At 41.8% G+C, this 576,716-nt stretch overlaps 10 protein-coding genes and 5 long non-coding RNA genes across 33 annotated transcripts; 7 read left to right on the top strand and 8 right to left on the bottom strand.

The window, feature by feature from the left end:
• Nucleotides 1-32,318: 32,318 nt before the first annotated feature.
• On the top strand, nucleotides 32,319-38,822 carry LOC144988552 (uncharacterized). The gene is made up of 4 exons (XM_078939013.1): nucleotides 32,319-32,368; nucleotides 34,517-35,982; nucleotides 37,053-37,258; nucleotides 37,538-38,822. The coding sequence occupies exons 1-2, from the start codon at nucleotides 32,319-32,321 to the stop codon at nucleotides 35,223-35,225; spliced, it is 759 nt and encodes a 252-aa protein (XP_078795139.1). The 3' UTR covers nucleotides 35,226-35,982; nucleotides 37,053-37,258; nucleotides 37,538-38,822.
• A 1,597-nt stretch (nucleotides 38,823-40,419) lies between these two features.
• Nucleotides 40,420-45,889, top strand: LOC144988759 (uncharacterized). Its single transcript, XR_013652746.1, has 3 exons — nucleotides 40,420-41,255; nucleotides 41,527-41,578; nucleotides 45,031-45,889. It is a non-coding gene; the product is annotated as an uncharacterized LOC144988759 (long non-coding RNA).
• Nucleotides 45,890-99,363: 53,474 nt separating this feature from the next.
• Nucleotides 99,364-101,563, bottom strand: LOC144988737 (uncharacterized). The gene is made up of 4 exons (XR_013652720.1): nucleotides 101,347-101,563; nucleotides 100,439-100,617; nucleotides 100,230-100,359; nucleotides 99,364-100,054 (listed from the first exon to the last, which is right to left on the bottom strand). It is a non-coding gene; the product is annotated as an uncharacterized LOC144988737 (long non-coding RNA).
• A 1,474-nt stretch (nucleotides 101,564-103,037) lies between these two features.
• Nucleotides 103,038-104,894, bottom strand: LOC111946755 (uncharacterized). Its single transcript, XR_002872512.2, has 3 exons — nucleotides 104,290-104,894; nucleotides 103,502-103,613; nucleotides 103,038-103,091 (listed from the first exon to the last, which is right to left on the bottom strand). It is a non-coding gene; the product is annotated as an uncharacterized LOC111946755 (long non-coding RNA).
• An 11,564-nt stretch (nucleotides 104,895-116,458) lies between these two features.
• Nucleotides 116,459-118,784, bottom strand: LOC101169325 (putative 2-ketogluconate reductase). 2 transcript variants are annotated; one of them, XM_011489978.4, is made up of 6 exons: nucleotides 118,378-118,784; nucleotides 117,795-118,211; nucleotides 117,272-117,443; nucleotides 117,016-117,194; nucleotides 116,852-116,948; nucleotides 116,459-116,777 (listed from the first exon to the last, which is right to left on the bottom strand). In XM_011489978.4, the coding sequence occupies exons 2-6, from the start codon at nucleotides 118,171-118,173 to the stop codon at nucleotides 116,621-116,623; spliced, it is 984 nt and encodes a 327-aa protein (XP_011488280.1). In that variant the 5' UTR covers nucleotides 118,174-118,211; nucleotides 118,378-118,784; the 3' UTR covers nucleotides 116,459-116,620. The 2 variants fall into 2 exon arrangements, with proteins under 2 accessions (XP_011488280.1, XP_078795796.1); XM_078939670.1 differs by having other exon boundaries at nucleotides 117,795-118,176.
• Nucleotides 118,785-154,105: 35,321 nt separating this feature from the next.
• On the bottom strand, nucleotides 154,106-154,581 carry LOC144988895 (uncharacterized). Its single transcript, XR_013652970.1, has 3 exons — nucleotides 154,446-154,581; nucleotides 154,249-154,354; nucleotides 154,106-154,127 (listed from the first exon to the last, which is right to left on the bottom strand). It is a non-coding gene; the product is annotated as an uncharacterized LOC144988895 (long non-coding RNA).
• A 492-nt stretch (nucleotides 154,582-155,073) lies between these two features.
• On the top strand, nucleotides 155,074-197,733 carry parp4 (poly (ADP-ribose) polymerase family, member 4). Of its 11 annotated transcripts, none has more exons than XM_011489972.4 (48): nucleotides 155,074-155,201; nucleotides 156,214-156,340; nucleotides 156,411-156,615; nucleotides 157,292-157,355; nucleotides 157,730-157,808; nucleotides 159,168-159,266; nucleotides 159,856-160,011; nucleotides 161,771-161,908; nucleotides 161,983-162,153; nucleotides 162,226-162,377; nucleotides 162,454-162,585; nucleotides 164,672-164,770; nucleotides 164,892-165,075; nucleotides 165,147-165,285; nucleotides 166,017-166,159; nucleotides 166,236-166,367; nucleotides 166,450-166,536; nucleotides 166,616-166,780; nucleotides 168,498-168,544; nucleotides 170,527-170,608; nucleotides 171,656-171,793; nucleotides 172,134-172,323; nucleotides 172,434-172,504; nucleotides 173,155-173,342; nucleotides 173,672-173,771; nucleotides 174,508-174,678; nucleotides 176,081-176,161; nucleotides 176,239-176,319; nucleotides 176,385-176,480; nucleotides 176,553-176,666; nucleotides 178,335-178,385; nucleotides 179,786-179,809; nucleotides 180,380-180,415; nucleotides 180,526-180,576; nucleotides 182,726-182,761; nucleotides 182,897-182,929; nucleotides 184,448-184,489; nucleotides 186,160-186,213; nucleotides 188,593-188,691; nucleotides 189,399-189,488; nucleotides 191,040-191,081; nucleotides 192,463-192,690; nucleotides 192,962-193,015; nucleotides 194,201-194,442; nucleotides 194,538-194,592; nucleotides 196,342-196,444; nucleotides 196,543-196,672; nucleotides 196,753-197,733. In XM_011489972.4, the coding sequence occupies exons 2-48, from the start codon at nucleotides 156,215-156,217 to the stop codon at nucleotides 196,958-196,960; spliced, it is 5,208 nt and encodes a 1,735-aa protein (XP_011488274.1). In that variant the 5' UTR covers nucleotides 155,074-155,201; nucleotide 156,214; the 3' UTR covers nucleotides 196,961-197,733. The 11 variants fall into 11 exon arrangements, with proteins under 11 accessions (XP_011488274.1, XP_011488273.1, XP_078796331.1 ...); XM_011489971.4 differs by having other exon boundaries at nucleotides 159,853-160,011; XM_078940205.1 differs by lacking the exon at nucleotides 178,335-178,385 and having other exon boundaries at nucleotides 159,853-160,011.
• An 11,067-nt stretch (nucleotides 197,734-208,800) lies between these two features.
• Nucleotides 208,801-247,476, top strand: LOC101168584 (complement C3-like). The gene is made up of 37 exons (XM_011489970.4): nucleotides 208,801-208,880; nucleotides 208,954-209,056; nucleotides 209,151-209,271; nucleotides 209,367-209,482; nucleotides 209,609-209,755; nucleotides 214,552-214,651; nucleotides 215,794-215,888; nucleotides 215,973-216,164; nucleotides 216,269-216,424; nucleotides 216,558-216,687; nucleotides 218,371-218,439; nucleotides 218,570-218,767; nucleotides 219,020-219,137; nucleotides 219,246-219,334; nucleotides 219,426-219,565; nucleotides 219,804-220,016; nucleotides 220,238-220,301; nucleotides 220,412-220,501; nucleotides 220,580-220,786; nucleotides 220,878-220,953; nucleotides 228,724-228,883; nucleotides 228,974-229,069; nucleotides 233,188-233,338; nucleotides 233,456-233,541; nucleotides 233,753-233,830; nucleotides 233,925-234,080; nucleotides 234,165-234,227; nucleotides 241,022-241,103; nucleotides 241,172-241,220; nucleotides 241,295-241,385; nucleotides 241,462-241,551; nucleotides 241,779-241,881; nucleotides 241,969-242,058; nucleotides 243,420-243,512; nucleotides 243,598-243,681; nucleotides 246,993-247,137; nucleotides 247,265-247,476. Exons 2-37 carry the CDS (start codon nucleotides 209,006-209,008, stop codon nucleotides 247,404-247,406), a joined length of 4,131 nt encoding a protein of 1,376 aa, XP_011488272.3. The 5' UTR covers nucleotides 208,801-208,880; nucleotides 208,954-209,005; the 3' UTR covers nucleotides 247,407-247,476.
• Nucleotides 247,477-255,198: 7,722 nt separating this feature from the next.
• On the bottom strand, nucleotides 255,199-453,612 carry ttn.2 (titin, tandem duplicate 2). Its single transcript, XM_078939704.1, has 226 exons — nucleotides 453,289-453,612; nucleotides 448,070-448,173; nucleotides 447,782-447,985; nucleotides 445,981-446,268; nucleotides 445,817-445,899; nucleotides 445,352-445,566; nucleotides 445,196-445,271; nucleotides 444,353-444,508; nucleotides 441,765-441,989; nucleotides 441,562-441,669; nucleotides 440,961-441,200; nucleotides 440,644-440,703; nucleotides 438,958-439,216; nucleotides 438,496-438,562; nucleotides 438,216-438,407; nucleotides 437,103-437,245; nucleotides 436,840-436,988; nucleotides 436,522-436,749; nucleotides 435,722-435,963; nucleotides 435,261-435,493; nucleotides 435,017-435,181; nucleotides 434,772-434,940; nucleotides 432,978-434,674; nucleotides 432,618-432,899; nucleotides 432,266-432,532; nucleotides 431,834-432,106; nucleotides 431,491-431,754; nucleotides 431,160-431,420; nucleotides 430,518-430,778; nucleotides 429,843-430,106; nucleotides 429,505-429,765; nucleotides 428,351-428,611; nucleotides 424,577-424,837; nucleotides 424,321-424,465; nucleotides 424,049-424,217; nucleotides 423,684-423,915; nucleotides 422,605-422,889; nucleotides 422,394-422,519; nucleotides 421,637-421,825; nucleotides 419,830-420,213; nucleotides 418,372-418,422; nucleotides 402,553-402,831; nucleotides 390,711-390,992; nucleotides 387,565-387,843; nucleotides 387,171-387,452; nucleotides 386,788-387,066; nucleotides 386,386-386,673; nucleotides 385,983-386,261; nucleotides 384,372-384,653; nucleotides 383,982-384,260; nucleotides 383,133-383,420; nucleotides 380,457-380,744; nucleotides 380,042-380,332; nucleotides 379,512-379,799; nucleotides 379,299-379,409; nucleotides 378,930-379,215; nucleotides 378,671-378,854; nucleotides 378,502-378,585; nucleotides 377,318-377,585; nucleotides 376,808-377,068; nucleotides 376,238-376,447; nucleotides 376,077-376,154; nucleotides 375,956-375,982; nucleotides 374,596-374,652; nucleotides 374,443-374,487; nucleotides 373,482-373,520; nucleotides 373,069-373,140; nucleotides 372,773-372,820; nucleotides 372,613-372,702; nucleotides 372,465-372,521; nucleotides 372,152-372,271; nucleotides 371,871-372,032; nucleotides 364,008-364,052; nucleotides 360,491-362,104; nucleotides 359,970-360,020; nucleotides 359,476-359,871; nucleotides 359,110-359,388; nucleotides 358,700-358,969; nucleotides 358,469-358,608; nucleotides 358,232-358,358; nucleotides 357,170-357,436; nucleotides 356,798-357,064; nucleotides 356,311-356,574; nucleotides 355,738-355,877; nucleotides 355,430-355,556; nucleotides 354,847-355,113; nucleotides 354,255-354,521; nucleotides 353,806-354,072; nucleotides 353,323-353,462; nucleotides 353,094-353,220; nucleotides 350,429-350,571; nucleotides 349,038-349,161; nucleotides 348,677-348,943; nucleotides 347,407-347,504; nucleotides 347,157-347,325; nucleotides 346,438-346,707; nucleotides 346,039-346,305; nucleotides 345,635-345,913; nucleotides 345,102-345,510; nucleotides 344,816-344,940; nucleotides 344,456-344,722; nucleotides 344,076-344,345; nucleotides 342,672-342,971; nucleotides 342,128-342,430; nucleotides 341,702-341,889; nucleotides 341,484-341,598; nucleotides 341,056-341,343; nucleotides 340,824-340,975; nucleotides 339,859-340,006; nucleotides 339,343-339,642; nucleotides 338,912-339,199; nucleotides 338,531-338,827; nucleotides 338,173-338,359; nucleotides 337,973-338,088; nucleotides 337,587-337,886; nucleotides 336,692-336,991; nucleotides 336,502-336,607; nucleotides 335,501-335,697; nucleotides 335,114-335,419; nucleotides 334,849-335,002; nucleotides 334,456-334,580; nucleotides 334,258-334,376; nucleotides 333,062-333,242; nucleotides 332,002-332,304; nucleotides 331,342-331,893; nucleotides 330,718-331,020; nucleotides 330,392-330,548; nucleotides 330,159-330,301; nucleotides 329,916-330,034; nucleotides 329,584-329,761; nucleotides 329,181-329,465; nucleotides 328,761-329,054; nucleotides 328,385-328,684; nucleotides 327,984-328,292; nucleotides 327,677-327,903; nucleotides 327,276-327,590; nucleotides 326,627-326,741; nucleotides 326,234-326,542; nucleotides 325,965-326,146; nucleotides 325,664-325,793; nucleotides 325,370-325,521; nucleotides 325,020-325,167; nucleotides 324,719-324,939; nucleotides 324,338-324,434; nucleotides 323,920-324,216; nucleotides 323,427-323,726; nucleotides 322,953-323,267; nucleotides 322,397-322,623; nucleotides 322,166-322,316; nucleotides 321,802-322,083; nucleotides 321,387-321,689; nucleotides 320,906-321,211; nucleotides 320,366-320,647; nucleotides 320,044-320,231; nucleotides 319,603-319,714; nucleotides 319,378-319,516; nucleotides 319,078-319,241; nucleotides 318,851-319,002; nucleotides 318,502-318,658; nucleotides 318,126-318,407; nucleotides 317,492-317,791; nucleotides 316,986-317,279; nucleotides 314,829-316,833; nucleotides 314,029-314,716; nucleotides 313,681-313,945; nucleotides 313,223-313,549; nucleotides 312,849-313,133; nucleotides 312,449-312,748; nucleotides 312,053-312,355; nucleotides 311,621-311,896; nucleotides 311,246-311,545; nucleotides 310,869-311,171; nucleotides 310,145-310,444; nucleotides 309,772-310,059; nucleotides 309,387-309,689; nucleotides 308,924-309,226; nucleotides 308,536-308,841; nucleotides 307,997-308,284; nucleotides 307,573-307,863; nucleotides 306,937-307,224; nucleotides 306,034-306,621; nucleotides 305,742-305,846; nucleotides 304,821-305,018; nucleotides 304,385-304,681; nucleotides 303,711-304,298; nucleotides 303,299-303,601; nucleotides 286,059-303,152; nucleotides 285,660-285,956; nucleotides 284,886-285,473; nucleotides 284,476-284,778; nucleotides 284,089-284,385; nucleotides 283,622-283,909; nucleotides 283,224-283,523; nucleotides 282,969-283,120; nucleotides 282,737-282,887; nucleotides 282,319-282,618; nucleotides 280,405-282,171; nucleotides 279,987-280,280; nucleotides 279,566-279,853; nucleotides 279,136-279,435; nucleotides 278,704-279,038; nucleotides 276,724-278,455; nucleotides 276,332-276,634; nucleotides 275,943-276,254; nucleotides 275,556-275,846; nucleotides 275,176-275,475; nucleotides 274,182-274,323; nucleotides 273,924-274,087; nucleotides 273,536-273,838; nucleotides 272,397-272,678; nucleotides 271,720-272,313; nucleotides 271,312-271,602; nucleotides 270,874-271,173; nucleotides 269,887-270,189; nucleotides 269,471-269,773; nucleotides 269,104-269,372; nucleotides 268,676-268,991; nucleotides 268,244-268,549; nucleotides 267,777-268,076; nucleotides 267,079-267,654; nucleotides 266,632-266,937; nucleotides 266,161-266,543; nucleotides 265,864-266,074; nucleotides 259,844-265,753; nucleotides 259,461-259,754; nucleotides 255,199-256,529 (listed from the first exon to the last, which is right to left on the bottom strand). The coding sequence occupies exons 2-226, from the start codon at nucleotides 448,158-448,160 to the stop codon at nucleotides 256,237-256,239; spliced, it is 83,748 nt and encodes a 27,915-aa protein (XP_078795830.1). The 5' UTR covers nucleotides 448,161-448,173; nucleotides 453,289-453,612; the 3' UTR covers nucleotides 255,199-256,236.
• LOC144988781 (uncharacterized) lies at nucleotides 283,005-326,871 on the top strand. Of its 2 annotated transcripts, XR_013652808.1 has the most exons (6): nucleotides 283,005-283,138; nucleotides 321,525-321,622; nucleotides 321,853-321,971; nucleotides 326,015-326,140; nucleotides 326,253-326,361; nucleotides 326,510-326,871. It is a non-coding gene; the product is annotated as an uncharacterized LOC144988781 (long non-coding RNA). The 2 variants fall into 2 exon arrangements; XR_013652809.1 differs by lacking the exon at nucleotides 321,525-321,622 and having other exon boundaries at nucleotides 283,008-283,138.
• LOC144988780 (titin-like) lies at nucleotides 394,944-400,485 on the bottom strand. The gene is made up of 9 exons (XM_078939710.1): nucleotides 400,150-400,485; nucleotides 399,259-399,546; nucleotides 398,883-399,161; nucleotides 398,497-398,778; nucleotides 398,112-398,390; nucleotides 397,482-397,760; nucleotides 395,869-396,147; nucleotides 395,491-395,778; nucleotides 394,944-395,392 (listed from the first exon to the last, which is right to left on the bottom strand). Exons 1-9 carry the CDS (start codon nucleotides 400,301-400,303, stop codon nucleotides 395,043-395,045), a joined length of 2,478 nt encoding a protein of 825 aa, XP_078795836.1. The 5' UTR covers nucleotides 400,304-400,485; the 3' UTR covers nucleotides 394,944-395,042.
• Nucleotides 447,850-472,039, top strand: map3k19 (mitogen-activated protein kinase kinase kinase 19). 7 transcript variants are annotated; one of them, XM_078939709.1, is made up of 14 exons: nucleotides 447,850-447,989; nucleotides 458,414-458,472; nucleotides 458,534-458,646; nucleotides 462,608-462,686; nucleotides 463,981-464,094; nucleotides 465,152-465,297; nucleotides 465,392-465,426; nucleotides 465,734-467,467; nucleotides 468,488-468,580; nucleotides 469,790-470,028; nucleotides 470,129-470,381; nucleotides 470,452-470,660; nucleotides 470,913-471,046; nucleotides 471,829-472,039. In XM_078939709.1, the coding sequence occupies exons 4-13, from the start codon at nucleotides 462,640-462,642 to the stop codon at nucleotides 471,037-471,039; spliced, it is 2,997 nt and encodes a 998-aa protein (XP_078795835.1). In that variant the 5' UTR covers nucleotides 447,850-447,989; nucleotides 458,414-458,472; nucleotides 458,534-458,646; nucleotides 462,608-462,639; the 3' UTR covers nucleotides 471,040-471,046; nucleotides 471,829-472,039. The 7 variants fall into 7 exon arrangements, with proteins under 7 accessions (XP_078795835.1, XP_078795831.1, XP_078795834.1 ...); XM_078939705.1 differs by having other exon boundaries at nucleotides 463,978-464,094; nucleotides 470,913-471,035; XM_078939708.1 differs by having other exon boundaries at nucleotides 463,978-464,094.
• Nucleotides 472,040-474,592: 2,553 nt separating this feature from the next.
• On the bottom strand, nucleotides 474,593-487,637 carry ccnt2a (cyclin T2a). Its single transcript, XM_011489967.4, has 10 exons — nucleotides 487,391-487,637; nucleotides 485,967-486,048; nucleotides 485,729-485,857; nucleotides 485,369-485,429; nucleotides 484,784-484,846; nucleotides 484,159-484,204; nucleotides 480,813-480,976; nucleotides 477,484-477,554; nucleotides 476,135-477,362; nucleotides 474,593-475,972 (listed from the first exon to the last, which is right to left on the bottom strand). The coding sequence occupies exons 1-10, from the start codon at nucleotides 487,546-487,548 to the stop codon at nucleotides 475,905-475,907; spliced, it is 2,070 nt and encodes a 689-aa protein (XP_011488269.1). The 5' UTR covers nucleotides 487,549-487,637; the 3' UTR covers nucleotides 474,593-475,904.
• A 78-nt stretch (nucleotides 487,638-487,715) lies between these two features.
• acmsd (aminocarboxymuconate semialdehyde decarboxylase) lies at nucleotides 487,716-496,368 on the bottom strand. The gene is made up of 10 exons (XM_004082024.4): nucleotides 496,216-496,368; nucleotides 494,518-494,562; nucleotides 493,183-493,279; nucleotides 493,058-493,107; nucleotides 492,695-492,931; nucleotides 492,450-492,543; nucleotides 490,932-491,027; nucleotides 490,634-490,806; nucleotides 490,357-490,455; nucleotides 487,716-488,975 (listed from the first exon to the last, which is right to left on the bottom strand). The coding sequence occupies exons 1-10, from the start codon at nucleotides 496,270-496,272 to the stop codon at nucleotides 488,913-488,915; spliced, it is 1,011 nt and encodes a 336-aa protein (XP_004082072.1). The 5' UTR covers nucleotides 496,273-496,368; the 3' UTR covers nucleotides 487,716-488,912.
• Nucleotides 496,369-502,232: 5,864 nt separating this feature from the next.
• tmem163a (transmembrane protein 163a) lies at nucleotides 502,233-572,879 on the top strand. Its single transcript, XM_004082023.5, has 8 exons — nucleotides 502,233-502,817; nucleotides 513,452-513,571; nucleotides 560,315-560,358; nucleotides 560,942-561,033; nucleotides 563,065-563,161; nucleotides 566,984-567,095; nucleotides 568,880-569,021; nucleotides 569,170-572,879. The coding sequence occupies exons 1-8, from the start codon at nucleotides 502,607-502,609 to the stop codon at nucleotides 569,228-569,230; spliced, it is 879 nt and encodes a 292-aa protein (XP_004082071.3). The 5' UTR covers nucleotides 502,233-502,606; the 3' UTR covers nucleotides 569,231-572,879.
• Nucleotides 572,880-576,716: the final 3,837 nt, after the last annotated feature.

Here is a 576,716-nt window from a genome sequence, read left to right as displayed (position 1 = left end):
TCGGCTTCCCAGAGAGAAGAGCAAACTCATTTAGCAGGAATATTGCTGACTGCAGGAGCGGCGGAGGCGCGGCGGATTTTGGCGAGCCACCCCCCCGGAGTATCACTTTCTGCTGTTTTTTAGGCCTTTTCTCTCTCTGTCAGATAAACGTGCCAAACATGAATTAGCTCCACAAATGACTGGATAATTACACCTCATTCAGAAGTGCGGCTGCTTTTTTTAGCTGCTGAGAGGTTCGATAATCTTTGCGGTGACATTCTAATATGTGATTTATCAATTAAAGTCACTCAGTCCTCGCTGCCAGAAAAAGCTTTTATATCCGCTTGAGGTAAGAAGTAGGGATAAGAAAAGAAAAAAAAACACCCCCGGTTTTCAGAAGAGACCTTTGACCTCACGTGTTTCCTGCTGAGTCAGCAGAGCTGAAGTCAACTGAACAATAAAACAGATGAGAACATTAGTGCTCTGAAGTGGAGAGGATTTTGCACTTCTGGATGATTTCACTGTTTGTAACTTGGGGGAGGCTGCACAATGGTGTAGTGGACGTCTCATAGTGAAAAGGCCCCGGTTTGAATCCCAGCGGGGTCCTTTCTTGGTGAAGTTTGTGTGTTTCCTCCTACAGTCCTAGAACAGGCTTCATAGCGCCGCCATGTTGGAAACAGACATCGATAAGCAGTGACTAATCCAGATGAGTTTCTATGGCAACCACTCTCGCCTATCAGGAGTGAGTTTGTTGGAAATCCAGACCACTTGAAAGCGGGCTACGTCTGTCAAACGGATTAAACGTTGGACCAGCTACTTTTATCGAGGCGACTGATTGGTCAGTTTATGACCTAAATAACTTGAACTACAGAAAAATAAGAATTTCTGAGGAATACCTTTCTATGTCTGGCTTCTTGGAACCAGCGGGCACTTCCTCTGGCATGTGACGTCACGGCGCCAGCATGAACAGCGCCTCCGCCATCGTGGGAGTCAAACAGAGAGCGTCGCTGCTGTGGCTCTTTGGTCGAGTCCGCTCCACTGTCCGCCTTTGATCCGTTCCTCTGTGGTGTCGTCAGGACAAAATAAAGGGCTGCCACGGTTCCGAACCAGTGTGTCTGGTGTATTATCTTACTAAGCCCCGCCCCAACACACAAATACCTCCCCCAGAGGGGGAGGTGCAGAATGCGCATTGAAAGACTGGATTACAAATTATTATTACAAATTAATTAATGTTTTTTAATATATTGACAAATATCAAAGAAGCGTTCCTATTACAACGATGCAGTGAGCATCAGCAGTGGTGGTGCGAGAAAGGATAATGGAGACTGACAGCGAGAATCAAGCAGCATCACAGGCTCTCACATTTACATGTTTTGGGGAAAAGTTGTTGCATTTGCATTTTTTGATCACCAGGTTCTAGCCCCGTTTAAGCACCGCCACCCCTTCAAAAGTGGATTGGCACCAGCGCTGGATGTAACTCAAACAGTACACGTCCCCTAAACATGAATCACTCTGACGACTCTTACGACAGGTCGGCCTACCAAAGTGTTGACTCCAGAGTCTGCTGGTATCTGTAGGCTGACAGCCTTCCTGTTTGACGGCGACAATCCATCCTTTTCCATCTTTATCCATCGGAAATTGGAAAGAGTTGCTTGACTTAGGATATGTAACATGAGGAGGTTTGGGGGCCGTTTCTCTACACCAAAGTCGCCGACTTCACCTGTCGGATGTATCAAAAAAGAAAAAGGGGGCTTGACTCCCAAATTGGCGGACAACTGTCATTGCAAGTGGTCTTTGCCGTCAATGCTTCGAGGGTTTATTGGTGTCTCTAAATTGCCCCCCCGGTGTGTTAGTATGTGGCCCTGCAACAGACTGGAAACCTGTTCAGGGGGACTCCGCCTTCAACCAACAGTAGCTGGGTGGGCTCCAACAACCGGGTGACCCCAAAGGGATTCAGCGAGTTCTAAAGATGGACAGACAGACGATTGTTTACAAGTTAGAACCACATTTTATCCTCAATTCATTTTCAAAATACACTATTCTTCTGTGGCAGCTCGTTTTTATCCAGCAGAGCCTTCAAATATCAAATTCACTTTTGCAAAACTAATTCAAAATGATGGAAATGACATTCATTGTAAAACTGTATTCTTAAACAAATTTTTCCATTGTTAATTGTTCAAAATGTTGGTCCTCAAACATTTTCACTTCATCTGTAGATTTCTTTCAAAATAAATGTGCGATACCTGTTCTTACCTCGGAGAAGCCATGGGGTTGTTTCTTTCTGATTCATTTTTTTTGCCTGCTATTAAATCCGGAAACCCAAAATGAACAAACAAATAAACAAAAAAAGTGTCAAATTGACTTTAAAGAAGAAGTTTTTCTCTTGGGTTCTCCAGGGTTAAACAAAAAGGTTTTTCACAATAAAATGTCTATATTGGGGCAGAAAAACCGTGCTGCTGCGGGTTTGCATGGATTGCATCACCTGATGGTTTCACCCAGCTTCATTTGAGGTGAAACTGACAAAGATGTTTCCTCAACCACCAGGAAAGTCACATCAACTCTGTAATGAGGACACAAATGGAAGAATCTGCTCCTGTTGGCATTTTAGCGGCTGATTCTGACCTTTGTCCTACATCTGCAGAAAAAAAAAAAAAACAATTATTTATCATTCAGTTTGTTTTTCCTGCCGTTTAGTTTGGCCTCGTTAAGCTTTCTTCTCCATGAGCATCAGGGGTTATAATGACCATCAGCAGGTTTCCTGCTCCGTGTTCTTGTTTTCTTCCTGGTTGGAAGTTGTTCTGGGTGAAAATAAGCAGCTGTCGGGCGTCATTTGCTGCGTCTGCCGCCTGTGAAACTGAACCCAACTGCAGAGTTTGACAGAATCTCCAGGTGTGACATCAGAACTTCAGATACTGAGGCGCTTTGAGGATTTTGGGAGATCCACACCGAAACCACGAAACATGCTGTGATCTTAAGAGCAGAGCTAGCCAAAAGGTTAACCGCTCCGTGGCTCTGAGGACGGCTGGTTAAGCCCCGCAGTCCAGAGTTCTGACCCGTCTGCTGATCCGGCTCAGAAATGTCAACATCCTTCACAAACGTATTGTTCAAAGAGGTTTAGCTGCTACGGAAACAGAAAAAAAGTTCTCTCATATAGAAAGTGGAAACTGTCGCCATGGCAACAAGCCAGGAGCCGGGCTTTTTTGCAGCTGGGTCGATCCTTTTACTTCTTGGCGGGACGGGTCTGGATTTGATGGCTTGCGGCGGTGAGGAGCAGCGAAGGCCTCCGGGTCAGAGCTGCAGCTGAAGAAGCCCGGCACGGTGGGGATCTCTGTTCGATCGTCTCGCCGTTCCCGTGGCGACCGCTGCAGTCTGTTGTTCACCTTTGCCGTTTCCTGTTTTTTAAAAGCGACACCGATCTTCCATTTCTATGTCTGCGGTCCTGCGGGAATAATAAATGTAGGACTTTTCTGCCTCTTAGTCTGAGTGGTTTCAGATTGCTCCTCTATATAAAGATCTTTGAAAGGAAAATATTTCAGTGTAAACTATGCTTGAATGCTTTATGGACACGACCGCCGAAGCCAAATGGGAGCGCCGGATGGGAACAGGAGTTTGAGGTTTGATTTGCTAGCTGTGATACAGAACTCCGATTCGTCGCCGTTTCTTCCTGTTGGACGACTGGAACAAGCTGGCGGCACACATGTATCACTCAGCATGAAATAACTCCTCCAGAGGCCCTGCCCTCTATTAAAAGAGCTGCAGACCAGTTTGGAGAAATCCACTTACCTGTACTCTGATGGCTTTTCCAGGACGGCTCAGAAAACGAAAAAGCGCCACTGCACTTTTAATTCCAGGGTTCTACGTGTCCGAAGGTCCTAAACAATCAGTCCATTCTCGACAGGTCTGGAAATTTAGAAACTACAACCTCAGGAAAGCTCAGAAAAGTGACTAAAGCAGCAAAGAAAATCAAAACCAAAATGACCGCATGGAGCAAAAAAGATCTCATTTGGAATTCCCATTTAAACCATAAAGCAGCTGTTTGACTAAATTAAATGAAACTTTTCTGAAGAGCACTTTCTGACAAAAGTAATTCACAAAAAAATCTATTTTCAAATTTAAAAACCAGAAAGCTAGACACAAAAGACGTTCATATATGCAAGTAAAAAGATTCCAACAGGTTTTGATGCAGAGAATCAGCTGCTCATGTTAATTTCAAGTGTTGCACGATGGCAGAAAAGCCGCTTTTCTCCGCATAAGAATTTGCTCGTTACGTTGATTTCATAAAAACATTATTCGGGTGAAAACTTCTTCTTTTTGGCGGAAAGCCGCTTTTTCCCATATGAGAGTCAGCTGATTTACGTTAATTTCGTCACAGTTCTAGAATCTTAAAGTTTTGCATGTTGGAACAAAGCTGCCTCTCTTCGCGTCAGAATTAGCTAAATGTTAATTTCGTAAATATTTGACTCTTGTAAAAGGTTGCACAATGGCAGAAACGCAACTACTTTGCAAATGAATCGGCTGATTTACATTATTTTCGTAAATACGTCACTAGCGTAAAGTGTTGCATATCAGCACAAAGCTGCTTTCTCCACTTTAAAATCTGCTGGAATTACTTTAATTTTGTCAATGGTTGAAGGGTTACGGTAATTTAAAGAACGTCGCTCCGGTGCTGAAAGGTTCCTGCAGATTTAAATCGGTCAAACAGGTGGTGCCAGAACAGGAGCAAGTCATTCCTCAATTGAATGTTATATGCATTTTCTTCACCGAGATTCTCTACAAAAAGAGAAGAAGAAAAAATCCCAGCTGCCTGCGAGTATCGATGGGAATTTATTCAGTGGAGATGAAAGTGTTTCAGAGTTATCTCAACCTCGAGCCACGTTCAAGGTCTAATCAATTTGAAACTTGAGACAGGGTCAGACTCAGCAGTCTGTGAGGGAACTTGGAGTTTAACACAAAGCCAGTTTTTTCTCCTTCAGTCACTGAAAAGATGCCAACAGAAGCTTTTTTCGGCTTCGACTTTGTGTATCTACACTAACATGAAGGTCTCTGGTCCTGGGTCCTCATACTCGAGATACTGGAAGGACTTGGATCTGCAGTCACGTCTCCATAAACTAAAGGACAGATAGAAGTGTTAAACTTTTTTTTTCTCGACTGAACATCCACCTTTCTGAAAACAGTCAACGGCTGTTTGAAAACGCTGAGGCTGCAGCGGCACAATAACAATCCACAAGAGATTTTAGTTTTATCACAGCGCATCATAAAAACATGCTGTATACAAAGAAACCTGAAAACTGAATTCACTATATTTCACTTCAGCTACTCTAGTTAAAGCTATTATAGGTGTAACATCAGAAATGCCACAGAGCAGCACAGAAAGGTAAATCGAAATGGTCAGAAATAAAGAAAGAAATGTTTTTACAATATTTTTGAACAGACATAAATGTGTACATAAGATCCTAAGATCTTTTTTTCCAATTGTGCAAAAAAAGTCTTCAGTCTCATAAATAACAACAAAGAATGTCCCATCTGGTGGATTTCTACAAACATGGCAACCTCCAGAGATTGACTGACACAGTTGAGTTAATGACCATCTGAGAAGTGGACCAAAGCAAATGTGACGTCACCCATAGAAAACAGCTTACGCGTTTGTCAACCAAATGAAGTCAATTTAGTTGCTATTTTGTCACGATATGGACGCCGCCTTGTCGGAGCTAGTTGTTAGAAAGCAGAAATTAGTCCAAGTTGGTCTAAGTTTCTATGACAACCATTCCTACCAATTAGAAGTGAGCTTGCTGGAAGTCCACATCCCTACTATTTGAAAGCAAAATCTGTCAATCAAACATCTGAATGTTGGACAAAGGGGACAGCAGGCTCCACCCTACTTTTACACCTTGTTTCCATTGAGCAGTATGGTACGGTCCGGTTTAGAATGGCCCAGGCAATTGTTTCCAGTTAAAGTCATACGGTGCATGTGGGGTGTTGACGATTGCGTAGCTCTGCGTCATAGGAGTGCGACTACAACTAAACCAACGTTATCAACAATGAGGGTCATCCAGCAGCTCAGTTTTTCCACTTGGCTTTTGCCACTTCAAGTCATTTAATGTTGTTTGAGAGAAGATTGCAGGTGGTGAAGAGAAATACGCTGGCACTGGTTTAGCAATTATTTTGTCATAATGACCTTGTGTGAATTTGAGAGTGCGTGGGTGTGTGATTGTGGACACTCTACCCTGAGACAGACTGGCGACCTGTCCAGGGTGTCCCTTGCTATCCCCCCCATAAGTGGCTGGGATAGGCTCCCCGTGACCCCGAAAGTGAATAAACGGAAGAAGATGAATGAATGACCCCGCAATGATCAACAGGTCTCATCGTGTGACAAAAGTAGCTCCTCCCCAATTGGTCAGTTCAATTTTTCCATGGACCTACAACCAAAGGCGGCCCAAACATACTAGGGTTTGGTCTGGCTTAATTGGTCCATTTCACAATAGAAACGCTCAAAATACTGGATCATACCGTGCCGCTGGAAATGAGACTTTATTGAGCAGTTACCATGCGTCCGACTTACGTTATCCAGGGCACTGGATAGTGATGCTTGGGTGGGACTGTTTTTATTTGAGATTTGCATCGATTCAATACTTTGCACCAAGCCTTTTCCAATTGTAGGCGGTGACATGACACTATTAAACAGTAGAAGAAGAAGAAGCCCATGGTGTTCACACTGCCCTGCTTGTCCAGTGTGAACACCATGGGCTAAACAGGCGTTTAATAATAATACAGTCAATGGTTCTAACTGAGACTGAGTCACCAGACTCCAGGCCACTGATTGGCTAAACAGTCATCAGATGTCTGTAGTTTATTGTCAGAATAAAGGACAAAAAGGACAACACCCACCTGGAGCCTTCCGTCATCTGTTTTTCTTTTATTGGCTTTAAAACAAAATCCAAAAATGGAGCAGCAGCATTTTGGAGTCTTGGGCTGCATAACTGCCAAAGTCCACTTTGAGGCTGGATTCAGAGGCAATCAAAATTCAGCTCAAACACAGTCGGGTTGTGGTTCCTAACGGCGTCCAACAGAAATGGGGCTTTACCTGCTCTGCAGACAAATCTGTATGGGAATGAAAAGCAAGGCCACTCGTGCGAGGCGTCAAACACAACTCGCAGCTCAATAAATCAGCCGTTAGCCCACCAGTCAGGTGAAAGCTGGAGGAGAATCCAAAATTGACCCAGCTGATGGCTGAGTCCAAAAAACCCGGTTGAGCACTGAAGGATTACTCCAACGAAGAGCGACCGCAAACGCACAAGAGAAGGACGGTGTTTGGAAAACACCAAATAACCAAAAACAGAAGTCAGAGCTCGGTAGAATCACATATTCCTGATACTCGACTCTACAGTGGAAATAACATCAGTTATTACATCCTCTGAAACCTAAACTTGTCTCTTAGACCCAATCCACACTGAGCTTTTTAAGAAACCTTCCACCTAATTAATGAATTCATGTTAACGATAATAAAGACCTCCCTAGAAACAGGTTATGTGCCACAGTCTTTTAAACATGCAGTTGTTAAACCCCTTCTGAAAAAGCCCAGTTTAGATCCTAGCAACCTTAACTATAGACCAATATCAAACCTCCCCTTTATTTAAAAAAATCCTAGAAAGAGTTGTAGTTAAGCAGCTTTACTGCCACCCACAGGACAATAGCCACTTTGAAGATTTTCAATCAGGATTCAGACCACACCACAGTACGGAAAATGCACTAGTTAGAGCAGTGCTTCTCAAATAGTGGGGCACGCCCCCCAGATGTGATGGCAGGGGGGGCGCGCCCCACTATTTGAGAAGCACTGCTCTAACTAGTGCAGTAGTAGCGGTTTTAGGTACAGATAATACGGACAATTGCTCGGGGCACAAAAGGGGGGCTGTGACAGCGGATCAGTGCTTGGAAAAGAACCTGGCCCCTATTGGTTTCCTATTATCTGTTCTATCACAGAGTTTGTCACAGCCTGAAACTGAACTGCCGTCCCTGCAGCTGCTCCTATCACACGCGTGTGCAAGAAGAAGAGGGGAGGGATAGTGGGCTCAGGAACGCGGAGCGCTGCCTCTGTTGCGCAAAACCAGGATCATCGTGTGCCTTTAGATGATTCAGCTCATGCTAATAATGTCATTCTTAACTATTGTAGACATTTTGATGATGTGTCTTTATTTTTCATAAATGTATTCTTTGTCTGCTTGCCGTTTAGTTGGTGTCAGTATTTGACATAAAGACAGCAGGTAATGTAGGAAAACAGCTGCACTTTATGAAATCATAAATAAACAATCCATCATTTAGAAAATAAATCAGCACAATGTTTTTGCTTATTTCTTCAGACTAAAAACGTTAAATATATTGGTGCCGCTGTGTTAATGTTTCAGATCACTTTAATATTATTTATTGACAATTATTTTTCTCAGCATCAAATGGTTCAGTTGGTCAAAATGTTTCTAGTTTAAATAAGGACTGACAGATTTTTTTTACGTCAGGCACTTTAGGCTTCTTTTCTGTTTTAGACTATGTGGTAAAATAAATTTAATATTTGTTGAACGTGGATTTATATTGCTTTTTTTCTTAAGTTAATATTAAAAGATGCAATTTTAGGGTTTAATTACGCAATTTCTATAGATACTAAACTAATATATTGTCACTGCGGTGAGTGTGTGTGGGGGGTTAGGGGGGGCGCAAAACATTTTCTTTTTCCTAGGGGGGGCCTTGCAAAAACTAATTGAGAAGCACTGAGTTAGAGGGACTAAAGGGACTACTCTCTATGCAGGTCCTTTGCCCCCATCAACCACAGTATTTTACTCCAAAGGTTAGAGCATGACATAAGGATCAGATGATCTGCCCTCCAGTGGTTTGAATCCTAATTATCCGATAGGTACCAGTTTGTTGATGTAATTGGACAGTCCTCTCATTGCACTCGAGTTAACTACGGAGTCCCACAGGGCTCAGTTTTAGGACCCATCCTGTTTATGCTTTACATGCCATCCTTAAGAAACATTTCAGGAAACACAGCCCTAGTTTTCACTGTTACGCGGATGATACACAGTTGTATTTATCCATTAAACCTGACCACCATGACGATATAGAGAAACCTAATACCTACATTAGGGACATCAAGACCTGGATGACAATTAATGACCTCCTCTTAAACCCAGAAAAACTGAGGTCATTATAGTAGGTCCTAAAAATCTGAGAGATGCTCTGTCTGAACCACACAGGTGGCTCCAGAGTGGCAGATCCATCCGATCCTTACTTTGCATTTGGATCAAAGCTACTGAATTGATGCACAACAATACAACTAACATGTATGTGGAACCATACTGTTTCAATAGGTGTCAAGTAACACTTGTTTAAGTGTTGGTGTCCCATAATGGTTACTTGCTGAGTTGACCTTTCTTCACTTATCTTAATTTACAAAAATGCTATTACTGAGAATTCAATGTGCTGGCCCTTAGCTCCTCCCACATATCTCTTTGATATCATTTTGCAATGGTTCATGGAAATATTGCAGCTTTACAGCCAGCCTCTAACTCCCATTTCATCCATTTTCTTTCATTTTCTTTGTAGCCTCATTCAACATTTTAACAATTCCTTGGTGGCATTTTTCACACTGCAAGCAGCGCAACAGGCCAGAACACCCTGAACATCTGAGAGGTATTTTGTTAAAACGCTCTGCATTGATCCATCAATTTACAGGGGAGGTTCCTATTGTCTGTGGCGTCCACAGCTGCTTCATGAAGTGAGGGAAGCTCCATTAAAATCCCTGCAGCCCTCAGAGTGCAGCGGGACACAGATGCTGATAAATCTGCCGCATCAGAGCGCAGTGCCATTACACACAGCCGCCCACTGCGTTTACTGCCATTAAATCATGTGCAAATCACACCAGGCTGCTACAAAGTAACCCCAATCAATACTACACACATCAGCTGGTGCTCTTTTTATTCTGTCGGCTGCTGTTTGTATAAAAATGTAAGATTACAGCAGTTCATCAGTCCTCCGTGTCACTGCCTCTCCAAGTAACAGCACATTTGCTGGTGGAGGCTTTCCAATGCTGAAAAAAAGATCCTTTGATCAAAATTTTACAGAGTTTTAGGGTCTGCTTTATATGCTTGTATGCAGGGCGGAGAGTCATGCCTCAAATTTAGCATTTCATAAAAGGACTAAAGCAGGAATTAGATTTTTTTTTAATCCTAGTTTTAAACATTAAGAAGTCTTGTACTAATGACCTACAGTGGGGGTCAAAGGGTTTGATGCTTCTTTCCATGTGACAATGGTAGTGATAACTTACGATATCTAAAAACTGAATTGAATTACTCTAAATGGTTAGACAGTCTCTGTCCTCACTGCAAGGAGCCCTGTTTTGAATTATGGCTGGGACCTTTGTGACGTTTACATGTTTCCAGGAGAACTCTGGCTTTCTCTCCCTATCCAAATATAAGCATTGTAGGTCAAGACATGGCACAAGACAGGGGTGGCCACTGTCCTCTTCTCTCTTTACCTTATTTATTGAACCTTTAATTGCAGCCATAAGACGGAATGAGGACATTAAAACAAAAACCATTCATCATAAAATTGGTCTTTACGCAGATGATGTATTACTCTTTCTCCAAAACTCAGAATCTTCAATCTCCATAGCGATGACAGTTATTGACACTTTTTCATAAATCCAAGTACTCCATCAACTAGAGAACGGTGGATCTTTTTTTTAGATCTGTCAAATATGCAAATCCCATTAGTGCCTGCCTGTTTGCACGAGGAAATACCAGTCAGTGCGGTTTGTGACGAATCGCCTTAAATACTGTAAATTTGTTTAGATTTACAGTACAGACCAAAGGTTTGGACACACATTCTCATTCAAATGAATGGGAAGGTGTGTCCAAACCTTTGGTCTGTACTGTACTTAATACTTGTAAGTATTCAGGGTTTACCAGCCTAACAGTGGCTGGGATAGGCTCCAGCATCCTCATGACCAGTGTTGAGAATCTTACCTTAAAAGTAAGATTATAATTAATTATAGTTACTTGTCACATCAATACAAAAAGTAACTGAGTTAGTAACTCAGTTACTTCATCATAACAGTAATTAGATACTCAGCAAAGTAACTCCAGTTATAACATTTTGTTAAAATATGGCAATAACTTTTATATTTTTTCCTGAGCTGCCCACAAACATAAATAATTTAAGTGCAATATTTTGATGAAAGTGACACCACTAGTATGCAGGTACAGCTCTACCAATTAAATTATGTTGTTTATTTATCATAGAAAAAGAGGTTTGAAGTGTAGAAATTTAAATATTTAGTTGTCAGAATTATGACACAAAAACACATCAATAAATAATATATAAATGCCGATAAGAATACCTTCATATAAAGAAAAAAAAACTTTGCCAAAAAAATGAAAATGTTTCAACATGATGTCTAGCTGTGTTTTCATGTTTGTGTTCTCATCATTTCTGTAGTCTATGAAAGTTTTACAGCATGGGGGCGATATCCCAGCTCTGGGTGGATCCTTGTTACAAGAGCTCTGAATGACCCTGACTCTACAGTGGACAGCGGGGGCAGGTTTTCCACAACATAACTTGCAGAAAATATGTTTATCTCTGAATGAGGTACCGGGTCGTAAAATCCATTTTGTTTTGTTTCGGTGGTGTTGCTTCATCACTTCATAGCTCAGGTGGCTAATGAGAAAAAAGAGGTTTGGGGTCTCTGTGCTTAATTAGATTTGAATAGCTTCAGACAAACGTCAATGACATAAACATTTGTTCCTTTTGGTCAAAAAGTGTCCATATTTCCAGGCTGAAAACACTACCTTCATTGTCAGATTCACCTATGCTGACACTTTGTTGCTTTAATCTAGGCGTCTGAACAGAGCATACCCCCGCCCGCTGACTCCTTGACTCCTTAGCCCCATGATCTCCAATGGGACTGTTGTACACATCTCCCAGCTCTGTTTGACAACTGTGAAATATCTTTGACATTTGAAACAGCTTGATAGTTAAGGAATCTAATTGAAAAGGGGGAACACTTCAAATAGTGTTCCTACACAGAAGACTATTAAAAACAGACAAAATTTGATCAGGCTGTCTAACAGCTTGCTAATCAGCAAATACAGTGATACAGAACAACGGTCTTTCTTTGGTCCTGTTTTACAGGCTATGGGTGGAGCGTTGTCAGGTGGAACTCCAAAGAAATGACTAACCCCCATCTGACCGGCCGCATGATCGTGTGCCAGAAACCAGCAGCTGTGACTGGAAGATTTATTGTTGCTCCTTCACACTTGACCTTCCTTACGTCACGGCTGGACGCAGTTCAGTTTCTGTGTCCTCCTGAGTCATCCTCTGTGTCCTCTCACAGCTCTGCAGAAGTCCTGTGGTGCAAAAATAAGGCTGTTGCTACTACCTTTATTCTGTGTCGACGTTATCGATCTGTAAAATTGAGACGTCTACAACTGATCCACATCTACCGTACAAGATAAAAATGCTCAACTGCCAAAGACCAATCAGGATATGAACCATGTCGAGCATTGCAGTCCATCCCCATTTTACCTCTTCTTACAAAGCTATGCGACTATTAATTGGTATTCAGCTAGTTTGAAGCCAGTTTTTGTAAAGTCTTCACTGAACCCAAAAGAGAAAAGCCAAACAACCATGCCATGTTTAAATTGCTGCACTCAGCTAAAACAAATGTTTTTATTAATCTTTTATTTTAGCATATTTTTCTTTACAAAGCAAAACATCCTTTAAAGCCCCTAAATTCAAATTGTAGTAAATAATTTGACGTTTTTTCAGATAACATTTTAAAACTGTAGCTAATGTTAGCCATTCAACAGGTTAGCTTAGTATGTTCTAAACAAACATGAAAGTGATAAGCATGTCTTTGTAACGGTTGACTGTTTAACTCTACGATAACATTTATTTAGGAAGATAAACCTGTTACATTTACATTTTTCAGCTTTAACAATCAGTTACTTTGGAATTTTGGGTAACATTAGCAAGCTAGCAGGCTGCACGGTGGCACAGTGGTTGGCCGTCTTGCATCACAGCAAGAAGGCCCCCGGCTGGGGGACCAGAACCAGAACACCAATGAGGGACCTTTCTGTGTGGAGTTTGCATGTTCTCCCCGTGCATGCGTGGGTTTTCTCCTCCCACCATCCAAAAAACATGCTTCATGGATTAATTGGTCAGTCTAAATTGTCCACAGGTGTGAATGTGAGTGTTTCATGGGTGTGTGATTGCGGCCCTGCGACAGAATGGCGGCCCGTCCCCTGCCTTCGCCCGCAAGGGGCCGGGATAGGCTCCGGCAGCCCCGTGACCCATAAAGGGAATAAAGGGATTAGAAGATGAATGAAAGAATGAATAGCAAGCTAGTGTGTTAGCCTGAAGTTCTCAGGAAAAAAATCATAGCAGGTGAAGCTAAAAGAAGATTGTAAATCCCTTACTTAAATGTGAAGATAAGCCATTAAAATCTACTCATTGGTTTTAAGTAGTTTATGAAAGACATCACATTGATAATGTCAAGATATTACTTAAGCTAATAATGGGTTGAATAAAGCATTCAACCCATTGTTTTCCTCTTTCTTTCTTTCTTATAGTATCTTCTGCCATTTTTAAGTCCCACAATTTTTCAGCTCTTTTAACCAATTAAGTATTAAAATGTTCAGCTTTTTCCAGTTATGACTTTTGGTCCTTCAAATCATTAAACATTTGAAGATAATCCAGGATTTACAGGATTTCTGCCTCCATTGAAATACATGGGAAATCCCTGGTGTTTCGCTGGTTCGATACCCGGCGCCGGCATTTTTCCCCAAAAAATATTTTTTTTGTTATTACGTTGTTTTCACTTTATTTATAGGTCAACTTTGATAATTTCTTTCTGTATTTATCCTTTTTTGCCAATTATTACCCTTAAAGTGTCATTTCCATTCAGCGATATATCATTCAACCCTGTGTTTTCTTCTGGAAACGCAGCTCCTTCTAGTTAAAATGTTGTTTAACGTTTTGGGACATTCTTTCAAACTCTTAAAATGACAAGATAACTCTGTTTTGGACAAAACATATTTTTATCGTGTCATCCTAAAAAAAGAATATTTATTTTCTTTTAGAACTGGATAAACAGCCAAAGTGCTAATGTATAGATTAGTAGGCCGACAACTCTGGATGTTCATTCTAAATAAAGAAATAAATAGGGAAAAACAAGGTGGAAGAAAGCACTCAGAGTCAGTCATGATCAGCACAAGGCATCAACAACATTAACACTTCAGATGGGCTGAACGTAAAGCTGAAGTGCATGCAGCGCTCACATGGCGAGGTTAATAATGTATGTACTCAAGCCGGGGTTCATTTGTAAAGCAGTTAAAAGCAATCAGTTCTCTGAGAGATCTGTATGATCTTTTTTTTTTGGTGCTTCTTGGAAACTGGTAACATAATTAAGAGTGATGTTAATTAACTTTTGTGGGGGCGAAGGAGCTGGAAGCTGCTGTTGTTTCAACTGGTGTGAACTGGCGTCTCTCAGCAGTGATTAATCATGTGAGGCTCTCTGTAAACAGCCAGAAGGACACCTTGGGTCTGCTCTGATATGGTGAAGGTACAGTGGCGGGAAAAAAAATAAAAAAAAGCTACTGTGAGCCTGCAGGAAAAAAAAAAATGAAATTAGCTTTGGGCCTGTTCTGCCCCATGGGGTTTTTCAAAAGTGAGAGCCTGATTGGGTTCCAGCTTCCTCACAGAAATGTCAAGCAGAGGGCATTTGAAGAATTAATTTAAACACAAGGCTAGGGTGTTTCCCCGGGGACAGAGGTGATGTAATTACATGTTTTCCCATTATTCATATGCAGACATGAGCTTTTCCTCTCATTTAGGCTTAAAAGTGCATGAAAAACTCGGACACGTCACAGGCTGTTTGCCATGCAAAAATAATGGAAAAGGGGCTCAGTTTCAGAACATCATTCTGGGTTGATCTCTGTCTCACCAGCACACATCGCTCCAGTGTCTCCAGAGATGATGACTCAGCATTTGGTCCTGGACAGGCAGTAAATAAAGCTCCACGGTCGTCTGCTTGATGTGGGTTTCTCCAGAGAACATTCTAGAGTTCTAACAGTTACAAATGTCAATAAGTGTTAGGACTTCAACTGGATAATGTCAGCTGTCACATGCACTCGTATGGACGGACGGACGGGGGCGTCGACCAGTACGGGTGCTGCAGGATTTTGGGTTTTTTTGGGCTTGTGGCGGGTTGTACGAGGTGCATCTAAGTGGGGGCACAGGTGTGCCTTACGGTTCCCTTAAAGTTGTTAAAAATTGAACAAATTATTGTTTTGGAAGTATTCATAGGGATAATATAAACACTTAGGACGTATGGGTGACCAACCGACCAACCAACCAACCAACCAACCAACCAACCAACCAACCAACCAACCAACCAACCAACCGACCAACCAACCAACCAACCAACCAACCAACCAACCAACCAACCAACCAACCAGTGCAGCCCCAGAACAAATTCGTAAACATTTATAAAAACTGTATTTTTTAAATATAATAACAAGCATTAATCCACTTTGTATGGAACTTTATTAGTAGCACCTTTGTAACATTACATAGGGAGTATGAAGCGCTGGATCTTTACTGTCAATGGCAAGAATCCCGGCTGTGTTTGTTATGATTTCATGTAGAAATGAATCAACTGGAGACAGAATCAGGAAAAAAGGGTATTTTCTGTCAATCTTCTCCCCTTTAGTGATTCTGTCCTTGTTTTCTCAGCAGGTTAGAATCTGACGTTACATTTGGTTCAGACTACAGGTGACGGACTGATTAAAACGCTCTTCTTCTCATCAGGAGTATTTCAGGAAGAAAACAGCAGCAGCTCATTTATGACTAAAAATCAGACGTTTTATAGACGGCGTGAAAATGCTAAAAGCTGAGAGGAAAGATTGATTAGAAATCAATACAGAACACTTATCAATACAGTGTCTGATGTTTTTATTATGTTGTGACTTCCTCTCCGTTTGCATTTAACCTAATATTTTTAAAAAGAACATCTATAGTTTTTCTTTGTAAAATAATGGAATCATTTGGTGGGTAGATTTTTTAAATCTACTTTTAATCTCCCTTTTTTAATCCTTTTTTGTGAAATGTATTCCATCATTTGTCATTTTTGTTAAAGAAAGTAAAGCAGAGAAAAAAAAAATCGATTCAAATTGAATTTGAGATTTTTTTTTCCGGCCACATTACTCAGCTCTGCATTTTACCTTTTTTCAGCAAAAATATTGTTTTTATGGTTGAATTTTAAGATATTCATAGACTTTATAAAATGCCTTTGCAGAAACTATAAAGTCAGTCTTTTTGTTTCACTCACACAACCAGTGATGGTTTGTTTCTGGGCTCTCATTTGTTCTTTTATATTCAATACTGTCTTTAAAAACGTCGTAGTCAAATAAAGAGTTTGTGGTTTTAAATCTCAGCTCTTTCTGTTAATAGGAAACATATAAGTCGTTCTATTTTTAGTTTTTGGTTGAGGTGCATTTGTAACATTTTTGCCCCTAGTGCATCAGACAAAGTCCTCCTAACCTGATCAGGGAGGTCCCAAAAGAACTTTCCCAGCATGCTTAGAGCGAGGAGACATAAGAACCGGTGCTGCAATGCTGTTCTCAGATGGACAGACTGCTTTGTGGAGCCATAGATTTGCATTATTGTGGCTCCTCACCCAAAAAAAAAAAAGGATCTCAGACGTAAAGAAGTCTTTTGCCTTCAGCTTTTCACAGCAAGGGGGGTCGGTTAGTTTCATCTCCCCCAATGGTTTCCCTGCTAATTTTAATGTTCACTTCATTGCGGATTCATTTCCGATAAAGAAAGAAAGATTGAAGAGTCGACCGGCTGTGAATTTGTGATGGATTTTCCAATCTTCTTTAAATTTTTGGTTAAATATTTGCCAAATCCCACGGCTGCTCTTACAGTTTTCTCCACCTTCATTACATTTCTGCGATGTTTACATTTTATCATCATTTAGGAGGTTGAACTTGCAGGTGGAGATCTGCGTTCAGCGTTAACTTCTTGCAAACGCGCCTCTTTGTTTACCTTCAGAGCTTGATTGATGTTATCCCCTGATAATTTCTCCCGTTTTCGCTGTAATTCCACTCTGTGCAGATGCACAAATAGCTCTAACAGGATTCGGGCCTGTGTAATATACAACAAGCCTGCAAACTAAATGGTGTGTGCAGACTCCAGGAGCCTGGGACCATCAGAGGCCCTCCAGCACAATCTCATTATAAACACCCCTCTGTTTATTCCCCGAGCTGAGGGAGCCATTATCAAGCATGTGGCATGCTGTCATCCTTATCCACACCAGAGATGAGCTTGTTTTTTCCGGTCTGAAGCCGTCCCCGAGTCATATACTAAGAACCGGCGTGACAGGCCATCAGTCTTCATCTCCAGCGACCCAGAGCCAGACAGGAGTTTGGAATGGGTGTCGCTGTTACCACTTTTGTCAATCTTGACAGCCTCTGCAGCGATGTAATGCAGCACAGACGGCGTGCCGATGCGTGTCCCTGCTCGCCACGCAGAAAGGAGAGTGACGGGGTCCTCGCCCGCTGCAGGCGACGCTTTTAGCTCGTTAAAAAAAACAACCTCTGCAAGGCGGCACGCTCAGGCCACTCCAGTCCTGCAGACTGAGAGCCAATCAGCCACCAAGGAACACCAACAGAAATAATGAGTCGCTTTCTATCTTAATCAGAATCCATTAAACACTTGGAGCAAGCTACTTCCTTTTTTCATTTTGTTCTTTTGTCCATAAAAATGCAACTTTACTCCAAACGGTTTGTTAAAATCCCACTTTGAACATCTGTTGATCTACTTTACAATCCTACCCAGTGGTCTTTGAAATATGTGTTTGTTGTTGCATATTTAGCCATAAAAAGAACCTCTGTCCTTTTCTATGCAGTTTCTGCAGAGCGGCTGTAGTATCACTCCATAGAAAATGGTGTTTTTGGTGTTTTTAACATCTTCCTGTGGCTGTTTTCTCATGATGAAGGACATGTGTGAAGAAAATTAGACTCAAAATGACATTTCTGAGTTTTTCTTTATTCGAATCATTGTGAATCAGGGGCAAACGATAAAACGCTGTTTGAAGAAGACAGTAATTGTGACGTAGAAAATAGGCTGGGCTTGTCACGTGCTCTATGCTCCGCTCTATTTTGATGCATCCATTTATAGACGAACAGACAAACAGATCCATGATGGTCTTTGTTTTCCTCGTCTGTGCTGGAATCTGACTCAAAGCTGTCTGGATAGACAGTTCTGATACTGTCACCAACTCTGTAATGTTTGAGCGGCTGTAGGCTAGCGAGAATGGGTGTAAACAGAGAGCTCTCATCAACAGGGATGAGAAGGGAAAGGGTTGCTCTACACTAATGGTCTCCCCAAAAGTGCAGAAACTAGGTCGTAGAAAACAACCCATTTTTTTTGGGGCTTTTGGCTAAAAAAAGCTTCATCATAACTAAAAGACAGCTGGGAAGATTTTTACAATAGATCAAAAGATGATCAGGATGGGTCTGAATTTGGCAGCTGTAAAACTAAATTTTGTTTTAGTCGTTGAAGCTTTGTTACATTAGTTTGACAACGTGATCCCAAAATTGGATTAAGTTTTATTTTTTGAAGACAGGAAGTACTCTATAAAAGGTTCTCAGACCAAGTGGTCTTCTTCTGTGGAGTCCCTCATGGATCCATCCCGGGACGTCTGTTTATTCAGACAAACTCAAGAAGAAATCCTGATGCATCCACCCTTGTTTCGGACTGTTCACCGCATGGCCTTCTGGGTAAAGGCAGACCAATACAAATGAGAACAGCAAAACAGCTTTTACCCGCAAGCAGTTTAATCCATCCCATCCCTTCCTTTCCCACTGCCACCACTTGAGTGCAACTAAATGCTGTTTCTTGTCCCAACATTGTCACTACCTTAATAGACGAGGTAATGGATGCACATGCACACATTTTTACAAACATGGCTTAGCGGAGGGGTGTCAGAATTCAGGCCTCGAGGGTCGTTGTCCAACACGTTTTTCAACCGTCCTGCCATTGAAGCTCCTTATGTCATAATGTGCATGACGTGACAGACCCAGATGCTGGAACCCGGAAGTAAACTCAAACTAGGAAGTCTTTTAAAAGATTTATTTCTCTTCCAGATGTGACGTAAGAGAAGGATGGTAGCAAGGATGGTAGCTTCTTGAATTCTTGCCGCTGAGGTTGGCGTCGAAGCTGGATGTTGGCGTAGATGTTCGTGGCGAGGTGGGTACTAGGCAGGAGTCTTGGCCTGACTGACATGAGCGAGACCGGAGCTTGGCGTGGCTGGATTGTCGTGGCAGGAACAGGATGTATAGAGAAGCCCTTGGTGAGGAGGAACCAGGCGGATACTCGTGGAGTAGAACCTGAGAGCGAGTGATAAGGCGTGGTAAGTAAAAGTAAAACTAGGAACACTTAGCTTAACTTGGCGACCAGACATAAGCACCGTAGTGAGTAACAAACTGGCGATGAATGCTGGGGTTGGATCTCCTTTAGTTGGCTGGAGCGTGATGAGGTGAGTATCCGCAGCTGGTTCCAATAAGCAGGGCAGAGGAGAGAGGGGAGGGGAGAGTAGACTGCCAGAGGCACCATGACACCTTATTGGCTAAACACACCTGATCCAGGTAATCAGCAGCAGAAAAAGAAGGATTTCTAAAGAACCAACATAAGTTTGGCCTTCTAGGCCTGGAGTTTGACACCCTGCTTGGCGTTTGTTATGTCTGAAATTGCTTATTCATTGTTTTTTCTTCATCAAGCTGTTTGTATCATTATCACAAAGAAAAACTGGTGTCTGTGTTTCATTGTTCTGAACTCACCGACAATAAACTACTATTCTATTCTAATGTATTCCATGTATACACACATACATGGGTCCTCTAGGTCCAATAAAACGGAGCAGTAATGTATTCTTCAAATATGCAGATGACCTCCCGATTTGCATTAACAGGAGGGGATTTTTGGACAAGTGGGCTCACTGAGTGCACACAGAAGACCGAAACAATCAACTTTGACAAAATGAAACAAACAAGAAGTGTCAACACATGTTTGACGTTATTTTGCTCTGCTCGAAAAGCATTTTCTTGCTCGTTACCGAACCTTTGAGACATGAGCGCTGTGCATTCGGCCTCCTCTCCTGCTGCTTCAGCACTAAGCATCGCTCAGGAGGGGAGGAACACACAATCAGCCCTTCAGATCTTTCTATATGTAGCAGTCTATACTTTCCCTCCTGCAGCCTGTAAATCGCAAGATCCATTAATAAAAGTACCTGAACGGTGACATTGCCGAACGCTTTGTGCTGGAGGAATTAGAAGACATTAGACTGAACAATCATCACACCAACGTGGGCTCAGCTGAAGCCTACCAGCTGCTTAAAGACGGAGCATAACCGCGCTTCGGGTTCACACTTGAGAGATGCTTATAACAATAAGGACCCGAGCGCTGATGTGATTTAGATCAGGCAGCAGCCCACCACGGCGGCGGCGTTTGACTGCAGACTGTAAGATGAAAAAGAAACCCGACAGGCAGCTCCTGATTTTCCTTTGTTCTTTTTATTTAGTAAATTAAACACCAGCAATCGGTAGAATAATATATTCAGCTCATTACACGCGCAGAGCAGTGAAATGTCAAGATGCAAAAACACAAACAAAACCAGAGGAGATATGCTTTAGAAGCCTGAAGACGGAGTTTGCTGGTTTCAGGTTTGAATACCGACATATCAGATGCTTTGTGTCAGTTATGGAAAATTTAAACCATAAAGGGGGAAAAAAGATATGAGTTATTTCTTAATACACATTTTTAGACAAAAAATGATGAACACTGAATGTGGAAATGCAGTAAGACGGGGAAAATACAAAAACCTCAAAAACGTGCACAGAGACGGCGACAAAAAAGCGCATAAGAACTGAGGTTACTCATGATTCTTTAAAGTCTTTCTAGTTGTTTATTTACAAATCAACATTTAAAACCTTATAATTTATTTAAAATAGTCTACAACTAAATATAAACCTGTTGCTTTATTGCACACCATTTAGTTTGGCGAATTCAGTCTCTGAATACTCCAACATCTACAATCTGTTCCAGAAAAGTCCAGAATGAATTGATTTAATGTCTGTGATCGCTGATTCATGAACTTTATAAATATAGTAGTAAAAATAGGTAATAATGCTATACAATTACAGTGAAATGTTGGACTTTTAGAATATAACCTAAACAAATTAAATGTGCTACCGTCAAAGAAATTAAATCCAGAATCAGTTAACGGAAACAAGTTTAAAAGAACAATTTTGTTTTGTACACATTCAAAATTTGAATTAAAAGAATAAATATGAAGTTAAGAAAATGAGAGAAATTTGGTAATCAGGCCAGTGTGACGTCATGTGACCCTCTGCTGGCGTGGCGGAGAAGCCGTACTAGAACGTGTCTGTAAAATGTTTAACCATATTGAGGGAGTTTTTTTTTGGTGTTTCTACTAAAGAAGAGCAAAAATGAGTTTATAAAACATGTCTGTTGGAAACACTGTTGTCAGTTTAGATGAAAGGACTGGGAGGGTTTTCTATGCCACTTTTATCGAGCCGCGTCTTCATTCACCGTCTTGTTGTCATCGATCTACTGGAACTGCGGTCGGCTAAACAGTAAGGATGAAAAGCTAAAGATGTTTATGTTTTGTTTACTGTTGAAGTTAACCAGGAAGTTTAAAAAACCAAAAACATAAGTATGAGTTTGTCTAAAGTAATAAATACAATTTCTTTCTTTCTTTCTAAATCTGTTATGTTAATATTTTCATACATCCAGTAGGAAAACATACATCTAGCAACTATTCTCCAGTATGCATTAAATAGTGTATTTTATGCACTAAGCCACTCTGGAGTTTGGCCGAATCCAAAGTCTTCCCCTCACCCTACGACTTCTCCTTACCCCTCAAATGGTAGGGGCATTTTGAGGGGTAGGGTTGTCCAAAATAGTTTAAGGGCTAACGCTCGCGTTGGAGGGCTGGCCATCCCTCCAAGACGAGAGTGTACCGCGTGGCACTGTTCTTCCCTATGCCCGTGTTCAGATGCACGGAAGTTTACATTTAAAAGTTAGTAATGACTTTTTGTTTTAGCATGACGTTTTTAAAGTTATAAAACTGATGTCATGTATTTTCCGAGCGCTAGCAGCTCCGCTCTAACGTAACTGACTGGCGACTGTTGATGACATCATCGAGTGGGAGTGACATCTGATTTCAAAGACACTATTTTTCCTGTTTGGAGGGCTAGATGTAGGGGTAGGGGGAGAAGCCACAAGGCTGGGGAAAGAATTCAGATTCTGCCTTTATGTTACAGTAAAAAATAAATAAAAAAACATAAGAAAAAAAAAACAATAAGCTGCACTTTTGGGAGAAATTTTTCACAACGCTTCTGAAAAACTTCGCCAAGTCTGGTGTAATGCTGCAATCACACCGATTGGCATGTCAAATTCCCGACCATTGCTGGACTCTTGTCCAAAAATAAGTTCATAGAATAGCTGCTTCCGCCACATGTGGGAGGAGCTACCGTCAACATTTTTTAGACTTATCGCTACATGGGAGCTTTGTCTGCACATCTCATTTAAAATGCACGAAAGACACGGATGAAGTTGACAGATCAGGTTTTTTTTTTACATTAACAGTCGGTAATCGCATGTCCATGTCTCGGTTCATGAGATCATCCAGAGACTCTCTGTGCGGCGAGCTTCGCCATCTACTGCAGGAGCTTTCAGCGGTACTGCCGTCTGTCTTTGACAGGAGACACGGTAGATATTTTCATGTCGCAGAATGCAATACACTGTAAAAAAAAGATGTTTAAAAGAACAAAAATGCTCAAAATAAATTTGTGAACCGTGATTTAATGAGGGAACACTTCATTACCACATAAAATACTGCGATATTTCACAGAATCAATGTTTTTTTCTGCCCCCTATATGACACGGATAAATTCTCTGATCCTTTTTTTTGTTTTAAACTGTCTTCATCCAAATCCTTGATTCTTCTTGGACCTTTTTTTTCCTCAGAACCGTTTTTTTAGACTTCATTCTGCAAAATAACCCTCAAAGTCTCTCAGCAGAACTTCCTTTCCCACACAAGCTTTCAAACCTAAACGCTGATTTTCTCATGCTAAAAATACTTCAAGAATTTAATTAGTTAAGGAAAACCGAGGCCGCAAGGACGACTTCAGCATCATCCCCGTGGATGTAAACTTGGTAATTGATTTACCCTTGAGTCTGGACCTTGTAGTTATTAAAGGATTTCTCGGTTTGTTTTCTGATAGAAGCTCGTCGATGTTTTTAGCTCATGAAATGTAATTAGTTTTACTCACAGGGGGATGTAAATGCGGCGCGCCCCCGTGAGCGTGCACGCGCCAAATCAATAGCCTGCCCGTTGGCGGGCTGCAAGGGGCGGATGGAGCCCCAGCGCCTTCAGTCATCCTGACTCTGCTGACACCACTCCTCAGACGTTCTCGTCATCCAGGACGGCAGATTAAATCATGTCTGGGTTACCATGGCAATCCCTGCATAAGATCACATTTCGATCTGCTGGAGATGTAAGCAAACGGAGATAACAGCGCGAGCATCTCAGCGGGTCGGCTGCCTGAAAATCTAAATGTGGAACGCCATCATTAATTTATTGGTGTTAATTATTCATGGATTTACTGTAACAAGCAAAGGCACAGCGTGTCAAAAGGAATGGAACTAAATTATTAAGATTTAGAGCAAAAGAATAAAATATGAAGTAAAAAAAAAAAGAGTTTAGTCTGTGGGGAGAAACAAAGCTTTCCCCCGCCGCTCCTATTATCTGCTGACTTTGACTCACTCAGGGAGTGTAAACAGTGAGGTGTGATAGCTGCAGCAGCAGGACCTGATAACCTCTGCAGGCCGGTGATTACACCAAAGATGTGTTTGACTGGGTCCAATCTCCATTCACATTAACACATTTCCAGCCCTGTAAACACAAGCTGACACTGACTTTGTTTAGTGAGCAACATTTCTGCTTGATGGATCACTTTGAAAAGTCATTTTTTGGGGGTGGGTGGGTAAAAAACACTCACAATGGATGAGAGGACCGGTGTTTTATTAAACTATGTGTGAAATAAGAAGCAGCAGGGACAGAAAAAAAATATATAACAACTAACAGGGAATACAGCTGCAGCAACGGCTGAAAATTCAACTACACAAGCCCATTTCCCACGACTGTAGGTTTCAATTTCAGAGGTAAACAGAACAAAGACGGCTGGAAAGTAATTTCTTTGTTAGAATAACAACCTTATTGGAGGTGATAAGCCCATAGCAACCATGTTTGTCCATCTGGAGCTTCTTCTTCTTCTTCACAACCCCTGGGACAACCTGAGACATTATTACTTCAAGTGACTATTATGCAGCCTTCATAGAGTCCAATTCTGTCACACATCATGTCCAATAAGAAGGAGAACTCTACTAACAGGCTGTCATCAGCACAGTTATTCCTACAAAAGACTAGAGAGCAATAGTTCCAGTATGCAAACTTACTGAAAGAGCAGCTACAGGGCTATTTTTGCACCCCAACAACTGTGAAGATGACTGTGGACGTCGGGAAGAACCACCTCCACCCCTTCCACGATAACCTCACACAGGTTTCTAGGGTCCGCGACACCCAGAAGAGGTTGTACTTCCTGTGTCAACTTTAAGACCCAGTCCAATGAAAATTGTGTTTTTGATCTGTTCTTAGAGCATTTGTGTCACAATGGAGGACAGATATAAAGAAAATCAAGATCAAAGCTGTGATTTTGAGTATCTTTACATTAATTGTAGTGAATCAGGAGCTGACGGAAAAAAACCTGTTGTGAAAAGCTTGTAGCTGTTACGTGAAATCTATAATCTGCTCTATTCTGATGCATCCACTTTTGGACAAATAGATCCGTGTACGTCTTCGTTTTCCTGGTCTGAGCTGGAATCTGGATCAAAACTGTACGGCTGGATACCTCCAATATCGCTCGCCATTTTTGTAGCACCGCTAATGTTAGCGTAGGGTTGTGAGGGGCTGTAAGCTAGCGGGAGAATGTAAACAAATGAGACATGAGTTTAAGCTTACAGTAGACCCTGCCTCCAATTTTTGGTGATTTTGGCTAACAATGGCATAAAGCTTTGAAAAAATAAATCAAAAGATGATCGGAATGGAACTTTAAGAAGTTCAACCTGCCCCGGGGGCTGCTGGCCGTCTTCTACCCTGCAGTTATCCAGCCTGTCCTGACCACAACCATCACAATCTGGATCAGCAACCAGACACGGCAGGGACAGAGTGCAGAGAACCATCAGGTCTGCAAAGAGGATAATGGGGACCAACCTGCCCTCCATTCATCCAGGACCTGTACCGGACCAAGGTTTGGAAGTAAGCTGGTAAAATGGCAATCTGTTTAGACTCCTCCGCTCTTTGCCCCAAAACTAAACAACTCTTGACCAGTCACAGAGAGTGAAACCACAAACACGAGATCATTTCCTTAACTTGCTCTTCATATTTTTATTCTTCACACTTTTTCTTTCTACATGAGAGCAGAAGTTACCAAAGTCAAATTCCTTGTAGGGGCACCAATACTCGATCAATAAAGCCGATTCTGATGATGTGATGCTAAAGAACCACACATGGTCTGAACTGAAAGACAATAAAAAGTTCCAAATATACATGAATTCCTGTTATGAGCAAAGAAAAACAAAGAAACAATGTGCATGTGTGTGTGCATGTGTATGTGCATGTGTGTGTGTGTGTGTGGGGGGGGGGGGGGGGGGGGCATTATTAATGCAAAAGCAGTAGACTTAAGTCCAAATATATTTAACATCTAAAAATGTTAGGAAGAACAATAAGGTAAAGTCATACAGTATTTATCCTTAAAAAACAGTAGTGGGGATGTGTATTTAATCTTTAGAGTAAATTCAGAGACAACCTCAGATTAAATATCAGCAGGTTAACATTTAGATTCTTTGAATAGAGAAGCTAACGCTAAAATCCGCACAGAAAGCGCTGGTTCCCCCTGACGGAAGCAGATGCAACAGCGCTGGAGTTAGTTGGGATTGTCTTCTGTTTGTAAAGTCAATCCTTTCTTGCCTTAAGTACTAATTTAAAGATAGCAGGAGGGGCAGTAATCAGAAGAGGCATGAAGCCACGTCTCACATCATGTAGTAGAAGAGGGGCTTTCAGCCCTAAACGAAGGACTGAAGATGAAGGTTAGATCCCGCTAAGCTGGACGGTCTTTAGGCTGCAGGGTGTCTATAATTACCAAAGTCAATCGATTTAACTCATTCTGGTTTTGATAATAGCTTTTCATTTCACGTAGTTCCTCTTGTAAGCCTTAGTTGCTCCGGTTGGGGGGTTGATCTCTGCAGTAGGAGTTTGGGTTGTCCGGGCCTGTGGAGGAGCGGCTGCACCTAAAGGGGAACTCACATGTGTCTTGCAGTTCTTTAGTCACATGCTTTTGTTAAGAAGCTTTGGTTGGAAACAGAATAGTTTAGTTGAAAACAATCTAAATACAAACCAATTAGCAGATTAAGCCAACTTGGTCCGGTCTCGTCTTTTTTTTTTTTTTTTTAACTTGTCCTGTCCAACAGCTGGGCAGGCAGATGAGAACTGAGGGCCTCTTGTGTTGGACATATTTTACTTTAACAACAGGGGTTATTAATCTTCAGACAAACCAGAGGTAGTCTGAATAAACCCCTTTTGTAATTGAGGCCAAACTTTATTAATTTCAATCATGTTTGAAAATCTTTGGTGTTGGACCGGGCGGAAAAGGAAAGAAGGAAAGAAGAGAGAGGGTTGTTAGAGAGAGGGAGGGCTAGGAGGTTGATAATAGGAGGGGGGGGGGGGGTAAGACCATGAAGCAGCATAAAGCAACAAGTTTACTGGTTGTATATCATTACAGTAAAGGCCCGTACACACCGGGACGAATGTTCGCCAGGCGTTATTCGCCAGCGTTTTTCGCCACGTTTTTTGTGTTCACACCCAGGCGATTTTCGCTGACGGTGAGCCGAGCGAACATGCAATTTCATTCCCTGACATTAGATGGCGCTTAATGTAAACAGAAATACTCCTGTACACAAGGTGGCGCTGCGCAACTTTACGCTTCTTAAAGTCGCTTTTCACTCAGAAGAAGAGAGCAAGTATTTACGCGCTTGTCCGAATAATACAAAGAAAACATGAATATTTCAAACATCAGTAGCTCTAACTGGTGCTTGGTTCGGGGATATTTAAGAATGTCCGTCATTATTTCTTCGCGGCAGTGTAGACGCTACTTGGCGTCTATCTTCTTCGCTGGTATGTGTGCTCAGCAAGGCAGTTTTGTGTTTGAGCGCCCCCAAGTTGTGTTTTACTGTAACTTCAGAAGTTCCAGACACGTGTGCAAAAGCGCAATTCTCATTGGTCGAATAGATTTCGACGCGACGCGTCGAAAAAAAAAAACGAACCCGAGGCGTTTCTTTTTTTTGACGCTTTGGCGCGTGGCGTTTTTTCGCGTTGGTGTGCACACTCACATTGGTGCCCTTTGTTTAGTCACGAGGCGTTAAACGTCGGCGAAAATCGCTGGCGAAATTCGTCCCGGTGTGAACAGGCCTTAAGGTTCAAATGTAGTACAAAAAGGGCGGGGCCTGTCCACACACACACTCAAATGTTATAAACACACCTGCTGGCTGCAAAAATGTCCATATGTCAACATGTACACAAAACAGATAGTGTTCACAAACGCATACCTATGCCTTTAAACCAACTAGTGTGAAATATTTCATTTATTCAATCATGTAAACTATTAGTGCAAAGTGAGCTAACACCTGTGCTCAGGTGAGTGTTCATGGTCTTCTAAAATGGATGGAGGAATGTGAAAAGAAGGAAGGAGAGTGCCCATCCACCCCCACACCAAGACCCCCGCCGCAGCAGCAGCGGCAGTCGGAAACCCCCAACGCCACACGGCAGCAGGCAGGGAACAACCGCCCCCCGGGCGACCAAATCCGCCACCCAGGCCAGGGCCAGCAGGACCGCCGCAAGGCCCCCAGAGCCAGTGAGCAGGGAGGCATGGGGGGAAAGACAGCGCCGCCCCAGCCCAACCAGGAGAGCAGCCCCCCCGCCGCACCGGGAGAGCCCAACGCAGGGCCCCACCCGAGAAGAGCGCCCACAGCCCCAGACGAGCACCCCATCACCACCCAGGAGTTCTGGGCATCCCCCCGCCCCAACCCCAGGTACGAGCCAGGACCCGCCAAGGGAGACCCACTCTGCACTCCAGGCAGCCACCCACCCGGCCCAGGGTTGGTCCAGGGAGGAGCAAAGCAGGGGCCCGCCGCCCCCGCCCAGGAGGGGGGCACCCCGGGGAAAAAGGGGGCCCACAAGGGGTGTTGTAAACATGGCCCGACCAGGCTCGGCCACAGTTGGAAATTTGGCGGGGCCCAGCGCTCAGGGGCAAGGACCAGAACCCACCCCCCAGGGACACGGACACCCCCGGCTCAGGTGTAATGTGAACCCCCTCTCGGCGCGGAGAGAGCACCGCCGGGCCCAGGAAACCGGCACCCAGGGGACACAGCCGCCGTTGCCAAGGGCCCCGTAACCCCCACCAGGGAAAGGGTAGGGGACAGATGGTCCTAGGTCCCACCTGCCTTGCAAAATGTGTGTGCGTGTCTGTGTGTTTGAGAGGGTGTGTGTGTGCATGTGTGTGTGTTTATGTTGGAATGTATATATTGAAGGGGGAGGGGTGTGTGTAATAAGGGGGGTGCAGTTAAAATTGGCGTGTAGGGCACTAAGGGGACATTTCCTGATTACTCACAGTGATGTTCCCTCACCCTCCCCACCAAGGGGCCCCAAATGTCTAAGGTGTAGTTAAAATTGCCGGGTAGGGTGCTAGGAGGACATCTGCTGCTTGCTGGTAGTGATGTCCAAGCACCCCCCCACCAAGGGCCCTACATGTCTAAGGTGCAAATGAAACCGCCCTATGGTTGCTGTATGGCAACCATAGGGCGGCAACATTTCTAGTCTGAACACAGCCGAAAGCTTTGACTGTCTCTGTTTTTTTTAAATAGATATTGTAAGCTACTTTAGTTGTGGACGTTTCTGGATATTTCTCCATAAGTGATTCTCTTCCTGAAAATAAATGAAGTTCCACGTTCTTACAGGGGATCTTTAAAAGTGAACGTTTTGAACAGTTTTTCTGTTGGATTATTGTCAACTTTTACTGTTTTCTAAATGGAACACGTCTGGTAGTTTGATACGAGAAATGGACAGAGTGACCCCCCTGGAGTTCCAAACAGGAAGTAGCCTGTGGCTCCAACAATCCCAAAGACTTCTACAAAGAAATAAACCGCTACAGTCATGTCACCTGTCCGTCACGGTAGAGGATTCTTCTTCTTCTTGTGAACATCCCTTCTTGTGAACATCCCTGAGGTGTCCCCCCCCCCCCCCCCCCCCCCCCCCCCCCCCCCCGTAATCTGATTTTATTAGGAGTTTTTCCTCATCGAGAAGGAGGGTCTAAGGTCAGGGAGGTCCAAGGTCTGTCTAGTTTAGTTCAGGGATTAGCTATTGTCCATATTTCATGACTGATTCTATATATTTGTCCAATTATTGGAGTGAAACCCGTTGAGACAGCTATTAAAAATAAAATTAAATTGAATGTTACTCGGTATTTGTCAGAATAATAATTCTTGCTCTGACACATTTATAACATATTCTTGATAATTCTATTTTTTTCACAATGTTTTTCTCTTTAAACGGGCTGATCCGATGCCTCAATAAAAGTAGGTGGTCCCTCGTCAAACATTGAAAAATTTGATTGATTGATCTCGTTTAGCCCATTTTCATGTATGGACTTTCAACACTCCTGACTGAGGAGAATCGTTGTCATAGAAACGTCGGATCATAACATTTCGGACTGCTTACCGTGGTCGTCTGGCTCCAACTTTGCAGCGTTGGCATCGTAAAAAAAAAAAGGCGACTGAAATCATTTGGTGGAGCTGGAAGTAAAGCATCGTCTACGTCACACTGGCTCGCTTCAGGTCTCACATACAGTCAACACAGTAGAGCGGCTACTTTCCACAGCGTGTTCCCAAATCCAGAAAATATGAATTGAAAACATTAACACAGCAAATAAATAAAAGAGCTTTTGTTTCTGTAACTTTGATGCTTTAAAAAGAAGAAAAAACTATTATTGTGACCCTGAAATGTGCCCACTGATTTTCTTTTTGTTTAAATTTGATTTGTTTTTATTGAATTTTTATTAATTTTTTTTTTAATGGTACTACCCGAAAAGAACAAATAAACAAAAGAAATTTTGGCAAATTAAATTAAGAAGATGTTGCTTGTTTTTTTTTCTATATTAAAATCATAGAAAAAAATGACTTTGTCACAAACTTTTAGTTTTTTAACAACTCACTGTTTCATTACACACATGACTTTTTTTTTAAAAAGCCAAACTTTCTACAACTTACTACAGATTTGACATAAAATTACCGTGATAAAGTGAATTCCTACAGCAGAAAATCCCAAAAGGTTCATTTTTTTAGGCCTCTTCCACTCGTTCTGCAGTGGCGTCACTACTGTTCAGTCCCAAATGAAACTCTGGCGATTGTTTCCTCACAAAAGTAGAGCTGAAAGGCGGCCACACACAGCAAACCTTTGGCGCCGACGCTTCTTTTCTTCTGCGAGCAGAAAAGCCGGCCAATAAACCAAACCGACCAGCTCTGATGTACCTTCAGATGTGTATTTTCCTTTTTAAAAAAATAATGTTGCACTGAAAGCTCCCACTGTCTGATTCTGGAGCCAATCTAAAGCTTTCAAAGCGCCTCATTCGTGACTCCTCTGCAGTCAGAGCGGCGGCGGCGCTCCGGCAGCTGCGACACGAACAGACGCAGAGAGAAGCCACAGGCTGCACGCTTGTGAATTTTTCATCAGAACATCCAATCCAACTCTTTGAAACGTCTCTGTAATTTGAACAAACGCAGCCCAGCATCGCTCTGTCGGCTTCCTCCATTTGAAATGTTTTTTTTCCAATTCTCAGTTACTATTTCAGCTGCTCTCAGTATGCAATATGCATGACAGCAGGCCTCTGATGGACTGCCATTTTGGTTAATATTAAATACATAAATAAATAAGGCTAAAAAAAAAAGGTGGATATAAATATATAGATGAGTTGACAGAGCAGAGAAATAAATGACTTTTCTCTTAGAAAAACCTTTTTCTCCGTCTGCGGGTAATAAAGGACGCATTGATTCAGGTCACACAAGTTTGGTGAATCGAAGGTTTTCATAACCACCGTAAACTCGGCTGCATCTGCAACCGTATCGATCGGGTGGAGGACCCGTCTGAACAAGAACAGAAAAATTCAGACACGTGAACAAATATTCAAACGCTCAAATCTCACATGCAGGTCGAAAATGAAGAAAATGTCTACAAGAAGTTTTACAAAGAAGAAGTTTGGCAGAACATGCGTCGTTTTGCCTTTTTCCATTTTTGTATCAACAGAAACTGGAAGGTTTGTGTTTCGGGTAAAGATTTGAGCAGCTTTCATGCTGATCCATCAAAACTCAGAAAGTACATTCAGGAAAGGTCAGATTCTGAACAGGTGCTGGTTGCGAATGAAGCAGTGGCGTTTTCTTTAGGACTACAAGGAAGCTTCCCTCATAATGTCACAAAATTAATGGTCAAATATATACAATTGTATTAACATTTTATTGACTAAAAATGCGTTAGAAAACGTTCATCTCAGAGACGAGTTCTGTCAGAATCAGTTACAGGTCGGCTGACTCGATTTCCTCCTCATACATTCCCACAGCGTCATTTCCCTATTGAAGCCCGGCGTCCATTGACTTCAATGGGGCTGCTTTGAACGTCTTTTTTCAGCGCTTCGAAACTAGACGGTCTTTGGATAAACGCTGCGATTGTGTCCCGCCCACGGACGCTCAGCGTGTCTGGCGGTCAATGGGGAGTGGGCTGGCCCGGACTTCGAGCTTCTGCGTGATGATTGGAGGGTCTGTCGGAGGACTGCATCTCCTCTTGACTGACAGCGATTCCGTACTGTAAGGAATCACCATCGCGGACCAGAGCGTCGGCCTCACGCTGTGGTACTACGACAGGGTCAGAGACAGGGACCATTTTCTTAAAAAAGGAGCGTAGGGCAGAATTTACTTTTAAATAAACAGACAATTTTATGATGTAGGCCGGAAATGCGCTACCCCTCTCTGACATACCAGTAGCCGCCACTGGAATGAAGATCTGGCTGCCCAATGTGGCCAATGACCATAATCACAAGTGTAGCAATATGATTGAAGCGCTAGCCAACCCCACCATCACCGGCCTCTTTGGTCGAGGGTCTGCTGCACCGCCCGCATTCTTCTGTCGTGGTCGTGGTCAGAGCTGCACGTGACAAATTCATGAGTAAACACTGTTTTTTTAAAGTGGCAACTTTTCTATTGATCCATCTCCATAGCAACCAATTCATATTTTGGTCGCCTGATGGTGACGCACAGGTCTGAGTAATTTTTAAACGAATCGGCAAATGGAAACATTGGGATCTCCTAGGCAACGAAGCTTTTATCGTAACCACAGCCACCTTCCTAATGACTTCATATTGTACATCATTTTGTTTCGTTCAGCCTGAGCCTACGATTCACATATTAAACGTTTTTCAATAATCTGGTCAATAATCTGGTCAGAAATATGAGAGCCACAGGGGTCATTATGGGGTCAAAGTTCACTTTCACAGGGTGCTAGGTGAGTTTTTGAACATGCAGCAGGGATGACATAGTGCAGTAAGAAAGAATTGCGAAGACAGTCTGGTCCTTCAGTCCTCGACTGCTGCGGGACAGAATAACACAGAGGACCTTAAAAAAAAGAGCCCCCCCCCCGGAGAGAGGGTCATGACCCTTGGAGAGTTGGATTTTTGTTTGTGTTTTCGGGCTGGAGGCCGAACAGCGGTTCTAGAGTGTTCTAGATTTCTCTCAGAGGGGTTTTGGAACGAGCCTCAACGAGGGGCTCCATTGTCTGTCCCGCATGAGCGACGGCAGTGGCACCTGGAGGGGCGCGATTGGACGAAATGCCCTAAAATGACCTGATCCAAACTCGCACCGGAGAGGGGGCAGTTTGCTTGGACTGCTGCCCGGGTGGCCCGGCCCCAGATGAGCAGAAGTGGAGTATACGTTCTGGCGCTCACATGATGTCCTTCGTGCCGTCGTCCCATTGACCTCAGTCCTGCTGTTTGCAGCTTCAGACTGAAACCCCACTTAAAGTCTGTTTTCTGCCTTTCAGACATTTCCTGGCAGGCTGTCATCACCCCCGCTTCCATTTAAAGCTCAACATTTGGTTTCTGCAAAGCCGGAGCTTTGTCATCACAAGAGGATGAGGTTTGATGAAGAGCAAGTGATGCTTGCAGTTAATGAGCTGAAAGTTTGAGGATGAGGAGAAACCCATTAATGAAAGTTTTGCTTCGGCCTCAGAATCAAAGGCGTCACACCGGCTAGCTTCCTCTTGGCACGGGACAGGTCAGGGTAGGAAGACGGCCTGAATGACTACGCTGGTGGGCGGAGTCTAAGGGAGGAGGCTGCAAATCCTTTTTAACAATTTAGATTCTCAGAAGAGGTTAAAATGGCGAAGAACCTGTGCAGCAGAACTTCTACGACTCCAGGAATGAACGACGGGAGGACACGTTCACACTGCGCTGTTTGGTCCACACCGGTTTATTTTCCATGGTTGGGCTGTTTTGTCACGTCTGGTTGAGGTAACCAAAGCAGGGGGAGGGGCGGCGACCATCCCTGCGTCAGCCAGGAGGAAGCATGAATCAATTGGTTTTGATTTGTTTCCATTCTAAGGCTTAACATCTTTCTGTTTCCACGCACCGTCTGAAGTCTGTTCTTTTAAACTCTTCTCAGTCAGAACAGATTAACCGAAAGCTTCAGGCGGGACAAACCAGCAGAGTCCTGCTCCTGAAAGTGTTTGATTGGAGGAGCGCAGACCAAATCTCCGCTGTCGGCTTCTTTCAGGTGCAGCTCTTCGGCGCCTGCAGCTCGGGGCCAAATTACAGCCTGCTTGTGTTTGTGTGTGTGTTTGTGTGTGTGTGCCGCCAGTTCGGTTGTTGTTGACCTCTGACTGTGAGAGTTGTTTTCGAGCAGGTCTGACAGATTTGATCTGTGCTTTTTTTTCAGACTGCAGGAGTTATTCCTCACAAGAAAGCAGTTCAAACTCCCTTCATGCAGACGCTCCTCTTCGCGCAGACTGACCGACTCCTACTTCTGAACTTTCTTCATCTTTGCCGCAGCTGAAGGTTAAAAATGACTCTGAGAGCATAAATAAGCTCGATCTGCAGGTTGAAACATTTCAAGAATGTTTGGAATTGGACTCATTTTCCATAAACAAGGTATTTTATCATTTGCCTTTGGTGGGTTTGAACCTGTAGAGAAGTCATCAGATACAAACTTGTTACAGAACCTACAGGAAAATATAACCCAGTTTTACTGTATGCAGAGAAACAAATAAACAGTTTTTGATTGCTTATCAAAAACTTGGAGGTTTGCTTCAGTCTGACAGTCTGACACTGTGGTCAGCAACGTGGGAGCTCCACAGGGGACTGTTCTTTCCCCTTTCCTCTTTCCTCTTCACCCTGTACACCGCGGATTGCTACAACTCGGACACGTGTCACATCCAGAAGTTCGCAGATGACACAGCCATCGTGGGGTGTATCAGTGGCGACGAGGAGGAGGAGTACAGGAGCCTGGTGGATGATTTTGTTGTCTGGAGCCACAAAAACAACTTACAGCTCAACACCTCCAAGACTAAGGAACTGGTCGTCGACTTTGGGAGGGACAGACCCAACCCCAGACCAGTTCTGATAGGAGTGGAGGAGGTGGAGGTCGTGCAGACCTATACATATCTTGGGCTGTGGCTGGACATCAAGCTGGACTGGACGAGCAACACGGGGCAGCTGTACAAGAAGGCCCAGAGCAGGATGTACTTCTTGAGGAGGTTAAGATCCTTCAACATCTGCAAGAAGCTCCTGGGGATCTTCTATCAGTCTGTGGTCGCCAGTGTACTAACCTACGCTGTGGTGTGCTGGGGGGGGAGCACCTCAAAGACAGACTTCTCCAGGCTGGAGAAGCTGATCAGGCGGGCTGGCTCTGTGGTTGGCACAAGGCTGGACCCTCTGGCTACTGTGGCAGAGAGAAGGACACTATAAAAACTAACGGGTATCCTGGACAATGCCACCCACCCTCTGCACACGAACATCAGTAGCCAGAGAAGCACCTTCAGCAAGAGGCGGCTCCTCCCAAGGTGCAGGACTAATAGACTGAGGAACTCCTTTGTCCCCCGGGCCATCAAACTCTTTAACCACCACTTAGGAGGGGGGAGTGGGACAGAAAAGGAAAGGGCCTGAATGACCTTTTTTTTTGGTATATGCTGTTTTTGCAGATATACAAATTGTTTCTTACTGTTCTTATCTTTCTAATTTTTCTAGTCACTGTGCTGCTTTTTCCTTTTTCCTATATGTATGTCAACCAGTGCTGTATGCGATGGAGATGTCAATTTCCATGCGGGAACCTCCCAAATGGATAAATAAAGTTGTCTATCTATCTATCTATCTATCTATCTATCTATCTATCTATCTATCTATCTATCTATCTATCTATCTATCTATCTATCTATCTATCTATCTATCTATCTATCTATCTATCTATCTATCTATCTATCTATCTATCTATCTATCTATCTATATATCTATCAATTTTCTTCCTTTCACTATAGTTGTATTGGTTGTTTTGTTCTTATTATAATGTTTTCTTCTTATTGTATTACTTTAGCTGTGTACCTTCATGTGAGAACAGAAGGATCTGGATGGTGTTGAGTCAGGAGGAGGAGTTCACCAACCTTCACCGCCGACGTGTCTTCCAGACGTTTTTTAACCTTGACCCTTCTGCAGGGAGTCTCTAGAAACTGTACGTGTTAATTTTTACTCTGCCTTTTTTTCTATTTTGCCTTTCTTTTGAGTTTAACTATTTCACAGATATTCCTAGGACGATCCTCTTCCTGCCTGTTTTGAGTGGATCGCCATGACACTCCACCCTCAGCCTGTTTTATGGAGGTGACTTGGCTGCTCCTCTTTCTGCTGCTCTCATGAGGGGGTAACTGGGACACTCATCTTTCCACCTATATTACAGGCATTACTAGGACCCTCCTCTTCCTACCTGTTTTGTGTGGATCACCATTACACTCTTCTTTCTGGAGGTGCTTGAGATGCCCCTCTTTCTGCTTGTTTCATTGGGGTAACTGGGCCGCTCCTCTTTCTACCTGTTTCACAGGTGTTACCAGGACGCGCCTCCTGCTTTGTATAGCATTCACTCCTCTGTTACTAGGACGCTCCTCTTTCTGTCTGTTTCGTGGGGTAACTGAGACATTTGTCTCTCTACCTGTTTAGCAGGTACTACTAGGACGCTCCTTCTGCTTGTTTCATGGAGGTGCCTGGGGGCGCTCCTCTTTCTCATTTTCTCCCTGTTATTGGAATTCCTGTAGTCTTTTCTTAACCCTTTCACAACCCAACCAAGAAAAAAAAGGTTTCTTCTGCTGCCCGCTGCCCTTTTGGGAGTAATAAATGTTTTTAATTATACGTTGAGCGTTCAGTTAGAAGGTTAAGGAGCCTCTGGAATATTCCATTTTGAGGGTTGGGGTTACCAGCAGGTCCCTCACCCCGTCTCACTATTCTTTCCCCTTTGGTGTCTGCAACTTTTTATGTGTATGTGAAAGAAAGCATTTGTATTCTGGTGAATCTGAACGACCTTTTCCATTTGTAAAACAGAGATTGCTTTTATTGATGGGACACAAAAAGTAAAATGATGCATGAGATGAACAGATCATTAGATCTACCGGCACAGAGAAGGCTGGCGTTCTTCTGTGGTCGTTTCTGATCATTGGACAGTTTTTTTAAGTTAAATATGATTCAATCTGAAGCTCTATTTAAATACAGATTAACTTTTTAAATAGTAATTCTATTTCCATTGGGTTTCCTCAGGGACTCCATCACATGCACCCTCCCTGCAGCAAGCATCCTCTCCACAAATGCATGGAATGTAAAGAGGTTTGAGGATGCGGCGTGGCGGCGGCGGCGGCGGGACGCCTGAGGCAGCGGCGCGTCTGCTGTCAGAGACAAATGGTTCCACTCCATCACTGCTGCAGGAACCACAGCTGCTCAAATGCCAATCTTTACGGCGCCTCGTGGTGGGAAATGACAAAATGCAAATGCCATCCCATCACCAAAAGACTTTATTATGTTGGATTAATTTTTTTTGGGGGTGGGGGGGGGATTGGGGGTGGGGGGGGCTCCACTTGAGAAAATAAAATCTGTTCTGGAGCGGATTGAAGTGTTTGTGGACACAGATCCGATCACGACGGTCCGAACGACGAGGCGATAATTTAATTCAGACTGAGGATAATTGAATCTAAGAGGCCGAGTGAGGCATGTCGATGAACTAATCTGCTCTTTCCTCGCTTCATTAGGGGGGTGTCCAGCCGTGTGAATGGCAGCCTCCCCGTGGACCTGCAGGATCAGCGTGAGGCCTTCAGGGACCAGCGTGAGGTGTTCAGGGACAAGCAGAGCTAATCTGCGTGGTCCTGCAGAAGTGCTCCACGTGGTGACGACCTGCTCATCTCAGCTGATGCTTTTCCACGCTGAGACCAATTTCCTTTCCTTTCCATGGACTGTAGGCGAGCACGAGCATGCACGGCTCCACGGGCGTGCACGGACGCCCTCCAGAATGTACGAATAGGAGAAGGCGCTGGGGCGATGTTATCTGAGGCTGGAAATGAATCCTGCAGTGGAGGATGAGACCTTCACACTCGCTCCTGCTACACTCTTATTGATCGTCAGTGTTACACAAGCGGTCACACTTATCAAAAATGGAGTTGAGGAGGACTCAGTGGGAGAAAAAAAAAACGGACAAAAGAGGAGATTCTACAAGGTTGAAGAAACCAAATAAACACTGAAGAGTCAGAGAAGGATCAAATGCATCAAAAAGACAGTCTTTTGCATCCTGGAGGCCCACAAACTCTGTGTGCGCTCCTGAAAACCTTCATTCCCCGCAGGAGCTCTCAGACTGGAGTCGTCAGTGTTTTGGAGCATGTTTTTAATCAAACCACATCTGCTGTTTGCGCTTGTATTTAGGAATCACCCATAAAATGATAACCTCAGTTTCAAAGTCTTTTTTTGTTCATATTAAGTTTTTATTGGGTTTTATGGTTTTTATTTTCAGGGTTTTGTGTTTTTTTTTCCACTTATAGCTTTTAACAATTTAAAGGTTTTTACGTAATTTGTTTCAATTTTTATTGTACTTTATAAAGATGATGAGACTGGCTCATTCGTCGCCTTTTACGGTACAGACCAAAAAAGTTTTCTTTATTTTCATGACTATGAAAATTGTAGATTCACCCTGAAGGCATCAAAACTGTGAATTAACATTATATACATAACAAAAAAGTGTGAAACAACTGACAATATGTCATATTGTAGGTTCTTCGTTGTAGCCACCTTTTGCTTTCATTACTGCTTTGCACACTCTTGGCTTTCTCTTGATCAGACTTTTGGTCAATACTGCATATCTATTCACTTTATCAAAAACAAGCAAGAAAGAAGTTAATTCATTTAATCTTGGAACTATTCTCAGGTAGGAATGATGGGATGAGATCTGGATCAGATTAGTGTCAAACTCAGATTTCCCACCATTTCATTTGAATTTTTCAGAAATACGAATTAAAGATTCAGCTTTCTGGTGTCCTTAGACGGCGATTTTGTCTTGGCCATAGTGGAGTTTGGAGTTTGGCTGTTTCAGGTTGTGGACCGGTGTCTTTTAGACTCATAACCAGTTCAAACTGGTGCCATTAATACTGGTAACAAGTGGAGGACAGAGGATCCTCTTGCAGAAGAAGTTACAGGTCGGAGAGAGCCGGAAATCCTGTTTGTTTGTAGGTGACCAAGCGCTTATTTTCCACCATGTTTTACAAAGAAATTCTTTAAAAAAAATCAGACAATGAAATTTTCTGGATTTTTCTTTTTTCCCTCAAAGCATAAAAACTCAAGAGAACGACTCTAGAACATCAAGGCTCCTTTCCCTCCTTCTGCAAGAGGGACTGTCAGAAACTGGAGGCGTAAGACAGAAACTGGAGGTGTAAGAGCCATTATGCAGGAGACCAGGCTTTGTGGCACTAAATGCAACATTTAACAAATAAACTGAAACCCGACTAAAACCCCCACGGTGGTAAAATAGAACAGATGAGCTGATAATGAGGACCTGACAACCAGACACTTAAATACACTGAGGGTAATTGACTAAATGAAGACAGCTGTCAATGGTTAACCTAAAGCTGGAGTGACTGACAGGGACGACTCAAAAAATGACCAAAAACACAACTTAAAAACCAAACTTAACCACAGAATCCTCACAAGGACAGGATATCATTAGACAGAAGTGAAAATTATACAATTGACCCTAATCATAACCCAAAAGAATTGTAGAATAAAGTTTTATCAAAGCTTATTACTGTAAAGTGTACATTTTAAGCTTGCAGTTCTCTTCGTCCGGTTCTGGACGTTGACGTCTGCAGCCATCAGGTACTCTTGCCTTTTTCCAAAGTTCACTGCACTCACTGCCGACTCCTACAGGACCTTATGTATTATATTTCACTGAGGTTCATGTGAATCGAGCATGCACGACCCACAAGACGTTTGCACATGAAAAGAGAAGGAAGAGCTGCTAAAATCAAACAAAACAATAATTACAATAACAGTCTTCCCTCATTTATCGCAGGAGTTACGGTCTATAAATAACCTGCAACAGACGACATTTTACTAAGTAGTATGTTCTTGGGCTGTAAGACTCCTCACTCCACACTTTATACACTTTTCTCAGACAGACATGAACATTTTCAAACTCTCCTTCTCTTTCAAAGTTTAAACTTTAATAGAAAAATAAAACCAGTCATGTAGACATCTCCCCCATTCCAACATCCCACTCTATTTCTTCTCTCTTCTTTTCTTCCGTCCGGTCCAACAAGGAATGCACACAGATTTCATGATCACAAATAAAGGTTAGCCTCAAATACAAAAGGGGTTTATACAAATATACACTCTCCATAAGCCTGTATTGCAACAGTAACATCTGTCAGACACAAGATGTCTTCAGCTCTGATCTGCTTGCTCAGCTGTTGGACAGGACAAGGAAAAAATAGAAAAACAAAATCAATCGTAAAGAATGAAGGAGGAGACTGAGTCTACAGCCCATCAGGGCACATAAGGCATTGCTTTGTAAATAAAAAAAAACACATTAAAATCGTTCAAAAAATATCTGCGAATCACTGAGACCGCAAAAGAAAGACCATACAGCTTTGAACCACTGGTTGTGTTTCCATTGAGTATGAAGTTGCACAAATTGGATTTGCAACAATAAATTCTCCTGATGGAAACGCTTTTATCGAAAAAAGGTTTTTGTGCTTTGAGGAGGTGGTTTTTGGGATGTATAAAACTGGGCAAACTTTTTAGAATTAAATGCGCTTCTTGGTAAGAACTGGCTGCCTGGACAGCGGCCGCCACAGTATGTCCCACAGTTGGATCCACAGCTCCTCTATGAAACCACCATTTCCCAAAATGGCTTCATCCGCAGCCCCTCCCACGTGTACTCCTGTGTACGCCTCTCCAAAGCCTGAATAAGACGCCGACACATGCGGACACGTTGGTATTGAATGCGGAAGCCTGAAACGCGCATTCACACATTTTTGAATAGACTTGAGCGCGAGTTCCCGAGCATCTTGAGGTTTTGTGCACAAAACAGAAGTTTTGGAAACACCATCTTTTTTCTTATTTACAACTTTCTAGGTAGGATTTGGGATCCCCAACCGCTTTCGATATGTTTCTATGGTAACAAGGTCTGCATCTGCAGACAGACAAAGCCGCAGCAGCTTCTTTTTTCCATCCGCAAAACTCCCACACAAAGGGACTCCTTTCCTTGTTGTTGTTGTTGTTGTTGTTGTTGTCAGCCCACGGATTGTTGTGGCCTCGGTAACCAGCAGAAGGAAGCTGCTTGGCACAGCAGACCTGCTGGATTCCTCATCCTCTGCAGCAGGAGAGGATTTGAAATCCATGTCTGCTGTTTGACGTCACTAATCTCCAAAATTTCACCAAACAGGAATCTCAGTGGGACATCCACGCTATTGGAAGACGGCCAAGGTAAATAAATCGGACTGCATTGGTCAAACTTTTTGGGGTCAGTGTGGTGTAGTGGTTAGCAGTGTGAAGTCCCTGGTTTGATTCCCAGCTGGTTGGGGAGTCACTTAGCTTAATATATCAGACAAACAGTGCAATTTGTTGGCACAAGCAACAAATTTGGCATGGATTTACCTTAAGAAATGCATGTTAGCCAGGAGGCCAAAATGGTGGCCATTTGTAAAAATGGCAATTATACACTCGACTGATACAAAAATGTCTTTTTCCCCCCCAGACTCAACAATATGGGCTGTTTATGTACAAAATACCGTCTTTACACTTGGGGGGTATGTACAGAATACTATTTTCTCTATATTTTTACAATCTCCTGAGAACTTGCCCATTGATTTATGACCCCTAGACTCCATTTTATGTCCCTAGGAAACCAAACATCCCATTCAAACACATAAGATATCATTGAAAAGGCCAGGATGTCCTTATTGAAGCACATCAGGTCTTAGTAGAGAACTTCAAATGAGCTAAAGGACACAACCTAAACACAAATGTCCCCTATTGATGAACTAAATAAATGGGCTGGTTTTCAGGGTAGTCTTTTTTTTTAAATCTTACATATTCTCATGGCAAAATATACATATATACACATGCATATATGTATGTACGTGTGTGTATAAATATGTGTGTGTGTGTGTGCTCAGTTAGGGTTTGTGGCATCACAAGGTCCATTTTTCAAACAAAGACTTTTTTTTTAAATCATCATTTGAGGTAATAAGAAATGGCAACTTATTTAACCAAACAAAGCAGTGGGGTAACGGGTCTCCATGGTAACAGGCCCAGGTAACAGACAGATCAAAAGCCACCTCGGTGGATCATATTTTCTTCAATACACCATCGTTTTCATTTGTGGAGACGTGGAAAAGGTCGTTTCTGGCCGGTGGAGGGAAGCGGTTTGACTTTTTTTAAAAGTAGGAAATGTTTCTGTCCGTCCAAATGAAACCTGGCTGTCCATCATCCAGCTGGATTCATTTGGGAGTCATACATTTCCACATCACTCACAGAACTTCCTGCAGACCCTGAGGGGAAGAGCAGCTGAAGTGCAGAGTGTCCCTCATCGACTGATCAAATCAATGGGAGATGTGTGAGGCCAGGTGTGCGGCACGCGCATCGAGCTTCGCCGTTGTCACGCTCTGCTGACCCGGCATCAGGAGGAGACCTTCCAAAAGTTGCCAGCATCCTCCTTTGACCTTTTTTTCCCCTTTCCTTTGATTGCTCCTGATCAGAGAGCAGCAGCAAGACGGAGCTTGAGTCCCCCAAAAACGAACTGTTGACTTCTCCATTAAGATCACTTTGTTACACCGAGCAGAAACGGGTTACCACGGCAACAAAGACAAAAGGAGGGAGAGGACGTCTGACCTATGATTTTGTCCAGATAATTACTGTAATAAAACCTTTATAGAACAGAATTCCTGCATTGAATTCAGCTCCCAGTGAAAAGGAAATATAACTGATTCCCCAAATCGGTATAAGAAGAGAGGGATGAACCGGACCAAGAAGCTTCAAGGTCAAATCCTTGAACTGCAGAACCTGAAGAACCGCATCTCCTTTTGTTTTATTTTGCAGAATCTGCCTGTAAAGTCACCTTCTGATAAATAATGCATGAGAGAGTGGGCTGCTTTTAAATGAAGGCAGGAAGTGTGTTTTTCTGCATCACTGCAGCCTGGGAAAACCATCCTTTATATCCAAACCAAAATATCCCCCAAAAAACCAGCAGAGGCTCTGGAGGAAAGGCTGACTGGGGTCTATTTGATCATTTCAGCCTCAGTTTTGGAAAAACATTTTTTTGAATCATTTTCCTTAAAAGTTTCTTTAACCATTAAGGAAACCAGAAGAACCAGGCGGGATGAGAATGTAAGCAGGTTTAGTTAAACACCCATTACAACGGATCATTCCCCTCAAACTTAATTTAAAAAAAAAAAAAAAAAACATCTTCTGCAGCGTCTGAATCTCATTTGGGGTTGCTGGAGCCTATCCTAGCTACGTCGGACAGTTCAGGCTTCCTCCATGTCCTGGCATGTCCATGCAACAGTTGTTCCCACAGACCATAATAATAATACAGAATATTCAGCAACTGGCTCTCCAATGTTATGAGGATACTGCTAATAAAGTTGTTCAAATGGTGGATTATTGTTTGTTAATATATTTAGAAAATAACATTTTTGGTGACCTATTTTTTTTATCCATTGCACCTTTAAAGTTGGACAAGACGGAAGTTGGCGTCTGACCATTGATTTAAAGGCCGTGTCACACAGCCACTGAGTCCTTTTTGCACATTTTCTACGTATTAAATTACGGTCTTTTGTGATACATGCGTGATATACATCATAAGTGTTTCTTGCGTTCGTTATTCGTTGATGTGCACAGATGTCCGTTGAGGGTTTCAGCAGACGGGTCTTTACGTGAATTCGGTTTTGGGTTGATCGAAAATTTGTGGTCGGTTGAGAATAACAAAGTTTATGTATATTTTATATAGACTGGATACAATTATTATGTAAATATTTGGCAGCTGCGCTTGATTTTTGCGAGATGCTAGCATGAATGTGTGGCTTAGCATGAATGTGTGCCTGTTCCACACATGTCTAACGGACTTTTCAGCAACTTCGATATCGCACATATCACAAACAAACTAAGTAATAGACGCACAGGTCACTAAGGAATTGCAAATAAACAGGCAATTTTCTTGCACAGTTCATGTTTTGATTTACGTATTATTTCTATGGTTATTTCGTACTTCTTCCGTGGTTTTAATGTGGTTTATTCATGATACATATGTGAAAATTTCACCACTACTTTTCTCACTTTTTCCACTTATATTTACTTATGTCCAATCTTCATCCGTGCAATATGTGCAAAATGTATATAATGGCTGTGTGACACGACCATAAACGTTGTGCTATCCTATGGGGTCCAGATGACCCCACCCTTACATTGACGTATTATCCCTACCATGATAAAGGTGGAGAGGATTTCATGTAATCCATGGACACCAGTGAAGATCACAAATCATTGAAAAAAAAAAGGTTTAGCACACTGTCTTGTGGGGTCCTGATGACCCCACTCCCAACTTAACCTGCCTTGGATAGTGCAAGGGTTAAGCATTGATGTGATGTCACTTCACTTTCTGAGAAGAAAAAAAGGATAAAGAGGAGAGCAACTAACTAAAGCGACAAAAATTATCTTTTTTTTTGTCATTCAAGCTGCTTCAACTTTGTGACGTCTGAAGACTAGTATTTGGTCAAGGACATGTTACTGGAGGCTCCTGCTTTTCAAGAAAAGTGCAAAAAAAAAAGGTTTTACATGGAAGTTGTCTTGTCTGACTCCAACTTTTCTGTTATTTTAATCCCAAATAGTTTGCTTCCAAGCTCTCTTAGTATTTTCAATTAACTTTTGTATTCCAGAAGGTTCTGTTTTTCCAGTCATGAAGGATAAATTTAAACCTGCTTTCACTCGGTCGTTATTAGAATTTAGCAGATAATAATAATTCATCTGTTCCTTTCTAACCATTCATGTTTTGTGTTGCCTGTTTAAATTAAATTTCGAGATGCATTGTGGACCCTGCAGACATCCATAAAAAACAAAACCTGTTTACGATGCTCATAGTTTTCTTTTTGTAATTGAAATAATGATCTATAATTTGCATTTTGCTGCAGTTGTTTTGGGTTTAAACGGAGGACGTCATCTGAGGATTGTTCTTCACTGATTGATGATGCCTTTCTCTTTACAGACAGTGGATTTACTGGAAGGCTGTTTGGGAAACTGCTGACTGAAATAAATTCGTCACAAAGTTCTCGGCTCAAAGACGTTCTCAGTGCTTTAACGATAAATTGCTGCTTTTTTTAATATGGCTTTGGGCTACAGATGCTCATTCTCCCAGAAATCCCCTTGCAAATAAAGGTACAGATTTTTCAAGACCCACAAAAATAGGACATGAACCTCTGCAGCACTCTCACTATTCCCCAAGACGGCGACCTGGTCGGACAGAGCGTGGGGATGTCAGAGACAGAGGTCAACGCCGTCCCACTGTATCTATCACAGCTGCCATCAGGTCGGTCTGTCAGGTCCCTGCGGCGAACTGACTTCCAGGATCAGAGGGGACGCTCCACCGCCTCTGACCCTCAGAACCTCAAGGGCGGACAGCAGGAGCTGCTTCCTGGACCAAGCAGGACTGAGTCCACGGCTTCACCTCCACGGCCACGGCCTCATCTGTCAAAGAACCACTGACTGATAAAATCTCTGGTGACCTCTGGTTTGTTTATCAGCAAAACACCTTGGCTTGCCTGTAGATCAGCTGAAGAGGGGAAGGCTTGGTCCAGAATATCCAAACAACATTTTTTTTTTATATATCTTGAGTTTCTTGACAGGTTTACAGGTAGGTCAACCTACCTCATGAGGAATAAGAAGAAGCTTATTTTGATGATTTTCCTCTATTAAATGACTGGATTTAACAAATGTTTTCATGTCTAAACATGTTTTTTGTTTCTAGTTTCAGGTTCCATCCAAGATTTTAGATATTTTACTCATTTATAAATAATTAAAAATACAGACCTGTACTTCTGATATCATGTAAGAGATAATGGCAAACCGTGGAAGCCTGAACTGTTGCGTCAGACGCTTGCGTTAATTTCTCATAATGCACACTTTAAAGACCATCATTCCACTTATACCATGGTCACTAAGAAAACGAAATAAATATTCAATCAGTTTTTAGTACTTTATTCTTGTAATTTTTTCGGTTAAGATAATTTTTTTGGCAAAAAGTGTATTTGTTTTGTTGTGCGACATGTTGACAAAGTTTGTTGCTTGTTTTTGTCCAGACGCTAAAGTTTGAAGCTAAAGTTTGTTGTAAAGAAGCCAGCGCAGTGATACAGAACATTCAAGCTATATGACCAGAACTTCTCTTTTAGATGTGCATTATCACTCTGCATTATCACTTTATAATGCACACTCAACAGCCATTTAGAAACGAGTATTCACCCAGACCTTCATCTGATGTTGAATGAAAGACATAAAAAAAGCAAAAGTTGAAAATACAAATATACAAATAAATACATATATACATAAATACATATATATATGTATATATATATATATATATATGTAGATATAGATATCTATAGATATATACATATACGTATGTGTATATACTATATATATATATATATATATACATATGTATGCACAGTACAGACAAATATACCACATTGTATGTTCTGGAACGGTTTTGGAACAGGAACAGTACTGGACAAGTAAATGTGAGAAACAGACAGCACATAACAGCAACGCCCAGTTGCTGGTCTCTCTGAGAAAAGAACATAGCAACCTCCCTGAACAGAATCCAGTAACCATAACAGTTGCAGACATCCAAGAAAGAGTTTCAGGTATGAAAAACTGGACAGCACCGGGCCCTGACATGATACATGCCTACTGGCTAAAGAAGCTTACCGCACTCCACGAGCGCCTGGCAGCACAAATGAACCAGCTGCTAAGAGATGGAACTCACCCCGAATGTCTAACGGAAGGGCGAACGATCCTGATCCAGAAGGATCCCTCAAAGGGTGCAGTCCCATCCAACTACCGGCCAATAACCTGTCTCTCCACAACATGGAAGCTCGTGTCAAGCATCATTGCAACCAAGATAAATGGGCATATGGATCAATACATGAGCAACACACAGAAGGGCATTGGTAAAGACTCCAGAGGAGCCAAACACCAACTCCTGGTCGACAGAACAGTCGCTCAAGACTGAAGGTCCCGACACACCAACCTGTGCAGAGCCTGGATTGATTACAAAAAAGCCTATGACTCAATGCCACACACATGGATCACTGAATGCTTGGAGCTGTACAACATCAACAGGACTCTAAGAGCCTTCATAGGAAACTCAATGAAGCTTCGGAAAACCACCCTTGAAGCCAATGGGAAGCCACTTGCACAAGTGTCCATCAAATGTGGGATATACCAAGGTGACGCTCTGTCCCCACAGCTGTTCTGCATAGGTCTGAACCCCCTCAGCCAAATAATCAACAAGACTGGCTATGGATACCGACTCAGAAATGGGGCCAACATCAGTCACCTCCTCTACATGGATGACATCAAACTATATGCTAAGAGCGAGCGTGACATTGACTCCCTGATCCACACCACCAGGATCTACAGTACTGACATTGGGATGTCATTCGGGCTTGAGAAATGTAGCCGGATTGTGACAAAGAGAGGCAAGGTAGTCCACACAGGAGGGGGTCTCACTCCCAGAAGGAACAATGGCAGACATTGAGGACTTACCAAAATAAATAAAAGGACTTACCAGTCTTACCAAAATTTGTTTCCAACATGTTTTGAACATAGCCAGACTGTATTGCTAGTTGGGAAGGGTATTTATTGATATATATTTAAGTATGTGTGTGTGTGTGTATACATATATATGTATGTGTGTGTGTGTATATATATACATACACACATATACGTATTCATATATATATATATATATATATATATATATATATATATATATATATATATGTATATATATATATATATATATATATATATATATATATATATATATATATATATATATATGTATGTATACATAAATATACAGTATTCGATTTTGATCAACTACTACGTCAACGTAAGGTAGAACACTTTTTACTTTGGTGCGGTGGAGGCTCGCTGGAAGGCGGTTACTGTGGAGACATGTAAGAAGGTACTGGTAAGTGTTTATGACATACAGATTTTTAGGAAAACAGTGAGAAGCAATTTGTATTAATTAATGAACCTGCATTCATCCGAACACAGGTAGCTACGCGCTAACTTAAATGACCGTCAACTATTCAGGATGTCATCAAGTTGTAATAATGTCCAAATTTTCATAACTTTGTGTTTGGAGGGCTGAATGTCAGGGTAAGAAGAAGCCGGAGAACCAGGGAATGAATTTACATTGAGCCTTAGAATTTGTTGGCAGTAGCTGCAGTTCTGTTGACTATGAAATTGCACTATGAAATTGCACAAATTGGATATGTGATAATAAATTTGCCTAATGCAAACACCACAATTTTGAAAAAAATGTGCATTTATGCGCTTGGAGGAGGTGGTTTTTGAGGAATTGACGTCATTTGCAAAACTCCAATGGAAACATTTTGTTTCCTAATTAAAAAAGTCATGTGACCAACAACCGGATGGCGATGCGTTTCTTGGTAGGAACTAGCTGCCCTGTCACTGCACAGCGGGCATCACAAGAGGTCCCACAACATCACACATATGTTTTTTACATATGTGTCATGGAAAAGCAGCTAGTGAAGCTTTATGTCGGGATCTTGATGAAGTGTCCCAGGATTCGGGTCAGTTTAGGAGAAAAGTGACCAAAGTTCTGGCTGATATATCTTCAGGCTTTAATGCAGGATCTGAACCCATTAGTGTGGTGAAAACGTCTACGGGGAGCAGCACCGGTTTGACAAGGGTCACTCCTTGCCGCTGTCCAGCTGGGCGTGCTTCCTGCTAAGCAGGCGCAGCGGGGGCCTCAATGAAGAGACGCGGGAAAAAGGCCAAAAATAGTTATGTTCCATTAACCTTGTCTGTGCTCGCCTCAACATTTCACAGGTACAAATGGACCATTACTTTAATGGAGGCAGTCAGATGAAGCACATGCTCAGCGGCCGTCTTTACCAAACTCAACGGAAGCCAATTACGGCGAACCCCTCGTCACAGGCAGAGAGGCAACGGCTGAAGCGCAATTAGAGCAACAATCTGCTTTCCCGCCGCCCAGCAGCTCGCATTCTCATGCGGAACCGACTCCAACTTTAGAGGCTTCATGGGGAAAATTCCTGATGTGAAAACAAGAGAAACATTTTCTCCTCTGTCAGTTGGCGAGGCAGCCGGCCTTATCGCCGACACTCACATGGCTCAGAAGTGGCTTTCTGATAGAGGAGTGTGCCGGCTGCTATCAGGAGTCTGCAGCTTCAATCCCAAAATTTGCTCCGAGGCTTAAAAGCTGAACCTTCACAGACCCTGAATAACATCTCATGCATAATCAGCGGGAAAGCCTGAGTGGGTTTCATCGAGTTCGCAGCAGTGTACAGTATCTGCCCCTCCCCCCACCCCGGTACATTAATCATGCGCCATTCATAAAGGTTTGTGGGACTTTATTGAGCATTACGTCCTGCAGGCGCCACGAGGAGCGGCAGCGCCACGGCCCCGCCGCCCTGGCTTGCACGGAACAAGAGGCCGTGACCGACTGATTTAGCGGGGTGTGCTTTTACCGCACGTCGCTCCATCAAAGACGCCTCGTCCGGCAGCTCCAAGACAACGGCTGATTAATGTGGAAACACTGAGAGCAGGGCCTCTTCAAATCAGTCGTCTCATCTCAGCAGCCGAGCGCCAATAAAATCCAGAATAAGTGCATGCTGAGGAGGCAGCGGCGAGCTCTGTCCATTGAGCTAATGAGAATCAATCCGTCCAATCAACAGGGAGAGATCTGAACGAGAGAAAGTCTGGAACCCATCGCTGCATGGACTGCTGCTTTGGATCATTAAATAAACTTCAAAAAGAGGCTGTTTAGTACATAAACATTGGCTTGCTTGATATTTACTTCGGGCGTTTCTGTAAACAATGCTTCTTCGTCCATCAGACCGTCTGAGATGACGGCGGAAAGTCATCTGAACTTGATACAATCTATGGAAGTACCAACATTTGAAGGAAAACCTTTCATCCTCAGAAAGAGGGTTTCCGATAAATCAACAAACGTTAAGCCGTATTGATGCCAACTTTGGGTGTCAGGTAGAGCTGTACAACCATTTCGACTCATTATTTGTAGCTGACGATACAGTTGGTTGTTTATACGTTGTAGTAAAATAAACCTGCCTCAACCAAAGTGGTATTTTTCCTATATAAAATTTACGTAATTTTATATTAGAAAAGTTCAATCTGAATAAAAACAGACGGATCGATATGTTGGATCTGAATAATTTTACTATATTAAGTCGATTATAATGAATAAATATTCGTTACACCTCTTGAGTCGGTAGTTTGACGATGAAGAAAAGGCTGTTGTTAAAATTTTCTAGGATGAACAAGCTAAAGAAAACCAAATTGCATGTTTTCTGTCTGTTACAGTCACACGCGATATGCGGGGGTGGCAGGACAAACCACTCTTCTGGTAGCCAGGGGGGAGGGGGGTGGACTGTAGACACAACGGAGACATGGTAAACTAACCATCGCAAGACGGACTCCCCACGCAACACAATGGTGATGCACCGCAATTGAAGCACTGGAGATTTTCCCTAACCCCTAACCCTAACCCTAACCCTCTGCTTGTGTTTGTGGAATTACCTGCCGGTAAGCTTCCATTAATGCTTCCTAATGTGTGTTTACATGAATATTTTCCTCTTTTTTTACATAAAAAGGTATACAAACAAACAGATAAAGACTGTTTGGGTCAAACTGTAACAGAATTTACACCACGTGTGGCCTCTGCAGGGGTTATTAAGCTCAACTGTTGGTCTGCAGCTGCTTTTTTTAAGCAAAAACTGACCAAAAAGGCGTACAAATGCCTTTACACCACCTGCACTGCTGACAAAACACAAACAAGACTTCCCTCAAGCCTCCCACCAATCAGCGCATGAATATTCAGAACGCTCTGTTGGTTTTCCCACCGCTCTGTCGGTGCGTGTTGGAGGAGACCACGTCTGTCCTGACTGCCTGCAAAGGTGTGCACAGCTTAAGCAGCCGGTGGCAGAAAAGCCGCCAACAACAAAATGAGTCCGGCTGCAGACGGCGGCACATCAGACACAGCGGGTTCATGGAGGAGCCTCGCTTTTCAGCCTCATTGGACGCCAGTATTGACTATTCATCACAGAATGCGTTTTTCAGCGTAGAAACACAGCAGGTCTTTTACATTTAGTTCAGCTGCACTCTATATCGAGGGAGTGCAGCTTTATGTGTATTCCTCTGTTTTCCTGAGGGTGAGTCATGTTTTGTGCATGAGACGACGGGGATTTCTGATTTCTCGACACAACAGCGGCCCGACTTGCTCCGGCAGGATTACAGGTTATTGTTTCTTGCTAAAATGTGATTACCTGTTGGCTGCAGCCATTTAAGTTTCCATGTTTGATATATGAGCCTCCAGCTCGACCCGGCGTGGGTCACAGCAGCTCTGATGACACACCTTTTCCTTTGTGCTGGCAGATATGCAGCCCTCCAAGATTGAAACGGAGAGCCTCTCTGTGCAGCTTCTACAATATACCAGCTTTGCAGCTTTTTAATAACATTCCCTTCTCTGCAGGAAGTGCAGGATTGGATAATGTAGCTTTCACCATAAGAAGATGATTAGACCTGCTGCCAGGAGCTGATAGCATTAGACAGTCGCCGAAGTGATAAACGACCTCCACATCCATCAGCCTTTATTGTTGAAAAATGAGAAAATGTTTAGGGATGATGTGATTAGCGGGGCTGAGTCCAGGCTAAGACAATGGAGGACATCGGAGGGCTTTATTAGCCTCATTAGCTGAAGGTCAGCTCTTCAGCATCCAAATCTACAATTCAGAACAGCCTCATTTGTTCACGTTGACCTTCCCTTCATCTTCCTCACATCAGCGGAGCGGCTTCTCGGAGAGCGGGGCGGGTTAAACAGATGATCCTGACAGATTGGACGGCGCTGACTGATCGAGAAAAAGATTCACGCTCGTTTGCCACCGATGTTTACGACGAGACGTGATGGCTTTGGTGACGGTTTCTGACTTTGGACACGTCGTTTCTCCTGCATAGGGCAGAACGGGCCCATCACATCAGTCCCGCTGAGCACGTGCCTGTGTTTGCTGATGTGCTGGTTTGACCTGCTGGTCTCAGGTTCCAATCCCAGTTAGAAAGAGTTCTGTGAGGGAATCAAAGGGAAATTATGTCATGTCGGGATTTATAGTTTGAGTGTGAAGACAAGATGCACCCGCTGACAGACCGGCTACCTGTCCAAGGTAAACTCCACCTTCGCCCAATAGTAGCCAGGACAGACCTTGACAGTCCTAGGACCCAGGAAGGGATATAGCAGGTTAAAATAAGCTGAAACAACAGAAACTAATAAATCAAAACTTAAAATCAAACATAAAATCAATCCAGGAAGTCAAGAAACCACAGAGACGAGAGAAACAAGAAGCATCTGATCAAGCAAAAGAGGACAAAGCTAGAAGCAGAACTACATTAAAAATAAGAATGTCCCGATCTGATCACGTGATCAGAAATCCGGCCCGATCACATGGCTTCCGACTTGATCTAAATCATTACATCCCATTCAGGGATCGTATATTTATTTTATGACTCTTTTTGTGATTATTATAATATATTTCAAGCTTATTTTTCCAATTTTTTTCCGTTTATTACCGTGTAGCGTAGCAGAATACGGCACTAGTTTGAGCTAGAAAACAGTTAAAGTTAGCAAGATATTTGGGCTTCTGGGCCCAATTACTCTTAAATGAATGTTATAAACTGACAGCATGGGTCTCTATCGATTTTTCTTAACTCCAACAATGACCTACAAAGGCATTTCAACAGAAAACAAATCAGTCTTTTATTGTTTTAAATAAGAATTGTTCTCTCCATGCTGCCGACAGAGAGAAGGCAGTGAGACGGCTGCTAAGGGACCGTACACAAAGTGCAAGCTCTGGGAAAAGTGAATACAAAAATCCATAATGTCTAAAAACAATGTTTACATTAATACAAGCTTCATGAATACTCAACATCTTTATGCCACAGCAATGATTTTGATTAACTTAAAGGCAAAATAAAACTAAACACAGATGAAGAGCAAAGGATTCAGATTCAGCGACCTGGTGGATAAGAAAGTCATGTGCAATACTTTGAAAAAAGACCATCGACATGGTGATGAGCGGTGAAACACATCTTTATTTCAGTGTGTCTGAAAACGGAGATGCAGCGCTGAACTGCAGACTGTGAGAAAGAAGGAAATAAAGCATCTTCGGCACATTCAAACTCTCTCCTTCACCTTATCACGATGTTTCATTGCACCAAAAAACTAACAGTTAACACGTTTGAGGCACCATTTTAAAATTAATGGTTTGACACCGGTACCAGATAAAATCCAAACAAGACCCATCCTTGTTGGTTTGTAGTAAGACGATCTGTTTTGTTTATGTTATTTTATTTGATTTTTGTGTCATTTGTACCAAACACTAAAGAAGAAATACAACTAACAGTCGTGTCATTGAACCTTTAGATGAACCAAAATAGCTCCATACTTTTATTTAGAAAGAAAAAGCTAAATAAAGGAGGAGTATATGCTTTAAAACACACTTTAGCTCCTTAATTGTCTTTAATTTCATATTCAACATATTTGGTTGTAATTTGTCGCTTTATCACACGATCCTTGTTAGAGTCATCCTGAATTTCTGTCAGATTTCATCAGTTCTGTCAATAATCAACACATATCTGTTACAGCTGGACTCTCTTTAAGGGGTTTTCATCAAAGAATGAGTCCCGTAAAGCTAGAAGAACTTTGCTGGAGATGTTTGTAAATGACTGAGTAGTTCATGCTCACGCCTTGATGGGAGTCCCTTTTGGATGGGTCCATTTCCTGTCATGTAGGCGGAGCTGTCCCAGGGCTAAGCCGTCCGCTCAGACTGAGAGGAAATTTTATTTCCCCGCACAGTGAAACGCCTCAGCTGAACTCCAAACTGCACTGGAGTTTTTTTAGTGAGAGATCTTTTCATCTAAAACATCGTCTCAGATCCAAAGTGGGAACGGTTTTGAAGGGTTTTCTAAACGGCGCCTCGCCGGGGGGCCAAACCCTTTCAAGGATCAAAGGCTGAAGAGAAAAAATTGGATATTAAACAAGTGGATGGAAAATGAGGCAAGCCACTGAAACAGAGACTTGCGTGTGAGAAAAAATGGGCAAATGATACGAGGTGTCATTTCTGTCCTCGGGGGTTTGGAGAAACCAGAGGAGGAAGACCTGTCAGCCAATACTTTTGTGGAAAACAAACTTGAAGACGATTGAAAATCAAACAGAAACAAAAGGACAGAGAGGATCATGAACACTAACAGAAACAGCTGAAAGGAAACCTGATGATTCAAGTCCACTATGGATGAATTCTAAAATAAAAAAGATCAACGAACCAGAAGAACAGATAAAAACACTGAAGCATGAAGGATTCTGTGCTGTTTTTGAAACCAAACACAACAACCAGAACCAAGAACAGCCAAGAACTCGAAAGCTTTCTCTTTGTTCTAGTATTAATGTTCTAGAAAAACTTTGCACAAAACAAAGTTCAAAACCCAATAAAGGAATAAACCACATTCTGATCCAATACTTCAGTGTGGACTGACCATAGGACATTCTCCCAATCCTCTTCTGGATCATCTAAATGCTCTCTAGCAAACTTTAGACGGGACCCGTACTGGCTGTAGCAGAGGGACACGTCTGGCACTGCAGGGTTTGAGTCTTTGGTGCATAGTGTGTTACTGATGGTAGCCTTTGTTACTTTGTTCCCAGCTCTCTGCAGGTCATATAGGTCCCTCCGTGTGGTTCTGGGATTTTTGCTCACCGTTTTTTTTGCCCCATAGGGTGAGATCTAGCGGGAAGCCGCAGATGGAGGGAGATTATCAGTGGTCCTGTATGTCTTCCATTTCCTAATAAATACTCCCACCGTTGATTTCTTCACACTAACCTGCTTACCTGTTGCAGATTCAGGCCTCCCAGCCTGGTGCAGGTCAACAATATGTTTTCTGGTGTCCTTAGACAGCTCTTTGGTCTCAGCCATAGTGGAATTTGGAGTGTGACTGTTTGAGGTTGTGAACAGGTGTCTTTTAAATAGATAACTGGTTCAAACAGGTGCCATTAATACAGGTAACGAGTGAGGACAGAGGATCCTCTTGCAGAAGAAATTGCATGTCTGTCTCTCTCTCATCTTTTTAAGTGGGAGAACTTGCAAAATTGGAGGCTGACTTAAACTTTTTTTTTAAACTAAATATAGATTTATTCTTTTTTTGACCTTATTTACTTCTCTTATTAAATTAATATAAAAGAGGCAGGAAAAAACAGTTTTCTTCATTCTGTTTTCTTTCATTTCCCTTGTTAAATCATGTAAATGTTTGGTTTTGTTGTTGTGGAAATGAAAAGAAAAAAAGAAATTGAAATGGAATAATATGTACTCGCCCCCCCTTTTTTGTTTTCTTTTCTTGTTTTGCTTTTCTCTGCATAACTTCATGTTTTTCTACAAAACTATTCATCCTTTCAAACTATTGGCTTCTGTCATTAAGACCGAAGCCAAAAAATGGCCTCTGAAATAAAAAGGAAGGAAAATAAAAAAGCAGAGGTTAGAATGTATTATGTGAAAGATTTAACATTGAATGAAAGACTGATGGGAGGTTAAATCTGCCGCCTCCGCTGCCTGGTTGGAGCGGCTTTCAGCGTTCAGGCCTTTTCCTTTCTGCCTGGTTGTTTGTGCAAACATTGACTTTATTGCTTGAGTTATCCTCGCGATACCTTGCAGGCGTGCAGCAATTACCCAGACAGCTGATGCAAATCAAAGCGTTCCCAGGGGAACCTAAAACTATGAATTTAAAAGCCCCTCTTTTACCTTTGGAGATGCACAGAACATATTTCACGTTGGTCCTCGGGAGCGCAGAGAGCGCCGCTCATATCAGGCCTCTCCTATAACCAGGGCTGGCTCGCAGTAATGGCTTCCTGAGGGACAGATAGGGAAGCGATCGTGGCGAGGCAGGCGTCCCCCCTGCTCTGGTCCCATCTTCCTGTAAATCTGCTGCGGCATCAGAGGAGCCATAAAGCAGATGCAGAATTTACAAGCTGAGGGAAAGGAACAGCACACGTTTGGGGTTATTACAGTGAGCACAAAAATGAGACTGCAGTCATGCTTTATGCCGACACCTAAAGTACTCCCTCTGAAACGCCCGGATCATTAATGAGGGGCGATACTGAGATGCATAATTGTTTCAGAGAGCAACACTGAAACTCTGAAGCCCATTATACTCACTCAAGCAGCCTAAATAAGGATGTGCTATTGATTCCAACCTGCAGTTAAGAGTGGAAACCTACGCTGCAGTGCAGGTGGGGGGGTAATATGGTCATTAAAATGAAGCAGTCACTTGCAGTGTGTGACCACGCCAGTCACATGTCTTGATGATAAAGTCTCTATGTCTGATGTTTCTTTGTTCACCGTCTTTTATCTGCATGGGGTTCGAACATCTTTGACTGATTTTAAGGTTTTTAAACTGGGCAGCAGGTCTTTTCTTGAATTGTTTGTGTCTTTATAAATATCACCATGAAACTCTTCATTTGTCTACTGGTGCACCCCAAGGATCAGCACTGTGTCCCCTTTTATTTTGCAAGGATTTCATTGATCCGTCACTGGTATGTCCAAAAGCGTACATTTAACTCTACGCTGATGATGCACTTCTATACGTAAAAAGTAAAAACCAAAACTAAAGCAGCTACAAAACTGACAATACTTTAAAGTCCCACTCCGATCATCTTTTGATCTATTTTCAAAGTGTTCCCAGTCATCTTTAAATAATGAATAACTTTTACATTGCAGTTACAAGATTTTACCAACATCCTTTTTTTTTTTTTTTTTTTTTTTTTTTTTTTTTTTTTAACTTGTCCTGTCCAACAGCTGGGCAGACAGATGAGAGCTGAGGGCCTCTTGTGTTGGACATATTTTACTTTAACAAGAGGGGTTATTAATCTTCAGACAAACCAAAGGTATGTCTGAATAAACCCCTTTTGTAATTGAGGCCAAACTTTATTAATTTCAATCATGTCTGAAAATCTTTGGGGTTGGACCGAACGGAAAAGGAAAGAGGGGAAGAAGAGAGAGGGACGCTAGAGAGAGGGGGGGGGGGAGGGGGGGATAATAGGAGGGGAAGGGGGATAAGACCATGAAGCAGCATAAAGCAACAAGTTTACTGGTTGTTAATCATTATGGTAAGGTTCAAATGTAGAAAAAAAAAAAAAAAAAAGGGGGCGGAGCCTGTCCACACACACACTCAAATGTTATAAACACACCTGCTAGCTGCAAAAATGTCCACCTGTCGACATGTACACAAAACAGATAGTGTTCACACGCATACTTATGCCTTAAAACCAACTAGTGTGAAATATTTCAGTCATTCAGTCATGCAAACTGTTAGTGCAAAGGTGAGCTAACACCAGTGCTCAGGTGAGTGTTCATGTTCTTCTAAAATGGATGGTGGAACGTGAAAAGAAGGAGGGAAAGTGCCCAGCCATCCCCACCCCAAGACCCCCACCGCAGCAGCAGCGGCAGCCGGAATCCCCCCAACGCCACACGGGAACCGGCAGGGAACAACCGCCGCCCGGGCGACCAAGCCCGCCACCCAGGCCAGGGCCAGCAGGGCCGCCGCAAGGCCCCCAGAGCCAGAGAGCAGGGAGGCACGGAGGGAAAGAGAGCGCCGCCCCAGCCCAACCAGGAGAGCAGCCCCCCCGCCGCGCCGGGAGAACCCAACGCAGGGCCCCACCGGAGAAGGACGCCCACAGCCCCAAACGAGCACCCCACCACCACCCAGGAGTTCCGGGCATCCCCCTGCCCCAACCCCAGGTACGAGCCAGGACCCCCCAAGGGAGACCCGCTCCGCACTCCAGGGAGCCACCCGCCCGGCCCACGGTTGGTCCAGGGAGGAGCGAGGCAGGGGCCCGCCGCCCCCGCCCAGGAGGGGGGAACCCCGGGGAAAAAAAGAGGGCCCACAAGGGGTGTTGTAAATATGGCCCGACCAGGCTCGGCCACAGTTGGAAATTTGGCGGGGCCCAGCACTCAGGAGCAAGGACCAGAACCCACCCCCCAGGGACCAGACACCCCCGGCTCAGATGTAATGTGAACATCCTTTTTTTTTGCCTACTTCCAAATCACAACAATTTGGATAAAGAAAAAACGAAAAATTCCATTTTAAGATTAAGTATCTTTATTTATGTCCAAATTAAAAAAATGCTACAAGATCATATTTAAAAACACAGAAACAACCATTTTCATTGGAGTGGGTCTTTAAAGAAAACAAGTATGTTGATAAATCGGTGACGTCCAGGACTGAATGCAAGACAAACCCACACCTTAGTCAAAAACCTGATATTTTAGCACAATTTGTATAAAAATGTACGTTTATAAGCATAACTACTGACTTTAAGTCACAAACTTCAGAGTTTGAAAGTAAATTTTGCAATTTTTTTGATGACTCCAAACTTTTCCATTTTACGGTTTCTGTTTTTCCCCCCACATGGAATATTGTTCGATCTTTTCAATCATCCCACATCAAAACTGTTATGCTACGTTAACACCACGTTCAGAAACAGGCTTTCGATCGGCTGCTTATGATACGCCCATATATGCGTGTTCAAAACTCTCATGTTTACGCGTATCTACGCAAGTTTTTAAGTTCGTTTTCAGGCTCTACATACAGAACACGCTGCAATTCAACACGTGCTAAAGTAAAACCACTTGAACTCTGACCGATCAGGGACCCTAGTTTGTTAGAGACGTATTAGTAGCGTCCTTTTGAAAACACAGAAGTGCCAACTGTTTGAGAATTGATCATGAAGGAGAAATTAATAATAGCTGTTTGTGCCTGGCTGGAATTCTATGACACCAAGTCTTTCATTAATCGCTGTGAAAGATGAAGCCTGGAGCCAGATTCACCAGATTTGCACCACTTTGACATTTTGCACTTAGCCTCTTTCAACGGGGAGTACATGCGCTAGTGTCAGATGGCGACATACCTGTGTGTCAGGGCCGTCTTTTCGCTCAAAGGTTCTTTGGAAAAGAACATGATCCTAATTTAACATTAGGGAGATTAAACGCTTTGGCTCTATTTCATTCTAATGTAAAACTGTGTTTTTTTTATTCATCAGAGCAATCAGCACCAAACACCTGCTGCTGCTTTCAGGCATTCATGTTGTCATTGTAATGTTCATGTGGGGTTTTTTTTATTGTATTTTTTTACTCGATTTTGCACGTTTTCCTTTGAACAACGTCTTTTTTGTGTATGAATTTTGGTTTGTTTTTACTACACAGATGGAAAAAAAAACATTTTAATAAACTCGGGTACATTTGTCATTTTCAATGCATGTTAACATGAATTTCTTCAATAATAACAACAGCTTCATTATTTTAAATGGTGGTATTCCAGCCTCTGCATGTTACGGAGTGGTTATTTTTCTGTCTCAAGTTGTCGATACTCAAAGAAACAACACAGTGACCTTTCTATGACCTTTTCTATAATCCACACAAACTGTAAGTTAATTATTTCAATTGATTTTCATTTATAAAACCGTCTTTGTTTGATTGTGAGGAATCTGTCCAACCATCAGTCCTTTACATCATTAACAGTCTGACTGGCTGTAAACCTGGATCCTGCACTGACACTACAGGGGGGTGCTTGTGGGTAGGTGAGCAAATTGGTGGGTAAATCAATGTGTTCCAAGTGTCTTATTGACTTCAAGTGATCAGAAAATGAGAGAAAGTATTCGTGCACATTTTTTATGAGGGTATCCAGCAGCGAACAAGTCGTAGAGAACACTTATACAACAGGTAATGGTAAAGTAAGTGTGAAATAGGTGAGAAAGGCCTGTCGGCGATCCTACAGACATTTATGTATCACATGCACACCCCATGCACGTGGCGTTTGTGAGCGGTCAGTAAGGAGCCAGTACTCTCACCCTACTACCAACTAGAGTGGGGCATAAGGGCAACATACGGCAAGATCACCCGTAAGTGCATCAATTATCCTTACAAAAACTCCATACAGCTACCACAAGCATAACAATGGTACGTTCCATCAAGGGAACTGCAAGACACACCTGTGCTCCCTTTAAGATGCAGACTCTCTCTGACTCTCTGTAGATCTGCAAAAAAACCTGCAACCCTCCTTTAAGTGCATGTGACTAAGGGCACATGTATACTACACAGGGACCAATCGTATCCACAATCGCTGGTCTAATTCCTACTAATGTTGACTGGTTTTGCTTGCAACTGTCTGAGATAACTGAGTGTCGTTTCTACTTTTCAAGCGACGGGATAGTCGCCAGCGTTTATTTTTTACACGACCGACTTCTTGATCAGACACTTGCTGCGTCTGCGAACGCGCAGGTGATTGGTGAGGCAGAGGAGGAAGAGGTGTGTTCGTCCACCAAACAGAGGCAGTTGATACAGAGGTGAAAAAAACAACAACGAACAAATGCAAATAACATTCTAAAGTTCTTCAAAATATGAGATATAAGACATATCAATCCAGTAACGTGCTGTATTTTCTATGTAGTTGTCTGCTGTCTCCAACTGTCTCTGTGTGCGAAGTTAGGTATTTTCCAACTTTTTCATTTCAGTTTTCATCAACTTTAGTGTTAAAAAGACATTTTTCTGGACAAAGTTTGTTTCGTCATCGTGTACTCTAACCACTCGGGATTAGATGACGCGATTGCACTACAGGCATAAAATTCCTGTCACGTTTCCAAGCAATCGGGGCAGTTCCGAACAAACCAGGCCTTTGTCAGAGGTCAGAGCTCTGTCTCCCCCTCTGGTCACCAGCGGGAACCATCTCTAGTGTTTAAATCACACTACATCTACCAGCAACCCTAGCCCACACTTACTGGAGGCTGCACACCTGACTGCAATTCACACAATCTATCACAGGAAACCTAAGCACTGCACTGAGCTGAGCTCAGAGCGAAGTATTGTTTGTGCATTGTACCTACCTTACCGAGCGTTACATCCAGACATGAACACACACGCTGTCTGCCATCTGCCCTGAACAGTGTAAACCGGGATTCATCCGTGAAGAGAACGCCTCTTCAACGTGCCAGACACCATCGCATGTGAGCATTTGACCACTCAAATCGGTTACGACGACGAACTGGAGTGAGGTTGAGACCTCGATGAGGACGACGAGCATGCAGATGAGCTTCCCTGAGACGGTTTCTGATAGTTTTTGCAGAAATTCTGTGGTTATGCAAACCGATTGTTTCAGCAGCTGTCCGAGTGGCTGGTCTCAGACCATCTTGGAGGCGGACATGCTGGATGTGGAGTTCTTGGGCTGGTGTGGTTACACGTGGTCTGCGGTTGTGAGGCCGTTTGGATGTGCTGCCAAATTCTCGGAAACGCCTTTGGAGACGGCTTATGGTGGAGAAATGGACATTCAATTCCCTAGCAACAGCTCTGGTGGACATTCCTGCTATCAGCATGCCAATTGCACGCTCCCTCAAAACTTGCGACATCTGTGGCATTGTGCTGTGTGATACAACTGAAGATTTCAGAGTGGCCTTTTCTTGTGGCCAGTCTAAGGCACACCTGTGCAATAATCATGCTGTCTAATCAGCATCTTGATATGGCACACCTGTGAAGTGGGATGGATTGTCTTGGCAAAGGAGAAGTGCTCACTATCACAGATTTAGACAGGTTTGTGAACAATATTTCAGAGAACTGGTTATTTTGTGTATGTGGAAAATGATTCACATCTTTGAGTTCATACCATAAAGAATGGGAGCAATAACAAAGGTTTTGCGTTTATATTTTTGGTTAGTGTAGCTTAGAGGACTTTTAGCTGAGCTAATAAACCTGCTACATTTAGAACCAGTCGTCTGCCTGTTCCTGTGACAGCCTTGATCTACAAAGATCCAAAGATCTACATTGACCATTCACATGGATCAATCAAGCCAACATTTCAGACGTTATACCGTCATTGTCTCCATGTTGTCTCTCTAAAGAACATTTGTATTCCACTTTATATCACGAAGGTTTCTTTATTGGAAAATCTCTACATTTAGGCATGAATTTGAAAAGCAGTTTAGGGCTAAAAGTTCAGGATCATTCAGCCCCCCCCCCCCCCCCCCCACACACACACACACACATACAGTGAGTCTGAATCGTACCTTTTTATTCAGATGTGTTGCTCTCATCAAAACATCATTGCTTTTTTAATTCACTTTTTTCCTTCTTTTTTTTTGACGGTGTTTCTCTTTTCTTCATTCCTTGTGTCTCCTTAATTACACACCTAAATAAATTATGAATAATAGATAAAATAACATCTATATTAAAAAGCTCAGTGTTTTTTGTTGTTGTTCCTTGAATATTTCAGGAGAACTAAAGATGCATTTCTGTCTGCATGATGAGAACATTTGGACTCATTTACTAGTATTGACTTCAGAGCGCACACGGACTCCTAAAGAGCAGTTAGGATTCATTTTTACACGTTTCCTCGGGTTGGTCGTTAAATCTGGGGACTCTGCTTCCACCTGTGAGACACTTAGCTCCCTCTGAGGCACAATTTGTGAGTGGTTTCAGTTGGATCTCATTCTGTAATTGGCAATTTGCACCAGTCTTCTTTACCACATGAATTATTTTAAGGGACGTTTTTTTTAATAGAAATGAAGAGCCGTCCTGCAGAGCCTGTGACTCCAGCGCCTTTCTGCTCTGTCTCATAAACTGCCCCCATGATTCATGGTTTAATAATAAAAGCCCACATCCTTCAGACTCAGACTCTGAGCAACTTGGACTTCCTGTTTCGGTTGAAACTCCTTCATCTGTGTCCGAACCTGAGCTTGAACATCGCTGATCTGAAGAAATTATGGCATTCAAATTCTACACTGTCCAACGCTTTGCTCCGCCCCCACAGTTGACACAAGCACCACAAGGGGGGATCGTTCCGGTATTCAAGCGAAAGCTCACTTGTTACCACAGAACCAAAGGGGGCGTGGCCACCAACCCTCTGAGATCAAAACGACAAAAGCAGATGAAGCACTGCTGAACAAAACGTCAGAAAACAGGTGACTGATTTTTCCACTAACGCTGAATTGATCATATCCATCCATCCATCCATCCATCCATCCAACCAACCAACCTGTTTAATCCCTTTTAGGATTACTGTCGGGTGAAGGTGGGGTACATCCATTGACTGTATCTAAGACTTCCATGGCAAAATAAACATCGATTACTTTCCATTTTTCAGTTATTTTAACACGTTCCCATTAATCTTCTTATTTTTTGATTATATTTTCAGTAGTTCGAGTTATTCAAGTTGCCAACTGACCAATCAGATTAAGAAGGTGGAGCTTGCTAGGCCCCCATGTCCAACCTAAAGCATTTGATTGACAGATTCTCCCAGGATCCCTTTCACGTTGTAGGGGGTGTGGCCTTCCAAGAAGCTCAGTCCTAATTGGTGAGATTGGTTGCCATAGAAACTCAGATTAACTTGGACCAATCACTGCTTACTGATGACTTCTGGCTTCAACATGGCGGCGTATATATTTCAAAAAAATATTGGCAACTGAAATGACTGAATTTAGTCAAATCTTGTAGTAAACCCTTTTCTATGGATGACGTCACACCCACTCAGTCCATTTGTCATGAAGGCTCAATAAAACCATCTTAGGGTTGGCTGACTCTGACCCCAAACTCCAAACTTCTGAATGTAGAAGAGAATGTTGTGACCTATCTTACAGTTTGTTAAACGTTTTTACTTCTTTCATTGTGTTTATGGATCAACACGGCTGACGTTCTGCTGCAACTGAAACAATGTGAGAACCGATGGACCAAAAGGACTTCCAAATTGTCCGAAAACTGTTAAAAACATCATAAAGAGTTTCCCACCTAAGAGAATTCCTCCAGCAATCATTTTCATTGTGTTCGGCTCTCTGCCGCCTGCCCTGATTGTTGCCATTCATCACCTGCCGGAGCCGGCGGCGCATTCATCACCTGCCCGGACTGGGCCGCAGAAGTCTCGGGCAGAAAAATCATGGTGATTGAGCGTCAGGGGAAGCTCATGTCAAAACCACGCCGGCCCGGAATGACACACAGAGCGCGCTCTGTCCTGTCACCCCAAAGGGCTGAGTGACCTTCAGGACAAAGGCGCCACACTATCACTGCAGGCCCTGAAAGCCTGCTGCTGACAGATGACGGAGGCGCAGGCGCTGTCACACCGCTCACATCATTAAGCTGGAAGGTTAGAGTTCTGCTCACCAAGACGGGTTCCCCTGGATGCCAGGAAAACCACAAAGGGTTCATTCCAGCTCAGCTCTCAGGGCCACACTGAGGACCCCTGTTGCCATGGTGACTCATGCAGGAGGCTGGGTTGGAAAAACACACGACGCAGTGTTGACTTCAGAGAAAATTAAAGGATTTTAAACGCGCCTTATGGTGGAAAAAAACATGGTAACCTGTTTTCAAGCAAACTCTACAAAGACCTGATGATAACCAATACCGCACTTCTAGGAGGGAAGAAAAATGATCTCGTCAATGTCAGCATCCCCAAAGTGCAGCTCAAGGAGGAAAAGGAGTGCAGGAGAGATAAAAGAGGGGAGCGGACAGTGCAAAAAATAAAAGATCCAGCTTGAAATGATATATGGGAACCATATAAAGACATAATCTCTCTATTATGACCAACTCTATATCCGCTCATCTAGAAGAACCGACATTGTAGTGCAGAATATGCAGAAAACGTAGGTGTCGGTCATCTGATATTCCAAAGTTTTCACATGAGCAGAACTGGTGTTTGTGTCACCTTCACTATGTTCATGTCTAAGAACATTGCAGACATTTGTGTGTCAAGTTGTGCCAGTACAAAATGTGCAAAATATACATGCAAACATGTAAAACCAATCCTGCTGTATGAGCGAGACCGAGTGGTTTTGTTGGTAGAAATATAGAAATGGCACATTCAGCAAAGGCAAACATGTGGATCGAAAGTACTATCATGGCGGTTTAACACACACAAACCTTAGTGGACTTGTGTTTCTGAGGATGCAACTGAACTGAAAGACAAGTCCACCAAGGGTTGTACTCAAGTTTTGACCTAGGGTTGTGCCTTACCAACCAAAAAGAACACTTCGTTCGCAAAATGCAGCACTGCTTGTGGTTCCTGGAAGTAGTAAAAGTACAGTTGGAGGTAGAGCGTTTAGCCCCCAAGCTCCTGTTTTATAAGTTCCCAGTTGATGGAAAAGAGGCCGACACCGTTTCTTCATTCAAAGTTAGGCTTCAAACATTCCTCTTTGGACAGACTTATTGTCAGACTAGCTAGTAATCTGAAAATATTTAGGCTATTGCACCCCCTACCTCACCTACAGTAATGAAGTTTAGGGGAAAAATTACAATCAATAATGCGGCACAAAGTTGTTAAATCACTATGATTATTTGACAAACTCAACTGCATTTAATAAAAAAGACATTATATATGTGTGTTTGTGTGTACTGTATATGTATATATATGTCATGTCTTTTTAGTGCTGTCCTACATTGTCACTACTCAGTGATTGGTACCAATCGGTCTGAGTTTCTATGGCTACCCCTTTTGCCAATCAGGAGTGAGCTTGTTGGAAGGCCACACCCCTTGCCACTTAAAAGCAGGCTACATGAAATCTGTCAATCCAGTGTTTCAAACGTTAGACACGAGGGACAGCAGGCTCCACCTACTTTCACTGAGGCATCTGATTGGTCAGTTTATGTCTTCAATGACAATAATAAAAAAAAATTATCAGGAAAAAAAGGAGGATTATCAAGAACATTAAAAAAAAAAGGTATCAGATATACGATCGATATAGACCGGTTTTGTTTGGTTTACTGGATCATCCTTGTTGGTTATCAGTGTTTTTTTGCGTAATTGAACAAACCAAATCCATATCTATGCTAAAGTTGGGTTTTTCTAGTTCAGCTGTGTCGTCATCCGCATTGTCTGATCTTTGACTGAAGGACAAACACTTGTAGAAAGTGAGACTGGAGTGTTGCTGCAGCCTTGGAGGGGAGATCTCTGTGACCAGAGGCCTTCACGCCTCCGGAGCTTTAAATCTCCGACAGAAACCCAGCGACGAGTCAGGGAACAGATGTGGGAAAATCCCCCAAACGGAGGAGGACGGCGTGCAGCGGGAGCGCAGACAGACGGGCCCATCAGTAAACACAGCAGATAGCGGCGGCGAGGCCCTCAGGCCTTCACTGATAAGCGGCGCAGACACGAGCGCTGAGCAGCCCTCGGCTTATCTCCAACAGAGGCTGATTAAAACACTAAAGCTTGTATTTGTTGACCTTATAAGATTTGCTGGTACTTAGAGTGTTGGATTATGTTTTCATATTTGTCCTCCGCCCGCTGAGAGGCTGCTGCTCACCGACGAACACCGCGAGGAAGAAACAAATTCATTTCATTGATTACACAGCCACAATTACAGTCAGATGGAATGGGCTCTGATGGCAGTAATATTGATAAGCTTATTAGCGTTTACAGTCAGTCAGCAGTTTGTTTGTCAGCTGGAGCTGCAAAATATTTATCTCAAACGGAAAAAAAGTGCTTTCAGTTTCTATTTATAGAGGAAACAGGCGTTGTTTTAGTTGCTGTTTATCTACGACAGTGTTTTGGGGTGTTTTTATGTTTGGGATTGGATTTTAATCATTTCAAACAGAGAAATATTCATCCTGAACAGAAAAAAGTTCTTTTCTAAAGAGGAAAAAAAGGTTAGAATTAAAAAAAAGAAACACTAGTTTAGGTTTATTCTTGGTTATGTATGATAAAAATTCACTCTGAATAAATTTTCATTCTTTTTAGAAAAAAGTCATTTTCTTTCTGTTTGAAGAGAAAACAGCAGATTTTTAAAAAGGGATTTGCTTTGTGTTTGTGATGTGAATTAAATTCTTTATTTATCTTGAACTAAAAAAAGTCATTTTAGTTTCTTTCTATATAAGAGATTTAAAAAAACAGCATGTGGAGTTTTTTATGTTTTAAGTAAGTGATAATGCCAAACGAGGCGCTCACCATCATAAATAAATGGACGACAGAGAACAGGGGCTTCCGTTAACTCCATTCATTTCTTATAATGAAACATCAAAGTGAATTATTAAGTTTATGTCACAGTCACTTACAGAAAAAGAATCAAATAGTAACATTCTAATTTTTTTATTTATTTTTTTACATTTAAATTGTTTTTTTACAAGAAGTGGACAATTTAAGAAGAAGAAGAAGATTTTTTAATCCTGAAGGAAATTAATAAACTCCCAGCTGCTTGAAATAAACAATTATGACAACCATAAATATTAAAATATATTAGTTAAAAAATAGGAAAATATTATTTAAAATATAGAATAAATCCATAAAACATTCAGAAATTAAAACCTAATACAATAAAACCATAAAAATGTCAAAAATCTAACTTCAATATGGTTCTCAACTTTTGATGCTCAAACATCATAAGTGATGCAAAACATAAATTTGAAAAGGAAAAGTTCACATCTTACCGCGTGTTTTTGTGCGTCCCAGATTAACTGTTAACTCTGATCATTAAATGTGTAATAATAATAATATAATTAAAATTATAATCATAATGATAATTTCACATAAAGCTGATTATGGGACACACGGTGTGGCACGTTGTCACGGTAACAGCACCGACCTGGCTCTGCAGCAGCCGATGAAAGCGGTTCATGTGCTGAACGTCATGTTTGGCACATGCATCCAAAGCCCCATTTCAGAGGGAAAGTTCACCTCCTCCCACCTGGTTTTGTCCAGGTGATGAAGCTAAAACATGTTTCAGTCTAAATCGTTCAACTCCTCCTCTTCCCCTCCTTCTTAGATTCTCTGTTCTCTTTTTCTTCTGCGACATTCCAGGCATCAAACGAATCAAATTCCTGAACAAGCTTAAAGGAAACGATAAAACCACTCGTCTTTTCCACTGTCTTACTGTTTTGATAAAGGTAGAGCAACGGAAACACGTGTTTCAAGTTCCTGTTGTTCTGGCCACAAACTGGCGTTTAGGTCGGTTCCGTAGTATAAAACATTCAGGCAGTTTTACTGGAACCTCTTTTTTTTGTCAGGGTCCTTTATCTTTTATCACCCTTGCAGCCAATCAGAATCGAGTATTTACCCAGATCATGCCACAAATAGTTTTATCTGGACAAATATTCCCACTGACTATTTATAGAGAAAAAAAAGTATCTGGGATTTATTTTATGTTTGTGGTTCGATTGAAATCATTTCATGTGGACAGATATTTCATACGTTTTGACAAATTTGGTTGAAATTCACGTGAAACCAAGGGGGGGGGCATTTCCTTTTCCTTGCGTTGATTTTTGAAGGGCTCCCTTTTCAAAAGCGGCCCACCGTTCTGCCCGTTAGCGCGGCGCAGAGGCGCCATTCCTCTCCTGAAGATCAGAGGAACCATCTGAGTGAAGAGCTTATCAAATATGGAGGACGGCTGATTCCCAAAACTCATTTCAGCTCGCCGCTGTCCGCTCCTTCTAGGAATAAAAACATTTCTTCAGCCTGATGTTTTATCTGAAGAGGCTCTCGAGGAGCAGAAAGATTCTCTAAAATCACCACTTAGACTTCAATCAGTTGGAATGGAAACAGGAAACGTTGGAGCTTTCATTTCTGTTCGAGTGTGACTCAGATTCATGATGGAGTTCAGTCTGAAAGGAAATGTTTCCGTCTGACCGTCTCCTTCACCTGTGCTTTTATTTTTACAAAATGTGTGAAGACTCTTCAGGTAAAAGCCAAGCCGGAACAGAAATGTAATACAAGCTTCACTAAAGTCCGTTCCTTTCATAAAAAAAACAAGAGATAACAGAAACAAAGTTAGAAAAATTCACACGGATTCATTGAGAATTAAACTAAAGCATGATCCAAGAACAACAAAATAAAAGGATTTCATTTTACAAAATAAAAGAATATCATTTTACAAAATAGAAGAGCAGAATGGTGATTTTACAAATTGCCTGCATCGTTCGGTAAATGTTGTGTCTGAAAGAAACCTGAGACACCAAAAGACGACTAATGATCATGTGGAGCTATTTTTAGTCTAAAAATTAAAGATGACTAAAACATAATTATACCATGGTTCATTCTTGATTCTGATTGGCTGCTGGGTGTGCATTGAAAAGTGATAACGCAAAGTGATAATACAGTAAAAAAAGTAGTTTCGGTCACATAGCTTAAATATTCTGTATCACTGCACTGGCTTCTTTAAAACAAACTTTATCTGGACCAAACAGGAAATGTCACCCATGACCCGGTCAAAATTAATAACGAATTTGAAAACTTTTATAAAAACCTGTACACACCGCAGATCAATCCGTCAGAGCAAAGTATTGACTCATTTCTTAATAATGTAAACCTACCCAGGCTAAATGAGGATCAAATCACAAACTTAGATTCTCCGCTCTTGCCGTCTGAACTTCATGAAGCTCTGTTACTTATGCCCAATGGTAAAGCACCAGGGCCTGATGGCTTTCCTGCTGAGTTTTATAAAGAATTCTGGGAACAACTGGCACCAACATTTTATAAAACTGTCACATCTATTAATGAGAGCCAATCAATGCCACCTAACATGAACTCAGCCAACATAATTCTTCTTCTAAAACCAGACAAAGATCCCACTAGTCCTTCAAGCTATCGCCCCATTTCTTTAATCAATGCAGATGTAAAAATTATCTGCAAAGCACTAGCACAGAGAATAGAAAAAATCACTCCTCACATAATTCACTTCGACCAGACTGGATTCATCAAAGGCAGACACTCGGATGATAATGTCCGTAGACTAGTTAATATAATAGACTTTGCCACCATTAAAAAACAGGAAATGACGGTACTATCGCTGGATGCTGAAAAAGCCTTTGACAGAGTTAATTGGAAGTTCCTTATTGCTGCCCTCCATAAGTTTGGTTTTGGAGAAGCATTCATCAATTGGATCAAAATATTATATCACAACCCCAATGCATCAGTTAGAACTAATAAACAGACTTCAAACAGGTTTTTTCTTGGAAGAGGAACCAGACAGGGCTGCCCACTCTCTCCTTCTCTTTTTGCTATATTCATTGAGCCTTTAGCTGCAGCAATAAGACAGAATGAGAGCATTATAGGAATAAAAACCAAACACAGCCATCATAAAATTAGTCTTTATGCGGATGACATATTACTGTTTTTAAGGAATTTACATTCTGTAAATGAAACAGCAATGATCATAAATGAATTCTCCTCCATATCAGACTATTCCATTAATTGGAATAAGTCTGTTTTATTACCACTCAACAGGAATATGGAACAAAGACTCACAATTCCAGTTAAAACAGGAAATATCAAATATCTGGGTATCTACTTTTCCCCCAAACTATCAGAACTGGTGCAGCTAAACCACACCCCATTACTGAAAAGCATACAGGACGATCTAACACGCTGGACCAACCTGCCTCTGTCCCTTATGGGCAAGGTAGCCACGGTTAAAATGAAAATCTTACCCAAGGTTAATTATCTCTTCTCAATGATTCCCACACAACCGCCATTAAAATGGTTCAAAACATTAGACTCATCCATATCAAGCTTTCTATGGAACAACAAACCTGCAAGAATTAGTCTAAAAACTTTAAAATCTGCAAAAAGCTGTGGAGGATTAGAACTACCTAATTTCCACAAATACTTTCTTGCAAATAGATTACAATATATCTTAAAATGGTTAAAAAATAATCCAGAAACCAACTCATGGTTAGACTTGGAACAGGTGTTATGTGGAAAGATCAACCTGTCACAGCTACCATTTATTAGCCAAACAGTTAAAAAACAGGATTGTTTCAAAAGCATTAATATAAATGCCACCTTAACAGCCTGGTGGGAATTTCTCAAAATATCAAAATCATCAATTCAACCGTGCAAAATGACACCCATCTGGAACAACCCGGACATCCTTATAAACAAAAAAATGATTCACTTCCCAGCTTGGCAAGCAGGGGGCATAAAACAACTAGAGCACGTAATTATTGATAGAAGATTCATAACCCCCCAGGAACTTCAAGACAAACATGGAATAAATAACTTCTTGGAATATCAGCAACTTAAATCAAGTATTACTAAAAAGTATAAAATTAAAGACGACGATTTAAAGCTACCAGATGTAGTTACCACTCTGATTAATTTTTCAATGAATAGAACTCTCTCCAAAATATACAAACTTTTATGTAATTTAGATAACAATATTGCCCTTCCAACAAAAAAATGGGATGCAGATTTGAGCATCAGCACAGATGAAAGCTTCTGGTCAGAACTTTGTCTAAACACCTTTAAACTGACAAAAAGTCCAAATCTGCAGCTAATCCATCTCAAAACTCTTCACAGAATTTACTACACTGGACAGAGGATGTTCAAGATGGGTCTCAGTAACTCAGACATTTGCGAGCACTGTGATAATAATCTACCCGACAGCTACATGCACGCACTGTGGTTCTGCACTCCTGTCAGGGCTCTCTGGCAGCAGGTATGTGCCGATTTATCAGTCTGGCTTAAGGTTTCAATCACTGCCTCACCGTCACTTTGTGTGCTTGGTGACATGAGTGCCATCGATATAGAAGAAGGATTAGCATCTATCATTTTCATAACTCTTTGTATTGCCAAAAAAACTATTTTAATAAATTGGAAAAACAAGAAAAATATAAACATAAGTCAACACAGAAATCTGCTGTTTGATCATATCAGCTTGGAAAAAATGTCAGCCCAAAGCTCAAGTAACTTTGAAAGAATTCAGTCTCTCTGGTCTCCTGTGGTTGACTCCATGACTTAGGGGGTGGAGGGCCTGGTCGTCGCTGCTCCTTGCCCTTCTGCCGTGGTTTGGGGTGGGGATCGGGGCTTCCGGTGCCTGGCGGGGGCGGTGGGGGGCTCCGTTGGTCGGGGGGTCGGGTCCGGTGCCTGGGTGGGGCGGGCTGGGGCGCTGCGTGGTCCTCTGGGCTTGGGTGTGGGGGTGCGTGGTGGGGGGGTGGGGTGGTGGTCTGGCTTGGCTTGGGGGGGTGGTCCCTTTGCCTGTGCTGGGGGGGGTTGGCGGGGGGCCCTGCTCGGGTGGGGGGGGCCCAGCGGCGCCGGATGGGCTGCCCATCTGCACCTGGGGCTGGGATCGGCCCTTCCCTGGCTCTGGGACGGGACGGGACAACCCTCTCGGGGCCCCCGGTCGCTCTGGGTGTCACCCGCTTCGGCTGCGGGGTCTGGGGTGGGGTGGGGTGGGGGGCTTGTCGGCCCTGTCCTGTGGGGGGGCGTTCTGGGGGGGAGGGGGGGCCCATTATTAGTACGGGTCGGGGGGGCTAGCGGGTCGGGGTCTCCGCTGAGGCAATCAGTGGTTGCCTCGGCCGGTTGGCCTCCTCGGTCCCGTCGAGGCCTGACCAGAGCTCTTCTAGGGCCGGCGTCTGGGGGTGGGGGCCTGGGCTTGCTCCGGGGGGGGGCGACGCTTTCTGGCTCCTCTCTCTCTGTGTGGGGTGGGTGGTGCCGGGCCTGGGGTGTCGGCGCCTCCGGGGGTGGGCCCCTGGGCTGGGTGGCCCTGGCCCCTTTGCTGGGGGTGGGCTGGGGGACGGCTGTTTGACCACCGGGGGACAGTCTACCAGCTGTCCCCAACTTACCCCCTTCCTTATATAACCTCATATTAGGGTGAGGGGGTGGGGGGTTTAGCCTGCGATGCGCCTTGGGGGGGGGCTACTTGGGAGTGGCCCCCCTCCTATGGTTGCCGTATGGAGTGGGCCCCCCCTCTTTCGGTTTTATTTGCACCTTAGACACGTAGGGTCCTTGGTAGGGGGGGTGCTTGGACATCACTGCCAGCAAGCAGCAGATGTCCTCCTGGCACCCTTCCCGCCAATTTTAACCGCACCTTAGACATTTAGGGCCCCTTGGTGAGGAGGGTGAGGGGACATCACTGTGAGTAATCAGGAGATGTCCCCTTAGTGCCCTACTCGCCAATTTTAACTGCACCCCCCTTAGTACACACACCCCTCCCCCTTCAATATATACATTCAAACATAAACACACACACATGCACACAAACACCCTCTCAAACACCCATACACGCACACACATTTTACAAGGAAGGTGGGACCTGGGTCCATCTGTCCCCTACCCCGTCCCTGGTGGGGGGTGTGGGCCCCTTGGCGATGGCGGCCGTGTCCCTTGGGTGCCGGCTCCCTGGGCCCGGCGGTGCTCTCTCCGCGCGGTGGGGGGGTTCATATTACACCTGAGCCGGGGGTGTTCGTGTCCCTGGGGGGTGGGTCCTGGTCCTTGCCCCTGGGCGCTGGGCCCCGCCAAACTTCCAACATGGCCGAGCCTGGTCGGGCCATATTTATAACATCCCTTATGGGCCGCCCTTTTTTCCCCGGGGTTCCCCCCTCCTGGGCGGGGGCGGCGGGCCCCTGCCTTGCTCCTACCTGGACCAACCGTGGGCCGGGTGGGTGGCTGCCTGGAGTGCGGAGCGGGTCTCCCTTGGGGGGTCCTGGCTCGTACCTGGGGTCGGGGCGGGGGGATGCCCGGAACTCCTGGGTGGTGGTGGGGTGCTCGTCTGGGGCTGTGGGCGTCCCTCTCCGGTGGGGCCCTGCGTTGGGCTCTTCCGGCGCGGCGGGGGGCTGCTTTCCTGGCTGGGCTGGGGCGGCGCTCTCTTTCCCTCTGCGCCTCCCTGCTCTCTGGCTCTGGGGGCCTCGCGGCGGTCCTGCTGGCCCTGGCCTGGGTGGCGGTCTTGGTCGCCCGGGGGGCGGTTGTTCCCTGCCTGTTCCCGAGTGGCGCTGGGGGAATTCCGGCTGCCGCTGCTGCTGCGGCGGGGGTATGGGTGTGGGGGTGGCTGGGCGCTCCTCCTCCTTCTTTTCACATTCCACCATCCATTTTAGAAGAACATAAACACTCACCTGAGCACAGGTGTTAGCTCACCTTTGCACTAATAGTTTGCATGATTGAATGAATGAAAGATTTCACACTAGTTGGTTTAAAGGCATAAGTATGCGTTCGTGAACACTATCTGTTTTGTGTGCATGTTGACATGTGGACATTTCTGCGGCTAGCAGGTGTGTTGATAATATTTGAGTGTGTGTGAACAGGCCCCGCCCTTTTTGTACTACATTTGAACCGTACCGTAACGATAAACAACCAGTAAACCTGCCTGCTCTATGCTGCTTCATGGTCTTACCCCCCTTCCCCTCCTATTATCACCCTCCTACCCCCCCCTCTCTCTAACGTCCCTCTCTCTTGTTCCCCTCTTTCCTTTTCCGTCCGGTCCAACACCAAAGATTTTCAAACATGATTGAAATTAATAAAGTTTGGCCTCAATTACAAAAGGGGTTTATTCAGACATACCTTTGGTTTGTCTGAAGATGAATAACCCCTCTTGTTAGAATAAAATATGTCCAACACAAGAGGCCCTCAGCTCTCATCTGTTTGCCTAGCTGTTGGACAGGACAAGTTAAAAAAAAAAAAAAAAAACAAACTTTATCTGTATCATCTGGACAAAAACCAGCTGTAAGAGGTGAACTTTCGCTCTGAACTGAGGCTTTACTTAACCCATCGTGTCGATCAGCGTATAGATCACTTTCTTTGCCGCTAAAGTCGAGATCAGAGGTCGGAGCGGCGTGTTGTCATGTTACTGTGACAACGTGCCGCTCCACCGAACAAATAGTCCAGTTTTTTGTGAAAAAAGCGATCCAAAGCGAAAAAATAACAAGAATAAATTACTAAAAACTGATCGAATATTTATCTTGGAAGTGACCGTGGCATGTGCGGCAGACGAAGTGTGCATCTTTTTTTCGTAAGCACATGTTTCATGTTGACCCCGTACCGTCTGGGATGGGCCTCGTGTCACGGCTGTTTTGGAATGACTAAGCTTTCTTTGGCGGGAAGTTCTTCAGAAATGCGTTCCGGTTTTGAGAAGTAGGCAGAGTTCGGGGTGAGAAACAGAGAAGGTGCGAGCTGCATGCTGATGGGCTGCAGCTGCTGACCTTTTGGACGCCTCACTCTGGAGGCCTCGTCTCGTTAACCGCAGATAAATAAGGACGTACCCGGACTCTCAGAGATACCACCGTTCATGTCCAATTAAACCAACGCCAATAGATGACCACGGTGAGATGGAACCTACTTTTATCAGATCCTTCACCCTTCGTTGCAGTCCCTCCTCCTCCTCGCCACCTGAATCTCATGAGTGGACTTTAATTCAGGCAGTAACTGCAGAGTCCAGCTGATCGCGGCTCCTGTGCTGTGCCCTCCTGTCACTTGCCTTCGGCCCTTCAGAGTGATGATGATGATGATTTATGGCTGCTTATGAGCTGAGTTCCAGTGAGTCGGTGAACTCTGCTCCTCCATCCCTGCCCATGCTTTTGGTTCTGAAGGACCTCGGTGCCGCGGCGGTCCAGCAGGTCAGCAGGTCTCTGGTCAACACAGCTGAGGACTGCGTCCGTCTATGTAACACATCCACGCCAAATCATTCTCTGTTGATGCCATTTTTGAAAAGTTTTGGAAATGTTTCATGTTTTTGTCACAAAAAAAGTTTTAAATTCACAATTTTTAATTGTGCCAGACTCAAATAACACTGCATACAACCACTGGAGTGAGTGACGTCACCCACAGAAAATGGTTTGCTCTAACTCCAACCGAATGAAGTCAATTCAGTCACCAGTTTTTACCAATATGGATGCCACCATGTTGAAACAGAAGTGACTGGTCCAAGCCAGTGTGAGTTGACAATTTTTATGGCAACCATGCTCACCAATCATGAGGACGTTTATTGCGTCACACCCCTATCCCTTGAAAGTGGGCTTGGGAGAACATACGAAGGGAAATGTTACTTTTTTTTCATATTTATTGGCTCTTTTCTTAAAGCGCTGTTTTGCCAGCTACTAAATTATTGTGGTGACGAATGGCCTTTTGTAATTTTTTTTAATTTATTACAAATCTGGTGTTAAAATATAGAATTGCATGGTTGTTGTTGTCATGGTTGTATGTTTACCACACGTCCACACTGACTTTCAACTTCACTGACGGCCTGGTGAAGTCTGCTGTCATTGGCTACACAAAACCTGTCAGTCAGACGTTTTGAATGTTGAACATGGGTCCAGCAGGCTCCACCTACTTTTATTGAGACGTCTAAGTGGTCAGTTTATAAACTGAATACCTTGCACTACAGAAAAAAACATGAAATAAAATCCAAGGGTTCTGAAGTGCATGTTTAAAAAAGGTGTCAGATCAAGAATGGTTATTCGGACCAATAGAATGACTGTGAACGAATAGAACACTTTCCATTTTCCTGGAAAACTCAGCACTTCACTTCAACCTTTTTTTTTTCGTTTTGACAACATTTTGGTCATTAGGGTGTCACTACTGATCATCCTTCAGTGATGAAGCTCACAGGGAACCAAACTACTGCCTACCCAGACACAGAGCTGTTAGGTTTCGTTTTTGGCACATGCAGAGTTATGTTGTTTCACCTGTTAAGCTTTTCCTTTGCTCCCCCTAGTGGTGGAATTGCGCATTTTGGTAATTTCTTTAAAAAATCATAACTCGCCACAGGAATGGACTACAAACTTGCTTTCTTTTTTAAACATCCTTGTGATTTTTACTTTTCATGTGTGGGCCAGACTAAACCACCTGGCGGGCCGGATACGGCCCGCGGACCGTATGTTTGACACCCCTGCTGTAGAGCATGGTGGTGGCAGCATCATGGTCTGAAGAGAGAGAGAAAAAAAGCTCCATCTGAAAATAAAAAAAATAAAATAAAATGTTTTGGTATAAATGGATCCTTCAAACTCAAAAGAGAAAAGTGAAGAGAAGTTGTTTTTGTCCTAAAAGGAAAAAATGTGATTTGTCCACACTCAGCTGCTTCCTTCAACTCCAGGTTTGATGTAGAAGACGTTATTTTTCTGTTTTGCAGCTCTTTCTTCCCGTATGAGCAGTCAACTCCGCCAGACATTATAATGGATAATCTGCAAACACATATAAGTGTCTGAGATGCATCAGATCCTCTAAAATTCTGCACAGCAGCATCTTTTACTGCAGGAAAATGCTCCTCTGAAGGAGCAGCCTCAGACAGAGTGCAGCTAATGGTGTTTACCAAAGTTGTTTTATTGAGCTGACATCGGAAGATGCACAAAAATGGCAGTATATCCCAAAAACAAACAGTTTTTGCATTCTATACAAAAGTAGACCTCTTTCAGAGTTATGTGTGGCTTCAGGTTTCATGACAGATTCTATCGTCCTGTAATGACCCAAAGCCTGGAGGTATGAAGCCATAAATGCCTGAGGTTGAAACAGTAACACAAAATCCTAAGGTATGTGGCACAACACAGTAATTATCCAACAACAAAGGAAGTGCTACAGAGGAAACATTTCATCTGACGGTAAAAAAAATTGAGTCAAACACAAAGAGGAAAGCATTAGCTCTCTCTTTAGACCAAAAATAATCAGCTGAAAAACTTGAAGAAAGCTGAAAAAGGAAACCACGCTAAAGAAAATAGGACACAACTGCATGAAGCAACACAATTTGAAAAATATTGGACCTGTTCCCTGTGCATGTTGGACTCTGGTAGGGCTGTCCTTTATCACCAGTTCTGTTCATAACCTTTGTGAACAGAATTCCTAGGCACAACCAGGAGCCCGAGGGGGTTTGTTGGGGACCACAGGATTTCCTCTCTATTCTTTGCAGATGACGTTGTCCTGTTGGCTTCATCGAGACAGGGAATCCAGCATACATTGGGGCGAGACTGAGGCCATGGTTCTTGACCGGAGAAAGGTAGTTTGCCCTCTTTGAGTGGGAGGAGTTTAGACATCAAACTTCAAACTTTATTGATTTGTATAGCGCCTTTCATTTTGGTTAAAAACACAAAGCGCAAGGTTTAAATATCTTGGGGTTTTGTGCAGCGGATTGGTGCAGTCTCCTCTGTTATGCGGCCGTTGTAGCGGTCCGTTGTCAGACAGAGCTGAGCCAGAAAGCAAAGCTTCGTTCAAACACTCAACCAATGGTGATGAGCTCTGGGTAATGTGTGAAAGAACGAGGTCCCGAATACAAGCGGCTGAAATGAGCTTCCTCCGTAGGGTGGCTGGGCACTCCCTTAGAGATAGGATGAGAAGCTCAGTCACCTGGAGAGTGCCAGGAGTAGAGTGGAGCCAGTTGAGGTGGCTGGGCATCTGGTCCAGAGGCCCTGGTGAGGTGTTTGGGCATAGGTTTTTTGGGTGTGCGGGAGGTCGTAGAGAGAAGTGGGAGCATCTTAAGGAGATCATAGGTGTTTTTTTTTACCATTCTCTTGCGGCAAATTGAAAACAGAACGTACAATTGTGGAGCAAATGGTGAGTGTATTGTTAAGTATTTGTAAGGACGTTGCAGGAAGTTTTGTCGTATGGGTTATGCTGTTGTATGGTGTTCTTACACAGTCAGTACTAGTCACAACTGCCTTTATGGCTAGATATTGACTGTCCGAATTTATCACATGAACAGCACTACTGGGCTCCTTGCACAGTCCGCGGGATTTAGGGAGTAGAAAACTGAACAATCTAACCAACTCCCCTGCAATTACACTTGTGAGTTGTATAAGTGTTCAAGACCTACGACCTGTCAACAGTATCATGCCCGCATGAACATTTTTGTTCTACAGGTTCACCAAGCAATCTACAACCTTGATAGGTTTTCCTGTTTTTCACCCGCAAAGCCGTTATCAGCGCATTTGTTAGAAACTTGCTGTTTGTGAACTTTCTGATTCCTGCAGATCTTCCAGGAAGTCCTCAGCACCAAGTAAAGCACCAATAGATGGAAAATGATACACATGTCTGAGTCGTGATAATATTTAGAATCATTGGGGTGTTTGTTGCTCAGACTCAGCAGCTGCTTCCTCCTACACTCCTGCTGCCTAACATCCCCCCCCCCATCCACCACCCCCCAGTCCTGGGAGGATTTACTCTCACTTACCTGGCTAATGGAGTTTTTTGAAAATGCTTACCCTTTCACCTTGGATAAAGGACTTGGAAATCTCATGTGTTTTTCTTGGAATAGAAGGACCTGAAAGGACCCCCCCCCCCCCCCCGCTCACAGAGAGAAAGACTTCATTAAACCGCCTGGTTGGAGGCGGTGGAGGATTCTGGACGTTTGAACACATCAGCACGGCGGCGGCTGATGAAGCTTCCCGGCCGAGAACCCTGTGAAGTCGCTTTGTCTGAGCTGCGGGCTTCTGGAAACAAAGTGACTGCTGAGGCTGGCTGCTGACAAACCCGGCTACAATCTCCCTCCAGCCAGGGCGGGGGGGGGAGAACTAATGTGACACTCTCCTCTGGCTGCTCTCAGGCGCCCTCAGTCATTTTCATCTGTTACTCTGAAACCAATATGGAGTCCCGCAGCCCCTTCCTGTCCTCCTCTGGCCTCGCTCCGTGGTCATTTCTCACCTCCGTCCGTCCTTCTGATCAGGAACACACGGTTCCTTTGCCTCTGTCGGCTGTCATTGTTCTTCGCGCTGACGTTCTGCTTTGTGTGTTTAGACTTCCGGGCTTTTCTGATTAATTCCTTGTTTGGTCCGTGTGGAATTCATCCGTCAGGCAGAGGCTGCAACTCTGCGACTGAGAAATTCCAATTTTTTTGTTTTAAATGATGCTCATGTGTTTGTTGAACATCAAACTGGGGGGGTTTCAACATCTCTGACATGTTTTTTGAAGAATCTCAGACTCTGAGAGGCTCAGACAGCTTCAAGTAGCAAAAATCAGAAACAGTTTTCTCCATGATGTCAGATGAACTTTAAGCTAAAAACGAAGGTTTGGATCGGTGAACGATGGGTTTTATATGTACTCCTGTTTTTAAAATGGCATGTTTACGCCTTTAAATGGTTACTTGGTCTGAATTGTTCTGCACAAATAAAACTGCACTGTCTTGTCTTGGTGTCGGTTTGGGTGAAACAAAGAGGAACGATCTGAAATCAGCTTATTCCAACCTAAAAACGACAGTTTTATTCCATTTTTGTTTTTAGAATATCCCTACAAGCTTTATTTAAGATAAAAACTTAACAGGAAGTGAAAAAAATAGTTTTTCTTTCTGAAGTCATCAGATACTTAAATGAACCTTTTGTTGACATGTTTGCTGTTTGGGTCGATTAGAAACATCGACATGATTCTATTGATCTGAGAGCCTTTGGTTTTCACAGACACAGTCGTTTGTTTTTTTCTGTGTTGACTCAGCAAGCACAAACCGACCATTGACTGCGTGTTCAATCATTTGTCTCTGTTATATTGCTTTAGAAAATGCAGTGACTGTATTTTTTTAAAGGCTGAAATCATTGGTGAAACTGTTTTTATGTCACAATAACAACATTTCTTAATCCCATAACATAAGGTCAGGCTAATGGACTAATAGGATTTATAATACTTCTAGAGGTGGGAGGGACCAAGTCGCTGTTTTGGAACTCATCTATAAGTTTCAAGTCTTTTTCCTCAAGTCCAAGTCAAGTCCTAGGTCAAAAGTCAGGCACGTCCCAAATCAAGTCACAAGTCAAGAATAACAAATCTCAAGCCAAGTCCAAGTCCTACCATTGAATGTTTCAAGTCCTTTCAACAAGTCTTTCCGAGTCAGAGGGCTTAAGTCCAAGTTGAGTCATGCGTTACTGCTTTTGAAGTCCAAGTCCAGTTTAAAGTCATCAAATTCATTACTCAAGTCTGACTCGAGTCCAAGTCGCGTGACTCGAGTACACACCTCTGAAATTTAGTCATACAGTTGCTGTGTTGATCCTATGATGAGGAGTGTTGGAAGTAGTTTCAAACACTTAAATTGACATTACTTTCTGCAAACTGGTCATTTTCATCAGGCTGACCACTAAATCACACCCTGGGGCTTCTGTGGATGATCATCTTTCTTAGTTACTTTGTCACTTGAAAGCAAACTGGTTAGCATGCTAACATTAACACAGAACATAACTTGCAAAAATGCACTAAAGAGAATCCTCGAAAAGTGAACCAGGTTATAGCAAGGCAACACTAAAATTATTAATGTAGCTCTGAAAATGTACAAAGGCCTAATTAAACAAAACATTTTTATACATGTAATAAATTATAAAATAAAATAAAATAAATATTTAGAAACTTATTTAAAGACCCACTCCAAAATAAAAATACTGTTTTGTTTGTTTTAACTTGTTCTTGTGGCATTTTTCTCATGATGGAGGACATAAATAAGAAAATAGCTTAAAATTGTGCATTTCTGAGTATTTATTTATTCAAAACATTGTGAATCAGGAGCAGACACAAAATACTGCTGGAAAAAACTCGTAGCTGTGATAAAGAACCAAAGAAAGCAAGCAACAAGTTTCCTGCTCGGCTCCATTCTGATGCATCCACTTCCAGACAAATAGATCCAAAAACGTCTTTGTTTTCCATGTCTGAGCTGGATTTTGGATCTAAACTGGATGAACGGATTGCTCCTGTTCACCATTTTTGTTGCACCGGTAATGTTAGGATGGGGTTGTGAGGGGCTGTAAGCTAACAATAGATAGTGTAAACAGATGGATGATGTGAAGCAGGGGCGGACTTACTTCGCGCCAATGGACCCAGCCAGAAACTGCCCCAGAAAACCACTCAGATTTTTTACATTTTTGGCTAAAAACGGCATATTCATAATTTCAAGACTCCTGGAAATGCATTTACTATAAATCAGATAATGATTTAGGCAACTTCAATGCCTGTTTAGCTGGCAAAAATGCATTTGTGGATGTTTGGAACAGAAGATAAAACACAAAAATTCAGAGATGAATGAAGCCTGAAGCAGTAAAAACAGACCACATCAAAAATCTCCTCTTGGGCTAAACTAAAACTTTTTACACAGTTAAACTGTTTTTGCAGACAACTGTTGGTCTTTAAAGTTTCCTGTGATCATGATGCTGGGTTTGTCTGCTGTCTGTTTATCATTGTGAGCACGTTTCTGACAAAACACAATAATTTGAGTAATTGTTTGGATCTCAATCAACAGGAGAAACATCCCTCTGCTGTACATCTAATTGAGCTTTCAATTAAATCTCGGCGGCGCGTGTCTTCCTCGCATGGTGTCATCCAGCTTCATCTTCTGCAGTCTGACTCACGGATGACACGATTCTGACTGGGATCCAGTGTTTTGAATAATGGAGCGTTTCAGTGTTTCTCTGCCAAAAAACCCTGCCTCTCGTCCTCTGATGAATAAACTGTCATCCTCCTCTTCATTACAGACATCAGGTCTCCGTTGCAGCAGAAAGCCGAGGCTCCGGTGATGTTTGGGAGCAATGGCTTTACATTTCATATATCAGACGTCCCCTTGTGGCCCACTGGTCAATTTCTGCTTTGTTGGAGAGAAATCTTGGTGAATAAAAGTGCTGGAGGAGAGTTATCGATCCGGCAGTGTGAGGAGAGGGTGAAACCAGCGCCGGGCAGTGACAGAAACACGGGGAGCTTTTTGTATAATTTCTCAGAGAGACTTGAAAATGAATACCCAGACTCCAACTGCAGGGCACATATAAATTACTAACAGTTTCCCGGTGTTTTGTATTCAGCCGGCGTTGTGCGGATTGTTGTGTTCAGTCATGTTTATTCATCCGCGGACTGTAAAATCTGTTATTCTCTCTGCCTCACGACTGTCTGGAGCTACCAAAGCCCATACGGGCTCAGAACATCTGAACTGCGTTTGTCTTTCTTCCTCTGCAGCGTCCTGATTACAGTTACTCCCTTTAGCCTGTGGGTGGGCGGGGCTTCTTTCCCGAGGGGCTCTAATGACTTAGCCCAATGTAATCGAAAGGTCACTCGTCTAAATGGAACATAATGAGACATTTGCGTTGACTACATGAAGTACATTCAGTGCTGCAGAGAAGAATTTGCCACCTTCGCTGTGTGACACATGGATTTAAACGGTTCTGATCAAACTTCAAATCAGCCTCACACCGTCCTACTTCCACCACCATGTTTTAGTCCAGATTTAACGGGGTACAAAACCTTCCAGAAAATTCCTCTTTTGTCTCATCAGTGAACAGAATGTTTAGGAATGCTGGAGATGTTCTTGTAAAATGTGAGACCTTGTGTTCTTGTTGCTCAGCAGTCTTTCTTCTTTAATTCCCCATGGATCCATGTGTGTGTAAAGGTTTCTCTCTGATTGTTGAACCGTGAACTGTCACCTGAAGTTGGTCAAAGTGACACCTGCAGGTCTTACCCTGTTATTCTTTTTCTTCTACCCCCCGGAATTTTGTGTGTCTGCCCCGCCCCTGAGGTAATCTTTGGCTGATGCCTACCATCTGTGACTGTGCTTGTACAGTATAAGAACAGCTCCTGCAACACAGCCTTTGCCCAAACATTTCAGCTCACCTGTAACGACTTACACCTTCCACTGTACCTACACCTGCACCTTCACCTGGACCTACACCTGAATCTGAATCTGAATACAAGTCCTGCAGCTTCTGGGGACTGGAGGAGTTTACTGTACTTACTTACCTGATCCTGGTTGTCCTCCAGTTCAAACATGGTCATCTGCTCCTGGGTTCTCTTCTTCTTCTCTGTTCTCTCGATGTCTGCCATTGTTGCCAACTTGGCGATATTGGTGGTGAATTTTCCAGACCCCCACTGAGACTGTTTTTCAGATGGACATGAAAGAGCATTGAAGGCGTTATGCCCCACACACCTTCCTTCTGTAATTTCAGCAGCAGCTGGAACAACAGCAGACATTCACTCCTCCATACTTAAGGCCTAAGTCCCAACTGCCACGGGCCCAGGAAACCCAACAACATGCAGTCCATGTATGGAAGGCTTAAGCTGCAAATGAATTGATGACATTTTCTGTTATTTGGTTCGGGTTTGATGGCAAAATCTTCTTTTTTTTTTTGGTGTAAATTGTCTCAAATAACTCATCATTTAAATAGAAACTTAGTAAAATTGTGTTGTTGTTCTTTTGGGTCATTTTTGCCCAAACTCCTAAAGTTGAGTGGTTGAGTTTGTTACATTCAGACTTTAGACTCACTCTCATTGGTTGTTGTAAAGCTATTAGCTTTCTTTCATCTGTGTTTCTCTCTCTCTCAGAACACAGCGTTCTTTTGCAATTACCCAAATAAGCATTTTAAATGATGATATAATGTAGTAATTTATCCAGCTAACAGCTTCCAAGAGATGTCATGGTGTGAGAAGGTTCTCTCCTGATTTCCGGTTCTCCCTATGTGTGGATCATTTCTGTTGTCTCAATTCAGTAATAACATCTTTGTATCCTGTGGCACAAGCAACAGCAGAACTGCCTTAAATTAATCAAATACTTTCCAGTTTGACCCCATTTATCCTTGATACTTCTGAACAGGACAGTTTATCTCATTTATTATCACTAGAGAAAATTGAATGTGTTAAAAAGCGCCAACATCTTGAATTGTTCACATTTTTTTCAATACGTTGTTTTAATTAAGAACAATGCAAGAAACCAGAGGAACAAAACTGATTATTAAATAAACTGAAATGCATGACTAAAAGCAATTATTTCAAATTCACCCAAAATCGAAAGATGTGATGATGAACCAAAAAACAACAACATTAGATTAAATACACTCAGAGAACTAATTAGACTCAGGAAGCAGTTGTGTTAATTGGAAACTTAACCCAGGCGTTAACAAGGCGGGAGCAGCTGGATCTGCTGTCGAGCTGTAATTCCCATCACTCTGATTTAGTCACACTCCAAGCAGAAAAAACAAGCTCTCTCTGTGTGAGGAACCCCTGTGGAAAAACTGGACATTTGAACCCTTTGATGTCAGATCTGTCGCCCGCGATCACAGAATAACACGCCTGCTTTCAAATACTGTGATGCTGCGTTCAGACTGGGCGTGTGCCGCGCGTTTAGGAGTTCTGAACGCACTTTTAGCATTTGGTGTTTACACTGGACTGTTGCAGCCCGATGCTACTGGAAGAGGTTTAATGTGAAATGTCAAAGCGGTCCAAATCTCACTCCAGATTTTCTCTTTTAAGATCTAATCTGTTTTTGAAAGACTTGGTGTCTTGGATTTCTGGCCGAGCGCAAACCGCTATCATTAATTTATCCTCCATGATCAATTTTCAAATGGTTGGAATTAAAAAGGAAGGCCATCCATACCTCACTACCAAATTCAAGTCTCTGATTGACAATCAGGGACAAGCGACAGCAGATTTTAAAACTTAAAAATCTTAAAAATCACAAAATGCGCAATTATGAGTGTTTTCATGGACTCTTTGTTGAAAGCGGCTGCTTCCAATAACTTCTGACGCGGAGAAAAGTAGCTTTGCACTGATTTCCTGAGGTCAATATTGGCCCAAAGCTACTCTTCTCCACCTTAGAACCTTTCAGATTAATGTTAATTGCGTTAACAGTCAAAGAGTTACGGTAATTTGAAGATCATCAACACTGGAACTGAAGCTCTGGTGTTAACGGCTTAAAAATCCACAGAGGCTCACGCAAAGCCGGATCCAATTTCCAGGATCGAGCTGCTTTTCCACTTTTTTCCTTTGTCAAATAAATATTTCTCATCAACTCAGGTCCAGTTAGTTTCTCGTGAGTGTCTGCTGCTGACTCAGCACTCTCTGTCTGCTGTCAGAATGCAGATAACAAACTTCACCGACTGGAATAAACCAGGATTTGACTTTAATTGACTCATTAATTTAACCCAGTGGGGGGTGGGGTGCAGCTGAGAAGCTTTTCCCCTTATGATTAAATATATTATTTGTGAACGATAATTATAACAGCTTTGTGTGTGTAAACAGAATCGATGGTGAGCTTTTTGTTCGCCGCCACAGTCTGCAATAACGCCACCGATTGGCGGTTTTAGTGTCAACAAAGAAATCATCCTCGGAGGAGTATTGGCACGGGCGCGGGTCGGGCCAGACTGCATCAATTCTGTTAATGAGTTCGCTCTCTGTGCTCTGCTGCTGAGCTTGTGCTTCTGCGCGTCTGCAGGGAAACGGCCCAGCAGCTCATCCATGAACGCGGAAAGGTCACCTCATATCTTGGCAAACAGCCACAGGACATTAACTCGCACAGAAGTACTGTAACTTTAAAGGTTGATCTGTGGAGGCGCGCCGCAGATGAAACTGTTTTAATGAGTTTTCATTGTTTGGACCATTACAGTCCCCTTCACTGGTTCTTGGCGTTCCCCACAGTTTCAGGCTTCGGACGTTCGACCCAGAGGGAAGCTGTGGACTCTTTCAGGTGGAGGAGTTCCTGGAGTTTTCTCAGTTTCATCCTCCTAATGGAAAAGATTAATTTCAGACAGAAAAGGATCTGAGGCAAAAAGGTCAGATCCAACCAGCCAGCTTGTGGCTTAGCAGAGAGTCTGTGTGCTCCGTACCAACCGCCATGCAGCCTCAACCTATTAACATGTGAGGGAAAATACCGGAACGGATTTACTTTAACAAATAAATAAAAGAATACAAACTATTTATACTGTGCCTCACCTGTCATTATGGGAAGAAAAGAGAAAAATAAATTCAGTCATTATATTTAATCAGTAATTTGTGCTTTGCAGTCATTTTCCATTTAAATGTACCATTTTTGGGTGTTTTTTCTTTTCAAAATCGCTGAATTTCCGCATTTGCCGTTCAGATACTAAGAAGTGACGTGCGATGAGGCACCAGCCCGCTGAGCCTCACCTTGGATTGAGCAATACCTATGCAGTCAGACGGTACTGCCGTCTCTCTGTATGTCGGTTCAATCACTTGTACTGTATGAGCTGAGTTTACATAATTTAACAGATGTATATGATGTACAGTGTTTGTTTTTATAAATAACTGTATGTGAGGGACGTGTTTCTTGTGCTGAGCGCTAAACGCCGGCGAAAAAGCCGCTGGGTGAGGCCAGCAGTTCTCGTGCCTCATGTTAGGGGGCGCCGGTGAGCCCTGAGATTATGACGCTAAAAAATAATAGAATAAGTGATAGCAAGCGGCAAGTCATTTTCTTCAGAAGGAGCGGCGTATGGACTTTATTTACAAGTAAAGGTAAGATGATAATAACGTTTGTGCTTTTTTTCTATGCTGCAGTTTGTATATGAAAAAAACACGTTGAATTGATATTTTAAACAAAACACGTTAACTGTTGTCAATTAAATGGTGAATAAGTTACTCAGTATGGTTCATATGTTTGTAAATCTGACTGATGACGTCAGTGCCTCACCAGCCATTAACCTCACCGCACGTCACTGTTAGGCACACCTGTCCAACTGCTTGTTCACGCAAATTCTAATCAGCCAATCACACTGCAGTAACTCAATGCATTTAGGCATGTAGACATGGTCCAGACGATCTGCTGCAGTTCCAACCGAGCATTAGAATGAGGAAGAAAGGTGGTTTAAGTGATTTTGAAGGTGGTGCCAGACAGGCTGGTCTGAGGCTTTCAGAAACTGCTGATCCACTGGGATTTTCAACCACAACCATCTATAGTGTTTACAGAGAATGGTTTGAAAAAGAGGAAACATCCAGTTATTGGCAGTTCTGTGAGTGTAAATGGTTTGTTGATGCCAGAGGTCAGAGGACAGTGGTCAGACTGGTTCCAGCTGTTGGAAAGGCAACAGGAACTCAAAGAGCCATGAGGTCTGCAAAAGAGCATCTCTGAACACACAAGACGTCCAAACTTCAGATGGACTACAGCAGCAGAAGACCACACCGGGTTCCACTCCTGTCAACTGAGAGCAGGAAACTGAGGCTACAATTCACAGACTCACCAAAACTGGACAATGGAAGATTGGAAAAATGTTGTTTGGTCTGATGAGTCTCCATTTCTGCCGCCACATTCGGATGGTAGGGTCAACAACATGAAAGCTTGGATCCATCCTTCTTTGTATCAACGGTTCAGGCTGGTGGTGGTAATGCTGTAATGGGGTGGAGGATATTTTCTTGGCACATTTTGGGCTCTTAGTAACAACAGACCTGACAGCCCAGACATACGAACCAAACAAATTATGTGGAAGTTTTTTTTTTTTTTAATGTTTTGTCATAAACAGCAGTCCTTAAGAGTTGTATCTTAAGCTGATCTACTTTGAGAGCGTGCACAGAAATAGCTGAGCTCAACAGCTTCTCTTGTCTTAAAAGTCCTATTTATGATGACCTCAACAGAATTTCAGAGTGACAGGAGAAACTTGAGCCGTCCCATCCTCCAACCACGTTTCTTCTGCTTCTGAGTCAGCTCCTGATGCAGGAGCTCCTGATGCCGGAGCTTCTTCTGCGGCCGTCTGCTCGGTGTGATGTGTGGAGCAGCACCAGCTGCCGCAAACAGCTTTTCCTGGGTGATGCACGAGCAGCAGCTCTGAGCTGTTCATCCTGGGGGGGTGAGTTTACTCAGGGGTCATCGCAGGCTCCTTGGTGGGACGCAGCTGATCCTCAAGCAGCGACTCGCTGTCAAACAATCAACACAGTGAGAAGATAAAGAACATAAGCCCCCCCCCTCCACACAGAACAGTCCACTAAAACATGTGGGTGACATCACAAAGTGAGGAACAGCCCCTTCCAGGAGGAGTCCACGTAGCCCCCAGGCTAACACACACAGCATCTGGAAACTGTGCGCTAATAATGTGTTAATAATCAGAGATATGTGCGTAAAAAAATAAATACATTTTTTTTTGTAAATGTCAATATGTAACCATGACAACCACGCAAATTTAAACAAGCAAGTTTTCTTTTCCTGAAATTTACCAAAAATGGTGTTTATTTTGATGGCCTTTCAAACTGTCTTGCTGCTCGTCGGCCTCCCCGGTTGATGTTCTCACTCTGGGCTCTCTTCCACCCAGCAGGCGTTATGTAGCCCCCGTCAGCTGGGGACCAGCACACAGGCCCTTTTTCCCGGGAGATCGGCGACCTGCTTCACCTCGCATGTTGTCGCGTCGTGACCGGCGATTCAGTCCAGAGGCCAACCCGTAAACAGCGGGGTCCCGTCCTGTTCTCAATCAATAGATGAGAGCAGTTTTCCAGAGGGGATAAGTGTGAAGGAGGCGGCGGACTCTCTGAGGAGCTTCCCTTTAAACTGCCGGCACAGGAAAACGCCACATTTATCCTGCGGAGAGCGCCTGTGTTTACCTGCTGCATCTTCAAGCTCATTTCCAAAGCTTCTTTGTGCAGAAAAATCATGAAAGGCTGCAGCTCCTCGGGCTGCTCTCCAGCCGCAGATGTTGGGAAGGATTTCGCAGCTCCAATAGTTGAGGCTCATTTTTCAGCGAGCAAAGAGCGCATACATTTAGAGGAAAAACTGGTTTCACACAGGGTAACTTAATTTCATCAAAGCAAAATCTCATTTCAATGCAGTTACCCCTGTGTGTCCTCCTTTCCTCATCATCGGAGCTCGATGCTAACCTCTTTTATGGCTCCCTTTTCTGTGTTTGCCTGTTCTCTCTGTCTAGTTAATGTTACAGGGAAAAAAAATTAAATATGGGAATTTATATGAAGGTTATGGGATTCCAGAGACATCCTTCGTTTCTCATCAGCAGCATTGGTTTAGCAGCCTTTCTAAAGTCTGCCTGTGAATTTCAGAAACTGAACTGTAGTGGAATAAAAATCATAAAAAGTGACAAAGTATGGAGGAGCCAAAGGCAGCAATGAGAGTGAGGGAAACTAAACTAAAAAAATGACAAAACAGAAACATGTCTGGGGCAAATAAAAGCAGCACAAAGACAAACTCAGTACTTTGATGGGGAAGAAATCAACAGCACAAAAAGAGACGATTCGACTGACTTCTACCAGCTGTAAAGAAGCAAAGCTAAAGCTTAGGTCACATACGTTCAGCCCCGTGGAGGGTTGTGGAAAGCATAAATAGCCACTCTGACCATCTTTTGATCTATTTTTAAACCGTTCCCAGCTGTATGCTAATTATAGCGGAGCCACTTAGGTTGATATGTCAGACAAATTTCGCTTTGTGCAGTACAATCACCAATTTTGGCATGGATGTACCTTAGGATCCCCTCTTTTAGAAAAGCATGTAAAAAAAATCCCAAATGTAAAGATGGCAGCTATACATTCAATTGTTACAAAAATATTCAGAGTCCATTTGCCCCATTCTCAACCAGGCTGTTAATGCCCAAAACGCCATCTTGAAACTTGAGGCGTACCTAAAGGATACCAGTATATGCAAAGTATATATATGTTTATTATATATATTTTAAAGGGGCTGCATGGTGGCAAAGTGGTTGGCCCCTTCACCCCACAGCAAGAAGCCCTGATCCAAATCCCAACTGGGTCCTGTTCCCCCAAGCATGTGTGGGTTTTTTCAGGTGCGCCCTGCAACGGACTGGCAGCATGTCCAGGATGTACGCTATCCCACCAGCCGTCCAGGTTTAAGCCGGATGCCAGCTTAGACGAGAAGAACAAAGACGTACATGGATCTCATTGTCTACAAGTGGATGAATTTCCTTGTATATCATCAGAACGGGTCTTTAACACAAACAGAAAGACAAAAAAACAACAACCCCAGACTGAAGCATTTTGGAATGATATTGATTTATCCTGATTTTCAATATCTGGTGAATTCTGTTGTTCATAAAGGCTGTGATTCCATTCTCTGTTTGGAGTTTTCCGGTTTATTTCTCACTGTTTTGAATTGTGATAAAACCAACATTCACAACAAGCGCTTCCTGTTTCCTGACGATAAGTTCTCCTCGGTTCTGTAGCAAACGGTCTTTTCTGAGTCCAAAGTGGTGTTTGAAAGCTCGCTGACACCTGAGCAGCATGTTTAAGAGGCTCTTATCTTTGCTCCCAAGCCTCCCTCGCACAAAGCCGGAGCGCCGTTGACTCAGTTATCCTGGCGCCACACTCGGGTCTCTGAGAAGGAGAGCTCAGGCGAAAACAAACACAAAAGAACTTTTGTGGTTTTAGCACAGAGGCTTTCTTAAAGTCAACCCAGCATCCCTTGTGTGAGTCAGATTGGTCTGCGTACCAAAATAAATGGTGCTTCTTAAAATATTGATGAAGGTGGACAGAAATTAAAGCAGCGTTACAAACGTTTTATCATGACATCTCAGTTTTGGTGAAGAAAATCCTTTTAAAACCTGGAGAACCCCAAAACAGTTCCTGTCTGGGCTTTGAAGTTTATGGACTACAGACAGAGGATGGAAGACCATTTCAGCAGAGACCCTTCGTTGCCAGAGGAGCTTAACCTCGTCTTCGCCCGTTTTGAGGTGTACCACAGTCTCCAGCCCACAGCGGCCGTTCTCTCACTGTGGCGAAGCATGAGGTTACGCTGACAGCTGTGAACCTGATGGCATCACTGGACGGGTGCTGAAGGACTGCGCAGACCAGATGATGGGGGTCTTCACCAAGATCCTCATCCAGTCCTTACCACCGTGTCTGAAGTCCTCAATCATTGTCCCTCTGCTCAAAAAGTCCACATCAGCAGGCTAAATGACTACAGACCAGTTGCACTCACCCTGGTCATCATGAAGTGCTTCAAAAAACCAGAGGGACAGGGACTGTCCACCGACGTTGGACAGTCCCCAGTTTGCATACAGAGCAAACAGATCCACAGAGAACGCCATCACCACCTGCATTACTGCAAAAGAAAAAGAAAAAAAACACAGACTAGTATAGTAATAGTAATGATAATAATAGTTATTTCAACCCTATGAATTGACTTTAATAATTATATTGAATTCTGTTGGGATCTGTGATATTTTTAAAGCATGCCTTGTGGGCGTTGGTGACCGTGCTCTAGACCTCTTGCCTGGCAGCTCTAGACTTTCTACCAATAGATTCACGGTCTCTCCTCTGGACACATCCAAACCATCTCAGTCTGGCCTCTCTGACTTTATCTCCATTACCTCTAACATGTGCTGTCCTCCTGATGTCCTCATACCGGATCCATCCTGCTCAGTCCTAAAGAGAACCTCAGCATCTTCATCTCTGCTACCTCCAGCTCTGCTTCCTGTCTTTTCCTCAGAGCCACTTTCTCTGGGCCCAACAACATGACTGCTCTCACCACAGTTTTCTTCCCTTTTTCTTTCATTCGAGCTGAAACTCTTCTACTTTTCTCAACCGGCCTGCACTCACTTCTTCTCCACACTCTCCGTTTATCTGGACTGTTGACCCGAGATACTTCAAATCTTCCACCGTCTTCATCTCGTATTAAAAAGCTAATTGACAAATTAGAAAGTTGGGTAAAAAAATGTTGTTGTTGACCCAAAATCTATACATTTCTTTTAGGTGTACCAGTTATAAAATCCAAAAGAGAAATGAGGAATAATCATAGTAAACTGAATGTTTATACATCCTGACAGTTTTCTCAGAACACTAAACCAGTTAAAAATCCGCTGCTATATTGGTTTTTGATACCTTCAACATGTTTTCAGTGATAAAAAAGAAATTGAGCTAAGATGACACTTGTTTGGACACCCCCTCTCTGTTTCAAACTTAAAACACTTAATTTTAAAAATGAAATGCTGGATGTTTTATTAAAGCTATGCCTTCACTTTGAAGATAGCCTATCTGACTCTTCAAAGTGCAGCGCTGGGGCCCCTCAGGGGTCCTATATTATTCAAGGCTTTATCCTGTTAGCTGCGTGTGACACACAGCAATGGTGCGCTAAATGTGTTTCTGAATGTCCTGCAGGCATAAAGACGTTTACCCATGATGCAAATCCAGAAGTGTTCAACAAAGTTTCTGGGGCCTGGGGCAAAACTGGCTGTGGGGGCCCCTGAATTATTGACTTCTAAATCTTTTGTTTTAAATTACACAATGAAAGATAAATATTAAAAAGGCTCTAGAGGCCTGATAACTTATCTTAGTCCTATTTTATTTAAATTTACTTTAACAAATGTATCACCTACTTTTCCTTTTCAACCACTAAAAGTGGCTTTTTTCCAATTAAGTCCTAACAGAGAATAAGTTAGTTTTTGGATTTTTGTTTTCCCTTCTAACTTAGTCAGTCGGTTTTGGACACGCGCTCAGTTAAAGGCGTGGTCGCATTTCAGGGGCGTCCAGTCCTTCTCGCATTTAGACCCCTTCATGTACTGCGGGTTTTTGGGTTGTCCGGGTGTGGCTTATAGTTCCCTTGAGGCTCGTACTGAGGGACACCTCATGGGATGTTATGAAAATGCAACGCACAATTGTCGCGTGTAATAAGTGCATTTTAAAGTATTCGCAAGGCTATTCTAAGGTGCACCTACATCTGACGTACAGGTGATGCTGTTGCGTGGTACTGCTACGCCACACTCTAGTTTATTTAGTGAAACAGGAGTCACAACTGTCCTTACCGGTAGATAAAGTTTGCAAACCTGTACGGAGCACACAGGGAGAGCACAATTATGACGTGAACAGCCATTAAGGGCCTTTATAAAGGCATAAAAAAATGAAAATTCTGTACAACACCTTCTCACCTACTTTACCCTAACTTACCCCTTGCATGTTGTGTGAGCGTTGCTCGCAGCGTGCCTGTGCAAAAAAAAGTTTTCACTTTCCAGGCTCACCAAGCCTGTCAGAAAGGTCATAAATTTGACTTTGGAAGTTATTGCACATTTGCATGCAGCTGTGAAGGAAGTTGTGGTTAAGCTATAAGGTGTTTTAACTGCATAAGGTTGCCAAGAAATGAAAACACAACTGTTTGCTGATGATCCTGTTTTAAATGTTTGTGTTCGGAAGGAACAGAATGCTGCTTTATTGGGTATTTTTTGATTGATATTATTTACACATTAACACAAAGTTGCAATGATTTTAAACATAAAAAAGTTTTTTTTTTGCGTGTCTCAGATTTAAACATCAGAAGGACGCCCCTTTTTAAGCTTCAGGGGGTGTCAGATCTGTTATTCAGAAATTAGCATTTACTCAGCAGTAGAAGGCTATTACTCAGAAACGGGGGCTTGTGGCTTATTCTGCTCATTCATCACTGATTGCTGACCGTGATGAGCATTTTGACATCTCCAATGGAAAAAGACATCAGACTGAGTGTGTGGCTCCTCATCGATTTACCACAAACAGGGTTTTCTTGAAGCTTCTGAAAGCCAATCACGCTTCATTGTTTTCGGAAGAAAAGGCCGCTGGAAGTCTCCTTTCAGCTGAAAGAAACTCTTGTCTGAGAGCTTGAACTGGAATGTGGCACCTTCATTAGCACACAGCCACCCCAACGTACCACAGAGAGCCTTATAATGAGAAAAGGCCTCCAGGACAAGTTAATTTTCTGTGTCAGTGTTGACATTTTGCTCTAATTAAAATGAACCATCAAAACGAAGACGTTTCATCAGCAATGTCACCTTTTAAAGACCTGTACCAGCAAAAGTTCCAGGTCAGATTCTGCTATGAATTCCAAGAATAATTAGTGTAAAATAGCTTTCAGTGTGATTGACAGAATTAGGAAGAGAGGTGACAATGTTATCGCTGGTTAGCTTTGGAATAATTTTCTCTGAATTCTAAAGCCAAGAATAATCAGACTTAATAACAATCCACGTATTCGACCAAAGTCATGGTCTACATAACAAACCTTTTCAGAAAAAAGAACCAGTCTTTCATTCATGTGGTTTAAAAAACAGAAAATGTGAGTTAAATTATGAATAGCATATAAATTGAAGCTGTTTTTATGGCATTTTCTATGATGAACAATAATTTATTCATATTGTTGCCAAGGCCAACGCTCGAAGCTGAGCTCGGTGGAGATGACACCTGACTCTGTATTAAATAAACTAAAACACAATTTTGAAAAACTGAACTTGGAGAATGTGGGAGTTTGCTTTGTAGGTCCAGCGATTTTAAGGATACACATTAGGAATAAAAATAAGAAGCTTAACTTGTTGTGTTAAGCTGGAAGTCAAGAACAGTTGGTGTTTAATTAAGTGCAAACCTTCTTTGTGACTGGACTGTCACAGGCAAAATGATCAGGTTAAGCCAGGGGTGGGCAATTCCAGGCCTCGAGGGCCGGTGTGTCTGCATGATTTCCAGATAGTCTTGCCCTACTCATGGCTGATTACCTGGTTCAGGTGTGTCCAGCCAATCAGAACATGCCAGAGCAGGGTATGCTGGAAAACATGCAGGAATGCGGCCCTCAGTGCCCACCTCTGGGTTAAGCCTTAGTCACATGGACCCGTACAGGTGCTGCAGGGTTTTGGGTTGTTCGAGCCATAGGGTGCTGTGGAGAGGAGCGGCTGTATCCTTAGGGCAGCGGAAGTGTGTCTTGCAGTTCTCTTGAAGCTAGTTGAAAATGGAGTGTACCACCGTTGTGCATGTGGTAAATGTGGTAAAGCATAGCGGAAGCCTGAAATGCGCCCGGTGTGAATGTAGTATTATTCAGTCAGTGTTGTTTAAGTGTCCGCTACAACCTGTCACTCGCAACATAAACATATAAAAAAAGGGCATGAATATTTTCACTCTAGCTGATGTTTATTTTTTGTGTGTGTCACCAACCATTTTTCACCGGTAGACAGCCCGTGTCCACCTGTAACCCTTGTGCTATAAGGCACGTAAACATTAGGAGTGGGGTCATCTGGACCCCACAAGACAGTGCACGGAACCTATATTTATCTTCAATGATTTATGATCTTCACTGGTGTCCATGGATTAAATGAAATCTTTCCATCTTTATCCACCTTTGTCATGGTAGGGAGAAGACGTCAGTGTAAGGATGGGGTCATCTAAGATAGCACAAGGGTTAAAGCAAAGACAAAATCCATGTGCAGTCTTGCAACCTTTGACCAAGAATGAATCGTGTGACCCGAAGCCTCAAAAGCCGCCATGAAAACTGTAACAAACACAATAAATGGCTAAGTGACTCTTTAGCAAGACGGAAAAGGAATAATGAGTAATAATTTTTAACAGTAGAGACAACTGCGATGAATGAAAACTATTAGCTGTGATGTCTTCCCAAAAGGAAGCAGAAACTGACCTAAATACCCAACAAGACACAAAGGACCCAGAAGACCTAATGCCAGTAGAACAACCCTAAAAATAAATCTAAGACACGCTTGGTCACGTCAGGCAGACAAGTTATGCTTTACGTTTAAGTCCCACCAACCAATGCAGCGCCTCTAGGAGCTGCACCCTGTCAAAAGTTGGTATTTACAAAAAATCAGCAAAGACATTAGAAGGATGTGTTTTGTATTTAGAAACACGAGTGTGTTCGCTCTGGATTGGTATCTTTAGCTTTCTCTTCTCCACAAAGGCTTTCTGTCTTCCTGATTGTGTAATGAGCTCTCTCGTCGTTACCTGGTGAACTGAGCTGGTTAATCAACTTCAAAAAGGAAATGAAAGTGTTTCCCTCAAGAAGAACACAATGGATGACATGAGAAACAAACGACTTCTCTGATGATGAGCATAACTCACACAGCTAATTCCCCCACAGCTCAAAAGCTGAGGCTGAAGCATTAGCTCTTCATCAAACTCGCTGCAAGTGGTCGTATTTCTGCTCACATGTGAAGAAACCAGTTACAAATCACATCATTAAGTAAATAATATTGGTCCATGTATCTTAAATGGCTAGGACTTTAATTAAAATACCTCATCAAGAGATCACTAGAAGAGAATAAGAAAATTAAAAGAAAAACTCATACTTCATTAAAAAAATAATTAATGTTAAGGTTTGTTTCAAGGTTTCAAAAGTTTGTTTATTTGGTTATTTATGGTTATTTATTTGCCTGTGTGTGCATGTGCATGTGCAGATCAGTGACGTCCAATCAGAGGAGGCAGGTAAGCCACATGAGTCACCTGCAAAATAAAAAAAAAAATATACATAACTTAAATAAGATGAATATACTTATTTATTATTAAAAATAAATATCAAATATTCGTATTTTTTCTGAATCTCCATAATTACTTTTTTCTGTGTGGGTTTTCAACGTTTCTTTAGTTAAAAAAAAGTAGCAAATTTACAAATATTCTGTTCAAACACACGAGAAAACACACCAGAAAGTAACTGGCGAGGCTCCGACTGCCTACATGCGTACACTTCAGTAAGTCGGTCTTTCTGTCGTGACATAAAAGACACTTTGTCTTCCATTACTTCATTTGTTTATTTCTGTCTGATTACATTGGTTCCAGTTTGTGCACATTTAGTCTTTTTTTAAACCGATAAAAATGCGCATTAGGAGTACAGTAGGTGAGGCACGCAGTCCATCTGGCTCAAGGTAGAGGGCGCTGGTGATCCTAGAGAGTATGACACTGCAGCTACAGAGTAATAGAATTAGTGATAGCAAGTCAACTGCAGCCGTCCACTTGTTCTTTAATATTGTTTAGCATCATTTTCTAAATGGAGGATTACGTGTCTAAACTCAGGAATTAGTTTGTCTCTGGCAGTGATCTCCATGGAGACAGAGAGACTTTTAAAACTACAGAAAGAAAAGGAACAACAGGTTATCTATGTGTTTCTTCAGAAGGAGCAGTGCACGGACTTCATTGATAAGTAAAAGTAAGTCGATAATAAAAATGTAATTTTTATCTCAATGCTACAGTTGTAAAAGGAAGAAAAATGTTGAATTGAAACTTTAAACAACACTAACCGTTCAATCAAATAGTGAATAAGCTTCTCTGTAGGGTTCATATGTTCATAAATATGACTGATGACATCAGTGCCTCAGCAGCCGTGGACCTCACAGCACTTCACTCACGCAGGGGTATGTGTCTGAGCTTTTGTGTTCATGTGTGTGCATGTGGGCAACTGTGCATGCATGTGAGTCTGCCTATACACCCATTTGTGTTTGTATGTGGCGCAAGGATGTGTGGGTGTAGATTCCTTTGTGCCTGAGAGTGTGTGTGTGTGTGTGCGCGTGTGTGGATGGCACGGTTGGTCATTTAGGTGGGCAGGGCCATCCCTAATTGATGTGTATGACATCAGAGGTTACACTCTAAAAAGAAAAAAGTTGATCCAACTTAAATGAATTAATTGAATTAAGTTTATCCAACTTAATTTAAATTATTTTGTTTTAACAACTCAAATTAACACATTCATCTAATGTATTTCTGGCTTTGATATATGTATATGTATGTTTTCACTCGATGGTTGTATTGAACTCACATACGCTAGTTTTTAGGTCAACTGGCCTTGTTATTTCATTATGAAGGACATGAATGTATGAGGTGCCGTGTAGGACATTATTCAGAATTAGCATTCACATACACAAGTGAAATCTCTCACACACACTAGTGAAATGCTTGTATACATACAACTGAAAATGTATTCATTCACATACACATGTGAAATCTCTCACATACACATGTGAAATCTCTCACATACACATGTGAAATGCTCTCACACACACTACTGAAAATGCTCTCACACACACTACTGAAAATGCTCTCACATACACATGTGAAATGCTCTCACACACACTACTGAAAATGCTCTCACACACACTACTGAAAATGCTCTCACATACACATGTGAAAATGCTCTCACATACACATGTGAAATGCTCTCACACACACTACTGAAAATGCTCTCACATACACATGTGAAAATGCTCTCACACACACTATCCAAAATCCTCTCACATACACATGTGAAAATTTCAATAGAAACGGAAGGCATTTCAGTAGAAACGTTTTTTTTTTTTTTACTTTATTGTTAGAAACGAAGTTGCTCGACTGAAGGCATTTCAGTGGAAATGAACTTGTGTCCGAATTCCTGCCCTGATCCCTAACTACTAAAACCCTATATAGTGCAGAACTATATAGTTCTATATAGTTCTCTGAATTTAAAAGCAATTCAGACACCCGTGCTCAGTACTTTTTTCTTTTGGGTGTTGTTCATAACGCGCTTGACACGGAAACAAAGTGGCGCATTACCGCCACCACCTGGTCTGGAGGCGAACTACTCCTATTTAACGCGGAGAATGACACTTATTTGTCAGAGTAAAAACATAATAAATATGAACATTTTACAAAGACTATTTATGAATCTGCTGTGTTCTGATCATGGAAAACGTGACTGATTTATAAATAATTAAATTACAAACACTTTGGTGTTGATTTAATGTATTTGTTCATAAATAAACCCCCAAGTTATTTTTTCATGCCAATATTTATTTTGTTTTTGTGCCGCTGAACGATTAACGGGCTCTTGCAAGGAGGCATTTTTTTCTGTAGTTTTCTTACACCTTACTGAAAATGGCTTTGAAAATGAATCTGTCCGTGTTCCTGGCAATAATTCAACCGTTTTTCGTGAGATCAAACTGAAAACGAGCAGATATGCAGCATCACAGGACGGCAAGGACAAGCAGACATCTCAGAAGATTTCCTCTGGATGCCCTGACCAGACAGAATAACTTGTGAGTTAAACTTAAAGCTTTTTTTTTAGTTAAACCTAAACTTTAACTTAAACTTTGTTACTAATCATGCTCAAGGTTACACAGTCTGCTGGGTAAGAGTTTAACATTCTTTTTCAAGTGAGTTGTGTAGTCCAATTCAATGAAACACTTGTGAGTTCAAAGTTTAGAATTTTTTATTCAGAGTCAAACCATATCACTTGTTTTAAACAAAAACAAAACAAAAACTTTCATTTTTAAAAGTTTAAATGAAAATCCAAAAACCCAGCCAAATAAAAACCACGAGATTTTCCAGAATTAATAAATACTTCATAATCTAAAATGTAAGACATCAAAATAAATAGAAACATTAAAAAAATGTGATTTAATTTCCTCAATGAAATAATTAATGTTGCATTTTCCAGGGTCTTCCACGTCTCTACTGCTTTACCAACACAAAGGTGTCTGTCCTGGCCCTTTACGCTGACGGTCAGTCCGACACAAGACTGGATTTTCGGTTGACCCGCAGGACCATCGAGCATCTGGGTCGATGGTCCTGAAGCATCAGCTTCGGGTTCCTCACACTCTGGGGGGTCACAGGAGACTGACGTCCTGGTGTTTCTTTTCTGGCTGGCGTGTGGCACATCTTACAGTGTGGTAGCCAGAGTCTTTGACATGACACGGTCCACCGTGAGCGATGTTGTCCACAGGACGGCAGACCGCATCCTCCAGCTGATGAGCAGGGTCACCCAGCTTCCCAGTGGGAATGAACTACCATAAGTCGCCTCTGGATTTTAGCAGCTCGCTTGGTCTTTCTCCTTCCAAAGGGTCACAAGGAGCATTGATGGCTGCCACATAAGAATAAAGGCCCTAAAAGATAATGCAGCTTGTTATTTTAACAGGAAGCTTTTTTATTCCATTAAAATGCATGCTGTATGTGACTCTAATGCCAAATTTATAGATATTTTTGTTGGGAATCCAGGATCAATCCATGATTCACGGGTTCTACGTAAAAGCCCAATTTATGTAAATCAAACAAACCCACCTGAAGGATCCTTTTGGGTGATGGTGGGTATCCCTGCATTGCACATCCCATCATGGTGCTGACACCCTACAGGGAACCCATGAGGAATGCCATTGAGGCAGTTACAACCAGAACCACTCCAGAACACGCTCTGTTGTGAAGAGAGCATTTGGCATGATAAAGATGAGGAGGAGAGTAATACTTCTGAGGGCACTGGAAGTAAAACCAACCTTTGCAATGAAAATCATTGCCTGCAGTTCAATTCTGCACATTCTGTGCATCAGCAAAGGCGACTGCTTAGCCACAGATGTTGAGCCACACCAGGAACATGCAGGACGAGCAGAGTCACGTCCGTCTGCAAGGACAAATCTTTGCTTTCCTTTCAGCTCCAACTGTGACACACATGACTCTAGAAGACCAGGATTATTGTTAACATGTATAAAAATAAATATTAACATATAAAACGAAATTCTAAATATGTACATCTGATATTTAAATGAAAATCCTTTTAAGATTGTTAAAAATAGCTCAGATTTAAATAATACATGTAAATTATTCATTTTTGTTCATACATTTATTAAACAAATTGGAAAAACAATGGCTGCATTACATTTTAGAACAATAATTTCAACTCAAGTAAACTTAACAGACTCTCCTGTCGCTGTTCCTCCCTTCTAGCCCTTTCCTCCTCTCTCTTCTGGGTCTTTAACATAAACCTTTAACCCAGTACGACAACGATTAACCGTTTATTAAAATGAAGTCAAATCTGATCATGATCATGTGTCTCTACCCATCTGGCACGAGCTAGCTTGAAAACAAACAGGCTATCTTTCTCCATCCGCAAATGGATCGGATTTTCCTCATCCTCGTCTGTCCCTACATATATGAACACATTTAAAACATGTGTTAATAACTTGTGACTACGGTTAGAAGTCACTGCTTTTTGATGTAATATCTAGCGTTTGTTTTTAGCCTTCGGCGCTAATTCGCGTTAGCGTTAGCTTTAGCATTAATGAAATTGATGAGCTTCAAAACAATCTAGGTTGTTGATTGAGGAATATAACATATTAAACACATCATCTTAAGTATTTACAAATATATTTTACAACAGATACTGGATATTTTTTAATATACTTACACGTTTCGGTGGTTTTCCTTGCGCAACCGGCTGCCATTTTCGAATGATTCAGACGAATGATTATCTCGCGATAATCAGCCAACTTCCGTTTCTACTGAAATGCCTTCCGTTTCTGTCGAAAATTTCAGTAGTGTGTGTGAGAGGATTTCAGTAGTGTGTGTGAGAGGATTTCAGTAGTGTGTGTGAGAGGATTTCAGTAGTGTGTGTGAGAGGATTTCAGTAGTGTGTGTGAGAGGATTTCAGTAGTGTGTGTGAGAGCATTTTCAGTAGTGTGTGTGAGAGCATTTTCAGTAGTGTGTGTGAGAGCATTTCACATGTGTATGTGAGAGCATTTTCAGTAGTGTGTGTGAGAGGATTTCAGTAGTGTGTGTGAGAGGATTTCAGTAGTGTGTGTGAGAGGATTTCAGTAGTGTGTGTGAGAGGATTTCAGTAGTGTGTGTGAGAGGATTTCAGTAGTGTGTGTGAGAGCATTTTCAGTAGTGTGTGTGAGAGCATTTCACATGTGTATGTGAGAGATTTCACATGTGTATGTGAGAGATTTCACATGTGTATGTGAATGAATACATTTTCAGTTGTATGTATACAAGCATTTCACTAGTGTGTGTGAGAGATTTCACATGTGTATGTGAATGCTAATTCTGAATAATGTCCTACACGGCACCTCATATGAATGATCCAGCAATGTTTTGCACTACATGGCAGGAGTTCAGGTATTGTGAACTCTGTCTTTAATATTAGCTAAAAAGTCTTTCAGCACAAGGGGGTTGGTCATCATCCTCTCCCTCCCTTTCACTCATGGTGCAGGAAGAAATAAACACAACACGTTAAATAACTAGTTAGAACAGAGTAAAACAGCTAGACAACAAAACACATGGACAAAAATCCACACTTAAACCCCAATCTGCCCAGACAGGCAAAGGGAATGATTTCCCACAATTCCTTGCACTGCAAAGTAAGTCCTTACGTCATGACGCATTGACAGCTTCACACCGAAGTTACACCAACTTAATTGAAATAAGTTGAATGAAAGTAAAATAACTGTCAGACAACTACATGTGATTGAACTCAAAAAATGATTTGTTTTCACCAAACCAAATAATTAAGTTAGATCAATGTAAAAAAGTTCATCTTTCCAACTACAGCCCAAATACTTTTTTTAGAGTATAAAAGTCAGTGGTTACCAACAGGGCCGGCCCTGGTCTTCTGGGGGCCCTAAGCGAAATTTAATTTGTGGGCCCTCTAACTGGTCAGCAGCACCAAAAAACGCAACTGTTGTTGTAATATAAATGAGATATCTCTATTAATACATTTGTGAATTATGGTTGCTGCCAAATAATTGAATACAGTATATTGCCTGGATGTTGGATGCACATTAAGTGGTGCCAAACAAATTTTAAATGCAAAGAAAAAAAATCAATGACAAATGTATATAGATATATATTTTTTAATGTATTATTAGGCAGTCAACAAATGACATTCACAAAACTCCAACTTATTAAAAACAGCAACTTAATAGCAAATCAAATGACAATAAAACAATCCAACATAAAGAAAACAACAGCTCAATGAGGGGGAGTTTGGAAAGTCAGAGTCTTTATCAGTCTGAAAAGGACCTCTTTGCACCAAATCCATTCTTACTGGATCAGAGAGTGTGGTTAGACATTCAGCTGGACCAACTGGATTTGAGGTAAGTGGAATTTTGGATCCAGTCGGCTCCTCTTCCATATACGCCTCTCTTGGAGCCCCTGGAACATAAAAGACAGAACTTCAATAAAAGCAAACAGTGAAAAGTCAAACAGTCAAATGTTTTCCCCTTTCAACAGTAGATGTGGTGACAGGAGTTTCTTCTGCAGCTAAAAAACAAGAATTATTATTATACAATAATCAATGATAAAGCTAATAAAATATCTTTAGCAGAATACTAATAATACTTTAGTGGCTCATTTAAAATCTGTGTGCAGGTTTTTCACAATTTCATGATCTTTTGATATATTTATGAGAGGTTTATTGTTTGATTGTATATTTGCATAAGGTCATATTTCATTAATTTAATTATGAACAGTTTGGAGCTCCATACTCTTCAGCTGCTGTTTATGAAAAAAAGGGTTTATGCAGACACTGTTTTTTTTATTACTTTACATGCTTTTAAAATTACCTGAGATGAAATCTTCAGTGAAGTCAGGAACATCTTGGGATGTGGACGCTGCACCACCTCCAATACTTTTGATGCTTTTTGAGAGCAGAAGAAACTGTCGGCTGAGACGGAACTGTGCAAAACATCATCATTATGTAAAACCAAAACTGCAAAATACAAATAAGAAATAAATGTACCTACTTATAAATAATAAAACGTGAACACTAATTTGAGAATAAGTGGAAATATAAGCCTTTTATACACTTCTTTTTGTATTATTTTGTATGTTCATAATTTTAAAATTAGTACATTTATTTTGTTTGTCATTTATAGATGAGAACCTTTATTTCCTATGTATTTGGTAGTTTTTATTCTCCATATTTCATGCCAATGCAAGATTTATGACACACTCATTGTTGTAAAACTCAGACTACCTGACCACCTGTCTATAACAGATAAACAGCAGTTTTTATGCTGTAATAAACCGGAGAATGCAGAACGCACTAAATATGTGTTAGCAAAACAATGAAACAAAACGATAACGTGAGTTAAAACATTTTTCAGCCACCATATAGTTGTCATTATTTACTTTTCTTTACTTTCCGCCGTTTTAGAAAGGTCATGTCCAACCTCATCTTGGAAACTTGGGTATCAAAATTATTTTCGAGTTTTCCATGGGAAATTACGACAAACGGGGTCGTTTATGTGCAAACTTCACCTCAGATCGCTTCGTATTTTACGTAAATTGCGCAGCTGCACAGAAATGCTGGATAATGTAAAAATAAAGCCCCAACATCCTCCAAACTTACCTTGTGATTGATGTTGAAGTTCTTTATCTTTTTTTAGCTCCTGGTGGTGGATAAAGTCTCTGAGGCATGACGTTTTCTTGTTGTCGCTTTGATCAGCGTGACAAAATGTGCTGTTTTTTTTTCTTTTCCCCAACTTTATTGAAACAAAATGCGCTCGTAAATGCACACCGTGCCAGACTCAGATGCAATTATGTTGACCAATCGTTGCTAAATGGTGTAACGTCATTATTTGGGTTGCCAAATTGGTTCATGTGTGCTGACAGGGGGGATCATTAAAGTGCAGGCAACTTTCTTTTGCACAACATTCAGAGCACACGTTGGTAAGAAAGTTCTATGAAATGGGTTGCCAGATTTGGGTCTTTTTTAATTTAATTTTTGTCGCCACTTCGGGGCCCTGCTGGTGACGGGGGCCTTACGCGGCTGCGTAATTCGCGTATAGGGAGGGCCGGCCATGGTTACCAATGGCTGACAGAAGTGGATTCAATTCAATGTTATTTGTATAGCCCAAATTCACAACAACAGTCGTCTTGATGGGCTTCGTATCGGTAATTGAAAAAGTAAAACATAAAATCAAAAGGATCATGAATACATAGAATTCAACAGGAGAATACTAAATTGAATTAACAAACTGACTATATTAAACTTAGACCGGACCCCAGCTAAGTGGATCACAGCTAAAAGAATAAAGGTAAAGGTTTTGATAACATTTTTAATTTTATGAACATTTAAATCTGTTTTTACAAACATTTTCCCCTTGGTTCACAGAACATTTTTCTTCTGTCTTTCAAACAAACGTTTGTTGTTTGGACCCCTTTAGTCATCATCTCTATACTATGATCTATGTGAGGTCTCTATAGTCTGAGATTCAGATCCTTTGATCACCTGAAACAGGTAATCAGTAATCAATGAGAAGGGCTTGGATATCTGGAAATCATACAAACAAACTGGCCCTCCAGGCCTGGAGTTGAACCATCCCAGCAGCATGAAGGTGGACTGAACTTACTGTCCATGCAGAGTTTGACTGCTCTTACTGTTTGCACTGCATGTTGGCAGAAACATTTTCCAAGTCTTTTCTGTAGATTTAATGGATGTTTTCTCAGTACAAGGACAGCAGTGTGCGCGCTTTCTCCAAGCACACTATCTCTGCAATTAGTCGTCTAAAAGCAGATAAACAGTCATGGATTGAGAATGACTGACAAGCAGAGCGTGTTTCAGTGGATAAAGGGCCTTGAAGATTGGCTCGCCGCTCTAAAAGAACCTCCAACTTCGTCAGGAGCAACAAGTGGAGAAAACTGGAAACTGTAGGAGAGACTCCGGTGATTCATGTGCCGCAGGGCTGCCATGCTCCTCAGGGACGTTGGATGATGCAGATTCAATGACGTTGGATCAATGTATATAGAAAACAAGTGTTTGTGCCAACGAGGAAGTTCAGATGAAAAAAGAAATCTTTGATGGTCTTTAAGATGAATACAGCTCTCAAACTGCATTGAAACGCAGATTCTCAAACCCTAACGACGATCTTTAATTGAACTATAAAGAACTTTAAAGAAGAAACGGTTCAATCTGATGTGTGTCAGCTTCAAAAGACCTGCGTGAACAATAGAGAGCCAAGCATTAAGGAGAAGCCTGACGGACTTGATTAATATCAGTCCATAGTGGATCATTTGTGAGGTTAGAGGTGAAGCCGCTGGATGGATGTTGCATTATGGAAATCAGTCCAGATGTAATGAAATGATGGTCTCCTGTGAATGAGCCGCCTGAAGCTCCACAGAATATGGTGAATTGCTAAAAGCACCACTAATTCAGCTGGAATTGGTCATTAAGGCCTTTTCTGCCACAGAGTCTGTCTCCCTTTTAGCGCACCAACAATGAGGCGGTCGGGAAGACGGTTTGCTTTGGATGCAAACAAAGTGGGCATTTCACAGAGGATTTCTCTGCACCTAGAAAACTGAATATAAAGACGGTGCGCTGTTGTCAAAACCAGCAGAAAAACCACCAAAGCACAGAGGCAGACAGGCTTGCAAAATGCTCCAATGACCGCACAGACTACACAAATGAGCAGGTTAGCGAGTGGTCACTGTTCCGTATTTGTTAGACTCTGTGTTCACGGTGACCGCTTTAACCGCAAACAAAAAACTTTTCTCATCTTTCTGGAAAAAAGCAACAAAAAAAAAAAACACTTGAAATTTTAGGCTGGGAGGGTTTGAAAGCTGCAAATTAGTCCTTATTTAGGTTACATGGAGTTGTATCGCACTGTGCTGGGCAGATCTTTGAGGGAGGTGTCCCCTTATTTCAGGGCCATGTCGCCCGCCACCACGACCCCAACCCTTAATCATTGCAACTTAATCTCCAAACCACAGGTCACAACAAGTTCTCAAAACAATAAAACAGCAGTATTAGTTGATCAAAAGAAGAAATTTACTAAAATCTTAAATATTTGGCAACACTGCTGCATTAAATGCATCTGACTGCATTAAATGTGACCAGCTGTAATAATGTGACCTGGTGCATTAAATGCATCATTCAGCTACTCAGCTGCATTAAACACATCCTGCTAGATGCAACATGTTGCAATACATGTTTTCAGCATTTATTCAGCTGCAATACATGGGTCTGGCTGCATTATCATTGCAGGTCTGTCTGCGTGAACCAAATAAAGATTAAACTGATTTGTCTTCATTATCTAGATTATTTCAAACCTCAAGCATTTTACGATGATCCATCTTTCGTTTCCTGAACGTTTGACATATTGGGTCTGATTTTTTATAATTCCAGCTAAAAAATGTAGAAATGGGCTAATAGATTGAGTTTTGTTAGGATTTGTGGTGGAATCACCATTAATTGTGGCATAACGTGCAAAAAACTGTGTTTAAATAAGGATTTGCATGTCAAATCGGTGCAATAATAATCAAAAATATGTCTTTTCTAGAATAAATGAAACTTATGTAGCTGTTGAGGACCTAATAAAGCTATTAGATTACAGTGTTTCGCGTAATAAAAACTGTAAACTTTATTGTTTTTTTTGCTTGCTCTTGTCACCTTCACTGTACGAGCAGTGAAGCCAACGGCTGTCAAGTTGCTGTGTAAAAAAAAAAAAAAAGAGTGGTTTTAATCGTTGCAGCTGCATTCATTTCTCCTTCCTCCCATGAAGGCTGCTCCAGCGATTCTTAAAGGAGGAACCGTTGAAGCTCCTCGGAGGATTTGACCAGCTGCCATCTTGGATGTGCCTGAAACTCTTCTGGGTTGCTTTTTCCCAGCCAGGAAGCCTCCCAAGAGTGCAGCAGCTGCTGCAGATGCCAGCAGTTTTCTCACATCTGTCAGACGTGCAGCAGCTCCCAAAACAGCTGTGAGAGCCCCTCAAGAAGAAACACACTCCCCCCTGCATGTGAGGAGGACAGAGGAGGTCCCGGATGCAGAAGCTGGAGAATCACAAAAGGCAAAAGGAGAATAAGGGCGGTGCTTGGGGGCGGGGCCTGGGGTCAGCTATTTCTTGGTTCCTTTCTCTTTATGCGGGGTGGGGGGGTATTAGGTCTGGGGGACTGGCTCTCCTTGTGATGGGACCCCTGCACTGGGGAGGGGGGTTGTTTCACCAATTGGGGATCAGTCTGCCAGTTGTCGCTTACCTACCCTCCTTCCTTTACATCCACTTATTTGGGCGTGAGAGGGGGGGGGGGTCAACCCGCCTCCATGGGTGAGCCTGGTAGGGTAATGTTTGCAACGCTCTTCATGGACCCCCACCTCTCTTGGGCGTCCTCCTCATGGGCGGAGGTAGACGGCCCCTGTTTTGCTCTCTCCCCGCGGGGTGGAAGGGTGGTTGCCCTGAGCGTGGGGCAGGTCTGCCATGGGGACCCTGGCATGTGCCTGGGATTGGGGGGGGGACCCTGGCTACAGCTTCATTGGGGGTCTTGGTGTGGGGAGGGCCGGGCACTCTCCCTCTTGTGGCATTCTATCATCCACCTCAGTAGAAAATAAACACCCGCCTGAGCACAGGTGTCAGCTCACCTTAGCACAAATTGTTTGTGAGACAGATTGACATGCTTTACATGCGTTGGTTTGTGTGCAGAAAGAAAAATAAACCAAACCGCACAGGCCCCGCCCCTTTTGACTAACATTCTCACCGGACACTGATGTTGAAAATCCACAAGCATCTTATTGCTTTAGGATTGATTCCCCCCCCCCCACACACACACACCACCACCACCACATCCATATTCATCTTACAGATTTCCTTAACTCCCCCTTTTCCCACCCTTACTTTTTCTCTTACCCCCTGTCTCCAACATCCCTCCCTTCCCTTTCCTCTTCTTCTTTTCCGTCCAGTCCAAAAGAAGAAAGATACAAAAGTAATCAATATAAATAAAGTTTATCCGAAATTACAAAAGGGGTTTATACAAATACACCCCTGGTGTGACAGAAGATTCCTAACCCCCTGTTGTAACAGTAAAATATGTGCAACACAAGAGGCCTTCAGCTCCTATCTGCAAGCTCGGCTGTTGGTCAAGTTAAAAAAAAAAAAGAAAAGAAAACAAAAGGAGAATATTTCTTTCCTTTCTGACGTGAAGTTTTTCTGCTGCAGCTCATCTGAGAGCGGCCCGCTGAGTATAAAGCAGAGTCAATACGACAGTAAATAGAGTGCACTCCTGTCCTCCTCCTCATGGTGTGACTGGACCAAAGAAGCCCCCCCTGCTCCCCACCCACACTGCCCTCTGTGGCCCGGTGCTCTCTGTCGCCGAGCTCTGACAACCACAGCTGCCACCGGTTCAGTCCCCAGGATAACAAGAGGTGTCTGACTCCTCGGCCTCTCCACTCAGCACTGACGGGCTGCGACATAATGTGGGCTGACAGAAACATGAGGCAGGGTGGCAACAGGGGGGGGGCAGGACTAATGCCATCTACCTGGAGACTTCAGCTCCTCGCAAGGAAATCTGTGCGCCGATGAGCTTTCAGTCCTGGAGCTTAAACACAGAGAAACCTGTTTTTAAGGTCAATGCTGTGACCTGATGACAGGTCAGAGTGTGTCTATTTTTGTTTTGATGCAAATGGAGAGAAAAAAATAATAAAGCTTTGACTCTTAGGGTAAACTCAAGAGAATAAAGAAAAAAAACAAGAAAAAAAGGAGGAAAATGGAGGACTACATGACTGAAACAGAAACTTGGTAGCGGTTAGAAATGCAGAGACGAGAAGGAACCAAATGTGAAAAAAGAACCAGAGTCCTGAGACAAAAACAAAAAAATATAAACAAATGCCAAAGCCTGAACGGATGCCGCCCTAATACAAGGAGCTCGCAGAATGCTTCTTCACTGTTAAAGTCCCACTCCGATCATCTTTTGATCTATTTTCAAAGCGTTCCCAGTGATCTTTTGATTATTATTATGTCATTTTTAGCCAAAATCCTAAAATCCTTCTCAATTTCTAGGATATAGTTTCTGCAGAGCAGTAGAAATGTATTAGCCCCGCCCCCATTTCTCATCATCTATTTGTTGACACTCTCTCTTGCTAGCTTACAGGATCTATTTGTCTGCAAGCGAAAGTATCACAATGCAAAGCGGAGCAGGGAGTTTGTGGTCCGCCAATTGAAGCTCCTACAACATAGTTTTCCAAACTGAATTTTTTCGTCTGCTCCTGATTCACACCAATGTGAATAAAGAAACACTTATAAACCATCGGTTCTGTATTTTACATATGAGAATTTCAACGTTTGACTTCAGAAAGTTCTTCTCGTTTTCGGAGAAATCCAAGCAAATGAGAAACCTTTGTTCCTCCTCTCTATATTTTATCAGAAAGTTAGTTTTCATCAAAGTCAGGTTGTCTTGACTTTCTTTCCCTTGGAAGTCCCAATTAACACTTGTGAAAGTGCTAACTCTGGAGGGAGAGTCGTTACCGGATTTGTGATTTCTATGAAACGAGTCTGTTCAAGCAAAAAGGGAACTAAGAGATGGGAGCGTTCTATTTTTGACCACCTAGTAATTCTACGAAACCTGCAGAAATCGTCTCTGTTACTGCAAATCTCCTGGGGATCAGTTTACATCTGTGCCGTTTGTAGTGTCTATGAGAGTCGCTGCGATGAAAGCGACTTTGTGTTGGAACACGGGGAGAAATCAATCCAGGATTTTCTAAATCTAGGTGTTTGTTTTACAACATGTAGAGCTTGTTGGAAACCAGAATTACACCTGCTTAACCCTTGTGCCATCTTGTGGGGTCCAGATGACCCCACCCTTACATTGGCGTGTTCTCCCTACCATGACAAAGGTGGAAAGATTTCATGTAATCCATGGACACCAGTGAATATCACAAATCATTGAAGAAAAAGGTTAAGCGCACTGTCTAGTGGGTCTAGATGACCCCACAATATAGCACAAGGGTTAAAAATCCCATCGATTTAAATAGTTGTGAATGAGGAACAGACAAAAATTGCATTTTAGAAAACAGCTTGTTTGTGATGTAGAAATGATGCTGACCGCTCTGCTCCATTCTGATGCATCCAATTGGGGGAAAACAGATCCATGTACATCTTTGTTCCAATATTGCTCGCTATTTTTGTTACACCTGTAATGTTAGTTTGGGGTTGTTAGTTTGTACTGCCTGAACTAAACGTTTGTCGACCATGGCAAAAATGGTGTTAAGGTGCGTTATTGCATGGGCACGGGATGTCCCCCTAAAAATAAAATAACATTTGATTCAGTTTTATTATTAAAAAAGTACAAAGGAAGTTTTTCATTTTGAAACCCGCCCTTTTTCCTGTCTCTTCAGTTTTTCACCACAGCCGTTAATCACTGCTGCTCTGCAGAAACTATGTCCTGGAAAACAACACAGGTTTTCAGGTTGAGATTTGAATTAAAACACTACTGGCTTCAGTCAAAGGAATGAAAGTTTTTTTTTTTTTCCTTCATGTAAACAACATTTGGAGCTCAGTCTGTTAGTCTTTGTGTGGTGCAAATGTTTGACACGAATCCTTTCAGCCAACGACCCACTAAGACTCTAAAGCTCACAGCAGGCAGAGGCAGTTTCCCGCCGCTGCATCGTCTGTCATTAAGTAATCCTGGAGAGTCTTCCTCAAGCGCTGCTCCTTCCAGTGGGCAGGATTGCAGCTCTCCTGAACCTGCTTGTTTGTGATGCTCCAGGTCAGAGACTTGATGAGACTTTGGAGTTTACACTCATTCTCTGCTCTTTGGTTCAATTCACAGTGGACGTTTCCTCCTCCACATGTGGAAAATAGCACCGACTTCTCACCAGTAGTAATCTGTCAGAGGAGCTTGACCTTTGAGGTGAAAAACCTCGATAAGCTTTCATTTTCTGAGGAGGCAAAAATAGAAATAAAGGAAGCAGCGACGGAGAGGCAGGAACCCATCAGTGGAGGAAGCTGGAAGAAGACACAGGACGCCTGTTCTGTGAATCACTCCCAGTTCCCATCAGAATCCCCCAGTCCTCATGTAGAGTTTCTTATTTTAATCTATTTTCCAGATTATAAAAATGAGCCGAGTTCTGTGTGGGAGGTTTGCTGTTCATTGAGTCATTCTGGGAGTTCAGCTCATTAGGCTTTCCTCCCACTCATCAGTCAGCCTTCCCCTAAACTGAGCCGCTGTGAGTGTTGGAGGCTTTCAGAGAGCAGATCCGAGTCGTCCGTCAGTTTAAATATTAAACCCTAACATTACGGGATGACAATCAACAAAAAGCTTGTAAAGTGATAACAACCTGACTCCATTTTGGATATCGCTCCTCAGCAGGAGATCTTCTTCACTGCTGTCTTTAGTAGGGATGGGTACCATTTGGATCTTATCTGGTGTATCAATGCTTGAACCGGTGCATCAAAAAGAGAACGGGTATTAGAATTGTGGTTTACTTCCAGCTCCGACCAACTGAGGTCAATACAGACGCCTCTTTTTTTTTTTATTGGTTGGAACCAGAAATTGTAAGCGGTAGCTGCGGTTCCATGTGAAATTGGATGGAGATTGGATTAGAATTGAACTGTGTTCATGGAAAACGTCATCCAATTATAACAAACGTTTACATACGCCACACTTTCCATCGGAATAAATTATTGTGACATGCGCAGAACTGTCCAAAAGACCAGAAATGGCCGTAAGAAGGAGATATAGAGCTGCAGCATAAAGCGAGATGATCTTCTGAATGTGATTTTATTATTGTTATGATTATTATTAAGTGCCTATTCAATCACAATTTTCTAAATCTGTGCAGCCAGTGCTTAAAGGCCCGTTCACACCGGGACGAATTTTCGCCGACGTTTAACGCCTCATGACTAAACAAAGGGCACCAATGTGAGTGTGCACACCGACGCGAAAAAACGCCACGCGTCAAAGCGTCAAAAAAAAAAAACGCCTCGGGTTCGTTTTTTTTTCTCGACGCGTCGCGTCGAAATCTATTCGACCAATGAGAATGGCGCTTTTGCACACGTGTCTGGAGCTTCTGAAGTTACAGTAAAACACAACTTGGGGGCGCTCAAACACAAAACTGCCTTGCTGAGCACACATACCAGCGAAGAAGATAGACGCCAAGTAGCGTCTACACAGCAGCGAAGAAATAATGACGGACATTCTAAAATATCCCCGAACCAAGCACCAGTTGGAGCTACTGGTGCTTGAAATATTCATGTTTCCTTTGTATGATTCTGACAAGCGCGTAAATACTTGCTCTCTTCTTCTGAGGGAAAAGCGACTTTAAGAAGCGTAAAGTTGCGCAGCGCCACCTTGTGTACAGGAGTATTTCTGTTTACATTAAGCGCCATCTAATGTCAGGGAATGAAATTGCATGTTCGCTCGGCTCATCGTCAGCGAAAATCGCCTGGGTGTGAACACAAAAAACGTGGCGAAAAATGCTGGCGAATAAAGCCTGGCGAATATTCGTCCCGGTGTGTACGGGCCTTTATTCTTGGCTCCACGGACCCGGAAGAAGGGTTAGGATTGGGGTAATACGTGCAAACAGCATCCAGCTTTGGATGAACCTAAAATCTGTGTGGTCAGTGCAGCACTGTATATCTTGGCCGCACGCAAACACCAGGCTTTATTTTGTCTGGACACGACTGGAAACCCATATTCACATGATTGTTTACATGGTTTCTCATGACTGTTTATCCGTATTCAAAAGCTTCCTCCGTTAGCCACTCCACTGCTCAGAGACACAGTTCTACCGGGAGACACGGTTCTCCTGAGTCCGCGGTCCAAAGACTCCTCCAGAGCGCCACACCGTGACAAAGCACCCTCCTCTACCCGCAAACACAAAGCTACGAGTCCGGCTGCTCTGCTCAGAGACACGGGTGCCTGCACAGAGCAGCCGGCCGGTCCTGTTCACGCTCCAAAGCCTCCTCTGGAGCGCCACACCGTCTATGCATGACCTAAAAGCCAGAGCAGTAAAGACCCACGACCTGAATGGATTTTTTATGTCCACCACGATCGGATCAACAATCGGCATAACCCACCTAGCTCGATCGGAAGGACATTTTGACCTGAATGAGTCTGATCGGGGAAGAGTATTCCAATCGGTGAGTTTACACGACGTATTTTATTCTGATTATTCTGATCAGGCGTTTATCACGATTACTTTAGTCCACGTAAACGCAGCTATTGATTGGACAGAGTCAGTCAATTTATAACATGAATACCTTGGACTAAAAAAAAAGTTGAATGACAAATAAAATAAGATAATCAACAACATAATAGAAAAAGGTATCAGAGTAAGAATGTTTATTCTGACCAATAGAATGAGTAACAACTGTTTATTATTTATAGAAGTCTATGGGATTTTGGCTTTATGGAGCCAGTGTGTTCTTCCTGTTTGGAACACCAGAGGGGGGGGGGGTCACTCAATCCAGTTCTCATCATACACAGTCGATAAAAGTACAGACCGAATTTTGGAAAAATTGAAAATGTAAGTGTGACGAAGCAGCGTCACAGGGTAAAGGAAAGCGTTTGAGTGTGTCTAATGCCATGTTGGCATTGGGCGTGTGACGCACTTTCTTACGCTCTTTTAGCGTGTGGTGTTCCCACTGGCCTGCCGATGCTAGCGCATGTCCACCACCCACAGTTGAGAGGCTTGATGCAAAATGTCAAAGCGGTGCAAATACCACGAATCTCTGTCGTTGGTTCCTCAGGAAAATAAAGGCAGAGGAGCCAAGGTGAGAGTTTCTTGTTCAATTCAAGAACCAGAGCACAACAACTGCTCCACATAAGGCCACATCAGCATATGACACCCTCTCTTTCATTTCCTGTAACATTTCTTCTTTTAAACCATAAGCCCCTCCTACTGGGCATTGCTCTTCATTAGTCCAACAAACAAAAGGTTTTACATTGTCTTCCAAAAACACAAATAAACATGAAAAAATAAACAATTCACTCAAAGAAACTATCTGTATTATTTACAAAGAAATCCCAATAATCTTCCTTGAAAATAAAATACAAACAACATCAGGTGAGTCACATGACCTGGTGTGTCGTCACTACTTCCGGGTCAACAAACGAAACTAATGATGATGGGGTGTGAGCTTTGTGTAAGTGTGTGCGTGACAGTCGGCAACCCCGTGTGACAGAGAAATAAAAGATAGTAAATGGATGGCGTGATTGCAGGTCTGCGTGTGCGCGTCAATGCGCACATGTGTGTGTGTGTTTGTGCGCGTGTGTTACACCGTCACAATCTTGCTCCCGGATTTCAGGGCTCCATTTGGATATATGAAAGGCTTGGTGTCATAGAAAATCAGGTGGGCACAAATCGCACTTATTCGTTTTCTAAATTAAATTTCTAGATCAACTATTAAGATGTTGGTGCTTCCAGGAATGAAAGGGGACGTAATTCATTTGTCAACCACCAAATCCAGGTTCCTGATTGGTCAGTGTTCAACTTTCAGTGCTATTTAAAATCCAGGCGTTTTTTGTACACAGAGCACAAAAACTGTAATAAAAACTTGCAAGTTTTAAACGCAATAACCCAAAACACGCACATGCATGCTTTTACATAGACTAAGTGGTTGTTTGAACGCGGAGCAGTGTGAACGTAGCTTTAGATGCTTTAGATGTTCCCTGTTAGTTTCAGCTTTTAACTTGTTAGTATTCCAAACTTTCTGCCTCCTTAGATGTGCAAAACTGTGAATATTCGTTAAGCTGTTAAAACCAAACTGACTGATGCTGCAAATGTTTAAAACAAGGTGTAAAAAGAGGAATCCCAGAGCATCACGTCTTCCTCTCAGACCTCACAGGCGTTAGATGGCGTGCTGAGGGTGGAAAGCAGCAGAGCGAGATGCTCCCATGCTCCTCTGTGGCTGATTCTGCTGCGGTGTCTGTGGTTAAAATGCCACCTGGAATGACACGTCAAGCTGCACAGGAGTGCAGTTACTGTTTTATTGCCCCGCTCCCCCTTGTAATGTTAATTTATTCTGAAGGAGGATCGAATGTTTCAAGCAGCACCGAAGCTCGGAGACTGTTGGTGAAGTCAAGGACAGCTCCAGTTTTCAGAGAGGTCACATCTGCGGAGGACTAGCTCCGACCCCCACGAGCGGGACACCTTCACAGTTTATAGGAGAAGCCCCGAGGGGAAAAGGGCCGGCTGGAGCTGGCCACTCTCTGGGCTTCGGGGATCCCAGCGCCCTTCAGGTTTGGACAGCGTGCCCTTTTTAAAAACAAGACTGCAGAGCGTGAGTGGCAGCATCGGCGCCGCCTGTCCCGCTGTGGCACCGACCCGACAGCGCCGCCTCCTCTGCGCCCGCCGAGGGCGCCAACCAGAACAAGACCTCAACCCACAGCTCAAACTAGTTGAAGTAATGACATAATTCAACAAATATATGGTAAAGTTAAAGTATTTTTGTCTAAAATGCTCTACAGGGACACTTACATACATCTGCTACACTTAAATTTCAGGTTAAACTGATAGTAAGACGAGGAATTTTAAAGAAAAAGCTACTGATTGAATCAGTATTTAATGTAGTGAGTGAGTGTCTTTGATCTAAACTCATAAATAAAATGGTTATACTGATGTGTTTTCATCTATTTACTGTAGCAAATAAAAACTACCCAAATATGAAGATGCTGTAACAAAACGATGTTTTCTGTGACATTTTTCAGGGACATTATCTACCATCAAGGATAAACAGAGCTGCGTTTGACATTTGGATTTAAGACTTGAAGTGATTTTATCTTTTATCGTCCTGCAGGAGTCTGATCTGATCTGAAAGGATAAACAAGGCTTTTATTTTCAAATCAGGATTATTACAAGTCACACCCAGATTAAAACAACAAACAAACAAGGATCTCTGAGATTTTCGGTGAAAGATGAAAGCCTGTTTTGCTGCTGAGCGTCGAGCTCCATGGATGCCACCGATGAGTCGTTTTCACTGCAGCTTGACTTCATCTGGGACAGGTGAGCCCTCCACAGCAGCCCTGGCGTTCCTCACCATCCTCTCCACCATCCGCCTCGCTGTGGTGAAGGTGTTGATCCCGATGTGGGGGGTTATGAGGACGCTGGGGAGTCCCAGGAGAGGATGATCCCTGAGCAGGAAAAACAGATGACAGCTGATCCTTCAGAGCCCCAGCATGTGATGTTTTAGTTTGCTGTGACAGACCTGGGTAAAGGTTCAGGATGAGTCACGTCTAAAGCGGCGGCTCGGATCCGTCCCGACTGAAGAGCATCAACTAAAGCGTTCTGGTCCACGACCTGCCCTGGGACGCCACAGGAGCCTGTTACTAACCCGCCGTCTCCATGGTGGATCTGTGTCACGCTTCTCACCTCTGCTGATGTTGACCAATGTCGCTGTGGGCTTCATGATTGACAGCTCTCTGTGTCCAATCAGGCCTCTGGTTTCAGCAGTCAGTTTCACCGCGACCATCACAAAGTCGGAGCGGCCGAGCAGCTCGTCCAGACTCTCGCAGAACTTCGCTCCCACCGCCCGCTCGTCCTCTGCACTCCTGGAGGCGTGAAGGAAAACTCTTCAAACTAGACTGGACTGGTGTGGGAAGATGCGTTTGTCAGAAGCTAATCTTGCCTTCTCCTCCTGTTGTGGTACACAATCTTCATGTCGAAACCTTTGGCTCTTTGGGCGATCTTGTGCCCGATCTCGCCCATTCCGATGATGCCAAGGGAGGCGTTTGTCACTTCAACTCCCATGAGCCTTTGAGGAATAAGAACCGTCTTTGGGTCGATGGCAACCTGATGACCTGAGAGAAAAGACAACACCAGGAACCAGGTGCATCTTCACCGATTATTGCTATTCGATTAAGGACCCCCAGAGGACGCTGGACCACCTTTAAGCATTTTATCAATGAGGAGAGCATAAAGTTTCACTTATCAGTCCCTCCAGGATTTTATTCTTGCCGCACAAAAAAACTGAAGTTGTGCCCTTTTTTCTAAAGAACTACAATAAAAGTTCTGATTTTGAGCAAAAGACTTTAGGAGAACGTACAAATTTTAAAGTTGTCGTCCGATGCAAGTAGTGGCTCCTTAATGACCCCACGCAAATGCCACATGGAGTTAAGATGTTGGATCTTCTGTCAATCATTTACTCTTACCCTCCAAAATCCTGCGAGCTGAAGCCAAAAGCAGCGCCATGGCTAAATCTGCCGTGGAGTCGCTAACCACTCCCGGAGTGTTCGCCACCTTCACACCAAGGCTGTTGATGAAGGGCACGTCCAGATGGTCGACGCCCACCCCACCGCTGGCCACAACCTTGAGAGAAGGAAGCAGTCTGAGCAGCTCAGGTTCCACCACAGGGCAGAACTTCCAGTTCAACAAGGCCTGGACTTTAGGACCGTAAAGCTCTGGGTTCTCCAGGAGTTCCTTGTAGCAGATGATGTGGAAGTGCTGCTTCACAATATCAGCCAGTTCTGCCAGATACCCATGGTCCCCCCCAACCTCAGAGATCAGCACCCACGGCTTTTCTTCCTCCATCAGCTGATCGATCAAACAAATGTTATCACTGTTTCCAACTGAAAAAAAGATTCAAAGCCTCAGATAACAGGAAATCCTTTCAACCAGAGAATCCTTCTCAGTCACTAATGCTTGTACCACTAGATTTTATCATCAGAGCCACCAGTTTGAATTAAAGTATTTTAAATCTGTTTTCTATTTTAAAGATCTTAAAGAAAGACTTACTTTTTGACTCGAAGAAACTTGACTTTCTCTTCTCCCGTTTGCCGGGTCTGTTAAAGAAAAAGCTTCGTCTTTAGAAGATCAAAGGATAACACGTTTGTCCAGACTGATGTTGTAATCATACATGAGGTTACACATTGGGAAGAAGCAGCTAATGTAAAAACCAGCAGCATGAATGTGGATCTAATCATTCACAAATAATGCATGAAGGGAGCGTCTGCTGGAACATCTCCCTCTCTCTGCTCGTGTGTTGTGAGATGTTAATATTTGATGGAAATGTGCTGGAGCAGAGATGGTGAAACCCTCAGACAGATCATCTGCTCTGTGTGATCCAATTATTCAGGTCGATGATCAGGAACAGGAATTATGGTGTGCCGCTCGGCTCTGTCCTCTTACCTCTACATTTTACTTTGCCACTTATTCCATTAGTCCACATAGTTCAGTGTACATTGCTCTGCTCATAAACATTTTCACAGCCTGCTTTCACCTTTGCTTTTTGACCGTCACCTTTGCAGAGTAAGTCGCGAATGAGTGTGAAGCGCAACATTTTTTAAAAAGGACATGCAAGACGCAGTAAAAACACAAACAGCTGACGTGTGCCTACAGTACAGACCAAACGTTTGGACGCACCTTCCCATTCATTTGAATGAGTAACTTTTGGTCTGTCCTGTATATGGCACTTTCTACATCACTTTAAGATCCACAGCGCTTTACTGTCACAGTCCCATTCATCCGTGCACACACACACATTCACACACTGATGCCATAGAGGGTGCTAACCTCAACCACCAGGACCAATATGGTTTTTTTATTAGATTATTTCAAGCAATCAAAATAAATCATATTCAAATAATAGATAGATAGACAGACAGACAGACAGACAGACAGACAGACAGACAGACAGACAGACAGACAGACAGACAGACAGACAGACAGACAGATAGATAGATAGATAGATAGATAGATAGATAGATAGATAGATAGATAGATAGATAGATAGATAGATAGATAGATAGATAGATAGATAGATAGATAGATAGATAGATAGATAGATAGATAGATAGATAGATAGATAGATAGATAGATAATGTTAATATTACTTGATGTTATTATCACACTGTTGCTGTGAAGATTCTGCAGTTTGGTTCAGTTTTAAAATTTGTGACACTGAATTATGGAAAATGTAAATAAGGCAATTCTAATCAGAAAATATTTAATCGAACAGATTATTTAAGTGTCAGACCCATAGGGAGGAAGCTGTGAACTTGCCGTAAAACCCCCCCGGGCTTTTATTTTGTAGGTAACTCAACGTCCTGTCCCTGCACAAGCTGCTCTGTATTGAATTGATGCACCGTTCAGACGTCTGGCAAAAGAAAAAAATGACTTCTTTACTTACAGAGAGCATTTTTCTGAAATATTAATCATACTTAAGCCAATTGAATCAGTGAACAGCAACTAGGTAGACAGCAACTCGCAGGTTCAAGTTCCTTCATTGCCACATTTCTTCATGGGGCAGCAGTTTATCTTACTGTCACTCACTCTCTCTCTAGTGACTGTGTGTCTGAGCGGAGCCGCAAAGACAGAAGCGGCAGTTTAGAAACAATTACAAACAAACGGAATACAATAGAATAACGTGAAATTTTTGTACCGCCGGTTTGATTTCTTGTACCTCTAACAGGAATTTAGTATTCTTAATAAAATAAAAACTAAAAAAACACAAGGGACAAGGGCACTTTTTAATATGAGGCAAAAAGTGCAGATGCTCAAGCACCCCTAGGGCCCTATGTGCATGTAAGACCCTACCGGGGCAAACGCCTTGGACGCCTTAGCTCCAGGGATCACTTAGGCTCCCGAACTACTCCACTATGTTATGGTGTATGGTGGCCGGTGAGCAGAAGGAGATGGATGGATGTATGGATGGATGGATGGATGGATGGATGGATGGATGGATGGATGGATGGATGGATGGATGGACGTAAGTAATATTTCTGTTCTCTGATTTTTGGGTAAAAATCTTCTTAAATAAATGAAAACCTCACTTGAATGATAAGTACTTTTCACATTGAGAACCTTTAGACAACATTTTGATTGATGTGTCAGTGCTGAAGATTGTCTAAAACTTGTCCTTTTTAAATAAAATCTTTCTACATTCTAATGCTTCCCTTCCAGACATCTTCCTGTTTAAAAGTCATTTTTTGCTGGATGCTCAGTTCAGGTATTAATAAAATATATATTATTATATACTCATCTTGCAATTCATTGGTTTATTATTCTTTTTGTAATTTGAACTAAATGGCTTCATAAATACCTGCCACTATTTTACTTTCAAAGTTTGCGGTTTAGATGTTTGTTGAGAACCGGTGTTAAAATGTGGCGTTTATTCTGCCTTTTTGTGTCATTAAAGCGGCGCCGAGCACTTGGATAACACAGACAGGAGCACACGGTCACTCTCAGTCCATGTCGCCGCTGACAAGTGCAGCCCTAATGAGGCCATGTGGAAATCCTTTGGGGTCGACCATAATATAACATCACAGCCACGTCCGGGAGCGCCAGCTCTATTTCATGCCTGATGTCCCATGTCTGGAAAAAAACGAGTGCCCTTGGCTGTGGACAAGTGTTCATAATTCCAGAGGATATGGGGAAAAAAAAGAGAGGAACTCCCCTGTAACCAGGTTTCTATGGTCCCTATTAAGGACTTAGTGACCTTCCAGAAAGGCATGACGTTAAAAATAGCAGCAACTGTGGAATTTAAGAAGGTTGGTCCTGCTGGTGAGTCCAGATGGAGCAAGAAAACTGGATCTGTGTGAACAAAAGCTGAGCTCCAACCTTCCCGTTTGGGGTCCAGGTTGAAGGTCAGGAGGATTTACTGAAGGAATTAAAGATGTTGCAGGAGGAGCCAAAGGCTCATGTTGACTTTAGTGTGTACACAAAACAGCCTTCAACGAGCATCTAGAATGCTCTGGACCACACCTCAAACAGGTTTTCTATCATTTTAACTCAACAACAAATTTGTCGAAGCTTCTCTGAAAAATATGACCATAGAAGTTGGTTTACTTCTGGCTCCATTGAAATGAAGTCACCATTTTTTCGCCATCTTGTAGCCATATGTCGTCGGTAAGCAGTCATTGGTCTGAGTCAAAGTTTCTATGGCAACCACTCTCACCAATCAGGACATTGTTGGAAGTCCACACCCCTACCACTTGAAAGTGGGCCACACAATCAATCAAACATTTCAATTGTTGGATGTGGGGTTAGCAGGCACCACCCACTTTCACCGGGGCATCTGATTGGTCAGTTTAAACTTAAAGAGCTTGCACTACAGAAAAAACATCATAACAAAATATATAAAATCATCAAAAAAGATGTTTTAAAAAAGGTAGCAGATCAAGAATGGTCACTCTGACAAATAGAATGACTAAGTAATAGCTGTTTATTTATTTTTATACTAGAAGTCTATCGGCTTCTTGGAACTAGCAGGTACTTCCTGTTCGGAATGCCAGGTGGGAGTGGCCACTCAATCCAGTTCTCATATGCAGGTAATGGAGCTTCCCTAAAAAAAATCTAAAAGTAACACATTAGAAAACTTCTTGTTGGAAGTATTAAATCTACTTCTCAACAAAAATTAAACAAGAAACTACAAAGGATATTCTTCTGGTTGTCTTGGACTGAACTACTCTGATGCTGAAGAAAACACTTTAGCATCACAGCAGCTGATGGGGGTTGAGTTCAGGAGGTTAACTTCTATGTTCACAAAGCTTTTTATGTGGAGCAATCTGCAGGAGTCAGAAGAACCTCATGGAGGGCCTTCTTATAAAGTTTTCTATTTGGGGGGAAAAAGCAGTAAAAAAAAGTTTGAAACCCTTGGTTAGGAGTCCGAAATAAAAAAATAGAAATCTGCGCTCGACAGGAATCCTTCATTCTGGATGATTCTACTGGATAAAGAATAATTGGAGTGATCATCCTTCAGAGGTGTTCTCTGACGATGAGTTGGAGCCACAGCGTTCCCAGATCGACTGTGACAGCAGCTGATTGGGCCCTTGTGTCTGACTCGACAAACATCTTACCTGGACTCTCAGCTCCTGCTGGTTTTATCAGTCCTGAGTGGAGGCCGTATTGACTGCAGCACAGAGACACTGTCAGGATCCGCTGTGATTCATTGCTTTAATATTTTTGAGCTGAAGGTAATGTGATTGCAGGTCAGACCTTGTCTTCTGCTCGAATTGATCTTCGGGCACTCATAACAGGCATGTTTCACACGTCACCGTCTATTTCTGTCCGCTCAGCAGTAAACCTGTCTCCATCCCGAACACTAGAATCCCAACCGCCTCTGCTTCCTGCTCAAATTGATCTGTGTTTCACTTTTATTAGAGAGCTTTGAGGAGCAGATGGGAAAACGTGTTGTTACTAAGTTTATTTGAGAAAAATCCCAGTGTGTTTTTCCAAATGGATTTTCTATAATGAACCTAACAGGCTGTCATGTTTGCAACAGAAGACACCTAGAGGGTACAAGTCCCATCAGGTCTGGAGACCTAACTACTTAATGAACAATATTAAAAGACAGACAAGAGAAATTAAAGCTGCATATACTATTAAAACTCCCGTGCCTCTGAGGATGTCTCTGACTCTCATCGTCTCTGCCAGCCATGCAGTCCACTGTATCAAAAATGTATTCTCCAGCTTTGACTCAAAGTTGAGCTTTCCAAGAAAGGGATAACTTCATAGCAACCATATATTATTTTTCATGTCTTGGTCTGAGAAATCCTTGGACCAATTTTCGAGTCTCTACCTCAAATAAATCTTTCCACTTTTCCATAGCAACAATATTCCAAAGCCCGCTATTTATCCCTGCCAGTCATTTTAATTACTGGAGATCTTAGGAATACAATTACAGATGTATTTGTAAAAAAAGAAAAAAGTGTAGGAAATAAATCAACAATCTTTGGCGATGAGTCATCGATGATGACGATGAAGAATCTAGACGCCGATAAGTGTTGAATAATGGCGCAAAGCCACTTTATTCTGCATTATAATCAGCTACTTTATGTTAATTGCGTAAAAATTTCTGTACTGAAAAGAAGTGACAAAGCCACAGGGGCGCAATATTATTTTCACTACTGACAAAGATCAAGAAATCCTCAATACAAGCTGCTTTAAGTACAGCAAAAATACCACAAAATTTATATTTTTGAACGAAATAAAAACAATAATAGTAAAACTGGTATAAATTTGTGTTTTTGATTCTTTTATATGCATCCAGGTCTTTTGCCACCAGTCTTCTGCCCCTCTTCCACTCTTCCACATAATAAGTTGTAGGTCATCCCCCTGCTGCAGAGTGTTGCGTATCAGTGTTTTCAGCACACTAGTGTGACCTGAGAGATAGTCAGGTGTTCCACGGGAAAGCACCTTCATCAGAATATCAGCTCTGTGTTCATCAAAAAAGGCTCAGGTTTCATGCTGACAGCTTTGTGGAGCGCTTAAGTATAAATGCACCAAATCTCCCAACATCTCACGCGTTTGTTATAAGGAGGGTGAGAAAAACTTTGGACGGTAGCTCCTCCCACACGCAGCGGGAGCGCCAGGTTTCATTTTGACGCCCAACAAAAGCAAACAGCTGATTGTAAATATTCTGGATGAAAGCAGGAACACAATTTAGTTTTTCTTCAAGTTTGTGTTGGAGAGTAAAGGAATCATTCACAGTCAGAGATTCTAGTGTTTGGTCACAGTCATCTTTAGAAAAGAAACAGCTGCTTTCTAATAATGTCTGGATTAAAGGACAAATTCAAACTGAAACTTTGTTCTCGTTTGAAAAATTTGAAGTTGATTCAAAATATAGTGTAAGAACAAAGTAAAAGAAACAGGATTAAGGTGAAGTGGCCAACAGACACACTGAACTAAAATGAAACTATTGATTACCAAGAATAAATACAACATCTTTTGACGTCGCATTTCTGATTTAGACAAAAGAAAATCTAATAAAACCTTAGCGCGTTAACATTGTTGTAAAATAAACGTATAAACACGAACATAACATTGGTCTTTTTTGTCTAAAATCTATAAACTATTCTGTGATTATAGGCCTATTTGCTCTTACACAAACATAAATATAGGCTATTTGAAAACTACATTACCGTTAAGAAAGAATATCATTTAATTTGGTTTTTGTGAGGTAACATAAAACTGCATTTGAATAAAAGGGCAAATTTTCAACTAATTTAGTTTAAAATTATGGTTAGGAACAACTTTTAGGAAAAACAGCTGCAACTTCACATTTTTTGTGCCTCAATTATTGCAAAAAATGCATGTGAGATGGTGGAAGGACTGTAGTTTCTCTTTTTTTTACATTTTTGGTTGCAGGTTATGCCACAGGAGTTTTGTTAAAAAAAAACTAAAAAAAACACTGGCATAACGTCTGTTTATTTCAGCTTCACAATCAGCCGGAATTACGGCTGAAGAGTTAACGCCAAAGAACACTGGAGCTCCGCTGTTGCAGGGTTAAAGGTCAGACCATGCCATAGCATCGCTCCAGGTGGAGAAGGGGGTGGAGGAGGGCCGAATGCAAAAAATTATGAATTTAAGGGCAAAGATTGGGATTGGCTGAGAATTAGAGGGTGGGATGCTCTGCTCTTGGCTCAAAGTGATGATAATTTAGTGATGTAATCAAGCGAACCTGAAATGGAAGGTAGATCTTCACTGTTACTGCAACCACTTCATTTAACACTTTTATGACTCCACCACAAAAGTTTTGCTACTGTTTCTGGTTTTAATGTGCCTTTTCTAACCAGGAGACCTCCACGTTGGTGATGCTGCTGATCGAAAAAGAGATTTAAGAAATGCAAATAGTTTCATTTTCAAAGCAGACCGGATGTCCTGAGATCATTGAGTTGTTTTGTATAAAATCAAGGGCTCATATTTTTTTCATCTCTTCAATGAAAGACTACAATCTGATGATCTTTTGCTTAATTATGAGATATGGTAAAAACCAAAAACATATTTTTAATATATTTATTCACATCTGGTTACAAAAAAAACTAAGGACTTAGCTTCAAGTAATTTTGGAAACTTTCCAAGTTTGAATTGAAAGGTTTTTAGAACTAAACCACAGAGGATAAACATTCACTTAACTTCTAAAAGAGAAAGTAGCAGCGAGGTCCGCCCTCGTTTGTGGCCCCCCCAGAAACATTTCTCTGTTGTTTGAACTTCTTTGTAGTTTCTTTTCTCTTTGGGGCATTTTAATGTTTGTTAAGCGGACTTCCTCAAGCTGCCTTTTTGTTGTTTCGCTGCTGCCTGTTGAAGGAAAAAAGTGCATTGATTTGACTTTTGGAGTCATCACTTTTGCCTTCACTTCTCTACCATGAACCATGAAGGAGAGGAAAGAGCTGTGCAAACGTTTGACTCTTAATCTCTTTTGTGGTTTAAAAAAAGTCTTGCGTTCGCGATGTTTCTGAGCTGTCACAGAGTCTGTGATGATTCAAAGCAAAAGTCAGCGTCCTACTGCTGATTCTGGTCAAACTGCAAAACCTCTACTGGCGTTATTGCAGAATACATGCAGTGGGAGCTTCATGATATGGGATCTTGTGGCTGAGCTGCGTAATGAAAGCTTCACATTAGCTCCACTGTGGTGAGCCAAGAGACGAACTTCTGTTGTCTGAACAGCCTGCTTCCTCTGGGTTTTGTTTCCATCTTTTATGGGATTTGTTTAGCCTTAATCACATGAACCCATACAGGGGGGGTTGACTTGTACGGGTCCTGTGGGTTTTTGGGGTGTCTGGGCCCGTGGAAGATCATGGTGAGGAACAGCTGCATCTTAAGGAGAGTGCAGGTGTGTCGTGTAGTTCTCTTGGTGCTGGGATGTCCTGAAAATGGAACGTTCCATTGTCGTGCGTGTGGTGAGTGCATCGTGAAATATTTGGAAGGCTAATGGACGTTGCACGCACTTATGACGTACAGATGATGCTTTATGGTGGTCGTATGTCACGCTCTAGTCTTTAGAGAGGTGCGAGTACCGGCCCCTTACTGACCGAGCACACGGTGTGTACAGGTGGTACATAAGACGCCTGTAGGATTCCAACACAAACTACACTCTAAGGATCTAATTTCCTTGTTTTTAACAGTCAGGCTGCACACTCTTATCACATGAACCGCATTCAGGACAGTCCACATGATGCTTTCAACAGGCCTGCATCTCACCTACTTCATTTTTGCTCACCCCGATGTGTTTTTAAGTGTTTGCTACGATCTTTTACCTGCAGGATGCTGGTGTGCGCCACCTGCCTGGCCCATACAGAATTGCCCTTTTTTTCACCCCGCAGATGACCTGTACTCACCCATAAGGGTTTCATGATGTTTGATTATGAATCCCCCCCCCCTTATCCTCACAACAAGTGTGATTTTTAAGCCTCAAAAGGAAACACACAGCTTGTATTCAACAGCAGGATGTTGTGGATTGTTTGACATTATTCCTGCAATCTTTAGTTTATGTCTGAAAACTAAACATGTTGAATCTAAAGCCTGTGTCTAATGGCTGAATGATGAAGTCTGGACCGCAAAGAGGAAGATACAAGGTTAATTAGGTTTTAAAAAGTAAAATGAAAGGGGAAAGAGTCTCATCAGACGCAGCATTTTGCTGTGATGTCCTTGCAAGGAGGAGGAGTTGGGCTGATTGCTCTTTTCTGGACGCTTGATGAGTTTAACCAAGCTCCAAGACAAAAAGAACCCGGCCAAACCAAGCATTTGAACCATAGGCCGTATAAGATGTTGATAACAAATAAAACACACTTTAAGAATGATGTCTAAAAGCGAAATCTAGTCACAAATGAGAGATATTATTTAACAAATATTAATAACGTTTGTTTGACTTGATTTTTTCCTGGGGTATATCTTTTTGTGCTGTAGTGAATGAAAATTATTAGCTCGTCTTTGAGCCCCCTAGTGGTAGCCAGGTGAACTGAAGTGGGTCCAATTTGTTTTTTTTAATCTTAAAGGACTTTGTGTGATCAGTGACAGTCCCCTTAACTTTACAGCTTTAAGAACTCTTTAAAACGTCTTGCTCGGAAAAGTCAAGCTGACCTGAACAGTGTGAAAGCCCCCCAGTCCTGCCCCAGGGCAGGGGCAAATGTTAAATCTTAGTTTTGGGCAGAAGGAGGAGGTGGGCACCCAAAAAACAACTGATTGGAAACGGACAAATGTAAAGGAACGAGAAAATATGACATTTTGGAATGACCAGAGCTAGAACTCAAAAGGAAAACAAAGAATATTTGAAGATTTAAGAAGACATTAGGCCCAACATTAGAACAACCAACATCAAAGCGGATCACTGGTTAAACCAGTTCCAGGAAAACAACCAATGAATAGATGGCTGGATGAGTTTGGTCTGAAAGACTTTAACCCAGGACAGAACAGGGATTGGTGGCTTTTTAGTTCGTTTTTCTTGGTTAATATATAATCCAACATCACCAAATGTAAGCAAACCTCCGGACAGCAGACTGCCACTGGTTTGTGGGTCACTTGATACTTTTTGTGTGGTACACGGCACTCAACAATCTCTCCAAATGTTTTAGTACAACTTTGTTAAAGTACAAAGCCACGTTGCTTGATGGGTTGTTGGAGCATTATGGGTACCGTAGTCAGGAGCCATGCGGAGCGAAAAAGCCAGAGTACTGTTTTGTACTTTGTGTTACGACTGAACAACGTTGATCAAGTTCATTCATGAAGAACAACAAAAACTTCCCATCAACCCCTCTGACCAACCGCCTGCCTTTCAGACTTCCTTCTAGGCATTCTTGATGGTGACTGTTTTGATTAACTCAATGCGCCCTACAGTCTTGTGTATGAAAAAGACGGTTTGTTCTCCATGTTTTACCCCATAATCCAGCGCTCCTTGTGATTCAAATTATATCGTAAACTGAATGGAATGTAGGAACAAACATCTGTTGTTCGGTTCATGTTGCCAGGTTCAGTTTTTTTCAAACTCCTGCCGGGTTTCTGTTGGAACTTCGGTTAATTAGACCTCAGTCTTCGTAAGTTCCTGGTTTCCTGATCGTAAGTGCTTCCTCGTCATTTTCAATTTAATCACAGTTCAGCTTTGAAATCTTTAAGTTTTTTTTTTTTGGTTTTTGTTGTGTTTATTAAGATTTATTTGAGATGAGATGTTTGAGGAGGATGTGTGGTGTGACGCGTATGGATCGTGTGAGAAAAGTGAGCAAAAGGCACTGGGATGGTTTGGACACGTTGAAAGAATGGAAAGGGAGCGTTTGGTGAAAAAGGTGTACGAATCTGATGTGAGTGGAGTGAGAATGAGAGGAAGACCGCGAATGGGATGGACAGAGGGTGTAAAAAGAGCGCTAAATGCAAGAGGGATGACTGTGGTGCAGGGGACAGAGGCTGCTCAGGACAGGGATGGGTGGAGAGAGTTTGTGTATGGATGAATGGATGGGTGTGGTAGAGGTCTGGTCTTGGGATGAAGCGGCAAGGGGAAACCAGCCTTGGCTGAGGCCCTGCTGTGGAGGTGCCCACACTGGAGTGTGCAACTGACCCTGGTGCAGTGTGGTGTGGCTTAGATCAGGCCTTAGACCAGTCACATACACACACACACGTGCACACACACACGCACACACTGAAGGAGGAGGGTTTGGGGAAGAGAAGGAGGGAGTTAAAATGGTGTGCCCTGTTTAGGCTACCCCACCTTGGTGGGACATAGCCTGGTTATGTAGATAGATAGATTAAGATTTATTTCTTAAGCACCGAAGGCACTTCATGTGTCAAATTCTTCAGGGCCGCCTCTCCTTTGCCGCGCGGTAAATTTGCTGCCCGCCGCGTGTCCAAATCTGTGTTCATGAGCCTGACGTCCCATCTCTGTGTGACAGGAGCTACCGCCAAATGTTTTTAGCCTGATCGCCACATGGAGCGGTGTCTGTGTCTCATTTACCATGCACAGAAGACACGGATAATGTTGACAGATCAGATTTATTTATTTAGTTCAGCAAAGTTCAGGAGGCCCGAGCAGGCTGCCTCCTCAAGCTGCAGCGGCTCTCCTTCTGGCCGCCAGTCAGCCTCCCGAGGTCTGGCGTAGCAAGCGAGTAAGTTACGCCGCCAAGGAGCCGGCGTGGTGGGCGCTACCGCTCCAGACCTATGGGCCCTGTGACCGACTGGCAACCTGTCCAGGATGTACCCACCTTCGCCCTACAGTAGCCAGGACAAGTCCGGCAGCCCTGTCACCCTAAAAGGGAAGGATGAAAGTACAGAAGAAGAACCCTCGCATTGATCCGCCACATTGGATTTGTACTTCCATCGCAACTTGTGTCACTGAAAACGTCACCTGCTTAAAGCTGAGTACCTGATAGGTTAAAGTGTTGCAGTGACCTTGCCAAAGTTCAGATATTTGAATTCTTGCAACGCCGCCTAAATCACATCATGATGCTTGAATTACTGCTCAGATTTACCGTTGACTTAACATTAAAACTGGTCGCCTCTGACGCGCGAATGGCGTCTGGCGTGAGCTCAGCTTCACAGTTTTAGCCTCTGAAAACAAGTTTTCTGTCTGCATTGGGGTTCTCCATCACCACCAACATTCGGAGTCAAATCCATGGCGCCCTCTGCGTCGTCCCCTGCTCGCTGAGCCTAAACGTCAACGTCTAAATTCCAAAAACCTTCAACTGTACTAGAAATGGAGGGACCGTTAGTGCTCCAGCCCCAAGAACAGTTCACAGAGGATTGAAAGAATCAGAGATGAAAGATGAACTGCCAGGTTCTGTGTATGATTAACCCGAACATCTACAGTAGAAGAACCAAAGTCGTGAACAATCATTTTCTGTGATGTTTTATTGTTAAGACTGTGTTCTTATTTGGTTTTAGAGTTTGTTTGTTTTCCTAAATGACGGTCAGATGTTCGTCAGGGTTTGGTTGGAAAGCTCAAATGAAAAACTTGTTACACAAACCGTTAAAAACCATAAAAACGTGAAATTAAAACCTGTCTTAGTTTGCTCCTACATCATTTCCACTCTTTCTCTTTTGATTTTAATTCCGTTTTCTGACACTTGAGAAGTGTCCCGTTCCACTGAACGCATCGTCGGGCAGCGGCAGAGTAACTTGTGTTTTCCTGCCGGCTGTTTTGTCAAAAAAGGGCTGGAAAACACACCTGAAGCTGCTCATCCACGAAGAGGAACTTCTGATCGACTGCCTTCGCTGATGACAGCTAATCTGTGGAAGACGCGGCGTGAATGCCGGGCGCCAAACAGTGAGAGAAAGGAACAAAAAAGCAGCGTGTAGATTATTGCAGATCAGTCATGTGAATAACCCCGCTCCTCCTGCTCCTGCTCATAATGACTGATAAGAGCGCGGCGCGCACGTGGGCGTGCACGTGAGCACACAGCTCAAACCCAAGTTGTTGTTTGTGGCTGCCAAGTGTTAGAAGACAATGAGCTTCCTTGTCAGAAAACAGAAAACGATCCAACACCCGCAGCGGTTCTGCATCAAGGAGCACTAATGGAAGCTGAGCAGATAATATTCCGGCACAGGTGCAGAATCGGGTCGAGCACATTTGTTTCGGAGATTCCCAGTTCGGCTCACATCCTGGCCGGGCCTGAAATGTGAGTCTGTCTGCCAAACGCCATTACGGCGGCTCGCTCCGTCTTGGCTCTCTCAGCACGCCGACGTCTGATAACACATTCAATATGGAGCTGGCAGCAAATTAATGGCTTCTGACATTATAAACAGAACTCAATACTGTTTCTTTTTGCTTGTGGCTTTGAAAGCAATTCACTTCATTAATGTTGGCAACAAGCGTGCAATTAATTTATAGGCTGTCAATATGTGTAGTTAACACCAAAGGCGGAGCGTCAACAGCTGCAACAAACAGTCTTTCTGAAAAAGATCATCGAGATTCAAGCGAAGGAAAAGAAACTTTCACAGACTTTAGGCTTTAATGCCAAACAGATTAAATTGAAATTTCTTTTCTCTTTGAACCACACACCATAGAAAGCATTCGTTTCTTTCCAGAAGCTTCGTTTCAGCTACAGACTCCAGATTTCCTGAATCAGGCTCTCGTGAAAGAGACATTTTCTGCTCATTTACGAGTTTTCTCTGAATAGCAGAGACAAACGAATTCAGTCTTTTCTGAGGCATCTGGATCTCAACAGCAAAGACTGTCTTCGGGTGGACAGAGGTTCTCCTCGGTTCCAATTACAGATAATTCACACCCTTCAGGGATTTGAGTCCCGCCCCGCTACAATCACCTTTCTATCTGTTTTTCAAAGTGATCCCAGTGGTGTTTTAATTAGGATTGTGCTGTTTTTAGCCAAAATAAAAAAAACCTCTGACATAGTTACTGCAGAGCAGCAAACGTTCAGAATTCTCCTCTGAGACTGTTGATGTGGAGCAATCCCATCCCCCCTTCCTCTCGCCGTTGCTGAAAGCTCTCTGTTAACATGATCTCCTGCTAGCTTACAGGCCCTTCCGAAAAGTTTTGACCCAGATTTCAGCTCAGACGAGGAAAATAAAAATGTACAGACATCTATTTGTCTTCAGAATGGTTTTCTGCTTCTGATTCCCAATAATTTGAATAAAGAAAATCAAGTCTTGATTTTCCTTTTTTATATGTCCTCCACCATCCGTAAAATGTCAAAGGAACATGTTAAAAACACCAAAACCTGAATTTTGTTGTAGTGGGTCTTTTTTTATTTTAATTTTGTTTCAAACATGTTAATAGTATTTAATATGGCACATATAGTGAATAGTAATAATGATAACAATAATAGCAACAATAACAATACGGACACGTTTGAAAGGGAGCAGCAGAAGCTGAGCTGAGCCTGACCCTCAGAAAACAAACAAACAAATGTACATTCTCAGTATAAGAAATCATGATGTTGTAATGGTTTACCATTCTTAATCATGTTACACAACTAGCACTGCAATTTATGTTCCCAGATTCAGGGGATTGTGTGTTTCTGTTTTTTTGTCTAGAACAGATCTTATCCTCAAAATAGGAATCTGATGAGGAGGAGGAAAGATTATAAAAATACGTAATATCCCATTTTCTTCCATTCATTCAGAGCCGGCTGTTGGCGGCAGCAGTCTGATGCCCAGACTTCCTCCAGCTCTTTAAGGGGGATTATGCCAGCTGGGAGACGTAGTCTCTCCAGTGCGTCCCACGTCTTCCCCAAGACTCCAGACGTGACACTCCTGTAAATGTTCTGGATCTGCCGTTTGGTTGTTCCTCTGTGATTCTGTTGAAGCCTTTGACTCGCCCATAGCTGGCTAGCATTGAAGAAAACCAAGCACTGACCAAACGGCCATCTTACAGGCGAATAAAGGAACCCTAAAGCATTGTAACGCCTGCAGAAGAGGTTAAATGAAAACTCAGCAGTTTGGACCGATCCCAGAACTTCTCATAGATATTTGGACAAAGGTTCTGGATGTTTTTGCTTGTGTATGCTTTACTTCTTTTATTGAAAAATGACAGTAATTATAACCTTTTTTCTTGACCTGAGAATAAATACAAGCAGAGTGTGAGGCTTGGTGAGGACTTTTATTCTGAAACTAATCTTTACTCCCACGTTGGCAGAATTTCTCCAGAATCTGAAACTAAAATAACAAAGCAGGCAAAGATTGTTTTTATCTTAGTTTGTGTTCAAATGTGATTTACCTGTCAGTCAGGTAAGGTCAGTGCATTGGGCATCTCTTCTACACATTTTCACCTCTTCACACTCAGGCTGACGTTGGAAACGTTCTGTACTCTTCCACGTCACCTCCTCCTACCGTGGAAACCGGCAGTCTGGGTCTTTTCTGCTTGTTACGCTGCGGTTGACATGTCCATTACAGTCCACTGCTGCTGGTTTTTCCTCCAGGTGGACCAAAAGATCCTGACAGTAAGCCGGTCCACTGAAAAAACCCTTTTTGAACGCCGCTGCCTCCTCTGAGGGACTGTTGTCTTCATCGTGTTTCAGCGACTCGCTCCAACAAGTTCAAGGCTGCTGGTTCTGTCAATAAAAGATCCTTTAAAAGTCTGAATATCTTCAAAAAGAACCTGAGAAACAAGGAAACTTTGTGTGTTTTGGAATATGTATGACATTTACTTGTTTTGATTTGATTTGTTGGTTTATTTCGAGCATTAATTGTAGACAACACAACAACAAAATTAACACAGATGATTAAAAAAAAACAAAGAAAACTTAACGTAAATATTAAAAGAAAATATCTAAAATATTTGACTCATAATCTTAAATAGAGATTTTTACAAAGATACATACAAGACACACTTAGGTCACATTCGATTAATTAAATATTAATATTAAATAAAGTCAAGTAGAGTCTGATTTATTGTTTGAAAATTAGTGAGAGAAAAAATTTACATAATCCCACCCCTACTGAGTTATTTCATTTTTTTAAACAATTGAATGATATTTTTTTTTACAATGGCTTACTTTTCATTGCTTCACATGAACCAGAAATACATCTAAGTGTGGTGAATTTCTGATTTGAAGACCAGGAATAAAATAAAGAAAAGTCTTTCTGAAAAAAAAAAAAAACTTTTGTCAACATTAAATCTAGATTTGAATTAAATTAGTGCAGCCATGAGATTCATGTTTTGTGGTATTAATCAATCATGACCTTTGACCAAGTAATCAAATTAACCAAATAATGCTGTCAAAAACCTAGTTGGACTTTTTTTAAAAGTCTAACATCTGTTAAATCCTGAACTGCATCAGTTCCACCCTGGAGGTTTGAGTCTGAATATTGAGACTTTAGCTTTGGGACTTTTGAATGTTGGTTCTTGTTTTCCACTGAGAACATTTCTGTCAGATCATCCATCTGTCAGAAGTCACAGCTCTGTCTCCCCCTTTTGGCCCCACTACATCTCCCAGCAACCCCAGCGCACAGTTCCTGGATGCCACACACCTGACACTCATTTGCAATCACTCAGTCTACTTAAGCACTGCACTGAGCACCCACTCAGTGCGAAGTATTGTTTGGGCCATTCTGCCTACATTACTGATCATCTAGATCTGATGATTCCTGACCCTGTTTTGTCTTTGATTCTGTTTGCCTGCCGCCTGCCCCGAATCTCGCCTGGATCCTGACTCCTCCTGTTTCTTCTCTGATGCTCCCATGCTCGTTATTGACCCCTGCCTGTCTGACCCTGATTTAGCTTTCTGGACTTTTAGCTGAGCTAATAAACCTTCTGAAATTGGAACCAGTTCTGCCGGTTCTTGTGACCCCTCCATCATCAGAATAGCTTTTGGGGCTGCTGGGTTGCTGGAGCTTCTGAAGATGAAGGAGCGGAACATCCTAAACAAGTTTCAGTCTGCAGGGACACATGATTACACACATACATACATATTACACCCACTTCTTTCTCTTTTGGCTTTTACCCATCAGGCGTGACCACAGCAAACAAGTCGGATGGTAAACTTGGCAATGTTTTACGCCGGATGCCCTTCCTGACACAACCCTCTCAAAGCAACCGGGCTTGGGACCGGCACAGAGGTGGAGAAGGGAACAGGGAGCAGCCCGGATTCGAACCCTGGTTTCACGGATGGAAGGCGCCGCAAACCAGCACGAGCTAAACCGGCTCCCCATACACATACTCCCACTAAAGGGACAAATTAGAGTAATCGATGAACCTATGAATCACACTTTTGGACTGTTGGAGGAAACTGAAAATGACCCAAGGAGAACATGTGAATGTTTGTTCGAACTGTTGGAATGCCGAAACAACAACTGCCCGTTTCTGCGCCGAATGGCGTTTATTTTAACCTTAGGTTCGAAGACTTGACCTGACTCTGGAGAATCTCTGCTTTACACGTTTGACCATGAAGCGTCATGAGTGAACCATCAACGTCAGACTGTTTGCCCTGCCGTCATCCACGCTGACATGTGGGAGTGACTGTCGGGCGTCTTTGGGTCCCGCGTCCCACGCAGTGATCAGTTGTCGGCCTAAAAGGCCTCCTGACATCAACGAGAAAAAGGATGTGAGCTACTGCGTGGGAAGCGTTCCAAATGGCAGAGTGGCGCTGTAAATCTAACGGCTGAGATATGGGATCAGCAGCGGAACCGGAGGACGGCGCGCGGTGAAAGCTGCATGAAATTAAATTTCAAGGAGGAGGCAGCTTCAGTGAAAGTGACTGAGAGCAAAGGAGAGGAACATCGGGAACTTCCTCCAGGAGCTGCCCTTTCAGGCACCGTGGGATTTGAAAGGCTTTTCTGATAACAGCTCGCTACTTTTTCATCTGGTTAGTCATTTCCTAATTAACCATAGAGGCATCAAAGACGAGCATTGAGATGCCTGACAAAGCTTTGTGTAGCTGAAAGTCAGTTTCTGTCCCCTCTTTCTTTGGGTTCGCTCATTTTCCTGGTTGTACTGACACCATGTGATCCGATCTTCACTGCTGGTTTTCAGGAAAAATCTAGCTTTTGGGATGGAGAGCTTCAAATTTCTGCAGTTTGGGAAAAAAAGCCTCTTCTTTGGTTTTCATGACAAACTTTCACGCCTTGAAGCCAGAACTCAGGGAATAATTGGTAATTCAAGTGAAAATGTTTGGTTGATGAAGCTCCGGATTGTCTCTTTTTGGGACTTTGCTTGTATTTCTGGTTTTTCTTACTTTTAAGATTTTATTTTTACTGTTTGGTGCTTATTGAAAATAAATAGAAAAGGTGCAAATCTTTCACAAACTTTGTGTTTCAATTTTTCTTTCACGTTTGCAACGTTTAGTTTTGAGCTTAAAGCATTTTTGAAATGTTCACTCTGGTTTTTCATTCACTTATAGCTGATCCTGATTTGACCGCCATACTTTACTGCTCCACTCTGCACCTAAAGCCACAACGGAAGTTCTAAAGATTCGCTCAAAATCATAATTACAATCACGCAAACATTGTGTGGCAACTTTCCTAAGTAAAATCCCAACACAAGCAGCTGCAGTTCCTCAAAGACACTTGAAAAAACAATTTAGAGAAACATTAAAGTAATCTGATTAGAGCGAGGCTTCTTAACTGCTTCTATTTTAGCTTCAATTTATTCAGCAAACAAAACGAGAAACTGTCCAATTAATTCCCAATAAGTGCAAGTAAAGAGAAGCTGCAGAGAAAGTAAAGTGCAATCAAAGCACAACTGTAATCCCTGAAAGCTGGCTCTCCTGAACGTCTGCTTGCATTAACCAGAGATGCTGGGAGTTTGGCGAAGTCTACAGAGAACTGCACCGATAACTAACTGCTCCTCCGCCCGTCAGCCCCAAACGGGGGCCCATCAGGGGGAGGAGGTGTTGAGAGTTGCTGATTGCTGCAAGATATTTAATCAGCGCATGCTTGAGTTGTGCTGGAGACAAACACTTAGACAGATCAAGCTCCTATTAGGAAGCTTTTCTCATTAAAAACATCCAGTTGGAAACCCAAGTCTCTGCAGACAAAGGTCCTCGATTTCCCGTCAGAAGCAGGACGACGCGTTCAGATCTGATTACAGACGATTAGCAGAGATGGTGTGGACTCGTCTCACCTTCAGGTCACGGAGATCAGGAACAAATAAGAGTTTTAAGTCAAACTCCAACTGTATTTTTTTCTATTGTAAAATCGTTTCCAGTGGTCCAATTACAACTGCAGGGTGTAAGATGCTGGCAGGGAAAGCATACATGGAGCACCACAATCAAGTGGCTGGAATAATATACAGGAACATGTGTGCAGAATATGGACTGGAAACCCCAAGATCAAAATGGGAAACACCTCCGAAGGTGGTAGAGAATGAGAGGGCAAAGATCCTGTGGTACTTCCAGATCCAGACTGATAGGATGGTAATGGAGAACCAACCAGACATTGTAGTGGTGGATAAAGAACAGAGGAAAGCCGTTGTGGTGGATGTGGCAGTGCCAAGCGATGGGAACATCAGGAAGAAGGAACATGAGAAACTGGAGAAATACCAGGGACTCAGAGAAGAACTGGATAAATCATGGAAAGTGAAGGTGACAGTGGTGCCTGTGGTAATTGGAGCACTCGGGGCAGTAACCCCCAAGCTGGAGGAGTGGCTACAACAGATCCCTGGAAAGACCTCAGACCTCTCAGTCCAGAAGAGCCCAGTGCTAGGAACAGCTAAGATACTGCGCAGGACCCTCAAGCTCCCAGGCTTTAAATTCGACTGTGTTTTTAGTGACATATTTTCAGAGAAAATGTATTTTCCAAAAAAACTTCCAGAAGAAACATTTTCTTGTTTTAGGAGAAATTTTTCTTAAAATCTCAAATCAGTCATAATTTTTAGTGGATTAAATCGGCACACTATGGCTCTGCACCAAATGTTGTGAATCTCGATGAAGGAGAATAGAAGGACACTTTGGTCTGCTGGATGTCCCAGAAAGGACGAAGTTGGTGAAAGAGGGGCTGCTGGGTATCATTTTGAACCCGGAACACTCTGATCCCAAACAGCTGGAGGTCTGCTGGGAAATGTGGTTCATATTGGAGAAACGCTGAGATCAGACAAAATCTGTGCCTATTTCCAAAGTGATGCTCTCAGAATCATGTTTGGAAGAAAATTCTCTTTAAAAGCTGAATGTATGTATATTTTTCTGTTTTTTAACTTTATTCACGTTCAACATTAGCCACGACTTTTATTCTTTCCATCCTTTCAGGTGAAATGCGTTTAATGCTTTCATTTCTGGTTTCCATGGCGACAGCAGGTCTTTTCTGGATGTAAACAGATTCTCGTCTCCTTTTTACAGATGCGATCCTGTATAGCTCTGTGGTCAACTGCCTGTCCTTGATCACAGACGTACATGTGTGGATTCAGAGTCCCGGCAGCCTTCATCTTTTCAGACTTCGAGCCACAAAAGGATGTAGAACAACAAGCTTTGTTCCTGTTTGATCGCGGCGCTGATGTGGAGGAACGGCTCCTGCATAAACCATCTCAGAGATGTGGACAAACAAAAGCTTTTCTTTAAGAAATCCTCATGTTTCAGCAGAGAATGACGAGTCTCCCATAAATCAAGAGTTCTCACACTTTCTAAAAATGAAAATGCTAAAAGAAGACTTTGTGTTTGGCCCGTTGTGACCCCTCGTCGGCAGCGTTCCTCCTCCTCCGAATCGTCCTCCCACGGACTTCCAGCCTCCTGCAGCCATGGAAGCAGCTCTGCTCTCTCTGGGAACTCTGATAGGAGCAGCAGGCTACAGAGGCTTCTGCTCCCTGCTCGCAGATATTTATGAGATGTTGGGAACCTTCCTCTGGGGCTTTGCTCCGAGTTGACTCCATCCATCAAACCATTTCTGCACACTCGACTCCTGACATGCTGCCTTCAAAGCAGACTCTGGGAGGAGGGCCTGTCGGATCGTTGGTCCTCCTTCCGTTACTCAGAGCTGCTTCAGTCCAATCCAGTCGCTATTTAAACTCATTTTTCCTCCTGTTCTTCGCTCAAGGCCCATGATGACTAGGGATGGGAACCATTTGGATTTTATCCGGTGCCAAACTGGTACTGAAAAAATAAAAAAACACGTTCACTCTTGTACATTCAAGTGTTTAACCACCAGCGTGACAAGGTGAAGCGCTCGAATGTGCCGAAGATGCCTTATTTCATTCTTTTTGACAAGCTCCATTTTCATCATCGCCATGACGACCGTTTTGTACACATCACTCTTATCTTTCCGGTCACTGAATGAGAATATTTGGCTGCGAAGTTCAACCATCAGCCGAAGTTTCGCTTTGCCTTCGACATTTTGACTCAAGCCCCGCCCACCCTACCAGCCCCACCTTTTCTTCTATGAGCCCGCCCACGACCTATGGAAAGGTAAAATGATAGGCTAGAAAACTGAATACAAGGATCAACAGAACGAAGCACTGAAACCGGCTTTTTGAACGGAACATACGTCAGTACCGGTACCAGCTTGGCACAGAATTTGGGTACCAATAGGGAACGATGACCCCACAGGCTGGAACGAGCTGCAGAATCCTTCCTTGGATCCTTCACCTGGACTTAGTTTTGGTCTTCAGGATCTGTCAGTAAATCATCATGAGTCAGAAAGATGCAAGAAATGTTTCAAGTAAAAAAAAAATAGATTGAAATGTTTAAGTTTCTTTTAAACGTTACAAAAATGGTGACAAAATATCAAGTTGATATTTAACCCTTTAAATTCCCACTCTGATCATCTTAGTATCTACTGTATTTTTAAAGTGTTCCCAGTGATCTTTTAATTATGATTTTTACCCCCCACCCCACAAAAAAAAAAAAAAAAAAACCTGTCGTTTTCTAAGACATAGTTTCTGCAGAGCGGCAGGAGTTCATTAGAAATTCTCCTCTGAGACTGCTGGTGTGGAGCAAGCCCACCCCCAGTTCCCATCACCCAGGACATGTATCCATATATTCTCTCTCCCTCTATCTTACAGCTCCTCACACCCAAGACCTAGCATAAGTGGTGCAACAAAAATGGCGATTAATATCAGTGCCATCCAGCCATCCAGTTTTAGCCAGATTCCAGCTGGAACGAGAAAGAAAAACAAAGACGTTCATGCATCTATTGGTCTACCAGTGGATGCATCAGAATGGAGCGGAGCAGGGAGCTTGTGGCACACCCAGCTTATTTTCTACATCACAAATTGCTTTTTCTTGTCTGCTCCTGATTCTAAACAGTTTGAAAAAAGGAAAAACTCAAAAACTACAAATTATAAATGTTCTCCATATTCAAAATGCCACAAGAAAAATGTTAAAAACAACAAAAACACTGTTTTTATTGTACATTACAGATGTCCCTAGCAACACCAAAACAATTAACACCTAAATAATTCACACTCTTTAAACCATTGTAATTTTTCAAACATTTACGCTGTTAACATAATTCCTAAGCATTCTGACGCAGAGAAAACTACTTTGCTGCGATTGGTAACAATCAGCTGGTTTGCCTTAAAAGGGCCTATATCATATTATGCTTTTCCTTTCCTTTCGAAGTAAACAATATCCATGTCGATGATAACATATTACCTTTGGCACACTAAAGAATACATGATTTAGGAAATATGAGTTATTTTTGCAGCCAGGAAAGGAAGAATAGATTTATTATTGTTTCTTACCAGGAAATACAACGACTCAATCTCTAAGGCTCCGCCTTTCGCTCCTTGTGGGTGCCGCCTATTTCATAAGGTCAACCTAAGGCCGGCCTCGGCAGCGAGTCTCCGTTTCGCCACCAGAAAAGAGCAGGCTGAGGGCGGTGCTGGCAGCGAAGACTCTTCCTGGAAGGGGCGGTTCCCTACGTTCATACGTGTCAACGTGTTGACCCGATCATCCGTGGATTGGGAGGGGCCGGTGCTCAAAGCACGGGGTTTTTGAGGGATACTCAGAAATGCGTGAAGGGATCAATAAAGCTCAAAAAAGTTGATTCTGCATGATATAGACCCTTTAACACTTTGTTACTGTTATGGGGTGAATATCAGGGCAAAGCTGCTTTTCTCTGCATCATCACAGTATTTTATAGAACAAAAATCCTCTGTTAAAGGGTTAAAGGGAAAATCTGTTGAGTGATGGTTTGAACTTGGAACCCGTGACTTAGTGCACCAATGTTCCTCTGCTGTCCTGGTGCGTAAAAATCCTCAATTAAGAAGTGGATGTTACTTTAAATCTAAAAAAACCATAAAAACCTTGCTTTCAGCAGCGTCTCTGGAGTGGTTTGTGAGGTGTGTCGATTAAATGTGCTACGTGAGGTTGCACCAAATGGGCTGAACGTCCTTGATCAAATACATAATGCATGTAAATGAATCCTTTCCACATTTCACTTGTTGTCTCTTTGAAGTGAATCACCCAAGGCTGAGTTTGCTGCTAAACTCGGGATGTTCTTTCATTGTTATCAAAGTGTCGGGAACCTGTTTGGGAACTGAAGATCCCAAAGGTCTCTGTGTGCGAGCGCGGTTCTGCCTGTACCTTTGATTTGCCATTACAGCAGAAATTACCTACCAGTCTCACTCCAGAGGATTTCCTCCAGTTGATTCTTTTTAATTCTTTTACAAAGGTTGACGGCAAATTGAATAGAGCGTGACTAAACCCTGCAGCTTCCTGTGGGATTTTACCTCCGCCGCTGCAGCTCAGCTTCAACAAGGCGAGGTGGAGTGCAGTGTAGCAGAGTTCTGCTGTGTTCTTCTGAAGCGTTTTTTACATTGTCCCTTGTGCTATCCTAGGCACTTTAACATTGGGAGTTGGGTCATCTAGACCCACTAGACAGTGCTCTGAACCTTTTTTCTTCAATGATTTGTGATCTTCACTGGTGTCCATGGATTACATGAAATCTTTCCACCTTTATCCACCTTTGTCATGGTAGGAATAACACGTCAATGTAAGGGTGGGGTCAACTAAGATAGCACAAGGGATAAACCATCCATGATCCATCCATCCATCCATGATCCATCCATCCATCAATGGTCCATCCATCCATCCATCAATGGTCCATCCATCCATCCATCCATCCATCCATGATCCATCCATCCATCCATCCATCCATCCATCCATCCATCCATGATCCATCCATCCATCCATCCATGATCCATCCATCCATCAATGGTCCATCCATCCATCCATCAATGGTCCATCCATCCATCCATCCATCCATCCATGATCCATCCATCCATCCATCCATCCATCCATCCATCCATCCATCCATCCATCCATCCATCCATCCATCCATCCATGATCCATCCATCCATCCATCCATGATCCATCCATGATCCATCCATCCATCCATCCATCCATCCATCCATCCATGATCCATCCATGATCCATCCATCCATCCATCCATCCATGATCCATCCATGATCCATCCATGATCCATCCATCCATCCATCCATTATCCATCCATCCATCCATCCATCCATCCATCCATCCATCCATCCATCCATCCATTTATCCATCCATCCATCCATCCATCCATCCATCCATCCATCCATGATCTATCCATCCATCAATGGTCCGTCCATCCATCCGTCCGTCCGTCCGTCCATCCATCCATCCATCCATCCATCCATCCATCCATCCATCCATCCATCCATCCATGATCCATCCATCCATCCATCCATCCATGATCCATGCATCCATCCATCCATCCATCCATCTGTCCATCCATCCATCCATCCATCTGTCCATCCATCCATCCATCCATCCATCCATCCATCCATCCATCCATGATCCATCCATCCATCCATCCATCCATGATCTATCCATCCATCCATCCATCCATCCATCCATGATCCATCCATCCATCCATCCATCCATCCATCCATCCATCCATCCATCCATCCATCCATCCATCCATCCATCCATCTATCAAGCACAGATTCCTTCAAACTGAAAGCAGCTCACACCCTCTCAAGCACCCATACACGCACACACATTTTACAAGGAAGGTGGGACCTGGGTCCATCTGTCCCCTACCCCTTCCCTGGTGGGGGGTGTGGGCCCCTTGGCGATGGCGGCCGTGTCCCTTGGGTGCCGGCTCCCTGGGCCCGGCGGTGCTCTCTCCGCGCGGTGGGGGGGTTCATATTACACCTGAGCCGGGGGTGTTCGTGTCCCTGGGGGGTGGGTCCTGGTCCTTGCCCCTGGGCGCTGGGCCCCGCCAAACTTCCAACATGGCCGAGCCTGGTCGGGCCATATTTATAACACCCCTTGTGGGCCGCCCTTTTTTCCCCGGGGTTCCCCCCTCCTGGGCGGGGGCGGCGGGCCCCTGCCTTGCTCTTACCTGGACCAACCGTGGGCCGGGTTGGTGGCTGCCTGGAGTGCGGAGCGGGTCTCCCTTGGGGGGTCCTGGCTCGTACCTGGGGTCGGGGCGGGGGGATGCCCGGAACTCCTGGGTGGTGGTGGGGTGCTCGTCTGGGGCTGTGGGCGTCCCTCTCCGGTGGGGCCCTGCGTTGGGCTCTTCCGGCGCGGCGGGGGGCTGCTTTCCTGGCTGGGCTGGGGCGGCGCTCTCTTTCCCTCTGCGCCTCCCTGCTCTCTGGCTCTGGGGGCCTCGCGGCGGTCCTGCTGGCCCTGGCCTGGGTGGCGGTCTTGGTCGCCCGGGGGGCGGTTGTTCCCTGCCTGTTCCCGTGTGGCGTTGGGGGAATTCCGGCTGCCGCTGCTGCTGCGGCGGGGGTATGGGTGTGGGGGTGGCTGGGCGCTCCTCCTCCTTCTTTTCACATTCCACCATCCATTTTAGAAGAACATAAACACTCACCTGAGCACAGGTGTTGGCTCACCTTTGCACTAATAGTTTGCATGATTGAATGAATGAAAGATTTCACACTAGTTGGTTTAAAGGCATAGGTATGCGTTCGTGAACACTATCTGTTTTGTGTGCATGTTGACATGTGGACATTTTTGCGGCTAGCAGGTGTGTTGATAATATTTGAGTGTGTGTGAACAGGCCCCGCCCTTTTTGTACTACATTTGAACCGTACCGTAACGATAAACAACCAGTAAGCCTGTCTGCTCTATGCTGCTTCATGGTCTTACCCCCCTTCCCCTCCTATTATCACCCTCCTACCCCCCCCTCTCTCTAGCATCCCTCTCTCTTCTTCCCTCCTTTCTTTTTCCGTCCGGTCCAACACCAAAGATTTTCAAACATGATTGAAATTAATAAAGTTTGGCCTCAATTACAAAAGGGGTTTATTCAGACATACCTTTGGTTTGTCTGAAGATGAATAACCCCTCTTGTTAAAATAAAATATGTCCAACACAAGAGGCCATCAGCTCTCATCTGTTTGCCTAGCTGTTGGACAGGACAAGTTAAAAAAAAAAAACTGAAAGCAGCTCTTCCCTCTTCTTGGGGATTTCTCTCTTTGTTCTTAAAGATTTACATTGAAACAGTCGAAGACGTGACTCCGCCTCCCACAGCGTCTGTCAACCAGCTGCATTGAACAAAACAGCGAGTGATCAGTCTGACTAAAGTAAAGACCATCTGCTGCAGTGCAGCAGATATTTGACTGTTTTCTCCTCACTGATCTCTGACAGCAGAAGTGTTGCCACTCAGATTCATGTCTGAGAACTTCGTAATGAATCTCACAGACAGATTAAATGAGAGCATCAGACTCATTACAGCGTTTTGCTGTGAAAACCTTCATTCAAACCATAATCAGCTTCTTCCAGTAAATGTTTTTCAAACACTTGAAGGGGTGAAATATGGAATAAGTTCATCTTAATGAGTCACTTCAATCTTCCACAGAGCTGACAACATGCATTTAAACTAAAAATTGAGAGGATTTAGAGATTGACTTTGCTGGAATCCATTTGAAGTTTTTGGTCTTTCTGAAAAATCCACAAATGATCCGCTTTTGTTTTGCGTTTCATGATATCTGTCTGTGTTAGAAGGTCTGGTATCAGAGTCAAACAGCAGGAGGAGCATCTCTTAAAAGCCCAGGGCTCCGCTTTCAGGACCGTTTTCCAGTTTTCTAGCATTTAACAGAATCGTAGTCAGAATTTTGGCCAGATTTTGACCAGAATACTCCAGACCCTTCAGTACTCTTCTGTTTTAACTTCTGTCTCCTTTAGAACTGATGTTAGTCATTCAACCCCCCAGACCATCATACTGCCACCGCCATGTTTGACTGTTTCTCTGTAGTTCAATGTCCAAAAGGCTGCTAATCTGATGCCGGAAGGCTGAAATTGCTTTCCTCGTGTATCCTGTAAAGGTAAAACAGGATGTCTGAAGTGACAAACTTTCTTTTCTGATTTCTATGACGGTTTATTACTGATCACCAGAACATAGTAATTTTCCGGAAAAGTGAGAGCTCAGGAACAGTGGGAGGAGCATCCTTCAGCTTTAGTCATTTGTAACAGTCGAAGGAGGTGGAGTTGTCCTTTTGGGACTTTCCGGTGTCCTTTAATGATGAGGTCATCAGTTCGCCTCTCTGGACTGCAGCGTGCCCTCACGGTCGACGTGTTTGCTGTGCTTATCTTTGATTTTTTTGTTATTATGATACTCGGCTTTGGTAGCTTCTGTATTATTTTGTATTTTTAAGGCAGTAGCTGTGCATCAAGGCTTTATAAGGTTGATGAACGGGATTAATAAAGCAACAAAGGCTGATGGAGCCCCATAAGCAGTGGATTAGTGTGTTGGTTTTTTACGTTTTTGTGTTTTGCTGCCACCCTCACTTTTCTCTCTGCAGCTCTCTCATAACCTCATTACACAACCGTGAATGTTACACAGTTCAGTCCATAAAAAATGAAAATACAGCTTTTATACTTAAAAAAACGAGAAAACCAAAACCAAATCTGAGGTGCGTGCTCCTCAGAAAAGCTCCAACTATGAAAGCACGCTTCACAATAGAAGCAGGTTCAAATGACTACAGCCAGCTCACAACATCACAACAGGCTCTGTTGAAAGACAAGAAAAAATGCACAAATGGAGGTAAAGTGTTTGGGTCTGTGAAAGCTAACGGGAAAGTTAGCCCGGTGATTAGAGTTCATGTGAAGGGAGAACAAACGTAAAAACAAGCAAAAAGAAAAAGGCTCTTTGAATAAAAACATTGCAGATGATTAATCTAAAATACAAAACATTACTGAATATTTGATGAGTAAAATATTCATTAGTAATACCATCAGCTGTAGTCACATCCACACGTACAAAAGCTGTGGGTTTTTGAGTTGTCCGGGGCCGCAGAGGGTTGCACAAAGGAGCTGCTGTCTCTTCAGGGCGACTCAGCTGAGTCTTTCGGTTCCCTGGAGGCTCGTACGTCCCCCACAAGAGACGTCCTGAAAAATAGAGAGTATCTGTACACTGTAGGATTCCAGTAGGATGTTTACACAAACGGCGCTACAATTGTGCAAAATTCCTCATTTCTAAAGGTCAGGCTGCACACAAGGAAAACCCACTTATCACGTGCAAAACATGAACACTTTGAGGGGTATAAAAATGTAAAAATATATTGCAACACACCTGCGCCTCACTTACTTACCATTGCGTGTTGTATAAGTGTTCACTGTGAGCTGTTTTCCTTGCAGCGTCCCTGTGGAAAAAAATGTCCATGTGGACATTTTTGCTCAATGTGTCCCATGCAGGGTTGACCTGCAGACATGCCATATCCATTTGTCACTAAGGCTTTCCAGTACTTTTACTCCAGTCCAGTCACTGTTCCTCTGACTTCCTGGATGACTCTTCATCGTGTTCTTGGACTTCATTTGGTGAGTCGTTCTTGAGGCTCTCCATTGTTAACAGTTGTCTCCATGTGTAGATGATGAGTCACACCTTTTCATTGCATATAAAGACTGAACAGAGTGACCCCTCCCCCCCATGGCATTCCAAACGGGAAGCCAAAATCCCTTCTATTGCCATTCTGTAACCATTCTGATACCTTTTTTAACCCTTGTGCTATCTTAGATGACCCCCCCCCTTACATTGACGTGTTCTCTCTACCATGACAAAGGTGGATAAAGGTGGAAAGATTTCATGTAATCCATGGACACCAGTGAAGATCACAAATCATTGAAGAAAAAAGGTTCTGCGCACTGTCTAGTGGGTCTAGATGACCCAACTCCCAATGTTAAAGTGCCTAGGATAGCACAAGGGTTACACATGTTCTTGATAATCCTTTTTTTTCTTCTTCAAGTTATTCAAGTTATAAACCAGCTAATCAGATGCGTCAATGAAGGCATGTGGTTCCAAACACTGGCCCCCACATCCAACATTCAAAACATGGGATTGACACATTTAGGGGTGTGGCCTTCCAACAAACTCGCTCCTGATCGGCCATAAAATGATGATTCAGACCAATGCACTGCAATGACGACTGAATGGACTTCATTTCCTATGGATGACATCACTCTCATTGGGTCCAGTTCTCAGATTCAGACTGCAGAAACGTCTTTGGGACATTAAAACAGGTCAGTGGCATCTCACCTGCTCATGATGTTCTTCAAAAGCTGACCCTAACCCCTCTTTAAACAGATTTGGCGGTCAGGCGGACATGTTTATGGACTCCAGATTAGGAGGACGGATGTCGAACCTGCACATTTACTCGGGCCTCAAACTCCAGTGGCTCCTCATCTGAAACTTTTGTGTTTTAAAGTCGTTCTGGTGATGAGGTGATGAAAAGCTAATCGCTCCATGAAGCGACAAACACAGAACTCCCCTTAATCACAGCTTTACGACTGCAGAAGCCGGAGTACTTTAATGAATTGCGAGCAAAACATTTGCGGCATCCTTAAAGAGTTTTTTCTTCTTTTTTTTTTTTTGATGCAGCGCTGAATTCGTGAGCGAAGGACAGAATATTGACTGACACGCCGGCATCCTTTTCTAATTCTCAGGGATTTCCACTTCAAACAGATTTCTCAGCAGAGGTCACAGACTGAACAAAATGATGCTAACTTGAAGCCGAGGAGGCGAAGCAGGAGCTTTCACTCAAATGAGCAGCAGAAACCACAGCGTTAATCTTCCACTTTCAAAAGAGTCCTGAAGTTGCTGACTTGACTTCACCTTCAGGGCGTCTGTTGGAGGAGTGCACCTAAACTCAGGCTTGGGGTTGCCACGGCGATCAGCAAGAGCAGAGAATTCACAGAATCATTAAGCTTGACTGTCGGGATCAGTGTGGCGTGCGGAGCAATCTGCTGCAGCGCCGCTCACAGCAGAAACAAACACAGGGACCGGATGTCTTTGCACGGGTCTCCTGAGCCCCGGGCCAGAGCTTGGCGGCAGAGCGGAGCTGCACTCAGTGTTCACGGAGCGTGTCCTCCTTAAAACAAGAGGCGGGACGTGCTGCTGCAGCTCCACTGCTCCCACACACATCCTCAACGAGGAGGAGGAGGTGATACTCCAGAATGATTAGCCGCTGAAAAAGAAAAAAAGAAAAGGCACCGGGAGGCGACTCTTCAGCACCAGATTTATCACTAAAATGTGCAGGAATCACAATGTGAGATGGAAGGGCAAAGAAGCTGGATCCCAGAGATGAAGACGGAGAGGTGATAAACCTTTCATCCTTTTTCTGCTCTCGGTAATCCAGATCAGAGACCTGAATAGAGGTCATGTGGAGTTGCTGCTGATGTTTGGTCTTCATTTCAAAGGTTATTTCAGTTCAATGGTTACTCTGATTTACTGAGTGTGGTCTCGTGTTGAGGTTGATGTATAAAGCTTCTGATGGATTCCTGTGTGACTTTTCCTCACACAGCAGTTGGTCGTGGTGTACCACAGGGACTTGTACTTGGTCCCCTTGTTTTGATTTCTGGCTGATTATTTACACGTATTTATGCATATTTAGCACAAAACTTATGGAAATTGATGATGGCCACACGTAATCCACGAAATGCACAGGTTACGAAACGAAAAGCCAAAATGCACTTTGCTGAATTGACCGCCCCTGTTTGAACCCTAACCCCGCCCTACTTACATGCAAAAAGTAACTTTTTGTCCAAACATTTTGCCAAAATATGACCGTATTTGAGGGGCAACCATTCAGCCTGATGTCTTTGAACTGTGATAATAACATTAAAGGCAAATGCAGTATTTCATTTTTTGGCAGTGGCTTACTTTTCATTTCTTGACAAATAATACAAATCCATCTAAATATGATTTTACCAAAATGACTGTGAATTTTGCTTTGTCCATTCCCAGTTAGCTTGTTGTAGTTGGTAAGTCTTGTCTGGTTGTGTTTTGACAACTACACTTTCTTGGCAAATTTAGAAGATGCAGTTGTTTTGAATTACACTGAAACATTTCCACTTGTCCTGGAAGCGGTCGCCCTCACGGACAACTTTTCCTTTTGCTTTTATTTCCAGTTGACATTTCAGAAGCGAACTAGAAAGTGTCACAGAAGAGTCGCACAAAAGTGTTGCCACACGTTTACAGTTAGTAAAAATGTAATTTAGCCGACTGCAATCAAAGAAAATCGTACACAGTTTGTGGAGGTGCTTGGGGGGGGACGGCTTGACATGCTTGACTTAAGTGAATCAACCAAGCTGAAGGGTGAGGGGGGGTTATGCTAAACTGACAGAGACTTTTCAGAAGAAGAATCTGGAAACACAGGTCTCTCCTGTCTTTTTATTTTTTTCAGGTTTCTGGCACCAAAGTGATTTGTGATCTGGTCATTTTTGGGGGGTAAAACACTATAAATCGACACAGTGATGAAGTGATGAAGGCTCCTTCTGCTTGATCTATTTAATACTGCTGGAGTGGGTGATGCTGATCCAAACACCTTCACTCTTTCTCCCACCTTTCCTTGTCTGTAGGTGCCGTCCCAGCTGTTTTCTGTTCCGGTGGGTTGCTTGCCTCCATCTGTCGGAGGCAGATGTTTCCTCACAGATCTGAAATGAGGATGCATCAGGCGGCAGCAGGACGGAGTTCAACTCATGGACTTTCAGTCCACTCATCTGTAATCTGGAACGTCACCGTTGCACTGATTAATAAGGAATCAGAAAACTGCAATTGCTTGTGTCTCAAAGATCTAAGATCAAATATTCAGAGCGTTCCCAGTAGACTTTTAGTCATGAAAATGCCCTTTTTAGGCCAAATCAAAAAAGCGTGTGTCGTTTTCTAGGACGTAGTTTCTGCAGAGCAGCTGGAGTTCATTAGAAATACATCTTTGAGTTGTGGGCGGAGTTGAGGAAAACAAAAGATAAATGTGGATCTTTTAGTCTACAAGTGGTGCATTGGAATGGAGCAAAGCAGGGAGTTTGTGGCCCCCGCCCAGCAACGACATTTCTATGCATCAAATACAATCTTTATCTCACAGCATTTTTTTCATCTGCTCCTGATTCACAGCTGTAAAGTGGCCAGTAAGTATATATATTTCAAGATTTTTGTTGTTTCTTTATTCATTAAATTAAATTGGATGAAGAGAAAATTCCAGCAGAGACGGAGGAGGAAATGGAAACATTTAAATCATTACATTAAAGTTTGCAACATACGTTTGTTTTCAAATTGTTTTGACTTTGTTTTGAACTTCAAGGCTTATTGTTATTCACTTATGTGTTCAAGTTATTTCTTTATTTCTAGTTAAGTCCGTTCTGGATCTTCAAGGATGTCTTCCTGACTCCCCCTATAGGTGGAGGTTGGTATTGCAAAACAAAGATATTATTTTGTCATATAAAAATGTGATTTCTTCTTGGAATTTAGCCAAATATTTCTGAATAAAGATAGTTCTTTCTGGTTCCGAACACAGTTACTACACTCACAGGTGTGATGTGACAGTGCCACCAGCAGGTGGCACCGTCACCTTAACATCATCCGCACTTTACTTTTCAGTGTTTGAGGTCTACTCCAGGCTCTGATCAACACCTAACCTCAATCAACCCCAAAGTGCCTCTCTCATGCATCCTGTGTTTTTTGGGTCTTTGAACACAACATCTGTAGAAATACAAATTCTAAAATTCAAAACTTAGCGTGTCACCCAGATATTTCCTTCTGATGAAAGCTGCCTCATTACTTCAAAGCATCATTCTTGCATCATTCTTCATGCAGTTTAGGTCATTAAAAATACACATTAACATGTTTTTTTTTTGTCTCATGTAGGTCAATAGTCTCAAAGGAAAGTGGGCCGCCCCGTGCTGAAGAAATCTGGAATTCAATTCTTGAACATTTTCCTCTAAAGTACAAACTTCAAAGATGTTTGATTTCTGATTTTTCTAATGAGAGATGGAGGGCGCCGCTGCCCAGCTCATGCGACGTCCTGAAGAGCAGGATGTGAAAAGAGGCAGAGGAAACAGATGCAGACGGAGGACAGGAGGGTGGAGGAGAGACGTGGAGGAGCTGGAGCTGTTTTGCATGAGTGGGATCAGTCAGGAGGGTAAATGTGTGGCGTTTGAGGCGATGACTGGTGTTCTGGAAAATGATGAGCATGTGTGGCTCCCAAAAGGAGGCATGTGAGCTGGATGAGATCCTCAAACTAACCACCACTTACTGGGTCACCGATCACACAGCTGATGAGCCCACAGCTGGAGCCAGAGCTCCTCCTGGTGGACAGGATGGTGTACTGCAGCAGTCAGATTGGCTTCTCTCCTGGAGAAATGAGGGTGTTGGAAATGAAAAGTAAAAAATTAGAAGTTATTTATTTTAGGATAGGAAAGATACTCCAACGCTTTGACTTCATGTGCTTCTATCTCAGATATTCTCAGTTCAATAAGAGGAAATAAAGTCAAATAACTGTAAATGGAGAGTTTTTAAGGTAGTTTTTAATTCAGTATTCCAATCCAGGTTTATACATGGATAAAATTGTCATTTTGGTTATTAAGTGAACCAACTCCAAGGTTAAACAGGTACTTTTTTATAGGTTATTTTAATTCAAGAAAAATAACCACACACCGATAAATTAGATTAAAATGAAACCATAACCCCAAAACATAATTCTCCAAAAAGTAAGCCAAAAAAATATCCCAAGATAAATAACTCAAGAATTCGGTTGAATAAATAAAAAACAAGATTCACTAATAAGAAAAAAGTGGTTTAAGAGTGTGTTTTCTGCCATGTTTAGCCTTTTCCAGCATGATTCAACCAAATCCATAAAACGTTTAGGTCCGTTTTAGTGGAACTGCTGCAGTACTGAAGTCCTCATTCCCTCTCTAGGTCAGGAGGAGATGTCAAAGGAGCAGGAAGAACGAGACATCGCTTAAATAAGTCTTAAGGATAAGGGAAACACAAAGGGAGTAATAGTCTGATTTATGACTGCCGTCTGTCTGAGGGGAAAAACAAAAGATTTGACCCCTCTAACATCAAAACCTTTTTAAGTACATTTTTTACAAATAAACCTCAAGCCTGATGAAAAGTTTATGAAATAAAATGTATTTTTTATGGTTTTTCAAAATAAGAAAAATAACAAAAGGTGCTCAATTCAGCACAAATTGAAAAAAAATGAAATGTGATTTACCCCATCGAGGAATGTTCCATCTGGAGATAAATCTCAGTGAACGAGCTTTGTCAAATCTGTCTTTTTTCTTTTGATATCAATTTTAGCATCAAAAGGATTCAAAAACAAACGCAGATGCTAAACTGATATCGTGGAAAATTGGGACCCACGTTACTTTAACGGGCAAAATTATATTTTCTTCAGTCAGTTTATTTTATTATGTATCAGTACACAGAAACACCATAAATGAGCTCCGTAAACTGAGGCTCATGCTGTCGGAGCAGCAGTTTTCACATAAGAAATCGGCCTTACAGCTCCCTCTGCTGGTGATAGGAAGCATCGTTGCAAAGTTGGGAGGTATGAGCAGTGAGTGAGGAGCAAAAGAGTGTTCTCTTGAACTTAATAAAGTTCCTGTATTCGGCTTTTTCCACAAATAGCTTTTTATTTAAAAAAACAAAATCAATCGTAATGAGTTGGATTACAGAAAAACGAGAAAATCTCATTCTGTGATTGCTTGCTTTTTTCTTAAATGCTCTGAGAGAAATTTGGCTTATTGTTTTTGCATTTTAGAATCGTTCCTAGTCATAAAAAATCAAATATTTGATTAACCTGAGAGATGTTTAATGGTTTCTTCTTATCTGGAACATCAGAATGACTCAAAGCTGTTGGCTTTATGTAAAAGATCCATCCAGGTCCAGAACACAGACATTCGCTCACTGGACTCTCAGAAATCAAGACCCTGAAAATAAAGGTTGCATTGAGACGGACTTTACTTTAACTAAAAGAATTCCAAAAAAAATGGACAAAAGGGAAACTTTAGGGTCAAGCATTCTGCCTGTAAAAAAATAAAAAAACTTGCCCTTAAATATGCCAGAATTTAATATCTAATAAAACCATAACAGTTGAATTTTAACCGCCTCCAACACTTGTCATGAAAGAATTGTTAACAAACGACGCATGATAGTTTTCTCAGATATAAATTCAAATTTTTTTAGCAAAATAAATAAGAAAATTATGCCCAAAGATGGCTTGGTACTTTTATGTCCAGGGCAAAAAGACGATTTACTCCAGACTTAATTTTTTTTGTTTTATTACATGCTGACTTCTATTAAACTAATTAAGGTCTGGATTTTTAATAAAAAAGTAGAAAAAACTCCATAAATTTTGCTCTTTTGTTCTTTAAAAACTGTTTAAGAGAAGCTTAATTTAAAACATGTAGAGGGTTGGGGGATTTTTTTTTGTCCTGTTTAATTTAAATAAAATATAGTTTAGGACTGTGAATTAGCTGCAGAAAAACCTAATTTGTATTTATAAAAAGCTTTTCTTTATAGAGGATAAAAGAAACGACCTGTGAGTGGAAACATTTATTCAAGAGACTTAGTTTGCTGCTGTGTAATTTTAATGCAACCCATAGTGTGTTTTTGTGTCTTTTTTTTTGCATGTTTACCAGTCGACTGTATTTGATTTGGTCATTCTTAACAATATTCAGAGGAAATGACTCCAGAACTTTGAAACGATTTTTCCTTGTTTTTTTCTTCTTCAAAACAATAAAAATCCAAAAATCAAAGGGAAGACAGAGAAGTCGCCCTGCAGGCAGCCGTGTTCTCACTTTGTTTCCACGACTTTGATTTCCAGCTTGCACTTCTGATCTTCCTCCGAGGCAGCGTGTTGTTCGCAACAAGCAGATGGATAAAGTGAAGAAAGACGTCTGCAGCCGGCACCAACACAGCCTCCAGTCATTCTGTTTGAACCATCGTTCAGCCGCGAGAACCATCATTAGGAAAAATCAGAAACATGTCTGATACCTGACAGTTTCACGTTTGGACCAGAGGCGTTGCTCTGAAACAGTTTGTGGACTTTTTCCTTTAAATGTTTTCAAAAACCTGATTATTTGTGCAGTTTATTAGACTTCATCTTGATACTGCAGTGTATGTGTTTAACACCTGACATATATCTGGAAAAATGTGCAAAATAAACGGTATGTCACTATAAAAGGTTTGTCTTTAATGGTCTGTAAAGACAAAGAAGAATAAGAAAATCACATTATTTGAATATTAAAGAATTTATTTGTATTATTGGTGAAGAAAAATAAGTGTAAGAGCAGTTATTAGGAACAGAAGAAATAAAAGAACCTTGACAATCTCCCTCCACCTGGACATGAATGCAAGATCCCACCTGGTGTGGTAGAAATATTCTTGAAAACGGCAAGGAAACAGTCCAGAATGACACGGGGGGAAGCTGGTCAATGACCCGGAGAGAACAGGGACCACAGTGACAAAATGAAACACTCGTGGATTCAAATCCTGCAGAACTCCAAAGCTCCCCTTACTTAAGCCAGCACACATCCAGACCCGTCTGAAGTTCTCCAGAGACCCGTCTGATTGATCCAGAGGAGGATTGAGAGAAGGTCATGTGGTCAGATGAAACCAAAATAGAACTCTTTGGTCTAAACGCCACTCGCCTTGTTAGGAGGGAGAAGAATAGTGAATAAAACTCCAAGAATACCATATCCACTGTGAAGCATGGGGGAGGAAGCATCATAGTATGGGGCTGTTTTTCTGCAAAAAGGCCAGAAAAACACCCAGCAGGGGGCTAAATTACATACGCAAAGATTCACAAATATTATTTATTTTGTGAACTTTTCTGTTAGACGAGTGTGATATAGACCATTAGGAAAATATGACATTTTATGTTTAGCTTAGTATTTATAAATATAAACATTTGCCAGTAGAATGAATAAATTAATCAGAAAAGTATCTTGGGTTTTTTAAAAATATGAAATGAACTACAACAACAACAAAATACTTTTTCGTATTTTAGGGAGAAATCTTTGAATAATAGTAACACGAATAATAATACAAATTTAACTTTGAGAGCAGCACAGATAATACACAGTCCGTCCTGTGTATTTCAAACCGGTTCGATCCTATTTTATCACCTCTTTATTTTGAAAGGACCCGCTCCGGAAATGGATGCTAACCATTAGCATTGATATTTTTTTTTTGGTCTTCGCTTCCTGCAGTCAGCTGTTGCAAGATTGCTGACTTCAAAACAGACCGAGGTTCAGGTTTTTTGTCGAAAACACGTAAGTACCACCGTGACAGTTTTTATTTTAACACGTAAACTGACACAGAAAAAGACAAAAACACTACTTCCGGGTTCTGTATTTTGTTGAGTAAAACTAAAATGTAAGAGTTGTTTTTTTTTCAACCCCGCTGCTGTTTGATGTTATAATTTGTTTTTATCTCGCAGCAACAGAAAAGTTCTCCTCCGTCAGGTGAACTTTACAGGTGCACAGGTGTTGAATTGAGTCCTGTCAGCACATTATATTAAATACGTTCACGTTTGGTGCGGGGACGCGCATTTTTCAGGAAGTAAGTGGGAATGAGTAACAGTTTCTTGTCAGTCACGCCCAAATGCACAAACACACCTGTATCTAACGATTCTCTGTCTAAACAAGCTAGGGAAAAATCAAAACCAGAGTTTTTAAATAAACAAGGAACTTTTAAGCAAACTTTGTTAATAAAGTTTTGGATTGACAACAACAATTACAGTATCATTGACTTCTATAGAGAAATAGACAGCTGTTACTCAGTTATTCTATTGTCAGGATAACTTCTTTTTCTGATACCTTTTTGTAACCTATTCTATTTTTTTTCTAATGCTATTTTTTTTCATGATAGTTTTTTCGTAGTTCAAGTTATTCAAGTTATACACTGGCCAATCACATACCTCAACAAAAGAAGGCGGTGCCCACTGGCCCCCACCTCCAGTAGTTTGATTGACAAGCACTTGTTCATGTGGTAGGGGTGTGGCACTTCCAACAAGCTCACTGCTGACTGGCGAGTGTGGTTGCCATAGAAACGTTGGCTCAGACTGACTTGGACCATTCGCTGCATACTGACAATGTTTGACTCCAACGTGGTGCAAAAACAAAAAAAAAGGCGACTGAATTGATGTCATGTGATTGGAGCCGCGAGGCTGATGTCACACTCACTCCCTCCAGGGGACATTTGCAGTCAATGCTACAAACCAGAAGGTCATGTGACCACAGGATTTGTCCATAGCTTGTGTTTACCGTTTTTGTGCTCATCCAGGATGGGCATTTTCGAGAACTGCCTGGTCGTCCTGGAGCTCAAGAACCTGCCTTACAAGGAAAAGGAAAGGTACAAGTCTGTGCTCTTGGACAATGGAGCTAAAATCTCCTTCGTGGTGAATAAACAGGTTAGGAGATTTCCCTTTCCTTGAAACATTTGCATCTTCTACCCCCATTAACACCCTAAATTTCCCACAGTGCTCTTTAGTGGTGACCACCGATGTCAGCTGCCTGAGCTCCAGTCGGCTGCGCAGCGTCCAGAAGCACAAGATTCCCGTGGTCGGCCTAGATTACGTGCTCAGGTGCTCGCAAATGGGCGCCCGTCAGCCTGTGGAGCTCTTCAGGCTGGAGATTCCTTCAAGTGTGTCCAGCCCACCCAGGCTCAAGCCGCCCACACAGAGAGGTTTGTGGAAATGCAGCTTGCAGGCTTTCCAAACCGGCTTAAGCCCCATTGGGGTCACAAGGTTGCTGGAGCCTATCCCAGCCACTGTTGGGTAAAGTCTGGGTACACCTTGGATGGGTCGCCAGTCTATCACTGGAGATTTTCCTTCTGAAGGACAGGATCCCTTTACCAGTCTGCAAAAACCTAAATATTTATTTAATTTAATTTAAAATAAACACACCTGTCTAATGGGGGGGGGGGGGGGGGGGGGATACGGGCCTGTGGGTGTAGAATGGACAAACCTGTACAAGGGCATGCAGGTGGAAGTTTTAGTTCACAGTATTCTGCTTTTACTTCACATTCTTCTAAGTCTGCCTCACATCACGCTTCCTTTCAATATTTAAAGACGGTAAATGGCGTCAAACACACAAACTGTGTATCAGTGGAAGAAAGTTAATTGTTTTAGGTTATTTAGTAACAGATATAAGCTAACATGTAATTAGTGACTTCTGACCGTTTGTCAGTGAGGGACGTTTTACTGGGAGCCCAGTCAAAGCCCTGCTTTCTTTCTATAGTTTCTTTTATTTTATGTTGGGATCTGTGCCAGCTCGGCCAGGAAGCCATAGCAAACTCCGCCCACAGAATTTCAAAGTGTTGTATACGTTTGTTGGATTAAACGCATTCTTGTGTTTTGCAGACTTTGCGCCTGATTCTCCGGCTGAGGAAAATATTCAAAGTGGGAATGTTTTGGAAAAGTTCAGGTGAATGCTCATCATCCCCACTCCTCCCTTCACTTTTTTCATCTCCCTTCACCGCCTTTAAAGTCTAGAAAAACTCTCCGTTAAGGATTCACATGTGTGCCATCACAATGCACAGAAAAATAGGACTTCAACTGCGTTGCCATGGTAACATTATGCAGCACAGCATCAGGACAAGTACAGTTCACATTCCTGAGTTTTTGGCCCCTGTACCCAGCAAATGTTTTGTTTGATGTTGCCATGGCAATCACAAATTTACATTTTTAAAGTGATAAGACATTTATGTCATATCAATTCGTTCAGCTTTAGCCAAGGATTCATGTAAAAAATGTTGGTAAAAAGTAAAAAAATGCAGATTTGTGTTTGAATTTGTACAGAATCTATGCTGGGACGGACTTTAACCTTCCCAAGTTTCCCGATCACTTTGAAGTGGCCAAGTACACCATCTTTGAGAAGGTGAGGCTGTGATTCTATGTCATTTTTATTTTTCACCAATAATTCAAATTGATTCAATTCAGTTTGCCATTGGATAATTCAAAGTGAAAATGCATTTTAGAATTTAGACTTTAATATGAAAACAGTCCAATTAGATTTGACATTTTTCAAAATAAAATCTTAAACAAAATCGCATCAATTGGATTTCAAACGTTCATTGTTTTTTGGTTTATTTGTTTATTAGTTTGGAGCCCCATTAGCTTCCACAGAGTGGTCGAAAGTCTTCCTGGGGTCCATACGCAAAAAATACATACATTTTTACCAATTTCACAAAAACCGAAAATGATTTCACTAAATACGTTGACTAATTCATCATATTTACCTTAAAAGCTTCACATGTTAGAATAAGTTAAAGCAGTTTCATTTTTGTACCAGCATATCAAAAACACATAGCAACATATCAACAACAAATACATTTCATAACAGCAAATCATGCAAATCGTTAGTTATTGTAAGTAGTCCATGTATCTTAGTTTTAAAATCTTTTTGAAATGATATTTGTTACTAATAAGCCTGGTCCTTCCAGACACTTGATTCCATGCAACAGAAGATCTAAACAGCACTGTTCTTCTCACACAGTTAGATCTTGAAAAAGGAACAATCAAATCACCAGAGCTGACCTGACGAGTTTGATATTGATGACAAAATCCACTGTACAAAACTTTATTTACCAAATATTGTGGGCATTTTTTAAAAAAAAATGATGTTGTGCATTAAGCATAGAAGACTGAGTTGTACTTTGTCTTTTACCCTCAACCAACCCAAAGTGGTATGCATCTCATTCACATTGGTCCAATAACAGCAACCAAGACCCACCCTGGCAGCTCGATTTTGGGCAAGTTGTAATTTTCTTAGATGCCCCTATGTAGCACTAGACCAGATGACTGGGCAATACACCAGATGTGACAACACCAGAGACTGTACAACTGGCTTCATGACTGAAGGTGGACAATATTGCACACACCTCCGAGCCAAGGCAATACCTCTGCCCATCTTGGATACTATATGATTAATCTGATCTGTTCAAGAGAGCTGATCATCTAATTTGATGCCCAGAAGCTTGGTTTCAGTCACTTGTTCAACCAAACTATTGTCAATACTCAAATTCAGGTAACATGGTGCATTCAATAAATATTTTGTTCCGAAAACAAAACAATTTGGTACCAAAATTCACATTCAAATGTATTTGACATTTTACAATTAAACATGGAATTTGGCAATGCATTTTAAAAATTCAGTATAAAAAAATGACTGTTTAATTCCTTGTCTGTCTTTACTCTCCTTGGTTTGATTGGAGCGCTCATGCATGTTTTTCTGCAGAACAACAGCTGGTGTGTGCTGGAGCTGCAGAGCGTCAGCGTGGATCAGAGGCGGCGCTACCGAGTGGTCAAGTACTGCATGGACCTCGCAGAAGCAAAGGTGCGATGCAGCGAACTGAGCTCCAGCTGAGTTTCTCTGTGGAACTACCAATGACTGCATATGAAAACAGGACTGAGTTGACTCCTCCCACTGGGGGATCCAAACAGGAAGTACCTGCTTGCTCCAAGAAGCCAAAACCCTATTGAGAGACATAAACAGCTATTAATCAGTCATTCTATTTGTTCAGAATAACTATTCTTGCTCTGATATCTTTGTTTACGCTAATCGCTAATGTTTCTTCTTGATATATTTTTTTAAACTTGTAAACTGGGGAATCAAAAGAACGTTCAGCGTTTGATTGGCAGAATTCGTGTAGTCCACTGTATCTGGTTCCAATATGGCGACGGCCAAAATAGCAACTGAATTTTACTTCATGTCATTGGACTAAGAAGTAAATAATTTCTTATGGGTGACATTACACTCACTAAATCCAGGTCTCATATACAGTCAATGAGATATACAAAACGCAACATATCAGAGTAGAGGTAGAGCCATTTAAGACCCTGAAGGGCCCCCTCCACTGGGGATAATGGGAGGGGTTACGTTTAAAGTTTGACCAAACCTACATTTGTGTTTGTTCTGACAGAAGGCGGCGGTGAAGGACCAGCTGGTGTTCCTGTCCACTTCAGAGGACGCTCTCGATGTGTACAAGGCTCTCAGGGACTCCATGGAGATGTCCGGTCTGCAGATCAGGCCCAGCATGTCCCCCCAAATTCAGGACTTGGGCTCTGCCCCCCTCCAGCAGGTCTGAAACTGTGACTCTGCTTACTCTCCTCACTTTCCATGTTGATGGGCAATCTTTGACGGTCCATCTTAATTGAATTCTTTTTAATTTCTGGGGGATTGGAGGTGTTTAAAGATTTTTAGGTTTTTACTTTCCAGCATATTTTAGTAGGTTCTGACCAAAATTTTACTACAAGTATATCCATGTCTGTTAAGTGGAGATACATTTAGCTCACTTAAAGTGAAGCAGAGTGGTTGTCCGTTGGTTTCCAATCTGTCTGGGCTTCGGTTCGCTCTGAGTTTGTTCTGTCCTCTGAGCGGAGCAGCTGGACCAAAACGGCCACAAATATAAAGTCTGAATAAGTGAACCAATCCGACAAGGCCTGCAAAGCGCAGGACTTCCATCATTTCTGACCAATGAGTGAAGACATCTTTAGTAACGTGGAACAGAAACGTCTGGTTTGAGGCAGTCTGAATACAGACCAAGACGCAAGCTTCAGGACTTGATATAAGTTTGCCAACAAAAAACCTACAAGAAACTAAGGCCAGCATCGCTGCAAAGAACTGAAGCACTTTGACATTCATTTATGAGTTCATAACTCAATTAGATCTGATTCTGTTGAATATCATTTGTGAAAAACAGTTTTTATGTTACTAGTGATATATGTATATATATATGTATATATATATATATATATATATATATATATATATATATATATATATATATATATATATATATATATATATATATGTATATAAAAAGGTAGGATTTTCTTAGTAAAATTTGGAATTCCTACAAAATATTTTTTTTGACTGGTAAAAGCAATATCTGCTACAAAGGAAAATTGATTTATAGCCTGGATAAATTGATTAGATTGTTCTAAATATAGTTGAATTAGTTTAATAGTTTAACAACTATTAACTGAAACCTTCCTGTCAAGGTTCACAGAAAACAGTGATGGTATTTAGACTGTGGTACATTACATAATCAGTGATATAAGTACTCAGAGTTATAGCGCCTCCAAGTGTTAAAAATCTCTAAATGATTAGAAAATGTAGTGAGGAGAGGAAGGTTTACTTCTACTTCCTGTTTACGGATGCAAACCAGCTGTTGGAACTGAGGGATCTTTGTTCTTTACAGTTTTGTTGCTCGTAGTGAAACTGAGTCTAATCTGAGGTCCTGTCCCCTAAAATACGACACAGTGCTCTGCATTTTAATACAGTTCTGTCACATGGTCACTACTGTTTCTTCATATGAGATCATCTGTTTGGCAAAGTGAAAAATCGAATAAATGTGAACATTTTACGAGAACTGTTTATGAACCCACTGTGTTCTGATGATAAAGACTTTTATAAAAAAGAAATGGACTTACTTTATTATACATAAAAAAATGTTTGAACACAATAAATACAGTTTGGTCAAAATTCACCAATCTAGTCAACATTTATGCACACCGGATTTTCCCAGAGACTTCTGGGATATTTCCAGGGCACTGGATTTTGGATTGTAAATTCAGGAACCTTAAAAAAAAAAAGGAGAGCGCGGCAAATGGTCCATTAAATAAGTAGTAGTGAGTTGGATAAAACCTGAGATTTGAGTCTGCAGAACTTTCCAGCCAAAGAACAAATCCACCTTCAGAGGTTTCTACAAACAGAAAAGTGAATAATCTGAGGAGACAAATCCAAGCAACAGAGCGAAGCTTCCACAGCTGATGAAGCCTCCGCTGCTCTGCATGTTTTCTGTTGGACCTGCGCTTCATCTGCCTGCTGATCAACAGCTGCTGCTGGAGGAGCGGCTGAACACAGCCAGCGTGTCGCAGGAGGTGGGAGCGTTTGTGGAGCTCCTGTGGACCGAGGCTCTGGGTCGCCTCTCCAACGTTCTCCTGGTTTCCATCGACAAGCTGAGCCTGAATGACGTGAGGACCTCTGCTGGGAGAAAAGGTGCAGACAGGAAGGCTCGTCTCTTTCCCTGATGCTTGTGTGTCTGCAGGTGAGCAGGGCCGAGGGCTTGCTGCTTCAGGCTCAGAGGAAGCTGAAGGACGGGGATCCCTTTGAGGCGGGGTCTCTCCTGAAGGAGGTGTACACGCTGCTACCTCACAGGGAGCCCCGCCCCCCAGTGCCCAGCGCCAGCTTGTTGTCTCAAAAGCTCGACCTCTGTCAGGTAGAAACTGATTTATGTAGATCCTAAATGTATCGGAAATTGCTGCTCTTCAAAATTCTCTATGTCCTCCAGTTAATTCGAGATGTTCTGAACGTGAGTGAGATGACGCTGAGGAGCTCCACCCCCACCAGCGTGGGGAAATACCGGGCACTGAGGTGCGGCGTGGAAGTCGTTCCCCCCAGCAGCTCAGAGTTTGAGGACGTTGCCCGTCTGCTGCAGCACAGGTAGAAAATAAAAATCTTTTCCTACGATCACCTGAGCTGTTGATGGCTAACAAAAAACCTATTTCCTTTGCTGCAGTTCACTGCAGATCCACCAGATTGTGCGTGTCAGCAGGAGGGCGGAGCTTCAGACCTTCAACGCTGAACTCGGCAACACCAGAGCCCTCCTGCATTCATCAGGCCCCAGCAACTTTGTTGGGATTTTGTCCCGGTGAGATGAGACTATTAGATATTTATGGTTTTATGATGCAAACATAAAGATTCTCAGCAGTGAAACATTTTGACTGAACTTTTTCATTTTATGCCAAAAAGGTTTTTGTGTCAGTTATGTATCAAAGTCACACTTTCTTGTGTTCCTTGCCTCTAATCCACAGATTTTTAAAGTGTTTTTTGGCTTTTTCACACAGTTTTCTCCCACATAAATGTGCATAAAATGTTTGACTTTTAGGTAAGCTCAAGCATAGAGCCCTGAGGCACCCCACAAGAGAATAGGTTAAAACTATCTGTTGGAATTTAAATAAAAAATAAACGTTGTTTAAAATCGACACCATAGATCTAAAAAAAAAAATAATTATCAAAATGTTTTTTATTCTGTAAATGTTTTTTATGGTGTATTTTTAAATATGTCTCATGTTTTCAAGTGAGGGGAAGGTTCTAATTTGGTCTCTTGGTTTATTTAATCGACGATTAAATATTCAAAGTATAAAATTTTCAATACAAACACGATAAACAAGAGAAACAAGCAAAACAACAATAACCCTCAACAACTTTTGAATATAATCAAAATAAAGTTTGTTCTGCATCCTAATAAGTTAAAACCATTGACTCTATATGAGAACTGGACCGAGTGACTCCTCCCCTTTCACGTTCCAAACAGGAAGTACTTGCTGGCTCCAAAAAACTAAAATCCCATCGACTTCTTTAAAGAAATAAACAGATGTTACTCAGTAATTCTATTTCACAGAACAACCATTCTTGCTCTGGTACCTTTTTTTTTAAATGTTCCAGCTAACCCTTATTTTTATTCATCTCATTTTTTTCTGTAAGTTATTCAAGTTATAAACGGACTAATGAGATGCCTCATTAAAAGTAGGTGGAGCCTGCTGGCCCCGACGTTCAACGCGTTTGACAGATTTGCCCGAGCTTTCTTTAAAGTGTAGGGGTGTGGACTTCAGACAAGGTCACTCCTGATTGGTGATAGTGGTTGCCATAGAAACCGACCAATCACTATATAGTGGTGTTGTCTGGCTCCAACGGGGCAATGTCTCTGTCGCGAAAGAATGGCGATTGAATTGACTTCATTTGGTTGGAGCCAGAAGTAAACCGTTTTGTTTGGGTGACTTCACACCATCAACAAACACACATTGGGTTGTTTCTGAGAGAAAGTCTCTAAGCTGTTCAAAGACAGAATCACCCACACCGATGTTACGTAGTCTGTATAGTCGTAACAGATCAACAGAGTCAAAGACCTTAGATCAACAAAGAGAGCAGCTCAATGCAGTTTTCTATCCAAGGCATGATTATGTCATCTGTGTCAGACACTATTATTGTACTGTGGCCCTGAGGCCTGATTGAGGTTCACATAAAACACAGTTGGATGTTAGAGAATGTTTTAGTTGAGAATAACATGAGAATTTTTGTGAGGACTGATGATGTGGAAATGTGTAGTTGTTCAAATCGGAATGCTCTAAAGCTCAAATTGAGAATGTGGGCAAGGCGTTCAGCTATAAAATCTGCAGCAAGCCTTAGGAGACGGGGGTCCAAGTCATCTGGACCAGGAGGGTTTTTTTGGGGTCAATTGGTTTCAGCGCCTTTTTCATTTCAGCACAGGAGATGGGCTTTATGCGAAATGCAGTTGTTACAGGATAAGATGCAGAAAAAGCATTTGAATGAAAGGATGTGAGCTGAGATAATACATTGGAAACTGAGCTGGCAGATATAAAATGTTCATTGAATTGCTTTGCAATTTCTTCTTCTGCTGTACTAAAACAGAATCAACTATGATACTTTCTGGCAGAGTTGATTCGGTCTGGGGCCCAGATAGTGATTTTATTTATCTCCAGAATTTAGCTGGGTTGCTAAGATTATCAGAGATAGATTTGAATTAAAATTCAGATTTTGCTTTCCTAGTCAGAAAGGTGCTTTTGTTTCTCTGAGAAAAGCATTTCTTATGTTCTTAGGGTTATCTTCAAGGATAAATTAAATCAGATTGCTTTTGTTAGAGGTCTGGCCTGTTCTTCTTGGACAGTTCTTTGCCTCATAGGCTTCTTCTGTGCTGCTTCATGAAATGTTTCCAGAGGTCTGCTGCTTCCTCGCGTCGGTGTGGAGCTTCATGGGATTCAAAGAACAGATGTGGGAAATCTGGGCAGCGGGATTTACTTCAGTGATTCCCTGAGGTTGGTGGAAGTCTTGATCCAGAAAGAGTTTCTTTCCTTGAACACAATTTCTGTTTTCAGACAAACAAATTGGGTTGAGCTGTGTTCTCCACCTTCACGAGTTCATGCCTTCTGTCCACAGCACCAGCTTGAAGTACTCCAAACCAAGCGAGACAGACGGATCCCGGCTGCTGCTGGTCTGTGACGTGGCCCTGGGAAACTGCAAGGATGTACGGCAGAGGGACCCCACTCTGACCCACGCGCCTTTGGGCCACCACAGCGTGCACGGCATCCGGCGCACCCAGATCAGCCAATCCGACTTTGAGGTGAGACGCAGCCACCCTGATGGGTAGAAGATCAAGCCGGCTTTTTCCGCTGCTCATGTTGTTTTCTGCAGGACGACGAGTTCGTCGTCTACAGCCCCGACCAGGTGAAGCTGAAGTACGTGGTTCGCTACAGCGTGGATGGAGAACAGCTGAAGGAGTTCAGACCCACCGTCGACACTTCTGCCACTGAGCTGGATCAGCGGAGTCAAGGTGAGCACAGGTTTACCCCTATGTTAGTGTTCATAAAAACATCCGTTATGGCAGTAATAACCCCACAAACCAGATCAAGCCAAATAGCAAACTGACCTACATTCACTTAACATTCTGTGGTGAAAACTAGGAGCCATGTAAGAGGGAAATACTTGTTTTTTCTTTTTAAATTCAACTTTTTCTTTTAACTAGTATTTTAATTATGAATATGAAATTTTTAGTCAATATAAAAATGTGCGCCATTTTCTAGGACATATTTTCTGCAGAGTGATAGAAGATCATTTGAAAATCACCTCTAAGTTGTGGGCGGAGCTGTTGACCCCACCCCCCTTTCCATCACCCATAACTGAGAGCTCTGTGTTTACACTCTCTCCCGCCACTCCAAAGAGAATTGGGTTTTTTGTGCTCTTGTGACATTTTTCTCATGATGGAGGACATGTATAAAGACATTTCAGCTTAAGATTATATTTTAGTATATTTCTTAATTTAAATTGTTGTAAATTAGCAGAAAAAAAAGTTGTTGGAAAAAGCTTTTTGGTGTGATGTAGAAACAACTCTGACCAGTTCCCGGTTCCGCCCCTTTCTGATGGATCCACCGGCAGACGACTAGATCCATGTCTTTTTTTTTCCTCGTCTGAGCTGGAATCTGGATCAAAACTTGGTGGAGAGGACACCACGTCGATAAAAAGCTCTTATGACAATAGAAAACTGTTAAATGTTTTTGTGTGTAGAGCTGGGACCGGACGAGGAGCAGGCCGAAAACGTTAAAAATCCTCGGGAAGACGTGAAAGCCGGACTGCAGGACAGCTCAGGGCTGCAGCTCCCCCTGCAGTCTATTCACGTTAAGTGCAAGCTGATAGATCTGCTCTCCCAGGTGAGATGTTGGTCTCTCATATGTGCTGTGATGTTAGAGCTCAGCTCTGAGCTTCGTCTCCTGCGTCTTCTGACAGGTCATCGTTTTCCAAAAATACACTAACCTGAGCACAGTGCCTATCGAGGCCAAGTATGTCTTCCCGCTGGGCAATTCCGCCACTGTGTGTGGCTTTGAGGCCTTCATCAACGGAAAGCATGTGGTGGGACAGGTAACCTCTTTTCACTGGTGTCTGATGGTTCTTCCTTTTCGTTCTTGATACTGATGATCATGACAGACTTTTTGGAACTCAGGTGAAGGAGAAAGAGACGGCTCGTAAGGAGTACAGACAGGCGGTAGAAAAAGGCCATGGAGCGTACTTGATGGACCAGGATGCTCCTGTACGTCTCCAGCTGTCTTCCATTGAAGAGTTGTTTCTGGTTGTACTCTGTGGAGCATCATGCTCTCCTCTCTCTGTAGGACGTGTTCACCATCAGCGTGGGCAACCTGCCTCCTGGAGCGACCGTCCTCATTAAGGTCACATATGTGTCCGAGCTGGTGGTCAGTGAAGGGCGAATTCATTTCTCTCTGCCAGGGAGTGTGGCGCCTTGGCAGGAGAGCGACGGGCTCAACCAGACCACGCAGGTGAGAGGAGGAGCAGATCTTCACAAGTCCAAGTTTTCAGTTTCAGCCCATTTACCTTTGCTGGGTTGATTATTTGCCGGTGGATTTTAGAAGTATTTGTATCGGATGCTCACTGTCAGAAACTGAACCCTGTTCTTTAAAGATAAAAGGTGAATAGGGACAAAGACGGCAGCAGAAAACCACACCGGGTGTCACTCCGGTCAGCTTAGAACAGGAAACTGAGGCTACAATTCACACAGACTCACCAAAACTGGACAATAGAAGATTGGAAAAACGTTGTCTGGTCTGATGAGTCTCCGTCTGCCATATTCGGTGTTCGATGGTAGGGTCAGAATTTGGCATCAACAACATTAAAGCATGGATCGATCCTGCCATGTATCGATGGTTCAGGTGGTGGGGAGGTGGTGGTGTCATGGTTTGGGGGATATTTTCTTAGTACCAATTCAGCGTGGTTCCAATACCCCCACCCTACCTGATTATTGTTGCTGACCATTTCCATCCCTCTCTTACCACGTTGTGATCAGTGGCCTTGTGGTAGAGTGTCCGCCCTGTGACTGGAAGGTCGTGACTTCAAAACTGGACCTGACTGACTAAAAATGGGACCGAATGCCTCCCTGCTTGACACTCAGCATTAAGGGGTTGGATTGGGGGGTTAAACCACCAAATGGTTCCTGAGCGCGGCTGTGTCTGCAGCTCAACGCTCCCCCCAGGGGAGGGGGTCAAATGCGGAAAACAAACTTCACACACCTAGGTGTGTGACAGATAATGGTACTTTAACTTTAAGAAAGCTAATTCCAGTAGGATAAGGTGCCATGTCATACAGCTAGAATCATTTCAAACTGGTTTCTTCAACAGGACAATGAGTTCACTGGACTCAAATGGCCTCCACAGTCACCAGATCTCAACCCAATAGAGAACCTTTGGGATGTGGTGAAATGGGAGATTGGCATCATGAATGTGCATTCCACAAATCTGAGTAACTGCGTGATTTTGTCAACATGGACCAAACTCTCAATGCCACCAAGGATTAAATCAGTTCTAAAGCCAAAGGGGGGTCCAAGCTGGTACCAGCAAGGTGTAACTAATGTAGTGTAGTTTGACTAGGTTGATTTAGACTGGGGCTACCAAATCCTTGTACTCTAAATCTACTATCCGACCTGTTTTCCAGCTCTACCTGAACTTCTTTCAGCTGATTTTCTCCATCAGTTTGTTAAACGGTTCGTTCAGTGAAGAACTTTTAACAGAAACGGAGTGGGAGATCTCGAGGACCAGAGTTCAAAAACTCTTCCGTATTCAGCCTTTTTCACGAAGAATACACTTCAGGAACCGAAGAAACTAGAGGTTCTGCTCAAATTCAAATCATTTTAAACTATGAAACTTCAACAATCAGCAGGGAGACTTTAACACTGATGTACTTTTTTGGTTTATTTATATCTAATAAATAAATAAATACATTTATTTATAAATTTAAATGATTCAGATCATTAAATGTCAATCAACAAAATATCACCCAGAGAAGGATGGGAACTAAAAAATGAAAGTTGACATGGTAGTTTTAATGACAAATTCTAAAAGTTTCATGATGGAAACAAGGTATAAAAACATCAAAACAATTAAAGAATTTTGGAAAAAGGTGTTTTAGATGCTAAAGTATTGGACTGGCTGGACCTTTTTCTTTTTTTCTTTTTTTTAATAACTGCGTTTTTTGTGTTTCTAGGTCTCAGTGGAGAAAGTTTGTGTGACTGACAAGTCGCAAAGTTCAAGGTGAGTTTTACTGTAAAGTTTTACTGTTTGAGCTCTTAAGTATTCAGGTCAGTGTATTGAATATACATTGAGATGCATTTCTGTGAAGTGAATCTTAAAGGGCCTATATCTTGCTTTTCTTAAGTCTTTTAGAGTAGACTTTATCCATATATGTGATAATATATTACTTTTGGCACACTCAAAAATGAAATTTTAAATGAAATATTAGTTATTTTTTGCAGCCCTTTTACCTTTTACCTGCCCGAAAGTAGGACGACGATAGTTTGACAGTGTTCAGCTGATCACCGCTACCTCTGCGGGGAAAGTGTGTGTTTATGTGTGTGTGTGTGTTAGCCTGGTAGTGGTCCTGGCAGCGCACACTCTTCCTCACTTATCTACATCACAAAGTAATAACCCACTTGTTTTAATGGATTGGGAGAAGCTGGTGCTCAGATTTTTAGAGGAATACTCAGAAATGTGTGAATGCATCAAAATACCGCTTTGGGTTGTTTATAGTGAGGAATTAACATTATTATACACTTGAAAGCTCAAAAAAGATGATTTTGCATGATATAGGCCACTTTAAGAATAAGACAAAAGCTTTTTGTAATTTCACAGATTTTTATGTGTTCAGCCTGACTGTTAGACATGTGATAATCAGAGTGTTGTTTGTAGTGTTTGTGAATTGGCAAGAGTCTGCCGATACATACCCCAACATTTTACCGGAACATATTTTCTTTCTTTTTTTTCTTTAAAAAATGACTTCGGAAAAACTCTAACTGAATTTCAATATGTCTTCCATTATAAAAAAATGGTCAAATTCAGTTTATTTAATGATCACAATGTTAAGCACTGCAACTGTATCTCATATAAGTTGCTTTTAGCCAAACAAATTAATAGTGCTTTTATTTTGGTAACTTAAAATATAGAAAGGGAACAGTCAACATTGTCTGATTTTCCACAACAAAATATTTTTCAGGATAAATAAAAAAACCAAAGAATGAATGTTCCTTAAGGTTCTAAATCGCCCTGACAGCATTTTGACTAGATACAAGTATCACCAAATAAACTATCGCGATATTTTGGCTAATCGATTTTTTTCTCACACCCCCAATTGTTTGTGTGTTTGTTTGGCCATCTTATGGGCCCCCACTGGGCATGTGCAACTAGAGTGCGTTATAAAGGCACTGTAGAATAGCATCACCGTTAAGTCATAAGTGGACGTGACCTTTATTACCCTTTTAAATACCTCACAATACGCGACATTATACGTTCCATTTTTTATGATGTCCCTTAAGATGGTAACAAGAACTTCAAGGGAACTTGAGATTCAGCCGCTCTTCTCTATGACCCTCCATAACCAAAAAAAATGCAGCACCCATGCAGGTCAACCCCCACATGGGTGCATGTGAATCAGGCTTAAGGAGACAACTGAGTTCATCACAGACTTTACCCAGAAACCTAAAACACTTTTTCATGTGTCTGTTCAGTATTTCACGTTTTTCAAGAAGACTTCCAGCTACTCCTGGAAGCTTGAAAAAGAGGTGATGACCATACAGAACATTTGTGGATGCATTCTCTGCTCCATCTGGGAGAAATCCATCATCCACACAGACTTTATTATCTTCTGTCGTCTAGGAATTGATACAGACGCCTGTATTGACGCACAAAAAGTCTACCTTCGGGATCCTAAACTGTAGTCTTCATATGGAATGGAATGGAATGGAATGGAATAACATCTCTGGTTGCCTCTTCATTTAAAAGTACTTAATTCCAATGTGGACTGGAAACCTACTTGTTGCAAACAGAAGCTTGAACCTAAGCAGAGGAGTTCTGAAAAGTTATCAACGATGCAAAACCAGAACTAACTTCATCTGGTGCAGATCAATAATTTTCTAATCAAACGTAGACTCTTTATTTCAGCTAAATCAAGAAAACACACATGGTCTTTCAGGTCCGGTTTCCATGGTAACATGCTCAGTGCTCATGTTTGCTTTTCTCAGAGAGTTCTCATTGGACATGTCAGTGGAGATGCCGAACGAGATCGTCTACCTGAAGAGCAACACTCACCAAATCAAGACAAAGGTGAGCTGCTCCTGTTTTTTTGGTTTAATGTTGACAGCATGTTATATGTCACAAAGCATCCTGTTAATTATTCAGATTTAATTATCTTTTATTGGTTAAGTTTCTGTTTGGGAAAGTTTGACAGTAAAGTGAGAAGCCATTGTGATTGCATAATGCCTTTGGGTCATTTAACCTATTCTTAAGAGTGCAGTATAAAAATACATTTTTCTTTTCTTTTTTTAAACACATAATTGAAACATACAGATGAAATACAGAAGTGCAATAAAAACAAATATACAAAAACATAAAACAAAAATAATGCATTGTGTCTCCAGGTTTTGTAACATTCTTCATGAACGAGTTCTGATGACGCTGTCGTTTTGTAGATGGTCCATTTTTCCCTCCCAAGTTCTTTTTGACTTCTTATGTTATAGTTCAGGAGTTCCATTGAATATATATTTCCTTCACAGTTTTTTTCCTATTCCTGCTGTGTTGGCGAGTCTGTCTTGTGAGTCTTGTGATTGTTTTCTTGCAGGCAGCTAGGAAGATTTTGACTAAATATTTGTCAATTTTAAACACATCTTCTGTTATCTTGGCCAGATACAGAAATAGGAAAAAGAAGCTTTTTTTTAACAGTAGCTCCACAATAAAAAATATTTAGAATATCACTTTTATGTAAAAGAACAAAAAAGTCAAATTTTTCTTTGATTGAGAAACACAAAGAAATTGCAACAGGAGAAAATTGAGGTACAAACAAATTGTTAGAAAGAAAACCCTCTTAAATACATGTCTAGAACAATATTTCAAGTTTTTCTGTATGGTTGGATGGTTGAAACAGAGAAAACCGCGAGCCGACTCCTGATTTAGCAGCGTTATCAGCATAGAAGTGGACTTTCATGGAATATTTCTTAACAATGATTGAAAATGTATTGCATGGAGCTCTACGATACTCCATGATAGATTCTGGGGGGTTCAAAAGACTCATTCCTTTTGTCGTGTAGGATTTAATGTGTTCTCTGAAGTGAGGATTTTCCCTCTTGTCTTGATATGTGTGTGTGTGTGTCTCAGAGGACTGACTGCAAGGCGGTTATCAGCGTTGTGCCGGGTCAGCCGCTGCACCCGTATGGTTTCGATCTGGACATCGGTTTTTCAGATGTGCACCTGCCCAGGATGTGGGTGGAGAACCACCCAGACAAAGACAGCCAGGTAACTCTGCTGGTTTAGAAGAAAGTGTCTGCTCCCTTTACCAAATGTCCCGAAATTAACTTTTGAGGTTGATGGGTTTACCAACAACATCAGGACATTTTAGCTAAATGCAGATTTCTTTTTTGTTTAAATAAAACTTTCATTTTAGTGTATTTTTAAAACAACATTTATTTTTCACTCTGATCTTTTATTTAATTTTGTCTTTATGACATATTAAGTCAGACGGGTTCAAACTTCAAAGGTCTGTAAGTGTATTTAGCTAAAATAAGGAAAAGTTTGGCTCTGGTTTTTTGAAGTTACTCAGGAGCTTCTTATAGTGGGGCTGGGATTTCTCCTGCAGGCCTGCATGCTGGTTTTCTACCCAGACTTTGAGGTCAGCTCTGGTTCTGCTGCCGAAGAGGTGATCCTGTTGTTGGACACATCCGAGTCCATGAGGGGGGAGTCCCTCCGCTCAGCTCAGAGGATCGCCCTGCAGCTTCTCCATCGCCTCAATCGCGACTTCAGACTCAACGTGATTCTGTTCGGTTCAGGTTGGGATCCATTCGCTGCATCTGTTTCTGTGTTCAGACAGCAGCTCAGCATTTCTTAACTTCTGTTGGAAGTTTTTATTTAATTGCTCACTTTTTCTTTTGAATTTTAGATCACAAAGAAGCCTTCCTCAAAGCTCAGCCGGTCTCTGAGGTTCTTCAGGACGCTGAGAGCTTCATCAAGGTCAGTTTGTTCCCTTAAACCCGAAATCTATTCATGGATTTTATTCTTTATTTTCCAATCATTGACATGCCTTCATTTATTTAAAGCAGTTCTTCAGGGTTCATTTAAACAGTTTTTAAGTTGTTTCTCTGCTTTAGAATCAGTTTTCTGTTTTTATTTTTTATTTTTACCAGTGACTTAACCAGTGAAAGTAAAATTGTTTATAAAAGCTGAGATTTTCCACGAGTGGAAACACTGTAATAATGTATAGGATTAAAAGCGCTTTACAACATTATTGTTTATTTTAATAAAAAGCAGTAAATAAATATTTCAAGGAAATATAATCTTGTTATGGATTAAATGAGAGAAGTATCTTTGTAGAAAAGGGTTTTTTCTGCTTCTCGATTTTTTTGTATGAGCAAACTTCATAGAATCGTAATCAAGATGAAATGTGAACTTAGCTTATACATTCCATGGTTATCTTTTTGTTATCAATGAAGATTTTTTATAAATCTGTGAGTTGCTCCCCTTTTATTTCAATGATTTCTTTTTAACTATGTACATTTTTTACATATATTCTTTTTAACCATAAAATAAAACTGCAGAAAAAAGTCTATTTATCAATATCAGTTAGTCAACATGGTCCCGTCTGCGTCTCTGCTTCCTGGTAGAGCGGCTCACTTGTCGGGGGCGGCACTGAGCTGTGGCGTCCTCTGCGAGCGCTCGGCCTGCTGCCGCCGTCGCGCGGCGTCAGGAACTTGCTGCTGCTGTCGGATGGTCACATTCAGAACCCCGAGCTCACGCTGCAGCTGCTCAGAGACGGCGCCGCCCACAGCCGCCTCTTCACCTGCGGCCTCAGGTGGGTCCTGCCCGCCGCCGTCTCTGTGTTCAGACTCAAACCGGGTCACAAAAAGAAGTGTAGAGTTTTAGAAAAGGTTTGCCAGAATTCCCATGTGGGAACAACCATCGGAGGCTTTATAGGTTCAGTTTAAGCGTTCTTGATGGTTTTGAGCAAATACATAAAGACATTTAGCTAAATCATTTTTGCTAAAGAAAATTTTACGTTTACTTCACAACAGGTCTTAAATGATCTTTTAAGTCATGAAAATTCTTGTCTTGAGAACGGCTGAGTCTGGAACCGGGCGGCTTTTCAGCTTCACCAACACGTCCGTTTCTTTGCTGTTTCAGCTCGACCGCCAACCGCCACATGCTCAGAGCCCTGGCCCAGGCAGGGGGCGGAGCTTATGAATTCTTTGATCCAAAAACCAAACACAGCTGGGAAGAGAAGGTGAGAAAGTCCATTTGGTTCTGCTGGTCTTCTCTGTTCTTTACTGCAGTGATATTCACAACGCAAAATCATTTATTAACGTTTTCTTTGAGTCAGGATGACTTTTATCTACCTTTACTTTAAGGAAACGTTCAATTTGTCAAAACAGTGTTGCATTAAGTAAAAGAAGGCTTATAAAACATGTGAGCATTAAAGAAACGGTCCAGAATTTTCTTGTCAAATAAGTACAGCTTAGCTTAAAATATTTCTAACAAATTCAACAAAAGTAAAACATTGAAATGGCTAAACTGTGCATTTAATACAACATGTAGCATCATAATAAAGTGATGAATAGGTTTCAGACAGAATCACACGATAATCTCTGCTTAGATGCAGACTAGCTTAAATAATTCTGTATTGTTTAAAAACATGATTTTTCATTGATATGAACTGTAGGTGGGCGGGGCTTTTGTGGGGACTCAGTTACGTCACTGATAAACAACAGACTTGGACTTTATTAGTAAACTTTATGCAGTGATGGACCAGGTGAGACATTCAAATGAACAGCAGCAGATTTTAAAAGTGTTTCAAGGTAGAAGAGTTTCTGCAAAGTTGGAAGCTGCATTTCAGTCAGCTTGACAGTTGAATGATAAAAAATGCAGATGAAAGAAAAGGTTTGATGAGAGCAGAAACAGACGTACGTGTCGTCTTTAATCAAACGCTGCCCTCACATTGAAAATATGTGTTTCTGCTGCAGATGCTGCGTCACGTGGACCGGATGCGGTCTCCTGGCTGCACCTCTGTGTCGGTGAAGTGGCAGCAGTTCAGCTCAGTCGTGCCCCCTCCGGTCCAGGCCCCGGTGGAGCTGAGCGCCCTGTTCAACAACTGCCACACTCTGGTTTACGGCTTTGTGGCCCACTGCACTCAGGTGGCGACACTTTAATTTTCACATGTGTTTGGTTCCTCTGATCTGCTGTAGCTCTCCAGAGTTGGTCACATTTGTGTGACATCTGGTGATGGACTGTTCCGTCAAGGTGACGGAGATCTGCCACCCTTCCAGAAAAAAAAAGAGCTTTTGCTTGCTTTGCTTTCTGCGGAGAAAGATGCACAATCACTTTGAACAATAGACTTTTTTTCTTATGAACTTAGACACATCTTTAGCCTTTGTCACAACTTTCTTTTACAGCTGGATTTGGGCTGCCTACGGACAAAAAAATGGGCAAACTTGTAAAGATCACACAGGTGGCCAATATGAAATACAGTGAAGCAAAGAAATATTTGAACACCTTTTGATTTTAGCAAGTTCTGTCACTGGAGAGGTTTAAATTTTTCCTCTTAGGTGTATGTTCACTTAATTTAGAAATTACATTGCATAATTTTTTTAAATAATTTGTTTGTATGCTGCTGCTGCAAATAAGTATTTGAACATGGGACAACATATTTGGTACAGTAGCTTTTGTTTGCGATTTCACAGGTCAAACGTTTCCTGTACTTTTTCACCAGGTTTACATAAACTGCAGGAGGGATTTTGGTTTTTTCTTCTTCCACACAGATCCTGTCCAGATCAGTCAGGTTTCTGGGCTGTCACTGAGAAATATGCCGTTTTAGCCCCCTTCAAAGATTTCTTATTGGGTTGAGATTTGAAGACTGGCTAGAACTCTCCAGAACCTTGATATGCTTCTTACGGAGCCTCTCCTTGGTTCTCCTGGCGGTTTGCTTTGGGTCATTGTCATGGTGAAAGACCCAGCTACGGCCCATCTTCAATGCTGAGGGAAGGAGGTTGTTACCCAAAATTTGGCACTTCATTGCACCTCTCCTTTATACAGGGCAGTCGTCCTGTCCCATGTGCAGAAACACCCCAATACCATGATGCTACCACCTCCATGCTTGACAGTAGGGATGGTGTTCTTGGGATGGTACTCATAGTTCTTCATCCTCCAAACACAGCAAGTGGAGTTCAGACCCAAAAGTCCTATTCGGGTCTCATCTGATCACATGACTTTCTCCCATGACTCTTTGGGTCACCCAAATGGTCATTGGCCCACTTCAGACGGGCCTGGACATGTGCTGGTTTAAGCCTTCCGTGCCATGCATGATTCCATGACGTCTAATCAGCAGCAAAGTCTAATGACGCCAACAGACCAAAGATTTTACTCATCTGTTAAGAACTGTTCCCAACCTGACCCAAAAGAGTCCAGCAGCTGCCACTTATTCAAACTGAGAGCTCTTTCTTAGGAAATGTTCAGAGGATCCCCTTTGGAGAAGGAAGAGCCCATGTAGTCCAAGAACCGCCCCCCACTTGTCTGTCTGAGACGTGATTTCTGTTGCAGGCGACTCTTCTTGGAAACTTGTGTGGTGAGGAGCTGAAGACGTTGGTGTCCACCAGCGAGCTGCAGAAAACCAGAGGCACGGTAAGAACTGGAGGCCCCTCATGAAGCCTGCCCCCCTCCCTCCAGAGCATCAAATGACCTCTGATACATGCATGCAGTTTCTTCACAAGCTCACAGCCAGAGCCATCATAAGGGATTACGAGGACGGAAACCTGGACTCCTCCGAAGCAGAACACGAGGTTTGCTGTCACAAGCAAAGCCAGGACGTTCTCGTGTCTTTGCACTGACAGTCTCTGTGTTCCAGGGTAAGAAAGAAGAGCTGAAGTCCTTCATCATCGAGTTGAGCAAAGAGTATTCCATCCTGTCGCAGTTCACCAGCTTTGTGGCCATCGAGGAGAGGGTTTGTGTTCCTCACAAAACACAGACGGATCTTCTTAGAGGATCTACGCTATAAAGGATGTTCTTGTTTCAGGACTCGGAGCAGCCGGAAGACGGCTTCACAGACATTCCCAAGCTGATCGCTGAGGAAGACGTGGACTTCCTGCCGTACGTCAGCTGGACGATTGATGCTCCAACACAATCTTGTGTAAGAGAAGTCATCACATCCTTATGCAGTCCTCATTCTTAATTTAAAACATTCAGAAGCCAGAAAACATTTCTGTGAGCTGCTTTTTCATTCATTCAGAGGCTGAAATCACAACTTTCTGAAGGATTTTTGAAAAACACAATCACCAGAAGAAAACGACTTCATAAAAAGAAAAACAAGTAAAAGTTAAAATGCTCAAAATTTAGAATTCACTTAGAAATAGTTACATTCAAAATAAATCATCAATCAGCTAAGTTAAAGTTTTCACTATTTAATTTTGGCACAAACATTTAGCAGCATAATATTTATGTTTCTCTGTTAGCAGAAGTATTTTCTTTTGAAGCAACTTTTCTATTTTCAGGGTGATGGGAAACTGAGTTAAAAGGCCACTAAAATAAGAAGAAAATAAACACACTGTTTTCTAAACCTGACAAGAAAATCTTACAAGAAAACCTTACACTTCTGCTTGAAAAAAAACAGTCTTTGCTCTGAAAATCACAGTTTTAAATCCGTCGCTGTCACCGGCGACACTAAACACACAGGCTTTTTGAATTACAGTGACTCTGTGACTGTTTACGCAATTAATGTAACTCCGACTGATTCTGACGCCTTATGAAAGACATGACTTAATTATTTTGTTCTTACTTTCCTATTTTTACTTTTGTAGGGACTACAGGCGTAAATTAGCAAAATGTGCTTTTAACCTGGTACAAAACATCTGTTCATGCTTTACATGATCAGTATTCTTTTGTAAATTGTACCTTGTTTTAAAAAAATTGTAAAACAGCACAAAGCTGCTTTTCTCTGCTTCAGAATCCATTCATTCTGAATCCGTTGATTCCTCCCCCTCCCATTCAGGGGGTTAGAAACCAGAGACACCCGCAATTCCGCAGAATCCGCAAATATGGAGACTCCTCCTCCCCCAAACATCGCGGCTGAAGAATGCTACACAGATGCAAATGAAACTGGTTCTATTTTGCTCTGAGGGAAGAGTGGCTGGACCCCAAGGTCAGCATATTCCAGCCTTCACATGAAAACTAGATTTTTACTACTCCTTATAGCCAAGAGAGTTTAAAGAGCCAAACACAGTCAGCTCTGGGAATGTCAGATCAGTTTATAATTATTCTTGGAGCCAGCAGACTAGTTTTTCTGGACGTCAGATGAGTCCTTGACTCGAACTAAAAAAGTTTTGAAGTAGTTTTTTATTTTTTTTCCAAATAATCCAAAGCAATTTGATTTAGTTTTTTCCTCCGACCTTTACCGAAAAAGTTGTCATCCATTTTTTGCACCGGTTCAAACACCTTGAGCACAACGCCCAGCATGGCAAGTTTAAGACATCGAGATTCGACTGTCAGTCAGTCTGATGCCAAATTGCCACTGGTCCGTCTGCGTTGTGTCTCTGTTGTGTTGCAGTGAAATAGAAATAATGTGTTTGGTTGTTTTCCTATTGTAGTGCAACTTATATCGTCATTGCTATATTGATTACTTTTATCGCAACTCATGAGTTTTCCTGATATCGTGCAGTCCTAACAAAGATGCTGTCTGCCTAACAAAACCCTGATAGAAACCCCTTTAGCTGCAGAAAAGACTGTGAATTCCAGCAAAAGTCTCTGTTCTGTAGTTCATTGTGACGGGTTTATGTTAACGTGTTTCATTGTGGATCCACAGGATGCTGAAAAGTCATTGCTCTGGTTAGATGAGATTGACCATATGGAACTTGTAAGTTCTGCACTGTTTTTTTTCCTTTAAAGATGTCACAGATTCACAAACACAATTATTTGGCTAACAGTCTGTGTCTAATACTACATTCACACCAGGCCTGTGATTTTCATGATCAGTTTTCAAACAGTTGAATCTGTCAAAGTTCAATTGCTTTAACTTTCAATGCGTAATCACTTGTATTTTGAATGTAAATCCTGAAAATGGAATGGCGTGCTGACTCGTGAACATGAGGGTTGTGAACGCGGAAGCCCAACGTGAAATCGGTTTTGAACTGTAAAATTTATTTAGTAGGTCAGACTCATAAAAAAGACAACTACCTTAATATTTCTTTGTACTAAACACTTATGACAACAAAACCTGCATTTTTGCTCACCTTCCTGGTTGTCCATGAGGATCCAGAAACCGTGTGTCTGTTCATAGATCAGGGCTGGTCAACCCTGGTCCTCATGACCCACAGCTCTACCCCTTTTTTCCAGTCCTGCCTGACAAGCATGCTGCTGATCAGCTGACTCAAGTAATTCCACGTCCTGATGACTGAACACACCTGATGTAGGCGGTCAGCATCAAGCAGTGCAGGCAGAGCTGGAAAACAGCGAGGCCTGAGGGTCTTGAGGACCCGGGTTGGCCAGCCCTGGTACAGCCTTTGGTTGCAGAAAGAACCTCAGGGTTCTGGCCTGGAGCAGCGTTCTTTACAGCACGGCTCTGGGTCATTGTTATGGAGTCCCAACTTGTTGACAATTAAATAAATAAATGTGGCATCGTGCAATCACACAATCAACCAATAAATCTCTCATAAATATATAGAAAGACCATGAGCACGGCTCTGGGTCAGCTTAAGCTTAACCATCTTTTTTTTAATTAAAGGTTAAACTTTTTAAAGACAAAGATGAGGCCTGCAAAATAAATGCATTGTTATTGCGATATCAAGCTGTGCAAGACGCATATTGCAAAAGACGGCGAAATAAATGTGTTTGCATTGTGAAACCACAAGATGCTGTAGAGTCGAGGTCCTATTTGGAAGAGGAGGATAATATTTGCTTTCTAAGTTCTGCACATTTTTTTCCTTTGACGATATCAATGATTCATGAACACAATTATTTGGCAAACAATTGGAAACACATTTTCAAACTGGGTGTGTCTAACACTACATTCACACCAGGCAAGTGATCTTCATAATCAGTTTTCAAACAGTTGACACTTTCAGGAATTAAACATCCTGACATCATCCATACGACAAAAATGTAGATGTCATATTGCAATTATCAAAGAAATTCTAGAGAAGTTTTTTCTGAATGTCTGCTAAGTGGCTGAGTGTAAATGTATCTCATACAGACTGACACTAAAATGTGTGTCTCTTTTGTTCAAACACACATAAACTACAGTTTTCTGCCTTACAGGCTTCAAAGAGAGCCGAACATCAGGTATGGTTCAGATTCTATGACTGAGGGCTCCTCAGGCTTTTTGGATCTTTTAGTTTACAGAACAACAGCCAGCTTTTTTTTTTAAACAAATAAAAGCCTGCAGCACGGCTCTGGGTCAGCTGAACCTTAACCATTTTTGAAATAAAGGTTCAACTTTTAAAGGAAAAGATGAGGCCTGCACAATAAATCGCAAATTTAGCGTTATCGCAATATCAAGCTGTGCAAAACGTATATCGCAGAAGATGGCGAAAATTGCACTAAATGCTAACCTTAAGTATGCTAAAACATTCTTACGGCAGCTTCATTCAAATAAATCCATTCATGCACTTAACCAATCAGATGGTCTCCTCCTATGTAGACGAGGGTCATTTGGAGTATAATGGAAATTATGTTGACTCTTATTTAAATTAATTGTTGCAGTGAAATAGAAAAACAAAGATGCTGTCTGCCTAACAAAACCCTGATAGGATCCCGTTAGCTGCAGAAAAGACTGTAAATTCCAGCAAAGGTCTTGTTTCTGTAGTTCAATGTGACGGGTTTTTGTTAAAGTGTTTCATTGTGGATCCACAGGACGAAGAGTCAAGTTCAGGAGAGGATATGGGCAATGTAAGTTCTGCACGGTTTTGGTTGTTCTGCCATTATTTCATGTAGCGCATGTTATATCGTCATCAAAATATTGATCATATCGCAAATGTGTTTGCATTTTGGATCCAAAGGGTTGGGACGAGTTTGAGTCCTGTACAGCAGATGGAGATCAAATGGAACATGTAAGTTCTTCTCGTTTTTTTTTCCTGTCACCGATCTAACAGATTCAAGAACAAAAATATTTGGCAAACAATTGGAAACACATTTTCAAACTGTGTGTGTGTGTCTAATACTGCTGCTCTTTTTATATGAATTGCACATTAACAGATTACGCACATTTATCTTCTACGTTGATTTACATGTTCTGTTCGTGGTTTAGTCGTACTTCTGTGGGTTTTAACATGGTTCACTTATGATACATCTGTGAAAATTTCACATAAAGACAACAACTCCGCGTTCTTTTTTTCCCCACATTTGTTGCAAAGTTTGTCGTCTCTGCTCCAGCCCTTCAAATGTTCCACCTCCTGCATGTAATTGAACTTGTTTCAGAACATACATGTAAGGGAAAAAAGTAACAATAATTTAGTCAACGTCACAACAACTTAAAAAAGGAAAACTTTAGCCCTCCAAACGGAGCTATAAAAATAATAGCGTCTTCAAATTCAGACCCCACCGTCACTCGATGACATCATCAATAGTCGCCCTTCATCCAGGTTAGCACTCCGAAAATGCATAACAACATCGGTTTTATAACACTGAAAAGTCATGATAAAACATAAAAAGTCTTTACTTAGATTTACTTCAGAGAACACACACATCCTCCATAGCACAGTCCGACACGGAGCAACCTTGTGGCGGAGGGATACATAGCTCTCCCCCACAAGGGTTTCCCCTTTCAAAAAACTATTGCGGACAGCCCTATCCCTCTAAATGCCCCTACAAATGGAGGGATAGGGGAGAAGCTGTAGGTGGAAGAATTCGGATTTGGCCTAATATGTTACTACTGTAAAACTTAAATGAGACCAAAATGAGACTAATCTCAGACAAAAACAGTACCATTAGATTTATGGTAGACTAATCTGATGCTACTATGAAACTAATCTGAGACTAATTGTAGACAAATTTGATACTGTTACATCCCACCCCAGGGAAGGAAGAAAATAGGTAACATAAAAAATAAAAAAGTTAAAGCCGGTAGGGTTTAGACCAGTGTTTTTCAACCAGTGTGCCGCAGTACACTAGTCAGGTGTGCCGTGGGAAATTGCACATTCACTGATCTAAAAACATTTACCATCTCCGGGAGATCAGCTCTTTGTTCATCCAAACAGGCCCTGCTAAAACACTAAGAATTTGGTGTCGTAAAAGACTTTTTTCTTTGTATTTATTTGATTCTATTAAAGACACTTTGATAAGAATGACGGTACCGTGATTTAGCTGCAGCTAAAGCTGATAAGCTGACTCAAGTAATTCCACGTCCTGATGACTGAACACACCTGATGTAGGCGGTCAGCATCAAGCAGTGCAGGCAAGCTGGAAAACAGCGAGGCCTGAGGGTCTTGAGGACCCGGGTTGGCCAGCCCTGGTACAGCCTTTGGTTGCAGAAAGAACCTCAGGGTTCTGGCCTGGAGCAGCGTTCTTTACAGCACGGCTCTGGGTCATTGTTATGGAGTCCCAACTTGTTGACAATTAAATAAATAAATGTGGCATCGTGCAATCACACAATCAACCAATAAATCTCTCATAAATATATAGAAAGACCATGAAATTGTGAAAAACTTGCACACGGATTTTAAATTGGCCATTATATTAATAAAAATTATTCATTTTGCTTTAAAAAGCAGTTCATTATTTTAAAACTGCAATTTAAAATATTCATTTTTAATGATGTTGAATATTATTCTAATTCTGCGGCTTTTTTCAGAAACTCTGATTTCAAAATCAATATTTTCAAAATGTGGCTTTGTTTTTTTGTTTTTAAAGACAAAGAGTAGGTGTTAGGTCAAACTAGAGCTTTGAGCTGTAAAAAATATTTAGTAGGTCAGACTCAAAAAAAAGAGAATTACATTAATATTTCTTTGTACTAAACACTTATGACAACAAAACCTGCATTTTTCCTCCCCTTCCTGGTCGTGGTCACAATATTGATCACTTATATCTGAAGTTGTGAGTTGCCTTTGATATCGTGCAGCCCTAACAAAGATGCTGTCTGCCTAACAAAACCCTGATAGGATCCCGTTAGCTGCAGAAAAGACTGTAAATTCCAGCAAAGTTCTCTGTTCTGTAGTTCAATATGTGGGGTTTATGTTAATGTGTTTCATTGTGGATCCACAGGACGAAGAGTCAAGTTCAGGAGAGGATATGGGCAATGTAAGTTCTGCACGGTTTTGGTTGTTCTGCCATTATTTCATGTAGCGCATGTTATATCGTCATCAAAATATTGATCATATCCCAAATTGCGAGTTTGACAGGGTTATGTTACTGTGTTTCATTGTGGATCCACAGTTTCTTTTCGAAGATGATGCTGACATATGCCATGTAAGTTCTGCTTGCTTTTTTGCTTTAAAGATATCGATGATTCATGAACAAAAATATTTGGCAAACAACTGGAAACACATTTTCAAACTCTTTTTGTGTCTTATACTACAATCAAACCAGACCTGTGACGCAGGTTCACAAATGCACTTTACGCAGGTTCTTGAACACGCTTTTAGCGTGTGGTATTCACACTGGACTCTTACCACCTGGTTCTCCAGGCTTTTTCTTTCACGGCTGTGTTCTAACATATGAAAGTCTTGGTGTCATAGAAGTCCAGCCGGGCACAAACCGCCATTTTTAAAATTCTCTTCATGATCAAACGGTTGGCACTTTCAGGAATTAAAAGGGACATCATCCATACGTCACTACAAACTCTGAGCCCCTGATTGGTCAAAGCTCAATTGGTTTAACTTTCATTGCGTAATCAGTTGCTGTGCATTTTCAATGTGAATTCTATAAAATGGAATGGCGTGCTGACTCATGGAAGCCCAACGTGAATTCAGTTTTGAGCCGTTCAAAATATTTGGTCAGGCAGACTCATAGTAAAAGAAACAGACTTACCTTAATATTTCTTTTCACGAAACACCTATGACAAAAAATGAAATCTGAAATTAAATGGGTTTTCTTCGTTTAAAGATGACCCAGAAACAGAAACAATTAAGTAACATTTCCAGGCTACGTTTAACCCTTTACCACAAGAACTTTAGCACCAGTGTCAGCGTTCTTTAAATGACAGAAACTCTGAAAGCGTCTTAGCAATAAATTATTATTAATTATCTTAGCAGCGGCTGCTTCTCTCAGCTTCACCATGCTTTGGAATTCTTTTAATTGTGTAAACTGTTGTACGGTAGTTCAAAGAGAATGTGTTACGCTGTGTTTCCTGTAGCCGGCGACATCCCCTAGTTAAAGTAGTAATTTTAAGTCTTAAGGAAAAAAAAAAAAAAAAAAATATATATATATATATATATATATATATATATATATATATATATATATATATATATATATATATTATACAGGCTGTAATCACCAACAAAGGTTTTTGCACAAAGTATTAAATAAATTTCAGTAAGCGTGTTCAATACTTATTTCCTGTGCCATTTCACTTTATTACACATAACTTAATTTATGGACATAAATGTTTGGATTTCTTTCTATGTGTGCATTACTTGGGTTGCTGCCGACATCTGGTGATAATTTCATGTCAATAGCTCGATTAGAAATATGTTTTTTGAGAGAAATGTTGACGTGTTCAATGCTTATTTTCCCCGCTGTGTATATATATATATATATATATATATATATATATATATATATATATATATATACTTAGTTTTTGCACTTAGTATTCAATAAATTTCAGTAAGCGTGTTCAATACTTATTCCCTGTGCCATTTCACTTTATTACACATAACTTCATATTGAATGTGGAGTGTAAATGTATCTCATACAGACTGACCCTAAAATCTGTGTCTCTTTTGTTCAAACACACATAAACTACAGTTCTCTGCCTTACAGGCTTTTCCACTAAGGCGAAGAGCAAAGAGAGCCCAACATCAGGTATGGTTCAGATTCTATGACTGAGGGCTCCTCAGGCTTTTTGGATCTTTTAGTTTACGGAACAACAGCCAGCCTGTTTTTTAAACCAAATAAAAACCTGCGTTCCCCCCCCCCCCCCCCCCCCCCCTCCTGGTTGTCCATGAGGATCCAGAAACCGTGTGTCTGTTCATAGATCAGCGCTGGTCAACCCTGGTCCTCATGACCCACAGCTATACATGTTTTCCAGTCCTGCCTGACCAGCTTGTTGCTGATCAGCTGACTCAAGTAATTCCACGTCCTGATGACTGAACACACCTGATGTAGGCGGTCAGCATCAAGCAGTGCCAGCAGAGCTGGAAAACAGCGAGGCCTGAGGGTCTTGAGGACCCGGGTTGGCCAGCCCTGGTACAGCCTTTCGTTGCAGAAAGAACCTCAGGGTTCTGGCCTGGAGCAGCGTTCCTCACAGCATGGCTCTGGGTCAGCTTAAGCTTAAAAATCTTTTTTTTTTTTTCATTAAAGGTTAAACTTTTTAAAGACAAAGATGAGGCCTGCACAATAAATCGCAAATTTTTGGATGCTGGTGTGCCGCGGGGTTTTTGTCAAGCTTAAAGTGTGCCGCGGCTCAAAAAAGGTTGAAAAACGCTGGCTTAGACTGCCAGGGCAGCGGCTTATTTGATTGACAGATGCAAAAGAAGTTAAATAGCAACAACTTAAATTCTTAGGCAACATAGTAATAAATAACAAATCCTAAAAGTAAAACTTAAACCAGAGGAACACTATCAAGACAAAAACCATAAATGAAATAAAAGACCACATGTAAGAAGGAAAACCAGGCCTTTTCCACTGGCCCCCAAAGCCAAGCTGACGAACTGATTCATCTCAGGGAAAACAGCTGCCACTGGAACAGGGGCTGCTGAGGCTTTTATGCTTCCTGCCTAGCCTGGTAGTTGGAGCAAGGAAGGAGGCCGCAATCATCTCCTGCAGGAGGTGAATTCAGACGGTGTGGTGGAGTAGGCCTCTGTAAAGGATAGACGCACTCACACACCCATACTCTCACAAAAATACACACAAAAGGCCTGACGCTGTAACAGATACTATTTTGAGAATCATATACGACTAATGTGATAATACCATGAAACTAATGATACTACTATTGCATAACTAAGAGACTAAGGTGAGAATGATCAGTCACTACAATGAAACTTATGATGAAACTATGAAATTACTGAGACTAATCTGACATTAATCTGAGACTAATTGAAGGACAAACATGTAGAGGATAGAAGTAACAAAGTTATTCAAAGTTAAAAGACTTTAAGATGAAGAAAGTTCATGTGAGACTAATATGAGACAAAAAAAGGTTCAGTTTGGGCAGGAAGGGTCTGCCTTCCTGTTGTTCAGCGTAGAGAAATGTTTGTGGATCAAAGTCATGGACATTAGATCCTTTATCAGAGTGGGAAAGCCAGAAGGTTAAAGTGAGAGATCCAGGCTCAGAGGGAAGAGCGGACAAAAGAAACAGGATGAGAAGAAGAAAAGTGCATCTGACTCCAGCAAGAGCAGGAAGAGAAAATTATCTTTTCATTCACTGGCAAAATAATTATTCCTTATGGTGATAGCTTAACAAATAACTGATGTTTTTCACAATTCACCAGTGTCCTTTTTTAATGTTCAGAATTTGTGTTTGGATTTAGTGTTTAATGGAACCCCCACCAGGACCTGTGTTTTTAAAAGGACCCCCACAACAGGTAAGATCGGGCCTAAAAAATCCAGCCCGACCCGACCCAGGCCCGCGGGCATTAAAGTTTAACCCGGCCTGAGCCCGACCAATTAACTTGATTTGCAGGCCCAGCTCGAAGCAAACCCGAAGTTTCAATTTATCCCATAGTATTTTTGTCAGAAAAAAAACCCACAAGATTTCTTAAGGTTAAGATAATCTACATATTTTTATGATCATGATAAATGCATTTGCACAACGAAATAACGCTGGAAAACAGAATAAGAGGCCAGACAAAGAGAGTGAAACAGAAAACTTGATGCGCACTCGCTTAATTACACGGAGAAATACTGCAGCCCACTAGGCTTTACTGCAGAGGGAAGATTACATTCACGACACGTGCGCACGTTACGGGAAATAAAGACCTGATCTCTACGGACAAATCGCTTTCCGGATGAAAAAAATGTCTGAAATCTGCGAACTTTCGCTTTATTTTCTGTATTTCTCCTTGGATCGCTTTCTCTATGGGCGCGGCTATCTTGTCTTCGTCTTCCCAGCCTAATTGACCAATGACGGGATGTTTTAGTTGCTTTCGGATGAGAAATGAACTTTCTCTCTGAACTGATGCTTTATTCAACCCATCGGCACGATCAGCATATATATATCGCTGAATCTTGACTGCAGCGGTGGTGCTGCGCGACGCACGTAACATACAGTCCGCTTTTTGTGAGTTTTTCTTGATCTGACTGCAGAATAACCGACCACATTGATCAAAACTGAAATACATGAATACATTTCTCTATCTAATTTATTTGTATTTCCTAATTACCATGATTTAGTTCAGTTTTGCTCAAAAACATTATTGACATTAATTATAATTATAAGTATTTGGTGGTTTGGACCCACACTCCCTTAGAAAAAGAATGTTTACAATGTTTAATTTTGTTTGTATGTTTGTTTTGATATTTCCCAGATTACTAAGTATTGGTGTTAAAGAATTGATCTATAATTTTATAGAAAGATAGTGTAAAGCAGATCCCATATTTTGATGTAATTTTAGTTTGAGAAAACAGTATTTCTAAAGCAGAAATGGTTCAAATAAATGAGGTACTTTCATAGAATATCATAGTTACTGGTGTTCTTTTTGCCATTTGGGGCTTTGATGTTACTATATTTTAGCAATTGTATGTTTTGCAGCTTTTAGGAAAAGCTTAGGTTGTAGGATTGTGTTACTTTTAGCAATTATCCAAATTCTTTTTTTGGACCAGCAAGTCCTTAATGGCAAGTCAAACTAGTGGTTTGAATGACAAATCATGATGCTCCAATTAGTCTTAGTTTCTTGGTTAAGAAGTGAATAACTAGCTGCCAGAATGTACCAGAATTCATCCAAGACCATGTATTTTTCAAAAATTTTGCTCCGCGCCCGCCATATCGCTCAAAGAAAAGTTCAGCGATTTTTTTCCTTGCCTGACTTTCATCACTGTTTTATAAACATATTGTAATGGCTGCAAAGAAGCTCCTTAGGCAGGCGGTCGTCAAAAAGCTCTTTATTAATCCAGTACGTCAGAACGGTTACCGCACGAACCAAAAAGCGCAGCCAGCTTTCTTCTTACTCAAAGGTAGAACGTTAACCAAACCCACACACACACAGGATGACATACACTGTGGTCCAGCAACTGGCAGACAGAGGAGGGCGCCGGCGACCCCCAGCTCTGGGTCGTTACACTAAATTTATGAAAAAGTCAGCGAGAGAGAAGCCCTGCCCGACCCGACCTGGACGTAATGATTGTCATTTTAGTTCTGACTCGGGCTCAGGCTTAAGATCTTACCTCTAATCCCCACTAGCACCTGCAGATGTGGCAGACTTCACATTTGGGAAGCCTTCTGCATCGGTTGTATTCATTTACTATTATATAATTTTTTCACAAAAAGCTCATTTGTTTTTCTGTCTTTTCTAAAGCTTTTTGTCACCTTTGTTCTGTGGTTTGCTCTGTGGTTTCCTGAGAGCATTTTAGTAAACTTTGATTCATTACTGTCGCTTAGTAATAGTAAAAGTTTTAACTCTGTTGAAAAAAGGCTTTTCCTTAGTTTATAAACTATTATTATAAAAATACTTTTTATTCTGTAAACTGTAAGTCTGCTGAATTCAGTTTTCTGTAAGGCAACAATAATAAACATTTCTGTGTTTGTCATGCGTTTCGTACAGCTGTTTGGCACCACAAGCTCACAGTCGAGTGTCCTTTTTTCAGTAAAAGTGCGTCTGACTCCAGCAAGAGCAGGAAGAGAAAATTATCTTTTCATTCACTGGCAAAATAATTATTCCTTATGGTGATAGCTTAACAAATAACTGATGTTTTTCACAATTCACCAGTGTCCTTTTTTAATGTTCAGAATTTGTGTTTGGATTTAGTGTTTAATGGAACCCCCACCAGGACCTGTGTTTTTAAAGGGACCCCCACCAGGAGCTGCACCAGCGGCAGACTTCACATTTGGGAAGGCCTCTGCATCGGTTGTATTCATTTTCTTTTCTTTTTTAAATCCTTAGCTATAGGATAAAACGTCAAATAACTCCCTCCTTATTGGTCCACTTTTAGACAACCTTAATGTCAAGAATCTAAACGTTTTTATAAGAATTTAAAAATTGAAATCAGATTTTAATGTTAAAGAAATGTATTTTATTTTTATAAATATTAATCAGTGAATAATTATCAATAATTAATGGTCCATTGTTGATTACTTCCTGATTTACTGAAATCACTGAGACTAATCTGACATTAATCTGAGACTAATTGAAGGACAAACATGTAGAGGATAGAAGTAACAAAGTTATTCAAAGTTAAAAGACTTTAAGATGAAGAAAGTTCATGTGAGACTAATATGAGACAAAAAAAGGTTCAGTTTGGGCAGGAAGGGTCTGCCTAGAGAAATGTTTGTGGATCAAAGTCATGGACATTAGATCCTTTATCAGAGTGGGAAAGCCAGAAGGTTAAAGTGAGAGATCCAGGCTCAGAGGGAAGAGCGGACAAAAGAAACAGGATGAGAAGAAGAAAAGTGCATCTGACTCCAGCAAGAGCAGGAAGAGAAAATTATCTTTTCATTCACTGGCAAAATAATTATTCCTTATGGTGATAGCTTAACAAATAACTGATGTTTTTCACAATTCACCAGTGTCCTTTTTTAATGTTCAGAATTTGTGTTTGGATTGTGTTTTCACAGGGACCCCCACCATTACCTGTGTTTTCACAGGGACCCCCACTAGCATCTGCAGCTGTGGCAGACTTCACATTTGGGAAGCCCTATGCATCGGTTGTATTCATTTCCTTTTTTTTAAATCCTTACCTATAGGATAAAAGGTCAAATAACTTCCTTACTAGGGGTGTAAGAAAAATCGATTCTGCAAAATATCGCAATAGTTCAGTTGGCGATACTGGTATCGATTCAAAATTCTGCCAGGACGATATTTATTTAATTTTTTCTGAGCATCCTTCGGTGTCTGACTCTTGTTGTCCACTTCACCCTCCGACCGCTAGTTGGCAGCAGAGAACTCAAAGCCTCTTTGAGCAGCTCCACACCACACAAGACAACAGGAAGACTGCAGCCAGAGGCAGCTTGTTCTGTTGTTATGAGACATGAACCACTTCGTTTTTACTTGGGATGGATACCAAACAGAAACTCTGTGCCATGTTGCTGCCAGTAACACATAAAACGTGGATTGTGGTGCTTTTTAGCGGATCAGATAAATACGAGTGAAGTACGGCAGCGGCTAATAGGCTAATGCGCTTAGCATCGGCTAAAATCCTATCGGCAAAGCGGGCTAAAGTTCTGCAGTACCTCCCAACAATGGATTCCAGTTTAGCGACTTGATGGATCAGAGGGATGTGTGCAACGCTCTTAAAAAAGGCAGACATCGTGGTGATCAGCGTTACTAGGTTACTTCCACGTGTAAAGCGTGGCTGCAAAAGTGTAGTAGAGCTGACTGATATGTAAACAAAGCACCTTTGTCACATTAAAGCAGCTTTCCTTCGTTCTGTCATGCTGCCTCATCATCACACCTTTATTTTTGAAGCACCATTCAGGCTCCTGAATTCAGGCTCTGTTTTTTCAAAGTTGTATTTTTTAAAAAAAGAAAGAAAACATGTTTCGGTAAAATATCTGGATACGCATCGTATCCCCAGACTCTTGCTATAACACACCCCTATTCCTTATTGGTCCACTTTTAGACAATGTTAATGTCAAGAATCCAAATGTTTTGATAAGAATTTTAAATCTAAAATCACATTTGAATGTCAAAGAAATGTAATTTATTTTATAAATATTAATCAGTGAATAATTATCAGTAATTATGTTCCATTGTTGATTACTTCCTGATTGGATTGAAAGTCCAACTTTAACCCATTTTAATGAAATGACATCCACTATCTTTGCAGTTAGAGAAAAACATCAACTAATGGACTCTTATTCAACTTTAGTAATAATTACTGATGATATTAGGAACAATAAAAAAGGAAATAACAAAATCAATAACAAAAGTGTAAATTGTTTTCGATTTTTTAATTGTCATGAATCTAAGTGAGGTCAAATAGAAGCAAATATCCTTGTGAAACATAATAAAGAGGAGCTAAATTTTTTAAAACCTGTTTATTCTAGTTTTATACTTTATCTAATTGTGTATAAAAGAAAATTTTGTGCAACACCAACAGTAAAAATACTTCCAGAAACATTTTTATGCATTCATAGTTTCTGAATTTAATATTGAAAGTAAAAATGGTTTATTCTGTAAACTGTAAGTCTGCTAAATCCAGTTATCTGTAAGGTGACAATAATACTTATTTCTGTTTTTGTCATGTGTTTTTACAGCTGTATGGCACCGTAGGCTCACCTTTGAACGTCAGTTTTTCAGTAAGTTCTTCAGTCTCACCTTCTTGTTCTTTCAATCTTCTTGTGTCCTAAAGTGGTGACTGTAATTTATTTACTGTTTAGTGTCATTTTCTTAAAAAACAGAATTTTGTGGTGACTCTTGAACATGACAGTTGTGAACATGGAAGCCCAAAACACACATGTACCGTGTTTACATAGACTCTTTATGGTAAACTATTGAAAGCCCTGTTCCTCCAAATGACCCTACAATTGGAGGAACAGGGAGAAGCCATGGAGGTTGGTGGAAGAATTTGGATTTGGCCTAATATGATACTACAATAAGACTAAAATGAGACTACCGTATTTTCACGACCATAGGCCGCTCTGGGTTAGTGGGCGCGGTCTCAGTTATGGGTGAATTTCAGTCTTTGACACATAGAAAAGGCGCACCGAGTGTTAAGTTAAGTGTTTCCTTTCAAGTCCCACTCCGATCATTTTTTGATCTATTGTAAAATCATTCCTAGGGGTCCTTTGATTAGAATTATGCCTCTTTTAAGCACGAAAGAAAACCGATTGTTTTCATCAGAAACGTACCCCTAAGTTGTGGGCGGGACTGTTGGTGCTGAAGTTAGCCTCCACTGAAATCCCATCATCCCTTTGTTTACACTCTTCCTATAATATGAGACTGCTATGACGCTACTGTGAGACTAATATGAGACCTATCCGCAAACAGAGACATCTGTTAAGTCAACTTGTGTGATCTGTTCGTTGTTTCTTTTTTGACCAGTTGAGAAAAAGGAAGGCACATTAGCAACTAAATCGCCTCTTAGGAGTCTTACGCTGAACGCTCACACCTTTATGAAGTGTAGGAAGAAGAAAACTCTTTCTGCTAGCGCAGAGGAGCTCTGCGTTTACTTGTGCAGTGATACGTTTATCCAAGGATTGGCAATTGGCTGTTCTGCATGTCCATCAGGTGACGAACCTCAAAGCGAGCATGATGATGATTGGCTGACGGCAATTAAAAAAAAAAAGGAAATGTTTTTATTTCTGTTTATGTATTTTTAATTGACCGCAATCTGCCCACACTTCCACAACTTGTTGGGCATCCCAGATCTGTATATAGTACGACTTGATGTCGTGTTAGCTGTCTGTGCGCCAACGACTCTTTTCATTTTTGATTGACAGGTGATTGTCCACTTCAAATCAGTCTTTGTGGTGTTTTAACAACTGTCAGGCTAATTTGTCCCATCGATCTGCTTGTCTCTGGAGAGATCAGGATAACCACAAAGGTGGAGCTCAGAAACTGGCTTTGGATCTACAGTTGTTAATAAAATGTATCATAAGATCCTACAGGTTCTTATCATATTGTGGATAAAATGTGAGGTTCATGAATTTGAGCCTTAAATGTTTATTCCTTCCACAGAGACGCGCTCAAGTCTCTGAAGTCGATGTTTATCCTGCACTGATGCCGGAATTCTGTCTCTCATCCTTTTCCGTTGATGCGCTTCGTCCTTATTCGGATGCTCTTCCTCCTCCTCCTCCTCCCTGCCATGAGCCTGCCTACGCTCCAACTGCTCCAGGGGCCGTATTGTTTGATGGGCCTGCAGAATTTGAGTTCAATGAAGAACTGGATGTTGGGGATTCTATTACAGTAAGTGTTCTGTCATCTTTGTTTTTTATCGTTCGTAAAGCACTTTGGTTTCCTGAGAGTGTTTTAGTAAACTTTGATTTATCAAGATCATGTAGTGACAGTAAAATCTTAAATTTTACAAAATTGATAAACATTAAATAAGGCTTTTATTTAGTTCACAAACTATTATTAAAAAACAGAATTCAGTCTGTAAACTGCAGAAATGTTGAATCCAGTTTTCTGTAAGATAACATTAATACTTATTTCTGGGTTTGTCATGTGTTTCTTACAGGAAGTGCACGGCCTGTTTGGCGCCATGAGCTCACCACGACCAGCCGCTCTTTCGGTAAGTTCTTCAGTCTCTTCTTCCTGCTCTTTCAATCTTCCTGTGGTGACTGTGATTTCTTTACTGTTTAGTGTCACTTTATCGTTTGCTTAAAAACAAAACAAAGTCTGTGTGTTCACATATAATCCAAAATCATTTCTAAAAACACGGAGTCCATAGTCCAAGATGAAATGGTAAATGGCGTAGACTTACATGGCGCTTTTCTTGCTCGAAGGCCCAAAGCGCTTTACAGTCACAGTTCCATTCACTCATTCACACCCATGAATGAGGTAAATGCTGCTGCCCAACACAAGCGCCAACCTTCCACCAGAGGTGGAGGTGGGGTTCAGCGTCTTGCACAAGGACACTTTGACTAATGGGCAAGGCGGGAGTTGAACCTGCAAACTTACGATCATGGGTCGACCGCCCTGCCGCTGCACCATTGCTGCTTGTGTTGCCGAAGACTGCCACCAACACTGGGGCAATGTGGGATTCTGTGTCTTGCCCATGGGGCGGGAATCGAACTTGCGATCTTCTGATCAGAAGTTAATCGCTCTATGGTACCACCCCAAAAGATGGATCAGTCTTGGATCCATCTTTTTCTTTATAAAACGGAAGGTATTATTTTTAGTGCAACTTTTTTTTTAATCCCCCTAAATTGACAAAAAGAATCAGCAAGAGATTAAAAAGTAGTAGTAGTAGAATATATTTTTTAATTATACCTTAATTGGTGAGAGTGGTTCCCACAGAAACGTTGACTCAGAAACGACTCGTGACCAATCGCAGCTTACTGACAACGTCTGGTTCCAACATGGCGGCGTCCGCCTCGTGAAAAGATGGCGACTGAATTGACTTCATTTGGTTACAAGCAAGTCATTTCCTACAGGTGCCGTCAAACTCACTCGGTCCAGGTCTCTGATACAGTCAATGGTCAAATTTGGAGAGCAAATTTTAAAATCGCAACTACCGGGACTTTAATTTTTAGATGTTTTTTACTACACAAGGTCTTTCTATTGCTGATGTGTTGTTGGTTACGCCCTCTGGTTGCTCAAATCTTGCTCCAAAGTGAGTTCAAGAGTCTTATTTTTAAGCTGTTTTGGTCTATTTTTAGAGTTGGCGTCTGTTACTTCCATGCTTCTCAGTATTCAACTTTTGATCTTTGTGGTGAATTTCATCTTAAAGTTTTAAATCTAACGTGATTTCCAGATTCCAGCTGAAGCGCCAACAGACGACCAGGAACCAAGAAGTTTCGGAACAGAGGCCCGTTTAATCAGGCGTTCCATGTCTCGATCAGCTCCTCGTTCTTTTCTTAGGGGAAGGCGTCCTCCAGATCATCCTTCGCTCATGCTAGCTTCCCCTGAAGCTTCCCAATTACCTGCTCACCACCAGGGCTTTGCTCTGCAGTCAGCTGATTTTTCTCCAGCTGGTCTTCGATGGCTCTCAAGCAGGTTTGTGTTTCTTTGCCTCTGTGTCCAAGTCCAGTGGAAGTTAAGAACAACAGCTGTAAGTAAAAGTCTGATCACATGTTTTTGAAAACATGCAGGTTTTCTGTTGACCCAAAACGCAAATGGACAAGGATCTTCCAGCTGCAGCAGCAGGTGAGAAGTTTTTCATTCCTTTTGGGTTTACCAGACGGAAAAAAGAAAAGTTATGTGATGTTGACATGTCACCAAATAATGAATGAATGATGAAAAATTAACACCCACCTAATTATTGCATAAAAATCTGAACTGATTCTGAATGTGATTCTAAAATTAAATGAAACATCAGTCGGTTGATGAGTCAAGATCATAAATTTAAAGTTTTTAAAAGACTTTAATAAAACAAAAATCCCCTTCTTTACATACTTTGAAACATTCACATACAAAAACAACTAACAGCACCTTAAAGTTAATAAAAAATATGCTCAGATTTTACTAATTAAAGAAAATATTTAATGTCGTGGATATTTTATGAGGACAAATGCTCTGCAAGACATTAGGTGTGATTCTGAACTTTCTTTGCTTCTTTTTAGGTCAACAATATATCAAGTTGACAAAAAATTTAAACAAAGTTTATTTACTAATTAAGGAAATCCAAAAAAAGATGACCATGTCCAAAGAAAACGCATCACCTGTTAATCCTAAAAAAGCAAAAGATCCTTAAAATACAACTGAAAGTTGGGAACTAAAGGGAAATCATATAAGTCAGACCTATCAGACTGGCAAAGGTTAAAAACCCTATTTGGAGCTTAAGGACTGTTCTGCACGGCCAATTTCTTTGATGATAACTAAGCCTGCACAATATATAGCACATTTATCGTTATCGCAATTTCAAGCTGTGCAATATGCATTTCGCAAAAGACAGCAAAAATCACAATAAATGGTTACCCTTAATATGCTAAAACAATCTTATGGCAGCTTGAAGTATTTAACAAAACAAACAAATCCCTCTATGTATTTGACCAATCAAGTGGACTCCTTTCCATCATAGACCAATCAGATGGAGTCCTTTTCTGTTAGATGTTCGTCTCCTATGTAGATGTTGGTCATTTGTAATGTCATTTTTAAACTGTTGCAGTGAAATGGAAATTATGTTTTTGGTTGTTTTGCTATATGCAGAAAATTATATCGTTATCGCAATATTAATCACTAATATGGCATATCGCAGGTTGTCCTTATATCGTGCAGCCCTAATGAAAACCATTTTTAACCAAAAATAGAACATAAAAATATGAATTTTTCTAGACGATCTTTAAAATAAAACATTTTTGGTTAAAAACAATTCAAATTGAAGATGAAAGTACTAACAGGTTTATTATTTATTTTTATAGTAAGTAATCATGGCGTAGGCTGGAAAATGCTCTTTAAGGTGTCCATTTGGTGATCAGCCCTCTACGTTACCATGAACACCACATCGGGCTTTATGCTCACATAAATGATAATAGTTGTGGCCTAACGGCATCGTTTGGACCTAATTCTGTTTAGAACTACAAAGTCGCTCATTGATGACATCACAACAGTGACGGACACGCTCTGCATACGGGACACTGAGGACGATGTAAAACACATTCTTTTTCAGTTGAGTTCAGATAAAGAATTTATCCAGGTAAACAGCTGGACTCTTGTTTTGTACTTCAGAAGGCGGCAATAGTTCTAGATTATAAATTAGATTGACAGGATTTTAAAAAAAATAATGCGCTCCTTCCAGCAGAACTCACATTTTTATTGTTGGAGTGACAAAGCTGCTAAATTTGACCCTCAGGAAGCCTGAAAACAACCTGCTGAGAAGATCAGGAGACATTTTTCTTTCCACAGGATCCACTCTTTGTTCCCACCCTGACAGACAGATTGGTGTTTGTGTTGCAGGAGGGATTCTGGGAGTTGACCAGCGAGCTGGGTCACCTGCTGAACCTCAACGTGGACGTCTTTGTGAACGTGTTCCTGAAGAGCAAAGGCATCAAGTCTCTGGGTGAGAATTCTGACCAAACTGTGCTTTCACCTTCAAAGACCTCAGGCTTCTAGACTGAGCTGTTTCTCGGCAGACGACTGACTCTCTGTGTGTTCAAGGTCCAAAAGCCCATGGAGATATCCTGAGGATGTTGGCCACTCTGCTGGTTCTGCAGCTGATGAGGGTGGAGAATGTGGAGGAAGGGAAGCTGCTGCGCAGTCTCTTCCACCTGGAAGACAGTCAGCCCAGGTCAGTTCACCACCACACAGGAACCAGCAAGTTCAGTTCAGTTTTTTTATGAAAGTAAACAGAAAATCCTTCTCCTTCAGGCTGGACCGCTGGGAAGCGGTGAAGAAGGCCGTGGACTGGGTGTGCTGGGCGGACCGGCAGTATCCCTGCATCTACAGCCGGCTGGAGTTTGGTCGGAGCTGGGAGTCCTCCACCCGCCAGCTGCTGGGATTCGACAGCCTGCCTCTGTACTCGCCTCTCATTGGTCTGAACCTGCGGGAGACGCCCACCCCCGTGCTGGTTCAGTGACATGAGAGCTCAAGCCTCAGTAGTCTCACCTGCATCGGCCTCACTCTTGCATGAAAAAAAATAATGCTTCTCTTATGCTTTTATTCCAATCAAATGTTTACATAAATTTTTAAGATCGCCCTAAAAGGATGGTTTATTGGATGTGAGCAAACTTTTGTCCATAACTAAGAAAAATGTTTATGAAGACTCTCATTCATCCAGGTTGATTCCATCATAGTAGTGGGTTTAAAGGTTGTCATCTGGACGTAGTTTTTTTAAAGTTGAAGAAATTTCACCTCTTATCCATTCTGCTGGAAAAACAGCTGGTTTATATGTGGTCATGGGGGAGGAGTCAGACCTGAAACTGGATGGTTTTTTCTACTTAGCCTACATGGTTTCGGATCGTTAGGACTCCTTTGTCCTCATATGGGGCTGGGGAGACTCTAAGAATGGTGGTCTCAGGTTTATTCTTCCATTCATCTACAGCAGTGTTCTGAAACCCGAACACACCGACCCGGTTTCACCCGGGTCTTCAACAGCTGAAAGAGATGACCAGGTTGGGGAGGGAGCAATTCTTCATGTGTGACAGACTGTGGGATCACAGCTTTTTATCTCCTTGTTTGCATTTAATAATTTCTTTTACAGCATGTCTTTGTTATGGAGTTCCGTCTTTATTTGTCATCAGTTTAAAACATTATTTTAGCATCAGATTCTACATGCTAAAAGCATTTTTGCAAATAATTCTGATATCTGTTTCTTTCACTGTTGAAAACATAATAAAAATCCTTATTCTAGTGTGTCTGGATTTATTTAAACACTTTTGATGCTTCTAAGGAAGAGAAGATAGAAGATGATTATTATTAACATGTTCACCTTTCAACACTTCCCGTCAGGAGTCGCCACACCGAATCCGTTTTCACTGATGTCCTCAAATATGTAGGCTTATTAACGGAAGACAAGAACCGTCGCGTGTGTTTTTACCTGGCTTCTTCCAGGTTTTTGTTCACCAGGAATAGTGGAATAAAATTGTTTTTTTGGGGTATTTTAGTTAAAAAAAAAAAAAAATTTAGTTGTAATCTGGAAGAAACCAATTGTTGATAGATGTCATCTGAAATGGCTAACGAGATCATCACTAATTGATTAACTTTAACTTTCAGTGATGTAGAAAATGCTCCCCACATCACCTATAAACTATAATGAGAATGGAGAAAAAGTCACTGCCATTTGTTTCAACAGATGAACAAAGATCATCTGTGGTAGTGGGCAGTCCACTCTGTCATCATTTAGGTCCAACTTGGTTAAGAAATGTACCTCCTTTGTCGTCAGAAACAACTTTTAAATGATTCATTGTCATTCAGAAGATAACCAACGTTCGGCTTGATGAAAACCTTTTTTCTCTCTCGTCGATTGACCACATTTTCCGGTATTTTTAATATCATGTTAGGTGTGTGGGGCTGGGGTTGTTGAAGACAATTTTACGAGAAGATCTTTGTTATGCTTTTGGTCGTTTAGGTCTGAACTATGCGTTTATTCTGGAAAGCACTTTTACCAAAGTTGTAAAATTCGTTATAAAGTTTTATTTAATGTCAAGCCATGATCATTTATTGTATTTTCTAAAAGGGAAAAAACAAAATCAAATTGTTAATTCAAGAAATTGAATTTCTTCGCACATTTTTTTTTTATTGAACAATAATCTCTCCGCACATGCTCATTACGATCGTGACGACGTGACGTCATTGTTAACGGACCATGTAGCCAATAATTAATAATTCTGCTTTCTTCCTCACACGTCCCGTCCCCGCAACTGCGCGCTCTTTCTCAGAGACGGGGGCGCGCAGTTTAAGGCACGGCAATTCACAGGTTTCCGGCTGGTACAAACTCTGTGAAATAGTAGATAATAGTAAACTAAGTGCTGGCGCAGATTTTTTTCTCCAAGCACCGCTACTACTGCGCCCCTCTGGCATTGCATCGCGCACGAAAAGGACTGGTCTGATGAAAAAAAAAAAAAGGATAATTAAAGATTTGTCTGCGAGCCACATGTGACCATCAAAAGAGCCATATATGGCTCGCGAGCCATAGGTTCCCGACCCCTGGTCTACGGTGTAGTTAAAATTGGCGGGTAGGGTGCTAGGAGGACATCTGCTGCTTGATGGCAGTGATGTCCAAGCACCCCCCCTACCAAGGGCCCTACATGTCTAAGGTGCAAATAAAACCGAGAGGGGGGGGGGCATTCCATAGGGCAACCATGGGAGGGGGACCACGGTCAAGTAGCTCCTGCATTACAGGCTAAACCCCCCCACCTCTTCACCCTAATAAGAGATTATATGAGGAAGGGGGTAAGTCGGGGGACAGCTGGTAGACTGTCCCCCGGTGGTCAAACAGCCATCCCCCAGCCCCCCCAGCATAGGGCCCATGTCTCCTCAGCCCAGGGGTCCCACCTCCCGAAGCGCAGACCCCCCAGGCCCCACACCACCCACCCCACAGAGAGAGAGAGGAGCCAGAAAGCGAGTTGTTACTTGGTCTGAACCAAGTTTTTTATAAACCTATATTAACAACATAACCCGTTCTGCTTACTTTCATCTCCGCAATATATATATATCTCCGCCCTTCTCTCACTCCTCATACAACTGTTGTTCTTGTTCATAGTCTTGTCACTTCTCGAATCGATTACTGTAATTCCGTCCTGTTTGGTTTGCCCAATAAATCTCTCAAGAAACTCCAGATTTTCCAAAACTCTGCATCCCGCATCATCACCAGGACCCCGTTATCCCGCCACATCACACCAGTTCTCCAAAACTTACACTGGCTTCCCATAAAAAAAAGTTTCAAGATTCTCCTCCTAACCTTCAAAGCACTCCATCACCTGGCTCCACCCTACAATTCTGATCTTCTTCATACTTCAGTTCCCTCCCGATCTCTCCGCTCCACTTCCTCTCTCCAACTCCATGTCCCACCTGTACGTATTGCCACTATGGGGGGCAGAGCTTTCAGTCGCCCCCCCCCCAATTATGGGATTTTTTCCTCCAGATTCACGCAATACTGACTTGCTGCCACTGTTCAAATCCAAACTCAAGACTCATCTCTTCAAACAATCATACAGTTAATCCATTCAGTTAACCCAACCTCATTTGACTGTTTTTCTATCCTGTTTTTATCCTGTTTATCTGTATTTTTTGTCCTGTTTTTTTATGTCTTATTGATGTTTATCTTTATGTTTACTCATGTATTACTCTGCTAAGTTGGGTGATAAAAAAGGCGGGTAGAATCGTGAAGCAGCATATAGCAACAAGTTGCTGCATGTTTACAATCATTACAGTCAGGTTTATAAGTAATATTAATCTAAAAGGGGGCGGGGCCTGTCCACACACTCTCAAATGTTATAAACATACATGTTGGCTCCAAAAATGTTCACATTCAGAATATGTCGACATGTACGACACAACTAATGTTCGCACACGCATACTTATGCCTTCAGACCAACACATAAGAAACATTTCATCAATATGCTGCTTCAGGGTTTCACCCCCCCCCCCTTCTATAATCACCCTCCTACCCCCCTCTCTCTAACATCCTTGTCTTTTCTTCCCTCCTTTTCTTTTCCGTCCAGTCCAGCAAAAATTGTAACAAATATAAGTAAGATGAATAAAGTTTAACCTAAATTACAAAAGGGATTTACTCAAATATACACCTGGTGTGTCAAAAGATGTATAACCCCTATCGTAAAAGTAAAATATGTCCAACACAAGAGGCTTTCAGCGCTCATCTGTTTGCTGAGCTATTGGACAGGGCAAAAGAATAAAAAAATAAACTGAAAGCAGAAGAAATATGTTCACTTGACATTTTCTCTGAAACGTCCCTTGTTTTTTGAGCCTAAACACTAACCTGCACATTTATCGTGCAATATTTGAAGCCAATGTGCAATATAAACAATTCCCATGTGCAATATAGAAAAGTTAAGTAGCTATGTACATATGTATATTTTTCAGTTAAACAAATTTTTTATTGTTCTTTAGAATATTACTTATTTATATTGTTTAAGCAGCTGGAGAGCACCGGAAATTTCGTCGTCACAAGTTTCCTGTGTAACAATGATAATAAAGGCTTTCTGATTTCTTATATTAAATGTCCCAAAATGGAAACAAGAGATCTTTCATCGACCTGCTTTTTGCAGAATTGTGAAATTCTGTTTATGAAATCAGGACAACTTTTAGCCGCACTATCACATGTTTGTTTGGTGATCCAAACACCATGTCAAGGTCGAGTTTTAGGACTTTCCCACCAAGGAAACAACAAAAGCTGAGACATCACCTACTCTCCCCTCCCTGTCCCCTCTCATCACCAACCTTATTCAGACCTCTCTCACCACTGGAATTGTTCCGTCTACTCTCAAAAAGGCTGCTGTCACCCCAATACTCAAAAAACCAGGATTAGACCCCTCAAACCTCAACAATTTCCGCCCCATTTCTAATCTTCCATTCATCTCTAAAATCCTTGAAAAAACCGTTGCAGAACAACTCCGCATACATCTATCACCTATATGAACAATTCCAGTCCGGCTTCCGTCCCCTTCACAGCACAGAAACGGCTCTCCTTAAAATCTCCAATGATCTCCTCCTTGCTGCTGACTCCGGACTACTTTCCATTCTCCTCCTACTTGATTTGAGCTCAGCCTTCGATACAATCTCCCACACCCTCCTCCTAGACAGACTGTCCGCCATAGGTATCAGAAACATACCTCTCAACTGGTTTCACTCTTACCTATCTGGTCGCACCCAATTTATTCAATTAAAACAGTTCACTTCCCATACAGTTCCTGTCACTACAGGTGTTCTCCAGGGCTCCGTCCTGGGACCCCTGCTATTTATCATCTACCTTCTCCCTCTTGGTCAAATCCTCCGTAAATACAAGATTCACTTCTATTGTTATGCAGACGATACTCAGCTCTACATCTCCACCAAGCCAAATTCCTCTCTACCTCCCACTTCCCTCACTGACTGCCTTCTTGCAATAAAATCCTGGTTCACTACTAATTTCTTAAAACTAAACAACGATAAAACTGAACTTCTCCTGATCGGCACCAAATTCGTTATAAACAGAGTCCAGAACTTCTCAATTCCCTTTGAATCCTCCTCCATTTCCCCTTCCCCTCAGGTTAAGAGTCTGGGTGTCATCTTCGACAGCACCCTCTCCTTCACTTCTCACATCATAAGCATCACCGGATCTGCCTATTTCCACCTTCGCAGCATCCGTCGTCTTCGCCCTTCCCTCAGTCCGCATTCCACAGCCGTTCTGGTGCACAGTCTTGTCACTTCCCGCCTGGATTATTGCAATTCCCTTTTTTTTGGCTTACCACAAAAAACTCTACGTAAACTACAGTATGTTCAGAACTCAGCTGCCAGAATTATCTCTCAAACACCTTCCTCCCAACACATCACACCTGTTCTGCAGCAGCTCCACTGGCTACCAATCACACACCGGATTACATACAAAATACTTATTCTGACTTTTAAATCCATCCACAACCTTGCTCCATCATATTTATCAGATCTTGTTCATGTGGCCACTCCCACCCGTACCCTCAGATCGGGTGGGAGTGGCAGGAAGGAAGGAATGTACTCTGGAGGCTACCAGCTGAATGACATTGAAAGGTGAGATCATTTTCAATGTGCTCACACAAGAACTTCAGCAGAACTGGTGGATACAGAGTGACGCAAATGAATACTGCAAATAACTAATTAATTAACTGATTAACTAACTGATTTCAACCTGCATGTAGACAGGGAGTCGGACTACTGAACTACTCAGTTTTTGGACTTGCTCGCTTCTCTGCGTTAAGGCGGTCGAACCCTAATAGTAAGATCGCAGGCTTAATTCCTGCCTTGCAAGCCTATGTTCGAAGTCTCCTTGGGCAAGACACTGAACCACCCCCTTGCCTCTGGTGGAAGGCTGGCGCCAGTGTTCGGAAGCTGGCATTGTGTATTTATTCACTTTAGAACAAACCACAGTACTAAGACTGCCTCGTTAAAAATAGTTAATTATGTCAGGTGTGCCTTGGATTCAGGTCAGATCTCAGTTCTAGTTATACGAGATTTAAGTGCAACTTTTGATCTGGTTGATCACCTGATCCTTGCAAACAGATTTAAAAGTCTTGGCCTCTTCTCAAGTGCTTCGAATCTTATCTCATGGAGAGAAACTTTATGGTAATCATGGACACACACTTTTTTGGAGTCCATGAAATCAATTGTGGTGTGCCTCAAGGTTCCACCCTTGGCCACTTGCTTTTTAACATTTGCATGCTTCCACGAGGGAATGTCATCAGAAGCCACAACATCAGGTTTCATAGCTATGCTGATGATACCCAGCTGTACATAGCTTATATCCTGATGACATAAGGCCAATAGAAGCACTTTTTAAACTGCACTTTAGATGTAAAATTATGGTCAGCAAAAAATTTTATGCAGATCAATCAGGAAAAAACTGACATTTTACAGTGGTGGACAAAATTGTTGGTACCCCCTCAGTTAAAGAAAGAAAGTCCACAATGCTCACTGAAATTACTTGAAATGTTCAAAAGTAACAACAAATAAAAATAGACAAACATCATAAAGGTAAAGGTTATAAAACAATCTCTAACCAGCTTGAAGTTCCTGTGACGACAGTGGCACATACACTGATCAAAAACATAAACACAACACTTTTGTTATTGCTCCCATTTTTTATGGTATGAACTCAAAGATGTGAAACATTTTCCACATACACAAAATAACCAATTCTCTGAAATATTGTTCACAAATCTGTCTAAATCTGTGATAGTTAGCACTTCTCCTTTGCCATGACAATCCATTCCAATCCATTATCTCCATTCGGCGTTTCCGAGAATTTGGCAGCACATCCAACCGGCCTCACAACCGCAGACCACGTGGAACCACACCAGCCCAAGACCTCCACATCCAGCATGTCCACCTCCAAGATCGTCTGAGACCAGCTACTCGGACAGCTGCTGAAACAATCGGTTTGCATAACCACAGAATTTCTGCAAAGACTATCAGAAACCGTCTCAGGGAAGCTCATCTGCACGCTAGTCGTCCTCATCGAGGTCTCGACCTCACTCCAGTTCGTCGTCGTAACCGATTTGAGTGGACAAATGCTCACATGTGATGGCGTCTGGCACGTTGGAGAGGTGTTCTCTTCACGGATGAATCCCGGTTTACACTGTTCAGGACAGATGGCAGACAACGTGTGTGGAATTGTGTGGGTGAGCAGTTTTTTGATGTCAATGTTGTGGATCGAGTAGCCCATGGTGGTGGTGGGGTTATGGTATGGGCAGGCATATGTTATGGGCGAAGAACACAGGTGCATTTCATTGATGGCATTTTGAATGCGCAGAGATACCGTGACGAGATCCTGGGGCCCATTGTTGTGCCGTACATCCAACATCATCACCTCATGTTGCATCATGATAATGCACGGCCCCATGTTGCAAGGATCTGTACACAATTCTTGGAAGCTGAAAACATCCCAGTTCTTGCATGGTCAGCATACTCACCGGACATGTCACCCATTGAGCATGTTTGGGATGCTCTGGATCGGCCCACACGACGCCACACATGCTGTCTGCCATCTGCCCTGAACAGTGTAAATCGGGATTCATCCGTGAAGAGAACGCCTCTCCAACGTGCCAGACGCCATCTCATGTGAGCATTTGCCCACTCAAATCGGTTACGACGACGAACTGGAGTGAGGTCGAGACCTCGATGAGGACGACGAGCATGCAGATGAGCTTCCCTGAGACGGTTTCTGATAGTTTTTGCAGAAATTCTGTGGTTATGCAAACCGATTGTTACAGCAGCTGTCCGAGTGGCTGGTCTCAGACGATCTTGGAGGCGGACATGCTGGATGTGGAGGTATTGGGCTGGTGTGATTACACGTGGTCTGCGGTTGTGAGGCCGGTTGGATGTGCTGCCAAATTCTCGGAAACGCCTTTGGAGACGGCTTATGGTGGAGAAATGGACATTCAATTCCCTAGCAACAGCTCTGGTGGACATTCCTGCTATCAGCATGCCAATTGCACGCTCCCTCAAAACTTGCGACATCTGTGGCATTGTGCTGTGTGATACAACTGAAGATTTCAGAGTGGCCTTTTCTTGTGGCCAGTCTAAGGCACACCTGTGTCTAATCAGCATCTTGATATGGCACACCTGTGAGGTGGGATGGATTGTCTTGGCAAAGGAGAAGTGCTCACTATCACAGATTTAGACAGATTTGTGAACAATATTTCAGAGAACTGGTGTTCGCACCATCCAAAGATGAAGCTAGTCCGGCGGAAGCTTCGAACTTCCGGCTGTGGACCTCGGTACGTCCTAAAGAAGCTGCAGTCTGAAGCTCCAAACTGCAGAAGGTGTAAATGCTGCTTCACAGTCCTGAGAAACTGTAACAATTAGAAGCGCACAGCGTAACAAAGCACCAACCCCTGGCGCCAACATAAAGCTACAAGCCTGGCCACAATGCTCCTAGTCTGTCTGTGTGTCTTAGCAGCCGCCCACACAAAGATAGCACTGACGTCATCGCCCCACCTCCCTCCTGGAAATGCTAACTGGAAATGAGTTAAGCGACACATTTCACATGGATGTGAAGCCAAAAAGTCAATCCTCTCTTTGAATTCTCATTTTAATTATGTCACAGAATAAGCGTTGTTGAAAGAAATGAAAAAGCATTTTGGAAGATTGATTTTTAACTTTGTTTTTAAGACGATTAATGCGGTTACATTTTGAAAATGAAAAAGCATTTCTGTTAATCCATTTTAATTATCAAATTAGATATTTCTAATTGAATTTTCCTACACATTTGCTAATGAACTTTTTAAAAACGAAATGTCAAATACCATTTTCTATATCATTTTAATTACGTGACAGAATAAGCTGTGTTGAGGAAGAAAAAGAAAAAGCATTTTGGCAGATTGATTTTTCAATTTAATTTTGAGTCAACAAACGCAGCTTCATTTTGAAAATGAAAAAGCATTTCTGGTATTGACTTTTATTTCTAATTATGCTACAGAAACGCTTCCATACAGAGAGGGAGGTTCCAATTATTATAAGCGTTTAATAACATACAATGACAAACATCTGACAAACATCTCGTTTTCGTGCTCGGCCTATTTCATATTTTTTATTGTCTTTCCTCATCAGTTAGGAGGTGAGAGGTGTGAAAGGGGTGGGTGGGGGGGGGGTTGTGTGTTGGTATGGGGAGGGGGGCTCTAGTTTAATATCTGTGATTATTTTAATTTTCGTGCTTGTTTTTATATTTTTTATTTTGCTTTGTTTTATTCTAAAGCACTTTGTGTTATGCTTTCATAGGAAAAGTGCTATATAAATATTCTTTGACTTGATTTGCTATAAAACAAACAACAACATTTAGGTCTAAGGTTGCGTTAAACTGTTGGTAACTATAAGAACAGACAAGAGCAGACAAGACTACTGAGAGAGTCAGTCCAATGAGAAAGCAGAGGGGACAAAAGTCAAACAAAGGGCATGTGAGTGTCAGAGGGGTTGAGGCTGAAGCCCCAGAACTACAACATTTAGGGATCCACTGGGCAGTTTACCAGTCGTTCCAGAGACAGCAGAAGCCTTTGTTTGTTTTGTTTCCTGCTTGTGGACCGTAGTCGTCAGCACAGGGACGAGCATCTCGTCCGGTTCTGACCCGCTCCTGATTCAGACCTGCTCACAAAAATACAACAGTTGGTTGACAGACAACCCGGAGAGGTTCTGCACGATGAAGCTTTTATTCACTGCTAATTCAACCTCATTGGACATGTACTGTCCTTTTGGAAGAACTTTCCATCTGTGACGGATGGAGCGGCCAAAGAGGACAACAGAAGTTTATCAAAACATGAAAGTTTTAATTTTTCTCAAAAAATGTAAAAAGATTAACAAACTGGGCCCTTAGAGACATAATTAATTCAGGCAACAAACGTAACTTTAACTTAACTACCTGAGCAGACCAAGTTACAGAAACAAACTGACCTAACCAAAGACACAACAGCGGAACATATATAGTGGCTGATCAGACCACCTGAGAAACACGGGGGGAACTAACACGACTACACAGACATTTAACAAAGACTATAAAGACAAGACTAAACACAAAACTTGGTCTCTTGGTGGAAAAGAAAAAACAACAAAAGTGGAACAAAATTAATCATAAACCAACAGAAGCAGAACATAAACATTAAACAGGTCCATTGGTTTCTCCCCTTAGAGGCTTCTGTTGATGGCGCCTTCCCAATTGCCTGAGTGGAGCATTTAAAGGCTGTGAAGACTTGACTTCCTCTTTTGCCAGTCCTGACAGCACAGCTACAGGAGCAGAACCTCAGCCACATCTCTAGGGACCAGTAGCACACTCAGCACTGGCAACTCAAAACAGGTGACATTAATTAAACAAACCCAAATGAGTAAACTAAACAAATGTACATGTGCTACACATATTTATTAAAAACAGATTATAAATGTATATTTTAACTCAAAGAAATGTGTGCATTTACTGAAGAATAAAGAAATCTATATCTGAAATAATAAAATTAAAAAGAAAGTGTGCAATGCTGAAAATGAGGGAGGTTACCGCCATTTTGTTGTGGGTGTGGCAGAGTCTGCTGCCATCACACCATCCCATGACATACTCTGGTCCGCGTTCACAACCTCAGACATGCCCCCTCCGTGCATTCACGCTACTCTCTTCCTTCTGAACACATCCCGACGGCGTTAAAGGCACCACGACAATCTTAGAGAATAACAGCTATTTCACAAAACCACAGAGAGGCGCAGAACATGGATGAAAGAGCTGCATGCCGCTCCGGAGCTGCAGGTTGCTGACCCCTGGCCTAGAGGAAGCACCACAGCTTATTGAAAAATAAGAAAATAAATTCTGTGCCCTGCAAGGTAAAATGAAATAATAGCTCTGCTGGATCAAACAAACACAAAAAAGGGGAAGGGATTGGAATCCTTAGTCAAAAATAAAATATCCATCCATCCATCCATCCATCCATCCATCTATCCAGTTTCTTCCACTCAATCTGAGTCTGGGTGCGGAGATATAAGTAAATATGGCCAGAGTTTCCCCTGGGTTACCCAGGGCAACTTAAAGTCATTCAAAAGCTGGGAGACAGTCTTTCCAGCCTGTCCAGGGTCTTTTCTGTGGTCTCTGCCAGTGGGTCATACGTCGAACACCACTAAAGGGGGGACGAGATATTTAGGGAGGCACTCGTTAAAAAAAAAAGGCACAGCTAGAAGTAGCAGAGCTGCAGATCTCAAGGTTCAATTTTAGGGTGATAAGAAAAGACAAAATCAGGAATAAATAATTTACAGGGACGGTTCAGAGCTTTAACCTCTTTTTAGGAGGTTAAAGCTAAAAACCTGACTGAGATGGTGTGAACAAATTCAGAGGAGGGATATTGATGATGCTGAGGTTGGAGATATAAAGAAAGAGAATGAACAAAGAAAACATTCGTGGAAGTAAAGGAGGAGGACATGAGGATGGTGGGTGTGAGTGAAGAGGATGCAGAGGAAAGGGTTAAATGGAAGCAGATGATTCTCACTGCTGCCTTCTGCAGAGCTCTGTTTTAGCTTGTGTGCTTCAAGACATACGTCCAGTCGAGGGCAGTTTTCATTTCTTGTAGGTTTTAATCTATTTGATACTGTGTGTCTGTATAGTCCTGGACTTTGGAAAATTGTGGCAAAGTTCCAGAGTAACCCACAGGAGAGCTTCTCAACCAATTTTGAGGTCAAAGAATATGGTAAGGTGTCTCTTTTAAGCATGTTTCTCTTGAAGGACCAAAACCAAAACTAAATACATCTTTCACAGTCCTCCCCAGCTTTGAGGTTAAGCTCTCCTCCTCGACACATTTCTTCTACGTGGACAGTGAGACTTTGGAGATTGACATTAAAGCCAGGTGGGTGAATCTTGTGTGCAACAACTTGTGGCATTGAATCCTATTTCCATGGTAACTTCTGTTTGGTGTGCAGGTATCTTTTTGGACAAGACGTAAATGGGAACGCCTATGTTGTGTTTGGGGTCATGGACCAAGGCCAGAAGAAGAGCCTCCCTGCCTCTCTATCTCGAGTGCCGGTGAGAACAGATTGAACACTTTTCCAATTCCGTCATGGTGATCTTTTTGCAAAGTTTCAGAAAGTCAGAACTGCATGTGTCTTTGGGTCCTTAGATTGAAAAAGGGGAAGGAAAAGTAGTGTTGAAGAGGGAACAAATCACAGAAACCTTTCAGGATGTCAATCAGCTTGTGGGAAACTCCATCTATGTTTCTGTTAGCGTGCTGACAGAGGGCGGTAAGATGAAGACAATCCATCCTCATGTCAATTGTGCTGCTTCATAAAGGGGACTAAAAGGACTTCATTGTGCAATTCTTTGAAATGTTTGACAGGGAGTGAGATGGTGGAGGCAGAGCTAAGAGGGATCCAGATCGTCACATCTCCTTACACCATCACGTTTAAAAGAACTCCAAAATATTTTAAACCTGGAATGTCCTTTGATGTGGTGGTAAAACACTGACCTACATTTGCAGCTTTTCACTGTAACGTTTGTTGCACGGAGTCTTTGAAAAATGTTGAAAGAGAAAAGTTAACCTTAACCTGATGGATTAACCTTTCTTTTATTGGATGACAGGTTGAAGTTTTATATCCTGATGGAAGCCCAGCAAACCAGATCCCAGTGGTTGTAACTCCAGGACCTGTACAGGGATCTACTGCAGCCAACGGCATGGCAAGGCTGACCATCAACACAAAAAGAAATGCTGGACCGCTGGAAATCTCTGTAAGACCAAACCTGCATCAATACAATGGAAAAACTGCTGCAAATTTCATGCAACCTCTTCAGATCATTTTGTAATAGTTCAATGCAATTTATTTAAACTTATTTCAGTTAAGGTCAGTAAAGTGTATCTAACTGAAATATAATTGCTGTTCAACAAGAATGAATTTGATTTTAATCCAGTTTATTCTAAAAAACTCAGCTCAATTCAGTGCAGCCACTGATCTGTTTAATTTTATTTATTTAAATCAGTTCAGTAAAACTTATTTTGGACAAACTACATTTAGTTCACCTCAACCCAATTCTTTTAACATCATTAACATTGAGTTTAAGCTACCTTAATTAAAAAGGGAGGCTCGCCCCCACCATCCAGGCAGCCACCCACCCAATCCACGGCTGGTCCAGGAGAGAGCAAGGCAGGGGCCAGCCACCCCCGCCCAAGAGGAGGACACCCAAGAGAAGTGGGGGTCCACAAGGAGTGTTGTAAACAATGGCCCGGACAGGCTCACCCACAGTTCAAATTTTGGAGAAGCCCCCCGCTCAAGGGTAGATTACTGTCACAGTGCTCACAATGTCTGGGTTTCTGAGACCCATCTTGAACATCCTCTGTCCAGTGTAGTAAATTCTGTGAAGAGTTTTGAAATGGATTAGCTGCAAATTTGGACTTTTAGTCAGTTTAAATGTGTTTAGACAAATTTCTGACCAGGAGCTTTCATCTGTGCTGATGCTAAAGTCTGCATCCCATTTTGTTATCAGGATTGAAAAATTATTATCAGGGTTGCATAAAAGTTTGCATATTTTGGAGGGTTTCATTCACTAGAAAATTAATCAAAGAAGTAACTAGTTCTGGTAGTTTTAGGTCGTTGTCTTTGTAAACTTTTGAGTAATTATAGATTTAAGTTGCTGATATTAAAAGAAGTTAATTATTTCATGTTTGTCTTGTAGCTCTTGGGTTGTTATGAATCTTCTATTAAAAAGTGCTAAAAGCTGTACTGTTACGCCCCCCTGCTTGCCAAGATGGGAAGTGTAACATTTTTTTTGTTTATAAAGATTTCTGGGTTGTTCCAGATGGGTGTCATTTTGCACAGTAAAAGGGAGGAGTTTGACACTTTAAGAAATTCCCACCAGGCTGTTAAAGTGGCGTTTATGTTAATATTTAGGGAACCTTCCTATTTTTTAGCTGTGTGGCTAATAAATGGTAGATCTGACAGGTTGATCTTTCCACATCACCCCTGTTCTAAATCTAACCATGAGTTGGATTCTGGATTGCTTTTTTACCATTTTAAGATGTATTGCAATCTAATGGCTGCACGGTAGCGCAGTGGTTAGCGCTCTTGCCTCACAGCAAGAAGGCCCCCAGTTCAAGTCCCGGCTGGGGGACCTGAAAAACACAACATCTGTGTGGAGTTTGCATGTTCTCCTCCTGCATGCGTGGGTTATCTCCGGGATGTCCGGCTTCCTCCCACCGTCCAAAAACATGCTTCATAGGTTAATTGGCGACTCTAAATTGTCCATAGGTGTGAGAGTGAATGGATGTGTGATTGAGGATATTCTACCCTGCGACAGACTGGCGACCAGTCCAGGGCATCCCTTGCCTATGCCCAAGTGGCCGGGATAGGCTCCGGCAACCCAGTGACCCCGAAAGGGAATAAACGGTTAAGAAGATGAATGAATGAATGAAATCTAATGGAAAGAAAGTAGTTGAGGAATTTAACGTATTTTCACAACCATAAGGCGTACTTAAAAGTCATACATTTTCTCCAAAATGTACAGAGTGCTCTATGGTGCGGTCACCTAATGTGTTGTGGGGCGGCCGGTTGGTGGTGCAGCGGAAGGGCGGTCGACCCATGACAGTAAATTTGCAGGTTCGATTCCCACCTTGCACGCCCATGAGTCGAAGTGTCCTTGGGCAAGACACTGAACCCCCCTCTGGTGGGAGGTTGGCGCCAATGTGTGAATGTGTGCGACTGGGTGAATGGGTCTGTGACTGTAAAGCGCTTTGGGCCTTGAAAAAGGTAGAAAAGCGCTGTATAAGTATACGCCATTTGTGTTACTTCGGTAAAGAGGACGAAGGAGAGGATAGAGTCAGAACGGTAAGGAGGAAAGCGAGGTCGTGAAAGAAGACCCCCCGAAGAGTACTAAAGTGCAGGTATGTGCAAGATGCAGAACAACATCGTTTTGGCGACCCTGAAAATGCAACCTGCAAAGAGACGATTATGAAGACCAGTTTAAACTGCAAGCTATCAGCTATGGGGAGGAAATGGGAATCCAGAAGCTCAGAGAGAATTCAAGATTAATGATGGTTAATGATGATCCATGGTTCAGAAGCTGGAAGACGAACTCTGACAGATCAAGAAGACGATGGAGCTAAGTTTCCGTGGAAACAAGGCGAGGTGGGCCGAGTTAGAAGACCGACTCAAGCGACCGATCTCACAGCCACTGTGAAAAAAAACTAGTGAAGCGAATGAACTCGGAGCTCGCTGTAATTCTGGGAGCCTTGATGAAGGAACCTCCAACCGCTAAAAATGGGTGTGAACAGAACGTTTAAAGAAAGGTTGCGAACGGTGCGGGAGTGATGGATGACGGACGGCAAACACACTTTTTTTTTTTTACAAAGACTGGGAGGCAGCAACGGCCGAGTTACGCCACAGTTTGTGAATGGATTGTAGATGCTTGAGCTAACAGTGCTTTCTCAATTATTTTTTGCCAGGCCCCCCCCCTTGGAAAAAGATAAAGTTTTGTGCCCCCCCTAACCCCCCACCCCTCACACACACTCGCCGCGGTGACGATATATTAGGTTAGTATCTATAAAAATTGTCTAAGTATACCTGAAATTGTATCATTTAACAATAACAAAAGCAATATAAATCCACTTTCAACAAATATTACCTTTATTTAGCCAAATAAAAACCCTGTTACAGTCTAAAACACAAAAGAAGCTTGAAGTGCCTGAAATAAAAAAAATCTGTCAGTCCTTATTTAAACTAGAAACAGTTTGACCAACTGAACTATTTGATGCTGAGAAAAATAATTCAATAAATAAATAATATTAAATGTAAATTGATCTGAAACATTAACACAGCAGCACCGATATATTTAATGTTTTTAGTCTGCAGAAACAGATTAAAAAAAAAAGTGATGATTTTTTTTCTTCTAAATGATGATTGTTTATTTATGATGTCATAAAGTGCAGCTCTTTTCCTGCATTACCTGCTGTCTTTATATCAAATACTGACACCAACTAAACCACAAGCAGACAAAGAAAACATTTATGGAAAATAAAAACACGTCATCAAAATGTCGACAATAGTTAATAAAGAATGACATTATTAGCATGAGCTGAGTCATCTAAAGGCACGTGATGATCCTGGTGTTGCGCAATCCAGTTAGCGCTTCGCATGCGTGCTCCACCTCGCAGCCTGATCCCTCAATACCCCTCCCCTCGTCCTTCTTATAGACAGCAGCAGCAGGGACGGCAGTTCACGGTTTCAGGCTGTTCCAAGCTCTGTGATAGAACAGATAATGGGCAACAAATAGTGGCGCAGATTTTTTTCCAAGCACCAAGCCGCTGTCACCACCGCGCCCCGTTAAATGTGCGCCTCGGGCAATTGGTTGTATTACCTGTGCCTCAAACTGCCACTAACCCCTAAGCGATGCCGGGGGGTACTAGTTGAGAAGCACCGGGCTAACGTGTCTGCTGCTTGTTGGAGCTTTCGCAAAAACCGACATTCATGAGGAGCCGCACGGCAACGAGACGGACTCTGACGATGACAAAAGAGAAGCTGGCGTGTTTGATAAATGTAGCCCAGCTTCATTCCAGAGACAGAAGATGAGGACTTTGATGGACTTTTGGATGCAGATTGATGAATGAAAAAATAAAACACAACCAACACAGTTTTGCTCCTGCTGCCATGCATGTTTTACCAGTATGCTTTAACGTGCCCGCGCCCTAAAACCTGGTGTGCCTTTTGTGTGTGAATACATAGAAACCACCCGTAACTGAAACTGTGCCCTTTAACCCAGTGTGCCCTATATGGTCGTGAAAATACGGCAGGTAATTCTAAGCCTCCACAGCTTTTAGAAGATTTTTAGACTAATTCTTGCAGGGTTTTTTTTTCCATAAGAAGCCTGATATGAATGAGTCTAATGCTTTGAACAACTTTAGTGGCGGCTGTGTGGGGATCATCGAGAAGAGATAATCAACTTTTGGCAACATTTTTATTTTAACCGTGGCTACGTTGCCCATGAAAGTAGAAGTAGGTTGACAGAAGTAGCTTGACCCAGCGGGTTTTATCGCCCTGTATGCTTTTTACTAAGATAGGGATTTTCTAATCTATATAAATGCAAGTGTGGTTTAAAAAGAGTAGCAACAGAATAAAAGTAAACTTTACACAGCTCAGTACTCAGTAGTGAGTTGTGCTATTTTTTGGACTGGTCAGCGAGCAACTTCTGTGGTCCTTGGGGTCGACCTGGTGCCCGTAGGCACCGTGTTGGTAACCCCTGATTTAAAACCAGTTCAACATTTTTGTTATTATGCTGCAGTTGTGCTCATGACTTTACATACCCTCACCCCCAATCGCACCGACGGGACCATTTGACCAGTCAGGGCCACCCGTAATTGCCAAACCTCTGAGGTCCCGTCCCGCAAATGGACCCCCCTCCCACAGAATCTCCCCACCTCCACCCCTGGACAGGGCCAACAGGCTCCAGCAGAGCTCTATTTTATCTTGTGCGCTTCATGAATGTTTAGCCGTTTATCTTTTTTATTTTTCAATTCCATCCCTGAATGCTCTTCCCAGGCAAAGACTGAAGATCCAGACATTTCACCTAACAGACAAGCCAAAGCCACAATGAATGCCAACGAATACTCTACTAACAGCAAGACTTACATCCATATTGGTAAGTAGGGCTGAGTTTAAAATAAAATGTAATAAAAATGTAATGAGAATCAAATCAATATTTACTTATAAAATGGAATCTTCCTTCATCAAATCTATAAATTCAATTTATTTTATGCAATTTTGTGCGTTCGTTTATAAACAAAACACTAATAGAACATAGTGTTTTCAGTAAAATTCCTAATCTGTTTAGTTAAAGCTTCAAATTCAGTTTAAACAATAAAACTATTTGAAAGCATTTTTTTAGTAGTGATAAAAGTGAGAATGTTTCAAAAATGTACAAAGTTAAATTGTGTTAAATCAAAATTATCAACTATAAACATTTCGGATAGAATCACATTGATACTTAGTTTTATTAGATTAGAATAGATTAGATTAGATTAGATTAACTTTATTCGTCCCACAATGGGGAAATTCTCTTATCTTCAGCAGCAAAAAGGACATTCAGAACCACATTATAGATAAGATCTGAAATAAAAAGCTTCTATTTTTTTTAAATGCTTTTTTATGACAAAGTAAAATTAAATTTAAAACAAAAATAAATAAGTAAATAAACAGCAAAAGCAACCGTTTAAGAACAAAAAACGACTACAACAGTTTGTAACATAAATAAATGAGTGAATGTGTAGGTGCCATGAATTAAGTATGGTCTTTCTTATGGTGAATGAATATATATTTGTTTTGATTATAGGCCATTGAGTAGGTAATCAGCTGGTGGGTCACATGTTTGTGGGCGGTGACATTAATTGACTTTAACTCACCTGTGGTTTTTCCCTGATGGAAGGGGGGGTGAGCTGGGTTGCCATATTTTTTGTTGACCGCTTTATACGCTTATATGCATTTTTCTTGATTCCTTGTTTTTTCTCTCTTTTTTGATCACAATATAATAAGTGGATTTAATTACCTTCATTTTTTATTATTAAAACTTTAAAATACAAACTTGGTTATGCTTTATGGTTTTTTGGAGCGCATCATTCAATACCCGGACTCAGCGTCAGCCTCTCAGCAACTGTTTGGTTTTGAAGTCGCTACAGAATGAAAAAAAAATAAAAGTAATGAAGTAATTTCCCTCATTAATGATCCAAGTGATAAAAAACATTATCCAGTCTAGTGCATGGCTTTCAGCACTCTTCCCACTCGCAGGTCTGGACTCGCCTGAGGCCAAATTAGGTGACAATCTGAAGATCAACCTGATTCTTAACAAGGAGCCAAGTGAAGGCAAACACATCACTTATCTGGTGAGAGCTGTTGGTTTTTGATTCTAGGTCAAAAACATGCTTGATTGGTTACTGATTGCTAGATTTGTGACTCTTTCCCCCCAGATCACAAGCAAGGGCCAGCTGATAAAATTTGGACGTCACCAAACAGCAGGCCAACAACTGATCTCCCTCATAATTCCCATTACCCAAAATATGATGCCATCTTTTCGGATCGTTGCCTTCTACCATCCCAGCGATGATGAAGTGGTATCAGATTCAGTTTGGGTGGATGTTGAAGATTCATGCATGGGCTCGGTGAGTCATGTTCCAGCAGCTGTTTATCCCTCTGTTCAGGGTGTGCATGGAAAGTGCTGCGGCTCATGTGTGCTTTGTATCTTAATGTGTGACATGAATTGCAGCTGAAATTGGAGCCGGTGAGACGCGGCATTGTCAACGAGCCCCGCACTAGTTTTGACCTAAAGGTCTCTGGAGATCCAGGTGCCAAAGTGGGACTGGTGGCCGTAGACAAAGGCGTTTATGTCCTAAACAACAAGCACCGACTCACACAGCAAAAAGTAGACACCTCCACGTTTAAAAGCTCTTGATTGTTTGATGATTAATCAGGAATTATAAAACTCAATCACCAGGTTTTCTGCCTGACTTCCAAGGGTATCTATAACCTTTAGATGTCTATTTTTTGCATATCAGATTTGGGATGAGGTGGAGAAGTATGACACTGGCTGCACTCCTGGTGGAGGGAAGGATGGCTTGAGTGTGTTCTTTGATGCTGGGCTGTTATTTGAGTCCAGTACTGCATCAGGAACAATTTACAGACAAGGTAAGCACAATTTTCCTGTGCTGGATTCAAACAAAACAAGACTGTTAATGTAAATATTCAACATACACGAGGACAGCAGTAAGTTTGAACTGTTGTGTTGCTTTCTCTTGTGAATGTATAGTCGTTACAGATAAGAGGCAGTAGGCTTTTTTAAATGCAAACAGTGGGGCAAAAAAGTACTTAGTCAGCCATCGATTGTACATTAATCCTCCTTAAAAAGATGAGAGACCCATAATTTTTATCATAGGTCTACCTCAATTATGAGAGACAGAATGAGAAGAAAATCAAGAAAATAACATTAATAGATTTTTAAATAATTTATTTGTAAATGATGGTGAAAAAAAAGTATTTGATCTCCTACAAGCAAGCACAATTTCTGGCTCTCACAGACCTGTAACTTCTTCTGTAAGAGGATCGTCTGTCTTCCACTAGTTACCTGTATTAATGGCACCTGTTTGAACTCATTATCTAAATAAAAGACACCTGTCCAGAACCTCAAACAGTCACACGCCAAATGCCAAGACCAAAGCGCTGTCTAAGAACACCAGAACAAAATTGTTGACGTGCACCAGACTGGGAAGACTGAATCTGCATGAGATAAGCAGCTTGGTGTGAAAAAAAAAATAAATCAACTGTGGGAGCAGTTCTTAGGAAATGGAAGACATACAAGACCAGTGAGAATCTCCCTCCATCTGGGGCTCCCCGCAAGATCTTACAAGGTGATCATAAGTGCGGTGAGCAAAAATCCCTGAACCAAATGGGGGTACCTAGCTAGTGACCGGCAGAAAGCTGGGACTAAAGTAAAAAAGGCTACCATCACACTACACATCACACTAACACACTACACCAATTAAATTAAATCACACCATCTGACACACACCTAGGTGTGCGAAATTTGTTCTCCGCATTTGAAACATCCCCTGGGAGAGCGGGGAGCGCTCGGGAACCATTTAACCGCTTAATGCCGAGTGTCAAGCAGGGAGGCATTGGGTCCCATTTTTAGAGTCTTTGGTATGACTCGGCTTTCCAGTCTCAGGGCGGACACTCTAACCACTAGGCCATTAGGGGCTCAAATGATGCAGTGCCAGACGTGTCCCCCTGGTAAAGCCAGTACATGTGCAGGCCCGACTAAATATTGGTAGCAAGCAATCAGTGGTCCCCAACCTTTTCAAGCCACGGCCCGGTATGATGTCACACAAACTTTCACGGACCAAACCCATTAATACTCAAAGCAAAAAAGCAGAATACAGATCGGGAGCACAGGGGTGTATCTCAACTTAACTGACCCCATTACCCCCGTAGGAACCTAAGGGGGCAATGGAGACACTGGAGCAGATTCCATCTCCACTAGCATGAAGACAGCAAAACACATTCAGTATTTAGCTGTGTCATCGATAACTTACTAAGGCCTATGGTTATAATCAAATGAAGCATGTCGACATGTGGACAGCAGTACATTGTATAAACACAAACCTGGAATGGAGGGTCTGAGCATGAAACCATAGTACCCAAAAGAAAGCAGAATTGGGGGAGGGGGTTATTTGAACATATTTAGACCACTATTTCCGTGTAAAAGAGCCTTCAAAGTATCTTTACCGTTTCCCTTCTTTGATCGTGTGCTTACACCTAAGGAGTTTTCAAGCTTCTTTTTGCCCATCCGTTTCTATTCTGTCCTTGTTTCAGAAGCAAAATGCGCAGCACCATCCAGGAGAAGACGGGCCTCAACCATTATGGATGTCAGAACCACATTATGTGAGAAGCAAAGCAAATATCAATGCATGCATTGTCATTTCAATTCTTTAAAGACAGAACACAGTTCCTCTATTTTATTCACAATATTTGTCTCCTAAATGTTCCCATCTAAACTTCTCATTGCGGTTAGTGAGTCAGTATAAGGAAGATCTACAGCGGGAATGTTGTTTGGACGGCATGAAGGACTCCCCAGTTTCGTACACATGTGAGCGTCGCTCTGAGTACATTCTGGATGGTCAGGCTTGTGTGGATGCTTTTGTCACCTGCTGCAAAGAAATGGAAAAACAACAGCTGGAAAAGAGAGAGGAGAGCCTGACGCTGGCCCGCAGTAAGATTCTGCATCAACAACACTGACTGTTCACATGGAAACAAACACCTTAAAGTTTCTTTCTGTATTACGGGGCGGCTGTGAGGCAGTGGTAGGGCAGTCAACCCCTGATTGGAAGAATGCAGATTTGAGTCCTGCCTCCTGTCTGAATGTCTGTATAAATGGGTGAATGTGATTGTGTCTGTAAAGCGCTTTGGGCTTTTGAGGAAGGTAGAAAAACACTATCCAAGCCTACGCCATTTATCCTCACAGGTGAGACAGATGACAGCTACATAGACAGCGATCAAATTGTTACTCGCAGCAAATTCCCAGAAAGCTGGCTGTGGACCGAAATTGTTTTGCCAGAATGCCCCCAAAATAAATCCAAATGGTGAGTCCACAGTAAAGGCTACCCTGCAGGAGGGACACTCCTTCGTTTACCTGTAACCGCCTTTTGCCAGCTGTCTCTAAAAGTGCCCCCCCCTTTTTTGTGCTCAAGTGACCCCACTTCATTTGTAAAAAACGTGGCTCTGCCTGATTCCATCACAACGTGGGAGGTCACCGGCATCAGCCTCTCAAGAACTCATGGTTAGTGAATGGTCAGCTCCTTTTTGCATTATATGACCCCCGCACTACGACCACTTCTGTAAACGTTTGATTCCTGTGGTATATACTGAAGGCATCTGTGTGGGAGAGCCATTGGAGGTAATTGTTCGCAAGGATTTCTTCATAGACCTCCGGCTGCCGTACTCAGCTGTCCGTGGAGAGCAGCTGGAAGTGAAAGCCATTCTGCACAACTACAGGCCAGTGATCCTAACCGTAAGAGCAGCAAAGCAGGAGCACAACTGAAACTTAGACATGAGATATATGAAAATGCTTGATCAGCCCATGACACATTTAAATATTTGTTAGTGTTTCCTTTTAATACTGAGCTGCTTGTTGCAGACTGGAGAGTAAGCAATGATTGTGAATGTTATCGCAAGAGCTCAAATGTCCCTCCATTCTACCATTAGTCTTTACTTGTTGAAAGACTCTGAATTTTCTCCACCTTTTCAAGGTTCGTATAGATCTAGCTGAGGAAAAGGACGTGTGCAGCGCAGCATATAAACGTGGGAAATATCGACAAGAGGTGAAAGTTGGCGCCATGTCCACAAGAGCTGTTCCCTTCATCATTATTCCCATGAAGGAGGGGACTATACCAATTAAGGTCAAAGCTGCTGTCAAAAACACATTCCTGGGTGATGGAGTGGAGAAAGTCCTGCGGGTGGTTGTGAGTCAATCTGTTGATTTTTTAACAGGGCCCAAGTCTCATCCTGGACACTGTGATTCACTCTGTAGTTTTGAGTAAAAAGCAACAGAATGGCATTGACCAAATCTTGAACAAAAGCATTTCCTAAAAATAACTATAGTGACAGATAAAGAGAAAATCAACTTCAAACACCAATATGCAGTGCCAGAAATAAGCTTATTGTCCAATATTTTCTTCCTCAGCCTCCAGGAGTTCTGGTTAAAGCTGCAGAAACTGTGACCTTGGATCCAGCTCACAACGGGGAAAGTGAGTCCTATGCATGGTTTTTGCAGGAATTGAAGTCGTTTTTTAACATTGCAATAAGCGTCTCTGTGGACTCCTGTATTCTATTACTGCACAACTGTGGGTTTTTTTAGACGGTGAACAAGTGGAAATTCTGAACAGCAACATTCCTAAAAGTAATTTGATTCCAAACTCACCTACAAGCACGCATATCTCAGTGACAGGTCAGTTTTCATCCTCAAACTGAGCTCTGCATGGTTGCTGGTGATAATTCCCACTTTGGTTTGCCCTTGTGCACGCAGGCCGAGAACAAGTTTCTGATCTGGTGGAAAATGCCGTCAGTGGAAAGTCTATGGGTACTCTGATTTATCAGCCCTCTGGTTGTGGAGAGCAGAACATGATCCACATGACCCTACCTGTCATTGCAACCACATATTTGGACAAAACCAACCAATGGCAAGTCGTTGGTATTCAGAAACGGGCTGAGGCCATTCAGCACATAAAAACAGGTAAGATGAAAGTTCTGGGTTCAAAAGCTTTGGTTGTAAGCAAAGGGAAGTCATAGGTCATTCTCCAACAAACATCTATTTTCCTTTACAGGCTATAACAACGAGCTAGCCTACCTAAAAAATGACGGCTCTTTTGCTGTATGGCCTAATCATGCAAGCAGCATCTGGTAAGATCATCATTATTATCCATCCATCCATCCATCCATCCATCTTAGTGCTGTCATGCGGTTAATTCTTTTGTGGGATTAATTAATCATGACCTGTATTTAATTAACCCGGGGGTCGGCAACCCGCGGCTCCGGAGCCGCATGCGGCTCTTTAACACTGCCCTAGTGGCTCCCTGGAGCATTTTCAAAAATGTTTGAAAATGTAAAAAGATGGGGGAGAGAAATATATTTTTTTGTTTTAATATGGTTTCTGTAGGAGGAAAAACAAGACACAAATATTCTTAACGTTTTCCAATGCTGTAAGAGCATGTAGAATTAAAATTGTAACGCCCAGCAGGTACGTCACTTACAGCTGGAAACGAGAGCCAACCTATTGAGCTGTCAATCAACTGGCTGCTCTGGAGAACAGTCCGTGTCCCTGACATCGCACGACTCCGCACAGTCTCAGAGAGGAGGAGGTAGAAAGTGAAGCTAAGATCATACTCTTCTTTCAGACATTACAAGCCCCATTTCTTTAGAACACGCGACACATTGAACATTGCACAGGACTCATCAACCTCTCCCCCTTCCACACTCATGGTGTAACAAAAAGAAACAAACATAACAAGAAGAATAAACTAAGGTGGAACAACAAAACTGCCATATATAAAGAAACGTGGGCAAACAGAAACGCTCATGCTGAGCCCTAATCAGATCAGGGGACTGCGACCCACAATCCCCTGCTGCTAACAGAACTAAAATGCACATGACCGCCACTACAATATTGTAGCGTCCTGGGGGTTAGCCCCGCCTTCAACCACTAAGGCTCGTGGGAAGTGGGGACTTTTGGGGTAAAACCTTGAGTGAGAGTGTTGTGAACTGAAGTGACGTCCATGCTGTTTGGGCTGTTTGTGTGCTGGTATAAACGGGCTTGTTACTTAAAAGGAGATTTTGCCTCTTTTGCTATTTATTAGTCACTGAGACTGTCCGGGGTTGTGTGGCGTGTGAGGCATGGTCAGCTCTCCAAAGAAGCCTCTGGATGAGCGGTTTGGCTGCTGTTACCCCGCTTAGGTGACGGTCTGGCTGGGTCATTACAATATTTAATTTCAACATTTCTGTCAACGGAGATTTGCGTCATAGCTTACGACTCACGTTTCTACCAGCAAGATTTATTTTTTTTTTTTTTACTTTTAGCGGACCGCTAAACAGGTGGCTGATGTAAATGGAACCGCCGTCAGTTCTGTGCATTGCTTGATGAAGTTGAAAGCGAATATTCTGATCTCCTGCACACAACAAAGTCCGATGGCTGTCCAGGGGTGACGTTTTGCGTTACTCTGTTGTCTGTTTTGAACATGCGAAAACATTCCTGAAAAGCAAAGACCTTTGTTGAACTACCTGCAACTGGAAGATGCTGAGTGGCTGGAAAAGCTGCACTTTTTGGTGAATGTGACTGTGACAAGCCACCTGAACGAGCTGAATGAAAGTCTGCAGGCGCCGCAAATGCTTGAAGCTGTTCTGTCATTCGAGCGCAGCTGACTGTCACGGGGCACGCACGTTCCATTTTATTGTTTTTTGTTCAAATCCTCAAAATAAAAATGACATAAAAATCAGATTTCTTTATTACATTTCTTTAATTTTATCAAAGCAATGAAACAGAATTCATTGATATTGTAATGAAGTTAAACTTGCACAACAGAGCAGTCACGTGACGCGTCGTTCTCTGCAGAATGCACTGCAGGGCAAATAAACATTTAATCGTTAATGCTCATTATGTATTTTTAGCAACTTAGTCATTTTGATAGCAGGCTAATATAGCTAATATAGATACATATTGCATGTGTTGCCTTCATTATAAGGCTTAAATAGGGCTTTTAATATTTTGCGGCTCCAGACATATTTGTTTTTTTCGTCCAATTTGGCTCTTTCAACATTTTGGGTTGCCGACCCCTGAACTAACCTAATAAATCTACTTTTAATCTAACCTAATAATTGCTCTGAAAAGCTACATTTTCAGATATTTTCACTTAAATTCATGATATTGTGGCACAGTAAAAGATCAAAATACAACAAAAAAACTGTTGGAATACATTAAAAAGGAAACTCCATTCAATCCTAAAACACCTGGCGTGCATCTAACAATAACATCGCTGTATCTTTAGAATTATGCTTATCATACAGTAAATTCAGAAAAAGTCTAAAGTTATGAAACCCTTGTCTACCTTTAACAAATCCATTTTGATCATTATCAACAAGATGTAGAAGGTGCAGCTTCAACCTTCTGGCCAAGGCTTTGCAAAGTATTTTAACGTCACAGCTCATCAAACTTTAGGTCTAAAAGAAGAGCATTCATCTGGTGGTTTATTCGGTTTCCAAATTAATGTTATTCATGCCAGTCTCACGATTGGAGGGAGTGTTCGCTTTATTTATTCTATAGGAAAGCCATCTAACACTAACACTTATGCTCGAATGTTATTTTCAGAATTCAGTTCTGCCTTTGACACAGTTCAGTTCTGGTTACAAAGCTGTTGGAAATGAACATAAATCTAGACATGGTTAAATGGTTTTCTTCACTGTTGACTGATAGAACACAACAAGTAGGCTAAATGGCACACTTTCAAAAGTGTTATGTTTTAATTCCGGGATACCACAAGGGGCAGTGAGGTCACCCGTGGTCTTGCCAAAGCAGCCATAGCCAAAACAAAATTATAAAGTTTTCCGATGACAAGTCTCCTAAATGCTCCAGATAACCCTTCAATTTACTTTGATGAGATCAAACATTAAAAAAAATGGTGTGAGGATCACACCTTACATAAACCTTTTGTAATTGAAAGCAGGCAGATTGAAGTTGTAAAACCTATTCAATGTTAGGGTGTCTGCATTGATAACCAACTGAAATTACCTGTTCAGACTATCTTTGTGGAAAACTTGCCCAAATACTGCACTTTTTGAGAAGGCAGAGGCTGTTTGGTGTCAGTTCTAAAATACTGATCCCCTTTTACAATGCAGTACTTGGAAAGCCTAGCGAGATATGCCATGGCAGCGTGGTTTGGGGGACTAAGTGTTAAAGCTAAAGCAAAATTTTACAAGCTACTCAACGTATCTCTCAAGATCTGCGGTTGTAGGGACCATCAAACATTGCAAGTCACATACAAGGAAACAACACTTAGGGTAGCAAAGAAAATAATAAATAAATAAACTTTCTGTTCCCTGAATTTAAGCGTTTACGTTCAGGCAGACAAATTAGAGCAGTCAAACACAAAAATAATCGTTACATATTTTCATTTATTCCAGCAGCGGTCACCCTGCTGAACAAGAACTGATTACCGTAGTTCTTTTTGCAGAAGAAAATCTTTGTAGAGCAGTTGTCCTCGATGGAAATAACAAAATCTGTGTTCTTCTTACTTTAAGGAACATAATTAAATGTATCCATTATATTGGGTACTAGTCCCCATTTTGTTTTTATTATTTTCCAGCAAACAATACAAACAGTACAATATTCAAAAAACAAAATAAAAACAACAACAAAAAAGTAACAGAAAAAAAAGAAAAAAACCCTGCTGCTTTTACTAACAAGTAGGGGTGTGTATTGGCAAGAGTCTGGCGATACAATACGTATCCCGATACGCGCCCTGCGATACGATACGTATCCCGATATTTTACCGAAACATGTTTTCTGTTTTTTTAAATATGACTTTGAAAAAAACTCAACCTGAATTTTAATTTCTTCCACTGTAATAAAATGGTCAAATTCAGTTTAATGGTCACAATGTTAAGCACTGCAATTGTATCTCATATATAAGTTGCGTTTACCAAAGCAAATTCATGGTGCTTTTATTTTGGTATGTTAAAATATAGAAAGGGAACAGTCAACATTCATCTCAATACATTTTTTTTAAGTGTAAGAAAAAACAAAGAATGAATGATCCTTAACCAATAAGTTTCTATTGGGGAAATAAAAAGCTGTTTATTTTCAGCATTAATGTAGCTTCTCTAGTGCTTTTAAACAGTTCAGGAGCCTGAATGGTGCTTTAAAAATAAACCAGTGGAATGCTCGGTCATTAGAATTTTCCCATCAGCCTTCCCTTCTAAACGTATTTCCTTCAGTGGGTGTAGCAGGGCTTAAAAAAACTTTAAAGGAAAATAAAAATTATTATCTCAGAATATGACGTTCACTTTTAAACGCTAATATATATATTAAAAGTATATTATTTTCCGAGACACCGAATTGATACAAAATGCGTAACAGGAATGACCAGTAGGGGGCACTGTTTTTTTTCTTCCGGAAAAATCAAAGGCAGTCAGACTGAGAGAGTCACGGGAAGAATGGCGGCCCATCTCGGTGGTCAGCGCCCCGAAGTAAGTAGCCTCTATGTTCAACACTAACATCTACTGTCTTCATGTATTGATTGAGTCGTTGTCTGGATACGTTTAGAAGGGAAGGTGATAGGAAAATTCTAATGACCGAGCATTCCACTGGTATTTAAACGCAGCACTTACGGACGAATTTGTGAGACGTGAAAACAGTTTCACGGTAGATCTGTGCGTAACTTTGGCTTCGTGTGTGCGTAACAAGGGATTCGTGCGTGTTGTTTAAAGATGTGTGTGTGTAAGTAGTTTCAAGATGTTGTAATCTTAATTTGTGCATACGTAAATTGAATTTTGTATTTTTTTCATTTTATATTTTTTTAACTTATACACAAAACGTATTATGTGAGTAACAAATCACGCACAAATCCAAATTTATGCACAAATCCTAATTTACGAACGCACAAAGCAAGAATATACATACGCAAATCCTAATTTACGCACAAATCAAGAATTACGCACGCACAAATCCGACTGAGTCTAATTTCTCTCCATACTGTTTGGTATCCATTCAAGTAAAAAATAATAGTTCATGTCTCATAACAACAGAACAAGCTGCCTCTGGCGGCAGCCTACCTGTTGTCTTGTGCAGAGTAGAGCTGCTCTAAGAGGCTCCGTGTGTTCTGCTGCCAACTAGTGGTCGGAGGGTGAAGTGGACAACAAGAGTCAGACGCTGAAGGACGCTCAGAAATAATTAAATAAATATTGTCCTGGCAGCATTTTGAATCGATACAAGTATTGCCAAATGACGTATTGCGATATATTGCTGAATCGATTTTTTCTTACACCCCTACAAACAAGTGTTTAAGTAGAGGTCGACTTGTCTATATACCGTTGAAATAATAAATAAATGTTTCATAAAAAAGGTTTTCTTGTTGTCTCAGTGAAAATGTATTCATTTCTAAGTTTTAGTATTGCATTATGTCTCTTACCAAATGAAGATGTGTTGGGGAAAATTTGCTTTTCCAATTAAGTAGGATTAGATGTCTAGCCAATAAGGTAACATAACTTGAGACATATTTTTATTTACTGTTTAAACAAATTCCAGCAGTTGGCACTCCAAATAATCCTGCTATAGGGTCCAATGGGAGTTTGACCTTAAATGTTAGGGACAATATTTCAAATATTTTTGTCCAATAGGGAATGATTATGTTGCAGTCCCAAAATGTGTGGGACAGTGAGGCAGGAACATGTCCACAACGTTCACATGAAGGGTCCACTCCTGAGAACATTCTTGATCATTTTTTCCTAGACAGGTGCAGTCTGTGAAGGATTTTGAACTGGATTAAACCATTTCTGCTGCACACTGATGAGGAGTGAACTTGTTGCTGAGCCTTTATCCACTTTTCTTCCATAATTGTTATTGTCAAGTCATAACTCCAGGTTTCTTTTGGATGATCCAATGTAGCGGTACATTCAATTTTTAAAAGATCATGATGTATTGTAGAAATTGAGCCCCTTTTCAATGGATCTTTGAGTAAAATCTTATCCATAACATTTTCTTCTGGTTGACTGGGAAAAAGAGGTAAAAATTGCCCAAGTAAGGTCATGAATCTGCAAATATTTGAAAAAATCTTTTTTATAAAGGTTATATTTTTATTTCAAATATGCAGGGAAAGTCCTCTTCTCCTCAGATGAAGACTGCGTGTCCACTTCTATGGTCGTCTGCGTATATTTCTTTCCTTTCCGTGTGTCCATTTTTAAGTTCCAGTCACGTAGTAGCCAGCTTACTGGATGAATGTAACTCTGGGAAGTATAATATATTTTTATCAAGCTCCAAGCTGGTCCCTCGCGCTGCTATACTCCATGCGGACTGGAAGCGGAAGCTCGTGTTATTCAATCTTTTGAGAACTATTTTGGTTCCATTTTATTTTGATATTTGTTATCAGGGAAGAGAATTGCATTACGCTTATGATCATTACTCTGTGAGAATGTTTATAATGCTCAGTTTGTGCTGAGACAACTGAGCGACCCCATGTGTGTGAACAAGGAACTGCATGTCACCGAGTTTTTATTTGTTTGATATGTACAGATCCTTCTACAGTCATCAATAAAAAAGGTCAGCAATCAACAGATTTTCCAGTCCAGACTCATCTAATTAGCAGAGCAAGAACACAACGCAGATTTCTTTGGGTCAACGGATGTGTTTCATTATATAAGTTTGCAACCAGGCAGATACCCATCCTCTGCACACCAATGAGATGAAATATTGTTCTACTTCAACTGATCAGTAGCCTTACGTTAACATCACAAGGTTTCCTGCTGCCTGCTGCTTCAAACAAGTTCACTCCATTCTCACTTGCACTCTCATTCACACCAAAAAAAAGTTTTTATTTATTTTACTTTTTTCACATTTAGGGACCCTTTTAATACAGCACTTGAACCTGTTTTTTTTTTTTTGTTTTTTTTATTCTAGGCCTTTTCAGGGACTCACACCCCTACATATGCGCTTTCTTCTTCAGGCTACAGGACTCAAACCTGTACCTTTTTTCAGAATTCTAGCCCTCTTCGAGGACTCGAACCCCTACGTGAACGCTTATACTTGCCTTGTTGTGTTCCAACTGGTTCATGGATCGTATCAATCCAGAACCAGGGATCAGACCAGTTGATTGGCCAGCGTAGAATTCACTACAACGGGCTTTCTTCTGGATCTCTATTCTCACGGGTTGTGCACAGTCTTCAATATCTATGGTCCACTCCCAGGGATGCAGAAATGTTGTATTCCGACCTCAAAGGACCAAAGAATGTCAGATAGATGTATCTAGACAAAGAAAAACACAGTAAGAGACCACACCAATAAGCAAAGTTTCTTGTGCACAAGGGAGAAAAATAAGTATGCCGGAGGACTCCCATCACCCTTTTTCTCTCAAAGAAATGCTGCTCTCCGTGCTCCTTTTTATTGAGAATACAAGTGGAAATACAACTTACAAGCAGAGAAACAAAGTTGAAAAGTTCACGAGGGGTGGGGTATAATGAACTTTTTGGTCATGTTTTTAGTTCAAACAGCGTTCTTCTTTAACTGTTAAGTGTGTTGTAAAACCCCCTCATCCTAGTTTGGGGTAAGAAGCAGGCAATAAAACACAGAAGAACTGTTGCTGGAAAGTTAAAAAGGTCATCTGTAAACTACAGCTCGAGTTAACATTTAAAACCACATTAAAAAATGATCAAAATAAAAACAATTTATTTTACAAACCAAACCTTTGATTCCTCCAGTCAGAGGTTGCTTGCTCTTCCTCTTTATCACAGCGACCCATTCAAACTATTTGCTTATCTGCAATAATTAAGTTTAAGGTAAGTTAAGTTTGTTAAATTTTCATTCTAGCAAGCCCCAAGCCTTCAGGCTTAATTAATAAAGTTTTAGAATAAGGTAGTTAGATTTTGTGTTTGGCACACTCAACCACTGCATTCTCTTCTTTATTCCACAAGGTTAACAGCGTATGTTGTCAAAGTGTTTTCCATGGCTTACAACCTGGTGGCCATCAGAAAGGAGCACATTTGTGACGCTGTGAAGTTCCTGATCCTCAAAGCTCAGCTGCCCGATGGCATGTTCAAAGAAACTGGACAAATTTACCATGGAGAGATGATTGTAAGTGAAACCGCTGATCTTCCAATGTTTCATGTGCAATTTCCTACTTAGAATAAGTTAAGACTCTGCCTTTATTTGTGTGCACTCTAGGGGGATGTTTCTGGCTCCGACTCTGATGCCTCCATGACAGCTTTCTGCCTTATTGCCATGCAGGAGTCACGCTTGATTTGCTCTGCTGACATCAGCGTGAGTTTCTGATATTAAATGAAAATATGTATATATATTTTTTACATTCTTTCTTAGCAAATTGCAGTTGTTTTTTCTTATAAGTGTTTGCATAATAGCAAATGATGGATCATCTACCCTGATTAATTATAGTAGGCTGTAGGTGAAGGTTTTCATTTATTCAAGTGGCATAGCCTTGAAGTCGAGTTATAGCAAATGGACTTACAATTCTTCTTCCTTTAAAACATTTCACCACTCATTCAAGTGGCTTCATCTGTCTGAGTGGTGCAGGATTCAGTACACATATGTATCCTCCACGTAGGGTACCTACATTTCTTCAACTAAATGGCAAAGAAGAGAAACCAGAGGTTACTCCTCTCCATCACAGTGTCATTGGATGTGGTCGCTCTGGATTTGTGGTCTTCTTTGGAACTAATGAAAGGGCAGCATGGTATAAAGAGGTTGTGTCTGAGGCCCCCTCTGTAAAGGGAAGGGTTATTATCATGTACATTTATTGCTTCTCTGGTCCTGATCTATATCAGGGGTGTCCAAACTACGGCCTGCGAGCAAACTGCGGCCCGCAGCAAATTTTGAAAATACAATTGAATATGGCCCGCAAATGGCGCTTGAGCTCAACTGTTGCACTTCTCAGGTTAAACACTAGATGGAGTCGGTCACAGAAAGGTGCTTCTCCACTGAACAAAATTAAGCAAAGAAGAATATTTACACAGAAATGGCAGCACTGAAGAAACGCAAGATAGCAAGTGAGTGTAGAACAGTGCTTCTCAAATAGTGGGGCGCGCCTGAAACAGCCTGAAACCGTGAATCCCCATTCGTGCAAGTTTTGTGTGCAACGTGGTGGCAGAAATATCACTCCATACTGCTCCTGTCTCCTGTCACACGCGGCTGCGCGAGAGAAAACGAAAGTGGAGGGGTGGTGTGGGCTCTGTCTGCCAGGTAACACGGGGCACACGGACAGAGCTGCCTGTTGCGCAACACCAGGATCCTCGCTGCCTTTAGATTCCTCAGCTCATGCTAACAAAGTCATTCTTTATGAACTATTGTAGACATTTCTATGACGTGTCTTTATTTTTCCATGAATGTTTTCCTTGTCTGTCTGTGGTTTAGTTCAGTGTTTTTTTAACCTTTTTTGAGCCACGGCACACTTTAACCTTGACAAAAATCCCGCGGCACACCAGCATCCCCAAAAAAAAGAAAAAGCAGAAACTCATAGTCTGTTTTGATCTACAGCCCCCCCCCCGGCAATCTGACGTGCATTTTTGTGATAATTGTGGCAGAAAAAGCAGGAAGTTGCAGATGTTTTTTCTAAAAGATGTAATAAAGGTTAAGTTACATACAAACTGTATGTTTGTTGTGGTTTCAATCCGTGTAACAAGGACGACTCATTGTACGCTGAGGCGCTGTCCCTTTAAGCCAATGCATCATGGGAGATGTAGTGTGAATAACGCGATAAAACGGCAGAAAGACTTGCGTCTGTGAGCTTCATGGTTTTGTTCACTTGTTCCACGGTCTGATACCGGATTCTGTGGAAAGCTCCACCGCTAAAGACGAGCTTTAGCTGGTGTTTTTGTTGGAAATGAGTGAGTTATGAGCTAAATTGGAACAAGGAAGTGAAGACTTTTAACACTTCTGATTGGTCAGACTGATGACATGTGATTAAGCCTTCAAGAATGATTGGTGGAGTTGTGGAGACAGTAAAAGCTGCGGGACTTTTCAGAAAACAGTTATAGCTGCAGGTAAATCGCGGTGCCGTCATTCTTATCAAAATGTCTTTAATAGAATCAATTAAACACAAAGAAAAAAGTATTTTATGATCTTTCATATTCCTAACTACTCAGTGTTTTATCAGGACCTGTTTGGATGAACAAAGAGCTGATTTCCTGAAGATGGCTAATGTTTTTAGATCAGTTAATGAGGGCAATTTTCCACGGCACACTTGACCATCTCCCACGGCACACTAGTGTGCCGCGGCACACTGGTTTAGTTGGTGTCAGACAGACATAAAGACAGCAGGTAATGCAGGAAAACAGCTGCACTTTATGACATCAGACATCATAAACAATCATCATTTAGAAAAAAAATCAGCAAAATTATGTTATCTGTTTCTTCAGACTAAAAAACGTTTAATATATTGGTGCTGCTGTGATAATGTTTCAGATCAATTTAGATTTAATATTTATTGATGTAATTATTTTTCTCAGCATCAAATGGTTCAGTTGGTCAAAATGTTTCTAGTTTAAATAAGGTCTTTAAGATTTTTTTTATTTCAGGCACTTTAAGTTTCTTTTCTGGTTAAGACTAAAACAGTGTTTCTGTGGCAAAATAAAGTTAATATTTGTGAAAGTGGATTTATATTGATTTTTTCTTTTGTTAATGTTAAACGATACAATTTTAGGTATACAATTTTAGACCATTTAATAGATACTAACCTAATATTGTCACCATGCGAGTGTGTGTGCATGTGTGTGTGTGTGTGTGTGTGTGGGGGGGGGGGGGTTGGGGCGCAAAATATTTTCTTATTCCTTGGGGGGGCCTGGCAAAAAATAATTGAGAAGCATTTGTGTAGAAGATTTCAAACATGGTGGGAAAAACCATTTTGAACTGTGAAAAAGTATTCCCTTTATGCAAAAAAGAACTTGTTTTGTTTTTGGAATTTTATTTTGTTCATGGCTGCATATTTTGTCACAGAGTGTAATTGTAGAATGAAGCTTTTTAAATTGTAGAATGAAGTTTTTTAAATTGTAGAATGAAGCTTTTTAAATTGTGTGCATTTAATGTGAAAATTGTCCTCGTTGGTCACCCATAAGCCATTTTTATTTGGTCTAGTTTTCTGAAAAACCGGCGACTCTTTATAAACTACAAAATCGTGCCCTCTGCCAGTCAACCACACTAACGGCTATGTATGTAAAGATCTGTTGGCTTCAGCTGCTCAATAAACCCGTTCTGAACTGCCTGGTTGGAATGAGGTTTCATTGTCTGAGTGAATGTTTCATTTTGACGTGCGCTTGTTTTATGTGGCACAGATCAGCATCACTGCTCCCACTGAGAGCAATGTTCTTCACATTGTGGGTGAGTTAGAAAAACACACTAATCATGTGTCGATATGTCACCTCTTGTGTGCGGCCCGGACCTTTGCTCATTTTTCTGTATTTGGCCCTCACCCAAAAAACTTTGGACACCCCTGATCTATATTCTCTGTCAAGACTGTGTACATCATGGTCTTCAAATAAGTGTCTCTGTTCTTTTAAATGAATAGTTGGTTCAAGTACTAGAAGACAGGAAATATTTTGTTGAAATTGGGAGTTGTGTCTCTGACTGCATGGCCTTGGACTGTGGTGTGCCCCAGGGAACAATCCTGGGACCCCTTTTTTCTAACATCTACATGCTGCCACTAGGTCAGTGAATTCACAGTAATAACCAATCTTATCACTATGCAGACAATACTCAGATCTATGCGTCTATGTGTCTATGTGTCGCTGACAGCAGGTGAATATGGGCCAGGTGATTCACTCAGTTGTTGCATCCAACAGATCAGTGCTAGGATGCAAAGCAACTTTCTCCAGCTAAACTGAGACAATACTAAAGTCATTGTCTTTGGTCCACAGAAACAAAGAGAAAGTGTCAGCAGTTAACTTCACCCTCTGTCTCGAAAAGCTTCAAATCAAGTCAGAAACCTTGGGGTAATCATGGACTCTGACCTGAACTTTAACAGCCATATCAAGTCAGTAACATCAGCAGCATTTTACCATCTAAAAAACATAGCCAAAATCAAAAACATAGTGTCAAAGCCAGAAATGGAGATACTTATTCATGTACATGTCTCCGGTAGGTTAGATAACTAACTGGCTGCTCACTGGCCTCCCCAAACGAGCTGTAAAACAGCTTCAGTACATCCAAAAAGCTGCTGCTTGAGGCCCGACTAGAACCAGGAAATACCATCACAACAGTCCTGTGCTCAGGTCTCTGCACTGGCTTCCTGTAGCTCAAAGAGTATACTTTAAAGCAGCTCTGCTTATTTAAAAGGGCAGTCCTCCCAAATCTTGTCTCCGCTCTATTGAATTCCATTGAATAATTGAATTTTATTGAATTAATCATTTGTTTCTTACCCTCATGTGTAGGCCCTGCCAGGCAGCATTAACAAGGCAGTTGCCTACCTGGATAAGCGACTGCCCAGACTTCAGAATCCTTACGCTGTTGCCATGACATCATATGCCCTGGCAAATGAGGGAAAACTAAACCGCGAGGTTCTCTACAAGTTCTATTCTCCAGGTGGTGAAACAGAAATCATCCAACAAGTATCACTCAATGCTGCTGATTCTAGGATTTATAACCTATAACATGTCCCTGATTGGGATGTGTCCTGACGGTTTTGCTCTTGTCTGCCAGAGTTGTCCCACTGGCCTGTTCCTGGGAAGGACCTCTTTACCCTTGAGGCCACAGCTTATGCTCTTTTGGCTTTGGTCAGGAACAAGGTGAGTTAATTCCTTATTTACATAAAGAATCTTGCTTGTGCTGGGTTACATATTTAGGTAAAAATAACATGCATATGCTGCTTTTTAACTAAACTTTTTAACTTTTTAACTAAAGAGGAAATGTTGTTTGCTACTGCTACAATAGGTGCTTATACAATTTCAGAAAAATGAGGTGTATATTAGTATAAGCTCTTTTTGTATTCATCTCAAGTCTTATGACGATGCCAGACCTGTTGTGAGATGGTTCAACCAGCAGCAGTTTGTTGGTGGGGGTTATGGATCCACACAGGTTAGGAAACAGTATTGGCTTCTTCGTACTTTCAGGAACATACATTCAAAATCCTTCTGCACCCCCAAATCTGTTTTTCCCCTTTCTCTTTTAGGCTACAATAATTGTGTACCAGGCTGTTGCAGAGTACTGGACCAAAGCTCAAGAACCAGAATATGAACTGAAAGTGGATGTCTTGTTGCCAGGCAGATCAAAGCCTGAAAAATATATCTTCAGCCATAACAACAGCTATGCTGCAGGAACCTCTAGAGTGAGATCCTGCTGCTGATACACATAAGCTCCATGTTTGTTCATCTTTTTGTTTGTTTATTTATGACTGAATCTGTCCCTGCAGATCAATGACATAAACAAAAATGTAACATTTAAGGCTACTGGATCAGGAGAAGCTGTTGTCAAAGTAAGGACTGCATCTGTTTTTGAAGAGTTTTAAATTTGTGGTTTAGCCTTGATGACCTACATAACAATGATGCGTGCAATTAGTTGTGAAGGCAAGACTGGTTTCCAGAGGTGGAATCTAGTCATTGCTTTGCAAGTCACAAGTAAGTCTCTAGTCTTTGTCTATAAGTCCCATGTTAAGTCCCAAGTCTAAGCAAACAAGTCCCAAGATGAGTCCCAAATCAAGACCAAAAAGTCTCAAATTTAGTCCAAGTTTTAAGTTATATTATTTTCATAGGCCATATACGTTTTTAGGAACTGTATTTGTTTATACAAATTTGCAAGCATGTGAGGAAAATTGCCTCTGAGCTTATGCATCCCCACTTCAAAAATCCAAATCAAATTTATGTATAACAAAACCCAGTTTACCGCATTTGCAATTGTGGTAACCTGGAAATGGCAAAGGAACCAGGGTAAAGTCTGGATATTAAATACCCTCACCACAGGCCAGTGATGTGCAGTTAGGTTTGTGGCCTAAAAAGCACTGGCTCTTTATTTATAAACATGTGAACTCAATATATTTACCAACTACTGACTGCATTATCTCATATCAGTATTTTTTTTATAAACATAGCAGATACATCTTGGACCGAGGAAGAATGTAAAATGTATAGTGATTCTGTTTTACTCCAAAATCTAAAAAATATGAACTCAACTCAACTCAACTTTATTTATAAAGCACTTTAAACAGAACAAGGTTCACCAAAGTGCTGAACAATACAAAAATTAATAAAAGCACATGAAAATATAAAGCATAAAACACATAAAATAGGTCCGGATTCCAACTCAGTTAAAAGCCAAAGTGAAAAAATATGTTTTAAGAGCAGATTTAAAAATACTGAGTGAGTCTATCTGTCTGAGGCACAGGGGCAATTCGTTCCAGATTTTTGGTCCGAAGACTGAGAAGGCTCGGTCACCTCTCAGTTTTCTCCTGGTCTTCGAGACGACCAGCTGTGTCTGATTTGTTGACCTAAGGGAGCGGGGGGGAGTGTACACCTGGACGTAACATATAGATTTATTTTTAACATTTCTATTGTAAATACAATTCATCTTTGTTTTGAATAGAACTTTTCTTTTCCTCCCCGCTTTTTACTTGCATATTAGACACTCTGATTCATCTAGGGCCTTGTGGAGAGGGTCTGGTGGAGGGGGGCACGGTGAAACATCCGTGCTCACCTTTCGCTGGCCCCCCCACAATTTTAACTTCCTCTGTAGACACACACACTGCATGCTAGCAGCACACACACAGCAAATACACACCACTCACAGAGGGACTCCGGAGTGGGGGGCTTTGCGGCTTGGCAGCGGTGGATCCCCCCACACTGGTGACCTCCTATTTTACCTGCAGCACACACACAGCACTCCCACACCTCCATACATGGGTGGGGTCGGGGGGGGGCGGCCGGTCTTCACCCGCCTGGTCCTCTCAGGGAGGCCGGGCTTATGGGTGTCCTGTCGGCTGCGGGAGGGGTCGGGCATGCGGCGCTGGGGGTCGGCCGGCTGGGGGGGGGGGGGGTTGCTGCTAGGCGGCGGGGGTAGGGAGGGTAACCAGATGATTGTGAGTATGTGTGTGTGAGTGCATGGGTAGGACCGACCTGGGGGCTGGCTCGTTGGACCCTCTGGGGCCTTCCCTCCCCATCACAGAGAGGGGAGGGCACTGAGAGGGTTGGGGAGGGGGGGTCAGATATTATGGCGGGGGGGGTGGTAGTGCGTAGGGTTTTAGGGGGGTGGCTGTGGCTGTGGGTGCGTGGCGATCCCTGGGTTGCTAGGGTCGCGGGCCTGGGCTGGCTTGCGGGGACGGGGCGCCGGTCGGGTGGTGGCCGGCTCTTGGGTTCCGGGGGCCCTGGCTTCGTCCCTGGCCTTTGTCTCGGTGTCCGGCGCCCGGTGGCCCCCATGGCTGCCGCCTGGTACGGCTAAGCGCTCCTGTCTTGTGGCCTGGGGGCCGGACACTGGGTTCGCTTGTGCCTCTGGGCATTGGGGGGGCCCCTGTAGGGGGGCCCTCTCTGTGCCTGGCTGGTGGGGTGGGCGGTCCCCTCCTCCTCCCCTCCCGGGCTGCCTGGGTCCGGATGCTGGGGGGGCTTCTGGCCTGGGGGGCTCTCCTCCCCTCTCCCGGTCTGGCTGGTCTGGCTGGGTAGGATCTGGCTCCCTTTATGAACACACGGTTCACGTCGGCAGCATGCATGTATCTCCACCCCCACGTGCACGTGCACACTCCACACTGCTCCCTGTCTGCTTCATCCCTCCTCCTTACCTACAGTGTATTGATGGACAGTTTTTTTTTCTCGCTCATCTTAGTGTCAGATTTTCACCTTTGATGTAACATTCGTCTTTCCAGCAGATCTGGTATAATTGTTACAGCTTAAAATAATAACTTATTCAAATCAGTGCTTGTATCCCCCACCTTTTCACCTTTCTTCATTTTACTCTCTTCCACCCTCCCCTCACATTCTTCCCCTCTCCCTCCCCACACACACTAAATGTAACAAATAAATAAAAAATAATACGACAAAAAGGGGTTTATACAAATCTACACTCTAGTTTCTTGAAGCTATATAACCTCTTTTTGTGATAGTAAAACCTGTCCAACACAAAAAGCCTTCAGCTCTAATCTGTTTGCTCAGCTGTTGGACAGAACAAGTTAAAAAGGAGAAAAAGAAAAAAAAAAAAAAAAAAAAAAAAGAACTTTTCTTTTTCGTGAATGCAAAATTTATTTGTTTTATAAGTTTTACAGGCATAAAAAAAACTTGCCCCTCTCACCCTCCGTGGGTGGTTTCTCCTCCAAGCTCGGGTCCTCTACCAGAGGCCTGGGAGCTTGAGGGTTCTGCGCAGTATCTTAGCTGTTCCTAGCACTGCGCTTTTCTGGACTGAGAGGTCTGAGGTCTTTCCGGGTATCTGTTGTAGCCACTCCTCCAGCTTGGGGGTTACTGCCCCGAGTGCTCCAATTACCACAGGCACCACTGTCACCTTCACTTTGCAGGCTTTCTCCAGTTCTTCTCTGAGTCCCTGGTATTTCTCCAGTTTCTCATGTTCCTTTTTCCTGATGTTCCCATCGCTTGGCACTGCTACATCCACCACAACGGCTTTCGTCTGTTCTTTATCCACCACTACGATGTCTGGTTGGTTTGCCATTACCATCCTATCAGTCTGGATCTGGAAGTCCCACAGGATCTTTGCCCTCTCATTCTGGCTGGGTAGCTCGGTTGGTATGGTGAAGGACTGGCAGCAGGAAAACAAGGATCGATTCCTGGGTGGGATTGAACAATCAGTGGCAAGTAATGGTAATGGTATCAATGGTGAGCAGATAACATCACCCAGTGATGGGCAAGACCCTTAACACTACTGCCTACCTCATAATATGAGAGACTATGAATCACATGTCATGCTGGCCAAACAGGTCGGTGCGTCAGGTGTTGGGGGACCAGAGCCATGTGAAAGTGACCTCTAAGTGGAGTTTCTGAGTGCCTACTTTCTTCCATGGTACAAAAAGGGGAACCGTGCTTTCGTAACAAAGTCTTCATGGAAGGTTTCCCGTTCTGCGTCACAACACGGACGCACAACGATTTTCAAGTGACTTAAAAGTTTCTCCAAAAAATAAAAGAGCTGACCATGGCCCTGAAGAAAAAGCAAGCAACAGGTGACTACAATGACCTTAAATTACTTGACGACATTGAGCGAGTTTACAACATCCAGGCTAAGCTAACTCCTCTCATAGAGCGAGTGGAAGAGTTCGGAAGACTCAGAGCTCAAAACGAGCTAAGAGATAACCGGGTCGACCCTCAGGAGAAAAGACTGGACAATGTGGAACAACAAGCAAGGATGAATAATGTCATTCTCACTGGATTACAGATCAAACCTCAGGCATACCTAACTGCAGCTGGAGCTAGCATTGCTAATGCCAGTAGAGTTATCATTGCTAGCGGTTCATCTAGGGCTGGGCGATATGGCCTAAAAATAAAATCTCAGAATTTTTTTTTTTTATTAGATTTTCCGATTTTTCCCCCCACCCTACTTAAGAAAAGCAATAATTACAAATGGCAGGCAATTTAAAGCAAATTTTGCTTTTATCAAATCAAGCGCAAGACGAATGTAACCCCCATTTCTGGGATGATTTATAAATAAATGAAAACACACTAAGTATAAGATTTTTCTTCTTCTCATTCCCTTTTGGACTTGTGTTGTTTATATAATTATGGTCTTGTTTTTGTCTTAGTTTGTTATTTTACACTTGCTTTCACTTGTCCAAAATAAAAAGCTTAATTACTTAAAGTCCCAGCTGTGGTTTTAAGGTTTTAAATAAATTAATAAAACCCCGTATTCTCCACGGAGAAGATGATGAAGCTGCAGTTGCACGGTCACCCCCCCCCCCCCCCCCCACTCCCGTGTAACAGGACTGAGCGCGTGCCACAGAGCCTTTACTGCAATGGGATTTAGGCAAATGTTGCAGCGTGGGGGGGGGTCTCTTCCTCCGCATCTGTGGCAGCAAACCCACACCAGTTCCACACAACAGAGGATTTTATTCCTTTCTTGGGAGCAAACTTCCCACTCTCACCGGGAGCCATGCTGTCGCTTGCCGTTTCATGTGTGCTATGATGTTGTTGTTTGTCTGCCAATGGAGAAATCTAAAGGGATTTGCTGTTCATCTAAATGACCATCTGATGTTAGGAATGAAATTGCAAAGAAATCGCCAAACATGCCAGGCTTCTCAGGAAGTGTAAGCAGATTGAGAACACTTTGGTAAAAAGGCTGCAGGATCTCTGTTAAGCTTCTCGGTCCACCGGACCAGTCCAAGGTTCTGGTTGTGAACACTATGAAGGACTTTGAGAAGTGTTTGATCACGGACGTCTACGCTTACAAATGCAGTAATAAATCAATGAAATATAATTTCAAGGAATAAGACACCTGTGATCTGCGCTCTCTCTAAAAGTCAACAGTGACCCTGATTTTCAGCCTAGAGTTCTGACCTGCAGACCACTTGACCTCAACTCTCAGCTGCGCTGATAACAGCAGCAGAAAGACACGGACCTTAATCGAAGTCTGCAGACATAACAGCAAATGCAAAAAGAACGTAAAAACTCAGATGAACCAGAAGGACGGCTGTTAATCAGCAGAAGATGGAATACCAGCTTTGGACAATGCTCAGAATATGGACCCTTTTATTTCATAGCATTACCTAATAAGAATAAAATTGCTTAATCAATTAATGAAGATTGTTAAAATGATTGATCTCTAATTATATCACTTCACTTGCTCCAAAAATTGATTCATGTTTTTCCTAATGAAAAACAATTTGCACATATTTTAACTTTTGATACTTGATCTGCATGTGCTACGAACATTTTTGAAACACTGTTATGTCTACTTTTTCCTGATGTAGTATTTTTTTTTATCATAGTAAAGATTTTTCAAATAAACATAATCTGCATATATTTTAGATAGCTAATCTGCATTTTCCATGTTAATTTCTAAAAAATGTCTATTTTTACACAATTGAGCAATTCATCTTTGTCATGTGATTTTTTGATACTTAAGGATTCTCAATTCTGTCTGGTTAAAGTTATGAACCGGATAATGATAAATCATGTAATAAAATGGTTACAGTAGAACAGAGATGGATTACCGTATTTTCCGGACTATAAGTCGCCCTTTTTTTCATAGTTTGGCAAGGGGTGCGACTTATACTCCGCAGCGACTTATATTAGAAATAAATTGAAATAAATACATTGTTAACCCTCCTGTTATGTTCATTTGTGAGGAACAGAGATGATGTTCCTGGGTCAATTTGATGTATGAGGTATGTTAAGTGTTAAGAGTATGTTAAGTGACTCAGAGAATCAGCAAACTTTTTTTTACAATAAGATCTTGAAAGCCATCATAATATTCTATTTTCCAATGATTTCATAGATTCAGAAATGCAATTAAAATGACTACATTCTACAAATACAGGATGAAAACAGAGTATTAGTAGTAGTTGGGCAATGATGCTTCATGAAAGGAATAAATAAATAGGTTTAAGAAAGAATTACTGTGAAATTATGAGATAAACAGTCTTCTATGATTGTGTCATATGAGGTTGTGAAACTTATTAGTTCTTGGTCTCAGATTTTGTCAAATAAATTTGCCGTCAAAATGCGACTTATAGTCCAGTGCGACTTATCTGTGTTTTTTTCTACTTTATAATGCATTTTTGGGCTGGTGCGACTTATACTCCGGAGCGACTTATAGTCCGGAAAATACATTTGCTTCCTTCCACTCCCTTTCAAGCAATCTTTAATTTAATGTCTAATTATTCTTAGTTTGATATGTCTTTGTACGAATGTATAACGAATGTATATATAATATGAATTGTAATGTTTTGTACATTATTCTTATTTGATTGCTTGAAATAAACCATTTCCAATCAAAATCAAATTATGCGAGACAGTGCAGCATCTCATACTGCAAGCATAAACTCTGCATCATTGGCTGCTATGGGCATAAAAGGAGATAAACTGATGGTGTGGCCCCCCATCCTCCCCTGACCTCAACCCTATTGAGAACCTTTGGAACATTGTCAAGCAAATTATCTATGGGGGTGAGAGGCACATCCAAACAGCAGACTGTGAGGCCATTCTGACATCCTGTAAAGAAATTTAAGCAGAACCTCCAAAAGATTGTCTGAGGGTTCTCATTTTGCCTCCTACTAAGTGCAGACAATTTCTATGACTTCTATTTGCTTTGGTTACTATGCACATTTATCCTGCTTGTACTGTTGGCCAGATGGTGTCCTTGTACTATGCTCTGCCTGAAGAAAAGGAAAGTGACTGCCAGAAGTTTAATCTGTCAGTGCGGCTGCTTCCAGGTAGCTTTATTTCTAGAGTTTTACCATTTCCCTTCTTGAGTCATATAATAAGAAGTTTCTTCCTGCAGATGAGACTATTGAAAACCAAAAGGTCTACAAGCTTCAGATAAACGTTTTGTAAGTATAATAGTCCCATTATTTTTGCTCTACTCCAATTCTATTCAGTTTCTTCATAGTGCTTTCCTTTGCAGATACAAGAACAGCAGTCGTAACGCCACCATGTCCATCATAGACATCGGTTTGCAGACAGGATTCACTCCCAACCTGGGTGACCTAAAAGCTGTAAGACTGTAAATCACTTCAAGATTAGACTCAGTGAGTGGCCAAAACCAATCTTTATTTGTACTTGTGTCTGCAGCTGTCTGGAGGACGAGCCCGCATCATTAGCAAGTTTGAAATGAACACAGCTCTGTCGGAACGAGGCTCACTCATCATCTACCTGGATAAGGTTTGACTCCAAGCTGCTTCCTATTAATGTCTGCATGTTCTGGATCATCTGATCTTTGTGTAACGTTTATATCTGACAACTGAGTTATTAACCAAGATCACAAGCAGAAGATTTGAAACTCAAAAAGAACACACCCGCTCACATGACCAATCAGCTAACAGTCTGGCTGATATGAGTATTCCCAAATGACAGCAAACTAGTGACATGTGAATGACATTTACCTGCAGGTTTCTAACACCCGACCAGAGGAGATCAGTTTCAGGGTCCAGCAGACCATGGAGGTGGGCATTCTTCAGCCAGCAGCAGTGTCTGTCTATGAATATTATGAGCGTAAGTACAGGCTGCCTCTTTTCTCATCAGGGTAAAGATGAGGTGAAGATAAAGTCAATTTTAGGAATATCCATTTTCTATTTACAGAAACACCTTGTGTTAAGTTTTACCATCCAGAGAGGGAGGGAGGACAGCTGATGCAGCTCTGCAAGGATGACGAGTGCTTATGTGCAGAAGGTAACCAAGTTACATTTGTGTCGCAGGACGTCCACTGATGACTCCAGGCAAGAATCAAATCAAATCAAACTTTATTAATAAAGAAGTATAGGTGTAGAAAAAAGTCCTTGCTTTACAAGACAAGCGCCAAAACACACTGGTACATATAAAATGGTATTATTATGTTTTTTTTTTTTTTTTTAACATGGGCCATGACTGAACTAAAGCTCTGTAATTTGCATGATTGATTGATTTGACTGAACTAAAGCTCTGTAATTTGCATGATTGATTGATTTGTTCTACATATGAAGCCACTTCCGACAAAAGTCAGCTTTTTAAAGATAGATAACTTTATTGTCTGTTCAAAAGAAAAAATATATGTCTTTGAACATGTTCATGAACCAATTTTCTTGCTTAAAAGGGATAATAAATAACTAGTAGTGGTGGGCCATCAGGGCCTTCAAGGTCTTATCTGAAGGCCTAAAAAAATATCTGAATCATGTGTTGATTATATTTTGTCCAGGCATACTCATGAAATTATCTCAAATGGTCTGTCTGTTCCATTTTATTGTGTTTATGAGTGTTATGCTGCTTCCAGACGGATGTATTTTCATATTGGAGCATTTAACCAATCGCATTTCAGCTGTCCTTTGTTGCCAGGCAGGGTCAGAGCTAAAGAGGCCTTCACTCTCCATTCTGAAGGTCTCCCTAATGCAGTGCTTCTCAATTATTTTTTGCCAGGCCCCCCTTAGAAAAAAGAAAATGTTTCGATGGCTGTAGTTGCATAAGGAGATTTGTTTGCTGTTTTGGTTTATTCAGTTTATTTAGATGCTTTTATTGTGGTGACAGGAACTTTCAATTATGCACTTCAAAAGCTCCTTTCTGCATCGTAGAAGTTTGTTGAACTGGTTGTCCACCAAAAAAATTAAACACGCCCGCAAGTGGTGGTCGGTTTACAGTTTTTCTTCCTCCTTAAAGACAGATGGTTTGAGGTCAAATGACACGACTAAAAAATGTATCGCTGTCTTTCTGCCAAGAGTCCATGTATGCAATGCAAAGCTCATTTCTGCATCCTAAAGTTGTTCATAAGGAGTTGAATGATTCAGTCGGAGCACTACTGAAGGCCCAGGTGTATAATGCACGGTCCGCCACTGGTAATAATAATTAAAACAAATACAAGAGTCATTTAAGGCAGCAATTGCTTTTTGATATTTTGTATATTGCTGGTTCTTGTGTTTAGCTGGACTTGGGACTGGAACACAAAAGCAGGGGGCTGTGCTCTTTATTGTTGTACGAGACATTCTTGCAGACTAGCAGTGAAATTTACACCAACTTTTGCTTGTGTTTCAGACAGTGCGCTCACACCGTTTGCTTGTTTTTAGAGAACTGCAGCATGCAGAAGAACGGTCGAATAAGCAACGATGAGCGAACATCAAAAATCTGTGAGAGCACAGAGAGCAGCAAGATCGAGTATGGTAAGAGCTGCGCTACATTTATAACTGAGTGTGCATCTTCCCTATGCACATTTTGAGACTGACAGCTGCTCTTGTCGCTGTATAGCGTACAAAGTTCTGGTGGAAGAGGCTGCCGAAAAACCGTCTATAGACATCTATGCCATACGGGTACTGGACTCCATCAAAGAAGGTTGGTATTAATCTGCAGTTTTTTCTCTCCAATATAAACAATGCTACCATGTGTGTAATTTATACTGTTTTTTTATTTTAAACTGTTCTCCTAGATATGTGTTGGGGTTGGCCTATTGTGTTAACACTAATGGAGTTAGATACCATTGTATGGGTTGGCTTAGCCAGACATTCACAATACGATACTCCCAAGTCTGTTTGACAAGTTTGTTGGACTGGTTGTCCACCAGTGAATTTAACTCGCCCCCAAGTGGCTGTTGGTTTACAGCTCTTCATCCTTAAAGACAGATGGTTTCAGGTCAGATGACATGACTAAAAAAAAATGTATCGCTGTCTTTCTGCCAAGAGTCCAAGTGAAGAACATCCTTCTGCTCAAACAGTAATTGTGTTTGAGCAGAAGGACTGATCGGCAGAGAAATCCAATAACAGAACACCCCTTGGGTTCAGGTCACGTGGGCTGTTCTTTCAAATGACCCCTCCAGGTATTGCTTATTGCAATTTTTTCATGACATTTGAGGTTATTCAAGTTATAAACTGACCAATCAGAAGCCTCCAAAAAAGCACATGGTCATGAATCGAACGTTCGAAACGTTTGACTAAATCTCCTGGGCCCGGTTTCAAGTGTGGCCTTTCGACAATTTCGCTCCTGATTGGCGAGAGTGGTTGCCATAGAAATGTTGACTCAGACCAACTCGGAGCAATCCCTGCTTCCTGAAGTTTTCGGGCTCAAACATCGTAAAAAAACTGACTGAATTTACTTATTATAACAAATTATCTTTGAACCTAGATAAAACCAAAGTGAGGTTTTTTGGTAACTACAATGCCAATTAAGAGCTCTCAATTAAAATAAATAATGTCTTAATTGAAAGTGTTACAGAAATCAAATTCTTAGAGGTTTTTAAATTGATGACAAACTAAGTCTGAAGCCACACATCAGACACATAAACCCTAATAAATAGACACTAAAGTCTCAAAAAGTATTTCAATCATAATTAAATCTAAACATTTATTAGAATACAATAGTAGATATTTATTGTACTGTTCTTTAATATTACCATATTTCACCTACTGTATAGAAATTTGGGGGAATAATTCTAAGAGCTCACTACGTCCTCTCTTTTTACTTAGAAAACGAGCTGTCAGAATAATTATACATAAAGCCGGATATCTTGATCAACAATTATAACAATTAAAACAATATATTTTAATCAATCTAGACTATTAAAACTGTATGACCTTGTGGATTTTTACACTGCGCAACTTTTATACAGAGCCAGTGGGAAATCGTTACCATTCAATATCCAAAAACAGTTTTTAGAAAATGAAGGAGGAACAAACTGAGGGGATGTAGGAACTTCAAGATCAAACTGATAAGAACCACAAAGAAAGGTTTCTGTGTGTCGGTGTGTGGCACTAAACTTTAGAACGGTTTAAGTAATGAGTTCAAAAAATGTTCAAATATCCAAATATTCAAGAAAATGTATAAAGAAACTCTTATTTCAGGATATGAAGAAAGGGGATTTAAGGATCAACAAGTGTTTGAATAATTCCAAATACATGCGTGAACTTGACTGTGGTGAAATAATCAAAGCTCTTAATTACAACCAATGAGTTTTACATTGTGTAATGTGTAATAATGATTACTGAAAGGTTTGAATTACAATCAATTAGCTATTGAATTTCTTTACTTGATCTGCAATGTGAAGCAATAATTATTAGTTTAATGCGATCATGTGTTCTAATGATAATTTATTACATATCGGTATCGTTACTGTTTACTGAACTCGTGCATGAATGTTTTCTGAAGATCATCAATCATTACTAGGCACTGGATTTTGTTACTTGAAGAGAATCTATTTGATCAGAACCGGATTTCAAAAACTGTAAAACTATCAAATGAATGAACTCAGTAGGGGTGGGATTATATGAGCTTGCTTCTTCCCACTCCTTTTCAAGCAATAAATCAAACTCTACTTAACTTTAGTAAATTACTTCTATATTTAATTAAGCAAATGTGATTTAAGTGACGTTTTTGTTTTGTTTCATTTTCTGTCTTTTTAATCTATGCATTTCATCATTTCTGTAATAAGTTCAACAAATGTGTAAATTCTTTATTGCTTTGACTACAACGCTTGAAATAAATAAATAAATAAATAATAATATTCTTCCTTTTGGCTGTGCTGAAATAATGTTATCCATAAAAGCGAATAAGTAGAATTGGGAATTCCTTTATACTTTCAATAATTTGACTTACTGTTGGCAACAGAAATAAAGTTGCCGCTCTTAAAAGGATGAAATGAGGGTCAATAACTGTTCATGTATCCCACTCCTCCCAATATATCCTGAGGGACACTGTTATATGCTTCCTCCATGCCAGACACATTTGGACTGGATTGTTACATTTCTGTATTGACACCTAAATTTGTGATGGGCTTTGCCTGTAATCCAAATTTTCTGTAAAAAAAGGCTTTAGGTGAGGCAAGCCTCACCAGCAGGGGCCAGGCGTGAGCTAACAGTTGCTTGGTAGCTACACTGTTGCTGTAGAAACAGATTAAGGACGTCTGTCTCCATTGAGAGGGAGAAACTCAAACTAAAAGGAAAATAAGAGACTTTCCAACTGATCATAGAGCTTTTTGTGAAGGATCGGCGCACTGACTCAAAAAGTAAGGCCAAACATACAAATACTCCCATTTTAAAATAACATGGGAGTAAGAGAAAAATAATGTATGTCAAACTAAATTTAGGCCTAAAAGAATTAAGTTTGACAGACATTTGATAACTGATTGAAACATCAGAATTTGAAGTTGGAAAAATACCAGAAATAGTTACTGAGGGTCATATGTGTGCTGAACACATCTGTACACATCTTTAGAAGCCCATGCCGCTACACTTCTGCCCTGAGGAAACACTGGATACAGCGATTATACTCTTTAATTTATATCTTTTTAATTTTTATTATGTATGCTGTATTTGTATCTTTTTTTCTATGGACCACGTCTGAGTCTGAAATAAAAATAAAAGTATCAGTGTACACTATAATTTGTTCACAGTATATATAAATTTATACACAAGAAAAGTGTTCTATATGTCTATAATGTCTATAAAATAAATATTTTCTATAGGAAAAATATGTTCTTGTGTGGATTTTATAAGCTTTTAGCTGCTATTGGATGAACTGGGAAATAATCAGTTCTTCTAATTGTAATTCTGACTCCTGAGGAGTCGGTGCCTCACCAGCCATCGACCTCACGTCACTGGTAATTGGTCTATAAGGTATCCCCCTCACACACGCATTTCCCTTTGTTATTACAGGAAGAGCAGATGTTGGCCCCACGGGAAAACTGTTGCCATTCCTAAGTTATCCCTATTGCAGGAAGGCCTTAAATTTGCAGAAAGGTAAAACATACCTGGTCATGGGATCATCCAAAGACATCCAAAGAGATGAAAAATACCAAATGTAAGTCTGGTTTCTACAAATCAGTGACCATTTCCATCCCCACACAACTCACACGACTTGGACTCGCCTGTGGTTATCACTTTATTACTGAGGTTTAATCGCTCATCCACTTCCTCTTTGCTTCTAGAAAGCAGTACATCCTTGGAGAGAGAACTTGGATCGAGTATTGGCCAACAGCAGACGAGTGTCAAGGGGAAGAACACAGAGCCACGTGTCTGGGCTTAGAAGAAATGGTAGAACAGTACACAATGTTTGCATGTCAGCAATAAAGACAAAACGTCCTGTTTCTTTTTCTTTTTCTGCTTAAGAATGTATGCAGAATAAAATGTGCCAACCTGGGCTGTGCTATTTGGGATCTTGTTTTTAATTTGCCAAATAAAATTCAGCAAAGGATAAGTTGTCAAACATAAAAAAAAAAAAAAACATGTCAAGAACCAAAAAGAATAAAAGAGAGAAACTAATTAAACCTAAACCCTTATCAATGCCTGAAAGTTTTTCAGAGGCTGCAGGTCTGTCCATTGTTCAATTTTATTGACATAAAACTCAATATATTGTCATGATTCAAGAAACATCTTACTTGACTATTGATACTGGAGCAAAAAAGATGTAGCTTTTTTCCAAAGAAAACCATGTGTCAGTATATGCTACAGTAAAACATTAATTCGGAGGATGTGTGTATATTTGAAGAGCCAAAGACACTGGAGGGCATATTCATTTTTACAACATAGAAAAGCATGATTTCTTAGCGTTTTCAAAAAAAAGCTAGTGTTTTTTGCTCTTTGTAATCCTAAAGTAACTGGGGTAACCTGCTCCCTTGAACTGTGGATCATTATTGAGAGCTCTCTGTTTACATGCTCCCCCCGCTAGCGTAATACCTCACACAACCCCAACCAAGCATTACTGTTGCAACAAAAATGGTGAGCAGTATTGAAACTATCCAGCCGTACAACTTTGAGCCCAATACAAGCTCAGAAGAGGAAAACCAAGACGGATCAAATTACTAGTGGATGCATCAGAATAGAGCGGAACAGGGAGCTTGGTGACCTTTTCTGTGAATTTTCCATAACACAAATAAGCTATATTTGTAAAAAAATGTTTTTGTCTGCCCCTGATTCACAGCAATTTGAATGAAAAAAAAAACTCAAATGCAATTCAGAGCTTAATTTTCTTTTTTTTATATCTCCATCATCAGATAAAATAATGTTAGAAACCAGAAGCATGAATCTGTTTTAAGCTCAAGTTACAACAAATTGAGGAAGATAGTTGACGACTTTTATACAGTGGTGGACAAAATTGTTGGTAGCCCTCAGTTAGAGAAAGAAGGTCCACAATGCTCACTGAAATGACTTGAAACGTTCAAAAGTAACAAATTAAAATTTACTGAAAATTAAATCGTCAAAATCAGCCATTACTTTTGAGTTGTTGATTAGCAGAATAAAAACAAACAAATGAAATGGGGCAGGACAAAAATGATGGTACCTCCATAAAAGACTGAGAACTAATTGTCCAGGGGGTCATGATGAACTCAGGTTCGTCCTTTAATTGACATCACAGCTGTTTTCAAACCCACAATCAGTCAGTCTGCCTATTTAAAGGGAGACAGATAGTCATGTTGCTGTTTGGTGAAAAGGTGTGTACCACACTGAACATGGACAACAGAAAGCCAAGGAGAGAATTGTCCCAGGACATTAGAAACAAAACTATAGACAAACATTGTAAAGGTAAAGGCTATAAAACCATCTCTAAGCAGCTTGAAGTTCCTGTGACGACAGTGGCACATATTATTCAGAAGTTTAAGACCCACGGGACAGTAGCCAACCTCCCTGGATGTGGCCGGAAGAGGAAAAATGATGACAAATTGAGGAGACGGATAGTTGGAACTGTATCCAAAGAGCCCAGAACAACCTCCAAAGACATTAAAGGTGAACTCCTAGATCAAGGTACATCAGTGTCAGATTGTTTGAGCCAGAGTGGACTTCATGGGAGACGACCAAGGAGGACACCACTGTTGAAAGGAAATCAGAAAAAAGCCTGACTGGAATTTGCAAAAAGGCAAGTTGACAAGCCACAAAGCTTCTGGGAAAATGATGAGACAAAACTGGAGCTTTTTGATAAGAAACATCAGCTCTATGTTGGTAGACTCAAAAATGAAGCATCCAACCAAAAGAACACTGTCCCAACTGTGAAACATGGAGGAGGCTCAGTTCTGTTTTGGGGCTGCTTTGCTGCATCGGCCACAGGGTGTCTCGAAGTTGTTAAGGTCAAATGAAATCTCCAGATTATCAAGGCATTCTGGATAAAAATGTGCTGCCTAGTGTCAGAAAGCTTGGTCTCAGTGGCAGGTCATGGGTCTTCCAACAGGACAACGATCCAAAAACCCCCAAGAATGGCTCAGAGAAAAGCGTTATTCTGAAGTGGCGTCTATGAGCCCAGATCTGGGGCTATAACTGATGGTGGGTACACTGGGTTTAGTAATGGATTTGGTTTAAGGCGTGAGGGTGAGAATTTAATTTATAAGGTTTTTACTGCTTCTCACTGCCCCTTTTTTTTTTTTTTTTTTTTTTTTTTATAAAAGCGTTGTCGAACTTTCCTTTAGACTTTAAGGATATGTCATTGTAAAAGACCCATTTTAATTGTTTTCTCATAGTTTTTTAACATTTCCTTTGATTGAAAATGCCTTTAAATTGAAAAAGAAGTATGTTGAAGATGTAAAAGAAAATGATAAGCAGTGTTAATGTTTGTAAAGTGTATTTTGTTTTTGAAGACTTTTATTGTGAAGGTTCCACCTACTTCCACCTTTTCTCTGAAGTGTGTCAGTTCAACAGAAACAAAAAAAAACAGTTAACAGCTGACGCTATGGCAACAAATGAAAAAGACAAAAAACGGAAGGATAACTGTGTAAAGCAGTAATTTGTTTTTGGCATCTAGCTGGAAGGCGAACAGGTATGATTTTTGGTTATGTTTACTGTACACATTCTGTGATTATTTTCAATTTGTTTTGTATAAAATAACAAAATATGTTTCTGTTCAAAGTTATCCAAAATTCTATTGCTACTAGCTGATGTAAAGAATGATTGTATATCAAAAAGGAATTATTGTAAGTTGGTTGTTATGCTTTTCTTCAGCTCTTACGGTGTGACTATGACTGTGGAGTAAATAAATGGGTTGGAAACCCCATCATAGTCCATCAGTTACTATCATTGAGTCCATCGTCTGCATCAAGTCCGGCTGGAATGCTACAGTCATAATTAAAATATCATTAGACACAGACTTTGTTCAGTGTAACCCCTTGTGCTATCCTAGGCACTTTAACATTGGGAGTTGGGTCATCTAGACCCACTAGACAGTGCTCTGAACCTTTTTTCTTCAATGATTTGTGATCTTCACTGGTGTCCATGGATTACATGAAATCTTTCCACCTTTATCCACCTTTGTCATGGTAGGGAGAACATGTCAATGTAAGGGTGGGGTCATCTAAGATAGCACAAGGGTTATTAGTGAACGTATAGACCTTTACATTTCCACTAATAACTAATACACCAGATGCATCTGCAATTTCAATTTGGGAAGCATGTAAAGCATTTCTGAGAGGGGAAATAATATCATACAGTGCCTATAAAAATAAGATTGCCTCACAAAGGAGCCGTGATCTTTATTCTGTCATATCGGAACTGCAAAATAAGTGTGCAGAATCCCCCAGTGTTGATCTATCTAAGGAATTGCTTATAAAAAAGGCAGAATTTGACTCGATGGCCACCGACGAGGCAGTGCAAATAATACTCAGGTCCCGTTATAGCTATTATGAATTTGGGAATAAGCCTAATAAAATACTCTCACACCAGATTAGACAGTCAACAGCAGCTCAAAATATTACCGAACTCTCTACCTCTGATGGACTCACACTTAATCCTCAAACTATCAATGACACATTTAGGGATTTTTATTCTGCTCTATACACCTCTGAATGTTTTCCTGATGAGAAACGTAACGAAGATTTTTTTTCACATCTTAATATTCCGACAGTTGAAGCAGATGTAGCTGCTCAATTGGATAAGCCTTTCACTGCTGAAGAACTAAAGAACGCTGTCATGTCTATGCAGAGTGGAAAAAGCCCCGGACCGGATGGGTTCCCATCTGAATTTTTTAAGGTTTTTTGGGATAAATTATCCCCTCTATTGCTAAACATGTTACAGGCTTCAGCTGAGATTGGTGGTGGTCATCTCTATGGATGCTGAAAAGGCCTTTGATCGGGTTGAGTGGCCTTACTTGTTTTATACTCTGAGACGCTTTGGCTTTAAATTCCTGTCATGGATCAAACTACTGTACACATCACCTATGGCACGTGTTCGCACTAATAACGACTACTCAGAATACTTCCCCTTGGGCCGTGGAACTAGACAGGGCTGTCCTCTTTCTCCTCTTTTATTTGCGCTAGCCATTGAACCGCTTGCGGCGGCCATTAGAACTAGCTCTATGTACGGTATCTTGAGGGGCGGTGTAGATCATAAAGTAGCCTTATATGCAGATGACCTTTTATTATTTATTTCAGACCCAACTGTCTCCATGCCACCAGTTTTAGCTCTGCTGAGGGAGTTTGGTCAGATCTCTGGCTACAAATTAAACCTAAATAAAAGTGAACTTTTTCCTATCAATCCGGAGGCCCTCAGACTTACCTCTGTCTCTCTGTCATTAAGTATCTAGGCATTCAAGTGACTAAGGAATTTTCTGATCTTTTCAAAACCAACTTTATCCCATTGCTGGATCAAGTTAATTGTGACTTACAGCGCTGGTCTATGCTGCCGTTATCTTTTGCAGGTAGAATAAGCTGCATTAAAATGAATGTGCTGCCTAAATTCCTTTATCTTTTTCAATGCCTACCAGTATTTATTCCAAATCAATTTTTCAGGTCCCTTGACAATTCTATTGCTCAATTTCTATGGGAAAAAAAGCCTCCAAGGATGAGAAAAACCATATTACAGAAAAGCAAAGACAATGGTGGCCTCTCCCTACCAACCTTTTATTTTATTATTGGGCTGCAAATATCCGAACAATATTATTTTGGTGTCATAGTCACATTGTAAAGCCAGTCTGGTTACTAATAGAGGAATCATCTTGTACTCTTGCCTCTGCTACTTTATTCTCTCTTCTGTGTCTGCCTCTTAAATTATCTCTCACATCTTATACCGATAACATCATAGTTAAGCATTGTTTAAAGATATGGACTCAACTCAAACAGCACCTTGGAATTCAAATAATCTCTCTCATGTCCCCACTCCATCTTAACCCTTTGTTTCCTCCATCATCTACTGAGAAGACTTTTGCCCTGTGGAGAAGTCGTGGCTTAGTTTCAGTAAAAGACTTTTACATAGATGGAACTTTAGCTTCGTTTGAGTTGTTAGCTAAAAACTTTAATCTGCCTAACACTCATTTCTTTAGGTATCTGCAGGCTCGTAATTTTGTCTGTCATTTCCCTGACCCTTCCAGTGCCCCAACAGCCACCATGATTGACACTCTCATGGGGATCAACCCCTCTCTGAAGGGTACAATATCAAAAATTTATAACCTTTTACTATCCACCCTTGATTCGTCATCTGACCATCTATGTGTGGCTTGGTCAGAAGAGCTTCATAAAGACATAAATGATGATCAGTGGAGATCTGCGCTTGGGCGAATTCACTCCTCATCAATATGCGCCCGGCACGGTATCATTCAATGTAAAGCGGTTCATATAGCTCATTGGTCTAGAAGCAGACTTGCCAGAGTTTTTCCAGGTACTGATCCTAACTGTGTAAAATGTAATCTAGGCCCTGCAAATCTCACTCATATGTTTTTGACATGCCCGTCGCTTTCTGACTTCTGGGACTCTGTATTTGACTCTTTATCTTCTGTCTGTAACGTCAAAGTACACCGATCCCCAATGACAGCTCTTTTTGGTATACTTCCGGACAATCACTCTCTCCCTCCTTGGTTAGAGGACCTTATTGCCTTTCTGAAACTACTTGCCCGTCGGACTATCCTGATGCACTGGAAAGATCTTCGCGTGGAGCTAAATTAAAAGTTTTACCTTCGTAACACTTGTGATTATCCTTCACTGATTATTAAAATGTTCCTCAGACAAAGCAGAGCTCCATACTGTCTTAAAAGTTTATATTTTTGCTTTAGAGAAAAAAACATTACATAGTGAAATAAAGGTTCTCAGAGTCATAAAGCTATTGAACATCATCACAACTAAAGACTCTTGAGAAAAAAAATACAATTACCTCTGAAGGTAAAGGCTGTTCAGGACAGACTTAATACATTACATCGTTACATTTTTCTAATGAATGTTTGGAAACATCAAATATTATGTCAGTAATATGATTTCCCCCTGGAAAGTTAGTTTTTAAATCTGGTTGACTGCAGACCTCAAAAGGCACGTCTGATGTAATATTTGAAGTTTTTCATTAATTACGCACTCCAAACCATAAATATTGAAGTTCCAACACCAATATTTTAAACTTTGTTTTCCTTACTTTTAGAATTTTTTTTTTGTTAAAGGGATTTCTAGACCGGTCGGGAACCTTTTTGGCCAAGAGAGCCATAAACGCCACATATTTTTAAATGTAATTTTGAAAGAGCCATACAATAATGTAGTGTCCATTTCCCACACTGAGGCACGGAGACTTAACCTCTTTTAAGGTTCTTTATTCTGGGTACTGCAGACCGCAACAAACGCCGTACAATTAATTCAGCAACTCCTGAATCTCTCCCGCTGAGACGAGAGCGCTTCTCCCAACTTTATATTTACCTGCTCCCGCTCCAGCCCTCCCATTTCCCTTATTAGGCCCATAGCTGAACCCCATTGGTCCAAATTACCTAACAACAGGCTGAGTGACAGAACTGAGGGCCAATGGGATCTCTGCTTGATGCGTTTAATGAACTCTAGAACCTTTAACGCGGCCCAACAGCCATCCAACTCAGTCCGCAACAATATGTTTAAAACTAAATATACAAGTGAATGTGTGCATTTGATTTAATTTCAACATTTTTAAAGTACAATAAGTCTGCGGATTCTTTTTAATAACATCGTTATGCTGTTGCTGATAAATGTTGAGTATTTCTCGTAGTAGTTTTGCTGATGGTCTAGTCTGGTTGATACTTGGTGAGTTTCTGCTTCACGCAGGCGTTGAGACTTTAAACGTGATCGTAGGTCTGAATGTTCTTTAGATGTGAGACAGACTGATAACATGCAGACATGGAGCCAAACACACACTCACGCTGCAGTGAGTGACGGGCAGGGGGTTTTACGTTTTTACAATCCCTGCGCGGTTCACCTTACTGGCCGTGCCCACACACACACCCCCACCCTCTGCTTTCTTCCTCACACATCCCGTCCCCGCAACTGCACACTCTTTCTCAGAGACGGGAGCGTGCAGTTTTAGGCACGTCACTTCACAGGTTTCCGGCTGGTATAAACTCTGTGAAATAATAGATAATAGTAACTGATAGTCCTGGCGCAGATTTTGTTCTCCAAGCCCCGCTACTACTGCGCGCCTCTGGCATCGCATCGCGCCAGACAAGGACTGGTCTAATAAAATAAAAAAATAAAAAAGTATAATTAAAGATTTGTCTGCGAGCCACACGTGACCATCAAAAGAGCCATATATGGCTCGCGAGCCATAGGTTCCCGACCCCTGCACTAGACAGTGCGCTAAACCTTTTTTCTTCAATGATTTGTGATCTTCACTGGTATCCATGGATTACATGAAATCCTCTCCACCTTTATTCACCTTTGTCCTGGTAGGGATAACACGTCAATGTAAGGATCGGGTCATCTGGACCCCATAATATAGCGCAAGGGTTATGATTTAACAAAAACACCACCCAGCGAGTGATAAACTTCTTCATTTGACAGTCTGTAAGTTACATTCAGTTGACAATTTTTGAACAAGGGTACTTTTGTTAATTTTTGTTTATAAAATAGCTGTTTGGAAGCAAATCATTGTACCAGAAATGAGAGTTTAAAATCAAACGATTCCAGCAGTTTAGATAGAGTGTTAAAATAATCACACAGAGTCTCCATTTAGTGCTGACAGTCATGCTTTAATAGATCAATAAGTGGAGAAAACATATGGAGGATGCAAAAAAAATGGCTACAATTCTAACTAACAAACCTGAAGTGAGAGGCGACTAACACGGTCACATTTAACTTCTTTCTCCTTCCAGGAGTTGGATTCACCTGGAGAACATTTTCTCTTGTGCGTCTACCTCACCTGACAGGTATGTTTCTACAAACTAACACACAAACACGCTGCACACCTCCAAGTTGAAGCTCTGCCTCTGCAAACAAGCACCTGCAGGACTCCTTCTATTGGCCAGGTTGATGGAAAAACTCAAGAGCCCCACATAATGGTCATTTGCCAGAAGCAGAGCACAAAACAAACAAAAAAACTTCTGCTCAGGCAGTGCAGGCCGCTCGCACTGTGAACTTGTCATCAAAATGGCAGTATGACGTAATCGGTTGCAGCATGAGGTCCAGTTGTCCTGCTTGCATGAGGGTAGATGCAAACAGCACTCAGGATCTCATGCTCCTGTTCCAACACTATTACACTGCTCTTTTCTCCCCCGGCAGTGTCATCATAGTTTCATTTCTGGTTTAGAACATCAACAGGGAGCCTCTCTACCTGTTGAGGCAATCTTAAGACTTCAACTTATCGTTGAGGCACAGAGTTTAGTTTCCCAGTTTACCAGGGTATTCGTTCATGTTAAAACTTTCTCCTGCTAAACTACACTTAGTTTCATTTGTTTCAGTTAATAATACTGTCATAAATAACAACTCATACATTTTCCCATAACCGGTCACTTCGGCTATATACATTATGTACATGTCACAGAAAAGACGTTCAAACATCTTAAGTCATAGTTATCCAATATGGCACATTTAACAAATTTATAGACTTAAGTCTAGTTTGGCATAAATGAATGTCACGTTTGTTATAAAAATAGTTCATATTTACAAGAATAATCCAGATCTTTTATCAAGTGGATGATTTTGTTTAGTTAATAAATAAAAAGGCACAGAAGACGGGAAAAAGGACATTGGCGTATTGTTTTTGTTCTTTACCCTGATCGAATGCTTATGTGAACAGTTGCTGTGTCAGATCCAAGCTCGTTGGACAGCTTGAGTGTGTACGCTCCGGCATCTTCCTCCCTCACTCCAGTGATGATAAGGGTGGTTAGGTCCTCTGTTGTTTCAATGTGGAATCGGCCTCCAGGCGTCACCTCTATGGTTTTGCCGCCACGAGACCATGTAATCTGTTTCGCGTCACCGGAAAAGGCACAAGCAACGGTGAGGACCTTGCCTGGCTCGATACTGATGTCCTCTGGAAGAGCTTCTATCCTTGGAGCACAACCTGGAATTGACAGGATACTTTCTGAGTGCACTAAAGACACTTTTTAATGATTTTAACAAAACAATCCGGTAAAGAAACAGCCGGTGGCAAAACAAATTAGTGTTCTGATGTAAAGATTTTCCAGTAGGCTGGTTACAACAAGCATAATTGAATTTGGGACACAGAATGCATTTTGGCATTCACTCAAAGGGAAAATGTACTTTAGGGTGTATTCAGACTGGAAAAGTCTGTCAAGTCAAAGTCAAACCGAGTCCGCGTAACCCTTGTGCTCTCCTAGGCACTTTAACATTGGGAGTGGGGTCATCTAAACCCACTAGACAGTGCACTGAACCTTTTTTCTTCAATGATTTGTGATCTTCACTGGTGTCCATGGATTACATGAAATCTTACCACCTTTATCCACCTTTGTCATGGTAGGGAGAACACGTCAATGTAAGGGTGGGGTCATCTAAGATAGCACAAGGGTTAATTTGGTCTGGATCAAGTCCTGGGGCCTCATTTATAAAGGTTGCGTACGCACAAAAGAAGGCGTACGCCACTCTCTACGCAATAGTTGAGATTTATAAAAAGCAAACTTGACGGGAAAATGTGCGGTCCTTCACGCAAGCTCTGACCCAGGCGTACGCACAAAAACGGATGAAATGAGAAACGGCGACACCGTTGGCAGATGGAAGAAACACGTGAAAGTGAAAATGACAATACTGCCTCTCAGAAATAACATGAAGACTTCACAAAGCAAGTCTTACAATTAACAGCTACACGAACACCCGTTTGATCGATCAGCAGCGAAACAAAAAAAAAAAATCAAACGAAAATTACAACAGAAATTTAAATGAACACTTATTTGCAAAAAGAAAAGTGAAATATGTTCTGCAATATTGGCAGATATTGGCAATTCATCCTCATAAATAATATAGTTAACAGAACGAAATAATTTACAAAACTGATTAGCCGCGTTTATAATGTGTCCGTCTGGCGGAGCAGATATAGGTGCAATTAGATAGATAGATGGATAGATAGAGAGAGATGCATTAATTGTCCACTGGGGAAAGTTGTTTTCATATTAAAACATTTCTTCATAAGGTACGGAATTATGGTATTCATGCATATGCCTTTAGTATGTTTTATTTTTGATAAAACAATGTATGGCGTATGTCTCAACCATTCAGAGAGCAACAAGAAATTACATTTGCGATGAACAATTTCCCATTTCCACGTCGATTTTTACAGACATCTGTAGCTTGTCAGATGTAATTAAATGGATTGAAATAAAATGCCCCATCACAATGCGTAATGACGCACAATGGCTGATCTTGCGCTCTTAGAAGATGTGGCAAATGGAAGAATTCGGAGTGAACGCATCTTTAGACAGCAAGAAGACGTGCTGGCAAACGAGGACGAGTGGCTTATGAGCCGGTTCCGACTTCCTCCAGCCGTCCTGTTGGAGCTTTTGGGGGGGTGTCACCCGGTGCATCTGGCGCGTCGTGTCCCCCTGCGCGTCAGTCACCACTCCACTTAAGGGATTCCCCAATTATTGCCGCCAGTCTGTCATCAAGAGGGGTCAGCTCCGGTGTCCCCCCAAGCGCCAGACGTTTTTTTGCCTCGACTTTAATGTCCGACCATTTCTTTTTTATTTCGGCCACGGTCCGAGGTTGTGAGGCTACAGCATTTACGGCGTCTGCCACCGTTTGCCACTCACGTGCCTTTTTGGCATTAGTAATGCCCACACGGTGCCCTCCAAACAACATTTTCTCCTCTTTCCCACCTCGCCAATGATAACTTCTACCTCACATTGAGTGAAGTTACGTTTTTTTTCATTTCCTCTCTGTGTTTGCCATGGTTTCGCAATCAATGAATATTCATTTGTGGGCGTTTCACGGACTATTTATGGGCAACTATGGGCGTGTCATGAAGCCGCGAAAGCTGCGCTGCATTTAGAATTGGTTGTGATTTATAAAGGGAAAGATGCGTAGGATGTGCGTGCGCACGGTTTTATAAATCCGAATATTTCTGTGCGTACGCACGTCCTATGTTTCATCCGTACGCCACTTCTGACGCAAATCCTACGCAAAGTTTTATAAATGAGGCCCCAGAACCTTACGCTTAGTTTGTATTCAGACTCCCTTCAACCGGACATTTCTATTTCGAACCAAAGCTTGTAAACAAAATCATGTGACTGAAGATGTCTTCAGTCATTGGCCAGAAATTACGAGGGTGGGGCAAAGTAATGAGAGAAAGAGTAATTGAAGTCCTACTCTTTGCGATCGTTGTCGGGATAATTCACTTATTCCAGCTTTATATTTCACCGACCAATATTGAACGTCTGTATAGATGTGAGGTACAACACTTTTTACTTGCTGCTTTGGTACGACGGTGGCATACTGCAAGGCGGTTGCTGAGTAGATGAAGACTAAAAAGGTACTGATAAGTGTTTATGACACACAGATTATCGGGAAACAGTGAGACAAGCAATGTATATCACGTTAAACGTTGTTTTATTGAGCTTGCATTCATTTGACAACATTTTTATAGGTTGCTGCCACTCATTGTTTCTCCACGTTTGCCCATGGCTTATGGTTGCTACCTTCTTACTCTGTCTACACCCGAATAGCCCGACGACGGCGGCTGTTTGGTCCAGTTTTACGCTCCGAGCATGGAGCCTATTCAGACCGAGAAAACCTCAGAACGACCTGGAACTCAGTCTGTTTGGAAACAAACTGAGACCACCTTGAAAGATGGGTCCAAGAGCGATTCCTGGTCCCGGACGAGGGTCGACTTGGGTGTTTTCAGACTGAAAATTTGTTCTGTATTATCAAGAGAAACAATTATGGTTCGCTTAAAGCGAAGCACATTTGTCTAGTCAGAATACACCCTTAGTTACCCAACTTTAAGTGACACAGAGACAGAAGATTTTTTAAATGTCCATCTTACCAACTGCTCTCAGGGAGGATCCCTCCATGTGAGTAGCCATTTCTGTTAGGCTGCTGGAACTCATGGCGTATGTTTCTGAAGTCATGGATGACATGCTAGACATGGACATGGTCTCAAACTTCATCTCAGCTGCCATGCTGCTGATAGAGCTGGACTCCATCATGGATGACATCATTGCTTGATGAGTAGAGGATGAAAAAGAGGAAGATTCCTCCACCATGTGGGTTTCTTTCTTTGCCATCATGGAAGAGCTCATTGATGACAATAATTCCGTGTGACTCACTGTTGCTGATCCTGTGAAAAATGTAAATATAAACAAGCATTTAAAAATATTTAAAAAATTAAAAACACTGATCGAATGTAATGTAAAGGAGGATTCTTACCTTTCAGGACCAATTCCTGCTCACGGTAGGCTGTGATCTTTTTGAGAACAGACTGAAACACCAGTCCAGTGAAAGAGAAGGAGGATTTGGACACCCCTCCATCTGATGTCATTTCACACATGTACTCCCCCTGATCACTCTCTGTCAGATCATGAATCAGAAGGTTACAGGTGCCCTCAGAGTAGTGCATCTCAAAATGGCTGCTCTGTGAAAGCCTTCTCCCGTTTAAATACCATGTCACCTCCCTGACACTGCTCTCACAAAGACAAGACATCTTGACATAGCCATCACAAGCCTGCGCTGAGACTTGACTCAGGACTCTGGGAGGTTTGGGGGTTGGGGATTTCACAGTGGGAGGAGACACAACTCTCTTAGGGGACATAATGGGAGGAGGAGACTTCATTCTGGGAGGTGATTTGACTCCCTCAGGATCAGGGGACTTAAGACCTCTTGGTGATTTGATACCTGATGGTTCAGGAGACTTAACCCCTCTTATTGTTTTGATTCCAACAGGCTCTGGAGACTTCAGACCTCTTGGTGTCTTGATTCCCGCTGGTTCTGGAGATTTAACACCACGAGGCGATTTTACGTCCTCAGGTTCTGGTGATTTGATTGGTGGTGGTGACTTGAGTCTGGGTTCTGGAGATTTTATTCCTCGTGGTGTCTTTATTCCCTCCGTCTCAGGGGATTTAACACCTGGAGTTGGTGATTTTAAGCTTCTTGCTGGGGAGGGTGCAGATGGCTCTGGAGATTTAGTTTTGCTGGGAGATTTAATTCCTCCTGGTTCGGGAGACTTTACACCGGGAGTTTGAGACTTCACCCCTGGAACAGGGGATGTCACACTGGGCTCTGGAGACTTCACACTTGGGACTGGAGATGTGATACTTGGTTCTGGTGATTTCACACTTGGGACTGGAGATGTGACACTTGGTTCTGGTGATTTCACACTTGGGACTGGAGATGTGACACTTGGTTCTGGTGATTTCACACTTGGGGCCGGAGATGTCACACTTGGTTCTGGAGACTTCACGCTTGGGACTGGTGATGTAATTGAGGGTTCGCGGGATTTAATGCTGGGTTCAGGTGACTTGACACTTGGAACAGGGGAAGTAACAGGAGGAGCAGGTGATGCTACTGAAGGCTCTGGTGATTTGACTGCTTTGACTTCCTCTTTGGGAGCTGGTCTGCGGATGGTCAGAGTGAAGTGAGCCTCTTGCCGGCTAGCTGAGTTTTCTACCACCACCACGTAACTTCCTTCATCAGAAGATAACACAGAGGAAATCTCCAGTGAGGATTTGTACTGACTTGTACTAATCTGGATACGATGAGATGAGATGAGGGATTTGCTTTCATGCAACCAGGTTACTGTGGGTGCAGGTTCCCCGTCAATGTCGCAGGTAAATTTGGCTGTCTCTCCTTCCGCTACTGTCACAGATTGAGGTTTGGTGAGTATTTTAGCAGGAAGGAAAGGTTTGTCTTTATGGACAGAAACCTCTTCAGAAACTGCAGCAGATAATGATTTGACTTTAGTTTCGGATGTGGTGTGAGACCCAGCTAATGAAAATTTCTCTGACGAATAGGAAGAACTAGATGATAAATATTCAGCAGAGGCATACTTGATTGATGACTCATATCTCTCAGCAGAGGAATATCTCTCAGAAGAAGCACCGAGTCTTTCACTTGTGACCACCTTACGTGTCTCCGTTAACTTTGACTTGGTTTCCTCCACCTCAAGTTTGGTCTGGGAAGTATAGCCAGTCTTAAAGTGTGTAGTGTGAAAGTGATCAGTATGAGAGATTTCAGGGACATAAGCTTTGGGAACTTCCTCATCTCTGCGACGTGAAGAAAATGTTGTGTAATCGCCAGTTGACACTTCCAGTGTGGCATAGTCTGATGCCTCTCCCTTTGCATTTGAACACATGCACCGGTATGTGCCACTGTCCTCCACCTGGCAGTCAAAAATAGTGATGGACAAGACTCCACTCATATTTGTAAAAATATATTTATCGCTGCTCTCTGAAATCTCATTTCCATTGTGAAACCACCTAATTTCAGCTTCTGGTTTGGCTTGGACATTCAGGGTGAATTTAGTGTCTTGGCCAAGTGGGATCCGATGGGAGCGCATTCTGACCGTTACACGAGGAGCATGATCAAGGCTGAAAGGTGCCTGACTCACAACCTGATACTTCCTTTCGGATTGCAAAGCAGCCTTCCTTGCCTCATAGCGGGACATGATGTCAAAACGAGCTGTACGCTCAAACCTAGAGGAGGAGCGTGAAGACCTTTCCAATGACCTGATGGGGCTAGGAGAACGAGGGCGAGTCCTCTCTGGAGTTGGGGACCTTTTTTCCACAGTCTCTACCTCTGCTTCTTCTGGAAGCCTGGCTCGTGGTCTGATCAGCTCCGAGACTGGGCGCATGAGCTCAATGTAAGTAGGAGACAGTGATCTTCTCCTCCTCATATACTGAGAAATTGTGCGTTTCTTCTTCTTCGTCTCAGTGACTTCAGCAAACTCGTGACTCACTTCCAGCCTCTTCTCCTCATGTTCAATTGCGCGCCGCCTGACACGAATGGGGCTGCCAGCAGGTGAAGCAGAAAATCCAAGCTCCAACTCATCTTCAGACATAATTTCTTCTTCCTCTGTTCTCCTGGTGAGATGTTCATCTCCAGGAACGAGGAGCTCTTCATCCTTAAGGTCTCCGAGAGATCTCCTTCTGGATCTAAAGGAGACCTCTGACTCAGGGGAAGGTGAACGGCGTGCTGGTCTAACAGTCTCTAAATCATCCAGACTTAGTTTAGGAATACGCCATCTTGGTCTGTATTGATCAGTGATCCTGGGAAGTGGCATGACATAAAACTGTTCCCATCTGGACAAACGAATACGTCTCTGCCTTTTCTGCACAATTTTGTCCATCCTCTCTGGAATTTCATACTGATCTTTCAGTTTGCGATACCACTTCATCTCTGAGAGAGGCACAAACTGTTTGATAGTTTTGTCCTCATCCAGAGCTTTGGGGTCATGAATGATAGGCTCGGGAATTTCGTAGGGCAAGAAAACCCTTCTCTCCTCCTCAAGCTTCTTTGTCTCAGTCTTTTCCTCGGTAATGTCAAATTCTCCCTCTATGTTTTTGGTGCTAACTGCAGGCTTGTAGACATCAGCAGCGAATTTTAGAGCTTCTTGGGCTGTTGGGTTTAGAGGCACAATTTCTGCTGTGGCTGCAATCTGCTGAGCCATTTTGTTGGTTTTTTCAATTTGTTTCTGTATGTGTCTATATTTCTCCTCTTCACTCTTGTACTCTCTCCTGGTGTATGTAACACGGTCTACCTTCAGTGTAGCCTGGCAGGTTGCAGAGCCTGCAGAGTTGGTTGCAGTCACTTTGTACACACCGGAGTCTTCCAGGAGAGTCTCTCTTATATGCAGGACGTGATAGTCTACATCCTCCTTTATTACAACAACTTTAGGACCAAACTGTAAGGGATAACCATCCTTTTCCCATTTTAGAGTAGGACTTGGCACTCCTAAAACTTTTAGCTCAAAGCGGACGCTTTCTCCCTCTGTGCACTCAGTATTAGCCAGAAGACGTTTGAACATTGGCCTCATGGTTTCCTCTGTAACTAGATGTTGTACCACCGTAAGACGAGCTGAGCAACTATCTTCTCCAAACTTGTTGTGGGCCATGACCATGTATTCAGCATCATCGTTGAGGTCCAGATTGTGGATCATGAGCTGATACAGGCCCTTGTCACTGGTGAATGTGTATTTTCTGTCATCATCACCAGGCTTAATTCTTTCTCCATTCTTAAGCCATATCACCTGTGGCTCTGGATGCACAGTTATAGTCACACCAAAGCGCACATCTTCGCCAATGTATGCCGTACTATTGTAGAGTGGCAAAGTGAACTCTGGTGGTCTTTGAAGAAGTTTAGTTTTGTCAATTCTTCTCTTGAGCTTCTTGATAGACCTACTGATATAGTGTTCTCTAATGCTTCTCACAGTTTCAACAAAGAGTTCACCATAGGCACTGTCCTCTCCATTATCGCTCACTACTTTGCATCTGTAGATACCGTCATCTGACTCTTCAATGTCCTTGACATAAATGCTGGCAAAACCATTGTTGTAAGAAATTTCGTATTTCGGGCTTGGATGTAGTTGACGGTTACCAAAGTACCATGCTACTTGAGTGCTCTTGTCATAGTTAAGAATACTGCAGGTAAATCTGACATGACCACCTTCTTCAGCAAAGCCATGCATGACAGGGCCAGCACGGAGACCATGATACTCTGTTCCAATTTTCACTTTACCTACAGATAGTCCTCTCTGGTTTTTAAATGCACCTCCATATGCTACACGAGCTCCTGAGACCACAGCATCAGTCCTCTTAACAAGAGACTGATAGTACCTTCTGTGTCTCAGCGTCCTTATGGCTTTGTTGCTGACATGTTCAATCTTCATTTTAAGCCAAGGATGTTCAAGAGCTTTATGAGCAGTCATACGCAGTTTTCTGTCTTTTACCAGCAGTCTGTCTATAAAGTCCATAGCCTCAAGGCTAATGTCCTTAAATGCTTCACTATCAAAGACATATTCACAGTTGGAAATGTTCTCAATGGTCTTTGTCATAGACTCTGCAGCAAATGGATTAAGACCGCTGAGAAGAACGTATGCCATAACACCCACAGACCACATGTCAGTTGCTGTTGTGACCAAGTCATGGCGATGGACTTCTGGGGCATAGTACTCCGCAGCTGAAAACGAGATTCGAATGTTTTCCCCTGGCACAAGTAGTCTAGATTGACCCATGTCAATAATCTTTATGTTGGTACTTTTCCTTGTGGTGTAAACAATGTTATCTGGTCGAATATCAAAGTGACCATAGTTTTGGCTGTGAAGAAATTTGAGGGCAGAGCAGACTTGTCTTAAGTAGCGGACAATCTCCTGCTCTGAAAGTTCAAAATTACTGGTGCCAAGGCGTTCAAAGATATCTACTCCAGACATAAACTCAAATATAAGGATGATCTCCTCCATGCTTTCAAAGTATTCATGTAGATAGATGATATTTTTGTGCCTTGCAACATTAAGAGCCTCAATTTCTCTGAGAACAAGCTCACGGTCAGTTCCTTTGACCTTAATGAACTTGGCCATGAAGGTCTTCTTTGTTGCGATCTCAGTGCAGCGATGGACCACTCCAAATTGGCTGCGAGCAAGTTCCTCAGAGATCACATACTTGGAGGACAGTTCTTTCGCTTTGTAGAACAGAGCTTCTTCTTTGGTAATCTCTCTAGCTTCATCCACCTCCTCATCATAATTTCTAAGAACAGATGTATCTTCTTTTGTGGTAATTGGCTCAGTTGGATCAGATGGAACACTTAAGCCAAATGCATTCTCTGCCATAACACGGAACTGATATTTGGTCTTTCCAAATATATTGATAATGGTCAAACTGCAGTCAGTAGTCTGACCAGCCCGAATCCACCGGTCACTGGTAGTGGGGCACTTCTCAACAATGTAGCTAATGATGTTGGTTCCACCATCATTAGCAGGGGGTTCCCAGTTTAGAGTTATGGAATCTCGTGAAATCTCGCTCACCAAAAGTCCCTTTGGAGCTTCAGGGATGTCTGCCACGTTCACTTCAATGGTTTGCTTGTCCATACCAAATCTGTTCTTTGCAGTAATTGTGTAATACCCTGAGTCCTTCCTCTGGACTCCCTTCTGGAAGACCAGAGAGGTGAAAGATCTGGTGGTGATGACTTGATGGTAAACAGAGTTGGAGAGGATCTCCTGACCCTTCTGCCATGTAATTGCTGGCTCTGGCTTTCCAGTAATAGGAATTTTTATGGTTACATTATCTCCACGTGCAGCGTGGACTGCACCCATTCCTTGGAGCTCTTTTGGCAGATGAATCTTTGCAGGGACTAAAAACAGAAACAGACAAACTTTGATGTCATCTTTTAACTTACCACCTAATGATCTTTATTGAATGATGAAAAATGGTAATTTTTTATCTTTGAGACAAGAGTATTACCTTCCACCTCCAGGTTGGCAGTGGCAGAGATGGATCCTGAGGGGTTAGTGGCTCTGAACTGGTAAACTGTGGCATCATTCTCATCAGCAGCAGTGATTACCAGCTGATAGTAGCCACCCTTAAACTCCTGGGCTTTGATTTTTGTGCCGTCTGCCAAGATCTCCTTTCCACTGCGGAACCATTTCACTGAAGGCTTTGGATGCCCCACCACCTTGTAGCAGAAAACAAAAGTTAAGGGTGAGAAAATGTTGTCAGAAAAAACTTTACAAAAAATAAATGAACAAATAAAATAGATACCTTTGTGACAAAAGTGGCATTGGCATGGTATTTGACAGTCATGTCCCTTATCTCTTCCCTGAAAACAGGAGCTTTAGGAGACTGTTCGGACTTGGGGACGATGGGCTCTGAGATCTCGCTCCATTCACTTTCACCACCCATGTTTTCACATTTGACACGGAACTCATACTCAAAGCCTTCAATCAAGCCAGTGACTTCATAGCTGGTCTCTGTGCACTTTTTAGTAGTCACAGACATCCACTTGTTCTGTTTCTTCTCGCGCTTTTCAAGATAGTAGCCAGTGATTTTAGCTCCACCATCACTACTTGGAGGCTTCCAGCAGACAACGCAGCTGTCCTTGGTGGCACTAAGGATAAACGGCTGCTGAGGCATACCAGGTTTTTCTGAGAAATACAAAAGTGCATTTCAATAACCTGTACATTTTTGTAAAATGCGATCACAAAAATGTAAAGTTAAAAAAATAAGTCATACCAAATGGACTCTTGATAATGACCACTGATGGGATCTCCAGACTCTCACTGACTCCATACTGGTTTTGGGCAGAAACTCTGAAGTAGTAGCCAGAGCTCTCTATGAGGTTGGGGACACGACAGGTTGTACCAGAGATAGAGGAGGACACCAGCTGCCACTTTTCACCTTCCTTGGCCTCGCGTTTCTCTACTATGTAGTTGGTGATTGGAGAACCGCCATCATCCTTTGGAACCTTCCAACTGATGACAACCGAACTCTTGAGCAGGGCTTCAACAATGATAGGTCCCTCAGGAATGGAAGGCTTGTCTGGAAAAACCCAAATTACAGAAATGTAGATAATAGAATACTTTGTGCTTTTTTTTTACATAATTGTACTTCTATATAAATATATTCAATTAATTTTAGATTATTATATGTAATATTGTAAGCAACTTTAGATTATTTTACCTTGGATTTCAACACGCAACACTGTGTCAATAGTTCCAAAAGAATTGCTGAGTTGCACCTTGTAACGACCAGCGTTGGTTTTTCTCTGGACGTTTCTCACCACCAGGTGGGTGTAACTTTCTGTGTTTTCAATTATTACATTTTCGGAGGAATTTAGAGGCTTCTTCCCATAGAACCACATAATTTGAGGTATGGGACGACCAATGTAAACAACATGGAGGCGAAGGCTGGTTCCAGCTCCAGCAAAGTACTTCTCCTTAAGTGGAAAGCCAGGATGAAATTGGGGTGCAGCTTGCAAGCGTAGTTTTCCACTGGTCTCAATCTCTCCGGCCTCATTGATGGCCCTGCAGGTGTACATGCCCTCATCTTCCTGCTCATCTGTCAGGATGCTAAGGGAGTGGTTGCGGCCATCTGAGCTCATTTTGTACTTGCGGCTCTGGATCAGTTCCTTACCAAACCTATACCACTTGATCTCTGGCAAAGGTCTACCAATAATGCCGCAGGTTAGTGTACCAGACTCTCCAAGCTTGGTGGTTACATCTTGAATCTCTTCCTTCAAAACTGGAGTTTCGCCAACTGTTATAAAAAAAAAAAGTTAATTAGATAAACCTTTTGTCTGTTTCAAGTCATACAACAAAGTTTCCTGTAACTAAGCCACTGATTGATGTGAATAGTTTTTCAACTTATTGACATCTTACCGCTTAGTTTGGTCTTAATGCCCATGGGTGTGCGACGAGGTCGGCTTAGTCCTGTCTCATTTTCGGCAAAGACTCTGAACTCGTACTCTGTAGCCTCCATCAAGCCTCCCATGGTAAACTGACGATCCTTAGAGCGCTCCTTATTACATTTTTTCCAGGAGCTTTCTCCAGCCTCTCTGTACTCAATCCAGTATCCCAAGATCTCTTTTCCTCCGTCCTGCTCAGGCCGGAGCCAGTGAATTGTAATAGAATCTTTGGTGACAGAAATTATATCTATCTCTCCAGGTTGACTGGGTTTGTCTATGAAGAGACAAAAAGCGAGAAGTTCAATATTAGTAAGAAACTGGAATTCTTTTTAGGTTTTAATTTGCACCTTTTTTGCCTCTATTTAAGCACTCAATAAAAATGTCAAAAGTGCATTATTCTCTTCAACATTTTAAAATGGGGATCAAGTAATAGAGACATACCAAATGGATCTTTGCAGACCACAGACTCTGATGGAGGACCAGGTTCACTTTGTCCTATATCATTCAGAGCTACTACTCTGAACATGTACTCTGCATCAGTAATGAGGCCTGTGATGTTGAACATGGTTGTAGTGATGTGAGTCTTGTTGTGTCGAACCCATTTCTCTGTTGACACCTCCCGTCTTTCAACATAGTATCCTGTGATACGTGAGCCTCCATCATCGCGGGGCCTGGCCCAGGATAATGACACTGTGGACTTGGTGACGTCCATGATCTCAGGTGGGTTGCTGGGTGGTTCAGGTGGACCTGTTTAAAAGCGCATTAAAAGCAAACTTTACCTCTGTACATGTTATCCATAGTCCACTTCTAATATTATTAAACAGAAATCTAGTTTAAAATATTTATGGGCAGTAATTGTTATATTTTACTCACAAAGTGGAGTCTTTGGTATGACAGATTCATCTGACTTGAGAGATTTGCTAACACCAAACTGGTTCTCAGCGGAAACCCTAAAGTGGTACTCAACATTTTCCTTCAGGCCTTTCACCACCAGAGCAGTTTCTGTAACTCGCGCATCTACAGTATACCAAGCCGCTTTGGGCACTTCCCGCCTTTCCACAATGTAACCCAGGATGTCTGAACCGCCGTCGTCTGCAGGTGACCTCCAGCTGACCCGTACCGATCTGGCCTGAATGTCATCAAATTCAAGAGGACCTTCTGGGGGATTAGGCTGGCCAATTACTTTAACCTTAAATTGGGATACATAGAGAGTGCAAAGTTACAAACACATTGATCTCTTAAGATGAATGATTCGCCACATACATCAGGTAGGTTTTTACTCAACCAGATATTTCACAGACCTTGATATAAACGGCTTTCCTTCCACATTTGTTCTCCAGCACCAAGTCATAAGTGCCAGTATCGTCTTTGTGCGCCTCTTTAATAACGAGCTCAGTTATGTTGTCATGGGTGGCAATCATAGCGCGATGGGAGATGTCGTGGCCATCCTTTGTCCATTTGGTGGTTGGGATTGGTTTACCCTTAATGGGTACAGACAGGTGAATGACTCCACCCTGCCGCACCACATAGCCTTCTGCGTACTTCCGATCAAGTTCATAGTCAGGATAATCTAAACAAGAAATAGTCATTTAAATGTAAAATTTACCATACATAATCTCTCACCAAAATCAAAATTTGTACTGTATTTTGGTGAAATTATTGTTTTACCAAGCATCTCTTGGACTTTAACAACTCCAGGAATCTCAGCAGGCTCTCCAGCACCACCAGCATTGCAGGCAATCACTCTGAATTTGTACTCTGCTCCCTGAGGCATGTGAGTAAGGGTGTATTCGCACATCTTTGTGGGTGTGGTGTTGCATAGTGTCCATTCTACTTGATCCACTTTCTGCATTTCTATCAAGTAGCCTGTTATTACAGAGCCACCCTCCTCCTCAGGTGGAAGCCAGGCCAGTGAGACTGAAGTCCTTGTGGCGTCGGTGACCCTGGGCTGAAGTGGAGCACCTGGAGGTTCTGTTTAGCAACAAAGCGAAACAAATGCTGATCTCACATAAAGAAATTTACCTGTTGGTCGCTACACAACAGGCTTAATGAAGCAAGTGAAAAGTTTGTTTTTAATTGCGTACCAATTGGATCCATGGCGACAGTGATGACAGAGCTTTCACTGGGCTTGCCAGCTCCTCTGGAGTTGATTGCAGTAATACGGAACTCATACTCCAGACCTTCAATCAGTCCAGAGGAACGGTACCTTGTCATTGTAACAGGGTTCTTGTTGATCCTCATCCACCTGTCAGAACGGGCCTCTTTGCGTTCTATGATGTATCCAGCAATTGTAGATCCACCATTGTCCTCAGGTGGATTCCAGGTCAAAGTCATGCCTTCATGGGTGACATCAAGCACCTCTGGTGTACTTGGAGGTCCAGGGATGGCTAAAAAAAAGAAGCAAAAATGATTTAATTATTTTTCTGTCTTTTAGTGTGTCTTCAGTTATTGTCATCTTCATTGAGAGGGTGTTTGTCCTTGGCTATAAAGACTGTGGCCAGTGCTGCTAATACTTGAAGCTCTCTTGATTAGCCTAATCTTTAGGGTAGGCCTGGATATATTGGGAGCATTTTAATTAATAAAGAAATGCAGGGTTTAAGCAAGTTAGGGGTTTCAAGTTGGGAGTCCTTTTCTTCTATTTTTTTTTAAACGTAAAGCTCCTTGTATTCCTTTTTTAATTTCTAAGAAGTGCGCAATACCTAAGGTTTTAATTAGAAAATAAAAGAGAAATCTATTTATCTTTTCTATCATTAACACCCAAAAGAATTCATTGAAAAACTAACTGTGCTTTAAAGACTAGATGCACGACATATCATTGACATTTCAGTGCAAAAGCTACACTGCAAAAAATGAATTTCAAGAAAGTAAAAAAAAACCTTGTTTCAAGAAAAAAAAAGTTTTTCAATAGCAAAATAATCTTAGTTTGAGAAACGTAATGTAAGGGTTGCCGCCTTTTTTGGTTCCTGTTTGCGTGTTCCCTCCTAGCCCTCTGGTAACCATTACAAACCTTTAAAAATAATTGTGATCCTAGAACACATCCATTATTTATACTTGATGTAAAGTGAACTTACTTTTGGCGCTCTTGCACTCCACAACTTCAGATTGCAGGAAGCCTCCAACTCCAAAGCGATTCATGGCTGCAACTCGGAAAACATACTCTGTTCCCTCGGAGAGTCGACTGAACTTATAGCAAGGTCTCGTCACTGACTCTGACACAGTGCTCCAGCCTGGACGATGGGCATCACGCTGTTCCACAACATAGCCACTAATGTTAGCACCTCCATCCTTCTCTGGAGGCTCCCAGCTGACTGTTACTGATATACCATCAACTTCTTCAATCTTTATTGGGCCCACTGGAATTCCAGGTTTGTCTGAACAGAAATTATTAGTGAGTTTCTGTATCATGACATTTGTCCAAGCATTTCAAAAGTTATATCTCTTTTATCCACATAACTTCTTTTTTTACCAGCAAAACATTAGAATATATCTTTATTTGCATATTTTCATACCTAGGATGATGACCTTGATAACCTCGGTTGCCATGCCAATGGCATTTTTCACCTCCAATGTGTAATCTCCTGTGTCGTTGATGGTCGTGTCACGGATAATGAGATGTGTGAATTTTCCATTGCTGTCAATTTTAATGCGATCCAAGCTGTCCTTTAGCTTAACCCCATTGAAGAACCAGGAGCAGACCGGCTGTGGTCTTGCTTTTATGGGGATGTTAAGGTCAATGTTTTTACCACGATGGACATGAACAATCTTTTGAGGAATACCCGTTATGTCAATCTTTGGCATCACTGAAATAAAAACAAAATATTTTTATCATATTGGAAGGATTTCTTTAAAGCTTTGCTGGAATTATTTAAAAACAAAGGGAATTAACTGCGGCAGTGTGTGGTGCTGTAACAACTCACCCTTGATTTCCTGGACAGTAACTGGTGCGACAATATCCATGGGCTCACTGGCTCCCCTGCTGTTTGTTGCACGTATCCTGAACAGGTACTGATCATTCTCAGTCAGGGACTGAATAGTGTGGTGTGAAACTGAAGCCTTGACTGAGGCCACTGTATTCCACCTATCTGAACCCACTTTGCAGGCTTCGATGATGTACCCTGTAAGCCGGTTGCCACCATCATGCAAGGGTTTCTCCCAGCGGAGAGTCACAGAAGACTTGGTGACATCACTAATCTGGAGGTCCGCCGGTACTGATGGTACTTCACACACTAGCACAGCTTCTGCCGTTTCGCAAGGTTCACCAACACCATAGATGTTCTCTGGTAGGACTCTGAAGAAGTAGTGTACACCCTCCTCCAAACCTGTAATTCTGTAGAGGGTTTTCCTGCACTCTGTGGTGACCGTTTTGTATGATTTCATGTTGGCTTCACGCTTTTCTATGATGTAATTGCTGACATGGGCACCACCATCGATGTTAGGAACATCCCAGGTGATCACAACAGATTCTTTAGTGTAGTCTTTTATTTTGACTGCACTTGGAGGACCAGGAGTATCTGAATGAAAAAAGAATTAAGTCAACAGTCAAAATCTGATTCATTTTTTAATGGTTTTTGTGAATGAATCAATCTTGACATACCATAAACTTTAACCAGTATGATGGTAGTCTTCTTGCCAGATGGATTTTCTGCTTCTACAGTGTATTTTCCCGAGTCGTAGCGGTTAACTTTCTCCACTATCAGTGAGGTGTAGCTGTCTGTAGTCTCAATGTAGCCTCGGCTCTGTAGTTCCACGCCTGTTTTCCTCCAGGCAACCACTGGAGTTGGCCTGCCAGTCACGGACACGAACAAACGCATGGTACCACCCGCGCGCAAACACACGGTTTTCTTCAGGTCTTCAGCCAACTCCAAGTCTGGCATTTCTGGATTGATAAAAGCCAGCACAAGATTTGTTTAGTAATCAAAACAAGAATTGTTAATTGGTAGAATAAATAGAGAATTGCAAGTTAAATTTTATGTAATAAGAAGATATTCATAAAATGTATCTTCTTAAAGTTGAAGAAAGTTTCTTTTATCTTGGGGGCTGTTCCAAAAGATCTTTCTTTGATCTTTATTAGTTAAAATTAGGGAACTTCTTTTCCCATTTTATTAATTTTATTTCTTTTTTTTTTGTTTATTGTGGAAAATAAGAGAACGGACAGAAATGGAAAATGTATGTTTGTCATAGCTTAGGGGGCGGCAGTTCAATGATAAAGTTAAAGTCAAAACTTTCACTTTTCTTTCGACAAGCAAACAAACCCTAGTTATTGTTATGTTTATGTTGTCTTAATATTTGAATTTGACAAAATATACCTTTTTGGATCAAGGTGTCCTCAGATTGACTATATGGACATTCAGTTGCTGTGGTTGTTAGAGCTGCTTTATGAAAAAATAAAGCTTAGCTACTTGAACTTCCTGTTAGGTCGCTAGCTATTTAGCATTGGCCAACTTTTATAAAGTCTAATGTTTTTTTTTTAATAATTATCTTATAATTACATTAGACTTTATTGAAGGCCACAAGATAAGAGGATGGCCACTTACTAAAGGAAGTGTTTTTTTGCTTAACATTTCTCTAATTCAATTAGAAATATTTTTAGTCAAATGATTTTAAGACTATAATTTTGAGGTCAGCTATAAATTGACAGTTATAAAGCTACACATTCTAGCTTAACACTTAATGAAGAATTAAAATGGATGCTTTGAACCTTGACTGACAAAGAAATGATCATCAATCACTTACCAACTCTTTCCAGTGGCTCAACCTCAGCACTTGGTTCACTAAACTCCCCAGTGCCTTTGCTGTTGATGGCAGCTACCCTGAACCTGTACTTCTTATTAGCTGCCAAGCCAGCGGCCACATACTCGTTGCTGGTTAGAGGTTTTGCAGAGGCGCGATACCACTGCTGCGTGCCCTCTTCCAGGATCTCCACAACGTAGCCAGTGACGTCTGAGCCACCGTCGTACATAGGTCTTGTCCAGGTCATGCTGATGCTGTGCTTGGTCGTGTCAGTGATGCGAGGAGTAGAGGGAGCAGCTGGGGTGTCTAAAGTGGTTGAAAACGTGTTTATTTATGGTGTATTATAATTTAAATGGATTTCATGACGTATGGAAAAATGAAAATTTCTTACATGTTGGGTCTTTACAGAGGATGTACGGTGACGCATCACTTGGCTGACTGTCTCCAGCAGCATTAACGGCTATCACCCTGAATTGATACTCGCTTCCCTCCAGCAAGCCTGTGATCTTTAGACGTGTGTCATAGATGGTATAATTTCTGTTCACTCGCGTCCATCTGAATCAGAAGAATAACAGAAAAGGTGATTTTTTTTTTTCTTTTATAATGTAAAAATCTGTGTGTATTTAAATGTAGTGGAAGATGTTCTGACCTTGTGCTGCTCATTTCTCTTTTTTCCACAACATAGGTTTTTATTTCACTGCCTCCGTCGCTCTCAGGCTTCATCCATTCAAGGATGACAAGCTCCTTACCCACCGTTGTGGCTTCCGGTGTGCCTGGCTGGGATGGTACGGCTGAGAAAAAATGTAAATTACATTTAAGTCCCATTAACAAAGACAACAGAAAATGTCTACAGTCTGAAATATGGCTTTGAAGACACCAGCAACAGTAGTGGTTACAAATTACATTGGACACAGATGGCCATGTATAACTTTAAGGACTTTAAGATTTTTGATCCCTTATTTCATGTACTTCTGCTCACATGTTTGTGGCTTGTGCAGTTCTTCTTAAAGTGCCTGTTAGAGGAGCAGCATTCAGTGATGTTGGACTTTTAAGCCCTTGTGATAGTGATAGCCACCAATCATTCACAACAATCTGCTTCTTAGAAAGATATCAAACTTTAGGAAAATGCAAGATTTGACCAGGAGAACCTTTGCGACTCATGTGACTCAGGCTGTTCTTTAAGAATGAATTCTTTATTAATGAATAGGTGATTATTGTGTAAAATTTTCTACTAAATGGTCAATTTACAAGATGGAAAATTCATTTCATCATAGAAATTTTTGTTAGCTCTGCATGGTGTCGTCTTTCATGGTTGCAGTGATTCATTAGAAAATCAAACAATCTAAATCATGATTTTACTTCAAATTTAGAAAACCTGAACTTGTCTTTCCACAGATTCCCTGATTTATGTTGAGCACAGACCATCAATTCTGTAAAAGACTTTACTGGTCACTAAAAAGTTATGACATTATTAATAACTTGAAAAATTTACTATATTGAAGTTTTTTTTAATTAAACAGTCTTTCTGAAAAAAAACTTGCAAACATTGTCACAATTTCACGTAATAATACCCTTCAAAATCTTTAAAACAAGCAACACTGATCTAATCATTTACTAAATAATTTATCAAAAAATTGACTCACTGTAAGCATTTCTGGCAATGACAGGATCAGATTCGAGAGGAACTCCTGGGCCGAACTTGTTGACTCCTCTAACCCTGAAGATGTACTCATTGTTCTTGATCAATTTGCTGCTCACACATGACAAAGACTTGCATTCAGATTCCATTATAACCCAGTTCAGACGACTAGTCTCACGACGCTCCACAATGTAGTGGGTTACTATGTCGCCACCATCTTCCAGAGGAATCTTCCAGGACACTGTGCATTTTTCTTCTGTCACTCTAGTGATCAATATCTTGTCAGCTGGAGGCCCAGGAGTGTCTGAAAGAAAATTTTCTTTCAAAAGTTAATATATTTACGAAATAATCAGAAAGCAAAAGAAGGAAACTAAATTTCCTTACCCAGAACTTTAACACTGACAGCAGCAGTTTTGATGCCACTTGCATTCTTGACTGTGAGAATGTATCTGCCAGTATCTGATCTGTCACAGTTCTTTATGACAGTCATAGCTCTGGTTGGTGTGTAGGTTAGTGAATACTTTTCTCCAAGCTCCAAAATTTTGTCCCCCTTTGACCAGTAAACTGTAGGTTCTGGTTTTCCTCCCACTGCAGCATCTAGGACTACATCAGAGCCAGCTGTGACTGTGATAGTCTCGCCTTTCAGCTTGCTGTCAAGCTCGGCTTTGGGAGGACCTGTATTGAATATGTTTTAGTTAATTGGATGAACAGAACAGACAAAAACAAACAAATCTGAAATAAATATGCAAACAAAAAGGTGTCTGAACATACTGTATTCGTCCTTGCATGTGACCGGTCCAGTCGTTTCAGAAGGTGCACTGTGGACTCCAGCAGCATTCTTGGCAATTACGCGGTATTCATAAGTTTCTCCCTCTCCAAGGTTGATGATGGTGAAGTAGTTCTCAGTGATTGTGGTATAATTGCACTTGAGCCAGCGGTTGTCATCCCACTCGTCATTGCTGTACACTTTTTTCTCCACTACATAACCAATGATCCTACTGCCGCCATCGTTAAAAGGCACAGTCCAGCATAGTGACACAGAAGACCTTGTAACATCTGTTACCTCAGGTTTACCAGGAGGATCTGAGCCAAGCAGAAGAGGGGTTTAATCACAAAGTTATTTAGCAAATTATACATTACATAAGCAAATTTTCCCTTACCAACAGGATTTAGTGCCACCACTGGTCTGGAAGCCTCGCTAGGTTTGCTAAGTCCAGCGAGGTTCATGGCATATACTCTGAATTGGTACTCGAGGCCTTCAATCAGGTTTGACACTTTGTAATGGCACTCCAGGCATGGCAGCTTGTTCTCCCTTACCCACAAAATTGTATTTCTCTCCTTCTTCTCAATCCAGTACCCTGTCACTTTGCTACCTCCATCGGCATATGGTACATCCCACTTAATGCTAATGACGTTGGCCGATACAGATACCACATCTGGACGAGTCGGAGGGCTTGGGGCAACTGTGAAAATGAGCATAATTGGATAAATATTAAAATATTAATATGCAAAAAAAGTAAATTAGGTTTTTCTCTAGTAAAGTAGGGCTTACCAAATGGATGTTCAATTACTACAGCTGCAGACTCGATGGATTTGCTTACTCCAAATTTGTTCTCAGCACAAACTCTAAATGTGTATTCCATGTATTTGGTGAGATGAGTCACTTTAATCGTAGTTCTCTTCACACTGGAGTTTACCACTTGCCAAGAAGCAGAGCCAGACTCACGCTTTTCAACAATGTAGTTGGTGATCTCAGTGCCCCCGTCATCAGTTGGTTCTGTCCACGACAAAGTGCAGGATTCGGAGCTGATTTCAGAGATCTCAACAGGCCCTGTAGGTGGGCTAGGTCTTCCAACAATCACCACAGTCACTGTAAATGTCTTCACACCAGCAGCATTTTCCAGGGTCAAGTAGTACTTGCCACTGTCACTTCTTTTGCTGTCTTTTACCACCAAGGTAGCTCTCTCCTTTGTAGTCTTGATTGAGACCCTGTCTGTCTCTTTCAGCTTAATTTCTTCCAGCTTCCATGTGACCTTAGGTGCAGGTCTACCACTAATAGGGACATCTATAGTGAAAGTGTTGGAAGCTTTACAGGTGATAAGCTGGTTGGTTATGTTGCTGAGGTCAGCAGTTGGTTCAATGCGAGGTTCCTTGATGACTACAGAGCTGAAGGTAGCCTGTGGGTCACTAATCCCAGCATCATTCTTGGCCTTGACCCTGAAGTCATATTCTTTGTTCTCAGAAAGACCCTCCACCAGCATTTTCAAAGACTTTGTTTCTCCATAAACAACCCAAACATCAGTTCCTTTAACTCTAAACTCTACAATATAGCCTCTGACACGGCTGCCCCCATCATGGTCAGGTTTCAGCCACACCAGCGATGCTGTGGAGTTGGTCGTGTCAATTACATCTAGTCTTTTAGGCGGTGCAGGTTCTTCGGTGGCGATGATAGGCTCAGTCATCTCACGAGCTTCTCCCTTACCATACTGATTAACAGCAGTCACCCTAAACAAGTACGGAACACCAATATCCAGACCAGTTATTCTGATCATCTGGCGAGAACACTTGCTGCTAACCTCTTGCCAGGCTAGCCGGCTGGCTTCACGCTTGTCCACCATGTAGTGGTGGATTCGGGATCCACCATCATTGGAGGGGGCATCCCACATTATTGTCAAAGCTCCACGGGTGACATCTTTGAAGGCAATTGCCCCTGGAGGTCCAGGGGTGTCCAGCACTTTGACAGTGAATGTTATTGACTTGCGGCCACTGTTATTTTCCAAGGACAATGTATATTTTCCAGCCTCATACCTGGTACAACCTTCAATGGTCAAAACTGATAATGAGTCTGTAGTGTTAATATCAGCCATGACAGGTAGCTCACCATCTACCTTAGACCAAGTAGCAAGGGGAGTTGGCTTCCCTCTGAAAGAAATTTGTAGAGTGACAGTGCCTCCATTCTTCACAATGTGAGTTTGCTTGAAGCTGGCATCAATTTCAATTTCTGGAGATGTTAGTCTGTCCAAGGCCTGTACAGGGCTGGGCATCACTGAAGCTTCACCCTGTCCGGATCCATTCACAGCACTGACTCTAAATTTGTAAAGCTCTCCAGGTACCAAGCCCTTGGCAGTGAATGTATTGTATATACAAATCTGGTTGTTAATTCTGTGCCACTCCTCCAAGCTGGCTTTACACATGTCGATATTGTAGCCAATAATCTCCAGGCCACCATCAAAGACTGGCTTGGTCCATTCAAGTGTGATGGAAGACTTTGTAGAGTCAGTGACCTGTTTAATTAAAACATGTTTATTGTATAACAATATAATATAATAAATGCCATAATGTTAGTCATCTTTACATTAGTTACTGTAAACTTAAATTGACATGCTAAGTAAAAGTATTTCCTGCAATACACATCTCAAACTTTACATTTATGTTTCAAAATTAAATAAGATAGAATGTAGGAACAAACATTTTTGATTTCTCTCAAATTAAAAAAAACACCTCTATGAGTGTTAACTAGTAGCAAACTTACCTTGATCACTGTTGGAGCACTGGGAGCACTGGTTGGCTCCCTGCATCTGAACAGCCTGGAAGTGCTGCTGGCCGGTCCAACACCAGCGCCATTCTCAGCCATGACACGGAACTCATACTCATTTCCTTCAGTGAGGTTGGTTACACGGTGTCTTAGTTCAGTGATGGGTCTCTTGGAGGACACTCTTACCCACCGTAGGCTCTTCTTTTCTCTCCGTTCCAGAATGTAATATTTTATCTCGTTTCCTCCATCTGACCTTGGCCGTGTCCAACATAAAGTGATGCTATCTCCAGTTATATGAGTAGCATCTGGAGTACCAGGAGCATCAGGCACGGCTGAGGAGAACAGAACAGAAACATTTGCAGTTTACAAAGGAGACTCTAAGATTGTTAATGTGAGCATACAATATAATGTTGGACTAAAATCACTTACTGTACTGCATCTGTGCAACAACTGGGTCGGAGTCTAGAGGTTTGCCAACACCAAACTTGTTGACAGCAGAAATTCTGAATTGGTACTCATTGCCTTTGATAAGGTTGGTTACATTGTAAGAACAAGCTTCACATTTAGATGTGACCAAGGCCCAGGAGATTCTTGATGTTTCTCTTTTTTCCACTGTGTAGTGTGTGATGGCAGCACATCCATCATTCTCTGGTGGGTTCCACCACACTGTGCACTTCTCCGCAGTGATACCAGTGAAACGGATAGGACCTTCAACTGGTCCAGGTGTGTCTGTATAGACATTTAAAGTAAGGGCATGAATTCAAAGACAGTGGAAATTATTCAGTATGTAGTATGGATGCAGTATCCATCATTGAACATGGATAAAGCCATTAAAATTAGGTTGACTTTCTATACTAACCTTGCACTCTAACATTGACGTCAGCTTTCTTACTACCAGAGTTATTTTTAGCTTCCACAGTGTAGATGCCACGGTGATTCCTGTCAGCATCCCGGATGAACAGACTGCTTGTCCCAATGCCAGTGGTTATCTCAATATCAATCATTGTTCTTTTATCAATTTCTTTGCCATCCTTGTACCACACCACTTGAGGAAGGGGGCGCCCGGTGATTTTGCAGCCCAGGCGAACATTCTCTCCAGCCCTTAAAGTAACAATTTGATCTGGAGACCATTCGATCTCAGGAGAAACTGGAGGTTTAGAGAAAGAAACATAAAAAAATAATAATAAATTCAGATCCCAATTATTTTAGAACTGGATTTTGTGATTTGTAAAATAGAGATTTCCTATTTTGTTTTTTAAAACTTCCCTTGGAGTACTTACCGCTCTCATCTTTAGTCATGATGTATCCAGAGGAGTTTGATGGTGGACTGACTGTGCCTATTGCATTTCTGGCCATAACTCTAAATTCAAATCTGTCTCCAGGAGATAGGCCGGACACAGTGAACTGAGTTTCACTGACATCTGTAAAGTTGCAGCGGAGCCACTTGCCACGACCTTGGCGCCTTTCTACACTGTAGGCCACAATTTTGCTGCCGCCATCTCGTTTGGGAACATCCCATTGCAACGTGACTGAGTCTCTAGTTACATCAACGCAGACAGGGGTGCCAGGTGGATCTAAATTATGGGACAGCAAAATATTATACATATTTTAACAGAGCACATGTAATACAAAATGTCTTATGAAGAAATCTCATTTAATTTAGGACAAGGCTGAAATATTTTTAAATGTGGGACTTACCAACAGGAGAGATGGCAAGAGCATGTTTGCTCTGCTCACTAACAGGGCTGAGTCCAGCATTGTTCTCAGCATAGACTCTAAACGAGTACTCCAGGCCTTCAAGAAGACTTATGATCCTATATTCTCTGTTAGAAATGATTGTGGAATTGACTTTTTCCCACAAAAGGCTGTTTCTGTCTTTTTTCTCAACATGATAACCTAGAATGGGGGAACCTCCATCAAAAGCTGGAGCATCCCACTTAATGGTCATGCCATCACTGGTGATGTTGTAGGCCACTGGCTTTCCTGGCGCACCAGGAGGCTTGTACTGGTGCTGGGCAATTATATCTGATGAGTTGAGAGGTTCACTGACACCATACTTGTTCTCTGCACGGATCCTGAATTGGTATTCAGTACCCTTGACCAGGTTGGGGATTTTAAAGGTCGTTCTGACCACACTGGAGCAGACCAATTTCCAATTTGCATGGGATGTTTCACGTTTCTCCACACTGTAGCAGGTTATCTCACCACCTCCGTTATCTTTTGGTTCATCCCAGGAGATAATAATACTTTGAGCTTTTATTTCATCAAAACGGATGGGACCAACAGGTATCGAGGGGGGTCCAAGAGTGGTCACATTTATATCAAAATAGTTTTTGATGGTTCTGTTATCCAGGACCAAAGTATACTGGCCAGCGTGTTCCTTCTTTGCTCCTCTGACTGTGACTGATGTCTTGTTGTCAGTGGTCCTGAATCTAATCTTCTCACTTTCCTTCAAAGGCAAGTTATCTTTCATCCAGCTGATTGCAGGTCTTGGTTTACCCTTAAAAGGCAGCTCAATGTGGATATTTTGGCCAATACGGACAGCAAGCTCTCCATTGGGGTAGTCTGTCAAACTGGCTTCAGGTGGAATTATAAAGTCCATGACTGTGATTGGACCAATCTGGGAAAAGTCACTCCTGCCTTTTTCATTCTTTGCAAACACTCTGAAGTCAACCATTGCATTTTCTCTGAGTCCTGCAACCTCACAAGTACAGCGTTTACATGTAGCACCTAAGGTCCAGTTGACCTCATCCTGGCTCCTTTTTTCAATGATGTACTCAGTGATGTAGCTACCACCATCATGGTCAGGTTTGGTCCACTGCAAAGTTACAGAATTCTTTGAAGAGTCCACCATTACCAAATCTTTAACAGCTCCAGGAGTTTCTGTCGCTCTGACAGGCTCTGTTGTTTCACAACAATCACCCGTACCAAACTCGTTTTCAGCAGACACACGGAAAAAGTATGCAATATCTTCCTCCAGGCCGGACACCTTGTAAGATGTGTTTAGACACTCTGCCGTGATCACCTGGTAGGCCTTCATGGTGGAGGCTTTCTTTTCAACAATATAATTAGTTACTGGAGAGCCTCCATCAATGACAGGAGCCTCCCAACTAAGGGTCAGCTTTCCTCTTGTTACATTCTTGATGATCAGTTTCTGGCAGGCAGAGGGACTATCCTGAACCTTGAGGGAAACTGTGATTATCTTGGGTTCTCCAACACCATTCTCAATCTCCAGGTAATATTTTCCACAGTCATCACGGGTGACGTTGGGTATAATGAGTGTGGTAGATCTCTCAGTGTTGTTGATTGTAAATCGATTATCACTAGCCATGTTGCGATCGCCACGTCGCCATGTGACATTGGGAGCAGGTCGACCCTTGAGTGGAATAAAAACTTCTACAGTCCGTCCAGCTCTAGCCACATATTGGGTTGTCATGGGCACATCCAAGTCTAAATCTGCTTCCTCTGTTGTAAGGAAATTAAAAAAAAAAAAAGTTGACACTATGAAGCTTAGTATGATAACAATACCTCATAACAATATTAATTGATGTTTGTTTTTATAACATCTAGCAGATTCTCTTTCCTGTATTTTTGTAAGATAAAAAGACAAACCTAAAATATCTTTGGCTTGAACAGGCTGGTACATCTTGATGTCCTCTCCTTTGCCTTTACAGTTGACAGCTGAAACTCTGAAGTAATAGTAGGTACCAGGTTTGAGGTGGGATACCACATACTCGCAAGTCTTCACTTCTGGATTGATTATCACCCATTCTTTGTCATCTGAGGTCATCTGCTCCAGAATGTAGTGTAGGATTTTACTGCCACCATCATAGACAGGCTTGTCCCAGCCCAAGGTGATGGAGGTCTTTGTGGAGTCAATAATGCTGAGTTTAGAGGGCTCGCCAGGTAGATCTAGAGAGAAAAAAAAACACTCAGCATCGCTGGCAGTTGCATCTTAATCCTATGAAACTGTCTAGAAAAAATGTCCCAGAAATATTCTGCTGGCTCCAGAAAGATTCTAAAGACATACCAATGGGGTCATAGGCCTTGTACAATTCAGAGGCTTCAGAGTAGTTTCCTGCTCCTGCCTTGTTGACAGCACAAACTCTGAATTGGTACTCATTATTTTCCACTAGGTTGTTGACTCTCTGCCTGGTGTCTCTGATGGTACCCTTCACCACCTAAAAATAAAAGTCATGAAAGTTATTAAATAGATGTGTGTGAACACCAAATTAAAATTTAAATTGATTTAGTAAACAAACCTTAAACCACTGCAGACTTTTCTTCTCTCTTTTTTCCAGGTAATAACCATCAATGTCACTGCCTCCATCCAGTGCAGGTCGTTCCCAGATCACTGTCATGGAGGACTTGGTAATCATGGTAACTTTAGGTTTGGAAGGCTCACTTGGAGGAACTGTATAAAACAAACAAGGTAAGATTAACGGCTTTCCTGTATAAAATTGGTAAAATCTGATAAAACTGTAATGAATAATAGAAATTGTAGTCTATATGGATACCGAATGCGTTCTTTGCAACAATAGGCTGAGATTCCAGCGGGTCTCCGATGCCATATTTGTTCACTCCACGTACTCTGAAGATATACTCATTGCCTTGGATGAGTCTGGGTACGTTCACAATACAGTCGACTAGTTTTTCGGACACAATGGACCACATTACCCTGCTGGTCTCCCTCTTTTCTACGATGTAATGCGTTACCATGGCACCACCCTCATCATCAGGAGGGGACCACATGATGGTGACGTTGTCAGCTGTTACTTTTTTAACTTGAATCTCTCCAGCAGGGGGACCTGGCTTATCTAATGGGTAGAAAACCACATATTCATGCCTTTCAGTTATACTTTACATTATTTACTATGTTATGCTAATTTTGCTTAATATTTTAACATTTAAATACCTTGAATAAGCAGCCTGACGACTCCACATGCACATCCCAGAGAGTTCTTGACCCTCACTTCATATGTGCCAGAGTTAATGCGTGTAGTTTCCTTCAAGAATATACTGGTAGACTGAAATTTATGTTTGAAAGAGAGTTGAGAGGTGGGCTTAAGCTCTCTACCATCCTTAAACCACTCAATGGTGGGAGCAGGTTTGGCTGTAATATTAAACTTGAGTTCAACATCAGAACCAGCCTTGTACTTGACTTCATTGAGATACTCCTGTGGTATTTCAATTTCTGGGGTGCCTAGGTAAAACAGATAAGTGATTACACCACAAAGATAAAGGAGAGAAAAAAATACCAAAGGTTTTTAAAAAAAATGACAATTAAAACTATGCCTAAACAACCGTGCATGATAAAAATAACAATATGTATACTTTTGAAGGCAAACATCAAACTAGAAGCAATAAAGCCCAAAGACTTACCATAAGTGTCCACACATGTTGCTGGTCCAGCAGTAATAGATGGACTGCTAATTGAACCAACTGCATTCCTGGCCTTAACTCTAAATTCGTATGTTTCATCCTGAGTAAGGCCAGTTACAGTAAAGTGACTATCTGTGATATTGGTGAGGTTTGCTTTGGACCACTTGGAATTTGCGCCATCTCTCTTCTCTATGAAATAACCAGTGATCGGAGATCCACCATCATAGTTTGGCTTCTCCCAAGCCAAACTTATAGTGTTCTTTGTTATGTCAGTGATCCGAAGAGTAGTGGGTGGCTCTGCAAAAAGAAATGGAGAGAATGCAAAAAATGAAAATTCCATTCAAGTTTAATTTGATATAGTTAATGGAGGAATGTCTTTTTACTAACCACATGAATCAATGGCCAACACTGCATCTGAAGGCTTGCTGAATTCACTAACACCAGCAGCATTTTCTGCTGCAACTTTAAACTCATAAATAAGTCCGGCATTTATATTTGTGACCTTAAAGTGTGTGGCCCGGATCACTGTTTTGCTAACTGTCTGCCAAAGAATGCTGTTCTTGTCTTTCATTAGGAGATGGTAGCCAAACACGTGGCTACCTCCATCTGACTTAGGCTCCTTCCAGTCCACTGTGACACTCTCCTTGGTCACAGCAGTAATTTCTGGAACTGATGGAGCCTCTGGAATTGCTGGAGAAAAAAAACAATAAATTAAAAATATGGTGGAATATTTGTTGCAATAATTTTAACTTAATCTCATAAGGAAAACATTGATCTGTATTTATAAAACTTCTTACTGTATGGGAGTTTAACTGCGACAGGAGGGGAGTCGATGTGATCGCTGATTCCATATCTATTCTCAGCTCTTATTCTGAACTGGTATTCCAGCCCAGTAGTCAATTTCATGATCCTCATGGTGCATCGAGCAACAGCAGAAGATACATCAATCCAATTGGCTGTAGTTGTCTCTCTTTTCTGGATGATGTAGTTAGTGATAGGGCTACCGCCTTCATAAGCCGGAGGGAGCCACATCAGGCTTACACTGTCTTCAGTGACATCATAAAGTTCTACAGGTCCAAGTGGGGCACTTGGACGGTCCAGAACAACAATATTAACATAGGATTTGGTGGTTCCACCGGAGTTTGAAGCAGTGACGTCATAGCGCCCAGTGTCCGCGGCAATGCTTTCACGCAGAACGATCTTGATACTGTCTGGAGTGACGTCATAGTTAAACCTCATAGTTGACTTGAGTGGCATATTATCCTTGGAAAGAGATACTTTTGGTAAAGGTCGACCCGTCAGTGGGATCTCACACTTTAGAGTAGAACCAGCTTTAACATACACTGTGTTGTGAGCAAAGTCTTTCATATTGATCTCGGGAGGTTCTAGAGCAAAAAAAAAAAGTTCTTGGTTACTAAAACAATAAAACCTGCATTGGAAATTGTTAAAAATGTAGGACACTTTCCTAATAATATGGAAACAAGTAAGGAGCTACTAATATTTCTGTGTTTCTGAGCCTTCATGAGTTACACTAAGCAATTTATTGTTCATTGTAGTTGCCTGTCACTTACCAAGTTGGTCCTTGACGATGACAGGAATGATCGTTTCCTTCACATCACTTAGTCCTGCATGGTTCTCAGCTCTGACTCTGAAGAAGTACTCAGCATTCTCCCTCAGGCCACTAACCGTTAAATGAGTGAATTTCGTTGCACCACACTTGACCCACTTTTCTTGGCCTTTTTCTAATGCTTCAACAATGTAGCCAGTAACTCTGCTGCCTCCATCTTGTTCAGGTTTTTCCCAGGCAATTGAAACACTCTCTTTGGTCACATCAGTGACTCCTAGCTTTGGTGGTGGGCTTGGCTTTTCTAGAGAAAAAAAAGTGTTTTGTTGAAAAAAAATGTGGGCAGGGCAAAAATGTTTATCTTAAATCTCTAAATCATGAAAAATGTCAATTTAAAACTCAGTACCTGTAATCTTGGTTCCTTCCTTGGTCTCTGCTGGTTCACCAACCCCAAACTCATTTTCTCCTGTCACTCGGAAATAGTAGACCTCTCCTTCTTTTAGATTGATCACCTTGTATGTAAGCCTGTGGCATGTTTCAGTCAACCTAGTCCAGCCTTTCCTACTGGCCTCACGGATATCAACAAGGTAATTCTTTACTGGTCCTCCACCCTCATTCTCAGGAGTGTCCCAGGTGACTGTGGCAGATGTTTTTGTTACTTCCTTGACCTCCACACGTGAAGGAGGTCCAGGTGAGTCCAGCACTCTGACATTTAGTGTCAATGAAGAAGTTCCAGCAACACTGGATAAGGTGACTGTATATTTTCCAGAATCACTGCGAGTTGCTTTTTCAAGGGTTATTGAGGTGAAAGTGTCTGTTGTGTCAATGACAGCCCGGACTCTAAGGTCAATGTCAGGTTTAGCCCAAGTAACATTTGGTATGGGTTTGCCTCTGAATGGCACTTTCAAGGTAAATGAGCTTCCATCTTTGACAATGAGTGTCTTCCTCATCTCGTTGCTTATGTCAAACACAGGTTCCTCCTGTCTTTCCCTAGCAATCTGTTTGTCTGTCTCAGGGCTTGGCTCACTAATACCTATTTTGTTAATGGACTTGACAACAAACACATATTCAGCCCCAGGTGTCAATCCCACAACTGTAAATTCTGTAGTCTTGGTGTTCTGCACTGCAATAAACCACTCATCATCAGATGTCTTTCTGTACTCTACTCTGTATCCAGTTACTGGTGCACCGCCATCAAATAGGGGCTTGTTCCATGACAAGGTGACTGTGGTTTTTGTAGAGTCAATGATCTTAGGTTTAGCAGGAGGAGAGGGCAGAAACTGTGGGTCTTCAGCCTTAGTTAGTGGACAGGGGGTACTAGGTTTACTTAGCCCTGCAGCATTCTCTGCAAACACTCTATACTCATATTCACAGCCCTCACGAAGGTGTGAAGCCTTGACTCTTAGGTCATAAACAGGTTTCTTGTTAACACGGCACCAACGAAGGCCTGTTTTCTCTCGCTTTTCAATTACATAACCAGAAATACTGCTGCCACCATCAGACACTGGTCTTTCCCAACATATTGTCATTGCATCACTAGTAACTGCTGTAACTTGGACATTTGTGGGAGCTGCGGGCACAGTAAATGGGTCCATGGCCTTTTCTGGCTCACTCTCCAAAGGCTCACCATCTCCATATTTGTTTACTCCCCTAACTCTAAAGATATATTCATTTCCTTTAAGCAACTTGGTCACTTTGCAAGTTGTAGCCTTCATGTCACCATAAACTAGAGTCCAAGCAAGGCGACTTGTCTCACGTTTCTCCACAATGTAGTGCATGATCTCAGCACCCCCATTCTCTTGAGGGGGTCCCCATGTTAGGGTGCATTTCTCTGCTGTTAGTCCAGACACTACCAAAGGTCCTGAGGCAGGTCCAGGTCTGTCCAGAACTTTACAGTTAACAGCCATGGATCTAGTTCCTGCAACATTGTGCAGAGTAAGAACGTATTGCCCAGAATCTTTCCTGATAGCATCAGTAACAGTGAGGGTCGTTGTGAAGTTAGTAGATGTGATTTCACACCTTGCTTTGGCCTCTATTTCCTTTCCATCCTTTGACCAGGAAATGACTGGGAGTGGACGCCCTGTAATCTCTGCATCAATTTTAATAGTCTCTCCAGCCTTAATGACCATTAGTTGTCGTAATTTGTCTTCCATTATTATGGCTGGAGGGTCTACATCATCTTTAACGGTGATGGGACCAGTGCTTTCTGAGGGAACACTGAGCTGCTCTGCAGAATTCTTAGCAATAATATGGAATTCATATTGGACATCTTCTGTTAAGCCTGTAACATCAAAGTAAGTGTCTTGCAAATTGGCAAAGTTGCACTTCAGCCACCGGCCATCAGGTAGTTCTCTATGCTCTACAATATATCCGGTGATTTTTACTCCACCATCATACTCTGGGCCATTCCAAAAGAGAGACACTGAATTCCTAGTGATATTTGTAACTCTGAGGTTACGTGGAGGCTCACATGGATCTCTAGCTGCAACTGGATCACAGGGCTTAGTACATGGACCAATGCCAGCAATATTCTCAGCATATACTCTGAAATGATAAAGTAAGCCCTCCTCAATGCCAGTCATTTTAAACTGGTTTTCAGTTAGCAGACCTCTGTTAACTTTAGTCCAAAGAATGCTACTTTGATCTTTGCATTCAATATGATAACCAATAACTGGGCTTCCGCCATCACTTGCTGGTTTGCCCCATGATACCAGCATACCAGTCTTAGTAGCATGGACAACATGGAGCTTTGTTGGAGGACCGGGAGGCTCAAATGGATATTGAGCAACAACAGGAGCAGAATCAATTGCAGAACTCTTGCCATAACGATTTTCCGCTGCAATACGGAATTGGTACTCTATTCCTTGAGTAAGCCGAGTAACCTTAATTGATGTCCTTGCTACTGTGGCTGAGACAATTTGCCATGTTGTAGTGGTGGTATCTCTTTTCTCCACCACATAATTGTTAATCTGGCATCCACCATCATATATTGGAGCATCCCAGGATAGAGAGATAAAATCAGCACTAACTTCTTCCAACTTAATGTTGCTGGGTGGACCTGGTTTTTCCAGTACTACAACCGACACTTCAGCTGTCTTTGTTCCAATTGCATTTGTTACTGAAATCTCATACTTTCCAACATCTTCTTTGTTGGCATCTTTAATAATTACTTTTGATGATGTCTTTGAGGTGACAACATTCACCCTGGTTGTCTGCTTAAGAACATGGCCATCTTTTTTCCACGAAACCTCAGGTTGGGGTCTGGCCTTAAATGGAACATCAATCTTCAAGTCATCTCCAGCTTTTACACTGTATGTGTTGAACAGCAGGTTTATGTTGGGCTCCATTGTTATGTCCTTTACTACTACAGGAACAGCCAAAGGCTTAGCATCACTCTTACCCTTATCATTTACTGCAGTGACCCTAAATGAGTATTCTTCTCCTGTTGTAAGTCCAATGATAGTGGCCTCTAGTGCTTTAGCTTGACTACACAACGTCCATTTGTCTTCTCCTTTTGGCTGCATCTCTACAATGTAGCTTGTGATTTTGCTGCCTCCATCGTGATCAGGTTTCTCCCACGAAAGGGTGACACTGTGACGAGTTATATCTTCAACAACAACTTTGCCAGGAGGCAAAGGTGCCTCAGATACCTTGACTTGGTCCGTAGAAGCAGGCAGACCCACTCCTAGCTCATTTACAGCCAACACACGGAAATAATATCTTCCTCCCTCTTGTAGGTCAGACACAATGTAAGAGTTCCTTACACAGTTGGTGCAAACACTGGTGAAAGCCATTCTCTTCTGCTCTCTCTTCTCAACAATATAGTGTGATATCTTAGCCCCGCCGTCAATAAGAGGAGGCTCCCAAGAAAGTGAAACGGAATTCCTCTTCACATCTTTAACTTCCAAGTTTGTTGGTGCACTAGGAGAGTCCAAAACTCTAACATTAATAAATGCAGATTTAGAGCCACTTAGGTTCTCAAGGGTCACCACGTATTTGCCAGTGTCAAATCTATCAACATTTTCAATTACCAGCATTGTATAAGAGCTTGTGACGTCAATTTGTGCACGTTCATTTAGAGTGCTGCCAACCTTTGACCATTTTACCTCAGGTTCCGGTTTCCCTCTAATCGTCACAAATAGACGCAGTGTTGCAGTAGCACGTACGTTCACCATCTTCCTTAGGTCAGCATCTAGTTCAATCTCAGGGGCCTCTAGCTTCTCCGCAGCAATCACAGACCCAGGTAGATCCACAGGCTCTCCTACTCCTTCACAGTTAGCAGCACATACGCGGAAGTTATACTCAGCATTTTCTTTCAGTTTCTTTACAGTGTAGTTAGTGCTTTGAACACCAGTGGGAGGACTGCAGATAATCCATTCATCATCTCCTGCCTCTTTCATTTCAATAACATATCCTGTAATAGGTGCGCCACCATCATAAATAGGCCTGGACCAGGTCAGGGAGACAGTATTACTTGAATGATTGGTGACTTTAGGGTTACTTGGAGGTCCTGGTGGATATGTGGCATCACATGCCTTAATGTATTGGCTCGGTGCACTTGGCTTTCCAGTGCCAGCAGCATTTTCAGCAGAGACTCTGAATTCATAGTAGTGACCTTCAGTGAGACCAGTGCACCTGAATCTTAGGTCATTCAGTCTCTTTTTGTTGCACTTGGTCCACCTGATACCATCCTTGTCCCGTTTTTCAAGAATGTAGCCTTCAATCTCAGCTCCTCCATTTTCTTCAGGCCTTTCCCAGGTAAGGACTATAGAGTCTCTAGTGACAGCGCTGACCTCAGGGGTTGAAGGTGCACTGGGAACAGTGAATGGGTTACGAGCAATAACAGGCTCCGATTCCAGAGGTTCACCAACTCCATATTTATTTACAGCAGTAACTCTAAAAATGTATTCATTACCAGGAAGCAGTTTGGTAACTTTGTAGCTAATTGCTTGGATCTTGGGCTCAACCACAGTCCATGACAAACGACTGGTCTCTCTTTTTTCAATGATATAGTGAGAGATACTTGCTCCACCATCATGTGAAGGATGGTTCCAGTGCAGATAACATTTCTCAGCCCTAACCCCTTTAACTTCTAATGGGCCATCTGGAGGACCAGGTCTGTCAAGAACTTTCACATTAATTGGGATCATCTTGACGCCACCAACATTAACAAGCTTGAGGACAAAGTGGCCACCATCCACTCTAATGCACTCCTTGACTGTCAGGATTGTACGTGTAAGTGTAGTTTTGATCTCCATTCTTGGTGTGGTTTTGTCAATTTCCTTACCATCCTTTAACCATATGACTTCAGGGAGAGGCTTGCCAGTATAGTCAGCATCAATCTCAAATGACTCACCAGCACTAACAACTGTCAGATCTTTAAATTTAGAATCCAAAGTAGCATCTGGTGCTTCAATTTCATCTTTGGCTGTAATTTGTCCAGTACTTTCAGATGGATGACTCAAAGTTCCTGCAGCATTCCTGGCAATGACTCTAAACTCATAAACACAGTCCTCAGTAAGTCCAGCAAGTGTAAACTGGGTATCAATAATGTTGGTGAAGCTGGCTTTCATCCAGCGGGTATCTGGGTATTTCTTTCTTTCAATTAAATAGCCAGTGATTAAACTACCTCCATCATACTGGGGTTTGGTCCACTGGAGTGTCACATGGTTTCTGGTGATTTCAATGGCCTCAGGAGTGCCTGGGGGGTCACATGGGTCTCTGGCTACTGTACCATCTGAGACTTTACTAGCTGGACTGACACCTGCAATGTTCTCAGCATAAACTCTGAATTCATATTCAATGCCTTCTTCAAGGTCTGTGGTCTTGAAGCGTGTCTCTGGAATTAAAAGCTTGTTCATTTTACTCCACAAAAGACTATTCTTTTCCTTTCTCTCCAGATGATAGCCAAGGATGGGACTACCACCATTGTTACTTGGAGGCTTCCATTCAACAACCATGTTATCTTTAGTTGCAGCTGTAGTGATTGGTGTTCCTGGGGCTGCAGGCACACTAAATGGATACTGAGCAATAACAGCTGGAGAGACAATGGGAGAACTTTTTCCATACCTATTTTCAGCACAGACTCTAAATTGATATTCAACACCAGTTTTGAGCTTGGAGACTTTAATGGTTGTCCTTGCAATTGTAGCAGATACAATCTGCCAATTTGTGGTGGTAGTGTCCCTCTTTTCAACAATGTAGTTGTTGATTTGACATCCTCCAGTATACTCTGGTGGCTCCCAGGAGAGAACAACATAATTGCAGCTAACCTCCTCGATTTTCACGGGCCCAGTGGGTGGTCCAGGCTTATCAAGTATGATAACAATAATCTCCTCTGTAACTGTTCCGATGCTGCTCGTGGCTGTGACACTGTATTTACCAGAGTCTTCCTTATTTGCATCTTTGATAACCAGTTTAGTAGATGATGATGTGCTCAAGACATTCAATCGTGTTGTCTCCTTAATTGCTTGTCCTTCTTTTTTCCATTCCACTTTCGGGATGGGGCGGCCAAACACAGGAATCTCAATCTTTAGATCCTCACCTTGCTGTAAACTGTAAGTGTTGAATCTTACTTTGAATCTTGGCTCAATGGTAATATCTTTAGCAGTCACTGGTGCAGCCAAAGCTCTAGGGTCACTTTTGCCCTTTTCATTAAAAGCAAACACTCTAAATAAGTAGTCATGTCCTGCACGGAGGCCTACAACAGTGCCTTCACAAGTTTTGGTTGTGGCAGCCAACACCCATTCCTCTGAGCCTACAGGTTGCATTTCAATATAGTAGCCAATGATTCTGCTACCTCCATCATGATCTGGTTTTTCCCAAGAGAGTGAAGTGGTAGTTTTTGTCACTTCAGTCAATGTGACCTTACCAACAGGCAGGGGTGGCTCAGAGGCTTTAACTGGTTGTTCTGTCACAGTTGGCTGTCCAACACCAAATTCATTTTCTGCCAATACTCTGAAATAGTAGATAGTTCCCTCAGTAAGGCCAGTAACACGATAACTTGTTTTTGTGCATTTGTTGTCCACATTGGAAAAAACTTTCCTTGTTGATTCACGCTTTTCAACCAGGTAATTCTTTATTCTTGAACCACCATCAATAATTGGTGGCTCCCAGTTCAGGGTAACACTCTCCCTCTTTATGTCTCTAACTACTAGCTGTAAAGGGGGGCCTGGGGTGTCCAGAACTTTAACTGAGACAAAAGCAGATTTTGTGCCAGCACTATTCTCTAAATTAAGGATGTATTTTCCAGCATCAAATTTGTCACATATGTCAATGGAAAGCTGTGTGTAGTTCTCACCCATCTCAATCTGAACTTTACTGGGGAGCTCACCATCTTCCTTAGCCCAGCCTATTTGAGGGGTGGGACGACCTTTAAAAGGAATATAGATTCTCATTGATCCTCCTGCTCTCACAACTATTCCTTTCCTAAGCTCTGAATCCAGAATCACCTCTGGAGGCTCAATCTTATCCATAGGTTTAAGAATTCCTTGAATTTCTGTGGGCTCTCCAATACCAAGCTTGTTGATGGCACAGACACGCACTTTGTATTCTTGGTGTTCCGTTAACTTTTTGATGGTAAACTTTGTATCATTTATACCAGTGGGTGGTGTGCATATTGTCCATTCCTCCTCATCAGCCTTGGTAATTTCAACAGCGTATCCTTGAATCTCACAGCCACCATCATAGATGGGCCTATGCCAAGCCACAGTGATTGAGTCTTTTGTGGTGTCAACCAAATGGACATTAGTTGGACTGCCTGGTTCAAATGTTGGGTCACAAGCTTTGAGGTAAGGTGTGGATGGGCTTGGTTGTCCCACCCCAGCTCCATTCTCAGCAGACACCCTAAATTCATAGTCATGGTCTTCAGTTAACCCTGTTACTCTGAAGCGTAAGTCTGTAACTCTGCGTTTGTTGCACTTGGTCCACCTCACTCCAGCTCTGTCCCTTTTCTCAACAATGTAACCAACAATGTCACTGCCACCTGTGGTGTCAGGACGGTTCCAACAGACAGTCATGGAGTCTCTTGTTATGTTGGTGATCTCAAGTTCCTGAGGTGAGCCTGGAGGAACAAATGGATTTTTCATGACAACAGGTGCTGATTCAAGGGGCTCTCCCTCTCCATATTTGTTGACAGCCATTACTCTGAAGATGTACTCATTTCCTTTCAATAACTTGGTAACCTTGAACATGGTTGCTTTACACTCGCTGGAGACTACTGTCCATGCCAAGCGACTGGTTTCTCTCTTTTGAATAACATAGTGAGAAATACTTGCACCTCCATCATGTCTTGGTGGAAGCCATGACAATGAACACTTCTCCTCTGTCACATTGCTTATTGTTAGGGGTCCCTCTGAAGGGCCTGGTCTATCCAAAACCTTAACACTAAATGGAACAGTTTTTGTTCCAGCCACATTGGTCAGAACCAGCGTGTACTGTCCACCATCCACTCTGATAGCATCTTTGACAACAAGTATAGCCTTACAATCAGTGTTTTTGATCTCGGCTCTTGCAGAGTTTTCAACTTCAAAACTTCCCTTGAACCACTGGGCTGTTGGGATGGGCTTTCCTTCCACACTGGCTTCCAAAGTAAATGTCTCCCCTGCATTTATGACAATAGTTTGGTTGTAAACAGGATCTGTTTCACATTTTGGTGTTTCAACTTCGTCCTTGGCCATTATAGATCCTGTGGTGTCAGACGGCTTACTCACAGCACCAGCTGCATTCCTTGCAATCACTCTAAAATCATATTTACTGTCTTCTATAAGGCCAGTAACTGTGAATTCATTCTCAATGATGTTTGCAAAGCTAGCTTTCATCCATTTACCTTCTGGAAGGTCACGTTTTTCTACTACATAGCCAGTAACAAGGCTTCCACCATCATATATTGGGGGGGTCCATCTTAGTTTTACCGAGTGCCTGGTCACAATTGCGGCCACAGGTTGACCAGGAGGATCACAAGGGTCTCGTGCAACATATCCTTCTGATGTTTTACTGCATTTTCCTATACCAACAATATTCTCAGCATACACTCTATACTCATACTCAATGCCCTCCTCAAGAGGGGTTGACTTAAATCTGCAGTCTTGGATCAGCATTTTGTTAACCTTAGTCCAAAGAATACTGTTTTTCTCCTTCCTCTCCAAATGGTAACCCAAGATAGAACTTCCTCCATCAGATGGGGGTTTATGCCACTCAACTACCATATAATCTTTAGTGTATGAGGACACAAATGGTGTCCCTGGAGGGCCAGGCTCTTGGAATGGATACTGTGCCACAACAGGCTCTGAATCAATTCCATAACTCTTTCCATATCTATTCTCAGCAAAAACTCTGAACTGATATTCTGCACCAGTCTTCAGGTTTGCCACTTTTAATGTGGTTCTTGCAACTGTGGCTGATACAACTACCCAGTTAGTTGTAGTTGTGTCTCTTTTTTCCACCACATAATTGGAAATTGGACATCCACCTGTGTATGTGGGAGGTTCCCAAATCAGGGTAACACTCTCAGCACTAATGTCCTCCATTTTAACGGGGCCTGTTGGTGGGCCTGGTTTATCCAGAGTGATCACTTCCACATTTGCATCTTTGGAACCAAGAGAATTTGCAATGTTGATGGTGTACATTCCTCCATCTTCTCTGATAGCATCTTTTATGGTGAGGGTTGTGTGATGTGCTGAGTCAGTGACGTTTACTCTGGTCGTCTGCTTAAGGTCTGTGCCATCCTTTGTCCAAGTGATAGTTGGTTTTGGATGTCCAGCAATTGGGACCTCTATTTTAAGGTCGTACCCTACCTGAACACTGTAGGTACTTGCTTTGGGTCTAATGGAAGGCTCGATTGTAAGATCCTTTGCCACGACAGAATGGGCTAGTTGTCTTGGATCACTTTTGCCTTTGTCATTTACAGCAACAACTCTGAACTGGTATTCCTCTCCTTGGAGAAGACTGGCCACTGTGGTCTCTAAGCTCTTTACACTAGCACACAAAGACCAGGTATCACTGTCCTTTGGAGCCATTTCAACTTCGTAGTGACTGACTCTACTACCACCATCATGTATGGGCTTCTCCCATTTTAGAGACACGGTACTACGACTAACATCAACTACGCTTACCTTTCCAGGTGGTTGAGGTTTCTCAGATATTTTGATTGGCTCAATTGTTTTAGCTTGTAGACCCACACCATACTCATTTTCAGCTAATACTCTAAAGAAAAAAATTCCACCCTCTGGTAAGGACTCAACTTTCAACGACATCTTGTTGCAGGTAGTGATAGGAGAGTAAACCTTTCTAGTGCTCTCCCGTTTTTCAACTATATAATGCTTAATCTTTGAGCCACCATCAAGGAGAGGAGGTTCCCATGTGAGAGTAACAGAGTTCTTAGTGATTTCTTTCACCATGAAGTTAGTAGGTGGACTAGGGGAGTCCAAGACTCTGACACTAATGAATACAGACTTCACTCCACTTGCATTTTCGGCTGTTAAAGTGTACTTTCCACTGTCAAAACGGTCAACATTTTCTATTACAAGAGAAGCATAGTTGCCTGTATTGTCTATTTGGGCAGTTTCCTTAATTTCTCCATCAGCCTTTCCCCACTTTATTTCAGGTGCTGGGCGACCTCTCACAGGTACAAAAAGTCTGAGAGTGCATGCTGCTCTAATATTGATCATTTTTCTCATATCAGCATCCAATTCAAGATCAGGAGGCTCAAGTTTCTCCTCGAGAAGAATTTTTCCAGGCACATCAGCATGCTCACCAACTCCGATTTTGTTGATTGCACACACTCTAAACTGGTACTCGTGCTTCTCGAGAAGCTTTTTTGCTGTAAATGTAGTTTCAGTGATTCCAGTGGGAGGTGTGCACATAAACCACTCATCTGAAGCTCCATTACAAGCTTCAACAATATAAGCCTGGATCTCACAGCCACCATCATAGATAGGTTTGCCCCAGGTCAGAGTAACAGTGGACCTAGAAGTGTCCAATACTTTGGGGTTATTTGGTGGACCTGGTTTGAAGATTGGATCTAGAGCCTTGTAGTATATTGTGGGCTTGCTTGGTGTCCCAACTCCTGCAGCATTTTCAGCAGCAACCCTAAATTCATAACTATGGTTCTCAAGGAGTCCTGTTACTCTAAAGCGCAGCTCACTAACATTGCGCTTGTTGCACCTGGTCCATCTCACACCATCCTTATCCCTTTTTTCAACAACATATCCTTGGATGGGGCTACCTCCATCATTAGAGGGGCGTTCCCATGTAACAACCATGGAGTCCTTAGTGATTGTTGAAACCTCCACCTCAGTCGGTGCGCTTGGTGCAACAAATGGATTTCTAGCAATCATTGGCTCAGATTCAAGAGGCTCACCAACTCCGTATTTATTGACTGGGATTACTCTGAAGATGTACTCATTGCCAGGAAGAAGTTTAGTAATCTTCAGGTTTAGTGTCTGCACCTTTGATTCAACTACAGTCCAAACAAGTCTGCTGGTTTCTCTTCTCTCCACAACATAATGAGACACATCACTTCCTCCATCTTGCAAGGGAGGTTTCCAGGAAATTGAACATTTCTCACTAGTGACTCCATAAATAGAGATTGGGCCCTCTGGTGGACCTGGTCTGTCCAGGACCTTTACGTTAATGTTAACAGACTTTTCTCCACCAACATTTTTTACTAGAATAGTGTACTGTCCTCCATCAATACGAATGGCTTCCTTGCAAATTAGGCAAGCTGTAAAATTTGTGTTATGAATTTCTATTCGAGCTGCTTCAGTGATCTCATGACCATCTTTCAGCCAGTGTATGGTGGGCACAGGCTTGCCATAAATAGATGCTTCAAGTTTGAATGTCTCACCAGCATTTAGTACCACAGCCTGGGAGTACTTAGCCTCCAAGTCAATTTTGGGTGGATCCACTTCATCTTTAGCAGTGATGGGTCCAGTGGAGTCTGAGGGCTGGCTCAGCACACCTGCAGCATTTCTAGCAATAACACGAAACTCATAAATCTGATCTTCAGTGAGTTCTGTGACAACAAATTCACACTCAATGATGTTTGTGAAACTGGCCTTCATCCAGCGCCCGCTGACTTCCTTCTTCTCAACAACATAACCAGTAATCTTGATACCCCCGTCATACTCAGGTTTTGTCCATCTGAGTGTGACTTGATTTCTTGTCACAATAACAGCTTCGGGTTTTCCTGGCCTTTCACAAGGATCCCTGGCTACTTGCAACTCACTTACTTTGCTGACTTTGCTAAGGCCAACTATGTTCTCAGCATAAACTCTGAACTCATATTCAATTCCTTCCTCTAGGCCAACTACCTTGAATCTTGTATCAGGGATGACTTGTTTGTTCTGTTTCACCCACAGTATACTATTCTTCTCTTTGAGTTCTAAATGATAGCCTAGAATTTTACTTCCGCCATCATTGCTGGGCTTCTCCCACACAACTACCATGCTCTCTTTGGTGGCTGACTGAACAACAACAGAGCGTGGTGAACTTGGGACCTCAAATGGAAACTGAGCAACAATAGTGTCAGATAACAGGAATGATGACTTTCCATATCGATTTTCTGCAGCAATCCTAAACTGGTATTGAGATCCAGTTTTTAGACGGGCAGCCTTGATCGTTGTTCTGGCAACAGTTGCTGAAACAATCTGCCAGTTGGTGGTGGATGTATCTCTCTTCTCTACAATATAATTGTTAATGGCACAACCACCATCATATTGTGGTGGATTCCATGACAAGACTACACTATCAGCAGTAACCTCATCCATTTTGATTGGGCCAGTTGGAGATCCAGGCTTATCTAATACAACAACGCTGATATCTGTTGTAGCCTCTCCAGCTTTGTTAGTCAGTTTAATGGTGTATGTGCCAACATCTTCCCTGCAAGCTTCCTTAATAACCAGAAGAATGTTTCGATCTGTAGCCTCAGCATTTACTCTTGTTGTTTCCTTGAGACTAACACCACCTTTTAGCCAAGTTACAGCAGCTTTAGGATGAGCAACATATGGTATATCTATCTTAAGGTCATCTCCTGCTAGGACACTGAATGTACTAAAAAGCATTTTGAAGGTTGGAGAAATTGCCAGATCTTTAGCCACCACAGGAACGCTGAGAGGACGTGGGTCACTAACACCTTTTTCATTACTGGCTGAAATACGGAAATTATACTCTTCTCCCTGTGTGAGCCCTGTTACATAAGCCTCATTGCTCTTCACTGTCATGACTTGGGTCCACTTGTCACTGCCTTTACCCTGCATCTCAACAATATAACCTGTTATTCTACTTCCGCCATCATGGTCTGGCTTTTCCCATGTCAGGGTGACAGTAGTGCTGGTGATTTCAAGGAGGGAAACTTTTCCCGGAGGTAGAGGTTTCTCTGACACCTTAATTGGTTCAACGGTCTCAACTGGGAGGCCAATGCCAAACTCGTTTTCGGCCAGAATTCTGAAAGAGTACAGTTTTCCCTCCTCCAACTCTCCAACTTTCCAACTTGACTTATGGCAGCTAGCGCAAACTGTTGAGTAAGCTTTCCTAGTTGACTCCCGTTTTTCCACAATGTAGTTGCGCACTCTGGAACCCCCATCAATAAGAGGTGCATCCCAAACCAGAGAAACTGAATCTTTGGTGACCTCCTTAACAATAAGATTCTGAGGTGCTCCTGGAGTATCTAGCACTCTTACATTAACAAAGGCTGTCTTACTTCCAGATGGGTTTTCTATAGTCAGCATGTATTTGCCCCCATCAAACCTGTCAACATTGTCTATCTGAAGAGTGGTAAATGATGGTGTAATTTCAATGTTGGCTTTATCAAGAGATCCCCCATGCTCTCTTGACCATTTCACTTCAGGTGCTGGTCTTCCATTGATTGGAACAAATAGTCTGAGTGTACTGCAGGCTCTGATGCACACAACCTTACGCAACTCAGCTCCAAGTTCAATTTCCGGAGGAAGTAGTCTGTCCTCAGCCTTTGGTGTTCCAGGAACAGCAGCAGGCTCTCCCACTCCTTCACAATTTGTTGCACAAATGTTGATTTTATAGTCTTGGTTTTCCTTCAGGTTAGTGATGGTATATGAAGTCGCTGTCCATCCCTTCCTTGGAGTTTGAATTGTCCACTCATCCTCCTCAGGTAGGCAAGTCTCCACAATGTATCCAGTGATTTCAGAACCACCATCATAGACGGGTTTATTCCAGGCCAGGGTAATGGAAGACTTGGTGGTGTCCAGTACTCTAGGATTGCCTGGGGGTCCAGGCTGGAAGATTGTATCTACGGCTTTGTAGAAAGGACTAGAAGGGCTTGGCTGACTTAAGCCAGCGTTATTCTCAGCAAAAATTCTAAATTCATATTCATGTCCCAGTGTAAGCCCAGAAACCTTGTAACGCAAGTCTGTTACAGTCCTTTTATTACACTTTACCCAGCGCAGGCCAGTCTTATCCCTTCTTTCAATTATGTATGTGTTGATTCTGCTTCCTCCATCATGCTCAGGGCGCTCCCAGCACACAACCATTGAGTCTTTGGTGATTGTGGTAACCTCTGGCTGTGATGGTGGATCACTGGGAACATATGGGTTTGTGCATATGACAGGCACAGACTCTACAGGTTCACCTACACCATACTTGTTAACAGCCATAACCCTAAAAATGTACTCATTACCCTTAAGAAGCTTTGTGACCTTAAACCTGTTAGCTTGAAGGTCTGTTGCCACATTAGTCCATGCCAACCTACTGGTTTCACGTCTCTGAATGATAAAATACTCAATTTTGGCACCACCATCATGTGCAGGATGAATCCAGTTAAGCACACATTTTTCTGCAGCGATATCTGTAACAGTGAGGGAATCTGGTGGTCCTGGTCTATCAAGCACCTTGACATTAAATGTAAACTTGGCAAAGCCACCAGGATTACTAGCAGTTAGAGTAAAAGTACCACCATCTCTCCTCAACGAATCTTTGTTTGTTAGAGTTGTGTGAAAGTCTGAGGTTTTTATTTCCAGCTTGGCTGTGTCCTCAAGCTCTTTTCCCTCTTTAGTCCATACCAGTGATGGAATGGGCCTACCAGTTACTCTGGCTTCCAACTTGAAAATCTCTCCAGCCATTACTACAACATTGCTGCTGTAGGATGCATCAACATCGAGTCGAGGCTCTTCAATGTCATCTCTGCAAGTGATTGGCTCTGACTGCTGAGATGGAGCACTAACAGCACCAGCTGAGTTTCTTGCAAACACACGAAACTCATAGGTTACATCCTCAGTCAGACCGCTAACTGTATATGTAGTTTCCAGAATGTTGTTGAAGTTTGCTTTGAGCCAACGTCCATTGGGCATCTCTCTCCTCTCTACTTGGTATCCTGTAATGGAAAATCCACCATCCCCTTCTGGTATGGTCCAGGACAGTGTCACCTCATGTCTGGTAATGTTCAATGCTACGGGTCTGCCTGGTGGATCAACTGGGTCCAAAGCATACATAGGCTCAGAGGGTTTGCTAGGTTTGCTTAGACCAGCCATATTTTCAGCAATGACACGATGTTCATATGCAATACCATCAACAAGGCCAACAGATTTGAAAATATTCCCAACAACGAGAGCTTTGCTGACCCGTTGCCACAGAATGCTATTTTTCTCTTTCCTGTCCACATGATAACCCAGAATGGGACTACCTCCATCAGAAGAAGGCTCATTCCAACTTAAAACCATAGAGTCCTTGTTAAAAGATGTGACCACCGGACTACCAGGCTGGCCAGGCACATCAAATGGATATGCAGCAAATACAGGTTCTGAAATGATACATGGTCCAATACCATATCTGTTCTGGGCCTTGACACGGAACTGATATTGAGTCCCAGTAGTGAGTCGAACTGCCTTGAAAGTGGTGCGGATTACAGTTGCTGCCAGCTCTACCCATGAAGTGCCAGTAGTCTCCCGCATCTCAACAATATAGTTGTTGATTGGAACACCTCCATCATTCTCTGGTGGCTCCCAAGACATTATAACATGATCACACGAGACTTCATCCAGCTTTATAGGACCAATTGGAGGACCTGGAATGTCATGGACCAGAACTGTGATGGTCTCTGTCACTGTACCTAGCAAATTCTTTCCAGTGACGGAATACTGTCCTCCATCAGTTCTTTTGATCTCATTGATATTGAGAATAGTTGATGTTTGTGTGATTTCTGTATTGATTCTTTGGGTTTCCTTGAGAGTCGAATCTCCCTTTTTCCAGGAAACAATAGGCCTTGGTTTACCCAGCACTGGAATTTCCACTTTCACGCGATCTCCTGCTTTGACAATGACAGTCTTCTGGTACACACCCCGAAGATCAAATGAAGGGGTAGATGTTTGCTCCTTAATAATAGCAGGCCTGCTCTCACGAGGATCACTCCTGCCTGATGCGTTGACAGCCATTATACGGAAAGTATACTCAGCACCCTCAGTCAGATCTGTTACTGTGTAATCCAAAGCCTTGATGGTGGCCACATGGACCCACTGTTCAGAGTCTTTCTTTTGAGCTTCAATGACATATCCGGTAATCAAGCTTCCACCATCATGGAGAGGTTTTGTCCATGCCAGGCTTGCACTTTCTGCAGTCACATCTGTAACATACAGGTTTTCTGGTGCAGAAGGAGCTTGGGACACCCTGATGGGCTCAGGGGTTTCTGCAGGCTCTCCAACACCAAGGTCATTTTCAGCAGAAATTCTGAAGTAGTAGTAAGCCCCCTCCTCAAGATCTGGGATTTTAAAAGAACACTTTTGCCATGTAGTGCTAAGCACCGTATATGCTTTTTTGGTGGCTGCTCTCTTTTCAATAATGTAGTTATGGATCTTAGAACCACCATCTATTATTGGGATTTCCCACTGAAGAGTGATACTGTTCTTGGTCACCTCTCTTGGTTTGAGGTTGACTGGTGGACCTGGTGTGTCCAGAACCCTTACATTGACAAAACCAGTTTTCTTACCAGCAACATTTTCCAAACAGAGATTATACTTTCCAGCATCATATCTGTTGCATTCAGGAATAACAAATAGACTGTAAGATTCTGTGTTGTCAATGTGAGCACGGACTTTCAGGTTTGTATCATCTTTGCTCCAAGTTACTTCAGGAACAGGACGTCCTTTGATTGGGATAAACATACGAATTGAACAACGGCTTCTCACCACTAAAGTTCTTCTGAGTTCAGCATCAAGTTCAAAGTCAGGCAGTGTTTCTTGATCCACTAATTCAGTCACCTTTTCAACCTCTGCAGGCTCACCCACTCCCTCTGAGTTTATGGCACAAACTCTAAAGTGGTATTTGCCTCCTTTTTGAAGCTTGCCAATAACATATTCTGTAATCTTCACTGGGTACTGTGTTTCTGTTTCCCAATCATCATGACCTTCTTTCTTATATTCAACAATATATCCCTCCACTTCAAGACCTCCATCATAGTGGGGCCGGCCCCAGGCAAAAGTTGCTGTGGTTTTTGTGGTTTCTGTAATTCTTGGATTGGATGGAGGGCCAGGGGGATCTAATAAGTGTAAAAACAAGCAATTACATGGGTCAGTAGCAGTTATCTACTTCAAGGAAAACTGAGTGCATTTTCATTTTCTAATTCATATCTAAAAATGCAATTAAAAAAATACAGTTTATAAATACTGTTTAAGTTTTACTTACAAACAATATCTTTTGTCATCACAGGGCGCGATGGCTCACTTGGCTCCCCAAATCCAGCTTTATTTTCAGCAGTGACCCTGAACTCATACTCAACTCCTTCAGTTAGGCCTTGCACCTTAAAGCGGAGGTCAGGGACTGACCTCTTATGGGCTCTCACCCATCTCAGTCCTTTTCTCTCTTTTCTCTCCACAGAATATCCTCTAATGTCACAGCCACCATCATTTGCTGGTCTCTTCCATGAAATAGTGATTGCATTCCTGCTGACATTGTCAATCTCTGGGATTGAGGGTGGACCTGGTGGGCCTGAGGAAAAAAAAATTGTTAACTGCAGCCTCCACACAGTACACAAGTTTATACTTTGGCAAGTAACTGACTTGCTTTTTAACTACATCCTTAATGAATAAAAACTTACCAAAACTATCAACCATTTTGACTGGACCCGATTGGCTTGAGTCTCCGGTGCCATACTGGTTCACAGCTTGCACTCTGAAGATGTATTCATTGCCTTTGATTAGTTTTGCAGCTACATATCTGCAGTCCATAACATTTTCTGCTAGCTTGGTCCACTGTAGGCGGCTAGTCTCTCTCTTTTCAAGGATGTAGGACTTTATAGAGCTTCCTCCATCTTCTTCTGGTGGAAGCCAGGTCAGAGTACACTTCTCTGCTGAAATATTACTTGCTTCAATGGGACCTGGTGGTCCAGGTACATCTAGAACTTTCACTTTAACATGTTCCTCCTTAATACCAAAAGGGTTGCTGGCAGTGATAATGTACTCTCCCGTGTTCTTTCGACTTGCATACTTAATGGCTAGAGTGGAGGTGGTGGGGGTGCTGCTGACAGTGATGATATCAGAGTTCTTGAACTCCCGACCTCCCTTGGACCAGAAAGTAGTTGGGGGAGGTTTTCCAACAATCTTAGAAGCAGAAATCACAATTGTATCTCCAGCCCTGACTGATACACCATCCTTCATGTCTGGGTCAATAGTTATAGATGGAGGCTCTGCCAAGAAAATAAAGACTAAGTTCAGCTATTTGAAATTTACAAGAATGTAGTTATTGCCATATTACTTTTACCATCAAGCTTACCATACTCATCCTTGCAGGTTAGAAACTCAGTACAATCTGAAGGCTCACTGATGGCACCAGCTGCATTCTTTGCCCTTATTCTAAACTGATACTGGGATCCTTCTGATAGGTCAGTGACAGTGAAGGCACAACCCTGAATGTTGACATGGTTGGCCTTTGTCCAGGCCTTGCCATCAGCCTCTAACTTCTCCACCATGTAGCCGATCAGTTTGTAGCCACCATCATATTTGGGAGGTGTCCACATTAGTGTGACTGTATTTCTAGTGACATTAATGACATCTGGTTTTCCAGGAGGATCTGACAGAAATTAGGAAAAGAAGGTATTCAAATATTTTTCAGATTTCTCTTATCATTTGAGCATTATTTCATAGTACAATCAAGAGCACTTTTGATGAATGATTTAAAAAAGGTAAGCATTTAAATGCAGCAAACTCACCAATAGGATCCAGAGCAACCACAGCTTCAGTAACTTTACTTGCTTTTCCAAGGCCAGCCATGTTCAGGGCCATCACCCTGAACTCATATTCTAGTCCCTCTGTCAGCCCAGTAACTCTACATTCCTTCACTCTTAGAGGAGTCTTACTGGCCCGTTTCCACATCAGGCTGTTCCTCTCCTTAAATTCTATGTGATATCCTTAAGGAAAAAAGTCAGAATATGGATTTTTGTTCATTGTTTACTCATACTTATGTATACGTTAGGGGTGTAATGATTAAGTTTAATCAATATTTGTTTCATATCATAGTTTGTGGTTGCTAATACAATTCTCAGTCTAAACTGCTTCATTTTGAACAATCTGGTTGGATTAAATTGCCTGACAAAAAATCGATCCAGGACATCTTTAGCCAAAAATTCAACCAGTGTGACTCAGAGATAAATACCTGGGTACTGAACAGTACTGGTGAAGTTTTCAAGATTCTTTATATTTCGTGCAAGATAATCAAGTGTAAACTAAACGGATGTACAGACAAGCAAGTAAACAAGTATTGATGGAAAATCCATTCTCATTTTAGTTTTATGAAGTTTAGCCCACTGTTGTATCCACATAGGAATAATAAAAACAGAACATTATTAGAACATTACACCAGGTGATGACACTTGGTTGTTTTTATGGTTTAGTGAAAAACCTGCTTTGCCTTAATCCAAATGTTTTTTTTCCCAATATCTATATACTTTTTTCAAATTATTATGTGAAATGATTGAAACGATTTTATAATGGCATAGGTTGATTGAATTTTTTTAACAAGTTGCTTCAGACAGATCAATGCAGTTGGATAGTAGGAATTTAATCAATTCACTGATTACGTGGATAAATTATTACACCCCTGGTACACATTGTTATGCATCACGTTTCAATACCAGTGATAGGGGAGCCACCATTATCCGCGGGATCAGTCCAAATTAGGATTGCTGACTCATGGCGGATGGTTACAATCTGTGGAGGAGCTGGTGCCTCAGGCACGTCTGAAGGATAAAGAGACAAAATAATAATTAGCCAGAAAAACCTAATTTATTCTTCGTAAAAATATTTTAAAGGGCTATTTACTGTTTTGTTTTTTTACAAAGTAAATGACTGTTAAAAGCATTGTACAGTAATTAAACAAGAAACAAGAAAAGGGTTTTGAAATGCAAGCTGCTGAGTTGTACTCACTGAAAGGATGCTGGGCAATGACTGGATCAGACCTCAAATATTCTCCAACCCCATATTTATTCTCAGCGAACACCCTGAAGATGTACTCCACACCATCATGGAGTCTAATCACCCTCATGGTAGTCTTTTGAGTGGCTGAAGCCACTGTGGCCCACTTGTTGTCTGTGGTCCTCCTCTTCTCCACAATGTAATTAGAAACCTCTGCACCTCCATCATCTGTTGGTGGTCCCCATTCCAGAGTAATTCCGTCTGCCGTGATTTCACTGAATTTAATGGGTCCAGTGCAGATACCTGGTTTTCCAACCACTTTTAGCTGGAACTTGCATTCCTTCAAACCTGCACTGTTTTTGGCTACAATTGTGAAAGTGTCGGCATCAGCTCTCTGGCAATCTCGGAGAAGAAGGGTGGTAACGCCAGGAGAGGCCTCCACACACATTCTGCCAGTATCTCCGAGCACCATGTCACCTTTCTTCCAGATGACAGAAGGGTAAGGAATACCAGATACTGGAATATTGATGCGTGTGGTGCTGCCCTCCTTCACAGTGCAGCAGCCATCATGCAGATTACTCAAGTTGCAGTCAGGCAGCACTAAAATCCAGAAAAATGCACACATCAAGAATATGTAAAAACAAGGTGATTTGTAAAATACATTTATACATATTATCCTTTTCAACTACTAAACAATGCGTCCCTATTTACACTCGTTAACAGTAGATGTATTGAATTTTTGTATGTCTTGCAGACTGTTCACACATAAAAGTACAAAATGTAAGCATAAACTTTCTAAATTGATACATACTTTGTGTTTTGATCAACAGCCTCACTAATAAAATCAGAAAATAACAACTACCCATAGCAACCAGCATGCATCTCATTAGGATTACCAGTAATTTGTTTTCTTACCAAACTGGTCCTTGACTACTGCTGTGAGCTCAGTTGGTGGTCCCTCTCCAGACTCATTGAGGGCCTTGATCCTGAATTGGTACTCTTTTCCCTCTGTCAAGTCACCAACTACATATGAGGTGTTTTTGCCCTTCATGATCTGCTTCCATTTTTCCTCGCCTTCATTCTGCTCTAGGATGTATGCGCTAACATGACTTCCACCATCGCTGAGAGGCTTCTTCCATCCCAAGGTGACAGATTCCTTGGTGGTCTTTTGTGCTTTGAAGTCTGTGACTGGACCTGGTCGTTCTACAAAGTAAAAGGGTTAAAAGTTAACAAGACCACGTGCTTTTTTTCCCCTTTAGGTCCACTATGTTACCAGTAAAGACATTTTTAAACATACAAAAGCAAAAATAGAAATGAAATTAATTTTATCGCCATGTCTTTCATCTACCCTATATTTCTCATTAACCTTTATAGGCCATCAAACACAAATTAGGTGATCTGCAAAGATGGGGGACGAAACACCAAATTTTAATCAGAAGGCCGTATTTCCAAGGCAAAAAGGTATCTAGTCTAAGCTACTTCTCTTGTCCCTAAAACTCCTAAATTTGTTTTCTCCAAAGCTGTAAAAAGTTTCTTCCTTGATGGAATTACCTGAAGCTCGGACACTTCCTGCTGTTTCAACCCCTTCTCCAATACCATAGTTGTTTTCAGCCAGCACTCTGAAGCAGTATGCCTGTCCTGACTCAAGGTTGGTAATTCTGAAGGAGGTCTTTGGGCATTCTGTGGTCACACAGGTCCAGGCCTTTCTCTCTGCCAAACGTTTCTCTACAATGTAGTTCTTGACTGGGCTGCCACCATCTATCAGAGGTGGTTCCCAAGTGATGCTGGCATGGGTTTTGGAAGTCTCTTTCACAATTAGGTTTACAGGTGGTCCAGGGGAATCTGAGAGGGAACAGCACAAAATATCTGAGGCTCAAAAGCATACAAATTGACTTGTGATACTAATCTGGTTGTCATAATTTATCTTACTTTATCTTTTATTGAAACCACTTTAGTCGGGATTAAAATATCTTACCATGAACTTTTACTATGATGGTGTAGCTTTTGGATCCACTGCTGTTCTCAAGGGACAGCACATATTTGCCAGCGTCATAACGGTTTACATCCTCAATCATCAGTAGAGTGTCCCAGTCTGATGTCTTGATCAGCAAGCTTTGTCTATCCTTAAGATTGGCGTCTACCTTTGTCCACGTCACCTTTGGCGCTGGCCGTCCCCTCAGTGGGACATAAAGCCTCATTGTGACACCAGCTCGCAGAACCAAAGCCTTTCTCAGGTCAGCATCCAATTCACCCTCTGGAGCAACTGGAGCAGGGATAATAGAATTTTATGCTTAACTTGATTTTATTTAATTCACTTTTTTTCCCTTATGTGTGTGCTTGTTTATTATTTTTTTTAATAAGATTTTTTTAACAGAAGAAGCTCAAATTTGTTTTAGATGTAATTGTTGAAATGCAAGAAAACTTTCTTTTAGTCATAGTTTTTGTTTGCATGTCTTTTTTCATTTCATACACACTGGAAAGGAAGGTTGTGTGTAATATAGTAGGTGAACATACTTAGTATGTCCTTGGGCGTGTGGTTTCCTGGGACCTCGCTGGGTTCACTGTAGCCAATTTTGTTGACAGCAAGGACTCTGAACTGGTACTCAGTGTTGTCCATCAGGCCAGTTACCACAAATTTGGTTGCCTGGAGTTTCTTTGGAACGTTGCACTTAGTCCAGTCCTCAGCATCAACTCGCTTGCACTCCACTAGATATCCAATGATCTCACAGCCGCCATCATAGGCAGGTTTGGTCCAGCTAAGGCTGATGGAGCTCTTGGTAGAGTCCACCACCTTGGGGAATGCAGGTGGGCCAGGAGGATCTGAAAAAAAAAAGAAGTAGGAATTATACATCTGAAGAAAAATAACTTCTTTTTATTTAAGGTTTGAGAACCAAACACTTACAGACAGGGTCGACAGCCAGAGCAGCGTTGGATGCATCACTGGGTTTACCCAAACCAGCCTTGTTTAGAGCGATGACTCTGAACTCGTACTCTGAGCCCTCAGTCAGCTGAACAGCTTTGATTGTTCTGTCAATGACAGGGCGACGGTTCACTTTTGCCCAGGACAGCTCAGTAGCCTCGCGTTTCTCCACCAGGTAACCCAAAATGGGTGCTTTGCCATCATTGGCTGGAGCCTTCCAACTGACAGTCATAGAGTCCTTAGTAATGTTAGTAATGACTGGTGGTTCACATGGTCCTGGAACATCTGATGAATAGAAAAATGTTTCAATTCTTTAGTGTCTGAGAGTTTTTGGTGTTTTTAGAGCTCAACAATTATAAAGATGTTTTTAGGCAGGTTCAGTTCTGTGGTTTTCTTCTAAACAAAACCACATTACAGAAACCCAACCTCAATTGGTCTTTCTTACCATATGGGTTCTTGACCATGACTGCATCAGTCATTCTGGGGTCTCCAACCCCATACTGGTTCTCAGCACTAACTCTGAACTGGTATTCGTGACCCTCAATAAGCTTCTCCACTGAGCAGTCGGTGATGTGGCCATGGATGTTGGAGGTGACCAATGCCCAGTTGGCCCTGCTGGTCTCACGCTTCTCAATGATGTAGTTGGTAATTTCAGATCCGCCATCTGCCAGTGGGGGCTCCCAGCCCAGTTTAATACGGTCAGCAAACACCTTGCTAATTTTCACTGAGGCTGGAGGGCCGGGTTTGTCTGCAAAATAGAGTGAGTGCTTGGCAGCCATGTGTGCATATGGGACATATTTTAAAACTTTGAATAGACAAATCTAACTTACCCAGCACTTTCACTTTAATGGTGGCATACTTAGAGCCATTTGCGTTTTCAGCAGTAATAGTGTAGTCTCCGGTCTCCTTTCGAGTAACTGAGAAAAGCTCCAGCATGTGGACATGTTTTTTCTGGGTCATCTTCATTCCCTCAGCGAGAACCAGAGGTGCTCCATCTTTTTTCCAACTTACTTTGGGCAAAGGCTTGCCAAACACCTCAGCATCAAGGACAACATTCTCTCCAGCTTTGATTACAATCAGGGTCTTCATATTGATGCCAAGTTCAACACGAGGAGGAACTTCGTAAGAAAGAAGAGACAATCAACAACATTTTTCAGATTATGAATTTATCTACATTAATTTTAGAATTGTACAAAGTGTTACCATTTTGTGCAATGACTGGGATGGGGTCAGACAGCTCTGATGGGAGGCTAATGTTTATGGCAGTTTTGGCAATGACTCTAAACTGATACTGTTGACCTTCTTCCAGGCCCGTAACCACATAGCTTTCTGTCTGGATATTCATGCAGTTAGCATTGCAGCGATTCCACTTCTCCTCTGGAAGCTTGGTGTATTCCACATAGTAGCCAATCAGCTTGCTCCCACCATCGTGTTCAGGACGACTCCAGACCAATGAAACTGAATGTTTGGTTACATCCATAGGCTCAGGTTTACCTGGTGGATCTAGATGACAGCAGTGAAAGATTACTTATTACTTATAATTGAAAAAGTAAAAATGATCAAGTTCTGATACCTGTCCGTATGAGCTTTTGTCCCTAAATTCATTAAAAGGGTAATTAAAGAAGTTAATCAACTTTAAGGTAAGCGTGATGCATGATCACTTAGTACCAACTAATTTTTGCTTATGCAGTGCTGTGTGCATGTAGGTGGTGAGAGGCACTGATAAAGGGTGAGTGCTTCTGCTATCAAACAATATAGGCAATAAAACTGCAGTATCTCTAGCAGCTGCATGAAAAATTAAAACAGATTTTAGAACTTGTAAATGAATGTATGAATGTTTGTTTGGCTCCATGAAAATAAAAAACCAAATAGGTCTTTTTAAAGTTTGGTCAATAAAACAAGCGCGAGGAGTTGGGGGGATTCTTACCAACAGCAGTCCTGGCTGTAATCAGATCAGTTTGTTTGCAAGGTTTGCCCTGTCCAGCCAAGTTGAGTGCAGACACTCTAAAGGTGTACTCCAAGCCTTCCATCAGACCTGTGCAAGTGTACTGCAACGCTTTGACAACAGCCTCGTTAGCTTTTACCCACAGAAGACTATTTCTCTCCTTCTTTTCAATACAGTATCCAGTTATGGGGCTACCACCGTCACTGGAGGGGCGCTCCCATGATAGGATGACAAAGTCTTTGAAGATCTTATTGATTTGGAGATTTATGGGTTCACTGGGAGGATCTTTGGGTTAAAAAAAAAGATTATCAGCATTATGTTTGTTATCACTAATTCTGCATTTAGCTGCACAAACTCACCAAATGGATATCTGGCTATGATCTTCTCAGAGTAGACAGGCTGAGAAATGCCAAATCTGTTCTCAGCACGGACCCGGAAACAGTACTCTTTTCCGGGTGTCAGTTTAGTCATTCTAAAGCTCGTCTTGGTGCAAGATGCAGACACTGTGACCCAGTCTCCTTGGCTGATGTCACATTTCTCTACAATATAGTTTGTGATGTTGCTGCCACCATCTTCCTGTGGGGAGTTCCAGAGCAATGTGCAGGCATCTATATCCAACTCTGTGATCTGTAAGGGAGCTTCTGGAGGTCCAGGGATGTCTGAAACATAGTTTGACTTATTAGTTATGGATTAGTGGCATTCGTTTATATGAAGTTTAATCCTGTTCAACTCACCCATGACAATGACTCTGAGGATCTGATTGACCTTGCCTGTACTGTTCTCAGCAGACAGGCTGTAGTATCCGCTGTCCTTTCTGGTCACATTCTTAATGATAAGTGTGCAGGTTGTGGACGTCTTAACCACAGAGAGGCGGTCAGATGTCAACACGTCCTCATTTCCCTGCTTCCATTTACAGACTGGAGGGGGTTTGCCTGCCACAATGGCTTCAACCACCATCTTAGATCCAGCTCTGACTGTCACAATGTCATGCATGATGATCTTTGGAGCCACTGGGAAGAGAAAGAAGGATCAAAGAGTGATCAGACATTTAATATGATTTCAAATTTTCTGTTTTAATAAGTGTGGAAATCTGCACTTGTAAATATCTACTGTTTTAATGATAGATATATGTATGAAGAGTTTTTTTTTTCAGATGCTCTACTCACTGAGCTGTTCCTTGACTTCAAATATTCCCTCCGCCTCTCGGGCCAAGCTCGTTCCTACAGAGTTCCTAGCTGCCACTCTGAATTTATACTTCTGTCCCTCCTTCAGGCCAACCACCACAATTGTTAAATCTTTCACTACGGAGTATGGTGTCCATTTATCTTCAGGTGCACCTTCCTCCTGATAATCAATGAGATAGCCATTAATTTTGGCCCCTCCATCTCTAAGTGGCTTGAGCCAGCCAAGTGTAGCACTGTTCTTAGTGATCTCTAGAACATCCATCTTCTTTGGAGGGTCAGGCTCGCCTGGATAGAACACATGGCAGTGGTTAGAACGATTAGGAAAAGAAAAGCAGAGGAAGTCATTAACAACATGCTACAGTCTTTAGTAACACTTACTGATGGGGTCAACAGCCAAGTAGGATCTAGGAGAGTCTTGAGGAACTCCAATACCATATTTGTTGCAGGCCATAACTCTGAAATAGTATTCAACTCCAGGTGTAAGGTTGGTGACCTTAAAACTGGTCTTTTTCTGGTCTTCACTGCATTTTGTCCAAGTCTTTCTGTCCACCTCCCGTTTCTCTACAATGTAACTGGTGATAGGGCTACCACCATCATTCTCTGGAGGCAACCAGGAAAGTTGAGCTGTTGTCTTAGTGACATCAGTTGCATCTAATCCACCAACAGGACCAGGAGTGTCTGTAAAGAAGTCAATATTAGCTAAGAACTAATGTTTATGTATTTTGCAACTTAGTATTATCTGTATTTCTTTTTCTTTTAAATAAATTCAGTTTCTTACCAAGAACTTTGACACGGACAAACACAGCCTTTTCTCCAGCTGAGTTGGAAAGAGTCAATGAATACTTCCCAGAATCTTCTCTAGTGCTCTCAGGGATGATCAAGAAAGACATTGTGTCGACCTGGTCCACATGACCCCTTCGGACCACATTATCCACTCCCATGCGCTTCCAGGTAACCTTAGGTGCTGGCCTTCCTCTTATGATAGCAAATAGTCTAATTGGACAGCCAGCCCTGACAGCAAGCCCTTTCCTCAAGCTGGCATCCAGTTCAATTTCTGGAGCCTCTGTTACCATGAAAACACAAAACATTATAAGAATTTTGCCAACATTTACAACAATGTGAAAACAGAGATTACATTCTGTGAAGTCTCACCCAGAATCTCCTTGGGGGCCACTGCTTCCCTCAGGTAGGCATGGCGTCCCCAGCCAACTTGGTTTTGTGCAGACACCTTAAACTCATATTCCTGCGTCTCATCCAACTCTCCAATCGTGAACTCTGTGAGCACTAATGGGCCATGGGTATCAATCCTTTTCCAGCCCTCAGAGGGCTTCTCGGGGTCCGCTTCACTTTTCAGCCTCAGATCCAGGCTGTAGCAAATGATTGGTGCGCCACCATCATAAATAGGCTTTGACCAGGAAAGGGTGATAGAAGTTTTAGTGCTGTCTGAAACTTTCAGGAATGCAGGGGGGCCAGGTGGTTCTGAGAAGTAGAAAATAACTTATTATAGAACTAAAGTAATGGATAAGGCACAAGTTCTATGAAAATTTTTATAAAATGACTTTGTCACAAAGCATCTGTAAACCTAGCCCTGCCATTAAGTGTAAACTCACCGATGGGATCTTTGGCTGCCACAGGTCTGCATGGTTTGCTTGGATCCCCAAGACCAACCTCATTTTCAGCTTTTACTCTGAACTGGTATTCATGGTTTGGAATAAGATTAGTAACTTTCATCCGTCTCTCTGAAATAGGGCTTTTGGTGCAAGCCACCCAGCGCACTGCCCTCTTCTCTTTCCTCTCCAGGATATAGCCAGTGATGGATTTTCCTCCATCATTCTCAGGAGGAGCCCAAACCACTGTCATTTCATCCTTACTGACCTAGATTAAAAAAATGTTTTTACCCACTTTGGTTTCAGAGCAATTGTGAGTATGAATACAATCTCAGTGAAATAGATGCTTACCTTTGTAACCTCAGGGGCATCAGGAGGTCCAGGTCTATTGAATTGTGTCCTCACAGTTACAGGTTTGCTCTCAGTGGCAGGGCCAGTTCCCATTTTATTCTCTGCCCTCACCCTGAAGATGTACTCATTGCCCTCCACCAGGTGAGTAACATTGCAGTATGGTGTAACTACAGAGGCAGAGTATGTAGACCAGACCATCCTCCTAGTCTCGCACTTTTCTAATATGTAGCTGTCCACCTCACATCCTCCATCATCCTCAGGACCATCCCACACTACTCTGCATTTGTCAGCTCCAATACCAGTAACTCTCAAGTTACGTACAGGCCCAGGGACATCATGGACATTGACGTTAGCATATGCTGTAAAAGTACCAGCAGCATTGGTAGCAGTAATGATATACTTTCCAGTGTCTGTGCGTCTAGATTTTGTCAAAAGGAATTTGGAGTAGTCTGGACCAGTTTCATAACTCAGTCTGGGGTTGTCTCCCACAGCCTTGTCCTTTGTCCATTTCACCTCAGGTTGGGGTTTTCCTCTCAGGGCAGCCTCCATCCGGACAGACTCTCCAGCCTTCACAGTCACAGTTCCAGCCACCTTAAGATCAATGACTGGCTTCTGGAGGTCCTCTTTTACCACTATATCAGCAAGTTTCACCCAAGCACTCTCTCCTCCTTCATTCACAGTCTGAACCCTGGATGAGAACATTTCAATTAGCATTATCGAAAGGATCTACAAGCATTATATTCTGCATTTAAACCAACATACAAAAACAACTATTTTAGTGTAATCTTTCAAAAACCAACCTGAAAGTATATGTCTGGTTTTCCACACATTTGTCCGCCAAGAAGAAAGTGTCAGTCAATGGACTTGTGTTAAGCTTCTGCCACTCTTCTGCATCTTTAGTTTTGGACTCAATATTGTAATGGAGGTTGGGGCTGCCACCATCATAGTCAGGCTTTCTCCATCTCAAGTAGACAAAGTTTTTGCCAATTTCTGTGGCTCTGAAGTTTTCTGGCTCACCTGGCTTTTCAATGCGGTCAACAGCCAGAGTAGGAGTCTTGGTTTCCACACTGGGTCCAGGTCCTATTTTATTGGCAGCACACACGCGGAAGAAGTATTCATGGCCTTCCATCAATTTGGCTTTAATCTTGCGATTTGTGCAGTTGGAAGAGATCATGGACCACATGCTAATACTGGGCTCACGGCATTCTACAATGTAATGGGTAATCTCAGATCCACCATTGTCCAGAGGTACGTCCCAGTTGATCATGCATGAGTCCTTGGTGACGTAGGTCGTGTGCAAGTTCTGGCAGTGACTTGGTCTGTCTAATACATTTACTACAATGGTGCAGGAAGCTTCTCCACCTTCATTTGAAGCTTTCAGGGTGTATTTGCCATGATCAGCTCTTGTTGCTTCTTTTATTTTCAGGTGAACGACAGGGAAATTCTGAGTGATGGTCACACGTTTGCTGTTTTCTAAAACTGTCTCCTCCTTTGACCAAATGACCTCAGCATCCGGGCGAGCCTTGATGTAACCAGTGATGTTGATGTTGTGGCCAACGCGAACAGTTACTCGCTCGCGACAAGCTGCGTCCATTTCGATCTCGGGAGGGATAAGAATGTCCTGAGCAACAATAGAGTCCGGAATTTCTTTGGCCTCTCCATCACCGACCATGTTGGATGCATATACTCTAAACTTGTATGCCACGCCCTCTTCTAGACCCTTTACTTGATAAGCACATAACTTGATAAAGTCATCAAGATTTACTTTTTTCCATTCCTCTGCATCACCCTTCCTCATCTCCACAGTGTAGCCAAGGATAGGGCTACCTCCGTCTTTAGAAGGTTTGGTCCACACCAGATCCGCAGTGGTTTTGCTGTAATCCTTAATTTTGGGGTTGATCGGAGGACGTGGAACTGTGATGGGTCGGCAGGGTTTACATGGGTCCGAAATAGGAGAGGGGCCACTATAGCCAGCAATATTCTCAGCAAACACTCTAAACTCATACTCATTTCCCTCAAAGAGACCAAGGACTCTGTATCGCAAATCTTTGCAAGGTATTCTGTTAACACGTATCCACTTGCCTCCCTTATGTCTGCGCTCAATTAAATAACCAGTAATCTGGCTGCCACCATCTGCCAGAGGCATAGTCCAGCCAACTGTAACACTGTCCTCTGAGAGATCATATGACTGTGGTTTACCAGGTGGGCTTGGTGGCATAAAACTGTGCTCAGCAACAGTGGGTTTACTTTCCAGTGGAGCCCCAACCCCCATCTTGTTCTCAGCACGAATGCGAACCACATACTCTGCTCCTCTCTGCAGACGGGTGATTTTTAGCTCTGTGCCAAGGCTTCCAGAGCTAACACCTCCCCAGGTCTCCTTGTTGGACTCCCTTTTATCAACAATGTAGTTGGTGATGGGACTTCCACCATCCTCCTTGGGAGGGCGCCATTCAATAGTCATGGAGTCTGGTGTGACCTCCAGGATATTAACTGGTCCAATGGGAGCTGCAGGGACATCCAAGACTGTAACATTCAGGCCAACAGTCTTGGACCCGGCTGCATTGGACACAGTGAGTAGGTAGGTTCCAGTGTGGTTCCTAGTACATTCGTTAATACTGAGTATGGTGGAGAAGTTATCAGTGTCGATCTTGATGTTGCCCTCACTAGTGATCTCCTCTCCTTCAATAGACCACTTAGCAGTGGGGACAGGGATTCCTCTCATTATAGCTGGGAGCCTGATAGTTGTGCCGGCCTTCACAATGATGCCTTCAATTAGCTTAGCATCTACTTCAATGACTGGAGACACTGTAAACATAGAGAAAATGATTAATAGTCTAAAGAATTTATTCTATAAGTGCAAATATTTGAAATGGCGTATTTAAGTGTAACCTAATCCAAGTATTACATAATTTGTTAGGTTTAAGAGTCTGGAGAAATGATGAAAATATGTTTTCTACCTAGTTTCTCTTGACAAAGAATGGGCACTGTGGTGTCAGGTCTGCTGAGGCCGATGGCATTCTCCGCTCTCACTCTGAAGCGGTAGGTCTTTCCCTCTTCCAGGCCAGTCACATGACTCTCAGGTATGCTCACAGTCTTCCACTCATCCCAATTCTTTGCTCCTTCTTCTTGGTACTCGACCAGGAAGCCTGTAATCTCACTTCCTCCATTGCGATCTGGCCAATTCCAAACAAGCCATACCTCTGTTTTATCCACATCAGAATGGTGCAGATCTTTAGGAGGACCAGGAGGGACTAGAAGAATGAAAGTAAACACAAGTGAGTCGGCAAAACAACAATTTTAAATCAAAAAATCAATATGTATTTTTGACAGACTGTTTTGAGAAGGCGAATGAGTAAAGATGAGGACATTTTTAACTTTGCTTTTTCCTTTTAAAACTTTTCCCCCTTTTTTAAATAATGAATCTTAAAAGCCTGAATACACTTATAATTATGCCTTTACTTACATAGTGGGTTCATTGCCTTAATAGCTTTTGGTGTTTCAGTGTATTCGCTGCGTCCATAAATGTTTTCAGCAGCAACTCTGAACACGTAGGAGGTGCCCTCCATCAGGTGCTTCAGCATCATGCTGCGCTTCTTAGATGTGGAACACACAGGGACCCACTGTGTGGAAGCTGTGTCTTTCTTCTCAACCACAAAATTTGTGATGCGTGAACCGCCATTATCCTCCGGGTCTTTCCAGGACAGGTAAGCAGAGTCACTCCTGACATCAGACACCCGGAGGTGCTGAATTGGACCAGGTTTATCTAAACATAACACAAAAGATACAAAAATATCAGGAGTTAGTATGAATTTTGTGCATTCTGGCCGTGGTGCAGCGGTAAGGCGGTCGACCCACAATCGTAAGATTGCCCATGTGTCAAAGTGTCCTTGGGCAAGACATTGAACCCTCTGGTGGAAGGTTGGCACCAGTGATTGACAGCGGAGCTGCCACTAGTGTGAATGTGTGTGTGAATGGGTGAATGGGACTGTGACTGTAAAGCGCTTTGGGCCTTCGAGGAAGGCAGAAAAACCCTGTATAAGTATACGCCATGTACCATTTACCATTGACAAAACATGCAAATGTAACGTAGCGCTTACCAAGAACCAGCACTGTGCAAGTGACAGTCTTAGACCCAGCTGGGTTTTCCACAGTCAGTGTGTAGTCACCACAGTCATCACGATTGCAGAATCTCATCTCCAGCTTGGTGCCTGACTGGTTGGTCTCGATGTCAGCCCTAGTTGGAACGTCTGCATCGTTCTTTTTCCAAATGACCTTGGGGAACGGGGCACCCTTAATGGTGGCCATGAGAGTGATGTGAGTTCCCGCCATTGCCTTCACCTCACGGGTCATTCCAGCATCCAGAATCAACTCAGGAGGTTCTGTCATAAGATTTGTTGAAAGCACATTTAAAACAAAGCACTATATTGCTTAATATCATATGTGAGTCTGGACAGAACTCAAATAAAAACTTACCAAGTCTTTCTTGTGCTCTGATTGGCTCCTTCACATTGGCAGGATCAGACTCTCCTGCAGCGTTGACAGCAAGGACTCTGAAGCGGTACAGAGCACCGTCCTCCAGATTGATCATTTTGAATTGTGTATCCTGGCAGGAGTCAGGAGTCTGGTTTGCCTGTTGACAGAAGAAAAACAATTTACTTAGACAAGAACACATTGCATCATAACTGAGCTTGACCGATGCAGTAAGGAACCCACTGTTACTGCAACAATTTGGTGTTAATATTACGCCAAAAGATACAATGCTTCTTACTCAAACCTAAAGAGTAAATCTTGTGCATCACAAATAAAACCATAGCGACCTCACCTTGTGCCATTCTTCCTCTCCGGCTTTCTGGAACTCCAGCAAATACCCAAAGATCTTTCCTCTTCCAGTGTCTGTGGGTGGCTCCCAGAACAAAGTCACAGACTCCTTGCTGAAGTCAATGGCTCTGAGGTTCACAGGAGGGCTGGGTTTCACTGTTGTGAGAGAGAATGGGTTAGACATTTTGTACAGGACCAACAAAAACAAGAATTATGAAGAGGTGACATTACCAATGGGATCTTTGGCAAACACTGGCTTGGATGGTGGGCTTGGGTCTCCAGCTCCAACCTCGTTCTCAGCGCTTACTCTGAACTCATACTCGCAGCCTTTCAGCAGCTCTGTCACCCAGTACTCCACCTTTGGATGGATTCTCTCTGTGTTGCAGCGCACCCATCTATGATCACAAAATCTGTTAGCCACCAACAAACATACCTCATACTGTAGTTTACACTGTAATTTTCTGACTGAAAGCTTTATGAATGTGTTTATAGATTTATGGAAGTTCTCTCCATGCTGTTTGTCCTGGTCACCTGCTGGCCTTAGTCTCCTTCCTCTCCACAATATATCCTGTGATTGGTTTTCCTCCATCTGCAGGAGGCTCCCAGGTGATCAAGGCAGAGTCATGGTAGACCTCTTTAATTGTAGGCTGCTTGGGAGCGTCAGGCACCTCTGTGGTGGAAAAAGACATGATAGGGTAAAACATTGTTTTTGGTCAAATATCACTAAAACTGATGGCAAATTTAGAGTGAACTCACTGAAAACATCTCTGGCTTTGGTCTCTGCTGACAGAAGGGGGTCACTGATTCCATACATGTTCTGAGCCATGATCCGAATGATGTAATCACGACCCTCTATCAGTTTTGGCACCTAGAAAAGTACGGAAAGAAGTGGTTGTACATAACATTTTTCTGTATAAATTAAAGACGATATTGATTGTAAAACACGTACTGCTGCAAATCTGTGATACTCTGTTTTAATTAAAAATTAGACAGCTTATGGTCTAAATTTGTAAAAAAAAAAGAAAGAAAAACATATTAAATATTTATCTAAAAACAAAAGAAAAAGCAACAAGCTCAAACTATAGAAAAATTTGCAAGAAAACTACATTTCATAGAAAAAACTTTACTATGGCTTGAATTGGCTGAAAAAAGAAGTGAAAATTATGATTGCAGATTTAAAGAAACTACTTTTATCACCTTGCAGGTGGTTCTGGTACAAGATGAGGTGACCGGCATCCACAAATCTCGGTTGGTATCTCTCTTCTCCACTATGTAAGTGGAGATGGCACAACCTCCATCATCTAGTGGGGGGTTCCAGGAGATAACCATGTAGTTCCTGTAGACCTCATTGAATACTACAGGTCCCTCCGGTGGCTGAGGACGGTCTAACATGAGAAAAAACAAATTACCTTCTAACATCACTTTCTAATTTTCATCATATTTTTTGCATTACAAATTACTTTTTTCCAAGATTTTAAAACAACACTGTGTGTAAATTGAGAATGGCACCATGACTCACCAACCACAGTGATGTTGCATATTCCTAAGCGAGTGCCGGCGGCATTTTCTATGTTGACACAGTAGCGGCCGCTGTGGTCTCTCTTGGCCTTGTTGATGTTGAGGCTGAAAGTACTTGTGCTGCTAAAGAGGCCAATGTCTTCGTCGGCCTTCAGCTCTTCGCCATTCTTTGTCCAGGCAACAGAAGGTACTGGTTTACCGTTGTAGCGCCCTGACAGCATGCAGGGGTCACCCACCTTCACAATCATGCTTTCCCTATAGTTCAGTTCCAGAGATGGTGGTTCTAAAGAGGGATAACATTAATTAAACATTTTAAACAATGTTCAGACTTTTTCTTTGTTTCTGAAACATTAAGACATAACTGTTCATGCAAAAAGTAAAAAGCACTTTCTGAACCAGCTTGTAAACAGTTGATAAGTAAAATATACGACAAGCCACTTGGAGCTATGGAATCTGTACCACATGCATGTTGCCTGGCATAGAGTTGCTTTTCAATAGATAGTAAAAAACAAAAAATAGTCTTTGTTGTCATGTTTCTTACCAAGCTCGTCTTTGCATTGCACCGCTTTAGTGTTGAAGGACGGCTTGCCCTGTCCAACTTCATTGACAGCAGAGACTCTAAACTCATGGCTTGAGCCATCTTTAAGCCCAGTCAGTGTGAACTTCCTCTCCATTAGTTTTTCTTCTCCACCTATTCTTGTAAAATTGTCACGGCCAATCATTCGGGTTTCAAGAACGTATGCCGTCACCTCAGCACCGCCATCGTACTTTGGTGGTCTCCAGGAAACAGAGATAGAGTCTTTGGTAACAGCAGTGACGATCAGATCCTCTGGACGCTCTGGGACAGCTGAAAAGTGACAAAGACAAATTAATGTATTCATGAAAACTGGTTTTCTAAGATAGGAGCCTTCTAAAAACAAATCTTTTACAATTTCACACAAAAGATGGTCAAGATTTCTTCTTTCCTGTTTTAATCCTGAAAACTAGGTCTGAACAGAAACAGTTCAATTCCTGTCACTCACAAATAGGGTCTTTGATGAGAACCATTTTCTCCGTCTCTATGAAAGGTCCCATGCCAATGATGTTCTCGGCTGCGATCCTGAAGAAGTAACCCTTGCCATCATTAAGTCCCTGCACCACTGCGTTGTTTCTTGTCACAGTGTAAGACACGGAGGTCCAGCCCATGCGGTCAGCCTCACGCTTCTCAATGATGTAGTTGGTGATGGCTGAACCACCGTCATCCTCAGGGGAAGACCAGGTTAGCTTACAGGAGTCGGTAGTCAGATTCTCTCCAACGAAGGGAAGACGGACTGGTCCAGGAACATCTGAAGTGATGAGGGAGGAACGAGTCAATTATTTTTATAGGAGTAAAAACCCTGTTTCAGACATTTTGATTAGGATAACTTTTCATTTTTCTCAAATTTTTCCATCACTTACCCAAGACTTCAACAATGACAGCTTTCCTTCTCTCTCCTCCTTCATTTTTAGCACTTAGTGTATAGATGCCTTGGTGTTGGCGCCTACAGTTTTTGATGACCAGAGAATTTGAGATGCCGGTCTGCTCCACTGCAGCTTCCTTGGGCACCTCGGCATCGTCGCGACACCAGGTAATCTGCGGTGCAGGTTTGCCTGACACATAAGCGATGATGCGAATTGTGCCTCCAGCATGGACTACAATCTTTTCCTTCACTGAGGCATCCAGGTCCATCTCGGGAGGAACTGGAGTTTGAGACAGTATTTGATCAATGAAACTCAAATGTGCTCATATTTGCCTAAAAAATGAAGTTATTCTCAGTCTTACTTGTTCTGTCTTTGACTTCAATAAGCTCAGACACATATCCTGGTTCTCCCTCTCCAGCAGCATTAATGGCTCGAACTCGGAAGCGGTACAGACCGCCCTCCTTCAAATCAGTAACCACATATTTTGTCCCTCTGATCTCTGTGTCTTTGACCTATAAAAATCAAGCAATAGAAACCTGTTATGAAATACATCAGCACCTATTCATACATGAAAAGTCAGATCAATATTTACTTTTTCCCAGCCCTCGTCGCTCTCCGGTTCCTTTTCCTCCTCTGCGTCGCTCAGTAGTAGAAGCTTCCTCTGAGCTTTCTTCTCCTCCTCTTCCTTGTTAATCTCCTTAAACTCAGCAATGTAACCAGTCACCTTTGATCCTCCATCCATTGTTGGTGGGATCCATTCCAACTCCACAGTTGACTTTGTCCAGTCTGTCACCTTTGGAGTAGGTTCGCCTGGTGGTTCTGCACACAGCAACAAATACCTTGGTGATGTAGTTTTATTACAAACATAAAAGAACAGGAAAAGTAAGCGGCAGATGTTAATGTCTTGACTACAGCTATTTTAAGAAACTTTATTGGATAATTTGACAAGAGAATTGATTTTTCTCAATTTATAACTACTACAAAGCTGTTATAAGAGACTACAATTAATAAACTCTTTAAAATTTTTGTTGAACACATAATTTCTGACAAGACACTTAAGCCAAGCTAATCATAGCTACAGTTTGCAGTTCAGTTGCATGCTGGTGACTGTAATGTTATCAGATGCTGTGAAAATATCATTGACTTACTGATGGGGTCCCTACAGAGTATGGGATCTGAGGGTATGCTAGGCAGACCACAGCCAGCTGCATTGATCGCAATGATCCTAAACTGGTACATGGCACCCTCCATCAGACCAGTGACATCCCAGTTGTTTCCAAGTGGTAACGCCCTGATTGGGTCGCGAGTGACACGAGTCCAACGCTTGGAAGTGGTCTCCTTCTTCTCAATAAAGTAACCAGTGATGGAGGATCCACCGTCATATTTGGGTTCATCCCAGTTGACAGTCATGGATTCCAGACAAACGTCAGTGACAGTTGGTTTCTCGCATTGACCAGGCACAGCTGAAGGCAGAATGACATCAGATCAAGAAAGGTCACATATCCAAGACTAAACGACCATTTATAAAAACTTTTATGACTAACGATGAACTGTCTACTAGGTAAGTGATAAAAAATACAATCTTAGTTGTGTCACCACTGGGTGATGAGACCGGTACTTACTGAAGAGGTTTCTGGCCTTTTCTGGCTCACTGACCACGGGGGGTCCAACTCCAAACTTGTTCTGGGCCATAACTCTAAACTCATACTCATGGTTTTCTGTGAGCCGGGTGACCACGTAAGCACATTCCTTGGGGTCACTGGAGACATGAACCCAGGACTTCCTGTTGTCTTCACGTTTTTCAACAACGTAATTGGTGATTTTAGATCCACCATCATCTTTAGGAGGTTCCCAAGCCAGGCCAATTCTCTCTGCAAACACCTCAGTGAACTTAATTGGTCCGACTGGTGGTCCAGGGGGTCCTGCACATGGAGGAAGGTTTGGGATAATTTGAGCCAAATAAAACAATTTAACTACCAATCCAACCGTCTGTTAATAAAATGTCTTAAAACTGCAAATAAAAATTGTAAAGTTTCCTTGACAAGCTTTCTATTTTGTCACACCTTAAATTGAATTTCATACTGAACATCTTGGCATACTGCTTAAATTTCTCACCTAGCACTGACAGCTTGATGTCTTTGGTTACGGTGCCAAGACTGTTGCTGGCTGTCAGACTGTAGAGGGCGCTATCATGCCTGCTGGCATGCTGGATCAGCAGTGTACACTTGTCCTGGGTTACCAGTTTGTTGATGTGCTGGTCATACTGCACTGCAACTTTCTCCTCTGGTTTGGCCAGGCTAGCTTTGTGCCAGGTCAGGGTTGGGAATGGACAGCCGCTGACTTTTGCAACGATACTGACATCGCAGTCTTCCTCTCCGTCCATGGCCTCCCGGAGTTGGATGGTGGGAGCACCTGTCAAAATAAAAAAAAAGATAAAAAACAAAAGAAATTACATATAGAAATGTCAAGTATGACCAGTTTCTATTGAGGTTTTTGGAACAACACTGGAATGGCTCAAGTGGCCATTACTTACATGTTTGATCCTTGATTACCATGGGTCCAACAGTGGCAGAGGGTCGACTTGGTCCAGCAGCATTCACTGCCTTCACTCTGAACTCATATTCTCCACCCTGCAGATAAAAATAGTTGTGGTAAACTCATGGTAAAAAAAAAACAGCTCGCCCTTTGGGGTGGATACCTGGTAATATGTAGCAAAAGTTAAATGACATCAGTAAAAAGTCTTACTCTAGGATGAATTTAGGTTAAGATTTTTTTTTTTTTATTTTAGGAATCAATTCTAAGTGCAATATTTTAGCCAAAAAAGAATGGACAGGACAAGTATGAACCATGTTGAAATATAATTATATTAAATGAAAAGATGTTGCAGAAATTATAAATGGAGAGTTAGACTGACCTCCTTTAGGTCCTCAACAATAAAAGTAAGCTCCTCCACATCTCTCTTGTTGCACTGCTTCCAGGTCTCCTTCTCCTTGCCACTGGTGTCCCAGCTCAATTTCTCAATAATGTAATGTTTTACAGGTGAGCCACCGTTGTTTTTGGGAGGTTCCCAACTCAGAGTGACAGTGTTTTTGGTCACTAAATTAACCTTCAACTTTGTGGGTGGATCGGGTGGATCTATAGGAGACATTAGTAAATATTGGACTAATATTTGCACAGATTTTTTGTGTTTGCTAATTAAGAGGGTATGTACTCACAAATAGGATCTCTGGCTCGAACAGGTTCTGTTGTAACAGTAAATGGCCCAAATCCAAGTCGATTTTCAGCTCTGACCCTAAAGAGGTATTCCTGACCTTCAAGGAGGCCTGGAACCACAAAGGCCTGGCTTGCACAAGCTGCATTCACCTGTAAAAAAGTATTGAAGTCCAACAGTCGATAACTCACAAACATACATTATACATCAAATTTACAAAAATCACAAAATAAAACGCATTTTTCTGGTTTATGCACTAATCCACTTGCTAGCCTAAAGGTGCAGCAGATTAAAACAGCATTTTTGAGAAGGGGAAAAAATTGTATTCAATTATTTTCTCTGAATTACATTCACCTTTGTCCAGGCTTTGTCAATAACTGACTTCTTCTCAATAAAGTAGCTCTTGATTCTTTCTCCTCCATCAGTTTCAGGGAGTTTCCAGATCAGCCTCATGGTTGACTTGGTGACATCAGTGACTTTTAGGTCCTTTGGAGGTCCAGGAACATCTGTTTCGGAAAAGCAAGTTCAGTCTTAGACATAGAACAATGAGACTAACAATATTCCCGTGAAGAAAAAAAAGGAAACATGTCAGGGCATTTTTATTGCAGCTGGAACAACATTGATATGCTGCAAGAAAGTAACACCTACCAAGGACAATCACTCTGACGTTAACATGTTTCTGTCCAGATTTGTTCTTTGCTGTGATGGTGTAACGTCCAGAATGGCTTCTCTTGCTGACTGGGATGTTTACCACAGATGTTGTGTCTGTAGCCTCAACCTGTATATACACAAACAATGACAAATTGACACGTAAATGTTAAAAGAGACACTGATTTTTCTTTTTAAGAAGTGTTGTGTTTCTCCTGTTTATTTTGAAGTGTTTCATCCTTCTACACACAAAAAATAAGTTGTGTGATGATAAAATCATGTGCTACTTTAAAGGTCTCACCCCAGAGTCCACAGGCAAAATATGCAGTTTGTCCTTCTTTTGGGTTTCAGCTTTGCCTTCATAGTCCCAGGCTACCTTTGGAACAGGCCTGCCTCTAATGGTGGCAGGGATTCTGACAGGATCTCCGGCACGGATACCCACAAGGTCGTCGGCCATGACATCAATCGTGATGAAAGGTGGGACTGTTGAGAAGTTGTATCAAATATGAAAGTGAAGAATTCAATATAAGACATGCTTTCAGTAAGATAAAAATTTGAATCCGAACTTACGCTGCACATCCTCCACCAGAACCTCACTGGTACGGGGGCTGGGATCGGATTCGCCAATGTCATTGACTGCAATGATTCTGAAGCGATAACGCTTCAACTCCCGGAGGCTTGGTACAGTAAATTCTGTGGTAGGGTGTAAGCTGTCAACATCATTCACTCTAACCCAATCTGATCCACCCTCATCCTGAATCTGGATGATGTAGCCTTTGATTGGACTTCCTCCATCACTCTCAGGTGGGTCCCATGTCAGCGTGACATTGTGCTTTGTCTTGTCAGCCACCACAGGAGCAGCGGGCATGCTTGGAGGAGCTAGAAATGAAAGCAGCAGTGCACATTTTAGGGAAGTTGTATTCTTCACCACCCAGGAAGCAGATTTCGTTATGATTTACTCACTGATGGGATCAACAGCGAAAGCAGACTCAGATGGCATGCTAAAAGGTCCAGTTCCTGCTGAATTGCAAGCTGCAACCCTGAACTCATACTCTGTTCCTTCAAACAAACGTGTCACCTGATTCATAAAGAAAGGAGAAAAATGTTTTTGTTTATTTCCAAAAAAGTCTTGTTTTTATTGCAAACCTTACAGTGTTGTAAAGGATGTATCTATGCTCAGAGACAATTAAAAAAAAATAATCTCTGAAGTGAGTTGATGTAAAAAGAAAAAGTTTACCAATTTTGTGATAAGGGATTTAAAAAAAAAGTCTTCTCAGTTTTTTTACACACCTGGGTGCTAGACTCGAGTGGTTTAACCCCCCCCCCAAACAACCCATAAATGCTGACTGTACAGCAGTAAGGCATTGGGTTCTATGTTTAGTTTTTAGTATGAACTGACCATTGATTTGAGCCCATAACCTCTCAGTTTTATGGCAAATACTCTGCTAATAGGCCACTAGCTCAGTGGCCTGGTGGTAGAGTGAGGAGGTTGACACAACAAAGCTCCAAGACTTTCCCTTTTTTTTTTAAACTAACACTACAATTGATTTTTTGCAATCGACCCACTCCTTACATATTTGCACTTTCAGACACTGAAGATCAACCCGCTCACCTGATACTCCCAGCCTTTGACACCCCTTTTGGTCACAGGTGTCTTGTTAACTTTAGCCCAGTATTCTGTGCCTTTTTCCCTCTTCTCCAACCAGTAGCCAATGATCATGGAGCCACCAGTTTCTCTAGGGGGCTCCCAAGTCACTGTCATGGAGGTCCTGGAGAATTCTGAAATAGCTGGTTTCTCTGGTGGTCCAGGAAGGCTGAACGGGTCTGTTATCTTGACTTCCTCTGTTGCACATGGGTCAGATTTACCAAAGCGATTCTCTGCTCTGACCTGGAAAATGTAGGTCTTATTTGTATCCAAGTTCCAAACCTGCAACAAACAGAGAGATTACCACTGTTGTCACAGAGTTCTCATGCTTTTTATTTAGTGCAGTTGTTACAGTCAAAGGGACATACCCCGTATTTCCTCTCGATTATGCTGTTAGTGACCTCCACCCATTGTGGCTCAGGAGGAGCTTCCTCTCCTTCTTCTAGCTCTGGCTGGTCTGTAACAACTTCCTTTCTCTCAACAATATAGTTGGTCAGCTCAGTGCCACCATCATCAAGGGGCGCATCCCAGTTCAGGTAGCAAGACTCCGCCATGATGTTGGACACAGTCAAATTTCTGGGTGGAGTTGGTCGGTCTAGAAGAAGAGCAAAGGGGTGTTCAGAACATAAAAGTCACATATCTTGTTTTGAGTTTGGGTGCAGTGAGTTAACTCACCCAGGACCATGACAAAGACAGTGTGCTTTGCTGAGCCCATATTGTTTGAGGCTAAGACAGTATAGCTGCCACGGTCCCTCCGGTTCACGGCAGGAATAGACAGTGTAGTCTTAGCATTCATCCTTCCAGTCACCTCGGTTTCTATCAAAAGGGTCTCGGTTGACTCTTCAATCACCACATCGTCCTTGGACCACTCAATTTTTGGGATGGGGAGTCCAAGCACGTTAGCAGGAATCTCAACTGGCTCATTCTTTCTCACTATGATGGTGTCAGCTTTGAAGTGCTTCAGCAAGTGAACCTCAGGACCCACTGAAAACAGAAACAAATCGCAATAGTTCAGTCTGTCTCAAATGTTAATCCGCAGCTATATATTTGAAGGTTATAGAGCTGTTCGATCTCACCTTCATCATCTTGGATAACCACAGTCAATGGAATGGATGGCTCACTCTGTCCAATAAGATTGGCACATTTGATTCTAAACTCATACATCCAAGCCTCTTCCAGGCCCTCCACAGTCATTGTTAGGTTAGGGCATATTTCAGTGTTACAAGGCTCAAAGGCTTGTTGGTCCTGCCTCTTTTTCTCTATAAAGTAGCCAATCACAGGGCTGCCGCCATCATTGCGAGGTGGCTTCCAAGCCAATGTGATAGAGTTCTTGGTGCGCTCTGTGTAGTGAAACTTCTCAGGGTATGACGGTGGGCCTGTAAAACCAAGAAACAAGTTTGAACACAAATCAAAATTTCACGTCTTGACTTCCTGCCTCTAGTCAGTACTCACCTTGTGGATCCACAGCCTTTATTGGGCCTAATTCAACAGGTGGGCCCATGCCAAACTTGTTCTTGGCAAAAACTCTGAAAAAGTACTCTTGTCCTTCCATGATGCCCACACACTCACACTTGGATGAAGCAGTTTCAACAGGCTGCCTCCATGTGTGCATCTTGGCATCTCGCCTCTCAACAATGAAGCCTGTAATATCACTACCTCCATCATCTTCAGGGTCGTCCCAGTTCAGGAAAATCATCTTACGAGTAACAACAACTGGCTTCAGGTCTGTAATGGGCCCAGGGACATCTGTAAAGAAAGAACAATGACATTGTCAGTGTCACATTGATATACTCCTCAAACATTGATATAAAATATTCCCTGGTAAGTGCAATCAAACTGGATGCCTTAACTTGATTTTTTTTCTTTACTCACCCATCACGTCCACCCTGGTCCACGCAGACTTTATGCCACTGGGGTTGCAAACAGATATCTGATATTTGCCACAGTCCTTTCTCTGCACATTCTTGATTGAAACAATGCTGTTGTTGCCCTCGCTGAGGATTTCCACACGGTCTTTGTCAGGTTTGTTGTCATCCTTTGTCCAAGAGATTGATGGATAAGGTTTGCCCGTAACTGTAGCTGGTATGCGTAGTGTTTCTCCAGCTCTGATGGTAACCCCATTCTTGACTGACAGATCCAGTTCAATGACGGGCACCTCTGTTAGTAGAAAGCAATAAGTGTCAAAGAATTGATGAAGAAAACAACAAATTAACAAAATATATATATATATAAAATAGTCACCCTGTAGACTAAAATTTTAATAAATTATCCTGACCTGCAGGATTCCTGACAAAAACAGACTCTGTGAATCCAGGTGTTCCTTCTCCTGCAGCATTGCAGGCAATGACTCGGACGATGTACTTGGCTCCCTCACGCACACCATAAACAGTAAAGGCCCGGGTCTTCCAAGGGCGCTCTGTTGACCTAGACCAGTCTTTTGTTCCAGCCATTGCCTGAAGGAAAACAAACAATAAAAAAAACACGGTTTGACTTGGAATGAAACCAAAAGTTTTGAAGGATTTATTAAAAAGTTGAATTTATCTAATACATTGACCAGCTGCAGTCATAGTCCCACCAAAAAAATTAGCTCAAAAGTAGCGGTCCTACCTTATCCACGTGGTATCCCAGAATATCTCCTCCGCCATTATCAGCAGGTGGATCCCACTCCACATCTATTGAGTGGTCAGTGGTTTCCACTACTCTTGCAATTGGAGGTCCAGGAGGCACTGCATAATAAAACAAATTTAGTCAAATTACCAAACTGTACAGTCACATAAATTTATTACTAGTGAGACAAGTATGAAAACTTGTGAACTGTTCAGGAATGAAGGAATTTGTCAGTTCACGTACAAATTGGTGCCTGGGCAGTCTTTGGTTCAGAGGGACCACTAAACTTTCCAGGGCCGGCTTGGTTTTCAGCTGCCACCCTGAAGATGTAAGTCAGTCCCTCCAGGAGGCCTTCAACATTGAGCTCAGTATTTGGAACCATGTCTCTGAATATAGGTACAATAGAGATCATTAATGTAATTTACAAGCCTTTGTAAAAGTCCAAGAAGACAAATTCTTATGGAGTGATTTCTGACCTGTTGACACGTGCCCAGTGGGAACTGTTGATTTCACGTCGCTCCACCCAATATCCTAATATAGGGCTTCCATTGCCATCTGGTTCATTCCAAGTAACCAGCATACTGTTGGCTGTGACATCATTAATGACTGGCTTATCAGGTGCCTCGGGAGGTTCTGATGAAAATGAGAGGAGACCATGTGCTTAAGTGCGACAGGTGATGTCTTCAATCTTAACTTTCTGATACATAAAAAATTACTGGAGGAAATGTAACTTGAAAAATGTAAAAGTACATGTTTAAATTCTACTTTAATGGCCATCTGTAATGTACATATTGGGTCATACCGAAAGGGTTCTTGGCAATGACTGGTTTGGAGACACATGGAGCACCAGGGCCAAACTTGTTCTCAGCCACAACCCTAAAGATATACTCCTTCTTTTCTATGAGCTTGGGCACCAGGTAGCGACAGCCTCTAAGTGTGGCAGTGACAGAGCTCCATCCAAAGTCCACCTTTGAGTTGTCCTTCTTCTCCACTGTGTAATTGAGAATCTCGCTGCCACCGTCATCCAGGGGAGGATCCCACTTGCAGATAACAGAGTTCTTCCTCACTTCCTCAAATCTTAAGTTCACAGGAGGACCCGGGGTATCTGCAGAAAGAAATGTGAGTTTATTTTTATTTCTTCACAAGAATCCTGTGCGTATGACAATAAACCTATTCTGAAATCTAATGTACTTTTAACTGTCATTGTCACTTTTTGTTTTTATAACCCAACTGATAGAAGAACATAAGCATCCCTGCTGTTCTGTTAGAGCTTTCTTGCTGTTGGTAGGATGTTCTTTCTATATTTATAATGTTGCCCGTGTTTGGACTCTGATTAGCCAGCCTGATACCTATTAAATATGTATAAACTGGTTAAATGAAAGAAAAAAAAAACATGGAAGCAAATACAACTCATCAAAAGTCTTACCAAGTACGTTGACCTCGCATGTTGCAGAGGCAATGCCGTGGTTATTCTCCACCTTCACCATGAAGACTCCATGATCACGGCGAATGGAGTCTTTGATGACGACTGAGGACACACCTCTGTGGCTGTTGTCAATAGCCAGTCGCTCATTTAGGGTTGGATAATCAAGTTCCTCGGCCTCTGGCTCTGCGGCTGCCGCCTCCTCTGGTTTCGCCTCCTCTGGTTTCGCCTCCTCTGGTTTCTCCTCTTCTTTTTTCTCCTCTCCCTCTTTCACCTCTTCTTTTTTTTCCTCTTTTTTCTCTGCTTCCCCTTCCTCTTTCTTCTCCTCCTCCTTCTTTTCCTCCTTTTTCTCCTCCTCCTTAACCTCTGCCTTCTTTTTTAGAGGTTTCTCTGGCCTCTTGCGGAGCTGCTCAGGCTGGATCTCCTGATTGTTCCAGTACCAGGTGATCTGAGGGTACGGGGAGCCTGATATGTTAGCATCCAGGCAGATTTCACAGCCCCGCCTCACGCTGAGACCAGACTGCAGGCTGCCACTTAGGAAAACTTTCGGAGGATCTAAGAAAGATAGGTGGAAGGCATTTTCAGAAAATACATTTTCAAAAGGGGACAAAAGTTTAATGAAACTTTTTTTTTTTGCTTCACTCAAGACCATGCCATCCTTACCGATGGTGTCCATTGCCTTAACAAAAGGCGTGTTACGGGATGGCTCACTCATCCCTGCGGCGTTTTCAGCTTTTACTCTGAAAGTGTAGTTCTTGCCCTCTGTCAGTCCTCTGACAGTGTAGGAAAGGACTGGTACCAAAAAGTCGTTGCACCTCTCCCATTTGTCCTCGCCTTTCTGCTGCTTCTCCAAGATGTAACCCATAATCTTGGCACCACCATCATACATGGGAGGCTTCCAAGTCAGAGTGATAGTGTTGGATGTGGGGTTATGAGTCTCCAAGTCCACAGGTGGATCAGGAGCATCTGGACCAAGGGACAAATTTCACTGAAATACGGTCTTAGACCTTTGACACGTTTCTTTTTGTCATTTCTCAAACTTATTTTAAAAGCTATTAATTCATTCAAATGGGGATTTATTATCTATATTTATTAGTCTCTGATTACAATATAAATATCTCTGAACGTTTCTTTGCAAGTATTGATGTAGAATACATACAAAGTGTTGGACATATAGAAATGAGAGATTCAAGAGTTTAAAGAAAAACGTTGAATTAACAAAAAAAGGGTATGATTTGTTAGCAGCAGTAATAAAATATGTGTATTTTTTATATATGATAAACAGGTCAAAATATAATTATACATTATTCATATAGCTTCATCTCATTTTACGAAAAAAAAAATTTCTACCTTTTCTTAACAATTAATGTCCAATGAAAACTTTTTTTGTTTGACACAGCGACAACATCTTAAAAATGTGAACCAAACTAGCAACCATCCAAAGCTAAAATAAATTTGTTTTACATGTATTTGTAGCATAAAGATATGGTTCATTATACAAATTTAACTTTACACCTAGATAAAACAGTGGAACTTTTAGCACTATTATAAAAAAACCAAAAACTTTTTCCAAAAACAATTTTCATCTAATTTCATGAACATATTGCCGATTTAATTTTTTTTTTACAAGTTAAGCAGATTCTAACAAATAGACTGTAAAAATAAACTGTCTAAAAACCAAGCTTCAATTTATATTGACTTAAAGAAAATCTATCAATCTTACGCTTTTGGTCCTGAGCAATAACTGGATTGCGGAGCTCAATGAACTCTCCGCCTCCAATCTTGTTGACGGCCTGGACTCTGAAGTAGTACTCTCCGTTGGGGATGAGGTCTTTGACTGTCCAACTGACCTTGTTCTCTCCAGACATCATGTTAACATACGTCCTTCTGCCAGCTTCACGTCGCTGCACAGCAACAAAAATAACCAAAACATCAAAAAAACATTTTTTTTGTAGGATCCAAACTGTCAGACCCAAAACACCAGGGACTAAACTAACCATATTGTTCACTGATGCTTTCCAGGAAACATTGAGTTGACGTTTTACATTTTAAACAACTTTGATTTTCACCAACAATATCATGAGACCCATCTTGCAACTAACAAAAAGAGCAAGTGCATAACCTCATCTGTAACTGACACATTGACTAATTTTATTTCTGATATAATGGCAACAAATGACGTATCCTCTTACAACAGGCATGTCCAAAGTCCGGCCCATCGGCCAAACGTGGCCTGCGTTCAAATTTCTTCTGGCCCTACGGCTCCTGTCATAAAATTAATATGTGGCCCCAGCATTTTCTAAGAGCTACGTTTTGATGATTGCGATTGGCTAAATTAAGTTACAATCCATTGTGGCTAGAACTTGTGGCTACGTGATTTTCAGAGCCAACGAGAAAACAGTTTTATTTATTACTGTGATCAAGCCACAGTGGTTTCTGAACAGGATTTTCTTGTTCACACGATTTAAATGTAAAAGTTTACGCGGAGCATTTGATAATGAATAATACATACTTTTTCTTTATTTTATTTTTGGTCTTCAAATATGAAATTCACAGTAAAAAATAATACATATGTATTTAGAAATAATTAATCCACACCACATCATACCTTACTACCACTACACTACCACACCACAATACCAGTACCAGTTCATACTCCTTCATCAATGCTTCATCATTTTTGGTGTTAGGTCATGTTGGAACAGGGAAGACCTATTCCAAATCTGTTCCCACAAGGATAGAGAAGCTGCTTGTGGAAGGAACACTATGAAATAGATATGCATGTCATATTCTTGGTAAACTTTCCCAACTTTGACCATTAATAATATCCCCTCATTGTAGGTATTATTTCGCTTTTTATTTTACTACAGGACCTGTGGCATACATGCAAGTAGAGTATAAACTTCTGTCGTGTCAGACCTGCAAGACGTAGTGAAGAATTGGACTGCCACCATCATAGTCAGGAGGATCCCAGGACACTTTACAGGAACTTTTAGTGATCTCAGAGGCCACAATGTCCTTACAAGGTCCAGGAAGACCTGAGAATCGAAAAACAAACATGTTTAACAACATAACATTGAGAAATGTTCCAAAATAGTGTTTGTATTAAAAACATACCAATGACTTTGACATTGATAGTTGCGCTTGCACTGCCGAGACTATTCTCCAGAGTGACCTTGTAGACTCCGGCATCAGGGTGAACGCTGCTGTCAATCTCAAGGTGTAAGGATGTGTACTCCTTCCTGTTCATTAAAAAAGAAAACAACTATTCAGCACCAATTGCCTTAAACAGATTAGAGATTAATATTAGTTTTCACATGTAATGATGCTATTACAATGGACTAGATTAAATTGAAACCCAACGTTTTGAGGAATTATATTTTTTTATATTTTGTAAACCAAGGAATAGTGTTATACTTTAGATTTTCCATGAATGGCTGCTCTGCAACATCTCTGTTCACATTATGACCTCTACAGTTAGTTTAAATGTCTTATTGTTGGTGTATTGACCTGAAGCTAATACGCTCATCAGCTTTCAACTCTTTGCCATCTTTGTGCCAGGTGACTTTGGGGGCTGGGACAGCTTTGAAGGGAACTGGAATATGAAGCTTCTCTGTCTCCACAACAACCAAATCCAAGGTCTGAAACTCCAATGTTGGGTTACCTGGAACCGCAAAAAGAAAGGATCTCAGATGGAAACTTGTGAATTTATGTGGATGTGTGCAGGATTCTCAGCTCTTTTTGGAGCAGAGATCCATGCTCTTTCTGCTCTTACAGTCAGAGTCTTTGGCAAAGACGTTTTCAGAGATGTCCGAGGGTTCGCTCTCTCCGACAGCGTTGATGGCCCTCACTCTGAAAATGTACTCCTTTTCAGGAACCACGCCCTCCTCCGCTTGGTACTTCAGCTCCTTTACTGGACGAGAATTGACCCTCATCCATTTCTGTGTTCCAGCTTCACACATTTCAATGTGGTAGCCACGAATTGGGGAGCCCCCATCCTTCTGTGGAGGCTTCCAGGCAATGGACAGGAAGTTTCTGCTAGCTCCGGTCACATGAAGTTCAATCGGGGGGGAAGGTACACCTGGTGGGACAGACATATTCACTGCATGCAGGTGATTTACTTTTGTAAAAAAGAAAAAAAACTGCATCATTTTAAACCAACCAGTGGGATCCTCAATGGTGATGATTTCGGTGGGTTCGCTCGGGTGTCCAACTCCAGCCTCATTCTCGGCACAGACCTGGAACTGGACTTCTGTTCCCTCAATGACGTCCGTAACTCGGTACTTGCAGTCTGGTCCTGAAGTTTTGCCACATTTCACCCAGCGGGTTCCAAGTTTTTCTTTCTTCTCAATGGAATACCTGTAAAAAAAGCAGCACGTTTGATAGTTCAAATAAACATCCCACCTTCAACCCATAAGAACCCGGACCTTTTTTTTCCTGAAAAATTAAATAATGTACTGTAGAATACATCACAAACCAAGAGGATCACTAAACAAATTTCTGACACTTTTCTGTTACACTGATATCATCATTGGTTCTTAAGGGTTAAGTGAGCAGTTTAAAAAATTCAGGGCCTACTTCTTAAAATGGAATGTATCATGTAGTGTAATGTTGATGTATGTAATCTACTGGGTTGCCACATCCATACATTTTATCATAGAGAATGTTTGGTAACTTTTAATCAATCAAAACTTTGAATGGAAGGAAACCTTAAAGAAATCTTTTAACAGAAGTCCATTTGTGTTTGGCAATTTTTTTAACAGCTTTGACCCCAACTATTGGATTTCTACATCATGGGGTGTCACACAGTCCTGAGATATGTCTGTTTGCACAAAACTGTCGAGGGGAAAACTGTGTCACATTTTAAAGGTGTATTACAATGTAAACCTGATATGGAAACACACGTCGCATAAAAATACTTAATTAGTAAGCTCTTTTAACATGTTTATTGTCATCACTTTTAAAAATATGTTTAAGCCCAAACCCAAAATATTTTGTAAATACAGAAATATTAGAGCAAAATATATATAAAAAAATGTATTTAGTAAAAATGTAAAAACAATAACACTGTGAAAAAATCAAAAGTTTATTAGCATTATCATTTAACACACTGTTATTTTCTTTTGGTGAAGCTTTACTGCCAGTGTAAGGGGAAATGTGCACCTTAGAATGGGTCTGCCACCATCATTTTTAGGCTCCTCCCACTGTAAGTCCACATATTTCTTAGTCACAGCATTGACAGACAGAGCGTATGGTGGGCCAGGAGTAGCTGCAAAACAAACCAAAAAAAAAAGTGCAATCAGCAACAGTTTTGTAGCCACTTTCATTGCCTTACATTGTCCTTCTGACTTACTGAAGGTGTCTTTAGCCAGCACAGAGTCCTCCAGCTCACAGAACGGGCCGACGCCCACTGCATTCTCTGCAGCAACGCGGAAGACATACAGCGAGCCCTCGTTAAGCGGAGTCACCGTAGACTTCAGCTCTTTGACGGTGGTGTCCACGGCCTGCCAGCCTTTGCGTCTCACGTCGCGCTTCTCCACCACATAGTTGGTGATGCGTGATCCTCCGTCACGCTCAGGTGCCGTCCACTTCAGGTCAGCGCTGTTTCTGCTGATGCTGATGACCTCCAACCATCGAGGAGCTGATGGAGGATCTGAAAGGTTTTGGGGAAGATTTGCTCATTTCAGGTCGAGGTGATGGTATTAAGACTTTCTGACAGGGTGATGATGACATTAAAGGTTGAACGTCTTTATACCATAAAATGCTCATATTTACGTTGCAACAGTTTCCCTATCCAGAGGTTGTGCTAACTTTTTTCCTCTATCCCCAGAATAAATAGCTCAAATGTTTCAAATAAAACAGTAACTAGACAGATTTAACCCAGAGTAACTGAGAATGCAGCTTTTAAAATAAATCCACCCAAGTACAAGTATTAAGTATGGTTCTGAAATACTACTCCAAGGAGTAAACTTTTTAAAAAGTTACTCAAATAAATGTAACTAAGTAAATTTATCTCATTATTACTCACGTCTGTGTTTAGGTCTTTTAGATTAAGAATTTAGCAGCACAATAAACATAAATGAGACGTTTTACTTTTCATTTTCTGGCTTTTTTAAGGTCTCTAGAATTAGTTAATGGAAAAGCCTTGGTCTTTGTAAAGACATTTAAGGAACAGATCAGACCAAAAAAAGTCCCAGTATGTCGTCTAACATCACAGCCTGTTTGTGTTCCGAGTAGTTTTCTCTTACTGAGTCTCTCTTTGCAGAGCACTGGGTCGCTGGGCTCACTGGGCTCGCTTTCTCCAGCAACATTAACTGCTCGCACTCTGAACGAATACTCCTGCTTCTCCATCAGGCCCTTCAGGAAATACTCCAAGCCGACAATGTTCTCTGCCACCCGGATCCAGTCGGTGGTTCCACTCTTCAGCATCTCAATGACGTAGCTGTCGATCTTTGCTCCTCCGTCATGCTCCGGTTTTGTCCACATCAGGAAGCACGAGGTCTTAGCCACATCTTTTACTGTGGGCTTACCTGGAGCCCATGGAGGATCTAAAACAGACACAAGCATACTATTTGTAACATTTTACAAATACTTTCATTGTAAAACTGAGATAGAAATCGTTTTTTTAAGATACCTATAGGATCTTTGATCAGTATTGGGTCTGTCTCCTTGCTGGGTTTTCCACTTCCTGCCAAATTCTCTGCAAGAACTCTAAACTTGTATTTTTTTCTGGTTGGGAGGCCTTTGACCCTTTAGAGATGAACACATTTAGTCAATAAACAAATTTTACCGATGACAATCAGTCGTTGACATCATTTGGACGGCAAGTCTAACCTGTAGTTAGTGTCTTTAATGGGCAGTTTGTTGCATCGAATCCACTTGTCATGGTCAGCCTCATATCGCTCCACCCAGTACCCTGTAATGGGGCTTCCACCATCCTCATCTGGTTCGTACCATGTCAATGTCAGGGAGTCTTTGGCAATATCTGAACCTTCCAATTTGTAAGGAGCTCCGGGAGTGTCTGAAGACAAACAGCCGGCACTTAATGAGAATCCGCAGAAAACCTTAACATTTCATCATACAGCTTTTATGTTTTTGTTTTGTACTTTAAAGGAAGTCAAACAAAAAAAAAAAGCAGAGAAAAAAAGACAGAGAAGGAAACAAAACGAAAAATGTTTGTCTGGTAACCCACCAAAGGAGTATCTGGCGATGATAGATGGGTGTTCAGCTGCTGGACCAACGCCAAACTGGTTCTCAGCAAACACTCTGAAGATGTATTCTTTGAACTTAACCAGGCCCACTGCTTTGTAGGTGGTCTGTTTGACAGTGGAGGACAGGCGATGCCAGATCTCGCTGTCAGCAGCTCGCCGCTCAACAATGTAGTTGGTGACTTTGGAGCCTCCGTCATCACGTGGAGGATTCCAGGCCAGGAAACAAGTTTCATTGGTAATTTCAGAAATGTCAAAAGCGGCAGGAGGACCAGGTTTGTCTGTTTTGAGAAGAAACATGTTATAAATTGGACTTCATTTGAAAAAGGAGTGTGCTGGTTTTCTATGTCATTCATTGGTCTTACCAAGGATGTTGACATCCACAGTGGCAGTAGCACGACCGCTGCTGTTGGTAGCTTCTATGATGTAGGTGGAGGTGTCATCTCTTGTGGTCTTGGCGATGGTCACAGTCGAGTGTCCAGGTTTGGTGTCAATTGACACCCTGTCATCTGGTTTGAGGACCAAGTCAGCCTTGGTCCATTTCACCCGGGGCTCTGGCTTACCTTTGACCTCAGCAGGGAGTTCAATCTTACTGCCTGCATTGGCCGTAAGGCCAGCCAGCAGTTTAGCATCCAGCTGAATCTCTGGAGCCTCTGCAGAGGAGATATGAACACGAGGTTGATATTGGTAGATCAAGAATTAAACTGATAAACCAAAGTTCATTTACTAAAAAAAAATATCCCAATATATAAAGTTCATTTAAGTGAAAAAGAAGACAAGAGAACATCATAGACACCTTTGGGATCAACAGCCTGGATCTCATCTGTGGCTTTGCATGGCTGGCTGGCTCCAAGTCGGTTCAGAGCTCTAACTCTGTACGCGTACCACTGGCCTTCAATCAGACCTGTAACTTGGCACTTTAGTTCAGGAACCATGTCTCCACAGGGCTCCCATTTGTCAGTTCCCCTCTGGCAGCGTTCAACATTGTATCCACGAATGCTACTGCCACCATCATACTTGGGTGGCTCCCAGGTCAGGAAGATGCCGCTGGCTGACTTGTCTCTCCATTTCAGATTTTCTGGAGGGTCTGAGACGGCTGGAACAAAATTAAGCACTTATCATTATCATTATTTTTTTTGCAAATTATGAAAAATAAATAAAACAGGTCAGATCACATCGCCATCTGGTGTTGATGCTTTATACTCTCAACTGTTTTCAGGGAGTCAGAGTTGAGGAAAAAGTAATTAGTTTGCAACTAAGGCATAAAAAACCCCAAGACACTTGAGTAATTGTGAGTGTTAGAGTAACTTACTAGCTGGTGAGGAGACGTTGACAGGCTCATCAATGTACGCTGGCTCTCCTGGTCCACATTTGTTGCAGGCAGTAACTCTGAACAGGTATTCTTTCCCTTCAACCACATCTGTGACTGTGAACTCTAGATCCTGGATCCCTGTAATCACCTGAGAAATCATTTGAAATCATCACTATCAGGCTGCACTTTTGGCAAACACTGCAGTACTGGTAGGTTCCTTAGCATTTACTGAGTTAGGAACTCAGTCAAGCTACTAAACCTTTTGGGCAGCACCTAGAGTTGGAAGAGGTTTGGTATGGAATCTGGAAACCGGACTAATCTCATGAATCTTGCTCCAGGCCTTTTCTTTCATAGCTCTATTACCATTTATGAAAAATCTGGTGACGTATAATCCCGGCCAGGCACAAACCACAATTATTATTTTATCCTCCACGATCAATTTTCAAACGGTTAGCACTTAAGTCAATTAAAAAAAGACGCTATTCATACATCACTGCCAAATCCAAGTCCCTGATTGGTCAAAGTTCAACCTGGTTTAATTTTCAAAGCACCATAATTGTTTGTGAGTTTCGTATCTAAAGCCTGGAAACAGTCGTCGAGACTTGCATAGCAGAGACTTGCGTAGAGACTTGCGTAGAGACTTGCGTAGAGACTTGTGTAGCGACGTGAGAACACGAGAGCTTTGAATGTAGAACAGCAAACGGCGCATTCATGCATGTTTATATAGACTTTTCATCGGAAGTGGCCACGGACAGTTTTACTGTAGTTTTAAAATTTTATATCTTAAAACAAAATTAACTACAAATAAAACTTTTTAAGAAACTTAGACCTGTGCCAGTCACTGATGTTAACATTATAAACCAAGGCTGGAAACAGAGAAGTATATCAAAGAAAGTTTACATTCAAGGATCTGTTTCAGTTTTCTCACAGTTTAGGAAAGAAAATTGTGTTTTGAGGTAACACACCTTGACCCAGGTCTTGCGGGACACATCTCGTTTTTCCACCTGATACCCAGTGAGAGGACTTCCACCATCATGCTCTGGAGCTTCCCAGCTAAGGTGGACATGCTGTCGGGTTACCTCAAGAACCTTGAAGTCCTTTGGTGCACTTGGTGCCGCTGTAAACAGACAAAACACGAGTTAATCAAAGTTTTTAAAGAAAAAGTCTTTGGAAAATTGTTGTCTTCTTCTGACGTACCAATGACATTAACTTCAATCTCTCCTGAGACAGTTGTGACATCATTTTCCAGCTGCAGTGTGTAAATGCCTTTGTCTGGTCGAACACTCGGGGTGACAACAAGTTCTGTGAATGTGGACTTGGTCATCAGGGAAACACGCTCGTTCTCAGCAGTTAGCTCCTTCTCTTCAAAGATCCATTTAGCCACAGGAGTTGGGTATCCACTGATGGGAACTCTGATGGTCAGAGGCTGTGGGACGATAACTTCAATACCATCTTTGAAAGCGCTTAGGTCCAAGGTTGGCCCAACTGAAAGACATAACAGAAACAGATTTTTGCAAACTGATTTATCTGTTTTTTATGTTTCTAGAAATAAGAAATAACTTTTGCAATTATGGCTCTCAGGTAATCATTTGCATCTCACGGTTAGTAAACTTCATGTGTCTTACCGTGTGGATCATCGGCCAGCAGAGGTCCAACAGTGTTTGATGGGTCAGAAAGACCAGCAGCATTTTCAGCAAACACCCTGTAGTTGTACTTGGTCCCATATTTCAGGCCAGACACCTGCAGAAAAAAAGAGATGTTAATGTCGAAAATGAAAAAAGTGAAGTTTTCCAGAATGTCTAAAAAAAAATCCAGGGGGCTGCAAATAAAGATTTTGCTTTACCTTATAGAAAAGGTCGGGACAGAGGCGGGCGTTGCACCGGAGCCACTTGTCAGTGCCGTCCTCACAACGTTCAATGATGTATCCAGTGATCATGCTGCCTCCATTCTTCAGAGGTGTCTCCCAGGTAAGCTGCACAGAGCTCTTGTTCTGGTCACTCCAAGACAGGTTCTGAGGAGGGCTGGGAGGCTCTGCAATGAGGAGAAGGTAAAGTCAGAAACACATTATGCAAAGTGAAGCAGACCAGAGTTCCTGTAGATCCTAAGATAACAGATGCATGAAAGATTGATTAACAATCAAATGTTCATAATGTTTCTTTTTTTGCCAGCAATACAGACTTCATAACATGACAAGCAAGTCATTGTCAATAGGTGACATCACATTCACTGTCACGTTCTTATGGACAGTCAATATGTTCCTGTGACTTACCGATAGGATCCATAATTTTGACAGGCTGTGAGGCAGCACTAGGCCTGCCAACACCTGCTTTGTTCTCAGCTTTGACTCTGAAAATGTACTCTTTGTTCTCAATGACATCGTTGATAATGGCGCTGAGCTCATCAGCTTTAGTCAGCTGGACAGGGGACCACTTCACTGATGTCCGGTCACGTAGCTCAATAACGTAGGAGGTGATGGGAGAGCCTCCATCGGACAGCGGAGGCTCCCAGGAGACGGTGCAGCCAAACTTTGTGACGTTTCCCACGATGACATTTAGAGGAGCATCAGGAACATCTGAAACAACAGAAGTGAAACTCCCTCAACTGGAATGCTCAAATAGAACATATGGTGATACTGATACATTACTTCACAGTAAAACAACCTTTGAGGTCTCTTGATTAACAACAATGTCTGCAAGAAAAGCCTCTTAAGAGATTATTAAACTTTAGATTTTCTATCAACTATTTTCTCCAGATTAGGGGATTTTATTGAATTAAAACCTAAATCCAAACGGAAGTTCTGAATCTCATCTTACCAAACTTGTTCTTGGCTTGCACTGCTTTGTCGGTCTCAACGATGGGACCGCTGCCCACACGGTTTCTGGCGCTTACTCTAAATAAGTAAAAGGAGTCCTTCTGCAGTCCAGTCACAGTGTATTCAGGACTCTCGGCGTGGTCTGTGGCAAGAGTCCAGGTTTTTCGCTTTACGTCACGTCTCTCCACCACATAGGCGATCACCTTGGTGCCCCCATCGCTCTCAGGCTCTTCCCACGCCAGGCTGACCTCGCCGTCTGCAGTGTCAACTACCTGCAGATTCTTCACTGGCCCAGGAACATCTAGTACAAAACAATTTTACTGATTAATACAGAAATCAAAGATGGTGAGACGGACTAATTTCTAAGTAAACAGTACTCGTTTGCTTATGATCACATGTGGCAGTTCCTCTGGTTGAAGAATTGAAGGAACTTTTTCAATACAAGATGAAGCTTTTATTTTCATGTTTAATCAGTTATTGCAAATAGTTCTATGCCCCCATTAGAAAATCTAAAAGGAGGAACGATGTAAAAAGTGATAACTCTCTATGGTAATTGTTCTTTTTAGAACACTTAGCACAGAAATCAGATATTTATCTCCTCTATGACTTAGTTTGATGTTTTACTTGAGAACAGGGATTTCATCACAAATTAGATAATTAGACAAATAAGTTGAGCCACTTAGTGAGGGTAGCTCTTAGTTATTGTAACGCTAAGTAGGGCAAAGCGCTTTGACAAATCAGAGAAAAGTTTGTCTCAAGGTTCCCTAGGTGTGCAAATGAACATGCAGACAACCAACAGTTGGAGAATATAGTGGCTGTAACAAAATAGAGTAAAAAATATGCATAAAAGGCAAATGCACAAATTCTGTCTAAATTCCAGTTATTTGTTTGCTCTTGTGTAGTTCAGAATAATCTTGTTGCTTGAGTTCTGTGTTTCTGTTCAGTGAGATTCGGTTGGTGACGCGCCATCAAGTAAAGGTTCAGTTGAGGTTGTGACTAAGTCCAGAATGTGAACAGAAGGGCGAGAAGAAGAAAAAATAACAGACGAAAGAGCAGTGGAGGGTTTGATCTAGTCAGCTTGAAACAGGAAAGGTATTGGTAAAGCAGTATCTTGGTGAGAAAACACATTGCACGGCCCACCAGCCACGGTAAACAGCAGCAGCTGGAGACAGAAAGCTTAAATACCGACCCAGATGTTATATAGGACATACAACAACAAGGGCGGGGACCAAAAGTTAGTCAATTTGGTTTGACTGGGTTACACCAGTAAAAAAAAAAAAAAGCTTTAGCTTTGTCTTTTGTCCAGTTTTTGTTATTCTACTACTCTTATATCATTTTTAAACCACTCATCACTTCGGCCAGGTTTCTTGCAGAACAGCAGTTGGCTTGACAGCACAGCACTTACCAATGACATCCAGGTTGATGAAGGCTTCTCCCCCTCCGTGTTTGTTTTTGATCAGGACTTTGTATCGTCCTTCATCAGATTTCTTGGGGTCCTTCAGGCGATATTCAGTGCAGTCAGCAGAGGTGTATATGCTGTCTGTGGGCAGACTCTGGTTATTGTACAGCCATTCGGCCTCGGCCTTCGGGTAGGCGGTGTAGGGGATGGCCATGACAATGGGCTTCCCAGCATCTGTGACGTAGCTCTGGTCAGTGGTCTTTATCTGAGGTGCAGCTGGAGGTAGGTGAGAAGATAAGAGACTGTTAAACACAAACCTGTTTGTCAAGCTGCTAATCGTTTTGGTCCAACTTCTAAACAACCATTTCTCCTAATTGGATGCTAACCTGCCAGCTCCAGTTTCGCTTTGGCATCTTTGTCTTTGACGATGAGTCTGTACTCTCCCTGATCTCTGGGCCTAATTTCACAGACCTGAAGCCTGTGAAGTTTCCCTTCACTCATCATCTGGTATTTGTCTCCTTGAACGATCGTCATGTTATTCCTCAGCCACTTCACCTCCACTCTGTCTTTATTGAGCTCCACCTCAAACACTACATCAGAACCTGGAGGCTCGAACACATTCTGCGGTGGTCGAACAATCTCCACCGGAGTTTCTGTAGGATGTACAAGGAAATTTGTAAGACAGATACTCTGTTTAGGGACTTGATGTAGAACAAGACAGTGGAAAAACAGGCTGAGGACCTTACCTTCAACAAAGAGCCTGGCTCTGGATCTCTTCTCATCCACACCGCAGGCATACTCACACTCATCATCAGGTCTGCACTCTTTGATAATCAGGGTGCATGTGCTTCCTTCTCTTAAAAACTTGTACCTGTGAAAAGAATGAGGAAAATGATGGACCTGTAATCTAATGTCTTTATGAAACATTATTTGGAAAATCTTGTGTTATTTGGGAGTCAATAAAGAAGCTTGCTTCAAGTCAATTTTTCTCATTTGGAAGACTACCAAGATTTAGGGAACTGCAGCCAGTACCTGGGTCCTTCTCTGATCTCCCGTCCGTTCCTGTACCACTTGACTTCAGCCTTCTCTTTGGTCAGTTTGCAGGTGAATTCTGCATCCTCAAACTCAACGATGGTCTGGTCTTTGAGTTGTGCACTGAAGTCGGTCGGAGCTTCACTGATGATCAGCTCAGCTGTGGACTTGCTGTCTCCAGCCATGGCGGTGTATTCACCTTCGTCTGCCAGGGAGCAGTCTTTGATGGTCAGGGTGTGCTTGTCTTTGTCGACGCGGTACACAACACGTTTATTGAACGTGATCTCCTGGCCAGCTTTCATCCATTTCAGTGTGGCATTAGGCCTGTTGACCTTGCAGGAGAAGCTGATGGTATTCTTTTCCTGAGTGTCTACGTCCTCCAGAGGGACCAGGATCCTCAGACTTTCCTCTGAATAACACAAAGTTTTTCATGTTGCACAAATTCATTCTAGGCAATTACTGTACGAGTTGTTTTGTGTCTAATCCAGAGCTGCCATAGTGTTTCTTCAAGACAAAGAGCTGTGAGAACCCACCTTTGACTGTAAGGCTGCAAGTGCTCTTGGCTTGTTCTCCTCTTTGGTTCGTCAGGTTGATGCTGTAGTTAGCTTCATCTCCCTTCTGGGCCTCTTTGATTCTAAGAGAGAAGACGTTGTCCCTCTGGACCATGGAATACTTGCTGCTCTCAAACAGCGTTTCCTCGTTTTTCAACCACTTGGCTTTTACTCCCTCCAAGTTCACCTCACAATTCAGGACTATTTCCTGTCCCTCATTGCCTTCTGTGTCCTTTAGAGGAGTGATGACCTTTAGTTTCTCTGTTCAAAGCAGAAAATGGGGCAGCTGTGAGTCCACTGTAAAAATTTAATTATGTAAAAATACGCTAAAGAAAAGAAAACCAAATCAAGTAAAATATCCAAATCTTTTATCAATCTTGGCTTACCTTGCACCGTCAGGTCAGCACTGGCTCTGGTCGCTCCGATCACCACCACATATCCGCCTTCATCTTTCGGCTCGCAGTTCTTGATGACCAGAGAACGCCGTTTACCATCACTTACCATCTGGTACTTCTCTCCCTCTTCCAGTTCCTTGTTGTCTTTCATCCATTTGACGTTATAGGTCTCCTTGGAGACAGAGCAGGTGAACTCCGCCTTCTGGCCCTCCACCACCTCCTGGTTCTGAGGTCTTGAAATAAACTCAGCAGCCAGTTCTGCAGCAAAAGCCATATTTTGATTAGAATGACGGAAAGCTTCTTCCTCATAAGCATAACACTTCACAACACAGTTTTATGCAGATACAGACCCAAGGAATTAAGGAACTGTTTTTGATTTTTTTTCTTTACCATTGATTTTGAGGTTTCCAGAAGTTTTGATGGTGGGACTCAGTCTACAGTTGTACTCCCCAGCATCACTTGTTTGCAGATTTTGTATGAGAAGGATCCTTTTCTTGCCATCAACAATCTGGTCGTATCGTCCGCCTTCAGGCAGCTCCTGCTCCCCTTTGTACCAGACAACATCTGCAGTGGGCTTGGAGACCTCACAGATGAGCCGCACACTGTCTGTTTCTGTTCCTTCCACGTTGGGCAGGTTCTTACTAAATCTGGCCTCTTCCTCTGCAGTGACATGAGGACACACATGTTCAGACCACAGAGGCAACGACAAGTCCAAGATCAGAAATTATTTGTGTAAAAGATCATATTTTTGATACAGGTACTGATTTTGCTCTAAATGACACAATGTGACCCAACAAAATGAAAAGAGACGTGTGTCTTGGGTGTCTGGATGGGTTTTGCTAAAATCAGATGATCTGAGTGAAACTATTGTTTTATGGACCTGGGCCCCTCAGAATTTACTTAGATAATCAATAAACCTAATAAGTATGTCTTTCATGATAGTCAGGAAAGGTTTACAAGAGTTCTGTTAGTATAAAATCATAAGTCATAAAGCTAAATTATAACCAGTGAATTAGTTTGTAATTATACCTGTTCAGCAAGCAAACACCCTCACTATCTTTAAGACCAAACTTCAGATTTCTGTTCTGATAAAGTCACTCATGACTTACCAACAACAGTGAGCATGCCGGAGGATTTGGAGGTCTTTGCAGCACATTCATACTCAGCCTCATCATCAAACACAGCTTTGTGCACAATGAGGATGTGTTGGCGACCTTGGGCAATGATTTCATACTTTTTTCCCTTTCTTATTTCACTTCCATCCTTTAACCAGCGGACCTGCAGATCAGAGAGAAAGAAAAGCGAAGAATTGCATTTGCACTATTTAAGTAAGCAGACAAACGGAGAACGTGAACTCACTTTGGCGTCCTCTCTGGAGACTTCACACTCAAACCTGGCAGACTCTTTCTCTTTAACCTCGACATCATGGAGTGGCTTTGAGAACTCAACATGTGGAGCTGTTAACAAAAAGGTAGATGTTCAAGTTCTTCTCTACAAACCTGCTTTGGTCAATTGTCATTTCTAATTTAATTTACATTTTCAAAAGAGATGATTCATACTTTTCGTGTGACCATTGGACATCCTGTATTATATGTACAGTATCTTAATACAACAATTTTCCATGTGATCTTGCAATGTTTTATTTAATGTAATTTATTAACCATTTTACACTGGATTACGTTGGAATCAGCTGCTTCATGTTGATCGTGCAAATGGTCGAAAATTTACAACAGGTCAAAGAACAGGTGTTATTTAGATGTCGCCAGTGCATTTTCAGAGTTAAATCAATCAATCAATGTTTTATTTGTAGAGCACTTGTAAAAGCTGGGGCAACCAAAGTGCCAAACATAAAATAAAATGTGAATAAAATCACCAAACAGTACAAGGGGTTAAAGGGATAAAGAAGCTTCATACTGCTTCGATTTCAGCAGAACCTACAAGTGGGTGTTCTTATCATGAAGCGTTGGACTAAAGGCTCAGACACACTGCCTATTGGAGCAGTTCCATTAGGTACCGATCCATGTCATAAGAGCACAGTCACTGCCAATATGGCCCATGGAGTAGTTTATTTTGAAAAAGTATGTGATTTTTTTTAAAGGTTAGTGTCTTTAGCCTTTTTTTTTCTCTTTATGATATGTACAGTAAATGTTCAGGAACCAACCATTGAGACAAAATAGGCTCTATGTTAACTTAGCTCCACAGCGCGGACTTGCTTGGTGATACGTATGCAGTGTAACCACACTCATCGACTAGAGCAATTGTTTGATAAGTGAAATGACAAATATCATAATAAATAATATTCCACATTTATGTGGTTGTTTTCAATGTTTTTTGCTGGCTGTAGTTGCATATCGAGGTTTGTTTATTAAGATTATTTAGAGGCATTTATTGTGGCTACAGGAATTTTTTATATGAAATGCAAAGCTCGTTTATGCAAAATGGTTAAAGAGGGGTTGAGTGATTCAGACATAGCACTACTGAAGGCCCAGGTGTGTAATGCACAGTCCACCACTGGTAGAAACTATATTTGTTGAAATCTGTTTAGTAAATGTCAAGATAGGAGGTTCCTATCTTGACTTTTACTAAACAGATATACACTCAAACAATTGTTCCTCACACTTATACTCACGTTCAACATTAAGGAAACAGGAGGATTTGAAGTCTTTGGCATCACAGGTGTAAGTCCTTGAGTCATCCAGCGTACACTCGTGGATAAGCAGCACTCTCCTGCGCCCGTCGGTTATTATTTCATACTTTTTGGTCTTGTGGATCTCCTGCTCATCCTTGAACCATCGGACTTCTGCATTCTCTCTGGAAACTTCACACTCCAGCGTGGCAGTGGACTCCTCCTCCACTGTTTGGTCCTGCAGAGGCTTTGTGAACTCCACCGGTGGCTCTGGACACCAAAAGGAGAATGGTTTGGTTTTTAGTCTGAACTTGAAGAATTAGTGAGCGGACATCAGCAGAAGCAGCACAGGTTTTTGCCTGACCTTTGACAGTGAGACTGGCCTCAGTTTGGAAGTCTTTGGTGACGAGTTTGACTTCACCTCCTTCCTCCAACTTGACATCTCGTATAGTTACGCTGTGGACTTTTCCAACCGACTTCAACACTACCTGCAAGTTGAACAAAGATGAGTAATTAAGGATTTATCATCCCCAGAGCTTCATCTGTTTGGCTCATGACACTCTCTGTTGAAATCTGGACTGGTTCATATCTAAGTGATTCATTCAGGACTGACTTGTATTTTCAATCTAACATGTTAAAGGAGTCATCAAAGCTGCATATTTTCTGTTGATCAGGAGGATCTTGAGTCTATCATCTTCTGAAGTTGAGGTTTTTTATTAGTTATTTGTGATTGCCGATGTGTGAAAGCTATCTTCCTTTTTTCTCAAACATCGTTAGCTGAATCAAATTTTGTTAGTCTCAGCATAAAATTTTGTCTCAGACTTTGTCAGCTGCAGAGCCGTAAGCTGGATTCTGGCAGCTGAAAAGACCAGACAGCTGCTTTCCTCTCCATATTGAACTTTCATATTTCTTACTCACAACCTTTGACCTTGCAGTAGCTTATTTCCTCACGCAACTCATGCCTGATGGAAACTGAGCTGTAGAGGACACAGCTAAAGCTGCAGGAACTTCATGCTTCCATCTGCATCAGCCTTTCATTTCAAAGACTGATAAGTCGCAGATGATACTTAAAATTACAATACTTTAATGGACAATGTTTTAATCTTCTTGAGCAGCAAACGTGTATTTTTTGTTACTTTGTCAGTCCTGCAGGTTTGATCAAGAAGCTTCAATAAATCACCAGATGAGGTAGGAACAACCTGAAAACCCGTCTTTAGTGGTTACTGTTAGGTTAGGATTTATTACATTTCCTGTTGTTCAGAGTAAAGATAAAAGTTAATGTGTGAAAGCCTGTCGGTGTCAGATTTCTAACCCACAGTAAACACTGTCACAGCTACAAAAACCCACAGAAGGATCAGGTTTCCTCAGACTCGTCCAGTGGAACGCAGATAATCAAAGTAATGCTGCATTACGGGCTCACATTGCGACAGTGTGGAAATGGGGGTTGTGCCGACAACACACAGTGTGATTTTAAAACCAAAGCTGACAAATACATGTGCTGTTGCCATCTGCTGCCCAACACTGCGGCCTCCTCTAGCTGATAAAAATAACCCCACAGAAACGCTTGCAGAGCAGAAAAGTCTCTCTGTGTGTGTTAACTCAAAACTGGGATCAAGTGCTCAGCAGGAATCCTGCACCTCCACCAGCAGAACCTTATATGAAGATGCACAGAGCTCAGAGAGTGAACGTTGTGTTCCGAAGGGCCCCAAATGAAGATAAATGCGTGTGGGACCCAGTCAGGTGTGTTGGACTTACTCTGTCGCTTGGTTCCAGCTTGGTGCCCCCCAGGAACCACTGAACAGGAATGTCCTCGTAGGAAAGCTCGCACTCAAAGGTGGCGGTCTCCCCAGCCGTCACGGTGGCATCCTTCAAAGGCCTTTCCAGGCCTATGACTCGGCCTTTGGATTCGGGAGAAGACATCATTTAGTTTCCCATTTAAAACAAGTCAACAAGTCCCAAAAATTCCAATCTAAGGCAGATCCTCAGAGGCCAGTCCTCATGGTGTGGTTGAGGAGACGGCAGGTTGCTGGAAGCCCTGAGGACTGAGGCCAGCCGCCCTGTAACTTGGCACTGAGGGGGCTTGCTCATTAGCATACAACCTGCCGTCAGATGTACATGGCCAATAGAGATCAGTTTGACTCCGGGTCATGGCCTCCCTCACTCTAGATAAGGCATGCAGATTCTAAAATAACTAGCGGGGCCTGATTGGCTCATGGCCCACGTCTGTCGAAACCATCAGCTAAGAATCTGTTTCTGTCAGTCAGCAGCTTTAATTTTCCTGGAAAAGATGAAAGTGGAGCTCTTGCAAGAGTTACCCAACACCGCATCTTAGATGTGCTATGCAAAGTTTTGATAACAAATACCAAAGTATGCTGCAGGATGGATTAATGACCAATTTCACCGCATTTACAGTTGGCTTCTTCGCACGCTTCAGCAGAAGCCACGTGGTAGTCAGATATAAGCTTCCTGAAAGCTTCAGCAAGCTGTCAGCTGCTGATATAATTCAGAAAAATCCTCATCTGGAGAAAATAATCCTTATTGGATGTTGTCTTCTGCTCTTGACATCGACTAACAGCTGGACATGAATGAGGCTCCTAATTATTGGTGATGATAGAGTCACATTTACTCTCAACCTAAACACTTTTATAGGAGAAGTACTTACAGTGCAACTCCTCCCGATGTTAAAAGTATTTCCCTGTGATGTATTGTTTTTTGTTTTTTTCCGATAATCGTCAATTTTAAATTTCAAAGTACAAAATCAAAGTGTTTTTTTTATTTTCCATTAGCACGACTAGAGCAAATATAAAGACTTTTTCCCCTTGTAATTGACTGATATTTTCCCACTGGCAGTAAAACAAGAAAGCTACTCGTGTAACAACGGTTCCATGAATGACAGACGGCCGCCAGAGGTTCCGATCCCTCCAGTTCCTTGCGGTCTTGCAATACTGTTTGGGACCATGCTCCCGGTACCACACAACTTCATAGCCTCACGTGGGTCATCGGGAGGTCGCAGGGGACTTTGTTTTTAGTAAATTTTCAAACTACGCATCCGCAAGAAGGATCATTCAGTGCTTGAAGCATCGCCACTGCTGGTCAGGAGAGATGAAATGGAAGAACCACAGTACAACGGAAAAATAAACTAGGTAAAGAAACTGTCCCTCTTTAAGAGTCCAAACATGGAAAAAAAAATTGCTTCCACTGGTGCTTAGCAGATATAATTAAAAGATGGAAAAACAAATGTTTTTGGAGGGTGCAGACTGTTTGAAGAGTTTTCGAATCAATCGGAAAAGAAAATGAATCGGAGATGATGGCAGCGGTCAAACAGTCAGTTGTCAAGAAATGGAGATTGCAAAAACCTCCCAGAGGTGCTCAATGAGGAAATGAGTACACATCAAAGAGTTCCCAGTTTGAAGTGCTTAAAGGTGACATTCTCAATAGGTTTTCCCCAAAAGTTCATAAACAAAGATAATTTCACTTCAGCCCCAATGATGGTGGCTTATTCCTATATTGCTGTTTGCAAAAAAGCCCCAAAAAAAACTAAAAACAAACACATCTTCCCCAAAACTTTAGCAGCGTTATCCACCAAGAAAAGGTTTAGAGCACGGATTTTGTGATGAATAACAGCACAAAGACAGTTAACTATCCATGGATTAAGCTTTCCACAGAGTAAAAGACGTGAAAGACGAGATGGGGCTCATCCTGCTGCTGCTGTGACGTCAGACGGCTAAACAACAAAAAGTTTCTGCAAAGATTTTCCAAACTGTGGCCAGAGGAAAAGGATTTCCTCAGCCAAAGTAAAGATGCTCTGAAAAACAGGCTGGATGATGAACTTTGGCTCAAGGTTTTGTTATCGAGACAAATGCTTGACATAATCAGCTTTAAGCAACACACAGGCATTTAGACCCGTGTTTCTTTAAGAGTATGGATCAGCATCAAAACAAAGATCCAGCTCAACTCATCACCTATGTGGAGAAAGTGAAGAAAATCGTATCTGGGTTTCAAAGACTTTCCTTCACTGGATCCAAATGCCCAAAAAAACGTGATGAAAATGAGATTTCCTTCAAAATTTGACTTAAAAAAAAAAGAAGAAAGAAAAAGTTGAAGCCAGAGAATTAGCAGATGTTGGGGGGATTAAAAGTTCGTACTTTTAGAGAAGAAAGACATTAAGGGAGACGAGCCTTTTGCCCATCAACTGTTTTCAGCAGTTATTTGTGGCAAATGATGGATGAGAACCTTAACACCCGTTCTTTGGGATGTAAAATATTGAAAAAGACCACAATTGTTAATTTTCCTGGGGTTTGATGATCATTTGATTGTGCAGAAAAGAAGAAAGATTGTGTAAAAAAGGTTGAACTCTTGAGTTATAACATCAGTGAACTAAAATGATTGTTTAAAATCTTAAGTGAATCCTTTCGGTCACCTTTGACTCTGAGCTGAGCGGTTGATTTGGCATTAGCTGCTGAGAAGTCCACACTTCCTGCCATGTCCATCTTGCAGTTGAAGAGAGTCAAAATGTGGCGAGTTCCCTCCTCTTTGATCTCCACATCCTAATAACAGACATCCATAAACCTCTTAATAAAGCTGGATTTGATGTTCAAGACTTCCTTTTCGCTTTCATGGCGATCCCGTGTTGCACCGTCGACTCTTACAGCAGAGGGATGGAGCATCTCTCCCTTCAGCTTCCAAATGGCGTGGAGATCATCCTCAGAAATCTCGGTCTCAAATGTAGCCGTCTCTGTCTCTGTAACCTCCATGCTGTACAATGGCCGGATAACTTTAATGTCGCGCTCTGTAGAGGTTTAGAAATACATTAGCAGAAGCCAAACCGGTTTTGTTTTTTCTTGTAAGAGTCTTTTTTTTAGTACCAAGACATGGAAAAAAAAAACAGAAAACTGCAAGAACTAACAAAAATGCAAACAAGACATTAAATATTTGATAATTTGTTGACAAACGGATGAATACTACACTTTGGTGCAGAAACTAGAGCATGAGGAGCTTCAATCAACTCTTCAATCAGTTTAGAGTGATGAGGTGGAGATGAACAACAGTCCACACTGTGAATCTTTATAAATGGTCAGGTTCTGCTGTCCTGTCAGTGTCTGGAAGAGGCACCAGCTTGATGCAGACATTACCTTCAATGTTCAGTTCTGCTGAGGTTTTGTCGGTGCCACATTCACATGTGTATGTTCCCATGTTGCTCTTTGCTGCCTTTTTTATGACCAAGATGCGTTTCTTTCCCTCCGCTTGGAAGAGAACATTCTTTGACGGAAATATTTCAACACCGTCCTTGAACCACTTGACATCTGTGGCTGCTTTGCTCAGCTCACAGGACAAAACCACTTCATCCTTCTCAACTGCTGTGTAGTTGTGGAGTTTCACTGTGAAGTACAGGTCACCTTCTGCAAGTACAAACCCGTATGGAAACTTGTTTAAAAAATGATGAAGAGCTAAAGCCAGAAAATACCATACAAGGGATGCTGTCCTTACACATGATTTGGAAATATTCCTTTTACCAAAGATACTTGACACATCAAGTTTTGTTTACAAAATTACCAGTTTCCCCGTAGTAGACAATACTAACCAAGAACAGTAAGCATGGCCTCTGAAGTCTTGCCCAAGGCCTCAACCTTGATAGTAGAGGTGTCATCCAAGGCAACTTCTTTAATTGATAGAGTGTGGACTCTTCTTTCTTGAGACATGTGAACCACCTTGCTTGGATGTAGACGGACATCGTTTTTGTACCACACCACTGGGATATTTTCATGTGAGAGTTCAACGCTAAACTCTGCTGTTTCTCGTTCCTTAACCGTCACGTCTTTTATGGGCTTGATAAATTCAAGGCGAATACCTGATGAGAAGTTAAATTCACAAGGAAGTCAAAACAATGTCATGGCGTTGCACTGGTCATTTGTTAAGAAGGGTCTACAGAAATGCAGTTTTCTGGTTTCTCTTGAACTTTTTGATTGGTGTAAATAAATGACAAAGAGATCCAAACGTAGCAGCAGAACTCGTTTCCCATTAAAGTACCCTCTTGATGGTGGAAATAAAAGAAAGGTAGAAGCAGGTATGATGGACTCTTTGGGAAAGAAATTGGTGCCATTGGACTTTTTGTCCTGATGGAGCAGCCTTGTGGTTTTAAACATAACCTAAAAAAATGTATCTCAAATGTTTACCTTTGATAATCAACTTCCCAGAAGTCCTCTTATCTTCAGCCTCAAACATGTATTTGGCTTCATCTTCATATCTGGCTGATTTTACAACAAGAATGTATCGTCTCCCCTCCTCGATGAGTTCAAACTTGTCGTCATTTGACAACTCCTGAGACCCCTTCAGCCACCGGTAGCTTTTAGGCTCCCTAGAAATTTCCAACTCAAACTTTGCCTCGTCCTTTTCATACACATGCACATCAGCCAATGGTGTAATGAATGACACTGGCAGTTCTGTTGAATTAGAAGAGAAGGTAAACATGATGTCCAGATGAAGAACTCCTCAAAAATGTGGAATCATCCAATAGAGTTACAGGAACCTTGATAGTTAAAAAAAGATAGGTCATTACAGAGGATACTGCCAGTACGTACAGTGTAATTGGTTTAAAATTTGAGATTACTTTTGGTTTCATTGAACTTGCATCATCCAGGAATGTAGACTTGCAAAAATAATTTAGCAGAGGCTCTCATTAATTTGCAAAAAAAAAAAAAAAAGGTTTGGGAAACAAGTCAAAAAATAAGCAGGGGAAGTGAGAATGAAAAACCTCACCCTTCACTTTTATCTTGGCTGAACATTTGGCGTTGGCGGCAGTGAAGACAAGCTCGCCAGTTTGAGGCACTTTGCAGTTGTACAGTACCAAAGTGTGCTTTGCACCGTCCTCCACGATCTCGACATCCTGCAGTTGGTTGAACAAACTTTAAGCACTTTGACTAAGATAAGCACTCAAAGAAAACCTTATTAGGAGTTGTTTGCAGACCACATAATCTGCTGCATCCGATGTAGGTGAAAACTATCATTTAAAAATGTGACAAAGATTGAATGGTAGGAAAAAAATAGCAATTTTAAGGGGGACGTACAGGTGATGGACTGAGGACTTCTCCGTTTAGCCTCCATTGTCCATGGACATCATCTTCACTGAGCTCGACCTCAAATCGAGCTGTTTCTCCATCAAATACCTCTGTGCCATACATTGGTCGCACCACTTTGATGTGGCGAGCTGGCGTTCAAGAAAAAGGCAAAATCCAAAGACTTGTATTTTTAAAAAAGTTCAAGATGAACATGTTTCACAAACAGACAGACAAACAAGTTACCAAAAAAAAACTTTTGAATGAATGATTTGACTCTTGATGAAACTCGGACACAAATAAGATGGTCAATTCTTTACGGTGTAATGGTTTGTAACAAGAAACACAAACAAATGAACACTGAAACAATGCACGACAAGACATGTCAAAGGGAAAAAACACAGCAAGAGTTTTTTCGGTTATAGGGACCATGTAGATGACCACACAGGAGTAATTGAAGTGGAAGGTATGTTGATGGGGACACTGAAATGTGGTTAGGGGTTTGTGCAGGTAAGGAAACGAAGAAAGAAAGGTGCCTCAACAATGGTGAGTACCAGTTAACCAAAAACAACTCGGCATCTTTACCTTCAATATGAAGAGTTGCTGTGGTCTTGTCTGTTCCACAGTCACAAACATATTGACCTTTGTCATTATTCCCAACTTTTTTGATGATGACGGTTCTGCGTTTGGCCTCTGCTTTGATGGTCACCATCTTAGAGGCTTTGAGTTCAGCCTCGTTATGGTACCACATGACGTCAATGTCTTTGCTGAGTTCACAATCTAGAACCACGTCATCTTTCTCAACAGCAGTATAGTCCTGCAGCTTAACTGTGAAGTAGGGGTCTCCCTCTGGAACAGGGACAGTGTAGGTGACTTTCCAGATCGCAAACCATAAACAAAGGACCAAACGGTCACAACATGACATAATGTACACATGGATGACACAGACAATGAATTTCCTCTACCACCACACAAAGACACAGACATCAATATGGCTCGCACAGAGACAAACATTGAAAGACTGCATAGATGAAGATGACAGAGATGGGACAGAAGGTTGTTCCAATTTTACCTATGACAGTCAGATTGGCCATTGAAGGAATTCCTTTGGCCTCGGCTTTAATTTGACAGGTGTCATCTAAGGTAACTTCCTTTATTTCTAGTACATGCTTCTTTCCGTCCGTTTGAGTTACAACTGTTCTGCTTGGATGGATCTTAACATCATTCTTGAACCAGGAGACTGGGATATTTTCATGAGAGAGCTCCAGCTCGAAGCGAGCCGTTTTGCCTTCCTTTACAGTTTGGTCCTTGAGTGGTGAAATAAACTTAAGCCTGATACCTAGAATTACATTAATACAAAATGATCATTTGCATTTGAACCTCAGGGGACGCAACCAACTTGATGTTAACAATCAGGACACCGTAGCGCAAGTCCTGCACTTACCCTCTACTGTGAGTTTTGCGGTTGAACTTTTGCCTAAAACCTCGATCGTATAGTCATCTTCATCATCAAACTCACAGCAGTTTATGACCAACATGTGCTTCTTTCCATCAATGATGGTATCGTACTTTTGGTCTGACGTTATGATGTCAGCCCCTTTATACCACATGGCTTTGGCGACATCCTTGGTGATGGTGCATTCAAATTTACCCTGTTTCTTTTCCGGCACAGAGATATCCTTCAGTTGGACAACAAAGTCCATTTCGATTTCTGGTTTAAGGGACAACACAAGGACAGTACTTAAACAACACAACAGACAACACGACAGATTGCAGCAGGAAGCCAGTTTGCATTGTACACCATAATGTTGTGCTAAAAACCCATCTGGTCCTGGTCAAAGTAGAGAAATGCTGTCGGGTTAGGGAAAAACTCCAAAGGTTTGCAAGAAGGCATTCAAGGAAGGCCTGAAGAGATTCTCAAGGAAATGGAAGAAGACTGAAGAAATCTTCTCGTCATGCTGTCATCAGTAAATCAGACTCTGAATGTCCAGGCTGCTCGTCTAGATCTTGCTGTCTTGAGTGTGACAGAAAGCCTCCATCTTTTATTCTTCTGAAATGAAATCATGTCGCCATTCCACCTTTACCTGGATGAGAACGTCCCTGAGCGTAATGGTGTGACAAAGAAACTGGCGACAGAAGCATTTAACCACATATGGCACAAACATACAATTCAGAGACATAAAGACATGTTTACATGTAACAAAATCTGAACAATGGATGGTATCGCACTCAAATTCACCGAGGCAAGAAATAGCTGCAAGTGGAAAAACAAAACAAAGAAACTTTGGAACAGCTAAAATTGTCCCACTGGAAATCTTCCCCGCATGTATAAAGAGTCAAGAATGATCGGTTCAAGCTGTCAACCCTCTGAATAAAGATGTACGGCTCACTCTGATGCCCTTTTGTCTGATTGCCAACAGAGCACATGTCTTTATTCTTAAAGCACCTATGTTAGAATTATAGTACACTGTGTTTAGTAAACGGGACGCCAGGACCGCCATCCTACCTTTGACATTCAGCATTGCAGTGGTTGTGGCATTCAGGGCCTGGTAGGAGACTTCTCCAGCCTGATCCACCTGGCAGTCTTTCAAGATGAGTCGCCGCACGCCTCTTTCCATTTGGATATCGCATGTCTGGTAAGAACATTTGTTTTTGATGTTTTTTTTTATTTAAAACAAAACTTTGCTTTTATAATTTTAACATGTCTTGGCATCGATTTTGGATTTTTTTTTTTAAATCTTACAGGGGATCTGGTCAAAACTTCTCCTTTGAGCTTCCATTGGCCTGGAACATCATCCTCAGAGATCTCTGTCTCAAAGGTAGCCTCCTCCTTTTCAACCACCTCAACGCTGGCCAGTGGCCTCAGGATCTCTGTCTCACGCTCTGTGAAAATTTTACGGTATTGATAAATCAACCTGTTAAAACTAATCTTTGTAAAGGAAATGTTTAAAGGAACGCAAGATAAACAGTTAACCTCCAAGAGTTAGCTTGGCTGTGTAGGTTCGTCCTTCAACTTCCAAGGAATATTCTGCTACATCGTCTGGCTGGCAGTTTTTGATGGTCAGTTCCAGGTCCTTTCCATCCTTCTTAATCTCAATCTTGTCAGATGGAGTTATTGCTTCTTCTCCTTTGAGCCATTTCCAATTGGGAGTGTCTTTGTACAGCTGACATTTAAATGTTGCGCTGGCCTTTGGTTTCACGTGCTGGTCTTTTAGTGGTTTTACAATCCAGTCCTTGATAATTTCTGTAGGAGTTGAAACCATAATCTGTGTTTTTAAGAAACTACTAAATTGAATGTTATTGCTCCATGGATCAAGTTTACCTATTTGCTAGTGCACAAGCTCCAACATCACAATGTAGGTGTGAAATATCTTTAGATCTTACCTATTATTTTGACATTTGTGGTTGTCTTGACGTCCTCCTGGCCATCTACTTCACAGGTATATGTCCCAGCATCGTCCTCATTGGAATTTTGGATGGTCACTGCATGCTGCAAACCGATGATGGTGATCTGAACCTTGCCATCTTTTTTCTTCAGGACTTCATTGTTCTTTTTCCAGATCACATCTTTCTCTTTGCTTAACTCGCAGGTCAGGTAAGTGTGCTGGCCCTTTATTGTTGACGTCTCCTCGTCCAACTCTTTCATCCACTTCACTGGAAGCTCTGCAAGAATGAAAAAAAAAAGCAGTGGAGGCTAAGTACTACAGTTGAAAGCTATAATCTGCTGGATTTAGAAGAAGGGAATGATACCTTCAACAATCAGCTTTGCTGTGCATGATATCTCCTTGCCAGCATTCTTAGCCACACAGGTGTATTCGCCGGTGTCGGACAACTGGACATCAATGATGTGCAGCTTGCGATCCTTGCCATCGGAGATGAACTTGTGCTTGGGGCTCTCACGCAGGTTACCTCCATCCTTCATCCAAGAAGTGACAGCGGTGGAAGGTGACACCTCACACTCAAAGACAGCGGATGATCCGATGGACTCAGCCTCCTTCAACACGATGTCCTGAAGCTTCTTGATGAATTTAAGTGGGACGGCTTTGAGTTTGAATCCTCCAAAGGGTTCCTCTGGTGGGGGTGGACCCTTGCCCCCGGGCTTCATTCCACGACCCCTGCCCTCTCCTGGGGATGGGGTCTGCTTGGCTAAAGTACAGATAATACAATGAAATAAAACCAGTTTAGTTATATATGATATAGTATGTAGGACATTTTTCTTGAATGATAAAGTGTTTATAACTTACGTTTAAGCCCTCTGCCTCTACCTCTGCCTGCTTCCTCTGCTGGCTGTCCCTCTGTTTAGAGAAATTCACAGTTAGTTTACTTTTTCTTTGTCATTACATACTGTTTAAGATGCCAGTGGGAGCCAATGTGATGTTTGTTTTAATGGATTTGAAAGTATAAATGGATTCCTGTAGAGAACAAATGATGAAATGATGGAAAACAAGAACAGATGATGAAAAATGTATAATTACAACTTAACAATGACATGATGAATATGATTTGAAAATGGCATGCGGGGGATGATCACATGTTTCAAAAAGGATGATGCACAGAAAGCATGAATTTGACAGAGTTACACACAAAGTGACAACAAAACATTGACGAAGGAGATGGCGGACATCATTTCAGAATGAGAAGATGACATGGCGAGGACGACTCAGATGAGAGCGTTAAGGTGGAAATGAAGAGAGATGGCTCAAGGCAAAAATGAAGGGCTTTGTCTTGGTCACCACCCAATGAGTTGGTGCTGCCACCATCTCACCTCTCTTTGTGACCCCTGGAACCTCCAGAGCACCCTCCTCTCCTTCACCTTCCCAGTCCTCCGAGCCATAACTGTCCCGTGGAACCAATTCCCAACCCCAGGCTTCTTCTTCCTCCTGCTCAGCTTCTGCCTCTTCCTCAAACTCTTCTTCAAATACCTCTTCCTCTGACTGAGTGGCAATCTTCTTCATTTGTACAGCTCCCGGGGAGATTTCCTTGGCTGCAGGAATTCTTTCCTTCTCAGGCTTTGCTGCTTCTGTGGTCTTTGCCTCCTGTGGTGATGGCTTCTTCGGGACCTTCTTCAGAGTCACAGCTTCAATGGAGTCTTTTGGTGAAACTGGTTTTGGAAGTGTTTTGAGTTTGTCAATGCTAGGCCTCCTTTCAGCTGGAGCTGCTTCTTCCTCTTTGAGCTTCTCTACTTGAGGTGATGGTGCCTTTTTGAGCTGCTCTATTGGCTTTAACGCTACTTCCTCTTTTTCTTCCTTTGCCTTGGGTATGACTCCCTTCCCCAGTTGAAGACCTTTGGGCTCCTCAGGAACCTTGTCAGGTTTCTTAACCATGGCTGGCTTAGAAGGAATCTTTTCTTCTGGAACTACTTCAACCCCCTTTGGTTTCTCTTGCTTCATTGCTTTAGAGATTTCAGGTTTCTTTGTTTTGGTCTCTGGTTCTTGTGCTTTCAATTTTTCATCAGCTGTGCTACGTGGCTGCAGGTCGAATGGCTTCCGTTCTTTCTCTTCCACTGTTTTTTTCTCTGGTGCTGCATCCTCTTTTGGAGGTTTGGGGATTGGCTTCAGCTTTACACTTTCTGCTTCCATTTCAGCAGTTGGCAACTTCCCTTTAGTGAGCTTTTTGACTTCTTCAGCCTTCTTCTCTGGACTTTCCTTTTTATCTACTGACTTTGGAGTCTTGGCTGCTGGCTCCTTGACCTGCACAGGAACCTCTTCAGATTTCTTTGGAGGTTCTTTGTCTTCTATCTGTTTGGGAATCTTTTCTCCCTTTTCGTAAGGAACAGTGGTTCTGTCTGGCCTGTCTTTGTCTTTTTTGGTCTCCTCCGAAGGTCTTGAAGGCTTCTCAAAAGGCTTCAGCTTGACTACTTCTGGTTCTGTTTCATCCAAAGGTAGTTTTTTCACCTTTTTGAGGGCGGCACTAGGGGACGCAGGTTCCTCTTCTGTTTTTGGTTTTGAAGTTTTCTTGAGAGAAATCTTGTCCTCTGGTTTTTCATCCTTGGGGGTGGGCTTCTGACGGGTCCATTTATCTTTCGGAGCTTCTTTTCCCTCTTCCTGTAGAGGCTTTGCGACGTCTGGCTTTTTCAATGCTTCTGATTTCTCTTTTGGCTTCTTTTCTTCCGCAGGTCTTCTGGTGACAACCGACACCTCAACAGTTTCCTCTTTGTGCACCATCTCTTCAGCCTGAAAAACTGTAGCTTTGGTGACCTTCTGGGGTTTTTCTTCACCTTCAGTTTCTTGTGGTGGGGCAAACGGAACCTTTTTTAGTGTGATGCTTTCATGCTCCTCCTCCGCTTGCCTCATTACTCTGGTTGTTTTCCTTAATGTGGGAATCTCAAATGTCCCATCCTCTTCCAATTGAACTTTAGCTTTTTTGTGCAGAACCGTTTCTGAGGCGGCAGAAATGCGACATTACTTTTGTGACATTACAGCACAGACACAGACAGACACAGGCCATAACTAGATGGCGACAATATTTTAAACAGAAAAGGTGCGCTAAAAATACTTATGTATTAAAAAAAGAGATTTTGCTGGTAAGTATTTTAGACAAAAACCTTAATGATAGTTTTAATGAAAGTATTATGAACTGTGCTTGTTTGATGACAGCACTGACGCTTCTTAATTATTTTCTCGATTATCATTTTGTTGCTGTACATCAAGGTTCTGTTGATGACTGTCAACCAAGCTTCAGCTATCAGCCAAAATAAATCAAATGTTTGGTGCCCATTATGTGTTTATATTAAAGAATAAAATCTTTTTTTTTAATAACTTCAGTTTTGTAAATATGGCCTAAATAATCCAAAGTCCCAACAAAAGTGTGCCATAAGATCATCTGTGTTCTACTATAGTTCCCAATCTATAAATGGAAAGCGTAAAAAACAGAGCTCTGACATCCACTCCTGCAACTGCATCCTCACATTGGTCTAGATGTGTAGACAGATTGGTTCAAACCAAAACCCAGGAAGTGGAAGAATTCACTAATAACATCAATGTGACGGACAGATTAATCCGATTCACTTGGGAAAACACCAAAAGAAAATCGTTTGGACCATTCTTGGACTATTCCTTACATATCAAGGTATGTATGCGTCTGAACATTGAGATGTACAGCAAACCCACTCTCACTGATCAGGGTCTCACGTTCCACCTCTTCTTTAAAGACAACAAAGTCACATTCTGGTCAGAGAGGACAGATGCTTTGAAAGAGAAGTTAAGGAAGCATCCCAGTCAAAATGGAGAAACCTTCTCTGAACAAAGGTGGGGTCTGAGACACTTCCTGTCCTCCATTTTCAACCCTGTTTTGCCATCTGTGCTTAACAGACTAGAATCACATTCTTATTGTTCACCTTTCGGTTTTAAGGGTCGCCACAGCAAATCAGCTTTCACTGATTGCACAGGTGGTTTTAAGATTTTTACACCAAATGCCCTTCTGTATTTTGTCTGGGCTGGGAACCGGTACAGGGAGACCCAAACTTGGGCCCCCTTGTGGTTACATTGGTGGGCAGTAGTGCTTATTGCGCCCTCTGGGAAATTAACCCTGGTTTCTCATGCTTCAGTTCTACACTGAGCCATCCAGTCACCACATACTAGAATTCCACTCTCCAGTAATAAACAACTAACGGGCCCCCCCACCTCAGATTCTCACCAAAACCCTCAACCAACTAAAGTAGCCAACCATTCTGATGATCACCGGGTCGTTGACATGTGTATCTGCTCATGATAGATTTAGTTATTTAACTCAATCAGATTCCTCATCAGCAGTTAGAATTAAATGCTGATGCAGAAAAGCATCTTCAAGATCAACATGTGAAGTCCAGCTGCCCTGAAGAACCGAATCCTGTGAGAACAGGACTCTTCACAGACGGTCTGTATAAGCCAACTGAAGCCGGAGATGTTGCCCCTAGCTTTTAGGCGGATTTGGAGCTAAACTTGCCGGAAAGAAATACCTTTTTGTTTTGATGGCTTCATACGATTTGTTTTTTATTCACTTCTTCCACATTGATGCACAGCAACAGATGCTTCTCTGAGATAAAGTCAAGAGAAGCAAACTTATTCTACTACTTTTAGATCAAGTAGGAACAAAAAAAGTTTTTGCGTTGTTCATTTGTTGTGTATTTTTTTATTTTATTTTTTATTTTATTTGTTTTAGTTCTATTTGGAGTTTTTAAAATAAATGAGGTTCTGTTGAGGTCTACAGCAGCAAGAACCGAAGAATCCAGTGGTGATTTTCTTTGGTGTAGCCTGGTTTTTTAGTGTTGCTGTGTTTCAGGTAAGTTGAGTCTCTGGTCCTACCTTTCTTGACTCCTCCTGGCGCTTGGACAGGTCCCTTGGTTTCATCTATTGCAGAAGAAGAGGTCAGAGCATTGTGAATTAGGAATGTACTTAAAACAACAGTCTGGGGTTTAAGAGGATGGTGTTTTTTATTACAAATGGTTCAAATGCGATGAAGACAGGGATGACAAACACAAAGATGCAAAAGCATGAAAAAGATATGTTGTAAAGGTGCTTTTATAAACGGAGAAACACACAAAGAGTTTATTTTTAGTAAAGAATTGAGATATGGAAAAGAGAGGGTGAAGAAAGTCGATGCTTCACTCTGAGCCTTTAAACACTTCTACCTGTTTCAGGTGGTGTGTGTACTTTTACAGCTGGTTTCTCCTGTGTGGCCTTTTTGGTAGCTACTTCCGGGATTGGCTCCGTCACTTCAGGCATATAAACAAAAGAGTGAGCCAAAGAAGGATGGGGTAGAGTGAAAACACACTCTTTCCACGGTTCTGCCTCCATGATACCTGGCTGTGCTTCTGCTTGTGGAGCGACTGTCTTTTCCTGCTTCGCTTTCTCAGGAAGCTTTTCTGTTTCTGGGACTTTCACAGCAGCCTTTGGTTTGCTCTCTTGAAGGACAGAATAAAAAACAAAATGAAACAGAAACCCCTCAGGAATAATGGGGTCCTGCAGTTTTGCATGATTTTCACAAACAGACACACAAACACAACATGCCTTCTTGAATGGCAGCCGGCTTCACCGGAGCCTCCGTGGCGTCGGGGAGCGTCTCCTTCTGCTTTACAGGAGCTTGGAAATGAAACAAGAAGACAGTCAGATCCACCTAAGACCGACTGGATGAGCATCGGCAGACAGACAGGAAGTGAGACGGGTGATAATCAAAGACCGAAAGATCCCGTCACGTCCTGCGTACCAACGTGGAGTGTATAAAAACACAGAGAGGGTTAGTAAGGGTGGTGAGTAAACGTCAACACACAGCATGAACTGTGCCGGTTTAGAAACCAAAAGAGGTGTCCTGGTGGATGGAGGACTGGAGACGTCTGTGCTCTAACAGAATGGGTGATGCGACATGAAGGTGTTCCAGTCTGAAAGCGTGCACCACTCTGGTGCTCAAACGTGTTCAGGGACGTTTCTCCTTCTGTACCTGCGGAAGCGTTTGATTCTGTGAAGCTCGGAACCTTTTGAACCTCATTTCTCATCAGAGGTTCATGCTCAGGAGGAGGCGAGAACTGGGCTTTCAGAAAATCTGGTTCTGTTCTTGAAGGTTGGGTTTTGTAGACGGCAGTTTTGTCTGTTACTGAGGGTTCATGACGCGGTGCTGCAGAGGTGCAGTGATCATCAGTGAAGTCCCTCTTCTCCAGCTCTTCTACCTCAGACAAATCTTTCATATCTTTCTGTTTGGTTCTTACTGGTTCTGTTCTCCTGGAGGGTTCTGCTCCATTTGTTTCTGTGGATATTACTAGGGTGTCAGGTATCCCTGACAAGTGTTCCTGTGTTGGTTCTGCTTCCTGACTACCTGTAGATTTGGTTTCATCCAAACATTGCTTTGGCCTTTGTTGAGTCCTGACCTGCTTTTCTGGAGCATCTGGACTTTTCAGGAACTCAGGATGTTTCTCAGTGGAGGTAACGTTGCCTTCTAGATCCCTCAACCGTCTTTCTGTCACTTTAACCTCCTCTGCTGGATTCTGTGCTTCGCCTTCAGTGGAATTCTGACTTTTTACAGAAACATCACAGGACCTGAGCCTCTCAGTGATTTCTACTGTAAGGTCTTTCCCTTTAGATGTCTGTGGGCTCTTTTGTGCAGCCCTCATCACTGGAGAACCAGGAGTTTGGATTTCAGTCTGCTTCATGTTCAGAGCTGGAGAACGTTTTTTGACCGACTCGGTTTGTGGCTGAAAGGTCAACTTCTCTCCAGACTCATTTTCAGATGTTTGTCGTTGCTCCCTTTGACCCCACAGATCAGTCTGGGTTACGTTTACAGACTCATCACCACTGCTCTCTGGCCTGAACTGAACGGATGTTCCTTCATCTAATGGGCGTCTTCGTCTAGGTTTTGTTGTCAGAGGTGAGGAGGATTTTTCCTTCTCATCTTTAACCTGAGCAGCCGTTTTGGTTTGTCCAAATGATTCCTGGACGGTTTCAGAAGAACCAAGGATCTCTTTCTTGGTTCTGCTTTGTTCTGGCTCTGTTTTCTTGTGTGTCAGAGGAGCCGATCTGTCTGGAATTTTGTTCTTCATTTCTTTTGATGACGGGAAACCAGATTTTTCCGTTTCTGTTAAGGCCTTCTCACAAGGTTTCTTTTGTTCCTCTGAAACCGTCCCTTCAATCTCTTTTTGTCTACTTAAGGTCCCCTGATCGGCTTTCTGCTCTGCTTCTACGTTTTGGTTTAGTTCCTCCAAGGTGCTTTCATTTTTGTCCACCTCACAAGACGCAGTCGCGCGTTGCAGTGGATCCTGCTTCTTCATAGAAGTCATCTCAACACCAACATGTAAACTGTGGACCGTGGGAACCTGGAGCGTTTCAGATGTGGGGCTCATCTGTTCTTTGGGTTTAATGCTGTCTTCATGTGAAAGCAGTCCTGTGTCACGTTGACCCACATCCTTAGGCCTGTGTTCCTTTGCAGCATCTGCCTGTAGTTCCTCTTGACCTGGTTGAGATGTCTGACCTTCTTTAACTAGAACAAACTGGAGTTCATCTTCAGTCTGAGGTGATTGTTTCTTTGTTCCTCCCATATCGTCATCTCCCTCTGGATGTTTCTGCATTTCTTGCTCTAAGATCAATTTGTCTTCATTTGAGGATTCATTTCTAAATTCTCCTGCAAGTTCTTTTACGGTCCAATCTTCAGCTTTTTGAGTTTTATCTCTCCGCCTTTGTGAAAGTTTTGGTTCTTCTCTTTCGTTGTCCTTGTAGATCTTCTCTGCTGCAGAGTCAGATTTATCATCTTCGTCATGCTTCCTCACCTCTCTGTAAGTTTTCTTAGGAGTTTTAAGATCAAGGTTGATGGCATCTGGTGATATCTGTTGGTCAAGAGTCTCAGCCTTTTCAAACTCTTGTGTTTTCACATCTATAAAGCCATATTTATCTCTCTGACACATCTGTGTTAAATCAGTTTCAGGTCTTTGGGGTTTTTCTGTTAAAGGTGGGACGTTTGCTTTGGTTTCAGGGCTTTTTCCCTGAAGAAGTTTCACCTCCCCGTCTTCAACTTCTGCCTCATTTTTGATGAATAATTGTTTGGAAGTTGGTCTTATTTGAGAAGCTTTTTGGTTTTTTAGTTCAGGTTCTAGAATCTTTTTGATGGATAGATCCGTTTTATTGAGAGAAAATATTGCCTCTGTCTTCACGGTTTCTGTTTTTAAAAGTTCTTCAAGACGCCTCTGCTCAGAATCAGCTCCTTCTCTGTGAATCTGAACAGCTTTTTGTTCCGCCTGATCTAATTCCAATATTTTTACTGCTTCATAACCGGCGTTGAACTCCGATTTTTTATCTCTGGGTTTATCCTGACCTGCAGAAGTTTTTTTCTGGGATTTGGCTGTTGTCTTGGAAATGTTTCTGTCTGTTTCAGGACTTGTTCCTGCTTTCATACTTCTATTTTTTGAACCATCAGTAACAGATAATCCACCGTTTACCGTAAACCCTTCATCAATGGAAACCTCCTCCTGTCGCCCAAACTCAACGTGGTTTTCTTCTTCATCTTCATGGACCAGGGAACTTTTGTGTTGGAGCTCTGGTCTCTTTGTGTTCCTCTCTGTAAAGAATTCTGAGGAATTTAAAAGTTTTGAAGAGTAGGCACCATGTAGCAGTGCCAAGAGGTTAGACGGAACAACACAAAGACAAAAAGTTAATCCAGACATAAATAAGACAGGAAAAGAGGTGATTTAAAAAAGAAAAGGCTGCTATAATACCTTCATCTTGTCTTTTTTCTTTTGTCTCAGCAGAAGGATGAGGAATCTGCTTGGATGTGGCTTCAGTTTCTTAAAAGAATAATTAGTTTTGTTTAAACTTAAAATGTTTAGAAGAATGATTTATGAAAAATTATGAAATGGAATGCTGCCCTCTTGTGGTTAAACATGGCGATGAAAGTGATGTTAGACTTTTTTTGGTACCTTTGATTTCCTTTTGTGAGAAAATCCTCTTTTGCTCCGATTCAGGAACGGCTAAAATTTTCCCTTCGAGGATTTGTCCTGTTTCCCTGCCTTCGGCTTTAACCAGAGAGATCGCCCCCTGCTGGATGACTTTCGTTGGGACATCTTTGACGGGCTCTGGCATCAACTCAGAGCTTGTTGTCACTTCAGGCTTACGGGAACTTTTCTGTTTTGTCATCACCTTAGATTCGATCGATTCCTCGCGTTTCTCTTCTTTTAGCTCAACTTTCTGAACTGAGACTTTTTCTGCCAAAATATGAACGTCTTTTTTAGTTTCAGCGACCTTTTTACTGCTTATTGTTTCATATTCAGCAGCAGGTTTTTTCTGCCTTTCCTCCACTTTTCTGTCTTTTTCTCCTGTTATGCTCCCATCCGGTTTTCTGGCTTCTGTGCTTATACTAATTGATGGGGTTTTCTCTATCTTGTCTTGAGACACAGACGTCTCTCTTTGACTCTGTGTTTCCCTGTGAAGCACAGCAGTGTCGCTCTGCACAGATTCTTCATGTTTCCAAGCCCCGTCTGTGGCAGATATTTCCTCCATCACCGTGTGGACTTCCTGTCTCCTCATTTCCTCCGTCTTCACCAGAGTTGTAGCTGAATATTTAAGACGCGTTGAAGAAAAGGCGTCATGAGGCGGCGCCAAGAGGTGAGAACCCAACACAGAGGCAAACATAAGGTTAGAGAAACACAGACAGAGGAAGAGGTCACACTTGGAGTGATGAAGGACCCGAGCCTCCATCAAATGTTCAGATGGTTGGTACCTTTCTGAGAAAGAGACATTTTTCTTTCCTCATCCTGGGAAAGGATCTTCTTCACTTCAGCTTCTTTTAAAGAATTCGTCAAATTTTGAGCCAAGAATGAGGAAAAGGCATTATAAGGAAAGGAGTTGTTAGAAAGAAGCATTAGTCATTAAACCATTAAAAAGCAATTAGAGCTGAAAGGGGGGGGGGGGGGGGGGGGGGGGCTCAAAGCATCAGTAACAGAACACCATCTGCTCAGGAAGATCAATTTGTCGGAATTATTTGGCTTCCAGACAAAACGGGTTAAAACATTTTTTTATTTAGAATATTTTTTTTGAGATGAAGCCTTTTATGGCCCTAAAAGTTACCATTAAAACTTTTTTTGTGGCAGTGCTTTCATATCCATCTTTTTGGTACAACCCCAGCTTCTTTTTTGTTTTTTTTCACAAATTTTTCTCATATAACACAATATTTCCACAATTGACATGAAGCTGCTCAAAAAACTCTATTCCAAGTGTTTTTTTCTGTAAAAATTACATTAATTGAGATCGTGCCAGTTTTATGCTCTATAGTAAAAACAAAAAAAACAAAGTGGCTCTTTAAAATGTTTTAAAGTAAAAAGGTCAAAGCTAATGTCACTTTTGAAACCTTCATGCTAAACTTTAAAGGAAAACTGTACTAATGAGGGTTGTCGCCATTCCTACATCATCGCTCAATCTCATTAAAGAGTTAAAAGAATTATCTTAACAGAAACTCTTTCTTGGAATCGATGAGTCACTAAGTAGGAATTCTGGAGCCAGAGCTTCAGGTGGACTATTGCTGATGAAAGAAAGCTGGGATCTGCCTCGGCTGTACCTTTGCGAAGAGCTTCATCTGCTGCTTGCGGCTGTTTGACGTCAGCCGTCTTCTCAGTTTTATCAGAGGCCTTTGCCTCTTTCTGAAGCCTCCTCTCAGGCTTCTCACTCTCCACCTTCATGGGTATTTTTTCAGCAGCCTTCTTCTCTTCAGCCACTTTGGGAGGAACCTTCTCAGGAACTGACTCCACTTTTCTTTCAGGCGTCTTCTCCGGAACCACCTCAGGGGTCTTGTCCTTCACCTTCGGTGCAGTTTTGGCTTCATCGTACTCTGTCTGAGGTACTTTGTAAGACTCTTCTTCAGGTTGGGGTTTGGGCTTCAAAGCTTCAAGAAGGTTTGACACAAAACATGCAGACAACATAAATAAAGAAGAAGAAAGAGTCTGTGCTAACGCACGAGCGAGGAAAGACGGCTGGTTGGGTTTTCGGAAGAACATCTGTGAGATCACTGAGCTGTGAGGTCATCAGACCTGACATCTCAGACGAAGAGTACCCCTCTCAGAGGAACATCTGAGGTACAGACTAATCTGCTGCTGCCGCTAACTCTCAGATTCTTTCAAACTTTGGCAAAAGACAGGTCATGTCAAGGTTTTCTGATTTAGGAGAAATAGCCATGTGGTCCTTACAAGCCCCCAAAAATAAAATAGATCAAGAATAAAATAAATTAAAGATCCTGTACCATGCTGCAGCGGGTCTGAGTTTCACCCATGAAAACAAACATCCAAACTTTTATAAAGATGGATGTGCTTATAGAATAAAAAGCGTTTTTGCCGATCACCACCAGCTCCACGGAGAAAGTGAGTGTGCGTGTCCGCTTTGAGGGTGTTTTATTAATATCATGAAACACTTTAATAAATCCATGGGGATTGAATGTATGCAGAGGGATTCAGGCCTGTTCTACTATTCACTCTAAAGGTTTCAGGAGTTTACTGTGGGAAACTACAAAGCCCGGCTCATCGGGAAGAAGAGAAATCTTCTGGTTCAATTTACATGCTGTCACAGTTCAGACCATAGAATTCTCTGGGATGAAGCGTTTCAGCATTTTCTTCCTCTTTTTAGGACTTTGCAAGGGCCACATGATTTGTTTTTCTATATTAGAGCATCTAAGGAAAACAAGAAGGTCATCTTTCTGTGAGAGTAGGGAGTGTTACATTTGGTATAGAAGAAAGCAGAGGTGAAACATCGGAGTACCTTTCTCCCGCTGTGTTGGCTCCTCCTTGTGGGAGGAGACTTCTGGCTCGGTTTTCTTGGCCGCCTTTGGAGGCACAGGAACTTTCTCCGCTGCAGGAGCTTTAAGAAGTACCGTTTAGAAAGATTAAGAACTATTCCTTGGAAAATGATAAAGAGCACTGTGACAAACACACAAACACTCTATCGAGTGCCAAGACATGAGGATCGAACTGTCGTGTCCATCTGTCTGCCAGACGTTAGAGGACACATACGAACAAATGACAGAGAGGACCAGAAGTTCAGGTTTTAGTGTCAAGAGTCTCAGATACCTTTATCCGGTTTCTTCTGTACGGCCTCGGCCTCCTTCTTTTCTTCTGGTGCTTTCATTTGTGCCACTTCAGGTACTTTAAAAGAAAACGGTTCTTATTGTGACAGAGTGAAGGTTTAAATGACTGATGGTCTTCTAACTTCTGGTTAAACCAAGTCTTGGCAGTTAACTCACATTCCCATAGACAAACAGAAAGCTAGAGGTTATGGATTTACACGGTGTTAGTTCATGAAGCGGTCTTTGCGGAAACACTGAAATGCTCCACATCACAGAAGCGACGCGTTTTTTTAGGAAAGAACTTTTTCCAGGATCTATAAAGAGGAATCCAGTCTTCCTGCAGTTTTTCTGATCTAAACATTTTCTCCATGTTTTTCTTCTTTCTTCCAAGTTCAAGTCACCAAGCAGGTTCTGACAGGACGCCTTGTCCCTTGAACCCAGTGAACTCACTCAGAGCAAGAACTCACAAGATTTGTGACACTCACACAGATGTTTCTCAGCGGTACTTTGCCTCCAAAGCTTTGGTGGTGGTACTGACAGGTTAAGTGAACAAACACCTGAACATCACTGCAGATCATGAGACCAGCACGACTGAGCTGAAGCGTTAAGAAAGCTGCAAGGCTGCAGCATTCCAAAAACGTTACCTTTTTTCGGAGGCTCCTTCGGTGCCGGACGTGGTTCTGGTTCAGGTTCTGGAGAAGGTTTTTTCACTGCTGGCTTTGGAATGGAAGCTTCTGGCTCAGGTTTGGGGACTTCTGCTTTTGGTTTGGCTGGTTCTGGTTTGGTCTTTGCAGCCTCTTCTGGGGCTTGAAGCGACATTAAGATCGGTTTAGATCACAGAAAGATTTGCTTCCAGAGCTGAAGCTGAACACATCAACAACCTTGAAAACAAACTCAACACACAACCAAACACAAGAGGAAATACCTTTGGCTGGCTTCTTCAGCTCCACCGGCTTTGCTTCAGGTTCTACTTTAGCTTTGGGTTTGGGTTCCGGTTCCTTCGGTTTTGCTGCAGGCTCTGCTGGAGCCTTCAGCTTGGGCTCAACTTCACAACACAAACAGCGGCTAACATTAGCACAAAGACATGGAGACATCTACAACCTTTCAAAAAAGTGTTTTGAAAGAAGAAGAGAAATGTGGAAAAAGGACAACACGGAGACTGGCCTAAAATCAAGAGGACAGGACGCTCATGCACAGCTGAGGATCTGAGGAAACCCCAAAGAGGCATAGAGACTGACCTTTTCCAGGCAGACCAGGTTTCTCAGCAGGCGTCGTCTTCTTCACCTCCTCTGCTTCTTCAGGACACATTCAAACATGTTATGAACTCCAGAAAGCAGCAGAAGGAAGACTAAGACTGAGCAAACAAACAGAACAAGGAAGGCGTACCTTTAGGAGCAGGAGCTTCCTTCTTCTCAGGGACTGAAGCTACAAGGACCTCCTCCTGCACAGGTTTTCTGGCTTCTGTCAATTCAAAATCTAAAGTTAAAAACATTTATTGGGTTGAAAGATTATAGGAAGAACACCGACCACAACACTGGGTTCATACCTGGTTCTTTCACATCTGCCGTTGGTTTCTTTTCAGGCTTTTCCTTAGCTGTGGACAAGACAACACAAGTGTGTTACCCTCTCAAAACCTGAGCTAATATTTGAGCCAACCCTCTACACACAAAGTCACAGGCCCCCAGTTTAGCAGAATTAACTACAATGGGAATAAAACTCCAAATCTGATGCCCACGCGTCCGGACGCCAGGTCTTTAGAGGTTAAAGACATGAAGTTTTGGCAGAAGGACCAAACTCTGAAGATAATCTGACGGCTCAAAGCTTTGGTCGGCTCTGATGTACCTTTAGCTCGGGTTTCCTCTTTCATTTCAACTTTCTTGGTCTCGACTTTCTCCTCAATAGCAACTTTGGCAACTGGAGGAAAAAAGGACATGAAAGAGCGAAGATCATCATCACTTTCTGAGAACTTTTATGCAGCAGGAAAAGCTGGTCCACAGAGCAGACAGCACAGCTTTCGCTAAGGTCAAGCATCAAGAGGACGAACATTTCTGTGCTTTAAGCAGAGTTCATTTCAAACGCAAGGACAGAGGTTTGAAAGGAAACCGTGATGGATCAGGTGCAACAGCGGGAGAAGTTTGGTATAAGAAGCAAAAGTGTGACTTTTGCCAAGATTAAAAACTTTTTACCAAAAAGAAAGTACTAAAAGTAGCTGAAAACAGACACAAAGACAGAACCTGTGACTGGGTTTGTGGTACCTTTGGTCTCGGTCTCCTCCGTCCAGCTCTGGTACTCAACTGAAGACGACCACAGCAGCGACAGAAGACAAACACGAGCCAAACAGTTGAGCAACAAAAAGTCAATATTTCACAGGAAACGAAAACAAACCAATCCCTCATTTCTTCACAAACATCTTATTCTGTAAAGATTTAAGCTCACAGCTGCATTTGACTTCAGAGCTCCTTCAATGTTGAATTCTTCAAAATGTCACATGACTTTGGGTTTAACTCATTTTTAGATTATTTACCGCTGACATGATCGACACTTAATTTTCTCTGACATAGCGGACGATGTCCTTCCTTCTCACTTCCCACCATCAGCTACATGTAGCAAGAACACTGTTGAGAACTTTCTTTACAAAACTCATATTTTCAAATGCCTAAAAAGTTAGCAAATAATCAGTGGAAACACAAGGCCATTACATTTAGCAGCACATTTCAACGGTGTAGACGAATCGAGAACTGTAGGATGAAAATACGTTTTTGCGGTTCAGGGATTTCTCTAAACATGTTTGGAGTTCTTAAATAAAAAAAAAAAAATCTGAATATTGAGTGAAAGAAAGAAATCTTTTAACTAAAACTTCTCCTTTTACATCTTTAAATTATTGATGAGTAAGGACTTCCTTTTTTTAACTTGGTTATTTCTTTTGCATTATTGTATTTTAATCTCGTTTTCATCTGAGACGTGTCCTTGACAGACTTGAGAAAGAAGAAATAAAAGGTATTATTGGTATTAAAACTTCTTTTTTTGTGAAGATAAAAACAAAGACAGGGTCTATGTACACAATGCCGTACATCTGCCTCATCTGCTGCCTCCTCCTCCTCATAGTTGGAGGAATATTTACCTGACAACAGAGATATTTTGTAATGTCTTCCAAGATTTAACAAAGAGGTTTCTAAATGTTAGTCAGACTTTGGTGGAAAAAAGAGCGGTAAATACCTTTTTGTTCGGTTGTTTCTTCATACTGAAAGATTTCAGTAGATTCTTTAAAACACAAAAGACAAGTTTGGTCCATTACAAGAAACAAGTGACCCGAAACCAAATGGTTCAGGTTTACTGATCCAAAAGTTGGTTTCAAGTCTCAGTTCTTACCTTGCAGCTCCACTAATGACGGCATGTCGGGCTTCTGAACTGAGGAGTCTGGGAAATCTACGAAATACGGAACAAAGTTCATCCCAAACTGCATCTTTTGCTTTCCCACAAACACCTGTCTCTGCAGTTTCATCCAATCAAAAAAAAGATTTTATAACCAAGTTATCTCTAAATGGAGATATAAATTCCGTGATGGCTGGCTTTAGATTCTGACAAGAAAACATGAGTCTGTCTCGTAGAAAAAACTGAACCGGGAGGTGAAAGCTTTGAAAAAGAGGTCTGAGTTCTGTGGCTGAAAGAAAAACTGCTCAAAATTCTGCATTAAGTGCAGAATTTTTCAGTACAGCTGTGGTGTATTTGCAGAAACTGGACAGTTTGGAAACCCTCCTAAATGCTTACAGGTATTTTTTGTGTGACTAAGGTTAATCACTAATACTTTGAAGGATATAATTAAAATAAAACTGCGTTCCTGCCCAGGCAGTTGTCAGATAACTCTGATTAGGAAGGACTAAGGGATCACTTCTACACTTAAAGGTTTAAAATAAAAATCTAAGTTTATCTTGCTAGAGAATGAGAAAACAATATGATTGATACCCTCCCTTTATGGATGTGATAACCGTCATCTATGCACTATTAAAAAGGACTACCATGACATGAATGTTATATGATATTCTGTATTTTATTGTAACTGTTGTCAACTCAAATCTTGACTGTGCTTTGATATACGAGTGGAAATGTCTTCACAGGTGGTGTTTTTCTTTTAAACTGATGACTGAAGAATGTTCCTCCCCAATTCAGACCACAGACTAGTTACAGGACATGCAAAAAAAAAAATAAGCCTGGGTAGAACTCTCTGGAGGCATATCAACAAAAGAAAGTGCACAGTGCACAAGATGCTATTTTTATGTGGGTTATACATCTGAAACTACAAAACATCTAAGACAATGTTTGTGGGACAGATGAGACTCTAAAATCAGGCCTCAAATCAAATCCAAGACTTTTTATCGTTGACACAAAACAGAATCCTGAAATGTGTTGCAATGTTCCAATGAAAACTGGATGAACTTTGACCTGTGTGCAAGAAGATTTGAACGTTTTCTCTACTTATTTAAGGGCCTACAAAAAGTATTACTCATTGAATTGTCAGACAAAACAAATTGAAAATTTTTCCCATATTCATATTTTTTTTTAGATATACTTGTTTCAATTATTTGAATATCCACTAACTCAGGATTTTGCTGTTCTTTTGTTTGGTTTCTGTCTAGTTACACAAAGATAGCAAGGGTTAAAATTAAAAAGGAACTGAGTTTCCAAAATGTCAGATTCATCAAGATGTTATTCAAGAATATGAAAATCTTACCAAGGGGAACCCTTGCCAGTTCAATTTCTGTGAAAAGGGAAAGACGGACAAAGCATTAAAGACTGAAACAGACAAAAGCTGAGCAGACGGCAGAAAAGTGTTGCCTGTCTTGGAACTGTACCTTTGCCAGACAAATAAAGCTCAGCTGTGCTCTTAGCCTCTCCTCTGGGCTCCAACCTCACAATCACTGAGTACACGCCTGAATGGGATTAGTAATGAAGATACTCAGATCACAAAACGAATGAGAGGAGGAAGTCTGAGGCTTGACGTCTCTCTACACACCTTCGTCTTCAGTGGTCACATTTTGAATGACCATGAAATGTCTTCGGCCCTCACTTGTGAAGTTGTACTTAGGGCTTTCTTTTAGTTCCCAGGTGTCTTTGTACCATGAGACAATTGCATTGTCGAAGGAAACTTCACACTCAAAGGTGGCTGACTGCCGCTCGTTGACTTCGACGTTGTGGATACGTTTGGTGAAATGAATTTGTTCGGCTAAAAGAGATAAAGATGTGAATGTGTAAATTCTTTAGCCATGACAGTATGCGATGTATTTCATTAACACGCCATCCACATTGTTAGAATTGACCGTCAGAAGAATGCTTATGGGGCGTTATGATGATTGGCTGCTGGGGTTTGAGTCGATGAAATAAAGACTGAAATGACGCTGGACGTTTGTGCAAAATGACCATGAAGAACACGAAGATAGAGCACGACACATCCAAGAAGAAGAGAAAGAGGGACAATCCAACTGTCCAAGATTAGTCTCAAAGTCTGATTGGTTGAAAGAGGTTAGTAGGCTGGCCAAGCATCCACCACATCTATGCCGTTGCAGGACCATTTCCGGGTACGAACCTTCAACCCTGAGGTCTGCTGAGGACTCCAAGTGCTGGTACCTGCACGTGTATCGGCCCTGGTCTTCTGGCTTCAGGTTCATGATTAGAAGTTTCTGGACCTTGTGTTTGACCTCAGACGAGTACCTGCCTTTAATCTCTAACTGCTTGCCGTTTTTGAACCACTGAGCCGCTACATTAGGGACAGAAAACTGACAAGACAGTGTGCAGGGTTGGCCCTCCTTACCCGATGTGTCCTGCAGGTGTTTCTCCACTTCCACCTCTGAAACACAAAGGGAAGAAAATAAAGCTTCCGCATTAAGCTAAGAGCAAGAATTTTATGGATTTAAATTTGTGGATTATATCTAATTTAACCAGAACCAATGCAGGCTCTGATTTTAGTTAGGATAGGGTTTAAAAAGCAGTTCTACACCATCAATCCTGTATTGGGTATTAACATTGTCAGATCATGAGAGATTGAAGTTTAAAAACCATTAAAATATGGAACCACATGTCATTAAGCAGTACTGACCCGTGACGGTGAGCTTGGCGCTTGAGATGTGCGGCCCGCACACCACACGATAGTTCCCCTGGTCGGCTAACTGACACTTCTTGATCTTGAGCAAATGGCGGTCCTCGATGACGGTAATGTCATACTTGTCACCTGAATCTAGTTTCTGTGTGCCCTTGTACCAGGACAGCGTAATCTCTGGGTAATTGATCTTGATCTCGCACTCGAAAAGTGCCTCCTTGCCCACGAAGACAGACTGGTTGGAGATGTCCTTCACCACAGTGACAGGCTGTGAGACAACGACATCGTGAAAGTTGTAGGGTCAGAGCTGGTGGTACAAACAGCTTTTAGACATGCTAACCTGTAGATTTTGGTGGAGCTTTTGGATCAGGGATCCTGGTACTGTAGTTTTTCACATGAACAACTACTATGTTTAGTGTAATGCAAAATTGTATGCATCTTACAAAATATTAAAGTAAAAATTCCCCATGTTAAAAAATCAAGGCTTTTAATTACAGGTGGTGAAAAATCAATTAAATCTAGTGGTTCAGAAAATAACCAAAGACTTCCCAAAATAATCTTTTGTTTTCATGGTAAAACCTCAATCCTACCAATTTTTGATACATTTCTGCATTGGGGTATAACGATTGATTGACTCAATCAATGACGTGAATTATATTTATATGATCCATTGTAGGATTGATCTGTCTGATGCAAGTTTTTTATCAAATCGACCTATATTATTATATATTCATTTCAAAATGAAATTAATTGATTATATTGATTTTAAAAAATACCATTTGGATCGAGGTACAATAGGTTTATTTTACTGTAGTATAAACACAACCAAGTGCATCACAGTCCATCATTCCAGTCCAATATGTATAAAACAATTTACATTTAGAAAAGTAATGTGACCACACAGTGTGCTAGAATGTTCTAAGAATGTTCTGTCTGGATTCTTCACTATCTAGAAAACTTAACCTGCACTGTTAAGTCACACTGGTTGAAGTTTTGACTAAAGAACGAATGTACTAGTGCATTAATGTACCTAGTACTGAATGTACTAGGAGCACTCCATGGACAGTTTTCTACAACTGGAACATGGGTTTGAGATCTTTCCTTGCCGTTTACGATTGTGAGTTGTTCTGTATTTGGAGGTTTTAACTAAAACTTTTGAAGTTTTGGATGCAGCAGGTTCTCACCTCTGTCCTCTCCATCCTCTTCTGTAGGTCGGCCACCAGTCGAGCCATATCCTCTTCAGACTCTCTGTCTCCACGTTCCACTTCCTGTAACCACAGCAGAAGTACTGTTCAGGGGAGATTACGCACATAAAAACCTCTTAAACCAGCGGTGGAATTTGGTGAGCCTCACCAGTCTTCCGCTTTCTTCAGCCTTCTCTTTCTTCAGCTGTTCGATGGCCTGCAGCAGGCCGCGGTAATCAGTGATGCCATACATTCGGGCATATTTCTCGTACTCTTTGGGGTCCACATTCCTCAGGAGCTCAACGATGTCGATGTCCTTCTCCTCCTGTGGACTCTTCTGCTTTGAAGGGGTCCTGATAACAAGACACATATGATCTTATGAGTCTGACTCAGTTTGTCATAAATGTCTTTCCCATAGTGAGACTCACTTCTTCAGTTTCGTGCGCAGGTCTCCTTCAACCTGTGCCGCCTCCTTCTTTTCATCCACGTGCATTTCAGCGCTGCACTCAATCTCTCCGTGCTTGTTGGAAGCGACACACCGGTACTGACCCGAGTCTGACTTGGTAACCTCTTTAATCTCCAGCTTGGCTTCCTGGCCCTTCTGTTCAATGGAGATCCGGCCCCCGTGTGTCAGCTGCCTCCATTTTCCCTTCATCCACTTCACATTAGGGATTGGGTCTCCACCCACCTTGGCGATGAAGGTGGCGGCTCCCTCTGTGAAGAGACGGACCGTGAGTGAAAAGAGAAGTTCCAACGTTCTAATCACAGAATGTTGTAGGTTACACGTTTCATCTTACTCTCAGTGACATGTGCAGCTTTAGGTTCCTCAATGAAAAACAAATTCTCCAGTTTTTTGATTGGAGTAGCAGCTGGAGCCTCAACAGAAGCTGAAGCTGCTCCTGGTTTTTCTGCATTGGAGTGAAACAAGACCATTTATCGTTTATTTCTTGGGTTCTCAGAAAAGAACCAGCATATCATTTTGTAATAGAATTTTTAGAGAGAGCTTTTACCTTTTACTGTGACTTTGGCCTTGCAGAACTCATTGCCTGCATCATTTGTGGCTTTGCAGAGGTAATCGCCTGCATCGTGCTTGGAGGCGGGGCTGATCTCCAGACACGCTGTCCCATCGGAGAAGCTGATTCTGGTGCTGCCAACAGATGTCAGCTCCCTCCTGTCCTTCATCCATTGGATCTTCAGAGGAGGAGTTCCACAGATGTGACACCTGAGGGTAAGCTTGTCACCCTCATCCACAGACACGGGCTTGAGTGGGACATCAAATACTGGAGGCTTCTTGGCCTCTGCAAAAAAATGTTTAACAAGTTGGAAATTATCAGTCTGAAGAGCATCAGTGCTCGAATTCACCAGAAGATCTTAAGAACCAATTTAAAGCTAAGAGAAACCAACAATGGTTTGGCATAATGGAGCACTGGGGACAATAAATTTCTTTAGAGGAATTAGCTTCTTCTTTGACACGATACATTTTCATCAGGTTGTTAATCTTTTGATGTAAGTAGCTCCCTTCTTTCTCCTTGAAACCCACCAGAAATGCCCACGCTGACGTCACAGGATGCTTTTCCAGCTTCGTTGGAGGCCTGGCAGGTGTACCTACCACTGTCGGTCACCTGGCTGCTCTTAATACACAACACAGCCACATTGCTTTTAAAGCTGATGTCGTATTTATCAGAACTGTGAATCTCCTTGTCATCTTTTAACCAGTTGACAGATATGGGCTGTGAGCCAGTCACTCTGCCCTCAATTTTCACCAGTTTGCCCTCTGTGTCTTCGATGTGCTCTGAGGGTTTTTTGGTGAACATTGGAGGGTTTTTTCGCTCTGAAACCAAAAAAACAGAGTAAAAGTGGTACAAAGAGTAGGATTACCTTCCTCAAAGAAACATCATCAGGTGGACCTGAGTGTTTTTCCAAGAGCAGAGCCAAGAAGACCCAGTTTGAAATACCTTTGACTGTGATATCAGCAGAACAAGAGTCCTTGCCCATGTCATTAGATGCATGGCAAAAATATTTCCCAGTGTCACCTTTGTCTGCCTTCAGAATGGTTAGGTGAGGGGTGTTCTCCACAAAGCTGATTTTGTAATTCCCCCCAGTGCGAATATCTTTATGGTCTTTTGACCATGTAACTTTCATGGGGGCGGAGCCCGTGATGTGACACTCCAGCTCAATGCTGTCACCCACTATCACCTCCTGTGGTGACAGCTTCCTGTCAATGATTGGAGGGTATCTGGGTTCTGCAGGAAAGTGAAGGAGCATGAAGAGAAGTCAACAGATCTTCAGGGACATTTTCAGTCTGGGCAGCAAAACGGACACAAAATACGTCCCAGAGCAGCAGCTTAAAGACCCACTCCCATAATCTTTTCATCCATTGGCAAAGCGTTCCCAGAATTCTTTTTATTATGATGATGTCATTTTTAGCCTAAATTAAAAAAAGAAACTGTCATTTTCTAGAACATAGTTTCTACAGTGTGACAGGAGTTCATTAGTTATTCACCTCTGAGGTGTGCCAGGGACTGTTGGCACACTGTTGACTGTTGACCATGACTGTTTGCTTTTATGTTAAGCGCTTTGTGCTTTTAACCAAAATGAAAGGCGCTATATAAATAAATAAAGTTTGAGTTTGAGTTTATTGGAGCTATCCATCCGTACAGTTTTGAGCCAGCTGCCAGCTCCAATGAGGAAAATGAAGTTTGAATTACAAAATAATTAGAAACTCAATTTGGAGCCTAATTTCTTAGGGTGTATTCAGAGTAGGAAAATTGTTTGATCCGGACTGAGTCCGCTTAATTTTGTTTGAATTGAGTCCTGAACTGTGTGTTTCGTGTGTATTCAGACTGGTGTCAAGTGAACTTTCCTGTTCCGGACCAAAGCTTGTTAATAAAACCACGTGACAAAAGATTTTGTTTTGGTTCAGTTTCTCCACTCCTGGCACGAACCACATTCAGACTGAGGGAACTCAGAGCAAACATGGGTCAGAGAACGGTTTCTGGTCCCGCACCATCTTCCGCTTGGGTGTATTGAGACTGAAAATATGTAACAGATTACCGGGGGGAAACTAACTCCGGTTCCCTTTAAGCGAACCAGTCTGACTACACCCTCAATATATATGTTCCCCATCATCAGAAAAATGCCACAAGATGTTAAAAATATCATAACAAAAATTGTGGGTCCTTAAAAGGAGACAGGTCATGATTTCTACTTTTATAGTCCAAAGTTCACAAATAGCTGTTTTTTTAAATTGGTTTCATTAGTCGGATATTCTACTGCTTGTTCTCACATTTCAAATAACCTTTTTTTAAACTAGTTTCACGATCCGGATCATAAGTGCACGAAAAAAGATCAAATCCTTTTTTAAGTGGACTTTGTTACCAATGTCTGGAATGGCTGATTACTTTTGTAAAAAGATTAAATCCTGAAGTTATGATAATAAAAGATCCATTTCCCTCCACTTTAAGTGTCTCCAACAACAGGCTGAAACTTGTTTTATTGGCTCCACAAACATGTGAGTAAAAACAGGTGCAAAACACAATGAAAACCCGGTTTTTGTGTAAATGCTTGTGTTTTAAGACCTTCTTGATAGTGTCTTTGTCTTGATTTAATTTACCGTATTTAGTTTCATAGTTTGGCCAGGGGGATTGACTAATCCCCCTGACTTATTTGTGACTTTTTAAAAACCTAAATAAGCTCATGTATTTGCTAGTTTACCACAACTGGTTGTCCTTCGGTGTTTGTATCCCACTAAAAACCTCTAGAGGGCACTGAAGGCGTGTATCACTATTTGCTCCTAACAGCAATGCAAACGTGCCGCTGGAAACAAATACAAAATCTGATCGTTTTCCTCCAAAACTTCATATTTTTCATTCCCATGGACACATTAATAATATTTTCGTTTTTTCTTCCTTCCTTGGACTAATACGGGACAGCAACTCATAAAACTGAATCACAAAGAGGGACGGAAAAACAGCGAAAAGTGCTGTCATGCGGACGCAGCTCCTGCATTCTAAAAGGTAAAGACAAAGTAAAGATTACCAATGTTTTTGTACAGCTCTTCATAATAATAACTCTCATCTCTCAACATCATCTGTGTCTTCCGCACATTTTAAATAACATACTAACTCCCATGTTGCAATGAAGCCAAAAACGTGATGGTAGCTTCACCCCCACATGTGACGCATTCTTTGGCCAAGCACTGAGTATGGAATTTGAAGCGCATTGAAAGAGACTGTAGGCGCAGATTTGACACGTAAATTCAGCTGGGTGTGAACGCAGCATTACACGGGGTTTGGCGCATTTGTTAAGAAGTGTTGCACCTTACTCTCAAAACTCCAACCAATACTCCGGTGCAACATATACTTGGGAAACTACAATTCTTTGATGCCTGAATGATTTTTAGGTGGTGGGGATTCAGTCTCCTAAAAAGAAAGCTGTTCTTCCTCTGAGAACGCTGGAATACCTTCAGAAAGTATTAGAGATTATTAAAAACTGACAGGATGAAGGAGCTAGAAACTAGATGAATGCGTGAGAAAAAAAGAGGTGGACCAAGACTTTTAGCGCAGCTTAAAAAGTTTGATAAGGAAGCTACCCTCTCAGTTTCTCTTCATGTGAAGATCCTATTCACAAACCTTGCAAGGTCAGCTTTGCTCTGCAGGACGCTGAGCCCACGCCGTTTGTGGCCACACAGGTGTACTCCCCAGAGTGTCTCATCTCGCCACGGCTGATCTCCAGCACGGCTGTGTTGTCATCATAGAGCATGGAGAAGTCTGCCCCATGCGTTAGAGGTTTGCCGTCCTTCTGCCACGACACCTCAATGGGCGACGAGCCAGCAACGCGGCACTCAAAGCGGATAGGTTGACCCTCTGTTTCCTGAACGCTGGTGATCTTCTTGGGGAAGGATGGTGGTGTTTTGGCCTCTGCGGATGACAGCATGACAGACGTCTCACAGTTTTCATTCACTATACTGCGGATCGCTTTGCTAGCTCTTAACAGACATAGACACAAAACCATGAGGCCACTCTACACATTACTTTAAAAGTATTAACGAAAAAAGACAAGCTACAGTCTATCTTTGAAATTTTTAAGGGTTTGAGAAATCCACATTTTATGTATAAGGTGCCACCTGTCTGACCTTTGTAAACCAAGGTCAAAATATAGCATTGGAGTAAGGACACCCTCTGGAGGAAACTTATTTTGAAAACAATGTACGCAAATATAATGAAAATAAAGTTTACCCTCAAATACAAAAGAGGTTTCAAGAAAAATGTAAAAACCATGTGTTGGAAGGTACATAACTTCCTATTTTAACAGTAAAATCTGCCCAACACAAAAGGCCTTCAGGTTTTATCTGTTAGCAGGTAACACTTAACTGTGACACTTCTGACATTAAACAACTGGTGTTTGAATAAATCTAATCAAAATGTACAGTGATTCGAGGGTTTAAGTAGAAAAACCCACTAAAAAAAGACAAGGATTACCAAGCACGTTGAGTCTGCAGGTGGAGGAGGCGGAGCCTATTTTGTTCTCGGCCTTGCAGGTGTACTCTCCAACGTCAGCTTTAGTGGCTTTGCTGAGCTTCAGACAGGCCACGCCTTTGGAGTACTCCAGCTTACAGGTAGGGCTGGACCTGACTTTGCCATCAGCCTTGAACCAGGACACTTTGATCTCAGGTGTGCCTGCTACCTGACACTTTAGACACACGGCGTCTCCTGCCGTCACCTCCATCGGCTCCATTTTTTCAAGGAAGTAAGGAGGTTCTGTGCACACAAAACAACATCGGGGTAAGCGATCTCTGCAGAGTCTTAGCAAATTTTCTGAACCATGGAAAACCATTTAGAGCGTGGTGTTTACAAAAACTGAGCACTAACCCAGGATGGACACGACTGCCTCAGTGGTGTCTTTCCCAGCGTCATTAGACACTTGGCAAGAGTATTTCCCTGCAGACTCCTTATCGTCAGTGCTTAGGCACTCCAGGATGCAGGAGCTCTCTGTTGTAGTGATGTTGTACTTGTATGAAGCAAAGATCTCCTGGCCATCTTTGTACCAGTTCACTGTAATCTTGGGGGTTCCAGTGTACGAGCACTCCAGTGTTAGCGGTTTGCCCTTCTCAACCGTCACATCTTTCAGCTTCTTTGAGAAAGCTGCCGGCTCTGAAAGACATCATGAAATGTCACTTTAAAGAACAGAAATCTGCAGGAAAAGGTCCATATGTTGCCGAATTTACTAGAGAAAAAGAATAATTCCCTCTCTCAGTTCTAATCCTGCAACTTTATCAATGAACAGAAATGGTAAAATCAAAGAGGAAGCGTGAGCAGAAGATATGAGCAGGTACAGGTACAACAGATTATAAGAAACACTGTCAATTTTTGAGTAAATGAAAGAATTATTGGTGGTCCATAAAAACTGCTCCCACCTCATATGGTTAGCCTTCTGAATCATCACCACAATCTCTTTTGGGCAGAACTGTGTTCAGACGTTCTTGTCCTATTGGTTTAGGAACTTACTTACACCTTCAACTATGTGTTTTCTTATTTTCTTCTCCACACAAGAAACCCTCCCCTTACCCATATGACTCTTAACTTTCCCTACAATTTTCAAGAAATGTGAAAAATTGTTGTGGAAATGTGGAAAGGACGCGTCTTCACCTCCATAATTTATCAAAGTACCACACCACCTGACCTGTTCTGCTGTAATGACTCGCTATCCCCCAGTTTTTGTCTCAGTTGACATCTTGTTAATTGATCTTCATACTGTTATGTCACTCTATGTTCTCTCATCTTCACCTGTCCCTCCAGGTTCTTTCCTATTGTTTCTTTTCAAATATCTTCAGCAGACCTCTGCTTCCATCACTAGTAAACTTGTAATCTTTTAAAATGTCCCCTTGTCATGTGAAACTAAAGCCAATATTTTACCTGAGACCCTCACTTTCCAGGTTTAAACCTCATAAATTCAATTACATTTTATTGATGTAGTCATTTCAATGGGCTTCAAACCGGTAGTTGTGTAATAAACATGCATCATGAAGAACATAAAGTCATAGAATTCAGTTGGTAATGGATAACCTAAACTAAACAGACTAAACTAAACCGGGCATCCCTGCCCTTAGACCCGCCTTCTTGTCGCCGCCAACAGCAGTACAACACAGGCTCTTTGAACAATTGTAATTCCTCAACCGTTTACGCAATTCAAGTAATTCCAACCGATTTTCAGGGGAAGAAAAGCCCCCTTATTCAGTGTCAGAATCAGCTGGTTTACTTTGTTTGCAAAAACACTTCATGACCGTACAGCTTCACATTTCAGCGCAGTCGTTTTTCTCAGATTCAGAATCTGCTGGAATTGCGTCAAAAGTTGAAGAGTTACGGTGGTCGAAAGAATGTCAACACTGCATCTAAAGCTTCAGTTTTGAAGGGATAACACCTTGAAGACAGAGTGCAGTGAGTGCAGCAGACAGAGCCAGAGGTGTTTGCCCAGAAACTGACCTTTGACGGAGAGATTCACTGCGCAGCTCTCCTTTCCTGCATCATTGATGATCTGGCAGGTGTACTCCCCGGCGTGAGATCTGTCCACATTTAAAAGCTCCAAAACAACCTGGTTATCCTTTAAGGAGAATTCGCAGTCCTTTCCAGACAGAAGCTCCTTTGTTCCTCTGAAACATCTCAGTTTCAGGGGGGAGCTACCTTTAACTATGGCTGAGAAGGTCACCTTCGATCCTGGCATGGCTTCCACCGGCTGAGGTGGCACCACAAAAGAAGGAGGTTCTGGTAAGGGATAGAGAACAGTGTTAAGGTGGCAAACTCAGTCACTGCAATCAGAAGTTGACAACTCACAAAGATATGAGAGTTGGAGGGGGTGAACGGGAACTGACGGATGACAGGGACTTACCTTTGACCACCAGGGTGGCTGTTGTTTCACATGATCCTGCCTTGTTGACGGCTTTACATTTGTACACTCCAGAGTCTGAAAGCTTCAGTGTGGGAATGCTGAGAGTGCAGCTGTTGTCGCTGAAGGAAACCTCATGGTTGGGCCCGCTTTGTACTTCTGTACCATCATGGTACCAAGATATTGTGAAGGGTGGAGAGCCTGACACTTTACACTCCATCTCTGCTGCTTCTCCCACAACCATGTTGCAGTCCCTCAGCTTCCTTGAGAAGGTTGGAGGAACAACCTTATCTGTTTACGGGTAAAAAGAGATGCCAAGATAGTTGAAATGAGTTGTCTGTGTGGTTTTTTTTTTCAAACACAAGACACAATTTGCCGACTAACTTCATGCAGAGAGACACAGACCTAGAACTGTTAGGTTAATTTTACTTAGGTCCTTTCCAACTTCGTTCATGACTTCAAAGGTATATTCTCCAGAGTCTATTTTCTCCGTGGAGAGCACGTTCAGGCTGGAGATCATTCGGGAGAAAGAGATCTTGTATTTCCTCCCAGAGGCCAACTCAACTCCATCTTTGAACCACTTGGGTACGAGCTCTGGGGTCCCACACACTTTGACTTCAAGGGCGGCAATGTCACCGGCTGTCACGCTCAGGGCGTCAGGCATGTCCAGAATCTTGGCAGGCTCTGGAATCACCAAGAATACAACATAACATGCTTTCAATTACACTTCCAAGGATCGAGTGGAAGAGACAAACAGAGGAGAAAGAGAGAATTATACGATTACAAACCTAGAACAGTCACGTTAGCGAAACACTCCACAATCCCAGCATCGTTTTTGAGTTGACAGGTATATTTGCCTGCTGTAGTTGTGTCAGCCTTAAACACTTTAAGTGCAACTTGGTTGTTCTCATAGGTGATTTTCCTGTTGTCACCGTCCCTGAGAATGTGATCCTTGTCTTGAACCCAGGACACAGTAATGGGTTCAGAGCCTTTAACAGTGGCCATAAGGGTCACCTCCTCTCCCAGTATCACTGTTATGTTTGTCAATTTCTTCACAAACGATGGCGGTTCTGAAGAGAGGAGAAAAACAGCGCAAAAGGTAAAGTCAGCAGGGTGACAATAGAAGCTATTTTCTTTCTTTTTTAATTACTATTATTGGAGACTATCGCAGCTTCTACTGACCTCTGAGTTTAACGGATGCGTGGCAGGTGTCACTTCCTACACTGTTCGACACTTTGCACTCGTATTCACCGACATCCGAAGGCTCTATTCCAATGACATGCAGCGTAGTCGAGCTGCTCTCGCCCACCATCTTATACTTTCTGCTCTCCATCAGAGGTTTCTTGTCTTTGAACCAAGTGATCTGGAATGGAGCAGTACCACTCATCTCGCAGTACAAGCTCACATCCTTGCCCTTCAGCCCTTCGACAGACTGAGCTACTTTGACAAACGATGGGGGCTCTATAAAGAGATCAGGAAACTGTTAACAAACCAAAGGTATGAAAATCTATCCACATCTAATTCTTAAAGCTGACAGCCGTAACAGTTAAGGCAGTGGGGGAAAGGGGCACTATGGGACACTGCAACTATGTTAAAAGGGGTAATGGCACAATGCCAAACAGCACAGTTGATGTGGAGTGTTACTAAAGCCATAAGTGCATACAATACTTGTGTTAGATGCTAAAATATAGATTATTATGAATTAGGGTAGTTCGGGTATTGGTAGTATCTCATTTAGAGACTGGTCAGTGTTGGAGTATTTTAAGATGTAGCTCATTATTGACATTTGTGTCAGGTTAGCACGAAATATTAAAATATGGTGTTTCATGTTCAAGAATAAAAATTTTGTTAGAAGTACTTGAGACATTTTTAGATGTGTAATATTAAGAAAAAACCCTGAAGTTAATTTACGGGTACAATGTTGAGGTTAATGCTGGAAATGTTATGAAATGTTGGATATAAAACTCAAATGGGTCTTTGTGTTTAAGCTTGGGGGGACCACAGCTGAGTTTCAGCATTTAGAAGAAATGCATTAGGTTTTTTTTTAAGGAAAAGTGGATGTTATTGTTAAAAGTAGTTGGAAACTTGTGAAAAAATATTGTTATGAACTTATGAAGTTAAGTAAAACACTAAGTTTGAGCCTAAAGACTGAAGTAGTTGGAAAATGTTGAACCTGCACCACTGGTTGGATGGGTTCAGTCACAAGAGGATAGTAGGAATGTTGTTAGAAATATTAGGGGTTATTGAAAGTAGGGTTAAATGTACTGGTTGTGAATTGGAGTTTCAGGATTTAAGAGAACTGTATTAGAAAAAAAACTTAGTAGGGTGGTGTCAAACAAAGGTCTTCATAAACTGGTGTCCTGTTCTGTTTTGTTTTATAGATAAACCTGCTCTACCTGATGCAGAAACCAAAAATATTTGTTTTTTTCTAAAAAGAATCTGCACGGACACGGTTAATTACAAAACGAGAATAACATCGGCTCTGAAGAACTCAAGTTTGACACCTTTGGGATACACAGGTGTTCACTGTAGTTAGGAACAGAACTCAATTTTGATTGTTTTGGAGAACAACTTTAAATATTTAAAGGTCTAATGATTCCTTCAAAATTGTTTTTTTTTCAATCTCAATGTGCCAAATATTATGTATCCCGTTGATGATGAAATAAAAACCAAAGAAGAAGAAAAAAAGCTGTGTGGGAACTAAGTCAGGTGTTAATGTAGACAGTAAGAATGAATGTTTAGAAATAATGAAAAGCACATTCTACTTTTATCATCAGTGTGCAGAGTTTTGGAAACAAACACCTTCAGTTTTCAGTTATTTAAACATTCAAGTGTGTGTTGACATGTTGCTTTTGAAAAATCCATAGTCATGGAGAATAGAGAACCAAACATCTGGAGAAAAGCATACATCTCTTGTTGGCACAATACATATGTAAGTGTATATTCGATTCATTTTGTAGTAGCAAAATATGTAATTCTGGAGTCAAATGGGAGCTCCATAACCCAAACTTTAACTCTGGCATCTGTGAATCTAGCAAGGCAGGATGATAATCTCCCGCATATTAGATGTTTTACAACAGGAAGACTTTAACAACTGAAATAAGTCAAATACTTTGTCCAGTTAGTCCAGAAAAAACTGAAACAAATGTCTACAAACTTTAAAGTCCCACTCTAATTATCTTTTTATCAACCTATTTTTTAGGCAAAACTAAAAAAAACTTGTCGTTCTGCAGAGCAACAGCAGTTGTGGGTGGGGCTGTTGACGTGACGTAAGCCCGCCCCTGCTTCCCGACATCCTTCTGTTTACTCGCTCTACAGCTGTCTTACAGCGTCCCCAACCTATAATTACCGGTGAATCAAAAATGGCGAGCAATGTTGGTTATGTATCCAGTCGTACAGTTTTAAGCCAGATCCCAGCTCAGACAAGGAAAACAAAGACGAACATGAATCTAATCGTCTACAGGTGGATGCAATCAGAATGGAGCAGGGACCAATTGTAGCACCTACATCACAGCTGAAAGCGTTTTCCAACTGTATTTTTTTATCTGCTCCTGATTCACATACCATACCATTTCTGAGTATTTCATAAAGAAGTCAGAAAAGCAATTTGAAGCTTAATTTTTTTAACATATGTTCTCCATCATGCGAAAAATGCTGCCGGAACATGTTAAAAACATTTAAAAAAATAATTTCATTAATGTGGGACTTTAACTGAATAAAGCAGATTGTTCGGAGAAGCAAACAAAATTTGTTTTTTAAGCTGAGAGAGTCTAATGTTCAAAACATGACTGCAATTGCTGCTATAAGTTACTAAATGACAAACTTGTTCCTTTTTTTAAGCTTGTGTGAAAACGAAGGACCAGAAAACTGTTCCTTTACACTAAACTAACAATGTAAGTCTTATAAGGAACTTATATTTTAATATTTTATATATTTTGGACAAAAACTTGAAAAAAATTGAATGAGCAGGTGTGTTTTCTTTGTCAAAACGTAGGATGAATAAATGTTTGCTTTAAATGTGGCAGAATTTTGTCAGTGATACAAACAGACAGACTATTGTGAGTTCATTCTCAAATTAAGGTCAATATTATGCATCAAGTCACACCAAATTTGCTGACCACAGCAAGCCTGATTATGATTTATGATTAAAAATGCCCAACTCTAACAAACTCTTGGTAGAATTGCAGTGAATTGTTTAACCCCACATGCTGATCAAGAACTGTTACAGATACCAGCTTTAAGCGTCTAAAACTTCACCAATCCACAGTGAAGCTAGTGCATTAGATCATCAGTTTGTAGAGTTTTGAGAAAGTCAGTAAGAAGCTGACCTTTCACAGAGAGCGTGGTGCTGCAGCTGACACTGCCAGCATCATTCTGAGCCTCGCAGGTGTAAACTCCATCATCATCATAGCTGGTGGAAAGCAGTTGGAGAACTGCAACTGAGTCAGTAAATGACGTAGTGTAGTTGCCCCCATCTGAGATTTTGTTGTCGTGTTTGAACCAGGTCATTTTCAGAGGAGGTGTGCCAAGGACTTTACACTCCAAGCGGAGGGATTCACCCCGTTTTACAAATTTTGTGGTGGGGAGTTTCAGCACAAACTCAGGTGGTTCTGGAAGGCCAAAACATAGACACATTAGGAGTTGAAAAGATGTGGCGGCACTTGAGAAAGAACAAGTGGGCAGAGGAGCTGACAATGTTGGGTTAGAAGCAGGCAAAATCAACAAGCAGTTCCTATGGAGATGCTACATCCACAGAGATGCTTTTTCATCAAGTTGGACATATGGAGACGTAGTGATACACAACACATACAAAGCCCAAAGAGTAGATTCAAAAGATGGAGCTCCAACCTTTAACTGTCAGGTCTGCACTACATCGCACAGAGCCAGCATCGTTGCTGATCTGACAAGAGTAAACTCCACTCTGATTGGCGGCCACTGAATAGAGCTCCAAGAAGCAGGACATTCCATCCTGCCCAGTAAAACAAGTGGGCCCAGTCATGAGCTCTGTGTCGTCTTTGAACCATTTTACAGTGAATGGAGGAGTGCCGTTAAACGCACTTTTGAAGCGCACAGTGGCATTGGGTAGAGTCACCTGTGACTCGGGAGGCATCACAAAACTGGGGGGTTCTGAAAACAATCAAATAAATCAGGTTATGATATACTCACCTTTTTTTTTAAAACACTCGACCAATGAACCAAAAGAAGCACATTGTCTGACCTTTGACTGTAAGGAATCCACTGCAGTCACAGCTTCCAGCTGAATTGGTCAGTTTGCACGAGTAAGTTCCTGCGTCTGATTTCTCGAGCTGTTCTATTTCTACGGACACAGAGTTGTCCTGCTGAATGAGTTTGTGTTTGACCCCACTGGAGATTTTGCTCCCATCTTTCTGCCATTCCACAGCAATGGGGAGGGAACCAGATATTTTGCAACAGATCTGGACAAAGGAGCCTAATATTTCCTGCATGTCTACTAGTGGCTTTATAAAGCTGGGGGGAATGACTTGGTCTGTTACCGAAAGAACAACAAGAAAGTCATTAAACGTTGGCATTTTCTTGCGCACCATACAATTGTGTTTGTCACACCAACCTAGTACTACCACTTTCACTTGGCAGCAGCAGCTGCTAATGTGGTTGGCCACTTCGAACACATACTCCCCCTCATCTGTTTTCTGAGCCGCCTGGATCTTCAGGCTGCTGATGTTGTTCTCAAAGACCAGCTTGTGCTGCCTGATGGACTGAAGCTCCTTGCCATCTTTTGTCCATTTCACTCGGAGCTCAGGGGAACCCTTTACCTTACAATCCAGACTGACTGGATCTCCCACTGAGACCTTTATCACCTCAGACTTTTCTATGATCTGAGGTGGCTCTACAATTCAAAGCAAAGCCAGCAGTTGATAACGTTTTTCATAGCTTGTCATGAGTAAACAGTAATGGCGAAACACAGATTACCTTGTACTATTAGAGAAGCAGAGCATTTATCTTGCCCTGCCTCATTGGATACCTGGCAGGTGTATCTGCCACTGTGCATGGCTTCACAGGCAGGAATCCTGAGAGTCGCTACATTGTTCTCAAATGTTCTCTCCATTTTTGGATCTTCCATGATCCAGCTGTCATCTTTTTGCCATTGCACAGAGAAAGTAGGAGAACCGGTTACGACACACTGAAACTCTGCCATTTTGCCCAGAACAATGACACTGTTCTCAATTGTCTTGGTAAAAGTTGGTGGCTCTGTTAAAAGCACAATAATGTTAGATTGTCAGTACTTTCTTAAAAGTTCAGAACTTGAGGACCTGCGACTGCAAAGGGAACCGACCTTTGAGGGATAAAGTGGTCTTACATGTACAGCTTCCCACCTCATTAGCAGCAGTACACTGATATTCACCAACATCGGAAGGATTGCATTTGTGAACTTCAAGAGCCACAGTGCCATTAAGTATTGAGAAGCCATGTTTAGCACTGGGCTTGATTTCCTTTCCATCTTTGTGCCATGTTACCTCAAACGGACTTGTCCCAGCAATTTCACACTCAAAAAGGGCGCTGGAGCCCTTTACAACGTCAACTGGAGGCAACTGCCTTACAAATGTTGGTGGTTCTGAGATGGGAGAGGGAAATGTTGCATCAGTGTTCCTTTTGAATAGACATCAATTGCTATCCTTCCATTACAGCAGTTAAATTTTAAAAGAAGACGTCCTTTGAGAAAGCAAATGGTGCCTCTGACGGTCTCCATAATCTTCGCCCTTCCCGTTGTGTTTTGTCTTTTTGTGACTGGGACAGGGGTGTCCCCAGGTATTTTTTTGCACGATAGGGAGGAGTGAACTAAATAAATGTCAACATACTGGATGTACCACATTGATAAATTAAATGTTTTATACATTTATCGTGTTAATTTTAAAAAAAGGTGTTTTTATGCAGCAAGCATATTAAAATCTTTCTTCTTTGAAAGGAACAGAAGTAACTAAAGGGCTGGAAATAGTAAAGAGTGTGGACTTCTCAAGAGAAGAAGGGGGAGATATGTGTGGGGTAAGGCAACTGTCAAAAAAACCCAGACAAAGTGGAGCTCAAAGACAACATTTGGTTTCACGTTTAACGCTTCTGTTTTGACTGCAAAATCTCTCCTGTTAGATTACTGTCAAAATTACCTCACAGGTCCATATATAATTATATCAAATTACAAACTACTGATTAAACATGTAGCATACATGTACTGACTGTAACTAGAAACAGAATGTAAGAAAAAAAAGAAGACTTATTGTTTTTGTAAATATGGATCATTGATATATAGATAAAATATCGCCACCACCCTTCTTGTTGCAGCAGTGATGTCATATGAAAGAGACTGTGTGGTTTATTAACAAATATACAACAGATGAAAACAATGTCATTTAACCTACTTTAGCTCTGAGTCAGCTTTCTTGTTTTTATTGTTTTCCATCCATTTTCTCTACCTGTTTTTGTCCCTTTAGGGGTCACGGGGTGGCCAGAGTCTGTAGGTTACACCCTGGACAGGGTCTGGAGCGATTGCGCCCATCCTGCCTGTCCTGGGAGGCTGGCTGATGGGCAGGAGAGTGGTGGTTCGGGGCATTTCTGTCATTTTTTTCATCATTCTCTTACTATCATCTCTTTTTTGACGACCTTTGACAAGGTCAAAGGTTTTGTTTTGTCCCGTTTTTATCCCTTTTGGGGTCACAGGGCTGCCAGAGTCGATCCCGGCCACTCGTGAGCAAAGGCAGGGGACGTCCTGGACATGTCGCCAGTCTGTCTCAGAGTTCTATTCTTTTTTAGTTAACTAACTGAGCCTCAATATACATGCACACTTAGCTGTATGTATGTTTTCAGGTCACAATGTGCCTGTGACCCTTTGACATATTTTTGACAAATAATTAACAGGAGAAATTTCCTGTTCAAGACAGGGGAAATATTCAAAACAAAGATAAATTGTATTCAAAACCAACATCTTATATTGCATTCATATTTCTTTTGCAACTGTTTTTGCACAACTTTGCTTTAATGCATGTTACTCTTTGACAGTTACTTCACCCCATAGATATCATTCTGTGTAATGATCTCTGTAAAAAAACACTTTTGACAAACCTTTCACTTTAAGCTCCATGGTGCAGCTCTCGCTGCCAGCCTCATTGCGAGCCTCACAGTAGTACAAGCCGCTGTCTTTGGCATGAGCCCCACAGATTTCCAGGGTGGCCACAGAGTTGGAAAAGGCCACCTTGTACCGATCACTTGCAACAATCTCTGAGCCGTCTTTGAACCAGTTGATGTCTATCTCAGGCGTGCCAGTCACCTGGCACTCAAACAACTTATTTTGACCGGGGCGTACCACAGATAGTCGTGCAGGGGTGCGCGTAAATATGGGAGGTTCTAAGACATGGTAGACAAAACTAGATAAGCCATCATATAGCAACAAAGTGGAGTTTCTCTAAATCTGTTAAAGACATTTCACAATTTTGAAAGTTGCTCCTCAGTCATAAAACTGTTGCCTTCCATGATTGTCTTTTTACTCTGCAACTTTGATGAAGTCAAGTTCTGCTGCACCTTTAATGGTCTTAGTTGTCCCTGTATTTCCTAAAGTAGAGTAATACTCTACATTTTAAGGGCAAGTACATTACATTGTCATCTAACCCCTTCAACCTAACCACTACTACAACTCAGAGACTTAGACAGAGAAACAAAGATAAAAAAGCATTAGAGCCATTTAGGAATAAGACTAAAAGGAAACCTTTGACAAAGAGGGTTGCCTGGCAGGATGTAGAGCCCACATCGTTCTGTACTTCACAAACATATTCTCCAGAATATGAGGTTTTGGCAAAGAAGAGCTCCAGAGAACTGGAAGTATTGTCTTTTGTCACAGAGCAATCATTGTTGGATACAATTTCTTTTTGGTTTTTAAACCACTTGATGTTTAGTGGTGGAGTGCCTGAGACCAGCATGTTAAACTGGACTTTTGAACCAGGCAAAACATTCATAGACTCAGGCTTTTCAAGTATGCATGGGGGTTCTGAAAGACAAAAGGAAAACAAACGATGGCTGCGTAAACCGAAGACGTCTGCTGTGAGTGGAGGGGACTGAAAAAAAATATCAGAGTTGTGTTCAAACCTTTCACAAACAAGATCGCAGAGCACTGGACTGTTCCCGCTTTGTTTGTGGCTATACAAGTATAGCTGCCTCCATCTTTGGAGTTCAGATCAGATATTTCTAGAAAAGCCACGTTCTCAAAGAATGTGCATTTATGCTTCTCATCACTTTGAACCTCCTTTTCATCTTTGTACCATTGGATTGTTATCGGTAGGGAACCAGACACAAGGCATTCCAGGTGAGCAAAGGAGCCTTTGATACCTTCAGTCTGCTTTAGTTTTCTTGTAAATTTCGGAGGAATTATTTGATCTTATGTGCATAAAAGAAAACAGAGTTAGAAACAATGATCAATGAAGGGAAAAAAAACAAGAAGCTCTCCTGTTCGTCTTAATAACTGACCAAGAACTGTGATTGTGGCTTCACAAGAGCCGTGTCCGACATCGTTTGAAACCTCAAAGGCATATTCACCACTGTCACTCTTCTCAGCTTTAATAATTTTGAGCACAGAGCTGTTGTCTGTGCTCTGTACTTTAAATCTGGGGCTTGAGCTCAGCTCCTTGCCGGCCTTCAACCATCTGGCCTTCAGTGGTTTTGTTCCAGAGAACCGGGCCTCCAGTGTTGCCGGATCACCCTGGGTCACACTGACCGACTTTGACTCCTCCGTTATCTTAGCAGGTTCTGAGACATCAAACAAAGTGGTCAAAAAAGGAAGTTCGGAAGCTTCTTTAACTTGACCAACGACTACTCAACACCTAGTGGCATAAAATTCAACCCCTTATCCTTTCCAGAAATTGTCTGGACTCTAGTTTTATTCCATAAAACATCGTGTTCTAAATGTTTGTGAACTAACCAAACTCCGATAAAGTATGTAAAAGTTTTGTTTCAAGTGTCTGCTAATACTAAATAGACATAGTCATTTACAGATATCGGAGGCCCTCACTGTTTTTTATAATGTTTTTGCTTAGTAGAAACAAAACGAGAGTTGTCTAATCTTAGCAGATACCATCTCAAAGCAACACGCCACTTCTCCAAACTTAACTTTATTCATTTATTTGTTTGTTTTTTGGTTTATGTAATTTATTAATTTAATAAAAAGTAAAATTAAATGTATTAAGACAATTTAACTTTTCTAATAAAATTTTATTTCTATTACTTAGTTTGAATTATTGGGTCTAAAAGAGTCGCTGCCCTATTTTGAATATCATCGTTGTGCAAAGAGGCCAATTTGGTTGGTTTGATTGGCAAAAGAAGTTCTTGGTCTAAAGCGTCTTTCTTTCTAGGTTCATGTGTAATTGCAAACTGCCCTCCAGTTTTAACCTTGCAGACGTTTAAAGAATCTCCATCATAACTAAGATCTATTTCTCAGATCTAACAGGCTCTATATTTCCAAACTATTTTCTCGAAAGAGTGTGGAAGCATAACTGATTGTTTTGAACGTTTTATTCAAACAAATAAGGTTCTATTTAGACTGGGAAAGTTTGTCGGTCCAGACTGAGTCTACTTAATTTGGTCTGGATTGAGTCCTGAATCTTGCTCTTGCTCTGTATTTCAACTGCATTTAACCGGGTTTCTGTTCTTTTTTCCATTTATGTTAGATAATAAAGCCTGCTGACACGGTTAAACACATATTATTGGTATTAAAAAATATCTGTAGTTTGACTAACTAAATTCTGAGATGCAAAATTTGTTTTTATACAAATAAAAAAACAAGGAAAGTTTGATTGTGAAAATTTCCCAGTGAATTATTACAGACTTAAAAGAGAGCAAACTAACGATTGTTTATGACTAATTGCTTAAGAGATCCTATTTTGATACTAAAATCTTTCCTGGGAAGTAATTTTTGTGCTTTAATACCTTTTTTTGTATTTATTGAAAGTGTCCTGGTTGGAAAACATAACAAAGGGTTTAATCTTAATCCAGACATGTAGAACTTCTTAGGTTGATGATGGACGGCATGGAGGTTTCAAATTATTTTCTGAACAGAAGCACAACCCCCCACAACATTAACTGACCTTTGACTGTAAGTACAGCGGAGCAAGTCTGGCTGCCCGCCTGATTCTGCACCTGGCAAGAGTATTTTCCACCATCTTGGCTCTGTAAATTGCTGAAATGCAACATAGCCGTCTTGTTCTCAAAAACCATCCGAACACTTTCCGTCTCTTTGAGCTCACGGTTGTCCTTCAGCCAGGACACGGTCATGGGCTCAGAGCCCTTCAAGTTGCACTGCAGTGAAACGTCCCTGCCCACCAGGGAACTCAGGTTCTCCAGCTTTCGCACAAACATTGGTGGTTCTACAAAAAGAGCATGTCACATGACTTATTGTGGGCTCAAAATCTCTTGATGTTGGAGAGTCTTTTAAGTGTTTTTTCAAACCAGTCTTTCCCAACCCCGGTCCTCAGGGAACAAAATCCCACAATTTTTCAATCCCACCCTACCTAAACACACCTCCCTTTGATGGCAGCCATATCAGAGTTCTGCTAAATTTGATGGTGAGCTGAATCAGGTGTTCTAACGAGGACCAGGGTTGGGAAACACTATTTTAAACACATCCAAACTACCGATCCAAATCAGGAATTTTACTTCTTCCAGATGAAATGCATACACCCACAGCTAGGTTTAAGTAGAAGCTCTTTCAAACCAACCTTTCAGTGTCACTTGACAATCACAGGATGCTCTCCCCACTTCATTTTCAACGATGCACTGGTATGAGCCAACATCTCCTGCCTCGACTACCTGCACCTGCAAGGCCAGCAGTTCATCTTTCACTGTGATTCTGTGTTTTTTGTCATTCCTGATCACTTTTGAGTTTTTGTAGAATGTCACAGTGAAAGGAGAAGAACCAGAGACTTGGCACTCAATAGTCATCTCAGAACCTTTAACCACATCTTTGGGTTCCAAGCTACGCACAAACATTGGTGGCTCTGAAGGGCAAAAACAAGCGTGTAAATACACAAACAAAAAATAAAAAAGTAAGACTTAACGATTTGGGTGATTTCTACTCAAACATTTGTCTCCAAACAAACCAACCTTTGACTGAGACTGCACTGCTGCAGCGGTCACTTCCAGCCTCACTTGATGCTACACACAAGTATTCGCCACTGTCCTCAACTGTACAGTTAATTATTTCAAGAGCTGTCTCTAAGTCCGTCTGGTTGATAATGTATTTGGCACTAGAGCTGATTTCCATTTCATCCTTGAACCATTTGAATCCAATGATGGGGCTGCCCACCACTTTGGCCTCCAGCTTGGCGGAGTCGCCGCTGGTGATGAGCTTAGTTGCATCGAGCCTCCTCACAAAGACCGGAGGCTCTGAGAGAAGATGTTAAAAGTCATTGCAAACAGGAGACATGTTAGTATGACATTCATTTCATGGACGTTCACAAACAGCTGAACACAGTACAGGACAAAAGCACCTTTCACAAAGAGTAAGACGGTGCTCTCCACCATCCCAGCATCGTTGGACACTTGGCAGGTATACTTGGAGGAGTCACTTGGCTTTACAGATTGAAGTTGCAAAGAGCTGAAGGATGCATCTTTTTTTATGAAGTACATGCCTCCAGTTACAATTTCCTTTTCCTCTTTGAACCACTTGACAGTCAAAGGTGCAGTTCCAGTGAAGGCTGTGCTGAAACAAACGGTGGCTCCTGGTATGACATCCTGGTTGTCTGGTTTCTGTGTGAATGCCGGGGGCTCTGGATGCCATCAACAAAGTAAAGATTCATTTCATGTTAGCATGATTTTACATCACAGCTGCACACAACACGACAAAATAAGGCAAACGCAGATGACCTTTGACATAAAGTGTGCCGCTGGTGTCTTTAAATCCAGCTGAGTTAGTGGCTTTGCACATGTAAACACCAGAGTCTGACTTCTCCAGCTTAAAGACCTTCAGTGAAGCAGAGCTGTCTTTGAACTCTGGCTGAAATTTGGCTCCAGACTTTATTTCCTGCTCATCTTTGAACCAGGCTATGGTCATGGGTTGGGACCCAGACACCTTACACTCCATTGACACGTCATGACCAATATTGCCATCGACCCTTTTCAGAGACTTGGTGAAAGTTGGAGGCATTATCCGATCTGGTAGTGTAAAAAAGCATCCCAAGCATTAATGAAATTTCACAGTATTAAGAAAACAGAAGCATGACTTCATACACACCGTTTCAATTCGGTTTTGGGCCCTTAACTTATTCCCTTCTGAACTTAATTGTTTCCATCTAACTCTCTCATTTAATAAATCTGTTTCAGTTATTATTTTGTCTATTCATCACCTTTATTTTTGTTACATCTCTACCATAATTGGTCTTCTTCACCTTCACTTTTTTTCCAGAGCACACTTCAGTTGTTCTACATTCTGTCAACACACTACAAAAGGGGTGACTCCAGGCCTCGAGAGCTCTTATTCCACCCTTCATTCTCTTTTAACAAATTTTGAAACTCGTTTTACCATAGACACCTTTTTTTAAATCTTTTTACAAGTATGTCTTGTACTTTTGGAGTATGCATCTGATCAAAATTTTGGAAACTTCTAATCCTCTGCACTTCTGCCTTATGCTTTAACCTACAAATATCTATTGGATTAATCAGTTTAAAGTTTGACAATCTGGAAGAAATTCCTCATGTCTAAGTTATAATATGTGCTAAAAAAAGCAAACATTTCTTGAGTAAAGTCCCAGAACTGACCTAAAACAGTGACTGAGCATGTGCACTGGTCCTTTCCAACTTTGTTTGACACTTCCATTCTATACTCTGCAGTGTCTCCTCTTTCTGCTGTAAGGATCTTCATGGTGGCTGTGTTATCCTTCAGGGTAATCTTATATTTTCGGCCACTGATCATCTCTTTGCCATCTTTAAACCACTTCACTTTGAGATCCGGACTTCCAGAGATTATGCTCTCCAAGGTGGCAGAATCCCCTGCAGTCACACTAATGGATTCTGCGGGCTCTACAATTCTGGCAGGTTCTGTTTTGGAACAAATCCAGTTGTTATTGTAAGACTGAGCAGAAAGACAAATGCAATCAGTCAGACAGACGTAACCAAAGACCTCCTCTGACCTTGCACGCTCAAGGTGGCTTCACACTTCTGTTGTCCAGCCTCATTTTCTGCAAAGCACGAATATTTGCCACCATGGCTCAGGGCCACTGCTGTTATCGTCAAACTTGCAACATTGTTGTCAAATCCCATGGTAATGTTTGGATCCCCATCTCTTACTAACTCAGAGTCTTTCATCCATTTGACATTGATGGGAGCTGAGCCCTTGATGGTTCCTTGAAGTTTTACTGAGTTTCCCACCACAACTGTCGCACTCTCAACTCTCTTTGAGAAGACAGGTGGCTCTAAAAAAGCACAATGTTGGTAAGCATTGACTCTAAACCATAATGTTTTACTTGTGCTGACTCTAAGCTCACCGACCTTTCAGTTTAGCCAATGCCTTTGTGGTGATTTTCCCTACTTCATTGGCTATGACACACTGATAGTCTCCAACATCTGCACTCTCAAACGTTCGGAACTCCAGTCTGGATAGCGTTTCCTGGGAGATTATTTTGAACTTTTCATCACTGGTGATAACTTTCTTATTTTTGAACCAATTGATTTCAAAAGGAGCTGTCCCTGTGACTTCACACTCCAGCTGAGCTGCTGCTCCCTTCACTGCCTCTACCATCTGCAGATCTTTTCTAATGCATGGCGGCTCTAGATGTCAAAAGAGTCAAGATTTTAACAAATACTTTTTCTTAAACCAAACATTAAATGAAACAAAAGCTAAAAGAGACAAACCTTTAACCGATACAAGAGTGCTGCAGCTCTCGCTGCCTGCATTATTTGACACTTCACAGGTATAACTGCCACTGTGTGTGATCTCCAGGTTCAATATCTCCAAAGTAGCAGAACCATTCTTGAAAGAGATTTTGTATTTGTCTCCATCGCTGAGCTCTATGTCATTCCAGAACCAATGGATGTGAAGCTCAGGGGATCCTTTAACTGTACACTGTAAGCTTGCAGATGCACCCTTTTTCCATGTAATCTTGGGCTCCATTTTCTTGACAAAGGTTGGAGGTTCTGAAAGAGTGTTTTGTTTTGAGTTTCTCTAAAAATGACACATATTGCTAAGAAGAACAAGTGTCCAACATAGAAGAGTGTGAGGAAGAAAAGACAAAGTACAAGACAGCAACAGTGCAGTTGACTGGAAACAAAAGAAACACAAGCTCCTCCACGTGTAGATCATTTAATCAAAGCTAACAAGGAGATGATCATGAAGATCTTACCTTGAACTGTGACTACAGCCTCACAGGTTGAACTTCCAGCCTCATTTGTGGCCATGCATACATACTTCCCAGAGTCCTTCAGTTTGGACTTAGGTATTTCAAGAATAGCCACCTTATCCTCAAATGACAGCTTACAGTCCATACTCTGGTGGACTTTTTTGCCGTCCCTGGTCCAAGTGACACTCACAGCAGTGTCTTCATCCACCTGACATTCCAGCCTCAGTGGGTTACCGACAGCGGCTGATGCCGGTTCAAAGGTCTTAGTAAAACTGGGCTTTTTGATCACATTGAGTTCTGTAATAAAGGTCGCAGTGCCGACACTGTTGGATGCCTTGCAAAGATACACACCCTGGTCTGTGAGTTCTAGACATTTAATGTGAAGAGAATACTTGTTCTTTTCACATGTCATGACATAGTTTCCTTCAGAGGAGATGGCTATGTTGTCCTTGTGCCAGACAACCTCCATGGGTGAAGACCCAGTAAGAGAGCACTGGAATACTGCCTGTTTGCCCACAAAGGAGGTCATTGGCTCTGGTTTTGATACAAATACTGGTGGATACATCTCTATGGAGAGCAGGTAGAACATACAGAGCTTTTTAAAAATAGAATAATAGCACAGCAAAGTCAGGAACAATTCTAAATTGGTAGGTTCAGGGATTGATACGGAGGAAACGATGATCTGATTTCGTCAAATGTGACAGAATCGTTAAACAATATTTTTAAGTATGAATACACAAATGTATACACATATAATTCTCTCTCTCTCTTCAACACACATGTAGACATAGTGAATAAAAGCAGAGCATTGTCAGTTGGATCTTACCGGTAACGATGAGCGTAGCGGTGCAGCTGTCAGTGCCGTGCTGGTTTGAAGCCTTGCAGGTGTATTCGCCGCTGTCTGCCTTTACGGGCTTCACTACCTCCAGGGAGGAACTGGTAGGGCGACTGAGGATCCGATACTTCTCACTGTGTCTGATCTCGACAGAGGATTTGTACCATTTGAAGGTCACATTCGGCGCGTCTTCAGTTTCACATTCAAACTTTGCGTGTCCGCCGATGTTTATCTCCAGGGAGTCGATTTTCTGCCTGAAAACAGGTGGCACTGAGCCACACAGACAATAAAAATGCAAATGTCAGTTACACCCCCCTTTTTCAGCTTTCTAAACAAATGATGACAGATCAGGAGGAGGAATGGTGGAATGTACAGCAATGAATGAAGGCAAGTCAGGAATGACTGTGGAATAAAAACAAAGAGCAAAAACATTAGCCCCATGTTCTACCCAAAAGATTGTATTGTTCATAAAATTCATGGGGCTAAGGTTCCAGTTGAAAGGAAGACAAAAAGTCTGAAAATGGAGCAATGCCACGTCGAAGCCCTCATAACATGCAGACAGAGAGTGCTGCAGGTGTGCAGAGAATGGACCTGAGAGAACGTGACAAACCATGGATACAAAACAAAGTAACCTCTTGTCTACATGCCAGCATGAGCATGAAAATACAATGAGAGGTTCCAGAAGACCAGTAAAATCACAAAGAGCAAAGCTATAACTCTTTAGGACCACAGATGGGTCAGGTAAAAGAAGGACTGTAGTGGATTTGCTTGATTGTGATCATACTGGTCTTCAGAAGAACACTGACCATAAAGTGAAATGAAACAGTGAGTTAGTACCATCCAGTGCACTGTCAATAGTGCTTCATGCTTAGCTGTGAAATGGACATTTCAAAGTGACATTTATACAATATGTAGGTGAACACAGTGGCTTGAAATCTTTGTGAATTATTAGTTGCTCTGAAAGAAAGAAGATGGATGAAGGAATGATGAATTGATCTTTTGGTATCAAACCTCTTGAGACTACAGTGAGCGTTGAAGATGTTGTTGTCCTGCCAGCTTCATTCTCAGCCTCACAAACATATTCTCCTTGATGCTTCTCCTTGACAACTTTGTTGATAACCAATGAGTATGTGTCATGATCTTTGGTACACTTGAACTCTTTGCCAGATTTCACCAATTGCTTATTGAAAAACCATTTTACTTTTGAGACATGTCTAATGGTTGTGCTGAAGGTGACCTGACTGTATTCTTCAATAGATAAGTCCTCTAGAGAGGTGACTATAATGGGGGTCTCCTGCTGTTGTGGCATAGATACAGTGATCTCCTCATGGAAAGTTTCCTCTCTATGCTCCTGTTGGATGCTGACATCCACTCTATGATCAGTGCTCATGGGCAGGGCAGTGGTGACTGAGGCCACTGTGTCTTTTTCTGTGCTTTTCACAGTTATTGATGTCATTTCTTGCTTTGAAACCTGCACAGCCTGCTCAAAAGTTGCACGAGTCTGGGTGGACACCTGGGAGGAGATGGACTGCTCAACCTTCGCTGCTTTGGATTGCTGCACCACAACCTTTTGCTCACCCGCGGCATGTTCAACTCTGATTTCAGATTCCGTTTTCAGCGCAGCAGCCTGAGATCTCACAGCACTAAAGTCCACTGAGCTATCTGCAGTACAAACCATCTGAACCAGTGAAGAATGCATTTCCTTAGAGCTTCCTGCGGTGACTTGAGCCCTCTGAGGTTTGTCTAACTGCATAGTGCCCGGCTGTTCGGATGTTAGAACCTGGGCCTCTTGGAACATGATGGAGTGAAGAGCTGCCTGAAGTTCAGTCCTGAGGTCAGCTGTTTGAGGATATTCACCCTCTAAAGTCACAGTTATCTCTGTGGGGAGACCGGTTGATGTGATCAGGTATGTGAACATAGCCTGTTTAGGTTCTCGCTGAACTTTGACCTCATGTACCTCTGCAACTTGTAACCTCTTCACAACATCAGCAAGCAACACAGGCTGGTCACTGGCTATAGCAGACTGCAGGGCTTCTCTGAGCTGGTGGCGGATGTTCAGACTGGATGGTTTAGGGATCTGAATCACAAAGGTCATCTCTTTGGGAAGAGTTTTGGTATCTTTAGATTCCGATGCCAGAATAGACAGCTTTGGCTGTGTGGTGACCATAACTTTGGTGGACTCTGATTTGGTGATCTCCTGAGAGAGTTCTCCTGTCAACACCTGCTTCTCATGCATTACTATTGACTGCCTGACAGACTGACCTTCCTGAATCTGAATCGCAAAATCCTGCTCTGCTGCCTCCAGAGACAAACTACTCTCCGTGGAGATTTCCTTCTCCTCAATTTGGATTGGCTCAGTTGAAACTTTTGGTTCAATGGCTGTCAGACACTTGAAGGAGTCTACGCTGCTCAAGCTCTCTGTGTGGCCCTCTTCTAAGGTCTGACTGTCTGACACACTGGTGACATGCATGGTGTTCCAGCGGTCCTCCTTCTGCACTAAAGCTCGCTGCTGCTTGAAGTCAATTGTAAGTGGGGTCTCTTTCGGAAGCTGCAGAGGCTGAAAAGCTAGCTGGAGGACATTCTGAGGTCTGGACTCAGTTCGAAGTTGAGGTTTAACTCCAGTCACAGACAAATCAAGCTCTGTGTGATAATCTGCCGTGAGCTTTCTTCTCTCTTCTGAAACAGCAGCATGGCTCCTCCATTTCTCTTGCTTCTGATCTGCCACCTGCTGGTCAGGTCTCTCATGTGTGATGAGGCCTTCTTTGGGCAGCACCTCCACAGGCTGGGTGGATTGAAAATGCAGCAGAGTAGGAGCCTCTTTCTCAGGATGGGCTGTCACTGACTCTGTTGCTGCATCAAACTGTGATGAGCTTTCACAAACCACAGCCTTCTGCTCATCCTGGCTAACAGTGTGAAGCAGAGTGGGACTTGCACTGGTTTCTACTTGCTCTTGCGCTGGCCTCTCACAGGTAAAGGCCCCCTCAGATGGAATGAGATCCTGGTCTGTGATAACCTGCAGCTGCAGCACTTGTTCTCCTTCTACCTGCGACTGAACAGAGACTGGGCTGTCCAAACGGGGGAGCTGATGCGTAGGCTCAGCTTGTAGCATGCGCCTCTCTTCAGTTGTCAAAGCTGCCATCATCATTTTGTCCTTAGACACCAGAACTGCTTTTTCTGTGGGTTTCTGCACAGAGAAGCTCGTCTCCTTGGACAGAGTTTGTTTAGACTCACTTAACGAGGCCAAAGTTGGCTGTTGCGGTTCTTTCCCAACAACAGACTTGAGAGCAGATTCTGCTGTTGCCAGTTCAGATGTGTGACTTTCATCCAGCATCTGCATCTCTGTAGACTGAGTAGAGTATAAAATCTTTACACCCTCTTTAACTTTGTAGCCCCTTTCTTCCTGTGGTGTGGGGAAGTCCACAGACTTCTCTTTCATGATAGACAACTGTGCTTCAACCTGATGCCCACTCATCAGGTGTTTGGGTTCAGAGGTGGGTGCAACTGTAGCTGGTTTTTCACTGAGAGGCTCTTTGCCAACAGTACAACCAGGCGTCAGCTCCTCAGCAACAGCTACCATCACCTTTGACTTTTGCTCTTTTGCCACCCGCAGTTCAATGACCTCAGGGCTCTGAATCCGATCACAGTGATCCTCTGTGAGGTCCTTACTCTCTTCCACAGAGGACGTAAATGCAGCCATGTGAAGCTGTTTGGCAGGAACAGCTGACACTTGAGGTGGGCGAGTGGGAACAGCCGACACGGTTTCCTCAATGTCATGACGGTGAAGCACCGCTGCTTGTTGGGTTAGCGTCTCCCGGTGGACCGTGGCAGCAGAGATATCTACCTCCCTCAGCGGGCCCACCTGTTCACTGGGGATAATTTGCCTGTCCTCCGTGCCGATGGTGTAAACCATCTGATCCGGCTTTGCTTTGTCCTGACCTGGCAGGCTGACCTGATACAGGCGAGACTGCGTTGCCTGTTCTGACACTGACACCTTATAACCTTTCTTCTGAACAACCGTCACCTGCTCCTGCTCTCTGAACACAACAAGTTCAGCACTACAGGTTGCCTCGCCAAACTGATTGGTAGCCTTACAGGTGTACAAGCCACTGTCCCCCTGTTTCACACTCTTGATATTGATCAAGCCAGACCCATCAGGGTGGGTTAAGATGATGCAGTTTCTACTAGGTTGGATTTGGAAAGCCCCTCTGTACCATTTCACATGAGGAACTGGATCCCCTTGGGCTTTGTATTGAAAAGAAACCTCACCCCCTTCCGAGCACCTCACAGGTTGAATCTGAACTGTGAAACTGGGAGGTTGACCTCTGGTCTGAAACATCTTCTCCACCCACCGCTCTGCCTGGCTGACATCAGACTTTTTCACCTCAAGGTATGTGGAGCATGTCATCTGTCCAAATCTGTTGGTTGCGGTGCATGAGTACTCGCCCTCATACTCGGACGTGACTCGTGTGATTACCAGTGTATACTCCTCCTTTTCTTCAATTAGCCTATACACAGGAGAACTTTTGATCGCCCTGCCATTATGAAACCACTGAACAATTGGCTTTGGAAATCCTGCCACTCTAACAGTGAGCTGTGCTGTTTCTCCCGACATAACAGATGCTGGGGAGAGTTGGGAAAGAAAAACTGGTTTTTCCTTTTTCCTCTCTATAGAGGAGGAGTAACGTTTGGATTCTGGCTTGAGTTCAAGTGTAGATTTCTGTGGTAACTGGACACCAGAGTAGTGGGATTCCTCTTGTTCTTCCACAGTGGTGATGGTGGTGCTAGAAAATTCTGTCGGGAAACATTGAGCAATACTGAAAACAACATCTGCACCACAAAGCTATCATAACAATTAGCACATCAATAACGCCCACATATTTTTGAGTAAACTTTGGGCATTTGTCTTTATCCATAAAAACAATGTGTTAAAGTCAGACACATACTACAACTCTGAGAAATGTACTTGTGAAAACTGCAACTTAACGTCATAGCGAAAAACTACCTGTAATGTGAAATCCTGGAAAAAAAAATATATTTTTGATTTTTTTTCCAACTGTTCCACATGCTTGTTGCATTAAAAATTTCAGAGTTTGGATAACAGTTTGTTGATTCTTGATTCCTTGGTCTACCGGAATTCCACAACTTTTAGAATAACAATTGCAGTCTGTATTATATGGAATACATTGAAAGTGTATTTGGGAGAAAAGCTAAAATACATCAGGATACCTAATGTAAATAAGACTGAGGATCAAAAGATTAGAGCCTGATTCATTTTATATCATGGAATATTCATCTGACCTGGCCATTTTAGATTCATGATAACCTCTGTTTCTACCTGCCATTTTTGTCTCTATAGAATGAAGATATAACTAGGTTTTAGCTTCAGAGAGCATACAAAACCAAAAAAGAACAGAGCAGAACAAAGATCAACAAAAATGTAGCAAGTAGTGAAATATGACCCCCTGTACAAAGCATGGAGTCATTTTGACTGCTGTGGTTATTCCAGGTAGTAACACTCAGATCTCTCTTGTGTTTTGAACTTTTTAAGATAAAACCATATTAGGATAAAATATACATTGCTGGTCCAAAGTTTTTTTTCTAATGTTTTTTAACCAAATTGTGATGGTGCATTGTTTGGAAGCACTAAAAATGACTATTTCTAGTGTTAAACCCAAAGGTGATGAAAACACATCACAGACAGATGATGTAATAATATAACTATAAGTATTATATAGCTATAATTATCCTTCGTTTTGTTTTGGGATATAAAAAAAAACACTGTTGTGTTTCTCTTTTAAAATAGAAACCCCAGATGATCCCAGATCTGCACATTTAATCTATTCTGCTGCTTCAAATGCAGCAGTAAACCAATCATTTGAAGCAGATGGAGCAGAAAACATTGAAATATGCAGAGTTGGGATCCTTGAAGACCTGAATTATAAGAATTACTGGTCTCCATTGCAAACTTGTACATGAATTAAAAAATATGCAGACTCCAAATTTACACTGATAAATATTTTATTGAATAATCTTTGTCACACAGAGCATGTTTGTACAAATAAAACATTGGTTTCTATTTCAACACCCAATTTTTCTTTTGTTTGGGCTAATTGGTTGAAGACCTAAAGCACTCTGAAAATTACAAGTATTTACAAAAAAGCTTAAACTCATACCTTAACTTTTTTTAAGAAAAAGTTTCACAGTAGGATTGCTCTTTAAGTTACCCAATGTCACTCTTTGAAGACTTTAAAAACCCATGAATATCATTCAACAACATCTAAAAGACTCAAACATTCAACAAGAATAAAAAATACTTATTTTCGGATCTGTCAATGGTTGGAAAAATACATATTTTTGGAGCTCAACTCAAGGCATTTTCTTTCTAATAATAAATCTTGTGGTGACTCTAATAAGTCTGTAAGTTTGCATGGCTTCATAATTTAACTGTAAAAAAGTAACATCGATTTCAAAGAGGAAGTTTTAGTTCCTTTTACTTCATTCAGAACATGTATTTATTTAGCGTTCTATGAGAATTGACAATACTTTTAATTTGTTTCTTTCATAGATTTTTTTTTAATAGAAACATACATCTTGATTGTGAAATTTCCCTTCCATTATCAATTATCAAGCTGCTACTTGTATTTTAAGGGCTCATTTGGTTGCTGCTGTTCAAATCAGGCTCCATCTGACTCATTTAAGTGACCTAATTTCAAGACTCTGACTCCAGTTTCTGAACTGAACACAATCAAAACAACATTTAAATCGAGACATTTTACCCAACATATTAAGAAAAACATTTTTCCACCAACAGTAAATACATTAAAATTCATCATGCTCGCTCAGAACTAAGCCACACATTTACGCACTATGCTTTCACCAACAAAGGGCCTTCCTGGTCTCACAAAGATGGTTGACTTTTTTTTCTCAATCAGTACTTTGCTCTCACACTGGTCTAAAACCAGTAAAACACAAGTCTGCCTATTACTGAAGAATCAATGGTGAAATGCAAACAGAACAATTTATAGAGACAAGAACATTCCATCTTGCTCGTTCAAATAAATAAACAAAGATACACAAGCATGGCTCCATCTTTGTGCCACCAGAAACCGTTGCCTCTAGAACACCTTCAACAGTGCTGTAGTTTCTATGCAGCCAGCAGAGTTTTTGATAACACACTTGTACTCCCCAGCATCACTATGGGTCACATTTGTGATGAGTAAATTGAAATGTCCGACAGTTTTCTCCTGGATAATGCACCTACTATCTGTAATGGGGTCTCCATCTCTGTACCATGCAGCAGTGGGGGTTGGTTTGCCTTTAACCAAACACTGAAGAATAACAGGTGTCCCTACCGCAGCTGTTACATTCATCAAGGGTACAATACATTTAGGGGGTATTTCTGTTACCTGAAACTGGAAGCTACACATATCTGATGACTTCCCTTTGAATTCGATCTTGTCATCCTTTGCCGGCTCAGCAAAGACATCAAAGTTAATGCTCACATATTTTAATCCCTGTTCACTAGTTTCATTGTCCGTGTTGGCCACCAACCTAACTCCTCGCTGGGACTCGTCAACCTCTTGCTCAAACTCAAACTCAAGCTCAATTTCTGACATCTGTTCGCTATCAAATGATGGGTTTCCAACCAACAAGTCAAACTTCTGTGGTTGGACTTTAGCACTTCCTAGAGACACAGCAGTCAGCTCCCTGCCTCTGGTCTTCCCGGAGAAAGCCTTGGCATTTAAAACAACTAAGCAGGCCCTGCATAAAGTCTCCCCAACTAAGTTAATAGCCCTGCAGGTATACACACCACTGTCCTGTGGTGACACTTTAAAGATCTTTAAGAGGTGGTTATCTCCATCGGAGGAGTGCAGGTACTTTTTGTTGTTGTGTGGAATTTTTTTGTCGCCCTTGAACCAAGAAACAACAGGAGATGGAATCCCCATCAGCGAGCACTCAAACATTACAGTGGAACCCTCCGAGGTTTCCACGTCACAGATGGGATTAATGAACCTAGGGGGCATCTCTGTGACCTCAAAAGCTATTTTCAAATCGTCATGTTCTTGAGTGACAAAGTCTACTGTGCCTTCCTCATAAATACTTGGTAGAACATCCAAAGATATGACCATGCTCTTGTTGTCGGCTGTGTACTCGGGAATCGTAATTATCTTCACCTGTTTTTCAAACTCTTTCACCTCATTTTCATCCAGTTCTACCTCTAGCAGAATCTCCTGTGGGGATGGCGAACGAGAGTCATGCTCTTCAACGTCAAACTCCATCACGTGTTGATGGGTGACAGCAGGTGGTGCTGGTATTAAGTTCACCTCTTGCGATATAACCCCGACTAGAGCCACACTCCTTGCTTCCCCAACATAGTTCACAGCTTCACAGATATATTCTCCCTGGTCAGCTTTCGTTACATTGTGAATTGTTAGAGAGATATTATCACCATCTCTCTCCATTGTCACTCTGTCATCTGCAACCAGTAGTTTTTTTCTGAAAAACCACCTGACCTCAGGCGAAGGTAGGCCAAACACTTCAGCGTAAAATCTTAGGGTGTCATTTTCAAACAATCGTTTCTTAATGAGAGGCTTTAGAAAGGCAGGTGGAATTCCCTGGACCTTTTCCTGAAGGGTTCCAAGCCCCATAGAACCTCCTCTCTGGGAGAGGAATTGGTTTTCATCCACATTAACTACAGATGTTAGTGTTTCAAAAGCTGCATCAGCAGGAGAATTTGGAAACTGATATGGTGGGAAGAAACTCTCGTTTGAGCCTCCTGTTGAAGACTTTTTACGTTCTGCCGGGGATATGGTTTCCTCTTCAGGTGTCATAAACCGACCAGACATATCTGAACTAGGAGTATGGAAGGACGTAGGAGATTTGAGAGTATGAAGAGACTCTGCAATTGGCTGTGACACTTCCGTCGAAGACCCTGGGGTGTAGAACCTCTCAGCTACCTCGGCTATCTCTTCACTGACAGTGCTGCCAATCTCTATAGACATCTCTGACTCAGGAGAAAGTGGCCTACCCCAATCTACTGGAGGATTGTAGTAGTTGTACACAGAACCAAAGGTTACCTCTTCCTCAAAGGCACCAACTGCTGCTGCTGTTGTTTCTGTAACTTCGTCACTCAAGACCCTCTCCAAACTGATGCCATCTTCAGTATCATATGGCTTGACTGGAAGGTTTGATTTGGGCTTGACAATCAACAGGTTAGGTTCTGCTTTTTCATCAGCTTCAGCCTGGTCATCGTCACCTATTATTGTTGACTCAACATCCACTATCATCTCTTTCTCTGCTCTGTCCATCACATCTGCCTGTGATTCTGGCAAACTGACAAATCCACCACTGTCCATCGATGGTTCTAGCATCTGATTCAGCTCTTCAGTGGCCTCCTTGGCCACCGTCGTCACCTCTTGTGCCAAAACGCAAGACTTCTCCGGTATTTCAATCTCCTCATCCAAGTTTCCTTCAAGTTCTTTCCATTCTTCCACACCACCTGTTGCTTTAGAACAAGATAGGACATCTGGAAGTTCACCTTTATATGAACTAATGGTCACAGGTTCTTCTGATGGAGTTGTTGCTCTGCCCAAGGGTTTTACTGCAGGGACCTTATCTGACTTGAAAGGAATGAAGCTGCTAGTTCTGTCGAATGTATACTCTCTGGGCTCCTTTCCCATCGCCATTTCACTTGTTTTTTCAGGACTACGGGGAGGTTTTTGTGGTACTGGCTTAACTAACTCTGCAGACTCTTGCACTTTCTCCACAAATTGCTTCATAGCATCGTCACTTCTTACAGAGGTTCCTACCTCAGTGTTGGGTGGCTGAGAAGTATCAAAGATGACAGGCACGGTTTCTGAAGGATGTAAAGAAGGATCAAGAGAGTCTGGACTCACAGGTGAACCATGTTCATGACTGCATTCTGCATGCTGACTGTCAAATCCAGGATTCGCAACTTGTTCATTTTGGCCAGTCATAATGGTGACACTTGGTATGAACTCTTCTGGAAACTGTGTGTCCTTCTTCTGCTCCTCTATAGAGGGAGGTGTCATTAAAGTCTCCAGTGAGTCTGACTCAAAAGCTTGTTTGATCTGAGAAACTTTTATTATTGCTGCAGAACCATGAAGACCACAACCTGACAATGTCGGAGGCTCTGCAGAGAGAACAGGTCTAGATTTGGGGGCTTTAATGACCAGACCTGATGGGACTTCAGTCTGAGGTTCAGTTTGAGAGACAGTTTTGTGTAATCCATCAGATTTGTTTATTTTTGCAGATGCAATGATCCCCTCACCCACTACAGTTTCATAAGTTTTTGAAAATTTAACAGGTTTTTCAACTTGACATGACACACTAGCACAGCTGCTAACCTCTCCAAGCTTATTTCTACCAATACATTTGTACAGTCCAGCATCTGTGTGTGTAAAATTGCTAATATAAAGCCTGTAAACTTTACCTTCAACCTGAACTCCATATTTTCCGCCCACAACTTTAAGACAGGTATCTTCAAAATACCATGCTACCTCTGGGGCAGGTTCACCTGAAATGGTGCACTTTAACTCAGCAGTGCTGCCCTCAGGACATGCAATGTTTTCTAATTCCTGCACTACATGTGGAGGAGCCTCATCTACAAAATCAAAAGAAAATGTAAATTTATGTTTTACTGTCTGAGAAAATTCATCATCACTGGACACATCTAAAATGTTCTCTGTCAGAGCCTGAGGCCTGTCTTCACTACTTTCTTCAGGCATGTCTGGGATGGGAGTGGCAGCGGTTATTCTAATTTCCACAGGTGAGGAGGTAAATGACTCATCTGAATGCCGCCGTTTGTGAATCGCAGTCTGGGGCACTTGCAGAGTTGCCTTTCCTGGATCCATGTAGGCCTGAAGTTCCTCTTCCAGCACATTTTCCAGATTTTCATCTTCTTGTTCCAGCTCTTTTGTAACAGTGATTTCCTGGACAACACCTGCCTTTCTGGACACTTTTTTGTCAGAGATCTCCAGAGTAGCACTAGACATAGATTTTCCATGTTTGTTGGAGACAATACATTCATAAATACCCTCGTGGTCTGTTGTCGGGTAGAAAACAATAAGCTTTGAGTTACTTAGCTTACTTACAATGTCATAGTCAGGGTTATGGTCTAGTGGCTGACCATTTTTGAGCCAGTAAATGGTTAGTGGAGGATCACCCTTGAAATGGCAGGAAAACTCAGACATCTCACCAGTTTTCACTTTGAGAGAAGATATTTCTTGCACAAAAATTGGGTGAGAGCCAGCTGCACTTGCATGATCTTCATTTATTGTCTTAGAACTAGCAGTGTCTGTCACCTCTGTTTCCTCAACAGATCTCTCTTTTGTTCTTTTCTCAAAGCTTTCCTTCTCTGTTATACCACTCTGTCTTGACCTTACAGAATCTTCCCCTCTTCTCTCCCTCTTTGAACCTTCTGGACTCCTTTCTTGTTTCCGTTCCTTAGTCCCTCTCATAGCAACAATCCCCTCTTTTATTGCTTTATCCTCTCTGACCTCTGTCCTAAAGCTGTGAAGAGCTGAAGGTTTTGCTGGTGTAGGGGTTTCTTCAGGAACAGCTGTGTGTGGTGTTAGAAAACTGGGATGTAGTTCATCAGGAAACGGAGAAACCTGGGCTTGTTGTATCAATCTAGAATCTGTCGATTTGCTTTGATTGTCCAAAGCCCATTCAGACTCCAGTTCTTCTGGTTCGGCACCATCTTGTTGCCATTTTAGGATGCGCTGAGCCAGGGCTTCCTCCTCACTTACAAAGTATTCACTATCTCTCTCTAGCCTGGTTTCCCGGCCTTCAGTTGGCAGTTGGTTGTCAGGAGACCACTGCAAAACATCCCCTCCCGGATCTTGGAAGCCAGCAGGAGCCGAGTGGCTTAGCAGCAGGTTTTCCTCCGCTTCCTTTACTACAGAAATTTTCCTGCTGTTTGCGACAGCCAGTTCCTGAAGCGACTGTGAAACAGAAGGATCCCTGAGGCTTCTTCCAGAATCCAGGTCTCTTGGGACTTGAGAAGAAGCTTCCCCCCAGTCCGATTCTAGTTTCACAACCTGTCCTTGTTCCATCAGAACATCCTGTTGCCATTTCATTATTCTCTGGGCCAGGGCCTCCTCTTCACTGGCAAACATTTCACTTTCATTCTTCAGCTCAGAGAGGTTCTCCATGGAGAGTTGAAGCTCTTGTTTTTGTGATTTCAGCATTTTCTCTTTGGTTGAAGGTGACTCTAATCCCAAAGGCCTTTCTTTTATTCTAGGAGATTTTTGTCTAAATGTTGGTGATCCCTCCTTTTTCAGTTCTCTAGTTTGACATTCTAATCCCTTGTTGGTCAGAGGGGCAAATGCTTGCTTCTCCTCAGCTCTTTCTGGTCCTTTTATTGTTTCAGGTGTAACTCCCACAGGCAATCCTTTCTCCATCACTAGTTGCTGCCCCACACGTGCCACATCCAGAGATGCCACATCTGGCACTGGCAAACCTGCTTCGGGGTAAAATGTCTCCTCTTCTGACGTTTGCACTCCCTGCTGCCATTTTCTGATTCTCAGGGCAAGCAGTTTTTCCTCACACTCCATCCGGTCTGCCTCCAGGCTCCTCTCATAGTGCATTCTCAAAGACTCCTCAACTTCAGTACCTTGTGGTTCATCACTAGGGAACGTCTCTTTGGCCAATTTCCTGGATCTAGGTGACTCTATAAGCCTGTCTTCTGTCATTATTTCCACTTCTGCGGATCTTGCTTTTATCCTGGGAGATTTCGATTTTAGGCCGTGAAGTGCCTCTACTTCTGTCTCTTTAAATTTGGCTTCTGTTGATTCTGTGTTTGCTGCAATAAAAACAGAACTTTCCACTTCTGCTTTGTACTTCTTTTCCAGTGATTTTGCAGCTATCAATCTCGACTTTACTGTGGGCGATTCATCCTGGGCCTCAGCTGGCATTGGTAGATCCTTTTCGGGATAAAACTCCTCCTCCTCTGGCAATATACTCCCTTGCTGCCATTTTCTTATTCTCAGAGCAAGAAGTTTCTCCTCACACTCTCTTCGGTCAGCTTCCAGGCTCTTCTCATAGTGAGCCCTCAAAGACCCTGCTCCCTCATCCTCATAAACATCTCCAGCCATTGCAGCACATTCTCGAGAAACCTGTTCATGAAGTAACTTCTCTCTAACTGGCTTTGGCCCAGCAAACGATGACATCCCCTCTTGAGCTGGCACAACTCCACCAGACTCCCCACTTGCAGCACAGATTTCACTTTCCAAGACCTTTGTGCAACTTGGCTCATCATCTGTCTTTGTAGCATCCACCTTTTGATCAATGATAACCGTAGGAAATTCACTTTTCATCTGCTTTTGTCTCACATCTGAGACATCCTTTCTGTCCTCTATGGTTTCTGAGTATGATTTCTCGGTTGTTCTTTCTCCCAGTGGCTTTATGGTTTCAACTAACTCACCTCTCAGCATTTGAATTGCCCTAGTTCTAGATTGAGGTTCAAATGAATGCCTCGTGCGAGGGCGAGCAGACATTTTTGCTGAAACTTCTCCCGGAGTGTCAACTGTGTCAAGAGGTCTATTAAAAGGCTGGACATCAGACAAAGAAGCAGGCTTGGCCCTGAGCTTCTCCGCGTACTCTGCATAGCTCGACTCACTAGCAACAGACTCCAGCTCAAACTCCGATGAGGACATGGTGCAGACAGAAAGCCTCTTCTTGTGTTTGACAGCTTTTTGCAGTGAGGTAAGCTTTGTTCTTACCTCATTGTGGAGGCTCTCTGTGTCACTGAACCTTTCACTGTATCTGTCACTGCACCGGTCGCTGAACTTGTCACTGAATCTGGCGCCAGACCGCCGATAGCAGTAGATGTCACTGAACCTGTCGTTGAAGCGCTCAGACTTATCAAACATAGGTGGAGGTGAGGGCGCACGCTCAGATGCCGTCTCCAAACATTTGGATTCCTTCTCTGTTTCAACCTCTTTTAGACTAGTGCTAGACTTGAAGTACACGGTACGCATCAAAGCACTCTTGGACCGCGATCTGCCCTGATGGACTTTAGACATTTTGTCGAATGGGGACCCAACACACCTGAGATCAACCCTAAACTTCTGTTCCTTTCTCTGCTCTGCCATGTTGTCTGCGCTCTCATGGGCTTGAACAGAACGCCGAACGAAGCCCAGGTAGTTAGCAGACTGCTCTTCCCTCAGAGAAACCAAAAGTGACGCTGTGGACTCAGCAGAGCCCTCTGAGTTTATGGCCATTACCCTATAGCTGCCAGAATCCTTGTCTTTGATACTCTCAATAACCAGACTTGTGTTGTGAATGTGCATTCTGCTCTCAGTACAAATCCTGCGTCTACGCTCTTTTGGAATAGATCTGTTATTGTGAAACCAAAGGATGGTTGGTGGAGGACAAGCAATAAGTTTACACTTCAATTCAACCGGTTCCCCCTCCAACACTGACTGAAACTTAAGTTTCTTGGTAAAAGAGGGTTTTATATTTTCTGTCCAGGAGCTGATGGAAGATGTTCTACTTAAGCAACGGTTAGCTGACACAAGGCCCTGATCTATGAAGTCTTCCGTGTCGGAGAAGGCTCCACGGAGCTGGCGAGCACTGGCGAGTTCTGCGGCGCCAAGTGGTGCTTCTTCTCTGCTATCATGACAAAACCCCTCTGCAAACAAAAACAGACAACCGTCAGACCGACAGAGGTTCCAGTGGTAAATGGAAAGAAAAAAGGATTTGAATCATCATTAATGGAATATTAAACGCATGCTGGGAGACACAATGCCATAAAAAATAAATGCACTCACCATATTTGTTCGAATAAACGCAAGACTTGATTCTTTTTATTAGAAACCTGCAGGAAGTTTTGATCCATCGTCTGTGGAAATTTCTTCAAAACATAAATTATTTTATTATTATTAAAAAAGCATGTTTCCAATATGGAAAATGGCCAACATTTGCTTGTTTTTTTTTTTAGATTTGCTCTGTGCCGGAACGTTCCTTACCTGACTTGCAGAGAGAGTGGAATAAACGCCCTTTCTAATCCTTAGCAGGAAATGTGCACAAGCTCTCAAGTACAGAACTTATATTCCAGAACATTAAATAAAATGAAGCTGTAAAATTGGGGTGAGAAGGCGTTTATTCGAACTAATATAGTTTTACTGATGTTATTTGGAAAGCAAACCACAGGAATCACATCCCACTATCTGCAAGCCAGGCCAGGAAATATTTTGCAGGAGGAAGGAGTTCAGTTCCAGATGCAGTAGACCTCCATATCTTTTAAAGGAAATGTAAAATCTTTCAAAAAGCTTTAAAAGATACACATCCTGCACCTTTTCTGGACAGTGATCAGAAGAACCTTCATGCCAAACGACCGCTGGATGCAAAGAGTCAAAAAAAATTGGTACAAGCAAGTTTGATGGTCTCCTGCAGGAAACCACGGAACATCATCAAAATAAAAGCACATAAAAGGGTACCTTTTCTTTTAATCAAAACAGATAATGGTCTCATGCGACTATGCAAGTTCTGGACATTTAGAGGGACAGCTAGACTTTAGAGCATGTAAAGTGGTCTGTGATTGCAGAACAACTGTAATCCAACCAAACCATGTGACATGCACCTGCACATCACTTCCTCTTACCAGGACCTCTGCACTTTTCTCACATGAAAAACCACAGCTTGGATCAGAGTTGCCCCTTGACAGACTACTTTTATACAGAAACGTTTGAGGAATCCAACAGGTTTCAGCTCAAACTGTCCCTTTTTAACTCAGCCTGTTCTTTCAAGTGTGGTGATAGTCGGCACTTTCAACAGCGGTCTTACCTCTCCCTTCCTGCTCAATGGTGGCTTCAATCTGCTCCCTCACTTGAGCTGCTGTGAAGGAAAGATCGTGTTAGAATTCATTTCCGTTCCCACAGAAGACATTTGTGTTCCCTTTTATACGAATAGGTTTTAAGTCAGCAGCGGTCTGAAAAGTGACTATTTCAACATCCCCCCCACCCTGCAATCTAGACCCAAACGTTATCTGACCTTCTGCAGGTTTCAGCTGCTCTTCATTTAAAATTAAACCAAGAAAGAAAGTTATTCAGAAAAGTTTAGAAAGTCATGCAACCCTTTGTAAGTAAATAAAAAAATGTGTAGTGTGTTTGGTTGTGTCAGCATCCAACAACCTTTTCTGCCTGCAATTAGGCTTTTCTCCCCTAAAAGTCCAATGTTTTCCTCTGAGGAGAACATTGGACTATTCTAAAGTGGCCTCATGAGCCCTGACTCAAATCCTGTTGAGCATCTTTGGAAGCAGCTAAAACATGCTGCCTGAAAAAGGCATCCTTCAAAATACCTGTCAACAGGCAAAGACGTCTCATTTCAGTTACATGAACCTTTTGATAGCAGTGATTGCCTCAAAAGGTTATGACACAAAATGTTAAGTTAAGGGTATCATTATTTTTATCCAGGCCTATTTTGTTATTTAATAGAAGTTGCTTCAAAATAAAAAAAGAAATCAAATTTTTTAAATTTATTATTACTTTTGGCAGACTCAAGTTATTCTGTGACCCTTGTGAGCTTTTCTTTCATTTACTGAGAGATACCAACAATTCTGTCTACTTGTGTATATTGTGCATTAATATTTTCTAGATTTAACTGAAAAGTTTTAACCTGGTTTTTATGTGAAACATCTCAACCTTTTTTACTGTTAATAAACAAGACTAAACACAATAGTGTCTGCAAAAGAAGATCGTTATGACATTTGTCAGATGTGATACACTGCAAAACATAAATGAGAAGGAAGAGAAGATGAGGAGATTCTTCTGTGGATGTTAAAAGGCTGAGGAGGAAAGGGGCGATGAAGGAGGTGTGGTCGGGAGGAGAAACGGTTCCAAGGATTGAAACTAAAGACAAGATAAAGAGCTTTGTGAGGTTAGTCAGAGTTGGTGGAAGATGGCGGGATGTCCCAAACAGGTTCTGTGTATTTTTTGGCAAAAATATGTCGCAAACAGGATCTCCTGCAAATGAGATCTTGATTATTTTATCTAAAAATGTAAGTTTTTGTTTCCAACTTATAGCTATTGTTCACCTTCAGATAGACATTAATCTTTCAGTCATCTATTTAGTGTAAATTTAATATATTTTCTAAAGTGCTAAAACCTGACAGGTATGCGTGGTAAGATTGTTGGGGACATTCTCGCAGCACAGTGCCTGCACACAGCAGAGGTGTCTGAGGATAGGAATTGAGTCTTCAGGAGGGACAAGGGATTGAGTCTGGCTGCACCAAACGGCTGTTACCTTCTTCCTCTCTGGTTATGGTAAGGGTGGCTGAGCACACGGCCTCTCCAGCATTATTGGCCGCCCTGCACGTGTACTGTCCAGCGTGCTCAGAGAAGGCGTCCACTATGATGAGTGTAGCGGTGCTCGTCACCTCATCAAAGTGGAACACCACGTTCTTAGTGGGGAAAACAGGCTGCCGGTTGTGGAACCAGCTAATCTCTGGCTTTGGCATGCTGGACACTCGTGCGTGGAATCGAGCCACCTCCCCATGTGGCACCACGCAGCTTGTGATTGGTTGGGTGAAAAATGGCTTTTGGCTGATGGCAGGTTTCTTTAGGCCGGTGAGGCTGGTGGAGACATGCCACTGAGACTCCGGATGACTGCTCGGAGTTTGTATTTTCCCTGAAAAAAGGCAGGTGTGATGTTGTTTTTTGTTTTCCCTCTCATTTTTCTCATTAACACTACATTGATTTTGCAGGACAAACCAGGTTGTTGGAGAATGTTGCTTGTCATCACGAAAAAGTGTAAGTCAGAAAAGACACAAGTGCCTAATTATTATTATTTATTTTTTTTAAAGGGGAAATTGTTTTGCCAGCACTTCCAATTAGGGTTGTAACGAGTATCCGAATACTCCGATATTTGGTATCTGTTCCAGAAATAAGTATGAATATTCTTGACGTCCAAGATTGCTAAATTTGCAAGTTTTATAAAAGTAGTAAAAAAAAAAAAAGAACGGGATTAAATAATGTAATTATGGCTCTAAAATTGCAGAAAATGGTGGATTTTAAGTATATAAAGTAAAGAAACCTGAATGAGCTAATGTCACCAGAAGTAAATACATTTTCAAAGTAAAGTGTCAGTGAAGATTCTTATTTTTAAAGTAACAACTGTATAGTGAACAATTTGAGTAAAAAAAAAGAATATTTCATTATGAATATTACAAAACTTCTGATTATTTATGTGACGTCATGTGACTGTCTCCCAGCAAGGTGGAGAAGCAGTTCTGAGATGCATTAACAAAATGTTCATCTAAAGTGGTGGGAGTTTTTTTTTTTTTTGTATTAATTATAAAGATGAATTCAAGTCAGTTGATAAAACACGTCAGTTGGAAACACTGCTGTCAGTTTCAATGAAAGAACTGTCAGGGTTTCCATTTTTATGCAGGTGTTGCTGTGTCTTAATTTACTGTCTTCTTGTCATCTACTGGAACGGCAGTCAGCTAAACTTTAAGGATGAAAAACTCTGGAGAACATTTTCATTTCATTTCTTGTTAAATAATCCAAAACAACAGTGATGTTTATGTCAAAAGAAAAACTTTTGTTTAAAGTATTTCTATCTTTCTAAATCTTTGTGCTTTAATATGTTTGGTTTTGTTTATTCTGATCTCCTGGTTTAACTGATGATGGATAATTACATATTTTAATGTTCATAACTCCAGTAAACAGGCATAAATGTAGCAACCATTCAAACATACTACATTAAATAGTAGGAGTTGTGGTTTGATCTGGATGGACCAAACCGGATCCACACCTAAGCAAAGATCCACAGTCCTGATTGTGACAGCCTCATAAGAAAACAGCACATTTTTATCAGAGATACAAACTGCTAAGTCAAAATGATGTGCGACAATAGAAAAAACACAAACTCTTTAAATGACTAGAATTACAATTAAAATGATCTATCCCAACGTAACACTCTGGACGAACCTTAAAAAACAAAAACCTCCAAAGTGTTAATTAACTTTGGAGGGTGTGTGTGTTATTTATATATTTTTCAGATTACTGCAGGTGTTGGCTTCTGGCTACTTTTGGGGGTGAAAACTTACCGTCCAGTGTGAGCGTGGCTGAGCAAGACACTCTCCCGGCGTCGTTTGTGGCCACGCAGGTGTACTCCCCCTCGTCTTCGGAATAAACTCTGGAGATCTCCAGCTGACAGCTGTCGTCAAACTGAGACATCCTGAAGAACTCCGACTGCTTGATCTCCTTGTCCTTGTGGAACCAGCTGATCCTCACGTCTGCACCAACAGACAACCAAAGCATCAATCATCGGTTCCTAAAGCTACATATGCACCGGTAATTTGACGTGCGTTCAAGAACAGGCTAAATGGATGTTCCTGAAGGCAAGTTTAGTCCACGGTGTTCTGCGGCGCCAAGATAGAGCAAGTGACCTTGCTTTATCTTTGTTTGAACAACACAGATATTATTAAGCTTGATGGTGTGTTTACGTTCACAAGATGAACCAAATCCATTCATCTCTACCAAACCCTGATTGGTCAAAGTTTGACCTGGTTTAACCGGCAAAGCGTGTTCATTGGCCACGCGTATGTAGAGACCAAAAACAGTTGTAGAAACTTCTGTAGCTACGTGTTATTTAACGCAGAAGCCTGAAAGGCGCTTACATAGACTTGTCATTGGAAGTGACTGTTTGAACATGCATTGCTGAGTGTAGAGTGAAGGTAGCTTAAGGTTCGCACCAGTTTTCACTCAAAATTCCAAAAACATACATCGACTTCTGTTTTCTACTACAAAAGACTAGTTTAGCTCTCCACCTGCTCACATTGATAAAGACCAACATAATCTTACCGTCTCCACGGACTCTGCACTGGAATCGAGCCGGTTCTCCTTCACGGGCTGAGGTGTCAGCAATGGGTGAGATGATCACAGGAGGAGCAACAGGAGCCGCTGTGTCTGGAGACACCACTTCTGTCACTGCAACACACATGTAATGTCTATGTAAATGTCTCCTGTACTTTCAGATCTCCCGGGAATCTGTGCCAAAATGGTTTCAGCTTACCTTCAACGTTGAGGGAGGCGGTGCTCGTCGCAGTGCCGTAATCGTTTTTGGCCTCACAGTTGTAAACGGCAGCATCCTCAGGGAAGACTTCGATCAGTAGCAACGTGTGTTCGTTGCCATCATGGAGGTACTTGCATTTAAATCCCGGGGACAGAGCCTGAGAGTTTTTGTACCAGAAGACCTGCGGTTGTGGAACGCCGCTGACCTGCACAGAAAAGCGGGCGGGCTTCCCAGCTTCCACAGACTGGGGCTCCATGTGACGAAGGATCTGAGGTGGCTCTGGGACTGAGAAGTCGAACGGATAGAATCAATAACTTTTTATTAACATAAAAAAACCTCTGATTTGTTTCTATGAATAAAATACTATCAGCGATTAAAGGCAACCTGCTAAATTTAACAGTTGTCATTTTTTTAACTTAATTTAAAACTATATAAACGTGCTAATTTTATTTAGTCTAGTTTTGGACTTTTTTGCTATAAATAACATTTAGTTGGTTAGTTTGAAGAGCTAACGATGAGTTTTCAGCAAGTATCTCAAGATGCTACCTGAACCTTCTACCAGACAAAAATCTGGACGGACAAAAACTAGACATTTATTTTTAACTGTGCTAATTAGACATGTAATTACTGTTAGTTTTAGTACACAAATTAACTATATAACCATGGGGCTTAAGCTCCAGTGTTTACGCTCTTTAAAGTATCGTAACTCTTCAACCATTTATGCAATTAACACAATAGCAACGGATTCTGAGAAAAGTAGCTTTGCTCTGACATGCAACACTTCACATAAGCAAAATGTTTCCACAATCAATGAAAAAAGCAGTTCTAAAGTACTGTTGCTTATCAGCACAAAGCTGCATTTCTTCACATCGACATCTGTTTTAATAACCTTAACTGCGTAAGCAGTTAGAGTTACTGTCGTTCAAAGAGCGTGCCTTATTTGACAGATCTGGTGTCAAAACACTTTTAAATATATACATGATTTTTGATCAAGTTTTAACAAAACGAATTAATATATCTATGTTTTTCAAACACAAAAGTTCTGCTCCAGCCTTGTTGTGTTGCCTTGACAGACTTACTGTTGACTCTGAGGTGCATGGTGCTTCTGTTCTTGCCGGCGATAAAGGTGTATTCCCCAGCATCGCTCCTGTAAGTCTCAGAGATGGTGAGGCGGTGCAGCTTTCTGATGGCTGTGTAACTGAACCGTTCCTCCACGGAGACCTGGATTTCAACGCCGTTCCTCAGCCAGCGGCCCTCCACGTCATCCTCGTTCACCTCAAACTCAAAGGTGGCTCTCTGTTTCTCAAGAACCTAGAAGAACAAAGGGGAGGAGTCGATGCAGATGGCAGACACAAACAAAACAGTAAAGGTATCCTTCAAATTCATATCTAAATGTCTACCAGATTCAATCAAGTTGAGCGATTATAATGCAAAGCCATCTTACTGTGATCTCTCGTTCAGCAGGTTCAGAGATTCGAATATCACGGCCCTCCACAGTCAGCTGCGCCTTGGAGACGCTTGATCCAGCGACTACAGAGTACTCGCCGGAGTCAGACATTCGCACGGTCTGGATCATGAGGCGATGAACAAACTTCTCTGCTGTGACTACATATCTGTGCACACAGTAATGTAAATTATGTAAGGATAAATGTTCCCTCTTTAGAGCTTTAGCTCATGCAAGAGCATTATAACTGTTAATGCATACAACAGACTGACCTTTCCTCAGTTGAGTCCAGCTCCTGGCCATCCTTCATCCACATCACTTGGATGTTTGGCTCAGAAACCTCACACTCGAAAATGGCCTTCTTCCTTTCTGTGATCTTTATGTCCTTAATCTTCTTGGTGAACTCTATCAGGCGAGCTGCAAACAGAAAGAATTTCCTTTGATTTTGTTCTTTCTTTTAGCAGTTTTTGTTTTTTATTTTGTTGTAGACTCTTCCTTTTCCATTTTTTTTGTGGAGCTTGTCGTTACCTTCAACAAACAGGTTAGCAGAGGTGGCAGCAGATCCAGCCACAAACTGGTATTCGCCTCCGTCCCCAAAGTGAACATTGCGAATGCTGAGCGAGTGCGTGAGCTGTCGCGTGCGGACCTGAAATCTGTCCGATGACTTCACCTCCACCCCGTTTTTCAGCCATTTGTACGAGATTCCCTCATAATTAACGGTGACTTCGAAGGTTATGGTGTCACGCTCCTGAGCGTTCAGGTCTTTCAACATGGAAGTGATCAGGACAGCTGCAGGACAAAAAGGACAGGAGGCATGAAAAACATTTCACTTCTACTTGTTTCAGTTTAGGTGGTGGCACCAACTATAACCTTTCTGATGTTCTACTAAAGGGTAGCCAACCCAAATACTGCTGTTTGACAACATACCAGGAATGTGTGTTCAATGTTCATAATGTGTACTAATATTAAATTATTATTTATCTAAGCTATAAATGTAATTTACATGAATAATTCTTGTAATATAAAACATTTTTAAACTCAAAGTTGCTGTTTTTTGTGTATTTTACTGTAGACTGCAAGGTGACGGAGCACAGAGCTCCTGACGCACGTTAGGTTGCACAATCACATGTAAACTGAGGCTAGGTCTGAATTCTCTCAGTAACGGCTAAAAAACTATAGTGTGGGACTATCTTGTGCCCTGGATTTTAAAAGCAATTAAGACACCATGTAAACTACTATGTTCTTTTCTTTTTATTAGCAGCAATTTTGACTTGATCAAATTCACAAAGTAAAAACCTAATAAAGACAAAGTATTTATGTATTTACTGTGTTCTGATGAAAACATGGATGATTTATAAAAATAAATAAACTACATTAAAATACTTCTTTTGTTTATACAAAAAAAAATTTTCGCAAAGATTTCAGGGAAATTTCAATGGCACTCAATTTGGAATTGTCGATTTGGACAGCACAACATAATGCCACATCCACTATAAAGTGTGGTATGTTGTGAGTAGTGAAGGAGTTTGAACACAAACTGAGGTTGATTGCGTGCCTTTAACACACGCAACGTAAGCTTAGAATGGAAGGCTTTATTTAGTAACATTTCATGCGTTTTTGACATATTTGTTGCGTGTCCTCACTTTCCATTGAATGTATTTCACAGTTGTCTGTCATTTTTTAGTGTCCAGATCTGACATAAACGCATTGACAAAACAGAGGTTGAGGCTGGCAGTAACTATGCCTTAATGTGAAGGGCACTCGTGACCTCATGTTTGTTCTCTGGTGGTTGAAAATAAAGTTTAAAAGGAGTCCATTATTTTATGTTTTCAGAATCCTTTATTTATGCTGGACCAACACAATTTCATTGAGACTGAGAGACTTCAAGTCTAAAGTCACTGAGACTTTTGCCCACAAGGAGAGACATATGATCTTCATTTACAAGTAAAGGTTCTAGAAGTGGGCAATTCTGTGTGTGGTAGACATCATACATCCTCCATGGTGCTGTGTCTATGTTGTAGTCTATCTCTGGCATTCATCTTGGTGTTCTTTATATACATTTTGAGTCGCTATAGAAAGCTAATATGACATATGAAACACAATCAGTAGCCTGGTTCGTAAATGTTTTGGGTTTGTATTTTGGAAAATCTAACTCAGTCAGATTATTGGCCATATTTTTTATTTTGATGTATTTCTGCATCTGCCTTTTTCTTAATCTGATGGGCTGATTATCTTATTTTGCCTCTTGTCTCCAGCATTGTCCCCCTGATTAGTTATGCAAATCAAGCATTCTTGTCTACGTCACACTACTAGAAAACTAGGGCTGTTACTTTTAACACGTCAACGCCAATGTCTTATAGCGTAGTCTATTAAAAAAAAAAGTGTTGTTGTCTTCCCCATACTGAAAAATACAAAACAGCTCAGTTAATATCTTCGAGCTGGTATTAACTAAGGCCCCACCCTCTTCTGCTCAGGCTTCAAGTGAATCGCAAACTGGCAAGAAAGATTCTTTGCACACCACAATAATCCGCCTCGAGTGAGCGCATCTTCAGAGAGATCTCTGCAATTCATGAGCCCAAGACATTGACTGTATTAGAGAACTGGACTGAGTGAGTGTGACATCACCCATAGTAAATGCCTTTCCTTCTGTTCCAACCAGATGAAGTCATTTTCTGCTATATGTCAGTCGCGATGTTGGAACCAGATGTCAATAAGCTGTGATTGGTCAGAATCTCATTTCTACAGCACTCTCTCCAATTAGGAGGGAGCATGTTAGAGGGTCACACACCTTCTACTGAATCAAACGCTTTGCACGTTCGACGTAAGCCCACCTACTTTTATTGAGACATCTGATTGGCACATGGGAAATCGGGGTTCAATTCTGTGGGTGCACAATGAGCTTCATTCAGTGCGAGCCCCCAGACCTTTCGTGCTACTGCGTAACTATATAGCCACAAGGGGCCTAAATCTGGGTCCCCCGTGCCGGTCCCCAGCCTGGATAAAACACAGGGATGTGTAAGGAAGAGAATCTATAGTAAAAATCTCTGCCAGACCACCGGCACGCCCAGAAGGACATGCCGAAAGGTGAACAGCATGTCAAACATATTAGTCCGAGAAATAGAATGACTGATTAAAAACCGTTTGTTTCTCGATGTCTATGGGATTTCGCTTTTTTTGGGACCAGCGAGTACTTCCCATTAGGAAAGCGAGTTCTCATATACAGTCAATGGCCCAAGAGAAGCTGCTTGGTTGGAGACAACTGGGAACAACTTTGCTTTTTGTACCACAATCTCGTGCTGCACTGCCAGCTCAACCAAACGGTGGAGAAATTAAGAAAACCTGTTATTAAAAACTGTGTTTTCCTTCCCAAAGGCAATAAGATGAAGGAATATTTTTTTTGCCTTGGTTTGGAAGGTAAAAGGTTAACTGGGACACATGATGATATAAAAGTCAAATGTTTCACAAATTGTTTAATTGATTTACTTCATACTTGATCAAATTTCAGGGCACCATGTATATGGGATGCTGTTTGTAAAGTGGGTTATTTTGCCTGTTTAATGAGAAAAAACAGGTTTCATTTTGCAAATGCTAATCCTATTCAGTTGGCGCCCCCTGCTGTTGCATGGAAAGTAAGCATTTATTTATTTGTATTCAATGATTTTGATTAATAAAGCAGAAGGCTGTGAACCAAATTGGCACGATTGTGGACTGCACAAAAGTAAACATATCGCCAGTCCAACCCCTGGTGTCAATCCGAGGTTCTCTGAGAAGAAGCCATTTGGTTGCTTTATTTACTTGTTTGTTTAAACAAACAGCGTAATTGTTGGTGTTTGTATCTAAATTCTGTTATTGTCCTGACTACTAATAATTGGTATTGGCCCTAAAAAAGATTCTTATCAACGTCTAACTGCACATTTGGAAACATTCTGATACCTGTCTGTAAAGTCTGCCTGTCTGCCTGTCTGTAAAGATATAGCAAAAATACTTTCAGCCGCAACCATGAAGGTGACTTTCACATTTTTGAATAAAAGGCTGAGCAATAGAAAGTCAAATGTGTAATATGAGTCCTGGAATCTGTGTGGATTACAGATCAAACACCCTCGCAGATTTTTCTACCCCCACAAAGCACACAAATGCCCCTAAAATAAAATCAGTTTGCATTTTCACTCAATTGCAACTAAAGAAAATCCATAAGCATGTGTGCTGCTAACATCACATAGCTAAAACATTTTGTTATGACCTTAAAGCTTAAACCTTTGTTACTTATACATGTTGAAAATTGAAGCTAGGTTACGATCTTACGGTTGACAGTAAGAGTTGCAGACACTCGGTCGTTGCCGCAGATGAACGTGTACTCTGCAGAGTCGGCTCTGCTTGTGTTCATGATTTTCAGCTGGTGCAGTTTCCCCTGAACAACAATCCTGAACTTCTCGCTCATCTCGATCTCCACGCCGTCCTTCAGCCATGTGGACGGCACGTTGAAGTGGGAGACCTCACACTCGAATGTGGCCACCTGGGTCTCTGGGACCTCCACGCTCTTCATGGGGTTTGTGACACGCAGAGCTAAAGAGACAATTTTAGAAATACATTAATTAAAATTAAATGAATTATTAATTAATATTAATTATTTATAATTTTCTAATAAAGTAACATTTTAAAGGACTCAAGAAAACACCAACAAATGAGACGTAACGTATAGAAATGTTGATTACTAATTTCAAATTGACTGTTAACTTGTTCATTAAAAATGTAAAACAAATTCAAATGTATACAATTCATTCAAAGCATCAAAAATAGCATTTACATATTTTTTGCAACTACGTTCCTTGATTTTACATAAAATTTAAAATAACCTTTTTTCCTAGTTCTTATTGCTTTTTAAATTTTCAGCTAAAAAAAAAATCACATTAAAACATCTTTAAAGACCCACTTTGATGAAAATTGTGTTTTTGGTGTTTGAACATGTTATTGTGGCATTTTTCTGATGATGAAGGAAATATATTAAAAAATTAAGCGTAAAATTGCATTTCTGAGTACTTCTTTATTGAAATCGTTGTGAATCGTTGTGAATCGGGAGCAGACGGATTCGGATACACCTGGATAACAATATAATACTTGCTATTTTTGTTGCACCGGTAATGTTAGGATGGGGTTGTGAGGGGCTGTGAGATAGAATGTAAACAGAATAGATGATGGAAAGTGGGGGTGGGCTTACAGTTCTGCCCACAACCCAGAAGTGAATTTCTAATGAACTACTGCCGATCTGCAGAAACCCTTTCCTAGAAAACAACACAGGTTTTTTTTTTCTTTTTGGCTAATAAAGACATAATCATAAGAAAAAAAAGACCATTGGGAAGTATTTCAAAATAGATCAAAGGATGACCAGAATGGGACTTTAAAGATTGTTCAGATCAACAGCACATTCCTGTGCACGTGGGTATCAAAGTGGGGCTTACCCTCTACTGTGAGCACGGCACTGCACTGCAGGTGTCCCGCCACGGCGGTGTACTCTCCAGAGCTGCTGCTGTCCACGTTCTGAAGGATCAACTTGTGAGCTTTTCTCTCCGACAGAATCTTGCACTTGTCGTTGGACTTCAGCTCCTGGCCGTTAAACATCCACTTGACCGGGACGTTGTCGTGTGACAGGCTCATCTCAAAGGAGGCGGTGCCATCTACCAGTGAGGTCACGTCCTTTATCTTCTTCACAATTTTGATGGCTGCACAAAAAAGATTGACTCTAGTTAAAGCTGATTCTAAAGGAGCGCGTCATGTCTTTCGGTGAATGCACACTTACTCTCAACGTTGAGTCTGGCGTTGGCAGACAGCTTTCCCAATTTGAAGGAATATACCGTCTCATCCATAGCGTTGCAGTTTTTCACCTTTAGAGTTTGGACGGTGCCCTCGGAGGTAATCTCAAACTTGTCGCTGTTCTGCAGTTCGACTCCGTTCTTGATCCACTGGGATCCTTTGACGTCAGGGTGTGTGAGTTCCAGCGAGAACACGGCCTCCTGGGTCTCTGTCACCGTCTGGTTTCTCAAAGTCTTCTTGATCTTCACAGCTGCAAAAACACACAATCTTCATGAGTGCCTTTGTTTTACAGCTTTGTATCAAACTACTTTGAGGAAAACAAACTTTCATCAGCGTCTTTACAAGCACCAACACTATATTTAAGGTAACAAAATTTGAAAAATATTGTTTGTTTGCCATTGAAGGCAATATCCATTATTTTATTTTCAAGCCCAAGTGAAACAACTCCCCAAGAAAACGACTCTCCCCAACACTGACAAGTAAAAACCTGGAAACTCCTGATTGTATCGAGTAGAAATCTGTGGTTTCTTTTTAATTGCTTTTTAAATTACATGGGAGCTCACAGAAAACTCAAGAAAAAGCTTTCAAAGTTAACTTGCTTCAATGCACTTGGAGTTTCGTTCATCTGCTTTTACTTTGAAAGGACAAAGCTGGGACTCACCCTCTACTTTCAGGTTGGCGCTGGTTTTGGAGTTAGCCACCTGGTAGGTGTACTCTCCAACATCCTGCGGTCTGGTGATGACAATGACGAGACGCCTGACGGCCCCCTTCACCTCGCTCACCACGTTCTCACTGAAGTCCAAGGGCTGGCCGTCCTTCAGCCACTTTCCCTCAGCGGTGGCGTTTGCAACTTCGCATTCAAACTCAGCAGTCTGAGACTCAGCGACGGTCACATCCTGCAGGGGTCGTGTAATAGCTCCACCTGGTGGCACCATGAGAAATGTCTCAGAATGTTTTAGCAAAACAGATAAACAGGTTTTTGACAATCTTTATGAGTATAAATTAGGAAAATGACTGTTCACACCTAATTTTCTAAATATGTGCGGCCAGTGCTAAACTTTTGTCTTGGCCACACAGAAAGGCTAGGGTAATGAAGCGACCAACAACAACACTTAGCCTTGGACGCATGTAAAATACGTGTGGGCAATGCAGTAATGTGCATCTTTACATGCAGCCAGCATGAATTTTCATCAGTTGTGTGCTTGGTTGCACGTAACTTTGTGTGAATAAAATAAAGCCATAAATACATTTATGAGCCAATAAGTTAAAAACAGAGGAAAGTCTGTCACAATTCTACACATACCTGAGACTGTGAGCTGGGCGCTGGATGTCTTTTCCCCTGCGTGAAACATGTACTGGCCCTCCTCATCCTTCATGGTGTCGATGATCGTCAAAGAGTGGGCCTTACCCTTTGACTCCATTTTGTATTTGGGTCCAGCTTTGAGTTGCTGGTTTCGGAAGGTCCAGGCTGGGTCAATTCCAGGATGAGAAACTTCCACGTTGAAAGTTACGTTTTGCGACTCTGAGCACACTTTGTCCTCCATGTGTTTTACAATTTGAATTTCTGCAAAAACAAACGTTGTTGGAAAATGCCCCTAGAATTTGGTGACATGACAGAAGGAGGAAAATCTTACGTTCAATGGTCAGACTGCAGCTGGTGTCCACCTTCCCCACGACCAGTTTGTAGTGTCCTTCATCTGAAGCGTAGGTCCTGGTGAAGACCAGTCGCTGCTTTGCTCCTTTTGCCACCACCTGGACTCGATCACTGGGCATCAGCAGTTTGTCGTTGTGGTACCATTTGACAGAGCTGACATCCTGGGCGGAGATCTTGGCCTCCAAGACAGCCTTTGTCCCTTCGATGGTAGAGATGTCCTTCAGTGGCACAACGATGTCAATAGCTGCAAAGACAAACAACAAAATACCGTCATAAAAGAGATGAAAGAGATTCATATTTTTTGCTATGTTCTCTGTCTTTACTTTGAATGTTGAGTTTTCCGGAGGTGGAAATGTCATGAGCTGGAACCACAAAAGAGTAAGAAGCAGCATCTTCTCTGCTGACGTTCTCCAGCAGCAGCTTGTGGACGAGTTTGTCGATAATGATGTGGACACGGTCTGAAGCAGAGATGGCCTGGCCACTCTTCATCCATGTTCCCTCCACATTTTCCTGGGAGAACTTGACTTCTAGCTGGGCAATGTCACCCTCGCATACCGTAAGATCTGCTAGGGGCTGCATGAGTGTCACTGGGCGCACTGAGGACCACAAAAAGACTTGCTTTCACCAAAATATGTTATGGAAACCAAGAAGCCACTAAAACTGTGCAACAAAATGTTAGAGCTAGCTATAAAATCAGAAATAACATTGCCTCTTGATCGCACTACAACATGCAATTTGAGTTCAGGAAAACTTACATTTCATCTTCAGAGAGGCACTGGTCTTCAGATCCCCACATATGAAGGTATATTTCCCCTGGTCTTCCTTCCTGACATCTTTGACGGACAGAGTGTGCCTTCCACGGCGAGAGGACATGATATATTTACTGCTCGGAGAGAGCTCTTTGTCTCCAAAGTACCACGTGCCCTCTGCGTCCTCACGGGACACCTCAACCTCAAACTCTCCAGCGTAGGTCTCTGGTACCTCAATGTTATCCATGTATTTGATTAGCTCCAAGGGGGCACCTGGTGACAGAGACATCCTAACGTGATATTTCAGTCCATAAACAAAGTGGGAATGTATCCATAAATGGGGACTCAAGGTACTTACCTTCAACATGGAGCCGTGCGCTTGTCCTTACATTCTCATCCTCAACAACCTCGCAGGTGTATTCTGCTTCATCCCTCATTTCAATCATCAGCACAGACAGGAAGTGGACCTTTCTGTCAGAGTGCATTCTGTATTTGTCTCCTGAGAAGATCTCATCATTGTTTTTGAGCCATTTTACTTTGACAAAAGGTTCGTTGGTTTCACACTCGAAAGTCATCATGGTGTCCTTCTCATTGGCAGTGACATCAGCAAGTTTTTGGGTAAAACTAATTGCTGTCTTCGCTGCAGAGAGAAAATGTGATATAAGACTTTTGTAGAAACCAGGACATGATTGTGTTCTGTACAGTAGGAGTGACTTACCTTGGACAAGCAGAAAGCCATGGCTCGAAGATTCTCCAGCGACATTCATGGCCTTAACCATGATACTAGCAGAGTCTTCTGCTGTGACGTCTCTGATAACCAGTTCACATACGTGATCCTCAGGCCAGTACCAGTAAACACGGTCAGACTTTTCCAGCTGAACGCCATTCTTGAACCACTGACACTCAGGTTCTGGTCTTCCAACAACTCTGATTCGAAAACGGACTTCATCCATTGGAGCAACGGTCTTGCTAGAAATGCGTTCCAAGATCTTAGGTGCCTCCATGCTGGGTGAGAGCTGCACCCTTTCTGGTCTGATGGTGGGGATGGTGATTTTGCCCTGTTCCTCCAGCTTCTTCCTTTCTAATTCTTCTTTTTCTTTCATGCGATGAAGCAACTCATCCTTGGTCTTCTTCAAAAGATCTTCATAGGAGTCGTCTCTTTTGCGAGACTTGAACTCTACTGCTGAGATGGACTCGTAGAAGCCCTCCTCTGTTCTGCGCTTGAACTTGCTCTTCAGTTCTTCTGACTCCTCCGAAGTTTTCTCATGGGATACTCTCTGTGCTTTACGAAGCTTGACTATCTCCCTGTCCTGTGGGACCTCGCCTGGTCGGTCTGCTTTCACAACGTCAAATCCAATTTTGCCAGATTCCTGCTGGACCTCTGCAGCCCTCTGCTCTGGAGCTCGACGCAACACTGATCGGAAGTCCTCTCTCTGTTGGATCTCCAGTTTCACTGTATGCTCAGATGTGCCTAAAGGGTTATCTGCAACCACTCTTACCTCACCTGAATCATAGGATTTGGTGTCAACTATTTCAAGGTAATAAATGCCATCATAATTAAGTCTGTATCTCTTGCTCTTGCGAATAAGTTGTCCATTAAGGTACCAGTTAACCTTTGGTGCTGGGTAGCCAGTAACTCTGCAGCGGAATCGTGCAATATCTCCTTCCAGCACTCTAGCCGGTTCAGGAAGCAGGACAATTTCAGGTTTTGTCTTCTCTGATTCCTCATCAGCGCTAACACCAGCAGGTCCTCCCTCATGAACCATGCGTTCAATCTCATCCACCCTGTACGCCCCCTTCCTGCCTTCAGGAAGCTGCGTTTCCTCAACTAGGCCTTTCTCATCTTTGACAATCAGAGTGGCCGAGGTCTGGTCCACTCCAAACTTGTTGGAGGCTCTGCAAGTGATAACACCGCTGTCTCTGGCATAGGCAACTTCATAGTCAAGGCTGCAGTAGCCAAATTCATTGACCATGCGCAGCCTGTTGGCAGCAGCCAGGGGTTTGCTGTCATGCAGCCACTCCACTACCATAGTCGGGTCTCCAATAGGGGTCAGTCTGCATTCAAAATGAGCAGGTCCAAACCGCTTCATTCTGATAGAAGTCAATTTTTTCTTGAAAAGAGGTTTCTGTTGCTTCTCTTTGTCATAGAGGTCGCCTTCCTCCCACTGCTCTTGTCCATATCTCAGATGGAGAGGCTCCAGCTCTGGTGGTGCAATCTCTTTGGCCTTGTAGGTTCCTCTGGGGATAATGAGCTTCCTCTCAGTCTGAGGAGCGCTGACGTCTGCCTCAACATTAACCCTACAGCGGGTGGTGTCCCTACCAGCCTTGTTGATGGCTGTAGCGGTGTACCAGGCGCTGTCTGAGCCTGCAGCTGAGGTAATGTGGAATTTGGCTTCTCCTTTAGTTCCTTCAATCCTGGAGAATAAACAAGTTTGCTTGATTGTTCAACTCATACAGTAAAAGGAAATGTTAAAATGACAAAGATGGGTGATTTCTAAAGTCCGGAACACACCTGATATGTGGATGTTTTTGCGGTGTGATAATATCACTGTTTTTCAGCCACACAATGTCTGGAATGGGATTTCCCATGGCTTTGACAGCTAGCTCAACCAGAGTGCCCTGCTTCACTGTGATGTTCTTCAGCTTCTCCACAAACTGAGGCCGAGCTAGGCTTTCACGTGCTTCAGAAGAGTGAAAATAATTGGATCAACTCCGTGGAAGCTTTAGAGTGGAGAAACAAATGTGTATGAGGCATACCTTCAACAGAGAGATCGACTGAAACCGATGTCCGTCCAGCTCTGTTCTGAGCAACAACTGTCCATTCTCCTGAGTCTTGTGGTACAGCTGGGACAATGATCAAGGACTGAGTACCATCCTCCTTAATCACTATCTTATGTGTGTAGTCGTTTACCACTTGTTGTCCTTCAAAGACAAGAAAATGATGTAACTTCACAAAGAAAGAAATTTGAAGATTAAGCTGGTTAAACTTTGTTCCCCTCACCATTGTGGAACCAGTATGTATCAGGCATCGGTCTGCCCACAACCTTCAAGTCGAATCTGGCAGTTTGTCCCTCAGAGCATTTAATTGAAGATGGCTTCAAGACAAAAACCGGTTTGTAAAGTCTTTCCAGCTGAATCTCGTCGGTCTCTTCCAGGCGGCGAGCTGGTGAGCGTCCGGGTGAGCGGCTGGGCGAACGGCCCGGGGAACGACTCAGAGAACGAGGAGATGTGGACCTAAAAAGCAAAAGCGATGAGGATGAATTTGTGAAATTTAAAGAACTGTGTGACAAAAGTGCCATTCGGCACGTAGCAAACATGAGACCGTCTCTGTGGTAACAAGATTGTGTGGAGCAAACAAAACATAGCCCACAGCAGGAAGACCAAATTTTCCAGACAAAAATTTAAGAGGGGTGAGAGGTCTCCTTTTTCAATTGCATAATAGTCAGAAACATTTGAACTAACCTGATCCTCTGCATTGATGGCTGTGGAGTGTATCTCTGAGGTGTGGCAATGCCAGATGGCTCCACGTAGAGCTTCCCTGAGCTGACAGCATTGCCCTTCATGTTAGTGGCAAAGGCAGTGTATACGCCTTCATCCTCAGGCAGCACCACAGCCAATCGAAGGCTTGCTCTTCCGTCCTGAAGAACCTCCATCTGGTATCGACCACCGGGCCTAATGCGCTGGCCGTCTTTGTACCAGACAATCTGACACAGGACAGAAAATCATTTTAACTACAACATTTAATGCTGGTCTGATGATTTCAGGAAGTACTGATCTAGTGGGAATTTCATGCATAACCATCTCTAGAGTTTGCAAAAAAAAAAGTCCAAAAAAGAGAAAATATCCAGTGCATGTCATGTCACATGTCAGCTAAGAATGTGAAACCGACGCTGCAATTCATACAGCTCACCAAAACTGGACAATAAAAGATAGGAAAAAACATTGTCTGGTCTGATGAGTCTCCATTTGCGCTGCCACATTCAGATTGTAGGGTCAGAATTTGGCATCAACAACATGAAAGCGTGGATCCATCCTGCTTTGTCTCAACAGCTCAGGCTGGTGGTGTCGATATGGACCAAGCTCTCTGAGGAATGTTTCCAGTACCTTGCTGAACCGAAGCCATCAAGGATTAAGACAGTTCTGAAGGGTCCAACCCAGTACTAACAAAGTGGGCGGTGAGTGTCTCTACCGGGTTTCCTCTTTTTTAACTGAAGTAGTAGCTAACTCTCATTGGATAGACAAATGTCCAAATGTCTTTGTACCTTTGGAAGTGGATGTCCAGACATCTTGCAGTGGAAAGTAACACCCATTCCCTCCATGATGCGGTAGTTTTTGACCGGTGTACCAAAGGCCGGTTGCACTGCCTCCTCCTCTGCAACAGTCACCGCCATCTCTCCATCCTCAACCACCAGTTCTGTGTAGGAGATTCTCATGATACGGAGCTCGATCTCCTGAATGATCCTCTCTTCAAAAGCAGAAATGAGGAATTCCTGCAAAAAATTTGGAAAGAATATTTTAAATGTAAGGAAAGAACCATGGATTCTGAGAATCCGAGTTCACAGATGCATAGAAGAAATTACCGTCTCAGAGACAAAGCTCACGGGAGCCGTCACTCTCTCCTGGTCCTTCTCGAACTGACTGATGACCACAGACGGCTCCTGGGTCACTATTGTTTTTACTTCACTTTTAAATGTCACGTCTTGCTGCTTCATACAGGTTTCATATTCCGCTGTTTGCAAAAACACAAACATGTAAGAGACAACTGACATATGTCCTTCCTTCCCCAATTAAGAGATGTATTTGGGTAAAAAAGTAGCAAGCAAGAGACAAAAGATGCAGATACCTTCTTCCAAAAGTCTGGCAGAGGCTGAGGCTTCTCCAAGGGGATTCTTAGCAAAGACGGAGTATTCTCCAGCATCATCAGCAAAAGTCATGGAGATCTCCAGCCTGCATTGTCCAGTATCTTTTCTGTAGGCAACTTTATATCTAATGACATAAAACATACAGGATAGCCGTGTAAAGTTGTTGCTGTTATTTTTTTGTTCTGTTTTATAACAGATGAGTTGTGTACAAAAAAACAAAAAAGGCTGGGGGAAAAAAGGCTATTCCTGTTGTTGACCATTTGTATGATGTGTTTGCTTCTGAAACACCATAACTGTAAGTTTATTTGGATAAAAATGTCAGCCCAAGGACGAAATATACAGTGGCTTGCAAAAGTAATTTATATGCCTTAAACTTTTCCCTATTTTCTCACATTGTGACCAGAAAAAACATAAATACTGTATATTTTGCTGAAATTTTTTGTGAAAGACCACCACAAAGTGGCATCCAATTGTGAAGTGGAAAGAAAATGATACATTTTACAAATAAAAACTGAACTGCAGTTATTCAGCCTCATTTTCTTTGCGTGCATCCAATTGCCTACAGACGTTGCCTGATGGTCACTAACAGTGTTGACTTAATGACTAAATAGAGTCCACCAGTGTGTAATCTAATCTCTGCACAAATACGACTGTTTTGTGAAAGCCTTGTGGTTGTAAATGTCCATCCATCCATCCATCCATCCATCCATCCATCCATCCATCCATCCATCCTGTTAACCCGCTATGTCTCTTTGAGGTTAACAGAGCTGCCAGAGCCTAACCTGGCTACTCTTGGGCAAAGGCTGGGGTACACCCCGCCAGCTTGTCACAGGGCCGGTTGTAAATCAGAACCAGCAATCAGAACTTGGACTTGCCAGATACAGGTAGTCAGCGGCTAATCGGACAGTGATAACTGGGACAAGATACTGGGTGATAGATATTGAGGGTAAGCAGTGCTGGTGAAATTTTGCAAAAATACACACGAAGCAGTTTCTAAGTGTATGTTGAGTGTCACTTTGGATTGTTTCTACAAAAGCAACCCCTCATTACATATCTTTGGCATTCTTTGTGTTTTAGTATTTCACAGCTCTCACCTGTATCCGGTGGTAAGCGGTATGCCGTTCTTCTTCCAGATGATGTGGGGTTTCGGGTTCCCTCCAATCTGGCAGTCAAAGACGACGCTTCCTCCCTCCACCAGCTTCTGTGCGGTGGGTTTTTGAATAAAGAAGGGAGCTTCAGATTCTCCTGTGCTCACCTCCTTCTGCTCCTTTGTCTCAACAGCAAGACTGAGGAAAAACAAGAGTTTGATGAGAACCTCCACCTGTTTTTTTCCTCCAGGGTTGTAAACCATGCAGCAGGTTTTTTTAAACACACCTCTGTGTTTGCGTCATTCCAGTTTCTATCAGAGTCGTTTCCTCCCTGCTCTCAATGTCCTCTGATACTGCAACGCAAAGAAAATGAACAGATTTATGCATCCAATACAACATTTTTGTCTTTGCTTTGATTACTTTTAGCTCTGAGAGTATAACACATAGATGTCGGGGTAATTTCTTTGACCACACAAAGTTTTACCAAATCTGTGTGACATTGGAAAGGATATGTGTTGGCTTAAATGTACTTAATCTATGATACTTGTTTTATGAGTCATACAAAGGTATGATTGATTGAAACAAACAACAACAAATTCAAAATAAAGACCCGGGATGACTGTGGATCCTTCAAAAGACCAAAGACCTAAACTCAACTGTCCTAAAAGTGAATAACATCTGTTATCCTATAACAGAATAACATCTAAGGAATCCAACAATGTTTTAAAAAATGCATCAGGATAGACACCTTTGACAAGCAAGTAGCAAGATGTGCTGATGGTTCCCGCCTGGTTGGTGGCGGTGCACGTGAAGCGCCCGCTGTCTTCGGCAAACGCCTCGCGAATCACCATCTGGGCATATCCGCTCTCATAACTGATTTGGAAGTCAATTGAATTCTCGATTTTGTAGTCTTCTCTGAACCACATGATGACGGGGGCGGGCTGGCCGCTGATCTGGCACTCCAGGGTCACAGACTCGCCTTCCGTCACCGTCAAGTTTTTCAGACCCTGGAATGAGACACAGATTACCATCAGATACTTGAACTCATGCATGTGTCTCTAAGACTGGACCTCAACTTTTCAAAACAGTTTAAAGTTAAGCTTGATTTGGATGACCATTCAAGCCTCCATCACATGCACCGGTGTAGGGATTGACCCATACGGGTGGTGCAGGTTTGTGTAAGCCTGTGGAGGTGTGGTAGAGAGAAGAGGCTACCTCTTAAGGGAAGTGCAGGTGTGTCTTGCAGTTCCTTTGAGGCTCGTACGGCTACCTTAATGGACGTCACAATTAAAAAAAATGTTGTTGTCGTGTGTGTGTGGGGGGGGGGGGGGGGGTGTTAGTGTATCATGAAGTATTTGTAGGTTCTATACCGGTACATCATAAGGCTGATGCTGATCGTACGGGGCCCTTTTCCACCCAGAAGGGCTACATAACGTTAGTATGAAAAAATATTTTAGGCCAAAAAAGGTTAATGTGATTTGATAAATTTTGATGTGATAAATTTTGTTATTTCAATTTGTCCCTTTCAGCTCCCACTGGACCATGAAATAATTACATTTGTCTTGAAAAATTTACATTTTCTTTTTAGTGGGTATTTTTAAATGTATTTTTTGATTACCACTTTGGAATATTTATTTCCAATTTTAAATAATTATTAACACATTCATTTAATAATTTCATTTTAAAAGTATTTATTTCAGTTTTGCCCTTCCGGGCGCCACTGGAACATAAAATAATTAAATATGTCATCAAATATTTAAATGTGCTTTTCCCCACAATACGTTTGAACACAATTTACCAAGAAAGGTAAGTCAACAAAAATATTGTTTCCCTTAAAAAAAGTAGATTTCAGTTGTCTGACTGGGCTTTTACAAAAACATAATTCAGATTTCAAAATCTTTGGAATTCAATTGCCATTTAATTCAATCATGTTTATATTTGGCAGGATAGCAACCACTGGCTGTATAGGAGAACTGGACTGAGTAAACCCCTTCCGTCATAATAACCCTCTTCTACTTTTTTTACCTCTTCTTCATAATCTTTTTTTTATGATGTTTTTTTTTGCAAGCTAATAAAGTTATGAACTGACCAATCAGATACTTCAATAAAAGCATGTTGTGTCACATTCGACAGATTTTTCTGAAATTGTTTTCAGCTGAAGGGGTGTGGACTTCCAATAAGCTCACTCCTGATTGGTGATAGTGGTTGCCATAGAAACGTTGATTCATTGGAATCACTGCTTACTAACATCTGGCTCCAACATGGTGGCGTGTCCGTTTAGCAAAAAATGACAACCAACTTGACTTTATTTGATTGGAGACGGGAGTAAACCATTTTTTAAAGGATTATATCACATCCACTCGGTCTGGTTTTCATAAACGGTCAATAATAACAGCACACCACGAGTCATGTGACAAACAGGAAGTGTACTCACAGCAATGATAGTGGGGGGAACAGCTGGCTCCTGAGCTCTTGTGGGCACGGCAGCTGTTTCCTACAAAAAACAACAACAGCAACAAGAAATTACTCCCAGAAAACAAGGCATGTCAGCAGTGTGAGGTCAAGGGAAGAGGAGGGTTACGGGAAATGAAACCCCACAAAAGGTACGATGGGGTGAGGGTCAGCATGTGAAGACGGGAAGAGGAGAAAAAAAGGAGCAGGGTGACATGTGATTGGCTGCAGGGATCTGAGGTGACAGGTCACACAAGAGTTAAAGGTGATGACGTAAGAGGACGGCAGGGAAGAACCAACCTGTGGCTCCCAGTCCTCAAACTCCTCCTCACTCACTGCATAAGCCCCGCCCTCAAACTGCCTTTCGTATCTGATGTCCCTAAACAGAGTGGGGGGGCGCTCAGCGGTCTCCCTTGCCTCCACAAATGCCACCCTGCGAGAAGGACTTGGAGACTTGACTGGCTTGATGACCTTTCTGGGAGCATGGGGGGAGGACAGCTCTTTGTGCAGAGCGGCGACGGCAGAGCCGGCCATGGACACCTGACCGGCCAATGAGAGAGCAGCATTAGCCATCTTCAAGAGGAAACTAGAGTTCCACACTGAGGATTAGTGAGTGAAGACGGTCGCAGAAACGCAAATTGAGGGAATAAGAACCAAGAAAGCGGTTTGGAGAGAGTGACATTTATTCAAAGGAAGATCAAAACTCAGGATATTTTTTACAAGAAAAAGGAAAAAGTGTTAAAATGGGTGGAGTGTAGTTGAGACTCAATCAGGGAAGGGTGCTTTAGGATGGAGCAGATCAGAGTGAAGAACAACACTGTGGAGGCTGTGTGTTAAGACGCGGGTGTGTTAAAGATGGCGCTGATGGGATGGGGTCAGAGCTGGCTACTGTTCCTCTTACCTTGTGGCTCAGTTCAGGTTTAGGAACAGAAACTTTGGAAACTGTGAAATGTGGAACTGAGATGGCACCTGTGTCCACATGGGAGGACATTTCGGTTGTTCTCTGAATCTGGAGCAACCGACAGAGTGTTTAGAAGGATGAAACGGCATCAACACCGAGACCATAAAACAAGATGTCAACGAGATTCAAGGAAGCCCTCGGACCTGCAACATCTGGACTCTGTGCTGGTCTGTGGGCACTGCCGAGTCAGCAGGAGCTGATTCTATTGCAACGGCTTGTTCCTCAAAAGTTAAGGCCAGGTCCTGCTCTAATTCCATCTCCAAAGCCTCTTCGGCCCAGCTGCCCTCTGGTGCAGGCTGACGCACACGAGCAAGGTCGACAGCGGCCACCACTGTGGCGACCGCATCTGCTTTTTTCTCAGTCTCAGCCTGAAGACACAACAGGCAGCAGACGGGTCTCAGAGAGGTCACACAACCAGACAGACCCCAAGGACCAGAGAAATACTGGATGCAACATGGAGAAAACACATGGACTCATTCTACATGAAATATAATTGACCGGCAAGGCATGACTCGTGAGAAACATGACATGAGGCAAATGAAACATGAAAACAAGACCTGAGAGACTTGTGATGTGAGAAACGAGTGACAAGAGACCTGTCTGATGACAACAACTGGAGATACAACAATTATCTTGCGAAATATGCTTTTATAACTGCAAGAAAGTAGACACCACAGACGATCTGAATGAAATGTATGCAGTGGTCCCTCTCTATAACGCAGTTCACCTTCCGCAGTTTCGCCGATTTTTTCTGAATGTCAGAGCAATTCTGAATGTTTTTTTGTTACAGCACATCGTGTTCTGCATCCTGATCATCATCTGTAGACTACTGTCAATCAATCTCCTGTGCAGAATGCTTTCAGTTGGCCAAATCTAAACACGTGTTTGATCGCGATCCGATCTTTGGTTTCATTCTATAATCCTGGACTTATTTTCTACAACGGTTTGAACTTTGAGAATTTAAACAAGAGAGAAAAAGTGTGAAAATTTTCATGTATGTTTGAGAAATGTGTCTGTAGTGAGGAATTGTAAAGCCATTTTACATGATTACATCTGTAATCATGTAAAAGATGAAGCTGACTACTTTGCAGATTTCATCTATCGAGGGTTATTAAATTATTATAAAAAAATATAATATATAATATAAATAATATAATTTAAATTAAATATAAATATAATATAAATTATTATAAAAAATGAGAGTCAAGAAAGATGAAAGATGGGGGGATTGACCTGAGACACATGTAAGATTAAAGCTGAAAAATGTGACATGACGAAACACACATGTAAGATCAGAAACAAGACAGCAGACAAAACATGAGACATGTGACCCGCCGGATAAAATGTTCTCTGGAGTGCATTTTGAAGCATCCGGTTAGGAAGTTAAATCAATCTACAGACACGATACAAGGTCCTGAGGTGCAATTCTAGCGTCAGGCGTGGCAGTCAAGGGACAGCGTGTTTCGGACGGTGTAACAATGCGTCACGACTACACTACACAATTTTGAGGGCGAGTTCAGATATCTGAACGTTGGGAAAGAACTTGCTTTCTGTCAACTCAGCTTTGGCCTGTGACACAATAAGTGGGTTGAGTCCAAAACCTACATGGAGGAGAATCTGATCGTCCTCCACCTAAACTTTGTGATTTTTTTTTTCCCACAGAGACAATAATAAAAATTCCTCTAATTTTATTCTCTCCCCCGTCAGACTAAATGGGACAGTAAGTCATAAACTGGGTCACAGATAGATGGAAGTACAGATGAAGGCGACCGTCATTCAGATGCAGTAGACAGTGAAGCTCACCGTACTGGGAGAGTCTCTGAATCATCTCATGAACCCAGATATGGAGCCGGGATTACCGATGCTTCAGTAGAGCTCTTTATTATGAAAATAAACCAAATCTCTCTCCCACACGTTGTAAATGAGATGAGCGTTCAGCAGAAAATTTGACGCACGTCCAAACAGAGGCAAATGAAGTAAATTCAACCACCGAATTCTCGTTTGGTGTAAAACATACCACAAGACGGACACATGACATGAGAAAGACATTAAAGACAAAAACTGAGATGAAAACAAACCATGACAAGAGAAACGTGTGACCCTGGGACACTTTGAACGTCGAAAAACAAACATGAGACGCGAGACATGAGATGAGAAGTTCATGAGATAAGCAGTACAGACCAAAAGTTTGGAATCACCCTCTCATTCAAATAAATGGGAAGGTGTGTACTTTTGGTCTGTACTGTATGTATGAGAAACATGTGACCTGAATAAAAAATGATGTGGAAAAATGAACATCATCATGGAGATGAAAGAGAAACAGTTTGAGACAGAACTATGATCTGGAAGACAATATCAACCAAGAAACCTGAAAGAAAAACTTCAGAAACGTCACATTTGACTGACAGAAATTGGGAGGTGTGTGGCCTGATGATAAAGGAGGAAATAAAATGTTTGAAATAAAAGACATCTATGAGGGAAGGAGCTCTCTCTGGTAAACAGATGATCATTTACAGAAAGGATGTGGCAAAATCTTAATGTGAGGTCCTGTCCACCTTTGTCCTCATTCTAGAAAATTACAATATGTAAATGATAGATGGAAGAGTTTTGTGTCAAGGTTACACATGATGTCGTCTTCAAGTACAGCAGGAACAAATGAGTAATGTTTAGACGTTGGACTGATTTCTAAAGAGATCCTCTTTCTTCAACCGCTAGGTGGAGTCATCCTCACCTGTCTGCTGGTGGCCACTTGCTGCTCCCAATGCTTCTCCATGTGCAGCTGAGCAGCGCTGCTGACGCTAGTCATGCTGGTCATGCTGGTGTAACTGGCCTCTGCAACATACTCTTCTTGTTTCCATGGTGGTAGCACCTCTGCAGAGGCAGATACCTGCAGCCAGAAAAAGGTCCCGGTAGCATTAGTTTAAGCATTTAAAATCATCAATCTTTCTGTGATGGACAATTTAAGATTTTTCTAAAAAATAAAAAATAAAAACATAAAAAAAAACAAGCACCAATGGCCTCAGAACTTCTCTCCCTGTCACCACTCCTTAACTTTGAAATTTTAAATTGATTCTTTCAAGCAGGGTTGGGTAAACTTTGGCCCTGGGGCCATTTGCTGCAGTTTAGCAAGTAAGTTTGGTGGCCCATGACGTGTTCCAACATGTGTGGTGTTGGAAGATTTTCATGGGAGATTTCCAAGTTGCACAGTCATTTTTAAGGTCATTCCAACACCACATAAGCAGTTCCTCTAAGTTTGCATTTTTCCCTGATAAACATCAACCCGTTGGTGCAATTGACTCTAAAAAGGCAGGGTACATCCTGGACAACAGTCTGCCCCAGGGCCACACCTTTAGTGTGACATAAATGAGCCTATGAAGCATGTTTTTACACAGTGGGAGGAAGCCGAAGAAAACCCACACAGGCACGAAGAGAACATACACAGATAGAACCCAGCTGGGATTCGAACCTGTTGTGAGACGGGAAGTTCTTACATGACCATGCAGAGCCAGATGTTAAAAACAGAAAAAGTTTAGAGGGTTTGAATTATAAGCAGTAGTAAACGTAACATTCCTACCTGTTTCCTGGCCATCACGGGCGATTTGACTGGTCTGATACCAGTGGCAGATATTCTACTGGAGGGAGAGACGGATCTGCAGATGACAACAAACAGTATTAAATCAATCTACATGACATTGGGGAGCTTTTCTGGTGGGTGGAGGCGGGTGCTTACGTGACGGGGGCTGGAGTCGGTCCTTTCACGTGTCTCACAGGTGATGGGGACTGCTGACGGCCTACTGTTACCTTGGAAACGTAGGACGGTGGGGACTTGGACGTTGGCTTGGGGGGGACCCGTGGAGGGGTTTTGTGAGCCAAATGCTGAGTTATCATTCCTGTTTCTGCATGCATCTCCATCATTGTGGTGGCCTGAAAGCTGGCCTCAACCTTCTGAGAAAAAGGAAAATAATATTCAGATGCATTCCAGATCATCCATCTTGAGCAGATGGAAGCTTTTTGCCATACTTATACTTTTCTCAAAGGTTTTAAAAACCCAGAATGAAACATTAATAGCATCTTCCACTAGAGCTAAATCCATTAAAGAAGAATTTTTTTTACATTTGTTTCCAGCTAAGAACACAATTAACATCTGTTTGCTGATGTTTTCCCTCAGACAGCTCCATATTTAAGAGTGTCTCACCCTCTGCACTGTTGTCTGAGAAGTCTCCATGTGGGATGAAGACACAGTGGTCTTGGTCTTCTTGGAAGGAACAGTTTCTTCACCTGTACCAGATACAGCAGAAGCTTTAGCAGCGATCTGGATTTGACACGGGCTAAAGACCTGGTAGAACTGGTGATCCTCACTCTGAACCAGCAGCTCAGCGGTGGACGTGGCCCGTCCGCTGCTGTTTGTAGCCGTCACAGAATATGTCCCAGAATCCTCTGGGAAGGCTTCGGCAATCAGCAGACTGTACACATCTCCGTTCTGCAGGATCTGGAAGTCTGCCGAGCTCTGGATCTCAGCTCCTTCTCTGTAGAATTTCACCACAGGCGTGGGGATGCCTGTCACCCGGACGTCGAGCCTCACCTGGCTGCCCTGCCTCACGGTAGAGCTCTGAAGTCTTTGAAGAAAGTTTGGTGGCGCTGTCTCGGCTGCAGAAAAACACAATGGACCAGACGTCAGCCTGGAGCTTTGACCAGAACCAACCGACCAAAACCAGTTGTTACACAACCCTTAGTCTCATGGATGTCAGGTTTTTGTTCCTAGTTTTGGTCTCAGCACCATACCTCTAGTTTAATATTGACCCCCATCATTTGGAGCTAAGAGTAAAGCCTTTGTACTCTTGGTTTAGTTAGTGCATGCTGATAAAAGTTCTTCTGTTTGATTCATTGTCATGTGTCTTCATGTTTGTTCCCTTTAAAGGAGCTATATCATCCAAAATCAACTTTTTGAGTTTATAAGTGTATTATACTGTAATTTCTTCACAAAAAGCACGGTATTTTGATCCATTCCCACATCTCTGAGTATTCCTCTAAAAACCTATCCCCTTCCAGGAAGAGTCTGCAGCCCCCAGATTAACACACACATCGACTTTCTCTGAGGAGCTAGTGAGTCTCAACAAAAGGCGTTCATTTTATATGTACAATATGCACATCCATTTTTGTAAAAGTTTGGCTGTTGTTTGTTTTCGTGGGCAAAACACAGATTCGCAGCCGAGGCCGGCTCTAGGATGACGTCATGAAATGGGCGGCACCCACATGGAGAGAAAGGAGGTGCCTCAGAGATAAAGTCGTCCTACTTACGGGTAGGAAAATAAGCTGTGAAAATAACTTGTATTTCATAAAACCATTTTGGCTCTATGGGTCTATTGAGCGGTCTTAGATCTTGACGTTTTGTGTAAACCACCTGCGTGCCCCGTACAGATTTTTGCCCACAGACAGCCCATAACCACCCGTGAGAACAGTTATGACTATAAAAATGAAGCAATCTAAGCATCTTTGGTACAGTCTTTTTTATGATTCCCCCCTCTTCATCTCCGTTTTACCTGGTAGATGCCAAACATCCCATAACATTCAAAACCCCCACTCTTGAGTCTGTTTGACCACTGATGAGTCCTCAACATGCTCACAGTTTAGACAATGCTTGACTCCTGTTAAGGAAAGCTATGCTGCAGCCGCTGCATCTAAATCGGTTTTATCACTTGACTGACTGACATACACCCCCCTCCCCCCAAGAGCCAGCGACAGATAAATTTAGAGCTAGATAGGCCTCAGTGAGACCATCACTGGTTTCTGACTGTCCGTCCCCAGAAAGTCCATGACGGCTCTTGACGACAAACCTGAAAATCCCTTCTTTAGCTGTTGAGGAAGCCAAACAGATGCCACTTTCAAAAGACGGACAGTTTTTAGACCTAAATGTGTTTAGATTTGTGGTATTTCAAAAGATGCTGCAAAATGTCCTCAGAGGTTTTTTTCTCGCAATATTAAAAATAAAAAAATCTGCTGGACTTTGTGACCAGATCAAACACTTCATTCACTTTTAAACTAGTAAAACTGATGTGGAATAGTGGGATGAGCCTGATAATGAACTGACCAATAGCAGCAGATTTTATTTATTAGAACAGAAGATAAACACGTTTCTTTGTTCACAGGTGACTTAGCTCACCTGTGACTTGAAGCTCAGCAGTGCTTGTGGCTTGTCCAGCTCCATTGGTTGCTCTGATAGAAAAGCGCCCGCTGTGTGCGGCAGTCACGGCGGGGATCCTCAAAACAGCGCGGCCATCGCTGAATGAGATCTGAACGCCGGGCAAAGCAGCGGCAGAAAGAACCTGGCCATCACGAAACCAGCTCACCTCAGGAACTGGAGAACCTGGGTAAGACAGCATGACGTCAGATGATACAGACAAAACATCAGAACTAATCCTAAAGGGGAACTTTTCAGAAGCTTCCTTACCACTGACTTGAGCCTCGAACGTTGCGGCACTACCCTCAAGTGCCACAACGCTCTGTAGAGGCTGTGTGAACGTTGGCGCCTGTGTTGACATGTTGTTTGGCACCCTGCAGATACACAAAACAGTCAAATACTTCAGTAATCAAAAACAACAGCAGGATCCATATACTAAAAAACAACTCACATCCCACTTCCTGTTCATGAAAACACAGATTTACAGGTAAACTGAAACACATAGTTGAGTGTGTCCACTCCTCTGACTTGATCTATCAGGGCATTTATGTTCTCAATTACATATTGGCTGATGTTATCCAAATGTGTTTTCAAGGGTAACACATCAGGACAGTTGGAGGCTGACGTCACTCAGCCCAGATTTGAAAAATGCAAAATAAGGGGCGGGGCTAGGAGAGACAGACTTAGCGGGGGAGGTGTGAATGACAGTGAAAGTGAGGTTAGCTTGAGGTAGCTAGAGGATCTTTTTATTGTTGTCTCGATGAAAATAAGAAAAAAATGATAAGGTTCAGGAGGCCCGAGCAGGCCGCCTCCCCATCCTGCAGCGACTCTCTGTTTGCTGGCCAGCCAAACATCCAGGGGCCGCTTTAGTGAGCTCTGCCACTCTCTGTGTTGTGGAGCGAGCTCTGCTGCCCTCGGTAGCGTCCAAAGATGGGTGGAGGTGCAGAGGATAACATGGACTTACACTAGTTAACCAATCACCAATAACTTTCCTACCTTGTTGCAACCACTATAGCAGGCAGCACACAGGCAGTTTTAGATTATAATTTCAGGAATTAAACACGTTTATTTTAAATTGTCTAAAATTTTGGAGCTTGAGGGTCCTGCAGTTTCTTAGCTGTTCCTAGCACTGCGCTTTTCTGGACTGAGAGGTCTGAAATCTTTCCAGGTATCTTTTGTAGCCACTCCTCCAGCTTGGGGGTTACTGCCCCGAGTGTTCCAATTACCACAGGCACCACTGTCACCTTCACTTTCCATGATTTATCCAGTTCTTCTCTGAGTCCCTGGTATTTCTCTAGAAATGGCCTAGATCTATCTATCTATCTATCTATCTATCTATCTATCTATCTATCTATCTATCTATCTATCTATCTATCTATCTATCTATCTATCTATCTATCTATCTATCTATCTATCTATCTATCTATCTATCTATCTATCCATACAGGCATTGCACATAAACATTATTGCACTTCGGCACATTATTCTAATTACACACATTTAAATATATTTTACAATGTCTCTTTAATATAATTGAAATATAAAATTAAAATCTTATTTGTTGCAGTCACAAATATTATTTAAAGTTATTATTTAAACTTTCGAAAATTACCGTATCATACTAATTATATCACGAATAAGAAAAAGGTCTCCTGAGTGTTTGATGGTCTTTCAGGCTGCTTCAATTTGAGCATGACCATGACCAGGACTGCAGCCTGGCCAGAACTCTAAAAGACTGTTACGGACACCCTGAAAAGTAGAGGGTGAAACTATAATAGCAAGCTGGTTGTTCACAGAGGGCTGTATCTGAGCCTGTATACTGAAGTAGAGGAAACGAGCAACGGGAAAAGTCGTTTGAGTGTTATGGTCCTTCACAAACAGACAGATCTGTCTGGTTTTCATTTCCAGAGAGACTGTGTTTATTCACAGAAATAATTCCTGATTTTGCGTTATACTGCAGCAAAGTCGTCTGATCTGAACCACAGAGAATATGTAGAGCTTTGCCAAAAGGTGGCTAATTATACCAGACTAAAAGTCATCCTAAAGAATGAAGCCTATTTTCTTTTTTAACCCTAACCCAAAATAGTGTGAATCCACATAAGAACTACAATTCCCAGAGCCCCATCTCTTAACATTTGGTATAATTGAGAAGCCCCTAATGTCCTCTGTAGATACTAAAATGAATTCATTCCTGTATGAAGTGGTTGGTAGATATTCAGGTTTAGGGATGTCCTCTAAAGAAGACAACTATCATAACATGTGATTGATGAGCTAATCTCTGCTGAAGCCATCAGGTATGCTGGAGTTTCCCCTCAGACGCTCTGTAGAGACTTCCGCTCCTCTCCGCCAGCCCACCGGCTGACAGAGTCACTCTGCTGGGGTTATTTTTGAAGGGTCTCTAGGGGCAGGTGTGAGCAGCTGTCAGACCCTGACTCAGTCCTGATCTCGGATTTCAGTCTTTTGATTGCGTTTTTAGCAGTCTTTAGATCCTGACGAGGATTCTTGTAGACGCTTAGCCCTTTCAGTGTAAAGGACACAATGCAGAAAGTGTGAGACTCCCGAAGGACAACAAACGAAACTGTTACCATCCGGTATCCGCTCCATCTAGATCTGCAGATTAAAATAAAGATCTGATAGCCTTGTGAGAACCATTTTATTACACAGTTTCCTTTATCTAACAACGTCTGGTGGTTCTGTAAACATTTGATCCTTTACCCAACTGGGCAGGGCTAAAACTCTTAAACAGATGAGAATTTCAGATTGGCGGGGGGAAAAAAAGGCTGAAACTGTTGTGGCAGAAAGCCCCTGAAGGAGGCGCTATGGAGACCACTTCACCGTCAACGCAACCCAGTCAAAACAAATCTCATGTTCTGCATAGAACTTGAGTTGTAGCTATAATCTGCAGCAGTAAGAAACATGATGATCAGTTTGGGTCAATGCAACGTGGAGTCACTCGAATGAGCTGTAGGAAAGTCGTTTCTGCTCAAATAGAAGTTTTTTTCTTCATGCGGCACAGTCGAAAAAGTACAAAAACAGCACAGACTTCCCAGCTGTTAGGCTTGATGTCTTACAGGAAATCTTTAGGTTGATACCAAAGATCTCGGGTTGGAACAGACCTTAACTGGCCCTGTTTGAGTGCTTTAACTCAGATACTGATTTTGGCTAAACCCAGAGGGACTCCACCAACTCACAGCTCTAACGTCAGAGGCAACAGGTTCTGCAGCAGCAGCAGTATGAAAGCTTAAGACCAGGGCTGGCCAACCCAGAGTTCAAATCCACAGTCAAGTCAAACCAAAGGTTTTAAAAATGGGACCCAAAGCCTCTCTGCTTGATACTCAGCATTGGGGCTGGATTGGGGGGTTGAGCCATTCCAACCGCTTCCCCAAGGGATGTGTCAACTAATGGGACTTCATCAGGGCACAGCTGACGCTTGGAAACACTGAAATAACAAAGGTTGATCTGACCCAAGGGTGCTGATTCTCCAGAAATCCTGTCTTAGCTGCTGCTGATTACCTGGATCAAGAGTGTTTAGCCAATAGGGAGCCTCAATGGCAGGTTGGTTGGAAAACACCTTGGACACCGGCCCTTCAAAGTTTGGATCCTGACAACCCTGGGCCTCTGCATAAAGAGGGCCAGTCTCCACTCAATAACACACTCTGACTCAAGATGGCGCCCTTCACATTTGAGTCCACCGTAAAAAAAAAAAAAAGTCAAAAAACCTTGCTTCAGAAAAGACTTGTAAGTCTCCCAGCTCTGCGAACATTTTCTGCTGCTTTTAATTTCAAGTTTAATTTTACATTTAGAACCTTGATTTTAACATTCTGTAGCAATAGAGGTTAATTTTAAATAAATTCTTCAAGACTTGGTTGTGCAGATTCAGGTGAGTTTTCATGTTCGTTAAGGGAGACGTGTTTCAGACTGTTTGAGAATAAATTACTAAAAAACAAACAAAAAAAACTTTGGCCAAGATGTGTGTATAAAACGACGAATTAAATTTTTTATTTGTAATTATTCAAAATGCTCTTTGCAAGTTAATTCACTGTAGCAAACACTGACAGGATATGCGGAAAATGTGTAAATTAACAGAGTTAATTTAGTTTATAATCTTCACATTTGAGCTAGTGGCTGGATGGCTCAGTTGGCTTCCTGTAGGACTGTCGCATGGCAAATCAAGGTTCAATTCCCAGGGTGCACGATGAAATGAATCCAGTGTGGGTTTTTAGGCAAGACCCTTCATTTCTTCTGTCTCACTATGTTGCCACAAGGGGGCCCTAGTCTGGGTCTTCCTGGCCCGGTCCCCAGTCTGGATAAAATACAGGGTTGTGGCAAAAGAATATCTGCCAAAGCACCTGTACGAATTAGTCGAAGCTGATTCACTGTGGCGACCCCAGAAGGGATACGTCTAACAACTGTCTACAGATTTGAGCTGTTTGCAAAGCTGCGTCACAGAACCAGAGGATGAGGACTTTGATTTTATTCCCAAATCTGAAAAAAAAAACCTGAATGCTGAGCTTTAGAAAAGAATTCGATCAAAGCAGATTAGATATAAAGCCGGCTAAATTAAGTAGGATATCTATGCAAACGGTCTGGATTTATCCTCACACACATCCCATTCCAGCCCAAAGTCCACCGAACTCCAGGATGTTCTTTTGAAGAAAGCTTTCTGCGTTGAGAACATTTCACACCTCCTGTTCCAGCTCAGTGAACGGCAGATACCAGCTGCTTCATTTGTTCTGCAATTCTTAATCAAGTCTTTTCTCACTTTTGCTCATTTAAAGCTCTGAAGTTTCACCTGGGCTCCATTGTTTGCACCGTTAGCATAACGCCACCGTTTCGTAACCCTTGAGCTAGGCACTTTAACATTGGGAGTGGGGTCATCTAGACCCACTAGACAGTGCGCTGAACCTTTTTTCTTCAATGATTTGTGATCTTCACTGGTGTCCATGGAATATATAAAATCTTTCCACCTTTATCCACCTTTGTCATTGTAGGGAGAACACGTCAATGTGAGGGTGGGGTCATAGGATAGCACAAGGGTTAAGCAGGTTTCATCTCTAAAGCTAAAACAGCTAAGATTATAATATCTAAAAATAAAGAGCCCAACTGCTCCCCTCCAAAATAAGAGCCTCATTAAGGTTGCTCCTGTCAATCACCTTGCCTTGTTGGCTTGGAGGGGGGGGAGGGAGGGGGTTTAACTAACCGGACGCCAAGGCATAAAAATAGCAGGCCCTAGTTTGATTGACAGCCACCATGTGGGCCACATAACAGGAGAGCTGATAGCCCTGCAGCTGATGATTCCCTTAAAAAGCAATCAGCAGCCAGCTAGGAGCCACACTGATGCACTCACAGCTATTCTGGGCTGCCAGCTCTGACTTCGGGGAGCCGCAGCCAGCACTGACCTTTGCAAAGTGACTAAAACTCAAGTGGGTTCTGTTCACTGTCAGACCGCCACACCCGGCTCTGTGGAAAACTTCACACACTTCACTTACTTGTCTGCACAAGGATGCCTTGGGGGTGGGGGGTGGGTGCCCAGAGGAGGGCTGTTTACAGCAGATCTGCAACCTTTATCCAGAAAATGGGTCAGAAAGTCCAGATGAAGCCAGCTGAGTCGCGTAGGAACCCCTTCAGAAAAAAAACAAAACTACAGGCCAGCGCCGTGTAGTTCTGCTTTTCCCACTGACAGCAGTCCCTCCAGCCGAGGCGTTCGGGCTGGGAACGCTGACTCTGCTCAGAGCTGCCGGCCAGGCGGCGGGGGTCTTTATACAGCTGTGACATCACCCAGGCCAGCCCACGCCACTGGTCAGAGTGGGGGAGCAGGGCATCATGGGATAGACACTTTTATACAACTCATCCCACCTGCTGCATGCAGCTGAAGCCTGCTGAAAGTTTCATAGACTCTCATAGGCAGCATGGCTTATAATGAACACAGCAGCATGCAAGCTGTGGGCAGCAGTGAAGGAAACAGATTCACTTAGAAATTCACAGTTAAATTTAATCTGGCACTATGGCAACACAAGTATACAGTTAAAAAAACAACACCCACATCCTTATATGTGCTCATTATGTCACCTGGTTGTTTTGAGCTTTTGTCTCATAAGTGTATCACAGAAAGTATCTGAAAGTTACATTTGTGTAGGTTTTTTGACAATTGACCTAGTCCAGGGGTGGGCATTGAAGACCAAACTCTGCTTGTTTTCAAACCTCCTGGAGTAAAACCATGGACATCTATACACCAAGTGTGTACTACTGTAGTGTGGCTATTCTGATTGGAGTTTAGTCCACCCAACCCAGCAATGTCCTGAAAATGGGCGGATAGGTGAAAAAAAGAAAAGCACGTTTTGTTGGCTCCACTCATCTGGCACTCAAAAAACGCATCCTAAGAAATTTAGAAATTTACGTTGTAATAAAAACCAATGCAGATGATTTCAGGAAAAAAAAAAGGATCCCTCACCTGCCACACACACACACACACACATCTACCCCCCCCCCCCCCCCACACACACACACACACACAATCCCCATGAGATGAAAATGAAAAACACATATTCTCTGACTAGTTTGAAATTTGCTGATTTACTCTAAACACCACCAGATCCTGCTCTGGTCATGCAGATTTTGTGTTCGGCATGAGCCATCACAACCACTCACTCAGAATTTTTCACGTAACAAAACAAAGTTTCTGCAAAAACTTCATGTTGAGGAATTTTTTCCCAGACTTTATGTAAAATGAACCTGGAATAACAGAAACTGAGTTAATTACTAGATTATTGATTCCCCACATTTGTGTGTACAATTCATCTTTGTTAGCTTATGTTTTATAGTAAATTTTATAGTCACAACCTTCTTTTCTTTAGTCTGACAGTGGAGGGAGGAAGTGAGGCAGCAGGTGGCAGCAAAGGGAAGCTAACTATCTCCTCCAGTGCAATTGTCGCTGGAAGTTTTAGAGTTTGATATTTCCACTGCATCAACATACAAGAAAAGTGGGAAGAAAAAAAGAACATAAAAAACTAAGTTCTGTTTCAAAAGAAAGTGGTAAATATAGGTAAAAGGGGAAATCTGTTTTCAATTTCTGTTTTAGTGGTTTTGAAAGGACAGAAAAAAAGTTAAGTAACAGCCCAAGCCCAATTATTACACTAAAATCAAAGGGTTCACTGTTTGATTTACTTTTAGATTTCCGGTCATTTCCCAGAGGCACACAGCCACTACACACATTTTTCAAATATTGCACACATGAAAATTGGTTCCACGTAAATATACATGCAAAAAGTGAGAAAAGTTGTGGTCTTTTTCAAATTTTTTTAAATACCGTATTTTCCGGACTATAAGTCGCCCTATTTTTCATAGTTTGGCAAGGGGTGCGACTTATGCTCCGCAGCGACTTATATTAGAAATAAATTGAAATAAATACATTGTTAACCCTCCTGTTATGTTCATTTGTGAGGAACAGAGATGATGTTCCTGGGTCAATTTGATGTATGAGGTATGTTAAGTGTTAAGAGTATGTTAAGGGACTCAGAGAATCAGCAAACTTTTTTTATAGTAAGATCTTGAAGGCTAACAACATAATATTCTATTTTCCAATGATTTCATAAATTCAGAAATGCAATAAAAATGACAACTGTTTCTACAAATACAGGATGAAAACAGAGTATTAGTTGGCCAATGATGCTTCATGAAAGGAATAAATAAATAGGTTTGAGAAAGAATTACTGTGAAATTATGAGATAAACAGTCTGCTATGATTGTGTCATATGAGGTTGTGGAACTTATTAGTTCTTGGTCCCAGATTTTGTCAAATAAATTTCCCGTCAAAATGCGACTTATCTGTGTTTTTTTCCTACTGTATCCTAATACTGTATCCTAATAATACATTTTTGGGCTGGTGCGACTTATACTCCGGAGCGACTTATAGTCCGGAAAATACGGGGTATGTACCACGAACGAGCCACGTTAGAACCACGGAGGACGTACGAATGAACCACGAAAAGAACTAGAAATCAAGGCAGATCTTGAACTGTGTGTGCTTATTGCACTGTTTATATGCAGTTCATTAGTAATCCATGTTTCAATTATGTAATTTCAACTTCATATGTGCGCCGCATACAAAATATAAGAGTCATACATCGATGCTACATGCATGAAAAGTCCATTAGACATACGTGGAACGGTCTTGGAAAGCCACAAATCTCGCTAATATCATGCACAATTGAGTAAGATTTATGTAATCATTGCGTGTAAACAATGTAAAATACATGTAAACTGTATAATTCTCAACAGACGAATAAAACACCTCAAAACTGAAACCTCGTAAAGACTTCAAAAAAGACTCCAAGGACATCTGCGCACATCCACGAATGACAAACAGGGAGAAACACCTTTGACTGATGTAGATCACGTGTGTATCATGAAAGATGGAAATTTCATATGTGGAAAATGCGCCAAATGTGCTCAGTGGCTGTGTGACATGGCCTTAAGATTGTTAACATGCACATACATGGAGCCTTTTTGTGCACCAAACTTGAGTTTGTTATCTAGTTGTGTTGTGATGCAACAAATTAACTTTGTGCAGGAATTTGTTTACTGTGTAGCACCTTACCCCACCTGCACTGAAATGGAAACATTTCATGATACATTGACCAAACACCAAACTCTGTCTGCTCCGGCTGGACCAAACGGAGGAGAGCAGCTTCTGGGTCGAGCTGGATTACAGACAAGGCTGAACAAAGAAAGAGTAAGAACAACGTCTTAGAAGACTTAGACCAAACGATTCATTGGGGGAACTGAAGTGTTTCAGAACATCACAGGACAGTTTGTGGTAATATGATGGTAAAAGTTTGGAATTTATGGATATCTTGTTTTGACCCTGTGAAGTCCACTACGCCATAGAAATGACAGAAAATCTGGGGGATTAAGATGGTTTTTAAAAACTGTTTGATGAAAACCAGAAAAACGTTTGCAACATCCTTCTTTATATCAATGTCAGTTATTGATACATTGGCTTATTTGGTAAGGTTTTGCTCTTAATGTTTAAGATACAAAAATATTGACATGATTGTTCAAGAAAGAAGCACCTTATTTACTCACCGTCTAAAATGTGATCCACACATTTCTAACATGGTGTAACTATAGTAAAAAGAACTCTTCATCAACTAATTTAGCATTCTTTCAATACAGCAATCATTTACAAAAATGATTAATAGATGAGTTTGTCTCACCATGCAGTTTTGAAAATTAGTACAACTTTTTTCCTGCCAAAAATGTTTTTGAGAGTTTGTGAAAGCAGCCATTTTGAGATGAGTAGATGAGACTTTCCGCTCCCTCTAGTGGAACGATGATGAATGACAGGGCAGAAGAACATGGACCAAGTAACGGAAACAGTTTTTAAGGAATGAAGCAAATGAAATGGGGTCTCAGAAATGCGTGTGTCAAATATTCAAAGGAGTGTGTAGAGTTAAATGTAGTCGGATTTTCAAAGTGATAATTTTCAATTTCAACTTGAGCTGTACGGGTAAAATATACAAATAAAAAGTAAAAATATATTTTTTATACAACTTCTCATTGGTCCTGCCCAACCCCTTTTGGACATACCATAGCCTCATTTCCACTGAGTGGTACGGTCCAGTGTGGTGGTACGGTCCGGTTTAAAATGGTCCAGGCAATTCAGGTGAGTGTTTCCACTCAAATTTGGGCCGTCGCGGCTCATGTGAGGTGTAGATTGATTGCATAGCTTTGTGTCATAACAGTGCAGCTACAGCAAACGCTAACAACATCCAGTATGGTTTTTTTTTTTTTGCTTGGCTTTTGGTATTTTCTTATTTACAAAGCATTTATTTCTCCAAATCATGGAATCTGCTTTAAATCAAACTGAGGACCTGTTCCTGATCGATTTCCTATTTTAATCAACAAGGCATTGATTAACTGAACTGCTGCTCACTGAATATTTTCTCTTTTTCTGACTATTATCTGTGAACCCTAGAGATGGTTGTGGGTGAAAATCCCAGTAGATCAGGAGTTTCTGAAATCCTCAGACCAGCTCGTCTGGCAGCACCAACCATGCCACTTTCAAAGCCACTTCAATCCCCTCTTCTCCATTCAGATGCTCAGTTGAAACTGAAGCATATGGTCTTGATGCTACATGCCCAAATGCATTGATTATTGCTATGTGATTGGCTGGTTAGGAATTTGCATTGACGAACAGTTGGTGTGCCTAATAAAGTGGCCTATACAATGTTGCAAGGATTTATTCCAAGGTTTGTCACAAGTACGTCATAACTCTTTTTTGTTTCTTTTAAACCAAATAATCCGACAGAAATTTCAGGTTGTACTTTCAAGTCAGACTTTATGCGTGGTGGGTGGGCCTTATTCTGGCTTTATTGTAAACAACTGATGGGATTGGCAAACGCCAGTGAAGTAACATGAATGGTACCTTGAGAGATTTTCCTAGTGATGTATTTCATAGTTGCAAGCTGTCGTCATGGGATGCAAGGTTTCCCATCATGCCCTCCTCATGGTCCCACAGGTAATGAAAGGATCTGGAGACTTCCTTACCAGATAAACATCACACACAAACATACCGTCCAGTCTAAAGACACGTTTTTGGATCTCTTTTCACAGCTGCAGTCCTTTAGTCTTTGGCTCCTCCACATTGATCGGGAATCCTGGCAGCGATGGAGGTGAGGAGAGAAAAAATCTGAAAAAAACTGTATTTTGAAGAGAACACTGTTTGGGTATCAGGGCGACAAGTGCAGGTGAAAACTATCGATGAAGAGGTTAACTCAGATGCTCCACATGATGAAGAACGACAACAAACTGCCTACTTTGAAAGGCATAACAACAAGATGACAAAGGTAAGTCTCATTAACTGAAGGTAAACATTTGGCACAGTGTAACTGCTGGTACCCATGATTGACATTCAGTATTAGATTTTGGTTTGTGGAAACTTCCAGGGTGCTGCTGAAAAAACCAACCCTGTCATGTGACCTGTTCAAAGTTTGCATTTGTGCACCAGAGAGAAACGTGACTCTTGCTCACTCACTAGGTTTCTTGCGCCCACTTTGAAGGGCCGCTACTCAAATGACACGCTTTTGTTCGACGGCAGTTGAAGTCCTTCATAATTCACGGCCAGTTTTCCTTTTTCTGGTAAGCCGTGGCCCCCTGAGGTTGATCCGATGCGCAATTGTGACCAGGAGGCAGCGCTCCATGCCAGTCACCAATCATGGCCTCGCCTCCACCTGCAGACATGCCCGACAAACAACACGGCTGTTTTGACAGTCAAGTGTTTTGGTCCCTCCACAGTGTCAAGGTTTCTGTTAGCGGTAACCTGACCTGTATTTCTCAGGTGACAAATTACGTAATGTTTGTTTTTCTCAGCTAGCTGACTGTTATATAACACCTGATTAGAATGAGAGCCAAATGTCCACTCCAGTGAAAATCATATTTTAACATGCTCATGTGGCATTTTTCTGATGATGGAGGACATACATCAAGAAAACTAAGCTTAAAATTGCATTTCTGAGTATTTTTTTTTTTTATTGTTGCCAATAAGAAGCAGATGAAAAAATGTAATTTAAAAAAGATCCCATTTGAGACTTAGAAAATATACTCTGTGGGCCACAAGATCCTGTGTCTACTCCATACTGTGTTTAGCTAAAGTATACAGTGTGACTGCTAAGAATAAACACTTGTATTTAAATATCTGATATCTTTTTTAAGACACGTTAAAAATGTGACCAATAAAATCCAAGACTAGCATGTTCAAATCCTCACTTCATTGGAGTTACGTTACCGTAAATCTAAGTACATTAGAATTCCTGTTATACAGATATGTGCAAACATATTTAATATAAATAAAATTTTGCCTAAAACACAAAAGAGGTTTATGCAAATATACACCTCGTGCGTCAAAATTCATAACCCCCATTGTAACAGTAATATCTGTCCAACAATAGAGCCCTTCAGGGCTCATCAGTTTTCTCAGAATCCATGTTTTCCTTGATAAGGGATCTTAAATACAATTATGAATTTATTGTAAAGAAACAAATTGGTATGGTTATAACTTGAATTTTTATGTTAAACCAAATACTGTTTACGTTACACTCTTTCATTAAACGCCAATTTTAAAAAAAACGATTAACTACTAGGATTACTAGTACAGTGTCATTTGTTGAAGGATTATGGTCTAAAATATAACCCAGGATAGGTTTAATCTGCGAAGTAGGATCACAGATGTTTTAAAGCGCATCATTACTCTCATTTTCAAACTTCTCTCTTGTTCAAACTCTAAAAGTTCAAACCTTCGTTGAAAAATATGTCAGGTATTAGAAAATGAAAACAAAGAACTGCTTGTGATCGAAGAGTTATGTTGATTTTGAAGCTGATCGCAGTCGGTACAGGAGGCACAGCACAGAGGAAACTGATTGACAATAGTCTGCAGCAAATCAGACTAAATTAAAAATGAGAAAGACTGCACTTGATAAAACAGTGACACCACAAAAACTGGACTGCGAAATATCAAGGGACCACTTTAAAGTGTTATCCAACCAAGTACATTAGTATAGGAGTAATACTCTGAATGCTAGAACTGATGGTTGAAGATAATGAGCCACATCATCATTATTTATTTGACCGGAAAGCCTTAGAAATAAATTTGTACAGATCTATTGATCTTTTCACTCAGCAGATATAAGATGAGGTTGTCGATCTCTATATAACTCATGTTTCTGTTCCGTTTTTTTGCCATTCGCCACTGGCTTCTGGGGTAATTTGTACAAAGATAAACTCACTTGAATGCGATGTTTACGAGTACTGTACGAATCTCCATCATGGCTGGATTTGTGATGTCAGTGCAAACACTCCATAGCATTTGTTGTTGTGCTTGTGTTACACTCAGCTCCTTTGTTCACATGAATGGAATGGAAGCAGCTGCAGAGCTGAGAGGAAAACAGATGGACAGCAGTGAAAAGCACTAGCATAAGTACATACCTGATCTCGTGGCACACCCTCACCTGTAATGTATCCGCAGCACATTTACAACAAGAGCTGTTCACCGTCTTTGTCTTTCAAACTTTAAAGAAAATGACATGTTTTATATTGAAAGATCCCTGATTTGCATTGGTGATTTTGGCCGATGCCCTTCCTGACACCACCCTGTAAGTTCAAGAGACCCAAATAGGCAGCAGTGCAAAGAGTTTTTCCTAATGAGCCTCACTGGAACCACACAGGATTTTGGAAGTCGCATGGTCCACGCCGTGCTCTTATCTGTCACACCATCTGTAGAATGTCAACCAAAGTGAGCTCCCTTGCAGGACCATGGGGGTGGGGGAGACATACTGATGACTGCCCGAAAAAACATCTAAGTCTTGAACAGCCAATGGAGATGGAGATTAGCCGTGGGTTCTCATCACATGACCTACTCTCTTATTTGTTAAAAATGTAGTTCACTTGACAAAACTACCTTTGTGGATAGATTATTTTATATTTTTGACAATGATCTTTGGAAATTATTTAATGCAATACCTTTTTTTAGGTTTAAAATTTGATTATTGACTAACACACCCAGTAGGAGGGGCTCTTGTTCATAAAAGAGGGATGAGGAAGTAGTCAGGTTGATCTTCTTTTCTTCCACTGCTCCTTGTTTTTCCTTTCAACAAATTATGTTTCCTTAAAAATAACCCATAACATATTTGCCATCAATTTAATCGAGCAAGTTGTCTCCATTATGAAACTGACCCATATCATCACACTACTACCACAATGTTTGACTGTTTTTTCAAAATGGTGTGTTAGTTTCAGCAAGTACATCAACCAAAGATTTTGGAGATATCTCTTTGCCACCAGTGTAAAAATGTTTTGTCTTCTTTAGCTAAACAGCGACTATTTCCGAAAACACATTTGTGTTGCTGAACTCTTACCTGAACTGAGTCAAGTGACCCTTTTAGGGTCTTTATATGTTGTTCATTGTTTAAGAGGGATTTTGGTAAAGTTTCATCACCGTTCCAATATGTTAAATAATGTTTAAAAATACTTAAAACTGAAAAATCTCCTGAATTTCTAGATTTACGTGTGAAATAGTTTAGTGAGAAAATAAATAAACAGATCCCCAATGAAAGGGTAGTTTTACAACAAAAACAAATTTCAATAAAAGAAAAATAATAAAGAAAATAAATAAGAAATCTCTTCTAGTCCAGCATATTTTCAGGGCACTCACTGTACTCAGAGACTTGTAAATGTGAGTATAGGCCATGAGAAGGGATCACCTTTTGAAGGGAAGGGGGGGGGGGGTGTTTGAGGGAGGCGTGTCTGGGTGGGAGTGGTCTTTTACAGAGTCCAAACAGCTCAGCTGAGAAACCATGCGAACACTTTTCACCTGAGCCACAGAATCATACTGTACCTTACATAAATTAGGAGAACATCTGAGGATCGTGAGGAGGCCATACAGTTTGGAGGCTAAGAAACAGGTAATGTTGGATAATTATATTTGAATAAACTACAGTATGATGCAAAAAAGTTTGTGCAGGTAAATATTTTATTAATCCTTTGATGCCTGTTGATGGTGTAATATGTATCAAACCACTCAAATTTACCTTAATTTAGCGTCTACATGAAAGCAAAACCCATAAGTGGATTTTCTTTTTTTCATAGTTGGAACTAAATTCAGGTGTCAAGGGGTTGAGGTTTACTGGCTTTTATCTATTTTTTGAATCTTTTAAAGATAGAAATTCTGTCCTTATAAAAAAATTTCCAATCTGTGTTTACCTGCAAAAAAAACAAACAATAAAAAAAAACATTGTGTTTGTGTGTCTCAAACAGATGAGAGAATCTGTGCCCGTTTCGAAAAAACTATGGAAACACTAAGAGAAACCTGCCAAACCAACCACAGAGGAAGCAGGTAGGGATGAGGATAAGAGTTTCTTTTCACACACACCTTTTAAACCATTTATTCTAAGAAAAAATATCTCCAAAAAGTGTGTTAGAACATTATCCTGGACACTAAAAAAAAAAGTCAACAGATTTTGTGGGAACAGAGTGATGCCCTCCTTAAGCTGCACACTTGCCCTGGGCTGGTCATCCTGAGGCTCTTAGCTCCACAGTCGCAGTGAAAACCTGCACTATCTGGTTACACTCCCAGACCTGAACACATGCACCTGTCACCATGGCCAGAGGACAGTCTGTTCTACCCAAACAGGCTGGAAACACAGAGACGGGGAGGGAGAGGGCTCTGGTGGTGAATCAGCCTATTGTCTCACATGCGCAGCTCTCACAACTAAATCAAGCCTCAGCTTTGGCGGGGGAGAAGGAAGCTCTTTGAGCTCCACTCTCATTTCATAGATCTGGCATCCAGAAATATAGAAACACATCACCAACAGAGTTCTCACATGAAGTTCAGCCTGAGAAAACACATATTAGGGATTTTTGAAAGAGTTAATTATTTTAATTAGAATTTAATTTTTTAAAGTACTGGTCAAAGCAACAAACTGAAGAGCTTAGAATTGTATAAAATACCAAGAAATGTCCCAAAATCTTTTCAGAAACAAGTTATACTACATTCACACCAGGCATGTGACAAGCATTCTTGAAGGGAGGGGCTTTTTTCTTTCTCTGTTTGTACTGTTTACTAGTGCATGGCCACTTCCTACAGTAAAGTTGGAAGAGGTTTGGAGCAAAATGTCAAAGCGGTGCAAATCTCACAATCTTGCTCCAGACTTTTTCGTTTACAGCTCTTTCCCAATATATGAAAAACTTGGTGTCATATAATTCCAACAAACTGCAGTCCTTTTGAGTCATCAACTTTTAAATGGTTAGCACTATCCTTAAAATTATCTCAAATCAAGGATTCCTTACATATTCTTTTTTTAAAATCCAATCAATCTGTTATTCTCTATTGCAAATAAATTATTCAGTGTGAGGAATGTATTGTGAAGTGTTGCTGGACTGTAGAGAGGACATAAACTAATAGATCAGTAAAGGAGTTAACCTCAAGAAAGAGGGAAGTTTTACTTTTCCTCTGCTGCTTTTGATATGGTTCTAACGTTATGCAGATTAAGTCTTTTTTATGCCAAAGTATGAAATTAACATTCAGAAAAAAAATCCTGTAGCAGTACCTTCATCACACATGATCCAATTGTACAACTTTTTTTCCTTTCAAATGTTGACTGCGTGAATCATTTTCATCTCTTCAGCAGGGGGTTTTGTCTGCCAAGTTTGAGCACCAGACACTGGAACCACGCTGCCCCCCCTCTGTCATCCAGCCTGCTGAGTATTAGGACCCCACACCAGCCAGTGCCCCCCAGAAACAGGTGCCGACACTGAAGGAATCCTTCCCTTTAGCCTTAGTTACTGGTTACATGTGGATATGGGCTGCGTGCGGGTGAAAAATGGGTAAATCCGTATGGGGTATGCAGGTGAACCACACCAAATATCAAGGTTGTGGACCGCTCAGTGAACCTGTACAATGAAAATATCCATGCACATTTTTTCCACTGGCATGCTGCAAGTGAAAGATTGTAGCAAACAATTATACAACACACTAGCAAGGGTAACGTACTTTTTCATTTTCCAATCGCCCCAAATCATGTGGACTGTAGAAGGGGCCCATTTGTGCTGTTCACATGATAAGGGCACACTCCTTGCATCCAAGGACTCCTTGTGAACATCCTACAGGTGTCCTACAGGCACTTAGGTACTACTTGCACCCCCTGTGCGTGCAGGATTCATGCACAGTCAGTAAGGAGCAAATACCTTTTTAATGACTAGTGTTTTGCATAAGGAAACTGTACAACATCACATGCGTCATAAATGCGTGAAAATTCCATTAACCTTACCACTACTTTACAATACAACACACGCACATAAATTCCCTTGATGTGGCTGCATGAGCCTCAAGAGAATAGCAAGACACACCTGCACTCCCCTTAAGATGCAGGCGCTACTTTCAAGTACCCGGTGTACAACAGTGTACAACAGTGCCAGGACAATTTGACAGGTTGTGCACAGGTTGCACAATTTCCGCAATGAGCACGGGGGAGTGACGGATGGTAAATGGCAAATGGTGTATACTTGTATAGCGCTTTTCTACCTGCTTTGAAGGCCCATTACTTTACAGTCACAGACCCATTCACAGACATTTACACTGTCGCCAACCTACATCCACCAGAGGCAATGTGGGGTTCAGTATCTTGCTCAAGGACATTTTGACGGGCACTTGGGCAGGTACCGAACCTCCAATCTTCTGATCAGAGGTTGACCGCCACACCAAAGCAGCACCCCCACCCCAAGAATAGAACTAGTTGCAGTCTTTCAAAATGTAAAACATGATAAAACTAAACACGCATTGAAATAAAGCATCTTTCATAGGCGGAGCAAGGAGTGTGTGTCCCCACCATCACACAGCCTGCGGTCTGTGACGGATTCAAGCCAGCTCAGCCGATCAGCCCCCACCATCATGGAACCACTGCTGTGTCTCAGCACTACCACACAGACCAGAGCACACACTCAGACCCGTGTGTAAAAATGTACCTAAGTTCAGTTTGTGATGCATTTGTCAGTAGCAGGTGATGGTTTTCACTTATCAATGTCTTCTTTTATCCCCTGCAGGTTTAGGCTTTCAACAAGACCTAAATGGTCATAAGGTAAACATAAACACAATGTGACATAATGTTTATAGTTTAAGATACATTGTATGTCATACGGCAAACATATTGTGTGTTTAAAGTGTAAATAACTGAGTTAGAAACTCTCAAACACACAGAATATTTATTAGTACCTCAAAAATCTCTTTGTGTGGCTTTTTGCATTAATGATTCACTAATTATAGAAAGATTGGGCATAAGAAAACATGCATGACTACACTGATGTGCTAATTTTGATGGATGAAGATGCAGGTGCCTGTGTTTTCAGTCAGAACCGCTCATTTATTTGTACATTTGATCTTCACAGGGTTTTGGTTCAGGTTTGCCCACCCGAGCGCCAAAGTTTTTAACTCCACTTTGTGGAAAACCCAGAGACGGCACAACTCTGCCAACTCTTAAGCCATGCATTCCTCTGAAGCCCATAAGCAGGGATGCTGTAACTACTAACACTGGCAGTGAGGAGAACTGCTCCGGCAGCAGCTGCCAGAGTTCCCTGAATCTGGAGGATGACAGGAACATCTATAAGGATTCCCATTCTGAAAAAAACCTGAGGCTCTTTTGGGATGAATCTTTGAAACATTCAAAAGATTTTAAGTCCCCTCAAAAAGATCTGGCTGAGGAGACAAGACCAGATTTAAAAATGTATCCAAGAGATGGCCCAGGAAGATCGACCAGTACACTCGAAGGAGACTTTATAGTAAAAGAAAATCCTCTTCTCTGCCGTAAAAAGTCTGGGAAAGTTCGTCATAATAAAAACTGTACGATAGACTCGATTGAGAGAGAGCCCTTGAAAACTCAAGACTGTGTACAGAAAGAGAACGGTACATCTCCTAGACACTTGGAGACTTCCGGATTTTCAACGGAGGACAAGCATGAAGTTTTATCTGACAACATTTATGTTCCAGATGGAAATCAAAGATGTAACCAGCAAACAGAGACATTTGAGAATGTTTCTTCTGCTGACGATTCCAAGCAAGGAAAGGACATTAAAGACTCAAAGCTTGAGTTTAGTAAAATGAGAAAAACTACCATGAACTCTGAGATAAGAAAAAACAATCAAATGAACCAGTCCTTCCACATCAAAGTGTGTAAAAACAGCTTGGAAAATGTTGAATTTACTGGTAGGGAGGCGAGAGTCGTAGCTGATCATTTAAAAACTAAAGTTGCCAAGCGGCCAAAGAGTGAAACAGTTGACCTCAACAGGTTTAGCAGCAACACAGATCAACAGCTCACACCAGCAAAAGAGCAGAAAATGACACATTCAAGTGAAAAAGCCCAACGGTCTAAGTCAGCTGCGGACAAGAACACCCACAGAGAAACGTTTCAACAGATTCAGAGAAGGGATGAAGAAGCAGCTGTCCGTGAGATGTTCGTCAGCCCTGTGTTTGAAAACCTAAGAGTTTCCAGCTCCTGTGGGAAACCCAAAGAGAGAAAATTGCACTGTGGACCCAGGAAGAAAGAGGAGCAGGTCACATTGGTCAAAGAAAAGCCTTTTAACAGAGGAATAAACAGAGTCAAGAGAGGCCCTGCAGGAAGTACATCCAGTTCAGGTAAAGCCAAACCTGGCCCCTCCAAAACAAAACCTCCTCTTATTGCTGTGTCAAAGGAAGCCGTCAACACCCAACTTGAATTTATCAAAGGTGTTGGTGACGTTGGTGACATCTTTAGTGACGTTAGAGATCAGTGTTGGAGCACCAATCAAAAGTTATCTACCATGTCAACGGTTGGTAAGACAGAAACATCCAGCAAGCTGCAAGTTGCTACGGCAACAGGAAACCACAGTCAAGTTCTGGAGTCAGCATCATCTCCAAGACCTCTACAGATCGACACGAGGACTTCCGGCAGCAGGTGCCACACCCCCATGTCACAGGTTTACCAAAAGTTTCTAGACGAGGCGGAGGATGGCCCGCTCACAGATGACCTGCTGCAGTGTCTGGCAGAAGAGCTAATCTCATTGGATAAGAGGGATTCTTCCATGGGGATAGAAAGCTCTGAACGGAGTAAACAAGAAGCTCCATCAGGACTAAATACATTTGTTAAGGTAAATAAACCAAAAAGGTAACAAATAGATGTGGTACAGTTTATTTTAACAACGATTTGATTCATATCATAATTTTTTGCCTGACGAAACAATTCTATTGGTTGTTGATTCATTTTGAACCATCCGATTGACCAAAAATGGATCCAGGATATCTTTAGCCAAAACTTCCGTGTGACTCACAGATAAATACCTGGGTACTGAACGGTGCAGGTGAAGTTCTCCAGATTCCTTGCATTTTTTACAAGATATTGTGTTTTTGCTGCCATCGCGTCTGTTGTCCGTTGGGTTGTCACTTGGTTGTTTCTACGTTATAGGAAAATAAAGCTACTGTACCTCAATCCAAATGGTATTTTCCAGTACTGATGACAATTGATTCATTTCATTTTGATACAATTTTTTAATGGTTTTGGTCGATTCAATTAGCAACTGATTGATCTGGTTGGATTGGAGGAATAACAATTGATTCATCAATAATGATTAATCATTACACCTATTGTAACAAAGCTTTAAATTTCAGTTTTATGGGCAAACATGAGAACTCCTTAAAAATAATCATGAAAGTTTTCGCTTTACGACTTTATCTGTGAATTGCTCTTCAGAAAAAGAGTCAAACCTGCATTTTAACTGGTTCTCTGAAACCTAACTGGTTCACGGAAAGGACCAAACACATTTAGCAGCACAGCGCAGCAAACAATGCTGGGGTCTGTATAATGAGAAAGCAAACTGTAGCCCCAGAGAGAGGGAGGTGATCCTGCACATCTCCATCTCAGAAGCACAGACACTTGCGCAATGCTGCTTCAAACTGAAGATGTTTTTGTCTAGAAATTTAATTTAGAATACATTTAAATTAAACCTTTAAGCACAAAAAAGGAAAAAAAAATTTTTTTTGTTGCCACTTAAAGTCTATATGGAAACAAAACACACTTTTTTCCTTACATTTTTCAACAGTTTGGGGCTGAAAGATCACTTCCCTTTTATTAGATATCTGCATTGTGTGTGCATTTTTTTTTATCATTGCAGGCTGCTGCTGTAAACCGTGATGCTCGTCTGGGCTCTGAATTGGCCATCACTTGGAAAAAAGGCGAAGAACTCGGCAAGGGTGCCTATGGCACAGTGAGTATCTCGATAATCAGAAGCACTGCCATTAAGCGATCAATCATCAGAAATCAGAGCAAGACTTTTTACAGTTGCAAACATTTTCCCTTGACCCAGTGTTGCATTTTCAAATAATATATATTTATAATATCAATGCTGCTAAGAGGAATACATTGCTAAATAAATAACCCACTTAGTGCCCTAAGGCTATATACAAACCAGGAATTTGAGACGCGTTCTTTAAAGCCCATTTATCCTTTTATGTTCACACTGGAAAAGCAGGGAGGGACTTCTTCTTCTACTGTTTAGTAGCGCATGACCCCCACCTACAGTTGGATGTCGAAGCGGTGCAAATCTTGCGATTTGGGCACTAAGCGCAAACGGTTCGGTTCATTGCTGGGGTCCTTGCATTGATGGACATGGATTACCATCATGTCAGAAGAGTCACTGCAGTTTATCAAATGCACATGTCTGGGTTCACCAGATAAGCCAAATCCCTAGGTCACTACCAAATCCGAGTTCCTGATTGGTCAAAGTTTGACCTGGTATAACTGGCAATGCCTATTCAGTGGCTGCACATTTTATACGAAGAGCCCAAAATTGGTCTTTGAAATGTGCGTAACTGCACATGAGCACAAGAGTTTTAAATGCGTAAGCCCAGAACATGCTTTTCGCACATTTACATAGACTTTTCATTGGAAGTGGTCGTTCAAACTGGTGTGAACGTAGCTTAAGAGTAAATAACACACCATGAGTCAGACTTATCATGCTGTTATTGCAAGACAAATAAATTCCCATCGTTAGACACATTCATTTAAATGTGTAGAAAAGGGATGCTTAAAGTTAGAGATGGACACTGAAGATACACTCTATGTTGATGCATTTGACGTGATCAGGGAGTCCATAACATTCACAAAGTGAGGTCTGGTAGCTTACTAAAGCAAAGAAAAGGTGGAATTAAGAAAGAAAAAAAACAAAGAGCTGTCCCACAAGGCGCCCGTCCAAACACCAAAAATTAGCCCGACACTTTAAACCCAAGCATGGGCGGGCATCTGAAAACAGGAAGTGAGCTTTTCAACATTCCGCCCGTGGCTTAGATTCAAGCAAGGAAAACCCATTCCATTCCATGAAGCAACCACCACATGTTTTATGTTCTTGGTTTATCAGAAGTGCGCACACCAAATACATATTTGAACATTTAAACTGAACTGATTGCTGTTTTGCCAGGTGTACTGTGGCCTCACGAGTCAGGGTCAGCTGATTGCTGTTAAGCAGGTGACCTTAAACGCGACTGATCATGACGAAGCAAAGAAAGAGTACCGTCACCTTCAGATCGAGGTGGAGCTACTTAAAACCCTCCAACACATCAACATTGTTGGCTTTCTGGGAACTTCGCTTGATCAACACGTGGTCTCAATTTTCATGGAGTACATCCCAGGAGGCTCCATTGCCAGCATCATTCACAGGTTAAAAAACAAAAAACAGTCTGCTTGGTGTGGTGTCCCTCTTGTGTTTTGTGATACATTTCTTTAGGAAGCCACCACTTTAAAAAAAATCTTCTCTCAGGTTTGGACCACTGCCGGAACAAGTGCTGGCTCTCTACACTCAACAGATCTTGGAAGGGGTGGCCTACCTCCACCGGAACAGGGTGATTCATCGGGACATTAAAGGAAACAATGTCATGCTGATGCCAACAGGGGTCATCAAGCTCATAGACTTTGGCTGTGCACGGCGTCTCAGTTGCTTAAACAGCACATTTGGTAACAGTGCAGAGCTGATCAAGTCGGTCCACGGCACTCCTTATTGGATGGCTCCCGAGGTGGGTTTAAAATCTTTCCTCTGCTTTTGAATTATTCAGTGTCCTCTTGACGTTTTTTCCCCCTCTTCAGGTCATCAGTGAGTCAGGTTACGGCAGAAAGTCCGATGTTTGGAGTGTTGGTTGCACTGTTTTTGAAATGGCCACAGGGAAACCCCCTCTTGCACACATGGACAGGATGGCAGCTTTGTTCTATATCGGCGCTAGGAGAGGGTCGATGCCATCTTTGCCAGATGGATTCTCCCAGAATGCAAAGGACTTTGTAAAAATCTGCTTGATCAGGTGAGCTTTACAGTAGTGATGTCACATTCCGTTTTGAAGCTTCTAAGCTTGTTCAAAATCGGAAAGGTAACATTTCCTTGATGCGGAAATACCAACTGATATTTTTTAATGTCCAGTAGATGTACCGCTAGAGCAAATGAAGCTTCAAGAAGGCTTTAATGCTTCATAAAGCTTTATCTGCCCATCAAATTAAAATCCTTTTTTTTTAATGTTTCGCACCTTGTTGAGCTTGTGATTTTCCCCTCAAACTAGTGAGGAGAGACTGCGGCCGTCAGCTGGTCAGCTGCTGAAGCATTCTTTCATTCCTCAGAGGGATTCGTGCTGTCTCTTTGGAAACATGGAGGCAGAGAAATCATCGGCACCAGCCAGACATCTGTAAATTTAAGGTTTTTGAATTTTTCTAGCTTTAAAAAAACCTTCAAATGTTTAATTTTAACACATGCCATGTATTGTTGATGATTTAACATTCAGTTCTTCTCCTTTAATAATCTTCTGATCACCAACCTAACCAACACAACGTTAATATTTTCAGGATGCTCCAGATGAGATATTTTAACTATTTCCTCTTACTTGGAATAAACCAACTCGGTTCTGCAGCCATTTAAAAAATGTTTTTGTCATTTCTGTTGCCATCAAACCAGTTTGAATATCAATCCAGACTTGTGAAGCTTTGGTGCAGTTTCAAATTTCAACAAGGAAGCTCTACCTCACTTCCAGATAAGCTGGGTTCTCATGGCAGTCAATCTCATAGACGGTAAAAACAATGGACAAATCGAGGTGTGATGTCACCCAATGAAAATGCCTGACCTCCGGTTCTCGCGAAATCCCTCACCATTGCTTCCTGATACGGGCGCCGCCATGGTAAAACCAGTCAATTGAGCCCAGTCGCTCTGAGTCATTGTATCTATGGCAATGGCGACGTTACTTGCCGTTGATACAATGACACAGAGCAATTGGGACCAATCATTGTCGACTGGTTTCAACATGGCGGCGCCCATATCAGGAAGCAATTGTACTTTTTATCTGGGAACACGAGAAGGGAGGGGTTGTTTTTAGTCAATGGTCACTCTACACACCACTCATCCATTTAGCCTTCACTCTTTTCTCAGACATTCACATTCACATTTCTGCTTTTAAGTTCATGAACGTTTATCTCTCTACATTTTAGACGGTTTTGCCGGCCTTCCTCCACCTGAACCAATCCTTCGTTACGGACTGGCCCTCAATCACCATCAGCATCAAGACCAGTCTTCTCTGGTCAAAGCTTATCCCACCAGCACGCAGGATGCCTTCAGCCCAGAGCCTAACTGCCAAAGACTATGGACTCATTTCATGCACATTTTTTGTATCACAAATAAAGTTGTTTTTTTCTAAGCATCCTTAAGATCTCTCCTTATTGAATTATAGTTTCCTTCTGCATCAGTGTTTTGTAAAACTTGAAACATTTAAACTCTTAAGTCTGGCACCTCAAGCTAGGCAAGTCTGAAAGAAGCTACTTTGACTGAAACCAGATTATGAGCAACGTGATGTTCAGCATTGGAGATTTAATCATAGAGGGGGAAAAACAGAACTTTATGCTTACATGTAGGGATGGCACGTTTGACACGGACGCTCCGGCGCGTGTTTCACCTTCATGAAGCAGAGTGTTTCGGCACAATGTTTCGGGGCGTGTGTCAACTAGCGCAGATCACGTGGTTGATGACGTACGACGCGCCAAATGCATCGTCTGGTTGAACCACGGTTCACATGCCACTTGTGTTTTGAACAGTTGGGCGCGCTATTCTCTTCAAATACGAAATGAATCCCGAACATTTCCCGGCCAGTTTTATTGTTTCCCCAAGATTTGAAATCAGCGTCAGTTCATTGCACTTTACCATGGCTCCTTGTAAAAAACGTACTGTGGCTCAGGATCGTTTCAACTCGATTTCTCCGAATAAAACAATACACTTTGAACTTTGTGTATAAAAATAATACTTCAATGAATCTATAATGGCTGATAAATTAATATCAATAGAGATAGCTTAGGCTACGTTCACACTGCAGGCTGAAACGACCCAATTCCGAATTTTTTGCCCCTAAGCGGCCCAATTCCGATCTTTTCATGACAGTCTGAATGACACAGATCCGATCCTTTCAATTGCGACCCAGGCCCCGTGGGCTTGCCGTCCTGATTCCGGATTGTAGCCGTTCTTTTCAATTGCGACCGCCGTCTGACCGGCCAGGCGACTTGATTTCGAACCGTACGTCATCGACACGCAACAAACGTCATCATTTTGCGTTGAAGTAGGCGGGAACGAGAACATAAACATCAACCACGGTGGACGATGCTGCTGAGACCAGTCAGTGGAAGGGAAGGGAGGTCACTGATTGGATTCATATTTGGGGTGACAGCTCTTTTCAGGCCAAACTCCAGGGCTCTTATCGCAACTGGACGGTTTTTGAAAAAAATTCCAGCTAAATGGCAGAGCGTGGTGTTGAACCTTTCCCGCGATAACTTTTTTTTTCTTTCTCCCCTTTCCGACGCAGTGGCGCCACCAGTAGCCACTATAAGCTGTGGTAGCATCCGTTGTGCGTTTCATCCCAAATGCACAGCCAGCAAGCGGCAAGTCGCTCTTATCACCTAAACCGGCCCTCACCCCCTCCCCTCCCTGCTGCCTTTGAGTGCGCAGACATCTACAGAGGAGCCGCTGGACGCAGAATGAATAAGACGCGTGGTTCACTTCCGCGTTCGAACCCTCAGATCCTCTGGGCCGGTCAGACAAAAGAACCAGTCTCAGTCACTAAAGATGAACTTTCTTTATTACTGTTTCCTTAAGTCCAAAACGGGCGACTGACCGCGCGTGTATGCGCTCCACACCCTCACACGCGCTATCCCCCCTCTCTTCCTATAGCGCGTGTGAGGGTGTGGAGCGCATACACGATTATCTGGACCAGATAAGTTCAGCTTCTGATTGACTGAAAACACCTGATCCTCTCAAGAAGCTGCAATCAAGTAAGCTGGACAGCACAGAGACATTGGAGGAGGGGTTTCAGTTAGTTCTGAAAACAAACTTTTTTATTACGTTTATTGTGTGGAACTCTCCATCCATTATCTATGCCTGTTTTAAGGTCCTCAGGATCCATCATCTGTAGCACGTCCTAGCTGACATTCATGGACTCTTACACACACATACATACACCTGTGGAAGGATAACGGTCACCTAGAGATGTCAGACGGAAGGTTCACATTACACATAGAACTGCTCCCACTGGGAAGGAATAAACCCAACAAAACTGAGATAATTTTCGAATCCTACAAAGCCTCTTTTGGCGACCACTAGTAAGAAAAGACTACAAAAGACGTGTAATATCCATGTGTGATTTAAATTTTGTTGAAAATTGTCCTTCATTTGAGTATAAACTTGTAAAGAGGGCCACAATAAATACACAATACATTTTCAGCTATTTTTCCTGAGGACATGAGGTTGTTGATCTCAAAGGCATCTGACCTGATAAGGAAAGGTTAAAGACCCGCTACGAAGAAACCGGTTTTCGTGTTTGTAAAATGTTTCTGTGGCATTTTTTGGTGGACATTAAGAAATTTTATATTAAAATTAGTATTTCTGGTTATTTTTTAGTGTTGGGTTGAGCTTGTAAGCTAGTGTGATAACGTGTAAACAGAGAGCTCTCAGCAACAAGAAAGCCCCGTGCTAACAAAACACATTGGCGAATATCTCAAACTCTTGCCGCTCTGCAGAAACTGTCCAAGAAAATGACAGGTTTTTTGATTTTGGCTAAAAAAGGCGAAATCGTAATCAAATCGACCACTGGGAACTCTTTGAAAATAGATTTAAAGATGAGAGTGGGACTTCCACGTAAAGTCTTCATCTTAAACTGCACACGGCTCTTTTTGTAGTCTTCTAACAGTGAAAATAAAAACACAGCAGACTTCATTTTCAGAGCAGTGGAAACTCTTCTGGTTTATTCATGGTGCTGAAAATAAAATCTGGGGGGAAATGTTTGAGAGGGTTCTCTTCCAAAATGATCTGCGGAACTTTAAATCAACAAATGTGCGTGGACGTTTCAGCCTCTGCAGACATTTTGGATTCAGTAAAGAACAGCTGAGACATGATAATTTTTTAGAAGATACCCGAGTAAAAACAACTTCCTGGATGGGAATAAGACAAACGTTTCTTCGTGTACACCGTTAATGGTCATCTGAACAAGTGGACTCCAAAGGCCGACATCTAAAAGCTTCATACTCGTGTAGTGTAAAGATGCCTCCAGTAAAAAGTCTCGTTCCTACGACTGTCCTTGTCCTTTTGCGTCTTTTGGCTGTAACCTTTGGCATCCAGCTTCAGGTGTCCGTCGTAAACAGGTTTTTGGTACAAACGGCGTCACTAACAGCTGTATGAGGTGTGAGACGTGTCAGTTGCAGGGTGTTTATGAGGAAACAAAGCACCTCCTACAGTGAAGCCGTAAGAAGCCCAAAAGGGAATGCTGCAACCATTTGTCCAATGATGCCCATCGCACCGATCGCCAAAATAATGTATAGGTTTCATGTTGTTGCTTTTTTTTCTTATAATTACAAGCAGCTCCAAACCTGAGTAGTCACGGTATAGCTTTTTCTTTACATACAAAAACGTATGAACATGTTATCTCCGTTTTTTGTAAACAGCAATAAGCGCTCTCCTTTTCCATCCCTTTGATGATTGCAACATGCAAATCAAAATGCACAGTTTGGAAGTATAAAAAAATGAGACAAGATCAAAATAAAAATGAAATGGAATGCCAGCAGATGACTATCTTCTTCAGCTGGCCTCTTTCTTCCTCCATGCAACCACAGAAGAGTGATTCATTTAAATTAGTAGTCTAAAAAAAGGAAACGGAGGGAAACGTATACTTCCCATGCTTCTATGGAACATGTAATACTTGTTTTCTCATCTGACAGAAAAGGAACACCCCTCAACACGTTCCAGGAGCAACACGCGAGGGAATTGAACGAGCAGCAGTTCACGGGGAAAGACGGCGTTGAGTCTCGCAATCCAGAGGTGTGACAAGTTGGGAAGCACAATTCACTCATTTTTTTTAAGAAACTGACGTCCAACAGAACTTTTTTTATGCAGATACGCTTTCTGCTCCTTAGTAAAGGGTTTTTAATATGGAGACTTTGTCCTTGGGCACTTAGCAGAGGTTGAGCATAGTCTTCAAAGTCAGAGTCTGCGGGGTTCGAGCGCGGGCCGGGGCTCCGGAAGGCGGGCGGACTCAGTGTCGCTGGTCTCTCAGCTCGTGTGGAGATTCACCAGGAGGAGGCTGGGAGGTCCGCAGCCCACCTGGGTGTGACAGGAGGAGGGGGGTAGAAGAAAGAAAAATAAAAAGGAAAAGAGGAGGAAGGTGGGAGGGAGGTTAGCTACAGAGCTGCAAGCTAGATGAGACACACAGCAATACGGGGGAGAAGCAAGTGGAGGAAAGGGGCGAGGAGGGAGATGAAGTACCTGCAGCGACAGCGCCACCCTTGGAAAGTTTGCTCACTTTGGAGAAGGAGCTGGAGGAGGAGGAGTGGTGATTGTGGCTCCCATCTGTGTGGATTCTTTTGCGTGACGAGGATGAGCTCAGAGAGTTGGATGTTGGGTGTCCGTGCGTCGTTCCTTCCATGCTGATCAGCACTGGGGGGCCCCGCAGCGGGCCCGCAGGCCCCTCCACAGCCCCTCGCCCGTTGCCGCTGTTTGCGTGGAGGTGGCTGAGCTTGTGGGGGCGGTGGAGGAGGTTGTGCTCTCCTCCTCGGTGCTTCTCCTTGCTGACCAGCGGGCTGGAATGTTTGTTCTTGTTGTTGGAAGCAATCCCTTCATCAGAGGAGCTGTGGCGCTCGGATGAAGACATTTTGATCTTCATCTTCAGCTCATCTTTGTTTAGCTGGCCGCTTCTCTCCAGCTGCACACCGCCGCCGGCCCCCGGCATAGATGTGGAGAGCTTTACTGAGTTTTTGTCCCGTTTGTCACCGTGGTGCCGTCTTTCCTGCCCCTTCATCTTCATCGGGGAGGCAGTGGTGCCGCTGCCAGCGCTGTGGGAGCTCTGGTGAGGCAGTCTTCTATAATCTACTTGGCTAACAGTGAACGGCGTATACATAGCAGACGAGGACGCATCCCCTTGCTCCTGCCTGCGCTTCTGCTGGGGGGCAGCAGACTCCCCGGCATGTTTCTCTCTGTACTTATCCAAAGATAGTTTCAAAGCTGGAGAAGGCTGCATTGGAGGGGGGTAAACCAACTGAGGAGGTGGCTGATGCTTCCCCGCTGCTCCAACCGCACCTTTCTGCTCTTGTTTCATAAAGTTAAGCTCCGTCATCTTTTCAGCCCCGTAAGGTGGATGCTGAAGCAAAGAGGAGCCAGAGGCCTGCAAAGCCAGCGCGGAGTCTTGGACAGGAACACTGACGGGTTCTTCCTTCACACACACAGAATGGTACCCTGTTTGGATCTGGCTGCTCTGTGGCCACTCGCTGTGGCTCGCTGGCAAGTAGGCATTGATGATAGTGTCCATAGAAAGGGAAGCTCCTCTGGACTGGCCCGGCAGGGGAACAGGGAAGGCAGTGTCCAGTTTGGAAAAGCTAGGGTTGGATGAGGAACTTCCAGGAAGACACATGTCGCCTTGGAGAACTGAAGGACCATCGAATGAGTTGTCGTTCAACTGGGCGTTTTCACTCTTGGGCTTTTTGGCAGCTTGTGTTGCCTAGAGTCCAGAAAGACATGCATCTATATTTTAACAACAGCTAGCCTCAAATTGAAAGGACTCTTCCCACTAGAATGGGTATTTCAAATGTGGGGTTCAAAGGTATTTTTGTGTAACGTACCCTCCAGTTGCGTATCCTCTTTAACCGACTTGGAGTCTTTTCCAAGATCTGCAGAAACTCGTGAGTCAACTCTGAAAAGACAAAAGTCGTCAGGACGTTTCTGCACAGACTTGAATGAATTCGCACTTTGCATGGCTAAATTTGAACAAGGTTGTAAGTAAAGCTTTATATGTAAAAAGACGAAGAGGCCAAACATTTTGACCAGACAACAGTGCTGATCAAAGGCTTATCGTAAAGAAATCCAGCTACGTCGTCAAAACAGAAATCACAGGATCCAAACAAAACACTCTGTAACGAGTAGCTCCCCCATTCCTTCTGATCAATAAATGGCTTTTGGGAAGGTTGTGCTAAGTGGTGAAGATGGTTTCACGAAGGGCATCCACTGTCTGGAACTGATGTCCAGTTCTGATGGAAAACATGCACTACGGGATCCAAAGGAGTGAGGTTATTCTCCTGAAAAGCCTTTTGCCAGGCGGACATTGTGAACTGCAAAAAACAGTTGTCACCACACAGACGAAGACCCTCAGTAGCCGCGGTTACATGGGCAAAATATCTCGATCGGATCAATGGTCGGATTAAAATTCAACCGTGCACATGGGCCCAGAAAAACTTTTTCCGATTAGAACAAACGTTTACATGGGTCACACTTTCGGTCGGAATAAATCATTTGGGCATGCGCAGTAGTGTTGAAAACACCGTAAGCGGAAATGAGTCCCGTTGTAAACAAACTGCTGCCGCATACATTTTATGCAGCAGTTCGGTAAAATACGAGACGATCTTCCAAAACGTGATTTTAATAATGTAATGAATATTGTGAAGCGCCTGTTCGCTTATCGTTTTATTTTTAATCCGTGTGGTCAGTGCTTTTTTGTGGAAGAACGGAGCTGGAAGAAGCCAGGGTTAGGAGACGCTAACAAGCGCTCACAACATTAGCCTTGTTTGATCATGGACACAAAATCCAGGACCATGAAACGCTGCAATATGCATCTCGGCTCTACGTAAATGTGTGGGAATAACATCAGCATTTATTTTGTCGGGGCACAACTGGAAACACAATTCCACGTGATTGTTTGAACGGTTTCTAAGGACCGAGCGTCATTTCTGCTTTGAAAAGTTCGCACACCGCCCCAAAGCCGCTGTGTGTGCTGGCCGTCCGAGCTCTGCCCAGACACACACAGTTCTCCAGAAGCCGGCAGCCGCTAACCCAGAGCGCGGGTCGGCTCGCAGTCCGAATTCTCATACATAACAAAACGCACACATAACAAAGCATCCTCCCCTCAAACACATAATAAATCCGGCGGCTCTGCTCAGAGAGGTTCACTTGATCCACTGGCACCCTCCGCACCCCCCTCGTCAGGGGTGTAAGAGAAGGGAGATGCGAAGAACAAGCAGGGCAAGAGCGGAGCGGCACTTTGCACGGCTCCGCAGAGCAGCTGGTCGCTCCCGTATGCTCTCTCCAAAGCATTCTCTCAGCGAAACACCGTTTATGCATGCCGTAAACCAGAGCAGTAGTGACACACGATCGGAATGAACCGTTTACATGCACAACGATTGGATCAACAATCGGTATGACCCACCTATCTCGATTGGAAAGAAATTTTGATCCGAACGAGTCTGATCGGGGCAGAGTATTCCGAACGGCGCGTTTACTTGACTCATTTTTCTTCCGATCAGGCGTTCTTTCAGATTACTTTTGCCCATGTAAACGCAGCTAGTCATGTAGATGACCTTTGAAACTTCTCATAGCCAGATATAATTTGATGCCCCTGCACAACCTGAAGCTCCATTGTCCTTTAAAAGGAAAAAGCACCCCAAGACCATGATCGCTCCTCCTCCACTGTGCAGCATAGAAAACATTTCAGGTGGGATCTCTCTGTCATGCAAGTAACGTTGAAAGTAGGGTTGGGCGATGTCCCCTAATTTGGCCGTTGACGATGTTTGCTGTCAACCATCGGGATGGACGATGACATCGTCGGGAGGGGGGGTATTTTTACATTTTTCGTTCTTATATAACTGCTATTCGTTATTTTGCTTTTTTCATTTTATTTCCCAACTAATGGTTAATCCGCGATGATCCAGTATAAACTGAGGGAAGTGACTTTAACAGAAAAAGTAACAAGCAAGATAGAAAAGAAGTGTAGTCGCTCCCGCACTTAATTAGTGAAGTGGACCGGCGGACCGGTCCACGCGGACTTAAAGCTTTGCGTTTGATGGGAAGGGGGGGGGGGTACATGAGCGGTATGTGTGGGAGATTTAAGACTGCGATCCGTCCCGCAGCTCTAGGGGTACAAGCAACCGAACTCAGAACCGGGTCTAAAAGTGTGTGTCTGAGCACAGCTCGGATCGTCAGCACACACAGCGGTTTGAGCTTCAAAGCAGAAATGTCGCTCAGTCCTTAGAAAACATTCAAACAATCACGCGGATTTGTGTTTCCAGTCGTGTCCCGACTAAATAAAGGCTGATGTTATTCTTACATGTTTACGTGCAGCCAGCAAGCAGCGCCACCCAAAGCTAATGTTGTTAGCCCGTGTTAGCATACTGCTAATCCTGGCTCCGTTCAGAAAAAGCACTGACCACACGGATTAAAATTCAAATGATGAGCGAACAGGTGTTTGATAATAACCGTAACATTATTAAAAGCACGTTTAGAAGATCATCTCGTATTTTACCGAGCTGACAAGTCAATATATATAGCCGCTCGGTGCTGTTATCGTTTTGTATTGAATTGTTACATTCAATAAAGTTTGGAAAAAAAGCCGCTCGGCGGAAGTTGTATCCCCTTCCGGTTTTCAAACTGCGCAGGTGCGAATACTGCGCATGTGCGAATGATTTATTCCGACCGAAATTGTGACCTTAGTGAACGTTTTTATATTCTGAAAACATTTTTCTGGGCCCATTTACACGGTTGGATTCTAATCCGACCATTGATCCCATCAAGATATTTTGCACATGTAACCGCGGCTTATGGTGTCGACGCGCAACGTGGCGGGGGCGTGGCATCACGATGGTGGTCTCTCCATCGGGATGTCAGTCACCCATCACGATGGACGATGATATCGTCCATCGGCACAACCCTAGTTGAAAGCCATCAGGACCATCAAGGTTGTATTTTTCCTCATCAGAGAAGAGAACTTTCTTCCACTTTTGAATGTCTCCTGTGTTGTGTTCCCTTGCAACGTTCAATAAGGGAATTTTGTGGTGTTGATGGAGACATGGTTTTTGAAAACGCTTTTTGTTTTTGAAGCCCTTCTCTTGCAGATGCCGCCTGATTGTTACCGGTCAACAGTCAGTACCCGTCTACACAAAAAAAAACGCACATGCTTTCTCACCGTCTAGCAGCTCCAGAGTTACGGAGTTGTCCACATACTCCCACCAGTGTTTCCCATCAGTAGAAACTGGAATCTCCCAGTTGGACCACTTGCAGGCCAGATGGATGCACACACAGGCGATCACGGTGGGCTTGTGCTGGAGGCAGAAGGTAGTAAGGTGCAGACTGCACACACAATGAGGCGATGGTCATCAGCGATTCAAGATCCGTCCCACATGTGCCAGAAGAGACAAAAGTACAAAAGGGAGCGGCCATTTTTAGACAGATTTTATATATTTTTTTTTTTTTTACAAAACTGCAGTAGTTATTAATATCCATAATTTTTCAAACAGATTTTCAGACAGTGGGCCCTCACAGTTGACTTTTTACAGATTTATTTCAATGCAATTTTGCACTTTTTTTCCGTTACAGCCGGTGGAGATCTGCATTCTGATTGGTTGTACACCACTGTCAATCAATGAACTCAGTCCATGTCCCCTGTACAAAATGTTTGGGGTTTTCTAATAAATTACCAATAATGAGCAACACAAATTTAACGACATGGGGGGGGAAACTGCTTATTTTTATAAATTGTTAAGCAGCACTCCACAACAAACATTGAATTACATTACAAGGCTATTAAGAACGAGTTTCTAACACAACCAACATTAAAAAAAATCTCAGCTTTTGAATACAGTCATCCCTCGCTTATCACAGGAGTTACGTCCTAAATATTGCCAGAGATTAGTGAAATCTGCAACAGCTTTGTTTTTAATTCTACAATGCTGGACATAATTTTCTATGTAGGTTTGAACTTTGAGAGTTCAAGAAGCAGAGAAAAGTGTGAAAATGTTTGTGCCCGACAAAAGTGTATTGAGTGTGCAGGGATCATGTTGAACAGCCTTAAAGATCTAGAATAATTTTGACGACTACTTGCTTGCAATCAAAAATGTATGTAGATTTAGCAAACAGTACAGGAGACAAAGCACCAAGGATTTTGACGAAGTGTCTACAGCCAAACAATGCAAAACAGCGGGCTGTAAAAAACGACAACCATGCAAATCTGCAATTGGAACAATCCGCGAAACAGCAAGACCACAAGATAACCCACAATATAATTAGATTTCAAAAAGTATTAGAAAAAATTATGAAGCTTGGTACTTGCATCCTCGGGTCGATTGCGACGAGTTTGTAAAATTGGTTTTAATAAAATTTAATGTGGTTTAAGTTCTGACTGACATAAAATAACCTTTATTCATTTTGTGCAGTGTTCAAAGGTTTGATTGTCTCATACACTATATTACCAAAAGTATTCGCTCACCTGCCTCGGCTCACATATGTACTGAAGTGCCATTTCACTCCTAACCCATATAGTTCAATATGATGTTGGTTGACCTTTTGCTGCGATTAGAGCTTCAGCTCTTCTAGGAAGGCTGTCTAAAAGGTTGAGGAGTGTGTTTCTAGAAATTTTTGACCATTTTTTCAAAAGCAACATTGGTGAGGTCACACACTAATGTTGGTGGAGAAGGCCTGGCTCTCCGTCTCCGCTCTAATTCATCCTAAAGGTGTTCTATCGGGGTCAGGACTTTGTGCAGTCCACTCCAGTTCATCCACACCAGACTCTGTGTCCATGTCTTCATGGACCTCGCTTTGTGCTCTGGTGCACAGTCATGTTGGAATAGGAAGGGGCCGCTCCAAACTGTTCCCACAGGGTTGGAGCATGGAATTGTCCAGAATGTTTTGGTATCCTGAAGCATTCAGAGTTCCTTTCACTGGATCTAAGGGGCCTGAAAAACCACCCTACCTCATAATTCCTCCTCCACCAAATTTCACACTCTGCACAATTCAGTCCCAAATGTACCGTTACCCTGGCAACCTCCAAAGCCAGACTCGTCCATCAGATTGCCAGATGGAAAAGCGCGATTCATCACTCCAGAGAAGGCGTCTCCCGCTCTAGTGTACAGTGGCGGCGTGCTTTACTCCACTGAATCTAACGCTTTGCATTGCACTTGGCGATGTGTGGCTTGGATGCAGCTACTCAACCATGGAAACCCATTACATGAAGCTCTCTGCGTGCTGGACTTATGAAGGTCAAATGAAGTTTGGAGCTCTGTCGCCATTGACTGCAGAAAGTCTGTGACCTTTTTGAACTATGCGCTTCTGGATTCGCTGACCCTTCTCCATCAGTTTATGTGGTCTACCACTTCATGGCTGAGTTGCTGTTGTTCCCAAACACTTCCATTTTTTTCTGATCGAGTTGAAAGTTGACTGTGAAATATTGAGGAAATGTCACCACTAGATTTGTTGCACTTGTGGCTAAGTGATTAGGACACCCGTTTCTGATCATTTGGACGGGTGAGTGAATATATTTGGTAATATAGTGTATGTCAGAGCTCTGAACTCCTAGAACAATGTCAGATTTTAAAATTCATCCACCTGTCTACCTGTTTTTGCCCTGCACATGCTATTTTGCATAAAGTCTCTATGCAAAATGGAGGTGTATTGTTCTAATTTAAATTGCATTTGCCTCACTGACCAGTTTGGACCTGCCTACGTCCTGTGGCTTGCGATATTTAGACGCTTTTTTGTCGTGGTCGGAAAGACAATTTTTTCCGGCAGAAAATGAACAAAGTTCAAAGTGGCAATGGAAATTAAAAAGAGCACAACAGGATGACAAAGTTTTAGTATGTAAATGAGGAGTAGTACACAAAGTAGTGAGATTGAAAGAAGGTAAAGTTGTCAGAGCAAAGCCTGACAATATTGGATCAACTAGCATAAATACAAAACCCTAAAAATTCTTCAGGTTCTTATTGATCCATACTTAGGCAAAGAGTAAGCCTCAAAGTGTTAAGTTTATCAAAATGAAAAAAACAAAAAACAATGAGGGGCTAGAAAAAAAAGCAAGTTATTAAAAACAACAAGCATTGCAAAAACCATTGAAACATTGACAAAAAGTGAAGAAATAATTTAAATGTATATGAAGTACTTACCACAAGGCCCTCTATGAGACATGTTTACATCTGTGAAATCTTTAGCTGCTATTCAGGGCTACCAGTGTCTCTTAGAATTATGCACTTTTTTTGCAACCGAACAAACATCTGGGTTTCAAGCGCACCACTAAACTTCACATCTTGCATTCAACCCATCTGTGCCAACATGTGGTCCCTCGTACAATACACCGCACTGCGACTGGGGCCGGTAACGCTACGAGCCGCCGTATCCCGCTACCTCAGACAAATGGGAGGGGGCAAGCGTCCCGGAAAACCACCAGTGCAAGTAGGGCCCGTTGGACACTGAAAGGGCACCCTGCATTACAGGAAGCTATGGTGTGCAGTCAAAGTGCAACAAAAGAGGGGCAGGATAACAACCTGTTGGTAGCCATGAAATAGGAAGTCTGTGCCAGATCCTTGCTTGCTGCAAGGAAAAAAAGCACAAAAAGAGAAAATAAAATTATTATCATACCTAAAATTTTGGAATTATTCAACTAAACATTTACCATATTTAATGTACATTAGTGCAGATAAGACCAAGTCCAAGAATAAAGTTTTATCTTATTATTTGGATCATCTGTTTTTTAAAACACAGAATGACTGGCTATCACAATAAGGTACATTAAAAAAAAAATCCTCGACGCAATCAGATTTTTGAAGATTTACAAAAGTTTACTTGCTTTCACTTTTCATCAAGCCTTATTTAACTAACTAAATCTAACTTTGACAAAAAAGGCTTTTACTTATCACCCCCCATTATTTCTTTTTTTAATCACAAAAAATGTCCAAAATAAAATATTATCACCAGCAATCTTGGTCTCGGCCCAGTAAGCACTGGTAAATGTCATTCTTTAAATCAAACAACAAAGTCAACAGGCAAACTAAACAGTCTTGTGGTCAAGTAGCAGTAAAAACAGCATAGTTTTCACCTCGCTAACATTCCCCCTCTGAGGGCGGTAAAACAAAAGCAGAGGGCACAAAGAGCAAAGAAGGAAGCCTCTACCTCGCACTAGCTGGGTACATTTCACCACATCAGTGTGTGGGTGATCAATAGTAATTTCAAAGCCTGGAACAAAATACATAACAGATGAGTTTAACACACACAGTTGGGAGGTGACATGTTATCTTGTATTAAGTAAGACAGGTTTTTAATTGGAAAGATGACTGGAATGTGGATCCCTAAAAAGTAAAAATATTTATAAGCTATTTTTTTTCAATAGGATACAAATTAGAAAGAATACATGTGATGCATGTAAACTTTCACCTCAAAAGAAAAAAAATTCTCACGATTGAAGTTAATGAGAAAGGCCAAATGATTCAATGTCCAAGCTTAAGTGAACGGAGCTTTTAAAAAGGCATTTCAATTTTTCTAGATCCTACTCTACTAATTTTGACCAAAAGAGGATAACATGTCACCTTTACATGACTTAATAAATTTACAATAAGATAACCAGAGTAAAAAAAAAAGACAAATCAGAATAGGCTGTAATTAAAAGTACAAGAACAGTAAACCCCTATTCATAACCACTGATGATAAGGATTATAAAAAAGCTCTTGTAAGTCATCCACTCCAGTCGCCACTACTTACCCAGGGTCTGCAGCACTATGGATTCAAGTATCACCAGCTCTTGAGCTTGCTGGAGGTATGCCTGAAGTTTGATAGACAGTCATTACAACACAATTGTAATGAGTCTATTAGTCTATAAGCCCTAACAACTGATTTAAAGAGGCCAAAACCCAAAACAGAGAGGCTCATTTCACTTTCAAAATTCATATGAGCCTTTGTCAGTGCAGGTGTTTAGTACACACCGAGCAAGGACAGGAAACATAAGACCGTGTGAAAAGGGCAGCAGAATGTGGCACAGCCAGTTATCGACAGTGAAACCACACAACGGGAAACACAGGGATCAAAAAGGCACCCGTACAATGGCAAGGTGCCTCCACTTACATTACTTTTTGTGTCTAGAGGCGGTTCTTGCGGATTCAGACATGCGTGTGCAACTTTAATCACATGTTCGAGTTTCCGGGGTTGCTCTTCCACTTTTGCAGCCAAGAACAATGTAGTTGGAGATATTATCTGTGAACAGAATAATAGCAAAAAGGAAATCAGACAAATTTTTTTTCACTTGTTTGTATCAGAATTAGTAAATATAATAGTTTTAGAAAACAAAAAATAGATTACTTACGTTCCTATGGAATTTGGTGAATGAATGGTGCATATAAAATCTATGCATGTAAACAATCGCTGTATTTATTGTTAACTGGGAGCTGGAACAATTGTAAAGGAAATATTTCTTTTTAAAAAGAGACATGATCATCACATGGAGGTTTAAATACGAGCTTTTCTACCTCCCAACTTTATTAAGAATAGAACAACTATTTAGGAGTACAACGAGAAAAAGTACAGAAGATGGCAGGACAAAGAAAAGACATCCGGGAAATAAAGTTTTAAAGCTTAATTAAAGACCCACTTCACTGAAAATCTGGCTTTTGGTGTTTTAACACAGCTTCAAATTGCATTTCTTTTTATAAATCGTTGTGAATCCAGATGAAAAATGCAGTGTAAAAGATTCCAGGAGGGGTGCTACAGCCAACGGGCCTCAAGCTATCTGCTCCGCTCCATTCCGATTCATCCACTTGCAGAAAAATAGATCAGTGTACGTCTTTGCTGTCTTTGTCTGATCTGAAATCTGGCTCAAAACTGTAACGGATAGCTCTATTGCAGAGGTAATTTTAGGTTGGGGTGTGTTCGGGGATGGAAGCTGGCTGGAGAGCGTAAAAACAAAGGGATGATGGGAAATTAGGACGGGCTGACTCAAAGAAGCAACAGCTCACAAATTGAAAGGGGGAATTTTTGATGAACTCCTGCTACTGTGCAGAAACTATGTCCTAGAAAACTATGTTTATTGCCTAATATTACATAATTATATTTATAAGTACACTGAAAATGTTTAGAAACCGTATATTTAATCTGTAAATATATTATTTGGCGAAATTAAATTATGTAAATAAAATAAATCAATAAAAAAATACTTATGGAAGGTGGAGGAACTTTGCCACAGTGAAAGTCGGCTGTTACATAATGATTCACAGGACAAGAACGGCAGACTGAGCACTAACTGTCCAGGAGACGGTACAATCCCCAGATCAACGTACACTTATCTAAGTAAGACTGATTTCATGCTGAGCAGAACTTTGGTGAACGACGCACCCAAAAATTAGCAATAAATTATCAGATGTGTCGAAACAACAGAACCGTTACCTGTGTTTAAAAACAAAGACAATGACGTTCGTTACATTAGCTTAACACAAACCTCCTGCGTCTAAATTTTAAGTGGTTTCATCGATCGAAACGTGCAAGCCGTCGTCTTTTGCCGTTACTGGTTAACTAATACGCTAGCTTACATTTTATAAGTAAACGGCGCCAGTTTTTTGATAAAACTCCTTTTATACACCAAAACTTAACAGAATGAGTTTGTAGTGCAACGAATGAAAATATTTTTACAACGGTTCGAAATCTCTAACGGGCCCACTAAAGATTAGCAAGCGCGATGACTGCCTCCTAGCTAGTAGTAGTTCGTCGAAACAATTTCATGTTCACAAAGGATACACATTGAGCCTTTGACCCATATCTTGGATCAAATTCGCTGCCTGTTGTCGGTAGGATAATTCCCGGTCCGGTTCCACTCCACATCGGCGGGAAGGCGTGCTTTCCAGTTGGTCCCGGGTGAAAAACCATTTCGACGAAGACCCCCGGCACGCCGCCATTACTCTAAGGATCACTTCGGCATCGAGAAAGCGGAAGTGACGTTGACGTCGCGCAGGAAAATGCGTCTTCTTCGACGGTGATTTGGGAAAACAACATTCAAACGTTATCTGAAGAAAAATCGAATCATCTATAAATGATAATAATAAAAAAATAGAAATAAAACTTGTTTTTTTCATTACACATATTTATTGAATTACAAAATACCGATATATATCGATACTTTATTGAGGTGTATCACTCATGGGAAATAAAAGTATGAGTTGCTGGAATACTTCTTTTGATCAAAGCCTCCTTACAACATGCTCTTGCATAGCAATCCTATCAAACACTGCTGTTTACAACATTTAGTACTGAGTCACTTGGTTCATTTTTACAGGCAACCTAAGACTTCTTCAATTGTTTTGATAGAGTTGCTGCACCAATTCTTTTTGGTGACATTTTACACTCAAACACACCCGATTCTGCAGGGACGGAATTGGGGGGAAAAAAAGAAGGGGGACACAAACTGCTTTTATAAAGATCTACACAGCTGCTGGTGATCAGCTGATCATCAGCTGACAAGTAGCATGGTTTCATTTATAGGTATATTTTCATATTAACCTACATAGACAAGATCAAGCAAGTTTCTTTTTTTTTACATTTGATTTGATTTTTGACTTGAAATGGTTTATTTCAAGCAATCAAGTAAGAATAATTCACAAAACAATACAATCATCAGTTCATACAATGATGTATCAAACTTAGGATAATTAGTCTTAAATTAAATGTTTCTTGAAAGGTGGTGGAAGCAAGCAAACTTTTATACCCCCCCCCCCCCCCGTTCTACAATTACCATTTTTATTACATGATTTATCATTATCCGGTTCATAACGTTTATCAGACATAATTAAGAATCCTTAGGTATCAATAAAGCATATGACAAAGATGAATTACTTAATTATTATGTAAAAATAGACTTAACTATTTTAGAAATCAACATAGCAAATGGAGATCAGTTATCTAGAAAATATGCAGATTATATTCATTAGAAAAATCATGTACATAATTAAAGAAATAATGCTTTATCAAAAAAATAGACATAACACTGTTTCAAAAATCTTCATAGCAAAAATTGATCAAATATCAAAAGTTAAAGCTTGGTTTTTCTTACGGGCCATGGTCAGCTCTCTTTTTTTGGGGGGAAATCAACTTTTAAATCACTTGAAGATAGTTATATTGCCGCCGTGAGCCACACACGTCCGTGCTGTAACCCAGAACTGGAACTTTTTAAAAATAAAAACTCACTCTTTATTTAAAAAATGTAATGGATTTGCATTAAAGTAGTTTCATCCAAATTATTTGTGTATGTATTTATATAGTCCAGCTACACAAACTGTTCTCTTTTCAGTCCAAGAAAATCCAGAGCATTTCCAGCAAGCAACTTGTCCTGCAATGTAAAAGAGAAAAACAAACTCAGTTGGTCTAAACAGATTAAGGAAAAAGACAGAATTAAAGCATTTTGCGTTAGGGTGAACCAAAAATAATCTTATTTTTTGCTCTTCACAATGATTGTTTTTAGATCTATCAATGTTAAAACTACAGCAAAAAAGAAAAAAGAAAGGGGGATAAAGACATCTTTACAATGTGCGTTACTTTGACAATTGTGTTTACTCTTTGAAAAAGTAATGGCATTTGGATTAATTGATCATATATGTGAAAATAACAGCAACATGCGTCTGTGCTGTAGTTTTAATTATTTGTTGTGAGTTGTAGACATGTACTCTATAGAACTGGACTGAGTGAACCACTCCCCTCTTGTGTTCCAAACAGGAAGTACCCGTTGGGTCCAAGTGGCCAAAATCCCATAGACTTATGTTGAGAAGTAAACTGCTATTACTCAGTCATATTTGTCAGAGTAGCCATTCTTGTTCTGTTACCTTTTTTTTAACGTGTTCTGACTCATCAGAAAATGTTTTTCATTATATTTTTTCTTTAGTAAAAGTTATTCTAGTTAAAAATGGGCCAATCAGATGCCTCAACAAAAGAATGTGGTCTCACATTAAACATTCAAAACATTTGATTGACAGATTCTCCTAAACCCGCTTGCAAGTGGTAGGGGTGTGGATTTACAACAAGCTCAGTCCTGATTGGTGGGAGCGTTTCCCGTAGGAATGTTTACTCAGACCGCTTTGGAGCAATCACTGCTTACTGACTATTTCTGACTCCAGCATGTCGTTGTCCGTATCGTGAAAAAATGGCGACTGAATTGATTTCATATTCCGATTGTGGCCATTTGAGTGACATTACACCCACTCAGTCCAGTTGTCATGTACAATCAATGGTTGTAGATAAAATAAAATCGATTGTCTGTTTTTTTTTGGTGTACTTTGTTGACGGTCCCCGCTTGTCTCTGCAGCTTCACTTGGCGCAAGCGGATTCTATTTAACTAATTTGTTTTCTGTATCACTATAGAAAAATGAACTGTTCATCCTGGACAAGGACACGTGGCTTTTGGTCCGTTTCTAACTGCCGACCAGTGTGTAGTTTTCTTGCATTTGCTGCCCTTAAATTGATTTAGTTGGAAAGAATTTTCCCAAGAATGACAATTTTGTTTTGTGACCGAATGCGATACATTTTACATATAAAATATCATCTTTAAAATTAAATAAAAGTTTATTAAGAAGAATAACATTTAATATTAAATAGTAAAAAGAAAGTAAGTAGTTTTTTTTTATTTTTTATTAAAAGGGCTTTTCTAAGTGAATGGAACTTTTCATTTATATTTATGTGCTACACAGACATTTTCAAATAATGACAGTATTTGCTACCTTTATTGGGGCATCAAACTCATCCATTGACTCTATCAGGGATCCAGGTTCCAGCTCACCAAGTGGGAATGGGTAATCTGTTCCTAGCATCACTTTATCCTAAAACAAGAAGGCATACATTGATGATATTAGGAGTCATGAAAGTGAGAAAAGTTGTGTAGAGAATCTGGAATGAAACACAAGGTTTTGTAAAAACTTTATATACACAACTAACCATAAATCCTTATTGCAAAAAAGAGTGACATCGTTTTAACAATGTTAGACAAGGTTTTATTACTTTTCCGATGACTTCAACAAGCAGCTTCAGCGACATGGGATCATGGACCAGGGAGTCTGTGTAGAAAGACCCAAGGTACTTTCGTGGACTCATCTTATTGTCAATCGCACACAAATCAGGACGAACTTTGTGGCCGTGTTCAATCCTGCCAAGAGTGAAAGGAAAAGAACCACCTGGAAGTAGAGGCCACAATGAACACACAGCTTTACATCAAGTGTAATTAAAAAAGCTAACTTACTCTTTCTATTTAAGTCTAGAAAATGACATTTACTGGCAAAATTGAATTTCTTCCATATACCTCCGTGAGCAAAGCAGACTTTCAGTTTAGGGAACTTCTCAAAGATGCCTCCAAATATCATGGAACAAATGGCAACAGTGGTCTCTGATGGCATACCTATAACACAAAGAAAACTGATTAAGATATTTACAAAAACTAAATGCTCTCTAAACAAATCATTTATTTTATTATTTCTCTTCATACTTTGGTCTTGTTCCTTAATTTTTTCCTTTCATGAAGAGAACTGCCATACATGAACATATTCAAAAAACCTTAAGTCTTTATGATTGGAAAGGAGCTGCAAGAAGAATACAATTCTTATTTTATTTCTGCTCCTAATTGAAGCTTAAAGGAAGAAAGAAAAAGTGAAAAAAAGAGACAATCCTTGATGGCCTTTATCACTACTGTATAGTGGTTAGTATATTCCTTACTGTTATAATTTTTTTAAAATAAAAACTTATTATAAAGTTCCCTTATAGGTTTTTCTCATAATTAATTTATTTTCTCCATCTTGTTTTATTTTTCCATCCATCCATTGTCTCATCCCGCTGAATCTTTTTCAGGGTCATGGGGTTGCTGGAGAAATACATGGCCTGAAAAGGACCTGCTATGTGATCATCTGGTAAAAATAGTCTTTTCACACAACAAGGAAACAGCTGCTCTTTCCCCTGAGGACTTAAATCCCACCCTGATCATCTTTCGATCTATTTTCAATATGTTGCCAGAGGTCTTTTCATTATGATTTTGCCATTTTTAGCCAAAATCTAAAAACCTGTGTTGTTTTCTGGGACAAGGTTAATGCAGCAGGAGTACTTCATTAAAAATTGGTGCAGAGCAACCCTGCCCTCCTTCCCCTTCCCGTTGCTGAGAGCTCTCTGTTTACAGCCCCTCACACCCCCCAACCTAACATTACCAGTGCACTAAAAAATGGAGAGCAATATAGGAGTTATTCCAGCCGTACAGTTTTGATCCAGATGTCAGCTCAGACGAGGTAAATTAAGATGTATTTGGATCTAGTTTTGCATCAATGCATCTTTTACAACAAACAAGCGGTATTTCAAATAAGAATTACTCAGAAAGGTAATTTTGAGTGTAATCTGTCTTATATATGTCTTCCGTCATTAGAAAAATGCCTCAAGAACATGTCAAAAACGTAAAAAAAACCATTCTCATCAGAGTGGGTCTTTAAACATCAGCATGTTTAGTGTTTTCTCAAATGATGTAGTGTTTTCCCTGCAGTATCTGTTCTCTGTGCGGTTCCTATGCAGAAGCTGATTTACTGTGTTCTCTGTGTTTGTACAGCTGTGATGCTGCTTTCTCTATAATCAGCTCAGCTCAGATTTTAAACAGATTTATTTTAATGACCACCTTATGGGACCACATCTAATTAAGGATAATTTAGATAGGTCATTCATTGGTAAAAAATAATAATAAAGCAGAATGAAATCTGGTTGTTTTCACACTTAATTGCTTTTTCAGCTAAATATGTTTCTGGCATTTCCTGTAATTTTTGATCTGTTCCTGCTCCAGATCCCTCACCCACCAGCCAGGGTAGCCAATACTTAGCCATCCTCCCATCTGTCTGCATATCCCACGGGTGGACGAATATGGAGCAGCCAAGCTCCTCTGCAGCCTAAATGGAAAACACACACACACACACTCAGCAGGCCTGGTTTTCAGAGGACGGCAAAAGCAGTCCTGAACGTCATGAGCCCGCCAAGACAGAAGACGATGCTGCTGCAGTTACACGATGTGGTGTTGGTGTGTGCAGGAGGATGTCTCACAGCATAGAAGGGGAGCAGTTCTGGGGCGTTTAGGTCCCAGTTGTTAATGTGCGACCCAATCTGGACTCCAGGAAAGCCCAGCTCCTTCACACAGCGCCTCATCTCCAGGATGGCCAAGTCTGGCGCCTGCATGGGCAGCGTGCCCAGGCCCACAAACCTCTTAGGGTGGCTGCGCACCGTCTGTGCCAAATTGTCATTTAAAAGGCCACAAAGATCCAGTGTGTCCTGAGGTTTGGCCTGTAGATATGTAAAACAGAACAGGAGTGAACTTAAATAAATTGATCTGGTTTCTATTTCTAAACAAACAGTAAAACCCCCCCCTTGCTTTTGATGATATCCAGCTCTGATGGAGGAAACACTGACCCAGTAGCTGAACATCACAGGAACAGTTGAGAGCGCCTGAACTGCCACACCTGCAGGACAGAAAACATCCAGTTCAGGGGTCGGCATGAAGAACCTGCATGCTGTGTTTCTGTCTGTGCTCGTACCATGTTGGTCCATGTCACGTATGCGTACTCCAGCATCCCAGCAGTTGTCCTGAATCACCCGGAACAACTTCCCATCCCTCATCATTTTGGCTGACCCCTAAAAAGACACAGGAAGTATTTTAGGGACGCAGCGGTGTCTTTGGCAGTCTTCAGCTGTGGGACAGCCTCCCAGAGAGCCTCAGGGACTGTTCATGTTTTTAAAGGAAGGCTCAGGACCTACCTTTTTAATCTGGTTTTTAGCTGAAATTTAAATAATTTTATCTATTTATACTCATTTTTTTAAATTTTCATCCACGGTCTATTGATTTTTGTGAATATTTATATCTACTTGTGTGATTTGTCCCCCACTATTGGGCTTTATTTTTTATTTATTTATTCAATTATCAATCTCTGCTTTTACCTTTATGTAGTTTACTCTTTTTAAATGTTGCCATAACTCCAGTGTTTTCCTCAGGAGGATCCTCCACACTCATTCCACTCATGGAATGGGGGAACCTTCTAGGTCTGGCTGCTTGCTTTAATCAGGCGGCATCCCACGGTGACGTCCTCTGAGATCAAGACTGCGTGGCGTGGTCGACAGATCCCCAAAATATCATTTCCTCACATCAACATCAAGCCAGGTTTCCACTTTGGTTTCACTTATATATTATCATGGGGGCAAAGGGCATTCTGTGTCTTTCATAATTTCAGTTTTAATTGTCTGTGTAAAAAAGTCTGTAAAACACTTTGTGATACTGATGCAGGAAAAGTGCGTTTTAAAGAAAGTTGGATTTGATTCAAGTTCATCTGATTTCTTTTTGGGTTCATGAACATAACCAGTACATCCACACGATGGCAGCACTTAATTTATCTTTCTTCAAAGTTTGTTTCAAAACCACGGATGCAGAGAAGCTCTTGACTTTACAGATTTTGCATGGAGTCTTTTATAGTTATACTTTTATTTATGGTGTGTTCTTTTTTTATCTTATTAGTTTAAAATACATAAATAAATAAATAAATAACCCTTTAAGTTGTTGTCTTAGGTCCCGTGCTTTCTGAATAATCATTAACTTTAAGACTTCATTTTCAGCTTTAGTTTTGCTTGGCGGGCAGGAATCGGGCTGAACTGCCACACCCCACTGTGTGTAAAGAGCGGCTCTCTGCTGATGCGGTGGCTCCATGCAGAGTTCTGCAGCTGCTCAGGTGCAGGACCAGCCGGACGGGTCCAGTAGGCGAGGTGCCACTGCTTGAGTGAACCTGAAGCCTGCAGCAAAGTATGCTGTGCAAAACTGTTCAAGTGTCTGTAGTTTGTAAATGCACACAAAGACAGACATCAAATTCAAACAAGGGACTCACTTGGCAGTGATGGTGAAGCTGAACAAATCCTTCATAGCCGTATCTCTGGAAGACACCCGAAATCCATTTTTAATAGAGATGCAGCCTAAACTCTGACTTGAGATTCTATCTTTTGTTATATGTAACTCTGTGGAGTTTCTAGTGTTTAATATGAATAAATTCCAATGAATGTTTCCAGTCACACTGTAATTTCATTTGTGATGGATTCTATTGTCTAAAGATTAGGCCGTCCAGAATTTTACGTACAAAACTCACTATAAATGTAAGAGTTACATCCTTCCAAAATGAAATATGGCTTTTATGAGGACAGCAACACATTTTTAACATTATAACTGCTGGCTATAATTTAAAGAATGAATATTATCAGAGCCTTTGCTTGATGTGCAGAGTGAATTTTAAGGTTAAAAAATAAATGAAATCCTGCTAAGCAGTTTTCAGTACAATGGAAATGTTGACAGATGAATCAGCTACTTCTAAAAATGAATAGATAACTGCAAGAAAAAAAAGGGTGGCACAAATTGATACTGGAAAATATATTTAGTCTAATAATATTTCAATTTGTCATTAAATAGTTCAAGTGTGACAAAATCATTGCTCAGATTCAGAAAAAAAAGGAACATGTAGCTAAAAATGAAATCTAACGCTCGCCTCTCCCTTTGAGGTGGACATATTTCTCATCTAGCAGGTGCCAGTTCTGCTTTGTCTTCCAATTCATTTTCAGGCTGATTTGTCTTTCCAGAAAAAAAAAAAGGTTTAAAAGGTCAAATTTAATGACTGTACATTTTGATTTATGGCTGTTGTCTGAATTGGGATTTTTTTCATCTACTAAACTATATTTCAATCGACCGAAGGAGGAAAAATGTCATCTCATTATCAACATATTTCTGTTTCATTCAGCCTGAAGTATCAATCAATCAAGCATTTTATTTGCAGAGCACCTTTCATCAGGTGCTTGACGTAAAAACACAGTTTAAAACAATTAAAAAGTCCTAAAACACAATGGATTAAAACAACAGTAATCAACGTATGAACATAAATGCTGCAATTAATAGTCTGAGAAGGAAATTTAAAGGGCAATAAAGTTATAAATGATAAACCAAAAAAGCCATAAAATATTTAAAAGCCAAATAAATATGAGAATCAAATTAATTATAAGTTAAAAAGATGAGTTTTTTGCTTTTCAAAGTCGACACAAATGCAGAAACTGATCCTGCACCATCTCCTCATTTAGACTAGATTTATACTGTGAATTTTATTATTCTATTGAATTTGGTGTTGATCTTGTTTGCAGCACAAATCCAGGATCATCAGCCACTTCCTTCCATCCGCTAAATGATTTTATGTTATGAAATGAATAAAACCAACTGAGCGCTTGTGGAGGGTTAGTCTGCAGACTTTGTCCTCGGTCCAGCCGCTAATGTTGAAAATCATTAGCTAAGACCAAACACAAGTGTCCCAAAGACCCAAACAGTTCAAGGAACAGCACTGATTAAAGTTTATCTACAGGGAAAAGAACACATTTAATGTTGGAGCTGTTTGAGTCCAATTTTTGTTAAATAAAGTGACTCAGATGCAAACGATTCCAGAGCAAAGAAGCTCTAAAGATTTTGTCTGTAAAGTTGTAAAGATCAGTTCAGACAGACGTCTGCATGGAAACACCTTCCTGCTCCTTAGTGACCTCTGTGTAGCAGTACATACCTCCTTCAAGTCAGGCCATTCCTTCGGCAAAATATGATTGTGAATGTCAACCTTCATCTTTGATTTTGTCTCAGGGAGACGTGAAGCCGTGCTGCTTTCAGGACTGCGGGGAGACCAGTGACCGACAGGTGAATGACACCCTGGTCATTCATTACCCAACACATTCACTCAAAAGCAAGGGAGAGAATTACTCGTTTGCACATTTCGGTTTCCTATACCGTAGTTGAAGCTGGCAGTGGGAGCAGAATCCAAAGATTATAACTAATAGTGAGTTATCGATATGTTACAAATACTTTAAAGGGGTTTGTTTTTCCAGGCTAATATCAATTCCAGATCCTTAAAAAGAGAATCAAAAACGTCTATTTTACTACATAAGGAATTAAAATACAATGCAGCTTAAAGACAAAAACATATTTTAATAAATGTTTAATATTCTTAAGGTTGGTTTTTATTCGTTTTCAGTTGGGTAAACATAAAAAAGATAAATTAAAGTTTTGTTGATAAAGAATCTTCACTATCACCATTTCTTTCAGCTTATACATTCACTTCCTTATTTTGTCATTTGAAAGCAGATTCTGTCATCTATCTCTCTATGTTAAATATTTTCAATTTGTTGATTTAAGTCCCTTCAGAAGTTTCAATGCGTATGGGCTCTGGAGGGAGTTATGTGCGGTAAATACCGGGGATGAAAATAACATTTTTTCCATTTTCATTTCTCTTTTGGTTTTCTGGCTCATGGTTTTGCTTTTTTTTTGTTTAACATTTCAGATGAAGTGTTTTTTTTATTTCAATGTACAGTGTGTGTTTGTTTTATTGTGATTCTTAAAGAACTGTTAATTTAATTTTCTCTCTCTCTCTCTATCCATCTCTTATCTATCCATCTGCCCAACCCTCCATCCATCTCAATCCATTCATCCAAAAATCTATCCATCCCTCTCTCTCCCTCCGTCTGTTTGTCGATCTCAGTCCATCCGTCCAGTATACTAATTAAAATCAAACATTCTAACATTACAGTTTATGAATGAAAAGATTTTTATTGCAGTCTGGTGAATTTTTGGCTGAGATTTCCCATTTTTTCCACCAATTTTAAATTTTCTGAAATGGATTCAAAATCAAACCCTAACAGTGTTGATCTTTGTTTTACAGTATCAGAGCCAGCTGACCTTCACTGACTTTAACTAACGTTCTTAACGCGGTTATGTCGTGTAACGAGTTAAAACGTTTACGGTAGATTATCCAACTCTTTGATGTGGATCAATCTGATCGGAGCTGACAGAAAGAGCCTTTGTCCCTCACAAATGTGTGATTCCACAGTCTGGAAGAGCTTCACTGAAGCAGCTCCACAGGAGAAGAACCTGACTTTCTGCAGCTCACATGATGTTTGGGGTTTATTTGAAAGTTGGATGCAACCACCCAAAAACTATGCAGAAAACAAACAGACTTTGTTGATATTTAACTTAAACTCAAATCAAACATATATATTGGAATAAAAACATCTAGAAATCAAAATGTTACCTTAAACAATAATTTGCTCTTACATTAACAAGTTATTTAATAGGATTTACTTTAGAGCTCTCTTTCCAGCTTTCCTAGTCATTTTCAACTATTTTACTTTATCGGGGGGAGATTCTGTGTTTTATATTTAATCTTGGATTAGGGCCCCCTGTGGCCATAGGGTCAGGGCTGACCTCACTGACACTGGTTAGGATCTGCTCCAAGTTAGGCATAGAAACCAAAGACTAAGGAGCTAGGGAGTTCCCTTGAGGGCAATAAAAGATCCTGTCATTGAGGCCATGTGGGTTAAAGTGAGTTGACGAGGAGTATTTCCGTGAGGGACATTTGAGCTGATCTTCAGGGGGATGCTGAGTACACCTATGGATCTTCTGAGATCCACGTCTGTCTGCAGCCCAACAGCCTGCAGAGAGGAGGGAAGTGGACTGACATTTGCGCCACACTGAGTGTTTCAGTAATGGCTCAGCCGCAGACAGATGCTGTAATGAATGAGAAGGAGTTCACAGACATTTGCCAGCAGCCGGCTCACCACCCGACATTTACAACAGCAAGAGCAGGAGCAGCCCACTGAGCTGAGAGCTGCTGTCTGTGAGCTCGAGGTTGGACGATTCTCAGAACGAAACCGGCACATTTGTGTAGATGTAGGGGGAATAAAATTGATTTTTTCCACTGTAGTAGACTTTCAGCATTCAGGCCTGTGTGTCAGATGACTCTGCAGCGCTCATGGAAATCCTCCGCCCGCAGCTTCAACCAGCAGTGATGCAAACATGACACCCTGATGTTCCTGCTTTGTGATGATGACTGTGCAGCACCAACCCAGTGAGCTCAAACACATTTAGAGAGGACATCGCCACTGAAATATGGCACACAGACACGTTTGTCCAGCTCTGACAAAGAAGTGAAGAATTGATCGACAACTTTCTGATCAGATCATTGAGTTATTTCAATCATTCATTGCACACAATACAACAAAATCACACAGATATATATCTAACTCACTAGAAATAATGAAATGTATTGATAAAGCAACAAGATTACAGTGAATACTTTCTTTACTAGAGGTTTGTTCTTGAATAATGCTGAACGAGAGAGGAAAAAACTACCTATAGACTTTTTACATATTATCCTCATCAATTTTCAGAACTGTAATAATTAAGTTAATTTTACATGATATTTTAAGAGCATTATTTGTGCCATTTTAATCATTTGTAATCATTTTGATTGGACAAAAGGGGTTTAAGAGATGAATGAATGAACAACATCCTGCTTCCCTCACACATTCTGCTGGCTCACGTGCAAATGCACAATAATAAACATCCAGCTAAACTTAGAAAAAACAAATGATGACAATGGTTTGTCTTCATTTGACTTCATCAACACAACAAATGCAACTAGCAGGTATTTTTGCAACTTGTGAACGCACTCGCACATTTATGAACATTTAAATTTGAAGGACCTTAATAATTATGCATCATGACTCTTGTTGTGTTTGATTAAAAAAAAAATTCAAGGCTAATAACTTTTTTGAAACCTTTTTGTATTATAAACTACTACTACTACTATGTAGAGGGGCAAAAAGTATTTAGTCAGCCTTCAAATGTGCAAGTTGTCCCAACTACTAAAATGAGAGAAGCCTGTAATCTTCTCAACTATTAGAGACAAAATTAAGAAACAAAACAGAAAATTATATTGTCTGATTTTTAAAGAATTTATTTGTAAATTATGGTAGAAAATAAGTATTTGGTCACACACAAACAAGCAAGATTTCTGGCTCTCACAGACCTGTAACTTGAATTAATGGCACCTGTTTGAACCAGTTATCTATACAAAAGACACCTGCACACAACCTCAAACAGTCACACTCCAAACTCCACTATGGCTGAGACCAAAGAGCTGTCTAAGGACACCACAAACCAAATTGTTGACCTGCACCAGGCTGGGAGGCCTGAATCTGCAACAGGTAAGCAGGTTAGTGGGAAGAAATCAACGGTGTGACCAATTATTAGGAAAGGGAAAAGATACAAGAGTGCTCAAACATACAAGATCACAAGAACGGTGAGCAAAGATCCCAGAAGCACATGGGGGGGGGGCTTATAGTGAATAACCTGCAGAGAACTGAGAGCAAAGAAATAAAGGCTACCATCAGTAACACACTACTTTACCAGAGACTCAAACCCTGCAGTGCCAGACGTGTCCCCCTGCCGAAGCCAGTACATGTGCCGGCCCGTCTAAAGTTTGCTAGAGAGCATTTGGATGGTCCAGAAGAGGATTGGGAGAATATCGTGGTCAGATATAACCAAAATAGAACCTTTTGAACTCTACTCGTCATGTATGGAGAAGAAATAATGCTGAGTGGCATCCAAAGAACACCATACCCACTGTAAAGCACGGGGGTGGAAAAAATCATGGTTTGGGGCTGTTTTTTTTCAGCAAAGGGACAAGGACGACTGATCCACATAGCAAAGAATAAATGGGACCATGTGTTGTCAGATTTTGAATCAGCAAGGCCATTGAAGATGAAAATGGCTGAGTCTTTCAGCATGTGTCAGATGGGGGAGGGCTGGGGAGCATGTAGGACCCAAAATGCAGAGACGGGAGGCACACGGTTCCAGGGCAAGGGGTTTAGTTAACAAAAGGCGCTGCAGAGCAGGGTAAAACAAAACTCACTGTGGGCAAAACTTGAAACCATGGCAGAAGACAGACATGGACATGACAGCCAGGGAAGAGACGTTAATGGACCAGCATAAGAAAGAGGAAGGCAGAGACAAGACTTAAATACAGACAAGACAGACAAGACACAGGTGAACATGATCAGGAGAGATTGGGACTAGGGTAATAAAACCCAAAACCATGACATAACAGTAAACCTTTCAAAATAAAACAGGAAAAAGAACTACAAAATTACAGAAACCAAACAGAAGGCAAAATCCAATACAAGGAAACCCAAACCATGACAGCATGACAACGACCCCAAACACACTGCCCGGGTAACGAAGGAGTGGCTTTGGAGACCTAAATGTCTGCAAGTGGATCCACTAAAAAGGAGCGGAGCAGGGATCTCATGGCCCACGCAGCGTGTTTTCTACGTCATAAATACAATCTTTTTCAAACAACATTTTTTTTTCATGATTACATTACAAGAATTTGAATAAAGAAATACCCAAATACAAATGTAAGCCTAGTTTCTTTTAAATTTATGTCCTCAATCATCAGAAAAATGCCACAAAAACATGTTGAGAACACCTTTTTTTTATCACTACGTACATGGGTCATTAAGTAAAAACGATTATTTAACCTCTTTTTAACTCAAAGGGCTAAACGTTGATCCACAGCCATCATGTTGCTTGTCTGTTGATCCAGGCAGGACCAGTTTGCAAAAGTGACTCAGCCCAAATGGCAGATGGGCAGGGGGCTGAGAGACAGCAGTGGGGAGAAAGTGGTCGTTTAAACGAAGCGCTTCTTATCCAAAAACCTGCAACATCTTTACTGAATGTTCAGGTCCAGCCAGGTTACGGTAAAAAAGAAAACACCCGATGAAGTTTAATGCCTAGAAAGAAACACTTTAAGGAGAAAGTCTGTTCTGATATTTTTGCATCTTGTTATGTATTAAATAATTTGTAATCGAGCAGATGGAGGAGAATCACTTGAACAATTAACTGATTAGGTTATAAAATACAATTTCCTCAAAGCATTTTTTTGGTTTGTGTTTCAACATGTAATAATTAACAACCAATAAATGACAATAAAATTCCATTAGATGATAATACAAGAATGAAGGAAGCTCCCTGATTTGCAACGGGGAGGGGAAGAGGGGGCGGAGTTGCTCTGCACCAGCAGTCTAGTCTACAACTCAGAGGTGAATGCCGCAGAAACTGTCCTAGAAAATGACAGAGGTTTGATGATTTTGGCTAAAAACAGCAAAATCACATTTAAAAGACCTGAGGACGCTTTAAAAATGGAACAAAAGTGGAGTGGGACTTTAATACCCCTCCCCAAATTAGAAAGAAATGTAATACGTTTGAGAAAACTCAAAGTCTTTCACTTTATCTTCAAACATTTTACTTCTGCACATCTGAATCTATTCCAAAAGTCACCGTTGATGGCTCAACGCTTGTTTCCTGGGGAAAACACCGCCCTCCACCTTCACCTGCATGGTTGGAGAGGAGTTGTCAGGACAGCAGCATCCTGCTTGGCCTCCTGCTGACTCAGCGTTTGCTGGTTGGAGGAGGAGGAGGCTGCCCCACCTGCCTCTCACTCTGCATCCCATCTCAGACAGCTGCTGCTCCCTGCGAACAACCAGACCTACTTCTTCATCTTCTGCCATGTTGCATCCTCCTCAGGAAATGTTCAAAGAACATTTAGAGGAGGGGAAAGGGGGGCGGATGGAGGTACAGAGATGTAAAAAACAAAAAAACAAAAAACTGGAAAAAGAAAAAGTGAAGATGATCTGTGAGGGAATGAGAAGTGCTAAGAGAGGAGGGGAAGGAAAAAGGGGAGGAGGAAGAGAAGTTGCCTGGCACCGCCTGCCAGATTCACATCTCTCTGATTTATCACATCGTCGCATCTTCTCCCCCAAACTCCCCCCTCCCGGCTGGCTCGGACAGGAAATCCGCGCTGTTGACATCTCGCAGAGGGATCTGCCTCCTCACTGATGCTGCAAAGAGAGCCCCCCCCCCCCATCTGCTCTTATCTCTTATCGCCGTCTCTTTTGTCTCCCCCCCGCGCGCGCAGCTGGCTGTCGGTGGCATAAACGGGCGTGCTTGATGGCTGCTGCGCTCACTGGACCCGAGTGAATTCTTTTGATTTTTTTATTTAAAAACTCCCCTCTTCTCCCTCCTCCTCATCGTCTTGATCTGCTTCTGAAATTGAACAAGCGACGATGACAGACCCGATCAACACCCAGGAGCCCGACCCTGTCCCGGAGCCCACGGTTGTGGATCCGTGCCCGGCCACAGTGCGGAACTGGAACGGCCAGTGCGCCGCCGATGGCATCAGCGACCACCAGCAGCAGCAAGCCAAGACCCCCACGGAGCCCGGCTCCTTCACCGTCAACCAGGAGATGAAGATCACCGACAGTGCGGATGGAGAGGGTACACTTTTTTCTGTACTCAAACATTTTTTTAAATGTTAAGTTTGGGATGCTCACGTGCGTTTTGGTCTGCTGCGTCTAAGAGTGGTTATTTTTATCCTTGCCAGTTATTTTTGGCCTGCGTCTTTGAATAATGTATGATAGTCATACATCTGCTGGGTTCAATTTAAACTCCACGTTAGTTAAAAAAGGAGAGCAAAAGTAATTCACAGTTTCTTTATTCTTCCGGAAAGCTGCATGAGTCTGTTTCTGGAAAGATCTGTTTATGGCCAGAATTTGTCATTGTATCTCTAACAAACAACAGTTGCAGTTTGTCAGGTTTGGTTATGCGTGGAGATGATTTGAAACCAATTTCAATATTTATTGAAAGAATCCATAAAACAGCTTAATAATGACAAATCACTGAGCAAAAGTTAGATATTTTGCTTCCCTGTGATGTCTAGTTAGCAGCCACGTTCTCCAGGGTTTCTGGACTTTTCATGATTCTTTTTCCCACTTCCTTCGACATTTACAAAGACTTTGAAATCGCTCCATTGTTAAGTTTTCTACAGAAACTGCTGGATCCTCTCATGAATTATGCCTTTAAATCTCATCCAGGTTGACGTTAAGCCAGTGAAGAAAAAGACAACAACAAAGAAATTCTGCCAGGGGAAAATGAGTAAAAGAATGACAAAAAGAACAAAAATATTTGAACTGAAAATAGCGTCAAAGAAGGAGTGATCCCTGGCCTACAGTTGCCGTGCTTTAATTCTTGGTCACATGCACCCATGCAGCAGTTGACCCATACGGGTGATGCACGTTTTTGGGCTGTCTGAGCCCGTGGAGTGGCATGAAAACGAGAGGCTGCATCTTCAGGCGAGCACAGACGTGTCCGGCAGTTCGCTTGATGGACCCTACCATTGTACCATACACTTCCCATCCTTCCATACTTGTGAAGTATTTGTAAGGATAGTATAATAAACTTTATTTATATAGCACTTTTTGAAATCTAGATTACAAAGTGCTGTGTAATTAATGGAAGCCCCACACACGTATGGCTTACAGGTGATGCTGTTGTGCTGCGCCCTTGCACTTATGTAGGAGTTATGGCTCCTCACTGACAGAATGGGAATGCCGCATGCATGGGGTGCATCCGTGGGTTACCCATAGGATGTCCTCACAAACGACACTCTGATTGGCCAAGCTCCTCATTTTTAACAAAGAGCGTGCCTGTGCGCAGGATTTGGGGGAGTTGAAAAAAATGAAAAATCTATACCTGCATTCACCCTGAAGTGTTTGATATGACTGGTTGCCTCCAGTAGATGTAGACAAAAAAATGGGAATAAATATTTTTCTCTTTATGGGCCACCTGCATGCCCCATACATGTTTGCTCATTTTTGGCCCAACAACAGCCCATGCCTGTTCTGATAATTAAGACAATATAGTTATTACAGTTTTGCTCATGTAAAGGGTGTATTAGTATTGAGACAAAGTTTTGTGATATTTCGTATTGTGACACGTATCTTATCGCCAGATTCTAGCCAATACACAGCCCTACTTTTTAATACTTAATATAATGCGCCTGTAGTCTTCTCTTAATAATCCAACAAATGTAACATTTGGGTTTTCTAAATCTGAGATAATAACTGACTGAAAGAAATTGGTTTCCTTCTAACAAATCAAACTGCTGGAAAACTTTAAAGCTCTAAAACATCTCTGGCCTGAGAAGAGGCAGAGGTGTAGATGTCATATTTAAATGTAAGCTGTTGTATTTTGGGAGTTTTGATGCTTCTTAGCATTTCTGTTCTGAGTTTAAAAGCACTCCAAAGGTGTTATTGCTTGTGATTCATAGGCCCCGGGGCCCTCATAATAATATCCTTGTTTTTTCTTAGAATTTCTTTATGTTCTCCACAGACTCAAAGCATTTCACGGTTCTATGTGATTTTAATATCTATGTTGACACCTTAAATGACAGATTTTCTCAGAGTTTTATGAAACTACTCAGACATTTGATCTTTTACGGTGGATTCAATAACCCCCTCATGCCCAAGGATGCACAGATTGGGTCTGGTTTTGAGACGAAAAGTGGATATTTTCAGCAACGTTGACAAATATTTGGTTCTTTCTCATCATTTATGCATTTTCTTTGAGATGCTGGGTCTGCGTGCTGCTCCATACACACACATAGACATATCTGAATGAACACACCAACCCTGTTTTTATTCAGGCTTTGGGATCTTTACCAAGTTTAAGATCAGATTGTGTTGATTTGCAGAGAAGGTGAAAGATCCATCTCTGGCTGGAGAAAAGCTCAGCGGAGAAAGCTCTGGTTGATTGAAAACAACAAGAACAACAAAAAAAGAGTGCAGGAAAATGGAGTGAAAATATTGTAAAAGCAATCTTTGTATTGATTTTTGTATAGATACCTAGAAAGAAGGTCTTCCCTGTAAGAACTCAGAATTAAAAAAGGCCAGACGGGCCCTTTTGCCGATATTAAATATCAGCAGAAACATCAATAATTCTCTTTTTTTTTTGCTACTGTTGAAAGTCAAACGAATCCCCCAACTCAATTAGCTGCAGATTGTGTTTCTCAGAGCAAGTGAAATGACTCTGCATCCATTTTCAACTGAAAAAATACAAGACATTAGAAGAGCAACACAATCATCCATCACAAAAAAGGTGAACAGAGAGTCAAAGGATCAGAATTTACTGAATTCAGCGACGCAACATTTAAGTAAACAGTTTCAACAAGAGGCTCATCAACCGGCTATTTGGACAGTTTTACAACCAAATTGTGAACAGTTAATCCAGTCAGGTGTTTTCCCACAAACTCTGAAAACTGTCCGAAAAGACACATCTTTCTACCTTTTAAATCGCTTATTTAATCAACTGATTTATTGGGCTTTTAAGTATTGCATGGCTTTATGGTTTATCATTTGTACACTTTCACCCCATCTTTTAATCTATTCAGTGTCTCCTCAAATTTTAGCCTCAGCGTTTCTTTCCTTTTAATATTCCGTTTTATATGTATTTTTTCTCATTGATATTGCTTTTAATCTAATGTGTCTTATGACTTTTTAAAATTGTTCTTAACTGATATGTTTATACGTCTTCTTTGTTAAGCACCTTGTGTTCGATGGAGGAAAAGTGCCATGTTAAAAAAACGATTGATTGGTTGAACTGCAGATGTTAAATCTTTTCAGAATAAAATCAGACTGAAATTTTGATGTATAGCAATTAAAGGACAATTTCTGGATGGTGCAATCAGGTAGAAGCCATGGTCAGATCTTATATTGAAGGAAGGGTTTATGTTGTTTCCATTGGTGAACATAAATTTTTTGAGAGTCACTATATCAAATGGAGTGCCTCAGGGTTCGACTCTTGAACCTATGCTGTTCAGCCTCTGCATCCACCCACTTTAGGTGTAGGAATCGTGTACCAATAACCTTTCAGACCACAGTTATGCTTTCGATACTCAACTTTACGAAGATCTGTCCCTAAAGTACCATCACCTATCAGACTCTGCTGCCTTTTAGAGGAGCTAAACTCCCAAATGCATTGAAACCTTCACCCGTTGTTGAGTGACAAGACAGAAGTAAAAATTTTAAGAAACACAAAGAAAAAAAATGGTAGGTAAAGAAGGGGGTTTTCTAGGGAAGGGAAGACCAAAAGTAATTTAGATTTTAGATTTAGATTTTTTTATTTATTAATCCCACGAATGGGAAATTTCCTTGTCACAGTAGCATGGAGTTTGGCACAGGCATGTACAGACAGTAATGACGAGTTAAGACAGAGATGATGAGTTAAAAAAAATACACATTTTGAAAGAACATTTACCAAAATAAGAGTGTTCAGATAAATAAACAGGGAAAAAGATGTGCAGGAATATAGAGGTCATCTGTATATACAGTTTTGGTACAGTGGAATAAAAAACGAAAAACTATAAAACTATTTATTTAGGCTGGTGTTGAACAGCCTGATGGCAGCTGGGATGAAGGACCTGCAGTAGCGTTCCTTCTTGCATGGTGGGTGCAGCAGTCTGCCACTGAAGGAGCTGCTGAGGTCTGAAACAGTCTGATACAGTGGGTGAGAGGGGTTGTCCATTATTGATGTCAGCTTGGCTAACATCCTCCTCTCACCCACCTCCTCGATGGAGTCCAGGGAGCAGTCCAGGGCAGAGCCGGCCCATCTGACCAGCTTGTTCAGTCTCTTCCTTTCTCTCTCTGAGCTTCCGCTGCTCCAGCAGACCACTGCATAAAGGATGGCTGAAGCCACCACAGAGTCATAAAAAGTTCTTAGCAGTGTCCTGCACACCCCAAAGGACCTCAGTCGTCTGAGCAGGTGGAGACGACTTTGGCCCTTCTTGTACAGGGCGTTTGTGTTGTGTGTCCAGTCCAGTTTATTGTTTAGGTGAACACCCAGGTACTTGTAGTCCTCCACAACCTCGATGTCCAAGCCCTGGATGTTCACCGGTGCAGTTCGATGTGGTTTCCTGCTGATGTCGATTACCACCTCCTTCGTCTTGCTGGCGTTGATGTGCAGGTGGTTCAAAGCACACCAGTCCACAAAGTTGGTGATGACCTCCAGGTACTCCAGATCGTTTCCCTGAGATACCCGCCCAACAATGGCTGTAGTCAGGACTACTGGCCTGAAGTGGTTCGGCTCACTGGGACGTGCAGTCTTGGGAACTGGAAATCTTGGTTTCAAAATGGACTCAGACCTGAGTTTTAGTGCTGCCATTAGGGCCCCAGCTAAACTCTTCACCATCTCAATCCCACGCTTAAGTAAAGACTTACCATTGGATACAGGCTGTTTGCAGGTGAGAAATGGGCAAATCTGTTAGGGGCATGCAGGTAGTCTGCATAAAAATATCAGGGTCGACCACTCAGTGGAGACTTATGTTTTTTTTTTTTTTACTGGCATTGTTATGGGGTCAAATCAAGATCAGCTTGAAGTGAATAATAAAGCAGATTTTAAATAAAAAATAAAATAAAATTGAAAACAAATTGTACGCTTGAAGAAATGTTTAAAAAACACAAAAGTAAAAGCTGTGCAAATCTCACCGATCTTTCTCCAGACTTTTTCTTTCACAGCTCCTTTCTGATATATGGCCCCAAAAACAGCGATTTCTTGACTGTTTTGAGCTTGCCTAGAAAAGTTTCCAAGTTTCATATCGTCCCTCCATGACGGTTCTTATGTACAGGTTAACTAACTTTTCAAACTCAATCCTGAAATGTAGAACTGGTCCACCAAGATCTTCTGCTAAACGAGAAAATACAATGTTTTTGTTGATGGTCTAAAACAGTAGAGGGTGTGTTTGACCCTGAGGCATCCCATTCTTCATTATACTGAACATTACCTAACTAATCTTGGTAAGAGTTGTGTTTTTTAAGGGCTGTCAAAAATAGAGAATATTTTAACCTTAATTGATTAATTATTAATGAAGAAACAGCTTATGTAATGGTTGTTTTACTTGATCAAAAACAGACAAAAGTGCACAAAATAAAACCAATTTTGCAAAATACGGTTAATTCAATAATAATACTTATTTTACTTATTTCTTCAATCACAAACTTGTCTTTCTTAGTGTTTACGGGAAAGTGTTTTTTTTCTTTTAACTTGAGCTGTATGCCTGATGTTTTTGTCATTTCTGGAGAACAAAGATGTGACAAAGGAAAGTGTCGTGAGATACAAGCGTGCACACGAAGAAGACCCCCCCAGAGCCTGCACTGAGTCAGATGCAGAGAGAGGTTCAAAACCACATGCTTTCCTGTCTGTTCTCCCAGTGAGGGATCATGTGAGCAGGTTTTTAGCACGCAGTTTCACTTCCTTCTGCAGACCTTTAAACACCCAACAGATGCAGGGAAAAGTGCACACAATATTACTTGGGTCTGATATTTAGTCTCTGAATGATTGTCTGCATTTTTGGGAAGATGAGAAAGTGTGGTGTATGTGAAAACTGCTAAATCATAGCTCGGTCTGTCAAATATTTACGTTGAATTCAAATCATCAGCACCTTCATTGATACCTAATAATATGTAGTGGTTCTATTAAGACAATAGTGACCCCTTTGTAACATGGAATTAATATTTGTGGTTAACCCCTGAGGCTGGTCCAACATATTTTAGGCTTTTTCCAGATCAAAAGATTTTATAATCTTAGATTTAAATAAGTGTAGTATAAGTATGGTTTAGTGAATATATCTGGGGTAGTCACTAACCAGTAAAATCTGTTATAGTAGCTTTAATTTTTAGACCATTTTGATTTCCTAAAGATTGACGCATGGAGACACACTGAAGCCTCTTGTCATCGTCACCAAAACCAGTGTGGATAGCTTAGACATTTTATGTCAACTTGAATTTTTAAACATTGTATTTCCACCAATATTTTCCAATCCTTCCGAGTCTTCATAAAAATGACATTTATATACTTTGGGGGGAAAAAAGAGCTTGTGATTTCTTTTTCACATGACTTTCAGTCTGCTTGATCTCTGGCTAAATGGTCTGCTTCAGTCCAACTATAGATGGTTTCATTCATTATCGGTGCTCCAGAAGAGGGTGAATAAAAAGCCATTTAGTTTCTGAAGTGATCATGTGAATCAACAGCTTTCTTCTCAGCCCCACTTTATGACGCAGTGTGGAGCTTTTCCGTTACCGAGCTGTGCAATCCTGTTGGAAGGCAACTTTTTGCCACGTCACTTATGTACTTTTGTGGAGTTCAGGTTTGATGGTTTAAAGTTCAAGGGTTTTGTTTAAAACATATTTTAGCTGTAATATTTCACCTTTTAAGTGTTTTTTTCAAATGTGTAACATTAAATTTCCACCACCTCAAAAGCCTTAGAGTTTTTGTCAAAAAATAAAAAATAAAAAAGAAAGATTTCTTATAAAAGAGAAAACATGTAATAAGAATTCATTTGAATATTGCATTTCTGAGTATATTTCCTTTTAAATCAATGTCAATCAAACTGTTGCAAAGATGCTCTGTTTGAATAAGCCGATGTGATGTCACAACGACCCTGGAGCGCATGTGCATTGCACTAGCTCCCTGATCTGCTCCGTCCAGCGTGCACAAGCTCAGGTGCAAGAGAAGAGAAGATGGCACATTGCTGCATTCCCTGCATGCATTTTAAGTGCCTCCAAGGCTGGATTTTGTTGTTGGCTGCATGTTTTTAAAAGTAAACTTAAGGTTAAAGTCCCCAATGTGTTCTCCGCATTTGTTTTCTCTTTGACCAAGTTTGAAGGCTGGCTGTCCAGCATCAAGCAGAAAGGATAAAAGTAAAAACAAGAATAAAATCAGAGGACCTTTTTTATTATTGCCATGATAAAATAAGAACAATTTTATAAAGTTCCGGAGGACCGAGCAGATTGGGTCCCCATCCCGCAGCGGGTCTCTGTGTGGCCGCCAGCTCGACTCCCGGGAGCCGGCATAGTGTTGGGGATTACCCCAGCGCCATCCGCTGTGCGACAGACTGTCCAGGGTGTACTCGGCTTCACCCAACAGTAACCCTGATGGATTCCGGAAACCCCGCTGCCCCAATGGGGTACACAGGGGGGAGCTATAGGATCGATCCACCATATTGGACATGTATTCTACCCGTTGTCACTGAAAACGTCACATGCTCAAAGCTGTTCTTATTGGTTGATGCGACGTGGCGACCTTGCCAGAGTTCAGATTTTTTACTTTAACTTTAACTTTGATTGTGTCTGTACCATCGACTCAACAGTAAAACTTGCCACGAATCGCGTTCGGTGTGAACGCAGCTTAACTGTAACCCGTAATCCTACACTTAACCCTTCCTCTGGGTCCCTGCGGTCAAGAAAAAGTTCACGCGCGCACTTGGAATATTACGTGCGAGTAGACACCTTCTTTGTGGCAATTCATTAAATTTGCTGTGCAGGTGAATTCAACAATCTGCTTCAAATCAGTTCTGAGCCACAGTCAGTGCTGCTTGCTGGTGCAATGTAGCCTAAATTATAATATCATCAAAAGCCTTTTTCGTGTTTTCAATTTGTTGTTTTTGTTTAATTTTACGAAACAGCGGGGTCTGGTACACACATTTGTTTTGTCATTCTGCTCATTGTTTAAAAAGTGTTGATCTGGAACCAAAAACATGTCACTCTTCACCGTTTCTTTATCGCTAAAGAGAAACTTTTGAGAATAGAGACTGTCAGTCGGTGTCCTTTGTGCCACCCTCCTCCTAGGTCAAGCTCTTCACTTACACAAGACAAAGCCATTGTCATCAGAAAGGGGGAATCACGGCTACTCAGCTCAGCACCAATGACCACGCCCATGTATAAGAGAACAATGGCTTCATATAAACACGAAATATGGCTTTTTAAGACATTTAGGTTGTGGGGTTTTGGTTAAAAAAGTCATCATCATCGTTAAAACACCGTTGGGAAAGTTTTTTTTTCTCTCATCCATTTTCATTCCTGACTGTTGGTGTCACAACGACAACAATTGCTTGGTAAAGTGAAGGATAGAGCCAACAGTGTTAAACTCAGCTTTTTTGTGTAAAAATTCAGGCTTTTAAATAATGCATGAGCCAGTCTCACATTTCATGGCAGGGAAATTGCTGCAGGCAGTTGGAGTTCTGGGCTGTTTAGTCTGTGACTCCAGGCGAAGACTCAAACGCATCAGCTGGGCTGGAAGCCGTCAAGAAATGGATCCGAATTGTTCGATTGAAGTTTGGTTTTAGCTTCACATCTGGGTTGGTCCCTTAGGTTTTCCAATAAATGCACAGCTTTTAAAATGTGAGTGTTTAAAAGCAGTCTTTGAAAACTGGTATTTGGAAAGATTTACTTAATTAAGAAAACTTAGTATACACATTTTTCTGCTTTTAGCTGCTCGTCTTCTTACCTCCTTTAGGATCAGAATGAGACAGAAGAGGTTTACAAAAGCATTACACATATTTTGTGTATGTCTCCATGTTCTCCTGATGTAAATAAAGAGATAATAAGAGGGGAACAGACAAAAATATGCATTATTAACATTATAACAGCTGAGGAAAGTAAGTCAACCTGAAAAGTAAAAGATAAAGTTTAGACATTCTTGAACACATTTCTAGCATGAATACAAATATAGATAACCTTATTCTACAGTAATACAGAACGTATAAATTCTAGGAAACAAAAAATATATTTTAGTAAAGGAAAACTTCTAAACTTATGAATATTCCATTTTTTAAATTTAAAATGAGAAAAGTTTGGATTCAAGATTCTATTTACAGCTGCACAACCTCATATGTGCGTTCATGTTATGTACTGTATAAAGGCACGCCTTGTTTTGAAAACCTTTAAAACATTGTGAAAATTCCTATAAATTTGATTATATGTATTTTTACATTATGGCTGTTGCTTTTATTGCATGAGTGGAACAATTAACCTTTTGCAGCCCTGCCTTTTTTGTCAACGTGATGGAGCAAATACTTATACTTTTATTTGGCCATGACCATATAGCACTCAACAGTTAGCACCATCTGAATATGTTGTATGTAACAGTCATTAGAGCTTAGTCATATACACCCATACGGGGAGGTTGACCTTTACAAGTGCTGTGGGTTTTTGGTTTGTCCGGCCCCGTGGAGGGTTGTAACGAGGAGTGTAGCACAGATGTGTCTTGCAGTTCCCTTGAGACCCATGTGGCCATCCCAAGGTACAGTATGTCATGACTATGGAACATACCATTGTTTTGCGTGTGGTAAGTGTATTTTAAAGTGTTAGTAAGGCAAATGGATGTTGCACGTTCTTCTGATCAGGGGTGAAGATAAAGGGAACTATAGGGGGCAGCTACCGTTCCCCTCCAGCTAAAAGCTTTGCCCTCCCACTTGCCACCAATTTTTGAGTCAATAGTAGTATAATTATTGGCAAAGATTTAGATATCATCAATGCAAGCTTCTTTAAGCTTTTCAAAAATAACAAAAAAGCTTTTTGAATGAACTCTTGAGTCCCCTTTGAATTGTTTCCCCTGTATTGTGTATGCAGACCCATCTGGGGTTTCAAGCATTTCCACTCATTTCTTTTTTGTTGAATTTGCTTTGCTATTGCTTCACAACACCAAAAGCACTTCAACTAAAAGAAGATATAGGATCACAGGCTTGATTGGTTACTAAAGAAACCTGCAGAGTCTGTATGAAAAGGCGTTGTACAACGTAATAAATCATGCGAAACAAAAGTAACTTGACAGAAATGATACTTTTTCCAACCACTGTGAAGCTACTGAGCAGAAAGCATTTGAATCTAATAATTGACACTTAATAGGATAATTTCTCCTCTCTGAGTGACTTTGTGGCTTTCTTTTTTGTTGTCATCATGGGTCTTTGTGGGGTTTAAAATGATGTAATCCACACTTAGCTGACCAGAAGAAGCATAGCCAGTTTATGCCGTTCAATAAAGTGTATTCACAGTCAGAGGGCCCATTGTGATCTCACATTATCTTTTATTATACTGCAGCCAAGCATCTAACCCTCAAGCTAATTGACAGAAAAAAAGATATTATTTTAATGACCTTAAACATAGAACTATTTTGAGCTATTTTCCAATAACCAACCAGCTTAAAAGATGATTTATGAGAGTAAATAACATTTATCGAACACATTTGTGATCTGATTACACAACTAGATGAACCTTTCAAACACACACTGTGTTTCTCTGCAGGTCTTCTTGAGAGCAGCATGCGTCTGAAACCCCACGAGGCACAAGACTACAGGAAGAAAGCTCTCTGGGTTTCTTGGATCTCCATAGTGGTCACACTCATACTGGCAGTGGCAGCTTTCAGTAAGTATTAATACACACACTTGAGCAAACAACACAGACGGATGAGATGCTGTGAAAAGAGTCTGCTCAATGGTTGGATGATGTGTTGCCAGGTCGGGTCCCTTTATGAGAGATTTGTATGTGCTTTTCCTTGAAATGTTTGGTGAAATGCAAATCAGTTGTTCAAGACAGAGACCACACTCCATGCAGAGATACCCGGGTTTTTGTCTCCATCATTGACTGTGTATGAGAACTGGACTTAGTATGACATCACCCATAGAAATGACCTCTTTTTGGCTCCAACAAAATGAAGTCAATTCAGTCACCATTCTTTTGCAATAAGAGCAACGCCATGTCGGAACCAGAAAATTTTCAGTCAGCAGTGATTGGTCCGAGTCGGTCTGAATTAACGTTTCTATGGCAACCACTCTCACCAATAAAGAGTTAGTTTGTTGGAAGTTCACACCCCTTCCACTTGAAAGCAGATTCTGTGCCCCTCAAGAGACGCATGCCGGTGTCCCCTTTAAGAACTGTACATGAGAACTGGACTGAGTGACCCCCTAAACCCTTGCGTTCCAAACAGGAAGTACCTGCTGGCTCCAAGAAGGTAAACTCCCATAGACTTCTACAGAGAAATAAACAGCTGTTACTCAGTCATTCTATTTGTCAGAATAACCATTCTTGCTCTGACACTTTTTATGTTTTTGATAAACCAATAGTTTTTTCATGAATTTCTTTTCTTTATTCAAGTTATAAACTGACCAATCAGATGTCTCAATAAAAGCATGTGGTGCCTGCCGGCCCCCACGTCCAACTATTAAAACGTTTAACAGACTTAGCACACTTTCAAGAGGTAGAAGGGTAGACTTCCAACAAGCTTCCTCCTGATTGGTGAGAGTGGTTGCCATAGAAACGTTGACACACTGCTTACTGACGATATGTGACTCCAACATGGCGGTGTCCTTATTGGAAAAAAAGGAGACTGAATTGACTTTCATTTGATTGGAGCTGGACTCCAATGAGTCCAGCTCCAATGAGCGTGACATCATCCTTTAGATGATGTCACGCTCACTCTGTTTGGGCTGCAATGGTTCCAAACAAATTAGAAATGTAACAAGGGGGACAGTTTTCATGCATCCATCCATCCATCCATCCATCCATCCATCCATCCATCCATCCATCCATCCATCCATCCATCCATCCATCCATCCATCCATCCATCCATCCATTTTCTAAACCTGTATCGTACCGGGTTGGAGTCCCGTGTTTGCTGGAACTAACCCTGCTAATGATGGGGGGGGGGGGTTCATCCTGAGGGAGTTTGCAAGTTCATCAATCCATCAGTGGACATTTTTCCATTGAATCACTGGAATTTTAACCAATTCTTATCAAGTTCACAATACACATCTTATCTCCAACTGGTCACTGTGACATATGACATCATCTGGAACCCACGTTGGGTTGTAATTGACTTTGCTTCCAATTTAAAGAAATTGGTGACATATACAATCTTAATGTGATTGATTGGAGACAAAACTATAATCTGGTATTCAAATTTCCAGTACAACTCAAAAATAAAAATATCCAGTGGCCTGAAACTTTCATACAAGTAATATTTGAAAAGATTTGTTTCAACCATTGTATTCGGTTGGACTCCTTTTGACCTTAGTGTCACCTGTAGCCCTCATTTCCTCCATGGAGGGGAAAGCTGCTAGCTGCTGATACCACATAAGCGTCCCAACCATCACAGATGTTGTGTGTGTGTTTTTTTTTAAGTTCACTGCCATCACATGACTTGTGTGAAAACTCACATAAAGCACAACCTCAAACTAGTTTCATTTATGAAACCATGATACGTTTTTCTGAAATAATGTCTGCTTTATAGAATGTTTTGAACACGGCTGCTTTGACGTCTGCCGAGAGCATGTGAGCCGTTGCGACACTGACGTGTTGAAGGTCAACCTGGTGGGGAAAAATGAATGACTGGTCACGGCCAAACATCTCATAAGCTGATTTGTATCGGCTCTCAATGTCAAAGCTCTGCTGCAATTTTAGACATCAGCTGTGAAGTTGTGGTTTACCTCCTGATGTTGGACCAAACAAGCACAGTCTTTTTACTCATCAGTTTATCTTTTAAAATGTCAAATTCTCCAATGTTGAGTAAGATAGTATTGGTTATTAAAGAGGGGAAATGCAGCTGAGCTATAACACACAGGCAGCCCATTTTACTGTAAACTTTTGCATTCTAAAAAATGTCAAACGGAAGAAGTATTTTCTTTTTCTTTTAATTTTGCCCAAAAATGCCTGTTCCTTGATTTGATATTGGAAACTTCTTCTGGCTCCTCAGAAAAGATCTAGTGTTGTGACAGGAAAGAAGGGATGGTTTCAACATCAGCCTCATGATATCTATTTATTGCTTTGTCATCCTGGCTAGGCGTTACGCATTTTGCATATACTATCAAGCATAAATGATGCTATTAAGACCCGAGCTGACAAAGAGGCCTTCACTAAACTAAAGAAGAACAGACTAATAAATGCACTCATGAAAGTTGTTGACTTCTAAGGCAATTTAAAAAATGTAAATTAGGTATTGAAGATGCAAATTTGACATTTTCTTGAGTGGGTTAAAACAAACAAAGACGCTGAATGGTTTCCACCAACCAGCATGGACTTACAGGGAATTCATTCATTCTAGACCTGAGTCAGAGAGACGAAGTGGGACTGACTGGTACGGGTGGGAGACAGATGGATAAGATGGAGCGAGGCTCCAGAAAGGTGTTGCTGCACGTGGTGATGAAGAGGGCAGGATGAGTTCTGGCAGGCAGCGGCAGGGATTCAGCAGCTGTGATGGCTCAACTTTAAAGAACTCTGGCATTCCTTTTCCTCCTGGCCTACTTTCTCTTTGCCTCAGAGTCCCTCCATCCTCCCAATTTTTTCTTTTGATCTTGTTTTTCTTTATGCTTGAGTTTTGGTGAAGATGTTTTATTGTCACTTGCAGAGTGCCGGGTACAATTTTTCTTCGCATAGACATATATTCTAATAAAAACAAGTTGCTTTAAAGAACTAAAGAGTTAGCATTCTTTCAGCATTTACTCTGTTTCTTTTCTTTCCATTCTCATTTTTTCGGTCTGTGGAAATCCCAAGGATCCTCTGCCATTCTGTGACCTTTAGACAATTCTTAACATTTACAGGGGCTCAGGGTTCTCTTTCTCTGCTCCACTTTCCATTGTGTTGCTTCTCCAGGGTCTCGGTCATGAACAGCGGCCTCTGTTAGCTCAGCGTTTCTTCTGGGACCTTTTGTGGCTTCCTGTTCACTTGTGAAAGTGCTACAAATCTTTCCGGCTTATCACACATATCAGGCTCAGAGTGAGAAGAGAGCACAGGGACCGAGGGGGACGTCGGTCAGTGGGCTAATGCATGCATGGTCATGCACTTGATGCACAGGTCCTATTCTCTGCTGATGATTATGGTGTGAGAGGTCATTGTGGAAGAATAAATAAAACTGGGATGAAGTCTATTCCAACTGCCATTTGGACTTCTTTGAGTGTTTCAGAATTCTATTATTTTCCACAGGGCCCTCCTTTTCGGAGTTGGAGGGATTTTTTTTCTATCCTTCCTGTTAATATACTCCTTTAGATCACACTGCACAACAAAAAAAAGGAATAGGAAGAAATTACGGCATCTGGAAATTTGCTGAATCTGTGTCGGACTAAAGTTGGCGTGAAATTGCGTGTCACTCGCTCACACACAAATCATTCGACTGTCACTAAAGCTGGTTCATGTTTGTTTGGAAATCTCTGGCTTTGTCTCCAGGAACTCACATTTTTGATTCTTAGCTCATCACATCATGACGTTTCCTCAGGATGCAGCGCCTGGTTGTGGTCCATGTGATGTTTTGCTGCATTTCAACAGAGAATCGTAGCAGATAAAAGCATTCTTTTAAAAGACATGTTTACCTTTCTAGTTTTGACACTTGAAAACTAAACTGAGTTTCTGCTACAGTCGCTTTTGTTGTGAGCTCTAACTGTGTCTGGGCCGTTTAGTTTCCACAGAAACCATTTTTAGAGTTTACCTTTCTGGGTGGATACGAGCCGTGGTAAATGGGCGCGGGCATGGGGGGGGCTGCATGAAATATCAAGGTCATTTACCGATCTGTAAACCCATAGAGCAAAAACGTTTATGCATGTTTTCTTTGGGCATACTGCGGGCGACAGGTAATAGTTACTATAATATACAATTATGTTAATCTTACGCAATTATGTGCGATTTTTTTTGCATTAGCAAATGTGTAGGTTTTCGCCGTGCCACGTATGTCTAGTGGACTTTTCACGCATGTACAACTGATGTATACATTTTTTATCGCGTATATGTTCCATATATGACGTTAGAATTATGCAAATGACGCACAAATCACCAATGAATTACAAATAAACACTGCGATGATCACGTATGGTTCATGTTCTATGTTGATTTACGTGTTCTTTTCATGGTTTATTCTGACTTTTTCCAAGGTTCAATTGTGACACATCTGTGAAAATTCAACGGAAAGACCACAATTTTTCTAACTTTCTCAGCGTATTTTCATGTATGACCAATCATTAGCAGTGCAATATGTACAAAATGTATTACATGGCTTTTCAATCTGGTCGCCAGCTATGATTTGTTATTTAAGCATAGAGGAGGCTGCAAGAACAGAAGATGGAAAGAAAAAAAATAGAGGCTGGCAGGGTGAGGAATAGAAAAAGAAAAGTAAATAAACAGGAAACTTTTTGAGATGATGGAATGAGACTAGCCAAATAAGATATTGAAACTAAAGGATTTTAATTGAGGTTTTTTTCATGTGTAAATTGAAATAATCACTTTTTTGTGCAAAAGAAATTTCTACACTCCTTTTACGGTTGACTTTTTGCACCAACTGTAATTTTTCTCAATAATAGTCATCTCATGTCCCTGTTTTCTGTGTCAAAGTCTGCACCTGGTTCCTCCATCATGAGTGGCTGTGTGACACGGCCTTGACTAACTACTAGAGTGTGGCATAAGGGCACCATATAAATAAAATAGGAAGACTGTAGGAATAAAAATCCAGATGTCGTGACTTCACGTCAGACTACAAGTAATTTCCATCCATCAATTTTCTGAACCTCCAATCTAGCCACAGGGGTTGCAAGCCAGTAACTTCTGTGCCGGTCCCAAGCCCGGATAAATAGAGAGGGTTGCGTCAGGAAGGGCATCCGGCGTAAAAATTGCCAAAATAACCATGCGAATCATCCACAACACTTTAGACATACCGGATCGGTCGAGGCCCGGGTTAACAACGACCGCCACCGATGCTGTTAACCTACAGGGTGTCGGTGGAAATTTGACTACTGTTGGTCGAAGAAAGAGAGGAGGCAGAAGGGTCTGTGGCCAGAGAGAGAAGGGAAAAGGCAGGAACATAGGTTTGAGAATAGGGACTCTTAACGTTGGCACAATGACAGGGAAAGGCAGAGAGCTGGCAAACATGATGGAGAGAAGGAAGGTAGATGTACTGTGTGTGCAGGAGACAAGGTGGAAGGGCAGCAAGGCACGTAGTATTGGAGGAGGATACAAACTGTTCTATCATGGTGTTGATAGGAAGAGAAACGGGGTAGGAGTGATTCTGAAGGGGGAGTTTGTAAACAGTGTTCTAGAGGTGAAAAGAGTCTCAGACAGGATGATGAGCCTAAAGTTAGAAATTGAAGTGGGTGATGGTGAGTGTAGTCAGTGGGTATGCGCCACAGGTTGGCTGTGAGTTAGAAGTGAAGGAGAGATTCTGGAGTGAGTTGGATGAGGTCATAGAGAGTTTTCCCAGAGGAGAGAGAGTTGTTATTGGAGCAGACTTTAATGGGCATGTTGGTGAGGGCAATAGAGGTGATGAGGAGGTGATGGGCAGGTTTGGTGTGAAGGAAAGGAATCTGGAGGGACAGATGGTGGTGGACTTTGCGAAGAGGATGGAAATGGCTGTAGTCAACACTTACTTCCAGAAGAGAGAGGAACATAGAGTGACATACAGAAGTGGAGGTAGGAGTACCCAGGTGGACTACATCCTATGTAGACGAGGTCATTTGAGAGAGGTTAATGACTGCAAAGTGGTGGTAGGAGAGAGTGTAGCCAGACAGCACCGCATGGTGGTGTGTAAGATGATTCTGGAGGTCAGGAAGAAGAAGATAGGGAAAACAGAAAAGAAGACCAAGTGGTGGAAGCTACAGAATGAAGAAACTTGTGAGGAATTTAGGCAGAAGTTGAGGCAGGTCCTGGGTGGTCAGGATGAGCTTCCAGATGACTGGGAAACTACAGCAGAGATTATCAGGGAAACAGGTAGGAAGGTGCTAGGTGTGTCATCTGGAAAGAGGAAAGACGGTAAAGAGACTTGGTGGGGGAATGAGGAAGTACAGGAATGCGTCCAGAGGAAGAGGTTGGCTAAAAGGAAGTGGGATGTAGAAAGGACTGAGGAAGGTAGACAGGAGTACAAGGAAGCGCAGCGTAGAGTGAAGAGAGAGGTGGCAAAGGCCAAACAGAAAGCTTACGATGAGCTATATGACAGGTTAGACACAAAGGAAGGAGAGAAGGACTTGTACAGACTAGCCAGACAGAGAGACAGAGATGGGAAGGACGTGCAACAGGTAAGGGTGATAAAGGACAGAGATGGAAAGGTGCTAACAACCCAAGAGAGTGTACAGAAAAGATGGAAGGAGTATTTTGAGGAGCTGATGAACGAGGAAAATGACAGGGAAAGAAGGGAGGAAGATGTGGTTGTTGTGGAGCAGGAAGTAGCAGAGATTGGAAAGGATGAGGTTAGGAAGGCTCTGAAAAGGATGAAGAGCGGAAAGGCCGTTGGTCCTGATGACGTACCTGTGGAGGTATGGAAGTGCTTAGGAGAGACAGCAGTGGAATTTCTAACAAGGTTGTTCAATAGGATTTTAGAGAGTGAGAAGATGCCTGAGGAATGGAGGAGAAGCGTTCTGGTTCCGATCTTTAAGAACAAGGGTGACATGCAGAACTGCAGCAACTATAGAGGAATAAAGTTGATGAGCCACACAATGAAGCTGTGGGAAAGAGTAGTGGAAGCCAGGCTTAGGAAAGAGGTGGAGATTTGTGAGCAGCAGTATGGTTTCATGCCCCGTAAGAGCACCACTGATGCCATTTTTGCTTTGAGAATGTTGATGGAAAAGTACAGAGAAGGTCAGAAGGAGCTGCATTGTGTGTTCGTAGATTTAGAGAAGGCGTATGACAGGGTGCCGAGGGAGGAGCTGTGGTACTGTATGATGTCGTCTGGAGTGGCAGAGAAGTATGTCAGAGTAGTTCAGGACATGTATGAGAGAAGTATGACGGTGGTGAGATGTGCTGTAGGTCAGACAGAGGAGTTCAAGGTGGAGGTGGGACTACACCAAGGATCAGCTTTGAGTCCTTTTTTGTTTGCTATGCTGATGGACAGGCTGACAGACGATCCCTGGACAATGATGTTTGCGGATGACATTGTAATTTCCAGTGAGAGTAGAGAGCAGGTGGAGGAACAGCTAGAGAGGTGGAGGTTTGCTCTGGACAGAAGAGGCATGAAGGTCAGTCGTAGTAAGACAGAATACATGTGTCTGAACGAGAGGGATCAAGGTAGAAGCGTTAGGTTACAGGGGGCTGAGGTGAAGAAGGTGCAGGAGTTTAAGTACTTGGGGTCAACAGTTCAGTGTGATGGGGATTGTGGAAAAGAGGTGAAGAGGCGAGTGCAGGCAGGTTGGAGCGGTTGGAGGAAAGTGTCAGGAGTGTTGTGTGACAGAAGAGTGTCAGCAAGACTCAAAGGAAAGGTGTACAAGACAGTGGTGAGACCAGCTCTGCTCTATGGGTTAGAGACGGTAGCAGTGAGACAGAGACAAGAGGCTGAGATGGAGGTAGCAGAGATGAAGATGTTGAGGTTCTCCTTAGGAGTGACCAGGTTAGACAGGATAAGGAACGAGTACATCAGAGGGACGGCTCATGTTGCCTGTGTTAGCGACAAAGTCAGAGAAGCCAGACTGAGATGGTTTGGACATGTTCAGAGGAGGGATAGTGGTTATATTGGTAGAAGGATGTTGGAGATGGAGCTGCCTGGCCAGAGGGCAAGAGGACGGCCAAAGAGGAGATATATGGATGTCTTAACAGAGGACATGAAGTTGGCTAACGTTAGGGTAGAAGATGTTCATGATAGAGTGAGGTGGAAAACGATGATTCGCTGTGGCGACCCCTGATGGGAAAAGCCGAAAGAGAAAGAAGAATTTTCTGAACCTCCACTTTTATTTTGTCGGGGGGGGGGGTCTCACAGGGTTGCTGGAGCCTATCCTAGCTACTGTTAGGATACACCCTGGTCTGGACCCCCGTCTATCAAAAGGTCACACGACCACACCCACGAGACAATTTGGAACCATCAATAAACCTTTGAAGCATGACTTTGGGCTGTGGGAGGAAACCAGAGTTTCCCGGAGAAAACCCACACATGCACAAAGAGAACTCAACATAGAAAGGTGCCTGCTGGGATGCAAACCCTCCCGCTGTGAGGTGAGAGTACCAACACCACCATGCACCACCCTGTAAAAGTAATTTGTAAAACTAAAAATAAATACAGTGGTAGCATTTTTCTTGTAGTAGAAATGTCAAGTATTGAACAAAAGGCTAAAAGATCCTTTTGCATCGTCTTTGCTCGCGTCCTACTCTCTCATTTCTGCATGTTTGCATTGGAGGAAGTACCCTGTAGGTCTGCAGCAATGTTCATAAAATATGCACAAGGTTTCATGTTAATTTTCAGGAGTTTTATTTATATATTTTATTTTATTTATAAGTTAAGAACAGATGATGACTGCTGCAAAAAGAGTAGCTCTGCATCATGTTTACGCGATGCCTGGTTTCATTCTGCATGGCTAAGCAGCCACAGAAAGAGCTGCTCCATATTCAAAGCTGCGAACAAACAACGCACTGACAGCAATGATTTTTAGATTGCCTTACAGGACTTCTAGGACCGGGCCGTACTCCTGCATACTAATAGGCTGCTACATGATCCATCAGTGCCATCGCCAGCAACGATTTGTTGTTTGAGCAAAGAGGAGGCTGCAGGAGGGGAAGATGGAAATAAAAAAAGTAGAGGCAGTCAGGGAATTATTTGGTGAGGAATAGAAAGAGAAAAGTAGATATATAGGAACTTTTTGGCATGATGGAAGGAGAATAACCGAATGAAAAAGTGTAAATAAAGGATTTTATTATGTCTAATTTTAAAGTAGCCACTTTTTTGAGCAAACATTTTTTTGTTTTACACTCTTTTTATGGTTGACTTTGCACCAACTGTGCTTTTTATCAATAAAAGTGATCCCATGCCCGTGTTTTCTGTCGCAAAGTCTGCACCTGGTTCCTCCATCATGAGCCAAAGCACTGGCTTGATCTCCCTCTGCCTCTGCTGTAGAGCTAATTTAACCCAGATACATAAAATAAAAGCTGAGACTCAGTTATAAATAAAATATCTTTCAGACGCCGATGTGTGGCACAAGTTTGCAGCTGAGAGCAGAAGCAGAATCACGAAGCATTTACAAAGTTAGCTCTGAAACAGAGTTAACCCAGCTATGTGCAGGAGAAAATCTGCTGCTGTTAACTGCTAGTTAAATATTTTAACTCCACTCAGTAAAAGACAAAACTTTAGAACCTTTTTTGGTAAGATTTCGGTAAATTTGCTTTAAGACAATAAATGTATTTAGTTTTTTTAATCTTGAAAGCAACTGAAGCAAAATCTGTAATAAAATTAATTTTCTTTTACTTTACAGACTTTTTTTCAGACGTTTTCAACTGGAAAGACTTATGTGACTCATAACAAATGCACTTCACAACAGCATGACAAGTTTGAAAGTAAACATTCATTCATTTTCTATTCCGTTTAGTCCCTTTTGGGATCACGGGGCTGCTGGAGCCTATCCCGGCCCCTTGCGGGCGAAGGCAGGGGACACCCTGGACAGCTCGCCAGTCTGTCGCAGGGTAGAATGTCCTTAATCACACACCCATTCACTCTCACACTCACACCTAGGGACAATTTAGATTAACCAATTAACCTATGGAGCATGTTTCTGTACGGTGGGAGGAAGCCGGATACCCCGGAGAGAACCCACGCATGCACGGGGAGAACATGCAAACTCCACACAGAAAGGTCCCCCCATTGAGGTTCTGTTTCAGGTCCCCCAGCCGGGGCTTGAACCAGGGGCCTTCTTGCTGTGAGGCACCGTGCAGCCCTGAAAGTAAACATATTTACTTTTAATTTTTTAAGCAGACTATCCTAAAAAGTGTGACTACTACACCAGCCAAACTGCAAAAGGAGGGATTCCAAAACTAGGAAGTTTTTATGAAGAAAATCCTTAGAAACTATTTGCTCATTCACCAATCATTCATAGTTAACAAAAAATCCTATAAGATATACAAATCTATAAAACAAGGAGTTTTAAATAATATTAAATAAATAGTTATAATAATTAAATAATAATTAAATAAATTTAAATAAAAAGAACACACCCAACAAATTTAAAATAGATTAAATTAATTATCGAACCCTGAGAAAACTACTAAAAAGCTTAAAAGATGAGTTTTCAGTTTTTGTTGTTGTTATTGATGAAGGCCTCACATCCTCAGGCGAAGACCACGCTGATGAAATTTGGCTTCGCCGTGGGTTTTAAGGAGGATTTCAGAAAATTAATGCAATTTCAACACTTGAAAATGTAAATAAATATCATGTGTTTTTTTTTGTAATTAAGCAATTTGAGTTTGTGTTTTGCCTTGAATCGAGGTTATCTTTGTATGTAAGGAGATGAAAGAAAGGAAAAAGATTTGAACTCACTAAAAAAAAAAAAGTATTTATTTCCAGATCCGAGATCTTAAATATCTCAGCTGTTGATTTTAGGAAAAAATTAAAAGTTGTAGAGCGGATAGAAGTTAAAAAAAGTTAAACCTGATCAAATAGATTGAATACTTAAAAACAAGGTTGTTTTTTTTTTATCTGGAACTGGCCTAAAAATGGTGGCAGAAAGTAAAAAATTTGATAAATTTACTGAACCATGACCAAAACCTAGAGAGCACTGAGGGGTAATTAACTAAAATGAAGACAGATGTGGATCAAGCCCTGAAACTGGTGCAACTGACAACTCAGAACATGAGCAAAAACAACATAAAAACCCAAAAAAACACAGAACTCTTTAAATCTTTTAAATATCCAAAGTTGATATTGATTTGTACTGCTGTAGCTCTTAAAATAGAATTTATTGGGGGGAATAATGTATAAATATAACTACTTTAAAGATATAAAATTCTCTTTTTGAGCAACACATACTTATTTTAAGACATAATATTTCCAATTAAGTGATTTTTCTTGTTTAAAAGGAAATCACAACTTTTTGAAAGAAATCTTAACTGAGACAAATTCTGAATTTTTCATTTATAATGTCTTATATTCTAAATATTTTAACGTTTTTACAGAGGAACGTTTTCCAGGACTTTCAGTTACTACAAACTGTATGTTGCAGTTTGTGCTGGGATTTTTCCATCACAGCACCATCATGAGTGTTTTTTTTCTTTGATACATCATTTCAGGGACATGAGTACATTTTGTCATGTTGACAGCCATACAGTTTCTTTAATCTATAGACAGTTCCCCTACATGTCCAACAAAAATAACAAAAGAAAAAACTGTCAATATATATAGAAAAAAAGTGCAATCTTTAAAATGTTCTTACATTTATATAATGTCCCACTGGGATCATCTTTTGTTCTTTTGTATAAGTGTTTCCAGTGGTTTTTGAATTATGATTATGTTGTTTTTTAGCCCAAATCAAAAACATGGTGCTGTTTTTCTAGGACATAGTTTCTGCATTCATTAGAAATTCACCTTTGAATTGCCCATTGGGGCAAAGCAACCCCGCCCATTTTCCCTCTCACCGTATGTCCTCATTATCAAAAAATGCCACAAAAACTTATTAAAAACACCAAACCTGTTCACTGGAGTGGACCTTTAAGTAGTCTTAGGGCTCAGATATGGCGCTTGGCTACAGTGCACAGGAGGTTTTGATCTATTTCAACACTGGGGAATGTTAGAGGATCGGAGCAGATCAAAACACTTTTTTACATTTGTCACTTTCCCACTCTGGTTTTGGACATCCAAATGACCTTTCAGAAGTCTGAGGTTCTAAAGTTAAACAACATATTGATGTAAATGTGAGGTTATGGTTGGGAACCTACAGTAGCTTGCATGTCAGATGTAGAATTGAGTCAGAACCAACACATGCAGAAACGGCATGACCTGCACGTCTATCAGCCGTCTTATGTCATGTGGGTTACCAGTTAGAAACTGGTGGTGTGGGACCCGAAACTGCAATAGAGCTGCAGGTTCATGGCAGACATTTAAACGAAGATGCAAAAGGATGTAGTTGTATTTTCTATGTCACAAATAAGCTCTTTTTCCAACGTCTGCTCCTGATTTACAACAATTTTAATCAAAATTGTGTTGATCTCAGACTGAGAAACAGCTTCTTCCCCAGAGTTGTGAGGTCCAGCCACCCCCTCCAACCCCCCAATGACACAATTATGCCCCCCCCACGCAAACACACACAAAGACTTAATATAACCCACTATTCCCCTGTCACTCTACTCTGTTGACAATGCTCTGGCTGCACTGTAACATTTCTATGTGCAATTATTTAATTATTCATTGAAAAAGCGCTGCTGAAATTTTTTTCCGTTGTGAACTGCATAATGATAATAAAAGATTCTGATTCTCATCTGTAGTCAATAAATCAATTGATTGAAAAGACTGCAAAAACAAAATGTGTTTTTGCCTTTAATATCCCATTTCACTCAATAAATTGAGTTACGTTTTGAATTGATGGATCTTAAAAACGTCTCATTTTAAGCAATATCTCTAACAAAACTTTTTTTGTCGCTTTAGTTGTGCATTAAAGTTCTTGGGCAGTTCAGTGAAATCAGATTTCAGAATCAACACATTTTTAATCAAAACTCTCAGAAATTTAATTTTAAACTTAAATGTCCTTAATATGTGTCCTCCATCGTCAGAAAAATGCCACAAGAGCATGTCGAAAACACAATTTTCATTGGAGAGAGTCTTAAATAAACACATGGAAAATACACGGCAGACGTCTAATTGAGAGCAGAAGCTGATGATCACGAGGGACTATATGTTTCTCTCCGAGTGCCAATAACCTAATTGGCTTATGGCTTGAAGTTAATTTGCTGGTATTTTCATCTTCAGTGTCTTGTCATGTATAGTTAGTTTCATGTATGTTGTAACAGAAAAGGTTCTGCAAGAATTAATAGGTGGACACAAGAGGCTGCAAGTGATTGATTGGTTTACTGAGCTTGGATGCGGTTTGCAGAGTTAGCTGTCAGGAGCGGAGAAAGGAAGACAGACTAATAGGGATGGAGAAATCAGCTGTAAAGGAAACAGAGAGGGATTTATTGAAAGAATGTGAATCACTTAAAAGACTTGTCAGACCAGCTACTGACAGGTGAAAAATTAAATAAATTAGAGAGCAAAAGAAACAGGTAGAGAACAAACAAAACCAGACCCTGGTGAACTGGGGAGAATAACTAAATGGTTCTGTCAGGATATTCCGATCAAACTGCAGTGAATCCCAAATCCCTGCCTGATGTATGAAAATCAGTTCAGATTTTTCCTCTCTTCACAGGAAGATGTTTTAGCTTATTGATCTTAAGCAATGAGAATGCAGCAATAATGAACAAAAAAATTGATTCTATTTGCAAACGGCTGACTTCCATCTGACTGAATCAGCTAAATGTTGAGAGTAGCGATCCTAATAGGTTGCTTAGCTCGCAGCCTTTAGGCCCTCCTGTATAGCTTGTAAATGTCTAAAAAAAGGAAAATGAAACAAACAAACAAAAAAAGGGTAAATTGACAAATGTATTTGAAAGTATGTCTCACTGCACTGAGAAAACTGAATCTTAAGGTAAAAAAGACACTTTCTTCAAGAAAAACTATCTTAAGAAGAAAGAATAAAATATGTCTTAGTTACAAAAATCTTTTTATTTTATTATTTGAGGATTTCTCTTAACCCATTGGCAGATTGTTTTTGCCTATTTAAACATTTATTTTAATCATAGGAATGTTTTACTTATTTCTGGGGGGCTGATTTTGCAGTGTGTGTCTGGAATTGTTGTAGTGCTGCATGCTAATGCGGCTAAAAAGGAAACAAAGCATTTATTTCAATGGAAACACTTAAGGTTGGGTACCGTTTAGATTTTATCCTGTCCAGGTGCCGATCCAGTCCTTTTGAAATGGTCCTGGTGCCTGAACATTGCTCAAACCTGTTCTTCAAAAAGGAAACGAACAGGCCCATTTCTTTGCAAAAACATCTAAGTGTGATGAAGGACAAATTTGTGGCTTTCCAAGATCATTCCATATATGTCAACGTGTGTCTAATGGACTTTTCACTCATCCACCACTGATGTATAACTTAAATATAACATTTGTACAGCGCAGATTTCACGCTTAAATGATGTAATTAACGCACAAATCACTAATGAATTGCATATAAAGAGTGCAATAATAATAACATTGATTGAACTGTTCTTTGCATGGTTTATGTGTACTTCTACAGTGGTTTTAACCTGGTTCATTAGTGATACATCAGGGAAATTTTCCCGTAAGAGTATGTGGAATGGAAACGCAGCAAGTAATGAATGTTTCTTTTTTTTTTGGGACAATCTTTTGCAAGTTTTGAAAACACTTTTTTTTGGGGTTTCTGGCTGCATTTTGTGCCAGAGTAGATGCGTCAAAGGTTATCCTGCTGACAGGTTGGAAATTTCACAACAACAAAACTGTTTTGCAACACCAGTGAGACACTTTGCTCTCTGTGTGCCTGTCTCAACATTTTTTTCAACATTTTCTAACTTTTTTCAATCCGCTATCTTTTGGTGAAATGGTTGGGAGCCGGTTTAGCTCGTGCTGGTTTGCGGCGCCTTCCGTCTGTGAAACCAGGGTTCGACTCCGGGCTGCTCCCTGTTCCCTTCTCCACATCCGTGCCAGTTCCAAGCCCGGTTTGAGAGGGTTGCGTCAGGAAGGGCATCCGGCGTAAAACATTGCCAAGTTTACCGTGCGACTTGTTCGCTGTGGCAACCCCTGATGGGAGAAGCTGAAAGAGGGAGGAGTTGGGGGCCATGACAGGAATGGCAAATGGTACATATTCAGTAAATATTACGTATAATAATAATAGATTGGATATTTCTATGCTATTCCAGACACTCAAAGCCATCCATTGTTCAGTCACTCCTCATTCATTCTTGGTGATGGTAAGCCCCTGATGTAGCCATATATGCATACACAAATCCTAATTTACGCACAAATCAAGAATTACGCACGCACAAATCCGACTGAGTCTAATTTCTCTCCATATTGCCACAGCTGCCCTGGGGCAGACTGACAGAGGCATGGCTGTCTGTACGCGCCTACGGCCCTCTGACCGCCACACGCATTCACACTCCACTGGGGCCACAGTGGAGGCAGGGAGGGTGAGGTGTTTTGCCCAAGGACTGAACAACAGGTGGCTGGGGGGGGTGCGGGGATCGAACCGCCGACCTGCTCAACCCCCCGAGGCACTGCTCTACAGACCCATTCACCCACCCACACACATTCAAACACAGATTAAGGCATAGCTGCCACAGACCGACGCCGACCTGTAACCACCAGGAGCAATGAGCGGTTCTTGCCCAAGACTCCGAGACACATGGGCAAGCAGGCCGGAAACCGGGATCTTCCAATCAGAGGTTGACCCTCTGCACCACGGCTGCCTATGAAAGAAGTGTTTGCGAAAACATCCTTTTCCTAAGAATAAACACGAGCATTTCCACAACCCTGACAGGTTACAGAATAATCATTCTTTGTGTTCTGCCTTTTCACTCTGCAGTAAGACAGTATTCTCAGATATTAAAACTCTGTCACGGTCATTAGAGATGCCTCTCCTCTCATTTGCCGCTGTCATTCTCTTATTTATCAGATCTAATAGAGTTTTAGAGCAGCGTGAAAAGGTGTGATGAATCACAGAAGGCAGAATCCCTGAGTCCTGGTATCTGTATTTTATCTGCAGCCCATTTATCACGTCTGTTTTGTCGCTGCAGAGGCACCGTCTGACCCCCTCCTCATGTACTCCCATACCTCCCCTGCTCCAGTTCTGCCTCTACTCCCCCAGTCTCTTGTGCGTACCTTCCTCCCCTCTTTGCTCCCCTGCATTCCTCAGCTTTTACACGTCACGTTCTATTTTCTGCGCCGTCTGCCACCATCCAACCCCACCCTCCGTCTGTGTCAGCATAGAAACACAATCATTTATTTATTCAGTTGTTTTACCCCCCCCCATTCACTCGATTCTGCACACTGCTTGTCCTGGTAAACATTATAGCAACGAAACAAACTCCACGAAACATCAGACCTAAAAATGTACGTTCTTTTTCTGTAAGTGTATCCTGCTGCTTGATATTTGGACTTGGCTGTCTTTCTAAAGAAAAGACAAATCTGTAAGAATGAAGTAATGGAGTACTGTGCATGAAACACACACAGCCCACTACTTTCACAATGAATTTTGTTGGATAAAAGAGAATAAATGTTTCCTAAAAAAAGACACTGGAGAAATTTTGATCAGAATCCAAAGACCTGAGAAATATTCTTGGCTCCTGCAGCAGCTGAAATGCTAATGAGGTGCATGTGCAAACATGCCTTTGACAGAATTTTGTTGTGGATCAGAATTAAAAACCAAGAGGCAGATATTTGAATTTATTGGATTACTGAAACGATCTGGAAAACAGGATCTTCAATCACAGTGCTGATAATAGAAACCATGAGTAAGGTTGAGGTTAGACCACAGGAAACACTGCTACTGCATGCATGAGAGCCATAGAGAAAAAAATATCAACATTCTCTATGAAATTTTCAGAGGAAACTTCAGAGGTCTTATTTTGAAGGACACTGTTTTTAGTGATGTCTTACAAGGATTGCTACAAAATAAAAGATTAAGCAATAATCACCTAAATCTTCTTCCTTGAAACGTTTCAATGCTAAATCCAGTGGGTTCATGGATGGGGTGCAGGATTCAACAACCACGCCCAAAGACGCTGTGATGGGGCTTTGGGGGATCACGGGAGAAGAGGCGTACACTCTGGTTTCTCTTCTTTATTTGCCTTTAATGAGCCACCCGTTTGCAGGAATGTGGGTGTCAGAAGTCAGAGCTCTGTCTCTCCCTCTGGTCACCAGCAGGAACCGTCTCCAGAGTTCTGAAGGCACTTCATCTCCCAGCAACCCCAGCGCACAGTTTGCTTGCCTGCCTGACCCTGATTTAGCTTTGTGGACTTTTTCCAAGCTAATAAACCTGCTGCAGTTGGAACCAGCCGTCTGCCCGTTTTGTGACAGAGGGTGTCTCACCTGGAGGATACAAACGTAGACTGAACCCTGCACCACTCAGAAGTAATGAAGCCACTTGGATTAGCGGTGAAAAGTTTTAAGGAAGGATATTTAGGTGGTAATTTGTTAATCTTTTTATTTTGTCACATAAAAACTGTGCTTCGGACTCTAAAATTGGTCTATTCTCCCCCCCGCAGACAGCAGGTATCCACCTGTAAGGGTTGATTTCCACTGGTCCGTCTGCTGTGCGACAAAAATAACAAATAAAACGTTCATTAATCAGTCGGAACGTTCACATGGCCTCCAACGTTTCTGCGTCTCACACGTTAAAGGTTATCGCCTCTACGCTACCTCTACATTATCGACTACTCCTCTCCATAGTCCAAGCATTACGCAGGAGTTCTGTTTCCATTCCCTTGACGCATCAGCGTTGCAGGAAAAAGCCGGAGAAACGGGAAACATTGTGGAAGAACAGAAATATAACAATTTCCGACATGTAACATGCATTTTACAAGGACAAGGAAGGAGAAGCCATGGGGCCTGATGGCTAATGTTTTATGTGAGCACAGAAAGCGGGACGAACTACCTGACACCGGGGCGGCAGGTCAAACCACTTCTCCAGGAGCCAGGGGGGAGGGGGGGGGGGTGGACCGGAGAGCAAAAGAGACAATGTAAACTAACTGACAGTCGTGAGACGAACTCCCCATGAACGCAGCAGAGACGCACTGCAGACGGACTAGTGTAGATCCGGGGCAAAGCTGGAAGTAGGGATTATTTGTCACAGATGTCCTGTAAAAAAGTGAGTCTAGTTCCTTACAGAATGCAAGATTACAAAATAAAATAAGGATGTAAGAAACGGAAAAAAAACAAACAAACATAAAATCATAATTAAAAAAGCAGAAAACTAAAGACTTGCTTAAATAAAAAGCTTTGAGCTACATTTTGAATCACTGAACTGCGGCGGCCATATTCAGGGGAACAACACAACCTGCAGATACTAAATGATTATGACCTTCATTTTTCATTTTCAGTGTATTATTTATAAGAGTAGTGCCACAGACACTTGAGATTACTTTGAGTTACTGCCTGTAAGCTCGGATGCACCGGGTGTGGAGTTTTGACTCTTTGCCAACGACCAGCTCCAGAAAGAAGAAGCCCTTTATTTGGTCAAAAGCTGTCGATTTTGAGCAAAATGTCAAGCAGCCTGTGTTTTTGCGGAGTGTAATTTACTGTGAATGTCCACTCTTGAAACATGAATTACATGCATGAAAATGGTAAAGCTGTGCTGGTCAAATCATGGACAGGCTAGTCTTTCTGCACAGACAAGCGGTCATTACCCTCTTCATTCTCAATTCTTTGAAAACAATGCAGGATAGTGAAGTAGACGGAGTGAAACATGGGACTTTTTAGTGGAATTCTAATCCTATTAAGTGTATGCTTACTGGCTCTTTCCTCGTCTGTGCATTGTGTGTTAAACTGGATAATGATCATTTTTTACAATCCATGATTTGATGGCATGTGCTGAGACTGTTCGGTGGGTATCAGTACTTACAGAGTGAACGGCTTAAGGGTCTTTGTACGTGGCCTCTATAGTACAATGATGACTACAAATACGGAGACAAAAGTACTCTCAGTTCTCAGGAACAGAGTGAGGTTTCTTAAAGATTGTCACTTCGCATGTCTTCAGCTAGAGCTGTGGTGGCGATCTGGTTCAATTCAGGAATCAGGTTATGTTTGAATAGTTGCTACATGTTTGTATTTTTACTGGATGAAGGAAAATTAATCCTCAAAGTTCTGCTGACTACAGTTCCAAAAGATCTTTTACAAGAAAATAGTTACTGAAGACACAACAACACCTCAATCAAAATGACTTTGGAACAATTAGAAAGTCTTTTATTCTAAACTGACAACAGCATTTTTAAAAACGTAATTGTCTTTAGCTGGACATTTTACAGGCATGTTCTGGTTTGGCGATGCTAGTGGAAACTCAGATGATGTCACATGATTGATCAAAACTTTTTTGTAAAATGCTTAATGAAATATTTATTATATCTTTTATTCAAACTGTCGATTATATTTAAAGGGCCTTTATCATGTTTTTCTTAAGCCTTACAGAGTAAACTATGTCGATATATATGATAAAATGTTACCTTTGGCACACTAAAAAAAACAACATTTTCACAGCTCATTTTTCTACCTGAAAGTAAAACGACTCGATCTCTGAGGCAACGCTTTTCGCTCCTTGTGGGTGTTGCCTATTTCATGATGTGAACCTAGAGTCAGCCTCAGCAGCGCGTCTGCATTTCGCCCACAAAAACAAACAACATCGGAACTTTTGCAAAGATGGATGTGCCTATCAAAGTAAAGCGTTTAGCCGATCATCGGTAGCTCCGCGGAGAAAGTGGGCGAGTGTGTGTTTGCCTGGGGGCAGTGCTGGCAGTGCAGACTCTTCCTGGAAGGGGCTGTTCCCCACTTAGTGTTGTCACAATGTGAGAATCCACTCGTTTTTGCGGTTTGGGAGCGGCTGTTGCACAGGAATTCTCACAAATCCGAGAATGGATCAAAAATACCACTCTGGGGTTATTTTTCGTGAGGAATGAACATTGTAGTACACTTTAAAACCCCAAAAAGTTATCTATCATGATATAGGGCATTTAAAACTAAGTCAGCTGAAAGTGCAAACCATTTCAGCTTCCCTGAGCCCATTGAAAGCCAATTGTTTGCACCCAGAACAACTGAACCAGGGCTCTTGTCTTCTGAAGCAACAGTGTTGAACCCCCCCACCCTCATCTTGGCAGGAATGCACCGATCAGCTGCACCTTTTCAGCAAGAAACAATCAGGCAATCCAGCAACTGATGGATTCCTGCTACTCCTCCTCCCTTATTAAACTGACGCAGTGAGGAGGCCTTCAGTATCCTCACTTTCTCACACCACATGCTTCAGTCTCACCTCCCCCCTTTTCTCTACACCAACAACCAAAGACCTGATTACACCCCTCCCACACACACACATATAGACACAAACTTTAAACATTAATCACATCTATATCCGAAGACATTTTTTTGCTTCAAACAGTTTAACACCAGAGCTTTAGCTCCAGTGTTTACATTCCTTTGACTACCGTAACACAACATAACGTTATTCCTAAGGATTATGAAGTGCACCAGAATTATGTTAATTGCAAGAACGATCAAAGAGTAGCAGTAGCCCAACGAGCCTATGTCATTTTGCTGTCGCCAGCAACATCTCCAGTGTTAAAGACCCACTCTGATCATCTTATGAACAATTTTTAGCGTTCCTATTTGTTTTTTCATTGGGATTATGCCGTTTTTAGTCAAAATTAAAAATCTGTTATTTTTTAGGACATGGTTTCTGCAGAGCGGCAGTAGTTAATGAACCGTTGGTGTGGAAAAGCCCCGCCCCCCTTCCCCTTCACATTGCTGAGAGCTCGGAGCAGGGAGCTTGTGGCCCCCCCAGCATATTTTCATTACAAACTTTTTCAAAACTGCATGTTTTCATCTACTGCTGATTCACAACGATTTGACTTACTAAATCAGATTCAGAATCAGAAGTGCTTTATTGATCCCACACGTGGGAAATGTGTGCGTTACCGTAGCAGTAAACATGTGAGAAAATAGAATAATATAAAACAATAATATAAAAAAACAAAAATGTAGCAGAAATGTAAATAAATAAGGCGGTAAATACTCAAAAATGCAACTTTGAATTTTATTTCTCCTACATATGTCCTCCATCATCAGACAAATGCCACAAGAACATGTGAAAAACAACAAAAATGTATACAAAAGCACTCTCTTCTTCAGGAGTGCTCATACTCCTAAACTACATTTCAGCTGTGTTCTTCATCCAAGACGTGCCCTCCAGCCTAGTGTTGATCATTAGGTGGAAGGAAAATGTTTGCGTCTGTACGACAGGGTGATAAATGGCTGTTTTCACTCTCGACCTCATTTACAGCATGTGAATTGGAGCCAGGCTAAAAACTGTTGTCCACAACCATCTATGTTAGGTATTCACCCGCAAGCAAATAAACAGAAAGAGGATAAGCGCCTTTGAGCGGCTGAGATTTAAACACCTTTTAACAGACCCGTTTGCATACACCTGCGCCACGCACAACCCCTCCCTGTTCAGTGGGCACCATGTGGTCATGCATGGCGTGTTACACAGCTTCAATCATCAGCTAGAACCTGTGATCACAGTAAATCACTGATGCTGGAACAGACACAAAACCACGTGGAAGTTAGGTAACATCCTGCGTGCTGATAATTATGCTTTGACAAGCAAATCCTGTCTGATCTTCGACCTGCTTCTTGAAGTTCAACTCAGTAAATCATTAGTTAGGTGGTTTAAAAAAAACAAACCTAAATCAAATCTGCAAGAACTGTGCAGTCATTCTAAAGGCTTGAAACTATTGCCTAATGGAAATCAGCTGCTTAAAGAAATATTAAATCAAATTGTTTTTACAGATTATTATCTATAGTTCCCACTCACTCATTCTGGGTAATAGGTGTTTATATTGTAATTCAGGATTTACTGCTGTCATCCAGTAGTTTTGCTTGCCTCAGCACCACTGCTCTGCCTTGTACTGATGCCGTATGAATGTCTGTTTAGGTTTCACACTACATTAACCTTCTGATCAGACCTGCATCCAGTGACGGGCTGTCACACTTGTTTCAATGTGGCTAATGGGCTGAAGTCACATTAGCAGCAACTCCATTCATTATTGTCACCCTTGAACACTTGAGTGTTCTAAATGGATGCATTTCCGAACCCTGTGATTTTTATTTATACCTTATCTGCTTCAGTTAAAGTAGGCTGACAGACAGCTGCGAGCATTCTCCTTTCATAGTAACAACATTGGACTGATTATTTTATTCCATCCCGCCATGAGTGCTAGAAAGTCGTATTTTGTTCTTTTTTGTGTTGCTTTTGCAGTATGCTGTTTTTGTAAAGATGCCTTAAAGTCAACCTCATCAGCTCTACATGAATTGCTGACACACATTTTTAGAGCTGGATGTGTGCGCAAACGACCAAAAGACAGTCGATTTATGTTTTACAGTTTTAGCATTTGGAAATCTCATCTATTCCTGTGTTTTACTTTGGTGTTTTAGTCTTTCTGCATAAGTATTAGACATCTTAAAAATATTTTTTTTATAAAACACACTAGCTTTTGTCGTCAACTTCAAAACGTAACTCTCAGAAATACAGTTTATTGTTCTTGTTTTTTTTACTAAGCACTAAACTTTAAAAAATTAAGAAAGAATTAGGAACAAATATTAATGCAAATTCTTCCAAACAAAAACAAACAATTCAAATTAAGGCAAGGAGTCTGCGAAAGATGACACCAAACTATGAAGAAATTTAAACAAAACAAAAAAAACGTACAAGACTGACACTAGAGAAACTGATACAAAATTAAAAATGTGCGTTATAATAACTTATTATCTAAATGCAAAAACTAACTAACATGTCTTTTGTACGCACACCGAAATATTTCTGTTCATGAGGTTGCTGGAGCTTATCCCATCCACTGTTGGGTGAAGGTGGGGTACATCCTGGACCGGTTGTCAGTCGGCCACACAATCACACAAATGCACACACAGAGGACCGTTTAGAATCACTAATCCTCCCAATTGACCCATAAAAAAGAATAAACCTCAACGTAAGGTACTTGACTGAAAACCTAATACATAAGAATCAAATGATTTGGTACTTTTGAAGAAAAAACTGTGGTGTGAAAGAAAATGCAAAACACAAAGGACAGAACTTCACAAAACAGGAAGTGAATCATCACTGAAATGAACTGATCAACCCGGCACAGGATGCAACTCATCCGGGTTTGACTTTAAAATCCAATCAGAGTTAAACACGTAAATCTGATTAAAAAGCAGCAACATTATTTTTTGTTATAGTACTGAGAAGTGTGCTTCAGTTCTGCAGAGTATTTCAGAATGATGGAGCCTGCATCATTTTTCAAAAAGATATTTGATGTCTGTATTTGCTTGGCTTGTAAAACTCGCCATCTGCAGCATAATTATAGGACGGCCTCTCTAGGCAGCCTCACACCACCCTTTATCAGTCAGCACCATTTTTCTATTTTCACTCCCTGATGAGCCAAAGAAGCAAGGTGCTGCAATATGATCTGATGAAAGCATGGGGCAAAAATCTCTGGCTGCTGAGGACAATGTTGAGCCGGTCTCTTTTGTGAGCCTGTCCTGCATCACATTGTTGTTTGTCTTTTGTTGATGACCCAATTTGTTGCATTTTCCAGTCAAAATCTCACAGATTGCCTTATTAAGTTATTTTGTGTAGTCTTTAAACAAGATTCCTTTAATGTCACGTCGGCGTTAATCACAATCCGCTGGAGTTTAATTTAAGTAGGAAGCTTTCGCTGCTAAAACAATCCGTTTTAGCTCTGTCACTATAGTTCCAACATGTCCTTTGCCAACAGGCAAACAAACACCTTGTTAGCATGGATCCACTGCATAATGGAGGTACAAGTGTGTCTGTCATTTTTAACTCAAATTACATTCTACCTGCTGCCTTTAATATGACAGAGTATTTAGGGCCACCATGACAAAAAGAAAAATTTAATTACCAGAAGTTTCTCATGTTCCTTCTTCTCAGAACAAGATATCTATCTATCTATCTATCTAGATATGGATATATATATATATGCATCTATATAAATATCTATATATCTATATAGATATATATATCTATATATATATATATATATATATATATACACATCTATAGATATATATATATAGATATAGAGATATCTATATCTATATATATATATATCTCTATATCTATACATAGATATATATATCATGCTTTTACCCCCCCCCCCTTCTATAACCACCCTCCACCCCCCCCCCCCCCCCCTCTCCCCAACATCCCTCTCTCTTCCTCCCTCTTTTCCTTTTCTGTCCGGTCCAACACAAAAGATTTTCAAACATGGTTGAAATTAATAAAGTTTGGTCTCGATTACAAAAGGGGTTTATTCAGACATACCTCTGGTTTGTCAGAAGATTAATAACCCCTGTTGTTAAAATAAAACATGTCCAACACAAGAGGCCTTCAGCTCTCATCTGTTTGCCCAGCTGTTGGACAGGACAAGTTTAAAAAAAATAAAAAAAATAAAAAAAAGAGTTGCCGCTGGTGACGCCTAAATGACACTCACTCTTTGACATACCTTAAATCTTCTGGCGCAGAGAAAAGCAGCTTTTCATATTGGCTTTTCGCTGTTATGCTAGCCGTCAGTAACCTAAAGTGTTGCGTAATCGCGCAAAACCGCTTTCCGGATGTCGAGAGAATGTCAACATTTTGATTATGTGTTAAGCTCCAGTCTTAAAATGTTAAAGGCTCATTGAGAAGACATTTTGCTGCTCATTTTTTGCTGAATAACTTTCATGATCGATCCTAAAAGTTCCTCAAGCAGTTCTTATTGACATTAAAAAGTGGAGTACAGGAAAGTTTCCCTCATCGGTTGCTTTGGTTCTATAAATCAAGAGACAGGCCCCCCACAGTTGTTTTCAAAGAAATGAGTTGTTTGAAAATAATTGAAAAAGATGGGACTTGGGGTAATTTTATGAAAATCAGACAGGATGATTTTCAAGTTCATGCTCAGATGAAATATGATAATAAATTGCTTTAGTGGGAAAAGCCTGAGTCACAACTGCCCTTACTAGTCGATACGAGCCGGAGGCCTACACGAAATATCAAGGTTGTGGACCGTTTGGTCAACCCATATGGAGAAAATGTTTATGCACATTTTTTTTTGGATGTGCGGATGCATGTGACTAACGCTTCAGCTGTTTCAACTTAACATTTTATCTTCCTCAGTGCAGTTTGCTTGTGCAGACAGATCTAAAACAAACATTTACATCGTTTGTCCAGCTGAAATTTTGGGTTCTCTCTAATTTGGCAGACCATACTATAGTATTTGGGTAGTAATGAGTTTTCAAGAAACCAAATGAAAGAGTAAACAATGCATTTCAATTAAAAAAAAATTAGTAAAAGTAATTAAATATCTGTTGATGCCTGACTTTTTTTTTTTAAGCAGTTTAGTAAAAATGTAGGTCTGGCTGTTGGGAGAAGGTAGTGGATAACTGACTCCAAGTGCAGACAAAAACTGGTATAAGAAAGGTGATTTAACATGGATTGGCTGAAGAGAGAGGATACGGCAGGCAGGCAGGCAGGCAGGCAGGCAGGCAGGCAGGCAGGCAGGCAGGCAGGCAGGCAGGCAGGCAGGCAGGCAGGCAGGCAGGCAGGCAGGCAGGCAGGCAGGCAGGCAGGCAGGCAGGCAGGCAGGCAGGCAGGCAGGCAGGCAGGCAGGCAGGCAGGCAGGCAGGCAGGCAGGCAAAAGTTAGTTCAGTAGCACTTTAGTGCAAATGAATGTTCAGAAGCAAAGGACTGTTACCACAGGGTGAACAATAATCTGGCGCTGGTCCTCTCTAAGGAATAAATAGAGTCTGTGATGCCAGGCAGGTGTGGAGGTGCTGATTTTGGCAATGAGCAGCAGGTGTTGTGCCCCAGGATGAGGCATGCTCAACAGAACCACAACACTGGCGTAAGTTTTAAATCAATCAATCAATCAAACTAAGTCAAACCATCCTTGTCCAAAAACGTTAATAACATTTGATTCCAACCGGCGGGTTTCAAAAGGACTCATTTACACATCTATTCTAGGAATCATGCTTCCTTCATGGGTGTTAAATTGTTAACAAGCTTCATAATTGCCTTGATCAGGTTTTGGAGAATGGAAGATTGTTAGAATTGAACAAAAATTACATTTGCATTCATCGTCTTTGATTAGATTCCTGTCAAATTCATTGCTCGACACTTGTCCAAATGTGTGTTCATAAACCTGTTGTGGGGGGGGGGGGGGGGGGGACTTACCATCAAAAGTTTTTCATCTCATCGCCAAGCACATGCAGTCATAGGGCCCTAGGGGTGCTACAGCACATGCCCTTTCTGCCTCATAATAAGTGCCCGCTGTATTTTTTTGTCTTAACATTTATACATTTCTTTTAGAGAAATGTTTCTTAATTTCCGTGTCGTTTAAATGCCAAAAAAAAAAAAAGTGTCTTTGCTGCCCTTTCCCGACTTTAAGCCCCTGCCCCTCTGAATCCTGCGCACATCCCTGCTTGTCACCACATTATGAAAGATCTTGATGATGTTAAGAGATCAGTTTTATTTAGTTTGAGGACCTCCACCAAAGCATTGGTAATCCCGTCTCCATGTCTGGGTTTATGACGTTGGTCAGAGACTCTCCAGTACGGTGAGGTTCACCATCTACTGTAGGAGCTGGATCTGAACGACTGTAGCTTTCAGCGGTACTTTTGTTTATCTGTGACCCAGTTTGATGACCTGCTGTCCCGCATTAGTCTGAGGAGGGAAAAATAAAAATATATTAGAGGAGCTTTTCGTTGTTGTCGTAATACAAATAAGAATAATAGTGTGTGTGTGTGTGTGGGGGGGGGTCAGATTCTCCTCTGGGTTGGTTTTAGACTCCGCCCTCTGATGACATCATCAACACTTCATGGGTCAAAGGTGACCCATGGTCATTTGAACTCTGGAATTTGAACTCTGGAAATGCCACTGGGTCGTCGTGCGTCCTGAAATGCGCTAGAGACCTGCACCACCCCCGATGCTCAAATGTGTTGCAGGACCTCTGATCGGATCAGCACACTGACTGAACATTAGAAGCCATCGCCATTGGCGGCCCGAGTCACATTCGGTGTGAACGCAGCTTAATGTTTGTCATCAGCAGCCTCCAAACCACAGCTCCTCCTAACAAAGCTCTAAAATCTCCTCACACTAGACAACAACTCTTGTTTGGCGGCACTTATGTTTGTAAGAACCTCCCATAATTTATGAATTGTTCTACTTTATTGCCTGAAGCAGCGGGGGATCACAAAACAAACGTCAGCAAAAACCCTTTAGCTCTTTGCAGCCATTTCCACTGTGATCAATGATATAGTGATGCTCGCAGAGGATTCATTACCAAAAGCCCTGCTACTGCAATTTGTTACCCGAATGGAATTCGGCTTCTGCTGGTCACCGTGGCCTCAGGGAAAAAGGGATTCGGAGAGCCTAATTCTCCCCTTAATGCACGGATGTTTTATTGAACTCTTTCCTTTTGAGCTGATAGAATTCATAAATAACATGAGAGAGGCCTTCCAGTGTGCGGGATTGTAAATGCAAAGGAAGGAGGAGAGGCTCGTCCGTCTTCATTCTACGAGGTGATTTCCAGTCTGTGTGGGGAAGTCAATGTAAGTGTTTCACTCTTCATCCTCTCTCATGCACATACAGATAGAGTTAGATGTGTGAAAGAAAATGGAGGGAAGAGAAAGCAGCAGGAGGATGTAAAAAAGAAGTGCTTAGAAGGCTTATAAAACACAAGTGACAAAATTAATGTAAGGACACAGCAGAAACAAAGTCCTGGATGAGATTTTTTTCATGGTTTCAACAGTAAATTACTTCTGATAAAATAATTTTGTGGTTTTAAAATGACAGCGTAGAGTAAATCTCATAGAAATCGCTTTCATGATGCATGTTTGACTGACATGAGATCACTTCTCTCCCACAATTAACTCCAGCTTCTATATTCACACACAACAGGCAGAGGCTGGATTCAATGTCAAAACAATTTGAAAGGAGACTTTTAACTGGTTGTTTTCACAGTGAATACAAATCAGACTCCCATCACTTGCCATGGAGCACATAAATTAGGCTGTGCAGTGTTATCAGGAGGGAGGAATGGAAAGTACCAAATTACCAAGAGGCAAAAAAAAGTAACTGTTCACACGGAAACACAAAAATAAAAAGGCTATTGAGAAATTTGTTGAGGTAAATTCATAACACGCTACTTTTTCCCCCCTAGATTACTAAATTGCAAAAATTCAAAGAGAAGGAAGTAAATAGTATTATTTGTACAGAATTTAGATCCATATTTTTCAGAAAACACGTTTTTTTCTCTCTGTTTTTCATAAAAAAAATAGTGGGCCTAACGCTTCAACACTGATATGCAACACTTTGCACCGCTTAAGTGTTTACGCAATCAACTAAACCAGTCGATTCATAAATTTGTTGTAAGTACGCTAACTATGTAAACAGTTGAAGAGTTACGATACAGAGTGGATGTTATTTTACCGTCGCCGGCAACTTCTCTAGTGCTAAAATGTTGTTCAGTTGTGGAACTGGATAAGTCAAAAGAAAAGAAGGATTTAAATCACTGTTAGCACTGATAATATCAACACTTTGCAATAGTTGGTTGTAGTTTTTTTTTCCATTCAACTAATATGTTTAATTGCCTCTAAGGATAACACTTGATATCATTTATACAGGTATAGTCTGGTTGTTGCAACATAGACCTCAGACAACGTAGACCGCATGACGGTTGATCCTTGGGTTTTTTCTGGGTTGTCCGGGAGGATCGTAGGGAGGAGTAGCTGCATCTCAAGGGGAGTGCAGGTGTGTCTTGCAGTTCCCTTTAAGCTTGTATGGCCTACTCAAGCGACTTCATGAAAATGGAAGGTACAATTGTCCTGCACGTGGTAAGTGTATCGTGAGGTATTGGTATGGACAAGCATGCACTTATGACATACTGGTCATCATACGGTGCCTAAATCCGGATTGGAGTCCTAGGTGGTGCAATGAGCTTCATCCTGTGTGGGCGCTACTGTCCAACTATGTAGTCACACGGGGGTCCAAATTTGGGCCCAGGTTAAAATACAGAGTTGTGTCAGAAGGGGCATCCCGATGTGAAACTCTCTGCCAAAGCACCTGTGCGAATCAGTGAAAGCTGATTCACTGTGGCGAGAAGGGAGAAGCTGAAAGGTGAACAACTATGCTGTACGCCACACTCTAGTCGTCAGTAGGAGTACTGGCCCCTGACAGCATGCGAATGCTGCATGCTCAGGGTGTGCAGGTGAAACTTATATCCCTGTAGGATGCCAAACTACACTCTGATTGTCTGACTTCCCCATTTCCAACATTCAGGTTGCACACAAGGAGGGGACACCTGTTACGTGAACAGCACAAAGGGGCTCCTTGGGGTTGGTGAAAATAAGGAAATAATATGAAGCACCCCTGCATCTCACCTACTTCACTCCTACTTACGCCTACGTATTGTGTAACCCTTGTGCTATCCTAGGCACTTTAACATTGGGAGTTGGGTCATCTAGACCCACTAGTCAGTGCTCTGAACCTTTTTTCTTCAATGATTTGTGATCTTCACTGGTGTCCATGGATTACATGAAATCTTTCCACCTTTATCCACCTTTGTCATGGTAGGAATAACATGTCAATGTGAGGGTGGGGTCATCTAAGATACCACAAGAGTTAAGTGTTCACTACAATCTGTCGCCTGCAGCATGCCTGTAGAAATAAATTAGTATGAACATTTTCACTTGCAAGTGGTTGACGACCTTGATATTTCATGTGGACCATCTGCTTGTTTGCCCGTTATTACCCAAACACAACCTGTATCCACCCGTAGGGGCAGTTGTGACTAAGGCTTAGTGTAGCACGGACGCATGGCGGTGGCAATACCTGCAACCTGTCTTTCACTTTGTCTTCCTGTTAATGATACAAGACAGCAATACTCTCAAATGTGACATTGCCGTTACTTCTCTAGTCTAGCACCACATTTGTGCTCTTTGTTCATGGTTAAGTCCTCCTAGTGTGAAAAAAATGCATCAATTAAAAAATCCCTTTTATTTAGCTTGTTCAAAAGTACAACTTTAGCACAGGACCAGAAAAGGGTTCACATTCTGATCACTGGCTTGTTCCAGTTCTGTCAGGCAGACTGACAAACAGACGCAACCACACAGAGCGAGATCTGTGATTGACAGGTTCTTGGTGGCTCTAAAAAGGAGCCCCAACCCGAGAATATGACAGACTCCTTACCTGCTTCAAATGTATCGCCACAGCTCAGTTTACAAGTGTTTTTGTTTCAATTTGTCTGCCTTCCACATGAGACAGGCTGTATTCATGGTCACATGATCGACAAGCGTAAAAAACCCACGCATGCTCAACCAGGAAACTAATTTACGCTCAATCTTCATCGTGTTCTTCACAGAGCAGGAATAGCTGCTGGCGTTTTAGGTGCGTGTGCTTATTTCTGCATGTGTTTCTCCAAAACACACCATATTAAACCGCAGTTTTTCGTTCACAATCTCAGAAATGTTTTATAACAGTGACTCAGGACGGCTTGCTGAACACTGTGCTACAGTACCAAACAGATGAGGTCAGAGGTCCCAGCTGTAACGCAACCAAAGCATTCACTGAAAATACACAGCCTTATTCTCCAGAATTTTGGTTTATTTTGAAACCAAATGAGCTGTTTTACCCCAAAAGAGAAAAGCAGTTTGGTAATGACAGTGAATTATGCTCACAAAAAAACTCATCATTCTCAGAATTCTTCATCCCAAAGGCACTTTTTCAACAAACAATAAAGAGCTCTGTTTTCTGTGAACCCATTATTTACTGATTGAAAAATCTGTTTCAAACTTGCTAATAATAAAGTGCACACATGCCGCATATAGTGGATAGTCATAAGAATAGCAGCATAAACAACAATAATACAGACAGATAATAATAGCTTTACTTATTAAAGCCTGCCCCTTAAAAAAAGAAAGAAATAACAAACAAAAAAATCTTTAGATACATTCCCAGCATGCCAAATAATAATGTTATTACAGTTGAACAGTCTTAATCATGGTGCACAACTGGTACTAATTTATGTTTCTATATTTCTGTATTTTGTCCATATGATTTATTTTTAAGCATATTTGAACATATTGATTTTATTTGGTCTGGATCTAAATTTGTCCAGGTGATGAGTGTTTAACTCTTTTATGCACATCTACACAAATATGAATATTATCAGTCCTACTGACACTTGTTTAATAATTTACATTTGCATTAACTGTTATATCTCAGTCGTGCTGAATGAGTGGGACTGAGGTATTAGCTTTCACTTCAATAAAAATCACTCCAATGAAAATTGGAAAGGTGTGTTTTAAGCTTTAACTGTTTTTAAACAGGAGGGAAACCTCTTAACCTAATCAAAAATAAAAGCATAAAATCCTAAAAAAAACAACTGTTTAATGAAAAAGAGAGATTGGACCAAAATAGGCCACATGGTTGGGCTGATAGAGAGAAAACAGCTCATTATTTTCTATACTTTTGGGTTGTGTGTGATGATATCACTGTTGTGTGACCCTGTTCTTGTTCAATGTGGACACTAGCAAAATACAATGAATTATTCTGTTTGGTTCCCTCATAAAGAAAATCATTTTCTGCATATATAATAGTGCATATTAGGGTGTTTCCCCCAAATCTAAAGTCAATAACAATATTCTGAAGATTACAAGACCTGGTTCGTTATCAAACATAAAAAATACTATACAAAGCATACAATAATTCACCACCAAATAGACATGCAGAAATGACTCATAGTAGGAGACAAGTCTCATAAATTAAGAGGAACAGGAAAATTCAAACCTCTGATGGTACGGACAACCCGAAGAGGCTTTTGTGTTTCCGTGAACTTTACCATTTAGTTATTGATAACCTTGAATAAAAGATACAAATTAAAACCTCATTTTGAAAGTGTTTCCTAAAAATGCTCTGCTTTGCTATTTACTGTGAAAGAAAACTAAGATTCAAGCCTCTTTAGATTCAAACATTAGTTCATTTGTTTTGACTTATTGTTTTAAGTTGACGTTTATTGATAAATATCATACCTGCAATATTGTGAGATTATTATAATGTATTATTTTACTGATATACTTTTGATAAATGTTTAAACAATAAACTATAGGTGACAAGTTTTAATAAAAACCTTGAGATGAGGCGCCTCCCTCTGCAACTGTTGAAGACACTGCACCGTGTGGATAAATCTGAAGGTCACAGCTCCAGAAGACAAGGTCATTTGTGTTTTATAAGAATTTGACATTAAAATCCAAGACCTCTCTGCTTCCTGCTCTGTCAGATAATCCCAGGATGCAGTTGGATCAATACATCCAAAGTTTAAGCCTTGATCCTTAATCTCATGCATCCGTACGGGGAGTTGACCCGTGTGCGTGGTGTAGGTTTTGAGGTGAATAGAGTTGAATTAACTTTATTTATCTCACAGGGTGAAATCCCCTTGTCATGACAGCCCAAAAAGAAAAAACTATTGATAGGACAATTACAGCTTAACAGATATCAGATCAAACAAACAAATAAGTGAACAAATACATCAATAATTTGATTTATTGATTTGATTTATTTCAAGCATTGTAGTCAAAGAAATAAATCGTTTGCACAGATTTATCAAACTCATTACAAGAACTGTAAAATGCATTGGTTATAAAACAGGAAATAAAACAAAAACAAAAAGACACTTAAATCACATTGAGCTTAATTAAAACAGTGATCATTAACTAAAGTCAAGTAGAGCATGATTTATTGCTTGAAAATTGAATAATGCTTTAATAATTGCGCACATGTGTGCAAATTTTAATGACCAGGTCACACAGATGAATAGAATAGATTAGGATAGAATAGAAGGATACAAAATATGTAATAAATAGTCATATCACAAAACACAGTGATAAAATAAGTAATAAGAACAAAACTTAATATGTAATAAATACAATTTATAGAGAAGATCAGTGATGGCGGAGTGAAAAACCTCCGGTAGGGCTCGTTTCTACACTGCGGGTGTCTGAGTCAGTCACCGAATGAGCTCCTCAGTCCCTTCACATTCAAGTTCAGTGGATGAGAGCTGTTGGGTCTGAGCTTGGTCAACATCCTTCTCTCACCCCCCTCCTACCCAGAGTCCAGCTAGTAGCCCACGACAGAGCTCGTCCTCCTGAACAGCTTATTTAGTTTCTTCTTGTCCCGGTCGGTGCTGCTCGCTGCCCTGCAGACAACAGCGTGTTCTGAGCAGAGGTCCGCACTCGTCTAAGGATCTCAGTCTCCTTTTATGGGTTGCTCTGGTGTGTACAGAACGTACCATTGTCGGTCGTGCGGCGTGTATCGTAAGGTATTTATAATTTAAGTTGTACACACTTATGACGTACAGGTTATGCTGTTGTACAGTGCTCTTACGCCACACTCTAGTCATTAGTGAGGTGCAAGAACTGGTCCCTTACGGACCCCAAGCAAATGCCACACAAACAGCGTATGCAGCTCATTTGTTACAGTCAGGCTGCATGCAAGGAGCAACCACTTATCATGCATGTATGGGCTCCTTGTTCAGTGCAAACGGTTCGTGGAAGTTGAAATCATGAAAAATCTGTACGACACAACTACTTACATGTTTGTATACAGTAAGTGTTTGCTACGGCCTATTGCCCTCAGCATGCCCATAGGAAAAAATGTGCATGTACATTTTCGCTCTGCTGGCACAGTGAGTGGTCTACGACCTTGATATTTTGTGTGGGGCATCTGCGTGTCCCGTACAGGTTTGTCCATTCTTTGCCCACATACCGCCAGCTTCCTCCCATAAAGGCAAAGGCAGCTGGGAATAAGGCTTTCAGTGGGATCTATCCAGACGGGTCTGTTTCAGTCGCTGTCTTGAATATGAAGGTATTAATGTTCCAAAATGGACGAGCTTGTAGATTTGATTTGAGAACTTGTAATATAGAATGTGAAAACTTGTGCAGCAAAAATCTGCATCTGTGTGTAAAACTCTTCTGCTGTGAACTGACAAATTTCCATTTGCATGTGTTCATTTAGAGTTACAACTTCAAATCTGTGATTACAACTGCTCAAATGTGCTTCTGCGTGTGCTCATGACTTGACTTATAATAAAGATGCTCAATAGCCCTGGCCCTGTTGTTCTGCTACAACAAAGATGATTTTCCTGTTGGCAGCCGTCTAGCTGCATGTCTGCATTTAAGCACGAAGAGATCATTTCTCATTAAAATGCTGGAAAAAACAGAGTTTTTTCTTTAGAAATGCATTTTTAGTTCACTCTCCATGTTAATACAAAATGATTGGAAGACTTGCTGTCACATTTGAACGTTAATTAGAAGAATTATTGAAGCAGGAAGTCCGAATCTGTGAAGATCTTTCTAACTTTACCAAGTCCTCTAAGTCCTGCACTCTGATTGATTGACTCCGCCTTCTCTAACCCTTCCTACCCCCCTTGTTCCATTATCGGACACAGATCACTTTTGTCACAAATTTCTCGCAAGCAATGTGTCAGAATTCAGAGCGCAGCTGTAGCGCACTTGTGATATGCGCCAGCAGATTCAAGCACACGCAGAAGCACATTTGAGCAGTTGTAATCACAGATTTGAAGTTGTAACTCTAAATGAACACATGCAAATGGAAATTTGTCAGTTCACAGCAGAAGATTTTTACACACAGATGCAGATTTTTGATGTACAAGTTTTCACATTCTATATTACAAGTTCTCAAATCAAATCTACAAGTGCGTTCTTTTTGGAGCATTTTTACCTTCATAATTGAATAGGACGTATGCATTCATGTGAAAAAAAAGATGGTACTCCAGTACAGGAGCATCAGTTCTCTGTTGTTTTTATTGGATCCCTCAAGGTAAAAGAAAATTGAAGGTCAAAGGAGATGTTGGATGCAAGGGCTTGAGTCAGAAACGGATATTTTTCATTTTCCTTGTTTGAACAAAAAGGTTTCTGAAAAAACTCAACTTCAAAACAGATTTTGGCCTTAAAAAAGAGACTGATGTTTTACAGGGTTTCTTGCAACATGTAGAGACTGGAAGCATCCCCTGCAGCACTAGGTGTTAAACAGTTTCCTGCTCTAATTGCAGTTTCATCTGAATCCAGCGCAGTGCCTCTCTGAGCTGTCAAACACTTTAGAGTCCAATACATCACAGTGTTTTGATCTGAGAAGCCAATCAGAGGCTTCTGTGCGAGTGTTACCACGGTGAACAATGATGAAACAAGAGGCCTGTTGCCATGACAGGGCTGCCCCTCCGATGGGTTTTTCTAGCATGTTTTTAAATGTTAAGCTTTTACCAAACTCAGAAGAGAAGAACATATTTTTGGGGCTTTGAAGAACTGCAATTAGGTGGCAAATATTATGCATGGAAGGCTGTGAGTGGGGAGTCATTATTTTCAGTTTCTTTTTAAAACTGAAAAAAACATGAAGAATGAGCAAACATCAGTAATTTCACTAAATCTCTGTCACCTTTAGTGTGGCTTAAGATGCAAACATGGATGCAAAAGTTTGCTTTAAAGACTCACTCCAAAAAAATGGTGTTTTTGGTGCCTTTACCATGTTTTTGCATTTTCTCATGCAGGACATATTAAAAGAAAAAACCTGAAACTGCATTTTCTGCAAATTTCTTTATTCAAATCGTTGTTAATCAGGATTAGACGAAAAAAAATGCAGTTGAAAAAATGGTAAAGGGCGTATAATTATGTGTGGTTTTCCAACGTCCTTAAAGGCCCAAAGTGCTTTTCAGTCACATGGCAATGTTCAGTGTCTTGCTCCAGAGGTCGACCGCTCCACCTCCGCTCCACAGCAAAGCTTGTATTTGTGACGTGGAGACTCAATAGGCAGGTCACCAGCTCCCTGGTTCCCGCCATTCTGATGCATTCACCTGGCACTTGAAGACCACTAGATCAACGCACATCTCTGGTTTCCTCGTCCAAGCTGGAATCTGGTTCGAAACTGTACAGCTGGAGATCTCCTACTTTTTTGTAGCACTGCTAGTGTTTGGTTGGGTGTGTGAGGGTCTGTAAGCTAACAGGAGAGCTTGTGACAGGGAGGGAGGGACAGACTTGTTTCGTGCCAAGTCCTGCCCACAATTCAGAGACGGATTTCTAATGAGCTCTGCAGAAACTATGTCCTAAGAAGCAACGCAGTTTTTTTTTTACAATTTTGGCTAAAAACCGCAAAAGCATAGTTAAAAGACCGCTTTGAAAATAGATCAAAAGATGATCGGAGTGGGTCTTTAACTGATCCCTTTACAAATGTATTTTTTGCAGCAATAAAACAGTTTATATGGTTTCTTTGGTATGACACTCAAAATTGAAAGGCATGTCATGAACAAATATTCATTAAAAATTAGTGTAAATTTAGTGTTCTTTATATTGAAAAATCTGTTTAAAAAAAGAATAAAACTGCAAATTAATAAGCTTAAAATGTTACAAACGGTTCATATGCATTTTCTTTGCCACTCATGAAATATAAATAAATATTGGTAAAAATACATGTTTCAGTGTCTTCTTTGTAAAATGTATAATGAGCTTAATCCTAAAAGACATTTCCCACTATGGGTCAGTCCTCTTTTGTGCTGTGATCCCCCCTCCAGCTGGCTTCTGTTTGGTCTGTTTCATTTTGCAGATCAGTTCTCCAAAGATCTCATTTTTAAGTTGAAGAAATGTAAAGCTGCAGCTGCACAGCGAGCTTGATTTGGGACAAACATTCTGCAGAACTTTGTCAGCCTCCAGCTGAAATATGAACTTCAGCTCGTCAATTGTCAGGCGCCCCAGGTAAACAGTAAGGACTAAGACTCGCATGTGCACCCTCACTCTAACGCACTGCAGTTTCTCCCATTCTGTCCACTGACAGCTTTCTCTGTAAATTCTTCTGGATGTTGAGAATGAATCTTGACTTCAGCTGAGTCAGCAGACGGTCAAGGTCAGCTGGAAGCTTCTATGTTGAACACATTTATGCTAAACAGCAGGAACTGTTATTTTTGGAGTAATCTTCAAAGATCAATCAGAATTTATTAATTAGGATGTTTTGAATTCTTTGAATTACTGTAACTCTTCAACCGTTTACGCAATTAACGTGATTCCAACCCATTCCAAACTGACTGTCAAAGGTTTACGGGACTACAGTCCCACTGCGATCATCCTTTGACCTATTGTCAAAGCGTTCAATGGTCTGTTATTTATAATTATGCCTAAAACTGTCGTTTTCTAGGTCATACTTTCTGCAGATCAATGTTAAGTTAATGACGGGACTGTTGGCCTGCACTCATTTCCCATCATCCCTTGTTTACTCTCCCTTCCACTAGCTTACAGTCCCTCACAACCTAACATTAGCGGTGTAACCAAACTGGTGAGCGATACTGGAGCTATCCAGCCCTACAGTTTTAAGCTTGATGTCAGCTTGGACAAGGAAAACAAAGACGTACACGGATCTATTTGTCTGCAAGTGGATGCAAGGAGCTTGTGGCCAACGATTGTAGCACCGACGTCACAGCTGCAAGCTTTTTGCAACAGCATATTTTTCTGCTCCTGATTCATCACAATAAAAAAAAGGAAATGCTGTCTTAATTTTAATTTTCTTTATATATGTTTTCCATTATCAGAAAAATGCTACCGGATAAACATGTTAAAAGTACCAAAAACACATTCATTGGAGTGGGTCATAACATAAACCAACTGATTGTGATGCGTAGAAGAAGCAAAACTTTATTTTGTGTTTCCAACCAATATCAAAGGGGTTAACTGCACTTAGACTCCCAGGGCCTTTTGGGGTGGGGCTGCTGATACGGAGCTCCTGCTCCTCCAGCGTCCCCCACCCACACCTGCCTGATTGAGGCCAGTTGCTGGGTGTGGAGAGGTGAAGCGTTTCCAAAAGGCATCTGCACGCAGCTTCTCTCACACATGTCCCTGTGAAAGTCTTTGAATTCAACCGCGGCGGTACAGATCCGCTAATTAGTGCTCGCCGCGTCCCAACGGGATTGCTGAACATCATAAAAGCAGTAATTGAGTTTGGTGAAAGGAAACACAGGAAGGATTGTTTATAGTCCTGCTGACTGGAGATACAACTCAAATGCTTACATGGATTTTAACTTATTTATTAAACCAGATGCTTCATTAGTTTTTAGAGCTTTAACTACTGTTATGAATGGAATTCTTTAAATATACTGTCTTCTATTTCGCTCATGCATTCCAGTCCTGCACAGAGCTAGATTTATACAGCAGGGCTGCTGGCCAGTCTATTCTTCTGGCTCCCATTTTCCATTCCATCCAAAGGCTGCAGATAACTTTTCACATGTGGACTTTTGTGTCAACAAATAAATGCACCTAATAAGAGAAACGATTAACTTCATGTGAGCCAACACAAATCCAGCTCATTTCAAAGTCCAGCCGGAGACCTTTCTACAACGTTTTTGCTTCATCTCCTGCTCTTTTTAGCAGGGCATGAGGGGCAGGAGCAGAAGGACCGGTGTATTCCCAGCAGGGTTTTTCTGCAGGGTGAACTCATCCAGAGTGCAGGCCACGATGCAGAGATTGAGCTGTGGGTCCTGAATTATTAAAAAGTATTTTTCAGCTGAGGAGGCGGCCACATCCATGCCAGATCAGCCTGCTGAGGAAGGATGGTGTTTGCAAAATAGATTACTATTTTACTGAAAAGGTCTCCGTATTTTATGTTAGCTTTTTTTCTTTTTTTTAAAGGCAAGTACTAGGCATGAATTATAAGAATAACCCATAAATAATAACCCCAAACATTCATCCGTGGGTCTATGCCTTTTCCTAAAAAGATCTCAATGGTATTTAATTTCTGTTTACATTGTGAGGCAGCAGCAATAAAGATCCCAGAGAGGGTCATTTATAGCAGACCTTTACTATTAGTAGATACAGTGGTTGGCTAACTATTTGAATTTGGAGATGTTTTCATTCCTACTTTCTATCTAGAAATGTATTGATGCTTTAATAAATTAAATCCTAATTGCTCATATTCTATTTAATACATACATTTCTGAGACCTCTATCTCATTTGTACAATCCAAACACTCCACAAAAACCCATTGCATATAGCTTGGTCCATGTTTTCTGCCCTGTAGTTCATCATTATTCCTCTAGGGGCAGTAGAAGGGCTTTTCCTAAACACACTTTTGGAGGGAAAGGTTTTGCTGATTTTCTATTGTTGTCCATTTTCTTAAATGACTACTTTCTGTATTGAAATAATGCAAAAGTTGTTTATAATTAACTCTTTATATTATAGTTACACCATGTTAAAAATGTGTGGATCAAATTTGAGTCAGTGGGTAAATAAGGCGTTTTTTTTGCTGAACACTCATGTCAGTATTTTTGCATCTTAAACCGACATTGTTGTAAGGAAAAACACACTGTTTGCCATTGCAAACAATTTTTTGGGGATTACCTCAAAGGGTCTGAAAAACATCTTATTTCCTTAACATTTGCATTTTCTGAAATTTCGTTGGCGTGCAGTATTCCTCACTTTATAGCGTGGGTTACGTTCTAAATCTGAAAAGTAGGAATTACAGATGTTTTAAGACTGAAACATCTCACTCAACACTTTATAGACTTTTCTCAGACAGGCATGAACATTTTCACACTTTTCTCTCTTGTTTTCAAGTCTCAAAGTTCAAATCTTCATAGAAAAATACGTCCAGTTTCATGGATTAGCGATCTAGGTCTTAAGTAAATGTAAATCCTGCATGTTCTGTAGACGCAGCACAAAGAAGATTGACTGTCAAGGCTGACAGCCAATCAAGTTAAAGTCCCATAATCTGTCACACACCTAGGTGTGTGCTCTGCATTTGAACCATCTCCTTGAAGAATGATGAGCTGCAGACACAGCCTCGCTTGAGAACCATTTCAATCAATCCAACCCCTCAATGCTGAGTGTCAAGCAGGGGTCCCTAATTTTAGAGTCTTAGGTATGACTCAGCCTGGATTTGAACTCATGACCTTGCAATGACAGGGTGGACACTCTTCCACAAGGCCACTGAGGTGGCCACAGAACACAGCGTACTGGAAGGCTGTGCTGAAAGTGAAACAGCAAGCGAATCCGCCAACCGTGAGGAAACACTACAGTAGGATTTACTCTAGATTATGCCTGTGAGTCACATCGTGTACTGTCAATTATAAATGACAGACAATAATACATAAACTTTGGTCCTCTACCGGTTAAAGAAGACTCATTTGGCTGAAGTAACAATGTGTTTTGAGGCTGTTTTTTTCATGCAGTAACCAACAAATTCCGCTTATTACAAAAATGAAAACAGCCCTAATAAGGCACTGTAACCACTCAGACCTCTTCATCTACTAATGTATTTTCTATAAAATACACTTTAGGAATGCTTGCGGTTTACAGCAGAAACATCTTCAAAGTTGCTCTGCCAGGACGGCTCATCTTCTGTCTGAAAGCTCGTCCTCGTTTGTTCACTTACCTGCTACTTCTTAAAATATCAGTCTTCATTTACAGGCAAATCCGGACTGGGCTGCATTGTAGTTTGTGTCACCTCAGAGGTTTTCTGCAGTTTTAAGCTCAGATCTGAAGACATTAGTTCAGTTACTTTATTAGAGCTCAGATGACTCATGGATTTAGAAGATATGTTGATGTGGTGCCAACCTTTGCAATCTTTCTTTTTCCATCCGCTTTCCATTTAAATCTCTCCCTTTTCTGATTCAGTTTCGCCCACACCGTCTCTGTCTGGATCTGTCACTCTGTTTGTCTAACCAGCCTTCCCTCTCCCTCATTTCCAGTCTCCCACATTATTCCTCCGCTCTTTGGTGTAATTGAGTTCCGTATCCTTAAATTGAGCTCCTGCCCTTGAGAAACAGGGAGGAGGGCATAATTACTTATCAGGCTGAGAATGATTCTATAAACCTAATATGGATTATTTTTATGAGTCAATATCAGGGCTGGTTTCATGGTTAATGGATGGAAAGCAGCTTCCACAAATACCCCCCTCCCCCCACACCTTTCAGCAGATAGTTAAGATTTCCCAAATTGAAACAACTCCATTATTATATTTAATCCTCTCTTGAATTCTCTGCTGTAGAAACAAGAAGGCAGATCAATGACTTCAGAGTGGTGAAACTCCCAACAGACACAAAAACAGTGACCTCAAAAGTACAGACCCCTTGACGTCACAACGCCTGTGTGACGCCGCCAATTTGGGAGTCAAACAGAAAGCGTCACTGCTGTGGATCTTTTGTGGTGTCCACTCCACTGTCTGCCTTTGATCTGTTTGGAAAGACAAAATGAGGGGCACAGTTCAGAACCGACGTCATGTGTTTCTACAGCCCCCCCCAGCACACCAACACAACGTGGATCAGCGCCGCAGTGTGCGTATCAAAAGACTGGGTTACACAATATTAAGATATTTTGTTTTTCTTATATATATACAACATGAAACAAACATTTTTTTTAAGAAAAAGCCATTTTCGCATCTCATTTTCCAACATGGATGTGAGGCGACTCGATCTCTGAGGCCCCGCCTTTCATTCCTTTTGGGTGACGCCCATTTCATGACGTCAACCTAGAGCAGGCCGCGGCAGAGTGTCAGTGTTTCTCCCTTGACAAAAGTCAACAAACAAACTTTGGCAAAGATGGCTGTGCATATAAAACGTAAGCATTTAGGCGATCACCGCTAGCTCAGTGGAGAAAGTGTGTGTGTGTGTTAGCCTGGGGGCGGTGCTGGCAGTTCAGACTATTCCTAGAAGGGGCTGTTCTTTTTTCCTTCCTCATATAACCTCATAATAGGGTGAGGGGGTGGGGGGCTTAGCCTGCGATGAGCCTTGGGGGGGGGGGGGGTTTACTAGGCAGTGGCCCCCCCTCCTATGGTTGCCGTATGGAGTGGGCCCCCCCTCTTTCGGTTTTATTTGCACCTTAGACATGTAGGGCCCTTTGTAGGGGGGGTGCTTGGACATCACTGCCAGCAAGCAGCAGATGTCCTCCTAGCACCCTACCCGCCAATTTTAACCGCACCTTAGACATTTAGGGCCCCTTGGTGGGGAGGGTGAGGGGACATCACTGTGAGTAATCAGGAGATGTCCCCTTAGTGCCCTACCCGCCAATTTTAACTGCACCCCCCTTAGTACACACACCCCTCCCCCCTCAATATATACATCCCAACATAAACACACACACATGCACACACACACCCTCTTAAACACACATATACGCACACACATTTTGCAAGGAAGGTGGGACCTAGGACCATCTGTCCCCTGCCTCTTCCCTGGTGGGGGGTACGGGCCCCTTTGCGGCGGCGGCCGTGTCCCCGGGGTGCCGGCTTCCTGGGCCCGGCGGTGCTCTCTCCGCGCGGTGGGGGGGTTCACATTACATCTGAGCCGGGGGTGTTGGTGTCCCTGGGGGGTGGGTTCTGGTCCTTGCTCCTGAGCGCTGGGCCCCGCCAAACTTCCAACTGTGGCCGAGCCTGGTCGGGCCATATTTACAACACCCCTTGTGGGCCCTCTTTTTTCCCCGGGGTTCCCCCCTCCTGGGCGGGGGCGGCGGGCCCCTGCCTTGCTCCTCCCTGGACCAACTGTGGGCCGGGCGGATGGCCGCCTGGAGTGCGGGGCGGGTCTCCCTTGGGGGGTCCTGGCTCGTACCTGGGGTTTGGGCGGGGGGATGCCCGGAACTCCTGGGTGGTGGTGGGGTGCTCGTCTGGGGCTGTGGGCGTCCCTCTCCGGTGGGGCCCTGCGTTGGGCTCTCCCGGCGCGGCGGGGGGGCTGTTCTCCTGGTTGGGCTGGGGCGGCCCTCTCTTTCCCTCTGTGCCTCCCTGCTCTCTGGCTCTGGGGGGCCTTGCGGCGGTCCTGCTGGCCCTGGCCTGGGTGGCGGGCTTGGTCGCCCGGGCGGCGGTTGTTCCCTGCCGGTTTCCGTGTGGCGTGGGGGGGATTCCGGCTGCCGCTGCTGCTGCGGTGGGGGTCTTGGGGTGGGGATGGCTGGGCGCTCTCCTTCCTTCTTTACACATTCCACCATCCATATTAGAAGAACATGAGCACTCACCTGAGCACGGGTGTTGGCTCACCTTTGCACTGGCGGTTTGCGTGACTGAATGACTGAAATGTTTCACACTAGTTGGTGTTAAGGCATAAGTATGCGTGTGAGCACTATCTGTTTTGTGTACATGTCGACAGATGGACATTTTTGCAACTAGCAGGTGTGTTTGACACTTGGGTGTGTGTGTGGACAGGCTCCGCCCTTTTTGTACTGCATTTGAGCCTTACCATGGTGATTAACAACCAGTAAACTTGTTGCTCTATGCTGCTTCATGGTCTTATCCCCCTTCCCCTCCTACTATCACCCTCCTTCCCCCCCTCTTTCTAACGTCCCTCTCTCTTCTTCCCCTCTTTCCTTTTCCGTCCGGTCCAACACCAAAGATCTTCAAACATGTTTGAAATTAATAAAGTTTGGCCTCAATTACAAAAGGGGTTTATTCAGACATACCTTTGGTTTGTCTGAAGATTAATAAACCCTCTTGTTAAAGTAAAATATGTCCAACACAAGAGGCCCTCAGCTCTCATCTGTTTGCCCAGCTGTTGGACAGGACAAGGTTAAAAAAAAAAAAAAAAAAAAAAAAAAAGAAGGGGCTGTTCTTCACTCTGTGACATCACAATGTGAGGACTCACCTGTTTTCATGGATTGGGAGGGGCTGATGCTCAGAGAGCAGCGTTGCGTGAATTGAGCAAAATACCAAATTTGGCTTTGTATTTGTGAAGAGTTAACATTATAATATATTTAAAAAGCAAAAAAAAAAGTTGACTTTTTATGATTTAGACCTCTAGTATTACAATAATAATGTATCCTCCACATGGGTGAGAAAAACGGAGACTGACAGAGAGAAACAAATAATACATTCAGGCTTTGCAGGATGCTGCTTCGTCACATTTGAATGTTTTTGGGAAAAGTTTGCAGATTTTCTTATTATTATTTGGTCACCGTTAAAAATATATATTTTTAAAAATCACATGCAGGTTCTTGGTCCATTTAAATACTGCAGCCCCTTCAAAAATAATAGATTGGCACCAGTGCTGGATGTAACTCAAACAGTATAAAAAGCCCTAAACCTTTATCACTTTTGAGACAAATAAAATCTGCAAACCAAAGGCCTACCTGACACAAAATGTTCACTTCAGAGTCTCATGGCATCTGTTGGCAGACACCCATCCCACTTGACTGCGGCAATCCATCGTTTTCTCCATCATCCCGTAGAAATTTGTAAAAGAGAGGCTTGAATATACACTGATATTCTGAGCTCGGTGTGAATGTAGCATTATAATTGAATTAATTTTGTTAATAAGAAAATATTTGTATCTATCCTCCTTCGTGTACATCAGTGTTTTTACGGCATGCTCCGTCTGTTTGTGCTCGTCAGTATCTACCTCATGGCATGAGCCCACTGCAGACAGCCATCTGCACAGAGCAGTCTGTGAAGTCCAGGACAAATAACTAAAATCACTGTGGACACCTGCTATTAGAGCAAGGCAACAGCTTCATTCATTTGTACTTTCTGGCACAAGTCCCTGCAACTAATGACCGCATCCAATTTATCTGTAATACAGCGTCCCTGAGCTAACACGATGCAGTAGATTATCCCCAGCAGAACCAGCATGCACTTGGCTACAAGGTTGCCAGACAATGACGCGGTTCTCCTCATTTGGGAGTCAGCTACTTAAATTAAACAATGATTGAGTTAGAATACTATGACAGGCCTGCATTGAAGCTAAATGTTAGCTGTAGAGGTCCTCAGAGCAGATCTCCACTGAACGCTGAGGGGAAAACCATGAACTGACCTAAACGTTCTGGTCCGGTGCTTCCGAGTTAGCTGCTTCTTGTCAGGAACTTTACTGGAATGTAGACAGTCACACATGATGACCTTTACAACCCAGAACCAATTATCCTGATCGTCAACCCATCAATGCTGAAAATGTAGCCACAGGCCCGAGTTACAGAGTGAGACTGGAGACTCAAGGAAAGAAGAAAGAGGCATTTCTGTTCACTCTGACTCACATGCCTTATTTGTTTCACTTCAGTTTGGGCCCTCCAACTTTGGAGAACCCTGAACAACCATGTTCCTATAGAAAAGGATTGTTAAAATCCATTTTTGTTTGACGGAGATCTTTATATCTATCAGAACATGAAAAGATTTAGGCTCCATAATAATTCCTTAACACATCAACCGTTCAGTCCAACTGCTCCTCCACAATCATTTCTGCAGTCAGCAGTGATCTAGAACAAAAAGTGAATCCAGTATGTGAGACTTTCCAAAAGGCCAACATTTTCACTTTCAAGACTATTGAGTAATTAGAAAGTGATTCAAACGTTGGTGTTCTTGGTTACTCTTGTTGGAACCAAACTGTTTTACAAAATATTTTCTGAGGCATCATCGTAAACAAATTAAAGTTTGAGATAGAAAAGGACATTTTTGTGGCCCTAATTAAATATGATCTAAGCAGTACTGAACAATTACTACTTAATTGTAGTCATTGTTGGTTTCTGTGACACAGAACAGCATCATAACTGGCAAATGATACTGAATGGAGCTGGTCTTGGATTTAGATCTGCTTGGGTTTCGGAGAACTAATGAAGGCAGTTTGCATTCAAATTAATTGGATAGTCCTAATTATTAATGAGTATTTTTGTGCAGAACATGCTTAATACAAAAATAAACAGCCTAAAGAAAAAAATACTGATCTAAAAGTACCAATCTTAATACTGGATCCTTTTTCAAAAGTTGAGAAATAACTGCACCTTTTACAGGGTTTTTACAATGTGTTTTTTCTTAAGAAGTTTATATTCTTAGGAATTTGCATTCTCATTATTTCTTTGACATCATGAAATCGTGTCTGGATTCATTAAAGTCCGATTCTGAGAACGAATGTTTGCAAAAAACATGAGAGAAAAAGGGAAAAGAGGGGTTTGTCAAAGGAGAAGTGACTAACCGGGAGGATCTGAGGGAAAAGGGGTCAGGAGGAGGACCGCAAGTTGGAATCCTTTCGCTTGTTTCCTCACTTCAAACCAACATTCAGCTTGGCCTCAAATCTCCTGTTGCCATGGCGATTTAACTGCTGATGCAGTGTCCCACGAGTCTGTCCTGAAAGCAGAGAGTGAACTAAACACACAAGGTCATGCAGCAAGACAAAAACAGCACAGGTGCGCTAGACAAAGACTTGAGTGCAACGAATAAAAAATATATTTGAAAAACCGTTGAAGTTTTAATCCTGTTGTGAAAATTCCTTCATTTTTGGGACTATATTTTGAAGTAGATTGTGTAAAAGTCTTAACCAATACAGCATAAAAATTGTTTATCTGTGAAGAATTTAGCTATTTTGGCCCAGATTTTTGTTTCACCATAATCTAATAAACACACGGTGCGAGACAGTTTGACCTTTTATCTTAACAGAAGCTGTCCTTCATATAAACGATATGCTGAAATCTCATTATTATTCACCCATGTCTGTTTATTCTGTACATTGCAAAAGATGCGCTGTGTTTGTGGGGGACCTAGTCAGGTCCGTTCCTGGAGAGTATTGAGGTGATTTTTTTTTTTCTTCGTCATATGACTTTGAAAAATGATTGCCATGCTTCTTGTCTGTCTCCACAGCGGTATCGTTCATGCGTCACAGTGCGTCAGCCTTCGGATTTGCGGTGAGTCCCCTGCTTTCCTTCTTCTGCACTGATCAATTAGTAACAACTGGGATCTTGGTGATTTATTAATGAATCCCTGTACAGAAGTAGAGTCGGTTCCTTTGTCGCCAAGGTAACAGGGCAGACAAGAAGGACCGGTCATGGAGCTGAGGTCGTCTGTTGAATGTCTTATTGAGGCTGCTAAACAAACTGTTTAGCAAAACAAGATTCTGATTAACTGCTGTGACTCGAAGGAAATTCTCCAGATGGAGAAAGATAAAACAATCCGAGTTCCTGAAATCAGATCAGACAGTGAAAAGAGATTTATTTTATTTTGTCTTAATACAGTTTTGATCTAAAGTCAAAAAATGTCATGTTTGTCTTTATGAAAAGTTAGGAGGTGGTTGGTTTTTCTGTGATTATTTTGACATTTTTTATACTCCTTTGCACTAAATAAAACCTCAAAAGAAATTCTGAATAAGTTGTTAAAATGTTAATTTGGACCAATTTAGAAATTAGGGGCTGTGACATGCTTTATTTTTATATTTATCTGTTGGTTTTCAACGTTTGACTTTTGTCTCCTGGCTGCTTGTTTTCTCCCTAGTTTGATGCCACTCTGGACGTCATGTCATCTGCCATCGTTCTTTGGCGCTATAGCAACGCAGCCGCTGTGCACTCCGCGCACAGAGAGTACATGTGAGTAAAAATAAAGAAACAAAAAATTGTGATGGAAATTTTTGTTCTTTCACACCATGTGAAAACTCGATTCTGATTGGCTGCAAAATGTCCAGTGACAATTAAAAAAGAAGTTCCGGTCACAGCGCCTGGATGCTTGTTGCACCCGCCTAAAGCCAGTTGGTAACCAGAATAACAGACACATAGATGGAGAGACGTTATTCCACAGTTCATCACAAGACAGTAAAGACCTGTCCTTTAAATGGTTCTATGATGGACATGCCAGGATTTCTATCAATTATTTTGATCATCGACAATGTTTTTTTATATTGAAAAATCTAATTTAAAATGAACAAGATTCAAATAATATTTGATTTAATATATATGTATTTTTAAGCAGGATAATGGACGACGAGGTGTCCATTGTCAATAATCACCACAGCAGCCTTTTACAGGGCTGATAACTGCAACACATCCCCCACTTGACCCCGGCTCTCCTACTACCCCCCCCCCCCTCCTCCTTGCACTGTCTGGAGGAATGTGCCTGGCTCATGGGCAGATCTCATGGGGGTCCCCCCCACCCTCCATCCTCCCCACCCTCCTGAGCCTCATGTATTCTGTTTTGTCTGCACACGTGCCATTTGTGTTAAACAATGTAGTTTTTTTCTTGTGTCTACGCGCTGTACGCAGTGTTGGGATACGACTTTTTTTTGTCACGAACCCCGCCCCCCCCCACCGTTGACCATCTGCATGCTATACAAAGGTGCGCCGGCGCAGGTCATCTAAGGGCCCGTACACACCGGGACGAATATTCGCCAGGCGTTATTCGCCAGCGTTTTTCGCCACGTTTTTTGTGTTCACACCCAGGCGATTTTCGCTGACGATGAGTGGAGTGAACATGCAATTTCATTCCCTGACATTAGATGGCGCTTAATGTGAAACAGAAATACTCCTGTACACAAGGTGGCGCTGCGCAACTTTACGCTTCTTAAAGTCGCTTTTCACTCAGAAGAAGAGAGCAAGTATTTACACGCTTGTCAGAATCAAACAAAGAAAACACGAATATTTCAAGCACCAGTAGCTCCAACTGGTGCTTGGTTCGGGGATGTTTTAGAATGTCCGTCATTATTGCTTCGCGGCTGTGTAGACGCTACTTGGCGTCTATCTTCTTCGCTGGTATGTGTGCTCAGCAAGGCAGTTTTGTGTTTGAGCGCCCCCAAGTTGTGTTTTACTGTAACTTCAGAAGCTCCAGACACGTGAGCAAAAGCGCCATTCTCATTGGTCGAGTAGATTTCGACGCGATGCGTCGAAAAAAAAAAACGAACCCGAGGCGTTTTTTTTTTTGACGCTTTAACGCGTGGCGTTTTTTCGCGTCGGTGTGCACACTCTCATTGGTGCCCTTTGTTTAGTCACGAGGCGTTAAACGTCGGCGAAAATCGCCGGCGAAATTCGTCCCGGTGTGAACAGGCCTTAAGGCGCTCGGATGCATTGACCTCAGTGACCTCTCGAAGTGTGTGTGTATTTTTGTTGTTGTATGTCTGACCTTCTCATTTGAGATGTACTGGAACTGACTTTCCCCTTGTTGGGATAAATAAAGTTCATTCATTCATTCAATATGTCCATATTCACAAAGGACATTTTACGCCTCCTCGTCATACATATAAAAAGACGGATCTATGGACACCTCTTTGGGTTTTATCCTTTACATCAAAACTAGTATGAAAGCTGATTGGTTGACATGATGCGTTTTCCTTGACAAAGTTCCACTTTTTTACTGAAGGACCCTCGATCACATTTATTCATTGACTTAACATTACAACTGGTCGCCCCTTATGCGCGGACTGCTTTTGGTGTGAACGCAGCTTTAGACGTAAACACAAAACTCATCAAATGAACTGTTGATGTTAGAAAAAAAAACATTTCCAAATCTATTTTCAAATAATGTCAAGTATGTGAAGCAGTCCATCAGGAAATATTCAATTAAATAATGCAAATGTTTGTTAGTACAGCTTACAAAAAAATAAAATGTACTGCATGTCTGATTCTGTGCAGAGCGTGCGTCATTCTGGGGGTTGTGTTTGTCCTGTCCTCCATGTGCATCCTGGGAAAGGCCATTCACGATCTGGCAACAAGGATGCCACCTGAAGTGGTGAGGCAACACACACAAACACACACGTGCGTGCCAACACACATACATCAGCTTACAACATCAAACAAAAGAGGACATCATTTTCCAATCCCAAATGCAGGATGTGGGCAGATGAAGGTGCAGCATTTTAAAGTCTGTGTGGAGCGGAACACACAGCGTTTCAATGCAACTTGTAAATAAAGTCCAACTGCCTCTTTTTTAAGACAAAAATGTCTGTGACTTTAGAGTAAAAGCTCTTCATCTTTAAGTTTTGAAAGCATTGAAAAACCCATTTTAAACTTTGAAGCTCTTAACCTCCATCTTTGTTCTTCCCGTAATGACCAAAAGTCCAATGTCGAAGGTTTTTTGGAGCTGAGAAATTGCAAAAGTCCTTTTGCAATCAGTCAGACCTAAGCCTAAAATAATGGACTCCTTTTGAACTTTATTATCAGCCACCGAAAAGCAAACGTGAGCTCACATGCGCCCTCTACAGTTGTGGCAAAACCATTGCCTGCCTCACCATGTGTCTATTCAGTGCAGCTTTACGTCAGATTAGAACAGCAATACCCAATAACAAAAACATTTACTGATGGAGGACACAGACAAAGAAAACTAGGGTTAAATTGTATTTTTTAGTATTTCTTTATTCAAATTATTGTGAATCAGGAGCAGAGCTTATTTGTGACATAGAAAATAGAATTTTGCTACAAGCACCAAAAGTCCCGCCCACAACTCAGTGGTGAATTTATAATGAACTACTGCCGCTCTGCAGAAACTATGTCCTATAAATGACGAGTTTTTTACTTAGCCTAAAAACGGCACAATCATAATTAAAAGACCATTTTTGCACACTTTGAAAACAGATCAAATAGATAATTGGAGAGGCTATTACAGCTTCAGGATGTGGTTTCCATGGAGCTGACTTGATCTGTAATTAAAAGACTTCCAAGCTGTTTACTTTAAGCTGACCTCATATGTCTCCCAGGGTTTCGTTATCATGTCTAGTTTCCTTCTTCTTTCTCCACCTTTTTGGCCGACTCAGTAACTCTTTCAAATACTATGATTCAGCTTGTCAGAGTGATATCAGTGCTGTGAGAGACATCTCAAAAGAGCATCAACAACAGCAACATGGTTTCACTTTCAAAACCTTTGCTGTTGTTTTTTTCTGCCGAGCTCACATGCAAGCTGAAAAGCTCAGGGGGAAACAGCAACACCGGGAACGTGTGTAAATGCTGCCACCTCTGGCAAATCCTATCCACTGACCAGACGGGGAAGAAAATTGGACATTTGGATTCGCATCACGTTCCGTGTTGCAACTGTAGCTGTCTGTCTGCATCTGGTACCTGGTTAAGCAGAGCCGAAAGCGGCTCCTGCTTTCTCTCCTCAGAGAAGAAACCAAAGCAACCAGCTGAGATTTAAAGAACGTGCGCCCACTGAGATGCAGGATTTTTACCAAGATAAATGTAACCTTCTGAAGCTAAAAAGGTAAATGGTTAGAAAACTCTGATAACCATTACCCATCAAGCCTCATAGAGCATCAGTAATGGTATTCACAGAAAATAAAGTATTAGGTTCAAACATTGAACTAAAATTTAAAGCCTTTCGGTCACATCAACGGTGGATTATATCAAACCACGCTGAACATCTTTACTATTTTTAGTAATAAAAAAAGGCAATTCTCTTTTCTACTTTTAATGTTTTAATGTTCACTAATGTGAGGTTTTCTTTTGATCTTTGAGTCTCCGATTCCCTATTCTGTTTTGTGGCTGTAAATCTATGATTCCCCTTTGGATTAAGTTAAGACAAACACCTGCTTCTTGTTTTCTTATCTCCTCAGTCAATTTCTTTCACTTGTTTTTTTATTTATTCTGGCTGATTTTAGCGTCAGATGTTTTTTTTGCTCCCTTTTATGTCTATAATTAAACCTTGACAGTGAAAATCAAATATTGCAGACTTCTTTTTGTTTTTTATTTTATCTTTGCGTTTTGTTTCCACAATCTTTTCAATATTATGAATATTTGACGCTTTTAATATTAAAAATCACCAAAAGGAATTATTAATTTGAGAAAAAAATAGATATTTGCTCAGTAAGCAAACCTCTATTTTTAGCAGCAGCCCCCACCAGCTTGAATAAACAATGTAAGGTCATGACACAGCGCTGTAATTGGATTTAGTCTGAAGTTTATCAAGTTCATTAAAAGCTGGACCTTCTTGGGCTTTGCTAATCATCCTCCTTCTGCAGAACTTGTGCTACTGAGCTTGATCTGAAATGATGGTCGACTTTCTCCTTTTAGGGTTTTACATCACAGATTTTCTAATAAAAGCAGACCATCACACCACCACCGCCATGTTTGATGGTTGGTCTTTACAAAACAACACCAACCAACCAACCAACCAACCAGTCACTTTATTTGAACAACTTTCATTAACAAGTAGAAAAGAAAGTGACGGAGATAAAATACATTCATAAACACAAGTTAAAACAATAAGAAGAGTAAAAGTAAAAAATTAAAAACAACAACAATCGAAAAACAAACCCAAAATAACAGATATGAGGAATTTTAGATTGATATATTGATAAATATTAATATTTTCAATGTATTTTGGTTAAGTCTTCTGATTTACCTTAACCCTAGAAAAGGGGTTAACACTACTACGTGTTTTACGTATAGGTTCATAATTTCAAATAAATATTCTCCAAAAAAAAGACAATAAAACCTGTGCTGCAGCAGTAGGGTGAATTCTTGTGCAACTTCTGGGTGGCTTGATTTGGAAAATGACCATATCATCCCCTGGTCTGATTTTAATTGATTTTCTTTTTAAGCAATTCAACACAGGAACAAATTAAAAAAAACACAAATTCATTTTTTTTTTCTTTTAAATCTGTGTGGGTCTTTAAGTCCTTAAAAAGCACAACTCAAATCTCAGTTTCTGGTACCAGAACACATTGTTAACTTGTACTTATATAAAGTCTGATTGTATGCAAATCTCCTGAATGGCCTTGATCAAAAATCTTGTCTGGGAGATCAAAACAGACAAAAGAAAATGTAGCTGTGTCTTCACTGTCCTGTTTTCTCTGCCGGTTCTGCTGTTTCCTACTGAGAACCAATTAAATCAGGGAGCTCAATCCTCAGGGGTCAGGTGTTAGTTATTGCTGAGTGTGTTTCCTATTTGTGGTGAAAAAGCCAAATTATCACATGACTTAGAGATAAGTGACCTTGAGCTCAAGTGGAAAAAAAATATAAAAAAATAAACAAAAGGCCTGCAGGGAGCAAAGCAATATTCTCAAAATGTTGCTTCCTCTTGAATGTGAGCAGTTTCTGTTTTCAAGACCTTTAAATCCTTCGAAGACCCAGTCCAATAAAAATTGTGTTTCTGGTGTTTTTAACATGTTCTTGTAGCATTTTCCTCACAATGGAGAACATATATATAAAAGATTTAAGATTAACACTGCATTTCTGAGTATTTCTTTACTCAAATTGTGAAGAATCAGAAGCAGATGAAAAAACGATTTGAGAAAAACTGACGTAGAAACTAATATGTGTGGGCCAAAAGCTCCCTTCTCTGCTCCATTCTGATGGAACCACTTGCAGACAAATAGATACATTAACATATTTATTTTACTCGTCTAAGCTGGCATCTGCCACAAAACTGCACGGCTGGATAGCTCCGATACTGCTCGCCATTTTTGTTGCACCGCTAATGATAGCTTGGGGTTGTGAGGGGCTGTAAACTAGCCGGAGAGAGTGTAAACAAAGGGATGATGGGAAACTGGAAATGATTTAAGAAATTGAACAAAAGATTTGCATGTATTTTAATAACCCTTCCTGCTTCTGTCTCCAGGATAACTTCCTCTTCAGCGTATCCATAGTGAGCGGCCTCGTGTGTGCCGTACTGGCTGTGGCCAAGTTTATGCTGGGAAGAAGGCTGACCAGTCGAGCCCTCATCACTGATGGTATCACACACACCTACACACACATTTAGACCAATAAAGATCTACAACAGTTTGAGCTCAGAGCTCACGATCCAACAAAAAAAGGATGAAAAAGAGCATGTCTGCTCCTGTTTTTGTTGGAAGGTTGCTAACACATGCACATTGAGACATAAGCAGCACAAACTACACACTCCAATGCTCTCCAATGCATACACCATCAATGTAATAAACCTGAGGTTGCTCTTCTCTGAGCCTGGATTTATTTTCCTGTAGATTTTACATTTAGTGCAGGCAGGACAATAACCTACTGAGCTGGAGTACATCAGATGTAAAAAAACAAAAACAAAAAAGGAAGAAGACACAGTAACTGTGTGAAAGTTCATATTTGTCCACATCACAGGGCTGTCAAAGCAAAGTCTTCAAGATCTACCACCAAGTCTGTTTATACACAGATTTTAAATAGATTTTTTTGGAAACTGGAAGCTTGCAAAAAATGAAAATTATCAAACTTCAAATTGGCCTTGTTTGGACCGGTACATTTATATATAAATAGTGACCGACAATAAACGGTCTGTGGTCTGAAAAAGGTTAGGGACCACTGGACTAGATAACATTTTTGTCTTTAAAAGTGGGGAAGGACAGATAAAAAAAGTCTTCCCTTCTGTTCTGAAGGATTTTAAACACAATCGACATCCATGCATCCATTTTTTAACCCACTTAGACTCCTTTGGGGTCATGAGGTTGCTGGATTCTCTCCCAGCTACTGTCTGGCAAAAAGAATCGTCATCAGCAACCAATACCAGTCACACATAGAGACAATTTAGAGTGACTAACATGTGAAGCATGTTTTTGGACTGTGGGAGGAAGCCCACGCATGCATAAGGAGATCATGCAATCTCCAACACTCGACATCCATGTGCTTCTCAAATCCAGTGATGCACTGAGACAATATCTGGTCCAAACATGGATAGGTAAGCAGAGACATGTAGTTTATGGTGTGCAGTTTGTTCATGACAGTCTAATAATCCAAGATTGCTGCACTTCTGTACAAGTCGGCACATAAGTAAAGCTGCATTTTCAGAACTCAAGAAGATGAGCAGGGTAACATCTCAAACAGCCTTTAAAATCCAGTTTTTCAGAAGAACAGAAATACTGTGGCTCAATAACTCATACAAGTGTAGCGGAGACACCCAGTTTAAAAAAGGATCGTTTAGGATTATTTCTGTTTTATTCCATTTTTGTGTTATTGTTGCGTCAAACACATATGTTTCCTTAGAGTTAATAAGTCTGTATGAGAACTGGACTGAGTGACCCCTCCCCCCTGGTGTCCCAAACAGGAAGTACCTGCTGGCTCCAAGTACATGTAGCTAAAATCCCATACACTTCTATTGAGAAATATACAGCTATTACTCAGCCATTCCATTGGTCAGAATAACCGTTGTTGGTCTGTTACCTTTTATAAAACATGTTCTTGCTAATCCAATTTTTTCCCATGATGTTCTTTCTGTAGTGCAAATTTTTCAAGTTATAAACTTGACAATAAGATGCCTCGATAAAAGTAGGTGGAGCCTGCTGGCCCCCATTTAAACCAACTTGGACCAATCACTGCTTACTGATGTCATCTGATTCCAACATGACAGGTGTTCATGTAGCAAAAATGGCAGAACGAACCAGAAGTAAACCATGTTCCTCGGGTGACATCACATTTGTTCAGTCTAGTTCTTATAAACAGTTCATGATCTGTAGAAACACTAACAGAATATTAAAAATCACAGTTGAGTTGAATGTGGCATTTATGTGTTTAGGGTTTAACTCTCTGGTCGGAGCCATCATGGGTTTCTCCATTCTCATAAGTGCTGAGGTCTTCCACCAACACCCTGATGTCTGGTTTCTGGACGGCACAATTGGAGTTCTTATGGGTCTCATCATTCTGGCTTATGGGGTCAAGTAAGTGACAGATATCGGATTCCACAAATAGCAGAGTGTCAAAGGGACAACATGAGTTAAAATGGTGTTGAAACATGCAGAAACAATTACTTCTGCACAAGGATTTTTATTTTATTGCATTTTTAATATGTTATGTCTGTGGCCACAGGCTCCTGAAGGACATGGTTCCCCGCGTGAGGCAGACAAGAAACTACGAACGCTTTGAATAAATGACCTGGAGGTTGATGAGGAGCCTTGAACCATTTTACGCTCTTCCGTTTTTTTTGGGTTTTTTTGTGTGTGTGTTCAGATGCACAAGCTCATGTACTGTGTGGATCCATATGTGCTGAAAATACTGTAGGTCATGCATTTACACAAACATATGGCTGAGAGACTTTGGGGTTAATCCAAGACCAATTTCTTCCTCCGTTTGGTTTTCAAAGAACATTAAATGAAAGTCAAACCACAGAAAGTTAGTGCTGAATGAATGTAAAAAGTCTCAAGAAGTGATTTAAATTTGTTCAGGAGACAAAAAGCAATAAGACTTGAAAAACCTCCAACATTTTCCTCAAGTTTTCACTGAATTCTGCTAATGTGGTCAAAATAACAGCGATATCAAACTGAACCTCCCACTTTCTTTATAGCTACACGTCTGCAAGTGTTGGTTGCAGGTTCTCTACAGTATTCGCTTCTTTAAAAGTCACTGTTATGACTTTGTGCTTCTTATCAACCAATAATCAATAAATACTTTATTGTCCCGTGAGGGAAATTTGTCTTGGGCTGACGAGCCCACAGCTACAACATAAGGAAAACAACAGAATAAACATGCACAATAAGACGACACCCACTAAAGTAACAACCAGAGACACTTGCTCTAGACCGTTTACAGTTTGTTCAGCAGTTTTATGGCTAATGGAACGAACGAGTTCTTATATCTGTTGGTTTTATATTTGGCTGCTCTGAAGCGTCGTCCGGCTGGTAATAATTCAAAGTCAGAAAACAGAATCTGAGATGGATCGCTGATAATTTTAAGAATTAGACGTGTCACAGAACACTCATAAATTTGCTGCAAAGATGGAATTTCGCGTGTACCTTTGACCTTCATAGCTGTTTTCACCATGTTACTGATTTTTATCTCAGAAGTACCTCAGGTTTTGTCGAGTATTCGTAGGCTAATTTAAGTTGCACGCACTTATGGCGTGATGCTACAGGTGATGTTGCTGTACGGTGCCCCTGTGCCACACCCTTAGTCGTTAGTAAGGTGCAAGGACTGGTCCCTTACTGACCACGTGCGAATGCGGCACGAGACTTGTAAGTGCCCGTGGGACGCAAATACATTGCTCATTGTTCATTGGCAACAGTCCAGCTGCGCAGACTTTTCACGTAAATAGTATTAACGGGCCCCTTGGGCAGGATTTGGGGGTTAAAACAAATAAAATTTCCGTCCAACATGCCTGCATAGGTTCCTTACAACCTGTCAGCCGCAGCACGCCCGTAAAAATAAATGTGAAGGAACATTTTGTTCGTTCCCCGTACAGTTTTGCCCACTTTCCCCCCCACAGACAGCCCGTCTCCACCCGTGACAGCAGTTGTGACCAAGGCTCTAGGCGACCCCAAGTACAGTTTTGAACTCTCCATCATTAAAAGAGGCTCTTTAGCTCAAAAAAACTTGATTCCTTCAACATGAAACCGTAAGGAGCCATTTTATTTATTTATTCAATTATTTTTGTGTGTTTTTTTTTTTTTTACAAATTTTAACCACAGTTGCTTAAGGGAACCAGAGGAAATAACGGTTCTCAGAGAACTTCACCAGCACAACTCTGTAGCCCACTTCATTTGTCAGACTGTGAGGGAGAGGAGATAAAATTCGACTGAAACAAGCAGTACGCCAGAAGAGCCGACTCCGCAAACTCAGCTTCCTGTTAGCATCAGCACAGAGCTAGCTGCGTCTTGACCCCGAAAATCTAGATTAAAATTATTTAGAATTTTTTTACAAAGAAGAAAAATATGGATCCCAAATTGTCATCATGTTTGATGACTCTAAAGGCACAAATTTCTATTTTTACACTGCAGGCTCTGATACTTGTGGTGGAACATAGCAAAACTCTCTTTCCATCGCCTCATAAAAATTAATTGACTTATTTTAAGTAAAATGATAAAAGCTGAGAATATCAGTTCAGGTTTGCGAAAAAGTGCAGAAATGTTAGATTTAAGTTTAATGTTTTTTGGAAAACAAATGAATAAGAGATCAAAATTTCCCAAGTACTGTTGCATTTGTTTCAACGCTTAACTAATTAGTTATCAGTCAATTGTCATTTCCTGGTCAACTCATTGCTTTTCTAGAACATTCCCACTTAAGAGTTTCATGGTAAAGAAATGGTTCATAAGGTATGAAAAAAACTGTGAAAGATTAACCTAGAAATTAGAATTTATTATTATTTTTTTTTAACGTTGCAAATAATTCTTTGTTAGAAATCGCACAACAAAATAACCGGTGCACAACTGTTAACACTCATTGGCTTCAACTGAGTTTTATTTAACAACTTCAAACTCACTGCCAATAAAAGTAGCCTAATCAGTTAGTAATCAGGACAGTTAGGTAAATAAATGCTAAAAAAAAAACTTGTTTTCAAGCAGAATCCGAAATCCTTCCCTACCCAAACAGCTCCTCCTTATCCCTACATTTATCCCTCCAAACGGAGGGTTATGGAAAAATAGTGTTTTAAAATCCAGACATTTCTACCACTCGATGACGTCATGAATAGTCACCAGTCGCTCACGATAGCGCGTAGCTGCAAGCCCTTGAAAAATACACATAACATCAATTTGATTACTTTAGGGAGTCGTGCATAAACAAGAAGTCAATACTTACATTTAAATGTAAACTCCTGTGCTTCAGAGCACTCCCAGGTGAAGAAATGTCTTACCCTACCGGCAGAGGAATACCCAGCTCTCCGTCACTATGACAAGTTCGGACGCCACTACAGCTCCAAATCCCTCTACAATTGGAACAATAGGGAGGAGCCAGAGGGGTAGAGATTGAATTTGGATTTGGCCTTATTGCTAGCTCACCGCTACCTTTTTGAATTATTGAACATTATACATTTATTAGTTTGATGTAGTTTCATGTAGTTTCTCACCTGTATAGCAATAACACATTGTTTTTCTTGAACTTGCGCTACCAATAACTGCTTTTTAACTTCAAGGTTAGTAGTCACCTTTTTCTCAGTGAGGTCTTTCTCCAATATGTTAAGCATTTTCAACATTTAGTGTTATATTTAACAACTTTATTTTAATCTTTTGCAAATACCTCATGTGTTTTTTTGTTTTAAATAAATTATCTTTGTTTGATCACACAGAATTCGTATACTTAAATATTACCAGACAACCCCGCTCCAGATGAACTGTAGTTTAGCTTTTATAAAGGATGGGCTCCCAGATCGTCTTGTCTGTGTTCACACCGATTCATTTTTTACAGGTTTTCATTGTTTGTGACATTGTAATGAATCCAACAGATGTGTTTAGTACTTGAAATATGTTGGTTTCATTTCTAGCCGCCTCCATTTTTGTCCTCAGTTTGAGACATTGAAGCTCATAAATCAGCTTGTGTGAATTTGTCCAGATGCGGAGTTTAACTCTGCGTCTGCTCGCTGGTGTGTTATCTCGATCTTGTGCATGTCTCCTTTGGTATTAATTAAGAAATTGAATGTAAATTCAAAGTGCACTGTCTGTAAATATATTTAGCACACTGTTTGGGAGTATAGACAACGTATAGTTAAAGTACAGAGTGATTAATGTTACATATACTTACAATGTTTACTCTGTAGCGTGCATATACTGTAAATGTTGTTTTACATTTGCTTTACATTACAGGTGAAATGAAAGTTTTACTGTAAGGTTTTGCACTGTAGCTGAATCATTTGGATTGGATGTCTGTGTGATCTGACAGAGCTGCCCAAGGTTCAGCTTTGCACTTGTATTTTATCAGCCAAAAACATGAGAATCCCCAGATTTTTTGAAGCGTTTAGGATGATTTAATGAATTTGAGTAATTATGGAGCAAATGGACTCAAACCTGTGGTTACATGTACAGCAATCTATGACATCACGTCAGGAACGTTTGCTGCAAAATTTGAAAAACACTTGCTGGTTTGTGAATCTGTGAAGAAAGTGAACCCCCTTGTGGCTGCAAACGTTATGGCAGCCGTGTTAAATAATACACAAATCCTGAGAGGGACCGTCTATATTTATCCGTGTGAAGACAGTTACCGATCCTTGGGCAGTGACTGTGCAGAGGCCTGCATCTCCTCTGCACTCTATCCGCTCTGTTCCAGCAGTGTGCTGGACGTGTGACGCTGTTGCTGGCAGATTTTATTCTTTTTTTCTTTATTTCTAGCTCTGTTGTGAAGAAAAAGACGTGGTTTAGCTGTAAAATGAAGGTGTGAATCTGTTCGCACCCTTTCAACTCACCAACAGCACACTGATTTGTATAACTCTCCCTGCCCCCCACCTCTTTACTGCATAGAAGACAATCTTTACAGCGACTTTTTTCCAAGCGAAGCACAGTGTTTGCACATGAAGCTGCAAATGAAGGCACAAAGGAAACTCATGTTACCAGCACCATTCCGACCTGTAGCCGTACGGCAAAAAGGTCACGCTGCACAAACTAGCAATTTATTTCAGCAATGTTTTCAACTAAATCACATCTCAGACTGTTTTTGACTCGTTTCAGCTTTAATTAAGATTTTATTTTTTGTATTCCAGTGCTTGTTACACCCAAACATAAGCTTCTAGAGCAAAGGAGGCGTGTTGTTGGAATCTCTTTTATAAGCATACGGAAACAGATACATTCTCACTGTATATTCATCAATGAGGGGTGCTGGTTGTGACAAAAGGACTTAGCCTCACCTCCACTGCTTTACCAAAACCCTATAAATTAGTACCAACTGTGTTGCTGTGCTTTGCATGGGCTTGTAGGAACCTCTACAGTATCAACAATTACAGATGCATAGCAGCCACACACGCAAACAAATGACTATTTAAAAGATTATTTGTCTGTTTGTACAGTGATGGTAAATAGTGGTATTAAAGATGATGTACTAAATGCACTATTTATGTAAAAGAACAATATTGAAATATCTTTTTTTGTGAATAAAAAGTTATTTTCTTTGATTCAGTAATTAAAGTTTTTTCCTGGTTAATCATTCAATGTTTCTGAGAATTTTATTTAAGCTGTCAACCAAAAACTAGGAAGTTGGTTAGTTAGTACGAAAGCCGCACCTACCTCGCAGAGAGACGTAGTCTCTCCAGCGTGTCCTGGGTCTTCCCCGGGGCCTCCGCCCAGTGGGACATGTCCGGAACACCTCTCCAGGGAGGCGTCCAGGAGGCATCCGGACTAGATGCCCGAGCCACCTCAACTGGCTCCTTTCGATGTGGAGGAGAAGCGGTTCTACTCTGAGCCCTCCGCGGGTGACCGAGCTTCTCACCCTATCTCTAAGGGAGCGCCCAGCCACCCTACGGAGGAAGCTCATTTCAGCCGCTTGTATTTAGGACCTCGTTCTTTCAGTCATGACCCATAGCTCATGACCATAGGTGAGTATTGGAATGAAGATCGACCGGTAAATTGAGAGCTTTGCCTTTTGGCTAATCTCTCTCTTCACCACAACGGACAGCGACCGCATAACTACGGAGGTTCCTCCTATCCGCTTGTCAATCTTACGCTCCGGTCTTCCCTCACTCGTGAACAAGACCCCAAGATATTTAAACTCTTCCACCTGGGGGAGGGACACTCCACCCACTGAGAGATGGCAAACTACCTTTCTCCGGTCTTTAAACACTAATTGATATTGATTATAAACACTTAAAGGAATTGCCCCTCAGGATTAAATAAAGTTGTTTGAATTTGAATTTGAATTAGACAGCCCAGAGGAAGCTTCACCAAAACCCAGTTGATGAAACTGGACAGGTGTTTCTGAAGAAATGCCGAGACTTTAAGTATTTTTGTAGCAAATGCTATTCTGGTGCTCCCCAGGGGTGTGTTCTCTCCCCACTGCTCTAGTCTCTCTACACTAACGACTACTTTAGGAGTCTCTGTGAAACCCCTAAAGTTTGTTGACGACACCACAGTCATTGGACTCATCTGAGAGGGCGATGAGTCGACATACAGGGGAGAAGTGGACCGACTAGTCAGAAACACCTGGAGTTATGGCAACATGAAGCTGTGGAGATGATAGTTGACTTCAGGAGGAACCACCCCCACCCCCTCCATTTACAATTCTCAATAGAACAGTCTCTTCCCCAGACTCACAGATTTCTAGGGTCCACCACCGAATGCGACCTTAAGAGGACCTAACACATCGACTCATTTCAAATGAAGGTCTAGCAGATGTTGTACTTTCTGCGACAACCTCTGCGGCAAGCAGACATGACAGGGACAGACTGCAGAGAACCATCAGGCCTGTGGAGAGGATTATTGGATCCATCCTTCCCTTTATTCAGGACCTGCACTGGTCCAGGATCAGGAAGCGGGCTGGTAAACTCTCAACAGACCCCTCACACGCCAGACACAATCTTTTCAGTCTTCTCTCAGGGCAGATTTCCAATCAATCTGATGAATTCCTTGGCTAGTCAGAGTATGAAACCACAAACACAAGAGCGGTCAAGGTGGCATAACTGTTGCTTTTATCTTTTCCTTCATATTTTTTGTTTTACTGTTTTTACACCTATTTCTGCTTTTCCTTGTTTGCACATGAGAGCGTAAGATACTGAAGCCAAATTACTTGGCCAATAATGCTGATTCTGCGTATGTGTGATCTAGTGGACAACATTTGTCTTCAGCTTTTGATGTCAGTTTTATCCAGAACTATAAATATTTTATCATCTTCCCAACATTAGAATAACGCAGTGTTCAATTTGATCTCACCTTTTTTAGGAATACTGGGAATACTAGGAATACTGTGCTGCAGCGAACAACACGACGAATCGTTCTATTCCATGTTCCAGTAGCTTGTGTTTTAACAGTTAAATTATTTGTCACATTTTGTGGAATTTGTAGTTTGGCAAATGCTTTTATCTCATGACTTTTTTACTGCCGACGCCTGCACTTTTAAATCTAGTCTTAAGAAATATCAAAGGTTTATGAAAAACAGAAATAATTCATCTCTGAGTTTTATGGTACTATATAACCTGGTTTATCATGTTTGTTTGTCATATTTGAATGCAGATTTTGTGATTTTAGTGTTTGCATTCGCCTATTACAGTGGTGTGAGAAAGTTTGGGCACCCTCGATAATTTCCTAGATTTTTCTTCATAAATCATTGGTTGTTTGGATCATCAATTTCAGTTAAATATATCATATAGCTGATGAACACAGTGATATTTGAGAAGTGAAATGAAGTTAATTGAATTTAAAGAAACTGTGCAATAATTACTTAAACAAAAATAGGCAGAAACGACAGCCTCCAATGGCTTCCTATAGCTTCCAATAAGGGCCTGGATTCTGGTTGAAGGTATTTTGGACCATTCCTCTTTGCGAAACATCTCCAGTTCAGTCAGATTTGATGGCTTCCGAGCATGGACAGCCCGCTTTAAATCACACCACAGATTTTCAATAATATTCAGGTCTGGGGACTGAGATGGCCGTTCCAGAACATTGTACTTGTTCCTCTGGATGAAGGCCTTTGCAGAATTAGAGCTGTGTTTAGAGTCATTGTCTTGT

This window comes from Oryzias latipes, chromosome 21 (genome assembly GCF_053564925.1).
Source record: "Oryzias latipes strain Hd-rR chromosome 21, Olatipes_Hd-rR_3.1".
In the NCBI taxonomy this organism is placed as follows: domain Eukaryota; kingdom Metazoa; phylum Chordata; class Actinopteri; order Beloniformes; family Adrianichthyidae; genus Oryzias; species Oryzias latipes.
Note: the sequence above shows the minus strand (reverse complement) of the source record. Positions and strands in the feature narration are given on the sequence as shown.

Coding starts and splice junctions, on each gene's coding strand:
- LOC144988552 (XM_078939013.1), top strand. CDS start 32,319: ATGATTGAAGCGCTAGCCAACCCCACCATCACCGGCCTCTTTGGTCGA. Junction 32,369..34,516: donor ACCGGCCTCTTTGGTCGAGG/GTCTGCTGCACC, acceptor TACTGTATGCAG/AGAAACAAATAAACAGTTTT.
- LOC101169325 (XM_011489978.4), bottom strand. CDS start 118,173: ATGGAGGAAGAAAAGCCGTGGGTGCTGATCTCTGAGGTTGGGGGGGAC. Junction 117,444..117,794: donor AGCTCGCAGGATTTTGGAGG/GTAAGAGTAAAT, acceptor CTTTTCTCTCAG/GTCATCAGGTTGCCATCGAC. Junction 116,949..117,015: donor ATTGGTCAACATCAGCAGAG/GTGAGAAGCGTG, acceptor GTGGCGTCCCAG/GGCAGGTCGTGGACCAGAAC.
- parp4 (XM_011489971.4), top strand. CDS start 156,215: ATGGGCATTTTCGAGAACTGCCTGGTCGTCCTGGAGCTCAAGAACCTG. Junction 172,324..172,433: donor CGTGATTCTGTTCGGTTCAG/GTTGGGATCCAT, acceptor TTTGAATTTTAG/ATCACAAAGAAGCCTTCCTC. Junction 189,489..191,039: donor TTGGGAAGCCCTATGCATCG/GTTGTATTCATT, acceptor GTGTTTTTACAG/CTGTATGGCACCGTAGGCTC.
- LOC101168584 (XM_011489970.4), top strand. CDS start 209,006: ATGGACCAAGGCCAGAAGAAGAGCCTCCCTGCCTCTCTATCTCGAGTG. Junction 219,566..219,803: donor ACAGGCCAGTGATCCTAACC/GTAAGAGCAGCA, acceptor CACCTTTTCAAG/GTTCGTATAGATCTAGCTGA. Junction 229,070..233,187: donor TTTGCTCTGCTGACATCAGC/GTGAGTTTCTGA, acceptor CCTCATGTGTAG/GCCCTGCCAGGCAGCATTAA.
- LOC144988780 (XM_078939710.1), bottom strand. CDS start 400,303: ATGATCAGTGGCCGAAAATATAAGATTACCCTGAAGGATAACACAGCC. Junction 398,779..398,882: donor CGTCTTACTCTTTGTGAAAG/GTGCTTTTGTCC, acceptor ATCTTCTCTCAG/AGCCTCCGGTCTTTGTGAGG. Junction 395,393..395,490: donor TGCGATCTTGTTTGTGAAAG/GTTTGAACACAA, acceptor TTTGTCTTTCAG/AACCCCCATGCATACTTGAA.
- ttn.2 (XM_078939704.1), bottom strand. CDS start 448,160: ATGTCAACACAGGCGCCAACGTTCACACAGCCTCTACAGAGCGTTGTG. Junction 380,745..383,132: donor AGCAAAGCTGACCTTGCAAG/GTTTGTGAATAG, acceptor ACTTTCCTGCAG/AACCCAGATACCCTCCAATC. Junction 319,715..320,043: donor GTACCAGAACCACCTGCAAG/GTGATAAAAGTA, acceptor GTACTTTTCTAG/GTGCCAAAACTGATAGAGGG.
- map3k19 (XM_078939705.1), top strand. CDS start 462,640: ATGGAAACACTAAGAGAAACCTGCCAAACCAACCACAGAGGAAGCAG. Junction 462,687..463,977: donor ACCAACCACAGAGGAAGCAG/GTAGGGATGAGG, acceptor TCATCTCTTCAG/CAGGGGGTTTTGTCTGCCAA. Junction 465,298..465,391: donor CAGAGCACACACTCAGACCC/GTGTGTAAAAAT, acceptor TATCCCCTGCAG/GTTTAGGCTTTCAACAAGAC.
- ccnt2a (XM_011489967.4), bottom strand. CDS start 487,548: ATGGCGGCGTGCCGGGGGTCTTCGTCGAAATGGTTTTTCACCCGGGAC. Junction 480,977..484,158: donor TATTTCATGGCTACCAACAG/GTTGTTATCCTG, acceptor TTGTGTGTGCAG/TCTGCACCTTACTACCTTCT. Junction 475,973..476,134: donor GGGTGGCGCTGTCGCTGCAG/GTACTTCATCTC, acceptor TGTCACACCCAG/GTGGGCTGCGGACCTCCCAG.
- acmsd (XM_004082024.4), bottom strand. CDS start 496,272: ATGAAGGTTGACATTCACAATCATATTTTGCCGAAGGAATGGCCTGAC. Junction 492,544..492,694: donor AACTGCTCCCCTTCTATGCT/GTGAGACATCCT, acceptor TTTTCCATTTAG/GCTGCAGAGGAGCTTGGCTG. Junction 490,456..490,633: donor TTGTTGAAGTCATCGGAAAA/GTAATAAAACCT, acceptor TTCTTGTTTTAG/GATAAAGTGATGCTAGGAAC.
- tmem163a (XM_004082023.5), top strand. CDS start 502,607: ATGACAGACCCGATCAACACCCAGGAGCCCGACCCTGTCCCGGAGCCC. Junction 561,034..563,064: donor TCCGCGCACAGAGAGTACAT/GTGAGTAAAAAT, acceptor GATTCTGTGCAG/AGCGTGCGTCATTCTGGGGG. Junction 563,162..566,983: donor CAAGGATGCCACCTGAAGTG/GTGAGGCAACAC, acceptor TTCTGTCTCCAG/GATAACTTCCTCTTCAGCGT.